General features: G+C 43.9%; 28 protein-coding genes and 4 pseudogenes across 68 annotated transcripts; 23 read left to right on the top strand and 9 right to left on the bottom strand.

The window, feature by feature from the left end:
• Positions 1–9,544: 9,544 nt before the first annotated feature.
• Positions 9,545–21,334, top strand: LOC309657695 (uncharacterized protein). Its single transcript, XM_082455519.1, has 2 exons — positions 9,545–14,734; positions 18,259–21,334. Exons 1-2 carry the CDS (start codon positions 12,344–12,346, stop codon positions 20,647–20,649), a joined length of 4,782 nt encoding a protein of 1,593 aa, XP_082311645.1. The 5' UTR covers positions 9,545–12,343; the 3' UTR covers positions 20,650–21,334.
• Positions 21,335–23,625: 2,291 nt separating this feature from the next.
• Positions 23,626–144,728, top strand: LOC309657110 (protocadherin beta-4). Of its 5 annotated transcripts, XM_082454154.1 has the most exons (3): positions 23,626–33,196; positions 135,666–135,726; positions 144,605–144,631. In XM_082454154.1, exons 1-2 carry the CDS (start codon positions 30,913–30,915, stop codon positions 135,689–135,691), a joined length of 2,310 nt encoding a protein of 769 aa, XP_082310280.1. In that variant the 5' UTR covers positions 23,626–30,912; the 3' UTR covers positions 135,692–135,726; positions 144,605–144,631. The 5 variants fall into 5 exon arrangements, with proteins under 5 accessions (XP_082310280.1, XP_082310279.1, XP_082310281.1 ...); XM_082454153.1 differs by lacking the exon at positions 135,666–135,726 and having other exon boundaries at positions 144,605–144,728; XM_082454155.1 differs by lacking the exons at positions 135,666–135,726; positions 144,605–144,631 and adding an exon at positions 47,785–52,852 and having other exon boundaries at positions 23,626–33,168.
• LOC309657109 (protocadherin beta-6) lies at positions 57,442–61,862 on the top strand. The gene has a single exon (XM_082454152.1). It carries the CDS (start codon positions 59,435–59,437, stop codon positions 61,826–61,828), a length of 2,394 nt encoding a protein of 797 aa, XP_082310278.1. The 5' UTR covers positions 57,442–59,434; the 3' UTR covers positions 61,829–61,862.
• Positions 64,557–74,053, top strand: LOC309657108 (protocadherin beta-17). Its single transcript, XM_082454151.1, has one exon. It carries the CDS (start codon positions 64,747–64,749, stop codon positions 67,138–67,140), a length of 2,394 nt encoding a protein of 797 aa, XP_082310277.1. The 5' UTR covers positions 64,557–64,746; the 3' UTR covers positions 67,141–74,053.
• LOC309657000 (uncharacterized protein) lies at positions 75,623–93,213 on the top strand. Its single transcript, XM_082453986.1, is given in 5 exon segments — positions 75,623–83,234; positions 83,239–84,010; positions 84,013–84,164; positions 84,168–85,547; positions 88,394–93,213. Coding segments are annotated over 5 exon segments (4,890 nt in total). The 5' UTR covers positions 75,623–83,120; the 3' UTR covers positions 90,866–93,213.
• On the top strand, positions 93,340–125,010 carry LOC309656999 (uncharacterized protein). The gene is given in 4 exon segments (XM_082453985.1): positions 93,340–97,237; positions 118,704–118,836; positions 118,838–118,935; positions 118,937–125,010. Coding segments are annotated over 4 exon segments (5,142 nt in total). The 5' UTR covers positions 93,340–94,841; the 3' UTR covers positions 121,452–125,010.
• LOC309657106 (protocadherin beta-14-like) lies at positions 100,573–118,710 on the top strand. 7 transcript variants are annotated; one of them, XM_082454148.1, is made up of 2 exons: positions 100,573–105,799; positions 114,563–118,710. In XM_082454148.1, exons 1-2 carry the CDS (start codon positions 105,247–105,249, stop codon positions 116,401–116,403), a joined length of 2,394 nt encoding a protein of 797 aa, XP_082310274.1. In that variant the 5' UTR covers positions 100,573–105,246; the 3' UTR covers positions 116,404–118,710. The 7 variants fall into 7 exon arrangements, with proteins under 7 accessions (XP_082310274.1, XP_082310275.1, XP_082310273.1 ...); XM_082454149.1 differs by having other exon boundaries at positions 100,574–105,567; positions 114,334–118,710; XM_082454147.1 differs by having other exon boundaries at positions 100,574–105,679; positions 114,443–118,710.
• Positions 144,729–154,699: 9,971 nt separating the features above from the next.
• LOC309657163 (mitochondrial ornithine transporter 2 pseudogene) lies at positions 154,700–162,573 on the bottom strand (annotated as a pseudogene). The gene is made up of 2 exons (XR_014268309.1): positions 158,532–162,573; positions 154,700–158,072 (listed from the first exon to the last, which is right to left on the bottom strand). The product of XR_014268309.1 is annotated as a mitochondrial ornithine transporter 2 pseudogene (transcript).
• A 107-nt stretch (positions 162,574–162,680) lies between these two features.
• Positions 162,681–165,047, bottom strand: LOC309657154 (transcription initiation factor TFIID subunit 7). Its single transcript, XM_082454266.1, has one exon. It carries the CDS (start codon positions 164,262–164,264, stop codon positions 163,215–163,217), a length of 1,050 nt encoding a protein of 349 aa, XP_082310392.1. The 5' UTR covers positions 164,265–165,047; the 3' UTR covers positions 162,681–163,214.
• Positions 165,048–174,635: 9,588 nt separating this feature from the next.
• Positions 174,636–180,683, bottom strand: LOC309657165 (mitochondrial ornithine transporter 2). Of its 2 annotated transcripts, XM_082454284.1 has the most exons (3): positions 177,860–180,683; positions 177,171–177,399; positions 174,636–176,711 (listed from the first exon to the last, which is right to left on the bottom strand). In XM_082454284.1, exon 3 carries the CDS (start codon positions 176,621–176,623, stop codon positions 175,718–175,720), a length of 906 nt encoding a protein of 301 aa, XP_082310410.1. In that variant the 5' UTR covers positions 176,624–176,711; positions 177,171–177,399; positions 177,860–180,683; the 3' UTR covers positions 174,636–175,717. The 2 variants fall into 2 exon arrangements, with proteins under 2 accessions (XP_082310410.1, XP_082310409.1); XM_082454283.1 differs by having other exon boundaries at positions 174,636–177,399.
• A 636-nt stretch (positions 180,684–181,319) lies between these two features.
• On the bottom strand, positions 181,320–184,617 carry LOC309657155 (transcription initiation factor TFIID subunit 7 pseudogene; annotated as a pseudogene). The gene has a single exon. The product of its transcript is annotated as a transcription initiation factor TFIID subunit 7 pseudogene (transcript).
• A 157-nt stretch (positions 184,618–184,774) lies between these two features.
• Positions 184,775–209,186, top strand: LOC309657090 (protocadherin gamma-A1-like). The gene is given in 5 exon segments (XM_082454118.1): positions 184,775–184,796; positions 189,360–189,448; positions 195,986–197,454; positions 197,458–199,050; positions 209,014–209,186. Coding segments are annotated over 3 exon segments (2,496 nt in total). The 5' UTR covers positions 184,775–184,796; positions 189,360–189,448; positions 195,986–196,629; the 3' UTR covers positions 209,092–209,186.
• On the top strand, positions 199,050–208,999 carry LOC309657093 (protocadherin gamma-A2-like). The gene is made up of 2 exons (XM_082454122.1): positions 199,050–206,363; positions 208,871–208,999. Exons 1-2 carry the CDS (start codon positions 203,943–203,945, stop codon positions 208,883–208,885), a joined length of 2,436 nt encoding a protein of 811 aa, XP_082310248.1. The 5' UTR covers positions 199,050–203,942; the 3' UTR covers positions 208,886–208,999.
• Positions 209,087–240,341, top strand: LOC309657083 (protocadherin gamma-A3-like; the record flags this gene model as incomplete). Of its 3 annotated transcripts, none has more annotated exons than XM_082454105.1 (2): positions 209,087–211,622; positions 240,079–240,341. In XM_082454105.1, the coding sequence occupies 2 exons, from the start codon at positions 209,199–209,201 to the stop codon at positions 240,097–240,099; spliced, it is 2,445 nt and encodes an 814-aa protein (XP_082310231.1). In that variant the 3' UTR covers positions 240,100–240,341. The 3 variants fall into 3 exon arrangements, with proteins under 3 accessions (XP_082310231.1, XP_082310230.1, XP_082310229.1); XM_082454104.1 differs by lacking the exon at positions 240,079–240,341 and adding an exon at positions 226,426–226,834; XM_082454103.1 differs by lacking the exons at positions 209,087–211,622; positions 240,079–240,341 and adding exons at positions 219,054–221,477; positions 226,426–226,834.
• On the top strand, positions 213,062–217,013 carry LOC309657094 (protocadherin gamma-B1-like). The gene has a single exon (XM_082454123.1). It carries the CDS (start codon positions 214,525–214,527, stop codon positions 216,997–216,999), a length of 2,475 nt encoding a protein of 824 aa, XP_082310249.1. The 5' UTR covers positions 213,062–214,524; the 3' UTR covers positions 217,000–217,013.
• Positions 230,744–233,489, top strand: LOC309657082 (protocadherin gamma-A5-like). The gene has a single exon (XM_082454102.1). The coding sequence runs from the start codon at positions 230,759–230,761 to the stop codon at positions 233,309–233,311; it is 2,553 nt and encodes an 850-aa protein (XP_082310228.1). The 5' UTR covers positions 230,744–230,758; the 3' UTR covers positions 233,312–233,489.
• Positions 233,638–240,089, top strand: LOC309657097 (protocadherin gamma-B3-like). The gene is given in 5 exon segments (XM_082454131.1): positions 233,638–237,079; positions 237,083–237,271; positions 237,273–237,983; positions 237,987–238,380; positions 238,383–240,089. Coding segments are annotated over 5 exon segments (2,451 nt in total). The 5' UTR covers positions 233,638–236,806; the 3' UTR covers positions 239,267–240,089.
• Positions 240,342–240,344: 3 nt separating the features above from the next.
• Positions 240,345–247,878, top strand: LOC309657694 (protocadherin gamma-A6-like; the record flags this gene model as incomplete). Its single annotated transcript, XM_082455518.1, has 2 exons — positions 240,345–242,762; positions 247,831–247,878. The coding sequence occupies 2 exons, from the start codon at positions 240,345–240,347 to the stop codon at positions 247,876–247,878; spliced, it is 2,466 nt and encodes an 821-aa protein (XP_082311644.1).
• Positions 243,158–369,779, top strand: LOC309657693 (uncharacterized protein; the record flags this gene model as incomplete). Its single annotated transcript, XM_082455517.1, has 7 exons — positions 243,158–250,331; positions 258,281–260,689; positions 263,735–265,887; positions 268,152–270,594; positions 356,984–357,042; positions 364,489–364,577; positions 369,553–369,779. The coding sequence occupies exons 1-7, from the start codon at positions 247,908–247,910 to the stop codon at positions 369,777–369,779; spliced, it is 9,804 nt and encodes a 3,267-aa protein (XP_082311643.1). The 5' UTR covers positions 243,158–247,907.
• LOC309657104 (protocadherin gamma-B4) lies at positions 250,342–258,265 on the top strand. The gene is made up of 2 exons (XM_082454141.1): positions 250,342–250,691; positions 250,999–258,265. Exon 2 carries the CDS (start codon positions 252,966–252,968, stop codon positions 255,375–255,377), a length of 2,412 nt encoding a protein of 803 aa, XP_082310267.1. The 5' UTR covers positions 250,342–250,691; positions 250,999–252,965; the 3' UTR covers positions 255,378–258,265.
• On the top strand, positions 279,689–284,599 carry LOC309657103 (protocadherin gamma-B7-like; the record flags this gene model as incomplete). The annotated part of the gene is made up of 1 exon (XM_082454140.1): positions 279,689–284,599. The coding sequence occupies exon 1, from the start codon at positions 282,164–282,166 to the stop codon at positions 284,597–284,599; it is 2,436 nt and encodes an 811-aa protein (XP_082310266.1). The 5' UTR covers positions 279,689–282,163.
• Positions 285,546–306,630, top strand: LOC309657092 (protocadherin gamma-A11-like). Of its 2 annotated transcripts, none has more exons than XM_082454121.1 (2): positions 285,546–287,977; positions 305,326–306,630. In XM_082454121.1, the coding sequence occupies exons 1-2, from the start codon at positions 285,548–285,550 to the stop codon at positions 305,338–305,340; spliced, it is 2,445 nt and encodes an 814-aa protein (XP_082310247.1). In that variant the 5' UTR covers positions 285,546–285,547; the 3' UTR covers positions 305,341–306,630. The 2 variants fall into 2 exon arrangements, with proteins under 2 accessions (XP_082310247.1, XP_082310246.1); XM_082454120.1 differs by lacking the exon at positions 305,326–306,630 and adding an exon at positions 291,639–292,079.
• On the top strand, positions 291,896–295,558 carry LOC309656998 (protocadherin gamma-B1 pseudogene; annotated as a pseudogene). Its single transcript has 2 exons — positions 291,896–291,907; positions 292,023–295,558. The product of its transcript is annotated as a protocadherin gamma-B1 pseudogene (transcript).
• On the top strand, positions 344,072–351,391 carry PCDHGC4 (protocadherin gamma subfamily C, 4). Its single transcript, XM_082454106.1, has one exon. It carries the CDS (start codon positions 347,569–347,571, stop codon positions 350,164–350,166), a length of 2,598 nt encoding a protein of 865 aa, XP_082310232.1. The 5' UTR covers positions 344,072–347,568; the 3' UTR covers positions 350,167–351,391.
• PCDHGC5 (protocadherin gamma subfamily C, 5) lies at positions 351,451–354,142 on the top strand. Its single transcript, XM_082454117.1, is given in 2 exon segments — positions 351,451–354,069; positions 354,072–354,142. Coding segments are annotated over 2 exon segments (2,526 nt in total). The 5' UTR covers positions 351,451–351,599; the 3' UTR covers positions 354,128–354,142.
• A 3,767-nt stretch (positions 369,780–373,546) lies between the features above and the next one.
• LOC309657614 (protein diaphanous homolog 1-like) lies at positions 373,547–428,318 on the bottom strand. Of its 6 annotated transcripts, none has more exons than XM_082455309.1 (12): positions 421,461–421,633; positions 416,033–416,115; positions 391,150–391,248; positions 386,890–386,984; positions 386,463–386,564; positions 386,006–386,245; positions 385,744–385,873; positions 384,901–385,024; positions 384,084–384,249; positions 383,815–383,950; positions 381,813–381,899; positions 373,547–375,492 (listed from the first exon to the last, which is right to left on the bottom strand). In XM_082455309.1, the coding sequence occupies exons 1-12, from the start codon at positions 421,616–421,618 to the stop codon at positions 375,335–375,337; spliced, it is 1,578 nt and encodes a 525-aa protein (XP_082311435.1). In that variant the 5' UTR covers positions 421,619–421,633; the 3' UTR covers positions 373,547–375,334. The 6 variants fall into 6 exon arrangements, with proteins under 6 accessions (XP_082311435.1, XP_082311438.1, XP_082311439.1 ...); XM_082455310.1 differs by lacking the exon at positions 373,547–375,492 and adding an exon at positions 377,257–379,534; XM_082455312.1 differs by lacking the exons at positions 416,033–416,115; positions 421,461–421,633 and adding an exon at positions 428,261–428,318.
• LOC309656997 (protein SET pseudogene) lies at positions 407,363–409,128 on the top strand (annotated as a pseudogene). Its single transcript has 2 exons — positions 407,363–407,372; positions 407,591–409,128. The product of its transcript is annotated as a protein SET pseudogene (transcript).
• A 442-nt stretch (positions 428,319–428,760) lies between the features above and the next one.
• On the bottom strand, positions 428,761–471,141 carry LOC309657692 (protein diaphanous homolog 1-like; the record flags this gene model as incomplete). Its single annotated transcript, XM_082455516.1, has 17 exons — positions 470,834–471,141; positions 444,018–444,044; positions 442,855–443,010; positions 440,072–440,173; positions 439,593–439,723; positions 439,312–439,398; positions 438,403–438,466; positions 437,054–437,193; positions 435,740–435,848; positions 435,168–435,278; positions 434,726–434,844; positions 433,937–434,053; positions 433,193–433,308; positions 432,599–432,663; positions 431,733–431,912; positions 429,804–430,571; positions 428,761–428,913 (listed from the first exon to the last, which is right to left on the bottom strand). Exons 1-17 carry the CDS (start codon positions 470,948–470,950, stop codon positions 428,761–428,763), a joined length of 2,562 nt encoding a protein of 853 aa, XP_082311642.1. The 5' UTR covers positions 470,951–471,141.
• Positions 471,142–472,907: 1,766 nt separating this feature from the next.
• HDAC3 (histone deacetylase 3) lies at positions 472,908–485,259 on the bottom strand. Of its 2 annotated transcripts, XM_082455315.1 has the most exons (15): positions 485,111–485,259; positions 484,921–485,003; positions 483,445–483,587; positions 480,854–480,935; positions 480,666–480,722; positions 480,489–480,544; positions 479,967–480,100; positions 479,378–479,458; positions 478,935–479,008; positions 478,715–478,779; positions 477,411–477,500; positions 477,228–477,286; positions 476,890–476,969; positions 476,420–476,577; positions 472,908–473,556 (listed from the first exon to the last, which is right to left on the bottom strand). In XM_082455315.1, the coding sequence occupies exons 1-15, from the start codon at positions 485,163–485,165 to the stop codon at positions 473,487–473,489; spliced, it is 1,287 nt and encodes a 428-aa protein (XP_082311441.1). In that variant the 5' UTR covers positions 485,166–485,259; the 3' UTR covers positions 472,908–473,486. The 2 variants fall into 2 exon arrangements, with proteins under 2 accessions (XP_082311441.1, XP_082311442.1); XM_082455316.1 differs by lacking the exon at positions 484,921–485,003 and having other exon boundaries at positions 485,111–485,225.
• Positions 485,260–485,370: 111 nt separating this feature from the next.
• Positions 485,371–489,519, top strand: RELL2 (RELT like 2). 8 transcript variants are annotated; one of them, XM_082455321.1, is made up of 8 exons: positions 485,371–486,161; positions 486,350–486,484; positions 486,588–486,827; positions 487,220–487,285; positions 487,381–487,447; positions 487,890–488,075; positions 488,343–488,718; positions 488,833–489,519. In XM_082455321.1, exons 3-8 carry the CDS (start codon positions 486,644–486,646, stop codon positions 488,863–488,865), a joined length of 912 nt encoding a protein of 303 aa, XP_082311447.1. In that variant the 5' UTR covers positions 485,371–486,161; positions 486,350–486,484; positions 486,588–486,643; the 3' UTR covers positions 488,866–489,519. The 8 variants fall into 8 exon arrangements, with proteins under 8 accessions (XP_082311447.1, XP_082311454.1, XP_082311451.1 ...); XM_082455328.1 differs by having other exon boundaries at positions 486,350–486,827; positions 488,833–488,866; positions 489,115–489,519; XM_082455325.1 differs by lacking the exon at positions 486,350–486,484.
• Positions 489,520–489,659: 140 nt separating this feature from the next.
• Positions 489,660–499,258, bottom strand: FCHSD1 (FCH and double SH3 domains 1). 6 transcript variants are annotated; one of them, XM_082455303.1, is made up of 20 exons: positions 499,169–499,258; positions 498,838–498,935; positions 498,200–498,245; positions 497,750–497,817; positions 497,288–497,444; positions 497,066–497,202; positions 496,904–496,967; positions 495,931–496,059; positions 495,371–495,493; positions 495,103–495,198; positions 494,548–494,673; positions 494,039–494,143; positions 493,682–493,843; positions 492,774–492,902; positions 492,613–492,696; positions 492,328–492,445; positions 492,010–492,230; positions 491,161–491,248; positions 490,171–490,226; positions 489,660–490,032 (listed from the first exon to the last, which is right to left on the bottom strand). In XM_082455303.1, exons 1-20 carry the CDS (start codon positions 499,187–499,189, stop codon positions 489,967–489,969), a joined length of 2,094 nt encoding a protein of 697 aa, XP_082311429.1. In that variant the 5' UTR covers positions 499,190–499,258; the 3' UTR covers positions 489,660–489,966. The 6 variants fall into 6 exon arrangements, with proteins under 6 accessions (XP_082311429.1, XP_082311430.1, XP_082311431.1 ...); XM_082455304.1 differs by having other exon boundaries at positions 497,288–497,429; XM_082455305.1 differs by having other exon boundaries at positions 497,288–497,423.
• A 1,656-nt stretch (positions 499,259–500,914) lies between these two features.
• On the bottom strand, positions 500,915–524,709 carry ARAP3 (ArfGAP with RhoGAP domain, ankyrin repeat and PH domain 3). Of its 5 annotated transcripts, none has more exons than XM_082455299.1 (33): positions 524,615–524,709; positions 522,420–522,963; positions 522,247–522,308; positions 522,031–522,142; positions 518,736–518,936; positions 518,521–518,590; positions 518,130–518,250; positions 517,857–518,041; positions 517,671–517,777; positions 517,216–517,415; positions 517,032–517,117; positions 516,689–516,871; positions 516,410–516,545; positions 515,656–515,772; positions 515,067–515,214; positions 514,857–514,959; positions 512,782–513,001; positions 512,020–512,083; positions 511,610–511,773; positions 508,990–509,202; positions 508,614–508,719; positions 507,381–507,528; positions 506,878–506,946; positions 506,123–506,197; positions 505,910–506,024; positions 504,191–504,319; positions 503,978–504,111; positions 503,311–503,393; positions 503,179–503,214; positions 502,980–503,043; positions 502,742–502,879; positions 502,501–502,539; positions 500,915–501,956 (listed from the first exon to the last, which is right to left on the bottom strand). In XM_082455299.1, the coding sequence occupies exons 2-33, from the start codon at positions 522,944–522,946 to the stop codon at positions 501,471–501,473; spliced, it is 4,641 nt and encodes a 1,546-aa protein (XP_082311425.1). In that variant the 5' UTR covers positions 522,947–522,963; positions 524,615–524,709; the 3' UTR covers positions 500,915–501,470. The 5 variants fall into 5 exon arrangements, with proteins under 5 accessions (XP_082311425.1, XP_082311424.1, XP_082311426.1 ...); XM_082455298.1 differs by having other exon boundaries at positions 514,857–514,978; positions 515,068–515,214; XM_082455300.1 differs by lacking the exon at positions 502,501–502,539 and having other exon boundaries at positions 514,857–514,978; positions 515,068–515,214.
• Between the last annotated feature and the right edge of the window lie 50,606 nt (positions 524,710–575,315).

The raw sequence follows: 575,315 nt of genomic DNA, 5'->3' as shown, positions 1-575,315 counted from the left end.
TGTGCAAGTTTCCTGATGGGAGGGACTGTTGGTGGGTAGAGCTGGCTGTTGCTCTGGTGGGCAGAGCTCAGTAAAACTTTAATCTGCTTGTCTTCTGATGGGTGGGGCTGGGTTCCCTCCCTGTTGGTTGTTTGGCCTGAGGTGACCCAACACTGGAGCCTACCTGGGCTCTTTGGTGGGGCTGATGGCAGACCCTGGGAGGGCTCACGCCAAGGAGTACTTCCCAGAACTTCTGCTGCCAGTGTCCCTGTCCTCATGGTGAGACAGAGCCACCCCCTACCTCTGCAGGAGACCCTCCAACACTAGCAGGTAGGTCTTGTTCGGTCTCCTATGGGATCACTGCTCCTTTGCTTGGATTCTGATGCGCACACTACTTTGTGTGTGCCCTCCAAGAGTGGAGTCTCTGTTTCCCCCAGTCCTGTCAAAATCCTGCAATCAAATCCCGCTAGCCTTCAAAGTCTGATTCTCTAGGAATTCCTCCTCCTGTTGCCAGATCCCCAGGTTGGGAAGCCTGACGTGGGGCTCAGAAACTTCACTGCAGTGGGTGGACTTCTGTGGTATAAGTGTTCTCCAGTTTGTGAGTCACCCACCCAGCAGTTATGGGATTTGATTTTATTGTGATTGTGCCCCTCCTACCATCTCATTGTGGGTTCTCCTTTGTCTTTGGATGTGGGGTATCTTTTTTGGTGAGTTGCAGTGTCTTCCTGTTGATGATTGTTCAGCAGTTAGTTGTGATTCTGGTGTTCTCGCAAGAGGAAGTGAGAGCACATCCTTCTACTCCGCCATCTTGAACCAATCTCTGACTTTGAGACTTTTGAAGAGTACTGGTCAGTTATTTGTAAAATGTCCCTCAATTTTTCCCCAGTTTTACTGAGGTATAATTGACATATAGCACTGTTTAAATTTAGAGTGTACAGCATATATTGTGAGATGATTACCACAGTAAGCTAATAGTTAACAAACATGTGTCTCAACTTGACATTGTCTTTGTTTCCTCATAATTAGATTGATGTTATGCATTACTGGGAAGAATATCACAGAAATGATACTGTGGCCTTCTCAGTGCATCATATCGGGGGGTACATGATGTCAAAATGTCTTATCTGGTGATGTTAATTTTTTTATTGTGGTAAAAAAACAAAATCTACTATGTTAACCATTTTTAAGTGTACAGTTCAGTAGTGTTAAAGTGATGTTAATCTTGATCACTTGGTTAAGATAATATCTGTCAAGTTTCTTTACTGTAATGTTACTGTTTTTCCCTTTGTAATTAATAGCTGGGGAGAGACACTTTGAAACTATGCAAATACAATGTTTCTGCTTTAGGGACTTCCCTGGTGGTCCAGTGGTTAAGACTCTGCATTCCCAATACAGGGGGCCCAGGTTCAATCCCTGATCAGGGGACTAGATCCTGCATGCCACAACTAAGGATCCCCCAACCCTCAACTAAAGAAAAGATCCTGCATGCCGCAAGGAAGATTCCCACGTGCCACAACCAAGACCTGGCACAGCCAAATAAATAAATAAACATTAAACAAAACAAAACAATGTTTTTGCTTTAACTTTTGACCACAAATTGTAGTATCCACTGTGGGCTATTTTCTGTGGCAATTAATACTGTGGCAGTGAATGGTGATTTTCTATTTCTGATTCCTTTTACATTAATTGAAATTCTTTAAGGAATGCTTGTCACTTCTCCCACATTTATTATTTACTTATTTCTTTATATATGGATTCATGGACATTTACTTTATTATTTGGACTATAATCCAATGTTACCATTATATTGCTGAGCAAACTCTTTTATCTGGGATGAAGAGGAGATTTTTAAGCCTGGAATTATACACATAGAACACAGTTTGTTCAAAATTAGTATTTCTTTGTAATACTATGTTACATTATCTTAAGCAAGCATAAATTTCTTTCACTTGTTAAGGTTTATTTATAATGTTTTAACTTTAAATGAAAATTCCATTAACTTGATTTTAAATTTCCATTAGATATAAAACTATTAGATATTAAACTATGAAAGTTTAAAATTTTATGTAGACCTATTTATATATTTATAAGCTAAGTATAACAGTGATGTCTTTTAATGCTGTACTTTTAACAAAATTTTAAAATTTTTAATTTTCAAATTTTAAAAAAATTTATATTTTATTTTTGGCTGCATTGGGTCTTCGCTGCTGCACATGGGCTTTCTCTAGTTGTGGCGAGCAGGGACTGCTCTTTGTTGAGGTGCGTGGGCTTCTCACTGCGGTGGCTTTTCTTGTGGAGCATGGGTTCTAGGCACATGGGCTTCAGTAGTTGTGGCACGCAGGCTCAGTAGTTGTGGCGCACAGGCTTAGTTGCTCCACAGCGTGTGGGATCTTCCCGGACCAGGGCTCGAACTCTGTCCCCTGCATTGGCAGGTAGATTCTTAACCACTGTGCCACCAGGGAACTCCTAGGTGTCATTTAAACATAGATTTAGATGCTAAAATTAGACATAGAGATATATGCAAAATGGAATTGGTCTCTTTGGTTTTATTTAATTCTACCAAAAATAAATATATATATTGCTTTCTCTGTGTCTGTGCTTCTTGTTGTTGTTTTATATTTAAAGATGAACCTGTCTCATTCTTGGAAGCAGAATTTATCCAGATAATTGTCTCATATAAAGGTGTATTTTCTATAGAGCTGAATATCAAATAGGTGATTAATCACACATCCACTCTTCGGCCCAAAATTTGACCTCATTTCCAAATCTATGTAGCACTTTTTATAATATTATTAAAGTATTGGTTGTGTTTATATAACACTGAAACGATATTCAAAAGTAAAAATAGGGGGCGGAGTCAAGATGGCGTACTAGGAGGACGTGGAAGTCGTCTCCTCACAACTAGGGCACCTACCAGGCATCCGTGGGGGACCACAGACACCTAAGGGGACAGGAGGAACCCCCAGTGACAAGGTAGGACATGGGGCATGGGGGGTGTGAAGGGGGAGGAGAAGTGGAGGCAGGATAGGACTGGCGCCCCTGAGGGCCGGCTGGGGGAGGGGAAGGGATCCCACGCTGGAAGGGGGAAATTGGGGAACCATTGGGAGGGCAGAGGAACAATAGGGAGTGTGGCCAGGTTTTGGGGCCCCCAGGAACCTGCTGAGATCCCGGGCCTGATCCTCTGCCCATGGAGGCCCCCTCCAGCCGTGTGGGTCCTGAGGGAGTGGGAGGGAGGGAAGGGGAGCAAAAGTAAAGTCTGGACCTTTGGGACCAGCACCCCTGAGGGGTGACTTGGTGAGGGGAAGAGTTCCTACACTCAGAGGGACCCACCTGTGGTTAGGGGTCCAGCGGGATGGGGGAGACCCTGGGGGAGATGGGGAGGGAGGGGCAGAAGGAAGAGAAGGGAACCCGGCCAGTGCTTTCCCAGTCCACTTAGGCACTGGGGGGCCTGTTGGGCTCCTGGGCCTAATCCTCTGCCCTCAGAGCCTCCCTCCTGCCACGCAGAACCAAAGTCCCACCCCTACAACCCCACGCATGGCCCTACCTCTACACTCACAGACGCCCTCCAAAGCACTGGGCCTAAACCCCACCCACACACCCTCACTCAGGGCCCTACCTCCAAACTCTGGAACCCCACACTCCAGAGGCCCTCCTTTCCACATGCTGCCTGTCTCCTTCTGTGCACAGGTCCTAAGCAGAGGCCAGACCCATGCTTGAACGTGCCCGCCTAGGCCCTGCCCCATGCTCCAACGTCACCACCCCACCAGCCTTGGTCCTGCCCCACCCTAAACCCCGTCCCTAAATTCCAACCCAGCCTAAACTCTGCCCCCATAGCCAAGGCTTTTTTTTTTTTTTCCTCTTTTAGATTGGGGTTCTGTTTTACCTTGCTGATTCACTGTTGTTGATTCTTTTATATTTTTATTTTTCCTAATAAATCTTTTATTTTTCTAATTTTATTTTATTCTTTATACTTTGTTATTGTTCTCTCCTTTTGGCTTGTTCTCCCCCCCTTTTCTTTTTTCTGTTGTGGTTTTATTTTACCTTGTTGCAGTTGTTTCAATTATAGTTTTATTTTTCCTAATATATTTTTTATTTTTCTAATTTTATTTTGTTTTTTATTCTTTGATATTGTACTGTTCCTTTTTTCCTTTATTCACCATGCCACGAGCTTGCGAGATCTTGGTTCCCAGGCTACAGGTCAGGCCAAGCTCCTGTGGTGGGAGCTCCAAGTCCAAATCACTGGACTAACAGAGAACCTCAGACCCAGGTAATAGTAATCAGAGTGAGGCCTCCTGGGGGTCCTCATCTCAGCACCAAGACCCAGCTCTATCCAACTGCCTGCAAACTCCAGTGCTGGAGGTCTCAGGCCAAACAACCAGTAAGACAGGAATACAGCACCACCCATCAAAAAGACAAAAAAAAAAAAACATGAAACGACAAAAAAAGTATATTACAGACGAAGGAGCAAGGTAAAAACCTACAAGACCAAATAAATGAAGACAAAACAGGCCACCTACCTGAAAAAGAATTCAGAGTAATGATAGTAAAGATGATCCAAAATCTTGGAAACAGAATGGAGAAAATACAAGAAACATTTAACAAGGATCTAGAAGAACCAAAGAGAAAACAAACAGTGATGAACAACACAATTACTGAAATTAAAAATACTCTGGAAGAAATCAATAAATAGCAGAATAACTGAGGCAGAAGAATGGATAAGTGAGCTGGAAGATAAAATGGTGGAAATACCTGCCAGAGAGCAGAATAAAGAAAAAAGAATGAAAAGAATTGAGGACAGTCTCAGAGACCTCTGCGACAACATTAAACACACCAACATTTGAATTATAGGGGTCCTGGAAGAAGAAGAGAAAAAGAAAGGGGCTGAGAAAACATTTGAAGAGAATATAGTTGAAAACTTCCCTAACATGGGAAAGGAAATAGTCAATCAAGTCCAGAAGGCACAGAGAGTACCATACAGGATAAACCCAAAGAGAAACATGCCAAGACACATATTAATGAAACTATCAAAACTTAAACACAAAGAAAAAATATTAAAAGCAGCAAGGGAAAAGCAACAAATAACATACAAGGGAATCCCCATAACATTAACAGCTGATTTTTCAACAGAAAATCTGCAAGACAGAAGGGAGTGGCAGGACATATTAAAAGTGATGAAAGGGAAAAACCTACAACCAAGATTACTCTACGCAGCAAGGATATCATTCAGATTCGATGGAGAAATTAAAACCTTTACAGATAAGCAAAAGTTAAGAGAATTCAGCACCACCAAACCAGCTTTACAACAATGCTAAAGTAATTTCTCTAAGCAGAAAACATAAGAGAAGGAAAAGACCTACAAAAACAAACCCAAAACAATTAAGAAAATGGTAATAGGAACATACATATCGATAACTACCTTAAATGTAAATGAATTAAATGCTCCAACCAAAAGACATAGACTGGCTGAATGGATACAAAAACAAGACCTGTACATATGCTGTCTACAAGAGACCCACTTCAGACCTAGGGACACATATAGCCTAAAGTGAGGGGATAGAAAAAGATATTCCATGCAAGTGAAAATCAAAAGAAAGCTGGAGTAGCAATCCTCATATCTGACAAAATAGACTTTAAAATAAAGACTATTACAAGAGACAAAGAAGGACACTATATAATGATCAAGGGATCAATCCAAGAAGAAGATATAACAATTGTAAATATTTATGCACCCAACATAGGAGCACCTCAATACATAAGGCAAATGCTAACAGGCATAAAATGGGAAATTGACAGTAACACAATCATAGTAGGGGACTTTAACACCCCACTTTCACCAATGGACAGATCATCCAAAATGAAAATAAATAAGGAAACACAAGCTTTAAATGCTACATTAAACAAGATGAACTTAATTGATATTTATAGGACATTCCATCCAAAAACGACAGAATACACTTTCTTCTCAAGTGCTCATGGAACATTCTCCAGGATAGACCATATTTTGGGTCACAAATCAAGCCTTGGTAAGTTTAAGAAAACTGAAATCATATCAAGTATCTTTTCTGACCACAATGCTATGAGATTAGATATCAATTACAGGAAAAAAACTGTAATAAATACAAACACATGGAGGCTAAAGAATACGCTACTAAATAACCAAGAGATCACTGAAAAAATCAAAGAGGAAATAAAAAAATACCTAGAAACGAGTGACTGACAATGAAAACATAACAACCCAAAACTAATGGATGCAGCAAAAGCAGTCTAAGAGGGGAAGTTTATAGCAATACAATCCTACCTCAAGAAACAAGAAACATCTCAAATAAACAACTAACCTTACACCTAAAGCAATTAGAGAAAAACGAACCAAAAAATCCCCCAAAGTTAGCAGAAGGAAAGAAATCATAATGTTCAGATCAGAAATAAATGTAAAAGAAATGAAGGAAACAATAGCAAAGATCAATAAAACTGAAAGCTGGTTCTTGGAGAAGATAAACAAACTTCATAAACTATTAGCTAGACTTATCATGAAAAAAAGGGAGAGGACTCAACTCAACAGAATTAGAAAAGAAAAAGGAGAAGTAACAACTGACACTGCAGAAATACAAAGGATCATGAGAGATTACTACAAGCAACTATATGCCAATAAAATGGACAACCTGGAAGAATTGGACAGACTATTAGAAAAGCACAACCTTCTGAGACTGAACTAGGAAGAAATAGAAAATATAAACAGACCAATCACAAGCACTGAAATTGAATCTGTGATTAAAAATCTTCCAACAGACGAAAGCCCAGGACCAGATGGCTTCACAGGCGAATTCTATCAAATATTTAGAGAAGAGCTAACACCTATCCTTCTCAAACTCTTCCAAAATATAGCAGAGGGAGGAACACTCCCCAACTCATTCTACAAGGCCACCATCACCCTGATACCAAAACCAGACAAAGATGTCCCCAAAAAAGAAAACTACAGGCCAATATCTCTGATGAACATAGATGCAAAAATCCTCAACAAAATACTAGCAAACAGAATCCAACAGCACATTAAAAGGATCATACAGTATGACCAAGTGGGGTTTATCCCAGGAATGCAAGCATTTTTCAATATACACAAATCAATCAATGTGATACACCATATTAACAAATGGAAAGATAAAAACCATATGATAAAAGACGCAGAAAAAGCTTTTGACAAAATTCAACACCCATTTATGATAAAAACTCTCCAGAAAGTAGGCATAGAGGGAACCTACTTCAACATAATAAAGGCCATATATGACAAACCCACAGCCAACATCATTCTCAATGATGAAAAACTGAAACCATTTCCTCTAAGATCAGGAACAAGATAAGGTTGCCCATTCTCACCACTATTACTCAACATAGTTTTGGAAGTTTTAGCCACAGCAATCAGAGAAGAAAAAGAAATAAAAGGAATCCAAATTGGAAAAGAAGAAGTAAAACTGTCACTGTTTGCAGATGACATGATACTATACATAAAGAATCCTAAAGATGCTACCAGAAAACTACTAGAGCTAATGAATGAATTTGGTAAAGTAGCAGGATACAAAATTAATGCACAGAAATCTCTTGCTTTTCTATACACTAATGATGAAAATCTGAAAGAGAAATTAAGGAAACACTCCCATTTACCACTGCGACAAAAAGAATAAAATACCTAGGAATAAACCTACCTAAGGAGACAAAAGACCTGTATGCAGAAAACTATAAGACACTGATGAAAGAAATTAAAGATGATACGAACAGATGGAGAGGTATACCATGTTCTTGGATTGGAAGAATCAACATTGTAAAAATGACTATACTACCCAAAGCAATCTACAGATTCAATGCAATCCCTATCAGACTACCAATGGCATTTTTCACAGAAGTAGAACAAAAAATTTCACGATTTATATGGAAACACAAACGACCCCGAATAGCCAAAGCAATCTTGAGAAAGAAAAACGGAGCTGGAGGAATCAGGTTCCCAGACTTCAGACTATACTACAAAGCTACAGTAATCAAGACAGTATGGTACTGGCACAAAAACAGAAATATAGATCAATGGAACAGGATAGAAAGCCCAGAGATAAACCCATGCACATATGGTCACCTTATCTTTGATAAAGGAGGCAAGAGTATACAATGGAGGGAAGACAGCCTCTTCAATAAGTGGTGCTGGGAAAACTGGACAGCTGCATGTAAAAGAATGAAATTAGAACACTCCCTAACACCATACACAAAAATAAACTCAAAATGGATTAAAGACCTAAATGTAAGGCCAGACACTATCAAACTCTTAGAGGAAAACATAGGCAGAAGACTCTATGACATAAATCACAGCAAGATCCTTTTTGACCCACCTCCTAGAGAAATGTAAATAAAAACAAAAATAAACAAATGGGACCTAATGAAACTTAAAAGCTTTTGCACAGCAAAGGAAACCATAAACAAGATGAAAAGACAACCCTCAGAATGGGAGAAAATATTTGCAAATGAAGCAACTGACAAAGGATTAATCTCCAAAATTTACAAGCAGCTCATGCAGCTCAATATCAAAAAAACAAACAACCCAATCCAAAAATGGGCAGAAGACCAAAGAAGATATACAGATTACCAACAAATACATGAAAAGATGCTCAACATCACTAATCATTAGAGAAATGCAAATCAAAACTACAATGAGGTATCACCTCACACCGGTCAGCATGGCCATCATCAAAAAATCTACAAGCAACAAATGCTGGACAGGGTGTGGAGAAAAGGGAACCCTCTTGCACTGTTGGTGGGAATGTAAATTGATACAGCCACTATGGAGAACAGTATGGAGGTTCCTTCAAAAACCAAAAGTAGAACTACCATATGACCCAGCAATCCCACTACTGGGCATATATCCTGAGAAAACCATAATTCAAAAAGAGTCATGTACCAAAATGTTCATTGCAGCTCTATTTACAATAGCCAGGACATGGAAGCAACCTAAATGTCCATCGACAGATGAATGGATAAAGAAGATGTGGCACATATATACAATGGAATATTACTCAGCCATAAAAAGAAATGAAATGGAGGTATTTGTAATGAGGTGGATGGCGTTAGAGTCTGTCATACAGAGTGAAGTAAGTCAGAAAGAGAAAAACAAATACAGTATGCTAACACATATATATGGAATCTAAGGGGAAAAAAAAAAGGCCATGAAGAACCTAGTGGCAAGATGGGAATAAAGACACAGACCTACTAGAGAATGGACTTGAGGATATGGGGAGGGGGAGGGGTGAGATGTGACAGGGTGAGAGAGTGTCATGGACATATATACACTACCAAATGTAAAACAGATAGCTAGTGGGAAGCAGCCGCATAGCACAGGGAGATCAGCTCGGTGCTTTGTGACCACCTAGTGGGGTGGGATGGGGAGGGTGGGAGGGAGGGAGATGCAAGAGGGAAGAGATATGGGAACATATGTATATGTATAACTGATTCACTTTGTTATAAAGCAGAAACTGGCACACCATTGTAAGGCAATTATACTTCAATAAAGATGTTTAAAAAAAATATATTCCTTTTGAGTACTTCAGAGTGCCTGTGCAAATCTCTGTCTTAGCACTTATTACTCACTACAGTAATTATCGCTTTACTTTCCTTCTAGGCTGTAACCTCTTGGGGTTTAAGTACCAGGCTTTATTCCATTTTATATCCCTAATGCCTTTCACAGTGCCTGAAATTAATCTGTGTGTAATAAACACCTGCCGATGAATTTAAAAACTCAGTGAATGTACAGCCAAACGACTGGCCTGTCTAAAATGGAAGAAATCAAATTCAAGTCACTCTCAAAAGAAATTGTACAGCTGACTGATAATAAAGCCGTATACTAATTAAAAAGTGTAATTAGCTAAACCAAAAGTCGGAGAAGTAATTTAAACTATCAGGAGGTAAGAACTGTGCCACTAGACCACGTGACACGAAGGTGGATTTTTTTTTTTTTTTTTTTTGACAGTTTCTGAGGGAAAGCGCTGTACAAACCAGGTTTTCAGTTCAGACGCCTGGCGGCGCTGCAGGCTAAAAATGGAGGTGGAGCCAGGCGCTTGCCACAGACTCCATTTTAGAAAAGACAAAACTGAGAGGGGCTGGGGGTCGACGCGCCTTGGAAAACGTCGGCAGCAAGCTGAGATTTTAGACCTTTCTTCAAACAAATGGGAACTAGATATATGTTGATGTTATCCCTACTGGACGACTTCCGAAGGCTTCTTTCATTAAAGACAACGCAGTCAAAGAAGCTATGCTGGAAACTGAGAGAAAATCTGGCAGAAAAAAGGCAAGTGGTGAGTTTTCCTTTTCTTCCTGGGCGTAGCGTAAACAGTCCAGGAAAAGGAAGGCTGCTTTTTATAGCCGGTTCCTGGAGATTTGGCCTTGCAGCGGAAAGGGGAGTGTCTGCGTAGCGGCGGGCAGACAGACCTGAGCAAGGTGGTTTCCAAACTGACCAAAGATTAGTGAGTAAAGGCTCTTCTGTGGGTGGATCTAAACTATTAAGAGATCAAAGAATATTTTAGATACGCCCACAGAAGAGCCTTTCCTCCCGAATAGGAAGCCAGACCTATAGAAACTATACATTTCCAAGTGTTACCTGTAAACTTTTTTGTTTTCTGAGAAAAATCTATGAATCTGAGATGTTGCCCCTTTGAAAAATTCTTGTGAATGTTTCAGAATGTGCATGGGGATGTGCCTGAGATTTGGTTGAATTTTCCACCATTGGAAACCACACAGGGAGTTTAATTTCACAATAATATGCGATGCAATAGCGGGGTAAGTAATTTTCCCATTCTTGGGGGAAAATCACTGGATGAAGAACAACCTATGGTAAGTTTAACTCTCACAGAAGAGAATGGTGGGTATCAACACTAGTCTCAGACCTCCAAAGGTCCAGATCGTGACAATCAGTGACAACCTTTGAGATGCATGCTCTTCAGCAACCTGGTTGTCAAAGCCTGCTAAAGATTTAATCTCAGTACATTAGGGAGCTGTTCACAGAATTCTCCAGGCTCGCTGAATTCTCCAGTCTCACTGAATTCTCCAATCTCTAGTGCATACTGACCACACATTTTAAATACCACTCATATCTGTGCATTATAAACATCCACTGCAAGAAAATTACCAGGCAACTTCATGGCTACATGGCAAACATTCAGGCAATTTACATAGGAAATAGTTTCAGAAATACCTTTCTTCATATAAAAGATGTTGGATGACAATTCCATAAAATTGGTGATGTTGACACTTACCTGCTCATCCTACAGTACTTCCAGAAGAAGACTTCACCTCTTTAAGGATTATCTCAGAACTCTGGAATAAAAAGAAAATGCCTTGGTCCTTCCTTCCAGAATTTTCTTTCCATTGGATGTAAAAAAAAAAATCCCCATGCTCTGCCAACCTAATGCAAGACAGAGAGATGGGAGATACATCTCTTTAACATCACTTTATCTCCAGTTAAATTAGGTTCTTTGAAGCTAAAAACAAGACAGTATGTGGAGACAGCTATCACCCTTGGCATTCTTGCTTTTTGGGCTCTGGGTAAAAAGTAGAGGAAACACCCCCTTTCTGAATAATGCTATAGTTGTTGTTTTATTGCTCTATCTTCAGTAGTGTTTTCTCTTCTTCTGAAGCATAGCTAATTGTTATAGTCAACAAGTACCAATGCCTTAGCTATTTTTATCTTTTGTTTACCTATAAGACAACTGATCTGGACACTTCAAAAAATTCAGTATCAATAAAATACAGGGGACTGTTCTAGAATAAATAGATGTAATACCAATACAATCATGCAACTTGGTTTAAAAACAAATTTTCTAAGACATTCCTTATGTCAAGTGGTTAAGAAAATAAGTGCATTTGTAAAAGGAATTCAAGAGTGAATATGAATTCTTAAGTTGAAGAAAACTGGGGGAGGATAATGGAAGGATAATTTTAAAAAGTTATTAGGGACTGGATTTTAGATAATATGGAATTATTGTTACTTCGGTACATTGAGAGACACTACTTGAAAATATTCCATTTAGATTGCCATCAGTCTGAAAGAAAGGATTGGGATTTCCTTTATGTTTTGGAAAAAATAAACACTCGGAAAGGACGCAGGGTGGCGCTGCAGCATTAGAAGTAGAAGGAAGAAAGCTACCAGTCTGCGCTCCTCTAGCCAGATGCTCTGCTAAAGAAGCAAGCAGGAAAAGGAGGCTTTCTAAGGCAGTTGCTCCGGGAAATCAGGGCCCTAGGCATCTCCACTTATCCCAGTGTCTGAGTGATACTGGGAGATAGATCAGCGACAACGTGAATCCGAGCTGGGGCAAGTTTGCTGGGAGACGAGAGAGCGATGGAGGCAGGAGAGATAAAGAAATGCTTTCTGAAACAAAGGCAAGTCTTGATATTCTTTGTTTTGCTGGGCATAGCTCAGGCTGGTTCTGAGCCTAGGCATTATTCAGTGGCTGAGGAAATGGACAGTGGCTCCTTTGTGGCCAATCTGTTGAAAGACTTGGGGCTGGAGGTAGACGATCTAGCTGCTCGGACCCCCCGGGTCGTTTCCAAAGGGAAAAAAATGCCTTTGCATTTTGATAGGCAGACCGGGGATTTGTTGTTAAATGAGAAACTGGACCGGGAGGAGCTATGTGGCCCTACCGAGCCCTGTGTACTACCTTTCCAGATGTTACTGGAAAATCCCTTGAAGTTTTTCCAGGCTGAGCTACGGATTAGGGACATAAATGATCATTCTCCAGTTTTCCTAGACAAAGAAATAATATTGAAAATTTCAGAAAGTATCACTCCTGGAACTACTTTCCTAATAGAGCGTGCCCAGGACTTAGATGTAGGAAGGAACAGTCTCCAAAGCTACGCAGTCAGCCCCAATTCCCACTTCCATCTTAAATTACAAGACAGTTCCGACGGCACAATATTACCACAGCTGGTGCTGGACAAAGCACTGGATCGAGAGGAACAGCCTGAGATCAGATTAACCCTCACAGCGCTGGATGGCGGGATTCCACCCAGGTCTGGGACCGCCCTAATCCGCATTGAAGTCTTAGACATCAATGATAACGCCCCCGAGTTTGCAAAGCTGCACTATGAGGTGCATGTCCTAGAAAACAGCCCCATTGGATCCCAGGTTGCCATTGTCTCTGCCAGAGATTTAGATATTGGAACCTATGGAGAAATATCTTATGTACTTTCCCAAGCATCTGAGGATATTCGGAAAACATTTGGAATAAATGCAAAATCAGGAGAACTCCTTTTAACACAGGAACTGGATTTTGAATCTATTCAGACTTATACATTAAATATTCAGGCGACAGATGGTGGGGGCCTTTCTGGCAGTTGTGTGGTGTTTGTCCAAGTGATGGATTTGAATGACAACCCGCCGGAACTGACCATGTCAACGCTTATCAGTGAGATCCCAGAAAACTTGCAGGAGACCGTAATTGCTGTATTCAGCGTTTCAGATCCTGACTCAGGAGACAACGGAAGGATGGTTTGCTCCATCCAAGATGATCTTCCTTTCATTCTTAAACCCTCTGTTGAAAATTTTTACACTTTAGTCACAAACACAGCCCTGGACCGAGAAACAAGATCCGAATATAACATCACCATCACCGTCACAGATATGGGGACACCGAGACTGAAAACCCAGCACAACATAACCGTGCTGGTGTCCGACGTCAACGACAACGCCCCCGCCTTCACCCAGACCTCCTACACCCTGTCCGTCCGCGAGAACAACAGCCCCGCCCTGCACATCGGCACCGTCCGCGCCACAGACAGAGACGCGGGCGCCAACGCCCAAGTCACCTACTCGCTGCTGCCGCCCCTCGACGCGCACGTGCCCCTGGCCTCCCTGGTGTCCATCAACCCGGACAACGGCCACCTGTTCGCCCTGAGGTCCCTGGACTACGAGACCCTGCGGGCGTTCGAGTTCCGCGTGGGCGCCGCCGACCGCGGCTCGCCCGCGCTCAGCAGCCAGGCGCTGGTGCGCGTGCTCGTGGCGGACGACAACGACAACGCGCCCTTCGTGCTGTACCCGCTGCAGAACGCCTCGGCTCCCTGCACCGAGCTGGTGCCCAGGGCGGCCGAGGCGGGCTACCTGGTGACCAAGGTGGTGGCGGTGGACGGCGACTCGGGCCAGAACGCCTGGCTGTCGTACCAGCTGCTCAAGGCCACGGAGCCCGGGCTGTTCGGCGTGTGGGCGCACAACGGCGAGGTGCGCACGGCCCGGCTGCTGAGCGAGCGCGACGCGGCCAAGCACAGGCTGGTGGTGCTGGTCAAGGACAACGGCGAGCCGCCGCTGTCGGCCAGCGTCACGCTGCACGTGCTGCTGGTGGACGGCTTCTCGCAGCCCTACCTGCCGGCCCCGGAAGCGGAAGCGGCGGACGCGGCGCCGGCCGCCCCGCTCACCGTCTACCTGGTGGTCGCCTTGGCGTCGGTGTCGTCGCTCTTCCTCTTCTCGGTGCTGGTGTTCGTCGCGGTGCGGCTGTGCAGGCGGGGCGGGGCGGCCTCGGTGGGTCGCTGCTCGGTGCCCGAGGGCCCCTTTCCGGGCCACCTGGTGGACGTCAGCGGCACGGGGACCCTGTCCCAGAGCTACCAGTACGAGGTGTGTCTGACGGGAGGCTCCGGGACTTCCAAGTTCCTCAAGCCGATTATCCCAAACTTCCTTACTCAGGATGAGGAGAGGGTTAGTGAGGCAAACCCCAGTTTCAGGAATAGTTTTGAATTCAGTTAAGTTTGAATAAGGGTCTATGATGCCTAGTCTCAGTTAAATTGTGGAAAGTCCTTTTTTACTGCCTTGCCCATTGGAGTTGTTTTCTTTGTATTTGAAATGTAACCATCTTATTCCAATTCAGTGCATGTTACTGGTGTTTCTAGATGTGCTGCTCTGTGGTATAATGAATGCAAATTTTCTTTCTTTTCTTACTGTTAATATCACTGTAACTTAATTCGATTTAATGTGTGAAAGTATATTTTGTATTTTCTGAAGTCGTTAATTTTTAGAGCACTTTTTTTCAAAATTCATCTTCCACAGTCCCTAGGTAATTTTTGCAGTCCTACATTTTTGAAGGTTTGCAATAAGTACATAGGGTTATTCTTTTTTCCTACCCCGAATATTTGTGTTTGTATAGAGTATTCTCTTAGGCTAGTTTAACTTCCTTCTTGTGAACTCACATTGGCTAAAACCATTAACATAGGTACATTCATGAATAACAAAGCACCCCTCACACTTTTCTAAATATATACTTCCTTAAAATGTTCATACCTGATAATTATGATTCTTTAGAGATTGTGAAAACCTTGACTGTTGGATTCTACAAATCGTTCACATTAAAAGTCTTCAATAAATCAACTACCAATATTCTAAAATGTAGTTAAATAAATAGCAATGTCCAGTCATTTGCAGACATGCTAATTATTCATGCTTTTTATTAAAAATTTTAAAATCTCTGATTGTTTCAATCCATTTAAAAATCTGTTTTAATTATTTAAAACCATCTATTCTTTGAGTACTTCATTAAAATCCAAAAGATCTGAGAGAGTACATGTCTTTGTCCATGACCAAATTTTAGAAACTTCATATGTAATTTGGCATTGCATTTTAAAAAAACATCTGAAGCATTTATGATTCAATTGGAAATAAGCCCATGGAAAAAATATTTATCTTGGTTTGCTCATTCTATTTTTTTTTTCGCTGACTACTTCCATTTTCCCCCTTTCAGTTTCCTAGACTTTTCAATGCTTTTTTGTTTCCTTTTTAGTGCTTGAGTTATGTTTCTCAGTAGCTCTCCATTTATTGCATGATTAGCACAATGACTGCAAGACTAGGTTCTTCATAAAAATTTTAAATGACTGATTGAAGGAAAGAAATGTCTTTATTTCATCTGTGATATACTGACACTCAAATACATTAAAATACTCACAGGACAAATTTTGCTGGAATTAAATGCTCTCTGATTTAATTTTTGGCTATTAACAGAACGTCACTGTTATTCAAACATTATGCAGTTATCAGTGCTTGGTGTCTCTTTCCTTCAACATATTTTTCCTTTTTCTTTTTCTGCTTAATTTTAATCTTCTCTCCTGCCCACTAGCTTAAGGAATCCACATGGGGAAATTGTTTTCAATTTTATGATTTATATTTTCCTTCCATAATTCCTTAAATGATTCATTTAACTTTCTTTATTATTTATTTCTTGCAGTTCAATTTCTGATCCACACATTAAAACAGAATTTTAATTTTTAATGTTCTTCAAACTATCTTTAAATTTTTATATTATTTTATGTTTATTTGAACAAACTATACTATTAAAATTATAATATAAAATTTAAAGGTCTCATTTTGAGTTTAGCATTCATATAGAGAAGTATCTTGGTATCAAAGGTCTTTGATCCACCAAATTATTACCTGTAGGATCTTGAATAAGTCATATAATTTCTGTCCCCCTGGAAATGATAACAGCTATTTCAATAGCTTGCAGTTATGTCCAAATAAGATAACATAAGGATAAGAAGTGTAATTTTGTTATTTTTAGTATCACTAATATTAAGAGTAAATTTAATAAATGGTCCTTCATATAACATTACTTATAATTGTGAAGAAGCTATATTGAACACATGATATTTGTGCTGTTTCACTGCTCTGCCCAAAACCTTGAAATAGCTTCCTTTCACTCTTAGAATAAAATCCAGCTACCTATTATTTGGCCCCTGCCTACCTGTCCAGCCTTCTCTTCCCACTTACTCTTTTTTTTTTAATAGGTGATATTTATGTTTCTCTTTTTTTTATAAGTCTATTTGTTTATTTATTTTTGGCTGCGTTGAGTCTTCGTTGCTGCGCGCCAGCTTTCTCTAGTTGCCACGAGCTGGGGCTGCTCTTCGTTGTGGTGCGCGGGCTTCTCATTGTGGTGGCTTCTCTTGTTGCAGAGCACAGGCTCTAGGGCGCGCGGGCGTTAGTCCTCGCCATGTGGGATCTTCCGGACCAGGGCTCGAACCCGTGTCTCCTGCATTGGTAGGTGGATTCTTAACCACTGTGCCACCAGGGAAACCCCCCACTTACTCTTGAGACACTAAACTTTGGGTACACTGTCCTACCTTCATTATCTAGAATAGCTATGCTTTACTGTCCCCAGGCCTTTGCATTTCTTATATATGGAATCTTCCCATTTTAGTTTTAGCCTGGCAAACTTCTTCTCATCCTTCATATTCCAGATTAAATGGGACATTTTTGGGAAACTTTCTGAATCCCCCCCATTAAGTTAGGTCTGCATATTGTATACTTCCGGTGCACTCATTATACATTTCCTATAATAGTACTGTTTAAACATCTGTTTAAATTCTGTTCACCCCATTAGATGGGAAACTATATAAGATATATAGACATAGCCTGTCTTATTACCACAATACATCTAACTTCTACAAACGCAATAAATATCGGTTTCCACAGGTGAAATACAGTTATGCAGATTAAAGAGTTAATACAGATGAAACCAGTAATCATAGAATTACTGTGAAATAGGAAGAGGAGAAAGCTCTGTGTTCCTTGAGTGAGTGCAAAAATGTGGAAGGAATTAGGCATTTGTGGTCTCTGGATATATCCCCTGACATGATTTATTATAATTTTTTATCACCTTGCTTGAGGTCGTCTTTTCATAGCATTTTTCTGACTATAAATGCAACTCGTGTGCATTTTACAAAATTTGGAAAATAAAGAAAAACACAAGTAGGAAAACGAAACTTCATCACTTAGAGCAAAATCTTGTAAAAATTTTTCTGTAATAATTACAGGAGGTGGGGTGAGTAGCTCTAGCAGGTGTCCACTCCCGCAAAATCATGGAAATGGGACTCTACCAGGGACAGTCACTTCTTTTAGATAAGAGCGCATTTCTTCTCCCTAGATTGTGTTTATTTAACCCATATAACAGAAGAAATTCCTACAGTAGCATCAACTCGGTTTGATAAAAGAGAATAAGCGATTAAAAAAATCAAAACAAAAAGCCCAGCAAACATCACCTTCTCCAAGATTTTGAAACTGTGAGCGAACGCACGGTGGCGCTGTTGACTAAGAAGGAGGATTAAACCGCAGGCACTGTGTATACTCTGTAACACACCAATTCAGTGCAGTAAACTAGGGGTTGTGAGCCGGGGCAGATTTTTAAGCTAGCAAATCTGAGACTCTGGTAAGGATTATTCGCTAGGTTTTCTTCAAAGGTTAGGAGGCAAAAGACTGCGTTTCCCAGTGCTGTTGGAGGCTAGCTTGACAATATTTCTCGGAAGAACATGGCAGAAAATGCAATGGAGGCCGGAGGAGAGCGCTTTCTTAGACAAAGGCAAGTCCTGTTTCTCTTTGTTTTTCTGGGTGGGTCTCTGGCTGGGTCCCAGTCGAGACGCTACTCTGTGGCTGAGGAAAAAGAGAGGGGGTTTTTAATCTCCAATCTAGCAAAGGATCTGGGGCTGAGTGTACGGAAACTGGCCGCGAGGGGGGCGCAAGTTGTGTCTAAAGGGAACAGACAGCATTTTCAGCTCAACCATCAGACCGGTGATTTGCTCCTGCATGAGAAATTGGACCGGGAGGAGCTATGCGGCTCCGCAGAGCCATGCATACTGCATTTTCAGATATTACTGCAAAACCCCTTGCAGTTTATTACAAATGAGCTCCAGGTCATAGACGTAAATGACCACTCTCCGGCATTCTCTGAAAATGAAATGCAGCTGAAAATCCTAGAAAACACTCCACCAGGAACAATAATTCCTTTGGGAAATGCTGAAGACTTGGATGTGGGAAGAAACAGTCTCCAAAACTACACGATCACTCCTAATTCCCATTTCCACGTTCTCACACGCAGTCGTAGGGATGGAAGGAAGTACCCAGAACTAGTACTAGACAAAGCGCTGGATCGTGAGGAGCAGCCAGAGCTTAGGTTAATGCTCACTGCGCTGGATGGCGGGACTCCACGGAGGTCTGGGACCGTCCAGGTTCACATCCTGGTCTTAGACATAAACGACAACACCCCAGAATTTACACAGTCCCTCTATGAGGTTCAAGTTCTAGAGAACAGCCCCGTTAACTCTCTTATTGTCACTGTTTCAGCTTCTGACTTAGATACAGGAAATTTGGGGACAATATCATATGCATTTTTTCATGTTTCTGAAGAAATTAGAAAAACTTTTCAACTAAATCCAGTTACTGGTGATATCCGACTAATCAAATATTTGAATTTTGAGGCGATCCAAACTTACGAGGTGGACATAGAAGCCAAGGATGGTGGAGGCCTTTCAGGAAAATCAACAGTGATAGTTCAGGTGGTTGATGTGAACGACAACCCACCAGAACTGACCTTGTCCTCAATTACCAGCCCTATCCCAGAGAACTCGCCAGAGACTGTGGTGGCTGTTTTCAGTGTTTCCGACCTAGACTCTGGAGACAATGGGAAAATGGTGTGTTCCATCGAGAACGATCTCCCCTTCATCCTGAAACCATCTGTGGAGAATTTTTATACCCTAGTGTCGGAAGGAGAGCTGGACAGAGAGATCAGAGCCGAGTACAACATCAGCATCACCGTCACAGATATGGGGACACCGAGACTGAAAACCCAGCACAACATAACCGTGCTGGTGTCCGACGTCAACGACAACGCCCCCGCCTTCACCCAGACCTCCTACACCCTGTCCGTCCGCGAGAACAACAGCCCCGCCCTGCACATCGGCACCGTCCGCGCCACAGACAGAGACGCGGGCGCCAACGCCCAGGTCACCTACTCGCTGCTGCCGCCCCTCGACCCGCACGTGCCCCTGGCCTCCCTGGTGTCCATCAACCCGGACAACGGCCACCTGTTCGCCCTGAGGTCTCTGGACTACGAGGCCCTGCGGGCGTTCGAGTTCCGCGTGGGCGCCGCCGACCGCGGCTCGCCCGCGCTCAGCAGCCAGGCGCTGGTGCGCGTGCTCGTGGCGGACGACAACGACAACGCGCCCTTCGTGCTGTACCCGCTGCAGAACGCCTCGGCTCCCTGCACCGAGCTGGTGCCCAGGGCGGCCGAGGCGGGCTACCTGGTGACCAAGGTGGTGGCGGTGGACGGCGACTCGGGCCAGAACGCCTGGCTCTCGTACCAGCTGCTCAAGGCCACGGAGCCCGGGCTGTTCGGCGTGTGGGCGCACAACGGCGAGGTGCGCACGGCCCGGCTGCTGAGCGAGCGCGACGCGGCCAAGCACAGGCTGGTGGTGCTGGTCAAGGACAACGGCGAGCCGCCGCTGTCGGCCAGCGTCACGCTGCACGTGCTGCTGGTGGACGGCTTCTCGCAGCCCTACCTGCCGGCCCCGGAAGCGGAAGCGGCGGACGCGGCGCCGGCCGCCCCGTTCACCGTCTACCTGGTGGTCGCTTTGGCGTCGGTGTCGTCGCTCTTCCTCTTCTCGGTGCTGGTGTTCGTCGCGGTGCGGCTGTGCAGGAGGGGCGGGGCGGCCTCGGTGGGTCGCTGCTCGGTGCCCGAGGGCCCCTTTCCGGGCCACCTGGTGGACGTCAGCGGCACGGGGACCCTGTCCCAGAGCTACCAGTACGAGGTGTGTCTGACGGGAGGCTCCGGGTTAAACGAGTTTAAATTCCTGAAGCCGATTCTCCCTAGTGGTCTGATTCAAGACACTGGGCAGGACTAGCGCAAAAAGGCAATTGCAAGAATAGCGTAGGTTTCATTAACAGAAGAATCAAAAAGTTGTCTGGCTACGAATGCTTTCTTTTAAGTCATTTTAAGTCAAGGCTCTTGAGTTGATATAGTATTTTGTTTATATATTGATTTTACTTTCTATCTAGTTAACCCTGCATGTTCTTTTTTCATCCGCTTCCTACCTTTTCAATCCAGTATTAATGCCTCTTTCTTTTTCTAATAGGTGAGTAAAAATAAACGCATTATCTTTTAATGATGATTTCAAATAGGTTTATTTAAGGTAGTCATTTCAAATTCTATATCCAAAGCAATGTAGAGAGAGTTCTGAACCACCAATATTATAATTTACCCTATTGAATATAGTCAGGTAATATTCTTTATAATACTCCTAAAGCAGCTTTGTCTGTGGTTAATGAAGTAGATAAATAAAAATGTTTTAATATGTACCATTTTAAGGTGTATCATCCTTTAGAGGCTTAGTACTCAAATAAAACTTACACATATAATTCATTTTCTGTTTTGACATTTGCAATTAATATTTCAACATTGTATATGCTTATATTGGCTAAAAATGGACAAAAATGTAGATTAATAGGTCAGATTACTCTTAGATTTGCCTAAAGTGTATTTATGATGGATGACTGAGAAAAAAAATAAAACATAGGCATTTTGAACAACTGATCGTGCTTTTCCATTTGGCATGAAAAGATTATTTAATAAGTATTTGGTAGAATGACAATTTGTTTTTTAACTTCTGAGATGTATTATCAACCTGAGGGCCATTTTTTAAAAATCTCAAGAAAGTACATGTATATATGTTCTCTAAATGCTTTATAGCAAAAGTGGTGTCCCATCCGATCCTACTTTTAAAAAATTAATACCTACTTGGCATTTATATGGTGATATATGAAGGAAATATTTTCTTTGTTTCCTCTCTTAGTTCCCTCCTTCAGATTTCAACCTGACATGATTTAGGATTATGTATGGTCCTTCTGGGATAAACACTGCCCAACCACATCAGCATTCTACCTCCTATAGAGTAATTAAAAGAAGATTAGAAGAATGGGAAGTTCTAAAGGGGAGAGAGCAATATCACTGTGAAAGTCTAAATTAACTACAGCTAAGAATAAACTCTTGAAGCAACCAAACATCAATTTTTATGTCTATTTTGAATGAAATAGAAAAAAACCTTATTTTAAAGTACAAAACATTTAGTCCCCAATTAAAGAATCTGATTAGGGAAAAATAAAATTTCTCCTCATAGGTATTTTCTCATCCAGAGGCATAGAACTTTCCAGGAATTGAATACTCATGACTAGAAGAAAGAGAACTGAAGTTTCTCAAAGATTTTGAAAATTCTCAAAAGAGAAAAAGAATGTTGTTAACTAGATGTTAACTAGACTTATGTCATCATTTGCAATATGCACAAATATCAAATCATTGTGTCACAACTGAAACTAATATAGTGTTACATGTCAGTTACAGCTCAAAAATTTAAAACCCCTACTGACTGACTGTAAAAAAAACCAAAAAACAAAAAAATTTAATACTGACATGTCTTCAATCACACATAAAGTTATAATCATATTAAAATGGTGTTATTTTATGTATGAGAGTCAAATACATGAATCCTTATTAATCAGGGGAAAGACAGTATTTCCTTTCACTCATTAAGTACTTTATAGAGATACTGAATCTGGCTCTTTGGTCAGATTTTTTTTTTCTTCTTTTCATACTTAGCTGAATTTTCATGAAGATCAGAGAAAAGGCAAAGAATTCTGATCAAGACTTCTCTGTATTTGTCTGGCTTAGTTCCAGGTCGTATCAGAACCAGGGAAGTTTTCAACTACAGAAAATATGGAGGCCAGTTCTTTTTTGGCCTATATGGTATATGATTTTGGAGTCAAATTGGAGGCGCTATATAACCGGGGAGTTATTTAGACCCAGACATAAGAAGAACAGATACTTAATAATATCTTAGTTGATAGATGCACTGAATTCACATATTGTTGAGAAGTGATCAGAGTTTAGTAAAGCCAGAAAAGATCATATGGACTAAATTTGAAGATAGGAAAAAATTATACCTTACTCTTGGACCCAGACATAAGAAGAACAGATACTTAATAATATCTTAGTTGATAGATGCACTGAATTCACATATTGTTGAGAAGTGATCAGAGTTTAGTAAAGCCAGAAAAGATCATATGGACTAAATTTGAAGATAGGAAAAAATTATACCTTACTCTTGGTTCAAAGTTGCTTTTATTTCTTGGCTATTGGAAACCTTTTACCCTTTTATTTGAAGACAACTTTCAGAAACTTCTTTATCTGGATATTTTATTAAGTACATGACAGGGCACTATATGTATAGTACTAACTATCTTTGCCACTTTTTGGAATTACCCCAACTGAAAGTCTAGCACTAGGTAAAAGTGATGAGTTTCTACATTCAAAATAATTTCCCAGTAGTTTTTCTTTTAAAGGATGGACAAACTCATTACTGTGAATTATTTCCAGATTGATCTCTTACTAATATTCTAATCTAGCTTTTAACACTGAAAGGCAAAGAGATGAAAATGAACTTTAAACTTTTATGTAGAGTTGTTAAAAGACTAAACTATATTCAAATATCACTCATTAAAACTAGTGAACTAACTTACCACAGTTTTAATAAATCTTCCTTAATCCTTAAATATGGCTTCCTTGCAAATGGGGACTTTAAAAAATGACAGTTTTTAAAAATATATCCCACTACTCTATTTTGCTTCTTAGAGTAGACTGTTATATGTTTTAAAGCTGGCAACCTATTAGGCATAATTCAGTTATTTCTATGTCTAATCCTCATGTTCTTAGCCAATAGCTTGGTTGATCATAGATTTTAAAATGTAAACTAGGGACTTCCCTGGTAGTGCAGCGGTTAAGAATCTGCCTGCCAATGCAGGGGACACGGGTTCGAGCCCTGGTCTGAGAAGATCCCACATGCTGCGGAGCAGCTAAGCTCATGAGCCACAACTACTGAGCCTGCGCTCTAGAGCCCACGAGCCACAACTACTGAAGCCCACGTGCCTAGAGCCCGTGCTCTGCAACAAGAGAAGCCACTGCAATGAGAAACCCGCACACCGCAACGAAGAGTAGACCCCGCTCGCCGCAACTAGAGAAAGCCCGCGCACAGCAACGAAGACCCAACGCAGCAAAAAATAAATAAATAAATTTATATAAAAAAATAAAATGTAAATAATTTTCCTTCTCCCTCTTTTGGTATTGAAGACTGTTGATGAAAAGTATATCAGTCTAGTTCTCGTTCTTTTATCTGTAAACTTCTTTAAGATTTTTTCTTTATTCTTGGTGTTCTGATATTTGCTAGGTGCAAACCTGAGATTCACCCAATATACTGAATTTTTTTAAATTAACTATAGTTTTTTGTGGGCTTTTTTTCCCCCAAATTTCCATTTGGCAGGTTTTCACAACAATTTGTTCTTTTTTTTTTTTTTTAAACAATTGCCAGTTCCTTCTTTTTTGTTGGAGGAAATTAAATATCTTTTACTTTTAAGTTCTTTCCATATTGTTCCAATCTCTGTTTCTTCTGTATACATCTTTTATTTGTTGAGTCTGTTTTCACACTGTTAGTCTTGTTAGTTGGTGATATTTTATTGAGAACTCATGTTCTATTGGACGTTTCCCTCATACCAGTACTGGTTTTGGTAGTCTTGCGAAGGGAGGAAGGAGTCTCAAAGTGGTTACAGCCTCAGGCTCTACAAATCCAAGCCTTAATTAAGGAGCTTAGCTCAACTTTGCCACACACAGGTAGAAGTTCTGGACCAACACCTAATGATGTGTTTGAGCTGGGCCCCAGTCTCCCTTGGGTGGCACTGCTCTGCATTTGCTCTATGAAGCAAAATCTTAGGGACTGTCACCCTCTGCTTCTTGACTGTCATGATGTCTGATAAGGCTATAGACATGAGAGCTAATGAAGACATCATTTACTTTTCAATCTTTAGAGTAAACAAGCTGATTTAATCTTAGAATAAAGCTGATTTTGAGGAAAGTGAGTTGTAACTGAAGTAATTGATACATGAGAATTACCTACAGGGAAAAAACATGGTCTTGATTAATATGCATGACAGTGCTGCATATGGTGGTCCTGGATGACGCACCCAACTTGCTGGATGACAAAGAAAACCCACTGCTAAGCAATCCTATATTGTGTACTGAGTTGGTACCAGGTAGAACAAGGTGGTATCCTGGATGGTGATGAGCTAGAACTCATGACTATTTTTTCAATGACTCAGAGCCTCAAAGTACTTAATGTTTAGCACATGGACCCACAACCTGGAAGTATAGAGCACTGAAGCATATCTAGGCTCCTAAGAGATAGACACAGCCAGGCACAAGCTTGTGCTGTTATTAAAGACAACTAGAAGCCACCTTCTATTTGGCATAATCATGCTATACCTGGTCTAGGACCTATCCCAGCCCTACCTTCCGTTCCTTGAACCACCCACAGAAGTTTACTCAAGCCAACATATGCTCTATCCTCTTGATCACTAATTTGATTTAGCCATCTTCCTCTTTCAGTTCTCTCTGCTCCTATTCAATGATGCTTAAATGTGGAGGATGAACAGGGAGCCTTCAGTGGACTGCTGCTCATAAGGCCACCTTCTGAGCATTCTGGGGATGTGAACATCACTGGGACTTAGTTCCAGAACTACTAATATGAGAGGTTTCTGACTGGAATATCAGAGACAAATGGGTTCAGATTTTTGAAGTCAATAGTGTCCAACTAATATGGGCTGTCCATGAGGAAAGACTTTGATGAGAAACTCAACTTCTAGAAAAATTAGAAGTTTATCAAAAATTAAAATTGTCTTCTCTAAATATTGTCTTTTGAGGGGTTTTTTCCCCTTATATTTATCTCTGGGGAAATGGATTTCTTCATCCTGAATGTTTCATCCTATTCAACAAGACTTAATCAGTAGTCAGAAAACTTTCCGCAAGGAAAAGCCCAGGACTAGATGGCTTCACTGGTGAAGTGTACTGAACATTTAAAGAATTAACACCAGGGACTTCTTTGGTGGTCCAGTGGCTAAGACCCCACGCTCCCAATACAGGGGGCCCAGGTTTGATCCCTGGTCAGGGAACTAGATCCCACATGCCGCAACTAAAGATCCCACGTGCCGCAACTAAAGATCCTGCATGCCGCAACTAAAGATACTGCATGCTGCAATGAAGATCCTGCATGTGGCAACGAAGATCCCGAGTGCCACAACTAAGACCAGGTGCAGCCAAATAAATAAATAAATATTTTTTAAAAAAAGAATTAACACCAATATTTCACAAACTTGTTTAAAAAAAAAAGGAGCAGGGACCACTTCCCAATTCATTTTATGAGGCCAGTATTACCCTGCTGCCAGAACCAAAGATAACACAAGGAAAGGAAATTAAATACCAATATCTCTTGTGAATATAGGTACAAAAAATCCTCAACAAAATACTAGCAAACTGACTCCAGCAACATGTGAAAAGGATTATACAACATGACCAAGTGGGATTTGTCCCAGAAATACAAGGTTGATTTAACATATGAAAATCAATCAATGCAATATACCATATTAACAGAAAAGGAAAACCATACAACCATTTCAATAAATGCAGGAAAAGCATTGTACAAAATACAACACCTTTTCATAATAAAAACACTCATGAAACTAAGAATAATAGGGAATATCCTCAACTTGATAAATGGCAACTATAAAAACCCACAGCTAACTTCACACTTAATGGTGAAAGACTGAAAGCTTTCTCCCTAAGATCAGAAACAAAACAAAACAAGGATGTTCTCTCTCACTGTTCCTATTTAACATTGTACTGGAAGTTCTAGCCAGAGCAATTAGACAAGAAAAGAAATAAAATAATTCAGATTGGAAACAAAGTAAAACTATCTCTGCAGGTGACACGACTGTGCATATAGAAAATCCTAAGGAATCCACAAAAAAACTACTAAACTTAATAAATGAATTCAGCAAAGGATACAAGACCAATATACAAAAATCAATACTATTTCTATACACTAGCATTGGACAATGCAAAAATGAAATGAAGAAAACATTCCATTTACAATAGCATCAAAAATAATAAAATACTTAGGAATAAATTTAATAAGTGCAAGACTTGTATGCCAAACACTATAAAACATCAGTGAAAGAAATGAAAGAAAACCTAAGTAAATGGAAATTGTTCATGTGTTGGAAGATTTAACGTTGGTTTACATATTCAACTGAATCCCTATCAAAATCCCAGCAGGCTTGCTTTTTTTTTTTTTTTGCAGAAATTAGCAAATTGAAGGTAAAATTCACTTGGAAATGCAAATAGCCAAAACAATCTTGAAAAATAACAACAATAAATGTTTGAATATTTTGATACATTAAACATACAAATACTATTTTTAATTTAGTATGTACTACAAAGAATTATTAGAAATTATATTGGATTTCATCACAAATTTCTAAGGCCAAACACTCTAATTATTCAAATATCTCCTTTCTAAATTTGCATTTCAATTAGTGTGATTTTTTAAAACATCTTATAGCTTCAGTTTAGCTATAAGATATTAAAAGGTTAAAAGATATTAAATTTTAGTTTGCTTTTACCAGTGACAAGTATTGTTTGCTTTACAGTTATTTCATTTGAATGGCCAGCTGATGAATCTAATTTATCTATTTAGTAGAAAATTCCAAAAGATAATTCCTTTTATAAGAGTTTCTAGTAAAATCTACAAACCATTTATAATTACCAATTATCAATGCTGCTTAATATTTTGAAATAATACTATTTGAAGTGTGATTTCAGTAACTAAAAATACTAGTTAAAATCTAATATATATTTCACCAATTTATCTCTCCTTTCAACAATTATCACTTAATATCCCTCTGTACTTTCCCCCTCCAAGTTAAGAACAAAACAGCCCTCAAGTCATCATGAAGTTTAAAAAAACATTCTCTCATTTTTTTTTTTAAAACAAGTGAGACTACTCAAAACTTCAAAGTATGTGTTTAGCATTTGAACTTTAGGACTTCTTGTATTCAAATTCCTTTAAAATGATTTTTATCTTTCCCTCAATGATATTTAAAGTTCTTGCCTATATTTTACCAGGGAGGAATTAAAACTGATATTTAATTACCAGAGTATGCCTCTAACTATTCTATCTCTCTTTGTGTATTCAAAATGGAAGAAATGTTTTAAATATTGTGCTTCAGGTCTGGCAACCAATTGTGTAAGTTGTTGTATGAATCCTTCAGAATGGATAATGCAGTTTTCCTGACTGGAATGGAATGGTTTCGCAGGTGGTCATTCTCTTTATCATTAATGCCTCTTCCATGCAAATATAATAGTTTTTTTCTGATAAGTTTGGCAGTTTGGCAAAATAATCCATGATCCAATGTTAAACTATCATCTTAGGCCACCTTTCTTGATTTTAACTTTACACCCTGATAATAGTTCAAAAGATCTATACATAGGTATTTATTTATATATACATATATATGTGTGTGTATATACATATATATGGATATATATTTAAGGCTACAGGGAATTCATTATTCATGTCACTCTTAGTTTTTTTTTTAAACCTAATTAATGATCTCAACAAAACACTCTTAGTTTTCCTTTCAATTTCTAAATTTTGTAAGCACCTCTTTTTGCTGGTACCTATCTCTAAAGGGAGACAAACTATTTAAAAGATTCTTATATTAATTGAAAATTTGAATACAAATATATTTCACCTATGATATCTGTGTACCCAAGGCAAGGCTGAAGTTTGGATCTAAATTATCTAAAAAGTTGTTCACCTCTCTAATTCCACTTAGTTAGATCAAAGAATGGATTCTGGAGCCATTCTGTAACAGTTTGAATCCTACCTTTGCCATTTCACATGGTGCGCGACTGTGGGCAGATTATTTAAACTTTCTATTCCTCAATGTCTTTGTCTATAAAATGTGCCCAATAAGAGTGCCCACCTCATAGGGTTGTTTGAGGGATAAAATGAGTTAGTGTATGTAAAATGCTTAGAATACTATCTGGCATATAGTGACACATATATGTTAATATTACCTAGATTTCATTTGCTTTGGATTGACAAAAGGGATTGAAAAGAGCTAATCTGCAACACTATTTCTATGTCAGCATATAGGAATAAGTAAACAAAATCTAGTTTGAATTTTGTCCTGAACTCTTTAACTTGAATCTAACTAGAGCTCAGTTAATATAGTATGAAACAATTTTTTGTTTCATTCATGAAATTTGCTTTCCATTTATATCTAAAATAATATTCTTTCTTTTTTCTTTTCAGTATGTTTATTATTATTTTTTCATTTCACTTAATGTTGATATATATTTCTCCGATTTGCCTTAAACATGAAAGAAAATTCTACAGCATATTAATATTACTATTATTGCTATTACTAGATCTCTTACAACAGGAATTAACAGAGCTAGAATAAAAGTAAATTTATTTGAACAGTGCTTAGCGTGTATTATACTCTCATCTCTCAGAATTCTTTATTCAGTGTCAGACATGTTCATGGCTGAATGCATGATCTCACAGTAATCTTCTAATATAGGTAGAAATATGATCATTAGAGTGGGTTAATTAATTTATCCAAATGATATTTACTGAATGACTACTATAGTACAGGCTTCTTTCAAAAGTAATTTTTCCTGGGACTTCCCTGGCGGACCAGCGGTTAAGGCTGCACGCTTCCACTGCAGGGGACACGGGTTCGATCTCTGGTTGGGGAATTAAGATCCCGCATGTGCACGGCATGGCCAAAAGAAAGTAAATAATAATAATAATCTTTCCTAATACTTTCTATCATTATCAGAATCTAAGATTACTGACATGATTTTAAAATAATTCAATAAATGTGAATCATAATTTATGAAGTTAATTAAGTAATTAAATTACAAGTTATTTAAAGAGGAGAAATCCCATATGTACCAAGATAAGTGGTACTCCATTCAATATACTAATTGTAACCAGTAAACTGATTAACTGTGTCTCAGTTAACTTACTGTATCAGGGAAATCACAATAGCTGCATGCTGCACTGAAATCTATTTTATAAACAAGTCTCTCCTCTTCACCATATATAAGTAGACAAAGCTTGAGGTACCCTTTGCTCACACATTAAAATGTTTTAAATCACTGCTTCTTGTCTTCCCGCAAATTGGCTAGTCAAGGAATGTGATATCTGGGCTACAAAGGATCAATGTGGTAAGAAGCAAACTCATTATTAAATACAGATATCTAGCTAAATCAGCTTAAACTTAAAGCCTTTATCTTAATCAAATTCTATGATTTTCACTCAGTTTTGTCTTGATATTATCCTGATAATAGTCAAGTAGAATAATCAAGTCCTATCACCCTCTGAGCTTCTGTTTCTTTATCTGTAAAAATCCTTTCATTTCCTCTCTGGATCTAAGAATCTGATTCTAATACTATTTGACCTCCTTAATATTTTAATGTGGGTTCACACTGTAAAAGGACTTATAACAAAGCAAGATGCCTCTTTATTCAACTGTATTACTATTTGCACACCAGTGTAAAAAAATAGAACCTAAGACCAGGTGGTACAGAACACCTTACACAAACTTTTTGCATCATCATAAATTTCTCACATACTTGGAAATAAACAGATAAAACTATTATGAATTGTAATTTTATAAGAGTTTATCTCCCCTGGTTAGATTATGACAAAAGGGAAATGGAGTTCTTTAAGTTCCACTTGTAAGGGTATGGGGAGAGGAAGATATCCCCTTGCTTTGTGCTCACAATTATTCTAGCTCATGCAATGTAATGGAATAACCTATACCTTAAGCCATTTAATGGAATAACAAAACTTGTAAAAGTTCTATACACTTTTTTAAACGGCTTACATTTGGACACTTTCAAAATAGGCTGACTTGAGACTACAGTATTAGCTTCTCAATCAGGACGCAGGGTGGCGCTGCCGGCTAAGACTGTGAATAAAGAGCCCTAAAAAGCTCCCGTATCCCTTTGTTGCCAGACGAAATCAACACCACACAGAAGAAGCTTTGCCAGCAGTGCTGGGTTACCAACGAGTTTGGATAGCGATATACTAAACGACTTTAAGATTAAAGGCAACTTTGTGAAGATTCTACCAAGCAAGAAGTCAGAATTTAATACCTCGGGTCTTTTTGTGGTTGCTGAAGGGATTGGATGTAAGCACTCTGGCTCCAACATGGAGACGCTAGAGAGAATTCAACAGAACAGGCAAGTGATGACCTTTATTTTGATGGTATTCTTGTCTCAGGCTCACCCTGCGCCTATTCGTTATTCTGTGCTGGAAGAAACAGAGAGCGTCTCCTTTATAGCCCATTTGACCAAGGACCTGGGCCTGGGAATTGGGGAGCTGGCCGCCCGGTCGGCCCAGGTGGTGTGTGACGATGACAAGCAGCGCTTGCTGCTAGATCGCCAGACTGGAGATTTGCTTTTGAGGGAGAAACTAGACCGGGAAGATTTATGTGGCCCCGTTGAACCCTGTGTGTTGCATTTCCAAGTGTTCCTGGAAACTCCGGTGCAGTTTTTTGAAGGAGAACTATTAATCCAGGACATAAATGACCACTCCCCAGTATTCCCAAATAGGGAAATGCTCCTGAAAATACCGGAAAACAGCCAGCCAGGGACTGTTTTTCCGTTGAAATTAGCTCAGGATTTGGATGTGGGCAGCAATGCTCTTCAAAAATACACTATCAGCCCCAATTCTCATTTTCACGTTGTCACTCGAAATCATAGTGAGGGCAAGAAATATCCAGATTTGGTGCAGGACAAAGCACTGGATCGAGAGGAGCAGCCTGAGTTCAGCTTAACCCTCATGGCGCTGGATGGTGGATCTCCACCTAGGTCTGGCACCAGCATGTTACGAATCCTGATCATGGATGTCAATGACAATGCTCCTGAGTTTGTGCACACTCCATATGAGGTGCAGGTTCTGGAAAACAGCCCCCTACACTCCCCAATACTTACTGTTTTAGCTAGGGATGTAGATGCTGGAAACTTTGGGACTGTTTCCTACGGCTTGTTCCAAGCATCAGAGGAAATTAAACAAACTTTCTCAATAAATGAAGTCACAGGAGAAATCCGACTGACAAAGAAATTGGATTTTGAACAAATTAAATTTTACCACGTGGAAATTGAGGCTACAGATGGAGGAGGCCTTTCCGGAAAAGGCACTGTAGTCATAGAGGTGGTAGATGTGAATGACAACGCCCCTGAACTTACCATACCTTCACTCACCTGCTCCATCCCAGAAAATGCTCCTGAGACTGTAGTCTCCATCTTCCGAATTCGAGATAGATACTCCGGAGACAATGGAAGGATGGTTTGCTCTATTCCAGATAATCTGCCATTCATTCTAAAACCGACTTTCAAGAATTTCTACACCCTGGTAACAGAGAGCCCGCTGGACAGAGAGAGCAGAGCCGAGTACAACATCACCATCACCGTCACAGATATGGGAACCCCCAGGCTGAAAACCGAGCACAACATAACCGTGCTGGTGTCCGACGTCAACGACAACGCCCCCGCCTTCACCCAGACCTCCTACACCCTGTCCGTCCGCGAGAACAACAGCCCCGCCCTGCACATCGGCACCGTCCGCGCCACAGACAGAGACGCGGGCGCCAACGCCCAGGTCACCTACTCGCTGCTGCCGCCCCTCGACCCGCACGTGACCCTGGCCTCCCTGGTGTCCATCAACCCGGACAACGGCCACCTGTTCGCCCTGAGGTCCCTGGACTACGAGGCCCTGCGGGCGTTCGAGTTCCGCGTGGGCGCCGCCGACCGCGGCTCGCCCGCGCTCAGCAGCCAGGCGCTGGTGCGCGTGCTCGTGGCGGACGAGAACGACAACGCGCCCTTCGTGCTGTACCCGCTGCAGAACGCCTCGGCACCCTGCACCGAGCTGGTGCCCAGGGCGGCCGAGGCGGGCTACCTGGTGACCAAGGTGGTGGCGGTGGACGGCGACTCGGGCCAGAACGCCTGGCTCTCGTACCAGCTGCTCAAGGCCACGGAGCCCGGGCTGTTCGGCGTGTGGGCGCACAACGGCGAGGTGCGCACGGCCCGGCTGCTGAGCGAGCGCGACGCGGCCAAGCACAGGCTGGTGGTGCTGGTCAAGGACAACGGCGAGCCGCCGCTGTCGGCCAGCGTCACGCTGCACGTGCTGCTGGTGGACGGCTTCTCGCAGCCCTACCTGCCGGCCCCGGAAGCGGAAGCGGCGGACGCGGCGCCGGCCGCCCCGCTCACCGTCTACCTGGTGGTCGCCTTGGCGTCGGTGTCGTCGCTCTTCCTCTTCTCGGTGCTGGTGTTCGTCGCGGTGCGGCTGTGCAGGCGGGGCGGGGCGGCCTCGGTGGGTCGCTGCTCGGTGCCCGAGGGCCCCTTTCCGGGCCACCTGGTGGACGTCAGGGGCACGGGGACCCTGTCCCAGAGCTACCAGTACGAGGTGTGTCTGACGGGAGACCATGGAACTGGTGAGTTCAAATTCCTGAAGCCAGTATTTCCCAACCTCTTGGATCAGAACACAGAGAGAGAAATTAAAAGAAAGCCCCAACTGCAGGAGTAGTTTTGTTCAGTTAAGTGTCGTATTTGGTCAAGTGAGCCTCTCAATTTTGTTAAACCTGACTCACATTGCGATACTTTCTCTTGAGATTGTATTGTTGTATAAATATGTATATCACTATTGCAAACTTATGCATGTCTCTGTGCTAAATCTTACTTTTATTAATATTCATTGGATTTAGCATTTTTAGTTACACTTGATATTATGTATTTCTCCATATTTGACCTTCTCTTGATTAATCTTTCCATAATTATAAATTACTCAAGTAGTGTAAGAAGAAATTTTATTTAAAGGAACTTCTTGGTTAATGTCTTTTCAAGGAAACATTTTAAAGCTTCTGTGTAATCTTACATTTCTATATATTTTTGGTGTTTGTCTTTACCACATAGCTTAGCTTTATATTTGCAAGGCCAGAATGTTTGAAATTCTTTGTAGCTACCTAGACCTTTCTTGTTCACTATTCTACCAGGCTATGCCCCCCTGAATAGCCACGAACATATAAATTAGCATACTTGTTTCTCCCAAATTGTACCTAAACATGCACTTTATTAAATTATTGATACACTACAGTTGTGACCATATCCCATTGTGAGCAGCGTATATGCTAGAGATTATCTTGTTTGCTACTTACATAGCACATTGTAATTGCTCCATAAATACTCACTGATATTAAAATAAAAATTATTCTCATTTATAAATAACAATTAAAGAGAAAATCTTATATAACTTGGTACCACTTCACTAAAATAAAACTAAGTCACTGCTTGGTAAAATACTTAAAATCTTAGAACCTTAAGTAAACCCTAAATCCTTTAAAAGGACTCAAGAGGTAGAGGGCATATACTTTCTTGTCCTTCCTTTTGCCCTATTAATAGGAGTTCAAATGTAGTTTAATGGATGCGTTTTTCTTGGTTTTCCTGCAGCTTCTCTGCATGTTTCAAAAGAGAATTTCTTCTCAATTTTGGTTATTATGTTCTAGTCTGATTGCTCATTTTAAGTTACTTTGCAAACATGGGCAACTTTTATGAACAAAATGATGATTTATTTTTGATCTCCAAGTCACCTTGTTTTGTTCTTCAATGTAGCTTTTGGGTATTTTGCATAAATTTACTTTTTCAATTATGCTAACTTTTAGTAGTAAGAAATAAGCATTGTTTTTTCTTTTAAGACAACAAGAATAGAAATAGAAATTAAGATAAACTTACCTGAATTATAATTGTTTCATGTTGTGTTCATTAAGCCAAGCAAGACGATTATGTGGTTTCCAACTAAATTTATATGGATGAAATTATAAGACCAGTTATTGAACTTTCGGCACAATGTGAGTAATTAAAGAGCCTGCTTTATAACCTAAGTATTTATTTTTAGATCTCGTATCATCCTACTGGAATTTAATTACTTGCATCTTTCTCTGAATTACATTTTTTCTAAGGATATAATGAAATAAAAAAGGAAAATTACTGTTTATTATTGAAACATAGCTTTTAGCCTTCGTCCAATCTAATACTTGAAATTAGAAAGTGATAAAAATGAGAACAAAATTAAACACAAACAAATATATAAGACATAAATACGGTAGTCAACTTTAATGACTTCTGCATTTACTGTTAGATATTTAAATGAAATAGTTTTTATGTATGACAAGAAATGTGATTGAAGTTTTCAGCAATATATTTCAACATTATGAAAATCTAAGTTCATGTTTTTGTTTATGCCAGGAAAGTCCAATTTGTATAATCATCCAAATGAGACTGGCCAAACACTCAGAACCACATTTATGAATTTATATGAGTAAATTTATGAATTACTTTGTGTATTACTTTATATGTTACTGTGTGTATTCATAAAGTATGGATCATTCCTTACTAGCTGGGGATCACCACCAGTCTTTGGTGTAGAACAGATCAACATTTTAAAATTCAATGATTATAATTTAATAGTAAATATAATCCAAATAACTTCCACAAAATGAATACCTTAAGAAAAATAGGCCAGTTCTACTTTTGCAAAACAAAAATAGAGAGTGGAGGCCAAATATCTGGATAATAATACCCATTTCAATCATAGTTTCTCAAGTGCTTCTATTATATGTGCATTTTTTACAATTCCTTTGTTGTTGTTTTTAGGCATAGCATATAGTGAGTTTAACACATGCTGTTTTAGGCACAGAAATTCTACTGAAGGCAATATAACCCACATCACTTTAAGACCCCCTATTTCTTACTACCAGAAGTTACAAAATATAGATTTTAAATAGTCAAATTATAAGTTATGCAGATATTTGGTGGAATTCTGTTTCCCAGTTAGATGGATTATCTAACAGCAGAAAACAACAATAAAACCTGTTTTAAATTCAGAAATTACCAGTTTCAAGCAACAGACAGCAGATGATATAAAAAGAACTGAAGGGGGCTAAGATTCCTGAAAAGGAAAATCCTTGGAGTTCTGAACTGACTCCTACAGTCAATTTGCCCTAAGGAAATTTGCAAACTCAAAGAACAGACAAAAGGCTTCTGCCAGGGATGGGGTAACTTCAACAGCCTTTGGCAAACTGGAGGATTCAAGCTCAAGGCCAGTTTTCCCCCTCATGATGCTTGTCAAATTCTGGGACATTCCAGGGAAGAAGACTAAAAACTTAAAGGAAAATTTGTGAAAAGCAGAGTGAAGTTTTAATAGTCTTAAAATGCATGAAAATTAGAGTTTGTGACCTGCCATGGGAAAGGCTGTGGAGAATACACTGAGTTCTGACCTGAAAATTCTGAAGGGTCAGGTGCTTTTCAGGACTGCAAGGAACCTTGACTAAGCACAGTGCTTGTTTGAATTAAGGCAATTTGATTAGACATGACTCTACCAAGCTAACAGAGGAAAAGGTGAACTCTTTCTGGAAGAAAATAATATCATCTGGATCCTGGATAGCTTTTTACATTAATCTTCAGCATTCAATAAAAAATTATGAGGTACACATACAAAAAGGCTGGTTGACATGAATAAAACCTAGAGGAAAAAACAAACAATACAGAAGACCTACACATAAAATACATACTAGAATTTACTGACAGTGATGTTAAAATAAGTATGACTAATATGTTAAAATAAGGAATACAGAAAATAGGTAGAAGAGAATTTCACTAGAGAATGGAATAAAATGGAAATTAATTTTGGGACTGAAGAATATAGTAACTGAAATTTTAAAATATTAGATTGTGTAATGGCATAGTAGTTGTAAAGGATTATAGGATTAGTGAATGCAAGACAGGCCAATATTAAATATCCAAATAGAAGCACTGAGGAATGAAATAATTAAAAATACAGACAAGAACATTTAGTGACATGTGGAACATAATGAAAAACTCCAACACACATATGATTGTAATCCTAGAAGGACTAGGAATGGGGAATAAGCAATGTTTAAAGAAATAATGACCAAGAATTTTCCAAAAATGGTGAAAAAAATGTACTGCTCAAGATGCTCAGTGAAACCCAATTAGAATAAAAACAATGGTAAATGGGAGTGTTTCCTTAATTTCTCTTTCAGATTTTTCATCGTTAGTGTATAGGAATGCAAGAGATTTCTGTGCATTTTGTATCCTGCTACTTTACCAAATTCATTCATTAGCTCTAGTAGTTTTCTGGTAGCATCTTTAGGATTCTCTACATATAGTTTCATGTCATTGGCAAACAGTGACAGTTTTACTTCTTTTCCGATTTGGATTCCTTTTATTCTTTTTCTTCTCTGATTGCTGTGTCTAAAACTTCCAAAACTATGTTGAGTAATAGTGGTGAGAGTGGGCAACCTTGTCTTGTTCCTGATCTTAGAGGAAATGGTTTCACTTTTTCATCATTAAGAACGATGTTGGCTCTGGGTTTGTCATATATGACCTTTATTATGTTGAGGTAAGTTCCCTCTATGCCTACTTTCTGGAGAGTTTTTATCATAAATGGGTGTTGAATTTTGTTGAAAGCTTTTTCTGCATCTATTGAGATGATCATATGGTTTTCATCCTTCAGTTTGTTAATATGGTATATCACATTGATTGATCTGCATATATTGAAGAATCCTTGCATTCCTGGGATAAACCCCACTTGATCATGGTGTATGATCCTTTTAATGTATTGTTGGATTCTGTTTGCTAGTATTTTGTTGAGGATTTTTGCATCTATGTTCATCACTGATATTGGCCTGTAGTTTTCTTTTTTTGTGACATCTTTGTCTGGTTTTGGTATCAGGATAATAGTAGCCTCACAGAATGAGTTTGGGAGTGTTCCTCCCTTTGCTATAGTTTGGAAGAGTTTGAGAAGGATGGGTGTTAGCTCTTCTCTAAGTGTTTGATAGAATTCACCTGTGAAGCCATCTGGCCCTGGGCTTTTGTTTGTTGGAAGATTTTTAATCACAGTCTCAATTTCAGTGCTTGTGATTGGTCTGTTTATATTTTCTATTTCTTCCTGGTTCAGTCTCAGAGGGTTGTGCTTTTCTAAGAATTTGTCCATTTCTTCCAGGTTGTCCATTTTATTGGCATATAGTTGCTTGTAGTAATCTCTCATGATCCTTTGTATTTCTGCAGTGTCAGTTGTTACTTCTCCTTTTTCATTTCTAATTCTGTTGATTTGAGTCTTCTCCCTTTTTTTCTTGATGAGTCTGGCTAATGTTTTATAAATTTTGTTTATCTTCTCAAAGAACCAGCTTTTTTAAAAAAAATTTTTATTTATATATTATTTTTGGCTGTGTTGGGTCCTCGTTTCTGTGCGAGGACCTTCTCCAGTTGCGGCAAGCGGGGGCCACCCTTCATCACGGTACGCGGGCCTCTCACCCCCGCAGCCTCTCTTGTTGTGGAGCACAGGCTCCAGACGCACAGGCCCAGCAGTTGTGGCTCATGGGCCTAGCCGCTCCACGGCATGTGGGATCCTCCCAGACCAGGGCCCAAACCCGCGTCCCCCGCACTGGCAGGCAGACTCTCAACCACTGCACCACCAGGGAAGCCCAAAGAACCAGCTTTTAGTTTTATTGATATTTGCTATTGTTTCCTTCCATTTACCATTGCAACAAAGAATAAAATACCTAGGAATAAACCTACCTAAGAAGACAAAAGACCTGTATGCGGAAAACTATAAGACACTGATGAAAGAAATTAAAGATGATACAAATAGATGGAGAGATATACCATGTTCTTGGATTGGAAGAATCAACATTGTGAAAATGACTCTACTACCCAAAGCAATCTACAGATTCAATGCAATCCCTATCAAACTACCACTGGCATTTTTCACAGAACTAGAACAAAAAATTTCACAATGTGTATGGAAACACAAAAGACCCCGAATAGCCAAAGCAATCCTGAGAAAGAAAAATGGATGGAGGAATCAGGCTCCCTGACTTCAGACTATACTACAAAGCTACAGTAGTCAAGACAGTATGGTGCTGGCACAAAAACAGAAATATAGATCAATGGAACAGGATAGAAAGCCCAGAGATAAACCCACACTAATATGGTCACCTTATTTTTGATAAAGGAGGCAAGAATATACAATGGAGAAAAGACAGCCTCTTCAGTAAGTGGTGCTGGGAAAACTGGACAGCTACATGTAAAAGAATGAAATTAGAACACTCCCTAACACCATACACAAAAATAAACTCAAAATGGATTAAAGACCTAAATGTAAGGCCAAACACTATAAAATTCTTAGAGGAAAACATAGGCAGAACACTCTATGACATAAATCACAGCAAGATCCTTTTTGACCCACCTCCTAGAGAAATGGAAATAAAAACAAAAATAAACAAATGGGACCTAATGAAACTTAAAAGCTTTTGCACAGCAAAGGAAAACATAAACAAGATGAAAAGACCACCCTCAGAATGGGAGAAAATATTTGCCAAGGAAGCAACTGACAAAGGATTAATCTCCAAAATATAAAAGAAGCTCATGCAGCTCAATATGAAAAAAGCAAACAACCCAATCCAAAAATGGGCAGAAGACCTAAACATACATTTTTCCAAAGAAGATATACAGATTGCCAACAAACACATGAAAAGATGCTCAAATCACTAATCATTATAGAAATGCAAATCAAAACTACTATGAGGTATCACCTCACACCAGTCAGAATGGCCATCATCAAAAAATCTACAAACAATAAATGGTGGAGAGGGTGTGGAGAAAAGGGAACCCTCTTGCACTGTTGTTGGGAATGTAAATTGATACAGCCACTATGGAGAACAGTATGGAGGTTCCTTAAAAATAGAACTACCATATGACCCAGCAATCCCACTACTGGGCATATACCCTGAGAAAACCATAATTCAAAAAGAGTCATGTACCACAATGTTCATTGCAGCTCTATTTACAATAGCCAGGACATGGAAGCAACCTAAGTGTCCGTCGACAGATGAATGGATAAAGAAGATGTGGCACATATATAGAATGGAATATTACTCAGCCATAAAAAGAAATGAAATTGAGTCATTTGTAGTGAGGTGGAGGGACCTAGAGTCTGTCATACAGAGTGAAGTAAGTCAGAAAGAGAAAAACAAATACCGTATGCTAACACATATATATGGAATCTAAGAGGAAAAAAAAAGGCTCTGATGAACCTAGGGGCCGGACAGGAATAAAGACGCAGATGTTCAGAATGGACTTAAGGACACAGGGAGGGGGAAGGGTAAGCTGGGACGAAGCAAGAGAGTAGTATTGACATATATACACTATCAAATGTAAAATAGATAGCTAGCGGGAAGCAGCCTCATAGCACAGGGAGATCAGCTCAGTGCTTTGTGACCACCTAGAGGGGTGGGATAGGGAGAGTGGGAGGGAAACGCAAGAGGGAGGGGTTATGGGGATATTGGTATACATATAACTGATTCACTTTGTTATACAGCAGAAACTAACACAACATTGTAAAGCAATTATACTCCAATAAAGATGTTAAATAAAAAACAAAGCACAGCTAGGAATATCACAGGAAGGCTGCTAAAGACCAAAGTCAAAGAGAAAATCTTAAAAGCAACCACATGAAGATGACACATTGCTTTGAAAGGAACAATAAAATGGAGAGCTGACCATCAAGCAGCCAAAAGACAAAGGAATGATGTCTTCAGAGTCCTGAAAAAAATAACTACCAGACTAGAATTCTATCACCGGAAAATATATCTTTCAAAAATGAAGTTTTCAAACAAACAAAAACTGCAAGAATTAATCACAGTCGCATCTGCACTAAAAGAAATACTTTTAGTGGAATTCATTAGGCAGAAGGAAAACAGTCCTGAAGGAATCACAGATTTGCAGGAAGAAATGAAGAACAAGAATAAGGGTAACTATAAATTGCTATTGATTATTAAAGGCAAAAATAATAGTTTCTTAAAGGATTTAAAATATATATAAAATTTTAATTCATGACAATAATAATGTAAAAGGCAGGTGCTATAAACAGAGTTAAGGAATTCTAAGGTTCTAAGCATTATCATGGGAGTAGTAAAATTAAATATTTTGTATTAGACTCTTGTAGGTCAAAGATGGATGTTGTAATCTCTAAGATAATCACAAGAAGATAATTTTAAAATGAATCGAAGGAAAAAAATAAATATCTAAATAATCGAAAAGAAGAAAAAAACTTTAGGGACAAACAGCAAAAGTTTAGATGGTAAATATAAGTGGATAGATATCAAATATTACATTAATTGCAAGTGGATTAAATAATCAAATTAAACAACCAATATTGTCCGATTAGGTTTAAGAAAAATTCAACTATATGCTGTCACATAACGTGTGTGTCTCTGTGTGTGTGTTATGACAGAAAGTTTGAAAATTTAAAATTAGAAAAAGATACATGACACAAACACTAACCAAAATAAACCAAGTATAGATATACTCACATAAGACAAAGGAGACTTTAAAGAAAGATGCATTACTAGAGATAAAGAGAGATATTTCATAATGATAAGGAGGTAAATATACCAGAAGTTTGTCAATTCTAAGACTGAATATATCCCCATAAGATAATTACAAAATATAGAAAGTTAAACTGAAAGAACATAAATAAGAAATAGATAAATCCAGTCATAGGAGGAGGATGTATTACAACTCTCTCAACCCCTGATAGAATAAGAAGACACACCTACACTGAATATTAAAAATCTGAACAACACAATAATTATATTTGAATAAACTGGCATACATAGTACACTGGAGAGTACACGTTCTTTTTATATGCACATGCATATATCAAAATTATCCATATTCTGGGTCATAAGGCAAGTCTCTAATTTTTTTTTAAAGAATTGAAATTACTCAATATGCTCTTTGACAATGAAATTAAGACAGAAATAAAAATTTAAAAGAAATACCCAAATGCTTCAAAATTAAATAATATAATCCATCAGTCAAAGAAGAAATCACAGAAGAAATTTCCATATATTTTGAACTGGGTAAAAGTTAAGATCTGATATATCAAAACAGATTTTACAGGGAAATTTTAAAACTTTAAATGCACAGGTTAGAAAAGAAAGGTTAAAAATCAATAATCTAAGCTTTCATCTGAAGAACCTAGAAAAAGAACAAATTAAATACCGATGTAGAAGGAAGAAAATAATACATATATATATATAAACATAAATAAATACAAAGCTGACAAATATACAACCAAGAAGATTAACAAAACTTAAAGTTGTTTCCACGTAATAATTAATAACTCTTATTAAAAACTCTTCATAAGACTAATGTTAAAAAGAAGGAAAACATTGATCATAAATATCAGGAATGAAAAAGGAACATCACTACCAATCCTACAGACATTAAAAAATAAAAGAGGATATTATGAACAACTGTATGCCAATAAATTTGATAATTTATGTAAAATGGAAAACATCTTTTAAAAACACAATTTACTAAAACTGAAACAAGAAGAAATCTGATTAGTCATATCGTAAGTAAATTAAACTTGTGATTAAAAACCTTGCCACTTCAGTTCACACTAGTGAATTCTTCTAAATACTCATGGAACAACTAACACCAATTTATACAAAATCTTTTGGAAGACAGAAAAACAGGAAATATTTCCCAGATTATTTGGGTACCAGAATGACTTCAATGGATTATGACATCCAAACCTGAATAGGACATCATAAGGAAGGAAAACTAGAGACCAATCTCTTTTACAAACACAGATGGAAAAATTCTAAACAAAATATCAGTAAATAAAATTCAGAAATATATAAAAGAGAAATAATAAATTATGAGAAAACTGTGTTATTTTAGGAATGCAAATCCAATCAATATACTATATAACATTAATAGGTAAAGGAGGAAAATCATATGATTACGTCAATGGACACAGACAAAGTCACAAGATAAAATTCAGCGCACACATGGTAAAATTGTTAGCAAACTGAAAACAGAAGGGAACTTTCAGAAAGTATTTTAAAACCTACAGTAAACATTATCCTTAATGGTAAATTATTTAAAACTTTCCCTCAGTGATCAATAATGAGACACGAATGCTTGCCTTTACTATTTCACTTTAGTGTTTTACTATAGGTTCTAACCAGTGGAATAAAGCAAAGAAGAAATAAAAGACACAATGATTGGAAGAGAAGAAATAAGAAGTCTTTTTTTAAAATGACATGATTGTATACATTAAAAGTCATAAAGAATCTGCAGACTATTAGGATTAATAAATGAAGTTAGTAATGCCACTGGATATAAGGTCTACATGCAAATAATAATTGTATTTCTATATAGCAACAAAACCCAGAAAATTAAAAATTTCAAGCATCATTTACAATAGTTTCAGAAACATCAAATATCTAGAAACAAACGTAACAGAATATGCATAAGACTTCTACACTGAAAAATATAAAATATTATTGAGAAAAGTTAAATATCTGAATAAACAGAGGGATATATAATGTTCAATAGTTGGAAGACTCAATATTGGGAATATGTCAGTTCTTCTCAATCTACAGATGCAATAAAATCCTTAAAAAACTTCAGCAGATTTCTTTGTGGAAGCTGACAAGCTGAATCTAAAGTTTATATGGGGACTTCCCTGGCCGTCCAGTGGTTAAGACTTCGCCTTCCAATGCAGGGGATGCAGGTTCGATCCCTGATCGGGGAGCTAAGATCCCACATGCCTTGTGGCCAAAAATCCAAAACATGAATCAGAAGCAATAGTGTAACAAATTCAATAAAGACTTAAAAAAAATAGTCCACATCAAAAAAAAATCTTAAAAAAAAAGATAAAGTTTATATGGAAATACAAAGGGACAATAATAACCAAAGCAATCTTAAAAAGAATAAAACTGGAGGACTTAGCAATCAGATACTAAAACCTATTATGAAGTATAGTAATTAAGATAATATTGTATTGTGGGATAAACAAAGAGAAAATGGGAAAAAAAGACTCTTGAACAGAACTATGGACCCCTGATTTATGAAAAAAATGGCACATCAGAAACAATTGGGAATGGAACTTCTTTTCAATAGATGGTGCAGTCATTTGGATATTTATATGAAAAAAAATAATTTGACCCTAGCCTCACTAACATGAAAAAAATAATTTCAGGAGGATTATAGCTCTAAATGTGAAAAGTAAAGTAAATGATTTTTCAAAAGCACCATACAACAATATTTTCTTGACTTTAGTGTATGCAAAGATTTAAAGAAAACACAAAAAGTTCTAACCATAAATAAAAAATATTGAAAAATTAGAGTAAAAGTTAAGAAGTTTTGTTCTTCAAAGATACCACAAGAGAGTTAAAATGCATGCCATAGAATGGGAGAGACTATTTGCAATACATACTTCTAACAAAGTACTTATACCCAGAATATATAAGGAACTTCTAAAGATCAATAAGAAAAAAAGACAAGTACCCTAAATAGAAAAATAGACAAAAGACTTATGTACTTCACAAGAATATGCACTAATAAAAATAACCATGTGAAAAATGTGCTCAATTTAATTAATCATCAGGGAAATGCTAATTAAAATTACAATATGACATCATCACACACTCATCAGAGAGGTTAAAATTAAAAGATGTTATCAAATGTTGACAAGCATATGGAGCAACTGGAACTCTCACTCTGCTGGTTTTGGTAAAACCACAGTTGAAAACTGTTTTGCAATATCTATTAAAGCTATATATATATGTGCACATCTTAAGGCACAACAGTCTAACTCCTAGGAATATAGTAAATATAAATGCACACATAGACACCAAAAGACATATACAAGAGTGTTCATAGCAGCACTACTCAAAATATTCCCAAACTGAAAAACCCAGTGTCCATCAACTGGAGAATAAAAAAACAAATGTTGGTATAGTCATACAATAGAATAACATAAAGCAATGAGAATAAAATTAGAACAATATGTAACAGATGAATTTTACCAAGGTAATGTTGAGTGAAAGAAGACAAACATAACAAACACTCTATAACTCCATTTCTATAAAAGTTCAAAAAAGACACACACACACAAGCTCTATGATAATAGAAATCAGGAGAGTGCTTACCTTTAGCGGGGAGGGTAGTGACCAGACAATGAGAGGAGGGGGCTTCTAGGGTTTTTGTAACATTTTAATTTTAATTTAGGTTTTGCTTATGAGTGTGTTTACTTCCTGAAAATTTTTTGAGTTGTACATTCATGATTTATGCCCTTTCCTAATATGTAATATTTAAAAATAAAAATAATTTTAATAGTGTAAACTTTTGTAAACATCCATTATTGCTTATTTCTTGAATATAATCAAATAAGAATCACACAAAAGAAAGTTTCTTCGAGTACTCAAAAGATATTTTATGAGGAATACTAGTGTTTTAGTTTGTTCTGAATAGTATTCTTTCACTGGAAGTTAACTTAGCACATGTTTATTTAGAACTTACAATAACTGAGAAGTGGAGATACAACTGGGAACACTTCTGTGACTTAAAAGGTTCTAACTTGGAATGAAACGGCAAATACTATATGCAATAGTAAATAAGGACGCCTGGTGGTGCTGCAGGCTAGGAGTAGGAATGAATGGCTCTGTGGATACCCGGGAAGCCATTAAGCTGGGAATCAGAACTCTGAATGCTTTCTAAAAGAAGGAAGCATTTTACATAAGATCTAGAGGCAGAGATCTCCAGAGAAGGGCATCGTTCTACTGCAGGTCAGTCAGAAAGATCTAATTCGAGTTTATTTAACCAAATCATCTGGGTTGATTGCATACGGAGTTGAAGAAACTGCACGTTCTTGAACAGGGTCTGAACAATGGAGACTGCACCAGCAAAAACGCTACAGAAAAGGCAAGTTATCTTTCTTGCTATATTGTTGCTTTTGTGGGAGGCTGGCTCTGAAGCAGTTAGGTATTCCATGCCAGAAGAAACAGAAAGTGGGTCTTTTGTGGCCACCCTGGCAAAAGACCTGGGGCTCAGGGTGGGGGAACTGGCCACTCGGGGCGCGCGAATCCATTACAAAGGAAATAAACAGCTCTTGCAGCTGGATGTAACGACCGGGAATTTGCTTCTATGTGAAAAACTAGACCGGGAGGTGCTATGTGGGGCGACCGATCCCTGCATACTGCATTTCCAACTATTACTGGAAAACCCGGTGCAGTTTTTTCAAGCTGATCTGCAGCTCACAGATATAAATGACCATTCCCCAGAGTTCCTCGAGAGGGAAATGCTCCTAAAAATCCCAGAAAACGTCCAGACAGGGACTGTGTTTCCTTTGAAAATAGCTCAGGACTTTGACATAGGTAGCAACACTATTCAGAATTACACAATCAGCCCCAACTCCCATTTTCATGTTGTCACTCATAATCGCGGAGATGGCAGAAAATACCCAGAACTGGTGCTGGACAAACCGCTGGATCGGGAGGAAGGGCCTGAGCTCAGTTTAACCCTCACGGCGCTGGATAGTGGGGCTCCGCCCAGGTCCGGGACCACTGCAGTCCGCATTGAAGTCGTGGACATCAATGACAACGCCCCTGAGTTTTTACAGTCGGTCTATGAGGTACAGATTCCGGAGAACAGCCCCCTAAACTCCTTAGTTGTCACTGTCTCCGCCCGAGATTTAGATGCAGGAACGAATGGGAATGTAGCCTACGCTCTATTTCAAGTTGATGAAGTTACTCAACTGTTTGTAATAGACGAAATAACAGGAGAAATTCGTCTGAAAAGGGCATTGGATTTCGAGTCAACTCGATATTATAACGTGGAGGTTGCAGCCACAGACGGCGGGGGCCTTTCAGGAAAATGCACTGTAGTTATAGAGGTGGTGGATGTGAACGACAACGTCCCTGAACTGACCATGTCGACGCTCACCAGCTCTACCCCAGAAAACTCCCCAGAGACTGTGGTGGCCGTTTTCAGTGTTTCTGATCCAGATTCCGGGGACAACGGTAGGATGGTTTGCTCCATCCAGAATGATCTCCCCTTTCTCTTGAAACCCACATTCAAAAACTTTTACACCCTAGTGACCGAGAGGCCACTGGACAGAGAGAGCAGAGCGGAATACAACGTCACCATCACCGTCACAGATATGGGGACACCGAGACTGAAAACCCAGCACAACATAACCGTGCTGGTGTCCGACGTCAACGACAATGCCCCTGCCTTCACCCAGACCTCCTACACCCTGTCCGTCCGCGAGAACAACAGCCCCGCCCTGCACATCGGCACCGTCCGCGCCACAGACAGAGACGCGGGCGCCAACGCCCAGGTCACCTACTCGCTGCTGCCGCCCCTCGACCCGCACGTGCCCCTGGCCTCCCTGGTGTCCATCAACCCGGACAACGGCCACCTGTTCGCCCTGAGGTCCCTGGACTACGAGGCCCTGCGGGCGTTCGAGTTCCGCGTGGGCGCCGCCGACCGCGGCTCGCCCGCGCTCAGCAGCCAGGCGCTGGTGCGCGTGCTCGTGGCGGACGACAACGACAACGCGCCCTTCGTGCTGTACCCGCTGCAGAACGCCTCGGCGCCCTGCACCGAGCTGGTGCCCAGGGCGGCCGAGGCGGGCTACCTGGTGACCAAGGTGGTGGCGGTGGACGGCGACTCGGGCCAGAACGCCTGGCTGTCGTACCAGCTGCTCAAGGCCACGGAGCCCGGGCTGTTCGGCGTGTGGGCGCACAACGGCGAGGTGCGCACGGCCCGGCTGCTGAGCGAGCGCGACGCGGCCAAGCACAGGCTGGTGGTGCTGGTCAAGGACAACGGCGAGCCGCCGCTGTCGGCCAGCGTCACGCTGCACGTGCTGCTGGTGGACGGCTTCTCGCAGCCCTACCTGCCGGCCCCGGAAGCGGAAGCGGCGGACGCGGCGCCGGCCGCCCCGCTCACCGTCTACCTGGTGGTCGCCTTGGCGTCGGTGTCGTCGCTCTTCCTCTTCTCGGTGCTGGTGTTTGTCGCGGTGCGGCTGTGCAGGCGGGGCGGGGTGGCCTCGGTGGGTCGCTGCTCGTTGCCCGAGGGCCCCTTTCCGGGCCACCTGGTGGACGTCAGCGGCACGGGGACCCTGTCCCAGAGCTACCAGTACGAGGTGTGTCTGACGGGAGGCTCCGGGTTAAATGAGTTTAAATTCCTGAAGCCGTTTCTCCCCAACCTCCCGCCCCAGGGTGCTGGTGAAGAAATAGAGAAAAACGCCAACTTCCGGAATAGCTTTGGATTCAGTTAGGGATCTCATCATGATGCAAGGTATTTGTCATTTATCTCTAAATTTCCCCAGATACCGAATTTGAGAAAAATTCCATCTTCAGGTATAGCCTTGATTTCCTTTTTGTAATGAATTAGTCCATTTAACTTTACCTTGTCCAATTTTGGAAAACTAAATTCTATTGTCATTGCATTTATTTATAGTGCGCCATTCCAAATCCTTGCATGCTGTTGATTTTCCTGAAATTTTTGCTCCTTCCGTTGGTGCTTGTTGCAATGAACTGTCTTAATAAAATATTGTTTTCTCTATATTCATTGTTTCATCACGCTCTAAGTTATTTGATGCTAAATAGCAAAAATTTAAAATATTTACATAATATTCATTTTGTTTGCAAAGGAATACATTCATATAACAAATATAATATGTGAGAAAGCATGATGAAAACCAACACTCTTCTATTTACACTTCTTTCCTAGCTCTCATCCTACTGGCAAATAATTTTTTAAATGAATATTTTAATTCAATTATAACATACATACAGAAAAGTGAACAAATCCTTAACACAGCTCACTGTATTTTCAGAAAGTGAACATACTTGGTATCAGCATCTTGAAGAAACAAAACATTATTAGCATCCCAGGTGCCACACAATTTACCCCTTAAAATCACTACCAGCTCAAGTATAACAAATATCTCAACTTCCAATACTATAGTTCAGTTTTGCCTGTTTTGAATTTATATAAATGGAATAGTAGAGTGTGAACTGTTTTGCATCTGGCGTGTCAACAATATGTTTATGACATTTATCCGTGATACCGCTTTTAATTTTAGTTCTTCATTCTTGTTGCTGTATAGTATTCCACTGTATGAATATGTCACAATTTATAACCCATCTTACTGTATGTGGATATTTGGGTTGGTGCGTTTGGCTGTTTGAATAATGCTGCTATAAACATTCTCTTACATGTCCTTCAACAAACATGTATATGCATTTCTGTTGGGTATATACCTAAGGGTGGAATTGCTACTCATTTAGTAAGTGCATGTCCACTTTTAGTAGATAGTTCCAAATAGTTTTCCAAAGTGGTTGTCCCAGTTTACATTGCTTTCAGCAGTGTCTGGATATACCAGTTCCTCAGCATTCCTGCCAATACCTGGTATTATCTGTCTTTCATTTCATCCCTTTGGAAAGCACTCTTAAACCTTCATTTTCTAACTTTTAAAATACTTTCTTATCACTAAAGAATATGTTTGTAACTTTTTCATAAACTTTAAACAATTAATTTCATGCTATTGTTGTTTGGTATCCGGTACTTAAAATTTCTCTCATACATCCTTCATATATAGCTGTCTCACTACTTTCTGTTACTTCTCTGCTCAAACTGAAAGCTCCATTTATTGTTCCACTAACAACAGTTTCTTTGATTTTCTTACATGAAAGAAACTAATAGAATTCTTATTCTTCCTGTTACTTGTTTCTCCCTTATACTTTCAAACCTCTCAAAAATGAGCTTTTACTTTTATATAGTTAGGGTTAATGACCCATTCTACAACTGTAGCTAAGAATTCCTTGTTTGTCTATAGATGTTTTAAAACCTGAAAAGCAATGTTAAAAATTTACTTTTAATGACCATATAAATTATGAATGCCCTGCAGCTAAAGATCACCAGGAACACATTATATCAGACCATTATAGTTAGTAAAGGTGGGTTTACTGACTTATAATGAGGGAGACTGCACACCATGGGGAACCATGGGTCAACTCAGTAACAGTGCCCTACCAAGGAGTTAGAGGATTTGGGCTTATGTCAGGTGATTGGGGTAGGGTTCAAGAAAGTCTCCTTCTTTCCTTCTTTTTTTTAAAATTCCTTCTCTTTGCTACAGTATATCCTCTAGTGGCTTCTTAAGAGAGGGTGCACAAAAATAAACTTTCTGTGTCTCTGCATATCTGAAAATGCATTTAGTTTTCGCTTCCACTTCATAAATGTCTTACATGTTACTTATGTCATTCAATGTTTTATACATTCTAACGATTCATGCCTGTTCATATCTGGTATTGTTTCATCTCTAGTATTATTTCCTGAATAATTGTATTCCTAACTTTAGCTTGTTATGTTTTTCTGAGACTTGTACTTGTTGAATATTGAACATTTTAAATAGTTTCTCTATCTTTCTTATATTTCTCCTTTATTTTACATCTTTGATTTTTCCTCTATATCCTCACTTAAAGTTAGTCCCTCACTTTATTTTGAGTATTTTTATTGAATTTTTAATTTTAGTGGCATATTTAAATCCCTAAGAGTTTTCTTATTATCTGATTGTGTCTTTTCCATAGTAGCACTTGGGATTTTCAAAGTTCACTTTATTTCCTGAATGATTTGTTTCCTGGAGGTTGCATTTCTCTTTTTGTGTTTCTGTGTCATTTGTGGTTTTCATATGTCTGGTGATAGATTATCTGTTCATATGTAAGAAAAAGAAACTGAGTAGCTGGTGTGTAGCAATTGCTGTTTTCTCTTCTCTGCTTTTTTATTTATTCAAGATTTTTTTGATGTGGACCATTTTTAAAGTCTTTATTGAATTTGTTACAATATTGCTTCTGTTTTATGTTTTGGTTTCTCGGCTGTGAGGCATGTGGGTTCTTAGCTCCCTGACCAGGGATCAAACCCGCATCCCCTGCGTTGGAAGGTGAAGTGTTAACCACTGGACCACCAGGGAAGTCCTAAGTCTTCTCTGCTTTTGTGTGATAAGGTGGTCTGCACCCAAGTTTCTGTCCTGAGTGGAAATTTTGACATGGTGCTCCATGTGAGGTAGTGCAGAGCCAGGTTTATAAAATATCAGACTTTACTTTAAGGGGCATTGTGATGAATGGGCAAAGAACTCTTTTCAGGATGTGGCCCAGCAAGTGTCAGGATACAAAGGTTTTATGCTGGGACTCCTAAAATCTCCACTAAAATATCCTAGTGTTCTCTAAAAAAATTTCTTTTATTTCTTTAGAAATGAGCCTTAATGTTTTTGAAGGAAGGTCTGGAGAGAAACTAATAATTATTAAAATTATATTTTACAGACAATGTATTATTATTATTACTATTATACAATTTCTATGCACCTTACTGTTTTCTAAATTCTTTACACATATCTCATTTAATCCTCAAAATAATGGTACAAATGGTATGCCAATTTTAGAGATGAACAAACTGGACATACAGAATTAAAGTAACTTGCCCAAGGCTACCTAGCTAGTAAGTGGTGGAATCAGGATTTGAGTCCAGGCAGCCTGACCCCAAAGACATTACCTTTTTGTTTTTACTTTTTTCTATTTTGAAATCTATTAAACATTCCAAAAAGTGTATACAATGTATATGTACAATTTAAAATAAAAATAATAAAATGTTCATCACCCAGCTTAAGAATTAGAACAATACCAAGACCTTGGAAATCCCTGTGTGCCTCCACGATAACATCTTCCACCCTCATTATAATCAACCACTATCCTGAATTTTTAATTAATTACTTGTTATTCTTTGTAATTGTATCAGATATGCATATATTGCGAAATAATACATTGTTTGATTTTTGTCTGTCTTTGAAATTTATATAAATGGATTCATGTAGTATGGATCATCTGTGGGCTTGCTTTTTTCAATCATTATGGTATTGAATTCATCCATGTTAATGCAGTTCATTCATTTACACCACTCTACAGTATTCCACTATATAAATGCACCTTCACCTTTAAATTCATTTTACTGTTGATTGAATTCTGGGTTGCTCCAAGAGTTTTGTTACCATAATAATACCGCTATAAGTATTCTTGAATACATCTCCTCATGCACTTGAGCAAGAGTTCCTTTTGGGTACAGGCACATCTAGGAAGGTACTACCTGGGTCATACCAACAACTAGAAAGATATCGAAGTGAATAAAATAGACTATTAAAAGATGCCAACACCAAGATGAAAGAGATGTTGGAAATATCTGACAACGATTTTTAAATGGACTTTGAAAAATGCCTCAATGAGCAATTATAAACATGCTTGAAACAAAAGAAAAAATATTCTCAGAAAAGAAATGTAAAGTTGCAGCAAGGAAATAAAGAAATATAAAGGAATACCAATGGAATTTTTACAAATTAAAAATACAATCATTGAAATGAAAAACAGTGGATGAGCTCAACAACAGGAAGACATAAAGAGTCAGGGAACTAGAAGATAGAACAATAGCAATTATGCACGCAATTTGAGCAAAAGAGAGAAAACAGAGTGTAAAAAATTAACAGAGCCTCAGGGACCTGTTGGACAATACCAAGAGATCTAATATTTGTGTCACTGGAATTCCAGAAGGAGAGGAGAAGACTTTCCAAATGTGGCAAAAGATAGAGACCCAGAGATTCAAGAAGCCAAACAAATCCAAAACAAGATAAACAAACAAAAAACTTATACCAAAAGACAGTCAAATTTCTGAAAACTAAAGAGAAGGAAAAAATCTTAAAAGCAGCAAGAAGGAAATGACACATTACCCATAGGGCAATAACAATCTGAATGAGAGTAGATTTCTCATCAGAAACCATGGATGTCAGAAGAAAATGGCATATTTTCCAAGTGGTGAAAGAAAAGAAAAATTAACCCAGAATTCTATGTCCAGTGAAAATATCCTCCTGGAAGAAATTTGTTGCCAGTAGGCCTACCCTAAAAAAAAAAAAAAAGGCTAAAGGGAGTTCTCCAAACAGAAAGGAATGAATAAAAAAAGGAATCTTGGAACATCAGGAAAGAAGGAAGAACACAGTAAACAAAAATATGGGTAAACACAATAGACTTTCCTCCTTTTTAGAATTTAGTTTTCTAAATTATGTTTGACAGTTGAATCCAAAATTATAATACTGTCTGATATAGTTCAAAATTTATGTAGAGGAAATATTTAAGACAATTATAAATGGGGGAGGGTAAAGGTATGTAAAGGGAGGAAGGTTTTCAACCCTTCTCTTGAACTGGTAAAATGACAACCAGTAAACTGTGATAAGTTATGTGTGGGCCAACCACTATAAAAGCTATACAAAGTGATACACTAAAACCCACTACAGAGAAATTAAAGTAGAATTCTAAAAAACGTTCTAATAACCCACAAGAAGACAGGAAAAAGAAAATGGAGAAAGAAAAGATAGACAAATAGAAAATAAAAAATAAAATGGCAGACTTAAGCTTTAACATATCAGTAATTATATTAAATGTAAATGGTCTAAACACACCAATTAAAACAGAGATGGGCAGAATGGGTTTTTAAAAATGACCAACCATAAAAAAAAAAAAAAAAAAAAATGACCAACCATATGCTGTCTATAGGAAACTTCACTTCAAATATAATGATACAGGGGCTTCCCTGATGGCACAGTGGTTAAGAATCGGCCTGCCAGTGCAGGGGACACAGGTTCAAGCCCTGGTCTGGGAAGATCCCACACGCTGAGGAGCAACTAAGCCCGTGAACCACAACTATTGAGCCTGCGCTCTAGAGCCCGTGAGCCACAACTACTGAAGCCTGCTCAGCTAGAGCCCATGCTCTGCAACAAGAGAAGCCACTGCAATGAGAAGCCCACACAACGCAACGAAGAGTAGCCCCCACTCGCCGCAACTAGAGAAAACCCACGTGCAGCAACGAAGACCCAATGCAGCCAAAAACAAGTTAATTAATTAATTAGAAAATATATATAATGATACAGGCAGATTGAAAGTAAAAAGATAGAAAAACATATTATGCAAAGAAAATGACACTGAAGATAGAGTAGGACATTATATAATGATAAAAGAAGACATAGCAAGCCTAAATATGTACACACCAAACAACAGAGTTGAAAAATATGTGAAGCAAAACCTGATAGAACTGAAAGGAGAAATACATCCACAATTAAAGTTGGAGACTTAAACACCCTCTCTCAACCCTATCTCAACTGACAAAACAACTAGGCAGAAAATCAGCAAGAATACAGAAAACTCAATACCGTCAACCAACATATTTATAGAACACCCACCCAACAACTCCAGAATACACATCCTTTTCAAATGCTCAGAGAACATATACAAGACAGACCATGTAAACAAGTCCATAATACAAACTTCAACCAATTTTTAAAAATTTAAATCATACAGCATGGGTTCTCCAACCACAATGGAATCAAACTAAAAATCAATAACAGAAAAATAACAGGAAAATCTTCAAACACTTGGAAACTAAACACACTTCTAACTAATCTATGGGTCAAACAAAGTCTCAAGGGAAATTTTTCAAATATATTGAAGTGAATGATCTTCCCCAACCATTTCAGATTTCAAATGTGTTTAGCATCAAACTGTTTATATTTTAAAACTTTTCTGCAGCATATATCACATCAGTTGAAAGGTTTTCATAAGTTATTGGCTTATATATCATTTCTATCTTTTCCCTGAATAATTGTGTTTTTCCTTGCATATAACTAAATTTAGAAAGATTTCCAAGAAGTTCAATTCATCCTTGAAGTTTAGTCTTTATCTTTCACTTTTAATAACTTGAAGATTTTTAAAATGTTATAATGGAATGAAAGGAAAACAAACACACGTGGCATATAAATGGAAATCAGCTTGATCAGCTATGCAACAGTTATAAGTTAACTAAATAAAATTAAGTTTAACACACTTTACAATGTTTCATCAGTTAAAGTACTATTTCAACTCATTGGTAATAATACAACTAAATTAATCTTGAAATGGTCACTTCAAATTAGCATACATGAGCAAAAAAGAGCATGGGACATGGTGATTTTTTACATTGTTTACCTTTCTGTGTTGTGTCCAGAGGAGACCAATATTTTGCCACCTAATTATTAAAATTAACCTGGAAAATATAATTAAGACAGCTCCCAGTGAATCATGGAAACGTTCATTATCTTTAACACTGATGGATCCATTTGTTAAAAATGATACAGTTAAGATTGGTGCATTTCAATTTGTGTAAACATTACCTTAAGAAAAGAACTATGCAGTACTGGCACAAAAACAAATATAAATCAATGGAACAGGATAGAAAGCCCAGAGATAAACCCACGCACATATGGTAACCTTATCTTTGATAAAGGAGGCAGGAATATACAGTGGAGAAAAGACAGCCTCTTCAATAAGTGGTACTGGGAAAACTGGACAGCTACATGTAAAAGAATGAAATTAGAACACTCCCTAACACCATACACAAAAATAAACTCAAAATGGATTGAAGACCTAAATGTAAGGCCAGACACTATAAAACTCTTAGAGGAAAACATAGGCAGAACACTCTATGACATAAATCACAGCAAGATCCTTTTTGACCCACCTCCTAGAGAAATGGAAATAAAAACAAAAATAAACAAATGGGACCTAATGAAACTTAAAAGCTTTTGCACAGCAAAGGAAACCATAAACAAGATGAAAAGACAACCCTCAGAATGGGAGAAAGTATTTGCAAATGAAGCAACTGACAAAGGATTAATCTCCAAAATTTACAAGCAGCTCATGCAGCTCAATATCAAAAAAACAACCAACCCAATCCAAAAATGGGCAGAAGACCTAAATAGACATTTCTCCAAAGAAGATATACAGATTGCCAACAAACACATGAAAGAATGCTCAACATCGTTAATCATTAGGGAAATGCAAATCAAAACTACAGTGAGATATCATCTCACACCGGTCAGAATGGCCATCATCAAAAAATCTACAAACAATAAATGCTGGAGAGGGTGTGGAGAAAAGGGAACCCTCTTGCACTGTTGGCGGGAATGTAAATTGATACAGCCACTATGGAGAACAGTATGGAGTTTCCTTAAAAAACTAAAAATATAACTACCATACGACCCAGCAATCCCACTACTGGGCATATACCCTGAGAAAACCATAATTCAAAAAGTGTCATGTACCACAATGTTCATTGCAGCTCTATTTATAATAGCCAGGACATGGAAGCAACCTAAGTGTCCATCAACAGATGAATGGATAAAGAAGATGTGGCACATATATACAATGGAATATTACTCAGCCATAAAAAGAAATGAAATTGAGTTATTTGTAGTGAGGTGGATGGACCTACAGTCTGTCATACAGAGTGAAGTAAGTCAGAGAAAAACAAATACTGTATGCTAACACATATATATGGAATCTAAAAAACAAACAAACAAAATGTTCATGAAGAACCTAGGGGCAAGACGGGAATAAAGACACAGACCTACTAGGGAATGGACTTCAGGATATAGGGAGGGGGAAGGGTAAGCTGGGACAAAGTGAGAGAGTGGCATGGACATATATACACTACCAAATGTAAAATAGATAGCTAGCGGGAAGCAGCCGCATAGCACAGGGAGATGAGCTCAGTGCTTTGTGACCACCTAGAGGGGTGGGATGGGGGGGTGGGAGGGAGGGAGACGCAAGAGGGAAGAGATATGGGGATATATGTATATATATAACTGATTCACTTTGTTATAAAGCAGAAACTAACACACCATTGTAAAGCAATTATACTCCAATAAAGATGTTCAAAAAAGAAAAAAAGAAAAGAACTTTACAAAAAAAAACATTGAGTGGGAGGCATAAAGGGGAGGAAAAAGTACAGATGAAACAAGACAGAATGTTGTGAAGCTGGGTGATGTGTACATGCAAGTTTATGCTGTTTACTTTGTATATGTTGAAGTTTTTCCATAATAAAGACTTGAAATGAATTATTCCTTGTGAGACGTTTATAAAAGCAAAGTCAATTCAACTCTAGCCAATCAAATCAAAGCAACTGAGAAGCATTTTCCTGATGGAATCTAATGTAATCCACTTTCCAAAAAGGCAGTTTCTTCACATACCCAACTGATATCTTTTGGGGTTACATTAAGATACTATCTTCTTGGGGCTTCCCTGGTGGTGCAGTGGTTAAGAATCCGCCTGCCAATGCAGGGGACAAGGGTTCGAGCCCTGGCCTGGGAAGATCCCACATGCCGCGGAGCAACTAAGCCTGTGCGCCACAGCTACTGAGCTTGCACTCTAGAGCCCATGAGCCACAACTACTGAGCCCTCGTGCCACAACTACTGAAGCCCGCAGGCCTGAGAGCCCGTGCTCTGCAACAAGAGAAGCCACCACAATGAGAAGCCCGCGCACCGCAATGAAGAGTAGCTCGCCACAACTAGAGAAAGCCCGTGCACAGCAACAAAGACCCAACACAGCCCCCCCAAAAAAACAGTTAAAAAAAAAAGAGGGGCTTCCCTGGTGGCGCAGTGGTTAAGAATCCACCTGCCAATGCAGGGGACATGGGTTCGAGCCCTGGTCCAGGAAGATCCCACATGCCGTGGAGCAACTAAGCCTGTGCACCACAATTATTGAGCCTGCGCTCTAGAGCCCACGAGCCACAACTACTGAAGCCCCCGCGCCTAGAGCCCGTGCTCTGCAACCAGAGAAGCCACCGCAATGAGAAGCTCGCTCAGGGCAACGAAGAGTAGCCTCCGCTTGCCACAACTAGAGAAAGCCCGCGTGCAGCAACGAAGTTCCAACGCAGCCAAAAATAAATAAATAAAATAAGTTTTAAAAAAAGAGAAAACCAAAGAAGATAACAAAAAGATACTATCTTCTTTCTCTCTATCATAACAGGTAATGCTCTCACAGACACTTCAATGATCTAACTTGATTTTTTACACATACTGTACTGCTAATAATTAAGATTTGCTTTAAAATGAAAAAATAATTTAATAAGCTGTATTTGAGGCTGGCTGCAGGCAAACAGAGTGAATAAAGGACTCTGTGAATGCCAGGGATGCCATTAAGTTGGAATCAGAACTCAGACTGCCCACTGAAAGGAGGAAGCATTTAGGATTGAGCTAGAAATAATTTTGTTTCAGAGAAGAAACTAAACCCATCCATGATGTTTATGATTGTTGGTTTTACTTCATCAGTGTATCTTGTTATTCAGCTCCTCAAGCAAGTCTGTTCTCAGTAACATTTATCAAGTGAAACAAAATGATCTTAATTTTATCCTTCTGAGTAGATAGAGGTGCTTTTCAACTACAAAATGACTTAATCTGTTCAGTTTAGATTTATTTAGCTTTATTTATTTTAGCTAGAGTTGAAGTATTTTGAAAAATATCCTCATTTTTAATCCTCCATTATTCACTCCTTACCTGAAGTGAATTTTGCTTGAACTCAATTTATTTCACCTCTCAATAAATATGAAATCATTCTTAAATGAATTATGTTTGGTGTATTTTGTGTACTCAGATATGCACTGACCCATTTAATGTATTCTCAGGAAGTTTAGAGATACATTTCCCAATTTATCTGAGCAGAAATTGGTGAGCTGTGAATGAATATAGCCATGATGAACCACCATTGAATTCCAGGGTATCCACTCAAATATAATTCACCTTTCACACTACCTTATTTGGTCTATATTTATAGGACCTAGTGTCATCCTTGTTGTGAGAGACTGGTAGAGGTGATTCTTGAATGTTTGTTTTCTGCATTGCATATGCTCTTACAACAGGGCAATATATTTGGACCTTGACTAATTACTTAATATAGTAGGGAAATTTGACCAAAAAGTTACAATAAAATGAACAACACTAATAAAATAATGACCATTTCTACCCATAAAAAAATGAAGGGAATCCTAAAATGCTTACTTATGACAGATACCTGATTGCTCCTAGTTCCTCTTTTAAATACTTTAATTTGATTAGATACTTCTATCATAAGTATTTCTTGGCCTCTATTTTCCTAATAGCCTAATTATTCCCTTTACTGTGCAGGTGTGCCCACAAAACAAAGTATGTTGTTCATATCATTTTATTAGCCATATAATTTAGAGAAAGGATTGTGTATTTTAAGATTGGTCTTGCTAACCAACTTTTACATTTTGTATAGTTTGTTGATGGGACAATTAAATAGTATACTTGGATTCAGAAATTACACTACTCCTCAGAGATAAACTGCACTGCCAATGAATAAAAGTTGGTTATAGGAAGTTTACATTACCTGAGGGAATGATTCTTAAATGTGTTAGTTCGCATCAGAATCACTTAAGAAGTAAGACTGAAGTGCAGATTTCTGTTAGTACTGCCAGAGAATTTGATTCAAGTTCTGGAGGGGAGCTCAGGAGTTGACTTTGAAAAAACACCCTGAGACTCCCAGGTAAGTCTTTATGCATGTGTTTCACACACTACAGTTTGAGAAACACTGACTTTTTAAAAAACCTTTTAATGCTCAGATTTTGGATGTGGTGTTGACCTGCAGCACCCCACGAAGTTATTAATTTGAACGCATGGTGGCAGTGCAGGCTAAGAGAGTGGATACAAGCTCTGCATTCAGTGGACTCCATTTCACGGAGAAACCCAAGAAAAAAAATACAGAACACACAGCTAAAGCTAAGATAGAAGTGTTCGGGGAGCAGTCGCCACCAGACAAATTATAAGAACGAATTTGAAATTTTATAGCAGACATTTTGGAGGGTCAACAGTGGACGTGGTGATTGGGATTGGAAAAGGATTTTTCCTCTGGAACCAGACATAACAATGGAGATGGTGCAAACAAAAGTACATCATAAGAAAAGGCAAGTGGTGATCTTCATTATATTGATTATTTTGTGGGAGGCAGGTTCAGAATCGATTCAGTATTCTATACTGGAGGAGACAGAAAGTGGCACATTTGTGGCCAACCTGACAAAGGACCTGGGACTCAGGATGGGAGAGCTGGCTGCCCGGGCCGCCCAAGTTGTTTTTAAGGGGAATAGGCAGTATTTGCAGTTTGATCCAGAGACCTATGATTTGCTGCTAAATGAGAAACTGGACCGGGAGGAGCTGTGCGGCTCTACTGAGCCCTGTGTGGTACCCTTCCAAGTGTTACTGGAAAATCCCTTGCAGTTTTTTCAGGCTGCCTTGCTAATTAGAGATATAAATGACCACGCCCCAGAGTTCCCCGCTAGAGAAATGCTACTAAAAATATCCGAAATTACTATGCCAGGAAAGGTATTTCCTTTGAAAATGGCACAGGATTTAGACGCTGGTAGCAACAGCCTTCAGAGCTACAAAATCAGCTCCAATCCTCACTTCCACGTTCTCACTCGGAACCGCAAGGACGGCAGGAAGTCCCCAGAGCTGGTACTGGACAAGGCGTTGGACCGTGAGGAGCAGCCCGAGCTCAGGCTAATCCTCACAGCGCTGGATGGTGGGTCTCCGCCCCGGTCTGGGACCACAAAAATTCAGATTGTGGTCTTGGACATCAATGACAACACCCCCGAGTTTACTCAGGAGTTCTACGAGGCCCAAGTCCCTGAAAATAGCTCCCTGGGCTCTCTGGTTCTCACCGTCTCAGCGAGAGATTTAGACGCAGGATCTTTTGGGGAGGTATCTTATGCCCTATTTCAAGTCGATGATGTTAACCAACCCTTCGAAATAAACGCAAATACGGGAGAAATTCGACTGAGAAAGACACTGGATTTTGAGGAATTTCAATCATATCAGGTGGATGTTGAGGCCACAGATGGTGGGGGACTATCAGGAAAATGCTGTTTAGTCATCAAGGTCCTGGACGTGAATGACAATGCTCCCGAATTGACTATGTCGTCACTTACCAGCCCCATCCCTGAAAACCTGCCAGAGATCATAGTGGCAGTTTTCACTGTATCAGATGCAGATTCTGGACATAACCAACAGGTTACTTGTTCTATAGATGACAATCTCCCCTTTCTTCTAAAACCATCCGTTGAAAATTTCTACACCTTGGTAACAGAAGGAGCGCTGGACAGAGAGAGCAGAGCCGAGTACAACATCACCATCACCGTCACTGACATGGGAACCCCCAGGCTGAAAACCGAGCACAACATAACCGTGCTGGTGTCCGACGTCAACGACAACGCCCCCGCCTTCACCCAGACCTCCTACACCCTGTCCGTCCGCGAGAACAACAGCCCCGCCCTGCACATCGGCACCGTCCGCGCCACAGACAGAGACGCGGGCGCCAACGCCCAGGTCACCTACTCGCTGCTGCCGCCCCTCGACCCGCACGTGCCCCTGGCCTCCCTGGTGTCCATCAACCCGGACAACGGCCACCTGTTCGCCCTGAGGTCCCTGGACTACGAGGCCCTGCGGGCGTTCGAGTTCCGCGTGGGCGCCGCCGACCGCGGCTCGCCCGCGCTCAGCAGCCAGGCGCTGGTGCGCGTGCTCGTGGCGGACGAGAACGACAACGCGCCCTTCGTGCTGTACCCGCTGCAGAACGCCTCGGCGCCCTGCACCGAGCTGGTGCCCAGGGCGGCCGAGGCGGGCTACCTGGTGACCAAGGTGGTGGCGGTGGACGGCGACTCGGGCCAGAACGCCTGGCTCTCGTACCAGCTGCTCAAGGCCACGGAGCCCGGGCTGTTCGGCGTGTGGGCGCACAACGGCGAGGTGCGCACGGCCCGGCTGCTGAGCGAGCGCGACGCGGCCAAGCACAGGCTGGTGGTGCTGGTCAAGGACAACGGCGAGCCGCCGCTGTCGGCCAGCGTCACGCTGCACGTGCTGCTGGTGGACGGCTTCTCGCAGCCCTACCTGCCGGCCCCGGAAGCGGAAGCGGCGGACGCGGCGCCGGCCGCCCCGCTCACCGTCTACCTGGTGGTCGCCTTGGCGTCGGTGTCGTCGCTCTTCCTCTTCTCGGTGCTGGTGTTCATCGCGGTGCGGCTGTGCAGGCGGGGCGGGGCGGCCTCGGTGGGTCGTTGCTCGGTGCCCGAGGGCCCCTTTCCGGGCCACCTGGTGGACGTCAGCGGCACGGGGACCCTGTCCCAGAGCTACCAGTACGAGGTGTGTCTGACGGGAGGCCCTGGGACCAGCGAGTTCAAGTTTCTGAAACCTATTCACCCTAACTTCCCTCCCCAGGGCACTGGGAGGGAAATGGAGGAAAACCCCACCGTTCGGAATAGTTTCCTGTTCAGTTAAGTATCGGATTATTCTATTAAACCCTACTTAATAAGTTGGAAATCTCTTTTAATTTAAACCTACATGTTTTAATGCATATTATTGACGGTCCGTTTTCCTGATTATTTTATTACTGTTCCTTAGGGTGAAATTTTTAAAAATCAGGTACTGGGTATGCACAGTATTTTCCCTATATTATCGTTAGTAGGTTTTAGAAATTACTCTCACTCAAGTATATTTGAAAATTTGAACAAAAGTAAATTTTTATTTGCATTATTTAAAAATTTTTTAATTGAATAATCTATCCTTTTTACAAAAATTATATTCCCAAGTCCTTAAGATTGTATTTCTAAGTAGTGGTGACAATTGTCATCACTACTGCTATGTAGGGGAAAAGTTTTAATGTATTTAATATTATTTAATCAGATATTTAAAATTTTAATGTAATTGATATTATTGAATGTATCTGATATTATTTAAAATGGAATTGGGCTTAACTAAATTATATTTAGCTGTGTTCTGTGTCCAAATAAGTGAACTATCATCGCTCTTTTGTCAGGGATAATTACCAATCAATTCAATGAGTGTAGGGAACACTTACTGTTTTGTATTCTCAATATAAGTTTGGGGTAACTAAAGTGTGGAAAACTAAAGATAAACACTAAAGATGGCTAAATGCTAAAATAGTCATTCATATTTATGTGTATTTCAGTATACCACAATAGTCAATACATATTTTCTATGAATATAGACTTAACGAAATTGTCAACACATTAAATTAGTTTGTGAGCTTCATGTAAGAATATGCTGGCCTTTTTAAAACAACACCAAGCCAATTATAAATGCTTAATAAATATTTGCTAAATGTTATTAACATTCCAATAGCGAATTTAAAAAAAATAACTTTCAAGGAATTAGTAATACTAATATTCTCTTTACAATATAGTATCCTTGCCAATAAGTGAAATTATTAAATATCACTGTTTTAACTTTCCTTCTAAACAGAAAACATCCTTGCTCACCCTAATCTCTATTACAGAATATAAAGTGCTTGAAAGTACATTTTATCTCCTTGTCTTTGTCTAACAGTTTGCAAGTTCAGAGGTATTTTTGGTAAAATCCGAATTTTACTTTTCAAACTCCTCCTCCTTCTATATGTGTGATACCTGCCAAGACCTAAGTAAGTTATGAGTAGCAGGTTACTAGCTAATGTCAGATTTTTCCCTTCCAGTGCTGTGTATGCACCATTTATCTTTATCAACCACAAAATCATTTACTTTCACAATTTAACCCATATTTGGTTTTATTTTTGTTGGTTATATTTGTAGTATTTTATGAAATAGCCTTCTTTACAAGGTCCCATCAAAGTCTGGCAGTGACAGCTGAGTGAATATTTTCTTTTTATCCTTAATTAAAATGGAACTGGGCTTAACTAAATTATATTTAGCTGTGTTCTGTGTCCAAATAAATGAACTATCATGGCTCTTTTGTCAGGGATGATTACTGCTCAATTCAATGAGTGTAGGGAACACTTACTGTTTTGTATTCCCAGATATTTCCCCTCTCCTCCTCCATTCTTCTTTGGGGGAACTGCTTCTGCTTTTTAAAAAATTATTATTAATTTATTTATTTTTGGCCGTGTTGGGTCTTCGTTTCTGTGCGAGGGCTTTCTCTAGTTGCGGCAAGCGGGGGCCACTCTTCATCGCGATGCGCGGGCCTCTCACTATCGCGGCCTCTCTTGTTGGGAGCACAGGCTCCAGACGCTCAGGCTCAGTAGTTGTGGCTCACAGGCCTAGTTGCTTCGCGGCATGTGGGATCTTCCCAGACCAGGGCTCGAACCCGTGTTCCCTGCATTGGCACGCAGATTCTCTGCCACTGCGCCACCAGGGAAGCCCTGCTTCTGCTATTCTTACTCCAACCACATGGCTTTACTTGTTGCACTGGATTTTTTCAGTAACCCCATCTGCCCAGTCCCAGAGGGTGTACACTGGGATGGGCCCTGTCCAATGCTGACAGGTCAAAACCCTTCCCTAGAAAGTATATCTTTGACTTAATTGGCTTTATTGCCTTCTTCATGTTTGCCCAAAGACATTGCCTGAATTCAGAACTTACTGATTTCCAATAAAACAAATGGCCATTTCTTCTCAACTTTAGTGAGTTATGCACACAATGAGTTTATGAAGGAAAAAAAATTCCCCAAGGTTATGTATACAGAGACTGAAAAGAAATCACATTTTTCAGAAGTTACAGGCACACTTCAATTTGATTGGGAGTAGAAACTGGATTTAAAATTTTATAACTTCTAACACGATAGAACAAATTAGTATTTTTGTAATAGAATGTAAGCTCCTGAGAGCAAGAATTTTTGTGTTTAATTTACCGCTTTATCCTGAGAAGCTAGAAAAATTCCTGCACAGAGAAATACTTATTAAATAAATAAATAAATGTGTCTTGAGCCCAGTTTTGTCTACTGAACTTGTACCTTTATAGGGAAGATGAATATATAGATAAATAGGTATTACTTTGCTCTCACAACTGTTGTTAGATACCTGAACAAAACTGCATCACAGGTGAGGGGGAAAGGAGTTTATAACACTCTATGACCCAAAAGGTGTTCAATGCAGTTTAGCTATTATTACATTACTCTTTGAAATAAAGACTACCTGAAGTTGTGAAGCAGAACGCTTGGTGGCGCTGCAGGCTAAGAGAGTGAAAAACTGTCGCGGCATGCTCCCAGACTGGATAAAAACCGATCCGTTTCTGGCAGCTCACAAAGGAAACATTTACACTGGTGGGTAAAGAAGATTTCAGAGAGGCAGGTATCCCCCTGTCAGCCAGTGTTAAGAGCTAACTCAAGATTGCTGAACCAAGATAGCAGAGTTGGCTGCAAAGCAATTATTTTGTGATTAAATACTGCATCTTTTAGACCCGGAGGAACCATGGAGACGCCGCTACCCAAAGCGACGCAAAAAAGGCAAGTGACTGCCATTATTATTCTATTACTATTGTGGGAGGTGGGTGGTGCGGTCATTAAGTATTCCATTCTAGAAGAGAGACACAGCGGCTCATTTGTGGCCAACCTAGCAAAAGATCTGGGGTTGGGCTTAGGAGAGCTGGCCTCGCGGGGCGCCCGGATTCTTTCCAAAGGGAATAAACAGCATTTGCAAGTCGAGCACAAGAGTGGGAATTTGCTCCTAAAAGAAAAACTGGACCGGGAAGAGTTGTGCGGTGACGTGGATCCATGTATACTGCATTTCCAGGTGTTACTGAAAAACCCGGTGCAGTTTATTCAAGGTGAATTACAGCTCCAAGACGTAAATGACCATGCCCCTGAGTTCCTGGAAAATGAAATCCTCCTGAAAATCTCAGAAAGTAGCCATACAGGGACCGCATTTCCTTTGAAAATAGCTCAAGATTTAGATGTGGGCAGTAACACAGTTCAGAACTACACAATTAGCACCAACTTCCATTTCCACATTTTCACTCGAAATCGCAGCGATGGCAGGAAATACCCGGAGCTGGTGTTGGACAAAGAGCTGGACCGTGAGGAGCAGCCAGAACTCAGGTTAACCCTCACGGCGCTGGATGGTGGGTCACCGCCAAAGACTGGGACTTCCCAGGTTCTCATCATGGTCCTGGACATAAATGACAACGCCCCTGAATTTGCTCGGCAGCTCTACGAGGTGCAGGTCCCAGAGAACAGCCCTATAGGCTCCCTTGTCATCACTGTCTCTGCCAGAGATTTGGATGCTGGGACCTACGGAGAGCTCTCCTACTCATTTTTCCAATCCTCAAATCAAGTCATTCAGGCCTTTGAAGTCAACACAGTCACGGGGGATATTCGATTAAAAAAAATGTTGGATTTTGAGGAAATTCGATCTTACCGTATGGAAATTGAGGCCTCAGACGGCGGGGGTCTTTCAGGAAAATGCACTGTAGCCATAGAAGTGACGGATGTAAACGACAACGCCCCTGAATTGACCATGTCATTACTCATGAATGATATCCCAGAAAACACCCCTGACACTGTGGTCGCTATTTTCGGAATTTCAGATCCAGACGCCGGGGACAATGGCAAAATGATGTGTTACATCCAAGACCATCTCCCCTTCCTTCTGAAAATTACTGTAGAAAATTTCTACACCTTGGTAACAGAAGGAGCGCTGGACAGAGAGAGCAGAGCCAAGTACAACATCACCATCACCGTCACTGACATGGGAACCCCCAGGCTGAAAACCGAGCACAACATAACCGTGCTGGTGTCCGACGTCAACGACAACGCCCCCGCCTTCACCCAGACCTCCTACACCCTGTCCGTCCGCGAGAACAACAGCCCCGCCCTGCACATCGGCACCGTCCGCGCCACAGACAGAGACGCGGGCGCCAACGCCCAGGTCACCTACTCGCTGCTGCCGCCCCTCGACGCGCACGTGCCCCTGGCCTCCCTGGTGTCCATCAACCCGGACAACGGCCACCTGTTCGCCCTGAGGTCCCTGGACTACGAGGCCCTGCGGGCGTTCGAGTTCCGCGTGGGCGCCGCCGACCGCGGCTCGCCCGCGCTCAGCAGCCAGGCGCTGGTGCGCGTGCTCGTGGCGGACGACAACGACAACGCGCCCTTCGTGCTGTACCCGCTGCAGAACGCCTCGGCACCCTGCACCGAGCTGGTGCCCAGGGCGGCCGAGGCGGGCTACCTGGTGACCAAGGTGGTGGCGGTGGACGGCGACTCGGGCCAGAACGCCTGGCTCTCGTACCAGCTGCTCAAGGCCACGGAGCCCGGGCTGTTCGGCGTGTGGGCGCACAACGGCGAGGTGCGCACGGCCCGGCTGCTGAGCGAGCGCGACGCGGCCAAGCACAGGCTGGTGGTGCTGGTCAAGGACAACGGCGAGCCGCCGCTGTCGGCCAGCGTCACGCTGCACGTGCTGCTGGTGGACGGCTTCTCGCAGCCCTACCTGCCGGCCCCGGAAGCGGAAGCGGCGGACGCGGCGCCGGCCGCCCCGCTCACCGTCTACCTGGTGGTCGCCTTGGCGTCGGTGTCGTCGCTCTTCCTCTTCTCGGTGCTGGTGTTCGTCGCGGTGCGGCTGTGCAGGCGGGGCGGGGCGGCCTCGGTGGGTCGCTGCTCGGTGCCCGAGGGCCCCTTTCCGGGCCACCTGGTGGACGTCAGCGGCACGGGGACCCTGTCCCAGAGCTACCAGTACGAGGTGTGTCTGATGGGAGGCTCTGGGACCAGGGAGTTAAAGTGTCTGAAACCTCTTGTCCCCAACATCATGGGTGAAGGTGTTGGTACGGACACCGAGGATAACTCCAACTTTAGAAACCATTTTGGGTTCAATTAAGAATCTCACTTGACAAGACGTGATAAATGATCATATTCAGTAATGTATTAATTTCCAACCCTTTCACATAGAGCTTACATACTCACTCATTCGTAAGTTTTGTCATATTTATAGTTTGAAGTATTTTACATTCGGAATCTCTAGGTGTTTTTTATTGTTGCTGTCTTTTTTTTTTTTTTTTAAGCCCTTCAAATTTTGCATGTGAGATGAGACATGAAATGGTGAAATGGTGTTTCTCAGTTTTTTGGTGGTCAGATTTTGTAAGTCACAAATGTTTTCGGGTTCCTGATATTTGAGATTGTTCGTTGATATCTTGTTATGACTAAGAGAATTGTGTTTTACGATTATCATAGCATGTCAGGCTATTGTAAATGATGGCTTTTAGGTTTAAAAATAATTTTCACCTATGCAAAAAATTTTATGACCTCGAATATCGTTGGATTTCTGTAGTGTTGTTTTGAAAACACTATTGTCTTTCTTCAAATGAACTAATATTTTATCTGGATGTTTGCTGAGTATTTTCTTTCAAAATTGATATCATTATTTAGACCGTCTGCTATAATTTAAAAGGATTTAATCCCAGTTAAATAGAAAAAATGTTGGTAGAGTTATGATTTCTTTTTCATAATAAATGGTTTTTAGTATGCAAATAATGATTTTCATTCTTTTAAAATAATATGTAGTCACATGATTCAAACATATTCAATAAGAACAAGAAAGAAAGTGAATTAACACCATGATTCTCCCACTCATGAATAATTATCAATGTCATCATTCTAAAATATTTCTATGATGCTTATAAGTTACTAGCTGGATGGAAATAATTTTATAAAACCAATCTGTAAGAAACTGCTTTCTTTATAATTAAAACCATCAGATTTTACTGAAATATAATAAAAATAATATGAAACTATAGAACTTGCTTAAGCTTAGATAAATATTCCCTATAAGGTTAACAAACAGGAGTATGGTGCATATTAAGATATTAGCAATGATCAACTGCCTGCTGAAAAACGAGCAAATAAACATTCTTACACTTCCTCCTCTCCTCACCTTACTTTATACTTTTGTTGTATGTAGTTACCTTAACAATGTTTATAACATTTACAATGTATTTTAAAAGGATAATCTTCATAATTGTTTAGACATTTTATGTTTCAAATATTTAATTTGTCATACAACGCTACAACATTTTTCAAGTTTATTCAAGTCTGTCCAGAGGTAACAACTTTTGAACCTTTTGTTTTCTTCCCCCATGATATTTGCCTCCATATTTCTAAATAATATGCTTACAAAATGCTTTTTCTCAAATTTAAGTTTTAGATATTATCCATTTTCTTCCAAAGGGCACACACACAAACTTGCACATTTCTTCTACCCCATCCTCTCTCATACCAGTATCATTATTCTGTTTAAATAGTGTTTAAATAATTATGACTATGTAAATATCACTTAGACCCAAACCTCATATTGCTCTAAGATTTTTTTCTTTACTCTTAAGTTAATAATTGCCTCATTTTCCACTTTACTTACTTTTCTATGTACATATTTTAAAGTTATCCCCATACTTTCTAAAGTCTAAAGCTCCTCATTGTATTATTAAGCCCATAAAAAAAAACTCTCACTTCCATTATTTTTTCTTGGAGCTGTTGTGGAGCCACCCAGACCCCTGCTCAATTGTACACTATTTTCTCTCTAGACCTACTCCACAGCTGGCAGTTTGGGATTTGCTATACCCTTCATCCTGGAAATTTCTTTTCTCTCTCTCATGTGTTTGATTTCATTTTCTGCATTTGTTATGTCTTCCTTTTTATTGGTTTACCCCCCTAAATTCCTGAAAAATACTTGGCGATAAATTTATTCAGAACTTGAACATCTGAAAATTCTGGATGCTATAAAATCAAATGTTGATTTGTTGATTTTGTTGGATGTGGAATTATAGGTGAGGAATTATTTGCTACTAGTATTTTGAAGGCATTGCTTCATTGTCTTCTAATCTCCAATGTTGAGATATTCAACATTCTGATTACCCATTTTTTCTGAGACCTATTTTTTCCCTAGATCCCTGGTTCTCAACTGGGGGCAAATTTGCCACCCAGCAACATCTGGTAATGTGTGGAAACAGTTTTGATTGTCACAAGTGGAGGAGATGGTGCTAGTGGCATCTGGTGGGTAGAGGCCAGGGATGCTGCTAAACATTCTACAATGCACGGGACAGCCCCCCTGCCCACAAAGGAGTATATGGTCCCAAATGCCAATAGTGTTTTAGCTGAGAAACCTCGCTCAAGATGAAATTAGGTCATTATATATTATCTCCATTGTTGTAGAATTTCTTAATTATGTGTCATAGTGTAAGAATTTTGTCGTTTATTGTGATAAATACCCAATGAGATTTGTCAATCTTGTGTAATGTGTTCTTTAGACTAAGACAGGATTTGGGATTTGTGTGTGTGTGTGTGTGTGTGTGTGTGTAATTTAAAAAATGATTTCCTCTATTCAGTGTTCTTTGTTTTCTTATTCTGTAACTCTTGATAGTTGTATAGTGACCTCCTTGGTTGATATTTAATTTTTCTTAACATTTCTCTATTTACTATTTTTGTCTTTATTTCCCTGAATTCTAATAGATTTTCTCAACCTATTTTTTAACCCTTCTGATTGAGTTTTAAACTTTTGCTATTATAGTTTTCCTCTCAAAAAGCTCTCTCTTGTTCTCTGAAGGTTCTTTCTATAGCTTTTTAGTTTTTAATTTTTAAATTGAGATGTAATTTACATACCCTAACAGTCACATTTTAAAGCTGTTCAGTGGTTTTTAGTATATTCAAACAGTTGTACAATCATTACCACTGTCTAATTCCAGGACATTTTCATCACCCTGAAAAGAAACCTGGTTCCCATTAGTGGTCACTTCCCCTTCCCTCCTCCCTCTAGCCTTCGGCAACCACTAATCAACTTTATGTCTCTATGGATTTGTCTGTTCTGGCTATTTCATATAAATGGAATCATACAACATGTAGACTTTTGGGTCTGTCTTCATTCACTTAGCATGTTTCCAAGGTTCATCCATGTCGTGGCACATATCAATACTTCATTCCTTTTTATGGCCAAATAATATTAATGTGGTATTGATGTACCACATTTTATCAGCTGATGGACGTTTGGGTTTGTTTCCACTTTTTCACTATTATGAATAATGCTGCTGTGAACATTCATGTACAAGTTTTTATGTGGATGTATGTTTTTGATCCTCTTGGGCATATACCCAGAATTAGAATTGCTAGGACATAAATACAGTTACTCTGTTTAACTTCTTAAGAACTGTCAAACTGTTTTCCAAAGTAACTGTACCGTTTACCATTCCCATTGACAGTGTAGGAGGGTTCCAGTTTCTCCTCACCAACACTTGTTATTTTCTTTTTGATTATAGCTATCCTAGATGGTGTGAAGTAGTATCTCATTGTGGTTTGGTTTGCATTTCCCAGATGGCAAATGATGTTGAGCATCTTTTCATTTGCTTATGGACCACCTGAATATCTTCTTTGGAGAAATATCCACTCAAATGCTTTGCACATTTAAAAATAGGATTTTGGTCTTTTTATTGTTGAGTTGGAGTAGTTCTTTATTCTGGATACTAGACCCTTATTAGACATATGATTTACAAATATTTTCTCCTATTCTGTGGTTTGTCTTTTAAATTTATTGATAGTATCCTTTGAAGTACAAAAGATTTTTTTATTTTAATGAAACCCAATTTATTTATTTTTTCCTTTGGTTGCTTATTATGCTTTTGGTGTCATATCTAAAACATCATTGCCTAATCCAAAGTCATGAAGATTTACACCTATGTTTTCTTCTAAGGGTTTTATAGTTTTAGCCCTTACACTTAGGTCTTTATCAATCAATGGCAGCCTTTTATTGTATCACAGAGACTTGGTCTTTTCTTATACCTCTGAAGATATTAATTTTAGGTTTTTAAATTTTTTCTTCTAATCCTAGCATTTCATTTTTCTTTAGTATTACTTTTATCCTCTTTGTCTTTGGTCTCCACCCTCATGTTAGAGACTTTCCTTTTTATGTATTATGCTGCTTGGCTGTCTGTTTTTTGTTTTTGTTTTTTTCCATGAGACAATAAAAAGCTGATTAGGCATTGCATGTTTGGGTGGGACTAGTTGAGTGGTGGATCTCACCTTAGGATAATTAAATAGGAAACAACATTTTGCTTGGGGACCAAAAGTTAATATCTGTAAATCTCTTCTCTTGGGCCTATGTTGTTTTCCAGAGAAGAATTCAGTAAGAATGGGGGTAGTGGTGGAAGGTATTATAAAAGAAGGCACTCAGCGCTCTGAGAGCTCGTTGGTTGGAAATGGGGTCTTAATCAGTATGTAGAATTTCTTTAATACTCTTCTCAATAAGGTCTCAGCCCTACCCTCAGTTGTGCTAGTGTCCCTCAGTCCAGCCCTGTCTATATAACATCTACAAATAGTGTACCTCCCATTTCCTGCCACTAAGAGAAAAGGGAGGATACCTTGCTTCAGTGATTGGGAAAGGAATTCTCAGAAACATGTAGTCCTTGTACAGATTTTCAGCCACTGTTGTTTTTAGCCTCTCTTTGGACCCTCAATATGAATCATTACTTTGGCTGGATTTGATTTTCTTATTAATCCTACCCACCTGCACCCCCACTTTCTACTCTCATTTGACAACAGAAAAAAGTAAAATCTGTCCATAACCAATTGTCTGTATACTTTGCATCTTCCAAAAATTTTAGTGACTTTTCTCCCCTGCTGTTTACTCTTCTATTCTTTTTGTCTTCATAGGTTCATTTATGTTAAACCTTTGCTCTCTATTGTTTAAATGAAGTTTCAGGGGGGAATTGAGATAAACTGGTATGCTCAAACTGGAAATGATATGCCATCCTTACTCTCAGTTATTTTATCCCAGCTTCCCCAAACCTGAATTATTTATAGTGCATCATCTCTTGGTTTACTGGATTTCATCAGGTGTAATCCTTTAGAGAAGAGTTTATACGTGCTGTATTTCTTGAATTATCACATGCTTGAGAAGTATTATTTAGCTGGGTATAAAATTCTTCAGTCAACTTTCTTCAGAGATTTGTTGATACCAAATATTACATTAACCCTTTCATCACAGTTTCTCAGTTCATCTATAAATTGACTGAATTTTATCCTTAAGTAGTTTTTTTCAATAAGCACTCATGAATGCTAATGCAATGTTTTATAAATTCTTTCCTGTTTGCTGCATTATTATCTTTGTACTTGAACATCTCGGCTAGGTATAACATTATTGAGCCATAATTTCTTTCCCTCAGAACCCTGAAGACATTTCCATTGTGTTCTGGTATTGAATGTTGATGAGGAGAAGTCTGAGGCTATTTTCTTCATCTGTAGATGACTTGCTTTCTACCCTTGAAATTCATTATCTTTATCAGGTTATGTCTTAATTTTGATACTTGTGTATTATCTTCCCTGAAGCTCAGTGTACCCTTTCAATCTGTTCTGTGCAGCTTCAAGTATGTCACTTATTTACTTATATATGGTAAGTATAAATGGTTTTTAAATCTGTCTGATAGTTGCCACATCTGAAGTTTGTATGGGTCTATTTCTGCTGTATTGTTTCTGATTCTTCTCATTTATGTTGTCTGTTTCTTTGTGTGAATTATATGGTTGACTGCACCTGAAAATTTATTTATAGGGTGTCCTCAAAGCCTTGGTTGCATGTTCCATCTTTCAAAAGTGGTTTTCATTTGTTTTAGCCAGGATAGAAACACTATAAATAGGGGACCATCACAAACCAAGTTATGGCTTAAGGTTTCTTGCAAGTCAACCTATGCAGATTCAAAATACAAACACACATGAGGCCCACTCCATAGCTACAATTTCCCAGGCATGTTTTCTCTTCTTTTTCTTCTGCTCTACTTAACACCAGGGAGCCTTCTATATAATTCCCTGGAGTTGAGGGGAGGGAGCAGGTTTAGATTTTTTTGGTGTTTACACTGTGTTTATATTGTGGATGTAGCCCTGTGGGGTCCCTTAAAATGGGGAGGATCTTCATGTAATATGCTGCACATCTGGCTGGCCCTGAGACTTGATTTATATTTCTTTGATCTCACATTGCTTCAAATCAAAGCCCAAGGGAAAATGTTTTCACATGCCCTGAAAGAATAATAAGTTTTGTTGTTTTGATATACTGTTTACCCTTCTATTACAGGCTTCCATCAAAAATTAGGCTATTTTTACCTCTTTAATATTTTAAGGTGATTTTTATTTTATTTCATTTCATTTTTTGGCTGGACCATGGGGCTTTCAGGATCTTAGTTCCCCAACCAGGGATCCAACCCGGGTCCCTGGCAGTGGAAGTGCGGAGTCCTAACCGTTGGACCGCCAGGGAATTCCCTAAAGTGATTTTTAAAAAGTCTTGTCCATCACTTTTTATTGTTTTCTACAGGAGGTTCATCTGAATTTTCATCAGTTTCAGAAATAAAAAGCTCTGCCTAATGTCTTTTCAATTTGAAGATTCAATTTTGCCATAATTTCAGTGACATATTAGGCTATTTTTTCTTTGAATCCATTGAATATAATGTTCCATTCATTGGGTATTCTGCCCAGTCAAATCAATGATCTCCCTTCCCCATTAAATTATAAGCTCCTCATGGAGAGAGCTGTTTTTCTACTGTGTTTAGAAAAATACATACTGAAGTAATTATGGATGAATGAGTATTGAATAAACTAATGAATAAATTTCAATCTGTTATTTTACTGTCTGGCTTTATAAACTTAAAAACTATAACAAGGGCTTCCCTGGTGGCGCAGTGGTTAAGAATCTGCCTGCCAATGCAAGGGACACAGGTTCGAGCCCTGGCCCGGGAAGATCCCACATGCCACGGAGCAACTAAGCCCGTGCGCCACAACTACTAAGCCTGAGCTCTAGAGCCTGCAAGCCACAACTACTGAGCCCATGTGCCACAACTACTGAAGCCTGCGTGCCTAGAGCCCATGCTCTGCAACAAGAGAAGCCATGACAATGAGAAGCCCGTGCACCACAATGAAGAATAGCCCCCGCTCACTGCAACTAGAGAAAGCCTGCACCCAGCAACGAAGACCCAACACACCCAAAAATTAAAAAATTAATTTATTAAAAAAAACTAACAAAATATTTTATTTATAAAATGCTTATATACTATTTACACTATTTGATACTTGCTTCATTCACCTAACTATGTGTCATTTAGGATATGTGAGCCAAGGACTTCCCTGGTGGTCCAGCAGTTAAGACTCCATCCTTTCACTGCAGGGGGCGCGGATTCCATCCCTGGCCGGGGGAACTGAGATCCTGCATGCTGAGTGCTGTGGCCAAAAAGAAAAAAAAAATGTGAGCCAGTTATCATCTTTTAAAATGCATGTGATATTGAGCCCTTTTCTTATTTATCCACAGATAATTAAATTTTAAAAATAATTTTTATCTACCGTGTTGCATGTGAGGGGCGAAAGAAAGTGTTTATGGTTCACTTTTAGACCATGCTCTGTTTTGTAAAAATATACACATTAAATTTATTAAACATTTTCATCCTTAGTCTCTCAGGTGTGCACCCATAATTTTTCATTCTTCCCTATTCTTAAACCAAGACGTGTTAGCTTAAGAGAATAGTGCCTTAACTGCTTAATGAGTTTATATTTTACATCTTTTCCTTTACAAACTCTGAGAAGCTCCTATTCCTTATAATTCAAGTGAAGGTATAAAACTGAATTATTCAGAGTTCAAGACAAAAACAAAAAAACAGAAATCATTCTATGTACATCTAACTAAAGGAAAAAAAAGAAATTTTATAGAGGGAATTAGTTGCTTACAAAATCAGAAGAACTGGACAAGCAGAAGCGAGAGTCAGCACTGAACTACTGGTTTTGAAGGCATACTGCCATTGTTGCCATACAGAAATTAGGAAACTGCTACTACCCATACTGTTACTCCCACAAAGGCCTCTCCTCTCCCACCTCCAAAATTGGTGACTACACAGTGGAACATACTGTCTGGCTGCTGCAATGGCCTCCAGTTCCCCATGAAACTGATGGCTGGACACAGAAATGCTGACTTGGCTGCAAGCACTCACATCTTTCTGATCTGTTGGTCAGCAGCAATGACAGCATGAAGATGACCTTTGCCTGTCTTCAAAGGCTCACGTGAAGGCATCTCACTGGTAAAACCTAATTTACATCCAGAATAATAATTCAAATGAGTCTGTAAAATGGAGTTTTAAGCTTTGCAGACCCTAAATTTGTAAAAAGTTAATAAATGGAAGTAGGAATGGATGACAGGTGCCAATAGCACACTAGGGAAGCATCATTGCTTCAAAGGATCTTGTCCCAGAAATTGAATTTAGTACTTAATTGCTTTGAGGGCTAAACTTTCAGTGGAACAAGAATTTTTTGGCTACAAAACACACCACCGGGACTTCCCTGGTGGCGCAGTGGTTGAGAATCCACCTGCCAATGCAGGGGACAAGGGTTTGAGCCCTGGTCCGGGAAGATCCCACATGCCGTGGAGCAACTAAGCCCGTGAGCCACAACTACTGAGCCTGTGTGCTGCAACTACTGAAGCCTGCGCACCTAGAGCCTGTGCTCTGCAACAAGAGAAGCCACCGGGATGAGAAGCCCACGCACCGCAACAAAGAGTAGTCCCCACTCACTGCAACTAGAGAAAGCCCGTGCGCAGCAACGAAGACCCAACACAGCCAAAAATAAATAAACAAATCATTTTAATAAATAAATAAATAAATAAATAAAACACACCACCAATGTGGAGAAATACAATCATATGCTCCTCTAAAAACCAATCCAATCAGGCAATTTATTTGATCCCATCTCCTCCTAGTGGGTAGTGGGGGCTACAGCTGTGGTCTGAGTGGGTATGACATAGCTACTAATTTCACCCAAATATATGTTCTCCCATTATTTATTATTAATAGACTTCTCATTTTTAGCTGCCCATGTGGATATGTGGGCTATAGATTATACTTCCCAACTTCTGTTGTGTCTGGGGATGGTCTTATAACTAAGTTATGGCCAGTGAGCCATGAGCACAAGTGCCATGGAATACTTCTTAGAAGTAGTCTTTTAAAAAGGAAGGCACAGCTTTCCCTTTCTCCTATTTGCTGGTCTGAATGGCAATGTAATAGCTGGATATTAGGCAGCTGTCTTGGACTGTGAGGTAAAGGTCATGTCCTGAAGATGGTAAAGCAACAAAATGGAATGGGACTGGGTCCCAGATATCATGCGGTGCATTTCAGCCACTAGCCTTATTTTATGAGAGAAAAATAAAATTCTATTTTGTGTAGGCAGTTGTTGTTAGGGTTTTTCTATTATTTCAGGCTAAAATTATATAGAACATTTCTATATATAGAAATTATATAGAACATAATTCTAGCTGATATAGTAAGCTTTTTAAATAAAGTGATATTTAAGGTAAGAACCAAAGAATGAATAGAGAAAATTGTGAGACTTACATGCATTTCTTAGAAATCAAGTTTTATTGAGAACAAATAGGCTAAGCAAACAACTCAGGATTCAAGAAGAACAATTTAAAAAATAAAGAAAATAAAAGAAATGGAATTTATAAATATAAAAGCATAAATTACTTAAATAGAATAAAAACCACATAGATTTGACCAATTAAACACAAGTCTATTTCTCTGAAAAATTCAAGGGTATTCTGAGATAAATTGGTGGATTGGACATGTGCCTTTAATTTGGCTCTCTCTAAAAATGCACTAACACAAAAGTGAAGAGATATTTTCAAAAATATAAACCTACAAGGATGGAGAGAATAAGGTATAAGACAGCAGATAAAAATCTTAGTAGCTGGAAAGCAGATGGATAACTTAGTAGAACTGATAAACCAACTACCCATCCTGAAGTAGGAAAAGCTGAGAACCAATCATGGTTAGACTGCAGGATTTTCAGAAGTATTGGATATCAGAACTATCAGCCCTAGATACTCTGGAAATGATGACAGGGTGCCAAATAAGGAGAATTGTGTTAAAATTGCCTGAGAATCAGTTAAATCTCTAATGGTCAAATCACTTTCCCTGACTCCAGTCACTGAGTAACCTACTTTCCCATCCCTAGCATAAGTCTGGAGTTTTGTTTTCTGATGACTGAAGGAAAAGACAGTCATCATATTAGAGGGTCCACAGTCAAAACTGAGGGCAGGGGTAATATTGGTAGTGGAAATAGGTGACCATCTAAACAGTGAATGCTGATTGTTAAAATGCTATTTTAGTCACTGGGACCAATTACAAATATTTCAGTTTTCCTCCTCTAAGACACATGGTAGAATTTCAATTCTATTTCCTCTTTAAAGTACATGTGGCTATGTAATTTCATTTCGCCATTAAAATGGGAGAAGTGACACATATTATTTCTGGGCTGGAGCTTTTGGAGACAGTGCATGGTTTAACACATTTACTTTGCCCACTATAGTGATCATGAAAGCCTTTGTAGAGATGGGAGTCTCCAGAAGCCTGGATCCCTCACTGACAGCTGTGAGGAGGGTCCCATGCTGAACTGTATGGGACATGTAGTGTGAGAAAGAAATCAACCTTCATTGTGTTAAATCACTGAGATCTGGAGTAACTGTTTAGTACTGAAGCATAACCTAACCTATCCTGAATAATGCAGGCCTACACTCCACTTCCCCCATTCAATCCTTTACCTTTTCAATCCATACTTTTTTCTCCTGGGTAGGAGATTTTTAAAGAGTTGGGGAATCTGACCAGTCCAAGTGAAAAGACCTAATCACACTGACACTGAGGTTTCTCCAACAACAAGAGCTCCCAGTTCACCTTAGAGTAATAATCAGAATGGACAAGCCCTGATAACATGCTCAAAACTATTACTGAGCTCTTTAGTCTCCCCAACTAAATCAAGAACAGACACCTGAATGAGACTCCTAAGAAAGTTTCTAAGAAGAAGTATAGAAATAAAAACAAAGCAGTATGGTGTAAGGAATAGATCTTAATTTTATCTTTTTCCAAATAGTTATATAATTGATAAAAAACTTTATTAAAACCCTTTTCTCAATGGAAAAAAAAGAAATAAAAACAAAGCAAAGCAAAAAAAAAGGGTAAATTGGAGAAAATAGAAAGTTTCTAAGAGCAGGAGGAAATTAGTTTCCTAGATGAAACTGCTTACCAATTGTCCTGTACAATGGATGAAAATAAGCTCAAACAAAGACACATCAGTGTTTAATTTTCAAATGCTTGGGACAATGACAATATACTACAAGAAGAACTAAAAATACAGGTCTCATATAGAAGATATAAAATAAAATTCACTTTAGACTTCTTAACAAACACGTTGGTTTAGAGCTCATGGACAAAATATTTTAAAATTCTGAAGAAAAATTATTTCCAACCTAAAACTCTATAATCAGTCAAACTTACAATCAAGTTTGAGAGTAAAATAAAGATAATTTAATACACTCAAGGTCACAACAAAATTTACGTCTCATACACCCTTCTCTGGAAACTACTAGAAGATATCTATCAAAATATGAGAGTAATCTAGGAGAGAGGAAGTAAGAATAAAGAGAAAAGAGATGATCCAAAGCAGAACAAGTGACGGACTTCCCTGGTGGTCCAGTGGTTAAGACTCCATGCTCCCAGTGCAGGGGGCCCAGGTTCGATCCCTGGTCAGGGAACTAGATCCCACATGCCACAGCTAAGAGCCCGCATGCTGCAACTAAAGATCCTACATGCCGCAACGAAGATCCTACATGCCACAACTAAGACCTGGTGTAGCCAAATAAATAAATATTAAAACAAAACAAACAAACAAACAAAAACGAAAGCAGAACAAGTAAAATGAATCTCCACGTGATGTTGAAGGATGATCCCAGGATGACACTTGTCTCCAGTATAGTGAACAACTAGTCCAGTTTGGAGCTGTATGACTCAAGAGACAGGCATTTCGAAGGATATCATCAGCAAGTCCCCTGACATATCTTCAATCAGATGAAACTCTTGGAGGATGTGATCTCTTAAAGCTATAGAATAAACCAAAAAAGAGGAAGAATAAAATCCTTGAAATAGGAAACCTAATCAGAATAAAAGGCAAAGGGAATTCCAAGAATGATAGCAAAGGAAAGTTCCAGGATGAGACCTGTGCAGCAGATGTAGAGAGCAACCACTCAATTTAAAGGAGAATTGATATCTCAGGAGACATGGGAATGACCATGTGGAAAATTGTACTGAGAGGAATTGGAAGTGTGAGAAGAATAGGTGACATATCTAAAGAAAACCAAGCCAATGAAAAGGCAAGGCAATCATTAACTTCAAGAAAATAAAAGTGGGACTTCCCTGGTGATGCAGTAGTTAAGAATCTGCCTGCCAATGCAGGGGACATGGGATAAAACTGGACAGCCAAATGCAAAATAATGAAACTAGACCACTGTCTTACACCATACATAAATATCAACTCAAAATGGATTAAAGACTTGAATGTAAGACCTGAAACCATAAAACTCCCAGGAGAAAACATAGGCAGTATGCTCTTTGATATTGGTCTTAATTTCTTCCTGGATATGTCTCTTCAGGCAAGGGAAACAAAAACGAAAATAAACAAATGAGACTACATCAAACTAAAAAGCTTCTGCACAGCAAAGGAAACCATCAACAAAACAAAAGGACAACCTAAAGAATGGGTGAAGATATTTGCAAATCATATATCCAATAAGGGGTTAATATCCAAAATATATAAAGACTCATATAACTCAACAAAAACAAAACAACCTGATTTTAAAATGAGCAGAGGATCTGAACAGAGATTTTTCCAAAGAAGACAAAGAGATGGCCAACAGCCACATCAAAAGATATTCAACCATCACTAATTTTAAGGAAATGCAAATCAAAACCACAGTGAGATATCATCTCACACCCATTAGAATGGCTATTATCAAAAAGGCAAGAAATAACAAATGTTGGAGAGGATATGGAGAAAAGGGAATCCTCATATACTGTTGGTGGGAATGTAATTTGTGCAGCCACTATGGAAAACAGTATGGAGATTCCTCAAAAAACTAAGAATAGAACTACCATATGATGCAGCTATTCCACTTCTGGATATTTACCTAAAGAAAATGAAAACACTAAAAAGATATATTCACCCCATGTTCAATGCAGCATTATTCAAAGTAGCAAAGATATGGAAACAACCTAAGTGCCCATCGACAGATAAATGGATAAAGAAGATGTGATACACATGCATACAATGGAATACTACTCAGCACAAAAAAGATGAAATCTTGCCATCTGCTACAACATGGATGGACCCTGAGGATATTATCCTAAGTGAAATAAGTCAGAGGGAGAAAGACAAATACTGTATGATTTCACTCATATGTGAAATATAAAAAACCAAAAACAAAATAAACTAACAAACCAAACCAAACAAAAACAAACATATAGATATAGAGAACAGAGTAGTGGGACTTCCCTGGCAGTCCAATGGTTCAGACTCTGCCCTTCCAATGCAGGGGGTGTGGGTTTGATCCCTGGTCGGGGAACTAAGATCCCATGTGCCATGTGGCATGGCAAAAAAAAAAATTTTTTTAATTAAAAAAATATACAAAAAAATATAGAGAACAGAGTAGTGGCCACCAGAGGAGAAGAGGTGTAGGGGTAGGATGAAATGTGTAAAGGGGGTCAACTGTGTAGTTGAAAACTAAACTTTTGGTGGTGAGCACACCATAGTGTATACAGAAGTCAAAATATAATGTACACATGAAACTTATATAAGGTTATAAACCAATGTTACCTCAAAAAAAAAAAGTCTCCTTATTGGTAAGGGAAGTAGGAAAATGAGGGGGGAAAGTGCAGAAAACTACTGTATTTTCTTATAAACCTTTTAGTACTATTTGATTTTGAATCAAGGTCATAGATTATTTGAAAAAAGTGTATTTTAAAAGATCAGTAAAATAGAGATCTTGCAAGTCTCCTCAAGGATAAAAAGGAGGGGACTTCCCTGGTGGTCCAGTGGTTAAGACTCCGTGCTCCCGATGCATGGGGCCCAGGTTCGACCCCTGGTCAGGTAACTAGATCCCGCATGCCACAGCTAAAGATCCCATGTGCCATAACTAAGACCCGGTGCAGCCAAATAAATAAAATTTTTAAAAAATGTCCTATACTGCCAAAAACAAACAAAAAAGAATAAAAAGGAGATAAAGTACTAAATATTACTAATAAGAATAGAGTTATAACTAGAGATAAATAATGCAATGAGGGCTTCCCTGGTGGCGCAGTGGTTGAGAATCTGCCTGCCAATGCAGGGGACACGGGTTCGAGCCCTGGTCGGGGAAGATCCCACATGCCGCGGAGCAACTGGGCCCGTGAGCCACAACTGCTGAGCCTGCGCGTCTGGAGCCTGTGCTCCGCAACAAGAGAGGCTGCAACAGTGAGAGGCCCGCGCACCGCGATGAAGAGTGGCCCCCGCTTGCCGCAACTAGAGAAAGCCCTCGCACAGAAACGAAGACCCAACACAGCCATAAATAAATAAATAAATAAATAAATAAATAAATAAAAATTAAAAAAAAAAAGTAAACCACAAATTACTTTAAAAAGAAACAAAACCGGAACAGATTAATAACCAAAAGTAAAATGTAAAAGATAATCATAGATTTACCACCCAAACCCAACCCATTTAAAAGGCAAGTTGTAATAAAGCATGTAGAAACAGATGATAATATAATTATAAAAACTATTCTGTTGCATAAAAATAGATGGAAAGCTTCCTAATCCGTACTACAAGGCCAGGATAGTTTAATACCAAAACCATACAAGTTAAACACACACATTCATGTATACACACAGAGCAGCATGGGCCAGAAAAATCCTAAAACTATGTTGGCTCATCAAATCCATCTGTGCATTAAAACAATAATATGTAATGGTTAAATGTCATTTATATCAAGAACTCAAGAATTAAAAAGCTAAAGAATAAATTTCAACAGATGTCAAAAATTACTCTAAAATATTAAAGAATAAAGAAAATTAAGAAAACTTTTTTGATCCAAAAAATAGAGCATTTACCCCAAACTGAGATCAGCCATCATAGTTAAAGATGAAATACTAGGAGCGCTTCCACAAAGGCAAGAATGACACCTGCTTGCTACTATTAATTTTAAGAGTATTCATTGCATACTCTTGGAAATGCCAGTCATGTGAACACTAACATATACATAATTCTTAAATCAGGTGAAGGGTGGAGGATGGGGGGTAGAAAATGTTCCAAAAAATATGGCGGATAAAGAGTGAAGACCTTGAAACTGGAAGGATTATTTCATTCACAAGAAACTGAAAAAAGGCCAGTTACTCTGAAGGGTGTACAGCATTATTGTTAAGCAGTTTACAAATAAACAAAAGTCTCTCAACCAATATATGTTGACTTTTTGATGGAGACTTCATTTTCTTATATATTCTTTACTATCAATCTTAAAAACAGGAAAAGGTTTTCTTAGGATTAACTCCTGGTGGGAAGCCAGAGTTTAATTTTGTGCACCTAAATTAAGGGAAAAGACTGATTTATTTTTCTGCGAATGCAGACTCACAGAGAGGGATACGATGTAAGCATTTACATACTAGGATTACTGTGGCCAGTTGAGGAAAAATATGAAATGAAACAGCAAAGACGCTAGGGGGAAAAAAAAATCACTCCTACTCCAGCTCTTAATCCGCCATCTTTTTGTTCTATTCCTGAAGTTGGGAGTAACATCCACAAAACGCAAGGTGGCGCTGCAGGCTAAAAAGAGAACAAAATATTCGCATAAAGGATGTTGCAGATTCCAGTGTTAAGAGGAAAGCTGACCAGACTAGAAAAGTCGAGGAAAGGAAGCTGTGGTAATAGGTGTTGGGAGAAAGTGGGGATCCCTCCCCACAAGCATTGCTATTATCCAGCTCATTTCTAAGGATTTGGCTGATGCCATTTCTGAATTGCTCGAGGCAGAGAAAAAGTGTTTTTGGAAGACTGGTTAAACAAAGAATGGAGACCAGAGTGGGGCGTGCTGTGCAGCAAAGGCAAGTACTATTTCTTTGTATTTCTGCGAGTGTCTTGGGCTGGCGGGGAACCGCTACTGTATTTTGTGGAAGAGGAAGCTGAAAAAGGCACCTTTCTGGCCAACCTAGCAAATGACCCGGGGTTGGGGGAACTATCAGCCTGGGGACCGAGAATCATTTCAGACCAGGACACAGGATTTTTACTACTCGATCTGCTTACTGGTGATTTATTTCTAAATGAGAAAGTAGACCGACAGGAACTGTGTGGCCCCACAGAGCCTTGTGTGCTGCCTTTCCAGTTGTTACTGGAAAAGCCTCTTCAGATTTTCCGTGCTGAGTTATGGGTCAGAGACATCAACGATCATTCTCCAGTATTTCTAGATAGAGAGATTCCCTTGAAAATATTAGAAGGTACCACTCCAGGGGAGGCATTTCTCCTAGAAAGTGCACAGGATTCAGATGTTGGAACCAACAACCTGAGAAACTACACCATCAGCCCCAATGCCTATTTCCACATTAATGTCCATGATAGTGGCGAGGGGATTATCTATCCTGAATTGGTGCTGGATAGACTGCTGGATCAAGAAGAGGTGCCTGAGCTCAGTTTACTCCTCACTGCCTTGGATGGTGGCTCTCCACCCAGCTCTGGAACTGCCCTGGTATGCATCCTGGTTTTGGACATCAATGACAACGCCCATGAATTTGTACAGTCTCTCAACAAGGTGCAGGTGCCTGAGGATAGCCTTGTTGGCTCTCTGGTTGTCACAGTGTCAGCTAGACATTTAGATACCGGAAGTAACGGGGAAATAGTTTATGCATTTTTTATGCTACTGAAAGAATTCTCAAAACGTTTCAAATCAATCCAACATCTGGCAATCTTCATCTTAAAGCTGAATTGAACTATGAGGCAATGCAAACTTATACATTAACTATTCAGGCCAAAGATGGCAGAGGACTTTCTGGAAAATGAACGATGGTGGTTCAGGTAACAGATATAAATGACAATCCACCAGAACTACTCATGTCATCACTTACTACAGCAATTAAAGAAAACTTACCTGAGACAGTCATAGCTGTTTTTAGGATTCGAGACAGAGATTCAGGGAACAATGCAAAGATGGTGTGCTCCATCCAAGACGATCTCCCCTTCGTCCTGAAGCCATCTGTAGAGAATTACTATACTCTGGTAACCGATAGCCCTCTGGACAGAGAGAAAAGAGCCGAGTACAACATCACCATCATCGTCACAGATATGGGGACACCGAGACTGAAAACCCAGCACAACATAACCGTGCTGGTGTCCGACGTCAACGACAACGCCCCCGCCTTCACCCAGACCTCCTACACCCTGTCCGTCCGCGAGAACAACAGCCCCGCCCTGCACATCGGCACCGTCCGCGCCACAGACAGAGACGCGGGCGCCAACGCCCAGGTCACCTACTCGCTGCTGCCGCCCCTCGACGCGCACGTGCCCCGGGCCTCCCTGGTGTCCATCAACCCGGACAACGGCCACCTGTTCGCCCTGAGGTCCCTGGACTACGAGGCCCTGCGGGCGTTCGAGTTCCGCGTGGGCGCCGCCGACCGCGGCTCGCCCGCGCTCAGCAGCCAGGCGCTGGTGCGCGTGCTCGTGGCGGACGAGAACGACAACGCGCCCTTCGTGCTGTACCCGCTGCAGAACGCCTCGGCGCCCTGCACCGAGCTGGTGCCCAGGGCGGCCGAGGCGGGCTACCTGGTGACCAAGGTGGTGGCGGTGGACGGCGACTCGGGCCAGAACGCCTGGCTGTCGTACCAGCTGCTCAAGGCCACGGAGCCCGGGCTGTTCGGCGTGTGGGCGCACAACGGCGAGGTGCGCACGGCCCGGCTGCTGAGCGAGCGCGACGCGGCCAAGCACAGGCTGGTGGTGCTGGTCAAGGACAACGGCGAGCCGCCGCTGTCGGCCAGCGTCACGCTGCACGTGCTGCTGGTGGACGGCTTCTCGCAGCCCTACCTGCCGGCCCCGGAAGCGGAAGCGGCGGACGCGGCGCCGGCCGCCCCGCTCACCGTCTACCTGGTGGTCGCCTTGGCGTCGGTGTCGTCGCTCTTCCTCTTCTCGGTGCTGCTGTTCGTCGCGGTGCGGCTGTGCAGGCGGGGCGGGGCGGCCTCGGTGGGTCGCTGCTTGGTGCCCGAGGGCCCCTTTCCGGGCCACCTGGTGGACGTCAGCGGCACGGGGACCCTGTCCCAGAGCTACCAGCACGAGGTGTGTCTGCGGGGAGGTACTGGGACCAGCGAGTTCAAGTTCCTGAAGCCGATTATCACCAATCTCGCATCCCAGAGCATAGGCAGGAAAAGTGGAAGAATATCCCTCATATCAGAATGATTTGGGTTTCTGATAAAGAATGAAAAATAAATGCCGGTGTTACATCTGTGAATATATTCCTATTAAGAAATTTATCTCGATTTACCTGTAGAGGAGTGCTTTCACATCATTGCAAGTATTCTTAAGGTCATAGAATAAATTTCTTTACACAGAAAAGGATTCAGCTTCAGCCCCAAGAACACTCCACAAAGCATGGATTGTTTATTGTCACCTTTTGTCTCAATTATGCTTTGTGTGCAGTCTATTCCATGACAAATCTTGTTTGAGATGTTTTTAAATTGGAATTCACTGTTTTCAAATATTATTGCTAGTTTTATTTTCTAAGTTGATTAGAGTGCTCTACAAGTATACCTACCCTAACTTTTTAAAAAAGCACTTACTATGCATCATACACTATTTTAACACTTTTAATTTTAGAAGTAATCCTATGACGGGAGGTATTTTAGAAATGAGCAAATAGATGTTCATAGATGTTCAGTGAGTTCACTAAGGTCACCAACTAATAAATGGCAGAGCTAAGCATCTCTCCTAAATCTTCTGATTCTGGGGCCTTGCTGTGATGCTATACTGTTTTCTCTTGTTAGATATCACCTGGCAAGTTTCTCCCCAATTAAGGAGAAATCTTTTTCTCATACTCATATTCCTGTTCAGTGTTTTGTATATTTGCAAAGAATAAGATATGTATTTGTGGTTTTATTTTCTTATAAACTAATAATCCAGTTTTTCTGGATCAGTTATTCAACTATTATTTTTAAAGCTCTGATCTATCCAAATCGCAAGTAAAAAAAATTGAAAGATCAATCTGTGCTTTCTCCTTGTTATCTGAATATGTGACCTTCATTTCACAGAAAAGATTAATGACCATGAATAGAAATATTACATAATTTTGATCGCTTCATTTATTTTCCTCACATTGCAGAAATTTTCCTACAGTAGTCCCTACCTTTTTAACACATTTTTCTCCTTTAATTTGAAAGTTTATTTTTTAAAGTTTCTATTCAATATACTTCAGTGCTGAATCGGAAAAGTATAAGAAAAAGAATACTTTTAAATATGTAATATTAAAGAGAAACAAATTATCATTGAATTACTTAAAGATTCTGGAGAGTTAAGGAGAAGCTTTGTTATAATAATCTGTAACTGCTTTTTCTTTAACAGTTATCCAGATCATTTTTGCAGAGCTGTATTCTGAATATATCATAAGCTAGTGCTGATAACTCTTAAAATAGTAATATTACTGTGCATTACTAATGGGATATAGTCTAACGACAAAAAAAAAAAAAAAGAACCTCACAGCATTAAAATCTTAAGTTGTTTCCATAGCGTCAGGATAAAATTTAGTTTTTCAAGCAAATCAATGGCATGGAAAAGGGGAGGAGGGAGTCTTACACAATGAGAGAAATTAAGACATACCAACCAAATGCAATGGATAGTGGATCTTGTTTAATCTTGATTCAAACAATCATAACAACTTTGAAATAACTGGAAAAATCTGAATATAGATGGGATATTAAACAATATTAACTTAATTTCTTAGGTGTGGTAAGGGCATTGTAGTGGGTTTTTTTTAAGACATTAAAAGTTAGAGATTTATAATGAAGTTTTATGGGTAAAAATTTAGTTTGGGATGTGAAAATGTTGGGGAGATAGGGTAAACAATTGTGGCAAAATAGTGATAATTGTTCTAGCTAGTTATGAGTATCTGGGGGTTCATAGTACTATTGCCCTTCATTATGGGGTTTGAAAATTTTCAAAATAAAAGGTTTTTAAAAATTGACACTGTAAGAAGAGAAGAGGACACCCTTCTGAGATACAGAATCATCACTACCATCACAGATTATACATGTATTAGAGAGATTCTCCAGCCTTTCCGGTTTCATCGTTTGATATGATAACTTCATTCTGAAATAATGCTGCTCATGAATTCTTCTACCACGTGAATCTTGGGGGGTTTTCTAGTCATGACAATGGAGTAATGCAAACTGAGCTACCTGATGGCATCACATTACATGCCTGGTGTGTGTGTGTGTGTGTGTGTGTGTGTGTGAGGTTAATCTCTTTCTGCCTCAGTTTCCCCATCTGTAAGGTGAGGAACTCACAGCAGCCCTATGTAGTAAGTACCATTAATATCTCCACCTTAGACAGATGAGAAAACTGAGGCAGAGGTTAAATAACGTGTCCAAGGTTCACAGCTACTAATTATTCCCATAGTTCATGGCAATAAAAGTATATAATTCTGAAAGTTTTCTATGTTATTATATATATATATTTAAATATATATATTTAAATTTCTGCATATAGTCTTTCTTCTCAGGCAAACTGTTACATAAATGTTTTCTTTTTGCTCCAAACTCAATTAGCATTATTGAAAGTAGTCTCTACTAATATCATTTCTCCTGTATGGCCCTCAGACAATTGCCTCAACCTTAGGGTTCAGAGATAGTAAAAATAGTATTGTAACCTTACATAGCTCGGTGATACGTACTGGCAAGAGTTGGGAACATTGGGGAGTTCCCTGGTGGTCCCGGGTTCAGTGCCTGGTCGGGGAACTGAGATCCTACAAGCCAGGATGCTCAGCCAAAATTAAAAAAAAAAAAAAAGAGCTGGGAACATTGCATCCATTTTCAACCAAGAAAATGTAAGATCCTCTGAGGACGCGTGGTGGCGCTGCACGATAAGGTACAAACCGGAACCGCAGCTGCGTCTCCATTAACAGGCAAAACTGAACAGCAGAGCCTGGAAGCCCACGGGAAGCTTGGATGCCACAGAAGGAGGACTGGGTCCTCTGTAAAGGACTACTCACTGGAATATTTCTTAAGTACCTTGTGGAATAACTACAGTCTCAGAAACGTACTGAGGCCTTTACAGCTCAGCGGAACCACCCTCGCCAGAGGCTATACCGAGCAAGAACAATGGAGGCCAGCAGGAAGGTCATTTGCAGACAAAGGCAAGTCTTTTTCTTCTTTTTCTTCTTGGGCTTAGCTCAGGCGGGCTCTGAATTTAGGCGTTATTCTGTGGTGGAGGAAACTGAGGGGAGCTCTTTTGTAACCAATTTAGCAAAAGACCTGGGTCTGGGGCAGGGGGAACTCTCCAGGCGGGGAGCTAGGGTAATTTCCAAAGGAAACAAACTGTATTTGCAGCTCGATCAGGAGACTGGGGATTTACTGCTAAATGAGAAACTGGACCGCGAAGAACTGTGTGGTCAGACAGAGCCCTGTATGCTGCGTTTCCAGGTGTTGCTAGAGAATCCCTTAGAGTTTTTTCAAGCTGAGCTACAGGTAATAGACATAAATGACCATGCTCCGGTGTTCATGGACAGAGATATGTTGCTAAAAATATCAGAAAGCAGTCCTCCTGGAACTAAGTTTCCTCTGAAGAACGCTCAGGACATGGATGTAGGCCGAAACAATATTGAAAACTATATAATCAGTCCCAACTCCTATTTTCGGGTCCTCACCCGCACACGCAGCGATGGCAGGAAATATCCGGAACTTGTGCTGGACAAACTGCTGGATCGGGAGGAGGAACCTGAGCTCAGGTTAACCCTCACTGCTCAGGATGGCGGTTCTCCACCCCGGTTTGGCACCGCTCAGGTCTACATCGAAGTCGTGGACATCAACGATAATGCCCCTGAATTTGAGCCGCCTTTCTATAGGGTGCAGATCCCCGAGGACAGTCCCATAGGCTACCTGATTGTCAAAGTCACTGCTACGGATATAGACATAGGAGTCAATAGAGAGATTTCCTATTCACTTTTCCAGGCTTCAGAAGAGATTAGCAAAACCTTTGAGATCAACGCCATGACGGGAGAAATTCGACTGAAAAAACAACTTGATTTCGAAACAACTCAGTCTTATGAGGTCAATATCGAGGCCAGAGATACTGGAAGTCTTTCTGGGAAATGCACCGTTCTGACTCAAGTCATGGATGTGAACGACAATGCTCCAGAAGTCACCATGTCTGCACTTACCAGGCAGATCCCCGAGAACTCGCCTGAGACTGTGGTTGCAGTTTTCAGTGTTTCAGATCTTGATTCTGAAGAGAATGGGAAAATAAGTTGCTACATTCAGGACGATTTACCTTTTCTCCTTAAATCTTCCATGGAAAACTTTTATACCCTAGTAACAGAGAGACCGCTAGACAGAGAGACCAGAGCAGAATACAACGTCACCATCACCGTCACAGATATGGGAACCCCCAGGCTGAAAACCGAGCACAACATAACCGTGCTGGTGTCCGACGTCAACGACAACGCCCCCGCCTTCACCCAGACCTCCTACACCCTGTCCGTCCGCGAGAACAACAGCCCCGCCCTGCACATCGGCACCGTCCGCGCCACAGACAGAGACGCGGGCGCCAACGCCCAGGTCACCTACTCGCTGCTGCCGCCCCTCGACGCGCACGTGCCCCTGGCCTCCCTGGTGTCCATCAACCCGGACAACGGCCACCTGTTCGCCCTGAGGTCCCTGGACTACGAGGCCCTGCGGGCGTTCGAGTTCCGCGTGGGCGCCGCCGACCGCGGCTCGCCCGCGCTCAGCAGCCAGGCGCTGGTGCGCGTGCTCGTGGCGGACGAGAACGACAACGCGCCCTTCGTGCTGTACCCGCTGCAGAACGCCTCGGCGCCCTGCACCGAGCTGGTGCCCAGGGCGGCCGAGGCGGGCTACCTGGTGACCAAGGTGGTGGCGGTGGACGGCGACTCGGGCCAGAACGCCTGGCTGTCGTACCAGCTGCTCAAGGCCACGGAGCCCGGGCTGTTCGGCGTGTGGGCGCACAACGGCGAGGTGCGCACGGCCCGGCTGCTGAGCGAGCGCGACGCGGCCAAGCACAGGCTGGTGGTGCTGGTCAAGGACAACGGCGAGCCGCCGCTGTCGGCCAGCGTCACGCTGCACGTGCTGCTGGTGGACGGCTTCTCGCAGCCCTACCTGCCGGCCCCGGAAGCGGAAGCGGCGGACGCGGCGCCGGCCGCCCCGCTCACCGTCTACCTGCTGGTCGCCTTGGCGTCGGTGTCGTCGCTCTTCCTCTTCTCGGTGCTGGTGTTCGTCGCGGTGCGGCTGTGCAGGCGGGGCGGGGCGGCCTCGGTGGGTCGCTGCTCGGTGCCCGAGGGCCCCTTTCCGGGCCACCTGGTGGACGTCAGCGGCACGGGGACCCTGTCCCAGAGCTACCAGTACGAGGTGTGTCTGAAGGGGGGCTCTGGGACCAGCGAGTTCAAGTTTCTGAAGCCAATTGTGACCAATTTTCAGGGCCATTCCCCTGGCCCAGATATAGAAGAAACCCCCAACTTTAGGAAAGATTTTGGTTTCAGTATTCAATGACAGTAATTGTTTTTCACGTTCCATGTATTTTAAATTGATGATACTTCAAGGTGATGGTTTTTCTGGCAACCTATCATGAACTTTTAAACTACACTAAACTTGCTTGCAAATTTTGTTTTAAAGAATGGTATCTTTTCTTCATTACTGTAAGAAGATTAATGGTCCTAAATCTTGCCTCTCAAAACACTGTTGAAGTCAATAAATGTACAGGTCCTTTCTGGCATAGCTTAGAAGTGTGTTAGATTAAAAAACAGTGGGAAATTAATTCTATATAATTAGTTATATTTCCTTGAGTTTTTCTTATTAGGTTTTAAACCATTAAGTACATAAGAGCAGTACTGCATTAACACACTGAAGCATGCCCAATCAGGAAGGAGAGAGAACTGGTACAGTGAGAATCTGGTTCTTACTTTATTCTGCTCTCATAGCACTTTAATCTTATTTTCTCTTATTAATTGTGCTTCCTTTCATTAATATACCAGTGTTAGTTTTAATATAGTTATTGTAATTGCTTTCCATTTAGTTTCGCTAGTGTAAAAGGGGAGAAAAAGCTACACTGTGTTTATCCAGTGTGATGAAAGGGCATAGTAGGAAATTGGCTTTTCCCACTTGAGAAACATTGGTCATCTTGTGACAGAAAATGCAGTAGCTGTCTAATCTCCGTTCATCTTTTCTTCTTTGGTAACACACTCCAAATTTCATTTAGAGCATTAGTGTGCTTAGTCAAAAGAACATGTTTTCCCAGGCTCCTTGGCAGCTAAAACGGGACATTTGACTACATGTATATGCAAATGTTGTTAGAGACTTCCAAGAAGGCCATTAAAAGGGAGGTGACTCATCTAGGAAGGGATCCCTTTTTGTCCTTCCCTAACTGCTTCTTGCTGCTTGGAATGTGGGAGTCTTGGTTGGAACACAATCAGTCATATTGAGCCATAAAGCAACACTAAGGATGGAAATAATGGACCAAGACAGTCAGTATAGAATAAACTTTAAAGAGATGAGGATCCCTGATAATCACAATTATCATGTCATCCCTGGATTGCTCACTTCTGAGCTTTTTTTACATGAGAAATAAAGGAATTTCTATCTCATTTAAGCCACCATCATTTTAGTTTTGTGCTACCTCCAGTGGAACCCAATCCTAATGCTGTCACAGTAAGATTTTTTGTTAAAATGTTATATAATACAATAAAATGGACAGATCTTAAGTGTATAGTTTGATCTAACTGATCTTTGTCAAGTTTTCCTTGATTTCTAATTTAGTTAAGAGTACAGAGTGCTTTACATTCATTATCTTTTTAATCCTCTGCCAAACCCTAAGGAAGTTGGCATGTTATTTCCTCTTTTACTTGTTCACAATTCTGAAGTAATAAAAGGAAAAATTTGGAATATATTCTAAGTCTACTTGAATGGAATGCCCCAGTTCTTAACCCATACGCTATCACAGCAGGCATTAACTGGTGGCATTGTCTTCCTAACAAAGGAAGTGAAATCCTTCTATTGCATGAAATGAACTCCTATGTAGAAATGTAACTTTTAGTCTGTAGCTTGCTTTTGTTTCTATACCAGAGATCACACTGCTCTGGACCAATAAACCCAAAGTTCTTACAGAAGCACTGACCTAAGTAAGCTGGGTCAGGTACCACAATTGACCTTCATCATGATCGAATCAGCCTGATTACCTTCCTGTACCTTCTCAACGTATCACGTTCATTATTGCAGAAATGAAGCCCCTAAATAGGGAGTAGAATTACCCTATGGTTGTATTTCTTGAGTTTTTTTGTACTATTCCTTCAGTCTTTTTCTGTCAGTCCTAATATATATTTTCTCTTTTTTTTTGAAAGTTTATTATATATATTCTGTAAATCCCTTATTCAAATTAAATATACCGTATTCATTTTAGCACACTATTTCTTTGAAAGCAGTTGCTATTCTAGTATTAGCTCTAAATGAAATAACTAATTTCAGAAAAGTATAGGCAATGATGTGGAGGAATTTTTATCACTAAATAATTTAGAGATTCTGGAAATTAAATAGAAATAAAGCTGATAGGCTCCAGTTATTTTCTATTAAAACTAACCATATGTCTTTGACAACACCTCTTAAAAATTATGCTGAAAAAAGATTTAGAGGGTCATAAATGACTTTATTCTGAAAGGATGTCTCACAAGAGCTGAATCAGACATTCTTCAGCATTTGCTGTGATAATCCAATTTTGTAGAGTGATGAATTTTTGTTGACTCAGATGCTGGGTGCATGAAATTTCATGCTTGTGTATTCATTTTCTATTGCTACTATTAAAAATTACCACAAACTTGGTTGCTTAAAACAATAAAAATGCACTACTATATAGTTCTGTAGGTCTGATGTCTGATATGGGTATGACTGGGTTAAATTCAAGATGTCACCAGGGGTGCATTCTCTTCTGGTGGCTCTAGAGGAGAATCTATTTCTTTCTCTTTTCCAGCTTCTAGATGCTGCCTACAGTACTTGACTCATGGCCCCTTTCATCCATCTTCAAAGCCAGCAACATTGTGTCTCTTAGTCCACTTCTTCTGTAATCACATACCCCTCTGACCATAGCCAGGAAAGGTTCTGTCCCTCCCAGATAATCCAGGATAACCTACCCCCCACAAGTTCCTCAATTTACTTATATCTGTGAATTCTCTTTTGCCATGTAAGATAACATATTTACAAATTCTGGGAATTAGGGCATGAACATCTTTCGGTGGGTGGCCATTATTCTGCCTACCGCAGGTTGACTGCTTGGAAGAAAATTATCTGGTCTAGCAGGACCACCTGTGGCCAAAGGAAGGCATACAAAGACCTTTATAACAGAAGTTTAGACCCCATTGATTGAATGCTTGAACCTCAGACAAGGTATTTATCAAAAATTGTTCTACAGATTGTTAACAAAAACATTGGATTTATAAAAACATTATGAATCTTTACTGGAATTCAATTTAAATTTTAAAAATGGAAAATCTGAACTAAAGAGTATTTTGCGGTTTTTTTAGATGATGAAAATGTTCTAAAATTGACTGTGGTGATGGATGCACTACTCTGTGAATATACTAAAAGCCACTGAATTGTAGACTTTAAACGAGTGAATTGTATGGTATGTGAATTACATCTCATTAAACCTGTCTTTTAAAAGGAATAAAACAGAAATTATTCTTGTCATGATAAAAAAATCCCAAAACATGCCAGGCCTAACCTTTAGACTGCCTTTTTGGGAAATAACTTTCCAATAATTTGAAAGTTTCAAAAACTCATGTCCTCAGGCTTAGGTGTTGGAAAGAAGAGGAAGTAATCTACTCCTTAATAAGGCGTTGATAAAATACTCTCTTTAGAACCATCACTGATTGCAATTTTGCAGTGTCCACTCATCTGTAATTCTATAACATGTACCATGAAAATAATGTACTTGTGAAACTGTTCCCATATTTTTTCAGAAATATTTTGCTCCTAAATTTATATTCTTTCAGCTTAAATGTTAAATTATTTTATTTAATCATTCACCCTGAACAGCTTTAAACAGTCAACATAATGAAAGTTTGCTCTTAGTACTCCTCCTGTGTAACAACACAGCTCTCTCTGAACTCATAAAAACCACAAGAAAATAGAACTAAGTGTTTCATATTACAGAACACGGTTGACACAGCCTATGTGTTACATTTAGGAGAATTTTGCATCCAACGTTAAACCAGAAAAGATAAGACATAGTGAGAACGCATGGTGGCGCTGCAGGTTAAGGTGGTGAGAAACAGAACTGCAGTCGTAGCTCCAAGATCCAGCCAGTTTCACACTGCCTGGAAGCTGAAGAACAGCTTTCTCAGTCAGAGCACAATGTGTGTGAAACCTCTTTAAAACTGTATTTAGAGACATAGTTCTGACCTGCTATACTGCAGGACCGGACTACCAGGATCCTGGGCATATATGAAGCTCCTGTGAACTCAGTTTTCAGGAAAGAGCAATGGAGATTGGATGGATGCACAATCCGAGACAAAGGCAAGTCCTAGTTTTCTTTGTTTTGCTGAGCATGTATGGGGCGAGCGCCGAGTTGGGGCCCTATTCAGTAGTGGAAGAAACAGAGAGAGGCTCCTTTGTGGCAAATGTAGGAAAAGACCTGGGGCTGGGGTTGACAGAGATGTCCACCCGCGGTGCCCGGATCATTTCCCAGGGGAACAAAGAGCATTTGCAGCTCAAGGTTCAGACTGGGGATTTGCTCATAAATGACAAACTAGATCGAGAGAAGCTATGCGGTCCGAGTGAGCCTTGCATACTACATTTCCAAGTATTAATGGAAAAACCGTTAGAGATATTTCAGGCAGAACTGAGAGTGCAAGACATAAATGACCATTCCCCCGTGTTCACTGAAAGAGAAATGATTCTAAAAATACCGGAAAACAGTCCTATAGGAATTGCATTCCCTCTGAGTAATGCTCTGGACTTGGATGTAGGCAGCAACAATGTTCAGAACTATAAAATCAGCCCCAACTCCCATTTTCGGGTTCTGACCCGAAATCTCAGCGACGGCAGAAAATACCCTGAGCTGGTCTTGGACAAAGAGCTGGATCGGGAGGAGGAGCCTGAAATCTCATTAACCCTGACAGCGCTGGATGGCGGCTCTCCGCCTCGGTATGGAACCGCCCAGGTGCGCATTGAAGTGGTGGACAGTAACGATAACGCCCCTGAGTTTGAGCAGTCGCTCTACAAGGTGCATATTCCCGAAGACAGCCCCGTAGGCTCCCTGGTTGTCACTGTCTCTGCCAGCGATGCAGACAGTGGAGTCTATGGAAAAATATCATACACATTCTTTCAGCCTTCAGAAGATATTAGCAAAACGTTGGAGGTAAATGCTATGACAGGCGAAATTCGACTGAGAAAAAAAGTAGATTTTGAAACAGTTCTGTCTTATGAAGTGGACATCAAGGCCACTGATGGGGGAGGTCTTTCAGGAAAATGCACTCTTCTCCTGCAAGTAGTGGATGTGAATGACAATCCTCCAGAAGTGACAGTGTCTGCACTCACCACTCCCATCCCAGAGAACTCCCCTGACATTGTAGTTGCTGTTTTCAGTGTTTCAGATCCTGACTCTGGGGACAATGGGAAAACTATTTCCTCCATCCAGGATGACCTTCCTTTTCTTCTAAAACCTTCAGGCAAGAACTTTTACACCTTAGTAACCCAGAAAACACTAGATAGAGAAGAAAGAGCCGAGTACAACATCACCATCACCGTCACAGATATGGGAACCCCCAGGCTGAAAACCGAGCACAACATAACCGTGCTGGTGTCCGACGTCAACGACAACGCCCCCGCCTTCATCCAGACCTCCTACACCCTGTCCGTCCGCGAGAACAACAGCCCCGCCCTGCACATCGGCACCGTCCGCGCCACAGACAGAGACGCGGGCGCCAACTCCCAGGTCACCTACTCGCTGCTGCCGCCCCTCGACGCGCATGTGCCCCTGGCCTCCCTGGTGTCCATCAACCCGGACAACGGCCACCTGTTCGCCCTGAGGTCCCTGGACTACGAGGCCCTGCGGGCGTTCGAGTTCCGCGTGGGCGCCGCCGACCGCGGCTCGCCCGCGCTCAGCAGCCAGGCGCTGGTGCGCGTGCTCGTGGCGGACGACAACGACAACGCGCCCTTCGTGCTGTACCCGCTGCAGAACGCCTCGGCGCCCTGCACCGAGCTGGTGCCCAGGGCGGCCGAGGCGGGCTACCTGGTGACCAAAGTGGTGGCGGTGGACGGCGACTCGGGCCAGAACGCCTGGCTCTCGTACCAGCTGCTCAAGGCCACGGAGCCCGGGCTGTTCGGCGTGTGGGCGCACAACGGCGAGGTGCGCACGGCCCGGCTGCTGAGCGAGCGCGACGCGGCCAAGCACAGGCTGGTGGTGCTGGTCAAGGACAACGGCGAGCCGCCGCTGTCGGCCAGCGTCACGCTGCACGTGCTGCTGGTGGACGGCTTCTCGCAGCCCTACCTGCCGGCCCCGGAAGCGGAAGCGGCGGACGCGGCCCCGGCGGCCCCGCTCACCGTCTACCTGGTGGTCGCCTTGGCGTCGGTGTCGTCGCTCTTCCTCTTCTCGGTGCTGGTGTTCGTCGCGGTGCGGCTGTGCAGGCGGGGCGGGGTGGCCTCGGTGGGTCGCTGCTCGGTGCCCGAGGGCCCCTTTCCGGGCCACCTGGTGGACGTCAGCGGCACGGGGACCCTGTCCCAGAGCTACCAGTACGAGGTGTGTCTGACGGGAGGCTCTGGGAGTAATGAGTTCAAATTCTTGAAGCCGATTCTCCCCAACCTCCCGCCCCAATGCCCTGGGAAAGAAATAGAGGAAAATCGTACCTTCTACAATAGCTTTGGGTTCAATATTCAGTGACCGTAATTAACTTTTATATCTCATAGGTATGTTGTTTTGTGGCACTTCCATACCAACATTATTTCCCCCAAAATGTGTGTTTGAAGTTGTACTGATGTTACTTTTATATTTTCGCATGTTCTACCCACCTTTACTTTTAAGTGAATGTTTATCTTTACCTGTGGTTGTAGTTAGATAGCAATTTATTCTCTAACCAAGGAGGTCTTAATTTGTAATTAATTTGCCTCCTTAAATAATAACACCAAATCAGTTTTTGCTCATGGCCCTCTCTCCAGTTGAACTTTCATTCACAATTATGCTTATGATAAAATAAAGCAGACCACTTTCAAAGTATTTCAAGTGTTCAAGTATTTCTTCATTTTATTTTTCTTGCTGTTTTTCTTGTGGTTGAATAATGGTTGCTATTCAGAAATGTCATTCTTCTTTCTTTAAATTCACCACTTTTTAGTTAACATTTTAAAATGTTTATTACTGCTGAAAATATACCTGAAAAATCATGTCCTATGATACAATCATAAACATAAACACCTTGTTAGAATGGGCCAGAAGGCAATTTTCTTAGTGTCTCTTCCTTACTCAGCCTGGAGGGTTATTCTGAAGACACATTAATATTGTGGCCACCCACAGAATACTGGAATATGAAGTTATAATTTTCCAGATGTCTCATTAATGTTACAAAGGTAAAATGCAACCTAGTTGAATACAGGCTCCCGAATAATAATTTATTTATTGTAGAGTGGACTTGTTTGCTAATGTGTATACTTTTTTGCCACCTGTGTTATCCCAGAATTTAATATATATACACTGGGCACTAATTTTCAAACTTTAAAAAATCACAGGCAACTGAAAAATTATATTGTATATATTATATAACATACATGTTTTGTATGAAAGAAATGTTTTGTGAACAGTGCTTAGCTTTTTTTGTGATACAATCCGAAATTGCCTGTATTATTCCATTCTATTTAATTTTCAAATGTGGTCATGATCCACTAAATTGATTTCATGACCTACTAATGGGTAGCAATCCAAAGTTTCAAAACCGCTTTTCTCAGATATTTGTAGAGTACTGAAAAGTATGAAAAGATAGTCCTTTAACATTCTAATTTTCGAACTTTTTTCAAGTCATTGTAGGAGGAAGTTTTGTTTCATGCTGTACAAGTACCAACCAACCACTCTTGCCTTTAGTAACCTGACTATATTACAGAAGAGAAAGCCTTCATTGTTGGGGGAGGATCTTTCCAATGAATTTCATCAAAAAGTCTAAAGTCTGTATGTTGTGGAAGGAAAATGTAGATGAGCAAAATGAGTAAGGGTATAGAAGGAAAGGAAGTGTGTGTGTGAGAGAGAGAGTAGGTATGAGAAAGAGGAGGTGCATGAGGGTGAGTAAAATGATTGCTTTTATGCCTGAGGTGGGGCCACAGACTGGAGTCAATGCCACGCACTGCCTCTTGAAGATATTCTAATCTTAACATTATAGAGGGGCTGGGTATTAGTCAGTTAATAATGCCTGGAAGGCAAACCTCTTGCTCTAACATATCCAAAATAATCTAATGTTTACTGTCCTTGAATGCTAAAATTTCACCACCAGTTCTTTCGAACTGTGTGGACTGATTAATTACTCTTTGAATTCAAGAAAAATGGAGGGAACAAAAGTCTCTCCATGCAGGCTAACTAAATTCTAATTTTCTATTTTCAGAAGTGGAACTTGGAGTAAGTTCTTCTTCCCTAAACGAAAACTTCCTTACATAGCGAACAAAAACTCATATTAATCAAAATTAAGTATTAAGGTTACCTCCTGTGTTTACTGTTCTTAGTGGGGAAAAGATGGAGGACTACTAGCTTAAAGAGATATACAGTGTTATAGCTGTCAACAACCAAGGTGGGAGTGTTCTATCAGCTTGTTTTCCCAGTAAGCTTGGTCTCTCTCATCTATAATGGGGGAGGGGGAAAGAACAGCTCAGGCAGAAAATCTAACAGGTGCAACAGCAGAGAAAAGGACGAGGTACTTGTCCTCTTGCTTCGAGTTTTTCCAGCTATCTGAACAGGAGGACTTGTCTATTTCTGGAAAGAACTATGTGTTTCCTGACTCTAATGGAGAGTGGCCAGGCCTTCAGGAGCTCAGATGCCCAGATATAAGTAAACCAACCAGTTCTCTTACAATGTATTGCTAAAAACAGATTTTGCTCTTATGCTTCAGATACCTTATTTATAGTTAAATATAAACCAGTGCATAGGAATCCAACTGTATCAGCCAATTTTATATTAAAGGACTATAAGTTGTCCAGTGGGAAGAGATCACTTACAAAATGGAGATGCAAGAGACTGCTCAGCCTCCCAGAATTGATTTTCTTGAAAACCCTTACCAATAAGAACAAAATAACACTTTAGGTTGGAATTTGCCAAGAGTATGGGAAAGAAAGGACATAAGGACATTTTCACTTACAAACACATTGTTTTCCTCATCTCCTTTCTACTTCAAGTCCCTATACTACTACTGCATTCCTGCAACCACTGATTAATCTAACATGGCCTCTCAGTCCTCTGCTCCAGTTGTCATTAGTGCCTTGGCTACATGCTGTACTTTTTCACTACCCAGAACTGTTCTTTCTATGAAATATGATTTCAGATCTCTCCCTCTGAGAACACAACCTTCTATGCCTTTAGCCCTCTCATCCTGCTACTCCTGTCACATATTGTCTTTGACCTTGTCATGACCTCCATTCCATGATGCTACTACCACCTATCAACACCCTCCTGTTTTAATTTCCTTCCCATCCAGCTGACTCCCTGTTTTACCACTCCCAATCACTTCATGCTCATATTCTAAATTCTCTTGTTCAACTTGCCTTCACTCTAGGATTTCCTTCACCACCTGATGAAACTCCACATTACATGAATATAGTTATCTCTTTTCTCTTACACCTGGGATGCTGCACTCTATAAGACAAACTTAGAAAATTATCAATACTATTGCCACTAAGTTTATCACACCCAAACTTAATTGGGCTTTCAAGATCAAGAAATCTTTTTATATTTTCCTAATCAGCTTTCTCTTTTATTCTCCATAACAACTACTTCAAACCTACTTATCTTACTTTAAACTTCTCACCCTACTACTTACACAACCCCTTTTAGCAGATGAACTTGCTTAATACCTTAAAGAGAAAATAGAATCCATCAGATGGGAATTATCTCAATTTCCTGTCCCCAAACCTATACTCTTGATAGCATATGTACTTGGAAAATTTCCTCTGCTAAGGTGCTAAGCCTCTTCTATTCTTATTTGACACACTTTTGCTTGGTTCTCTTAGAGATCTCATGGTTTCAAACACCATACACAGGCATACCTCATTTTATTGCACTTTATTGCATTTTGCAGATATTGTGTGTTTTTACAAATTGAAAGTTTTTACAAATTCAAAGCCCTGCAATGAGCATATCTATCGACACCATTTTTCCAAAGCATTTGCTCACTTTATGTCTCTGTGTCACATTTTGGTAATTCTCACAATATTTCAAACTTTTCATTTTATTATATTTGTTATAATAAATATAATGGTGATCTGTGATCAGTGATCTTTGATGTTACTATTGTAATTGTTTGGGGGGGGCACCATGAACTATATCTATATAAGACAGTGAACTTAATAGATAAATGTGTGTTCTGACTGCTCTACCAACTAGATGTTCCCCATCTTTCTCCCTCTCCTTGGGCCTCCCTATTCCCTGAGACACAACAATATTGAAAATAGGCCAGTTAAGGGACTTCCCTGGTGGCGCAGTGGTTAAGAATCCACCTGCCAATGCAGGGGACACGGGTTTGATCCCTGGTCTGGGAGGATCCCACATGCCACGGAGCAACTAAGCCTGTGCGCCACAACTACTAAGCCTGCGCTCTAGAGCCCACGTGCCACAACTACTGAAGCCCACGCGCCTAGAGCCCTGCTCCACAACAAGAGAAGCCACCGCAACGAGAAGCCTGAGAAGCCCGCGCACCTCAACAAAGAGTAGCCCCTGCTCGCCGCAACTAGAGAAAGCCCTCGTGCAGCAACGAAGACCCAACTCAGCCAAAAATAAAATAAATTTTAAAAAATTTTAAAAAAGAAAATAGGCCAGTTAATAATCCTACAATTTGCCTTAAGTGTTCAAGTGAAAGGAAGAGTCACATGTCTCTCACCTTAAATCAAAAACCAGAAATGATTAAACTTAGTGAAAAGGGCATGCTGAAAGCCAAGACAAGATGAAAGCTAGGCCTCCTGCACCAAACAGCCAGGTGTGAATGCAAAGGACAAGTTCTTGAAGGAAATTAAGAGTGCTACTCCAGAGAACACATGAATGATAAAGTGAAACAGCCTTATTACTGATATGGAGAAAGTTTTAGTGACCTGGATGGAACATCAAACTAGATACAACATTGCTTTAAGCCAAAGCTTAATACAGAACAAGGCCCCAACTCTCTTCAATTCTATGAAGGCTGAGAGAAGTGAGGAAGAAGCAGAAGAAAAATTTGAAGCTAGCAGAGGCTGGTTCATGAGGTTTAAGGAAAGAAGCTGTCTCTAGGACGTGAAAGTACAAGGTGAAGCAGAAAGTTCTGATGTAGAAACTGCAGTAAGTTATCCAAAAGATCTAGTTAAGATAATTCATGAAGTTGGCTACACTATACCACAGATTTTCAATGTCAATGAAATAGTCTTATATTGGAAGAAGATGCCATATAGGGCTTTCATAGCTAAAGGGCAGAAGTCAGTGCCTTGTTTCAAAGTTTCAAAGGACAGGCTGACTCTTTTGTTAGGGGCTAATGCAGCTGGTGACTTTAAGTTGAAGCCAATGCTTATTGGCCATTACGAAAATCCTAGGGCCCTTAAGAATTATGCTAAATCTACTCTGCCCGTGCTCTTTAAACTGAACAACAAAGCCTGGGTAACAGCACACTTGTTTACAACATAGTTTACTGAGTATTTTAAGCCCACTGTTGAGATCTAGTGCTCAGAAAAAGATTCCTTTCAAAATATTACTGCTCATCGACAATGCATCTGGTCACCCAAGAGCTCTGATGGAGATGTACAACCAGATTAATGTTGTTTCCATGCCTGCTAACACAACATCCATTCTGCAGCCCATGGATCAAGGAATCATTTTGACTTTCAAGTCTTACTATTTAAGAAATACATATCATAAGGCTTTGGCTGCCAAAGATAGTGATTTCTCTAATGGATCTGGGCAAAGGAAACTGAAAACCTTTCGGAACAGATTCACCATTCTGGATGCCATTAGAAATTCATGATTCATGGGAAGAGATCAAAATATCAATATTAAAGAGTTTGGAAGAAGTTGATTTCAACCCCCATGACTTTGAGGGGTTCAAGACTTCAGTGGAGGAAGTAACTTCAGTTGTGGTGGAAACAGCAAGAAAACTAGAATTAGAAGTGGAGCCTGAAGATGTGACTGAACTGCTGCAATCTCATGGTAAAACTTTCTCATGGATGAGGAGTTGCTTCTTATGGATGAGCAAAGAAAGTGGTTTCTTGAGATGGAATCTACTTCTGGTGAAAATGCTGTGAAGATTATTGAAATGACAACAAAGGATTTAGAATATTACATAAACTTAGTTGATAAAGTAGCGGCAGAGTTTGAGAGGATTGACTCCAATTTTGAAAGAAGTTCTACTGTGGGTAAAATGCTATCAAACAGCATTGCGTGCTACAAAGAAACTGTTCATGAAAGGAAGTCTCCATCGATGCAGCAAACTTCATTGTTGCCTTATTTTAAGAAATTGCCACAGCCTCTCCAACCTTCAGCAACCATCATCCTGATCAGTCAGCAGCCATCAACATCAAGGCAAGACCTTCCATCAGCAAAACCATTACGACTTGCTGAAGTCTCAGATGATAGTTAACATTTTTTAGCAATAAAGTATTTTTAAGTTAAGGTATGTACATTGTATTTTTACACATAATGCTATTGCACACTTAATAGATTACAGTATAGTGTAAACATAACTTTTATATGCACTGGGAAACCAAAAAATTTGTGATTCACTTTATTGAGATACTCGCTTTATTGCAGTCGTCTGGAATGGAACCCAAAATATCTCTGGGGTATGCCTGTACATGCTGATGAATCTCAAAGTCCATATCTCCAGCCCAGATTTGTTTTCTGTGTTTCGGTTATATATGTACACACACACACACACACATTCCACAGGCACTTACCTCAATATCAACATGTCCCAAACTAACTTTATCTTTTTCTATTTCAATCTTGGTTGTTGTTTTTTTTTCCAGCATTCCCTGTCTTAGTGAATGACGCACTAACCATCAGTTCCCAACCCAGAGAGGTGTTCATTATCCTTGAGTCTTTCCACTTTTTCTCCCCATGAAAGCCATCAATCACTGGGTCTTAAATATTTTTATATTCTAAATATCTTTCTAATCACCCCGCTTCTCCTTATCGACACTAGTATTACCTTCATCCAGGCTACCATCATCTCCTAACTGGTCTCTCTGATTCCGGTTATTCCCCCTGAAACTGATTATCATACTTCAGCCAATTTTGATTTTTCAAAAATGCAGGTGTAATTATGTTAATCAACTGTTTAAGATCCTACATTGTATTATAATTGCCTTTAGGATAAATTTTAAAATGCATGCTATATAACTCATATAATTGTTTATGTCCTTACTCTGCTTTTTTCCCCCAATCTCATTTTAACATTCTCCCCCTTCCATGGTTTAAAGCTCGAGGCATATTTAACTTCCCTGTTTCCTTAAAATATCTGTTCAAAACACTTCTTCTTCTCCTGAATGGCTCCTCCAGATCACAACTTGTAGTTCAATACCTTAGGAAAGGTTTCAGTGATGTCCAAAAATATGGATTAGATTTTATTTATTTTAACAGGCACTTAACAAGCACTTACTAGCCACTTTGTAAAAATTAACTCATTAGATTCCTATGATAATAATCCTACGAGGTAAACACTATTATTATCCCTATTTTACAGTTAAGGAAGCAGAGGTACATAACTTGCCCAAGACTTAAGACAGTGAGTAGCAGAACTAGGATTCTAATGTAGACATTTTGGTTCCAGAATCCATGTTCATAACCACTATGCAATGCTGTCTCCTAGGTATAAGATGTCCCCTCTTGGTATTTATATATTACTATTTACCTGTGCATACATTCTGGCATATTTTGATTACTTGCCTGCCAAATTTTCTAACCTGTGAGCTCCATAAAGACACACATATGCATTTTTAAAAATATACAAGTGAAAAAAGCAATGACATTACTAACTATAATCGACTGAAATCTATAAGTGTTTACAAGAGTGTAGGGGAGAATATATTTGCAATTACTCAATAAATGGCCTGAATAAAATATAATTTCTTCAGTTCAGGACATTTTAATGGTTCTTCTTGTCGGGCATTCAAAACAGTGATAATTCAGTGCACTTCATGAACCTTGTTTAAATACTGATTCAAACAAACCAACAGTAAAAAATATTTTGGAGGAAAATGTGTAAAACCAAACACAGATTGAATATAAATTATATTAAGCTACCAGCACTAAATTTGTACATTGTGATAGTGGTATAGTATATATTTTTAAAGTCCTTATCTATTACAGATACTTAGTGAAGTATTTAGAGGTAAAAATACGTGATGTCTGGGATTTGCTTTAAAATACTCCAGATGAATTTATGAATTACTTGTTCAAAGAGACAAAAAAAAAAATTCTACTGAAAAAATTCATAGAGACGCATGGTGGCGCTGCAGGATAAGATGAAAAGAGTGCTTCTACAACACTGTGGGCTCCATTATTCACGGCAACAGAGAACATCCAACCCACTGAAAAGAGAGATATTAAGGAGCTTCACCTACAGACCTGCTGGAGGTTTATATACCCTCTAGAAGTTTCCAACTAAAAAAAGAATCAGAGCCTCAGCTTGCAAAATTAGAGCTGACCTTAAATTTTTCCACAAAAGAGTTTTCTTGAAGAAACCATGGAGATCGGAGGGGCACTCGTTCTGCGGAAAAGGCAAGTTCTGATTATCTTTGTTTTACTGGGATTGTCTCAGGCAGGTCCTGAGTCTGTGCGCTATTCTGTGGCAGAGGAAACAGAAATTGGCTCTTTTGTGGCCAATCTGGCAAGGGATCTGGGGCTTGGGGTGGAGGAGCTCTCTTCTCGGGAGGCGCGGGTAGTGTGTGATGATAATGAAAAGCATTTGCAACTCGACTTGCTGACCGGGGATTTGCTCGTAAATGAGAAACTGGACCGGGAAGAGCTGTGTGACTCCACGGAGCCCTGTGTGCTGCATTTTCAGATGGTAGTGGAAAACCCTTTACAGTTTTTTCGGGCTGAGCTGCATATCAAAGATATAAATGATCACTCCCCTACATTTCTTGACAAGGAAATAGTTATTAAAATATCAGAGAGTACCATTATTGGAACCACATTCCTAATGGAGAGTGCCCAAGATTTGGATGTAGGAAGCAACAGTCTCCAAAACTACACAGTTAGCCCAAATTCTCACTTCTACGTTAAAATTCAAGACAGTGGTGACGGAAAGATATACCCTGAACTGGTCCTGCACAGAGCGTTGGACCATGAGGAGGAGCCTGAGCTCAGATTAACACTCATAGCACTGGATGGTGGATCCCCGCCCAGGTCTGGGACAACTTTGGTCCTCATCAAGGTCTTGGACATCAATGACAATGCCCCAGAGTTTCCTCAGAGGCTCTATGAGGTGCAGGTCCTGGAGGACACACCTGTTGGCTCTTGGATTATCACCATCTCTGCTAAGGATCTGGATGCAGGAAACTATGGGAAAATATCTTATACATTTTTTCATGCATCAGAAGATATTCGTAAAACATTTGAAATCAATCCACTATCTGGGGAAGTTCATTTGAGATCACGCTTGGATTTTGAAGCAATACAGTCATACATTATAAATATTCAGGCAACAGATGGTGGGGGTCTTTCGGAAGAATGCACTCTTCTCGTTAAAGTAATAGATATAAATGACAATCCACCAGAAGTGACCATGTCATCAATTACAAAGATAATTCCAGAGAGCGCCTCAGAGACCCTTGTGGCTCTTTTTAGTGTCCGAGACCAAGACGCTGGGGAAAATGGGAGGGTCGTTTGCTCTATTCAAGATGACCTCCCATTTTTCCTGAAACGAACCTTCAAGAACTTTTTCACTCTAGTTGCAGAAAAAGCACTGGACAGAGAGGAAAGAGCCGAGTACAACATCACCATCACCGTCACTGACATGGGAACCCCCAGGCTGAAAACCGAGCACAACATAACCGTGCTGGTGTCCGACGTCAACGACAACGCCCCCGCCTTCACCCAGACCTCCTACACCCTGTCCGTCCGCGAGAACAACAGCCCCGCCCTGCACATCGGCACCGTCCGCGCCACAGACAGAGACGCGGGCGCCAACGCCCAGGTCACCTACTCGCTGCTGCCGCCCCTCGACCCGCACGTGCCCCTGGCCTCCCTGGTGTCCATCAACCCGGACAACGGCCACCTGTTCGCCCTGAGGTCCCTGGACTACGAGGCCCTGCGGGCGTTCGAGTTCCGCGTGGGCGCCGCCGACCGCGGCTCGCCCGCGCTCAGCAGCCAGGCGCTGGTGCGCGTGCTCGTGGCGGACGAGAACGACAACGCGCCCTTCGTGCTGTACCCGCTGCAGAACGCCTCGGCGCCCTGCACCGAGCTGGTGCCCAGGGCGGCCGAGGCGGGCTACCTGGTGACCAAGGTGGTGGCGGTGGACGGCGACTCGGGCCAGAACGCCTGGCTGTCGTACCAGCTGCTCAAGGCCACGGAGCCCGGGCTGTTCGGCGTGTGGGCGCACAACGGCGAGGTGCGCACGGCCCGGCTGCTGAGCGAGCGCGACGCGGCCAAGCACAGGCTGGTGGTGCTGGTCAAGGACAACGGCGAGCCGCCGCTGTCGGCCAGCGTCACGCTGCACGTGCTGCTGGTGGACGGCTTCTCGCAGCCCTACCTGCCGGCCCCGGAAGCGGAAGCGGCGGACGCGGCCCCGGCGGCCCCGCTCACCGTCTACCTGGTGGTCGCCTTGGCGTCGGTGTCGTCGCTCTTCCTCTTCTCGGTGCTGGTGTTCGTCGCGGTGCGGCTGTGCAGGCGGGGCGGGGCGGCCTCGGTGGGTCGCTGCTCGGTGCCCGAGGGCCCCTTTCCGGGCCACCTGGTGGACGTCAGCGGCACGGGGACCCTGTCCCAGAGCTACCAGTACGAGGTGTGTCTCATGGGAGGTACTGGGACGAATGAGTTTAAATTTCTGAAGCCGATTATCCCTAATCTTCCAGTCCAAGACACCAGTAGGCATATGGGGGAAAATGAGAACTTTAGGAATAGCTTTGGATTCAACATTCAATAAAATAATTTACTTTAAACTTCTAATCTTTTGTCATTCTTGGCAAACTGTGGATCCATTTTGCCAATCTGTAATAGATTTTACGTTGGACGGTAGTTGCATGCATTATCATTTCTCATGTTCTCCGCACAGTTGCTTTAAAAATCTTTATTTGTGGCTATAATGACATGGAAAAATAATGTGTTCTGCTTTTTCATATATTTGGTCAAAATGTCATATTAATGGAGTTATTGCTAATTTTTTGTTCTGATAATGGCATTGTTATGCAAGACGATGTTATTATTTGGAGGGGCAAACTCAAGTATTAAGAGCAAATGCCACAATGTATGTAATTTACTTCTAGACGTTTCATCAAAGCATAGATACAGCAAAAATTAAAAGTGCTGTTGAAGCTGGGTGGAAAGTATATTGGATTTTACTGCACTATTCCCATTGAAAATTTTCATCATAAAGGGTAAAAGTGCCACCTCTCCAGTATTCAGTAGTAGGGTATCTTATTTGTTTGTTTGTTTGTTGTTATATAGTGTTTTTCAAGAATTCATTTTATGACAAGATAAAAGTGACCACACTGAAAATTATTGATTTCTTAAGTAATTTTCCTTTTTTACTGTTGTCGTTGATGCTGTTTTGGGGGAGGAGTCTTATAATGTTCTGGGATTTTACGTTGCTATTTTGTTTTCTTTCAATATACCACATTTGCTGGTTTAAATTTGTATTATTTTATATTGTTCATTACGTAACTCATATGTTCATGGTATCATCTTAAGTAAATACTCCTCCATCAGAAGAGTACAGATAAAAACTTCTTAAGAAATTAAAATGAAAATTCAAACTGGTAGAGAAATAAATTAGGTTCACTTTTCTATTGATTTTTTAAAGTAAATATAAAAAAATCCTTAATACTTTGTGGCCTTTCTCAGATGTTCACAAAGAAGGAATGGGTCTATATTAATGGTTTATAGATGTCTCATGGTGTTCCAAATTATAATGTCTCCAATCTATTAGTGTACAGTTCAGTGGACACTTTGGTAACTAGAATGTAGTGTGGATATAGAGCTACTGTGCATATACATTTCTGTGATTTCTCTCATAAAATTAAATATTGTAGACTAGATGATATAGTAAAATGCAATTTTGCTTGACATTGTGAAATGGCTAAAACAAATTCCAGTTTTCTTAGGAATTTTTTTCTTTGCTTCATGCAGTTTTTCCTGGTCTTATTTTGTGTTACAACAGATATTTACTAGTTGTGAGAATTTTCTTAAATAGACATTTAAGCAGTACAATCCTGAAAAAGAATGTTTGGGCCCTCTTTATCTCTCAGAGTCATAAGAAGCAAAGCTTATGCTTCATATGCATAAGAGTAAGAGCAGATAACAAAATATCCTATTTGAATGGTACAGAAACAAACTTGTACACTACCAAATAGAATGGAATTCAGTGTCAGATATTTTATATAAGAAAATTTGGTGATGATTGAAGAGGTGTCAAAATCACTTGGGGTTGGGGGGAAGAGACTGATTACTTAGCAATGTTATTGGGAAAACTGGCTCACTATATAAAGAAACAAAATCCTTATCTCATGTGATATAAAAATAAACTTCATGTGGATCTAAGAGGTGAATTTGAAATATTTAATTGGAAAAAATGTAACAAGTCTAAGTAAAAATATCTTTATGACCTTATTATTGATTTCGATTTCTTAAACAAGGCTTTAAAAGTGCAAACAATAAGGATAAAAATTGACAAATATTACTACCTCAAAACTAGAGGATAGCCCAGACAAGCTAGCAGATGACAGACAGGGAGAAGCTACTTGCAGCATTTTAACTGAGAAGGATTAATATTTAGATTATTCAGATAAGTCTTGCAGATAGCAAAAGTCAGAAAGTCGGGAGAGCCAATAGAATATTTTTAAAAGGACAAAAGGGAAAGGTAATTCAAAAGAGGGGAAAACAGAAAGTCTGAGAAGAACATGAAGTAATGCTCAACCTCATTAGTTGCTGATACACATGATAAATTAGCAGTTTATACCCATAGCATTAGTAAAGATGACAAATTTCCATCAAGTGGAACCATAGGAAATTGCATATACACCCCATTTTGAAGGAGTTTCAATAGTATTTAATGAAATTTAGTACGTACATACTTTATGATACAGCAATTCTACTTTGGGGCATATAAGCCAGAAAACTCTTACACAGCTTTACAAAATGAAGTGCATGATAATGTTCATCTTGGGAAAGCAAAGAATAGGAGTCTATCTACATATCCATCAGTAAAGCAACTGATAAATAAAATGTGGAACATGTTTGTGAAGGATTATTATGCAGTGATCAAAAGGAGTGAACTAGGTGTACAGACAACCACATTAATAAATTCCAAATGTTTCAAAAGGAAGAAAGAGCCTGAGATTTATTGTACATACCATATATATCCATATAATACATAATATCTCAAACTTATAGAAATATACAAATATATAAACATTGGAAGAAGAGAAGAAGAAACAAATGTAGGAAAGAAGATGTGTGTTTCTACATAGGAGTGCAGACAGAAGTGTGAGCTATACCAATGTCAATGATAAGACATTGTTTAAACTGATTGCAGCATTATAGAGTTGATTTAGTATTGATCAGATGAAGTTGGTTTTTTAAAAAAACATTATTTCTCTATCCTCTCAATAAGATCAATTTCCCATACTCCATGAAAGCTAAGAATTTGCTTGTCATTTTAAGACATAACAATATCCTTAAGAGTTTACCTTTTTAATAAGGGTGGTATACATTATGTACACCAACACTTCCACTGAAAAAAATAGCTAATAAAACACTAATATATTGTCAGGTCACAGTTAACGTTTAAAGGTAACTCAGAGAGAGAAAAACAGCCCCAAATCCACTTTTTTCCTTGGGAACAATTGGAATTCTGGGATAGGTGAACCTCTATTTTGACGGTGTATATGGGGGAGGAAATCAAAGCCCGACAAACTGAGAAGCTGATAGAAGACCCTCACTTTAATAAATATGGAATCCTAAGAACGACACCTTTATGGTAGTATTAAACTGGAAATGGATGAGCCCTTGTATGCAATTTCAGCCTTGAACTGGAGTTTCAGCGTTGAACTTGATTTAAGGTGGTCATTGACAAGTAGTGCTCCCAGATCCTGATAGAACCAAATGCAGACCTTCTATGAAAGAAGTTTATTCATCTTAATCCTAGAATTATTCATATAAATAATTTTTATGTTCTTAACTTGAATATAAAGATAACTGCACGCACAAGGAAACATGACACCATGAGTGAGAGCCAGCAGAAAACATAAAACACTTGCAAACACACATAAACTTGCAAACACTTCAAATATTTTGATTATCAGAAACAGTCTATAAGAAGCTAACAACTTTAACTGAAATAAAAGTTACACCTGAAAATGTACAGGGAACAAGAAACAATAATGTGAAAGATGAGGAAAGAACCAAATAGAGCTCCTAGAACTGAAAAATATAAAAATCAAAATTTTAAACTGAATAAAAGGTTTAATAGAAAACTAGATGCAGTGAAATAAAGAATTTGTGGAGCGAAAGATAGGTCAAACTATAACTTATCCCACATATAGCTCAGAGGGTTAATAAGGTGGAAAATATGGAGGAGGTGGTTAGAAATGCAGAACAGAGTAAAAAAGTTTAACATATATTTAACCAGAATTTCAGGAGAGATGAGAAAGAATAATGGCTGGGAATTGTCCAGAATTGATGAAAACCTTAATGCACAGATTCAGTAGACCCAAATAAACCTAACAGGATAAATGAAAGATAACCATACCTGGAAACATCATTGTGAAATTTCATAAAGACAAGGATAAAATTTTTTAAAGAAAAGTCATGGGAAAAAGACATTTAATCTTTAAACACATGAGAGACTGAAATCTATGTTCCATTTGACAATTTCTCAACAGTATTAATGGAAACTAAAAGAAAGATACCATCCAAGTGCTGAAAGAAATCAGTAAACCTTCCTGCCTAAATAGTCTCTGCATATGAGTCATCAAATGAGAGAATCAAATCAACTGGATGTCAGTTGGTTTTAAATTAATCAAGATCATGGGAAAGAAGTGGTATAGAGCTATTTTTCAAATATAACTTCATAGTTTTCCTCTGTCCCTCCCTTGCCACAGTTCTGAGTCCAGGAGTTTGACCTACTCTGTTTCTAGCCTTCTTCATCTCTAGTGACATCTAATTCTACCCTAGTCTAGTAGATCTATAAGACCATGGCCAGCTTCTGAAGATGGTAGTCTTTTAGAGCTGCACCTCTGAAATCACAAATTCAAACATACTTCTCTTAATCTACAACTTACATTCCTTCTCAAAGGGCTTCAATCACCACTCATACCAATAAATCCCACATTTGTCTCTGCAGCCCAAACCTCTTTCCTCAACTTAATTTATATAATGTAAGATCATTTATGTAACAATTTATATGGATACTCTATGGACACCTCAAACTCAACATGTTTTAAATTAAAACTTTCCATTCCTCAAAACTAAACGTCTTCTCCAGCTCTAAACATGTTCCTCTTTTCTCCTCTTCCTGTGTTTACTCTATCAGTTAATAGCACTAACACTCTCCCAGTTCCCTAAGCCTGAAAAAAAGTACATTGACTTTTACTCCTTATTCTACTCTGTGTCTAATCACCATATCCTGTATATTTTATCTTTATCATTCTAATACAACTCTATAACTGCATTTCTAGGTGACAGCAATATTATCTCTTACCTGTATTAATGGAACAACTTCTAATCCATCCCTTGCCTCTAGTCTTAACTCCTCTGTGATTTATCTTCAACTCTGAAACAGGATGATCTTCCTGAAAAATAAGAACACGGTCATGTCACTTTTCTATTTAAAACACTTTAATAATCTTGCATTTCTATTGATGTAGATTCCAAATGACTTGGCATGGCTTACAAAATACTTGCTGATCTTTCCAATCTCAACTCTCACCATTTCTCTCCTCTTACTCTATGGCTCAGCCATACTGATCCTATTTCAGTTCTTCCAAAATACTTCTTTCATTTTTGGATTTGCACAATCATGTTTTTAGTTTGCTGGAAATTTTACCCCACACCCAATTTTTGTTTGGATTACTCAAACTCGTTTTTCATGTATCAAATTAGAATAAACTTTTTCCGGAAAAGTCTTTCCTCTACTTCAAATCCTGGTTAGATGACCCTCATCTATGCTCTTATATTAGCATGAACTTTTGCTATCATGGCATTCATTATGCTCTATTTTAAATGTGTGACCACTTTTCTGCCTCCATCTTTCAGGACAGAAACTATGTCTGTCTGTTTACCACTCTATTCCTAACACAAAGTGTATGCTCAATAAATATTTGCTGAAAAAATTAATGAATGGATGATAATATATTTAGAATTATGTCTCTGGAAGTCCTGGGTCTACAAAGCAGAATTCAGTTCCACAACTGAACTGGGTTCTAGTTTGTTCAACTTTTTAAAAATGTTGACAGAAACTGGACATATCTTACATTATTCACTACTCTTGAGCACTTACTTTCGACTACACTTATGGAGTATCCCTAAATAAACAGTACCATTTACCCAGCCTGAAATGTCCAGCCTCCCCAAAACAATTATTTGTACATACCAGTTCAGTTTTAAATACATGACATTATCTTTATTGTCTTTTCAAAGCATATTTGCTGATATCTAAAGAAGACTAAGATCTTTGGTTCCCGTTTCCAATTTTCCTGGGAACCTCTTGCTCACTAAGTCAATTACATAAAAAAGTCCTCTTAACTATTTTTAGTTGTTTTAATTGTTTAGTTGTGTTGTCTGCACAGAGATAGCATAACTTATTTGAGGTTGGGACTATATCTTAAATATGCTTTTTATAGCCACCACAGCTCTAGAGATTGTGGTTTATTGTGTTAAAGACTGAATAGTAACAGCATCACAACAAAACTGAGGAAAGAAAATAGGAATATAGGAGAAAGTATAATTCAGAGTCATCAACAAACACGCAAGATAAATTAATATTTTGTCTCAAACTTATTTGGCTTTGTTTAAAACCTGAGACTCTGCAGAGTCGCGTGGTGGCGCTGCAGGATAAGATGGGGAAATTTTTGTACCATCAGATGCTCTGGTTACCGTGAACCACTGGAACTGAGAGCTCCAGAGAAGCAGTGGTGATAAAAAGAGGCTTTCAAGAGAAAGCTAGGGAGCCAACAACGCCCTCGCCACCGAATTGCAAGTCTATAGATTCTCTATAGCCCACGCTAATAGCTGAGAGGAGCAGTTTGAGACTGAATTGAAATATTTCCGCGGAAAGACGTTTGGCTAGGGAGCCATGGAGCCGGGAGAAGGAAGCCCTCAGCAGATAAGGCAAGCGCTGCTTTTCTTTGTTTTCCTGGGAGGGTCTTTGGTGTGTTCAGAGACCTGGCGCTATTCTGTGGCAGAGGAAACGGAGATCGGCTCTTTTATAGGCAACGTGGTGAAAGACATAGGTTTGGGCGTGGAAGACCTGGCTGCGCGGGGGGCCAGAGTCATCTTTGATGACTATAAACCATACTTGCAGTTGGATCGGCAGACTGGCAACTTGATCTTAAATGAGAAACTGGACCGGGAGGCGCTTTGCGATCTCACCGAGCCATGCATATTAAATTTCCAGGTATTATTTGAAAATCCTTTGCAATTTTTTCGAGCTGAGCTTAGGGTCAAAGACATAAATGATCACACTCCCACGTTTCTAGACAAACATATACTTCTGAAAATCTCAGAAAGTACTACTCCAGGAACGTCATTCCAAATGGATAGCGCTCAGGACTTGGATGTAGGAAAGAATGCTGTTCAAAACTACACATTAAGCCCCAATCCTCATTTCCACCTTAAACTGCAAGACAGTGAGGAGGGTAGAAAATACCCAGAGCTGTTGCTGGACCAACCTCTGGATCGAGAAAAGGAGCCTGAACTTAGATTAACACTAACAGCCCTGGATGGTGGGTCTCCGCCCAGGTCTGCAACTGCACTGGTGCGTGTGTTGGTCTCAGATATCAATGACAATGCCCCAGAGTTTGAGAGGTCCGTCTATGAGGTTTTGGTACCAGAAAACAGCCCTCTGGACTCCTTGGTCGTCAAGGTGTCTGCTACAGATTTAGATGCAGGACTAAATGGAGAACTATCTTATTCATTTTCCCACGTCTCCAGAGACATACGGAAAACATTTGAAATCCATCCCATTTCTGGCGAAGTCCGTTTAAAAGCACTTCTGGATTTCGAGTTAATTAAGTCTTATACAATAAATATTCAGGCCATTGACGGTGGGAGCCTTTCAGGAAAATCAGCAATTTTAGTTAGTGTTGTAGATGTGAATGACAACCCACCAGAAATAGTCATAACATCTCTTACCAGCCCCATACCGGAAAATTCGTCACCTGAAATGGTAGTCGCTGTTTTTAGCCTACGAGACCAAGACTCTGGGGACAACGGGAGGATGGTTTGCTCAATTCAGGACAATCTCCCCTTTCTCTTGAAGCCTACCTTCAAAAATTTCTACACCCTGGTAACAGAGAGCCCTCTGGACAGAGAGAAAAGAGCCGAGTACAACATCACCATCACTGTCACTGACATGGGAACCCCCAGGCTGAAAACCGAGCACAACATAACCGTGCTGGTGTCCGACGTCAACGACAACGCCCCCGCCTTCACCCAGACCTCCTACACCCTGTCCGTCCGCGAGAACAACAGCCCCGCCCTGCACATCGGCACCGTCCGCGCCACAGACAGAGACGCGGGCGCCAACTCCCAGGTCACCTACTCGCTGCTGCCGCCCCTCGACGCGCACGTGCCCCTGGCCTCCCTGGTGTCCATCAACCCGGACAACGGCCACCTGTTCGCCCTGAGGTCCCTGGACTACGAGGCCCTGCGGGCGTTCGAGTTCCGCGTGGGCGCCGCCGACCGCGGCTCGCCCGCGCTCAGCAGCCAGGCGCTGGTGCGCGTGCTCGTGGCGGACGAGAACGACAACGCGCCCTTCGTGCTGTACCCGCTGCAGAACGCCTCGGCGCCCTGCACCGAGCTGGTGCCCAGGGCGGCCGAGGCGGGCTACCTGGTGACCAAGGTGGTGGCGGTGGACGGCGACTCGGGCCAGAACGCCTGGCTGTCGTACCAGCTGCTCAAGGCCACGGAGCCCGGGCTGTTCGGCGTGTGGGCGCACAACGGCGAGGTGCGCACGGCCCGGCTGCTGAGCGAGCGCGACGCGGCCAAGCACAGGCTGGTGGTGCTGGTCAAGGACAACGGCGAGCCGCCGCTGTCGGCCAGCGTCACGCTGCACGTGCTGCTGGTGGACGGCTTCTCGCAGCCCTACCTGCCGGCCCCGGAAGCGGAAGCGGCGGACGCGGCGCCGGCCGCCCCGCTCACCGTCTACCTGGTGGTCGCCTTGGCGTCGGTGTCGTCGCTCTTCCTCTTCTCAGTGCTGGTGTTCGTCGCGGTGCGGCTGTGCAGGAGGGGCGGGGCGGCCTCGGTGGGTCGCTGCTCGGTGCCCGAGGGCCCCTTTCCGGGCCACCTGGTGGACGTCAGCGGCACGGGGACCCTGTCCCAGAGCTACCAGTACGAGGTGTGTCTGAAGGGGGGCTCTCGGACCAGCGAGTTCAAGTTTCTGAAGTCTGTTGCCTCCAATCATCAGGAGTCTGTAAATGATGTAGAGGAAAACTCAAACTTTATAAATGGTTTTGGATTCAATTAGGAATTTTTTGGTTTTTCAGAGCATTCGGGATGAAAATTAGTTTTCTCTAAATATACTGTTTCCATTAGCTTTTTGGGCCATATAGAATTTCTTGATTTTTTTTTTCTGATTTCATTTTGCTAGTTAAGGAGATTAGAAATTTTATTTGAGAATATACTCATACTTACTCTATTATTTCTATTTTGATGGAGACAAAGAACTTTCAATTTTACTTCAGTACTGAAAAGTCATGAATATTTGTTAGTTTTTCAACTTTTCATCATCAAGCACTATTGATTTGAAGATGACCCCAAACCCATTCTCTGACTGTTGTCCAGAAATTTTTTCTAAATTTTTGATGTTGTGGTTACTTAGGAGATGAGCATGATACAAATATAATGAATTATTAGTAAATCTTCTGTTTAATATGATATTATGCCTCCTTGTCTTAAACTTTTAAATGGAGAAATATCTGAAAAAATGGCATGTTTTTGTTTCACAGTAGTATTAAGTGGAAAAGACTGCAATTTATCCTATACTTAAAGGTGTTTTCTCTTTTCTTATCAGCCTGCAGTATATAATATATATGAGTAGTATTGAAAGATTATTAGGTTATTTTAGGATATTTAAATAATAGATTCCTTTTGCGGTGTCTGTCTAGCCCACCCCATCTTTTTCTGGAAACTTCTCTCTTCAGTAAAAATGTACTGTTGCAGCCATGTTTATTTTATATGACCCATCTCCCTCTGTGATTTCAAACAACAAGACAAGGTGGTAGACATTACTGATCCAAACTGACCCAATCTGATTATCTATGCTTAAAAAAATGACTTTAGAAACTGGTTATAGTATCTCTGTTAGAAACTCAACAAGAAAGTGATAGCATGTTGGCTAAATACATGAAAGAAGCACAGAAAGCCAATCTACTTAGAGACAAAAAGGAAGGAGATGCCTCATTTTGGATTTTCCAGTCGCTCCCAAATGTGCTTTCTCTCTTGAGCTTTTGGAAATAAATATGAAATTTTAAAATAAATTTCCCTCTAAATAAGATAGCTAAGTGGATTTGTTATCTAATCAAAAGCACTTTTAGATATGCTTCCATGGATTGGACCTTACTATTAATTTGAGATGTTAAAAATTGTGGTTTTCATATTAATGTAATATTTAGGATCAAAAGGTTGTGGAATATTAGTAGTCTATAAGGGACAAGAACAAGCGTTTGTTAGAATATACAATTTTGAGAAGAATTGATGGATATATCCAAACTGTACAGTCTTTGGAGTGTTTAATAGAAATTAGAAATTCTTAGAAAATTCTACTATATAAGTTTTTGAATATCATTAGTGTCATAATAGCTTTACTGCAAAATAACACTGATAATGTAAACTGTGTTCTAAGAGATGTATGCCTTATTTGTAGGCTCATTATAGCCTTGTTATTATGTTCTTTCTTTTTTATAATATATTCCTTTGCTTAGGGGAACCAGGGTATTTTGTCATTCAGTGAAAAAACATTTTAGATCATTTTGAATTATTTCAAATTACTATTCAAAGGAGCATAGAAAAAAAGTCACTTGAGAACATGCTGTCTTGTTTATTTAGCTCATACAATGAACTAGGATGTTAGCAAAACGGGGCTTCTACATTAGGAGGAGAATCCATCTATCAGAATTGTAAAATTAATTTATTCATTGATCTATTTAGCAAATATTTGTTGAGTATCTACTAGGTACAAGGAACTATTGTAGATGTTGATGGATGTAGAAGTGAACAAAACAAAGTTCTTAAACTCAAGGGTGACATAGAAAAGAAAGAATTAAATGTGTACATATATGCTGTATAAGATGGTGACCAATGCTAGGGAGAAAAAGCAGGAGGAGGTATGGGAACTGCCCTCATATGCATTTTTCCACAGTTTGAAAGTTTCATAAAATCATAAAATCTCAGACCTTATGTAGAAAGGGTATTATAAATTGGAATGAACTAATAGCTTTTTCCTTGATGTGATTCAACCAATGGAAACCACAATTCTGGCACATAGGGTGCCTAGAATTTGAAAGGAAATCTAGAGGAATTCAAACTTTTTGCTGAGAGAACTTTAAGAAATCACATAGGTATATATGGTTATTTTTACAAGATGACTGATCACTTTTAAGCCTTCTTTCACTTCTCAGTTCTCCTCAGAATACCCCACCCAGACGACAGGTTCTAGAAGATAGGGACAATGTCTGGATTGCTTACTGATGTATTTCAGAGCTTAGTACATAGATATCAGTCACACTCCTTTGAATGAAGGAATGAATAGTTATAATTGCATGGTTTTCTGATTACATCATCTCCCCCAAACCATTTCCAAACTCCTAATAGCCATCTAGATTATTATATACAGAGAGAATGCAATTGCAGCAATTCTTTTCGAAGACAACGCATGATGGCGCTGCAGGCTAAGACGTCAAAAAAAAAAAAAAAAAAAAAAAAAAGCCCAGGAAATGCTACGAACTCTACCTCAGATCTCCAGCGGAAGAGAAAAACCTGTAAGCAAAGCTCAGGACCAAAAACTCCAGGGAATGCTGCTCGCCGACATTTCTGGACAGGTTACCCACTGGGAGATCCACCACTGTCTCAGTCCCATTGCTACCTAAGGTAGAGCTGGCCCCTGTTCCTGGAAAGGCGTTTGTGGGAGTAAAGATGGAGGCCGGAGGGGAGCGCTTTCCTAAACAAAGGCAAGTCCTGATTCTCTTTCTCTTGCTGGGAGTGGCTCTGGCAGGCTGGGAATCCCGTCGCTATTTCGTGATGGAGGAAACTGAGAGCGGCTCCTTTGTGGCCAATCTTGCTAAGGACCTGGGGCTGGGAGTGGGGGAGCTAGCTGCGCGAGAAGCCCGGGTGGTCTCCGAGGACAACGAACCCTGGTTGCAGCTTGATCTACAGACTGGGGAGTTGATATTAAGTGAGAAACTGGACCGGGAGGAGATGTGCGGCCCCACAGATCCATGTGTAATGCATTTCCAAGTGTTACTGAAAAAGCCACTGGGAGTATTTCGAGCTGAGCTACTGGTGAGAGACATAAACGATCATTCTCCTGAGTTTCCTGAAAAAGAAATGACGCTGAAAATCCTAGAGACTAGCCCTCCTGGGACCGTGTTTCTGCTGAAAACAGCTCAGGATTTGGACGTGGGCAACAACAACATCCAAAACTACAATATCAGTCACAACTCTTACTTCCATGTTTCCACCCGCAACTGGGGGGACGGCAGGAAATACCCAGAGCTGGTGCTGGACAAAGAGCTGGATCGCGAAGAGCAGGCCGAGCTCAGATTAACCCTCACAGCGCTGGATGGCGGCTCTCCGCCCAGGTCTGGCACCGCCCAGGTCCGAATCTTGGTCTTGGACGTTAATGACAATGCCCCTGAGTTTGCACAGACGCACTACCAGGTGCAGGTCCCAGAGAACAGCCCTGTAGGCACCCTAGTTGTCAAGGTCTCAGCTAGGGATTTGGACACTGGAACAAACGGAGAAATATCATATTCCCTTTTTTATAGTTCTCAAGAGATAAGCACAACTTTTGAGCTAAGCAGCATTTCAGGAGAAGTTCGACTAATTAAAAAACTAGATTTTGAGACAATATCTTCATATGAGCTGTATATAGATGCGTCTGATGGTGGGGGACTTTCTGGAAAATGCTCTGTCTCCATTGAGGTGATGGATGTTAACGATAACTCCCCAGAACTAACTATTTCATCACTTACCAGCCCCATTCCTGAAAATTCCCCCGAGACAGAAGTGGCCCTGTTTAGGATTCGAGACCGAGACTCAGGGGACAACGGAAGGATGACTTGCTCCATCCAGGATGATCTCCCCTTCCTCCTGAAACCATCTGCAGAGAATTTCTACACCCTAGTAACAAATGGGGCGCTGGACAGAGAGAGTAAAGCCCAATATAATATCACCATCACCGTCACTGACATGGGAACCCCCAGGCTGAAAACCGAGCACAACATAACCGTGCTGGTGTCCGACGTCAACGACAACGCCCCCGCCTTCACCCAGACCTCCTACACCCTGTCCGTCCGCGAGAACAACAGCCCCGCCCTGCACATCGGCACCGTCCGCGCCACAGACAGAGACGCGGGCGCCAACTCCCAGGTCACCTACTCGCTGCTGCCGCCCCTCGACGCGCACGTGCCCCTGGCCTCCCTGGTGTCCATCAACCCGGACAACGGCCACCTGTTCGCCCTGAGGTCCCTGGACTACGAGGCCCTGCGGGCGTTCGAGTTCCGCGTGGGCGCCGCCGACCGCGGCTCGCCCGCGCTCAGCAGCCAGGCGCTGGTGCGCGTGCTCGTGGCGGACGACAACGACAACGCGCCCTTCGTGCTGTACCCGCTGCAGAACGCCTCGGCGCCCTGCACCGAGCTGGTGCCCAGGGCGGCCGAGGCGGGCTACCTGGTGACCAAGGTGGTGGCGGTGGACGGCGACTCGGGCCAGAACGCCTGGCTGTCGTACCAGCTGCTCAAGGCCACGGAGCCCGGGCTGTTCGGCGTGTGGGCGCACAACGGCGAGGTGCGCACGGCCCGGCTGCTGAGCGAGCGCGACGCGGCCAAGCACAGGCTGGTGGTGCTGGTCAAGGACAACGGCGAGCCGCCGCTGTCGGCCAGCGTCACGCTGCACGTGCTGCTGGTGGACGGCTTCTCGCAGCCCTACCTGCCGGCCCCGGAAGCGGAAGCGGCGGACGCGGCGCCGGCCGCCCCGCTCACCGTCTACCTGGTGGTCGCCTTGGCGTCGGTGTCGTCGCTCTTCCTCTTCTCGGTGCTGGTGTTCGTCGCGGTGCGGCTGTGCAGGAGGGGCGGGGCGGCCTCGGTGGGTCGCTGCTCGGTGCCCGAGGGCCCCTTTCCGGGCCACCTAGTGGACGTCAGCGGCACGGGGACCCTGTCCCAGAGCTACCAGTACGAGGTGTGTCTGACGGGAGGCTCTGGGAGTAATGAGTTCAAATTCTTGAAGCCTGTCTTCCACAATATTCTAGAATCGGACCTTGGGAGGAAGGCAGAAGGAAGTTCAGCCTTCCAGAATAGTTAGGTATCTGAAACTTCCCCACTGCGTACATTAGTTTTGTCTCCTACACCTTTCCCTTTTTTAACCTAGTAGTAATCTTTAATGCTACTTATCTTTCTTCTTTTCTAGTTTTTCTTAGTAATACTACTCATTGTTTTGTTGGCCTGTTTGTCCTATAATTATTTTTACAATTATTGTTAGTAAAAATTTTTTATCAGGAAATTTCATACTTCTGATTAAACTTTTAGTATTTATTTCTAAATGATAATATGAAAGTTAGCCCCTCAGAATAAAAGTAACTCTAACTTTAAAAGTATATTTCTCACTATATGACACTACATAAAAATGTCTGATCCCTTTTTATCAAACTTCATTTTTTAATTACTGGAAGTTTTTTGTGTTTTTATTATTTACACAGTTAGACTTGTCTATAACCTCTCTTCTGTTTGGAGTGGAATCAATTTATGTTTACTTATGTCCAATTTCTTCCAAGCTCTGTTTGGATTTTTGTTTTACCAATAGGCAGCGACATGTATAATTTCATGCTATTTATTTCAAAAATCATACTTGTAATCATTAGACTTTCACTCTGAAATATTGCATATGTTATCTCATGCAAGTATATATTTGTCATCTATTCTTTCTCATCTAAATTAATTTTGAAAACACTTGTAAGTTCTTCCTTATATCTAACTGAAGTTGTGACCCTGTTAAAGAGTTTACTGATACCAGGTTGACTATGTTTAAGGAGTTCTTTAGACGTGACCAAGTAATGCATTGCCTTCAATCGTCCCTTGCTGTTGGAGACGAATTCTCAAGTGAGCTCCAAACTCTGGGCCTAGAGGACCTTTTGATGACACAGCATTCCAATATCTGCTTGCCTTTGGATGACGACATTGTTCTGGTTAATAGGGAATTTGAAAGAAAATGCATTGTAGAATTAATATTACTTAACCAAAGAAAACTTAGTAAAGGATATGTTAGTGAGGGAGTTGAATGATTTGAAGAAATAATTAGCTCTGTTGTCAGGACTCCTATCTCCAGGAGCCTCATAAGTGGATACTATAGAATGGTGTGGTTGGCAGAGTAATGGCCCCCTAAAGACATCCACATTCTAATCCCTGGAACCTGTGAATATTCTGTGTTGTATTGCAAAAGGAAATTAAGGTTCAGAGGAATTAAGGTCGCTAATCAGTTAGTCTTAAAATAGGGAGAATATCCTAGATGATTTGGATGGGCCTGATTCAGTCAGTTGAAAGGCCTTAGAGCAGAGCTGAGTCTTCCCTGAGATGAAGAAATTCTGACTGTGGGCAGCAGCTTCTCATGCCCCAGACTTCCAGCCTGCTCTTTCTAATTGCCTGCTCTACAGATTTTAGACTTGCCTAGCCAGCTCACCCAACCAAGTAAGTCACTTCCTTGCAATAAATCTCTTAATATATATCTCCTGCTGGTTCTGTTTCTCTGGTTGAACCCTGACTGATACAGATTTTGGTACCTGGAAGTGGAGTGCTGCTGTAACAAATAACTAAAAATACAGAAATTGCTTTGGAATTGAGCAGCAGGCATAGGCTGGAAAAATTTTGAAGCGCATGATGGAAAAAGCCTAGATTGCTTTGGACAGACTGTTAGTTGAAATACAGATGTTAATAACTCTGCTAGCGAAGACTCAGAGGGAAGTAAGGAGTATGGTGGAGAAAACATATATTGCCTTATAGAGTACCTAAATCAAAACCTTAGGAGACTTGGTAGTAATGTGGATGTTACTTGGTAGTAATATGGTAGTAATATGGATGTTCCCTGGTGGCACAGTGGTTAAGACTCCGCCTGCCAATGCAGGGGACAGGGGTTCGAGCCCTGGTCCAGAAAGATCCCACATGCCGCGGAGCAACTAAGCCCGTGTGCCACAACTACTGAGCCTGTGCTCTAGAGCCCGCGAGCCACAACTACTGAAGCCTGCGCGCCTAGAGCTGTGCTCTGCAACAAGAGAAGCCACCGCAGCGAGAAGCCCATGCACTCTGTGCACCGCAACGAAGAGTAGTCCCTGCTCGCCGTAACTAGAGAAAGCCCGTGCACAGCAACAAAGACCCAACACAGCCAAAAATAAATAAATAAATAAAAAGTTTTTTAAAAAGTTTAAAGTCACTCTGATGAAGGCTCAGAAAGAAATGAGGAAAATGTTATTGGAAACTGGAGGAAATGGAATCCTTGCTACATAGTGGCTGAAAACTTAGCTGAATTGTGTCCTGCAGTGGAATTGTGGGAGTAAAAGGACTTGTAAGCAATGAACTTGGATATTTAGCTGAGGAGATTTGGGCTGAGGAAGCATGGGTTGAAAGCGCAGCGTGGTTTCTTCTTGCTGCTTATAGTAAAATGTGAGAAGAATGAAACAGGTTGAGAGAAGGACTGTTAAGCAAAAAGGAACCAGAATATGATGATTTGAGAAATTCTCAGCCTATTCAGATTGTAAAAGATGCTAAAATTAGGAAAGTGTGTTCTGGAGAGAAAGCCAAGGATGTCACAGGTGTACACTACTTGTACTAGGCATACACATTGAGACGATACTATAATGAGATGTGATCTTTGAGGACCTTAAATATGTTTTTTTTATGTGGGATGGATGTGAATCTTTGGGGACCAGAGGGTGGACTGTGGTAGGGAGAATAATGGCCCCACAAAGTATCTATGTCCTAATCTCTGGAACCTGTAAAATCTTACGTTATGTGGCAAAGGGGAATTAAAGTTGCAGATGGAATTAAGGTTGATAATCAGCTAACCTTATAAGGAGATTACCCTAGATTATCCAGATGGGTCCAGTGTAGTCACAAGAGCCTTTAATAAGAAGTGGAAGTGGGAAACAGAAAAGTCAGTATCAGAGTGATGTTCTGTGAAAAAGACTGAACCAGCCATTACTGAGTTTGAAGATAGAAGGGAGCCACAAATGAGGGAATGCAGACAGCCTCTAGAAGCTAGAAAAGGCAAGAAAATGTATTCTCCCTTAAAGTCTCCAGAAAGGAATATAGTTCTACCTTAACTTTAGCCCAGTTTAACTTCTGACCTCCAGAATGGTAAGATAATAAATTTGTGTTGTTAAGCCACTAAGTTTATGGTAATTTGTTACAGCAGCTATAGGACATGAATACAAATGGCTACCAACAAAGCCATTTCCAAGCCCATTTTTCTTTGCCTTCCCCTACTCTAGGCCAAAATATTCATATTCCCGTAATCTCTTGCAGGTAGGAGTGTCATATAACTCCGTTATTGCTACTGATGTAAAAGTATAATTGGGAATTGGGCTTAAGGGAAATATTTTTGAAAGGGCTAATCTGAGGTGGCATGTTCCTTAGGACTGCCCATTTTCCTTTTTCTTAACTGGCATGGGTATTGATGAGTAAGCCTTGAGTTGAAGCAGACAACTTGCAACCATGAGATGAATACCCTAGAACAAAGGTTATATACTAAGTATGATAAGATGGAAAGCCCCTGAATTTCTTACAGCATTGTCAAGCTGCTGCAACACCTCTATGCTACCTTCTCCCAGGCTTTATGTTGCACTTTATAAATAAACCCCTATGTGATTAAACAACTGTAGTCAGTTTTTCTGTTGATTACAGACAAATGCATTCCAAGCTGCCACATCTCTCCTCCTCGTGAGTAAGGTTGATTTACACAGTTGTCTGACTAGGTCCTATGTTGTCTGTTTAAGATGTATGAGATGCTTTTCAGAAAAATAGTTTTACCTTCCCTTAGGTGTTATCAAGGGACAGTACTCTGAGTTACTATGGCTGACTTTATATCTTTATTCAGTCATTTCTCAATTTGACTAATATAAACATACAAAGATAATTGAACTTTCAAAGGAATCTTCCTGGTTGGTAGCAACCCAAAAAGTTGAGTTTTGGAAAATAGAATGAGAAAGTGACCTGATAAATGCCAGCTATACTATTAACCTGCATCAGTGGTGTCCTTACAAGACGACTGGAAGTTTAGAACACTTGTTTCCCTCTCTGGCAGGGAAGTGGCACAGCCAAAAATTTTATTTAGTAAAATAAATTGACTAAATATGAGTCCTGAAAATCTTCATAAGCAGATCAGCAGTCTACATGTTTTGGTAGAATATGCCTGATGGAAGGATCAGAAATTCCTAACAACATTTTCAGTACACAGAGATGTGCGTTTTGAGGCCTCAGTGTGTCAGGAGCCATTACTCCTTTCCTGTCTTACTTTACAAATATTGGTAAAGTGTAGAATTTAAAGGCATCTCCAAAGGCTTCCTACTTACGTCTTTCTTGGACTGATCTGGCATACCTTGAAAAGAGCATTCCTTCCAGTTTATCAGCATAATCATGAAAAATCAATAAAAATCTATCATGATACATGATGGAATTGCCTCAAGAAGTTTTAGAACTCCTTAGCTTCACCCAGAGTGTTTGTGTATTTGTGTATGTTTGTATATGTGTACATTTGAGTGTGTGTGTATGTGTGTGTCTAGGGGAGTAGCTTTAGCAGATGGTAGAGGTGCATCTCTGGTATATATGCAGAGATATATACCAGAGTAACAATGCTTTTCCATAGCTTTTCCACACTGTAAAGATATTTTTCCCTTTAGTGCATAAATGTATGTCATAAAATTGCCATTACTGGGATTTCCCTGGTGGCTCAGTGGTTAAGAATCCGCCTGCCAATGCAGGGGACACAGGTTCGATCCCTGGTCCGGGAAGATCCCACATGCCACAGAGCAACTAAGCCCATGTGCCACAACTACTGAACCTGCGCTCCAGGGCTCACGTGCCACAACTACTGAAGCCTACGTGCCTGGAGCCCACGCTCTACAACAAGAAAGAAGCCACCACGATCAGAAGCCCACACACTGCAACGAAGAGTAGCCCCCACTCGCCACAACTAGAGAAAGCCCACGCGCAGCAATGAAGACCCAGCGCAGCCAAAAAAATAAAAAATAATAAAATTTAAAAAAATTAAAATTTGCATGGAAAAAGGAAATGTGATTTTAAAAATAAAATTGCCATTACTAACATATCCTAAAATAGATTATATTTACAAACTGAAGGATGTTTCTCTTTGTAAATTTAACAGTGCCAGCATTATTGGATCTAGAAGCTTAGTAGCCCTCTTGACCTTGAAGGAGCAGCCCAGGGGAGGGAAGTGTAGACCAGACTTGGTCCTTTTTTCCCCAGTGGGCTCAGGAAACAAAGTTGATGTCAGGATGTGTCAGGGCTGGAATTAGGGTGAGGCCAAGTTGTGCAAGTGTAGGGTTGGATCCTGTCTTTATTTAAAATATTAATATTTTGTTCATCATGAATTATTTCATTAAGTTTGACTTTTTAGAATATTGCATTAAGTAGTATCTATCTTTACTACTGAGTTTTTGGGTGACCCATTAATTTTGCTTCTGAGACGCTTCCCTTACCCTAGTCCTGGTCCTTTTGGTAGTTTCCATCTTGCCAGTTCAAATGGCCATCATAGCAGTAGTTTTGGTAGTCACAGCTGAAATCTGAGTGGTGAGATCTGAATCAAGTCCATCTCCATTCTGAATATGAGCTAGTAGCAGCAACAGTAGAAGAATACAAAGATCCAAGGAGATCTGACAAACTGGAGTCCTGCAGACTGGGAACGGAAGAGTACCTGTATGGCTGTGATTCATTCAGGCAAACTGTTTATATGTTTTTCTTCCAGGTGGCATGCAGCAGTGTGAAAAATGTTATCTATTGGGGGATAATATTTGCCACTTCATTGTTGAGAATTTTTGCATCTACGTTCATGAGAGATATTTGTCTCTCTATATTTTTTCATGTTATCCCCTTGTCAGGTTTAGTTTCAGGATTATACTGGTCTCATAAAATGAGTTGACGATTGTTTATTCCACCTCTCTTTTATGAAAGAGGTTGTGTAAGATATTTATTATTTCTTCTTTATGTACTTGATAGAATTTACCAGAAACCATGTGTGGCTACCGTTCTCCTTGTGGGGAAATTTTGAATTGCAAACTGAACTTCTTAAATAGATATGCTGCAATTCCAGTTTTCTATTTCCTCTTGTGTCAGTTGGTAACTTGTGTTTTTTAAACAATTTGTCCATTTTACCCAAGATGTTAATACACTGGCATGAAGTTATTGATAATATTCCTTTATTATCTTTTCAATATATTTAGGATCTGTAGTGGTACCCCTCTTTCCTTCTAGTTATTGGTAAACATGTTTTCTCTCCTTTTGCCTTTATCAGTATTGCAGTGAGTATATCAATTTTATTAATCTTTCTTTTTTTAAACCAATCTTGTCTTTATTATTTTCCTATTACTTTCTGTTTTCTGGTTCATTGATTTACACTCATACGTTTTTATTTCTTTTCTTATACCTACTTCGGGTTTAGTTTTCTATTCTTTTTCTAGTTTCTCTGAAAGGTTAGATCGTTGACTCTTTTCTAATACAGATTAAAATATATAAATATATAATTTAAAGTTATAAATTTCTTTCTATGCATTAATTAAGCTGCATTTCATGAATTTTGATACATTGTGATTTTATTACCATTAAGTTTGAATTTATCTACAGTTTCCCTGTTGATTTCTTCTTTGATCTATTGCTTAACTAGAAGTATTGCTTAATTTCCAAATATCCAGGGATATTATTTTTGATATCCAAAATATTTCTGTTTTGGTCTGAGAACTTACTCTGTACAATTTCAGTCCTTTGAAATTTATTGAGTCTTGCTGTTTTGTTGTTATTATCTAACATATGGGTTATCTTGATAAGTTTTGCATGTGTACTTGAAGGAAATGCGTATTCTACAGTTGTGGTGTGTAGTGTTCTGTAAATATCAATTAAACCAAATTGCTTTGATAATGTTTAAATATTCTTTATCCTTACCACATTTTCCTACAAGTTCTATCAATTGCTGAGAGAAAAATATTAATTCTTCAACTATAACTGTGTATTTGTCTGTTTCTTCTTTCAGTTCTAGCACTTTTTTAAACCTCATGTATTGTGAAGCTCTGTTAGATGTGCACATCAGTAGGATTATTTTATCTTCTTGTTGAATTGACATTAAGCACTATGAAACATCCCTTTTAGTTTCTAGTAATACTTTAAATCTGATATTAATAGAGTCATCCATATTTCTTATGCTTGGGGTTTGTATAATATATCTATTTTCATCCTTTTGCTTTCATCCTGTCTTTATATTTTAAGTTCATCTTTGGTAAACTACATAGAGTTGGATCTTGCTTTTTTTCCTCCAGTATTATCATTTCTGCCTTGTAATGGGAGAGTGTATTCTATTTATATTTAATATAATTATTTATATAATTGTGTCTATTGAATTTTTTAATTCACACTCTCTGTTTTCACTCCTTTGTTTTTTTGTTTTCTGTTTTCTTTTGGCTTAATTCTGTATTTTTTGGTATTCCATTTTATGTCCTAAATTGACTTTTTACCTGTAACATTTTGGGGGGTATTTCCTCTAAGAATAAGAATACACAGCCTTTACTTATCATGGTCTACCTTAACTTAGTATTATACTACTTCATCTACAATGTGAAAAGCTTCCTATTACGTAATTATCATCCTTTTTGCCATGGCACAGATCAGTTTCAGACACAGGAGAGATATTTAAGAATTCTTATGGTGGAGAATCTCTGTGAATAAAATCGAATTGGAAAATATTTCAGAAAAACCTTAAAATCTACTATGTGGAAGGTATTTCATACTGGAGAGAACTATAATGAGAGTAATCAATATGGAAAAGCCTTCAGCCTGTTTCCAAACTTAAATGTGCACAAGAGAACTCATACTGAAGAGAAATCCTGTGAATTCACTAGCTGTGTGACAGCCTTCATTAATCATTCACTTGTTAAGACACACTGGACACAACCCTAACAATGTTAGAAATGTAGAGAACTCTTCAGCTATTCTTTGTATCTTAGGACTCATGTGAAAATTCACACTGGAGAAGAATACTATGAATATATAAAATGTAGGAACGCTTCTGTTGATTCTTCATGCATTGCTATACATGTAAGAACTCACAGTGGAAATAGGCTTTATATTTATATAATGTGAAAAAGCGTTCCATTTCTTTCATCTCTAAGAAAATGTGAAAACTCTCATTGGAGAAAAATCCTTTGAAGGTAAAAAATGTGGAAGAATCTTCAATTGTCCCTCATCCTTTAGTTGCAAATGTGAGAACTCATATTGAAAATATACCCAATGAATGTAAAAGAATGTGAGAAAGTTTTTATTTCTTCTACATCCCCTAAAGTACCTTTAAGAACTCGAATTGGAGAGAAGCATTATGAATATAAGGAATGTGGGAAAACCTTCACTTATTCTTCAAAGATTACAAGTGAGAAAACAGCAAAAGTGAGCTCTATACATGTAAGGAATGCACAGTTCCCTTCCTCTTTTAGTAACCACATGAGTACAGATATTGGAGAGAGGCCCTATAATTGTAAACAATGTGACAAGTCCTTTTATTCTTCATATTTTACTGTACATGTGATAACACAAATTGGAGAGAAACACTGTGGATATATGAAATGCAGGAATGCCTTTGGCTGTTCCTCATCACTTAGGAAACTTGTAAGAACTCACACTGAAAAGAAATCCTATTAGTATTTGAAGTGTAGGAAAATCTTAACTTGTATCTAATTCTTTCAAAGCCGTGTGAAAATTCACATTAGAGAGAAACCATATAAGTGTAATAAGTGTGGGAAAGTATAATTCCTAACACTTTAGGGCATATATGAGAACACACACTGAAGAGAGACCATATAAATGTAAAGAATGTGGGAAAACCTTCAGGTCTTTCTCATTCTTTAGTCAGCAAGTGAGAACTCATACTGGGAGATAGGAATTTGAAGAATGTGGAAAATCCTTTAGTTTTCCCTAATACTCCAAAAACATATGAAAACTCACATTGGAGAGAAACCCAATGAATGCAATCAATGTGGGAAAACCTTCAGGTGCATCTCTTCTTTGTTAGGCATAAGGAAAGCAATACCAGAGGAGAAATTTTTTAAATGTTATAAATATGGAATTGCTTTATCAGTATCTCTCTCATCTTTGAAGTGATCCCCTAGCTCATAATTTATAGTTTTCATTTTCTAATATAAACCTCTATGGTAATAACTTGCTCCCAGTACTCTTTCAGCTATTTCACACAACTTTCAATATGTATTATTTTCATTGTGGTTCACCTATGTATATTGTCTCACTTCCATTGTGAAATCTCAGACTGAAGTAAAGTGTATTTTTTAATATGCAAGTAAGTGTATTTGAAATTAGCTTTGTTATTGTTTCTAATTAATTTCCACTATATGAAATGCATGTGGTCCTTGTGATATTGACTTTGGTACTTGTTGGGATTTTCTTCCTGGCCTACTGTGGCAGACCCTGGGATTTGCCTACCTGGTAGCTATTCTACCCTTCTTCCTTACTATGAAAACTTAGAAATTTTCAGGTTATTGACCTTAACTGTTGAGAGATGTATCTTAAGCATTTTGTGGCTAGTGTAGTATATAACAATTGTTTTGGTTAATAAGTAGTTGGTACAAATTTAAAATGTTCAAAATTATCAAAAAAAAGATGGTTTCATCAGAGTCAGTAATTTAACCTTTTGTACTTTGCTCCTCCTTTAAGTTGGACACAACAATTCAAGTTGAAAAGAGAGAACTTGGAACCATGAGGGTGAAAGCTAGGGGTAATGATGGTTGTGCTGGATTATGTTATAGGAGGCTTAGAATTACATTTTCTAGAATCCTCTTGCTGTATGGTTAGAATTAGACAAAAGAGGAACCTACATGAGATTTGAAATGCAAAAATGAAGAAGCCATTAATCTCAAAATGATGTGGAAGTAGCAGATTGACAGACAGATCCAGAACTGTTCAGAAGTTCCAAACTTCAAGCTTATCTTCCTGACTACTGTCTTTGCAGAATAACATCAACCCTGAGCCAATCACAAGCACTTCAGTCGCCTCAGAGGTAGCAGTTTCCATAAACATCTCCATGAGCTCACCCTTCATGGTCCTACTTTGGTGGATAGATGTGCACAGCTGTTTGAATTTCCTTGCAAACTCAAAACTGTCCATTCAGGGCTTCCCTGGTGGCGCAGTGGTTGAGAATCTGCCTGCCAATGCAGGGGACACGGGTTCGAGCCCTGGTCTAGGAAGATCACACATGCCGCGGAGCGACTGGGCCCGTGAGCCACAATTACTGAGCCTGCGCGTCTGGAGCCTGTGCTCCGCAACAAGAGAGGCCACGATAGTGAGAGGCCCGCGCACCGTGATGAAGAATGGCCCCCACTTGCTGCAACTGGAGAAAGCCCTCACACAGAAACGAAGACCCAACACAGCCATAAATAAATAAATAAATAAATAAATAAATAAAATATTAAAAAAAAAACTGTCCATTCATACCACTGTTTCAGAGTATTGTGTTTAGAGACTTTCTCCAATCCTCTGATTACCTCTTCTCCACCTTTGTGCAAGGTCTAATTTCTATAGTGAACACATAGTTCTCCTAATACTTCCAGTGACTCTGTTTTTCCTGAGTCATAAAATGCTGCAGCAAAAGAAAACAAATGAGTAAGTTTGCTCCCCTATTGCAATTGTTGAGTGGCTATACTATCCTTGTGTTGCCTATTTCTAGACTCTCCCAGGAGAGAAATAAGCCCCTTGCTGATTTGTGGGAATTTTATGTTAGTCAAAACAGAATGAAATTCCTAAATGATAAACATAGTATTGTTAAATTAAAACTATCAGTGTAATTCACCATATTAACAAAATAAAGAACATATACATGATCATCTCAATAAATGCATAAAAAGTCTTTGAAAAATTCAAAATGCATTTTGTGAAAACTTTCAGCACACTAGAGGATGGGAATATCCTCATTGTGGTTTAAAAAAAAAACTACTAAAATCCTAAAGCTAACATCATACTTACTGGTAAAATACTGAATGCTTCCCCATAATATTAGAGACAAAGCCAGAAAGTTCTCACTCCTTCTGTTCAACATTATAATGGAAGATCTAGTCAATGTAAAAAGCCAGGAAAATAAATAAAAGGTACAGATATTTAAGATATTTGTCTTTATTTACAGATGACCTAATTGCGTATGTTGAAAATCCTAAAGAACCTACAAGAAAACTACTAGGACTAATGAGTAGATTTAGCAAGGTTGCAGAATATAAGACTAATATATCAAAATAAATTATGTTTCTATATAATCGCAAGTAACAAATGGAAAATAAAAGTTTAACGCTACCATTTACAATAGCATCAAAAAGATACATTAGGAATAGATTTAACTAAAGATGTGCAAGTCTTCCACACTGAAAATTATAAAACATTGCAAACAGAAATTGAGAAGATTTAAATAAATGGAGAAATATACCATGTTCATGGATTGAAGACTCAAAACTTTTAACATGTTCACAATTACCAAAATGATCTCTAGAGAAATGGAACTCCAATCAAAATCCAAGTAGGCTGTTTTGTGGAAATTGGCAAGTGACAAGCAAATATATATATATATATATTTTCAAGACATCTTGTATAGTTGCAATAATCAAGACAGTGACGTATTGGCAAAAGGATCAATAAATAAACTAAATAAAGAGAAAATAATCAAGTTTTTTCTTTTTAGTATCATTACATATTCATGGCATCTATGGACTTAACTTGTTTTAATCAAGTATACATTTTTGGTCCATTTTTGCAAGTAACTTATCACAACTTGGCCAGCAAGAGACTCCTCAAATGGCTCCTGTGGACTTTTGACCCAACCTATGATTTTGAAAGAGGTCCTTGCTTTCTGGAAATAGCAAGAGGTCACAAAATTATTCTATATTCTGCTGATCCAGACATGTATCCATCTATTCTTACAAAGAGCTTTGGGTTTTTTCCCATTGAATAAAGGTGTTAGAGAATAAAATCTTGGGATCCTGGAAAGTTGGAAGATTGGATACAAGGAGTAACGGGTTAGAAGCATGATGAATATATGGGAGTAAACACAAAGTGTGAAGACCTATATGTGATAATTTAATGGCCACCAGAGGGCATTCCACCAAGAAAGAGTCACTAAACATTGGAATAGACAAAATTATTGATCCTTTTGACATCAGACTCTTTCATCAGCCAGACCACTGCTGGCATGATGAGCAGATGAACAAAGAGGCCACAGTGGCAAAGATAAAAGCTATTCAAGTACCTCACTTACCAAGGTTGATTTAGGTGCTTCCACATCCAAATTTCCAATATGCCAGCAATACAGACAAACACTAAGCCCTTTACTTTATATGGCAGGAATGGCTTCAGTTAACATTGCTCTCAATGACCTGCTTGGGGAATTTGTGCTTCCCTTTTCTGAAACTCTGGGCTCTGCAGAGTTAGAAGTCCTTGTCCTTAAAGGGAAACATTTCCACCAGGGGATATAGCATGATTCCCGCTATATTATAAGCTAAAGCTGTATCCTCAATCCTTTTGGTTCCATATGACCAGGGTCCAGCAGACAAGAGAGGAGCCACCAACTTGACAGGGGAAGCTGACCCTGATCATCAGGAGGAAGTAGGACTGCTATGACACACAGGGTTCAAGGAAAAATATGTTTGGCACACAGTTGACCCACTTGAGTGCCTCCTGGTACACACTAGCCCAGTTATTTTGGTAATTGGATATATGCAACAATCCCATATTGAAAGGGCTTGGTGACAAGGACTCATATCTCTTGGGGATGAACGTCTGGATTCTACCACCAGATAAACCACCAAGACCAGCAGACATGCTAGTGAAGGTGAAAAGAAACCTAGAATGGCTACTAGAGAAGGGAGACAATGATTATCAGTTCTAACCCTGAAACCAGTTTCAGTGGTAGAGACTACAGGTCATCCCATTAAACTTTCTCTTCTAAGTTTCCCCCAGGAAGAGAAGACCAGCAGAACCATGAAGGAGCTGCTCCCTGAATATGTGTGAAGAAAAGGATCTGAGAGGCATAGAAGGTGGACTGTAAGGACATGGACATGCACCACTCAAATTCCCTTTCCATGGAAGTCTTGATTCTGGGAATGCCAGGAGTGTTATCAGTAGGCACCTTTCAGCTGTCACACCCTTTTCAGGGCAGGCCACATCCAATGACTGATCAAGGTGGAAATATAAAGACCTAGCCATTTCAGCTAGCTCAGCACAACTCTAAAGGGACATTTTAGCTTCAGAGTTCCCCACTTCTCTCTCTGCTGAATCCTGCCTCTGTCACCTCTACCCCATGGATGTTAATCTCAAAGAACTCCCTAGCAAATACCCTACTTTAACTCAATCTCAGAGTCCGCTTCTTAGAGATCCCAACTCAGTAACACAGCTCCTGGCTTGCTGTTGGACCACGGTAGAGACTGAACCCCTGACTGTGGGAGATAAAGTGAACATGTGATCTGAGGTGCCTATAATTTACCTGGTTCATCAAACCATAAAATTGTAGCATGTGTAGCAGCACTCCGTCTTCAAGTGGAAGTAGTAACACAAGATCATACGTGAGCAGGTCTGGAGAGCATAAATATGTTTCATAAGTGGATGGTTTATACTGGCAATACACCTACTGCTCCTGCATTACCACCTCTCTTTCAACCTACATCTATGGCCTTATTGGTAATTGGATATATGCAACAATCCCATATTGAAAGGGCTTGATGACAAGGGCTCATAGCTACTGGGGATGAACGTCTGGATTATACCACCAGATAAGCCACCAAAACCAGCAGACATGCTAGTGAAGGTGAAAAGAAACCTAGAATGGATAGTAGAGAAGGGAATGATCAGCTCATTCCCTGTGATCAGATCACTAAAGAGGGACAATTTGAGCCTAATTTTAAAATATTTCCTCACAGAAATCTGACACAAACCATAAGGAGACTAGTAACATATTACATCCCACAGGACTAGCTCGGAAGGGCAGAAGAGAAAGGAACTCCTCATGCTAGGAAAGACCTTTATGGGGGTTTTTTTTTGTTTTTTGTTTTTTAATTGAAGTATAGTTGACTTACAATATCATTTTACTTTCAGAAGTACAACATAGTGATTCAAAATTTTTATAGATTATACTCCATATAAAGTTATTATAAAGTATTGGCTAAATTCCCTCTACTGCACATTATATCTTTGTATCTTATTTATCTTATACTTAGTAGTTTGTACTATTTAATCCCCTTCACCTATCTTGCCCCTCTCCCCTTGATAGGAAAGAACCTTGAGTGGTACATCTGACTGTTCACTTTTCTTGGAAAGAAAGATGGCCCGAGGTATGTATTTGCATTTGTATTAGTTTTCTAGGGCTGCCATAACAGAGTACCACAAACCGGGTGGCTTAAATAATAGAAATTCATTGTCTCACAGTTTTTGAGGCTAGAGGTCTGAAATCAAGGTGTTAGTAGGGTGGGTTCTTTGTGAAGGCTGAGAGAGAGAATCTGCTCCATTTCTGTTTCCTTGGATGTGGATGCCATCTTCTCCCTATCTTCTCCTTCTCTTCACATGGTCTTCCCTCTATGCGTGTCTGTCTCTGTGTTTAAATTTCCCCTTTTTATAAGGACATCAACCATCCTGGATTAGGACCCATCCTAATGACCTTGTTTTAACTTGATTACCTCTGTTAAGACCCTATCTCCAAATGAAGTTACATTCTGAGGTACTGGGGTTTAGGATGCCGATATATCTTTTTCAGCAAGGACACAATTCAGTCCATAACAGCATTTATTCATGAGTGGTGGCTAATGGTTTGGCCTATACGCCATGGGATAAAACGGAATAAGATTAGAGGGTTGGTAACAAGAAAGTCTGGGTATCATCTCTTGCTCTGAGCCTCTTCCGAGGTGTTAATGTAATATTGAATTTCCCTCATTACATAACCCATTTTTCATTCCTTTACCAATAGCTACTATTTTTTCTTCTTTCCATTTTATCCCAAAGTTTTCTACCTTTGGAAGGGACATTAGGTTCAGCCACTATGCTGTTGTAGATTGCAGACCGCAGTACTACTCTAGCAAGTGCTTCTTCCTCTGTCCACTCTGTTCCCATAGAGTAAGGTACATAGATGCAGAGCTAGTGGGCTATCTTTACCACCAGGCAATATAGTGGCATTCACTGTTAATTCCAATTTTGCCAGATGGTGTGAAGGTACATCCTGCCCCATTAGGCCCTTGGGAATTCTGACATAAGTTTAAAAACATAGTTAAAGTTCCTTGCTTAGGAATCCATTCATGTTTCCTGTCCTTGTAATTGCAGCCCTGGTCCTATGACCAACGCAACAAGTAGGAGAAAAAAAAAAGATAAGGTTATATGAGGAAGAAAGTATACCAGCACCTTCCCAACCCTTCTGCCCCAGATCCACCAGGAAAACAAGAGAAATCTACTCAGTGAGGACACTCCTTTAGCCCCCCTCATGTTGAGTGTGAGCACATTCTCATGAATGTGTGTAAACCAGCCCTTCGTGCTTTTATCTCCCCCTGTTTTAGACAATCAATGTTTTAATTGTCTGTTCCAATTCTCTATCAGAATATTACTCTGAGGAGGATATCTCTCTGCCCATTGTTGGACATTATGGGCTGTAAAGTGAGGTCATTGGTCTGAAGAAATGATAGTCAGCTATACAAATAGGTGCAATATCTTCTCTTCCAATTCTCTCACAATATTCTGAGCACTTTCATTTACCACCAGGTAAGCGAAGTCCAGACCAGAATCAGTGTCTATTCCTATCATGACCCATCTGTAGCCCCATAGGGCTACCAGTAACAGCCAGCTGTGTTCAAGGGCTTTCCTGCCAGGAAGTTGGTCACACAGCTATCTGCAGTCTCTGTGTATTTTGTTGGCAGATAAAACAGTTCTTACTGGCATTTTGTGTCTCAAAGGGTACAAGAGGAATATGTTTAGATTCAGCCCATCTCTGCATTGCTGCAAACCCTCAACCTCATGGACCCAGTTGGCCACCTCGAGCAAACACACAGGTATATCTTCTTGTCGATTCCAATCATTTTGGCCACTGTGCATGAGTCAGTAAAAAGCCAAACATAGTGGCTTTTTTCCACTGTGCAATCCTTCCATCACTGCTGAATAAACAGCATGCAATTCAGCCCACCAAGCTGATTTGTTTTTACCTCCTTCCATCAGAGTGATGGCCTTCCAAACAGGATGTTGTCCATTCACCTTGGAATCTACAAACCAAGCAGCTCTGTCAGCCAGGCAAGGGCTCTTTATAGGGCTTTATGGGAAGTGCTTGTGTCTTTTTTAACTCCAAGGGAGTAAACACCCCTCAAGTGGAAATTCTCTTGTCCAAAGTCCCAGTAGTCATCTCTGGGAAGCACTCACAGGCTCTAGCCATAAGCCCTAGTATATGCCCCACATAGGGCTATTGCACAGAGAATTTGTCCCCACCAGCACTCCAGCTTCCGTTCCACACTGTATGGCTCAGGCAATCTTACTGGTTCCCATTTAGCATGTCCAATTAATATTGCTTGAAAGGTGGATTTACATACCTCCCGTTTGACAATAATAGGTAGGGGAAATGTTCCGCAGTCAGATTCAGTGTCCATCTCCCAAATACAATCTGGTAAAAAAGACACAAGCACTTCACATAAAGCCTGTTCCAACATACCGATTCTCCTACAAACTTTTACTGTAATTCCAACAACTCATATGTTCCTAACTGTAGCCTCTATTAGGACTTCATCCACAGGTTTTTTTTTTTTAATAGAACTTTATTGGAGTATACTTGCTTCACAATACCGTGTTAGTTTCAGTTGTACACCAAAGTGAATCAGCCATATGCATACACATGTCCCCATATCCCCTCCCTCTTGAGCCTCCCTCCCATCCTCCCTATCCCACCCCTCTAGGTCATCGCAAAGCACCGAACTGATCTCCCTGTGCTATGCTGCTGCTTCCCACCAGCCAACTATTTTACATTTGGTAGTGTATAGCATCCACAGGTTTTGATTTTACAATACTAGGTAGGCGAAGTGTTCCCTCGCCCTTCATAATATGCATTCCCATAAAACATTCAGGAAAAGGTGACACACTTTTTTTTTTAATTTATTTATTTTTTATTTTATTTTTGGCTGCATTGGGCCTTCGTTGCTGCGCGCAGGCTTTTCTCTAGTTGCAGGGAGCGGGGGCTACTCTTTGTTGTGGTGCGCGGGCTTCTCATTGTGGTGGCTTCTTGTTGTGGAGCACAGGCTTAGTTGCTCCGTGGCATATGGGATCTTCCCTGACCAGGGCTCGAACCCGTGTCCCCTGCATTGGCAGGCAGATTCTTAACCCCTGCGCTACCAAGGAAGCCCCACACTTCTTTACATAATTCTAACTTTCATAATCCTATCAACCATTACCTTTTTTTAGGTAATCTTAATCTAATCTAATCTTAATCTCATTGGGTTTCACCAATGGGCTTTGGTACCACAGTTGAGTCTTGGAAACTTCTCTTCTCCAGCCCCTGACCATTTTACCCACTCCAGTGCAAAAGTCTTTGGCTACCCAGTGAGGGGTTGAGCCAAGTGACCCTGGCCCTTTTTTCAATCTTTACCTTATAAGTCTGCCTGCCCACTCTCCCATGCAATTGCCAGTCAGGTTTCTCATTGTAATGTCTGCCTTCTGAGTTTTAAAATTTCTCCAAACAGGGGTAAATAGAGTGGACTTGTTTGGCATCCTTTAATGTTGAGAGATCAAAGGGGGGGCGGGTTCCTTTGGCCCACCCAACCTTAGGCAGTGCTGTATTAAAACTTTGTTTTAACCCAATCAATGTCCATTTTATTCACTCCATTTTTTTAATAACCATCTAAGGATTTCTACTCTGCTGGAATGAGTCCTGTGACTCCCCTTTCTGTTTTCTCTTTGTTTTGCTCCTATCGATATTCACTTCATTCATCTTATTCCTTTTTAAAAAATATTTATTTATTTACCTATTATTTATTTATTTATTTATTTATTTGACCACGCCAGGTCTTAGTTGCAGCAGGTGGGATCTTCATTGTGGCATACCGGATCTAGTTCTCTGACCAGGGATCGAACCCGGGCACCCTGCATTCGGAGCGCGGGGTCTTAACCAGTGGATCACCAGGGAAGTCCCTCATCTTATTCCTTAATAACTGTTTAAAATTTTCTACCTCCTTGGAAAGAGTCCTGTGACTGCCCCCTTGGCCTCTCCCCATTCTCTAGTTAATTAACTTAATGTTTTTATTAGCATCTGTAAGACCCAGTGAGGGGAAGCTAAGACAGCAAATTTGATGTTTACTGAACTTTTTTTTTTTTTTTTTTTGGCTGCGTTGGGTCTTTGTTGCTGCGCACGGACTCTCTACTTGTGGCATGTCGGGGCTACTCTTCGTTGGGGTGCACGGGCTTCTCATTGAGGTGGCTTCTCTTGTTGCGGAGCACAGGCTCTAGGCACGCGGGCTTCAGTAGTTGTGGCTCACGGGCTCTAGAGCCCAGGCTCAGTAGTTGTGGTGCACAGGCTTAGTTGCTCCACAGCATGTGGGATCTTCCTGGACCTGGGCTCGAACCCATGTCCCCTGCATTAGCAGGCAGATTCTTAACCACTGCACCACCAGGGAAGCCCTGAACAGTTTTTTGATTTGGCAACAATAGGATTATATGGGATGCCCATGTGAAGGGGCCCCTTTAACCTCAGAATTTACCATGACCTGGGTAACAGGTATATTCAGCGGGTGAATATCCTACTCATCGTAAAGCCAGTACCACATGGTCTGCATATGAAGCATATCAGCTATTTCATCTGAAGTTTTCCACTTGGCATTCATAGGGGAAGACAAACACTGCAGGGTAAACAAACCTTGCAGTGGCTTTTATCTAGTCCATCAGGCTGGCGGTTCCCTCAGGAATAACCTCTTGTGTATCTGAATCACATATAGTCATCTGTGATTGTTCCATAGTGAGCTGTGGGCCCTGTATCAACCCAAACATGCTCTTCCACTCTGCAGCACTCAAAACCAAAGACACAGCCCCCATATTAGTTATGATTCATTTCAGTTAAGTTTCTTCAGGAAGCTGATGATACTGATCTACAAAATGAAACAATTCCTTCACACTATAACCCTGGCTTCAGGAGTTTCTTGGTTTTGTCCTCTCCCTCTCCCACCTGCCCCATGTTGATTACCTTCTTTGTGACCAGAGATCTTAGAGGACTTTCTGTTGTCCCTGTACATTTTTTACCTTGGGGGCAGCTTTGAGGCTAGTGGCCCAAGCTCAGACTCACTGAAATCTGAGTTTGGACCAGCATCAAGCTCTAACCCAGCATTCTCTTTTACTTTTAGTTTAGCTATTACAGATAACAATAACCAAGGGATTGTATGTTTAGCATCCTTCTTATTATTTTGCACTTCCTTATACACCCAGTGATTCCATTCCCCAGGATTTGGATTCCACTGGTACCTTTTACCTTTAGTAACTGACTACAGCAAGCTGCTGCTCCATACCATGGGTGACCATGTGGCCCAGGAATCAGAGGTTCTTCCTCCCCTGCCCTTTCATCCTTTCTCTTCCCAAACCACGTGTTTCCGTGAGCCAGGGCTAATCTAGCAAATCCCACGTCACTGATGCCACTCTTTTGTGTTCTGAGCACCCAATTTCAGTGTGAGGAGAGGGGGTTTTCTTCCACACCTCCAACAAGCAATGCTCTGACACCAGCTGGGTATTCTACAATTCAACTCAGTTCTGACACTATCTCCCCTGAGGTGGCATCTGATTCCACAAGTTGAGAACTCAGTCCCACAAGACTCCCCCCACAACCCCAACTGCAGATGCCAATTGTGAGCCCAGCTTGTTACCTGTGCTTCTGACCAACCGGCTACAGATTGGAGGGTCCCAAGATTCCCTTCTCAGACTCCAAACACCAGTGGCAAGCCCAGGTTGCTACCTGTACTTCTGACCGACTGACTGTAAATCAGAGGTTCCCACAAAGCTTGGGTTTGATTAATTTGCTAGAGTGGCACAGAACTCAGAGAAACATTCTACTTACTAAATTACTGGTTTATTATAAAAGGGTATAACTCAGGAACAGCCAGATGGAAGAGATGCGTAGTGCAGGGTATGGGGAGAGGGGCACAGAGCTCCCATGCCCTCTCCTAATGTGCCACTCTCCCCAAATATCCATGTGTTCACCAACTGAGAAGCTCTCTGAACCCTGTCCTTTTGGGTTTTTCTGGAGGCTTCATTACATAGGCATGGTTGATTAAATCATTGGTCATTGGTGAGTAAACTTGATCTCCCGTCCCTCTCCCCTCCCCAAAGGTCAGGGGAAGGACTGAAAGTTCTAACCCTCTAATTACATGTTTGGTTCTCCTGGCAACCAGCATCCCATCCTTAGGTGCTGGTCCAAAAGTCAAGGAAACTCCAAGGGTTTTAAGAGCCGTATCAGAAACCGAGGACAATGATCAAATATTTATTTCCTATTATAAATCACAATATCACACTGGGTGAGGGATATGTTTACGGAACTCTCTCAGAATGGAGTACAGAGTATGTAGATATATGTGCCTCATATGAATGCTCACTAAATGTTCAACATTGCAGTTGTGAATATTAATACTGAAATTGAAAAGAAGGTCAATTATGTGGCTTTTTACTTTAAAAACATTACATAATGCTTACTATGTGCCAGGCATGGTTCTATCCATAAGATATCAAATAGCCCTTTCCCCAACTATACCAGTATTTGCTGGTAAATGAACATGAAAATCTTAAAGCCCTTGACTCTCTGACTCCTCCAGGCCAACATAAGCAGACTTTTACTACTTGCCAGAGGAAAGCAGTATCCCCTTTCCTGGAAATCATACAACAAACTTATGAGGCAGGTGCTTTACAAAGTGACACTTGTTCTTCTCAACATCTGTCCCTCTAATCCACATTCCTTTTAGGCTATAACCTATGGAAAAGTAAACTCTCCATTCTGGGGGAGATAACTTTCACAGAAAGAATTGCAAGGCCTGACCAATACATACCAGCAGGATACGGGGAAAATGTGAGAGTGGATTTTGAGGGTATTGGACCAGGGTACAGAATATAAGCCTAGATTTGGTAGAATTAAATGACATGGAGAACTTGGCCATGACTTGGGATTTAAGCTTCTGGCAAGGATACCGGACCAGATCCTAATACTTTGGCCAGAAAGGTCAAAGGCTTTTTGAAGATTAGACACAATTAATGGCTAATAAATGTAGTAGAGATATGAACTATCCTTGGACATAGTATGGAAGAGAATATCAGAAGGCTCGGAGAGGTGGGAATGTTAGAATGGGTTTACTGTATAAACCCTGAGAACCCAACAATTGTTCCCTAAGATGGCCCAGAAGTGAGGCTTCTAGTGAGGAAAACACTGACATTTTTGTAAAGCTCAGTGGGTAGCTATCCCCTATAGACAAGGGTTTGTGGTATTGATGCTGGCAAGGAACTGAGCTCTCTGGCATGAATGAGGATAATGAGATTTCAGAATAACAGAGACCAAATGGCTTCACATAATTAGTGGCAAAGTAGATTTAACTACTGTAGCAGCAGCAAGACCATCATGGCAACCAAGGTGTTTTTACACATAGGGATTGTGGCTATGCCTAATAAACCATGGTGTTCCTGGGAGTGAGAAAGACAGCCAAATAAAATGTTGCTTGACTTGTTTAATAAATATATTTGAGAGCTGGTATACAGCAACTGCAATGGACAACTGCAGTCCCTCACCCTGTTTTTAGATATGTCAGATCACATACCAGAGCCTTGTAGAAGGGGGAGATGACCCTCTTTAAGGAAGGGCAACGCCACTGCAGCTAAAGACTCTTAAGTGTTCCTTCTATCCTTTCCTAAAGAGATCTGCAGCTGTTTGCCTGGGTAACTGCACTCGAGAAAGTGGATTATCCAGACTTCTCAAGGAAGGTGAAATACAGTTCCTGAGCAGACTCTGATAAGAGGTGACCTAAAACACCATAATGGTACTTCAGTCATAACGCAGGCTTATAGAGATGAAGAGATGAATGGAATTTAGGCCCAAATCCATCTCAAAGTGGGTCCAAAGCATCCACAGACCTATCATGTGATTATTTCCTAGGTCCCTGAGTGTATAATTGGGATAGATATACTCATCAGCTGGAAGAAGCCTGTGCAGAAAAGAGTTAATGTAGCAGGCTTAATACTCTATCCTTACAAGGCCCTGCTTGCAAGGTTGGCCCTTGGCTGTTATCTGGGAACTTGGATTTGGTGAGCATTTTCACTGTCCCTTACCACCGGCTTTCTTGGCATTCTGAACTCACAGATCCTAATCGCCTAGATCTGACTCTAAGGGAAAATCTGATACTATCTTCTAAGCACTATTTCAGTTATAGCATGAGCTGTGCTAAACTGAAAGCAGCCACAGGCTCAATAAACGGAACACAGATGCTGTGCCTGCTGCAGATTTAGGAAACTCCTTTGTGGGGCCCTAAACAGAGAAAACATGGATGCTGGCTGGACCATCTGGACCACTTACAGATGCCCACAGGAAAGGCTTATTTTCTGATGGGGCCATCTGTAACTGAGGTGCTGACTGGCTCTATATTTCTGATAGAGATATACAGAGACTGGGTGCATTTCTAACTTGTGAGTACTGTGGAAAGCTGCAAGTTGGGGGAAGGCACATCACAGCAACTATGACCCCTCCACCCACTCCTGACAGATCAGACTCTGGACCCCCAATGGGGTATGCTCCACTGCTATTGACTTGTGTTCAGATTTCTAGATCGGTTGCAATTTGCATCAATGAACTGATAGTGTGACTCTATTTCCCTCACCTTTTACCTAGTACACACATCTTATTAAGGCAATTTGACTGTTAAATGCAACTATCCCCAGAAAGAGATTGATCTGTGTAAATCCATTTTGAAAACCTTTGAAAATTCAGGATATCATCATGATAAATTCCTTAACATGATATGACTTTATGGTAAAAATTATATAAAAAATTGTTTCTGTGAAAATGCTTTTGTCTTGCATAGGACCCTCTCAGACAAAAGATCTGGGTAAGAGTAGAGGATGACTAAAAAAATATAAAGTTATAATTGCTGAATGGGACACACTGATTTTTTAACAATGAAGAAAACACAGTCCAGGGAGGCACAGAGAGTGGGGAGGACATTAACGATGTTTGTTTTTCAGAACTCTTCCTGGAAGCTTCCCTCTCTTCTTGAAGGAAAACTCCCCATGCTGCTTTTCCAAGCTGCTCTGAGCATTCTGAATTCAAATGGACTGCTGAGCCCACAATCACACCTGACAGTGCTGACTATGAGGCAGCAGAGAATGGCTCCAGCTCCTGCACTTTCCATGCAGAACACTTCCAGATGCTGTCCACACCTGTGAGGTGGATAAAGTGATGTCATGCACAAGCACTGCCTCGGGAAGCCCCTTTGAAACCAAAAACTGAACTGAATTATTTAGACTGAACTGAGAATCCTGGAGCAGGAGGCCCCATGGTTAGAGGCCATCTTAAAGTCTCTGTTAACCAGTACTGCCTAACTAATGTATGTCCTGCTTGGGGTGCCCTAACAATGTAAACTCCCTGTTCCCAGAGGTACTACATGTGCCCTCTGGGACTGTATTTCTTCCATGTGTACCCTGCTATCATGACACTGCCTCAGCCCTACAAGGCATTTGTGTCAGCTTCAACTTCCTAGCCAAAGTTGTGCTGTGCCTGACTTGATGCCTTGGGCCAGGTGAAAAGGTTACAACAAAAACTTAAGCAGGAAGATACCTGGCTTTCTAAGGTAGGCCTTTACGGTTAGTGGGATTTGTTTAACTGGCCAAATCTAGGACCCATGGAGGGCATAACTGAGGCCAATATTGTATGTTGGTCTCACCCTGCTACATGGGGTCCTACTGATGATAATTTTGTTGTAAAGACACCTTGGCCAAGGGCCAAGGGGATGGACTGTGCAGGAAAGAGTTACCGTAGCAGGCCTGAGACTCCTATCCTTAGAAAGGCCTACTTGCAAGGTTGGCCCTTTGTTGGCATCTGGGACTTGGATTTGGAGACTGTCCCCAACATTTCATAACTGATAAAGGTCATTTACTGTGCCTAAACTGTATACACAAACAGTGTAGTTTCTGCTAGGCAGGGGATGCCCATGTGTCCAGCACCCAATAAAACCCCTGGATTTCAGGTAAGCTTCGCTGGTAGACAACACTTCATACATGTTGTTTCAATCTGATGCTAGAAGAATAAAGTACATTCTGTGTGAATCCAAGGGAAGAGGACTCTTAGAAATTTCTATCTACTTTCCTCCAGATTGTTTCCAATGCACCTTTTCCCTTTGCTGATTTTTCTTTGTATCCTTTTACTGTATTGTTTTACATACTCACAGTCATGAGTATGACTATATGCTGAGTCTCATGAGTCTTTCTAGTAAATCACCAAACCTGGGGATGGTCTTAGAAACCTTCAATGTCAAACCCTTTCATTTGTTTCCTGACTGGTAGGGTAAGAAACATTATAGTGGAAAACCTGAAATTTCCCTTTCCCTAGCCAAGACAGTACATCATAAGTAACACTGCATCCTAATTTCAGAGATTAGCACTACATTCTAAAAGTTAAAGTATGCAGAGGTGATAGTCTCCTCATATCCTCATTTAATTCACTTGTTCACCCCCTGCAAAAACTGGATGGATCATAGTGATGACAATGGACTGCAATTTGCTTAATCAACTGGCAGCTCCAATTACAGCTGCCATACCAGTGGTTATCTTTACTGGAGTAGATTAGTATAACCTTTAGCTCTTGGTAGGTGGCTATTTTTCTGGTGAATGCATTCATCTTAAACTCCACCAGTGAATAAAATCAAAAGCAGTTCATCTTCTCATAACAGGGCAGCAAAATATATTCACTGTCTTGCCCCAGAGCTATGTTAACTCTTTCCCTTTCTTTTGTAACATACTCCACAAAGACCTCAACATTGAACATTCTGCAGAACATAATGTTAGACTACCATATTGATGACATCATGCTAATTGGGCCTAATGAGCAGTAAATGAAAAGGACCCTAGATGGCCTAGTAGGACACATGCATGTCAAAGAGTAAAAGATTAGCCCCATGAAGATTCAGGGGCCTGCCCCATCAGTGATGATTCTAGGGGTCTGGGGCATGCCAGGAAATCCCCCCAAGGTAAAATACAAGTTATCTCTTGCATCTCTTACCACTAAAAGAGAGGCACTGTCTTTGGGGACCTCTCTGGATTTCAGAGGCAGCATATACCATATTTGGAACTCAAAATGCTGCCATGTTTGAGCAGGGCCTGGAGTAAGGAAAAGATACGTAGCAGGTTGAAACTATAATACTAGCCAGTCTGATGTGATCTAGTCAATCGGATGTTGCTAAAAATGCCAGTAGTGGATTAGGATGCTGTGTGGAGTTTCCAGCAAGCCACAGTAGGATGATTATAGTGCAAATCTTATAGTGCAGATCCATGCCTTCTATAGCAGATAACTTCTGTGTCCTTATAAGTAGATGCTGTCATGCTCCTGAGCCCTAGGAGAGACTGAGTGGCTGACTATGGGACATCAAATGATCATCATGTCATAACAGCTGCTTACCGTGGGCTTGGTATCATTGGAGCCACTAAACCATAAGGTTTTTTTGTTTTGTTTTGTTTTTTTCAGAACTGATTTTATTTGGGTAACTGACTAAAGGAGTCTCATTTATAACCAAGATGGAATTCATAGTATGTTGTTACATTCACACTTAAAAAATATATCTCTATGTACAGGAATTTGCAAATTGATGTAAACATACATTACCTCCAAGTACATTTCTCCCCTTCTTCCTGGAGGAAAAAGAATAGAGCCATCCAGCAAGTCAACCCCTTCAAAATAACTTTAACGCAAAGGACGTAAGTATCTCTAAATCAAAAAAGTGGTTCATCTGACCTACAGGTGTCACGGGAGAGAACATCATGGAATGACAGCAATGACAACAGCTTGACTTTAGATGGAACTGGGCTATTTAAAATGGAGTTTCCAGGAAAGATAGGCACTGATTTCTAGAAAGAAATTCACTCCTTACTGAAGCTATTTATTGAACCAATATGGCTGGTTAACATTCTCACTAGTGTAAAGTAACCCAGTGCAGGACTCGCGGACGACGCCAGTTGAAACCAAACGCACAGTCGGGTCACAACTGGCGCTGCCTGGGCTCCACTGAGAGCTGCTGTTCCCACTCCCCAGATGTGGAGGACCACCCCAATTTCATCTCAGGGGCCCGGTCCATTTCTTCCCATACTGCAGCTGTCTAGCATTATACAAGGTACCCTGCTGCTTACCCACTTAAACTAATTTTCAAGTTAATTAGAAAAACTTTTCTTTAAAAAACAAAGGAAGAAAGAAAGGCGCTGTGAGTAGTACCAAAAATTCAAGGAAGAAATAATTCCAATCTTATACAAACACTACCATAGAATAGAAAAAAAGGGAGAACACGCCCTTAAAATGTTTTGCATAACCCTGATATCAAGAAAGGAAAATTAAAAGTCAGTATCACTCACTGACATAAAGTAAGAGAGAAAAAAGTCACACAATAATTTTTAGAGACACAGAAAAAGGATTGGATAAAATTCTGTTTATAATGGGGGAAAAATCTCCTTAAATTAGAAATAAAACTTCCTTAATCTTTAAATGATATGAAAACATGTACAGCAAAACACATTAATTGTAAAATGTTAAAAGCTTTCCTCTGAGATCAGAAACAAGACACAATGCCCACTATTACATTTATTTGATATTGTACTGGAAGTTTTGGCCAGCATGATAAGGCAAAGAAATACAAGTTATGTAGATTGCAGAGTAAGAAGCAAAGTTGTTATTATTTGTAGATGATATTAAGGAGTACAAAGAAAATCCAAAAGTACCTATAGATAAAATATTATAATTAAAGAGTTTAGTAAAGTTGCCGAATTAGAAAAATCAATATAAAATCAATTTATTTTATAAACCAGTAAACAGAAATTGACATTTTAAATAAAGATAGAATTTATAATAATAAAAAAAATCAAGTAGCTAGGAATAAGTCTAACTAATAAAGTATAAGGCCTCTATGGAGAAACCATATGCCTTTGTGAAGAGACACTAAGATGACTTATATAAATGGAGAAATATATGATGTTCCTGAATTGGAAGATTCAATGTTTTAAAGTTATCAATTCTCTTCTCCCCCAGGACAACATTACTTTAAACATTACAACATTACTTTAACATTACTTTAAAATTCATACGAAAGAATAAAATAAGAGCTAGGAAACTTCTTAAGAAAAAAAGTAGGATTAAAAATTTGCCTTACTTATTATTGACTTGTTATAAAGCTATATTAATCAAGATAGTCTGCTATTGGTGCACAGGCAGAAAATCTGACAAATGTAATAGATGAGGGAACTCACAAATAGACATATATATATATATGGAATGTTTGAACATTACAGAGATGGCAATTCAGAATGTCTTAGTCTGCTCAGGCTCCTCTAACAAAATCCCATAGACTGGTGGCTTAAACAACAGATATTTATTTCGCATAATTCTGGAGGCTGGGAAGTCAAAGACCAAGGTGCCAGCAGTTGGTTTCTGTTTGTTTTTTTTTTAACATCTTTATTGGAGTATAATTGCTTTACAATGGTGTGTTAGTTTCTGCTTTATAACAAAATGAATCAGCTATACGTATACATATATCCCCATATCTCTTCCCTCTTGCGTCTCCCTCCCTCCCACCCTCCCTATCTCACCCCTCTAGGTGGACACAAAGCACCGAGCTGATCTCCCTGTGCTATGCAGCTGCTTCCCACTAGCTATTGGTTTTACATTTGGTAGTGTATATATGTCCATGCCACTCTCTCACTTCGTCCCAGCTTACACGTCCCCCTCCCCGGGTCCTCAAGTCCATTCTCTATGTAGCAGTTGGTTTCTTAATGATGGCCTTCTTCCTGGCTTGCAGGCTGCAGCCTCCTCACCATGTACGTATACATACACCATGTACGTATACATACACCATGTACGTATACATACACCATGTACGTATACATACACCATGTATGTATACATACACCATGTATGTATACATGGTGGACAGAAGCAGCTCTGATATTTCTTCCTCTTCTTATAAAGACACTAATCCCATCATGGGCTCCACCCTCATGACTTTATCTAAACCTAATTAGTGCCCAAAGGCCCCTCCTCCTAACACCATCACAGTGGGGGCTAGGGCTTCAATATATGAACTAGGGTAGGGGGTGGGGCATAAACATTCAGTCCATAACACAGATCAATGGGAAAAGATGAAATGTTCAATTAAAAATGGTTATCCATATAGAAAAAGATTAAATTGGGTCTTAATTTAAAAATCAACTTCAAATGGTTCTAAGACTCAAATGTCAAAAACAAAAACAAAACCCAAAACAACGTTCAAGCTCTTAGTGGAAAATACAGGTAAATGGATTTTAGACGTTGGGGTAGAAATAATTTCTTTAAAAAGACACTGACCATAGAATAAAAGATTAATACATTTGTAATAAAATCAAGAAACTTCATTCATCAATAGACATCTTAAAGATGGGAAAAGGTACAGACCAGGAGAGGATACTCACATATACACACTGACAAAGAATTAATATCAAGGATATATAAAGAACTCCTACAAACCAGTATAAATAAAAATAACAATAGAAAAATGGTAAAAGACATGAACAAACATTTCACAGAAGAAACATATAACCAATAGACGCACAAAGAGATGTTCTTTTGCTGTAATTAGAGAAATACAGATCAAAACCAAGATAAGGTAGATTTTTTTGTTTGACAAAAATTTAAAAGCCTGACAATGCCAAGTGTTGGAAAGCATGTGGATAAAGAGATTCAGGCCTATATATTGCAAGTGCATGTAAAAATCAGTACAACTACTTTGCGAAATAGTTGAATATTAACTATTAAATATAACGATTACTCCTAGATAAATACTTGAGAGTTCCAGAATTTCTATTCCTAGTTATATACCCAAAAGAAATTCTTGCACATTTGCATCAGGAGGTATATATAAGAATGTTTATATTGACAGTGGGCAACAGGAGCAAAAATCAGGAAACAATCCATATGCCTATCAACTGAATGAATAAGCTACGGCATACTCACAAAATGGAATGTTTTACAGTAGTCTAAATAAATGAATTACAGGAACACAAGATTATTGGATTTTAAAAATAAATATTAGAGAAAAGTACCAAAGTATCACATACAGTATTTTACCCTTACTATAAAATTTAAAACAACTAGAAAAATATATACATGGGAGTAACATATAATACGAAAAAAAAATTCAAAGGAGCAAAGAATGATGCATATAGAACTCAGGATGATAATTACCTTCATTTGCTGGGGGCCAGGGAGTGGTAGGAGGGATCATTTGTACGATTCGATGTATATTACTACCAAGGTCCTGGCATTTGTGGGGAGGTACTGTGTTCACGAATTCTTATTACTATTTTGATAGATAACTACATATATAGATATACAGCTAAATGATATTGGATAGGTAAGTAAATAAACAATGCAGGTCAGGTATGGACTAATGATGACAGTTTATCATAATCCAATTCTGTGATCTTGAGGTCCAACAGTATAAAAATAAAACAGCACATGTGAGAGAATATAAAGCACACAGAACCACCAATGAAGTATTCTTGCCAAAAATGTTTAAGCTCAACCAAGCCTTTAGACCTTCTCTCAAGGAGTGAAAGTCCTGAAACCCAGGAGACTTTCTGCCTAGTTCTTCGCAGTAACAGACCAGAATCAATCTGGAGGAAAAACTCTTGGATATAGTGCAAGGCTCTTATCGACGTGGTTCAGCTTTGACTCCAGACGGCAAAGAGAAGTGGAGAGGCAAGCATAAAAATAGAAGCAGAGAATTAAAAATAAAAAGCAGTGTGTGCTAAAATCCTTAATACATTACAAAAGACAGTAATGGCACCACAGCAGCCTCCGGACTCAGAACCGAAGACTTATCCTGCTGCACGGCCTCTTCATGACCAAGTGGGCACCTGAGTCCAAGTAGATTCCCATGTCTGGTGCTAAGGAGACAGAGAAGGTTTTTTGTGGGCAAAACCTCCAAGAACCTATATCGGGAACTCAGAGCACGGGTTGAAGGGTCTGCCATTCATCGAAAGGCAGAAAGGAGTCTTTGCTCCGAATGGACAAAAGAACCATTTGCAAATCAATGAGCAAAGAAATTAAGTGGAAGGATGCCCCGATTAAAGTCTGCTGGTTATTGAGGAGGACCCAGTGAAACTACTTTAGGTTGGAGTAGAAATTCTCACTATATAGACAATTATCTGGCTTCCCTGTAACAGAAATAATACTCTTTCTGAGTACAATTTTCCCCCCACAGAATGTGCAGAATTGTTAACAGACATCAATTTTCTACAAAACTACTTACCCACCTGTAAAATTTTTTGTCTCAAGGTGCAGACTAAAGCCAGTAATACCAAATTTTCTGAAGTGGTTTTGAAAAAGCCATTATATCTGTGGCAATGAACAGAGCATCAGAACAGATGATACTCCACCAACCTTGAAGAGATAGGGACACAGGAAGATCCTAGTCCGCCTTTTAAACATCATTTACACCATTCACAAGGAGCCTGTATTTAAAAGTGCTGGCATTAGGAGGGCGCTGAAAACACGGTGGACCATGGAGCTCAAAGGGCAGACCACAGACTTAGATGACAGTTCCAACACTAAAATAATTTACTTTCTAAAAAGGCTCTCAGAGGCGATTCCTGGGCCATTCCACATGAATTTGGAGAGATCAGAGAGACCAGAGAGTCATAGACTTTGAAAACAGGAATTTCAAAGCTCAAAGGATGCTTATGTTGGAAACGCAGGCTCCAAACAGAGGGTACTTTCTGGCTTGAGCAAAAAATCTCCTGTGACTGTTTTAGGCACACAACAACTTCCTGATAATAATTATCACCCCTTCTTAGAGATATGGGCCAGAAGAAAAGAACCTACTTTTCTTACAAGTTCAACAACTTGGGGACATTTTCTTGTTTAATTCAAGAAAATGATCAGGTTTGATACTCCACTGCCAGATATGGTCCTTCTGAGATATTACATATACTTAACTGCTGTAGGTTGGTATTGGTATCCCATGAAAGCTGGAACAGAGAATGAATTTCTAGCTACAGTATCACTATAGCATTGCAAGATGCATACCATCTGGCCCTGACAGTAGACCAAAGGGTATGATAAGGTTTTTCAAAGTTGAGGGATACCAGGGAGTTCCCTGGCAGTCCAGTGGTTAGGACTCGGTGCTTTCACTGCCATGGCCTGGGTTCAATCCCTGGTCGGGAACTAAGATCCTGCAAGTTTTGCACCATGGCCAAAAAAAAAAAAAAAATATTGAGGGATAGCAGAGAAAATTTTAATTTTAAAAGATACATGCAAGTTCATAGTAGCACTATTTATAATAGCCAAGACATGGAAGCAACCTAAATATCCATCAACAGATGAATGGATAAAGAAGATGTGGTATATATATATATATATATATATATATATATATATATACATACACATACACACACACACACACACACACACACACACACACACACAATGGAATATTATGCGGCCATAAAAAAGAATGAAATAATGCCTTTTGCAGCAACATAGATGGACTTAGAGTTTATCATGTTAAGTGAAGTAAGTCAGACAGAAAAAGACAAATATATGATATCACTTATTTGTGGAATCTAAAAAGATGATACAAATTAACTTATTTACAAAACAGAAATAGAGTCAAAGACTTACGGCTACCAAAGGGGAATGGGGGAGGGAGGGATAAATTAGGAGTTTGGGATTAACATATACACACTACTATATATAAAACTGGTAAACAACAAGGACCTACTGTTTAGCACAGGGAAGTATACTCAATATCTTGTAATAACCTATAATGGAAAAGAATCTGAAAAAGTATATGTACATACACACACACACACACACACACACACACACACACACGTATAACTGAATCACTTTGCTGTACACTGGAAACTAACACAACATTGTAAATTAACTATACTTCAATAAAAAATAATTTTTAAAAAGTTGAGGGATAAATTATACTATGTGGAAGTAAACTTTAAAATAAGGCTAGGCATCAGAAATGTGGATTTCACCAACTTAAATCTTAGAAATAAATACCATCTCACCTCAAAATAAATAAATAAATAAATACATAAATAAATAAATAGTAACCTGTGAGGTGATGGACATTAACTAACCTTATTGTAATAATCATTTCATAATAAACACATATATCAAATCATAACATTGTACACCTTAAACATGCACAATGTTATTTGTCAATTATACCTCAATAAAGCTGGGGAAGAAAAAAGAAAGAAATACCATGGAACTAATTTAAAGACTACAAAGAAACCACAATATAAAAACAAAAACATAGTTAAGGAAAAGATTTTATACACACACATCATTGATTTTACATACACACACACACATATACACAATTTGGATTCTATTTGTTTGTTCTAAATTGTATTCTACAATATCACTCTTCTGCCTGTAAAACAAACATCTAGACCATCAGATCCCTGAGAACAGAAACCAGACCATTAATATCTGAATACCCAGAGCTCAATACAGTATACTGTAAATGGTGTGAATTCAATAAATATTTTTATTTAGGTAAATAATTTAATGATAGAACACTCAAAGTTCTTTAAACACAATATTTCAAGTTATTATATTTTTGTCTGAGTACAGATCTGAAGTGGTACAAATTGTATCTAAATATTGAACCATGAATTAAGCAAAAAGAGTGGAAAACAATTCTTCTGACTTAGGTTTCACTTCCTTACTCCCACTCTTGCTTGCCTCAAATGATTTCTATTGAAGATATTTAGGTAAACCTTTAATGGACAACATGTGAAAAGGTCCATTGACAATAGAGCTAATTGAGACGAGCTCATGGGTACTGAGCAGGGGGCCTTCGGACTCTGAAAGGTCCACTTCCTGTAGAAGCCATTCCTGTTTTCTTTTCTGCTTTAATCCAGACCTGCTTGAATGAAGCCTCACTAAGTAGCTACTGACCACTTACATACGTAATATATAACTTAAATGTATAAATAACTTAGAAGTAAAGTAGAAAAATGGTTTTCTTTTAAAGAAGAAGCAAATGGAAGACCAGCCATCGCTCTGGAGCACACCAGGCATGACACTGAGCATCCCCTCCCCAAATGTCTGCCCCAGCCCGCATTTGTCAACATCCATCACCCTGACCCTCTTGCCTCTGGCAATGTGGCTAGACTTACCTCGGAGGCTTCACAGATAGAAAAAAGCTGAAGGAAACTGGGGATTCCATACCAGGTGTACATTCCGCCAGCAGTGATTGACACACACGCTATGGACGATCATTAACACTGGGAGCCTGCCTGTTTTCAGCTTTACAGGCTGCTTAAGAACACTTCTTACTGAGAGAGACTCTGCTGGTCTTGGATCATCATGGAATGATGAGGCTTACTTTAGTAAGAATGACCCTCTTACACTATAGGGCCAAAGAACAGATGCACAAGTGTGTAGGGATCAGATGAACTATTTTTTTTGTTTTTGGTTTTTGTCAGTGCCTAGATACATACATATGGTATAGTTTAATAAAGTTGCTTTTCTTATGTTTCATTGCTTTGTAAAGTCACATCATATATACAGTCATCAGTAAAACTCACAGATGGCCAATACAAAATTTAGAAGTTTCCAATACTGTAAAAAAATGACGAGGAGTTATCAGCCCTCAGGTAAACTTCAGGATGGGTCAGCCCTCACATTAATCACTGTGGACTGCAAGCACTAAGTTCTGTCCAGTTCTATTTGAGAGGAGAGGACTTCATCCACTGGTAACGTCACCTGATCACCATCAGGGAACAAAAAGTTCTCATGGCTTTGGCACTCTCTGTTCCCTGGAAGGGTTTCTGACTGGTGGAGGCAGAGAGGACAGTGAACGATCCAAAGGGGATCAACAACCCCTAAATGGGCCAATAGTACATCCTGGAATCCTACCCAGTCCAGGACCCTGAGACTGGAAGCTAAGAACTGTTGTCAACTACATGGGTCTTCATCCAAGCACAGCAGCACAGCCCCATCCCTCACCCCTTCCTCAGTCTAAAGTAGAGCAGAGGGGAAGCTCTTTGGGAGAGGAGAGGAAGGAAATTTGGTACAGACAAAGGCCAGGCTACTTCCCAGAGGCCTAATTCTCTAGGCCACACCTAACTAAGAGTGTGGAATATGATCCCACTTTGAAGATGACTAGCACTATTTTAAGAGTAGAACATCTTGGGAAAATCCAAGATGCCTACTCTGAAACTTTAACTCGAGACTGTGGAAGACACATCAGTATGCAGGTATATTCTCCTCTTAAAAATCTATATGACAGAGACCGCCCTGGTGGTCCAGTGACTAAGGCTCCACGCTCCCAGTGCGGGGGGCCCAGGTTGGATCCCTGGTCAGGGAACTAGATCCCGCATGCCACAACTAAAAAAAGATTCTGCATGCTGCAACTAAAGATCCTGCATGGCGCAGCTAAGACCCGGTGCAGCCAAATAAATAAATAAACATTTTTTTAAAAATCTAAATGAGAAAAAATATGAAATCTTGCCATTTGCGACAACGTAGAGGGACCTTGAGGGTATTATGCTAAGTGAAATAAGTCAGACAGAGAAAGATAAATACTGTAGGATTTCACTCATATCTGGAATATGAAAAACTATAATAAACAAACAAAACCCCAAATAAGTGAACAAACCAAAACCAAATAAAACAAACATGGCATTATAGAGAACAGAATAGTGGTTATCAGAGGGGGGAGGTAAAGGAGGGAGACAAAGTGGATAAAGGGGATCAACTGTATGGTGATAGACGAAAAATAAATTTTTGGTGGTGAGCACATTGTAGGGTATAGAGACGTAGAAATATAATGCCATAAATCAAGGTTACCTCAATAAAAAATAAAATAAATCATTGTAGATGAAAAAAATGTAGATGGATATTTTCGTTTTCAAGCACCAAAAACTTTTTAAAAACTTTAATTGGCTAATATAGTGCACATGTTAAGCAGACTTTTAAAGAGACCCTACATCTTGAGTGGGTTAAGTAATCATTTATAACCATCTTGAAACATGTTTAACTCGGTTTTTCTGGTGACATGAGATTAAACATGGAAACCAAACTGTGTTTCACTCACAACATATAAGCAAACAAACTGCATGTACATGTGTAGATTTATGCAAAAGCCCGGTGATACAACTATATTTAGCTTTTCAGATTAGGTACATACGGCCACCCACTCACCCTGTATTATCTCACCAAACACAAGAGCAGCAACTTTTCTATTTCAATACAATTATGGGCAGAAATTATATGATATAAAGCAGAGGTTCTTCCGTAAAGGTTAAGATTTAGCATATAAGCAGGGAAGACGAAAGCAAAGTTCCCATGAAGTCAAAAATAATACCACACTGGTCCAGTGCTCCATGAAACTCTGAGTTAAATTATAGTCCTCAAAGGCGTGTACTTGGATCCAGATTCACCAAGACACTTCAGTGTGCTTCAAACTGGCTCATCATCATCTTCCTGCTGTATTCATAAGCCAAAAATAGTGCCGCATTGGCAGGGAACGCTCGAATCAAAGTAGCTTTCAGACCAGAATATAAAGCTGCTACTCCTTCGTTTTTCACAACACTTAAAAGAGTTCTGATAAATTCTGCCTGTTTTCCAAACATGGAAAGAACCTGAATTCTGGATTTGATACAATCCACTGGGTATATGACAAGCCAAAGGCAAATTCCAGCAATTCCACCGCTTAACATCAAGGGGACAGGGCCTAGTTCATCTTTTGATCCATCCGAGGCAAAAAACGATCGGCTCAGTTCATAGCCACCGAAGAAGAAGAAATAGCCTGGTACTACTTGAAATAGAGTGCTCGTGAGTCCGTGGTAGAAGCCCAAGGGGCCATCCTTTCTAAGGATACTCTTCACGACGGACCAAACTGTATTATGGCTTTTTGCTATCCTCCCTGACATCTCCAGTTCGTGCATGGTCTGCAGCCGGCACTTCACGAGCTCAGTGGGGCACAGGGCCAGCGCGGCAAACGCAGAGGCGACGGAACCGGCGGCCGCAGTCTGCAGATCATTCAGCTTCGCCTGCTTGTCCAATCCAACCACTTTCCTCAGGAATTGTTGGCAGAAGCCGTAGCACAAGAAGAGGACTGAGTTCTCGGCGACGTAGGCCATCAGCGCTGGCCCGGTCCCTTTGTAGAAGCCCCGCAAGCCCACCTGGGAGTACGTCTTCAGGCCACAGTCGGCGAGGCCCTTGTACAGGCCAGGGAACGTCTGCATCTTCACTTTCATTGTGTCGAAGGGCTGCCCGGTCAGGACGCATGCTGTGCCCCCAAGGGCCCCCGCGGTGAGGTCGATGGCGGCTTGGATGGCAGGATTGGATTTCATGTTCGCCCACTCTTCTGCTGGTCTCCGAGGAAGGGAACTCTCTGGAGCTTAGGAGGGCGTCCCGTGTCCCGCCTGCTCTTGGCTCTCTCTCCGGGGCGGGAGAAGCCGCTTAACTCCAGACTAGGCCGCGGGCCGCCCTCCCCACGCACTGCAATAACCCCCGGCCCGCGGGACCGCGCGCGCCTCTCCTGGCACCCTGCAGCCGCTGCGTCTGCGCCCTAAACCCGTCAGCCGCCCGCCCGCTCGCTCCGCGCCGCCCGGCCGTCCCAGCGCCCGCGGGCCCCGGGGCAGACTAGAGAAACACTTCTAATGAATCTCAATACAGCAATAGAAAGCTGTCCGATAAATTCCTGCGATTACGGCCAGAAACTCTAGGCGCTGCTGCGGCGGAGGAAGACATGCCTTCTTGTTCGGCCAGAGACCCCCGCCTCCCAACTCCCGGCAAAACAAAATGGGAGGTGCTTGATCGCGCCTGGGGTCAAAGGGTCAATCTACAGAGACAAAGGTTTAAAATAGGGAAAATGAACAAAGACTTGGGGGGTTTTACCTGACAATCGGTGGCTCCTTCGGATCAGAAAACCCTTAATCGTCTCCGGAGAGGAATGGCGGCTCCACAAAGGTGCGGGCCGCCGCGCCTCTCCAGGTGTCGCTCTTTGCTCGCCGAGGGTACGCCGGGGGAGGCCTGAGGCGGGCAGATCCCCTATTTCGTGGTAACATCGCCGGGGATCCTGGCCTGAAGCCCTGCGAGCTGGTGGGACGCAGGGCCCTCGTTACTTCTAGAGGTAAGTCAAGGCCTTGTACAATCGCATTGGAAAACATTTATATACAGCTAAAAAACTTGATATAAAAGACCTGTGTGGCTCCAGCGCTCTGTGCGTGCTAAGTCTCGGGGTTCTTGCTGAGGAGCCATGCAGCTTTATGCAGCAGAAGTTCTGGATATAACTGACTACAGGCCTAGTAGGCAAGCTGCAGTTTGGGGCATCAGTGACGGTACCGCTGTCAGGACACACTTATCCTCCCAAATGCTTATAATCCCAGCGTTGGAACGAATTCTCTTAAAGTTTACATTTTAAGCCCTAGGCGGTATTTTACTTTGGGGGTAAAAACAAAATGGTGGAGGGGGCAGAAAGTATGCTAAAATGATTCTTTCATTTAGAAAGCTTTCCTTGTCTGATTCTTTGGCTATCAGTTAATATTTAAAAGTGAGGCACCTAAAAGCAGATTGTGCATGGATACTGTTTGTCAACAGGTAGACTTCATTGTAGTAAATAGTGACTTGGCCTTTTCTTTGGAGAGTGCCCAAATGTATCTGGATTTCTTTTCTCTGGTACCACATGGTTTCTTCAGAGAATAATCTTCCAATCTTGACTGTGTGTGTGTCTGTGTGTGTTTGCGGGGGAGGGGGGGTGCGGGTGGTGTTTACCTTGGGGACTGATTTAATGACACCAAGTGGGAGAAGAGGGTTGACATCCTGCAGTCAGAAAACAGACTTTCACACAATTCCCTTGTTCAATGCTATGGACCCCCAGCCTCCATCTGTGCCTTCTTTGGTTCAATTTACCCAGAAAATAAACTTTCTGTCTGTGGGATGGGTAAGGAAAAGTCATCTGGCCTGAGTGAGATAGGGCTCCTGGACATCCAACAGCTCTGAGCACAGATTTTATCTTACTATTTTTTTTTGGCTGTGCCACATGGCATGCAGGATCTTTGTTCCCAGACCAGGGATGGAACCTGTGCCCCCTGCAGTGGAAGCCCAGAGTCCTAACCACTGGACTGCCAGGGAAGTCCCTGAACACAGACATTAATGAATCCTGTTTCTAGCCTCACACCTTCCCTCTTCCTTGGAAACTGCCTGCAAAAACTGAGCCTCAGTGTCTGTATCAAGTGGGTTTGTTTCTCCTTGGTATACCTCCTTGCAGACATTTAGCATGTAACTTTCTGTGATCTCTGAATTAATTTATCGTTTCTTCATCTGCTTTGGCCTTCTGAAAACATTGACATCTCTCATCCACTGTTGTCTCATCTCCTATTTTCCTTGCCCTTGGAGGTTACTATGTTATATTAGCAGGCTATTTGACAGAGAAAAGAGATTCATGAGAACAAGGTGCCATTTTAAACTAGAAAAAAAAAATTTTAATTTTTTAAATTTAAATTTTTTAAATGTCGTATCACATTTGATGGTTTTTTAAAAATAAAATTTATTTATTTTTGGCTGCATTGGGTCTTTGTTGCTGCACTCGGGCTTTCTGTCGTTGCGGCAAGCGGGGGCTACTCTTTGCTGCGGTGCACGGGCTTCTCATTGTGCTGGCTTCTGTTTTGGCAGAGCATGGGCTCTAGGTGCACGGGCTTCAGTAGTTGTGGCACACGGGCTTAGTTGCTCCACAGCATGTGGGATCTTCCCGGACCAGGGCTCGAACCTGTGTCCCCTGCATTAGCAGGCGGATTCTTAACCACTGCACCACCAGGGAAGTCCCTCACATTTGAGGGTTTTTAAAAAATGTTTTGGTTTTTTAAAACTGTCAATTAATTACCTATGGTTCATTGTTTATCTTTTAAAAGCACATACTGAGTTTTTACGAACACAAGAGATGCAGGATACTACAATAAATCATCAGATGCTTTTGCATTAAATTCATATATGTATATGTTTTGGAGAAACCAAGTTAGTAATCAGCACCAGGGATCATGAGGGCATTAATAGGGAAATGGTCTGTAACTTCATTGAATTATCAGACATAGTTGTGCAATAATACACAGATCTCAAGTTCCATGAAATATATTTAAACAGCTGGACTTGGAGCACATGTACTCCCACGCATACATGGAAAATAATAGCAAAGGAACTTCCAAATTTTCAGTGAAGACCACCACCCTTAACAAGATGCACACCCACATCACATGTTCCCTAGCAATCAGACTGAGTAGCCAGATAGGATTACCAGAGAAAGTAAGGTTTGAGCTGAGGGCTGAGTAACAAAAAGCTAGCCATGAGAGTATCTGGAGACTGTTCCAGGAAAAGGGAAATGTAAGTGTAATATAAGTAAAGCTCTGTAGTGTGAAAGAGCTGGGCATTTGAAATACAGAAAGAAGGCCAATATACCTGCTGTGTGGTAAGCAGTCTTCCTAGTCTGTGTTTTCACACAATTCTTACTAGGTAATAAAAGTTTAAGCAAAGTTCAAGACAGTCCTTCAGAGACATGATTTGTCACAATTTATCCAAATTTTTTTGTCTCTAACATTTGATCTACAAATTCAAAATGTCAGGCTTTATGACATTTAGATGTGAACATAAAGATCCCATTTACCTAATCTATAGAAATAATGCAAAACAGAGGCCACACTGACATGCTTATTGCAGCATTCTGTTAATAGCAAATTTCAAATGGAACAACCTAAGTGACCGGCAATAGGGGAGTGAATAAAACTAAGAATTTGTAAAATTTCTGCACTGCTTAAAATTTTCAGTGAGTTTTTTCTTATAATATTTTAAAACACTAATTTAAAAAATTCAACTTCCATTCATGAACTCAGAAATATTGAAAACCGTAGCCCAACTATACATCACATTCATCAGGCAAGGGAGCTGTGAGAAAAGTGAGTCTTTTTTGGTAACTCTGGATTTACATGAAGGGAAATGGATCCCAATCTTCTTCAGTTAAGTTTTTCTCTTTTGAAGTTGACATAACAGATAATTACTCTTCATTATGGAGGTTTTAATATTTATGCAAAACCAAGCTGTAAATGAATCAAATAAAAAACAAAGCTACAGTAGTAAACTGACTCAGTTTGCTTATGCTGCGGATGTACTTGAAGCAAACTTTGTTTCTGCTGTAATTTATAAACTTTGACTTAGAATGATTCTTTAATTTGAAATCAGTCAACCCCATTTAAAGCAGCTGTTTCTTCACACTTCTACCATTTCAATCAGTCTTTAATTCAAATTTTTAATCCCTGTATGTTCAGACCCTAGTAAATAGGCAATAATAGTTTGCTTTTATTCTAGGAATTGTTCTAAGTCCTTATATGTATCAACTCAATAGCCAACAACTCAAGGGCCCTGAGGTAGATAATATTATCACCTCCATTTTAGAGATGAGGAAACTGAAACCAACAGATTAATTTACTTGCCCAAGATCAATCTCAACTAGGTCACTGAACTAGGATACAAACCCAGGCACCACATCTCCTGACCTTGTGATTTTAATCTCTTTACTCTTCTTTAGTAAGTTTACAGTGACTAACAAGGCAAAGTACCTAATCTCAGTGAATTTACAGTCTAGTGAGGACACGAGCAACAGGTAACTTAGACTTTGGTATGCTAGATGCATAATAGTATTTATCCCAATAGACTATTATAGAGAAAGAGTAGTAATTAAACTCCTTGAAAAAAATGTAAATAAGCTCAAGATTGAAAATAGTGAGAGAATGTGGTGAAATCAGGCTGAAAAAAAAGAGTTTAGGATAGTTTAAGAACGTTATTTCCTGACCTCCAAATGGAGCACGTGGATTGGAAACATAATGCAAAGATGACATTTCCCCATTTCTTTGCCTCTGCTATTCCTCTTTTTCTTAAATTCTAACACAACTGCTTCTTTTCCTACAAAACAGAATCCAATTGGTCAGTCCATTAAACCCCAAAAAGAAACCACTTCAGAAGAGGATCTTATACCCACTACCCCTAAAAGAGCAAGACACATTATTAGGTGAAAATTACTTGCTTTTATTTGTTAAAACAACTTTATGAAATGATTTGCAATGCAAAATGTGGAAAACTGCTTTGAATAACTGGGAAAATAGCTACAGCATGGCAAAACATATGTAAACAAACTTCACTGCCACCAGACTAGACTCTACTAATTTATCTCAGATGGCATCACAGAGTAGCAATGGCAGCTTCTGGTAAATGGAGAAACAGCAGCAAAGTCCTGCAGTGAAGCTGTGATAAATTACTAAACTGAACTGTTCACTACGCTAATCCTACAACTTCCCTTCATTTATCTGTCTATACATTCCTACTTCCTACAGGACAAACACCCACCAAAGTGGTTCGAAAAGACAAATGAGATAGAAATTCACAGTTATATTTGTCTACAAGACAGATCCAATAGAAGACAGTGGAGGAAATTGGGAACTACTGCAAAGTTTTACTATCTAGTCCAGGTGATGAAAACAAAGTTTTTCTTTCAAGGCTGACCACTGTCAGGAATGAAATTAAGTATCAAAACTCTCTTCACTTCTCTAGGAGTGATTCTAGCTCTTCTTGCAAAGAGCTGAGCTGCTCCTTTTCTCGGTCTTCCTTTTGTTTCAGTTCATCCAGCACAGCCTGAAATCTGTTCTTGAGAGCCAGGTTTTCCACTTTCATGATGAGATCCTCCTGTCGCTTTGCCCTGTCCTGGGTCTCTTGGAGCTTGCCTTTCATGTTATCAATCTGTTTCTGAATTCCCATAACCAGCTGATTAGTTCCCTCGTTTTCTTGGTGTTGTTCATCTGATTCATTTAGCTTGTCCTGTAGCTGCCTTTCCAGATCTTCCTCAGTGTCAATGATGTTTATATCTTCTTCATCTTGATGCTGTGTCTCATCTTCATCTTCACTGCTGCTGCTGAGATCATTGAATATCTCCCGAAGCTCATCATGTTCTAATGAGTCATGGCCCTGCCTGTGGCCAGACATTCCTGGGGAAGCGATATCAAGGCCTTGATTTTCTGTTTCTTTTGTTTCATCTTCAGCAATTATTTCCCAACGGGTACTGACAGCTTCAGCATCTGTGCTCAGCAACCGCTTTACTTCTTTTTCCACATCTGGAGACTCAATATACTTCTTCTTTGCTGTCTTACGGAACCTTCTCTTTCTGACATTTTTTAGAGGCAGAGTAATTCCATGGTTCCATATAAACTTTTTCTCTTTGTCCTTATCCTTTTTCTTGCTTGCTTTGGGATCAGCAGAGGCAACTGGTTCCTCAACAGGAGGATAGAGATCACCATCAACTGTAGAGACAAGCATCTGACAGACATCAGCTGTCTTGTAAAAGGTTTTTTTATCAATGGTTTTCAAACTTTCCGTAACACATGGCAGATCTACCAATTTTGACGCCAGTGGGACCCGGTCCACTCTGACAATTCCATGACGCCCATCAGGGTGTAACTCAATTGTCAGTCTGTCCTTCAGGTTGACATGACCAGACTGTACCGCCCGCCTCACAGTAGAGGCATACTCCGGAGGTAGGCGTAAGATAAATTGGCTCTCTAGTTCGTGAGGAGCATCATCTTTGCTCTTACTCATCTTTATTTCTTTGTGACTCACTTTTTCTCTAATAACCACTTGTTGCACTAAAAAATTTCAGCTATTTCAACAGATAGTCCAGTTCTTTATAAATTGAAGTCTTTAATTACAAAGAGTTCTAGGTAGAACAGCAACTAAGCGTCTATTCTGAATTAAGCCCCAAGTCTTTCTAAATATGCTGTGACAGTACCAGTCGTTACTGACACTTTGCCTTACTCAGGTCCATTTAAATCTATTAGCTGCAATACCAAGTTCCAACCTCTAGATGCCGCTGCAGGACAACGCAGGGAAAGCAAATGGCGGCTCCTACGGAACGATTTTCGGCACAGAAAGTAAGGCTCAGCAGATATTCCCAATCCACAAACTCTCCCGGAACAAAGATACGCAAAAAGCGGGGCGTAGTGAGCTCTCTTCGCCTCGGGTACTTACAATCCAGTGACGGTTACAAGTCCAGTTTGTCCGGACAGGCGCGAGCGGAAAAGGAAGTCACTCAGAGCAAGGTGGCCGGGAGCCGAGCGTCTCCTTCCGAATTCCTTTGTTCTTCCCGGCACTTGGCAAAGCGATCCGCTGATTATCGGTGAAATGGCTCAGGACGGGCAACGCGAAATCTCGCCAAGAACCACAGCTCCGAACGCCAGATTCTGCAACTCCGCAGCTCAGCGGGCCTCCGTCCGTTGCTGCAGACCTAACCGAGAAAAAACAGGTACGTCACCACCCAGGACGGGAAGCTGCTGTGAGTCGCAACACCCCTCGGGCGGAAGTGCGGGCTGCCCCAGCGCGCGCAGGCGCAATGCGCGATTACGCTATCCGGCGGGTCTTGTCGTCTCGCGAGAACTTGGCCTTAACGGGATGAAGAGTATGTTTCCTAAAGAGCTGTTGGTTTAAAAGTATTTAGAGAAAACGGTTCTAAGAAGGACATAGATTCTCCCGCCCGCCTCCGCTAAGCCAGGGCTTTTACCGGATCGCTGTGGGGCCGGATACCTCCTAGGCTTCCGGGTGATTGCCGGAGATAGGGCGTCCGTGCGGAAATGGTGTTTGTTTCTGGAAACATCTCGGCATCTCCACAGGCTATATTCAATCTGGAGCCGATAAAAGAATTCATAACTAACCATACCGTGGATTTTAAAGTACCCAAGTCAGTGGAGTGAGGACATGCAGCCCACTATAATTCTGTGTTTGTTGATTATGAAGATGTCCGTAGGAGGCCCATGACTCGGTCTGTTTCGGGTTTGAAGACCCCCTGAGGGAACAAGGGTGATTCCTCTTTTTTAATTTAATTTTATTTAATTTATTTTTTATATAGCAGGTTCTTATTAGTCATCCATTTTATACATGTTAGTGTATACATGTCAATCCCAATCTCCCAGTTCATCCCCGCCCCCGCCACTTCCCCCACTTGGTGTCCATACGTTTGTCCTTTGCATCTGTGTCTCAGTTTCTGCCCTGCAAACCGGTTCATCTGTACCATTTTTCTAGGTTCCACATATATGCGTTAATATATGATATTTGTTTTTCTCTTTCTGACTTCACTCTGTGTGAGTCTCTAGATCCATCCACGTCTCTACAGATGACCCAATTTCGTTCCTTTTTATGGCTGAGTAGTGATTCCTCTTTTTAATGTGTTTGACGTAGATATAAATGTAAACAGAGAAGGTAGTGTTCTTCTGGAGGCCCGTGTTCATTTAGGACAGTTGCCTGAAAGACGAATAGTCTGATTAAAGTAGAATATACTTGAAGTATTACTTCCTTCTACTCATTTGCCAGTAATTTTTAAATTAGTTTGGAATTTTAAAAAATCCACCTCTACTGTTTGGATAACTTTTCTGCTTGCCTCTTCTTTAGGTGGTCAAGTATTCTTCAACATGTATTTATAGTGCTTCAGTCTAACTGTGTAACAGTTTCCACTTACTCCTATTCATTTCCATTTATTTATTAATAGGATCAGTTTGGTAGATTATCAAGGTCCTTAAAATTTCAATTTCTGTTCTCTAAAATATCAACACCTGCATCTAAGTTTTAGAGAATTCACTTAAAATGTGATTAACATTTAGAAAATTCACTTTATTTCTTTATGTACTTATTGTCTCCCTCACCTAAGATTGGAAGCTCCATGATAATCAGGAGTCTAATATCGTGTTCATCCGGTCCCAGTGCCTAGTATCAAAACGTGTGAGATAAAAAATATTAGCTAATTGAATGAAACAATTGATCCATCCAGAAAGAACATAAATATAATCTAAATCCTATAATAATTTGTCAGAGAAAATACATTGTATGTCACCTTAAAATGAGATAGAGACACTTTATATATACATTTCCTCTCCAGTCACGGACCGTGCCAATTGTTATGAGGCCAGAGGTTTGCAAATAGCGTGTGTGAATGTGACCCCTTTGGTTTCCTCAACTGTGCTACTGTGTATCATGGGGTGGAATTTAAATGGTTTGGCACCAGTTTGGTTTTTTATGTTAAGTTTGAAGGAAAATTATGCTCTTCTACATAACTGTACTTTAGTTCTTTGTTCTGTAATGTGTTGAAGAATATTAGCTGATGTATATATAATTTCCAGGATGATCTGTTTCCTCTTTTTGAAGAAATTTTTCCAATGTGCTTGTCCCTTAATTGTACCTGATTTTACTTACTTCATAGATGTGAGTTTAGCATGCTAGCCTTTGCATAATGCTTTATTTAACCCTATAAAATGTGAGGCCATGCTTATACATGAAAATAATCCAAATATTGCTTTGCATTTTAATTGCCTATGAGCTTTATGATGCTCAAATATCTTTGTCACAGAAAATAACTTGAGATAAATTCTGGGCAATTCAGATTTGCCAAAATTATGGTGTATTTTAGTTATTAAACCTTGAAATGGAAGGTTGTCAGAGATAATTAAAAGGATCAACTGAAGTTTCCCCTAAAGTATGTACCTCCTTCAATCCTGAAACATATTTTCTTTTTTTGAGTTTAATACATTTTCTGAATGCTATTTTTTGAGGGGTAGTTACATTGATCCTAAAGCTAAGGGCACTGCCACATCACCATTACCTTAATGTCTATTGATAAATCCAGTTGTTGTTGTTGTTGTTGTTTTGACTGGGGAACTGAATTTTTAAGTTTGTTTAATTTTTTTAACACCTTTACTGGAGTATAATTGGTTTACAATGGTGTATTAGTTTCTGCTTTATAACAAAGTGAATCAGCTATACATATACATATATCCCCATATCTCCTTCCTCTTGCCTCTCCCTCCCACCCTCCCTATCCCACCCCTCTAGGTGGTCACAAAGCACTGAGCTGATCTCCCTGTGCTATGCAGCTGCTTCCCACTATCTGTTTTACATTTGGTAGTGTATATATGTCCATGCCACTCTCTCACTTCGTCCCAGCTTACACGTCCCCCTCCCCGGGTCCTCAAGTCCATTCTCTATGTAGCAGTTGGTTTCTTAATGATGGCCTTCTTCCTGGCTTGCAGGCTGCAGCCTCCTCACCATGTACGTATACATACACCATGTACGTATACATACACCATGTACGTATACATACACCATGTATGTATACATACACCATGTATGTATACATGGTGGACAGAAGCAGCTCTGATATTTCTTCCTCTTCTTATAAAGACACTAATCCCATCATGGGCTCCACCCTCATGACTTTATCTAAACCTAATTAGTGCCCAAAGGCCCCTCCTCCTAACACCATCACAGTGGGGGCTAGGGCTTCAATATATGAACTAGGGTAGGGGGTGGGGCATAAACATTCAGTCCATAACACAGATCAATGGGAAAAGATGAAATGTTCAATTAAAAATGGTTATCCATATAGAAAAAGATTAAATTGGGTCTTAATTTAAAAATCAACTTCAAATGGTTCTAAGACTCAAATGTCAAAAACAAAAACAAAACCCAAAACAACGTTCAAGCTCTTAGTGGAAAATACAGGTAAATGGATTTTAGACGTTGGGGTAGAAATAATTTCTTTAAAAAGACACTGACCATAGAATAAAAGATTAATACATTTGTAATAAAATCAAGAAACTTCATTCATCAATAGACATCTTAAAGATGGGAAAAGGTACAGACCAGGAGAGGATACTCACATATACACACTGACAAAGAATTAATATCAAGGATATATAAAGAACTCCTACAAACCAGTATAAATAAAAATAACAATAGAAAAATGGTAAAAGACATGAACAAACATTTCACAGAAGAAACATATAACCAATAGACGCACAAAGAGATGTTCTTTTGCTGTAATTAGAGAAATACAGATCAAAACCAAGATAAGGTAGATTTTTTTGTTTGACAAAAATTTAAAAGCCTGACAATGCCAAGTGTTGGAAAGCATGTGGATAAAGAGATTCAGGCCTATATATTGCAAGTGCATGTAAAAATCAGTACAACTACTTTGCGAAATAGTTGAATATTAACTATTAAATATAACGATTACTCCTAGATAAATACTTGAGAGTTCCAGAATTTCTATTCCTAGTTATATACCCAAAAGAAATTCTTGCACATTTGCATCAGGAGGTATATATAAGAATGTTTATATTGACAGTGGGCAACAGGAGCAAAAATCAGGAAACAATCCATATGCCTATCAACTGAATGAATAAGCTACGGCATACCCACAAAATGGAATGTTTTACAGTAGTCTAAATAAATGAATTACAGGAACACAAGATTATTGGATTTTAAAAATAAATATTAGAGAAAAGTACCAAAGTATCACATACAGTATTTTACCCTTACTATAAAATTTAAAACAACTAGAAAAATATATACATGGGAGTAACATATAATACGAAAAAAAAATTCAAAGGAGCAAAGAATGATGCATATAGAACTCAGGATGATAATTACCTTCATTTGCTGGGGGCCAGGGAGTGGTAGGAGGGATCATTTGTACGATTCGATGTATATTACTACCAAGGTCCTGGCATTTGTGGGGAGGTACTGTGTTCACGAATTCTTATTACTATTTTGATAGATAACTACATATATAGATATACAGCTAAATGATATTGGATAGGTAAGTAAATAAACAATGCAGGTCAGGTATGGACTAATGATGACAGTTTATCATAATCCAATTCTGTGATCTTGAGGTCCAACAGTATAAAAATAAAACAGCACATGTGAGAGAATATAAAGCACACAGAACCACCAATGAAGTATTCTTGCCAAAAATGTTTAAGCTCAACCAAGCCTTTAGACCTTCTCTCAAGGAGTGAAAGTCCTGAAACCCAGGAGACTTTCTGCCTAGTTCTTCGCAGTAACAGACCAGAATCAATCTGGAGGAAAAACTCTTGGATATAGTGCAAGGCTCTTATCGACGTGGTTCAGCTTTGACTCCAGACGGCAAAGAGAAGTGGAGAGGCAAGCATAAAAATAGAAGCAGAGAATTAAAAATAAAAAGCAGTGTGTGCTAAAATCCTTAATACATTACAAAAGACAGTAATGGCACCACAGCAGCCTCCGGACTCAGAACCGAAGACTTATCCTGCTGCACGGCCTCTTCATGACCAAGTGGGCACCTGAGTCCAAGTAGATTCCCATGTCTGGTGCTAAGGAGACAGAGAAGGTTTTTTGTGGGCAAAACCTCCAAGAACCTATATCGGGAACTCAGAGCACGGGTTGAAGGGTCTGCCATTCATCGAAAGGCAGAAAGGAGTCTTTGCTCCGAATGGACAAAAGAACCATTTGCAAATCAATGAGCAAAGAAATTAAGTGGAAGGATGCCCCGATTAAAGTCTGCTGGTTATTGAGGAGGACCCAGTGAAACTACTTTAGGTTGGAGTAGAAATTCTCACTATATAGACAATTATCTGGCTTCCCTGTAACAGAAATAATACTCTTTCTGAGTACAATTTTCCCCCCACAGAATGTGCAGAATTGTTAACAGACATCAATTTTCTACAAAACTACTTACCCACCTGTAAAATTTTTTGTCTCAAGGTGCAGACTAAAGCCAGTAATACCAAATTTTCTGAAGTGGTTTTGAAAAAGCCATTATATCTGTGGCAATGAACAGAGCATCAGAACAGATGATACTCCACCAACCTTGAAGAGATAGGGACACAGGAAGATCCTAGTCCGCCTTTTAAACATCATTTACACCATTCACAAGGAGCCTGTATTTAAAAGTGCTGGCATTAGGAGGGCGCTGAAAACACGGTGGACCATGGAGCTCAAAGGGCAGACCACAGACTTAGATGACAGTTCCAACACTAAAATAATTTACTTTCTAAAAAGGCTCTCAGAGGCGATTCCTGGGCCATTCCACATGAATTTGGAGAGATCAGAGAGACCAGAGAGTCATAGACTTTGAAAACAGGAATTTCAAAGCTCAAAGGATGCTTATGTTGGAAACGCAGGCTCCAAACAGAGGGTACTTTCTGGCTTGAGCAAAAAATCTCCTGTGACTGTTTTAGGCACACAACAACTTCCTGATAATAATTATCACCCCTTCTTAGAGATATGGGCCAGAAGAAAAGAACCTACTTTTCTTACAAGTTCAACAACTTGGGGACATTTTCTTGTTTAATTCAAGAAAATGATCAGGTTTGATACTCCACTGCCAGATATGGTCCTTCTGAGATATTACATATACTTAACTGCTGTAGGTTGGTATTGGTATCCCATGAAAGCTGGAACAGAGAATGAATTTCTAGCTACAGTATCACTATAGCATTGCAAGATGCATACCATCTGGCCCTGACAGTAGACCAAAGGGTATGATAAGGTTTTTCAAAGTTGAGGGATACCAGGGAGTTCCCTGGCAGTCCAGTGGTTAGGACTCGGTGCTTTCACTGCCGTGGCCTGGGTTCAATCCCTGGTCAGGAACTAAGATCCTGCAAGTTTTGCACCATGGCCAAAAAAAAAAAAAAAAAATTGAGGGATAGCAGAGAAAATTTTAATTTTAAAAGATACATGCAAGTTCATAGTAGCACTATTTATAATAGCCAAGACATGGAAGCAACCTAAATATCCATCAACAGATGAATGGATAAAGAAGATGTGGTATATATATATATATATATATATATATATATATATACACACACACACACACACACACACACACACACACACACACACACACACACACACAATGGAATATTACGCAGCCATGAAAAAGAATGAAATAATGCCTTTTGCAGCAACATGGATGGACTTAGAGTTTATCATATTAAGTGAAGTAAGTCAGACAGAAAAAGACAAATATATGATATCACTTATTTGTGGAATCTAAAAAGGTGATACAAATTAACTTATTTACAAAACAGAAATAGAGTCAAAGACTTACGGCTACCAAAGGGGAATGGGGGAGGGAGGGATAAATTAGGAGTTTGGGATTAACATATACACACTACTATATATAAAACTGGTAAACAACAAGGACCTACTGTTTAGCACAGGGAAGTATACTCAATATCTTGTAATAACCTATAATGGAAAAGAATCTGAAAAAGTATATATACATACACACATACACACACACACACACACACACACACACACACACACGTATAACTGAATCACTTTGCTGTACACTGGAAACTAACACAACATTGTAAATTAACTATACTTCAATAAAAAATAATTTTTAAAAAGTTGAGGGATAAATTATACTATGTGGAAGTAAACTTTAAAATAAGGCTAGGCATCAGAAATGTGGATTTCACCAACTTAAATCTTAGAAATAAATACCATCTCACCTCAAAATAAATAAATAAAGAAATACATAAATAAATAAATAGTAACCTGTGAGGTGATGGACATTAACTAACCTTATTGTAATAATCATTTCATAATAAACACGTATATCAAATCATAACATTGTACACCTTAAACATGCACAATGTTATTTGTCAATTATACCTCAATAAAGCTGGGGAAGAAAAAAGAAAGAAATACCATGGAACTAATTTAAAGACTACAAAGAAACCACAATATAAAAACAAAAACATAGTTAAGGAAAAGATTTTATACACACACATCATTGATTTTACATACACACACACACATATACACAATTTGGATTCTATTTGTTTGTTCTAAATTGTATTCTACAATATCACTCTTCTGCCTGTAAAACAAACATCTAGACCATCAGATCCCTGAGAACAGAAACCAGACCATTAATATCTGAATACCCAGAGCTCAATACAGTATACTGTAAATGGTGTGAATTCAATAAATATTTTTATTTAGGTAAATAATTTAATGATAGAACACTCAAAGTTCTTTAAACACAATATTTCAAGTTATTATATTTTTGTCTGAGTACAGATCTGAAGTGGTACAAATTGTATCTAAATATTGAACCATGAATTAAGCAAAAAGAGTGGAAAACAATTCTTCTGACTTAGGTTTCACTTCCTTACTCCCACTCTTGCTTGCCTCAAATGATTTCTATTGAAGATATTTAGGTAAACCTTTAATGGACAACATGTGAAAAGGTCCATTGACAATAGAGCTAATTGAGACGAGCTCATGGGTACTGAGCAGGGGGCCTTCGGACTCTGAAAGGTCCACTTCCTGTAGAAGCCATTCCTGTTTTCTTTTCTGCTTTAATCCAGACCTGCTTGAATGAAGCCTCACTAAGTAGCTACTGACCACTTACATACGTAATATATAACTTAAATGTATAAATAACTTAGAAGTAAAGTAGAAAAATGGTTTTCTTTTAAAGAAGAAGCAAATGGAAGACCAGCCATCGCTCTGGAGCACACCAGGCATGACACTGAGCATCCCCTCCCCAAATGTCTGCCCCAGCCCGCATTTGTCAACATCCATCACCCTGACCCTCTTGCCTCTGGCAATGTGGCTAGACTTACCTCGGAGGCTTCACAGATAGAAAAAAGCTGAAGGAAACTGGGGATTCCATACCAGGTGTACATTCCGCCAGCAGTGATTGACACACACGCTATGGACGATCATTAACACTGGGAGCCTGCCTGTTTTCAGCTTTACAGGCTGCTTAAGAACACTTCTTACTGAGAGAGACTCTGCTGGTCTTGGATCATCATGGAATGATGAGGCTTACTTTAGTAAGAATGACCCTCTTACACTATAGGGCCAAAGAACAGATGCACAAGTGTGTAGGGATCAGATGAACTATTTTTTTTGTTTTTGGTTTTTGTCAGTGCCTAGATACATACATATGGTATAGTTTAATAAAGTTGCTTTTCTTATGTTTCATTGCTTTGTAAAGTCACATCATATATACAGTCATCAGTAAAACTCACAGATGGCCAATACAAAATTTAGAAGTTTCCAATACTGTAAAAAAATGACGAGGAGTTATCAGCCCTCAGGTAAACTTCAGGATGGGTCAGCCCTCACATTAATCACTGTGGACTGCAAGCACTAAGTTCTGTCCAGTTCTATTTGAGAGGAGAGGACTTCATCCACTGGTAACGTCACCTGATCACCATCAGGGAACAAAAAGTTCTCATGGCTTTGGCACTCTCTGTTCCCTGGAAGGGTTTCTGACTGGTGGAGGCAGAGAGGACAGTGAACGATCCAAAGGGGATCAACAACCCCTAAATGGGCCAATAGTACATCCTGGAATCCTACCCAGTCCAGGACCCTGAGACTGGAAGCTAAGAACTGTTGTCAACTACATGGGTCTTCATCCAAGCACAGCAGCACAGCCCCATCCCTCACCCCTTCCTCAGTCTAAAGTAGAGCAGAGGGGAAGCTCTTTGGGAGAGGAGAGGAAGGAAATTTGGTACAGACAAAGGCCAGGCTACTTCCCAGAGGCCTAATTCTCTAGGCCACACCTAACTAAGAGTGTGGAATATGATCCCACTTTGAAGATGACTAGCACTATTTTAAGAGTAGAACATCTTGGGAAAATCCAGGATGCCTACTCTGAAACTTTAACTCGAGACTGTGGAAGACACATCAGTATGCAGGTATATTCTCCTCTTAAAAATCTATATGACACGGGCTTCCCTGGTGGCGCAGTGGTTGAGAATCTGCCTGCCAGTGCAGGGGACATGGGTTTGAGCCCTGGTCTGGGAAGATCCCACATGCCACGGAGCAACTAAGCCCATGTGCCACAACTACTGAGCCTGCGCGTCTGGAGCCTGTGCTCTGCAACAAGAGAGGCCACGATAGTGAGAGGCCCGCGCACCGCGATGAAGAGTGGCCCCCACTCGCCGCAACTAGAGAAAGCCCTCGCACAGAAACGAAGACCCAACGCAGCCAAAAATAAATAAATAAATAAATAAATTTATTAAAAAAAAAAAAAAATCTATATGACAGAGGCCGCCCTGGTGGTCCAGTGACTAAGGCTCCACGCTCCCAGTGCAGGGGGGCCCAGGTTGGATCCCTGGTCAGGGAACTAGGTCCTGCATGCCACAACTAAAAAAAGATTCTGCATGCTGCAACTAAAGATCCTGCATGCCGCAGCTAAGACCCGGTGCAGCCAAATAAATAAATAAATATTTTTAAAAAAATCTAAATGAGAAAAAATATGAAATCTTTCCATTTGCGACAACATGGAGGGACCTTGAGGGTATTATGCTAAGTGAAATAAGTCGGACAGAGAAAGATAAATACTGTAGGATTTCACTCATATCTGGAATATGAAAAACTATAATAAACAAACAAAACCCCAAATAAATGAACAAACCAAAACCAAATAAAACAAACATGGCATTATAGAGAACAGAATAGTGGTTATCAGAGGGGGGAGGTAAAGGAGGGAGACAAAGTGGATAAAGGGGATCAACTGTATGGTGATAGACGAAAAATAAATTTTTGGTGGTGAGCACATTGTAGGGTATAGAGACGTAGAAATATAATGCCATAAATCAAGGTTACCTCAATAAAAAATAAAATAAATCATTGTAGATGAAAAAAATGTAGATGGATATTTTCGTTTTCAAGCACCAAAAACTTTTTAAAAACTTTAATTGGCTAATATAGTGCACATGTTAAGCAGACTTTTAAAGAGACCCTACATCTTGAGTGGGTTAAGTAATCATTTATAACCATCTTGAAACATGTTTAACTCGGTTTTTCTGGTGACATGAGATTAAACATGGAAACCAAACTGTGTTTCACTCACAACATATAAGCAAACAAACTGCATGTACATGTGTAGATTTATGCAAAAGCCCGGTGATACAACTATATTTAGCTTTTCAGATTAGGTACATACGGCCACCCACTCACCCTGTATTATCTCACCAAACACAAGAGCAGCAACTTTTCTATTTCAATACAATTATGGGCAGAAATTATATGATATAAAGCAGAGGTTCTTCCGTAAAGGTTAAGATTTAGCATATAAGCAGGGAAGACGAAAGCAAAGTTCCCATGAAGTCAAAAATAATACCACACTGGTCCAGTGCTCCATGAAACTCTGAGTTAAATTATAGTCCTCAAAGGCGTGTACTTGGATCCAGATTCACCAAGACACTTCAGTGTGCTTCAAACTGGCTCATCATCATCTTCCTGCTGTATTCATAAGCCAAAAATAGTGCCGCATTGGCAGGGAACGCTCGAATCAAAGTAGCTTTCAGACCAGAATATAAAGCTGCTACTCCTTCGTTTTTCACAACACTTAAAAGAGTTCTGATAAATCCTGCCTGTTTTCCAAACATGGAAAGAACCTGAATTCTGGATTTGATACAATCCACTGGGTATATGACAAGCCAAAGGCAAATTCCAGCAATTCCACCGCTTAACATCAAGGGGACAGGGCCTAGTTCATCTTTTGATCCATCCGAGGCAAAAAACGATCGGCTCAGTTCATAGCCACCGAAGAAGAAGAAATAGCCTGGTACTACTTGAAATAGAGTGCTCGTGAGTCCGTGGTAGAAGCCCAAGGGGCCATCCTTTCTAAGGATACTCTTCACGACGGACCAAACTGTATTATGGCTTTTTGCTATCCTCCCTGACATCTCCAGTTCGTGCATGGTCTGCAGCCGGCACTTCACGAGCTCAGTGGGGCACAGGGCCAGCGCGGCAAACGCAGAGGCGACGGAACCGGCGGCCGCAGTCTGCAGATCATTCAGCTTCGCCTGCTTGTCCAATCCAACCACTTTCCTCAGGAATTGTTGGCAGAAGCCGTAGCACAAGAAGAGGACTGAGTTCTCGGCGACGTAGGCCATCAGCGCTGGCCCGGTCCCTTTGTAGAAGCCCCGCAAGCCCACCTGGGAGTACGTCTTCAGGCCACAGTCGGCGAGGCCCTTGTACAGGCCAGGGAACGTCTGCATCTTCACTTTCATTGTGTCGAAGGGCTGCCCGGTCAGGACGCATGCTGTGCCCCCAAGGGCCCCCGCGGTGAGGTCGATGGCGGCTTGGATGGCAGGATTGGATTTCATGTTCGCCCACTCTTCTGCTGGTCTCCGAGGAAGGGAACTCTCTGGAGCTTAGGAGGGCGTCCCGTGTCCCGCCTGCTCTTGGCTCTCTCTCCGGGGCGGGAGAAGCCGCTTAACTCCAGACTAGGCCGCGGGCCGCCCTCCCCACGCACTGCAATAACCCCCGGCCCGCGGGACCGCGCGCGCCTCTCCTGGCACCCTGCAGCCGCTGCGTCTGCGCCCTAAACCCGTCAGCCGCCCGCCCGCTCGCTCCGCGCCGCCCGGCCGTCCCAGCGCCCGCGGGCCCCGGGGCAGACTAGAGAAACACTTCTAATGAATCTCAATACAGCAATAGAAAGCTGTCCGATAAATTCCTGCGATTACGGCCAGAAACTCTAGGCGCTGCTGCGGCGGAGGAAGACATGCCTTCTTGTTCGGCCAGAGACCCCCGCCTCCCAACTCCCGGCAAAACAAAATGGGAGGTGCTTGATCGCGCCTGGGGTCAAAGGGTCAATCTACAGAGACAAAGGTTTAAAATAGGGAAAATGAACAAAGACTTGGGGGGTTTTACCTGACAATCGGTGGCTCCTTCGGATCAGAAAACCCTTAATCGTCTCCGGAGAGGAATGGCGGCTCCACAAAGGTGCGGGCCGCCGCGCCTCTCCAGGTGTCGCTCTTTGCTCGCCGAGGGTACGCCGGGGGAGGCCTGAGGCGGGCAGATCCCCTATTTCGTGGTAACATCGCCGGGGATCCTGGCCTGAAGCCCTGCGAGCTGGTGGGACGCAGGGCCCTCGTTACTTCTAGAGGTAAGTCAAGGCCTTGTACAATCGCATTGGAAAACATTTATATACAGCTAAAAAACTTGATATAAAAGACCTGTGTGGCTCCAGCGCTCTGTGCGTGCTAAGTCTCGGGGTTCTTGCTGAGGAGCCATGCAGCTTTATGCAGCAGAAGTTCTGGATATAACTGACTACAGGCCTAGTAGGCAAGCTGCAGTTTGGGGCATCAGTGACGGTACCGCTGTCAGGACACACTTATCCTCCCAAATGCTTATAATCCCAGCGTTGGAACGAATTCTCTTAAAGTTTACATTTTAAGCCCTAGGCGGTATTTTACTTTGGGGGTAAAAACAAAATGGTGGAGGGGGCAGAAAGTATGCTAAAATGATTCTTTCATTTAGAAAGCTTTCCTTGTCTGATTCTTTGGCTATCAGTTAATATTTAAAAGTGAGGCACCTAAAAGCAGATTGTGCATGGATACTGTTTGTCAACAGGTAGACTTCATTGTAGTAAATAGTGACTTGGCCTTTTCTTTGGAGAGTGCCCAAATGTATCTGGATTTCTTTTCTCTGGTACCACATGGTTTCTTCAGAGAATAATCTTCCAATCTTGACTGTGTGTGTGTCTGTGTGTGTTTGCGGGGGAGGGGGGGTGCGGGTGGTGTTTACCTTGGGGACTGATTTAATGACACCAAGTGGGAGAAGAGGGTTGACATCCTGCAGTCAGAAAACAGACTTTCACACAATTCCCTTGTTCAATGCTATGGACCCCCAGCCTCCATCTGTGCCTTCTTTGGTTCAATTTACCCAGAAAATAAACTTTCTGTCTGTGGGATGGGTAAGGAAAAGTCATCTGGCCTGAGTGAGATAGGGCTCCTGGACATCCAACAGCTCTGAGCACAGATTTTATCTTACTATTTTTTTTTGGCTGTGCCACATGGCATGCAGGATCTTTGTTCCCAGACCAGGGATGGAACCTGTGCCCCCTGCAGTGGAAGCCCAGAGTCCTAACCACTGGACTGCCAGGGAAGTCCCTGAACACAGACATTAATGAATCCTGTTTCTAGCCTCACACCTTCCCTCTTCCTTGGAAACTGCCTGCAAAAACTGAGCCTCAGTGTCTGTATCAAGTGGGTTTGTTTCTCCTTGGTATACCTCCTTGCAGACATTTAGCATGTAACTTTCTGTGATCTCTGAATTAATTTATCGTTTCTTCATCTGCTTTGGCCTTCTGAAAACATTGACATCTCTCATCCACTGTTGTCTCATCTCCTATTTTCCTTGCCCTTGGAGGTTACTATGTTATATTAGCAGGCTATTTGACAGAGAAAAGAGATTCATGAGAACAAGGTGCCATTTTAAACTAGAAAAAAAAAATTTTAATTTTTTAAATTTAAATTTTTTAAATGTCGTATCACATTTGATGGTTTTTTAAAAATAAAATTTATTTATTTTTGGCTGCATTGGGTCTTTGTTGCTGCACTCGGGCTTTCTGTCGTTGCGGCAAGCGGGGGCTACTCTTTGCTGCGGTGCACGGGCTTCTCATTGTGCTGGCTTCTGTTTTGGCAGAGCATGGGCTCTAGGTGCACGGGCTTCAGTAGTTGTGGCACACGGGCTTAGTTGCTCCACAGCATGTGGGATCTTCCCGGACCAGGGCTCGAACCTGTGTCCCCTGCATTAGCAGGCGGATTCTTAACCACTGCACCACCAGGGAAGTCCCTCACATTTGAGGGTTTTTAAAAAATGTTTTGGTTTTTTAAAACTGTCAATTAATTACCTATGGTTCATTGTTTATCTTTTAAAAGCACATACTGAGTTTTTACGAACACAAGAGATGCAGGATACTACAATAAATCATCAGATGCTTTTGCATTAAATTCATATATGTATATGTTTTGGAGAAACCAAGTTAGTAATCAGCACCAGGGATCATGAGGGCATTAATAGGGAAATGGTCTGTAACTTCATTGAATTATCAGACATAGTTGTGCAATAATACACAGATCTCAAGTTCCATGAAATATATTTAAACAGCTGGACTTGGAGCACATGTACTCCCACGCATACATGGAAAATAATAGCAAAGGAACTTCCAAATTTTCAGTGAAGACCACCACCCTTAACAAGATGCACACCCACATCACATGTTCCCTAGCAATCAGACTGAGTAGCCAGATAGGATTACCAGAGAAAGTAAGGTTTGAGCTGAGGGCTGAGTAACAAAAAGCTAGCCATGAGAGTATCTGGAGACTGTTCCAGGAAAAGGGAAATGTAAGTGTAATATAAGTAAAGCTCTGTAGTGTGAAAGAGCTGGGCATTTGAAATACAGAAAGAAGGCCAATATACCTGCTGTGTGGTAAGCAGTCTTCCTAGTCTGTGTTTTCACACAATTCTTACTAGGTAATAAAAGTTTAAGCAAAGTTCAAGACAGTCCTTCAGAGACATGATTTGTCACAATTTATCCAAATTTTTTTGTCTCTAACATTTGATCTACAAATTCAAAATGTCAGGCTTTATGACATTTAGATGTGAACATAAAGATCCCATTTACCTAATCTATAGAAATAATGCAAAACAGAGGCCACACTGACATGCTTATTGCAGCATTCTGTTAATAGCAAATTTCAAATGGAACAACCTAAGTGACCGGCAATAGGGGAGTGAATAAAACTAAGAATTTGTAAAATTTCTGCACTGCTTAAAATTTTCAGTGAGTTTTTTCTTATAATATTTTAAAACACTAATTTAAAAAATTCAACTTCCATTCATGAACTCAGAAATATTGAAAACCGTAGCCCAACTATACATCACATTCATCAGGCAAGGGAGCTGTGAGAAAAGTGAGTCTCTTTTGGTAACTCTGGATTTACATGAAGGGAAATGGATCCCAATCTTCTTCAGTTAAGTTTTTCTCTTTTGAAGTTGACATAACAGATAATTACTCTTCATTATGGAGGTTTTAATATTTATGCAAAACCAAGCTGTAAATGAATCAAATAAAAAACAAAGCTACAGTAGTAAACTGACTCAGTTTGCTTATGCTGCGGATGTACTTGAAGCAAACTTTGTTTCTGCTGTAATTTATAAACTTTGACTTAGAATGATTCTTTAATTTGAAATCAGTCAACCCCATTTAAAGCAGCTGTTTCTTCACACTTCTACCATTTCAATCAGTCTTTAATTCAAATTTTTAATCCCTGTATGTTCAGACCCTAGTAAATAGGCAATAATAGTTTGCTTTTATTCTAGGAATTGTTCTAAGTCCTTATATGTATCAACTCAATAGCCAACAACTCAATGGCCCTGAGGTAGATAATATTATCACCTCCATTTTAGAGATGAGGAAACTGAAACCAACAGATTAATTTACTTGCCCAAGATCAATCTCAACTAGGTCACTGAACTAGGATACAAACCCAGGCACCACATCTCCTGACCTTGTGATTTTAATCTCTTTACTCTTCTTTAGTAAGTTTACAGTGACTAACAAGGCAAAGTACCTAATCTCAGTGAATTTACAGTCTAGTGAGGACACGAGCAACAGGTAACTTAGACTTTGGTATGCTAGATGCATAATAGTATTTATCCCAATAGACTATTATAGAGAAAGAGTAGTAATTAAACTCCTTGAAAAAAATGTAAATAAGCTCAAGATTGAAAATAGTGAGAGAATGTGGTGAAATCAGGCTGAAAAAAAAGAGTTTAGGATAGTTTAAGAACGTTATTTCCTGACCTCCAAATGGAGCACGTGGATTGGAAACATAATGCAAAGATGACATTTCCCCATTTCTTTGCCTCTGCTATTCCTCTTTTTCTTAAATTCTAACACAACTGCTTCTTTTCCTACAAAACAGAATCCAATTGGTCAGTCCATTAAACCCCAAAAAGAAACCACTTCAGAAGAGGATCTTATACCCACTACCCCTAAAAGAGCAAGACACATTATTAGGTGAAAATTACTTGCTTTTATTTGTTAAAACAACTTTATGAAATGATTTGCAATGCAAAATGTGGAAAACTGCTTTGAATAACTGGGAAAATAGCTACAGCATGGCAAAACATATGTAAACAAACTTCACTGCCACCAGACTAGACTCTACTAATTTATCTCAGATGGCATCACAGAGTAGCAATGGCAGCTTCTGGTAAATGGAGAAACAGCAGCAAAGTCCTGCAGTGAAGCTGTGAAAAATTACTAAACTGAACTGTTCACTACGCTAATCCTACAACTTCCCTTCATTTATCTGTCTATACATTCCTACTTCCTACAGGACAAACACCCACCAAAGTGGTTCGAAAAGACAAATGAGATAGAAATTCACAGTTATATTTGTCTACAAGACAGATCCAATAGAAGACAGTGGAGGAAATTGGGAACTACTGCAAAGTTTTACTATCTAGTCCAGGTGATGAAAACAAAGTTTTTCTTTCAAGGCTGACCACTGTCAGGAATGAAATTAAGTATCAAAACTCTCTTCACTTCTCTAGGAGTGATTCTAGCTCTTCTTGCAAAGAGCTGAGCTGCTCCTTTTCTCGGTCTTCCTTTTGTTTCAGTTCATCCAGCACAGCCTGAAATCTGTTCTTGAGAGCCAGGTTTTCCACTTTCATGATGAGATCCTCCTGTCGCTTTGCCCTGTCCTGGGTCTCTTGGAGCTTGCCTTTCATGTTATCAATCTGTTTCTGAATTCCCATAACCAGCTGATTAGTTCCCTCGTTTTCTTGGTGTTGTTCATCTGATTCATTTAGCTTGTCCTGTAGCTGCCTTTCCAGATCTTCCTCAGTGTCAATGATGTTTATATCTTCTTCATCTTGATGCTGTGTCTCATCTTCATCTTCACTGCTGCTGCTGAGATCATTGAATATCTCCCGAAGCTCATCATGTTCTAATGAGTCATGGCCCTGCCTGTGGCCAGACATTCCTGGGGAAGCGATATCAAGGCCTTGATTTTCTGTTTCTTTTGTTTCATCTTCAGCAATTATTTCCCAACGGGTACTGACAGCTTCAGCATCTGTGCTCAGCAACCGCTTTACTTCTTTTTCCACATCTGGAGACTCAATATACTTCTTCTTTGCTGTCTTACGGAACCTTCTCTTTCTGACATTTTTTAGAGGCAGAGTAATTCCATGGTTCCATATAAACTTTTTCTCTTTGTCCTTATCCTTTTTCTTGCTTGCTTTGGGATCAGCACAGGCAACTGGTTCCTCAACAGGAGGATAGAGATCACCATCAACTGTAGAGACAAGCATCTGACAGACATCAGCTGTCTTGTAAAAGGTTTTTTTATCAATGGTTTTCAAACTTTCCGTAACACATGGCAGATCTACCAATTTTGACGCCAGTGGGACCCGGTCCACTCTGACAATTCCATGACGCCCATCAGGGTGTAACTCAATTGTCAGTCTGTCCTTCAGGTTGACATGACCAGACTGTACCGCCCGCCTCACAGTAGAGGCGTACTCCGGAGGTAGGCGTAAGATAAATTGGCTCTCTAGTTCGTGAGGAGCATCATCTTTGCTCTTACTCATCTTTATTTCTTTGTGACTCACTTTTTCTCTAATAACCACTTGTTGCACTAAAAAATTTCAGCTATTTCAACAGATAGTCCAGTTCTTTATAAATTGAAGTCTTTAATTACAAAGAGTTCTAGGTAGAACAGCAACTAAGCGTCTATTCTGAATTAAGCCCCAAGTCTTTCTAAATATGCTGTGACAGTACCAGTCGTTACTGACACTTTGCCTTACTCAGGTCCATTTAAATCTATTAGCTGCAATACCAAGTTCCAACCTCTAGATGCCGCTGCAGGACAACGCAGGGAAAGCAAATGGCGGCTCCTACGGAACGATTTTCGGCACAGAAAGTAAGGCTCAGCAGATATTCCCAATCCACAAACTCTCCCGGAACAAAGATACGCAAAAAGCGGGGCGTAGTGAGCTCTCTTCGCCTCGGGTACTTACAATCCAGTGACGGTTACAAGTCCAGTTTGTCCGGACAGGCGCGAGCGGAAAAGGAAGTCACTCAGAGCAAGGTGGCCGGGAGCCGAGCGTCTCCTTCCGAATTCCTTTGTTCTTCCCGGCACTTGGCAAAGCGATCCGCTGATTATCGGTGAGATGGCTCAGGACGGGCAACGCGAAATCTCGCCAAGAACCGCAGCTCCGAACGCCAGATTCTGCAACTCCGCAGCTCAGCGGGCCTCCGTCCGTTGCTGCAGACCTAACCGAGAAAAAACAGGTACGTCACCACCCAGGACGGGAAGCTGCTGTGAGTCGCAACACCCCTCGGGCGGAAGTGCGGGCTGCCCCAGCGCGCGCAGGCGCAATGCGCGATTACGCTATCCGGCGGGTCTTGTCGTCTCGCGAGAACTTGGCCTTAACGGGATGAAGAGTATGTTTCCTAAAGAGCTGTTGGTTTAAAAGTATTTAGAGAAAACGGTTCTAAGAAGGACATAGATTCTCCCGCCCGCCTCCGCTAAGCCAGGGCTTTTACCGGATCGCTGTGGGGCCGGATACCTCCTAGGCTTCCGGGTGATTGCCGGAGATAGGGCGTCCGTGCGGAAATGGTGTTTGTTTCTGGAAACATCTCGGCATCTCCACAGGCTATATTCAATCTGGAGCCGATAAAAGAATTCATAACTAACCATACCGTGGATTTTAAAGTACCCAAGTCAGTGGAGTGAGGACATGCAGCCCACTATAATTCTGTGTTTGTTGATTATGAAGATGTCCGTAGGAGGCCCATGACTCGGTCTGTTTCGGGTTTGAAGACCCCCTGAGGGAACAAGGGTGATTCCTCTTTTTTAATTTAATTTTATTTAATTTATTTTTTTATATAGCAGGTTCTTATTAGTCATCCATTTTATACATGTTAGTGTATACATGTCAATCCCAATCTCCCAGTTCATCCCCGCCCCCGCCACTTCCCCCACTTGGTGTCCATACGTTTGTCCTTTGCATCTGTGTCTCAGTTTCTGCCCTGCAAACCGGTTCATCTGTACCATTTTTCTAGGTTCCACATATATGCGTTAATATATGATATTTGTTTTTCTCTTTCTGACTTCACTCTGTGTGAGTCTCTAGATCCATCCACGTCTCTACAGATGACCCAATTTCGTTCCTTTTTATGGCTGAGTAGTGATTCCTCTTTTTAATGTGTTTGACGTAGATATAAATGTAAACAGAGAAGGTAGTGTTCTTCTGGAGGCCCGTGTTCATTTAGGACAGTTGCCTGAAAGACGAATAGTCTGATTAAAGTAGAATATACTTGAAGTATTACTTCCTTCTACTCATTTGCCAGTAATTTTTAAATTAGTGTGGAATTTTAAAAAAATCCACCTCTACTGTTTGGATAACTTTTCTGCTTGCCTCTTCTTTAGGTGGTCAAGTATTCTTCAACATGTATTTATAGTGCTTCAGTCTAACTGTGTAACAGTTTCCACTTACTCCTATTCATTTCCATTTATTTATTAATAGGATCAGTTTGGTAGATTATCAAGGTCCTTAAAATTTCAATTTCTGTTCTCTAAAATATCAACACCTGCATCTAAGTTTTAGAGAATTCACTTAAAATGTGATTAACATTTAGAAAATTCACTTTATTTCTTTATGTACTTATTGTCTCCCTCACCTAAGATTGGAAGCTCCATGATAATCAGGAGTCTAATATCGTGTTCATCCGGTCCCAGTGCCTAGTATCAAAACGTGAGAGATAAAAAATATTAGCTAATTGAATGAAACAATTGATCCATCCAGAAAGAACATAAATATAATCTAAATCCTATAATAATTTGTCAGAGAAAATACATTGTATGTCACCTTAAAATGAGATAGAGACACTTTATATATACATTTCCTCTCCATTCACGGACCGTGCCAATTGTTATGAGGCCAGAGGTTTGCAAATAGCGTGTGTGAATGTGACCCCTTTGGTTTCCTCAACTGTGCTACTGTGTATCATGGGGTGGAATTTAAATGGTTTGGCACCAGTTTGGTTTTTTATGTTAAGTTTGAAGGAAAATTATGCTCTTCTACATAACTGTACTTTAGTTCTTTGTTCTGTAATGTGTTGAAGAATATTAGCTGATGTATATATAATTTCCAGGATGATCTGTTTCCTCTTTTTGAAGAAATTTTTCCAATGTGCTTGTCCCTTAATTGTACCTGATTTTACTTACTTCATAGATGTGAGTTTAGCATGCTAGCCTTTGCATAATGCTTTATTTAACCCTATAAAATGTGAGGCCATGCTTATACATGAAAATAATCCAAATATTGCTTTGCATTTTAATTGCCTATGAGCTTTATGATGCTCAGATATCTTTGTCACAGAAAATAACTTGAGATAAATTCTGGGCAATTCAGATTTGCCAAAATTATGGTGTATTTTAGTTATTAAACCTTGAAATGGAAGGTTGTCAGAGATAATTAAAAGGATCAACTGAAGTTTCCCCTAAAGTATGTACCTCCTTCAATCCTGAAACGTATTTTCTTTTTTTGAGTTTAATACATTTTCTGAATGCTATTTTTTGAGGGGTAGTTACATTGATCCTAAAGCTAAGGGCACTGCCACATCACCATTACCTTAATGTCTATTGATAAATCCAGTTGTTGTTGTTGTTGTTGTTTTGACTGGGGAACTGAATTTTTAAGTTTGTTTAATTTTTTTAACACCTATACTGGAGTATAATTGCTTTACAATGGTGTATTAGTTTCTGCTTTATAACAAAGTGAATCAGCTATACATATACATATATCCCCATATCTCCTTCCTCTTGCCTCTCCCTCCCACCCTCCCTATCCCACCCCTCTAGGTGGTCACAAAGCACTGAGCTGATCTCCCTGTGCTATGCGGCTGCTTCCCACTATCTGTTTTACATTTGGTAGTGTATATATGTCCATGCCACTCTCTCACTTCGTCCCAGCTTACCCTTCCCCCTCCCTGTGTCCTCAAGTCCATTCTCTATGTCTGCGTCTTTATTCCTGTCCTGCCCCTAGGTTCTTCAGAACCTTTTTTTCTTTTTTAGATTCCATATATATGTGTTAGCATACAGTGTTTATTTTTCTCTTTCTGACTTACTTCACTCTGTATGACAGTCTCTAGGTCCATCCAACTCATTACAAATAACTCAATTTCGTTTTTTTTATGGCTGAGTAATATTCCATTGTGTATATGTGCCACATCTTTATCCGTTCATCTGTTGATGGACACTTAGGTTGCTTCTATGTCCTGGCTATTATAAATAGAGCTGCAATGAACATTGTGGTACATGACTCTTTGAATTATGGTTTTCTCAGGGTATATGCCCAGTAGTGGGATTGCTGGGTTGTATGGTATTTCTATTTTTAGCTTTTTAAGAAAACGCCACACTGTTCCCCATAGTAGCTGTATCAATTTACATTCCCACCAACGATGCAAGAGGGTTCCCTTTTCTCTACGCCCTCTCCAGCATTTATTGTTTGTAGATTTTTTGATGATGGCCATTCTGACTGGTGTGAGGTGATACCTCATTGTAGTTTTGATTTGCATTTCTCTAATGATTAGTGATGTTGAGCATCCTTTCATGTGTTTATTTGCAATCTGTATATCTTCTTTGGAGAAATGTCTGTTTAGGTCTTCTGCCCATTTTTGGATTTGGTTGTTTGTTTTTTTGATATTGAGCTGCATGAGCTGCTTGTAAATTTTGGAGATTAGTCCTTTGTCAGTTGCTTCATTTGCAAATATTTTCTCCCATTCTGAGGGTTGTCTTTTCATCTTGTTTTTGTTTTCCTTTGCTGTGCAAAAGCTTTTAAGTTTCATTAGGTCCCATTTGTTTATTTTTGTTTTTATTTCCATTTCTCTAGGAGGTGGGTTAAAAAGGATCTTGCTGTGATTTATGTCATAGAATGTTCTGCCTATGTTTTCCTCTAAGAGTTTGATAGTGTCTGGCCTTACATTTAGGTCTTCAATCCATTTTGAGTTTATTTTTGTGTATGGTGTTAGGGAGTGTTCGAATTTCATTCTTTTACAGGTGGCTGTCCAGTTTTCCCAGCACCACTTATTGAAGAGGCTGTCTTTTCTCCATGGTATATTCTTGCCTCCTTTATCAAAAATAAGGTGACCATATGTGTGTGGGTTTATCTCTGGGCTTTCTATCCTGTTCCATTGATCTATATTTCTGTTTTTGTGCCAGTACCATACTGTCTTGATTACTGTAGCTTTGTAGTATAGTCTGAAGTCTGGGAGCCTGATTCCTCCAGCTCCGTTTTTCTTTCTCAAGAGTGCTTTGGCTATTCAGGGTCTTTTGTGTTTCCATTCAAATTGTGAATTTTTTTGTTCTAGTTCTGTGAAAAATGCCATTGGTAGTTTGATAGGGATTGCACTGAATCTGTAGATTGCTTTGGGTAGTATAGTCATTTTCACAATGTTGATTCTTCCTATCCAAGAATGTGGTATATCTCTCCATCTGTTTGTATCATCTTTAATTTCTTTCATCAGTGTCTCATAGTTTTCTGCATATAGGTCTTTTGTCTCTGTAGGTAGGTTTATTCCTAGGTATTTTATTCTTTTTGTTGCAATGGTTTTGTTGCAAATGGGAGTGTTTCCTTAATTTCTCTTTCAGATTTTTCATCATTAGTGTATAGGAATGCAAGAGATTTCTGTGCACTAATTTTGTATCCTGCTACTTTAGCAAGTTCATTGATTAGCTCTAGTAGTTTTCTGGTAGCATCTTTAGTATTCTCTATGCATAGTATCATGTCATCTGCAAACAGTGACAGCTTTACTTTTTCTTTTCTGATTTGTATTCCTTTTATTTCTTTTTTTTTCCTCTGATTGATGTGGCTAAAACTTCCAAAACTATGTTGAATAATAGTGGTGAGAGTGGACAGCCTTGTCTTATTCCTGATCTTAGTGGAAATGGTTTCAGTTTTTCACCATTGAGAACGATTTTGGCCGTGGGTTTGTCATGTATGGCCTTTATTATGTTGCGGTAAGTTCCCTCTATACCTACTTTCTGGAGGGTTTTTATCATAAATGGGTGTTGAATTTTGTCAAATGTTGTTTTTTTAAATCAAATCCACTTGATATATAGAAACACTCTGAGTTGATAAAAGAATTACACTCCTGTGGTTGTTCCATAGAATATCTGTGATACTGGTGAACCAAAGATTTGGGGGAACAGTAAATTCCCCAGTGTGGTAATAAGCCTCAAAGGGCTTCCTACCTATGATAAAGGAGTATCACAATCGGGCTAATGCTGTATGATTGAAAATTCCCTTTAATAAACTTTCAAGTTCCTTATACTGTGGAGGTTAAAAAAAATGTGAGAGATGGGAGAAGCCTTGTTTATATTTTGGAGGTTGAAAATTATAGGAGTGAGGAAATAGCAAATACCCCCCAAAATACACTTATATACTGTTGCAGCAGTATATAATCAGTAAAAAGCAGGTTAACTAAATTGTAACAGTCTCTTGTATCAAATAGGATGCTTTTGATAGAAAAAAAGACCAATCTAATTTACACTGGTTTAAACAATAAGAAAATGTGTTATCTCAAAAACCAGGTAGTCTAGAGCAGCTCTGTCCAATAGAAATATAATGTGAGCCACAGGTGAAAGTCACATATGTATGTTAAATTATCTAGTAGCCATATTAAAATGCCAAAAGGAAACACGTGAAATTAATTTCAATGACATTTTATTTAACCTAATTACCAAAATATTGCTCAACATATAATCAATGTATAAAATATTAACAATATTTTACATTCTTATTTTGTACTGAATCTTCAAAATCAAGTGTTTATTTTACACCTAAAGCACATCTCAATTTGGACTAGCCACATTTCAAGTGCCCAGTGGCCACATGTGGCAGGTGATTACTCTATCGGACAGTGCAGTTCTAGAAGTATGGCTGCCTCTAGGCAGGATTGAATTATGGTCTGGCACAAATTGTTTAACTCTTGCTAATTTTGGATAATGAACATTTATTTATACTTTATTATTCTTTCAGCTTTACCCTCACCTCCTTGTAAATTTCCAAAGTCTGTGGTCATAAGAAACCTGCCAGCAGTAACTAGGGAACTTCCTTCCTTGTCCATGGTAAGTTCAGAGAGTGGCTCTTCCCAACCAAAATCTGTCTTTCACTGTGATTGGACCAACTTAGACTATATACCTATCCCTGGCTCAATAATAGTCACCAGCGGAATACCCTAAGCCTGTGATTTTCAAAATGGTGGGGAGGAGGAGACATTTGGTGATGTCTGGAGACATTTTGATTGTTGCACCTGTGGGATCTCGTGGCGTCTCATGGGTGCTGCTAAATATCCTATAATGCACAGAACATCCCCCCCCAACAAAGTTATCTGACTCAAAATAGTACCAGGGTTGAGAAACCTTGCCCTAAGCTTATTTTTTAATTATTAATTGTTTTAAGCCACATTTCTAACTAAACACTGGCAAGAGGAATGAGATCACCAATATTGGTTTAGACCTATCAGAACTACTGCAGCTATGAGTAGGTTCAGCTGCCCTTAGGTGCACAGATGGTGGACCTCTAAACTGAAAACGAAGTGTTAGAAGAGAGGAAAGAACAAGGGCAACTTGTTCATAAATATCATAAACTGAGTGCCTTATAGCACCTGAAATTTATTTCTAAGATCTGGAAGCTGAGAAGTCTGAGATAAAAGCACTGGCAGCTTTGGTGTCTGGTGAGGGCAGGCTTCCTGGTTCATAGGTGGCAGTCTTTTTTGCTGTAACCTCACATGGTGGAAGGGGTGGAGGAGTTCTCTGCGGCCTATTTTACAGGGGCACTAATGCCATTCATGAGCACTCCAACCTCATGACCTAATCACCTCCCCAAAGCCCTGCCTCTAAATACCATCACATTGATTAGGTTTCAACATGTGAATTTTGGGGTGGGGGGGACATAAATATTCAGTCTATAGAGGTAATCAGTGGTATCCATGAAAGAGCTGATTATTGGGAGGATTATAATAGTATATATGTAATTCCAAAAAAGATACAAATGCCCGATAAGTACATGAGAAGATGCTCAACATTACTAATCATTAGGGAAATGCAAATAAAAACAACAGTGAGATACCACCTCATGCCCATTAGGATGACGGCTATTAAAAAAACAGGAAATAATAAATATTGACAAAGATGTGGAATAATGAAATCCTTGTGCACTGTTGGTGGGAATATAAAATGGTACAGCCACTGTGGAAAACAGTCAGTGGTTCCTCAAAACATTAAAAATTGAATTACTATATGACCCATCAATTCCAATTCTGTGTATATACCCTAAAGAATTGAAAGCAGGGTCTCTAAGAGATGTTTATACACCCTTGTTCATACCAGCATTATTCATAATAGCTAAAAGTTAGATGCACCCCAGGTGTCCATCAACCAATGAATGCATAAGCAAAATGTGGTATGTGTACCTACAATGGAATATTATTCAGCTTTGAAAAGGAAGGAAATTCTTTTTTAAAACTGAAGTATAATTGACTTACAACACTATGTTAGTTCCAGGTGCACAGCACAGTCATTCGATATTTCTGTACATTACAAAATAATCACCCTCACCGTAAGTCTAGTTGCCATCTGTCACCATACAAAGTTACTACAATTTTATTGACTATACTGTATTCCCCATGCTGTACATTTCATCCCTGTGACTCATTTATTTTGTAACTGGAAGTTTGTACCTCTTAATATTCCTCACCTATTTCACTCATCCCCTCACCCCTCTCCCTTCTGACAGCCACCTGTTTGTTCTTTGTATCTGTGAATCTCTTTCTGTTTTGTTATGTTTATTTGTTTTGCTTTTTCAGAGTCCACATATAAGTGAAATCATGTGGTATTTGTCTTTTTCTGTTTGACTTACTTCACTTAACATTATACCCTCTAGGTCCATCCATGTTGTTGCAAATGGCAAGATTTTGTTCTTTTTTATGGCTTTGTATATGTACCACATCTTATTTATCCATTCATTTATTGATGGACACTTAGGTTGCTTCCATATCTTGGCTATTGTAAATGGTGCTGCAGTGAACATAGGGGTGATTACATCTTTCTGAATTAGTGTTTTCGTTTTTTTCAGAAACATACCCAGAAGTGGAATTGCTGGATCATGTGGTAGTTCTATTTTTAATTTTTTGAGGAACCTCCATACTCTTTTAAAAAGGAAGGAAAATCTGACATATGCTGCAACATGGATGAACCTTGAGGATATTATGCTATGTAAAATAAGCCAGTCACACACACACACAAAAGACAAATACCATATGATTCCACTTATATGAGGTATTTAGAGTAGTCAAAATCATAGAGAGAGCAAGTAGAATGGTGTTTGCCAGGGGCTGGAGAGAAGGGAGAATGAGGAGTTTAATGGGTATACGTATAGGTATAGGTATACCTATGGGTATAGGTTTCAGTTTTATAAGATAAAAAGAGTTCTGGAGATGGATGGTTGTGATGGTTGCATGACATTATGAATGTATTTAATACTACTGAACTGTACACTTAAAATGGTCAAGTTGGTAAATTTTATGTTATGTGTAAAATTGTAATTAAATAATGCAATTACTGATACTTGAAAATTTTTGTCAGTATTTTCTACCTTTTATAGTGCAAGTTTCTTTTATATTGTAGAATATACAGTGAGAATTTCCTTTTCTAATGTAAAATTCTTTTTACAGTGGGTAATTTCTTGAGTAAAAAAATGTTTAAGAAAAAGAAGCTTCAAGTGTTCTTCAAAAGGAAATGTCAAGAGGGAAATTGTGTAAGAATTTTTATTTTAAGCTGATGTGAATTTTAATAAATTAAAACGTTTGATTTAAATTTTGTGGAAAGACCATTTTATTAATATTTTGTCAAAAAGAAATAGTGACTTGTAGCCTTTATACTGAACCAACTGGTATTGTAAAAATAAGTCCCGGAAATAAAGCAAATACAGTCTCCTGTGAGGACTTTCAGAAATAACATGTGGTAGCTATCCTCCTGGACCTCTGGGTGCCGCTGTTGGCCAATCCGTGGCTTAGAGTGAAACAAAGGAACCCACTGGCGGTTTTGACGCAGCGATGTATGCACACTTTAGAGAAACACACCAGGAGCAGACTCTGCACGCCATCTCTCCCGCAATCTGCTTCAAATATCTGGGTCAGGAAGGTCTGAGAGAGCTGCTTCCTTTTCTCTCCAGCGCACCTTGGTAATCCGAAGAGCCACTGTAGCGAAGTGCATTCGGTCCTACGAAGCCGCGTCGTGAAGAGAGAGAAGTCTCTCCACAGGGAAGACGCGGGAGTGCAGGAAGCGCTGTTTCCTTTTCTGATGTCTTTGTTCAGCCTAGTGAACTGCGCAGCAGTTATGCTGAGAGATTCCGGAAGAGACAGCCAAGGATTTAAAAGTGGGGAATCTCGCCAAAGATCTACATGTCGGTGACAAGAACCATGGGTGAGTGCTGAGAAGCCTCTCTTTACCACCAGCAAAGAGAGCAGGAAGGAACAAATGACAGGATAGATGTAGCCAATAGGCCAAAGGAAGTCCCTAGGCCCCTTGAATCTGAAACTTTCACTGGAAATCCTATAAATGTTTTTTATATAAAGTATTTATCCTGTATATAAATAACATATGGCTTTGAGCACAGCCATTTTGTTTTGAAAATTCTGGAAAACATCTTAATAAGAGCAAAGTTTACTCCTAAACTGCAGTAGATATGGATGCTGCAAGTAATTCTCTACAAGTTTAGCAGATTAATTTCAGTTAACCATCTCCCTCACTGCCAAAAGTAAAAGAGAACACTAGGGCAGTAAGTACTCTGGTTATTTATTGGAGAAATCTGGACCAGAGTAGCAGAGCTGCCACCACTTAGTGGTGGGGAGGAGGCTCAGGGCAAGATGCAGGTAGGTCTCGGATGCCAAAGCCAGTCCTCCCATACTGAGCTACAAAGTGTACAGTAGAGTCTGCCTGCCAGAGAACCTCCTTGTCTGCATTCTTCAGGTGATCCCTGCTGACCTAGGTGACACCCTTAAGGTAGAGTTCTACACTTTCCACACAGTCTCACAGGGCATACACAGTATATTCAATAACGACAGCACCATCTTTGATTTTGAAGAGTGACTGTTATATCACAGCTTAGAAGAGAAGACTGGAGACAGTTAAGGGCACTTTTCACAATCCTGGTTGAAATGCAGGTTGAGAACTATGATGCAGTGCAGGTGACTTTCAGCTGAGTGTTTAGTCCTATTAGAGATAAGAAGTGTGGTTGCTCTAATCAAAACAACAGGACTCAGATTTCTTGAAGAGAAAAGTGAAAGATATTGTAGAGAGTAATAAACCCATAGCCAAACAATTCACAACAAAGAATTACTATGTAATTCTTTGTAAGCTACTGACAGAAAGGATTCTAAACTGGGAGCAGATTCGGAATCATGAGGTAACAAAGACAAGCTGTCCCTCTCCTCCAGTGTAAGCATTAGCCTGCATATAACCCACATCAACAAAAATGCTCTAATTTTCCAACAGGTCTACTGTATGGTCCAGGAGATTGGGAACACTCACCCAGAGCCTCCATTGCACACTTTAGTGCTTCCAACTGAAACTTGGTGCCCTAAGTGCCTCCTATTTTTCCTGACCAGTGACCTGGGTGCTGTTGTCTGACGTGTCACTGAGTGCAGAGCACAGTGGTGTTCACTGCAGCCTACCTTTGAGCTGACTCTGTGGCCTGCAACCAGGGCTCTGTGTCAGCCTGAGCCTGCCTGTAATGGTGTACTACCACTGCAAAAACTCACAGAAGACGTGCTACGCTGGGAGTTGCACCTGGAAGTCATATGCCTCTTCAGTGGGGCATCACACACTGCAGTTCGACTACCTGGTCGCCAAGGTGGACGCTGACTGGGGCGCAACACCTGACTGTCCTATCAGGTGTCCTAATCTGACTCTTCAACCTGAGGATGCACAAGAGCAAGATGCCCACTGGGGCACTGCAGATGACAGAGACACTGTTCTCTGGGGCTTGCTGGTCACCATGCTCAATGACAATATTCATCATGCTGCAGCTAGTGTTTGCAGGAGTTGTGGACGGACCTCAGTGACCACCCAGCACCTACTGCCAGAGCTACAGCTTTACCTGGTCATGGTCTTTTCGCCTTGATCTCCATGTTCTTCTTCCTAGCAGTGACTCTGGCCATAGCCTCGTGCCTGCAGTGCTCCTCCAGCCCTGCTTTCAGCCTGGTCCAAGCCTGGACTTGGAGTTGCTCCCACTTCAGCAAGAGAGATTTGCCCTATTCCTACAGTCAATATGTGACTTCAGATATTGCAAAGTCTTAATTTCTTCAAGTTAACTCAGAAACGTCTTTCAACTAGATAGTTTCTGTAGTACCAACAGTGAAGCCTTAAATATTACATTGGATTCAAATGTATTCGTGTGAGTTTTAACACTTTTATTTCATAAATATCATCCTACTGTAAGCAGTCCTGCTTATTTTTTGTTGTCTTTAGGGGTGTGGGAGAGCTCTACAAGTTTACTTGCTAGTTTCTATGTATATTTTGATTTGTTTCATTAGCCCAGAAAATTCCTTTGGGCAAAACTTTGTGCCTATTAATGTATGTTCTGAAAAATTATGTTTCTGGCTAAAGAGTTCTTTCCTCGAAATATTGAAGGAGGTTCACTGCATCTTTAAGTTTCTGCTCCTGGGCTCCATTATATTTGTCTTTGAGAAGCTGGGAAACTGTAGATTTGGTTGTGTAAGAACATAGAGTCTCTCTCCAAGAACTATTCTGGCCTTTGATTGTTTCCTTTCATCATTTTCCAGAGCCTTCTCAGTCATGGTGTCCATGGGTTGGCTGCCAATATTTGGCCCAATTTGTTGCTAAAAATGTCAGCGTCTGGAATGCAGAGATCATTCTTCCCTAACTTCTGTGTAAGGATAAATAAATCACACTAAGCCCAAGACACTTTAGTTAGTAACCTTTTACTAATTTTGCAATGAGTAAAACAAGGAAGGCAATACAGTTTTAAAATCTTGCTGTTTTAGAAAACCAAATTCTTTTGGAGAAAATATTAAGTGTGGATGTAGGAGAATACATATTATCCTAATATAGACTATCTAAAAATAAAGATGTGGCCTTTTTATTTTCAATTTTGAAAAATATCACTACCTCTTGTGTCTCTTAAATTTAGTCTAAATTAGATACTCATGTGACATTTTTCCAATGAAATTCCAAGAGCCCAGTGGTTTTTTTGTTGTTTGTTTGTTTGTTCATTTTGGCCATGTGGCGTGGCACGCGGGATCTTAGTTGCCCGACCAGGGATCAAACTGCTGCCCCCTGCAGTGGGAGCATGGAGTCTTAACCACTGGACGGCCAGGGAAGTCCAAGCCCAGTGTTATTTTATTCAAAATATATTACTTGCAGCTGAGTTGAAGGTCTTTTAAAAGCCCATATTAAAGGTCTTTTTAAATCCACATAATACATAGATGCTTCAGTAAAAGAGGAAAAATAAGGATGGAATAAAATATGTCCTTCAAAATTCCAAGGTTTCTGCTAAATATTCAGAGTGCAATGGATAGGAAATGGGATAGTCCAATTTTTTAAAGTCTTGCTTACATTCTAAAAGTTTATTTCTCCTTTCAGTTTTTTTCATCCTCCAGTCAAAGGGCAGTTGCTCTTCTATATGGCCTGTGAAATTATCAAGTGGTCAAGATGTACTACAGAAGAAGTGGAGGGATGATTTGTCCCCTTTGTGATACTTCCTGACTAGCAAACGGAAAGCAGATAGGTTGGGAATACTACTGGAATATCCAGGATAGCTTGGATTCTACTGTATGTTACAATTAAGCAATATGTAGATGTAATTAATTACATGAACATAGCAATTTCTCCTTTTCATAGTTATAATGTATAATGCTTAACTATTTCCTTGACAATAAACTAAGACTTAAGGAAAGGTTGATCAGGTTAATGAGAAGGGAAAGTTCAAGTATTATCTAGGAGTGCAGTAACTCTTTAGGACTCTGGGTGCCGCTGTTCACCAGTCTGGGAGATAAAGGCAGCGCACGCGCGCGCGCACACACACAAACGCACCGAGGGGAAAAAAAACTTTTTAGAACCTCCATCACTGCCAGATTGAAAACAGACTCCTGAGGCTGCCCAGATCCTACTTCAGGACCCCTTTCTGCTCTGAATTCTCCTGAAAATTCGGTTAATTTAGACTCAGAAGAGCAGAGAAACAATACTGTTGGTGCCAGACTGGGAGAAAACTACGAAGCAAGAGAGCAATGACGATTCGAGTGAAGGTGCTCGGCTGCCGCAGGCTGGTCTTGCTGTTCCTTTTTCTGGGGCTGTTGTTGGAAGCCCAGGCTGGGAAGATCCGCTACTCGGTGCCAGAAGAGACAGACAAAGGTTTCTTTGTGGGCAACATTGCCAAAGACCTAGGACTACAACCCCAGGAGCTGGCGGAGCGGGGAGTCCGCATCGTCTCCAGAGGTAGGACTCAGCTTTTTGCTCTGAACCCGCGAAGCGGCAGCTTGGTCACCGCAGGCAGGATAGATCGGGAGGAGCTCTGCGCTCAGAGCCTGCCGTGTCTGGTGAGTTTTAATGTCTTGGTAGAGGATAAAATGAAGCTTTTCCCTGTTGAAGTGGAAATAATTGATATTAATGACAACACTCCCCAATTCCAGTTAGAGGAAGTAGAATTTAAAATGAATGAAATAACCACTCCAGGTACCAGGATCCCTCTACCTTCCGGGCAAGACCTTGATGTGGGTATGAATTTGCTCCAGATGTACCAGCTCAGCTCCAACCCTCATTTCTCTCTGGATGTGCAACAGGGATCTGATGGGTCCCAACAGCCAGAGATGGTGCTGCAGAGTCCCCTAGATAGGGAAGAAGACGCTGTCCACCGCCTCCTCCTCACCGCTTTTGATGGGGGCAACCCAGTCCGTTCAGGAACCCTCCGAATTCGAGTTCAGGTGGTGGATGCAAATGACAACGCTCCAGCGTTTACTCAAGCACGGTACCACACGAGTGTCCCTGAGAACGTGCCGCTGGGCACTCGGCTGCTCACGGTAAAAGCCACGGACCCAGATGAGGGAGCCAATGGGTAAGTAACATATTCGTTTCATAATATAGACCACAAAGTGGCACAAATATTTCACTTGGATTCTTACACAGGAGAAATATCAAATAAAGAACCTCTGGATTTCGAAGAATACACAATTTATCCAATGGAAATTCAAGCTCAGGATGGTTCAAGCCTCATGGCCAGAGCTAAGGTGCTGGTCAAAGTTCTGGACATAAATGATAATGCCCCAGAGGTGACCATCACCTCTGTCACCACTGCAGTCCCAGAAAACTTTCCTCCTGGGGCCATAATTGCTCTTATCAGTGTGCACGACCAGGACTCCAGAGACAATGGTCACACTACGTGTTCCATTTCTGGAAATCTACCCTTTAAATTAGAAAAGTTAGATGATAATTATTACCGTTTAGTGACAGAAAGAACAATGGACAGAGAACTTACCTCCCAGTACAACATCACAGTAACAGCAGCAGATCAGGCAACTCCGACTCTGTCTACCGAAACACACATTTCACTGCAAGTGACAGATATCAATGACAACTCCCCTGTCTTCCTGCAGGACTCCTACTCCACCTACATTCCAGAAAACAACCCCAGAGGTGTCTCCATTTTCTCTGTGACTGCCCACGATGCTGACAGCAATGAGAATGCACGAGTCACTTATTCCCTGGTGGAGGACACCATCCAGGGGGTACCTCTATCCTCCTTTGTCTCCATCAACTCAGACACTGGAGTCCTGTATGCGTTGCGATCCTTCGACTATGAGCAGTTCCGGGACCTGCGACTAAGAGTGATGGCTCGTGACAGCGGGGACCCACCACTCAGCAGCAACGTGTCACTGGGCATATTCGTGCTGGACCAGAATGACAACACACCTGAGATTCTGTACCCCGCCCTCCCCACTGACGGTTCCACCGGTGTGGAGCTGGCACCCCGCTCTGCAGAGCCTGGCTACCTGGTGACCAAGGTGGTGGCTGTGGACAGAGACTCGGGCCAGAACGCCTGGCTGTCCTACCGCCTGCTCAAGGCCAGCGAGCCAGCGCTTTTCTCGGTGGGGCTGCACACGGGCGAGGTGCGCACAGCGCGGGCCCTGCTGGACAGAGACGCGCTCAAGCAGAGCCTGGTGGTGGCGGTCGAGGACCACGGCCAGCCCCCTCTCTCTGCCACAGTTACTCTCACAGTGGCGATGGCTGACAGCATCCCAGATGTGCTGGCCGACTTGGGCAGCATGGAACCCTCCACCAACCTGGACAACTCCAGCCTCACGCTGTACCTGGTGGTGGCGGTGGCCGCGGTCTCCTGCGTCTTCCTCGCCTTTGTCATTGTGCTTCTGGCGCTCAGACTGTGGCGCTGGCATAGGACGCGTGTGCTCCAGGCTTCAGGAGGAGGATTAGCGGGCGTGCCCGTCTCTCACTTTGTGGGCGTGGACGGGGTGCGGGCTTTCCTGCAGACCTATTCCCACGAGGTCTCGCTCACCGCGGACTCGCGGGGGAGTCACGTGATCTTCCCGCAGCCCAGCTACGCGGACACGCTCGTCAGCCAGGAGAGCCATGAGAAAAGGGATTTTCTATCAGCACCCCAGTCTTTACTTGAAGATAGAAAGCAAACATTTTCTCAGGTAAACTTTGTGTAGTAAATTTATCTAGGTAAAAATAATTTCTGAGTTTACTTACTTGCTTTCGTTCTTTAGTACTAACAGTTCTCTATTTCCCATATATCATTGTAGCTTTCTATTTACAAATCCTGGGAAATCATTAAATGTTTATATCCGAGTATATTTATCATTGTTCTTTCATTGAAAAGGAGATTGTAATTAATCATAATGTAGGTGGTTGGGATAAAGAGTTGTGGAAAGAGCACTGCATTAGAAACAAGGAGATTTGGCTTCTAAAGTTTTCTTGCTTGCTTCTGGCCAAATAATTTTATTTTTCTGGCTTTACCATTCTCTTATCTAGCAAGGATTGGGTTTGACTAGAAAAGGTCCACCAATATTAATGTGACTAATACTGTTTTCAAATATCCTTAAGTTATAAACATCTCCTAATTTATCCTTAAATTTAATGTCGATGTCATCTGTTGGGGTGCTGTTTTATTTGGGGACATTTGAAAAGGTAAAGATTGTCTAAAGTAGTAGTTTTAAGTTGTGTTAATATAAAATTATGGAAATCTAGGTAAGCTGCAAATTTAAACTCTCTTAGCCCTTTGTTTAGTCATTTATTTTGACATGTTTTATGCATGCTCAAGAATACATCAACTGTTTTAAGTAACTTATGAAATTAAGTAATAAAATGAATGACAGAAAATTTTCTGTGCAACTTGAGAAATAGTTTGAAGCCTCCTGATTTGTATATTATGCCTGTAATGTAAACAACTAACAAAAATCAAGTATATATTCCATTTTAATGTGTGTAAGCTCTTCACAAGAAATGCATCATAGGGGAGTAAACCTATGCTTTGATATACTTACTCTGCTCCAATAAATTAAAGATACACATATAAAATAAAAAAGAAGAAAGCAGAAGGATAATCAGGCACAAATAAAAGATAAATAGCTAAACGGACCGAAGATGGGACAGAAAGTGGTGAGCCAGGCTAAAACTAAAGTGGGAATTCTAGTCTTGGACTTAGATGAGATTGTTCAAGCAGTGTAATAGGGACAAAAGGGCTTCGGGCTAAACAAGGGACCTGAGCCAGGCTTACTGCTTGAATCCAAAATAAGCAGTTAGGCCCCTTGGCTAGTTAAAAAGGGGGAAAGTCACATAAAAACATTACCTACCAGTTCCCATGGTCATAACTTGTTGCAAGCTAAAGACCAAGGGAGTGAAGTGGACACAGATGCTGGCTTCAGAAAATGAACACTAAATCTCTCAGACCTGAGCTGTGATATTCAGAATACCACTGCTGCATACCATTAAAGTGCCATTAAAATACCTAGTTATGGCCTGGGACCTGGAGAATTCTGGAACTTACTTTTGCTAATGAGAATTTTCTGCCAACAAATTATTATTTTTTAGGTAATCTTTATTTTCTCTGATGGCTTTAAAAAAATTCTCTCATTCTTGCTGTATGTCTAAGTGTGGATTTTTATTTTTATTTTCTGTTTGGTACCAAGAGTATACTCTCAATGCCATAAGTTGTTACAATTTAAAATTTTCTCAACTTTTTTAATTTAAAACTTTGCTTCTGTGTATATATAAATGACCTTTTAACCTATTGAAATACCAAGATTGCCAAGTTGGTTGATTTTTTAAATCCATCTATTCTGCTGACAAGATACATGCTTAAAATAAAATTATACTGAAATACTGAAGATAAAGATGTCGATAGATACGCACACACACCCTACACACAAGAAAGCAGTCATGTCAATATTAATATAACACCAAAGTAGTGTTTAAGGCAACAACATTAGTGGTGATTTTTTTAATGAACTGATCATACTTATAAAAAGAACAGACAACCAAAAGGATATAAAATTCATGAGCTCCTATCACCAAACAATATAGCTTTGAAAATAATACAGATTATTTTCAAATCTGAAATTTGAAAGAGATTTTAACACAGTTCCAGAAATAATACATCACACAGGCAGAAAGTTACTAAGCACACAGCATATTTGAATAACAGAATCTATAAGCTGGATCTGACAGATTTGTTGGGTATTTGTATACACAACAAATATAGAATAGCCAATTTTTACATGAACATATGGAAAATTGACAACAATTTACTACATAGTCATCACAAAAAAGGTAGAGCAAATTTCAAAGTACAAATAATATACATGCCTTATGTAGTTAAATCACAAAGTGGCTGGTGAGGAAAATAAGGAGGGATTAGTAAAAGGGTACAAACCTTCAGCTGTAAGAGGAATAAGGCCTTAGGACCTAATGTATAGAGTGAGACTACAGTTGACAACACTGTATTGTATAATAGAAATTTGCTAAGAGTAGAACCTAATGCTCTCACACACACAAAAAAAGGTAAATATGTGAGGCGATGGATGTGTTAATTAGCTCAGTAGAGGAATCCTTTCACAATGTATACATATATCAAATCATCATGTTGTACACTTTAAATATCTTACAATTTTATTTGTCAATTATACCTCAAGAAAGCTGGAAAAATCACAAAGCAAACATTTTAAAATAGTAAAAGGAAACAGAAAAGTTTGGACATTTAAATCTACATCCCTGAATTACTCTTGGATTTAAAAAATCACAATGAAATAAAGACTACAAAAATTAAAATATTACTTATTAAAAATTGTGGAATGCAGAGAAAAGACTATTTAGGGGTAAATCTATAGACAACTGTAAGAATTTCAAAAAGCAAATGATTTAAAACAAGTGAATTTAGCTTGCCACTCAAGAAACAAAGCAAGAAAGATATAATATTAGCATAAATTTAAATAAAATAATAGGAAAAGTAACAAAGGGTATAAATTATTGAAATGCAAACAAGGAAGAATTATGATGATGAAGCAATAGAAGGCGACACCAGTGGGGAGAAAATGAAACTTCTGTCAAGTCCAGTACTGGGACTAATATCGGCTTGTCAGATGGCATGATTAAAATTCGTTTTAGAGATCTTAAAAGAAAACCCCAAATTCTGATTATAGACAAAGACCTGGAAAAGAGAAAGGGAAGGAAAAGCAAGTAAGACTAGGAAAAAATAAAACAGCTTAATACGAAGCAAGAAGCATGAGTGGGAAATAATATACAGAGTAAAACCAGATGTTGTCAAAGACAAACAGAAATCTTTAGAGAACTACAATAAGGGATGTCGAGCAGTTATTTAATGAGACTCAAAAGTATCAAAACAATGTTGAAGAAAAAGTTTTAAAAAACAAACTAGAGGCTCTACTAGAAAACATGGTGAGTTAATATCAATTGTTTCCAATAAATATTTCATCAGTGTTCTCAGAGGAATGGGTTAAAATGAAAAAAGTTCAATGGGGAAGAAGCCAAAAGGCATAAAGACTGAAATGAGAACAGAAGTGTGCAATCTCGCTCAAGAATGTTGATTCAAAATTGTATCTACTATATATGTAATATTTATAGCTTATGACTAAAAGGGGTTTATTACTTAGGGATGCAAGAATATTTCAATATAAGAAAATCTAATAATATAAAACTTCATATTAGGAGATTGAAGATAAAAAGCCATATGTTCATTTCAATAGAGGCATAATAAAGGTCTTGAGAACATTCAACACATGATTAAAATCTTTTAGCAAACTGGAAATTTAAGGAAACATCCTTAACCTGATAAAGAGTATCTATCAAAAACTTATAGAACTACCCAAAGCAATCTACAGATTCAGTGCAATCCCTATCAAAATCCCAATGCCTTTTTTTGTATAAATAGAAAAAAATCCATCCTAAAATTCATATGGAGTGTCAGGGGACCTCAAGTAGCCCTAACAATCTTGAAAAGAACAAAGAACAAACCACCTTCAGTTTCCTTAATGTTCATGCTGACTCTCACCTCCAAGAATTTGTACTAAGGTTCTAGAACACTACTCCAGCCTCTTTCTTGATCCAGTCATCCGCTTTAGGATCCAGCTTCAATCTTGTCCTGGAAAAGTCTTTCCTGACCCCCAAATCTAGGCTGGATACCCTTTCTATGTATTCTCCCATTGCCCAGGGTTTCTAACCATCATAGCAGTTACCATACTCTATTAAAATACTCTGTTTACTTTACCATGTCCTCCCTTATCCTGTAAGCTTCCTGAGGACAGAGACTGTGTTCATCAGGTGCACCATTTCTATCTCCAGCATCAATCAGGCAAAGTGTCAGGCCTTAATTGGGTAGTCACCCAATTAAATGTCCGAAAATTCAATAATTTAAATACAGGTTTTGGGGGAAAATACAGGTTTTGAAGTTCAATACTAAGCCATTAAGCACAGAAATTTAAAATATATAACATTATAATATAATGTAGCTAATGTTTTTAGATTAATCTTATTGTCTCTGAATATAAAATAAGTGGTTGAAGATGTTTGGCATAAGGGCAGAGGCTGCCTTGATTAATGCCTCCAGCGTTCAATGATACTTTCCTTGCAACTACTATCAAGGTCACATTCATTCACACCATTCTTATTCATTCTGAAAAAAAGACTCCTGACTTGAGAGAGCTACTTCTAAGGTATCTTAGAACTGTAAGATTCTTCAAAACAACTTGAAAGTCACAGGGGCAACAAATAATAACTTGGGTTTACCTGAAAGAGTGCAGAAATTACTTAGGCCTCTGGGCGTCGCTGTTGACCACCTAAGAAGTAAGCCTGTGAGACATCCACTCCAACATTACGGCTCGCATAACACAAAGGGCTGGGCGTTTGGCCCGCAAGCTTCGGGACGGCAAAAAAATTAAGTCCAGCAGCCCACTACTCTCCACAGTTACCTGGGTCCCGTGAATGCTGGTCATCTCAGACCCTGAGGAATAAAGATTGGAATCCCGCCCTGGATGCTGGAAGTTGCCTGGGAGAAAAGACTGCAGCTCAAGAAATGGCGGCTCTGCTAAAGTTGCCAAACCGCGGAAGGCTTGCCCTGCTGTGCCTTCTTTTGGCGACCCTGTGGGAGGCTGGAGCTGGGCAGATGCGCTATTCTGTGCCAGAAGAGATCGAAAAGAGCTCATTCGTGGGTAACATCGCTAAGGACTTGGGGCTGGAGCCCCGGGAGCTGGCGGAGCGCGGAGTCCGCATCGTCTCCAGAGGTAGGACGCAGCTCTTTGCTCTGAACCCGCGAAGCGGCAGCTTGATCACCGCGGGCAGGATAGACCGGGAGGAGCTCTGCGCTCAGAGCGCACGGTGTCTGCTGAGTTTCAACATACTCCGGGAAGATAAATTGAGTATTTATTCAGTAGAGGTGGAAATAACAGATATTAACGATAATGCCCCTCGCTTTGTAGTAGAGGAACTGGAGCTAAAAATCAGTGAAATGACTATGCCAGGATTCCGGATCCCTCTGAAGAGCTCGCATGATGCAGACGTCGGGGAGAACACCCTCCAAAGGTACGAACTTAATTCAAATGACCACTTCTCCCTGGACGTGCGAAGCGGAAAAGATGGGAATAGGTATCCGGAACTGGTGCTGGAACGCGCCCTTGACCGTGAGGAAGAGGCCGTTCACCATCTCGTTCTTGTGGCTTTGGACGGGGGCGACCCTGTCAGATCTGGCACCTCCCGCATCCGCGTGATGGTCCTGGATGCGAACGACAACGCGCCTGTTTTTACACAGCCCGAATACCTTGTAAATGTTCCAGAGGATACTCCCGTAGGCACCCGGATACTCACAGTGACCGCCACTGATGCAGATGAGGGATACAACGCGCAAGTGGCCTATTTTCTGGAGAAAAATCCTGAAGAAACCTCAGAGGTATTTGAGCTCAAGTCATCATCTGGAGAACTAACGATCACAAAAAGCCTAGATTATGAGGATGCCAAATTCCATGAAATTGATATTGAAGCTCAGGATGGTCCAGGCCTTCTGACCAGAACGAAGGTCATTGTCACTGTTCTCGACGTAAATGACAATCCCCCAGAATTTTACATGACATCTGCTACCAGCTCGGTTCCTGAAGACTCTCCTCCAGGAACCATAATTGCACTTTTCAATGTACATGACAGAGACTCTGGACAGAATGCATTTGTCACATGTTCACTCCCGGAGAACCTTCCTTTCAAATTAGAAAGGTCAGTGGACAATTACCACCGACTGGTTACAACCAGAGTCCTTGACAGGGAACAGTTTTCCTTATACAACATCACTGTGATCGCTAAAGATGGAGGGAACCCATCTCTGTCCACAGATGCTCACATTTTGCTGCAGGTGGCAGACATCAATGACAACCCTCCCACCTTTCCCCACACATCCTACTCTGCCTACATTCCAGAAAACAACCCCAGAGGTGCCTCCATCTTTTCCATGATGGCCCATGACCCCGACAGTGATGACAACGCCCATGTAACCTATAACTTGGCTGAGGACATCATTCAGGGGGCACCTCTGTCCTCCTACATCTCCATCAACTCTGACACTGGCATCCTCTATGCACTGCATTCCTTTGACTATGAGCAGTTTCATGAACTGCAGTTGTGGGTGACAGCACAGGATGGCGGGAACCCACCACTCAGAAGCAACGTGTCTCTGAGCATATTCGTGCTGGACCAGAATGACAACGTGCCGGAAATTCTGTACCCCACCCTCCCTACCGACAGTTCCACGGGTGTAGAGCTGGCACCCTGCTCTGCAGAGCCCGGATACCTGGTGACCAAAGTGGTGGCTGTGGACAGAGACTCAGGCCAGAACGCCTGGCTGTCCTACCGCCTGCTCAAGGCCAGCGAGCCGGGACTCTTCACAGTGGGGTTGCACACGGGTGAGGTGCGCACAGCGCGGGCCCTGCTGGACAGAGACGCGCTCAAGCAGAGCCTGGTGGTGGCGGTCCAGGACCACGGCCAGCCCCCTCTTTCGGCCACGGTCACGCTCACCGTGGCAGTGGCGGACAGCATCCCCGAGGCCCTGGCCGACTTGGGCAGCATCAGGACCTCTGCCAGCCCCGACGACTCAGGTCTCACACTCTACCTGGTGGTGGCGGTGGCCGCGGTGTCCTGCGTCTTCCTCGCGTTTGTCATTGTGCTGCTGGCGCTCAGACTGTGGCGCTGGCATAAGTCGCGTCTGCTCCAGGCTTCAGGAGGCAGGTTAGCGGGTGTGCCCACATCTCACTTTGAGGGCGTGGACGGGGTGCGGGCTTTCCTGCAGACCTATTCCCACGAGGTCTCGCTCACCGCGGACTCGCGGGGGAGTCACGTGATCTTCCCGCAGCCCAACTACGCGGACACGCTGATCAGCCAGGAGAGCTGTGAGAAAAAGGATTTTCTTTCAGAACCTCAACTTATACCTGAAAACAAAGAAGAAACTTTTTCTCAGGTAAACTCTCTTCGCAATATACCTGTGAGCTACTTTGTTAAAAGAAATAAATTTACCTAGTTACTTAGTTGTCTCCACAGTTTACCATACCTTTTCTATTTCCCATATTTCTTTGTGGATATATTCAATTTTTAGGAAATTAGTCCTGTTGAATTATTTCTTAGTAGTTCTAAGTGTTCACACAGTGTAAACAGGAAAAGGAGCTAGAATCATTGTGTCATGAATATAAATCAGGAATTAGTAAGTGAAGGTGATATTTAGGTTATCAAAAGAGCGCTGCCTTAGGAACTGGCATGTCTGGTTTCTCATACTTCTTTCTCATCCCTGAGGAAACCATCTCATCCACCTGGATCAACAATTCTTTCTTAGAAATATAAATGTTGACTTTTATGTTTCCCCAGATGCCTCCCTCCTTTAAAATGTAAGGCTTTTATGTTTATTTATATTTGTTTATGAATAATGAAATACTTTAGTTAGTTGTTTTCTTCTCACTCAGTCTTAATATTTTTCCTTCAGTTTGGCAGTGAGATTCTTCATTTTTCTTGATTTGCATGATCTTCCCTATTAAAAGGTGCAAATTTAGAAATATATATGCTTCACCGTGTTTCAGGAGGGTATATCATGGAATCTCTGTTTAGTTAAAAATCTCATTAGCAAAAAAAAAAAAAATCTCATTAGCCTCTAAAGTAGCTCTTTGTTCCTTTAAGAAGTGATTGAGTTATCATTTGCTCTATAATACATGGTTTGTATAATAGTGAAGATGTTTCTGTTCCGTGTTACTTTTTTTAAATAATTAATTAATTTATTTATTTATTTATTTTTGGCTACGTTGGGTCTTCGTTGCTGCACATGGGCTTTCTCTAGTTGCGGTGAGCAGGGGCTACTCTTCATTGTGGTGCATGGGCTTCTCATTGTGGTGGCTTCTCTTGTTGCAGAGCACGGGCTCTAGGTGCGTGGGCTTCAGTACTTGTGGCTCGTGGGCTTCAGTACTTGTGGCTCGCGGGCTCTAGAGCACAGACTCAGTAGTTGTGGTGCAAGGGCTTAGTTGCTCCGTGGCATGTGGAATGTTTCCAGACCAGGGCTCGAACCGTGTCTCCTGCATGGGCAGACGTATGGCAGGGATATCCTCCCCCATTACTTTTATTTTTTCTCATATGTGCAAACCACATTGCCTTTTTATCTTTAAAAATAATATATATCCTCAAGGGATTCAGAGACCATATCAAATTATTGCCCCTTAAGATTCTCCTTTTACATTTCTCTTCTCAAAATTTCCTACTCACAGCAGCTGTTAAAAATGTTTCCAATTCCTCAACGAACATAAGTCCCCCTTACAACCAAGTTTTCCTTCCCCATTCCTCTTCCCATGTTGGCTTTTAGTATGTTAGTTATATATTTAATAACAGAGAACAAAAAATATACTAATATTATATATAAATGGGATCATCTTTTATTTGGAAATAATCATGTACTAAGTCATGCATCTAATGGTATTGTCATTCTTTAAGGTGCTGTGATTCTTTATTGTTTAAAGGCATTGGAGGGAGAATTGATCCGAAACAATGCATTCCATTGCCTTACTACTGTTACATAATATTCTTTGAGATAAAGTTGGAACTCACTGTGGAATAATATGTCATAACATTTTGCAGGTAAATAAAGTATGAACTGAGGGAAATTGAATACAAAGTTCCTTTTAGTGCTTATAGTAACTCTTCCTGAACATAAATGCCTTATACATAGGTATATAATGCATCATGATTGAAGAGACAAATGAAGTCCTATTTCTGTGCTTGGAGAGGAAAACAAATACAGGAAAAGAGTTTCTGGCATATAAAACAAAACTTTATCTCTACTAGTTTCAGCTTTTCAGTCCTTAAAAACATCTTCATACTCTAGATTTAGGCAAAGTGGACTACTTTCAGTACCCTGAAGTTCTGTGGTTTCTCTCTCACATCTAGGCATTCCCATGCTCTCCTCTCTCACATCCAGGCCTTATCCCTGATCCACTCCTCTCATGTTTCTTGGGGAAGCTTTTGCTAACCTCCAAGGCCAGGTTGGAGGCCCTCCCATTGCCCTTGGCTTCTCCCATTATGGTAGTTATCTCAATGCACTGTAATTCCTTGTTTGCTTTTATATCCTTATAACTCTGTGAAGGAAGTGGCTGTGTTCATATCGTTCACCTTAAATCCCCAGATTTTGTCGTACACTCAGCTATATGTGTGTTTAATGAATGGGTTAAATGGAAAATATTGAAACCAAGATGTCAGGCTATCAAGGACAAATTTCAAGAGGCATGCCCTATACATCTGGCTGATATTTCTGTGAGGTTCTTAAACTTTGTCTGAACATTTCAAAACAGTTACTTCAGCATGTTTGAAGCAATATTAGTGATCTTAAGATTAGCTCATGGCTTCCCAGGGAAGATAACTTGAAGTCACATCCTTTAACATATAGCGATTCAGTTATGTGAAATAAAAACTGATCCCATTACCTTTGATAAAAAGAATTTCAGGCGCTGAGAAACAGAAAGTCTGGCTTGGGTTTGTCTAAGAGGGTGCAGTAAACGGTTATGCCTCTGAGCGTCGCTGTTCACCACTCAAGGAGGAAAACGCCACTGAAGAGCTAATCCATTTCCTTGTTTCCAAAGAGCAAAGAACCAGCAAATCACACTTACAAGATCCGAGGCTGCTCCAAAGCTCACCCTTTCAGTCAGCCAGCTCTGTAACCTATAATTTAGGCCCACGAAAGGGTTATTTCCTTGAGAAAATAAGACTGAAGTCCGTCGTGAGACATTGGTACCCAATTCAGAGAAAATAATTCACCGAAAAGGAAATGACCAATTACCTGAGATTCAGAAATGGCGGAGGACTGGTCCTGCTGTACGCGCTTCTGGGGACGCTGTGCAAGACCGGATGCGGGCAGATCCGCTATTCGGTGCCAGAGGAGCTGGAGAAAGGCTCCTTCGTGGGCAACATCGCCAAGGACCTGGGGCTGGAGCCCCAGGAGCTGGCGGAGCGGGGAGTCCGCATCGTCTCCAGAGGTGGGACGCAGCTCTTTGCTCTGAACCCGCGAAGCGGCAGTTTGGTCACCGCGGGCAGGATAGACCGGGAGGAGCTCTGCGCTCAGAGCGCGCGGTGTCTGGTGAGTTTTAACATCCTGGTTGAAGAAAAATTGAAAATTTTTGAAGTAGAAATAGAAATTAAAGACATTAATGACAATGCTCCTGATTTTCTAACAGAGGAATTGGAAATAAAAATTGGTGAACTAACGGTCCCTGGAACTCGATTTCCACTTAAGACTGCATTTGACCCAGATGCGGGCATGAACTCTCTGCTGAACTATCAGCTCAGCCCCAATGAGTACTTCTCCCTGGCTGTGAAGAGTGTCTCTGATGGGGCCAAGTACCCAGAGCTGGTGCTGCAGCGGGCTCTTGACCGTGAGGAAAAGAAAGCTCACCAGCTTGTCCTAATTGCTTCTGATGGTGGTGACCCTGTTCTTTCTAGCAACTTGTGCATCCAAGTGATAGTGCTGGATGCAAATGACAATCCACCAGTATTTACTCAGCCTGAGTATCGAGTAAGTGTTCAGGAGAACTTGCCAGTAGGCACCTGGCTGCTCACGGTGAATGCCACTGACCCTGATGAGGGATTTAATGCTCAAGTATCCTATGTACTAGATAAAATGCCTGGGAAAATCGCTCAGATTTTTTATCTCAACTCAGTGACTGGGGATTTATCAATATCACAAAGCCTAGATTATGAGGATGCTACTTTCTATGAACTTAAAATTGAAGCACAAGATGGACTAGGTCTCCTTTCAAGAGCTAAGATTCTGGTCACAGTTCTGGATGTGAATGACAATGCCCCGGAAATTACGATTACTTCTCTCACAGGATCAGTCCCAGAAGAGGCTACTGCTGGAAGGGAAATTGCCCTTATCAACGTGCATGATCGGGATTCTGGGCAAAATGGGCAAGTTACAGTTTTTGTTCTCGGAAATATGCCATTTAATTTAGAAAAATCAATAAACCGATATTACCGCTTAGTGACAGCCAGATGCCTGGACCGTGAACAGGTGTCCAAATATAACATCACTCTGAGAGCTACAGATGGGGGAAGTCCGCCGCTGTCCACAGACATACACATCACCCTGCATGTGGCGGACATCAATGACAACCCACCTGCTTTCACTCATGCCTCCTATTCTGCCTACATTCCTGAAAACAACCCCAGGGGAGCCTCCATCTTCTCTGTGACCGCCCAGGACCCTGACAGCATCGAGAACGCCCACATCACCTATGCACTGACTGAGGATGCCTTCCAGGGGGCGCCTCTTTCCACCTACATCTCCATAAACTCGGACACTGGAGTCCTGTATGCCTTGCGCTCCTTCGACTATGAGCAGGTTAGAAACCTGGAACTACTGGTGACAGCCAGTGACAGTGGGAACCCTCCACTCAGCAGCAACGTGTCACTGGGCATATTCGTGCTGGACCAGAATGACAACGCACCTGAAATCCTATACCCCACCCTCCCCACCGATGGTTCCACGGGTGTGGAGCTGGCACCTCGTTCTGCAGAGCCTGGCCATGTTGTGACCAAGGTGGTGGCAGTGGACAGAGACTCGGGCCAGAACGCCTGGCTGTCCTACCGCCTGCTCAAGGCCAGCGAGCCGGGACTCTTCGCGGTGGGGTTGCACACGGGCGAGGTGCGCACAGCGCGGGCCCTGCTGGACAGAGACGCGCTCAAGCAGAGCCTGGTGGTGGCGGTCCAGGACCACGGCCAGCCCCCTCTCTCTGCCACAGTCACTCTCACAGTGGCAGTGGCTGACAGCATCCCAGACGTCTTGGCCGAACTGGGAAGCCTTAAGCCCTCAGAAGACCCTGACGACTCAGGCCTCACACTGTACCTGGTGGTGGCGGTGGCCGCGGTGTCCTGCGTCTTCCTGGCCTTTGTGGTCGTGCTGCTGGCGCTCAGACTGCGGTGCTGGCACAGATCGCATGCGCTGCAAGCTTCGGGAAGTGTACCAGTGGGCGTACCCGCCTCTCATTTTGTGGGCGTGGACGGAGTGCGGGCTTTCCTGCAGACCTATTCCCACGAGGTCTCGCTCACCGCGGACTCGCGGAAGAGTCACGTGATCTTCCCGCAGCCCAACTACGCGGACACGCTCGTCAGCCAGGAGAGCTGTGAGAAAAGCGAGCCTCTCCTGATATCTCAAGATTTACTTGAAATGAAAGGAGATCCCAAGCAACTTCAGGTGAGCTTATTTCTTTCTTTGAACATTATAAAGAACAGTTATGCCAGTGTGGTTATTATAAAGCTTTAACACAATTTATTTGAAAATAAAGCAATGTGGTCGTCATTGATTCTTTTGTTTAAATATATGTTCCTCTCTTCTTCTGGGATTGTGATGGGGCTGCACTTCCTTATCTGGTATGGCTGAGTGGGCCTAGTAAATAGTTCTGACCAATACATTGTAAATGGAAGTATGTGAATCTCTTCCCAAACGAAGTTCTAGTTGCCATTGTAAGAATTACCAGATTTCTAACTTACTCTTTGAAATTGTGACTGTGCCATCTATCTGGGTCCTTGAATAACTACAGTGACAGAAGAGCCCTGTGGTTGACTCAACATTGATCTGTATACCTGCAATAAGTAGACTTTTTTCATTTTAAATCACTGTGATGAAGTTTGTCACTCCAACCTACCTAATCTATCCTGATAAACAGGCATATATATATATATATATATATATATATATATATATATATATATATATGATATATATATAAACACACATATATATATAGTATTTTAGGCTATAATAATATGATGCTTAACTCCTTCTAAGACAGACCAAACTCATTTCATCCTGATGACATAAAAATGATAGGGTAAAAAACACAGACGTTGGTCAAATTCTTTTACCTGGCATGTAGTCCCTACTTTGTATACTTAAAGTGTGTGTGTGTGTGTGTGTGTGTGTGTGTGTGTGTGTGTGTAGCCATATGGATTTCGGCCTTTTCTCTGAAGGTGGGAAGCTCAATTGCCTAAACTGTTATGAGCCTTGGAGTGGCAGTTCTTGTCCTTTGGGAAGGATTTTAAAATGTAAGGAGATATGTCTTAACCTGTATGAGAGAGGTTTCCAGACCATCCACTTCAACAATGGAATAGGAGTCCTACAACTTTCTTGGGCTAGAAATTGTTGGCCCATTTTGAAATTTATGAAATTATTTTCACCTGTAAAATCGCACCAGAGAGTCATCCAAAATTAGGCCAAAATAGATTTCATTAGGTCTCAAACAAAGGAATACAGCTCTCCTTCAGTGTGTTAGGAAGAGGTACAGTCAAAAGTGTGAGACAAAAGGGCCTGAACAAAATAACTGAAAGCAGAAAAGTGTATATTCTCACTCAAACCTGCAAATGCATCACAGAAAAAAGGCACATTACCTTTGGAATATTTTTTAGGAAAAATCTTTACAATATTAATATACCTTTCCTTGTAATGAGAAAAAAAAATTAAATGGCTAGGGTCAGGGGAACTTTATATGTTCAAAGAGAATTTTCTAAGAATTCCATATAAAACATAGCCTAGGTGGCTCAGTCGTTAAGAATCCGCCTGCCAATGCAGGGGACACGGGTTCGAGCCCTGTCTGGGAAGATCCCACATGCCTCGGAGCAACTAAGCCCGTGAGCCACAACTACTGAGCCTGCGCTCTAGAGTCCGTGCTCTGCAATGAGAAGCCCACGCACCGCGGCGAAGAGTAGCCCACACTCTCCACAACTAGAGAAAGCCCGCGCACAGCAACGAAGACCCAATGCATCCAAAAATAAATAGATAAATAAAATAAATTAAAAATAAAAAACATAGCCTACATATACCCTGGGAAAATGCACAGAGTACAAAGGCATCTACTTGTATGGATTATAAGAAGTCTCAGACATCCCATTTTAACTAAAAAGGATTTTTAAAGGATAGGCAAGACTTCATTACATAAAAAGGGAGGAGGGTTTATAATAAAAGGAACAGAAAGTATAAAGGCATGAAGTAGGGAAAACAAGGGAAAGGATATCTTCAGAAAACAGATAATAATCTGTCTTGACTGGAATGTAACAGGAGTATGGATTAGCACTGCAAAATAACAGAATAAATTGTTGAGTTTGTATTTAATTTGGTAGTGCATTTGAAATAAAGGTGTTTGTTTTAGTTACCCAAGACTGGTTCAAGGATTACAGGTAAGTTTCAAAATGGAGTGTCTAAGAACTCTCAATTCCTCTCCAAGATTTACCAGTGATCAAATCAAACTCATTACACTTATTAATGGTATAAATTTACTGGAGCTGAGAACTGGCATTAAGGAGTATTTGTGTATACAGTCATATAGTAAAGAAGCACTGATTTCAAAGAAATAAATAAGCTTACACAAGGTTCAGTTTTATAAAAACATGTGTGTGCTCAAATACTAGATTGGTCTCTTTAACAAAATATCAGGCTCCTCTGTACTTAATGGGAAGATTATGTTTTAAAATGATGAGCAATTTATTAAAATAAGTCTAGGGCTTTGACTCACTCCTTTTTTTGCAAAGATTAGACCTTTTTATCCACTAGCAGTAACCTAATTGGTTACATCCATACTAGTCATGCCAGTGTTTATAAATACAGTGGAATCACTGAAGATATTTTTGCCCCCAAAACTGAAAAAAAAAGCTGTATGCCTTATGAAAAATATTTAATGAAGAAAGAAGAATAAAATGATGGCAACACTTCAAAGATTATGAAAAGCTAGAAAATACCAGATTTAAAGGGAAAATTTGAATAGTTTGTTCTTTCCAACAAATAAAAAGACAAGATATATAGGTTCAAGAGCTTACAGTTTGAGGAATAAATAGTTGGGCCATATACAGATTTCTCAGACAACTTCCAGGTGGCACCGTTGACCAAAGGGAACATAAGCGTTCTCAGTTCTGCAGGAGTGATGGGCAGAGTGTTTTCCTGCTTTGTCCTGTGCACATCAGAACGCAGAGGCACCTCCTGTGCAACCTCAAGCGCCTAACAAATAAGTCCTACCCTCAAATCACAAAAGTCCAGGGAGCTGTCACTGACTTTTTTAAACATCCCAGAGACATCTTGAAGAGCAGCTTCCCAAAGAGTTCAAGAAATGCTTAGCAGCTCCAGAAAAGCTGAAACAATGAGAAGTCAGGTACTGCTTCTCTTCCTGCTGTCTTTGTTGTGGAGGGCACTCTCCCAGGAGATCCAGTACTCGATTTCAGAGGAGCTGGCCAAGGGCTCGAGGGTGGGGAACCTGGCCAAGGATCTGAGGCTCAGTGCCCAGGAGTTGCCAGCTCGAAAACTGCAGATTAGTGCAGAGGAGTTTTTCAGTATGAGTGCAGAGAATGGGGATTTGCTAGTGAGCGGTAGGATAGATCGAGAGAAGATTTGCATGAGGAAATCTGAGTGTGCACTAGAATTTGAAACGGTCGCTGAAAACCCAATGACTATTTTCCATGTGAGTGTTGCAATTCAAGATATTAACGACAGTGCACCAAGTTTCATTGCAAAAGGCATTGACTTGGAAATCTGTGAGTCAGCCTTACCAGGGGTAAAATTCCTTCTGGATTCTGCACAAGATGCAGATGTAGAAAGTAACTCACTGAAGATATATTCCATCAGCCACAATGAGCACTTCTCTCTGTCAACAAAGGAAAGTCCCAATGGAAGTAAATACCCAGAATTACTGCTGGAAAAATCTCTGGACAGAGAACAGCAGAGCTCCCACCACTTAATCCTGACTGCCATGGATGGTGGGGACCCTCCTCTAAGCAGCACTACCCAGATCCGGACACAGGTCACCGATGCCAACGATAATGCTCCAGTGTTCAGCCGGGACACTTACAGGGTTAGCCTCCAAGAAAATGTGCCCCGGGGAACCTCCGTGCTGCGGGTGATGGCTACTGACCAGGACGAGGGCATTAATGCAGAAATCACCTATGCCTTCCTCAGTGTCCCAACAAGTACCAGCCTCCTCTTCATTCTCTATCCAAATTCTGGTGACATCACAACCAATGGTACATTAGACTTTGAAGAGACAAGTAGGTATATGTTGAGTGTAGAAGCAAAGGATGGAGGGGTACACAAAGCTCACTGTAATGTTCAAATTGGAATTGTTGATGAGAATGACAATGCTCCAGAGGAGACATTCATGTCCTCCTCTAGCCAGATTCTCGGGGGCTCAGACCTTGGAACCGTAATAGCCCTCATTAAAGTGCGAGACCAGGATTCTGGGCAAAATGGTATGGTGACATGCTATATTCAGGAAGGAGTTCCCTTCAAATTAGAATCCACCTCCAAGAATTATTACAAGCTAGTGATTGATGGGGCCCTAGACCGAGAGCAGAGGGCAGAGTACAATGTCACCATCACAGCCACGGACAAGGGCAAGACTCCCCTCTCCTCCAGTACAAGCGTCACCCTACACATCCGCGATGTCAACGACAACGCTCCAGTTCTCCACCAGGCATCCTACGTGGCCCACGTGGCAGAAAACAACCCGCCGGGCGCCTCCATCGCCCAAGTTAGCGCTTCAGATCCAGACTTGGGGCCCAACGGCCACGTCTCCTACTCCATCGTGGCCAGCGACCTGGAGCGTCGCACACTGTCGTCCTACGTGTCCGTGAGCGCGCAGAGCGGCGTGGTGTTCGCGCAGCGCGCCTTCGACCACGAGCAGCTGCGCGCCTTCGAGCTGACGCTGCAGGCCCGCGACCACGGCTCGCCCGCGCTCAGCGCCAACGTGAGCCTGCGCGTGCTGGTGGGCGACCGCAACGACAACGCGCCCAGGGTGCTGTACCCGGCGCTGGGGCCCGACGGCTCGGCGCTCTTCGACACGGTGCCGCGCGCCGCGCAGCCCGGCTACCTGGTCACCAAGGTGGTGGCGGTGGACGCCGACTCTGGACACAACGCCTGGCTGTCCTACCACGTGCTGCAGGCCAGCGAGCCCGGACTCTTCAGCGTGGGGCTGCGCACGGGCGAGGTGCGCACGGCGCGGGTCCTGGGCGACAGGGACGCGGCCCGCCAGCGCCTGCTGGTTGCTGTGCGCGATGGGGGACAGCCGCCCCTCTCGGCCACCGCCACGCTGCTCCTGGTTTTCGCGGACAGCCTGCAGGAGGCGCTGCCGGACCTCAGTGACCACTCTGAGCCCACTGACCCCCAGGCTGAGCTGCAGTTTTACCTGGTGTTGGCCTTGGCCTTGATCTCGGTGCTCTTCCTCCTGGCAGTGATTCTGGCGGTCGCCCTGCACCTTCGACGCTCCTCCAGCCCCGCTGCCTGGAGCTGCTTTCAGCCTGGTCTGAGTTCCAAGTCTGGACCCGTGGTTCCCCCCAACTACAGTGAGGGAACATTGCCCTATTCCTACAATCTGTGTGTTGCCTCGCATTCAACAAAGACCAAATTTAATTTTCACAACGTCACCCCGGAAACAGCTACCCCTCCGGATCTCCTAGGTGAAGATCCTTTTATGGGTATATGTGCCAGTAATGAAGACCCCCAAATCGCTTATGATTCCTCTTTTTCCCATCACGTGAGTTTTTGCAGACTTACTTACATTTTATTATTGTATTTTATTCTCGATAGTGCATAATTATTTTTGGCCCTTGTTCATTGTTCTAGTGGTGGTAGTGAGAGAGGAGGTATATTGGATGGGTGGAGATTGGTCCCTTGATTGCTCAGTAGTCTTGGCAGTTATCTAATTACTACTCAATTTGTACTCCTGGCATTTCTATATGGTCAACAAATCCTGCTAAAGATAGCTTCTTCTTGGATGTTACCACCCTTAGTAATAACACTGCCCTTACTTAGTTGATGTGTAATACTTCTTTTTTTCAAGATTGTAAATGTATTGACAGTTCTTTCTGCCTAAGTTAATGTTCATCTTCGTCAAATACATTCTAGTTGTTTATCTTTTTTTCTGCGATGTGTATTTTAATATAGCCTTCCAATAATTCTCTTAGCACTTTTTTGCCTTATCACATGCAGCAAAGGCTGCCAGGTTTTACATTTGAATCACTAACTTTGGGTCTTTTTTCCCACTTCAAAATCTGTCAATAATAATTTTCTTGACCATTCTTAAATAATTTATTTTTATACCCTTTCTACTTTGTCACTAGTATAGTAAGGAATGTAACAAACATTTTTTGTATGCAGAGCCTTTTCCATATTACTTTTTTTAGTATAGGTTTCTGAGAAGTGAGTCAAATTTTTTAAAAATATTTTATTTTACCTCCCAATCCCCAGCAATTTGTGAGTCTTTTGAGGATTGTGAAAAATACCTTTAATCTATTCTCCAAATTCTGAGAATTTTAAAACTCTGAATAGTTAATGGACTTCTGTGTCTGGTCAAAATTTATGAGTAATTTCTAGAAACTAATTATTATGTGAGTAATAATCTAAAGAACTGAGTACTTGCTGCTTTATTTCAAGTTTTCTCAGATTAGTAAATTACTCTAAGTATTCATGAATAAGAAAACTATGAAACATGCAATGATTATATACAATTACTAAAATATTTCCTTTTACTGGTTATTTCTAAAATCAAAACTAAAGTAAACTTATATATAATAGTAAGATAATACCTTCTGGATGTGTCCTAATGTGGAAAAGATCACTGAAACATCATTTCCTCTTTACAGTGCTTCAGTTTAACTTTTCTGTCTTCTTACCTTTATTATTTCCTTTTAAGACCAGTTATTTACCCATTGTTTTAGGTTTTGCAGCTGCATTAATGACTCATTCGTTAAGCATTGAAAAACTATTTCAGTGTATACTCTAGGAAAGGTGCTGTTCTAGAGTGAGGACTCACTGTGAACATGATCATCACAGATATAACCTGCGGCCTAGAATCTTCTTATATAAAATTAATGAGCAAATGTCCTTCCCAAACCTATTATCATATTTGCCAAGCCCATCTGCACAGGCGTAAGACTAACTCTTTGAACAGTAGATATTTTCTTACAAGGGAATTGAAAATTTGCCCCAGATTCTAAAGGGTCAACCCATGTGAGAAAACTTGTTTCTGCATAGGTTGGGACTGGAGCCCAGACCTGTCTTTTCATCCATTTATTCTTTCAGTCTTCAAGTATAACCTTGTTCCTGGGAGGGATAAATATGTCCCTTATGCAATACACAGTAGTGAAATTGGGCTATGAGAATAAATAATGCAAAAACTTAAAAAGAGGTAGAAAAATTCTTACCAAAAAAAAAATTGTCTCTGAAAAAATAAATTATTTTATAAGTCTTATTGTACAGGAATCTTTGGATCACTTCTGGATTTTCATTGCAAATTGAACAGCAGGTGTTTGACTTTTATCATTTTGGGGAAAATAGAATAGGGGAAAGAAATGGTGTACACAAGTGATACTTTATTTACCAAGAATAGACTGCAGTAACAGGTTAGGACTCTGAGTGTCGCTGTTCACCAATCGGGGGAAGAAAAGAACCAGGAAATTAATCCAAACCACAAGATTTCTGCATCACAAAGCACTAACTCTGGGGCTTTAGAAAGCTTCGAACTGGACCCCCGAGACCGCCAACATCCAACGGTGAAAGCACATTATCTTGGACCCTGAAGATCCTTGGGATCCTCAGGCCTCCACCAAGGGGACACCCAAGAGCAAGCTATTCCGCCGCGGGGCTGTAATGGCGGCTTCTCCTTATTGCCCAGACTGCAGCCGGCTGATCGGGATCTGCGTTCTCTTGGGGGCCCTGTGGGAAATCCGGGCCGAACATATCCTCTACTCGGTGCCTGAGGAGCTGGAGAACGGCTCCTTCGTGGGCAACATCGCCAAGGATCTGGGGCTGGAGCCCCGGGAGCTGGCGGAGCGCGGAGTCCGCATCGTCTCCAGAGGTAGGACGCAGCTTTTTGCTCTAAACCCGCGAAGCGGCAGCTTGGTCACTGCGGGCAGGATAGACCGGGAGGAGCTCTGTGACAGATCTCCAAAGTGTGTAGCAAACCTGGAGATTCTCCTAGAGGACAAAGTGAAGATTTTTGGAGTAGAAGTGGAAATAATCGATATTAATGATAACGCGCCCAACTTTGGGGCAGAGCAAAGGGAAATAAAAGTAGCTGAAAATGAAAATCCTGGGACAAGATTTCCTCTTCCTGAAGCTTTTGATCCGGATATAGGGATAAACTCTCTGCAGGGTTACCAGCTCAGCTCGAATGGTCACTTCTCCCTGGATGTGCAAAGCGGAGCTGATGGGATTAAGTACCCTGAGCTTGTGCTGGAGCGCGCCTTGGACCGCGAGGAAGAGGCGGTTCACCACCTCGTTCTCACCGCCTTCGACGGAGGCGACCGGGTTCACTCTGGCACTACCAGGATTCATGTAACACTTGTGGATACCAACGACAATGCTCCAGTATTCACTCAGCCCGAGTACCATGTGAGTGTACGGGAGAACGTGCCAGTGGGCTCCAGGCTACTCACAGTAAAAGCCACTGATCTAGATGAAGGAGCCAATGGAGAAGTCACATATTCTTTCCGGAAAGTAAGAGATAAAATATCCCAGCTATTCCAGTTGAATTCTCTGACTGGGGACATAACAATATTGGGGGATCTAGATTATGAGGACTCTGGGTTCTATGATATAGATGTAGAAGCCCATGATGGGCCTGGTCTCCGAGCCAGAAGTAAGATACTGGTGACAATTCTGGATGTAAATGACAATGCTCCAGAAGTCACAGTTACATCTCTCACCAGCTCTATTCAAGAAACTTCTTCCCCAGGCACAGTAATTGCACTTTTCAATGTGCATGACAGTGATTCAGGAGAGAATGGCCTTGTCACGTGTTCTATTCCAGATAATCTGCCATTCACACTTGAAAAGACCTTTGGAAATTATCATCGGTTGTTGACACACAGGACTCTGGATAGGGAAGAAGTCTCAGAATATAACATCACTGTAACTGCCACTGACCACGGAACTCCACCATTGTCTACAGAAACACACATCTCACTGAACGTGGCAGACGTCAATGACAACCCACCTGCCTTCCCTCAAGCTTCCTACTTGGCCTACATTCCAGAAAACAATCCTAGGGGAGCTTCTGTCTTCTCTGTGACTGCCCATGACCCTGACAGTAACGAGAACTCAAGGGTCACTTACTCTCTGGCTGGGGACACGCTGCAGGGGGCGCCTCTCTCCTCCTATGTCTCTATCAACTCTGACACAGGTGTATTGTATGCTCTGCGCTCCTTTGACTATGAACAGGTTAGAGACCTGCAGCTCCTTGTGACAGCCAGCGACAGTGGGGACCCTCCACTCAGCAGCAACGTGTCTCTAAGCATATTCGTGCTGGACCAGAACGACAACACACCTGAGATTCTGTACCCTGCCCTCCCCACCGACGGTTCCACCGGTGTGGAGCTGGCACCCCGCTCTGCAGAGCCTGGCTACCTGGTGACCAAGGTGGTGGCTGTGGACAGAGACTCGGGCCAGAACGCCTGGCTGTCCTACCGCCTGCTCAAGGCCAGCGAGCCAGGACTCTTCGCGGTGGGGCTGCACACGGGCGAGGTGCGCACAGCGCGGGCCCTGCTGGACAGAGACGCGCTCAAGCAGAGCCTGGTGGTGGCGGTCCAGGACCACGGCCAGCCCCCTCTTTCGGCCACGGTCACGCTCACGGTGGCCGTGGCTGACAGCATCCCAGACGTCCTGACTGACCTAGGCAGTCTGAAGCCCTCAGCGGACCCTAATGACTCGGGCCTCACGCTGTACCTAGTGGTGGCGGTGGCCGCGGTCTCCTTCGTCTTCCTCGCATTTATCATCGTGCTGCTGGCGCTCAGACTGCGGCGCTGGCACATGTCGCGTCTGCTCCAGGCTTCAGGCAGCAGGTTGGCCAGTGTGCCCGCCTCCCACTTTGTGGGCGTGGACGGGGTGCGGGCTTTCCTGCAGACCTATTCCCACGAGGTCTCGCTCACCGCGGACTCCCGGAGGAGTCACGTGATCTTCCCGCAGCCCAACTACGCGGACACGCTCATCATTCAGGAGAGCTGTGAGAAAAGTGGGCCTCTCCTGATATCTCAAGATTTACTGGAAAGAAAAGGAGAACCCAGTCTTCAACAGGTGAGTCAGATCTTGCCGCACTGAAACGTAGGTAGAGAGCTGCATAAATGTCTCCAATTACATATAAAAGACACTTCTTTTTTAGTATTCTTTAAAGTGCTTTAAAGTGGAAGGGCAGATGATCCTTCAATAATGATCAATAACAGTTACTACACCTAGTAGTTATTGATTACTTATCCTTTGTAATCTTCATTCAGTTATAGTGTCAGCAGCAATTTCTTAATTTTATACTTCTAACCCTCTCACGTCTTTATTTTTTTATTATTTTTAAACATCTTTATTGGAGTATAATTGCTTTACAATGGTGTGTTAGTTTCTGCTTTATAACAAAGTGGATCACCTATACATATACATATATCCCCATATCTCCTCCCCCTTGCGTCTCCCTCCTACCCTCCCTATCCCACCCCTCTTGGTGGTCACTAAGCACTGAGCTGATCCCCCTGTGCTATTCGGCTGCTTCCCACTAGCTATCTATTTTACATTTGGTAGTATACATAAGTCCATGACACTCTCTCACTTCGTCCCAGCTTACCCTTCCTCCTCCCCATGTCCTCAAGTCCATTCTCTACGTCTACGTCTTTATTCCTGTCCTGCCGCTAGGTTTTTCATAACCTTTTTTTTTTGAGTCCATATATATGTGTTAGCATACAGTATTTATTTTTCTCTTTCTGACTTACTTCACTCTGTATGACAGACTCTAGGTCCATCCACCTCATTACAAATAACTCAATTTCGTTTCCTTTTATGGCTGAGTAATATTCCATTGTATATATGTGCCACATCTTCTTTATCCATTCATCTGTCAATGGACACTTAGGTTGCTTCCATGTCCTGGCTATTATAAATAGAGCTGCAATGAACATTGTCATACATGACTCTTTTTGTAAATTTATTTATTTATTTATTTTTGGCTGTGTTGGGTCTTCATTTCTGTGCGAGGGCTTTCTCTAGTTGCGGCAAGCGGGGGCCACTCTTCATCGTGGTGCGCGGGCCCCCCACTATCGCGGCCTCTCCCGCTGTGGAGCACAGGCTCCAGACGCGCAGGCTCAGCAGCCGTGGCTCACGGGCCCAGCCGCTCCGCGGCACGTGGGAATCCCCCCAGACCAGGGCCCGAACCCGCGTCCCCCGCATTGGCAGGCAGACTCCCAACCACTGCGCCACCAGGGAAGCCCCACATGACTCTTTTTGAATTATGGTTTTCTCAGGTTATATGCCCAGTAGTGGGATTGCCGGGTCACATGGAATTTCTATTTTTAGTTTTTTAAGGAACCTGCACACTGTTCTCCATAGTGGCTGTATCAATTTACATTCCCACAAACAGTGCAAGAGGGCTCCCTTTTCTCCACACCCTTTCCAGCATTTATTGTTTGTAGATTTTTTGATGATGGCCATTCTGACCGGTGTGAGGTGATACCTCATTGTAGTTTTGATATGCATTTCTCTAATGATGTGTGATGTTGAGCATCCTTTCATGTGTTTGTTGGCAATCTGTATATCTTCTTTGGAGAAATGTCTATTTAGGTTTTCTGCCCATTTTTGGATTGGGTTGCTTTGATTTTTTGATACTGAGCTGCATAAGCTGCTTGTATATTTTGGAGATTAATCCTTTGTCAGTTGCTTTGTTTGCAAATATTTTCTCCCATTCTGAGGGTTATCTTTTCATCTTGTTTATGGTTTCCTTTGCTGTGCAAAAGCTTTTAAGATTCATTAGGTCCCATTTGTTTATTTTTGTTTTTATTTCCATTTCTCTAGGAGGTGGGTCAAAAAGGGTCTTGCTGTGATTTATGTCATAGAGTGTTCTGCCTATGTTTTCCTCTAGAGTTTTATAGTGTCTGGCCTTACATTTAGGTCTTCAATCCATTTTGAGTTTATTTTTGTGTATGGTGTTAGGGAGTGTTCTAATTTCATTCTTTTACATGTGGCTGTCCAGTTTTCCCAGCACCACTTATTGAAGAGGCTGTCTTTTCTCCATTGTATATTCTTGCCTCCTTTATCAAAAATAAGGTGATCATATGTGCGTGGGTTTAACTCTGGGCTTTCTATCCTGTTCCATTGATCTATATTTCTGTTTTTGTGCCAGTACTGTACTGTCTTGATTACTGTAGCTTTGTAGTGTAGTCTGAAGTCCAGGAGCCTGATTCCTCCAGCTCTGTTTTTCTTTCTCAAGATTGCTTTGGCTATTCAGGGTCTTTTATGTTTCCATACAAATTGTGAAATTTTTTGTTCTAGTTCTGTGAAAAATGCCATTGGTAGTTTGATAGGGGTTGCACTGAATCTGTAGATTGCTTTGAGTACTATAGTCATTTTCACAATGTTGATTCTTCCAATCCAAGAACGTGGTATATTTCTCCAACTATTTGTATCATCTTTAATTTCTTTCATCAGTGTCTTATAGTTTTCTGCATACAGGTCTTTTGTCTCCCTAGGTAGGGTTATTCCTAGGTATTTTATTCTTTTTGTTGCAGTGGTAAATGGGAGTGTTTCCTTAATTTCTCTTTCAGATTTTTCATCATTAGTGTATAGGAATGCAAGAGATTTCTGTGCATTAACTTTGTATCCTGCTACTTTACCAAATTCATTGATTAGCTCTAGTAGTTTTCTGGTAGCATCTTTTAGTATTCTCTATGTATAATATCATGTCATCTGCAAACAGTGACAGCTTTACTTCTTCTTTTCCAATTTGGATTCCTTTTATTTCTTTTTCTTCTCTGATTGCTGCCTCTCACGTCTTTAAAACCATTTTCCTTTAAGCATTACTGAAAGGATAGATTAGAATTGTGAAATGGGAGTCAATTGTATATAGTTATATTAAAGCATTCTCCCTTATGAAGCTGTTGTTGTGTCTGGATTTAGTATTTTAAAATTTCCTCTTTCTACACCCTAATGTACTTTGCTTGAAATTTACTTTTCTTTCCTTTGGGATAGGTATTTTCCATTATGATTAAACAATGGCAATTTATAAATATTAGGGAATATACTTAACATTTAGATATAACTTTAACAGGGATAGTTTCTCAACTGGATTGGTACATTTCATATATTGTGTTGTTGCAGTTTGTGAGATGCACCAACGGTGACTATGTGTGATTCCTTTGGTGCACTTCTGTGATTACCAAAAATATTGCCCATTTAATTTCACTCATATTTAATAGGTTGCAGGAGTGATTTTAATAATTTCTAAATTACCTATTATGGTATCACTATGAGACCCTTTTCGATTTCTTAGGAAAATATAACTTTTAAAAATCTTTCCTTTTTCATCTTGGGAGCCTCTTATACAGGTTGGATGACTTAGATTCTAAACTGATATGATTTATGCTATTTAGTAAGAATGTCTCAGCCCTGGTCCCAAAAATTGCTCATAGGTATCTCTGTCACCGTTGGGCTCTGGGATGATCTGACTTGGGGAAAATATTCATGAACGTCTAGGACTGCAAAAATTAGTGAACTTTGGATACCTGGAAATTGTAGCGATAGTTTGTGGACTATGCCTCAATTCAGCTTAAGAAGGAGAGTTTGAGTTTCTAAATGCCTTTGTCTTCATGGGAAATTGTGGTGCAATACATAGAGTAAAACAGGAATGTGGTATGATACAACTAGCTGGCATGAGGAGAGGAAAGAGAAAATAATAAATGAATATAGAGAAACAAATCGTATCTGAGGATAGATCATTTAAAATGCTGACGCTTTAAAATATAATTTGGAAATATCAATTGTCTTGAAACTGTGACAGACATATTTGGATGCTGGCATTAAGAATACATTCCAGAATCAGAGTGATATATATATTTTTAAATGCCTAGGAGGGCAGTAGATAATTTATAACTAATATCACATGGAAAATACAGTTTTGTTTGGGTGGACACTGGGTTTCTTTTAGAAAGTAATATTTCTGGTTAAATAAATTGTTGCACAATTATATTATGGGCTACTACATAGCTATAAGAAATAAAAAATGGGAAACCTTTTTACGTACTGTTATATCTTGTATCTTCAAGATATAATGAGTGATATATACACTACTATGTATAAAATAGGTAACTAATGAGAACCTACTGTACAGCACAGGGAACTCTACTCAGTGCTTGGTGGGGACCTAAATGAGAAGAAAATCAAAAAAAGAGGGGATATATGTGTACATATAGCTGATTCACTTTGCTGAACAGCAGAAACTAACACAACATTGTAAAGCAACTATACTCCAATAAAAATGAATTTAATAAAATAAAACGCACCAAAGTCTTATAGCTCAGATTTCAAGGAAACTCAATAGAAGTTTCCTCAAATTTGATAACAATCAAAAAATTACATTTTATTACTAACAAATGGTTGAGAATTTGAAAGAAACCTCTGCAAACTGTCAAAAACTAAAAAGCAAATTTCCATCAATTAAAAAAAATATATATAATGAGTGAAAAAAGCAAGATGCAGAACATTGTATATTGTATACTTCCTTTTGTGTCTAAAACCGGGGGAGAATATTTTAAAAAATCCTCTGAACTATACAAAACATACTAATGGAATGATACACAAAAAACACAGCACTCATTTCTCCTGGGAGAAATATGTTGTTGAAAGCATAGAGGGAGAGCCTATAAAATATGCCATATGTGCCTTTTGAATTTCGAACTGTATGAATGTATGCCTATTTAAAAACAAATAAATACTCCTTGTAAATCCCCCCCCCAAAAAAAGAGAAAAAAAATAGTTCCTTGCAAAACATTTACAAGACATTAGTGCAGTTTCTGGGGAAAACCTCTGGGCGTCGCTGTAGGTCAAAAGAAGGGAGAGAAGATAATCAGAGACGCATTTGGGAACCTCTGAAAGGGTAACTTCCTGCTCAAACAAACCACACAGGGGAGGCCAGTACAGGTTTGGATAGAGGAAACGAAAGCAGGAAAAGTGACCCTACCGCGGATTTTGCTTATTCCTCCTCCCGACCAAGGAGCAGAGCAGCAGCGGAGGGAGACAGGATGAGGCCGAGGGCAGAGAGGAGCGGCCGAGCGCGGTGGCGGCAGGTACTGTTGCCCTTCCTGCTGTCTTTGTTCCGCGGGGCTCTCCCAGACCAAATTCGCTACTCAATTCCCGAGGAGCTGGCCAAGAATTCGGTGGTAGGAAACCTCGCCAAGGATCTGGGGCTCAGTGTCCGGGACTTGCCGGCCCGGAATTTGCGGGTTACCGCAGAGAAGGAATATTTCATTGTAAACCCTGAGAGCGGGGACTTACTTGTGAGTGATAGAATAGACCGAGAGCAGATTTGTGGGAAGAAGCCTCTGTGCATTCTGGATTTCGATACTGTCGCTGAAAACCCACTAAATATTTTCCATGTATCAGTAATAGTACAGGATATAAATGACAACACTCCGCTATTCAAACAGAGTAAGATTGACTTAAAAATTGGAGAATCCACTAAGCCAGGTAAAACATTTCCACTAGACCCGGCGCTGGATTCGGATGCTGGTCCTAATTCACTGCAAAGATACAACCTTAATGAAAATGAGCACTTTGATCTCACAGAGAAACAGACTCCAGATGGACGTAAATATCCTGAGTTGATTCTGAAACATTCTCTGGACAGAGAAGAGCAGAATTTTCATCATCTGGTCCTGACAGCTGTAGACGGTGGGGACCCACCCCAAAGTGGCACCACCCAGATCCAAATCCAAGTCACAGATGCCAACGATAATGCCCCAGTGTTCAGCCAAGATGTGTACAGGGTCAGCCTGCAAGAGGGCGTGCCCCCTGGCTTCTTAGTGCTTCAACTGACAGCCACCGACCAGGACGAGGGCGTCAACGCAGAGATCATCTACTCCTTTCATAATGTGGATGAACAAGTGGAACAATTTTTTAACTTAGACAGAAGAACAGGAGAAATCACGACAAAGGATTATTTTGATTTTGAAATCGCTAATAGTTACACTCTCACTATAGAAGCGAAAGATCCTGGAGATCTAGCAGCCCATTGCAGTGTCCAAGTCGAAATTCTCGATGAAAATGATTGTGCACCGGAAGTGATTGTGACTTCAATATTTACTCCCCTACCAGAGGATTCACCACCAGGAACGGTGATCGCCTTGATAAAAACAAGAGACAGAGACTCTGGAGAAAATGGAGAAGTTTACTGCCAAATCTTGGGAAAGGCCGAGTTTATATTGAAATCTTACTCGAAGAACTATTACAAACTAGTGACAGACAGGACCCTGGACCGGGAGGAGATCCCAGAATACAACGTCACTATAATGGCCACCGACAGAGGCAAGCAGCCCCTCTCCTCTAGTATAAGCATCACTCTGCGCCTCGCAGATGTCAACGACAATGCTCCAGTTTTCCACCAGGCCTCCTACGTGGCCCACGTGGCAGAAAACAACCCGCCGGGCGCCTCCATCGCCCAAGTTAGCGCTTCAGATCCAGACTTGGGGCCCAACGGCCACGTCTCCTACTCCATCGTGGCCAGCGACCTGGAGCGTCGCACACTGTCGTCCTACGTGTCCGTGAGCGCGCAGAGCGGCGTGGTGTTCGCGCAGCGCGCCTTCGACCACGAGCAGCTGCGCGCCTTCGAGGTGACGCTGCAGGCCCGCGACCACGGCTCGCCCGCGCTCAGCGCCAACGTGAGCCTGCGCGTGCTGGTGGGCGACCGCAACGACAACGCGCCCAGGGTGCTGTACCCGGCGCTGGGGCCCGACGACTCGGCGCTGTTCGACACGGTGCCGCGCGCCGCGCAGCCCGGCTACCTGGTCACCAAGGTGGTGGCGGTGGACGCCGACTCTGGACACAACGCCTGGCTGTCCTACCACGTGCTGCAGGCCAGCGAGCCCGGACTCTTCAGCGTGGGGCTGCGCACGGGCGAGGTGCGCACGGCGCGGGCCCTGGGCGACAGGGACGCGGCCCGCCAGCGCCTGCTGGTTGCTGTGCGCGATGGGGGACAGCCGCCCCTCTCGGCCACCGCCACGCTGCTCCTGGTTTTCGCGGACAGCCTGCAGGAGGCGCTGCCGGACCTCAGTGACCACTCTGAGCCCACTGACCCCCAGGCTGAGCTGCAGTTTTACCTGGTGGTGGCCTTGGCCTTGATCTCGGTGCTCTTCCTCCTGGCAGTGATTCTGGCGGTCGCCCTGCACCTTCGACGCTCCTCCAGCCCCGCTACCTGGAGCTGCTTTCAGCCTGGTCTGAGTTCCAAGTCTGGACCCGTGGTTCTCCCCAACTACAGTGAGGGAACATTGCCCTATTCCTACAATCTGTGTGTTGCCTCACAATCAGCTAAGGCAGAATTTAATTTTCTCAGCGTCACCCCAGAAATGGCTCCCCCTCGGGATCTCCTCTGCGAAGATGCCTCTTGGGTACCAAGTAGTAATCTTGGAGATGCTGGGGTCCCATTTGCCTCAGGTACTATTTTAAAGGTGAGCTTTAATTTAATTCACTTTTTTACCTTGCGGTTTCAATGTTTCTTAACAAATCACCTAACCCGAGTAGAAGTCTTCAATTCATATTTTATTGTTTTGTGGGTAGAATTTAGGTGGTTTTCCGCCTTAAATATCTTAATCATATTTAAACAAATCTTTGACATAGGTTTTCTATCTGACAGGTGAGATTTATTTATCATAGTTACAAGCTTTTACTTCATAAGATACTTCTTTTTCTTCCTCATCTTTACATTCCTTCCCTCTGAAAGTTTATTACTGTTGAGACCTTAAGTTATTCCTTTTTCCTTCAGGGTATTTATATTAGTTTTATTAATTTTAGTTGTACTTCCTCTTAGAATTATAGTACTTAAGAGTAAAGAGAGCTCCCCATCTCACTAGTTTGGGAAACTGGGAACCAAAGAAAGGAAGAATTTTACTCAATGTCATGGCCTGTCAACAGCAGAGCATGGGTAGGACTGACATGAGCACCAGCACTCTTCGTATCTTTACAAGCTAAGTGTCTTGGGATCCCGGATCTATTTTAAAAGGTTGTGAAAAGTTTGAGGTATGCAGTGTCTGCTATTAAGAGTGTGTTTAATAAATGGGAGAAATCTTTCTCTCTGAGGCACAATAACAAATTGCTCTTGTGAAAAATTGTACATTGAGAAAAATTTTGCAACCCATTGTCACATTGTTTCCTTAAAACTTTATTTTTTGAATTCTAGGTATAGATGTAAAACATCTTTATTTTCTTTATTTTCCTATGAAGGTGTCATTAAGTAAAAATTGCTTCTCTCAATGGACTCTATAATGTCCACTTTTTTTTTTTTTTTAGTCATGAGGCATTTCTTTTTCTGCTACCATATAAAGGTGATAACATTAAATATCTGTCTTAACATAGAAAGGCCACTCACTGCCTGCTCAGTGATAAGTATCTGGACTTGTTTTTCTGTAAGGGTGATGAACTAAAGCCCTTTCTGCCATAGTCACTCTACTGATTTTCCCCAGGTGTCTGTAACTGTAAAACATCTAACTCCAATTTAGACATGGTAATAGGAAAATATAAATAATGCATAGTTAATCCGACTCAAACTCTCAGTCTGATATAGTGTAGCTGCCATGTTCTTAGTGTGAAAACCTTGAAACTTTCTTGAAGACCTCACAAGTAACAAAAAGCAAAAAAAAAAAAAGTCCCTTTATTTCTTCTGCATATGACAGCTAATGCAATTTGCATAATTCAGTAGGCCTTTTTTCAAAGGTCTACTGAGAGCTAGAATTGTTTTCTTGACATTCTTATGTACAAATGGGCATGTTTTCATAAATATATCCTAATTAAAAAATGAAATCTTAAAACCTGCGAAAGAATTCTGATGTCCTAATTAAATGGACTCAATATAGGTAAGAGGTAAACAAAGGGCATAGTCTCAATGGCACAGTAAATTAAACTTTTCTAAAGAAGTAAAAAATAATCTAATAATTATATTAATCTCAGAATTAATCTTGTGGAAGTCTTTTGCTATTTTAGAATTAAATCTTATTTAAATATAAGGAATGTCATGTGGTAATATATTAAGGATACAGAAAATTATTAGAAATAAAATATAATTAAACATATTTGAAATCAAAACAGAATTGATGTAGTAACTAGTTAGGACTCTGAGCGTCGCTGTTCACCAAAGTGGGAAAGAAGCTGCCGCTGATGCGATCAGACTCTGTTCCTTCCGCACTAAGCACGCGCAGACCAGACAAGCTTCTGGGAAAAGCCGCCCACCCGCGCCCCTCTCCCATTTCCGCAAGGGAATGTGTTCCCCTTGGCTTTTGATAAGTAAGGAAACAGCAGGTTGGAACCAGGACTAAGAGAAAACTGGTCGGAGAGAGGCAATGGCGGATCCACTGAGGGGTTGGGGCTGCAGAGAGCTGTTCCTGCTCTCCATGCTGCTGGGGACGCTGTGGGGAGCCGGGGCCGGGCAGATCCGCTACTCGGTGCCAGAGGAGCTGGATAAAGGCTCCTTCGTGGGTAACATCGCCAAGGAGCTCGGGCTGGATTCCTGGGAGCTGGCGGAGCGCGGAGTCCGCATCGTCTCCAGAGGTAGGACGCAGCTCTTTGCTCTGAACCCGCGAAGCGGCAGCTTGGTCACCGCAGGCAGGATAGACCGCGAGGAGCTCTGCGCTCAGAGCGCGCGGTGTCTGGTGAGTTTTAACGTCTTGGTTGAGAATAAAATGAAAATGTATGGGGTAGAAGTAGAAATAATCGATATTAATGATAACTTCCCGCGTTTCCGGGATGAGGAAGTAAAAGTAAAAGTTAATGAAAATGCGGCTGTGGGAACGCGGTTAGTACTTCCCTTTGCTCGAGATGCCGATGTGGGTGTGAACTCCCTCCAGAGTTACCAGCTCAGCTCCAATATGCACTTCTCTTTGGCCGAGAAAAGCGACACAGATGGACAGAAATATCCAGAGCTGGTACTGGAACAGCCGTTGGACCGAGAGAAAGTAGCTGTTCACGACCTCCTACTCACAGCTTTAGATGGTGGAGACCCCATACTCTCTGGTACCACGCACATCCGCGTGATGGTCCTTGATGCGAACGATAACGCGCCCCTGTTCACTCAATCCGAGTACAGAGTGAGTGTTCCAGAGAACATAGCTCTCGGCACTCGGCTGCTCACACTAACCGCCACGGATCCAGATGAGGGAATAAATGGGAAATTGACCTACTCTTTTCGCAATGAAGAAGACAAAATTTCAGAGACTTTCCAGCTTGATTCCAACTTGGGTGAAATCTCAACTCTGCAATCACTGGATTACGAAGAATCCAGATTCTATCACATGGAAGTGGTAGCTCAGGATGGAGGTGCTCTTCTTGCCAGCGCTAAGGTACTAATCACAGTTCAGGACGTGAATGACAATGTGCCTGAAGTGATCCTCACCTCTCTCGCCAGTTCCGTCTCTGAAGACTGTCTTCCCGGAATGATAATTGCTCTGTTTAGCGTACATGATGGTGATTCTGGAGAGAATGGTGAGATTGCATGTTCTATTCCCAGGAACTTGCCTTTTAAATTGGAAAAGTCAGTTGATAATTACTATCACTTACTGACAACAAGAGCCCTGGACAGAGAAGAGATCTCAGATTACAACATCACAGTAACTGTCGCTGACTGTGGAAATCCACCACTGTCTACAGAAAACCACATCTCCCTGAAAGTGACAGACATCAATGACAACCCTCCCGTTTTCCCTCACACCTTATACTACACCTACATCCCAGAAAACAACCCCAGAGGCATCTCGATCTTCTCTGTGAACGCCCATGACTCCGACAGCGGCAACAACGCCCAGGTCACTTACTCTCTGGTTGAGAACAAATTTCAGGGAACGCCTCTATCATCCTGTGTCTCCATCAACTCTGACACTGGAGTCCTGTATGCACTGTGCTCTTTCGACTATGAGCAGGTTAGAGAACTGCAGCTGTGGGTGATGGCCAGTGACAATGGAGACCCTCCACTCAGCAGCAACGTGTCACTGAGCCTGTTCATCCTGGACCAGAACGACAACGCACCTGAAATTCTGTACCCCGCCCTCCCCACTGACGGTTCCACCGGTGTGGAGCTGGCACCCCGCTCTGCAGAGCCCGGATACCTGGTGACCAAGGTGGTGGCAGTAGACAGAGACTCAGGCCAGAACGCCTGGCTGTCCTACCGCCTACGCAAGGCCAGCGATCCAGGACTCTTTGCGGTGGGGCTGCACACGGGCGAGGTGCGCACAGCGCGGGCCCTGCTGGACAGAGACGCGCTCAAGCAGAGCCTGGTGGTGGCGGTCCAGGACCACGGCCAGCCCCCTCTCTCTGCCACCGTCACGCTCACGGTGGCTGTGGCTGATAGCATCCCAGATGTGCTGGCGGACTTGGGCAGCCTCAAACCCTCCGCCGACCCTGACGACTCGAGCCTCACGCTCTACCTAGTGGTGGCGGTGGTCGCGGTCTCCTGCGTCTTCCTCGCATTTGTCATCGCGCTGCTGGCGCTCAGACTGCGGCGCTGGCACATGTCGCGTGTGCTCCAGGCTTCCCTCAGCGGGTTGGCTAGCGCGCCCGCCTCTCACTTTGTGGGCGTGGACGGGGTGCGGGCTTTCCTGCAGACCTATTCCCACGAGGTCTCGCTCACCGCGGACTCGCGGAGGAGCCACGTGATCTTCCCGCAGCCCAACTACGCGGACACGCTCATCAGCCAGGAGAGCTGTGAGAAAAGCGAGCCTCTCCTGATATCTGAGAAGATAAACGCAAAGGAAACAGAGCTAGGAGTTGTTCGGGTGAGTTTTCTTTTTTCTGTACCTATGCTTGGAGCATTTTCTTCATTTGTTTCCATCATTTTTCTGCCCCATTCAAAATCGGTTAAGTACGTAAATAGTGAATCATTATTTGCTTTATTAACAGATTAACTTGATTTGATCATTGATGCTTTCTCCATTTGTTTTCAAATTATATTTTGGTTTTAATGTCTTTTTTCTATAATATGTGGATATTTTAGAAACTATAGCTGATATCCATAGGCTTAAGTGAAACAAGTATTTTAAAAGAAAGTGGTTATACATAATCACTGTATCCTAAGGCTTTCTTATACCAGAACTGTTTGTTATACCAGAGTTGTTTGATTAGAACATCCAAATTGTTAGATGTAATGTTCTCTTTTGAATATTTGCCTAAACACCAATAGCACATATGTTTTGGAAAAAGTATTGTGCAGTATTGGTGCTTTAGTACCTGCTGTTTTTGTAAGGGTACTAATAATTTGCATAAATCAGTGGAAGAATATAGAAAACTTCTGCGTGATCAATATCAGAAAGACAGATTAAATTTATAGTGATAATAATATCTGTGGCATTCTGAAATCTGGAAAGTTTGGATTAACCCATGTAATAATTGGACATGTGTAATTGTTTAGAGAAGAAATCAAAGGATCCTTTGAATTATGCTTTAGAATAAATTCTGTGATGCAGTTTAAAATCTCCAAATAATTAGATACCAGTTCATTAAATACATATATACCCTACACCTGGCATCTTCTGGTTACACATAACCCCTCCACTTTTCAGAATTAATATCGACCTGAATGTTTGCATTTCTGCAAGTGCAGCTACAATTCTGCTTTATTAGAAGAGTTTAAGATTTGTATTTGGAAAATCAATTCAACTGATGAAATAAAGTAAGGCAGGACAAGAAAAATTAAGGATAAAATTATCTGTGTTTGTTTGGGCCTCCTCCCTCCCTAATGTGCAGTGTACATCTGTATTACACATTAACCAGAGCTCCTCAGAGATGAGAATGCCTGCTTGACTGTATTTTTTCTTTCAATATTTTTTCTTTCTCCTGATGCTAGCACTGTAACTTCTTAAGAGAATAGTGTTCTTTCCCAGCTCTGCAGAGGGTCACAGTGACTTTCTGCTAACTTTGTATGTACTTACCTGGACTATGTATCCTTGGTGAACTTTACGCAGAATATCAGTATATCATTTTGATAAACGATCCTTTGTCTCACAAATGTACATGACTGTGCCTTCAACTTCTAACAGGTGGAGCAGTTCTCAGAGCTTTCTGAGAAGCTGCTTCCTGGGTTATAGTCCTCAGTTCAGCTCGAATAAAATTCCCTTTTTTTCTTCTTAACTTTATAAGTTAATTAAATTTTCACTGACACAACTTTAAAATCGTTTGGAAATTTAAAAAACTGTTTCTCAGGGATGTGCTCATCTTAAACTATGAGATTTTTCTTATGAAATGCTGGTCTGTGTGTCTCAAATTTCACGAATATGTCTTGTGTAATGGAAGAACTATGTACGCTATTCATTTTTGCATATGATTTGCTGAAGATGATTTTCAGATCCTTATTTTAAAAAGATTTTTCAATCTTTAAAATTTTGTACTTTCAACAACTTGAACATCAGCTGCAAAGTATGAATAAATGGGGAAAATGACAATAAAATATTATTAATGGAATAGTAGGTTACATTACTCAACCACATGAAAGGTTTACCATACATTTGGGAATCTAGGACCACTTAATTTTTATTTTTTAAACATTTATTTGAAGGGAATCTAATTATATTTATATATGGGCAATTCTGATCTCAGGGTACAATGTGCAGACTCACTGAATAGTGAATTCATCCAAAGAGTAACAAGAGAATCTGTATGATAAATACTGAATACTGATATCATTCACTCCTACATGAAAACTCACTTTTCCATTATTTTTTAAAGAAAAGATTACTGTATAGATTTGGATATGTGTTCTGGGTTAACTTTTTCATGCAATGGGAAAAAATACCTTTTATATCTCTATAAACTTCAATAGACTTTACATAATAAAATGCTTGATCTACACACCATGAGTGTATATACTATATATAGTATACTCTTAAATATTTGAATCTTTAACTTCATATGTGTTCTGAAAAGATAACTTTCCTGTACTAATTGAGGTGTTCACACAGTGTTAAAAAAAAAAAAAGGCACTTGCTCAATCATATTTTGGAGCAGTCTTGAGTCAGTAGTGTTTTTTTATGTTTGTATAGAGATGCCAATGTGTTTCTGTCTAGAATCCTGGATAAATGTGCTTTTCCACTGTAAAATGAGTTCTACATTGTTATACATCTTCCAAGTTTTAGACTGACAATATATTATGTAGTTTAAAAAAAAATTCTGAATGAAGATTTCTAGTTTGGAAATGGAATTAATACTCTAAGACACCTATCAGAAACATGGAAACTGAAGTGCTTATTGCTAAGGGAAGAGTGTCAATAACAAAGAGTTGAGATGATCAGATAGTAACCCGGAGACCAAGGAAAAGTGTACAACATAGATTACTTTCTTCAGAATATATCATTATAAGGACTCATACTTCACCCCCAAAATCCAAGTAACTCACCATTGCTAAGCTACTTGAGAAGAAACAGTACAATTAAAGACAATGGTAATGTAGTGTGGACAAATAAAATTAGTGGAATAGTTTTAAATCATAGTCATTTAATTAAAAATAGACACAGAAAAGTGTCTATTTTTAATTAAATGACTATGATTTAAGGAAAAGAGAGTTTCTTGCTTCTTTACCATACTTCTATTTCATAAGGACAACCAATCGCCTTGCTATCTATCAGTTATTTTGGAGAGAAGATTATAAAGACAGGAGAAAGCAATGCATAGGATGAAACTAAAAGCTGTGAGATTTATAACTTTTATAAGTTGGAAGAAAGGGAAATAGAGTGAAATAACAATACATATCAAGCTGATATTTCAAGAATTTTCATATTACATTTTCTGCCAAAACCAACACTTTCATTTGTATCACTTTCTACATATTACTTTATTTGGTCTTCAATTTTACTAAGGTACGCAGGGAAGATGTTATTATGGCCACTGTATGAAAATGGAACCTAAAAGCATGACGATGCCAATAAACATCTTCAGCAAGATACCTCTGGCTTTGAGGAATAAAAATCACCTGATTTGGATGGATAAAGTTCAAGTTCAAAGAAATGACAGCGAGAACAAAGATACAGTACATTTTAAAAATGTTAAAATCCTTATAACATGGGACGAATGAGTATCTGTATGAAGACACAGTAGACTTGTCTTCTAGCCGGCTCTGTATTTGGAACCAATTTAGTAATCACTAGTGCAGTTCTGCAGCCGAGGCGCGGGGTGCAGCTGTTGGCTAGTACTGAACCAAGTATCCAGCTCCTCCTGACACAAAGGAATCGCCTGCGGACCGCGGAATCGCGCGAACTGTGCACTCCCTGAGGTTTTCTGTGGCAGAAATATCTATCCTAGAATCTGCTTGCCAAGACGTGTCCAAGGAGTAGCTCCTGCTCAGAAATTCTTGGGATCATTTAGCGATCGCAGCTCTTCGAGATCAGAAAGGCAAAGGCGCAGAGAGCGGGATGGGAAACCGCTTGGGGTCGAAGCGCCAGGCTCGGCGGAGGCGAATTTTGTTTCTCTTCCTGCTGTCTTTGTTCCGCCTGGCGCTTTTGGAGCAAGTCTGCTACACTATTCCAGAGGAGCTGGCCAGGGGCTCGCTGGTGGGGAACCTCGCCAAGGATCTGGGGCTTGGCGTGCGAGATTTGCATACACGGAACCTGCGGGTTAGTGCAGAGAAGAAATTCTTCACAGTGAGCACCGAGAAGGGAGACTTACTTGTGACCGACCGTATAGACTGAGAGCAGATTTGTGGCAAGAAGTCGATGTGTGTTCTGGAATTCGAAATGGTCGCTGAAAAGCCTTTGAACTTTTTTCATATAACCGTGGTGATTCAAGATGTCATCGACAACCCACCGACCTTTAGCCGAAATGTCACTGAACTGCAAATCAGTGAACTGGCCCTAACTGGAGCCACGTTAGCTCTGGAATCTGGCACAAGATTCAGATGTAGGTGTCAATTCCCTGCAGCAATACTACCTCAACCCTGACCCTCATTTCTCTTTGATCCAGAAGGAGAACCCAGACGGCAGTAGGTACCCAGAACTGGTAGTGCAGGCTCCCCTGGACAGAGAAGAGCAGTCCTGCCACCACCTGGTCCTCACGGCTGTGGATGGGGGTGAGCCAGCCAGAAGCTGCACTACGAACATCAGGGTAGTTGTGGCAGACGCAAATGATAACCCCCCAGTGTTCACCCAGGACATGTACAGGGTCAGTGTTCAAGAGAACCTACCCCTGGGTTCCTCAGTGCTAAGAGTGATGGCCACTGACTTGGATGAGGGCATCAATGCTGAGATCACCTACGCTTTTATCAATATTGGTAAGGCAGTGAGACAACTGTTCAAGCTGGACAGTAAAACAGGGGAACTCACCACTGGTGGAGGACTGGACTTTGAAGAGAGAGGGAGCTACACAATTGGGGTGGAAGCAAAGGATGGTGGACGTCACACTGCGCATTGCAAACTACAAATAGATATTTTGGATGAAAATGACAGTGCTCCCGAGATAACCCTGGATTCTGAATCTAAATATATACAAGAAGATGCTGAGCTGGGGGCTGTGGTTGCCTTGATCAAAACACATGATCTAGATTCTGGATTTAATGGGGAAATCTTATGCCAACTAAAAGGAAATTTCCCATTTTAAATAGTTCAAGATACAAAAAACACATACAAGCTGGTGACAGATAGAGACTTAGATCGAGAGAAGACTCCGGAGTACAATGTCACTATCACAGCTACTGACAAGGGCAAGCTGCCCCTCTCCTCTAAAAGAAGTGTCACCTTGAAAGTCGCTGATGTCAACGACAATGCTACGGTTTTCCACCAGGCCTCCTACATGGTCCACGTGGCAGAAAACAACCCGCCCGGTGCCTCCATCGCCCAGGTTAAAGCTTCAGACCCAGACTTGGGGCCCAACGGCCACGTCTCCTACTCCATCGTGGCCAGCGACCTGGAGCCGCGCGCGCTGTCGTCCTACGTGTCCGTGAGCGCGCAGAGCGGCGTGGTGTTCGCGCAGCGCGCCTTCGACCACGAGCAGCTGAGCGCTTCGAGCTGACGCTGCAGGCCCGCGACCACGGCTCGCCCGCGCTCAGCACCAACGTGAGCCTGCGCGTGCTGGTGGGCGACCGCAACGACAACGCGCCCAGGGTGCTGTACCCGGCGCTGGGGCCCGACGGCTCGGCGCTCTTCGACACGGTGCCGCGCGCCGCGCAGCCCGGCTACCTGGTCACCAAGGTGGTGGCGGTGGACGCCGACTCTGGACACAACGCCTGGCTGTCCTACCACGTGCTGCAGGCCAGCGAGCCCGGACTCTTCAGCGTGGGGCTGCGCACGGGCGAGGTGCGCACGGCGCGGGCCCTGGGCGACAGGGACGCGGCCCGCCAGCGCCTGCTGGTTGCTGTGCGCGATGGGGGACAGCCGCCCCTCTCGGCCACCGCCACGCTGCTCCTGGTTTTCGCGGACAGCCTGCAGGAGGCGCTGCTGGACCTCAGTGACCGCCCCGCACCCCCTGACCCCCAGGCTGAGCTGCAGTTTTACCTGGTGGTGGCCTTGGCCTCGATCTCGGTGCTCTTCCTCCTGACAGCGATTCTGGCGGTTGCCCTGAGTTTGCGCCGCTCCTCCAGCCCCGCCACCTGGAGTTGCTTTCAGACCAGTTTTTGCTCCAAAACTGGACCCGGAGTTCTCCCCAACTATGGGGAAGGGACTTTACCATATTCCTACAATCTGTGTGCTGCCACACATTCTTCAAAGACTGAGTTTAAATTTCTCAATATAAAGCCTGAAAATGCTCCACCACAAGATCTGTATAATGAAGCCTCTTGGCTTGAAAGTACCAGTAATGACAATCCCCAAATTACTTGTAATTCAGTCAATTTGCAACAGGTGAGTTACTTCAAAACCTTTTCCTCCCATAAGTATAATTAGGTTTCGATTCACTATTTTAGAGGCCAAAAAGTATACAGGCTAAGTATGCCCTGTTTTTTGTGCGGTTTTTTTTTTTTGGTGTTTTATTGATTTTTTCTGGACATAGAATGGGGATGGGGAGGCTGTTAGAAATTCTTTGTTCACTAATCTGTGTTGCAGTTGTTCTTTCATGGAATGTCGCTTAGTGATGATCTTGAAATTTCTGTTAATTCTAAAATAATATGTCCTGAAACATTTTTAATATGCTAGTATCTCACATTCTCATTGTAGGACCTTATTTATATATAATCTAGACAATTAAGTGGTTTACATAGTTTCAGTGTAGTCAATCCTAAACTATGTTTTATATGTAATATAAATATAAGAATACTTTTTCACTGTAGCCTATATATTTTCACTTCCTTTGCATGTTCTTCAGGGTATACACAAATATTGGCTAAATTAGGGCAGTTCTTAATCTGTATGTTGATAAAAATAGGTAATGACTTCTAAAAATGGCAACCCTTGTGACCTAGTGGTGGATTGGTTCCAAACATGTTTGTGGTTGTTGGTACCCTTATTGAAGATGAGACAAATATAAATGATGGTGGAGTGTGGATTTCAAGATTTATAGAAAAGTGTAAACGTATTTGTGTTCTCCAAGGCCATAAGAAGTGTCACAGAAATAAGTGTCATTCCAGGGAACATATAAAAAATTTCAAAATACGCTATTTTATTCTTCCAAATGCTTTTCATTCTTGGGGAGAGAAATATTGAGTGTCATCTATGCAGATTTAGCAGAAATAAGATCCTGTGTATAATGGTTTCCACAGAACCGTGCAGTATTAAGTTAGGACTCTAAGCGTCGCTGTTCACCAACCCGGGTAAGGAAAGCAGTGAGAACTCGAGTTATATCCTCAAAGCACAAAGCACATCTTACACCAAAGCTTTGCAGCTGCGCAGACAATCTGTCCTAAAACGCTTCGCATCTGATCGCTGCTTGTTTATGGACCTTGACCTCCAATTCTGAGAAGCCCAAAATTGATGCGAACCTGTTCACCCTACTCGTAATCCCAGGGAAGTCCAGAACGAGCCAGTAATGGCGGCTCTGCAAAGGCGCCGGCACTACAGCGTGTTGGTCCTGCTCTTCATGCTCCTGGGGACGCTGTGGGAGGCCGGGGCCAGGCAGATCCATTACTCCATTCCTGAGGAGCTGGACAAAGTCTCTTTCGTGGGCAACATTGCCAAGGATCTCGGGCTGGAGCCCCGGGAGCTGGCAGACCGCGGAGTCCGCATCGTCTCCAGAGGTAGGACGCAGCTTTTCGCTCTGAACCCGCGAAGCGGCAGCTTGGTAACCGCGGGCAGGATAGACCGGGAGGAGCTCTGCGCTCAGAGCGAGCCCTGTCTGGTGAGTTTTAACATCCTTGTTGAGGATAAATTGAATCTTTATCCCGTGGAAGTGGAAATAGTGGACATTAACGACAATGCACCCCGATTCGTAAGGGAAGAATTGGAAGTGAAAATTATCGAAAACGCAGCCTTATCCTCTCGGTTTCCGCTAATGGAGGTCTATGACCCGGATGTGGGAGTGAACTCTCTCCAGGGCTTCAAGCTCAGCGGGAATAGTCACTTCTCAGTGGACGTGCCAAGCGAAGCCGATGGGCCCAAATACCCGGAGCTTGTGCTGGAGCGCGCCCTGGACCGGGAGAAAGAGGCCATTCACCGCCTGGTCCTTACTGCCATGGATGGCGGTGACCCTGTCCGCTCAGGTGTGGCTCGAATTCTGGTTACTGTCCTAGATGCAAATGACAACGCTCCAGTGTTTACTCAGTCTGTGTACCGTGTGAGTGTTCCTGAAAATCTGCCGGTAGGTACGCCAGTGTTGTCGGTAACTGCCAGGGACCAGGATGAAGGAGCCCACGCGGAAGTAACGTATTCTTTCGTGAGGATAACAGAAAAGATCTCAAAGACTTTCTGCTTGAATGTTTTGACTGGAGAAATATCAACTTCTGCAAATCTAGACTATGAAGACTCCAGCTTTTATGAGCTGGATGTTGAAGCCCGGGATCGGCCAGGTCTACAAGACAGAGCCAAAGTCTTAATATCTATCTTGGATGTGAATGACAATGTACCAGAAGTGGTAGTTACATCTGGAAGCAGGTCAGTTGCTGAAAGTACACTGCCAGGCACAGTGATTGTTCTTTTTCAAGTATATGATCGAGACTCTGGACTGAATGGCCTGGTAACATGTTCTATCTCAAGAAGTCTGCCGTTTGAACTGGAAAAATCAGTAGACAATTATTATCGATTAGTGACCAATACAGTTCTAGATCGAGAACAGGTGTCTTTGTACAACATCACTGTGACAGCCACAGACAAAGGAATGCCATCTCTGTCTACAGAAATGCTCATCTCCCTAAATGTGGCAGACATCAACGACAACCCGCCTGCCTTTCCCCACACCTCCTACTCTGTCTACATTCCTGAGAACAACCCCAGAGGTGCCTCCATCTTCTCAGTGACTGCAAACGACCCTGACAGCCATGAGAATGCCCAGGTCACCTACTCCCTAGCTGAAGACACCATCCAGGGGGTACCTCTATCCTCCTATATCTCCATCAACTCCGACACTGGCGTACTATATGCATTGCACTCTTTTGACTATGAACAGTTCCGTGACCTGCAATTGAGAGTGATTGCAAGTGACAGTGGGGACCCACCGCTCAGCAGCAACGTGTCTCTGAGCATATTCGTGCTGGACCAGAATGACAACACACCTGAGATTCTGTACCCTGCCTTCCCCACCGACGGTTCTACTGGTGTGGAGCTGGCACCCCGCTCTGCAGAGCCCGGATACCTGGTGACCAAGGTGGTGGCAGTGGACCAAGACTCAGGCCAGAATGCCTGGCTGTCCTACCGCCTGCTCAAGGCCAGCGAGCCAGGGCTCTTCGCGGTGGGGCTGCACACGGGCGAGGTGCGCACAGCGAGGGCCCTGCTGGACAGAGACGCACTCAAGCAGAGCCTGGTGGTGGCGGTCCAGGACCACGGGCAGCCCCCTCTCTCTGCCACCGTCACGCTCACCATAGCTGTGGCTGATAGCATCCCAGATGTCCTGGCTGATCTGGGCAGCTTGGAGGTCCCGCACGCCTCTGATGCTTCAGGCCTCACGTTGTATCTGGTGGTGGCGGTGGCCGCGGTTTCCTGTGTCTTCCTCGCCTTTGTCATTGTGCTGCTGGCGCTCAGGCTGAGGCGCTGGCACACGTCGCGTGTGCTCCGGGCTTCTGGAGGCGGACTGGCAGGCGTACCAGCCTCTCACTTTGTGGGCGTGGACGGGGTGCGGGCTTTCCTGCAGACCTATTCCCACGAGGCCTGGCTCACCGCGGACTCGCGGGGGAGTCACGTGATCTTCCCGCAGCCCAACTACGCGGACACGCTCATCAGCCAGGAGAGCTGTGAGAAAAGCGAGCCTCTTTTGATTCAGGAAGATTTTTGTAAAGAGCAAGACTCCCTTGTTCAGGTGAGGTTATTGCTTTTATTGTTCTTATTCGAACAGGAAAAACTAAAATTCTCTTTGATCAGTGCTTAGTTTTCTTAGTCTTTTGCAGTGAATCATATAGTTTTTTTTAAAAAAATTATTAATTTATTTATTTATTTTTGGCTATGTTGGGTCTTCGTTTCTGTGCGAGGGCTTTCTCTAGTTGCGGCAAGTGGGGGCCACTCTTCATCGCAGTACGAGGGCCTCTCACTATCGTGGCCTCTCTTGTTGTGGAGCACAGGCTCCAGACGCGCAGGCTCAGTAGTTGTGGCACACGGGCCTAGTTGCTCCGCGGCCTGTGGGATCTTCCCAGACCAGGGCTCGAACCCACGTCCCCTGCATTAGCAGGCAGATTCTCAACCACTGCGCCACCAGGGAAGCCGTGAATCATATAGTTTTGAGAAGGTTTTTCTTTTATATCAGTAGAGGTCTATTAGATCTTAGTTTTCTCGAATGTCACCAAAAAAATCGTAATAATGTATGCCCTGAATTTCCTTTACTCCTCTCCTCTTGGCAAGCTCTTTGTGCCTTGGGTTGCTTACATCTCACTTCTTAGTTGTTTTCTTTCTTTTTTTTTCTATTATGTGGCATATCTGCGGTTCTTTTTTTTATTTTAGTTAAGGTATTTTTTAAATACATTTTATTTATTTATTTATTTTTGGCTGTGTTGGGTCTTCGTTTCTGTGCGAGGGCTTTCTGTAGTTGCGGCAAGCGGGGGCCACTCTTCATCGCGGTGCGCGGGCCTCTCACTATTGTGGCCTCTCTTGTTGCGGAGCACAGGCTCCAGATGCACAGGCTCAGTAGTTGTGGCTCACGGGCCAGTTGCTCCGCGGCATGTGGGATCCTCCCAGACCAGGGCTCGAACCCGTGTCCCCTGCATTAGCAGGCAGATTCTCAACCACTGCGCCACCAGGGAAGCGCTGAGACGCTTTATTTTTATACTGTGGAAAAAACTGAATCACAGCCTCTATTTTAAAAGATCAAGATCTTTTTTTCTCCCAGTGTTAACTAATAGCAAGTGTTTTCTAAAGTGATGGAATTTATGAAATATTTTCCCTCTTTACTACTTAGGAATCAAAAATTATTTTTATAAAAGATAAGAATAATTGATGTGTGTACCAGGAAACATGAATAATATTAGAAGATGTTAGAAGACATGAATAATATTCCTGGAACTATCTGTTATTCTTTTCAGGACAGTCACAATATCTGTAGTCTTCAAATTAAAGTTTAAGTTAAAAAGACTTGTCTTATCTACCTCACACAAACTCTGGGAAAATAAAATGATTTTATTAAAAATTTTTTCGAAGTATAAAGTAGTATAGTGAGCAAGTATTTGTTTACATCACCGTTATTATAATTTTGGGTTGTTAACAAATAAATATAAGCACCTGATGCTGTATGCCTACTACAGTGTTTTTTTTAATTTGTGTGTTTGATAGTATTTAAAAATGAAAATGAATTTTTAAATGTGGTAATTAGCATCCACTTACAAGATATAGCTCTAAAAATAGAGAACTAGTGAATGGGAGAATGAAGGATTAATAGTATTCAAATAAGAATTTAAATGATTTAGCATATTTAACCCAGATAAAATAAAGCTTTTGTTATGTAGGAACCCTATTCAAATATTTAAGGAAAGAAGGGTTGTCATTTAAAAGAATGATTAATCTAAATCATCATGGCCCAAAGGTGTGAATGAAACTATGGCTTGGTGAGTAGAAAATAGCAAAGTTTTCAGTTAAGTTGTTCTAACAAAATGGATTTCCTAGGAGGTAGGAGATTCTATTATTGGTGCTTTTCCAAAGGACATTGATTGTCCTGGGATTAATGGCATACAGGAGATAATATTGATATAATTTGGTGAGTGGTTGAACTTCATGATAGCCAAGGTATTTTCCAATCCTGAGCTTAGGATTCTAATATTTGATAACACAATGGCTTTGCCACTTGTGCATCTAAATTTGGTATGCACATGTAAAGTAGACAATTCAGAATATATCTTGAAAATGAGTGAGAACTTCCTTTGTAATCTGAAATTGTCAGTTTTGTAAAGAAAGATAATACTGAGTTGATATCTTTAAGTTAGCTGCTAAAGGATAATTAATGCATGTTTTTCTAAATCGACATTTACTTTCAGCAATTATTGTAGAATTATTTATTTCAAGATTCCAAGTGTATATGACTAACCAAGAGATTCCAGTCATACACATTTCAAATATAATTTGTTTGGACATTTGTGACATAATTCTTTAATGGTTTAATCACAATTTAATAGAATTCAGGTTTTAAAGAACTTGAATCTTGGATATTGGTCGTGGGAATCAGATGGTCTTTCATACAAATATTAAGATTTGTTTCATACACTGTGAGAGTGTAAATGTTATTTTAGTATATTACCAATTCTGGATGATTTAAACTAATCTTTTACCTCCATTGTTAAGAACAAAACTCACTAACCGTTTCATGGTTGGTAGACTGGTTTATTTTATTTCCTTATCTGCTGAGTAACTGGGATACTAGGTAGTTTACTTTATTCTCTTATCTGAATTACCTGTGAGCATTTCATTTAAACAAATAGAATATTTCACTGACAGAAAAACTTTTAGATTCTACTCTCACAATAGTCATTCATTCATGTAGACTGAACAAGTGTTAAATCTTGGCAATCATGGACTTTGCTAAGTTGTGACTGAGGCTCTTTGACTTACATGTTATAGATCATTATTTAAAAGATAGGCAATCTGAGATTTTGAGCATATAGTGATTTGGAAGCACCAGGAAAAAAATCTACCAAATTATTGGACTATTTTATCACTTGTGAAAACCACCCATTCTGATCAAGTGTTTGGAATGGACGTCAAAGGGGAAGAAGTAAAATCTCAGAGAGAATCATTGGAAGTAACCTACATCTTTGCCTGGGAATGAAAACCTAAACAGAACTCCAAACAAGTGGTTCTTCAGGAGAAAAAATGTCCCATAAAGAAAGGAGAGAAAGTAAATAACTCACTGTCTGGGAAGACGGATAGACTTTTCATAGAATTTTTTAATGTAAGTAAACAAATGAAGGTCAAGATTCTTCCCAATAACTCAATCAGTAATAACATACTCCCTTTAAAAATACAACATTATTTCAATTTTATACAGTAGTTTTATGTTATATTTAAACATCTTGGTGGTCGAGTAGAAATTTTTAATATTTAATTTTATGTTGTAGAGTAACTTTAAAAACTTGATTGTGTCCTTTATCTAGATCTTATTTATTTAGCTCCAAAGAAGGTACCCAGAAGTATTGTTAATTGAGACTTTTTAAAAACAGAATAAGAGGCAAATGTGAGATGACGCTATGAATTTTGAAGTATCAGGAAGAAAAAAAATTATGACATTGGGAGCCATAATATATGGACATGAAAGTTTTGTTTGAAAATATCTGCAAGTACTCATGATCTTTAATGACCATATACTTTGCTTACATCAACAAGAAATTCAAGATTGCTACTAAACTAATGGTTTTAAACTCCTGGTTATGTAATTAATCTACAATACTCACATTTGTTCCTTTGAACAACAAAAAAAGTTCTTTTATCTACTTGGTGAAAGCAGATATGATATGAATTATTTTGATAGATTGAAATGCCATTTCATTCAAAGTATTTCCTGTATTTTGAAGTAATGCCATCAGAAAGCAGAAATAGATTACTTAGTTAGGAACTTCTCACCAACTGAGCTAAGCTTTTACAGTGTTACTTCTAGTTCTCCCTTCTGGTGCTACTATCTACTCCCCAGAGCTTAAAATAATTTACAAAGCAAGGTTATTTCTTGCCAGGTCTTCATGTCAGAACAGGTCACTCTCTTCTGCAACTATGTGGAAGGAATTTGTTTTATTTCTGCCAGCTGAGAGTAACCTCAGATCCATCAACAATTGAGTTTTACTTCATTAACATCAGTGGAGCAGTGAGTACCTCTAAGGAGCCTCTCAGGACAGTCCTGCATCTATCCTCAAAGGCTGTTTAGAGACCCATCTTTTCTCAACTATAGCGTAGGCTGATTATTTAACTTGCATAATGAAAAGAAACAGTGAAGCCAACACTCATTTCCTTATGAATCCACAGCCAGTAGAATCTGCAAATTTCTGCCTTCTGTACAAAATGAGTTGCTTCTATAGCTGATTGTAGCTGCTTGGCTTCTCACCTCATCTCTAATGGCATTTCTTGAGCATAAAGCATCAGCCAAGGCCAACAATGATTCCCTTTTTTTCTTCTTAGGAGACTGGGAATGAGGATATTTGTATTCCTACATTGGTTCTACCATTATATAGTCAAGGATAAAACAATTCCCTCTCATTTTTAAAATCATTCAAGTGAAGGTATTGGACTAAACAATCTCTAAGATTCCACTCAATGAAAAATGTTATTAAATTATCTCTCTATATGTTAAAGAAAAAATGGACTCTCTGCCTTCCATGGTGGTGTCTAGAACATAGTATATGTTCAATATTATTGAATTAACTTAAATTTATATGCTGATATAAACATTTTCTACATAACATCTTTCTTATGTATACACATCTTTTAAAAATAAATCATACTTGTTTTATCTGCAATGACTGATTTTTATCTATGTGTAATAAGGTGTGAGGCAATGTCTAAGAATCATTTCAAAATTGCAATGCAGAACAGAGAATTAAAAACAATCTGGGATTAATAAACATCCATCCATGAACATTGTTGCATTAATTCACAGTTTCTTAAAATTTAATTTTAAATGATATCAGAGATGTATGAATTGAAGAAATATAAATGGGAGAATTTTGAAGAATAAAACAACTTTCTGAAAAATCAGTTATTTTGCTTCAATATGGTGCAGTAACTTAGTAAGGACTCTGAGCGCCGCTGTTCACCAGCCAGGGGGAAAATGGTTCAAAAGATCCGCCAGAACCACTGAGCTTTTACAGCACAAAGAAACGCCAGACTGAGACAAACTCTCTTCCAAGCTGCACTAAACTCAGGCCTCTATACCACTGGATTCTGGGCTCCTTTTCCGAATACAGAGGGCTCCACGCAGACATACTGGCATCCAGAAACACAACAGGAGATAGGCCAGTGTCTAAACATCAGCAGGACAAGAATGGCGACTCGGGAGAGGGGCGGGGACTACAGAGGATTCATCCTGCTCTCCATCCTCCTGGGGACCCAGAGGGAAGTTTCGGCAAGACATATTCTCTACTCCATTCCGGAGGAGACAGACACAGGGTCTTTTGTGGGTAATATCGCCAAGGATCTGGGGTTGGAGCCCTGGGAACTGGAGGAGCGCGGAGTCCGCATCGTCTCCAGAGGTAGGACGCAGCTCTTTGCTCTGAATCCGCGAAGCGGCAGCTTAGTCACCGCGGGCAGGATAGACCGGGAGGAGCTCTGCGCTCAGAGCGCGCGGTGTCTGGTGAACTTTAACATCCTGATGGAAGATAAAATGAATCTTTACCCTATAGAAGTGGAAATAATGGATGTTAATGACAACGCTCCTAAATTCCTGACGGAAGAAATGAATGTGAAAATAATGGAGAATACAGCTCCTGGGGTGCGATTTCCGTTAAATGAGGCTAGGGATCCGGATGTGGGCACGAACTCTCTCCAGAGCTACAATCTCAACCCCAATAGCTACTTCTCCCTGGTTGTGCAAACTGGAGAGGATGGAACTAAATACCCAGAATTAGTGCTGGAGCGGGTGCTGGACCGGGAGGAAGTGACAGCTCACCACCTCCTCCTCACAGCCTCTGACGGCGGTGATCCACCCCGATCCGGAACCGCCCGCGTCCAAGTAACAGTGGTGGACGTGAATGATCATGCGCCAGTCTTCTCTTTGGCCCAGTACCAAGTAACTGTCCCTGAGAACGTGCCAGTGGGCACAAGACTACTCACGGTAAATGCTATCGACCTGGATGAGGGAGTCAATGGGGAAGTGACATACTCTTTTAGGAAAATAACTCCAAAAATTCTACAGATATTCCAGCTGAACTCCTACACAGGAGAATTATCAACTTTAGATGGCCTAGATTATGAAGATTCTGGCTACTATGAAATGGAAGTTCAAGCTCAGGATGGTCCTGGTAGAATGACAAGGGCTAAAGTACTGATCACAATTTTAGATGTGAATGACAATGCCCCGGAAATGACTGTAACATCTGTAAGCAGCTCAGTCCCTGAAGACACTCCTCCTGGAACAGTAATTGCTCTTTTCTACCTTCAAGACCGAGATTCTGGGAAAAATGGCCAGGTGACCTGCACTATTTCAGAAAATCTGCCTTTTAACTTAGAAAGATCAATAGACAATTATTATAGATTGGTGACAGCAAAAAACCTAGACCGGGAAAAATTCTCTGTATATAACATCACACTGAAAGCCACAGATGGTGGAAGCCCGCCCTTGTCCACAGAAACTCACATCTCCATGAATGTGGCAGACACCAACGACAACCCACCTGCCTTCCCCCACTCCTCCTACTCCATCTTTGTGCCTGAGAACAACCCCAGAGGCACCTCCATCTTCTCTGTGACTGCACGTGACCCTGACAGCAATGAAAACGCCCGTGTCACATACTCCGTATCTGAAGATACTCTGCAGGGGCCATCTGTATCCTCCTATGTTTCCATCAACTCCAATACTGGTGTCCTATATGCATTGCACTCCTTCGACTATGAGCAGTTTCATGACCTGCAATTGAGAGTGACTGCAAGTGACAGCGGGGACCCACCACTCAGCAGCAATGTGTCTCTGAGCATATTCGTGCTGGACCAGAATGACAACATACCCGAGATTCTGTACCCTGCCCTCCCCACCGACGGTTCCACCGGTGTGGAGCTGGCACCTCGCTCTGCAGAGCCCGGATACCTGGTGACCAAGGTGGTGGCTGTGGACAGAGACTCGGGCCAGAACGCCTGGCTGTCCTACCGCCTGCTCAAGGCCAGCGAGCCGGGACTCTTCGCGGTGGGGCTGCACACGGGCGAGGTGCGCACAGCGCGGGCCCTGCTGGACAGAGACGCGCTCAAGCAGAGCCTGGTGGTGGCGGTCCAGGACCACGGCCAGCCCCCTCTCTCTGCCACTGTCACACTCACGGTGGCTGTGGCTGACAGCATCCCAGATGTGCTGGCCGACCTGGGTAGTCTCGAGCGCTCCGCCGACTCTGGCGACTCCGGCCTCACGCTGTACCTGGTGATGGCTGTGGCTGTGGTGTCCTGCGTCTTTCTTGCCTTTGTCGTCGTCCTACTGGCCCTCAGACTGCGGCGCTGGCACACGTCGCGATTGCTCCAGGCTTCAGGAGGCGGGTTGGAGGGAGTGCCTGCCTCTCACTTTGTGGGCGTGGACGGGGTGCGGGCTTTCCTGCAGACCTATTCCCACGAGGTCTCGCTCACCGCGGACTCACGGAGGAGTCAAGTGATCTTCCCGCAGCCCAACTACGCGGACACGCTCATCAGCCAGGAGAGCTGTGAGAATAAGGATCCCTTGTTAACATCCATAGATTTTCATGAATGTAAGGATAAAACCCAAAGTATTCAGGTGAGTTCAGTCATTCATTTATCTTTATATTCTTTGAAGAACTATATTTTGTGTAAATTTCTTTATTTTACGAAATAAGTGATTTGAAGATGGATTTTTAAAAAAACCCTTTCAAGTGGTAAAGCAAGATTAATCGTTTATTTCAGAGGTGATTCTTTAACATGGAACGCTTATTGACATAGGTTTTGGCATCATATTTATAGTGAAAACATATCGACAAGATTGTGAATAAGTGGATAATCGCATTTTTATACCTTCTACTTATGTTCCACATGGTGTTCTTACTTCATGTATTTTATAAATGAGAATGAATTGTTAAGTCTTTCTCATTGCATGAGGTTCGTAAGAAAGTACACCTCCGTTTTCTCAGGACTCTCTTTATTTATTTATTTATTTTTGGCTGTGTTAGGTCTTCGTTTCTGTGCGAGGGCTTTCTCTAGTTGCGGCAAGTGGGGGCCACTCTTCATCGCGGTGCGCGGGCCTCTCATTATCGCGGCCTCTCTTGTTGCGGAGCACAGGCTCCAGACGCGCAGGCTCCAGAAGCGCAGGCTCAGTAATTGTGGCTCACGGGCCCAATTGCTCCGCGGCATGTGGGATCTTCCCAGGCCAGGGCTTGAACCCGTGTCCCCTGCATTGGCAGGCAGATTCTCAACCACTGCGCCACCAGGGAAGCCCAGGACTCTCTTTAGATCAGATCTATAAAAGGCTCTTGAAAACTTTTTCAGTCTGAAGACTTTTTTTCTGTGCCTTGCTTCTGCTTCCATGTAACTCCCCTTGGTGGCCTTGAAAACTTCCGTGGCTTTTGACCTATTTAAACCATAATTGTCTGTTAAAGTCAGGTCCTGGTAGAAGGTTAGATTGATGCCCAAAGAATTAAATGTGTGTGTGTCAGGCTTCACTGAGATCTTTATCAATGACAGACATGGAGTCTGATACCACACTAAAGGTCATTGTCCAAAACCAATAAAATGTGACATCAAAATGCCATTCAAGTGTTATAAGTAACATTTGTGAAATAGGCCATTGCATGTTTTTACCCCAAATTCTAATGTGCTGTGTTAGTGATGCAGTCATTCAAAGTGTGTATGTGGGCTCTATAAGTGAGAGATTTGGGATGCTGGCTTTATGAAACAACCATCTCATACATTCAAGTCCTAGACCAGTAGTGAATTTTACTTATTGGGTCTGCTGAAAAATTCAGTTAGAAGTAATCTAGTCTGCAATTAACTACTTCTATACTTGTTATATAACATTTTAGTATAACTCAATACATCAGTTGATTAGTATCAGGAAGTAGTTGATGACAAGGTAATCTTGTTTACTGGGACCTTTTGAGTATTAGGTAAGAGCACATTTTTTCTAGCATAATGTTGTGTTAGGTGGTGTTTTGCATATAAAGGTCTGTGCAGTCCTGTAGGAGTATATTTCATACATTCTGCAGTGTTCAGATGTACGATCACTTGGGGGAGAGGATAATGTTACTGACACTCTATGAGGCAGAAATGTGGCTATCAGGTATTTTGAAAAAGAACCCCCCAACCAAATTTATTAGATCATTAAAAATATTTTTAAACAAAGGGGAGAAATCATCACTAAATTCAGTGAGCTATTGCAAATAAACTTTCTAGGGACTATTTCCTTCAACTGTCATTACGGGATGTGATAAGTACAGAAGTGGGAACAAGTACCTCAGTACATAGACCATGCTTAGTGAGTTTGTGTTGCAAAGCAAAATATATTATTCCCCTGGTGGTTTTGAAGATTCATGTTGCATTTTGTACCCAGGAAAATAATCGTGCAATGGGAAGGAGAGGAATAGGCTCTTTTCTAAAAGGCTGCATCATTTCTTTAAGTGAGATATTGGAAGTTAAAATCAAGTAATGTTACTATAAAGAAATCACTGAAACTATTTTGGAAGAAGAGAGGTAGGTATAAATTGTGCCCTTTTAAAAGACAATTTCAGCATTACTGTTGCTCTCTGGAAAAACTGAAATGAATTAAGTACTAAAATGGTAAGGAAAAATAAGGGAAAAGGCGACGAGGAAAAAAAAGATAAAACTTTATCCAATATATTGATAATTAATAAGTATTCACAATTACTATGCTCTGAGATCGTTTAGGCCAAGTCTGTGTTATAGTTATCATTCTATTACTAGCGCGGATTTGAAAGTCGGGGAATAATTATGTCAGTATATAGATGTTTATATATCAAACCTACCTGATTTACCTAAAAACCTGGAAAGTTGGGATAATGACGTTTCTAACAGTACAAATTAAACGTTATTAAATATACAGACATCTAAAAAAGGTTTTTCAGCTGGGCACACGGTTATAATTATTTTAGCTGTTTAAACGTAAGCAGCGGGGGCTGCAGTTTCCTAGTGCGGACTCTGGGCGCCGCTGTTGGCCAAAGTGGAGAGCTTGGTGCTGGCGACCTCCTCGCGCAGACGCAGCGCACTTTCCCATCTCAGACTCGCTAGCCTTTCCACCGCTTCCTCCTCTGGAGAAGAAGAAACCCTGCCTGACCCCCCACGCCGGAATAAAGCTGTTCGGAGCTCCGGACAACTGCAGCACAGAGATTGTTTGTAATCCGGCGTCTCCAAGCCGGTGAGCAAACTGAGGGGAGCAAGAGGGATGGGGAGCGGAGCTGGGGAGAGGGGCTGGGCTGAGAGGCGGCCAGTGCTCTTTCCGTTCCTGCTGTCTTTGTTCTGCCTGGCGCTCTCTGAGCAGATCCGCTACAGGATTCCCGAGGAGATGCCAGAGGGCTCGGTGGTGGGGAACCTCGCCAAGGACCTGAGACTCAGTGTCCACGAGTTACCGACTCGAAAACTGCGGGTCAGTTCGGAGAAGCCTTACTTCACTGTGAGCGCAGAGAGCGGGGAGTTACTTGTTAGCAGCAGGCTAGACCGGGAGCAGATATGCGGGAAGAAGCCAGCTTGTGCTCTAGAATTTGAGGCTGTTGCTGAAAATCCATTGAACTTTTATCATGTGATTGTGGAGATCGAGGATGTTAATGACCACACACCAAAATTCATGCAAAATTCCTTTGAGCTACAAATAAGTGAGTCCACAAAGCCTGGGGCACGATTTATTTTAGGATCTGCCCATGATGCAGATATTGGTACCAACTCACTACAGAATTACCAGCTCAGTGCTGATGATCATTTCTCACTTGTGATTAAAGAGAAATTAGATGGCAGTAAATACCCTGAGCTGGTACTGAAGACACCTTTAGACAGGGAAGAGCAGACATCCTACCACTTGACCTTGATGGCCTTGGATTTCGGGGATCCACCCCTAAGCAGTACTGCACAGATACAAGTCCTAGTGACTGATGCCAACGATAACCCTCCAGTATTCAGCCAAGAACTATACAGGGTGGAGCTTCCAGAAAACGTGCTCCCAGGCACCACTGTGCTTCGAGTGATGGCCACCGACCAAGATGAGGGTGTCAATGCCGAGATCACCTTCTCTTTCACTGAAGCAGGCCAGATTACCCAGTTTGACCTGAATTCTAATACTGGGGAAATTACTATTCTAAATGCGTTAGATTTTGAGGAAGTCAAAGAATATTCCATAGTTTTGGAAGCAAAGGATGGTGGAGGAATGATTGCCCAGTGTACCGTGGAGATAGAAGTCCTAGACATAAATGACAATGTCCCAGAAGTGATATTCCAGTCTCTACCAGATCTTATTATGGAGGACACCAAGCTGGGAACACACATTGCTTTGCTCAAAATCCGTGACAAGGATTCCGGACACAATGGAGAAGTTATTTGTAAATTAGAAGGCGATGTTCCATTTAAAATACTCACTACTTCAAGAAACACGTATAAATTAGTGACAGATGGAGTTCTAGACCGCGAGCAGACCCCTGAGTATAACATCAGCATCACAGCCACTGACAGAGGCAAGCCGCCCTTCTCCTCCAGCTCAAGCATCACCCTGCACATCGGTGATGTAAACGACAACATGCCAGTTTTCGAACGGGCTTCCTACGTGGTCCACGTAGCAGAGAACAACCCTCCTGGCACCTCCATCACTCAAGTCCGTGCGCTGGATCCTGACCTGGGACCCAACGGCCACGTCTCCTACTCCATCGTGGCCAGCGACTTGGAGCCGCGCGCGCTGTCGTCCTACGTGTCCGTGAGCGCGCAGAGCGGCGTGGTGTTCGCGCAGCGCGCCTTCGACCACGAGCAGCTGCGCGCCTTCGAGCTGACGCTGCAGGCCCGCGACCACGGCTCGCCCGCGCTCAGCGCCAACGTGAGCCTGCGCGTGCTGGTGGGCGACCGCAACGACAACGCGCCCAGGGTGCTGTACCCGGCGCTGGGGCCCGACGGCTCGGCGCTGTTCGACACGGTGCCGCGCGCCGCGCAGCCCGGCTACCTGGTCACCAAGGTGGTGGCGGTGGACGCCGACTCTGGACACAACGCCTGGCTGTCCTACCACGTGCTGCAGGCCAGCGAGCCCGGACTCTTCAGCGTGGGGCTGCGCACGGGCGAGGTGCGCACGGCGCGGGTCCTGGGCGACAGGGACGCGGCCCGCCAGCGCCTGCTGGTTGCTGTGCGCGATGGGGGACAGCCGCCCCTCTCGGCCACCGCCACGCTGCTCCTGGTTTTCGCGGACAGCCTGCAGGAGGCGCTGCCGGACCTCAGTGACCACTCTGAGCCCACTGACCCCCAGGCTGAGCTGCAGTTTTACCTGGTGGTGGCCTTGGCCTTGATCTCGGTGCTCTTCCTCCTGGCAGTGATTCTGGCGGTCGCCCTGCACCTTCGACGCTCCTCCAGCCCCACTGCCTGGGGCTGCTTTCAGCCTGGTGTCTGTGTCAGGTCTGGACCCGTGGTTCCCCCCAACTACAGTGAAGGAACTTTACCTTATTCCTACAATCTGTGCGTTGCCCATACTGGAAAGACAGAGTTTAATTTTCTAAAATGTAATGAGCAGTTGAGTTCAGGACAAGACATACTTTGTGGTGATTCATCTGGGGCCTTATTTCCACTTTGTAATTCCAGTGAGTCAACCTCCCATCAGGTGAGTTTCCTGTAAGTATAACCTGCTTCTTATGGTCTAGACAGTTCTCCATATTCACAAGAAAATACAGGCGTATCTCTGTTTTATTTCGTTTTGCTTTATTGCGCTTCACAGATACTGAGTCTTTGTTTTTTGGTTGTTGTTGTTATTGTTTTACACGTTGAAGGTTTGTGGCAAACCTGGGTCAAGCAACTCTATTGAAACCATTTGTCCAACAGCATTTGCTTACTTCATGTCTTTGTGTCACAATTTGTGTCACAATATTTTAAATCTTAAAATATTTCAAACTTTTTCATTATAGTTGTCATGGCGATCTATAATCATTGATCTATTTTTAAAATTTATTTATTATTTATTTTTGGCTGTGTTGGGTCTTCGTTTCTGTGTGAGGGCTTTCTCTAGTTGTGGCAAGCGGGGTCCACTCTTTTTTTGGGGGGGGGGGCGGGGCCACTATTCATCGCGATGCGCGGGCCTCTCTTGTTGTGGAGCATAGGCTCCAGACGCGCAGGTTCAGTAGTTGTGGCTCACGGGCCTAGTTGCTCCGCGGCATGTGGGATCTTCCCAGACCAGGGCTCGAACCCGTGTCCCCTGCATTGGCAGGCAGATTCTCAACCACTGCGCCACCAGGGAAACCCATCAGTGATCTTTGATATGACTATTGCAAAAAGATTATGTTCGACTCACTGAAGGCTCCAATGATGGTTAGCATTTTTTAGCAATAAAGTATTTTAAATTAAGGCATGTACATTTTTTTAGATATAATGCTATTGCACACTTAAAACATAACTTTTATATGCACTGGGAAACCAAAAAATTTCTGTGACCCGCTTTACTGTGCTAGTCCCTTTATTGTAGTGGTCTGGAACCAAACTCAAAATATTACCAATGTATGCCTAGATACAATTTTTCGATCCAAACATTGTCTTAAGAGTGTAGTAGCCAGTCAAAAAGCTGTCATACCATTCTTCCAGGGAGGTTGAATTCGGAGCAATTATGTGTCTTTTAGTGGTGTCTTACCAGGCTCAGATTTACAAAGCAGTGAAGTTGTGGTTTTATCTACAAGGGAAACATTAGGCAATGTTATAGGCTCTCCCGTAAAGCTACTGAGATTTTTCCCTAAATTTTTCTTCCACAGCTTAATATATGGTGATTTTTTTTCAGCTTGGACATACTGTAAATGTAAAAGTAGGCAGTCATATAAATAAATCTTTAAAGAAAAAATATAAGCTAAAATTAGGTATTTTTCTTAATTGATTTAACTATTATGGTTTCCATACTAATCTGATATTTTGTTTTCTATATTTACTTCTCTTTTGTTTCAAAAACTCCTAGAATACCGTCTCTTAACCTGTATTTTTATGTAGATGGGCCTACTGTAATTGTATTCATTGTACTGTGTGTGTGTGTGTGTGTGTGTGTGTAAAATCATTTTATTTATCAGTAGATTCACTATGTTCACCAGAAGATAAAAGCATATTCTCCTTACTTGCAGCATAGGTTTTTCAGGATTAATCTGTATTGATGCTCATTCTATAGGTTTCCTCTATCAAAGAAAACACAATGTTTTGGCCTCTATTATTCCTCTCACACACACTTCTCCTATGTAATTTTTAAAATGTCTTCTTTTTTGCAGCCCTAAACTAATATAGCTAGAGGTCTTCTAGTCATTCTACTATCTCTAGGAGAAAAATAGCATGTTGAATTCTTCAAATTTTAGACAAGACTGACAGTCTCATGTGCATACAAGTACATACACAAGATGATAATACATTGTATCAGGCCTTTGCTAGATTTCCCTTAGCAACTGCTTCAGTTAATGGCCACTGTACAAACTGCTGAAGAAAAGAGACATTTATTCTTGCACTGGCACTTTTTGACTCCTTAGTGATAATTTTGTGGTTCTTTTGATCAAAGTTCTAGTTAAGGTAAAGTTACCTTTAGATTATATGTATACCTTTAAAAGTTAACTAAGTCAGCTTTAAAATGTAATCATCTCTCATTGGCAGAAGAATAGGATGGAAATTTGCTTTTCATTGTATATTCATTTGTATCTTTCAAGTATTTTCTATTCAAATAGAAAATATATAAAATTTAAATAATCTCTGATAAAACTTGAAAGTAAAAGCACATATCCTAGTAAAACATCACAATATTAATTTGAAAACATTATTAATGTGTAATTAAAATGCCATTTTAAAAAGAATATTAAAAGGCAACAACTCTACAGAAAGCTTACTATAAATATTAATTGGTTTAAACCAAATAAAACAACTTCTGGGTCAGTCATCTCCAATAGGTGTATTTTAGTCTAAAAATGAATTAATTTCCAGTGATAACTGTAGTTCTTATTTGATAATAGATATTGAAGATATTAACAATAAATCTTAGAGCATAATAAGAAATAAAATTTTTTTTAAAAGAGTAAATATATTCCAGAAATTTGAGTAATTTAATATGACACTAACCCCAAAATCTGATCATTTAATAATACTTTGTAAGACTTTAACCCTACTTCATCCCACACTTCTTGGCAATTACTTTTAAAATATGAATTCAGAGATAAATTATTCCAAACTATAAAAAGCAAGTAGTAATTTTTCCCTAAGTAATGTAGCATGCAATATTACAAATCTAAGTGAGTGCAGTAACTGCCTAGGACTCTAAGCGCCGCTGTTCACCTACTTGGAGATAAATGTAACCAAAAACCATCCGGATACTCTGGGCTCCCACCTCACAAAGACCCGCAGATCTCACAAACCAACTGCAGGACTGCAGCAAAATTCCGCCCCTAAATTTGGGAAACTCCAGCTTTACATAAGATGATCTGCAAAGCTGCAGCAACAAGGTAAAGAAGACATATATGCCCAGTGAAGATTCTGAGTGGATTCCTTAGTGAAAGAATAATGGCCACTCCAAAGAATTACCGAGGACGCGGCGAGCTGGTACTGCTGTGCGCGCTCCTGGGCACGCTGGGGGAGATCGGGAGAGGACAGATCCGCTACTCCGTGCCTGAAGAGAGCGACAAAGGATCCTTCGTGGGGAACATCTCCAAGGACCTGGGGCTGGAGTCACAAGAGCTGGCGCAGCACGGAGTCCACATCGTCTCCAGAGGTAGGACGCAGCTCTTTGCTTTGAACCCGCGAAGCGGCAGCTTAGTCACCGCGGGCAGGATAGACCGGGAGGAGCTCTGCGCTCAGAGCGCGCGGTGTCTTGTAAATATTAACATCCTGGTTGAGGATAAAGGGAAACTTTGGGGAATAGAAATAGAAATCACTGATATCAACGATAATAACCCGAAATTCCAGGTCGAAAATCTGGAAGTAAAAATTAACGAAATTGCTTTGCCCGGAACACGTTATCCACTCCCAGAGGCTGTTGACCCCGATGTGGGCTTGAATTCCCTGCAGAGCTATCAACTCAGCCCCAATCACCACTTCTCCCTGGACGTGCAAACTGGGGACGACGGAACTATAAGCCCAGAGCTGGTGCTGGAGCGCGCCCTGGACCGCGAGGAGGACGCTGCTCACCATCTGGTCCTCGTCGCCTCCGATGGCGGCGAACCGCGTCGCTCCAGCACAGTGCACATCCGAGTGACAGTGTTGGATACAAACGACAATGCCCCGGTTTTTGCTCAACCGGTTTACCGAGTGAAAGTCCCAGAGAACGTGCCCCCGGGCACCCGGCTGCTTACTGTAAGCGCTAGCGACCCGGATGAGGGAACCAACGGAGAAGTGGCTTATAAATTCTGGAAAATTAGTGAAAAACAATCTCCGTTATTCCAGCTTAATGGAAATACTGGCGAAATATCAACAGCAAAGAGTTTAGATTATGAAGAATGTGCATTTTATGACATGGAAATACAGGCTGAAGATGTGGGGGCACTTCTGGGACGGACCAAAGTGCTCATTTCAGTGGAAGATGTCAATGATAATAGACCCGAAGTGACCATTACATCTTTGTTTAGCCCAGTCTTGGAAAATACTCTTCCTGGGACTGTAATTGCCTTCTTGAATGTGCATGACCGAGACTCTGGGAAGAATGGTCAAGTTGTCTGTTACACACGTGATAACTTACCTTTTCAATTACAAAAATCAATAGATAATTATTATAGATTGGTGATATGGGAATATTTGGACCGAGAAAAGATCTCTATGTATAATATAACAGTGATGGCCTCAGATCTAGGAACCCCACCTCTATCTACTGAAATTCATATTGCCCTGCACGTGGCAGACACCAACGACAATCCACCCATTTTCCCTCATGCCTCCTACTCAGCCTATATCCCTGAGAACAACCCCAGAGGTGCCTCCATCTTCTCTGTGACTGCCCATGACCCTGACAGTGGCAACAATGCCCAGGTCACTTACTCTCTGACCAACGACACCATCATGGCGGTACCTCTCTCGTCTTATGTCTCCATCAACTCTGACACTGGCGTCCTATATGCACTGTGCTCCTTTGACCATGAGCAGATCCAAGACTTGCAGCTACTGGTGACAGCCAGTGACAGTGGGGACCCTCCACTCAGCAGCAATGTGTCACTGAGCCTGTTCATCCTGGACCAGAATGACAATGTGCCAGAGATCCTGTACCCCATGCTTCCCACCGATGGCTCTATGGGCGTGGAGCTGGCACCCCGCTCTGCAGAGCCCGGATACCTAGTGACCAAGGTGGTGGCAGTGGACAGAGACTCGGGTCAGAACGCCTGGCTGTCCTACCGCCTGCTCAAGGCTAGTGAGCCGGGACTCTTCACGGTGGGGCTGCACACAGGCGAGGTGCGCACAGCGAGGGCCCTGCTGGACAGAGACGCGCTTAAGCAGAGCCTGGTGGTGGTGGTCCAGGACCACGGGCAGCCCCCTCTCTCTGCCACCGTCACACTCACCGTGGCAGTGGCCAGCAGCATCCCAGAAGTCCTTGCCGACCTGGGTAGCATCAGGACCCCCACCAACTCTGATGATTCAGACCTCACACTATACTTGGTGATGGCAGTGGCCGTTGTTTCCTGCATCTTCCTCGCCTTTGTCATTGTGCTGCTGGCTCTCAGACTGTGGCGGTGGCACAAGTCGAGTCTTCTCCAGGCTTCGGGCGTTGGGTTGGCAGGCCTGTCAGCCTCAGGCTTTGTGGGCATGGAGGGAGTACAGGCTTTCTTGAAGACCTATTCCCACGAGGTCTCCCTTACCTCTGATTCTCGGGGGAGTCACGTGATCTTCCCTCAGCCCAACTACGCGGACACGCTCATCAGCCAAGAGAGCTGTGAGAAAAAGGATTCCTTTTTAACATCCAGAGATTTTCATGAATGTAAGGATGAAGCTGCTTCTGTTCAGGTGAGCTCAGTTCTTTGTTTACGTTTATTTCTTAGAGGAATTATATTTTTAATAAATTTAAGTTGTGTTTTGAAACATGCATTGTGAAGAAAGTTTAAAAATAATTTTTTTTTTTATAATAACACCAGGAAGGCCGTTAGATTCCACTGGTGCTTTATGGTGGAGATAGGAATGTACGACCTAGAAGGACCAAAGCGGTCTTTATTATTCATAATATTATTAATACCTCCCATTTGTTGACCAAGAGGCACTTTATTTATTTATTTATTTATTTTTGGCTGTATTGGGTCTTTGCTGCTGCTCGCGGGCTTTCTCTAGTTGCAGCGAGCGGGGGCTACTCTTCGTTGTGGTGCGCGGGCTTCTCATTGCGGTGGCTTCTCGTTGCGGAGCACAGGCTCTAGGCACGCGGGCTGCAGTAGTTGTGGCACGCGGACTCAGTAGTTGTGGTGCACGGGCTTAGATGCTCTGCAGCATGTGGGATCTTCCTGGACCAGGGCTCGAACCCGTGTCCCCTGCATTGGCAGGCGGATTCTTAACCACTGCGCCACCAGGGAAGTCCCTTAAAAATAATTTTTAAGGTGTACCATAACGTTTTGGGTTTGTGTTAGTGATACCATAAAATTGAGTTCTAATCAACATAATTGTCTTATCTGCTTTCCAAAGGCTTAGACAAGATTGTTTAAATATGAACTCTTGACCTCTTAAAGCCTTCCATATTTTACCGCAATTATCACTTATTGACTTAAGAAATAGTTACCCAATCACATATGGTCAGTTCGTTTTATATATAGGAATATATGTGTGTGTGTGTGTGTATATATACACACATATATATGTATATATATAAATTAGAACTTACAAAACATTATTGAGGCTTCTAAACCCTTGTATTAGCTTAGTAAAAGTAAAATACATCTCAGAATTTTTAGGATTCTTAGGATTGCAAAGAAATCTAAGAATTTTTTGCTAAAACTAAAACTAGGATGTTGAAATTTTCTTCACTTTAAACCTCTTTTCTGAGCCCTGCATCTGGATCACTACCGTTCAAAGATTTAATACTTCTTATATTTCAAAACAAACATATTTTAAAGGGTGGTGGTAGATGAGACTGGTCCCTAACGCACACACCACTGCTTTTGTGTGTCAGTGGTCACCCAGGACTCATACCAATGGAGACATAGAATCTAAAGCCTAAAATGGCCATTGTCCCCCGCCGCCATCAAATTTGCAATAACATGTCATTTTAAGTTGTTGAAAATGACTTTTGTAAAATACAGAAGAACACGTTTCATTAGAATTCCAATGAGCTGTTTTGATTGTACAGCCATGTGAAATGTGCTGTGTTCTCATGGTTAGAGTTCAAGAGTGTTGGTTTTAAGAACAGAAGTTAACATGTACACAAATTCTAAACAAGCCAATCAAAAATGATTCAATTAAAAATGATTAAAGTTCAATTAAAAATGATTCCGTCTGGACTATATGACTTCCTTATCCCTTGTTATAGCATTTAAATAAAACTAACCTCTGATTTGTCATCAGATGAGAGTGGAAATCACAATGAATTATTCGTTAGTAATTAAAAGGACATTTCCCAGGGATTGTGCTATGTTCCCTCCAATTTTGCGTATACAGTGGGTAGGAGTTAACTTCATATTTTCTGTAGTGTTTGGGTGTACAGTCACTTGAGGAGACAACTATTTTGTTGACACTTTGCAAATTTAAAAAGCGTGTGGAAAGTTGCCCCAATACTCTTGCTCAAAGCATTCACTAATTGCAAAAAAAATTTTTAACAAATGGAGTAAACTAATTAGAAGAGGTGTCACTACATTCAGTGAATTTATGTAAATACATTTACCATGACTTCAATTCCTCCAATTCTGAAGCCATTACTTTAGTATAACATAAGTACATAGATAAGGAACTAATGCATTCTATTAGAATATCCCTTTGTGACTTTGTATTGAAGGCTAGACTAACATTTCAATACATTTTAAGGATGAATTTATATGTGATATTGGGTATGACATAAGCCAGTTAATTTTGAGATATGAAGTAGGAGGTACAGTAAATAATATCCTGGCTACATCATAGGGACAGTGTTTTTGAATGAATACTTCTTGAGATAGAAGAGTAAAAAGAAATTATTTTGTAAAGAGAGTGTTGAGATTATCAGAAGGAGATGTTTGAGGATTGGTACAAAATTACACAATTTTACAAAATAATTTTCAACAATATTGATTTCTCTAATATATGTGATATGAAATAGCATTAAGTATGTAGAAATGTTGGGAGTAAACATAGGAATCAGTGAAAGAAGCTTAAAATTTTTTTTATATATCATAGCTAATAAACAGAAATGATTCGTGAAATTAGCAGACAATAAACTCTCTGAGGGCAAGACCTGTGTCTTATTCTTTGTTATATGGCCACTGACAAGGACAGTACTTAGCACAAAGCAAAAGTTCAATGTATGTTTGTAGAATGGTGAAATAAATGGACCAATATATGTAAGTTTGTATACAGGCCCAACATGATATTTCTAATAATTTGGAAACAAGAGAAAAGATACCTTAAGGAAGTCTTGATAATTTAAGGTATTAAATATATTAACATAAAAATATGGCTTATTATATTAGGCACACGGTTATAATTATTTTAGCTGTTTAAACGTAAGCAGCGGGGGCTGCAGTTTCCTAGTGCGGACTCTGGGCGCCGCTGTTGGCCAAAGTGGAGAGCTTGGTGCTGGCGACCTCCTCGCGCAGACGCAGCGCACTTTCCCATCTCAGACTCGCTAGCCTTTCCACCGCTTCCTCCTCTGGAGAAGAAGAAACCCTGCCTGACCCCCCACGCCGGAATAAAGCTGTTCGGAGCTCCGGACAACTGCAGCACAGAGATTGTTTGTAATCCGGCGTCTCCAAGCCGGTGAGCAAACTGAGGGGAGCAAGAGGGATGGGGAGCGGAGCTGGGGAGAGGGGCTGGGCTGAGAGGCGGCCAGTGCTCTTTCCGTTCCTGCTGTCTTTGTTCTGCCTGGCGCTCTCTGAGCAGATCCGCTACAGGATTCCCGAGGAGATGCCAGAGGGCTCGGTGGTGGGGAACCTCGCCAAGGACCTGAGACTCAGTGTCCACGAGTTACCGACTCGAAAACTGCGGGTCAGTTCGGAGAAGCCTTACTTCACTGTGAGCGCAGAGAGCGGGGAGTTACTTGTTAGCAGCAGGCTAGACCGGGAGCAGATATGCGGGAAGAAGCCAGCTTGTGCTCTAGAATTTGAGGCTGTTGCTGAAAATCCATTGAACTTTTATCATGTGAATGTGGAGATCGAGGATGTTAATGACCACACACCAAAATTCACGCAAAATTCCTTTGAGCTACAAATAAGTGAGTCTACGCTGCCAGGCACGCGATTTATATTAGAAGTCGCGGAAGATGCAGATATTGGCTTGAACTCTCTGCAGACTTACAAACTCTCTCTTAGCCCTAGTTTCTCGTTGATCAATAAGGAGAAACAAGATGGTAGTAAATACCCGGAACTGGTATTGGAGAAACCCTTAGATCGGGAACAACAGGGTTATCATCGTTTAGTCTTGACGGCCTCAGACCGTGGAGATCCACCCCTAAACGGCACTACTGAGCTCCGGATCCAGGTCACTGATGCCAATGATAACCCCCCGGTATTTAGCCAGGACGTATATCGAGTCAGCCTTGGAGAAAACATGCCCCCAGGCACCACTGTGTTGCAGGTGTCAGCCACCGACCAGGACGAGGGCGTCAACTCAGAAATCACTTATTCCTTCTACAGGACCGGGCAAGTCTTCGGTCTGAATTCAAAGAATGGGGAAATTACAACTCTAAACACACTGGATTTTGAAGAAATCAAGGAATATTCTATCGTGGTGGAAGGGAGGGATGGCGGAGGACTGGTTGCACAATGTACAGTTGAAATTAACATTCAAGATGAAAATGACAACAGGCCAGATGTTACGTTCCATTCCCTAGTCGAAATGATTCTGGAAAACGCAGTGCCGGGAACGCTCATTGCTTTGATCAAAATACATGACAGAGATTCCGGGGAGAACGGGGAGGTTAATTGTCGATTAGAGGGTGAAGTACCTTTTCAGATAATCCCTTCGTCCAAACATTCATACAAGTTGGTAACAGACGGGACCCTGGACCGAGAACAGACGCCGGAGTACAATGTCACCATCACAGCCACCGACAAGGGCAAGCCGCCCCTCTCCACCAGCACAAGTGTCACCTTGCATATTACTGACGTCAACGACAACGCTCCTGTTTTCCACCAGGCCTCCTACGTGGTCGACGTGGCCGAGAACAACCCGCCTGGAGCCTCCATCGCGCAAGTAAGCGCCTCCGACCCCGACCTAGGGCCCAACAGCCACGTCTCCTACTCCATCGTGGCCAGCGACCTGGAGCCGCGTGCGCTGTCGTCCTACGTGTCCGTGAGCGCGCAGAGCGGCGTGGTGTTCGCGCAGCGCGCCTTCGACCACGAGCAGCTGCGCGCCTTCGAGCTGACGCTGCAGGCCCGCGACCACGGCTCGCCCGCGCTCAGCGCCAACGTGAGCCTGCGCGTGCTGGTGGGCGACCGCAACGACAACGCGCCCAGGGTGCTGTACCCGGCGCTGGGGCCCGACGGCTCGGCGCTCTTCGACACGGTGCCACGCGCCGCGCAGCCCGGCTACCTGGTCACCAAGGTGGTGGCGGTGGACGCCGACTCTGGACACAACGCCTGGCTGTCCTACCACGTGCTGCAGGCCAGCGAGCCCGGACTCTTCAGCGTGGGGCTGCGCACGGGCGAGGTGCGCACGGCGCGGGCCCTGGGCGACAGGGACGCGGCCCGCCAGCGCCTGCTGGTTGCTGTGCGCGATGGGGGACAGCCGCCCCTCTCGGCCACCGCCACGCTGCTCCTGGTTTTCGCGGACAGCCTGCAGGAGGCGCTACCGGACCTCAGTGACCGCCCCGCGCCCTCTGACCCCCAGGCTGAGCTGCAGTTTTACCTGGTGGTAGCCTTGGCCTTGATCTCGGTGCTCTTCCTCCTGGCAGTGATTCTGGCGGTCGCCCTACACCTTCGACGCTCCTCCAGCCCTGCTGCCTGGGGCTGCTTTCAGCCTGGTGTCTGTGTCAAGTCTGGACCCGTGGTTCCCCCCAACTACAGTGAAGGAACTTTACCTTATTCCTACAATCTGTGCGTTGCCCATACTGGAAAGACAGAGTTTAATTTTCTAAAATGTAATGAGCAGTTGAGTTCAGGAAAAGACATACTTTGTGGTGATTCATCTGGGACCTTATTTCCACTTTGTAATTCCAGTGAGTCAACTTCCCATCCTGAAACTCTAATGGCGGTGAGTTCCATTTAAGTGTCTACTCCTTTTCATCATCTTCACAATTTTGTTTATTCATATGAAAATATATTATATTTTTAATCTAGTGAGTTGTCTTAGGAATATTATAGCTCATCAGAAAGCTGTATATCCAATCTTCATGGGGAATGGTGACTTGGGTAAGCATGTGACGTAAAATAGAGTTATGTTACTCAGTTCGGATTTACAAAGAAGAGAGAGTATGCTCTTTGCTTTGCCGCAAAAGTCTTTTGCCAATTTCTTACCTTTTTTCTAAGCTAATGAAATTTACCCATTGATTTTTCTCATTCTTTATTTAACATATTTAAATGTTTATTATATATAAGTAAACATCAGATTTAAAGTAGGCAATCAATTCATTCTTTAAAGCAAAAAAAGTACTACTAGGTATCTTCTTTCACTGATTTCATTGGTACAGTTTCCATCCCTTTCTTATATTTATTCCTCATGTCTAGTTCCTTAAATCTACGTATTTGTGAGTCTTTGAAGTCCTTAAAATTTTAAGAAAAAATACTGTGTGATGTGTGTGTGAGAGAGAGTGACTCAGTGAATTCATCAGAAAGTCGAAGTCATTATCTAAGTTCCTTCAAGTTTTCTTGAATACAGAATTCTCTTCTTCTTTATAGTTAACATAAGGAGATACTTGGTAAAAGAAAAGGAAATGCTGTTGCCTCCATAACGTGCTCTCATTCCCAACCTACATGTTTTGAAGAAGAAAGGGGGGAAGGTCACTGGATTTGTTTTATTCCTTGGAGCCCTAAACATTAGTGACTGGAGGTTTTCTCATCCTTCTTCTATCTGTAGGAGGGAAGGAGAATTCTGAATTTTCCATTTTAAAGGCAAAACCTACTAATTTCAAGCACATACAAAGGTCCCGTTACATAAGTATCAGTCTTTTTGCTAGGAACTGCTTCAGTAAATAGTTTCTTTACAAATTGCTGAAAGAAATTTCTTATTGTGGTACTTACTTTTTACTTTTTGTGGTAATAATTCATTCTACATCTTGTGTTCTTTTCCCCAAATTATTACATAAATTTAGATGACCCTTTTAATAGGAGGTGTAAAATTAGGTTAAAATTGCATAATTTCTTGATGGAAGAATTGAAATGGAAACTTACTTTTCAATGTATGTTCATCTGAATCTTCCAGATGCCATAAGCTGTGCATGCACTATGAATTCACACAGAAAACTAAATATTAAAAAATTTTAATAGCATAAAAGTTTAACAATCATAACTATGTAAAATTTAAAAACCCAATCCATTTAAAGTTTAGCAATATTAGGTGATAAAATCTAGTACCATTGCCTAATTAAATTTTTGTAAAGAAAATCTTAAGGAGACCTTACTCCAGGAATTTCACTATGAAAATGAATTAGCCTTATAAAATAGCTTCAAGGTGAATAATCCATATATTCATTCAATATGATTATGTACTATACATATATAAGCATACATATAAAATTAAGAAAAATATGAATGTATTTCCAAAGAGGATTGCACATTCTAATTACTTCAGAAAATAAATAATGACCTATAGAAAGTATTTGAAACATTATAAAAAAGGAAATTTGAATAATTTACATATCTAGAGAGAGAGAACAAAATTCTAGCAAAAATGAGAGTTAAGTTTGTTTGATACCAAAGTGACATTTAATAGAATTTCATTCCACTTCATTTCCAACTAAAATATCCACAAATGGTAATTGCATTTGAAATATGAATGCACGACACAATTAGAGAAATCTAAAATCATAATCGTTAGAGAGTAGTGTTTTCTTTTTCAGTCATCTATAACAGAAGTATTGCATATCTCAATACTTGAGTGGGTGGGTGTAGTAACGGCTTAGGACTCTGAGCGCCGCTGTTCACCAACTCTAAGAAAAGCTCAATCAGCGCTCCGTCTGGATATTAGGATCTGCAACTGCACAAAGCCGCTCGGATCCCACAAACCGACTCCGGGGCTGCAACATAACTCAGCCTCTTAGCCTGGGACACTACGGGTTTCTCCTGAGAAAAAAGATCATCATAATCTGCAGGAGGAAAACAGAGCCTAAGGAATCAGCGATCACAGAAATTATTATTTAAAAAATCTTTAGTGAAGCAACAATGGCCGCTCCAACGAATCGCCTGCACCACAGAAGACTGGTCCTGTTGTGCCTTTTCCTGGGGAGGCTGTGGGAGACCGGGGCTAGCCAGATCCGCTACTCGGTACCTGAAGAGACAGAAGAAGGCTATATCGTGGGGAATATCTCCAAGGATCTGGGGCTGGAGCTCCGCGAGCTGGCGGAGCGGGGAGTCCGCATCGTCTCCAGAGGTAGGACGCAGCTCTTTGCTCTGAACCCGCGAAGCGGCAGCTTGGTCACCGCGGGCAGGATAGACCGGGAGGAGCTCTGCGCTCAGAGCGCGCGGTGTCTGGTGAACTTTAAAGTCCTGGTTGAAGACAGGGTGCAGCTTCACGGAATAGAAGTAGAAGTAACTGATATCAACGATAATAATCCGAAATTCCAGGTCGAAAATCTGGAAGTAAAAATTAACGAAATTGCTTTGCCCGGAACACGTTATCCACTCCCAGAGGCTGTTGACCCCGATGTGGGCTTGAATTCCCTGCAGAGCTATCAGCTCAGCCCCAATCACCACTTCTCCCTGGACGTGCAAACTGGGGACGACGGAACTATAAGCCCAGAGCTGGTGCTGGAGCGCGCCCTGGACCGCGAGGAGGACGCTGCTCATCATCTGGTCCTCGTCGCCTCCGATGGCGGCGAACCGCGTCGCTCCAGCACAGTGCACATCCGAGTGACAGTGTTGGATACAAACGACAATGCCCCGGTTTTTGCTCAACCGGTTTACCGAGTGAAAGTCCCAGAGAACGTGCCCCCGGGCACCCGGCTGCTTACTGTAAGCGCTAGCGACCCGGATGAGGGAACCAATGGAGAAGTGGCTTATAAATTCTGGAAAATTAGTGAAAAACAATCTCCGTTATTCCAGCTTAATGGAAATACTGGCGAAATATCAACAGCAAAGAGTTTAGATTATGAAGAATGTGCATTTTATGACATGGAAATACAGGCTGAAGATGGTGGGGCATTGAAAGATCGGACCAAAGTGCTCATTTCAGTGGAAGATGTCAATGACAATAGACCCGAAGTGACCATTACATCTTTGTTTAGTCCAGTGAGGGAAGATGCTCCTCAAGGAACAGTAATTGTTCTTTTCAATGCACATGACCGAGACTCTGGGAAGAATGGCCAAGTTGTCTGTTCCATCAAGGAGATTCTACCTTTTCAATTAGAAAAGTCAGTAGAAGATTATTATAGATTGTTGACAGTCCAAAATCTTGACCGAGAAAAAACCTCTGAATATAACATCACAGTGACCGCAACAGACAGAGGAACACCATCCCTGTCCATGGAAATTCACATCACCCTGCACGTGGTCGACGTCAACGACAATCCACCCTCCTTCTCTCAAACCTCCTACTCAGTCTATCTCCCTGAGAACAACCTTAGAGGCACCTCCATCTTCTCGGTGACAGCCCACGACCCCGACAGCAATGAGAATGCTCGGGTTGTTTACTCCTTAGTCGAAGACACCATCCAAGGGGCGCCTCTCTCCTCCTATGTCTCCATCAACTCCAACACTGGTGTGCTATACGCGCTGCACTCCTTCGACTATGAGCAATTTCGCGATCTTCAAATGCAGGTGAGGGCAAGCGACAGCGGGGACCCACCTCTCAGCAGCAACGTGTCACTGAGCTTGTTCGTGCTGGACCAGAACGACAATATGCCAGAAATCCTGTACCCCATGCTTCCCACCGATGGCTCCACGGGCGTGGAGCTGGCACCCCGCTCCGCAAAGCCCGGATACCTGGTGACCAAGGTGGTGGCAGTGGACAGAGACTCGGGCCAGAACGCCTGGCTGTCCTACCGCCTGCTCAAGGCCAGCGAGCCAAGTCTCTTCACGGTGGGGCTGCACACGGGCGAGGTGCGCACAGCGCGGGCCCTGCTGGACAGAGACGCGCTCAAGCAGAGCCTGGTGGTGGCGGTCCAGGACCACGGCCAGCCCCCTCTCTCTGCCACTGTTTCGCTCACCGTGGCCGTGGCTGACAGTATCCCCGACATCCTCGCTGAACTAGGCAGCCTTGAGTCTCCCGCCAGCCCCGACGACTCAGGCCTCACGCTGTACCTGGTGGTGGCGGTGGCCGCGGTCTCCTGCGTCTTCCTCGCCTTTGTCATTGTGCTGCTGGCGCTCAGGCTGAGGCGCTGGCACACGTCGCGCCTGCTCCAGGCTTCAGGAGGCGGGTTAGCGGGTGTGCCCGCCTCTCACTTCGTGGGCGTGGACGGGGTGCGGGCTTTCCTGCAGACCTATTCCCACGAGGCCTGGCTCACCGCTGACTCGCGGCAGAGTCACGTGATCTTCCCGCAGCCCAACTACGCGGACACGCTCGTCAGCCAGGAGAGCTGTGAGAAAAGCGAGCCTTTGTGCGCTTCAGATGATTCCAGGTTTCCTATAGAAGACACCCCTTTGGTTCCAGTGAGTTCAATTTTTCCTTTACTTTAAAAAAAATTGGTTTTCTATTTAAGTGTTGGCACTTTAGGATAAGTTGATATTAACATATTTCTCACTGTAAATATTTCTCACTATTAACAATTTCTCGTTTAAATTTTCACTGGGCCTAATTTTTGCTCTAACATCTATAGGAGGCATTTTTTGGTTACATCGTTGATATAATTTTTGCTTTCTCATAATGATTAACCTAAGGTTAGTGAAAACCTTCCTCTTGGGACTGCTCTCATTATCAGGCATTGGGCGTGGCTCTTTGGGTGAGGTTGCTTCAGTGGTTACCACGGTTCACTACTAATTCTTAGGACTGGTTTCCATTCCTGAAATTTGTTACTATTGTTATCTCCAATGGCCACATTGTGAAATTCTTACTCTAAATACATTTCTGCAGCCGATGCTATTTTTGTAAGGGTAAATTAATAAGAAATGCATTCTTCTTGGAAAAACAACTGAAAGCCCAGACTCAGTACTTCTTTTCTGTTTCTGTGACAGGACAACACCCCTTAGAGGTGACGTGTTTCCGTCCACATGTTTGTAGAGGTTGTTTTCATTTAAAGATCATTTCGGAGGATAATTCGAACTTCAAATATCATCCATTTCCAAATCCTAGAAAGGGATGCTTTATTCTTTTAATAGTGAAAAATTTTAACATCATTTGTTCTCATCCTCAGAGCTGTTGATTTCCTAACACTATAATATCAGATTATTAATAATTTGAAACCTCCTATAGTTTATGCTTGCTGAAGAGGGGTTTCTTAGACTGGACCCTGTGAGAAGACAAAACATAGGAAATAAAAATTATTCTTCAACTGTTTTTTATGGCTCAATCCTCCAACTTTTGAGGCTAGAAATAAGTCTGGTTATGAGAGATGATTTAGGAAAATATTCTCAGGAACTCCTGTGGAGATTCTAAGAATATTTTACTGGCTTTTAGACATAAGGAAAAGAATAATGTATTATGTAATGTGATTTTAAACACAATGTTATTTCAAGTAATAAATGGCATTGTAGGAGACTTTGAAAATAAGCTTTGAAATTGACTCAAAATTCTATTCTGAACATGCTGAATATGAGGGCTAACATGTCTGGAAATCCATTATGACATACAGACATTATAATTATTTCAAATACTCTTTATTCCTAAGCTAGTAGGAAAAAAACAAAGCATCCTTCAGGGTCATATTTTAACCATGCAGTAGGAAAACTGTCACTTAAAGTTTCTGTCTTGGGGAGTAACTTTTAGTACTTAGTATACATAAATATTAAAATATGGTTAATTTGGAAAAAATGTAATAACAGATATTGACAAAGGCTTGTATGTCATGGTAGGTAACTACTAGTCTCTGCCATAAAAATGTCACTTGCCTTTAAAAACAGAACACAAGGTTCTTTGGATCGATGACTGGGCAGACTGGAAAATGCTGAGTTCCAGTTTTCTTAAATGAGGCAGGACTTTTGCATCGGTAACAGATTATATAATATAATAGGCTTAAGGATAAAATTCTTCCTCATCTTCGTGTCTTGTCTTTAAAGAAGAGGTAATTAAAATATCTTGGATTTGCTTCAAGATAATGAGGGAATTAAATAAAGAGTAAGCAAAGATGACCTTGTGTTGATCATCGTTGTAGTTGGGTGATGGGTATATGAAGGTTCAATAAAAAGGCTCCCTACTTTTGTATAAGTTTGAAATTTTCCACAATAAATTTCTTGAAAAACTAAGTATGCAGCCATCTGCCGTATACTCTGTTAAAACTGAAATTTGGGGCAATTACATAACTATATATATACACACACACATTCTGGAGATAAATTGTATTCAAGACGAAAATGTCAGGCTGCGGTTCCACACGAGGCCTCTGGGCGCCGCTGTCGGCCAGTGCAGGGCAAGCGCTGACGCTCGGGATTCCTCAGCCTCCAGTCCGGGATTTCCTGCGCAGCCACCAACACAGAGAGAGGGAAACCTGCTCACGCACTCAGGCTCCTGGCCGGGAAGGCTCTGCCCAGCACAAACGGATTCCCAGCTCCGCCTGTCCTGGGCCGAAAGCTCTTCCAGTGACGCCGTGGATTGCATTTTCTTTGGCTTTCCGGAAAGACTGGGACCCAGCGAGAACTACAGCGCGCAATGGGAGGGAGCTGCACGCAGAGACGTCCGGCCGGCCGGCGGCAGGTACTGTTTCCCTTCCTGCTGCCTTTGTTCTACCCCGCGCTCTGCGAGCAGATCCGCTACTCCATTCCCGAGGAGCTGGCCAAGGGCTCTGTGGTAGGGAATCTCGCCAAGGATCTAGGGCTCAGTGTCCTGGATGTGTCGGCTCGAAAGTTGCGAGTTAGCGCTGAGAAGCTGCTTTTCAACGTAGACGCGGAGAGTGGGGACTTACTTGTGAAGGACCGAATAGACCGTGAGCAGATATGTAAAGAGAGAAGAAGGTGTGAATTGCAGTTGGAGGCCGTGGTGGAAAATCCTTTAAATATTTTTCATATCATCGTGGTTGTTGAGGATATTAATGACCATGCTCCTCAATTCGATAAAAAGGAAATACATTTAGAAATTTTTGAATCTGTATCTTCAGGTGCACGAATATCCCTTGACCCTGCCACTGACCCTGATATAAACACAAACTCAGTTAAAGATTATCAGTTAAGTCCTAACCCTTATTTCTCATTAATGGTTAGAGTTAATTCCGATGGTGGCAAATACCCAGAGTTATCTTTGGAGAAACCCCTAGACCGGGAAGAGCAGCGGTCCCATAGTTTGATATTGACTGCCTTGGATGGAGGGGGCCCGCCACGAAGTGCCACCGCTCATATAGAAGTATCTGTCAAGGACACCAATGATAACCCCCCAGTGTTCAGCAAAGATGAATATAGAATCAGCGTTAGTGAAAATCTACCCCCTGGGTCCTCCGTGTTGCTGGTGACAGCCACTGACCAGGATGAGGGGGCCAATGCTGAAATACACTACTACTTCAGGAGCACTGCTCAGAGTACAAGGCACATGTTCTCACTGGATGAGAAAACAGGCCTGATTAAGAATAACCAGTCATTGGATTTTGAGGATATAGAAAGATACACCATGGAAGTGGAAGCAAAGGACGGAGGTGGTCTCTCTACTCAATGTAAAGTAATCATAGATATCCTAGATGAAAACGACAACAGTCCAGAAATAATCATCACTTCTCTCTCTGATGAGATTTTGGAGGGTTCTCTTCCAGGAATGGTTGTTGCCCTCTTCAAAACACGGGACCGGGATTCCGGAGGAAATGGAGAAGTCACCTGTCATATAGGAAGAGATGTTCCGTTCAAGATTTATTCTTCTTCTAATAATTACTACAAGCTGGTGACAGATGGGGCCCTAGACCGAGAGCAGACTCTGGAATACAGCGTCACCATCACAGCCACTGACAGGGGCAAGCCACCCCTCTCCAGCAGCACTACCATCACTCTGCAAATCACGGACATCAACGACAACGCTCCGATTTTCCACCAAGCCTTCTACGTGGTCCACGTGGCAGAAAACAACCCGCCTGGAGCCTCCATCGCCCAAGTTAGCGCTTCAGACCCAGACTTGGGGCCCAACGGCCACGTCTCCTATTCCATCGTGGCCAGCGACCTGGAGCCGCGCGCGCTGTCCTCCTACGTGTCCGTGAGCGCGCAGAGCGGCGTGGTGTTCGCGCAGCGCGCCTTCGACCACGAGCAGCTGCGCGCCTTCGAGCTGACGCTGCAGGCCCGCGACCACGGCTCGCCCGCGCTCAGCGCCAACGTGAGCCTGCGCGTGCTGGTGGGCGACCGCAACGACAACGCGCCCAGGGTGCTGTACCCGGCGCTGGGGCCCGACGGCTCGGCGCTCTTCGACACGGTGCCGCGCGCCGCGCAGCCCGGCTACCTGGTCACCAAGGTGGTGGCGGTGGACGCCGACTCTGGACACAACGCCTGGCTGTCCTACCACGTGCTGCAGGCCAGCGAGCCCGGACTCTTCAGCGTGGGGCTGCGCACGGGCGAGGTGCGCACGGCGCGGGTCCTGGGCGACAGGGACGCGGCCCGCCAGCGCCTGCTGGTTGCTGTGCGCGATGGGGGACAGCCGCCCCTCTCGGCCACCGCCACGCTGCTCCTGGTTTTCGCGGACAGCCTGCAGGAGGCGCTGCCGGACCTCAGTGACCACCCTGAGCCCACTGACCCCCAGGCTGAGCTGCGGTTTTACCTGGTGGTGGCCTTGGCCTTGATCTCGGTGCTCTTCCTCCTCGCGGTGATTCTGGCCATTGCCCTACACCTTCGTTGCTCTTCCAGCCCCTCTGTATGGCGCTGCTTTCAGCCTGGTGTCTGTGTCAAGTCTGGACCCGTGGTTCCCCCCAACTACAGTGAAGGAACTTTACCTTATTCCTACAATCTGTGCGTTGCCCATACTGGAAAGACAGAGTTTAATTTTCTAAGATGTAGTGATCCTTTGCATTCCACTCAAGACATAGTTTGTGGTGATTCTCCTGGGGCCTTAATTCCACTTCAGAGTGGGAATGATTTGACTTCACATCCTGAGACCTTAACACCGGTGAGTTTCATTTTTTTGTCTTCTGTAACATTCTACTATTTTTTTCATATTTTGGGCATACTATTTCACTCTTACATCTAGAATCATATTTAGAAAATACACAACTAATTACTGTCTTGTCTTCTCAATGTTCAGTTTTTGCTGAGTACATTTTCAAGACTTACATGGTTCATAAATTGCTCTATAATTCAGAAAGAATTGGAGATATCTTGTCAAGCTTAGATTAGCAAAACAGAGGCTGTGGTCTTGGCTTCTTACCAAATAAATAAATAAATAAATTTAAATAAATAAATAATAACCTATTCAAATCTGCTGAGATTTAAGTTGAAATTTCCATACCCTATTTATATGTTTTTTTTAAAGTTTAATAATATTAGCTACTCATTAAATATCCAAGCAGGTGCTCATTTCAAAGAAACATGTAGTACAAATAATCTTGTATGTGCATTTGGGTATCTTCATTTATTTTAACAATTTTTAAAACTGTAAGCATTTGAGGGGGCATGGTGAGTGGATCCACGAATTCCTGAAATTGCATGTAAAGTTACAGATGTATGCATTTTTCTTGGTAGAGGAGTCAACACTTTGATTCCATTGCCAGGTTTTCTGTGGGCCCAAAATCTTAATACTAACTACCCTAGAGGAATTTTTCTCTTCAATTTTTGGTCTTTCTGGCTTTCCTTTTACTTTTCTTGGTGCTCAAATTGTACTCTTTCCCAATCCTGTTTTCTCTACATTGCAAGATAAGGAGTTTTCAAGAAAGCAAATGAAATGCTATTGTGTTCTGTGCTCAATCTCTGTCTCTGATTGTCTGATATACAATCTTTGAAGACAAAAGGTAAAATCTTTGAAGAGTTCTATACTTGGGGGCAAAGGGACATAAACGTTTCTGAACAACCTGTTCTCTCTGCATGAAAGAATTCAACCTCCAAACTCCTTCTCTTTGAGGAAAGAACTACTACTGGGTTGGTGGGGATATACAACTGAAGATGTGTACGCCACTTTATTTTGGGCTTCCATACAACATGCAAAGAAGAGATTATTTATATAGGCATCAACGCCCTGGTGAAAACAGGTCATTTGACATAAATACGTATTTTTCAAAAACCTACATCACTATTTCTAACTCCTTTTTTAAAATTGTAGCACTTGTATGTATTTCTCTTCCCACTGCAATACAGACATGTTCCTTTTAGTTTGTGATTACCAGCTCAACTCATTTAAATAGGTCAAGTTAACTTCTAATAATATATGTCTGTAATAAAAATATATATTTTTCAAAAAATTCATTGAGGCTCAGGAAAACTATTTTAGAAAAAATTGAAAACTTTTTACACAATCATAATGCTAAACAAATATAATTAATTAGTTGATTGATCAATCTAAAATTTAAAAATTCTAAGTGAAATTTTAAGGGGTATATCTCATAGTCTCTGTATAAATGTCTACTAAACACAGATGGACCATTTAAATCAGAATTTCAAATTAAATTGTAAGAATTTTCTGAATATAGCTAGAAGCTCATAGGAAAGAAAGTAAGCATTACCTTTTAAAGTGGATATATTTCTATTGGGAAAATGAGTGTTGCAAATATATATTTAATCAACTATTATCATTTAATACTTTGAGGTACTTTCATTCCACTTTATTCCACCGAGTAAGAAAACTACAAATAGTAGTTGATTTAAGGATGTCAGTTGAGAAACCAAAGAAGTAATGTAAAATAAAATAAAATATACAACAAAAAATAGAGTAGCGTTTGTTTTCTATTGCATACACAGTGGGTGCAGTAACTTCTGAGGACTCTGAGCGCCGCTGTTCACCCACTAGGAGAGAACCGCAGCAAGCGCTCAATCCGGATTCTCAGGACTCCAACTACACAAATCTCCACAGTTCCTGCAAACAGCCTCCAGGGATGCAGCGAAACTCAGTCCAGAATTTAAGGTGCGCAGGCTGCAGAGACTCCCTGCAGCCAGAGAAGGAAAAAGGACCCAGCCAAAACACACAGCGTGCCCAGTGAGGACTCAGCGAGAATTCCGTCACCAGACAACAATGGCCGCTCAAAGGAATAGCTCCGACCGCAGCGCGCTGGTCCAGCTCTGCCTTTTCCTCTGTATGCCGTGGCAGGCCGAAGCTCGGCAGATCCGCTACTCCGTTCCCGAGGAGTTAGAGAAAGGCTCTTTTGTGGGCAGCATCTCCAAAGACCTGGGGCTGGAGCCCCGGGAGCTGGCGGAGCGCCGAGTCCGCATCGTCTCCAGAGGTAGGACGCAGCTCTTTGCTCTGAACCTGCGAAGCGGCAGCTTGGTAACCGCGGGCAGGATAGACCGGGAGGAGCTCTGCGCTCAGAGCGAGCCGTGTGTGGTGAGTTTTAACATTCTTATGGAAGATAGGGTGAAACTTTTCGGAGTAGAAATAGAAGTAACTGATATCAACGATAATGCACCAAAATTCCAAGCAGAAAATCTAGATGTAAAAATTAATGAAAACGTCGCTCCAGGAATGCGTTTTCCTCTCCCGGAAGCTGTTGATCCGGATGTGGGCGTGAACTCCCTACAGAGCTACCAGCTCAGCTCCAATAAGCACTTCTCCCTAGCAGTTCAAAGCCGTGTCAATGGCATTAAGTACCCAGAGCTGGTGCTGGAGCACGCCCTGGATCGCGAGGAAGAGGCAATGCACCATCTGGTCCTAACTGCCGTCGACGGGGGTGACCCTCTCCGATCTGGCACTGTCCTCATCAGTGTGACTGTTTTCGATACAAATGACAATGCTCCGGTCTTCAGTTTGTCCGAATACCAAGTGAGTGTTCCCGAGAACTTGCCTGTGGGTGCACAGCTGTTGACAGTCACCGCCACTGACAGGGATGAAGGTGCCAATGGAGAAGTGACATATTCATTCCGAAAATTACCTGACACACAACTGTTGAAATTCCAACTAAACAAAAATACGGGGGAAATAAAACTATCAGAAAATCTAGATTATGAAGAAACAGGTTTCTATGAAATAGAAATACAAGCTGAAGATGGAGGGGCATATCTTGCAACTGCTAAAGTGTTGATTACAGTAGAAGATGTAAATGACAACAGTCCAGAGGTGACGATCACATCTCTGTTTAGTCCCCTGATGGAAGATTCACCTCTGGGGACTGTTATAGCTCTTTTAAACGTGCATGATCTGGACTCCGGGCAGAATGGGCAGGTCACCTGTTCTATATTGGGGAATCTACCATTTAAGTTAGAAAAATCCATTGACAGTTATTATAGATTGGTGACACACAAAGTCCTTGACAGGGAACAGGTATCTTCTTACAATATCACAGTAAGAGCCACAGATGGAGGAAGTCCACCCCTATCCACGGAAACTCACTTCACCCTGCAAGTGGCAGATATCAATGACAACCCACCCACCTTCTCTCACATCTCCTACTTTACCTATATCCCAGAGAACAACCCCAGAGGTGCCTCCATCTTCTCAGTGGCTGCACTGGACACAGACAGTGAAGAAAATGCTCGGGTTATTTACTCCCTGGCTGAAGACACTATCCAAGGGGCACCTCTATCCTCCTACGTCTCCATCAATTCTGACACAGGAGTACTGTATGCACTGCGATCCTTCGACTTTGAGCAGTTTCATGACCTGCAGATGCAGGTGACAGCCACTGACAGCGGGGACCCACCGCTCAGCAGCAACGTGTCACTGAACATATTTGTGCTGGACCAGAATGACAATGCGCCCGAAATCCTGTACCCCACTCTCCCCACCGACGGTTCCACTGGCGTGGAGCTGGCACCCCGCTCTGCAGAGCCTGGCTACCTGGTGACCAAGGTGGTGGCTGTGGACAGAGACTCAGGCCAGAATGCCTGGCTGTCCTACCGCCTGCTCAAGGCCAGCGAGCCGGGACTCTTCGCAGTGGGGTTGCACACGGGTGAGGTGCGCACAGCGCGGGCCCTGCTGGACAGAGACACGCTCAAGCAGAGCCTGGTGGTGGCGGTCCAGGACCACGGGCAGCCCCCTCTCTCTGCCACCGTCACGCTCACCGTAGCTGTGGCTGATAGCATCCCAGATGTCCTGGCTGATCTGGGCAGCTTGGAGGTCCCGCACGCCTCTGATGCTTCAGGCCTCACGTTGTATCTGGTGGTGGCGGTGGCCGTGGTTTCCTGTGTCTTCCTCGCCTTTGTCATTGTGCTGCTGGCGCTCAGGCTGAGGCACTGGCACACGTCGCGTGTGCTCCGGGCTTCTGGAGGCGGACTGGCAGGCGTACCAGCCTCTCACTTTGTGGGCGTGGACGGGGTGCGGGCTTTCCTGCAGACCTATTCCCACGAGGTCTCGCTCACGGCGGACTCGCGGAAGAGTCACGTGATCTTCCCGCAGCCCAACTACGCGGACACGCTCATCAGCCAGGAGAGCTGTGAGAAAAAGGATCCTCAGTCTTTGTTAGATGATTCGAAGTTTCCTATAGAAGATACCCCTTTGGTGCCAGTGAGTTCTATTTTTGTTCCTTTTCTCTCCTTTAAAAATTATGGTTGGTTTTACTTTTCGGTTTGCAGCATGTTGGTGGAAACTTAATTTTTTCACTTTTCCCTCCATTTCAGTGACATTTGCTTCTTGCTGAAACATTGAAGAGTAGAACTTGATGGTTATTAAGGCTGATTTGTTTTTACTTTCTGGTAACTATTCACCTAATCCCATGAAGGTTTATTGTGATAGGCTGTTATGAGCAGCTTCACGGAGTCTTGTATTTTATAGTTTTGTTGAGCATAATATTGACAGTTTCTAAGAGAGGACTTTCATACAGAAGTGTCTTGTCAATTTGTGTGTTCTCCCGGTGGCTACATGTTGAAATCCCAGCCCCTTAAACAACCCTGCCTCTTGCTTTGAAGGCAGGTCTGGTAAGAATAGGTAAATGTCAGAAACAAGTGCATTCGCCTCACTGGAAATCCTACCCATTTTCAATAATATTCTATTAACAATTCATAACAATGTGTGCTTAAATTTTTTCAAGTGTAAACATACCTGGTAACACTGCAGCATCCATTTTGCCTGTGATTCCAATTTCATACTGTCATGTGGGAGACATACCATTTTTTAAATTATTTATTTATTTATTTATTTATTTTTGGCTGCGTTGGGTCTTTGTTGCTGCGCGCGGGCTTTCTCTAGTTGTGGCGAGCGGGGGCTACTCTTCGTTGTGGTGTGCGGGCTTCTCATTGCGGTGGCTTCTCTTGTTGCAGAGCATGGGCTCTAGGTGCCCAGGCTTCAGTAGTTGCGGCGCTCAGGCTCAGTAGTGTGGCTCACCGGCTCTAGAGCACAGGCTCAGTAGTTGTGGTGCACGGGCTTAGTTGCTCCGTGGCATGTGGGATCTTCCTGGCCCAGGGATCGAACCATGTTCCCTGCATTGGCAGGCAGATTCTTAACCACTGTACCACCAGGGAAGTCCCAGAAGACATACCATTTTAATTTTACTTTCCTTGCTCAATAGGGATTCCAGAGAGCCTGTAGAAACAAATTTGGGATTCTGTTCTCTCTGTACTTTTTGTTAAATTTTCCAGTTTCTAAGGATGAAAATATATATATAATTTGGAATTTGGGGAGATAGAGTGGTACATGTTCCCAAGTACAGGGGCAAACGTGTGTGCCTAAAGCATTTCAATGACTCTTTATATAGAGAAAGAAAGGTCCACCTGAAACTCTGCGAACTCTGTAATTTAAAGTCAAAATAAACTTAAAGTCAAGAAAGAGATGTCATTTCTGTGTGAGATTGGAATACAAGCAGAGAAGTAGATAGAATTATAAACAGATGGTCAGTGGAGTTACTGATGAGCCCATTTAGTTAAGTGAAGATAGTGATGCATTTGGTTTGATCTCTTATAATTTATTACTAATATTCTTCTAAACTAATATGGTAGCGTAAAGTCAAATCATGTCCTAATGTGTTTCAAAATATTTATGAGACCATGACTTTTTTCATGTCATTCAACTTTTGTTCAAGGATATGTCTGTGGAAGGAGAGCATAGTTATTATCTTTAGAGTCATAGTTATTAACTTTTATTTTTTAACTTTTAAATCATTGAAACTGTCATTTAAAATTTCTGCCCATGAGAGTCAAAATTAGTATGCATCTATTTCAAATAATTCTATTATTTTGAAAAATACAGGTTAAAAAAACCCTACTCTTTTAGCATGGTAACTACTGTAAGCAAATATGTTAAAATATAATGATTTAGAAGCAATATAGGACACCTTAGATGATTGTAATGAACATGACAGTGTTTGTATTCTGGTTCCTAAATATGGGGGGATGGATTAATACTTTTCTAGCCAAATATAAACCTGGATTGAAGACCAAAAAAAAAAAAAAAGTTTTTTGCTTATTTTTAGTACTTTCTTTTGTGGATAATTACTCTTAAAAGCAGCAACAGTGATTGCCTCTGGATGGAAGAACTGGATAGCAGTAGGCAATGGAATAGGAGACCTACTTTTCACTCTACATTCTTTTGTACCTTTTAGATTTTGAAAGAAATATTTCTACCTATTCAAAATATATGTAAAATTTTAACATATAAAATATATAATAGTTTTGACCATGTGAAAAAAATGTTTCATGATGAAAACGGAGTCACCGAGGAATAAGATTCAAATATTTTAGTTGCGGTCATCCTGCGTTTAAAGAAAAAGACTTCCTTAAATAGAGCAGAGAAAAACTGAACTGCGGTTCCACATGGAGCCTCTGGGCGCCGCTGTCGGCCAGTGCAGGGCAAGCGTAGACGCCCGGGATTCCTCAGCCTCTAGCCAGGGATTTCCAGCACAGCCACCAACACAGAGAGAAGGAAACCCGCTTACACGCTGGGGCTCCTGGCTGCGCAGACTCTCCGCAGCACACACGGATTCCCAGCCCCAAGCCTGGGGGCTCCGCCTGTCCTGGACCAAATGCTTTACCAGTGCGCCAGTGTACATTTTCTCCAACTATAAAGACTGGGACCCAGCGAGAACTAGAGCGCGCAATGGGAGGGAGCTGCACGCAGAGACGTCCGGCCGGCCGGCGGCAGGTACTGTTTCCCTTCCTGCTGCCTTTGTTCTACCCCGCGCTCTGCGAGCAGATCCGCTACTCCATTCCCGAGGAGCTGGCCAAGGGCTCTGTGGTAGGGAATCTCGCCAAGGATCTAGGGCTCAGTGTCCTGGATGTGTCGGCTCGAAAGTTGCGAGTTAGCGCTGAGAAGCTGCTTTTCAACGTAGACGCGGAGAGTGGGGACTTACTTGTGAAGGACCGAATAGACCGTGAGCAGATATGTAAAGAGAGAAGAAGATGTGAATTGCAGTTGGAGGCCGTGGTGGAAAATCCTTTAAATATTTTTCATGTCATTGTGGTTGTTGAGGATATTAATGACCATGCTCCTCAATTCCATAAGGATGAAATAAACTTAGAAATCAGTGAATCTGTCAGTCTAGGGACGGGAACAATTCTTGAGTCTGCAAAAGATCCCGATATTAGTATGAATTCACTGAGCAAATACCAACTAAGTCCTAATGAGTATTTCTCGTTAGTGGTGAAAGACAATCCTGAGGGTGGCAAATATCCAGAATTGGTATTGAAGAAGACCCTGGACCGAGAAACGCAGAGCACTCACCACTTGGTGCTGACAGCCTTAGACAGCGGGGATCCGCCAAGAAGCGGCACCATTCAGATCCGAATCCTGGTGGTGGATGCCAACGATAATCCCCCTGTGTTCAGCCAAGATGTGTACAAGGTCAGCCTTCGGGAAGATGTGCCCCCAGGTACCTTCGTGCTGAGGGTGAGCGCTACTGATCAAGATGAAGGCGTCAATGCAGAGATCACCTACTCATTCCTTGGTGTGGCTGATACAGCCCGGCACGTGTTCTCTCTGGATTCGGCTACAGGAAACATTGTAACTCATCAACCCCTGGATTATGAAGATGTGGAAAGATATGCCATGGATGTAGAAGCAAAGGACCGAGGATCCCTCTCTACACAGTGTAAAGTAATTATAGAAGTTTTAGATGAAAATGACAACAGCCCAGAAATAATCATCACTTCTCTCTCTGATCAGATTTTGGAGGATTCCAAGCCAGGAATGGTTGTAGGTCTCTTCAAAACACGGGACCAGGATTCCAAGGAAAATGGAGAAGTCACATGTAATTTAAGTAGAGACATTCCGTTTAAAATTCATTCTTCTTCTAATAATTACTACAAGTTAGTAACAGATGGGGCCCTGGACAGGGAACAGACTCCGGAATACAACGTCACTATCACAGCCACTGACAGGGGCAAGCCGCCCCTCTCCTCCAGCGCTACCATTACCCTACGCATCACCGACGTCAATGACAATGCTCCTGCTTTCCACCAGGCCTCCTACGTGGTCCACTTGGCTGAGAACAACCCGCCTGGAGCCTCCATCGCGCAAGTCAGCGCCTCCGACCCCGACCTGGGGCCCAACGGCCACGTCTCCTACTCCATCGTGGCCAGCGACCTGGAGCCGCGCGCGCTGTCCTCCTACGTGTCCGTGAGCGCGCAGAGCGGCGTGGTGTTCGCGCAGCGCGCCTTCGACCACGAGCAGCTGCGCGCCTTCGAGCTGACGCTGCAGGCCCGCGACCACGGCTCGCCCGCGCTCAGCGCCAACGTGAGCCTGCGCGTGCTGGTGGGCGACCGCAACGACAACGCGCCCAGGGTGCTGTACCCGGCGCTGGGGCCCGACGGCTCGGCGCTGTTCGACACGGTGCCGCGCGCCGCGCAGCCCGGCTACCTGGTCACCAAGGTGGTGGCGGTGGACGCCGACTCTGGACACAACGCCTGGCTGTCCTACCACGTGCTGCAGGCCAGCGAGCCCGGACTCTTCAGCGTGGGGCTGCGCACGGGCGAGGTGCGCACGGCGCGGGCCCTGGGCGACAGGGACGCGGCCCGCCAGCGCCTGCTGGTTGCTGTGCGCGATGGGGGACAGCCGCCCCTCTCGGCCACCGCCACGCTGCTCCTGGTTTTCGCGGACAGCCTGCAGGAGGCGCTGCCGGACCTCAGTGACCACTCTGAGCCCACTGACCCCCAGGCTGAGCTGCAGTTTTACCTGGTGGTGGCCTTGGCCTTGGTCTCTGTGCTCTTCCTCCTCGTGGTGATTCTGGCCATTGCCCTGCGCCTTCGATGCTCTTCCAGCCCCAGCGCCGCTGGGGGCTGCTTTGGGTCTGTTCTCTGCTCCAAGTCTGGTCCTGAGATTCCTCCCAACTACAGTGAGGGAACATTGCTCTATGCCGATAATTTATGTGTGCCTGGGAATCAGACTAATCCGGAATTTAATTTTCTCACATCTGTTGAACATTGTCCTGCCACACAAGATATTCTCAACAAAGATAGCTCTTCAGTGCTATTGGCTAGCGTTTTAACTCTTAGTGTTGAAGCAGATAAGAACACTTTTAAACAGGTAAGTATTTAAAATAATGCTTTTTATATTCCAATATGCCAATATATTCTAATATAGCACTGTTATTTCGAGAGTCTAGATTCCCTCTCTTGATAAAGTTCCTAAAATCTAATTCAAACCTATGGGTATTACTATTAAGACTAAAGTTTATGATGCTGCATTCCCTCTACTATTCAAGTGCATTTTAAGGTAAAATATATAGAGCACTCTCAGGTCAGTTTTTCATGAAATAGAACACCTTTTAATTAAGGATATGGAATACAGTTATATATTTATATTGTGGTATTTTAAATGACAACCCTAATGCCATCCAAATTTTCTCAAACATTTTATCTTTATTTTACTCAATAAACATTGGTAAGAATTATAGTCATAATCCTAACTGTTGATTTTGTTGGAACCATGCTAGTTACACAACCACAAATGCTGCTCCCTTCAGTCAGTAAAAATCAGGAGGAACCAAATCTAACCTGCAAGTTTTCAGTTCCAGTAGTATTTGAAATTTTTTATAATGAGTAAGCCTTTTAAATAATTACTCTTTTCATAAGTGCTCTTGGTAAACCTTTAACATCACATTACATAATACTTTATTGTCTGCAGTTTTAAGCTTTACAAATACTTGTGATTCTCAAAGAGGTAAGTGTGATAACTTCAGGAACAGCAACATTAGTTGAGTTTTTCTTTCTCGTTGCAATAATAAGATTGGGCTCTAGGCGCCGCTGTTCACCAATTAGGGAAACGGGAAGCTGCGAGCTAGAGTCCCTCCCTCCCCTACCTCTACAACACAAAGCAGAGTGAAGTGAATATTCACAGATCGTGATGCTGGAAACTTAAAAGTACTTCTCTTCGCTCTCTAATATATTTTGGATGCACTTAGCCAGTGACTTCGTAGATACATACATAAGCTGATTCAGAACCAAACAGCTCAAGAAACCGCGGAATACAGGCTCAGCCACTGCCATGGCCAATCGGCAACTGCTCCTGGACCGCAGCGGGTTGGTCCTACTGTATATTTTCCTGGGGACGCTGCGGGAGTCTGGGGCTGGGCAGATCCGATACTCGGTGCTGGAAGAGACAGACAAAGGCTTCTTCGTGGGCAATATTTCCAAGGACCTGGGGCTGGAGCCCAGGGAGCTGGCGGAGCGCGGAGTCCGCATTGTCTCCGGAGGAAAGACTCAGCTTTTCGCTCTGAATCCGCGAAGTGGCAGCTTGATCACTGCTGATAGGATAGACCGGGAGGAGCTCTGTGAGGCGGTTTCCTCCTGTTTTTTAAACTTGGAGATACTTGTGGAAGATACCCTTAAGATTTACGGAGTGGAGGTGGAAATAATGGATATTAATGATAACGCCCCCAGCTTCTGGGAAGAGGAAGTAGAGATAAAAGTCAGTGAGCATGCAACTCCGGGATCGCGATTTCCTCTTCCTAATGCTAGGGATCCAGATGTGGGAATGAACTCCCTCCAGCGCTACCAGCTCAACCCTAATAATTACTTTTCTTTGCAAGTGCGAGGCAGAACGGATGGGGCCAAGAATCCTGAGCTAGTGCTGGAGGGGAGCCTGGACTGGGAAAAAGAGGCTGCTCACCACCTCCTCCTCACAGCCTTAGATGGAGGAGATCCCATCCGCCAGGGCACTGTTTCCATCCGTGTCGTGGTTCTCGATGTAAATGACCATATCCCAAAGTTTACACAGTCTGTATATGGAGTGAGTGTTCCTGAGAACCTCAGCTCCGGAACTCGGGTGCTTATGGTAAACGCAACTGATCCAGATGAGGGAATCAATGGGGAAGTGGTATATTCATTCCTGAATATGGAAAGCAAAGCTTCTGAGATATTCCAGTTGGATTCTCAATCTGGAGAAGTCTTAATACAAGGTTCTCTGGATTTTGAGAAATACAGATTCTATGAGATGGAAATTCAAGGCCAAGATGGTGGAGGTCTCTCCACCACTGCTAAGATGTTGGTCACAGTTGTGGATGTGAATGATAATGCTCCAGAAATAACTATCACATCTTCTACTAATTCAGTGCTGGAAAACTCTCCTCCAGGTACTGTGATTGCTCTTCTAAATGTGCAAGATCAAGACTCTGGAGAAAATGGTCAAGTCTCCTGTTTCATTCCTAACAATATGCCTTTTAAATTAGAAAAGACTTACGGAAATTATTACAAGTTGATAACAAACAGAGCACTGGACAGGGAGCAGGTACAGAGCTATAATATAACGTTGACAGCCACAGATCGGGGAAGTCCACCCTTGTCTACAGAAACTCATATTTCACTGAATGTAGCAGATGACAACGATAACCCGCCCACTTTTGCTCACTCCTCTTACTCTGCCTACATTCCTGAGAACAATCCTAGAGGGGCCTCCTTCTTCTCGGTGACTGCACTCGACCGGGACAGCAAAGAGAATGCCCAGGTCACTTATTCTCTGGCAGAGGATACCCTCCAGGGAGCACCTCTATCCTCCTACATCTCCATAAACTCAGACACCGGCATTCTGTATGCGCTGCGCTCCTTCGACTATGAGCAATTCCGTGAACTGCAGTTGTGGGTGACAGCGCATGACAGTGGGAACCCACCGCTCAGTAGCAACGTGTCACTGAGCATATTTGTGCTGGACCAGAATGACAATGCACCCGAGATCCTGTACCCTGCTGTCCCCACAGATGGCTCCATGGGCGTGGAGCTGGCACCCCGCTCCGCAGAGCCCGGATACCTGGTGACCAAGGTGGTGGCAGTTGACAAAGACTCGGGCCAGAACGCCTGGCTGTCCTACCGCCTGCTCAAGGCCAGCGAGCCAGGACTCTTCGTGGTGGGGCTGCACACGGGCGAGGTGCGCACAGCGAGGGCCCTGCTGGACAGAGACGCGCTCAAGCAGAGCTTGGTGGTGGCCGTCCAGGACCACGGGCGGCCCCCTCTCTCAGCCACTGTCACGCTCACAGTGGCAGTAGCGGACAGCATCCCCGACGTCCTGGCTGAACTAGGCAGCCTTGAGTCTCCCGCCAGCCCCGACGACTCAGGCCTCACGCTGTACCTGGTGGTGGCGGTGGCCGCGGTCTCCTGCGTCTTCCTCGCCTTTGTCATTGTGCTGCTGGCGCTCAGGCTGAGGCGCTGGCACACGTCGCGCCTGCTCCAGGCTTCAGGAGGCGGGTTAGCGGGTGTGCCCGCCTCTCACTTCGTGGGCGTGGACGGGGTGCGGGCTTTCCTGCAGAACTATTCCCACGAGGCCTGGCTCACCGCTGACTCGCGGGGGAGTCACGTGATCTTCCCGCAGCCCAACTACGCGGACACGCTCGTCAGCCAGGAGAGCTGTGAGAAAAGCGAGCCTCTTTTGATAGCTGAAGATTCAGCTACCGGTTTAGGCAAATGTGATCCTACCAGTAATCAGGTGAGATTTATTTCCTGCCTCCCAATTGTTGATATCTCTGCACAGGTCTTTTAAGTTACTTTTTTCTGAGCCTGTTATAAAAACTGTTTGGGGTGGGGCATATGTTCTCATATATTTAAAGCAAAACGTGGGTTTCTGTAATTTACCTTTCATCAAATTATCATCAATTTTCAGAAAGGTTTTGTGAAAGGCTTTTTTTTTTTTTTTTTGGTCCTGTCAGCGTCTTTTGTTTCTTTGTTTTAATTCAAAGGTCCAGTTCAGTTATCATGGCTTGCTTTGTTGTAAGTTGAATTTTAGTAATATTTTTCTATCACCAGTGTCTGGCTATCAATGTAAACTGGTTATGCTTCAAATTAATGATTCATAAACATCAATTCGACTTCATATTGCCTCCACTGATTTATAATTATATTCTACCATTATTTGTTTTACTTCTAATGTTCATATTTGAGCCTGTTGATTCAATAGCATACTTACTCTAGCTCTTTATCTATAATACATATACACACACATTCACATATATACACTTTTACACACGTACGCTTCTCTCTGAGCACAAAACAATTCTGTTTTGATTTTTGGTGGCTGGTAATACATTTAGATCCTGTTGATTATTTCAACTTTGTCTCATTTATTTACCCCACCAAAACAAGACATACTGACTGCCTTTTAGATATGAGGGTCTCTTGGGAGAGGAAATGTAGCGCACACTTTTTCGTCGTAAGTTCTAGACATCTTTTCTACTCCTACAGTGAAGTCATTAGATTGTTCTGAAGAAATAGTTGAATTGTAAAACTGGTGTTCTTTCCTTTTATTCTTTTACTTGTACTTTAGTGTCTGTGTATCGTTGAAAGGTTTATTTTTTTTAATGTAGTAAATTCTCCTACAGAAATAGCTTTTAATTTTGATCCAGTCCTTCTCAAAAAGTTATTTTCAAATCTGCTAAACATGCTTACATTTTTCAGATTTATTTGTACGGAACAGTTTGTGAATATAAGAGATGGAGTGGATATTTAGAATTCATGAGACTGATTTAGCTGGTATTCCTCTGGATATTTTTGTTTGTTTTCACTATGCTTAGGAGTCTTGGATTCCTTTTTTCATTTCCTTTGTAAACTCATTTTTAAAAATTTTATTGACGTACAGTTGATTTACAATGTTGTATTAATTTCTGCTGCACAGAAGAGTGATTCTGTTATACATATATATTTTTTTCAATATATTTTAAATATATATATATATTTTTCTGCTGCACAGAAAAGTGATTCTGTTATACATATATATATATTTTTTCAATATATTTTAAATATATATATATATATATTTTCCTGTTATGGTTTATCACAGAATATTGAATATAGTTCCCTGTGCTATACAGTAGGGCCTTGTTGTTTATCTATCCATCCATATAATAGTTTGCATCTGCTAATCCCAAAGTACCAGTCCTTCCCTCCTCCACCCCTTCTTCCCCTTTGCAACCACAAGTCTATTCTCTAAGTCTGTGTGTAAACTCATTTTAAAAATTGAAGTATAGTTGATTTACAATGTTGTGTTAGTTTCATGTAAACTCATTTTTTAAATTAAATATAAGTATACTCAATTCTTATATTCAGAACCAACTTGTTATTGAAGCCCTGATAGTTACCTAATAATGTGTTATCTGAAGCAATGTTTAGGAAAGTCAAGGGGGAAAAGGAAACTTATCTAGGGTATTGATCTCAGGAATCATCTCCACAGTCAACTCAGCTCAGCACTCTCACACCACTTCTAGATATTTCGTGCAAATTACTTGCATGTTCATGTTCCCTTTCAAGATATCCCTTCTCATTTCAGAATTGACCTTACTATAGTTAACTATAAATTGAGTATCTAATGTTTGGGCAAAAAGAATTTCAACTGTAGGAAAGGGAAGTCATGCAACAGATGCCTAAATTTGTCTTGAAGTCAAGAAAAATGCTAGTGTTTTGAGCATCTAGGGATAGAATTTATGCTTATGGGATTCCAAACTGAGAAAAAAGATTTAAGGCCTTTTACTTGAACTGAAATTAGATGAATAAAAAGAATATGAGGTGTTTGCTGGAAGAGGGAGGTTGCTTCATTTTTTTTTTTTTAACATAGCCTGAACTTGTTAGGAGTTGGCAGCCAAGATCTTAGAGAATAAAAAGGAAAGGTTGGTTTTGACACTTGAGATTAAGAAGGTTATTTTGATTAGAGGTAGTGATAAAGTTCTGTTGAGAGGCAACATATGGTACAGTTATAAAAGGATAAAAATAAAACCCTCACATTTCATGTCATTAAATTCCTATAGTAATCTACTAGGGTATGCTTTTATATTCTCTTTATGATGAAAGTGTAAAACACTTCATAATCCTTTACATAAATCTCTTTTATAAGTAACAAGAAGACTTTATGGTATTGGCTATCCTTATCCTGAGTAAAACCTATACAGCTTTGATCTCTCCTCCAGTATTCTCTGATGAAAGGAGGAGGAAAATCATACACATATCAAATTGAAGATAATACTGGGTGTCATTTCATGGCTGTCAAAATTTCCCCATACCACATGGTGGGGCTCTTTTTCCACGTGGTCTTTGTTCTAAATCTGGAGAGGAGACTTTGCCTTGTTCTTCCAATATGTGCCTTGCCTCTAATGAGAAAATGACAAACTTTTCTCATTACTAGGTTAATGGCTCTTCTATAGGATCCCGTCTCTAAGGAACCCACTTTGGTAGTAAACACTGGAAAACAGACCCATCCAAAACTCCTAAACTGCCTCATTCCCTATACATCAGTTCAACATATCTGTTGGAATACCAAATCCCATTATTTACAAGGCTTCTGACTGCAGTTTTCTAAATAGACTCCAAGGGCCGCTGTTGGCCAATGCGCTGCAAGAGCTAGCGTCCAGTATCTACCCCAGTGATTTCTTGTGTAGTCACGGAAGCAAGTCGGAAAGGAGAGTAGCCTGGACTCAGGCTGATTCCAGAATACAGATTGGGATGTGTTCAAACTGGGAGCATTGAGTTTTCTATGTAGTCGATATAGGTATTTTAAACGAAATTTATAAATCATCTTTTCTTAACATTGGAGCCTGCAGCAGTGCACAGAAGGATGGGAAATAAGGGGAAGCAGAGAAGCGGTAACCAGCGGCGGCAAGTAATCTTCCTTTTCTTGCTGCCTTTGTTATGCGGGGCACTCTCCAAACAGATCCGCTATTCTATTCCAGAAGAAATGGACAGAGGCTCTGTGGTGTGGAATCTCGCTGAGGACCTGGGGCTGCATGTACGGGATTTATTGACCCGCAACCTCAGAGTTAGTGCAGAGAAACAACACTTGACTGTAAACATGGAGAATGGGAAAGTACTTGTGAGTGACAGAATAGATCGGGAGTCACCCTGCCCCCAAAACCCTCTGTGTGTCGTGCCTTTAGAAATTGTAGCAGAGAATCCTCTACATGTTTCTCACGTAAACGTGATAATAGAAGATATAAATGACAATCCACCTCATTTTCCCCAAAATAGCATTGTTTTACAAATCAATGAACTTGCAATTCCAGGAACTCGGTTTGGCCTGGAATCAACTATACATGCAGATATAGGGCTTAACTCTCTGCAGAGTCACCAACTCAGCTATAGTGAGCATTTCTCTCTGATGGTTGAAGGTAAGACTGAAGGCAAGAATTCCCCAGAATTAGTGTTGGAGAAGCCTCTGGACCGGGAACAACAGAGCTCTCACCTCCTGGTCCTGACAGCAGTGGACGGGGCTGATCCGGTCCGAACTGGCAAACTCAAATCAGGATCAAGGTCACTGATGCCAACGATAACCCCCCAGTGTTCAATCAGGATGTGTACAAAGTTAGCCTGCGTGAGAACTCGCCCTCAGGCACCTTTGTGCTAAAGGTGAAGGCCACTGACCAGGATGAAGGCATCAGTGCAGAGATCACCTACTCCTTCAAAACACTATGAGATATTGGAAATATGTTTGTGCTAGATCATCAAAGTGGAGAAATTAAATCCAAAGACCCTATAGACTTTGAAATCAGTAGCAGTTATACTATAAGCATAGAGGCCAGGACGTTGGAAGCATAGGCACCGAGTGTAAAATTATACTGGAAATTTTAGATGAGAACGACAATGGCCCAGAGGTGGTTTTCACTTCAGTGTCTAGTTCCATAACCGAGGTTGCAGAACCGGGAGCTGTGATTGCTTTGTTCGAAACACATGATAAAGATTCGGGAGAAAACGGAGAGGTCACATGTCTCATAAAAGAGAGAGCTCCTTTGAGAATTGGATCTTCCGCCAATAATTACTACAAGCTTGTGGCAGATGGGGCCCTGGACCGGGAGCAGACCCCAGAGTACACTGTCACCATCGCAGACACCGACAGGGGCAAGCAGCTCCTCTCCTCCAGCAGAAGTGTCACTCTACACATCAGCGACGTTAATGACAACACACCGGTTTTCCACCAGGCCTCCTACGTGATCCACGTGGCAGAAAACAACCCGCCTGGAGCCTCCATCGCGCAAGTCAGCGCCTCTGACCCCGACCTGGAGTCCAACGGCCACGTCTCCTACTCCATCCTGGCCGGCGACCTGGAGCCGCGCCCGCTGCCGTCCTACGTGTCCGTGAGCGCACAGAGCGGCGTGGTGTTCGCGCAGCGCGCCTTCGACCACGAGCAGCTGCGCGCCTTCGAGCTGACGCTGCAGGCCCGCGACCACGGCTCGCCCGCGCTCAGCGCCAACGTGAGCCTGCGCGTGCTGGTGGGCGACCGCAACGACAACGCGTCCAGGGTGCTGTACCCGGCGCTGGGGCCCGACGGCTCGGCGCTGTTCGACACGGTGCCGCGCGCCGCGCAGCCCGGCTACCTGGTCACCAAGGTGGTGGCGGTGGACGCCGACTCTGGACACAACGCCTGGCTGTCCTACCACGTGCTGCAGGCCAGCGAGCCCGGACTCTTCAGCGTGGGGCTGCGCACGGGCGAGGTGCGCACGGCGCGGGCCCTGGGCGACAGGGACGCGGCCCGCCAGCGCCTGCTGGTTGCTGTGCGCGATGGGGGACAGCCGCCCCTCTCGGCCACCGCCACGCTGCTCCTGGTTTTCGCGGACAGCCTGCAGGAGGCGCTGCCGGACCTCAGTGACCACTCTGAGCCCACTGACCCCCAAGCTGAGCTGCGGTTTTACCTGGTGGTGGCCTTGGCCTTGGTCTCTGTGCTCTTCCTCCTCGTGGTGATTCTGGCCATTGCTCTGAGCCTGCGACGCTCCTCTAGCCTGGCCAACTGGTGCTGCTTTCAGCAGGGGTTTCTCCCAACTACAACAAGGGCACTTTGCCTTATTCCTACAATCTGAACGTTGCCGATTCTCAGAAAACAAGGTTCAGTTTTCTCACCATGACCCCAGAAATGGTGCCCCCGCAAGATCTTTCTAATGAAGCTCTTTTGGTAGTAAGTGTCACTGAAGAGAATAACAAGTTAAGCTCTAACTCTGTTGCTTCCATTCACGTGAGTTTCAATGAATGCCTTTCATCTGCATATGGGTTTGGTTTATTTTTTAAACCAATATTTAGGAAAGAAAATCTTAAACAGATTATATCTACTATCACTTCAGTTTTGTTTGCCCTCTCTCAGTCTTCTCTGTCCCTTTCTGGGTGGGTCAGCAACTCCATTATTAACCCTCAAGTATTTTAAATATTTTGACAATTTCATCTGAGTTATTCTTTATCCACAAACAAAATCTCTCTTACTGTGAGAAGTGGGTATTATGATGCTGCTGCCATTCAAATATTTTTCTTTTTTTACAAGCTTTATTTTATTTATTATTATTTTTTAATTAATTTATTTATGGCTGTGTTGGGTCTTCGTTTCTGTGCGAGGGCTTTCTCCAGTTGTGGCAAGTGGGGGCCACTCTTCAACGCGGTGCGTGGGCCTCTTACTATCCCGGCCTCTCTTGTTATGGAGCACAGGCTCCAGACGCGCAGGCTCAGTAATTGTGGCTCACGGGCCCAGTTGTTCCGTGGCATGTGGGATCTTCCCAGACCAGGGCTCGAACCCGTGTCCCCTGCACCGGCAGGCAGATTCTCAACCGCTGCGCCACCAGGGAAGCCCCATTCAAATATTTTAATGGAAGCATAATATTTTTTTCCTTTGGGCATTTCTCTTATTCAGAACATCAATATCTTGGCATATAAGGCTTTTCTTAAGGCCTTTCTTCACTCTAGGTACAATTTGCTAGGGATTATTTGAGTGCCATTGAATAGATCAGTTTTGTGCCCTACCTTTTCTCAGAGCTACCTGTAGATTTCATCCCAGTGTTAAAGATATTATTTTATGGTATACTTGCCAAACATGTTTATCCTCAGAATCTAAATATTTACACACATGAAAGCACAATAGTGAGGATTTTTTTCCTGTATTCAGATGGGCTTCCAATAGATTACCAGTAAATCTCAGTAACTGGAATTAGGTTTGTTTCCCAGAAAAAGGTAAGTTTATAATTTTCTTTGGGTTCTAATTTTCCTAAACATTCTCTCTCTTTTTTTTAATTGAAGTATAGCTGAGTTACAATGTTGTATTAGTTTCTGGTGTATAGCAAAGTGATTCATATGCCATATATATATATTCTTTTTCATATTCTTTTCCATCATGGCTTATTACAGGGTATTGATCCTAAATATTTTTTTGAAATATATTAGTAGAGTACTACCCTTATTTCAAGCAAATGCTAGTTGGAATGCTTCCATTTTGTTCTTAAAATGTTACTGTGTCTTCTTCACTTGATTTCCTGCCAGGTGTGATTCTGGTAATGTGTACAATCAAGTTTCTTATTTTTAGGTTTCCATATTATTGTGAAAATTTGATTCTTAAATGTTAAATGTCAACAACATGTTAAAGTAGTTCTTCCATTTAGGCAAATTTAAGAATCTACCAAAAAATTTTGCCACAGATTTTAGCTGGGTGAGAATTTTTTAATTATTCTATTATATAATTTCTCAAAACATGAAACTCCTAAGGAGATTCCCATAATAGGTGTGTATGTGTGGTGGGGGTGATACCAAAGCAGGTGCACTAAAATATACAGTTAAATCTACTGTGTATAGAAACTTCAAATTCATGTAAAAGCTCATTGGAAAAATCAGAATACGCCTACAGGTACAGAAAATAATCTCAAGAAAGTGGCTCTGTATGAAAAATCTAGGGAAATAAAAAGAAGCTCACTGAAATTCCAAGTAAAATGAATACTGTAGTTTTGGTTGGCTCCGCTGCCATCCCTATTTGAAGAACAGTAGGTGGAGCTATTTAAGGTTTAAAAACTAAAATCCTTTCCCGGAGTTTAAGATTGTGCAGTAATTGGTTAGGACTCTGAGCGCCGCTGTTCACCAATCAGGGAGAGAAAAGCAGAGAGAGATCCTGCTAGCCGGGCACTCGCGTTGAAGCACAAAGCACAGATAAAAACTAACCATCTCCGGGACTGTGAGGAAACTGATTGGAAGAGCTTGGGTCCCCCAACTGTCGGATTTTAAGGACGGATGAGCTGATCCGGACTTCGGTGATCAAGGGAAGAATTGGAAATAATCCTCAAGGAAAGTGACAATGACTCCTGCGCGACTGCACCAGGACTGCAAAAAGCTGGTCCTGCTGGGAGTTCTCCTGGGGGTTCAGTGGGAAACTGGATGCACCCAAATCCACTATTCGGTTCCCGAGGAGCTGGAGAAAGGCTCTAGGGTGGGGAACATCGCCAAGGATCTGGGGTTGGAGCCCTGGGAACTGGAGGAGCGTGGAGTCCGCATCGTCTCCAGAGGTAGGACACAACTTTTCGCTCTGAATCCGCGAAGCGGCAGTTTGGTCACCGCCGGCAGGATAGACCGGGAGGAGCTCTGTATGGGGTCCATCAAGTGTCAACTAAATCTGGAGATTCTGATGGAGGATAAAGTGAAAATATACGGGGTAGTGGTAGAAGTGAGGGACATTAATGATAATGCCCCGTATTTCCAGGAAGGTGAATTAGAAATTAAAATGAGTGAAAATGCAGCCACTGGGATGCGGTTCCCCCTTCCCCACGCTTGGGATCCGGATATAGGGAAGAATTCACTCCAGAGCTACGAGCTCAGTAGTAATACTCACTTCTCCCTGGACGTGCAAAGCGGAGCGGATGGTAATAAATACCCAGAATTGGTGCTGGAGCGCGCCCTGGACCGCGAGGAAAAGGCCGTTCACCACCTGGTTCTCACGGCTTCCGACGCGGGCTATCCAGTCCGCACTGGCACCGCGCGCATCCGTGTGGTGGTCGTTGATGCGAACGACAACGCACCAGCGTTTGCTCAGTCCGAGTACCGTGTGAGCGTTCCGGAGAATGTGGCCGTGGGCACTGAGCTGCTTCTGGTAAACGCCACCGACCCTGACGAAGGAGCCAATGCGGAAGTGATGTATTCCTTCCGGTATGTGGACAACAAAGCGGCCCAAGTTTTCAAGCTAGATTGTAATTTAGGAACAATTTCAACAATAGGGGAGTTGAACCACGAGGAATCAGGATTCCACGAGATGGAAGTGCAAGCAATGGATAACGCAGGATATTCTGCACGAGCCAAAGTCCTCATCACAGTTTTGGACGTGAATGATAATGCCCCTGAAGTAGTAGTCACCTCTCTCTCCAGCTCCATTCTGGAAAACTCCCCCAGAGGGACGTTAATTGCCCTTTTAAATGTAAACGATCAAGACTCTGGGGAAAATGGACAAGTGATTTGTTTCATCCAAGGGAATCTGCCCTTTAAATTAGAAAAGGCTTACGGAAATTATTATAGTTTAGTAACAGACACACTCCTAGACCGAGAACTGGTTCCTAGCTACAACATCACGGTGACTGCCACTGACCGAGGAAGTCCGCCCCTGTCCACGGAAACTCACATCACCCTGAACGTGGCAGACACCAACGACAATCCGCCCGCCTTCTCTCATGCTTCCTACTCCGCATATATCCTAGAAAACAACCCCAGAGGAGCGTCCATCGCCTCTGTGACCGCCCAAGACCCCGACTATGGAGAGAATGCCCGGGTCACTTACTCCCTGGCGGAGGACAGCCTCCAGGGAGCTCCCCTGTCCTCCTACATCTCCATAAACTCAGACACTGGCGTCCTGTATGCGTTGCGGTCCTTCGACTACGAGCAATTCCGAAACTTGCAGCTACAAGTGATGGCACATGACAGCGGGGACCCTCCACTCAGCAGCAATGTGTCGCTGAGCCTGTTCGTGCTGGACCAGAACGACAACTCGCCAGAGATCCTCTTCCCCGCCGTACCCACCGATGGCTCCACGGGCGTGGAGCTGGCACCCCGCTCCGCAGAGCCCGGATACCTGGTGACCAAGGTGGTGGCTGTGGACCGAGACTCAGGCCAGAACGCCTGGCTGTCCTACCGCCTGCTCAAGGCAAGTGAGCCGGGACTCTTCGCGGTGGGGCTGCACACGGGCGAGGTGCGCACAGCGCGGGCCCTGCTGGACAGTGACACACTCAAGCAGAGCCTGGTGGTGGCGGTCCAGGACCACGGGCGGCCCCCTCTCTCAGCCACTGTCACGCTCACAGTGGCAGTAGCGGACAGCATCCCCGACGTCCTGGCTGAACTAGGCAGCCTTGAATCTCCCGCCAGCCCCGACGACTCAGGCCTCACGCTGTACCTGGTGGTGGCGGTGGCCGCGGTGTCCTGCGTCTTCCTCGCCTTTGTCATTGTGCTGCTGGCGCTCAGGCTCAGGCGCTGGCACACGTCGCGCCTGCTCCAGGCTTCAGGAGGCGGGTTAGCGGGTGTGCCCACATCTCACTTTGAGGGCGTGGACGGGGTGCGGGCTTTCCTGCAGACCTATTCCCACGAGGTCTCGCTCACCGCGGACTCGCGGGGGAGTCACGTGATCTTCCCGCAGCCCAACTACGCGGACACGCTCGTCAGCCAGGAGAGCTGTGAGAAAAGCGAGCCTGTCTTGCTCTCGGGGGATTCCGTGTTTTCTAAAGATAATCATGCATTAATTCAGGTGAGTGCATATCAAATATTCTCCTCTGAGATTTGAGCAAGATATCTCTTATTACAGGTAATTAGTATTTATTCGGAATTTATAAAACAGCGAGAAATTTATATAAACATTGCAGACACCATTGACAACCGGGCCAACTTCCTTCAGACTTTCCCTCACGTCTTATTTATAATAATTTAAAAAATATATTTGTATATGTTATATATAAAATTTTATATCCATTTTATACAGTACTTTTTAATACTCTATATAATTTTTCTAATTTAATTTACCAACTGTACAGCTCTTCCTGCTTTTGATTGCTGTTTTTATTTCCCATTGGCCGTGCAGCAGGTTTATGTTGAACGTCTGATGCCAATTTATCTGTTAAGAACACAGATTCTTCTAGAGGGGATAAATCTAATTCAATCAAAAGTATATAAATGATATTTTAAATAAACTTCTATAAATAGAGCGGCTTCTGACTACACATAAAATTGCCTAGCAAATTCATAAATTGCATTTAGTTTCTTTTCAAGTGCAATAATTCTGGTCATTAGGTAAGCATACATTATACATTCTCAGTGTCCTAAGTTATTTCATGGTTTCACATCATTCATGAAATTCCAAATATCGTGAGTTTATTTCTTATGCATTTAAAACATTCTCATTGAAATATGCACGGTGTAAGTGTTGTCATGAGGAAAAACTGAAGAGATTGTTCATTTTTCATCCCCATTATAGAGTTCAGGAATACAAGTCTATATGTGTTTCCAGTTTAGATATTTCTTTTGCCCATTATCCACACTGATGACATTATGATGACTCTGTGGAATATTCAGAGTTAACAGATTCTGTTTTGAGCACATTTTTGATATCGTGGTAAATTTGTAGTAATTCTCTCTTATTGTTTAAAATTTCCCATAATTCTCACACACGGACAATTTTCTCGACAATGCACAGATTCTGTTTCCTGAGAACCTTACGCTTTTTGTAGAATGTTGAACAGAAATCAAATGCTAAAATATATTATTCTTAGGAAAGCATTGCTGGAACCTGTGAGAAGCCTGGTTTCTTTTGGTGAATTCTATAAAGGGGAAGGAAATCATAACATCCTAATTATTTTCTCCTGACTTGTTGCCTATCTGTTTTCAAAAATACAATAGTTAATTAAAACCAAGATTTATAAAAGAGATTGAAAACGATTTGGAGAATGAAAGATAATCAAGTTGCCCTAAAATGAGGCAGTTACTGCTACTGAAATTCACATATCACTTTATGCTTCTTGACAGCCAAGACAGAAAAAGGAAATATAGAGTGGATCTATTTGTCTTATTTTTTTTTTAAGGAAGTTTTTTTTTTTAAAACATCTTTATTGGAGTATAATCGCTTTACAATGGTCTGTTAGTTTCTGCTTTACAACAAAATGAATCAGCTATACATATACATATATCCCCATATCTCCTCCCTCTTGCGTCTCCCTCCCACCCTCCCTATCTCACCCCTCTAGGTGGTCACAAAGCACCGAGGTGATCTCCCTGTGCTATGCAGCTGCTTCCCACTAGCTATCGATTTTACATTTGGTAGTATATATAAGTCCATGCCACTCTCTCACTTCATCCCAGCTTACCTTTCCCCCTTGAAGGAAGTTTTTGAGCATATCTAAAATGGCAAACTTCGTATTGACATTAAGTTCCAAATGGAATTTAATAAGTAGAGCTTTCTAAATAATACCAAGGAAAATAGAGCGAAATGTAACTTCTTTTGTTTTGTAAAAGCTATCAAAATGTTTATCACGTGGCCAGTTTTCTTGTGGTGGTTGATTCAAAATGAAAGACGTAACACACAATAGAAATTATTTGGGAAGCTGAACTAGTATAGTCCAATTATGCTGACTCTGTTCATGTAACTTGATTTAGGGACAAATCATTAAGAGCTAGGGCAATGAAGAGTGATGACCCTTAGGCTGTATGTCAGGTATCAGTGATCTCAATTATGCTTCCAGTATGAGCTAAATTGGCTTCATTAAATAGTTGCTGAGTGAATGAATGAACAAATGTATGTGCTCTGGGGATTACCTAATATCAGTCTTCCAAGATGTAGTGTGACAGAGAAACATTAGCTATGTAACAAGGTAACTCCTAACTGTGTGACTTTTTTTTTTTTTTTTAGATTTATTTATTTATTTATTTTTAGCTGTGTTGGGTCTTCGTTTCTGTGCGAGGGCTTTCTCTAGTTGCGGCAAGCGGGGGCCACTCTTCATCGCGGTGCGCGGGCCTCTCACTATCGTGGCCTCTCTTGTTTCGGAGTACGGGCTCCAGACGCGCAGGCTCAGTAGTTGTGGCTCACGGGCCCAGTTGCTCCGCGGCATGTGGGATCTTCCCAGACCAGGGCTCGAACCCGTGTCCCCTGCATTGGCAGGCAGATTCTCAACCACTGCGCCACCAGGGAAGCCCTAACTGTGTGACTTTTGATGTTATTTAATTGCTTTCAGCTTCAGCAAAATAGGGATTGTAATATGTAATTTGAAAGACTGTGGTGAAGCCTAGTGATAACATATAAACCATCTGGTTCATAATATGTACTTAATTAACAGTAGCCCTTTTTTTTTTAACATTGTTGATAGAAAAATGAGTCCTGCTTTCAATATCAGTACACTTTACATTCTGTTGGGAAAAGTAATAATGATTTGTGTGCTCCTCCAGACGATACAATGGGATGACTTGTGAGTGGAGGTAAAACTGTTCTAACAGTTTTATGAAAGCTACTGTAAAAATCTTAAGTGCTTAGGCATGTTCTTGATTGAGAAGACCCTGTTTGGGGTCATGAAAGATAGGGGGAAGATTGTTTTTGATGAGACAATTTTATGAATGTTAATTTTTCTCTCTCTGAATGATAGTTTAACTTAAACAAGGGTCCTGTGTAACTTATTATTTAAGGACCAATTTACTCCAATAGAATTGCTAGGATGATTTAAATGGAAAATGGATCACCAAAACCTGAAAGCTGGAGTTATTTGGTTTTGCCCACATGAGAATTTAAGTTAATGGCTGCACAAAATATCAATCTTAGCTTTAGGATATTTGTTGATAATTTAGGATTGATAATTAGGTTATTTTTTGATTGATTTTTTTAGAGTAATTGGACAATGGGTTTGGATGTTTGTATTTCCTCTGGTTTCAGCAATGAAATTATGTCAAGGACTTTTCTTATCTTCCTTTGTGTTATATGGAAGGTGGGTATGCACTCACTTAATCTAGTTAATCAAAGTATTCAGCTATAACTTAAAAGTTGTAGTTCCTCTATTTTATAGCACCTAAAATTGGAATGTAATCTATCAGCATTCTTCCCCTACTTCCATTCTATAAGAGATACCCTCCGTGAAGCAGCAATGGCCTAGGATCCTTGCTGAGTCTGTACAAATTGTTGAGACTACTCAACCCATAGATTATTTTAAGCTGCATTAGAAGACTAATGATAAACGAGTGGATTGTATTACAGTTTTCTCAGTTATATGTAACAGAGTAGAGCTGTGATCATGAATTGATTAGTTCTGGTGAAAAATCTGCTTTATCCTTATGCAAGGTATCAAGTTCAAAAAAGTAAACGCCTTCACATTAAATATGTGCCACTCTTTGTATATCTATTATACCTCAATAAAGCTATTTTTAAAAATTTTAAGCAAGCACATAGTTGTGACGGGATGTTGATCAAACTAATGACTGTATATATTAGGAAAGAGACAGATTTATTCTCTAATGTTACATTTGGAGTTCATTTTTAGGAAACCATACCTAATGAAAAGTTATCAATAACAGAGCACACTCTTTAGGACACATTTTTAAAACACTGATAGGAAAAGATAGCCAATGGCAAAGATAATTGAAAAAAATCTTTGATAGAGGATAAGTTTTCTGGATACCAAATTGGAAGAGCTCTAGTTCAGGAAAATGTGATGAAATTGCCATCAGATGGACCATAGAGCAGATAAAATAATTTATCTATATGTAAAAAGAAATCAGTACCTCCACAATTTCTCTGAGAGAAGCCATAAAAAGATCTACTATGTTTAATAATCATTGAGGACAAGCATAATTTCTTAGTTCATCTTTAAGTCTCTGAAGAATTTCACACAGTGGTTTGTATACCTTCTAAATACTCAATAAAAGGCTTGAATTCAATGATTAGAAAGTAATCTCTTGGGGAAAAATCATAGTGCAAATCCATTTTACTTGTGCTTTCCCTCTACATCAAACTCCTAATAAGAGCCGACTCTCTGATCTATCTATATAAAGATAAGGAACTGAAGATTTATCAAATTTTTTAAATAGGTGCCACAATCCATAAGATTTCTATGTTGTGAAACTTGCTAGAAGCTTTCTATATATTTATAGCTGAAGATCCAACCAATAGTTCATCCTGAGACTGTGTACATGAAAAAAGTAAAGCCTTTTCCCCTACCAAAAAATAAAAAGAGAGACTCAATCTAAAAATACTCTTAAATGTCTAGAAGAAATAAAAAGAAGTCATTGCTTTGATTTCATATGCTGGAGTCATTGAGAATATAAATTTCCAAGAATATTGAATTGCCTGAATAAAACTGTACTACTGCTTTTCAACTTGCAAATTCCAGTGAGAAACATCTTTCTCTTTGCTCTCAGCTCTTCAGAACCTCGACCTCTAATTTCTTCAGGTTGCAGTTCTAGAGTAGGGGCTCAGAGCACTGCTATCAGCCCATGTAGAAACAGGGGTAAACAAGGAGATCCCATAATATTTCCACTGGATGACTTTCCTAATCGCACCTTGCCAGAGATCTGGGGCTAGGTGTCCAGGACTTAATGGGCTCAGAAGCTGCAAGTTAATGTGGAAAAAGAATACCTCACTCCAAGTGAAGAAAGTGGGGATTTACTTGTGAGTAACAGGATGGACCTGGAGCAGATATGCCCACATACTATACTTTGTATCATACGTTTATAAGTGGTAGTTGAGAATCCTTTAAATGTTTTTCACATTAATATAGATATTCAAGATGTAAACGATAATACTCCCCAGTTCAGCAGGAGTGCTATTGAGTTAAATATGTGAGTTGATCCAGCCTGGAGCAAGATTTGCAATAGTACCTGCAAAAGATCCTGATGATGGAAGCAGTTCCTTTACAAAGTTATCACCCTAACAGCAACTGTATATTTGTCTTTGAAGTAAAAGAGACCAACAGTGGAAACAAATAGATTGAACTTGTGTTAGAGAAGCCACTAGACTGGGAAGAGCAGAGGTCGCATCACTTAGTCCTGACAGCATTAGATGGAGAGGCGCGCCAGAAGCAGAACCACTCGGATCCCGACCCTGGTGGTCGACGCCAACTGCAACCCCTCAACCTCCGATTTCAGCCAGAATGTATACAGGGTCAGCCTTCAAGAAGACCTGCCCCTAGGCACCTCCATGGTGAGGCTGAGGGCCACTGACCTGGACAAGGGCATCAAAGTGGAGATCAAGAATGTCTTTGCAGCCCAGAGTACCCATATCTAGTTTGGCCTTGATCATGGTAGAGGAGAAATGAAAACCTTAAGTACATCGGAATATGAAGAGATTAAAAAGTATTCCATAGTTTTGGAAGGAAGGAATGGGTGTGTGTGGAGGGATTGGTTTCCCAGTGTAGTTGAGATCAAAATTCTAGATGATGATGACAAAGTACTGGAGTTTTTTTTTTTGGCCGCAACTGGCGGCTTGCAGGATCTTAGTTCCCCGACCAGGGATTGAACCCTCGACCTTGGCAGTAAAAGCACGAGGTCCTAACCACTAGACTGCCAGGGAATTCCTCCCAGAGATTATTTTTACTTCTATTTTCATAATAATTCCTGCAGATTCTGCACCTCAGATAGTAACTGCTCTGTTTAAAACCCAGGATCCAGATCCAGGAGAAAACAGGGAGGTCAAATGTCTGTTACAAGAAAATACACTTTTTAGAATTGAATCTTTCACCAATAATTACTACAAGCTTGTAACAGTTGGGGCCCTAGAGTGGGAGCAAACCCTGGAGTACAATGTTACCATCACAGCTGCTGACAGAAGTAAGGCACCACTCTCCTCCAGCAGAAGCATCACACAGCACAGTGGCGATGTCATCAACAATGCTCCAGTTTTCCGTCAGGCCTCCTAAGTGGTCCACGTGGATGAGAACAGCCCTCGTGGCACCTCCATTGCCCAAGTCTGCACCTCACATCCCAATCTGGGACCCAATGGCCGTATCTCCTACTCCACCGTGGCCAATTCAAATACTTTGAGTGAATTTGAGCTAGCTCAGAATGCCAAATCGAGACATTCCTTGTAATCAGGTAATTGTACAAATGGATCCCAATAATGGTAGTGTGGCATTTCACCAAACTTGCAGTTTATAAACACTTCAAAAATTATGTACTAATATTTGCATATAAAATTCCCCATTATATATTTTACTGTCAGTCTTTTTGGAAGCTTGCTGTCTAAATATAGCAACAACGACCACACACAAAAAGGGAAAAACAGTTACCTTTGGAAAGTGAAAATACGTAAAATGGATAATATGGAAACACTGAACAGAGTGAAAGGAGAATTACTGGTAAGTCAAAAGAAAGAGAATATTAGGAGGAAGATGCATTAGAGTGTGTCTAATTGGTTAGTCACGGTAGGGTTCCTTGTTGATGTGGGTTTTGTTGTCTAAGATATGTTAATTTTATTATAAATTCCACCTGGCTGTTGGTCTCCAAAAGGAATTCAACAAATTAGATAATTTGGCATCTTCAACCTGGATTCTGATGCTCACCTGAAAAGTTTGCTAAAGCTTGGAAACCAAGAAAAGGCAAGCATCTCAACAAATACGTGTCACTTTCATTTACTGGATTTACCTTATTTAACACTGTTCTAGCAGTATGTTAGAGGAGGCAGTGAATATTCCTGGTGAACAAGGGTCACTTGTTTTATACCTACTGACTTTCTATTTACATTATTTAAAGTAGTTTTTGCATATGTGGTATGAGGCAGTGATTCAGTGAGGTAGGGGTTAAGGTTCTTTTTTCCCATATGGATGCCCAGTTTTTCCAGCATCACTTGTCAAAAAAATTTTCGTTTTCTTATTGAATTGCTTTGGTACCCCTGTTGAAAATCATTTGATCTATATATATGGGTCTATTTCTAGACTCTCCATCATGTGCCATTGATCTGTCCATCCCTTTGCCAATACCACTCTGTCTTGATTATTGTAGCTTTATAAGTCTTGAGGTCAGGTAGTAAGTCCCCCAAGTTTTTTCTTCTTTTTCAACACTGTTTTGACTATTCTTAATTCTTTGCCTGTCCAAATAAATTAAAATTGTCTTGTCACTTTCTAGAGGGCAAAAGCCTGAAGGGATTTTGAATGGGATTGATTGCCTTGAAACCATAAATCTACTGGTGGAGTGGTCATCTTAACAATATTGAGACTTCCAATCCAGGAGAATAGTATATATTTCATATTTCCATTTATTTAGGTCTTCTTTAACTTCTCTCAGCAATGTTTTAGGTCTTATATATCTTTTATTAAATTATTCCTACACATTTGATGCTTTTGGATGTTATTGTAAAATGTATTTCTTATTTCATTTTCTGATTGCTAGTTTACAGGAAAACTATTGAGTTTTGTATATTGCATATGCTTTTGAAAAACAAGAGGTGTAGGGTGCTCTATTCTCATACTGTATGAGAATATAATGTAAGAGAATATAGTATAAGCTTAAATCACCTCTACGTAAGTTCAGGCTTACATTCTGTGCAGGAGTAGGTTGGAAGAGTCCACCCCAAAACAGAGCAAACACTAGTGTCTGCCCCAAGTCTAGTAGAGTGGATCATTCATTCATTTCTGTAACAAATATTTATTAACTGCCTATTATATGCAAGTCATTGTCCTAGGTGCCAAGGGTGCATCAATGAACAGGCAGATATGATTTCTGCATTAATGGGCCCCCATTCTATGATATGATCTTTTACAAGCCTGATAAATGCCACCAAGGAGAAAAACCGGGTGCTAAGAGAGCTTGTAATAGAGAGGCCTACTCTAGTCTGAAGGGTCAGGCAAGTCTTCTTTCAGGAAGTGATTCTTAGTGTGCTATCTGAAGGATGAATATAAGTTAGCTAGGTAATTTATAGGAGATTAAAGAAGAAAGTGTCAGGCAGAGGAAACAGCATGTATAAAGGACCTTTAAAAAAGAAAAGAAAAGGTGAGCAAATTAAAAAGGGCTAGGGAGGTTAGAAATGGAAAATAAGTAAGTGAGGTACATTTTAAGTAACCTTGTACTTAGGAGCTATTGAAAGGTTTTAAACAAGGCAGAGACAAGATATGGTTTAAATTTTTAAAAGATTACTCTGGCTGCTGTGTGGTGAATTGATTTATGAAGGTTATAAATGGAAGTAGGGAGAACAGAGGGGAGACTACGTACCTGGTAAGAAATGGTGCTGGACTGGATTCAAGGGAAGGCGGTGGATATAGAAATAAATGGATAGGGACTTCTCTGGTGACACAGTGGTTAAGAATCCGCCTGCCAATGCAGGGGACATGGGTTTGAGCCCTGGTCCGGGAAGATCCCACATGCCGCAGAGCAGCTAAGCCCGTGCACCACAACTACTGAGCCTGTGCTCTAGAGCCTGTGGGCCACAACTACTGAAGCCCGTGTGCCTAGAGCCTGTGCTGCACAACAAGAGAAGCCACCACAATGAGAAATCGGCACACTGCAACAAAGAGTAGCCCCGGCTCACCAAAACTAGAGAAAGCCCGTGCGCAGCAACGAAGACCCAATGCAGCCAAAAATAAATAAAATAAAATAAAATAAAATAATTTATACAAAAAAAGAAATAAATGGATAGATTGGAGATGTATTTAGGAAATATATCCAACAAGACAATAATGGAGTGGGTGGGATGTAAATTCTGTAAGGGCAGGGACTGTTTTCTTTATTATTATATTCTTCATATCATTGCCTGGCACGTGATAGATTCTTTTTTTTTAATTTATTTATTTATCTATTTATATTTATTTATTTATTGGCTGCGTTGCATCTTCATTGCTGTGTGCGGGCTTTCTCTAGTTGTGGTGAGCAGGGGCTACTCTCCGTTGTGGTGCGCGGGCTTCTCATTGCACTGACTTCTCTTGTTGGGGAGCACAAGCTCTAGGAGCCTGGGCTTCAGTAGTTGCAGCACGTGGGCTCAGTAGTTGTGGCTCGCAGGCTCTAGAGCACAGGCTGAGTCGTTGTGGTGCACGGGCTTAGTTGCTCCGCGGCATGTGGGATCTTCCCGGCCCAGGGCTCGAACCCGTGTCCCCTGCCTTGGCAGGCGGATTCTTAACCACTGCCCCACCAGGGAAGCCCCACGTGATAGATTCTTAATAAAAAATTGTTCACTGAATAAAGGATGAAAAGGGGGGCATAAGAGTTATTTCCAGGTTTCTGAATTAAGGAACTGGATGGACAAAGGTACCATTTAGTGAGATGTGGAAGACTAGAGAAGGGTAGATTTCAAAGAAATCTAGAGTTGAGTTAGTTGTAAGCATGTTAAGTTTAAGAGTCTGAGAAACATCCAAGTGCAGATATTAAGAGTGTGGTTGGGCATATGGTCACCATTCTTTTACTCTGATTTCTTCCATTGTGATAATCCCTTCAGATGGGTAGATCTTTACCAGGTTGAGCATGATAAACTTCCTGATAGCTCTACACAGGTATGTTTTTGGGCTCATGGCAGAGCTACTCCTGTGTTTTATTTTTCTTATTGATCTTTTTTTCACTATTAGAAACATCCAGCACCCAGAGAACCTCACTGTCTCTAATTCATACTCACCCCACTCTTGTGACTTGTCTTGGTACCCAGTTCTTTTCTGCCTCTGGAATTCTGTTTGGATTATAACTTATCAGGCTTTTAAAATTTGTTGTTGTTTAATTTTCTTTCACTTGATTGTATGTTTTCCATGGACATTTTTAAGCTCAGTTTTTCTTCACCATCAATTTTTGGCTTACAAACAGTAAAATTTCAGATAAGGAATGTTTAGGATAAAAAGTACATAGCAATAATAATACAATTTTTGGATTTTAATATTGTGAATATACTTGGAAGATTGTATACCCACACCTACCTTAAACATCCTATAGAGTCCCCAGTAACATTGTAAAAAAGATACTGCTTCTTGTTCTATGACTTTCATCTGGTACATACTTGCTTCCTCATCAATGTGTTAGCTCTCTCTCACCAGCAAGTATATAGCTCCTAGATGACAAGGATTTATTTATTTTTTCATGCTATGTTTTTAAGGCCTGTAACAGTGCTTGACACTATTAAGCTCTAAATAAATATTCCTTAAGTGAATTAACAGTGACTAAGCATTTTAAGCTGAAACCAACAGTATTAATGATCATAGAACTTCTTTTGCCCTTGAGGGTATAGAAATTTTCCATATTTTGATGGGGGTAGATTATATGGGTGTATACACTTGCCAAAACTCATTGAACTTAAGATCCTTGCATTTCACTGTATGTAAACAATATTTCAATTTAAAAGGAGATTTAAGAAAATAAAACATCAGATTCTCCTCACCACCCTCACCTTGCCTCCAGACTCACCCCCAAGAGGTCGCTACTGTTAATACCTGATTATGTATACTTCCAAGCATTTTTCTGTATATGTAAATGTGTGTGCTGTTTGTTTGCACAACAGGGATCGTCTTACAGTACATATACTGTTCTGCAACCTGCTTTTCCCAGTTAATAATATCTCAGGGACACTTTTTTTGAATCCTTATAGGTCTGCTATCTACCTCAATCTTACTAATTTTCTTTTATTTATTTTACTTTGGGGTAGGAAGCACATTTACATGGTTCAAGAATCAAAACTATATAATAGGCATGTATTTTCTCATTCCCATTCCTGTCCTTTTTCTATTCCACTCGTTTCCTCCTACCCCCTTGTATGGTCAGACCACTCAAGATGGCTGTTCTCTTGCCCTCTGAAAATCCCCTGCTCGACCAGTCCCTGTTTCACCTACACACTACTCACATGACTCTCCAATCCTCTTAATCATAGGGCTTAATCACCTATGTGTTTGCCCCCTGCCCCAGCCGCTGGTTTCCCTGGTAACTGATGAACCAACCTGACATCAACTGCACTATAAATGGTAGCCTCCTTCTCCCCCTTCTCCTATAACTGAACATCCCAGGAGCAATTGTCTCAGTGTTGATGGCTTGTCAACCCAGAGGCAACTAGTCAAACCGTCTTAGTTCAACTGTCGACCACTGAAAGGCCATTGCCAACTATCGGTCAGGACGATAACTGACTTTTGCACTTGCCACCAGATCTCCCCACCAGAGGAAAACATTACAAATTGGCCCTGGGACTGGCAGTTAAGTCCCCAGTGGTTTGGGTTTGCATACTCCACAGTGTATGTGGGGAATAGGATTAGAAAGGGACTTATAGATTTCACCTGTCTTCTACCCAGCCCCACTTAAACTACTAAGGTAATTAATCAGAGACCCTTACTAGAGAACATCAGCATTATATTAACCTCCTGGTCTTGTTATACCGCCTCTTCAGTATTCAGCACCAGCTGAGGGTACTGAGGGTGGATAGGCAGTAATGGTACTGCAGGCCAAGACAAAAAACCACAGGCAGGGGTGGTATTATCTCAGAGTGCTGTTACTGCTTGTATTTTGCTCAAAGGTCATGATATTTTCTGTGTTGTACCTGTTAAAAATCTTACATTTCATCCCTAGCCTGTGCAGAGGGAGTCTGTTCACGGACTGGGCAACGGCGGCGGCCTCACTGTGAAATGTGTCTGGTTGCTGGGTCTGCAGCGAGATGCCTCTATTGATGTAGAATGGCAAGTAGAAGCCCTGGCTAAACATACAGCTGCTGCCTTAAATAATACTAGACATGCAATTACCCTCCTGTCTGAGGAGACCACCCAAATGAGACAAGTGGTCCTTCGAAACAGGATGGCTCTGGACGTGCTAATGGCAGCACAAGGTGGGACCTGTGCTCTCATTCAAACGCAATGTTGTGTATATATACCCAATAACTCCCACAGTATTTCCTCTGCTACGAAAGCTTTAGACCAGGACAACCCTGCCATAGATTCCCTCTCCATCAACTCGGTAAGTGCTTGGCTCCACAATTTGCCCACATGGCGAATGAGTATTTTTCACATACCAGCTGTCTTACTCTTGATACTCTTCAGCTGCTGGTGTCTGTGTGGCATTTGTGGTGTGTGGTTGCAGTGCACCTCTACATACCTGACATCAGGGATATCGTGGAAGAGGGGGTGAACCAAGATTGTAAGGGTCACACAGAGTATGTAGGGGTGGAGTGTATGGTCAGGCCACTCAAGATGGCTGTTCTCTTGCCCTCTGAAAATCCCCTGCCTGACCAGTCCCTGCATCACTTACACCCTACTCACATGATTATCCAATCCTCTTAATCATAGGGTTTAATCAGTAACTACGTGCTTGCCCCCTGCCCCAGCCGCTGGTTTCCCTGGTAACTGATGAGCCAACCTGACGTCATTTCCCCCTATAAATGGTAACCTCCATTTCCCGTGAGTAGCGAAGGTTGTTGCTCAGTCCTGCTTGATGTCTGCTGTTCATGGCGGAGTGTTGCTCCACGACCTTTTGCTTCTGACTTGTAGGATTCCCTATCCAACAAATCATTGATGTCTCTGTCACGGTCTCCGGGCTTTTTCTTCAGTCTTGCAGTTGGGCAAGTACAGAGCTTGTAGGCCTGCGGGCTGCAGCCTAACACCTGTAGAGGTAAACTTAATTAGTTTCTTAAGTATCCTTTCAGCATTTCTTTATGCAAATGTGGGTGAATTATGGATATATGTTTGTTTTTTTTTAATTTAATTAATTAATTTATTTATTTTTGGCGTGTTGGGTCTTCGTTTCTGTGCGAGGGCTTTCTCTAGTTGCGGCAAGTGGGAGCCACTCTTCGTCACGGTGCGCGGGCCTTTCACTGTCGCGGCCTCTCTTGTTGCGGGGCACAGGCTCCAGACGCGCAGGCTCAGTAGTTGTGGCTCACGGGCCTAGTTGCTCCGTGGCATGTGGGATCTTCCCAGACTGGGGGTCGAACCCGTGTCCCCTGCATTGGCAGGCAGACTCTCAACCACTGCGCCACCAGGGATGCCCCCGGATATATGTTTTTATTTCCCCACTTTTCTTACAAAAGAGATAACATGCTATACATTGTTCTATATCTTGCTTTCTTCACTCCTCAATGTATCCTTTAAAAATATTCTCATATTAATACATAAGAAAGCTGTTTTTTTAAACAGCTGCTTAGTATTCTATTGTGCTATTAATCAGTCTCCAGGTTAATAAATTGATACTTGGGTTGTTCCAGTCTTTGAGTATTACAAACAACTGCATTGAATAGCCTTGTACCTGCATGATTTTGTACATATGCAATATATTTGTGGGATAAATTTTCAGAAGTGGAATTGCTGGGTCAAAGAAAAAAATGGGCTTGTAATTTTGATAGGTACCTTCACAGCAAGTTTTTTTTTTAACTTTTTATTTTGAAATAATTTCAAATTTATAGAAGGGTTGCAAGAATTGTACAAAGAACTGTATACACTTTACCCACTTATTGTTAATATTTTGTCTTTTGCTACATTTCCTTTATCATTTCTCTTTCATTCTCTATCATTCCTATGTGTGTGTGCACATGTGTATACGTATTTATGAGTGTACACAGGTTACTGTTTTTATGAACTATTTGAGAGTAAGTTGTAGATATCATGTCTCCTTATTCCTGAGCACTTCATTGTGTGTTTTCTAAGAACAAGGACATTCTTTATATAACTGAATTTCAATAATGAAAATAAGAAAGTTTAACATTGATACAGTATGATTATTTATAGTCTGTACTCAAACTTTGCCCATACTTTACAGTAATTTTTTCAAGTCCAGGCTCACACAATGCATTTAGTTGTCATGTCTCTTTAGTTTACTTTAATCTGAAACAGTTCCTCAGCCTTGTTTTGCCTTACACTGACATTTTTAAAAGACTATAAGCCATTTATATCATAGAATGCCCTTAATTTTGGTTTGTTTTATGCTTCCTCGTGGTTATATCTAAACTAGGCATCTTTTGTTAGTATATTAGTTATCCATTCCTGTGTAACAAATTAGCCCAAAATTTAATCGTTTAAAATAACAAACATTGGTTATCTTAAACGTTTTGTGGATCAGGAATCTGGCTATGGTTCAGTTCCTCATGGGTTGTTGGAATGAGGACCTCAGTTTCTTGCTGGCTGTTAGCTAGAGTCCTACCTCAGTTTCTTGCCATGTGGACCTCTCCCATAGGGCAACTCAAAATATAGTATCTGGCTTCTATCAGTCAAAGTACAGTGTTCATAGTTACTTGCAGTATGGTTATGCTATTCATTTGAAATGACGTTTATTCATTTCTATTGTATGCAATTTTAGAGTTTTTCCACACTCTAAAATTGCTGAGAGTGTTGATTGGTATCTTTTTGAATATGTAAAACATTTACATAATTAAAATCAAAAGTGTTTGTTTTAAGGTGTACTCAGGAAATTGTTGCTCCTCGCCTCTCTCTTCTGCCTTGTTCATACCCACTCACTGTGTGTCTTTTTGCAAAAAATAAACACATATATTTATATTGTCTTCTTTCTTACACAAAAAGTAACATGCTACGCAGTCATTCCTGACTTTAAACAGTTACAGTATACATACATTTCACTTACCACAGTTGAAATAATACAAGTCTCCTAAAAGCAATTCAAACTTCGGTTACCATGGTATATTAACTGAGTAACTGCATAAAGTACAAATTTTGCTGTTGGCCCTTCAGTCCACAAATTACTTTGCAAATAATAGATTGGTCACTGATCATGGTGCATATCACATGGCTTCTTCCAGTCTGTTAGTGATTGGTTACTGTGCATCTGTTATTTAGTTCATGCACAAACAGCAGAGCGTGTAGTTGTTTTGGCTTCTTGTCTCCAAGTAATAAACCCACATGACATTGTACAAAAGTGTATGGAGGGAATTGACCAACAAAGATGAAAGTGCAGCCAAGAAACAAAAGTGATAAGGCTCTAAGTGAAATTTGAACTGAACATAAATGGAGTCACAGAATAAATAGCTGACCATGGGAATGTTGACACTGCTGCCTTCAAGAGTCTCTAGACATTGCAGCCAAAGGAACTTAGTGAAGGTGAACTTAATGACATGAGTGAGGTAAGGGATTTTGATGAGAAAAATGAAGATGTCCCAGAAAAAAATGACACCAGCAAAACGTTCGCATTACAGGAACTCTCAGAGATATTTCATGACATTGAAAGCTCAAAGGATACATAAAATGTTGGAAGTTGATCCAAACATAAAAAGGTGTATGACAATTCACCAAGGCATAAAAAAGATGCTTGCTCTGTATTGTAAGTTATAGGACTAGAAGAAGCCAAACCCTCTTCAAGCTCTTCTTGTTAAGTTTTTTATTAAGAAATAAAATCCTTTAATTCTCAGTGGTTCTAATGTTTTGGGTTTTCTTATTCTATTTTTTTTTTGGCTGTGTTGGGTCTTTGCTGCACGCGGGTTTTCTCTAGTTGCAGCGAGAGAGGGCTACTCTTCGTTGTGGAGCACGGGCTCTAGGCGCACGGGCTTCAGTAGTTGTGGCACGTGGGCTCAGTAGTTGTGGCTCACAGGCTCTAGAGCACGGGCTCAGTAGTTGTGGTGCACGGGCTTAGTTGCTACGTGTCATGTAGGATCTTCCTGGACCAGGGCTCAAAGCCATGACCCCTGCACTGGCAGGCGGATTCTTAACCACTGCGCCACCAGGGAAGCCCTGGTTCTACTGTTTTAGATTACAATGTACTAAATAAATATTAGTTTTACTATTTTACTTCCCTACAAGAGATTCTTTAATGTTTTCATTAAAACATTTTTAAAGATCATGGAAGAGTCTTAATTTCCCCCATTGTTTATTAAGATCACTTTACACACTTTCAGTTTGCATGGTCATTTTTACATCCTGCACTACCATGCAAAGTGAGAACTGACTGTATATACTCTTTTGCACTTTGCTTTAAAATTTTTAAAAATCAATTTCATTGCAGTATAATTTATGTATAATGTAACTTAAAATTATACATCTAAATGAATTTTGGCAAGTATTCACACCTGTGTAACCACCACTATAATCAAAATACAGAACACTTCTATAACCTTCAAAAATTCCTTCATGCCCCTTCAAAATCAATTCCTCACATGCCCAGCTCCAGGCAATCACTGATCTGCTTCCTGTCACTGTAAATTAGTTGTGCTTCTTCCAGAATTTCATCTAAATGGAATCCTGCAACATATACCCTTTTGTGTCTGCCTTCTTTTGCTCAACTTATTTTTGGAACTCATTCACATTGTTGCACGTACCAGTAGCTTGTTCCTTTTTATTGCTGAGCAGTATTGTATTATATAGATAGCACAATTTGTGTATTCACCCACCTGTTGATGGACATTTGGGTTGTTCCCAGTTTGGTTTTACTCTGGATTAATGTGGTATGAACATTTATGTACAAGTCTTTTTGTAGGCATATGTTTTTTATTTCTTGGATAAATACCTAAAAGCACAATTGCTGGGTCATATAATATGGAAGGTCTATATTTATCTTTATACGAAGCTGAAAAACTATTTTTCAAAGTTGTGATATCACTTTACATTCACATCAGGAGTGTATGAGAGACTTCCACATTCTCTGCATCCTCATTGATGCTTCCTATTGCCAAACTTTTAAATTTTAGCCATTCTACTGTGTGTGTAGTACTGTATCATTGTGACTTTAATTTGTTTTCCTGTTGACTGAAGATATTGAACATCTTTTCATGTGCTTATTGGCTATTTGTATATTTTCTTCTTGAAGTCTGTTCAAATCTTTTGTTCATCTTTAACTGAATTATTTTTTTTCTTAAAATTGAGTTATGAGAGTTTTCAAAAATAAATTCTAGATCTGAGTTCTTTGTCACATACATGTTTTGTGGTTATTGTGACTTGTCTTAAAGACTGACTTAACTTTTCATTTTCTTAGTGTCTTTTGAAGAGCTGAAGTTGTAATTTTGATAAAGCGCAGTTTGTCAGTTTCTTTCTTTTATAATTTGTATTTTTTATTTTCTGTTTAAGAAGTCTTTACCTACTGAAAGTTCTGATGATTTTCTCCTATGTTTTCCTCCAGAAATTTTATAGTTTTATCATTTACAGTTTGGTGTATGATTCATTTTGAGTTTTTGCTTGTTTTATGGTGTGAGGTAAGGGTAAAGTTTCATATTTTTCCAAAGGGATATCCAGGTGTCCCTTTGAAAAATTTTGCTGAGAACACTATCCTTTCCCCACTAGATAATCTTGGCACCTCCTTAAAAATCATTTGACCATATATATGTGAGTCTTTTCCTGGAATCTCTGTTCTAATACATATATATTTGTAGCATTGTAATAAAGTCTTGAAACCAGGTAGTGTTCTCCAATTTTGTTTTCCTTTCCAAATTTTTTTTTGCTATTCTAGATCTTTTAATTTTTATATAAATTTTCATATCATCCTGTCACTTTGTTTAAAAAAAAAAAGCTTCTGGATTTTGATCAGAATCTATTGCTTCAATTTGGGAAAATGTATTGAATTTTTCAATCCATGAATATGGTATGTCTCTGAAGAATTCTTTAATTACTTGAAGCACTGTTTTGTGTTTTTCATTGTGCAGATCATCTTACTTTCTTTTAAATTGAAGTATAGTTGATTTACAATGTTGTGCTAATTTCTGCTGTACAACAAAGTGACTCAGTTATACACATATATACATTATTTTTTTAATATTCTTTTCCATATTGTTTATCCCAAGGGATTGGATATAGTTCCCTGTGCTATACAGTAGGACCTTGTTGTTTATCCATTCTAAATATAACAGTTTGCATCTACCAACCCCAAAGTCCCAGTCCATCCCTGTCCCTCCCCCCTCCCCCTTGGCAACCACAAGTCTGATCTCTATGTCTGTGAGTCTGTTTCTGTTTTGTAGATAGGTTCACTTGTGCCATATTTTAGATTCCACATATAAGTGATATCACATGGTATCTTTCTCTTTCTGATTTACTTCACTTAGTATGCTAAACTCTAGTTGCATCCATGTTGCTGCAAATGGCATTATTTTGTTCTTTTTATGACTGAGTAGTATTCCATTGTATATATTTACCACATATTCTTTATCCATTTATCTCTCAATGGACATTTAGGTTGCTTCCATGTTTTGGCTGTTGTGAATAGTGCTGTTATGAATATAGGGGTGCATGCACCTTTTTGAATTATAGTTTTGTCCTGATATATGCCCAGGAGTGGGATTGCTGGATCATATGGTAATTCTATTTTTAGTTTTCTGAGGAACCTCCATACTGTTTTCATAGTGGCAGCACCAACTTACATTCCCACCGACAGTGTAGGAGGGTTCCCTTTTCTCCACACCCTCTCCAGCATTTGTTGTTTGTAGATTTTCTGATGATGCCCATTCTAACCGGTGTGAGGTGATACCTCATTGTAGTTTTGATTTGCATTTCTCTAATAATTAGTGATGTTGAGCAGCTTTTCATGTGCCTCTTGGTCATCTGTATGTCTTCTTTGGAGAAATGTCTATTTAGGTTTTCTGCCCATTTTTTAAATTGAGTTGATTGTTTTTTTTAATATTGAGTGGCATGGGCTGTCTATATATTTTGGAGATTAATGCTTTGTCCATTGACTCGTTTGCAAACATTTTCTCCCATTCTGTGGGTTGTCTTCTCATCTTGTTTACAGTTTCCTTTGCTGTGCAAAAGCTTTTAAGTTTCATTAGGTCCCATTTGTTTTTGTTTTTATTTCCATTACTCTAGGAGGTGGGTCAAAAAAGATCTTGCTGTGATTTATGTCAAAGAGTGTTCTTCCTATGTTTTCCTTTAAGAGTTTTATAGTGTCTGGTCTTACATTTAGGTCTTTAATCCATTTTGAGTTTATTTTTGTGTATGGTGTTAGGGAGTGTTCTAATTTCATTCTTTTACATGAAGCTGCCCATTTTTCCCAGCACCACTTATTGAAGAGACTGTCTTTTCTCCATTGTATTTCCTTGCCTCCTTTGTCATAGATTAGTTGACCATATGTGCGTGGGTTTATCTCTGGGCTTTCTATCCTGTTCCATTGATCTATATTTCTGTTTTTGTGCCAGTACCATATTGTCTAGATTACTGTAGCTTTGTAGCTCCCTCAAGACTGCTTTGGCTATTCGGGGTCTATTGTGTCTCCATACAAGTTTTAAGATTTTTTGTTCTAGTTCTGTAAAAAAAATGCCATTGGTAATTTGATAGGGATTGCATTGAATGTGTAGATTGCTTTGGGTAGTAAAGTCATTTTCACAATATTGATTCTTCCAATCCAAAAACATGGTATATCTCTCCATGTGTGTCATCTTTGATTTCTTTCATCAGTGTCTTATAGTTTTCTGAGCACAGATCTTTCACCTCCTTAGGTAGGTTTATTCCTAGGTATTTTATTCTTTTTGTTGCAATGGTGAATGGGATTGTGTCCTTAATTTCTCTTTCTGATCTTTCATTGTTGGTGTATAGGAATGCAAGAGATTTCTGTACATTAATTTTGTATCCTGCAACTCTACCAAAATCATTGATTAGCTCTAGTAGTTTTCTGGTGGCATCTTTAGGATTCTCTATGTATAGTATCATGTCATCTGCAAACAGTGACAGTTTTACTTCTTTTCCAATTTGGATTCCTTTTATTTCTTTTTCTTCTCTGATTGCCATGGCTAGTGCTTCCAAAACTATGTTGAATAATGGTGGTGAGAGTGGACATCCTTGTCTTGTTCCTGATCTTAGAGGAAATGCTTTCAGTTTTTCATGATTTTGAGAATGATGTTTGCTGTGGGTTTGTCATATATGGCCTTTATTATGTTGAGGTAGGTTCCTTGTCTGCTCACTTTCTGGAGAGTTTTTATCATACATGGGTGTTGAATTTTGTCAGAAGCTTTTTTTGCATCTATTGAGGTGATCATATGGTTTTTATTCTTCAGTTTGTTAATATGGTGTATCACGTTGATTTATTTGCATATATTGAAGAATCATTCATCCCTGAGGTAAATCCCATTTGATTATGGTGTTTGATCCTTTTAATGTATTGATGGATTCTGTTTTCTAGTATTCTGTTGAGGATTTTTGTGTCTATGTTCATCAGTGATATTGGCCTGTAATTTTCTTTTTTTGTAGTATCTTTCTCTGGTTTTGGTATCAGGGTGATGGTGGCCTCATAGAATGAGTATGGGAGTGTTCCTTCCTCTGCAGTTTTTTGAAGGAGTTTGAGAAGGATGGGTGTTAGCTCTTCTCTAAATGTTTGGTAGAATTCACCTGTGAAGCCATCTGGTCCTGGACTTTTGTCTGTTGGAAGATTTTTAATCACAGTTTCAATTTCATTACTTGTGATTGGTCTGTTCGTATTTTCTATTTCTTCCTGGTTCAGTCCTGGAAGGTTATACCTTTCTAAGAATTTGTCCATTTCTTCCAGGTTGTCCACTTTATTGGCATAGAGTTGCTTGTAGTTGTCTCTTATGATGCTTTGTATTTCTGCGGTATCTGTTGTAACCTCTCCTTTTTCATTTCTACTTTTGTTGATTTAAGTCCTCTCCCTCTTTTTCTTGATGAGTCTGGCTAAAGGTTTATCAATTTTGTTTATTGATCTTTGCTGTTGTTTTCTTTGTTTCTATTTCATTTATTTCTGCTCTGATCTTTATGATTTCTCTCCTTCTACTAACTTTGGGTTTTCTTTGTTCTTCTTTCTCTGGTTCCTTTAGTTGTAAGGTTAGATTGTTTGAGATTTCTTGTTTTTGAGGTAGGATTGTATTGCTATAAACTTCTCTCTTAGCACTGCTTTTGCCGCATCCCATAGGTTTTGGATCATTGTGTTTTTGTTGTCATTTGTGTCTAGGTATTTTTTGATTTCCTCTTTGTTTTCTTCAGTGATCTCTTGATTATTTAGTAACGTATTGTTTAGACTCCATGTGTTTATGTCTTTTACGGTTTTTTTTCTCTGTAATTTATTTCTAATCTCATAGCTTTGTGGTCAGAAAAGATGCTTGATATGATTTCAATTTTCTTAAATTTACCAAAGCTTGATTTGTGACCCAAGATGTGATCTATCCTGGAGAATGTTCCGTGTGCACTTGAGAAGAAAGTCTAATCTGTTGTTTTTGGATGGAATGTCCTATAAATATCAATTAAATCTATCTAGTCTATTGTGTCATTGAAAGCTTGTGTTTCCTTATTAATTTTCCGCCTGGATGATCTGTCCATTGGTGTAAATGAGGTGTTAAAGTCCCCCACTATTATTGTGTTACTGTCGATTTCCTCTTTTATAGCTGTTAGCATTTGCCTTATGTATTGAGGTGCTCCCATGTTGGGTGCATATATATTTATAATTGTTATATCTTCTTCTTGGATCCCTTGATCATAATGTAGTGTCCTTCCTTGCCTCTTGTAACATTCTTTATTTTAAAATCTATTTTATCTGATATGAGTATTGCTACTCCAGCTTTCTTTTGATTTCCATTTGCATGGAATATCCTTTTCCATCCCCTCACTTTCAGTCTGTATGTGTCCCTAGGTCTGAAGTGGGTCTCTTGTAGACAGCATATATATGGGTCTTGCTTTTGTATCCATTCAGCGAGACTGTGTCTTTTGGTTGAAGCATTTAATCCATTCACATTTAAGGTAATTATCGATATGTATGTTCCTATTACCATTTTCTTAATTGTTTTGGGTTTGTTTTTGTAGGTCCTTTTCTTCTCTTGTGTTTCCCACTTAGAGAAGTTCCTTTAGCATTTGTTGTAGAGCTGTTTCTTTGTTTGTTTTTAATTTATTTATTTTTGGCTGCATTGCATCTTCGTTGCTGTGTGCAGGCTTTCTCTAGTTGCAGCGAGCAGGGGCTACTCTTCATTGCAGTGCTTGGGCTTCTCATTGTGGTGCGTTCTCTTTTTCTCTTTTTGTGGAGCACGGGCTCTAGGCCCAAGGGCTTCAGTAGTTGTGGCATGCGGGCTCAGTAGTTGTGGTGCGCAGGCTCTAGAGCACAGGCTCAGTAGTTGTGGCACACGGGCTTAGTTGCTAGGCAGCATGTGGGATCTTCCCAGACCAGGGCTTGAACCCGTGTCCCCTGCATTGGCAGGCGGATTCTTAACCGCGCCACCAGGGGAGTCCCTAGAGCTGGTTTGGTGGTGCTGAATTCTCTTAGCTTTTGCTTGTCTGTAAAGCTTTTGATTTCTCTTTCGAATGTGAATGAGATCCTTGCCGGGTAGAGTAATCTTGGTTGTAGGTTCTTCCCTTTCATCGCTTTAAATATATCATGCCACTCCCTCTGGCTTGTAGAGTTTCTGCTGAGAAATCAGCTGTTAACCTTATGGGAGTTCCCTTGTATGTTATTTGTCATTTTTCCCTTTGTCTTTAATTTTTGTCAATTTGATTACTATGTGTCTCGGCATGTTTATCCTTGGGTTTATCCTGCCTGGGACTCTCTGCACTTCCTGGACTTGGACAGCTATTTCCTTTCCCATGTTAGGGAAGTTTTCAACTATAATCTCTTCAAATATTTTCTCGGGTCCTTTCTCTCTCTCTTCTCCTTCTGGGACCCCTATAATGTGAATGTTGGTGCATTTAATGTTGTCCCAGAGGTCTCTTAGGCTTTCTTCATTTCTTTTCATTCTTTTTTCTTTATTCTGTTCCATGGCAGTGAATTCCATTTTGTCTTCCAGGTCACTTATCTGTTCTTCTGCCTCAGTTATTCTGCTATTGATTCCTTCTAGTGTATTTTTCATTTCAGTTGTATTGTTCATCTCTCGTTGTTCGTTCTTTAATTCTTCTAGGTGTTTGTTCTTTAATTCTTCTAGGTCTTTGTTAAGCATTTCTTGCATCTTCTCGATCTTTGCCTCCATTCTTTTTCCGAGGTCCTGGATCATCTTCACTATCATTATTCTGAATTCTTTTTCTGGAAGGTTGCCTATCTCCACTTCATTTAGCTGTTTTTCTGGGGTTTATCTTGTTCCTTCCTCTGGTACATAGTACTCTGCCTTTTCATTTTGTTTATCTTTCTGTGACTGTGGTTTTCGTTCCACAGGCTGCAGGATTGTAGTTCTTCTTGCTTCTGCTGTCTGCCCTCTGGTGGATGAGGCTATCTAAGAAGCTTATGCAAGCTTCCTAATGGGAGGGACTGGTGGTGGGTAGAGCTGGGTGTTGCTCTGGTGGGCAGAGCTCAGTAAGACTTTAATCCACTTGTCTGATGATGGGTGGGTCTGAGTTCCCTCCCTGTTGGTTGTTTGGCCTGAGGCGACCCAGCAATGGAGCCTACAGTCTCTTTTGTGGGGCTAATGGTGGACTCCAGAAGGGCTCACGCTAAGGAGTACTTTCCAGAACTTCTGCTGCCAGTGTCCTTGTCCCTGTGGTGAGCCACAGCTGCCACCTGCCTCTGCAGGAGACCCTCCAACACTAGCAGATAGGTCTGGTTCAGTCTCCTATGGGGTCACTGCTCCTTCCCCCTGGGTCCTGATATGCACACTATTTTGTGTGTGTCCTCCAAGAGTGGAGCCTCTGTTTCCCCCAGTCCTGTCAAACTCCTGCAACCAAATCCTGCTAGCCTTCAAAGTCTGATTCTCTGGGAATTCCTCCTCCCATTGCCAGACCCCCAGGTTGGGAAGCCTGACGTGGGGCTCAGAACCTTTACTCCAGTGGGTGGACTTCTCTGGTATAATTGTTCTCCAGTTTGTGAGTCACCCACCCAGCGGTTATGGGATTTGATTTTATTGTGATTGTGCCCCTCCTACCATCTCATTTTGGCTTCTCCTTTGTCTTTGGATGTGGGGTATCTTTTTTGGTGAGTTCCAGTGTCTTCCTGTCAATGATTGTTCAACGGTTACTTGTGATTTCAGTGCTCTCGCAAGAGGGAGTAAGCACACGTCCTTCTACTTTGCCATCTTGAACCAGTGTCCTGTCACTGTTTTCTACTTTAGCAGTTCTAATAAGTGTATGATATCTCTTGGTGGTTTTAATTTACATTTCTATAATGGCTAATGATATTGAATCTTTTCATATTCTCATTTGTCATCGCTTCTTCAGTGAGACGTCTGTTTTTGTGTTTTGCCCATTTTCTATTTGGATTTTTTATTACTGTTGAATTTTGAGAGTTATTTATATATTCTACCTATGAGTCTTTTGTCAGATACGTGGTTTGGAAATATTGTCTTCCAGTCTATAGCTTGTCTTTTCATTCCCTTAACGGGATCTTCCTAAAGCAAAAGTTTTAAGTTTCAGTGAAGTGCAATTTATTTTTTGGATCATGCTTTTGGTGTCAGGTCTAAAAACTTTTCACATACCCTAAGCCCTGAAGATTTTTCTCCATGTAATCTTCTAACATAGGGGGTATTTAGGTATTTATCCAAGAAATAAAAAGCATATTTTATCTTTAGGTTGAGAGTCAATTTTTTATCTGTGGATGACCAATTGTTTCAGTACCATTTGTTGAAAAGACTACACTTCCTACATTGAATCACTTTTGCAATTTTGTCAAAAGTCACTTGGCCATGGGAGTTCCTGGTGGTCCAGTGGTTAAGACTCAGTGCTTTCACTGCCATGGCCTTGGTTCCATCCCTGTTTGGGGAACTAAGATCCAGCAAGCCATGTGGCCAAAAAAAAAAAACCCCAAAACAAACAAGAAAACCACTTGGCCAAACTAAGTTGAAGGGAGGAGTATGCTGGGATTTAAGAAAAATGTTGTTTATTCCTCAGGAAATGGAAGCATGCAGGAGTTAGTAGCAACCATGTTAAGACCACAGAGGAGGCAGGCAGCCTTAGTGTGGAGCTATACCAGGAAGAATACCATTGTATGTTAAATAGAGGAAGGGAAGAAATCAGGTCCTTTGTGACATATTTATGCTACTGGAGCAAACTAATCATGACACCTACTTGCTTCTGGACTTGAGTTGTGTGAACCAGTAAATTTTTATGGCTTAAAAAAAAAAACTAGTTGGCCTTACTTGTGTGGGTCTATTTCCCTGTTCTCTGTTTTGTTTTGTTGCACTGTGTGTGTGTCTCTCTTCCAACACCACACTGTCTTGATTACTGTAATATTTTGTAAGTCTTAAAATTGGTTAGAGTAATACCTCCCACTTTTTCTTCTTTTTGAAGATTGTTTTAGCTATTCTGTAGGGCCTGTGCCTTTACATATAAATTTTGGAATAAGCTTGTCTATATTACAAAACATTTGCTCGTATTTTGATAGGAGTCACAACCTAGAGATCAAAGTGGGGGGAATTGACATCTTTACTATATTGAGTCTTCCAATCCATGAACACTGTATGTCACTCTCTCCATTTATTTACTCTTTAATTTCTTTCATCAGCATTTTTTAAGTTTCAGCCTACAAGTTCTGTGCATATTCTGTTAGAGTTATATCTAAGAATTTCACTTTTTGAACAATTGTAAATGGTGCTGGGTTTTTCATTTCAATTCCACGTGTTCATTGACAGTATATAGAAATAGAATAGATTTTAACATATTGATCTTGTATCCTATGACCTTGCTGAAGTCACTTTCTGGTTCTAGGAGTTTTCTTGTATATTCCTTGGGATTTTTTATGTAGACAATCATGTCATCTGCAGATAGCACAGTATTACTTCTTTGTTTCAATCTGTATGTCCTTTCTTTTCCTAGCCTACTGCACTGTCTAGAACTTCTAGCATTATGCTGAAAAAGAATAGTGACAGTGGACATCTTTGGCTTGTTCCTAACCTTAGGTGGGGGGAATTTAGTCTTTTACTGTTAAGTATAATGTTTGCTTTAGGTTTGTGTGGATGCTCTTTATTAAGTTCAGGAAGATCTCCCCTATTCCTTGTTTGTTTGTTTATTTATTTATTTATTTATTTATTTTTGGTTGTGTTGGGTCTTCGTTTCTGTGCGAGGGCTTTCTCTAGTTGTGGCAAGGGGGGGGCCACTCTTCATCGCAGTGCGTGGGCTGTCGCAGCCTCTCTTGTTGCGGAGCACAGGCTCCAGACGCGCAGGCTCAGTAGTGGTGGCTCACGGGCCTAGTTGCTCCGCGGCATGTGGGATCTTCCCAGACCAGGGCTCGAACCCATGTCCCCTGCCTTAGCAGGCAGACTCTCAACCACTGCACCACCAGGGAAGCCCTCCCCTATTCCTTGTTTTCTGAGAGTGTCTTTTTCTTTTTCATAAATGGGTGTTAAATTTTGTCACATGCTTTTTCTGCATCAATGTATATGATCATGTGGTTTTTCTTATTTAGCCTGTTGATATAGTAAATTACATTAACTAACTTTCAAATATTGAACCAGGCTTGCATCCCTGGAATAAACTCCACTTGGTCATGAAGTGTAGTTCTTTTTGCATATTGCCGAATTCTATTTGCTAATGATTTGTAAAGGGTTTTTGTACCTACATTCATGAGGAATATTGGTTTGTAGTTTTCTCTTTTTTTTGTGCTTTCTTTGTTTGCCTTCTGATATCAGGGTAATAGTTGCTTCATAAAATGAAATGGAAAGTGTTTTCTCCTCTTCTATTTTCTCAGAGACATTGTAGAATTGGTTCTAATTCTTCTTTAAAAATTTGGTAGAATTCTCCAGTACAACCATCTGGGCTTAGAGATTTCTTTTGGGGAATTTTTAAACTATGAATTCAATTTCTTTACTAGCTATAGGACTACTTAGATAATCTGTTTTATATTGGGTAAGTTGTGGCAGCTTTTATTTTTGAGCAAGTGGTCCATTTCATCTAAACTGTCAAGTTTAGATGCAAACAGTTGTTCATAATATTCCCTTATAGTTCTTTTAATGTTTGTTGGGTCTGTAGTGATATCCCCTGTTTCATTGTGGATATTGGTTTGTCAGTCTTGCTAGAGTTTGTCTGTTTACCAGTTTTACTGCTTTTCAGAGAACCAGCTTTTTGTGCCATTGATTTTCTCTATTGTTTTTCAGTTTTATTGATTTCTATTTTTTCTTTGAAAATAGTCTTATTGAGGTATAATTCACATATCATAAACTTCACCCATTTTAAGGGTGACAAGTTAGACTAGTTTTAGTACTTTGTACTGCCATGCTACCATCCTCACTATCCAGTTTTAGAACATTTCCTTTACCCCAGAGATTTCCTTTGTGTCTGTTTGCAGTTAATTCCCACTCCACGCTGAGCCCCAGGCAACCACTGACTTGATTTCAGTCTATAGTTTTTCCTTTTGTAGAAATTTCATATAAACTATGTAGTTTTTTTGTGTTGGCTTTTTTCACTTGGCATAATGTTTTTGAGGTTCTTCCATATTGTAGTATGTATCAGCACTTCATTCCTTTTATTGTTGAATAGTATTTCATTGTAAGGTTATACCACATTCTGTTTATCCATTTAACCATTGATGGACATTTGGTTGATTCCAGTTTGGGGCTATTGTGAAAAATGTTGCTGTGAACATTTGCTACAAGTCTTTTTATGAACATATGCTTTAATTTATCTTGGATATATACCTAGGAGCTCAATTTGATTGATTTCTTTTTTTTGATAAATTTATTTATTTATTTATTTTTGGCTGCGTTGGGTCTTCGTTGCTGCACGCGGGCTTTCTCTAGTTGCGGCGAGCGTGGGCTACTCTTTGGTCCGATGTGCAGGCTTCTCATTGTGGTGGCTTCTCTTGTTGCAGAGCATGGGCTTTAGGCATGCGGGTTCTAGAGTGCAGGCTCAGTAGTTGTGGCGCACGGGCTTAGTTGCTCCACGGCATGTGGGATCTTCCCGGACCAGGGCTCGAACCCGTGTCCCCTGCATTGGCAGGTGGATTCTTAACCACTGCGCCACCAGGAAGTCCCAATCTGATTGATTTCTGCTATTGAATTTATTATTTTTTGCTTCTGCTTGCTTTGTGTTTATTTAGCTCTTTTTCTAGTTTCTTGAGGTGAGATCATAGTTTATTGATTTGAGAATTTTTATCATTATTTAGTGCTATATATTTCCCTCTAGGAATGCTTTAGTTGCATCCCATAAATTTTGATACATTATATCTTCATTTTCATTCACTTAGTGTATTTTTAAATTTTCTTTAAGACTTACTCTTTAACCCATGGATTATTTAGAATTGTGTTCATTTCCAAATGTTTGGTGATTTTCCTGTTGACTTTCTGTTACTGAATTTTAGTTTAATTTCAGGATGTTCAGAGCATATATTTTGTGTGATTTCCATTCTTTTAAAATTGTTGAGCTTTGTTTTCTGACCCTGGATACAATCAGAATGTTCCATGGGTGCTTGAATAGAATATGTATTCTGTTTTGGGGGGGTGGGGATGTTCTGTAAGTGTCAATTAGGCCCTATAAGTTAATGGTGTTCCTCACTTTTTCGATATTCTAGTTAGTAATTCTATCAATTATTGAAAAAGTTTTATCAAATGTTCACTTCTTATACATTTTTGTTAGTAGTTCTGTCAATTTTTGTCAAATTGAAGTCTCCACCTATATTTTTGTGAATTCGTCTATTTTACCTTTCAGTTATATGTTTTTGCTTAATGTATTTTGAAGTTCTTTTGTTAAGTACATACACATTTAAGATGGCTGTGTCTTCCTGGTGGACTGACACTCTTATCATTATATAATGTCCCTCTTTGTCCCTTTTAATTTTCTTTGGGTAAATAGATATATGAGATTGTTAAATATTCTTGATACTTGATACATTGACCTTTTTGTCATTTTGAAATATCTCTCTTTATCTCTGCTCATATATCTCGTCTTAAGGCCTAATTTTTTCTGATATTAACCTGGCCACTCCAGATTTCTTATAGTTAGTGCTGCATAGTATATCTTTTTCAATTCTTTATATATAAAGTATTTTTTCTGTAGAAGGACATAGTTGAGGCTTTTTTATCCACCATTGATCTTTAATTGGCATGTTCAGATCACTTACATTTAATGTAATATTGATATGATTATGTCCACCATTGTGCTCTTTGTTTTCTCCTTGTCCATGCATTGTTTTTTTTCCTTATGGAACTTTTTATTAATTTAATTTTTATTTTATATTGGAGTATAGTTGATTTACAGTGTTGTGTTAGTTTCAGGTGTACAGCTAAGTGATTCAGTTATACATATACGTATATGCATTCTTTTTCAGATTCTTTTCCCATATAGGTTTTTACAGAATATTGAGTACATTTCCCTGTGCTATACAATAGGACCATGTTGATTACATATTTTATATATAGTAGTGTGTATATGTTAATCCTAAACTCTTAATTTATCCTTTCCTGCCACGTTTCCACTTTAGTAACCATAAGTTTGTTTTCGAACTCTCTGAGTCTGTTTCTGTTTTGTATATAAGTTCTTTGTATCACTTTTTAAAAAATTCCACAGATAAGTGATATCATATTATGTTTATCTTTCTCTGTCTGACTTACTTCACTTAGATGCACCTAGAGAATATTATGCTATGTTGCTGCAAATGGCATTATTTCATTCTTTTTTATGGCTGAGTAATATTCCATTGTGTGTGTGTGTGTGTGTGTGTGTGTGTGTGTGTGTGTGTGTGTGTGTAATTGCACATCTTCCTTATCCATTCCTCCATCAATGGACATTTAGGTTGGTTCCATGTCCTGGCTATTGTAAATAGTGCTGCAGTGAACTTTGGTGTACATGTATCCATGAGGTTGATATAGCAGTCTATATGTATATATATATATGTGTGTGTATGTATATATATATATATATATATATACATATACACACATATATATATACACAGGATTGTTTTAAGTTGCTTGTCTTTTAATTTCAAATGCATTTCCAATATCCTGCATTTGTACTCTCCTTTTCTCACAATTGCTGGTTTTGATAGCATATTTGTGTGTGGATGATTTCCTTCATTTACTGTATGCTTGCATTTACCAGTGAGCTTTCCCATCTGTAATTTTCTTGTTTCTATTTGTGGCCTTTTCTTTTCCACCTAGAGAAGTCCCTTTAGCATTTGTTGTAAAGCTGGTTTGTTGGTGCTGAATTCTCTTAGCTTTTGCTTGTCTGTAAAGATTTTGATTTTTCTGTCAAATCTGAATAAGAGCCTTGCTGGGTAGAGTAATCTTCGTTGTAGGTTTTCTCCTTTCCTCACTTTAAATGTATCATGCCACTCCCTTCTGGCCTGCAGAGTTTCTGCTGAAAAATCAGCTGATAAAGTTATGGGGGTTCCCTTGTATGTTATTTGTTGCCTTATGCTCGTTGCTTTTATTATTTTCTCTTTGTCTTTAATTTTTGTGAGTTTGATTAATATGTGTCTCTGCATGTTCCTCCTTGGGTTTATGCTGTATAGGACTCTCTGCACTTCCTGGACTTGAGTGAATGTTTCCTTTCCCATGTCAGGGAAGTTTTCAGCTTTAATCTCTTCAAATATTTTCTCGGGCCCTTTCTCTGTCTCTTCTCCTTCTGGGACCCCTATAATGCGAATGTTAGTGCATTTAACGTTATCCCAGAGGTCTCTGAGACTGTTCTCCTTTCTTTTCATTGTGTTTTCTTTATTCTGTTCCACAGCAGTGATTTCCCCCCATCTGTCTTGCAGGTCACTTGTTCGCTCATCTGCATCATTTATTCTGCTATTGATTCCTTCTAGTGTATTTTTCATTTCAGTTATTGTATTGTTCATCTCTGTTTGCTTGTTCTTTAGATCTTCTAGCTCTCTGTTAAACATTTCTTGTATCTTCTTGGTCTGTGCGTGCATTCTTTTTCTGAGATCTTGGATCATCTTTACTGTCATCTCTGAATTCTTTTTCAGGTAGGTTGCCTATCTCCACTTCACTTAGTTGTTCTTCTGGGTTTTTATCTTGTTCCTTCATCTGGAACGTATTTCTCTGCCGTCTCATTTTGTCTGACTTTCTGTGGTTGTGGTCTCCTTTCCACAGGCTGCAGGATCGTAGTTCTTCTTGCTTCTGGTGTCTGCCTCCTGGTGGGTGAGGGTGGTCCATGTGCTTGTGCAGGCTTCTGTGTGGGAGGGACTGGTGCCTGCCCACTGGTGGGTGGAGTTGGGTCTTGTCCCTCTGATGGGGAGGGCCATGTCAAGGGGTGTGTTTAGCGGTGACTGTGAGCTCAGTACAACTTTAGGCAGCCTGACTGCTGATGGATGGGGCTGTGTTCCCCATCACTAGTTGTTTGGCCTGAGGGGTCCCAGCACTGGAGCCTGCAGGCTGTTGGCCAGGTCTCAGTGCCAAAATGATGACCTCCAGGAGAGGTCATGCCAATCAATATTCCCTGGGGCCTCCGCCACCAGTGTCCTTACTCCTACAGTGAGCCACAGCCAACTCCACCTCCCCAGAAGACCTTCCAAGACCTGCAGGTAGGTCTAGCTCAGGCTTCTATGGAGTCATTGCTTTGTGCTGGGTCCCAGTGCACGTGAAATCTTTGTGCATCTTCCAAGAGTGGAGTCTTCATTTCCCCTAGTCTTGTGGAGCTCCTGCACTCAAGCCCCACTGTCCTTAAAAGCCAAATGCTCTGGGGGCTCCTCCTCCCAATGCAAGACCCTCAGACTGGGGAGCCTGACATGGGGCTCAGAACTCTCACTCCTCTGGGTGATCCTCTGCGATATAATTTTTTTTCCAGTTTGTGAGTTGCCTACCCAGTGGGCATGGGATTTCTTCTTCCTTTTTTTTTTTTTTTGCCATGCCATGCAGCTTGCAGGATATCAGTTCCCTGACCAGGGATTGAAATCAGGCCATGGCAGTGAAAGCACCAAATCCTAACCACTAGGCCACCAAGGAACACCCTATGGGATTTCTTTATATCATGAAAGTGCTACTCCTAATATCTTGTTGTGGCTTCTTCTTTGTCTTTGGATGTAAAATATCTTTTTTGGTTGGTTCCAGTCTTTTTCGTCAATGGTTGTTCAGCAGTTGTGATTTTGGTGTTTTCATGAGAGGAATTGGGCTCAAGTTCTACTCCACCAATTTGTCCGGAATCAAGGGTCTGCTTTTAGTTTGGGTGCTTGCTGCCTCTTTCCTCAGTGTGTGCTGGCTGTTATCCCCTTGATATGGTGTGTGTAGGTGCAGCAGCCCCGTGCACGCTTCTGGTTCGGTGGGGGCAGCAGTTGGAGTCTGTTCACTGCCCATGTGTGCTCTCCATCCATTGTTAATTTCTTCTTTTACCGTTTCCTGCCTTCTTCTAGATTATTGTTTAGTATTTTGTTTTGTCTCTGATATTAGTTTATTAAGTATCCTCTTTGATTTTTAAGTATTTGTTCTGGGGTTTACACTATGCATCTTTAACTTATGACCATAAATGTAATAGAATTTGAGTAATATTACACCACTTTAACAGTATACTTCCATTTCCCCTCCTTTGTTTTTTAGTGCCATTGTTGCCACACATTTTACTACTGTAGTATTTTAAGCCCCACAATATGTTGTTATTATTTTTGCTTTAGGTAATCATTTATCTTTTAAAGAAATTTAAACGTGAAAAGTCTTTAACATGCAACCTACATTTTTATCATTTCTGTCACTGATTCCTTACACAGGCCCAAGTTTCCATCAGTGTCACTTTTCCTTTTGACTAAAGAGCTTTCTTTAATGTTTCTTGTAGTATAGATCTTCTGGTTATACATTTTCTAGGTTTTTGTTTGTCTGAAAAAAAATCTTTATTTTACTTTCATTTTTGAAAGGTACTTTTGGTGGATATAGAATTCTAGGTTACCAATTTTTTTCTTTCAGCACTTTAAAGATATTCTTCCTCTTTCTTCTGCCTTGCATTATTTTTGATGTGAAGTCTGCAATCTTTCTTATGTTTGTTCTCCTGTATTTCCTCTGACTGCTTCTAAATTTTTCTCTTTATCAATGGTTTTCAAAAATTTGATTATGATGGACCTTGGTGTGTTTTTCTTTATTGTGTGTTTTCTTTATGGTGCATTTTCTTTGTGGTGTGTTTAATCCTACTTGGGGTAGCATACTTGAACTTTTTGATTCTGTGGGTCTATAATTTTCTTTACATTTAGGAAGTTTGGGGCTATATTTATTCGAATACTATTTATCACATGCACACACACACACACATACATACAAAATTAGAGAACTCCAATTTCACTTATGTTAGACCACTTGATATTTTCCCACAGGTTGCTGAAATGCTGTTCATTTTTTTTCAATCTTTTTTTCTCTGAAAATTGCCTCCAGGTAAAATAACAGAGACCCTGGGGCTCCTCTCATTGCTTCCCTTCTCTCAGTCTTGCACTCCTTTTGAGCCAATGGCTAAAACCATTTTTCTACATATTTTCATCAATTTTCTATTTGTTATAGTGGTATGGCTAGTTCCACATTGTCAGAAGAAAAGGTTTTCACTTTGCTTTTTGCACTAACAATATATTCTGGAAATCATTCTATATCATTTTACAAAGATCTTTCTTTGTAGCTTCATAAAACTCCATTGTATGTGTACGTATCATAGTCTATTCAACCAACTATAGTTTTCTATTTAGGTAGCTTTCAGTCTTTTTGCAATTACAAATAATGCTGTAATGAATAACCTGGCCCATATATGTATTTTCATAATTTTTGAGGTGTATATTTAGGGTAAATTTCTAAAAGTGTGATTGCTAAGTCATAGGGCAAGTGCATATGTAGTTCTGTTAGATATAACTATTTCCCTATATACAGATTGTACCATTTTGCATTCCAATAGATGAGAATGTTTATTTTCCCATAGCCTAATCTATAGAATATGTTGTCAAGCTTTTTAATTTTTGCGAATCTGATCAGTTTTTAAAATCTCAAAATCATTTTAATTAGAATTTCTCTCATTACTGTTGAAGTTAAATACCTTTTCATATGTTTAAGAGCCAGTTTATCTTTTTAAAAATTGTTCACATTTTATATTCATTATTGTATTTTCTATCTTCTAGAGTTTTCTTAGTATTTTGTCTTTTAGAAAGTTATTTATATGTTTAGAGATATTAGCCCTTTGTCCAAGATATAAGTTGCAAATATTTTCTCCTAGCTTGTCATTTGCCTTCAACTTTGTTTATGGTATTTTTTCACTGCAGTGTTTTCCCCTCTTTATTTTTATGTAACCAAATGAATCAGTCTTTTCCTATATTGCACTTAGGTTTTGAGTCATAGTTAGAAAGCCTTGTCCCACACTCAGGTTGTAGAAAAATCCATCCGTTTTCTTCTAGTACTTGTATGGTATTTTGGTTTGTACATTTAGATCCCTGATCTATATGGACTTTATTCTTGTGTGTGCTGAGGTATGGAACTAATTTTATCTTTTTTTTCTAAGTGGCTATCCAATTGTCCCAGTACTGTTTATTAAAAACCTCATCCTTGTCTCGGTGATTTGAGATTGCATCTGTATCATGTACTAGACTTCTATATTGCCAGAAGGTTTTAAAGATCAGAAAGTCACACTTCTTTCTCACTCAAAGTTATCATTATATATTGAAGTCAATTACTTCGTTTAGAAATAGAACTCAGCCGTACAAGGCTACCTGTTTCAAAAAATTGATAATAATTTAGGTAACAAAATAATAGCATGCTGGGGAAAAATTAAACAAATTTCATCTCTCTAAGGAGACTTAAGGTCTCTTGGGATATTTTCATATGGACAAATTTAGCAATTTTTTGCGAGTAGTTTCCTGGCATATTTAAGCTTTGTGGTATAATAAACAGTAATAGTACTGATGTGATCAAGACTAGAAGAGATTATCACTCAAACGAAAGGGAGAGGTAAACCTCTTTTTTTTTTTTTTTTGCTTAAACTTTGACCTCTAAACCACTGATCATAGTTCCAAAATATTTTAATGAAATAATTTCTTATTCTTAAGGTTCATAGATCATCTTTTCAAATCAAAGTATGCAAAATATTTTTTCACATAAATAACTTCAGATGAACTTCACAGAAATATTAAGGCTAAACCATTCAGCTTCCACCAAATCCTTGAATATCCCACCTGTCTGAATTGTGATACATGTTGATCTATTGATTATCTGTTTTTATATAATTTCTCCTTAAATTATCCCTTAATTTGACCTTAGGATGTTCCTCAAATCAGCAAATTAGATTGAATTCAAAGATTACTAGATGATATTTAGGCTTTTAGGGGATAATACATATGTTTTTCCTTGAATTCATTAATTTAGTAGTATCATGAATAAGATTTTCTGATATTATTAATCCTCTTAGAATAAATAATATTAGGTAATTACCTAATATTTAAAAAATAATATTAGGCAATACTTATGGAGAGCTTCTCTGTTCCAGGCAAGGCCATTTTCATGGGCATGTGAACTGTGCAGTCATACTGGTTCCCAACCTTAGGGCCCTGCATTTGGTTTAATGCTCTGCTGTCATCATCTTGAAACTGTAGTAATTTTTTAACAGGGAGCCCCCTGTTTTCATTTTGTGCTTGTCCTGCAAATTATGTAGCCAGTCCTGGTACCAAGCACTGTGTTTAGCAAGGAGAGTATATAATTTAATATATATTTTTGAAAGATTCTTCAGGTTTCCACATGTGAAATGGAGTTTAGGGAAAGCAAAAAAGGAAGTAAGAAAACCAGAGAGGAAGCTGACAGTATTTAAGGTGACTTTGTCTCAGGTGGTAGCGGTAGAGGGGAAAGTAATTGTTAGATTCAAAGTATATATATATACATGTGTGTATATATATATATATATATATATATATATATATATACATGTATATATATATATATATATATATATATATATATATATATATTTTCATAGTGATTACAGCTTTCCAGATTGGTCAGCTCTGATCTTTTTTTTTTTTAATTTATTTATTTATTTTTGGCTGTGTTGGGTCTTCGTTTCTATGCGAGGGCTTTCTCTAGTTGCAGCAAGAGGGGGCCACTCTTCATCGCGGTGCACGGGCCTCTCACTATCGTGGCCTCTCTTGTTGCGGAGCACAGGCTCCGGACGCGCAGGCTCAGTAGTTGTGGCTCAGGGGCCCAGTTGCTCCGCGGCATGTGGGATCTTCCCAGACCAGGGCCCGAACCCGTGTCCCCTGCATTGGCAGGCAGATTCTCAACCACTGCGCCACCAGGGAAGCCCCTCAAAGTATATTTTGAAGGTAGTAAGCATTGACATGAACTGGTAATGAATTAAATGTTGGAATGTAGAAAAAGATGTTAAGGATGACCTGAGAATTTTTGACTAGACTAGAAGTGTCCATTATTAGATGAGGAACATTGGAGACAGAACATTTTTGAGGGTGTGGTTAAGAGTTGGGTGTGACATGCTAAGTGAAAGAAGCTAGATACAAAAGGCTATGCATTTTTAAAATTTTTTAAATTGAAGTATAGTTGATTTACAGTGTGGCAGCAGAGTGACTCAGTTACACACATACACACTCTTTTTTATATTCTTTTCCACTATGGTTTATCCCAGGAGATTGGGTATAGTTCCCTGTGCTATACAGTAGGACCTTGTTGTTTATCCCTTCTATATGTAGTAGTTTGCATCAACCAACCCCAAACTCAGTCCATCCCTCTCTCTCCCCCTACCCCTTGGCAACCACAAGTCTGTTCTCTATGTCTATGAGTCTGCTTCTGTTTTGTAGATAAGTTCATTTGTGCCATTTTTTTAGATTCCACATATAAGGAATATCATATGGTATTTGTCTTTCTTTTTCTAACTTAGTTTGATAATCTCTAGTTGCATCCATGTTGCTGCAAATGGCATTATTTTGTTCTTTTTTATACTGTGTAATATTCCATTGTATATATGTACCACATCTTCTTTACCCATTCATCTGTCAATGGACATTTAGGTTGTTTCCATGTCTTGGCTATTGTGAATAGTGCTGCTATGAATATAGGGGGGCATGTATCTTTTTGAATTATAGTTTTGTCCAGATATACACCCAGGAGTGGGATTACTGGATCATATGGTAATTCTATTTTTAGTTTTCTGAGGAACCTCTGAACTGTTTTCCATAGTGGCTGCACTAACTTACATTCCCACCGACAGTGTAGGAGGGTTCCCTTTTCTCCACACCCTCTCCAGCATGCGTTATTTGTAGACTTTTAAATGATGGCCGTTCTGACCGGTGTGAGGTGGTACCTCATTTGCAGCTTTGATTTGCATTTCTCTAATAATTAGTGATGTTGAGCATCCAAAAGGCTATGCATTTTATAATTCCCTTTTTTGTGAAATTTCTAGAAAAAGGAAAACTATATAGAAAATCAATCAGTGGCTACCTGAAGCTGGGGGTGAGAGCAAGGATTGACTGCAGACAGGCATGAAGGATTTTGGGGGTTGATGGGAGTATTCTAAAATTGGATTGTGATATTGGTTGTGTAACTGTATAAAATTGCTAAAAATCATTGATTGTCCAAGTGAGCTGTATGGTAAGTACAAAGCTGTTAAAAGATTAAAATAAAAGATTGAGATACCAGTGATTATGTCAAGGAGTACTATTATTATTATTCCCATTTTATAGATAAAGAAAATAAAAGTTAAAAATAAAAGCTTCATGTTTGGGCTTCCCTGGTGGCGCAGTGGTTAAGAATCTGCCTGCCAATGTAGAGGACACGGGTTCGAGCCCTGGTCTGGGAAGATCCCACATGCCGCGGAGCGACTAAGCCCGTGAGCCACAACCACTGAGCCCGCGCGTCTGGAGCCTGTGCTCCGCAACAAGAGAGGCCGCGATAGTGAGAGGCCCGCGCACCGCGATGAAGAGTGGCCCCTGCTCACCGCAACTAGAGAAAGCCCTCGCACAGAAACGAAGACCCAACACAGCCAAAAAATAAATATAAATAAATAAATAAATTAAAAAAAAAAAAAAGCTTCATGTTTACATAGCTACTAAGTATAATGTCCAGTATTGGAACTCAAGTCTTTTTGACACTAAGGCCTTACTTTTGAACACTATAATATATTCACTTTCTATTTTAAAATTGTTTGCTGCATCTTGTTGATCTAAGACTCTCTTGGAATTATAAAACAGAGAGGGAAAGAAGATTAGAGACTGGAAAATTCCATTGATCCTGTACGCTGGTACTTCCATTTCCCCTGGATATAGGTGACAGCAAGTTTTATGTCCAGTGTGAGTTATATTACCACACCTTGCTTGGCTCTTTGGCAAACTGTGTTTTCTCTTTCAAATCATTAGGTTAAGAAATAGTTTCATTAGCGCCACTGGTAGCTTAAAAGACTGACTGTATCTTCCGAAAATGCTTTCTCCTAGGGAAAATGGATACACGCGAATATATATAGTCCTTACTGCATTTAATGATTACTATGCCATTAGCATAAAGATTGCTATATTAATAAGCCTTAAGTATGGGGAGATGTTGGTCAAAGGGTACAGATTTTCAGTTATAAAATGAATGAGTTCTGGAATCCGATGTACAACATGGTGACTATAGTTAACAATATTGTAGTGTAACTTGAAATTTAAGAGAGTAGGTCTTAAATGTTCTTACCACACACCTTAAAAAATGGTAACTAGGTGAGGTGATGGATGTGTTAACTATATTGTGTTGATCATCTCACAATATATACATATATTAAATCATCATGTTGTACACCTTAATTTATATCATTTTGTTTGTCAATCATACTTCCATAAAGCTGGGAAAAATTAAGCATCAAGTGCCTACTGTGCTAGTCACTGAGGAGGCAAGTCGTAATCAAAACAGGCATGGTCTCTGCCTTCTTGAAGCTTTATTTTTTTAGTGGGAGAGGCAGGCACTATGCTTAAACAAAATATAATTATAAAATTTTAAATTGTGCTAGGTTCAATAAAGGAAAATATAGGGTTCTCTCTGGGAGCATAACAAAGGATCCTGGTTATAAGTGGGGCCTAAGGAAGACCTCTATTAGGAAACAACATTTAAACTGAGACCTGAAAGATTTGTAGAAATAAGCAAAAGCAAAGGGAAGGAAGGGAAAGAAGTTTTCCTAGGAGAAAAAAGCATGAGGAGCTTGGTTGATGACCACACTGAAAGCAGTGTAATAAAATATTGAGAGAAGGGGAAGGCTTGAGAACTTGGATACTATGCAAAGGATTTGGTATTTTATTTCAAGAGTAGTGAGTGAGACGCTACTGAGAAGTTTTGAGCTGGAGAATCTTCTGATTCAATTAAAATTTTAAGATCACTCTTGCTACTTTAAACAATGGATCCAAGGAGGGTTCTGCTGGCTTATGAAGAGGTCTTAGGAAAACTACGGACCTTATTGTTAAAGGGAAAACTACTTCAGCTTTTAAAAGCTAGTTTTTGAAAACCAGAATGTCAATTAAGTGATGGTGAATAGGGAAAAAATGATTGATAAATTGGTATGTCTGAAAAACCTACTAGATCAGTGCTTCTCAAACTTTAATGTACATTCAAATCACCCTGGCTTTTTGTTAAAATGCAAATTCCGATTCAGTAGGTCTGGAGTGGGGCATTTCTGCATTTCTAACAGCTCCCAGGTGATGCCCATGCCATTGGTCCTTGGCTCACACTTTGAGTAGCAAGTGGCTGGGCTACTATATATGTTCTAAATTCTATATTCTAATCTTCTAATACCTATCAGCCTTCTTGGTGGTATGGACAATTGTCAAATTTGAGTATCTAAAACTGGAGGTTTTAACAGAGAAAGTATTGAGGACATAGAGAGACAGGTCAAATATGGCTTTTCATCTCTTCAATAAATATCCTATATATACTTACTTCCTATATACCTATCTAACCTCTCTGCCTACCACCCTTCCTCAAGGTTCAGTTAAAATTCAGAAAGGACTATATGCAACCAAAGTGGTGTCCAAGATAAGTGCACAGAAATAGTATGAGGTTCTTTACATCTAGTATCTAATGGGGTGATGTGCATCATTAATTAAGACTAACTATGTGCCAGGATTTTATCTGCCTTATTCATTTAATAAGATAGGAACTCAGGAACCCTTAGAGGGTAGTTTCTTGTCTAAGGATGTACAACTCAGTTCTAACTTATATCATAGCTGACTCTCTTATTCATTATCCTAATCATTACTATTTTGTTTGACTACAATCCTAAATGCAGAAAACTTCAGGCTCTTTATTCTGTGGCTAAAGGTTTTGTATTTCTGATATCTCAATCATTTTATAAAGGTCCCAGGTAGTAAATAAAACCTGGTCTTTTTTCTTTTTCTTTTTTGTTTTTTTTGGGGGGGGGTAGTGAAGAGGAGGTATTATTCTTTATTAGCAATGCAACTTCTCTTTGTGGTATGCCATATGATCTTGAGAAACAAATTGATCAAGTAAAGGGAAACTTTAGAGATGCTCTCTGATTGAGGTTATGTTTGTTGGGACAAACAGAATAGAAAAATTTCACATTGCTCCCTGGTTGTTAAGAAATAAGAGCTAAGCAGCAACATCCAATTTAAAAAGAAATCTGAATTGTACTTTTAAATTTCATAAAACAAAGTTAAACCAAACAGATGGTAGCTCCTGTAGATTTTCTCTACTGAGGAAGTGACCCGCAGTTCTACAGTCTCATTTGGTAAAGATATAACTGAAATTATCAACACCTCCACAGAAATGCTAAATGCCTCGCCACAATATGGTCCAGCTAGGTAAGTTTAACCTAGTCCTCCAACAAACCAGATAACGTTGTGTGGTTTTCGGTTTGGTTTGAACCCCCTTCTTGGGATTAAAGACAGCAGTTGAAGTGTTTAATAGGCCTTAGTTCGGCTTGAAGACTTGCAGAAAGGCCAGCTCCATCACCCTGCAGTTAGCTTTGCAGCTAAGGTGGGTTTCCGATGCGCGGATACTGCCAAGGAGCTCTGGCTGTAAACTCTGGAAGGAAGCCAAAGGAGAGAAGTTCCGGGCGCTAGCGCTGGTCCCGCTCAGAGAGCCGGGCGCTGGCGCATTTTTCGTGCAGTTATTGGCTGGGACTCTGCGTGCCGCTGTCGGCCAATGAAGAAGCTGGAGATCTGGCCCCGGCCCGTCCCCTCTCGGCGCCGCGGGATGAGGCAGAGACTGAATAGCCGGCGAGCAAATCAACGGCATCCAGAAAGCCATGTCCGACTCGGAGCCCAGCGCCCGAGCGTTAACCCGCTGAAAGTTTCTCAGGAAAGAAGCCGGGCCGGTCTGGACCCCGCTAAGAGGAACTGCCTTTGAGTGAGATGGTCCCAGAGGCCTGGAGAGGTGGACTGGTAAGCACTGGGAGAGTGGTGGGAGTTTTGCTTCTTCTTGGTGCCTTGCATAAGGCTTCCGCCGCCGTCATTCGCTATGAGATCCTGGAGGAAAGAGAGAAGGGTTTCGCGGTGGGAAACGTGGTTAGGGACCTTGGCTTGGATCTCGGCAGCCTGTCAGCCCGCAGGCTCCGGGTGGTGTCCGGAGCTAGCCGAAGATTCTTTGAGGTGAACTGGGAGACGGGAGAGATGTTCGTGAACGACCGCCTGGATCGAGAGGAGCTATGTGGGACGCTGCCCTCCTGCACCGTAACTCTGGAGTTGGTAGTGGAGAGGCCGCTAGAGCTGTTCAGCGCGGAAGTGGTGATCCAGGATATCAACGACAACAATCCCTCTTTTCCTACCCGCGAAATGAAATTGGAGATTAGCGAGGCTGTGGCGCCGGGGACGCGCTTTCCTCTCGAGAGCGCGCACGATCCAGATGTGGGAAGCAACTCTTTACAAACCTATGAGCTGAGCCGAAATGAGTACTTTGCGCTTCGCGTGCAGACGCGGGAAGACAGCACCAAGTACGCGGAGCTGGTGCTGGAGCGCGCCCTGGACCGGGAGCGAGAACCAGATCTCCAGCTGGTGCTGACAGCGTTGGACGGAGGAACTCCGGCTCGCTCGGCCAGCCTTCCTATTCGAATCGTCGTGCTGGACGCAAATGACAATGCGCCCACCTTCAACCAGTCCTTGTACCGGGCGCGCGTCCTGGAGGATGCACCCCCCGGCACTCGCGTTGTGCAAGTCCGTGCAACGGATCTGGATGAAGGCCCCAACGGCGAAATCATTTACTCCTTCGGCAGCCACAACCGCGCTGGCGTGCGGGAACTATTCTCCTTAGACCTTGTAACTGGGGTGCTGACAGTCAAGGGTCGACTGGACTTCGAAGACGCCAAACTCCATGAGATTTACATACAGGCCAAAGACAAGGGCGCCAATCCTGAGGGAGCACATTGTAAAGTTTTGGTAGAGGTTGTGGATGTAAATGACAATGCCCCGGAGATCACAGTCACCTCCGTGTACAGCCCAGTCCCCGAGGATGCACCCCTAGGAACTGTCATTGCTTTGCTCAGTGTGACCGATCTGGATGCTGGGGAGAACGGGCTGGTGACTTGCGAGGTTCCACCAGGTCTCCCTTTTAGCCTTACATCTTCCCTCAAGAATTACTTTACTTTGAAAACTAGCGCAGCCCTGGATCGGGAGACTGTGCCAGAATACAACCTCAGCATCACGGCTCGAGACGCGGGAACCCCCTCCCTGTCAGCCCTCACGACAGTGCAGGTGCAAGTGTCCGACATCAACGACAACCCTCCACAATCTTCCCAGTCTTCCTACGATGTTTACGTTGAGGAAAATAACCTCCCCGGTGTTCCAGTACTAAACCTAAGTGTCTGGGACCCTGACGCCCCGCAGAATGCTCGCCTTTCCTTCTTTCTCTTGGAGCAAGGAGCTGAAATAGGGCTAGTGGGTCGCTATTTCACGATAAATCGTGACAGTGGCGTCATATCATCCTTAGTGCCCCTGGACCATGAGGATCGGCGGGAGTTCGAATTAACAGCTCATATCAGCGATGGGGGCACTCCTGTCCTGGCCACCAACATCAGCGTGAACATATTTGTCACTGATCGCAATGACAATGCCCCCCAGGTCCTATACCCCCGGCCTGGCCAGAGCTCGGTGGAGATGCTGCCTCGAGGTACCTCGGCAGGCCACGTGGTCACGCGTGTGGTAGGCTGGGACCCGGATGCAGGGCACAATGCCTGGCTCTCCTACAGCCTCTTGGGAGCCCCCAACCAGAGCCTTTTTGCTGTGGGACTTCACACGGGTCAAGTCAGCACTGCCCGCCCAGTCCAGGATACAGATTCGCCCAGGCAGACTCTCACGGTCTTGATCAAAGACAATGGGGAGCCATCGCTGTCCACCACCGCGACCCTGACTGTGTCAGTAATCGAGGAATCTCCTGAAGCCCGAGCTGAGTTCCCCTCCGGCTCTGCCCCCAGGGAGCAGAATAAAAATCTCACCTTTTATCTACTTCTCTCTTTAATCCTGGTCTCCGTGGGGTTCGCAGTCACAGTATTGGGAGTGATCGTATTCAAAGTTTACAAATGGAAGCAGTCCAGGGACCTATACCGAGCCCCTGTGAGCTCCCTGTACCGAACACCAGGGCCTTCTCTGCACGCGGACGCCGTGCGGGGAGGCCTGATGCCTCCACACCTTTACCATCAGGTGTACCTCACCACTGACTCGAGACGCAGCGACCCGCTGCTGAAGAAACCAGGTGCCGCCAGCCCACTGGCCAGCCGCCAGAACACTCTGCGGAGCCTCGATCCTGTGTTCTATAGGCAAGTCTTGGGTGCAGAGAGCTCCCCTCCCGGACAGGTAAGGGTTAGCAAGTCATCCTGGAATGATATTAATGCTTTTCGATTCCTGCATCAGTTTCAGGGAAGTATGTAGCCGCCTTTATTTTCAGTGATCAAGATGTTTTCCTAATGATGCATCCACATTTTCACTTGGCCTTTCCCAGATCAAACGTCATGCCTTTGGGGGAGGGGGATGGCCCAGCTAGAGTGTGGTTTGTGATCCCACACAGTGTGGAGTTAATTGACTTATCTGTGGACACAATTCACACGCTCAGTACTCACTTGCCATAGCAACTAACCAATCCTGCTAAAGGGCCATTAAGCTATAACTCACCATCTCAGCACTCAGAGCTTAGCTTGGTGTCATTTGCATTGAGTACAAGCTGATGAATACCTGTAACCAGTGGCAGCTGCTAGGAATATAAAAACTACCTCATCTGTCCATCTTTCAAATGATTGCCACATCTGCATTAAAGCTAATGGTTTGCTGATAATTTTCCTTTGACTACACAGATCCTGTACCTCATGCTCAGATGACTTTCTATGAAAGAAATAAAATTCTAGGGTCCTTTAAATTTTATTTCAAGCACAGTGCTGGAAATTATGTGGACATTACTCACAAAAAATTTTTATGTTATGATAGTAATACATGTGCATTATAGAAAATTTGGAAAATATGTAAAAGTATAAGAAAAAAATTAAAACTAATTATATTCCCCAAATCCAAAGGTAACCACCATTCATTATAAAAGTAAAAGTAATCATTTATTTTGAAGATAGATCCAGACAATCCAGAAGAACATAAAGTACAAAATTAAAATTCTTCTTGCCCAAAGTGTTCTTTCCTATCCTTTCATCATTTTTCTTGGGTATACACATAGTGTGAAAGGTAGGTAAATTCATATCCTGAGAAAAAGATAAAGCTTTCATTTATTCAGGATGGTGTGCAGGTCTTTGTTTTGGAGTGAAATTAAACACACTTCCATTTGTGGGAGAACAACTGTTACTTTGTTACTAATAAGTGTATTATTGCTATCAAGCCTTGGGTTTGGCAGTTAGACACTTACCATCTATGAGTCCATGGCCAAGTTAATCTCTTTTCTAGACCCTTTTTCATATGCAAAAAGGGAGTAACAAGGGTTTTATAACATTAGTGCATGATATAATATATGCACAGTGCCTAGTGTATCAAAGGTGTTAAAAAATTCTTAGCTATGACTAATGCTTTTTTATTAGTTCTTAACCCACTCCAAATCTTAATTAAACACACTTTAGAAATGGACAAACCTGGAGACAGTCAAAGATGACAAAGCAGAGGCATAGATGGAAAGGCTAAGGAAGGATGAAAGCCAGAGAGAAGCAGCTGCTGCTTTTCTGGTCAGATTGGAAAACAACTGGCATTTTCCCACGGACAATGTTCTCAAACTTGGTTGCACACCAGAATTACCTAGGGACCTTTTAAAAATTCTGAAGCCCAGGCCACATCCCAGATGGATTAAAGCATAATCTCTTGAGATGGGACACAGGCATCAGTATTTTTTTTTAAATTTTATTTATTTATTTTTGGCTGCATTAGGTCTTCGTTGCTGCTCACGGGCTTTCTCTAGTTGCAGCAAGCGGGGGCTACTCTTCGTTGCGGTGTGCAGGCTTCTCATAGCGGTGGCTTCTCATGTTGCAGAGCACGGGCTCTAGGCGCGTGGGCTTCAGTAGTTGTGGCACGCGGGCTCAGTAGTTGTGGCGCACGGGCTTAGTTGCTCCGCGGCATGTGGGATCTTCCCGGACCAGGGCTCGAACCCATATCCCCTGCATTGGCAGGCGGATTCTTAACCACTGCACCACCAGGGAAGTCCCAGGCATCAGTATTTTTTGAAGGTCCCCAAGTGATTTCAATGTGAAGACGAATTTGCAAAGCATTGCCCTGGGACCTGCCAGTCTATCAATTAGCATGTTTTTGAAGCAAAGTGTTATTCTGGTGTTCACAGAACCAGCAGCCAGCCTTATTGGGCCAAACTGAACTTTAAAAAATTCTGTGATGTTATTTCCCAACCTTAAAATATCATATAGAATAGGTCTAGGAGAGCATTGTAAGGAAGACATAAGATATTTCAGTCATCTGAAGAAAAAATCTTCCTCAACGACTGGCACCTGGGCAACTATTTCTTTTTTTTTTTTTTTTATTTTTTAAACAATTTTTTTTTTTTTTGCTTTTTTTTTTTATTTATTCATTTATTTATTTATTCATTCATTTATGGCTGTGTTGGGTCTTCGTTTCTGTGCGAGGGCTTTCTCTAGTTGTGGCAAGTGGGGGCCACTCTTCATCACGGTGCACGGGCCTCTCACTGTAGCGGCCTCTCTTGTTGCGGAGCACAGGCTCCAGACGTGCAGGCTCAGTAATTGTGGCTCACGGGCCCATTTGCTCCGCGGCATGTGGGATCTTCCCAGACCAGGGCTCGAACCCGTGTCCCCTGCATTGGCAGGCAGATTCTCAACCACTGCGCCACCAGGGAAGCCCTGGGCAACTATTTCTTTAAAAATCTAGAGCTAGGCAATGGGTATGGGGTTTCTTTTGGGAATGAAAATTTTTTTCTATAACTATACTATGGTGATGGTTGCATCATTTTAGTATATGTGAATATACTAAAAACCATTGAATTGTACATTTTAAAGGGATGAATCATGTGTAATGGATGAATTATATATAATAATATATAATTATTTATATATAAATAATTATGTATTATTTATATAGCTCAATAAAGGTGTTTTAAAAATCTAGAGAGGGGAGAATCACATACCTGGCATAAAAAGGTCAAGTCTAAGATGTGTAGGATTCAGGCTTTATGATCGTCCAGTTCTAGTAATATAGATTGTATGCCTGTTTGTTTTGCTGTGAACTTGCAAATAAAAGGGATTGAGACCTATAAGAGGTCTAGTTCTTTGATATTAAAGGCATCAGTAAAGGACCAGTTTATGGTTACAGGGATGACAAACTGGTAGAAAAATGATTTAAGATGTTATAGAAAGAGGGGCTTCCCTGGTGGCGCAGTGGTTAAGAATCCGCCTGCCAATGCAGGGGACACGAGCTCAAGCCCTGGTCCAGGAAGATCCCACATGCCGTGGAGCAACTAAGCCCGTGAGCCACAACTACTGAGCCTACGCTCTAGAGCCCACGTGCCACAACTGCCGAAGCCGGTGTGCCTAGAGCCCGTGCTCTGCAACAAGAGAAGCCACCGCAATGAGAAGCCCGCACACCGCAATGAAGAGTAGCCCCCCGCTCGCCGCAACTAGAGAAAGCCCTTGCGCAGCAACGAAGACCCAACGCAGCCAAAAATAAAATAAATACATTAAAAAAAAATGATGTTATAGAAAGAGGCTTTATTTCTTTCTAGAAAGACCAGAGGTGGCAGTGGGGAGATCCTAGTACTGCAGTTACTAGTTGAGCTTTACACAAGTCTCCTAACCTTTCTGATCTTCAGTGTTCTCATCTATAAAATCTTCCAAAATTGTGTAAGAGTGAAAAGTAATGCATATAAAATGTATACTCAGTATAAAGTACTCATATAAAGTACAAGTATTCAGTAGATATTTGTTGAACTAATAATTAGTGATATTATCATTTTACCATTTATTGAACATCCCTATGTACCAGACACTTTAAAACATAAAAAGACACAGTCCCTGCTGCTATGGTACACAGGGTACTGTAGGAGACAGACACGCACACACACCCACAAAAACGATAATGGAGATCTGTATAATACAAGAAGCAGTGGGAGCAAAGGAAAAGAAACACCTAAGCCTGGGGAAATCAGGGAGACTTCATAGAGGTGATGATGCTTCATATGAGAACAAAAGGTTGAGTAGTAGTTTGTCAAATAATAAAGGGGAAAAGGGGGTAGAGAGGGACCCTTGCAGGAGATTCCATGCAGAAGGATTATGATTTTTCATTATTGCTGAACCTTAAAGAAAGTGTGTTTGTAAAACAATCTTTGCAGGAGATAAAGTGAAGCAAGTAGGCAGGAGTTAAATCTTGAGTTACCTTTACGCCATGCCAAGGAGTTTTTATTTTATTCTATATCCATGATAGTCATTGCAGAATTTTGAACTGACATAAATGTGATGTCATCAGGGTTTTTTGTTTGTTTATTGGAGAGATTATTTACTGGAGAGATTATTCTGGCAGCCACAAATGAAATGGATTGGGGATATTGGGACTGTAGACCAAAAAAAAAAAAAATTAGAAGGCTATTATAGTATTTGAGAAGATTGATAAATGCTTGAACCAGCACAGTGACAGTATAGATGGAGATAACTATAGTGAAATTATCAGCACTCATTCATTGACATGATAAAGGGAATGAGGGAGAGGAATGAGCCAAGGATGACCGTCCTTACTCCTCTCCATTGTGACTGACCCAGCTTGGGTGGCTAATGGTGTCATTCCACTGAGATAGTGAATCCTGGCATAACCACCTGATAGGTCAGATTGATTGACATCTCCGTCATTCCCATGGGAGGAGGTTTAGGTGTTTGGGAGTAAAAGAACACAGAAAGCAGATACCTCCCTTTGAGACCAGAGTGTTGGTTGCTGGCCTCACCATCAGAAGGATATTCTTGAGGATCAAGGGCTTGGGAAAATGCCTGGGGAGGATAACCTCAGGTTTTGCCACTGGTTTTGGCAGCCTAGGTGAGGATTCAGATGAATTTAAAAAATCTCATGTCCAAATCAGGCTGGATTTTTCTCTTTGTGCTCTGGTGTGTTTGCGACTTGGATTACAGTTTGCAGGTAACTACAGTGTGAATTGAACGGTGTTTCTGCATTTGTGCAAGGTGGTAGCCAGGCTCCAGGGAGGGTCTGGATCAGGGTAGGGGTGGGATGAGATCAAGTCTCCCTTGCCAAAAGGCCCCCTAGGGCTAAGTGAAAAACTTGCTCTTTTGAAACAGTCACTGTTGGTAATTGACAACATATCAAGCATACAGTGGTGTCAAATAAAGGAGATTTGTAGGCACTGTGCTGTTGGTAGCAGATCTCAATCATTCAAGGAAGCTATTAAATCTGTGAACACTAGCATTCTGCCAGGTAGTGAGATGTAGTCCTTAGCGTCTCCCAGACAAACTGATTCTTTACTGATTTGGAACATCTCTGTCTCCTGGCTTCCTCCCCCCTCCTTTACCTCCTTCCATACTGTCCTTGAAGTCGATGAATGGCAATTTAGTGTACCACCAGTGGGTATCTGAATAAGAGAGTTTTGGTTTCTGCTGCGCCTTCTGTTACAACAAAAATGTGTACTGCATAAATTTAATAGGCTGCCTTAATGTGTAAGCCTTTTCTGCAAAGAGATGGATATATTTCTGAATAATCTGCAGAGGGGCAGAGTTTTTAGTATAAGGCAGTGCTTCTAATTAGCTGTTGCTCTAATACAATCAGACTGAGGCAGAAGCTATTCATTTAGAATATTGGTGGATGACAACATTGGCTTGAACAAAGTGACCAGTCTCAAATGGCTACTCACTCTCTGGGCTGCAGGTTGCTAGGGCTCAGGCTGTCGCTGTTTTCCCCACCGAAAAGGGGCGGGGTGGTGTGGGCTGGGGATTGGTGTGTTAGAAAAAAAAAAAACGTGTATGTTGTCTGCCTCTCCGTAGAGGTAATAACCCGTGGGAAAAAAAAATGCTGTTGAACAGGAGGAAGGCAAAAAGATAGGTGGGTTGTTTTTTGTTTTATGTTTTTTCTTTCCTTTTTCCAATGCTGCGACGCATTTACCCGGCTGCTATTGGGACGTTCTCTGCTTAGCCTATTGGCTGAGCCCAGGAGCCGCTGTCTGCCAATCCGGTGGAGGAAGGCAGACAAATCTACCCCGCCACCAGCAAAAAAAACGGCGCGTAACCCTTGCGGCGCCGGCCCAGCCGCGCCAGAGCTGGCGCGGGGAAAGGGAGATAGGTGTCTCCAGCTGCTGTGGCCGTTCGGGGCGGGTCGGCTTCTTCGGCTTCTCAGGACCAGATAGAGAACTAGTGGGCGGCAGCAATGCTCCGCAAGGTGAGAAGCTGGGTAGAAATCTGCCGGGGGACTACCCTTTTGTTCCTTTTTTGCCACCTGGGTTACGTTTGTGGGCAGATCCGATACCCGGTCCCAGAGGAGTCACAGGAAGGGACTTTTGTAGGGAATGTCGCCCAAGATTTCCTGCTGGATGCAGAGAGCTTGGCAGCTCGCAGGCTGCAGGTCGCTGGAGAGGTGAACCAAAGACACTTCCGTGTGGATTTGGACAGCGGTGCCCTGCTCATCAAGAATCCAATCGATCGAGAGGCACTGTGTGGGCTCAGTGCCAGCTGCATCGTGCCCCTGGAGTTTGTAACAGAAGGGCCTTTGGAAATGTACCGAGCAGAGGTAGAAATCGTGGATGTGAATGATCACGCCCCCCGATTTCCTCGGCAGCAGCTGGACTTGGAAATTGGGGAGGCAGCTCCTCCAGGACAGCGTTTCCCCTTGGAAAAGGCTCAGGATGCAGATGTGGGGAGCAACTCCATCAGCAGCTATAGACTAAGCTCCAATGAACACTTTGCACTGGATGTCAAGAAGCGCAGCGACGGCAGCCTGGTCCCAGAGCTGCTCCTGGAGAAGCCTTTGGATCGGGAAAAGCAATCAGACTACCGCCTAGTGCTGACTGCTGTGGATGGAGGGAACCCCCCGAGATCTGGCACAGCGGAGCTCCGGGTGTCAGTGCTGGACGTGAATGACAACGCCCCAGCCTTCCAGCAATCCAGCTACAGGATTAGCGTTTTGGAGAGCGCGCCAGCCGGTGTGCTGCTCATCCAGCTCAATGCCTCTGACCCAGACCTGGGTCCCAGTGGTAACGTCACCTTTTCTTTCAGTGGTCACACCCCTGATCGTGTGAGAAATCTCTTTAGCCTGCACCCCACTAATGGAAAGCTTACCCTTCAGGGGCCCCTAGACTTTGAGAGCGAGAATTACTATGAATTTGATGTTCGGGCTCGAGATGGGGGTTCTCCAGCCATGGAGCAACATTGCAGCCTTCGGGTGGATCTCCTGGATGTAAATGACAATGCCCCCCACATCACAGTGACCTCAGAGCTTGGGACTCTCCCTGAGAGCGCAGAACCTGGCACTGTGGTGGCGCTCATCAGTGTGCAGGACCCCGACTCAGGTTCAAATGGAGATGTGAGCCTCCGTATTCCTGACCATTTGCCCTTTGCCCTCAAGTCCGCCTTCAGGAACCAGTTCTCCCTGGTGACTGCTGGGCCCTTGGACCGAGAGGCCATATCCAGCTATGATATCATGGTCACTGCTTCTGATGCTGGGAGCCCTCCTCTGAGTACCCACAGGACCATTTTCCTCAATATTTCAGATGTGAATGATAACCCACCCTCTTTCTTTCAGAGGTCACATGAAGTATTTGTTCCAGAGAACAATCGCCCAGGGGACCTGCTTTGCTCCCTTGCAGCCTCTGATCCAGACTCTGGCTTGAATGCACTTATCTCCTACTCTCTCCTAGAGCCCAGAAATCGAGATGTGTCAGCTTCCTCCTTCATCTCTCTGAACCCCCAGACGGGAGCTGTTCATGCTACTCGATCCTTTGACTATGAGCAAACACAGACACTGCAGTTTGAGGTGCAGGCCCGGGATCGGGGCAACCCACCCCTTAGTAGCACCGTGACAGTTCGTCTATTTGTACTGGACCTCAATGACAATGCGCCAGCTGTGCTCCGCCCTAGAGCCCGACCTGGTTCCTTATGTCCACAAGCACTGCCTCCATCAGTTGGTGCTGGACACCTAGTTACAAAGGTGACCGCTGTGGACTTGGATTCAGGTTACAATGCTTGGGTTTCATATCAGCTCCTGGAGGCCCCAGATCCCAGCCTGTTTGCAGTCTCCCGCTATGCTGGGGAGGTGCGGACGGCTGTTCCCATCCCAGCTGATCTCCCGCCGCAGAAGCTGGTCATTGTGGTAAAGGATAGTGGTAGCCCACCACTCTCTACCTCCGTTACTCTCCTGGTGTCCTTGGAAGAAGACGCTCATCCAGTTGTCCCTGATCTTCGAGAATCTTCAGCTCCAAGGGAAGGAGAATCCCGCTTGACCCTGTACTTGGCTGTATCTCTAGTGGCAATTTGCTTTGTCTCCTTTGGCTCATTCGTGGCACTAATCTCGAAGTGCCTGCGTGGGGCTGCCTGTGGAGTGACCTGCTTTCCTGCTGGCACCTGTGCCTGTCTCACCCGATCTCGAAGGAGAGAGGGGCTTCCTCCTTCCAATGGGATCCTCCGAATCCAGCTAGGGTCAGATGATCCTATCAAGTTTGTTGATGTGGGCGGCCACTCTCATGGCTGTACACCCTTGGCTTCTGCACCCACTCGGAGCGATAGCTTCATGATGGTGAAGTCACCCAGTGCACCTATGGCAGGGGAACCTGTTCGCCCAAGTTGCCCACCCTCTGATCTTCTCTATGGGCTAGAGGTGAGACCTTTGCAGGCTCAGCCAATGCTTGAGGGTTATTCTGAGGCAGGCATGTGGCTGGGCCATGTCCCAGAGAGTACTGGTCTCTCTGCAAGAGCCTGTAGTGATGTCACCACTTCTGTGAGTGGTAACTATGTGGTAGATGCTATGCTTTAGAAGTGTTTTGTGAATTAACCAGGGAGTTTTCATGGATTAGTACTTGAGGTGGGTTATGCCCTTATCTGAGAGTAAGAATTGAAAGTAAGTGATCAAGAGCCAGGGTATTGTGGAAACACACTACTGGAGTGTGGATCATATGGAAGGCTCTTGTGCACAAGGTGCACCTAAACCCAGGTGGCTGCTTTCTCTACTCTTCCTAAATGAGAGGGCCAGGGTCTGGAACACCTTAACTCTAGGTTAAGGGGAGCTAATATCTTTGCCCCACAGTATCATCTACTCCCTAATCCACGGTGAAAGGGACTCTTTGCTTGAAACATAGCAGAGAGCAAAAAGAAGAAAGAGCCAAGGGAGTAGAGAGGCATCAAGGTGGAAGCAGGGATCTTTTTGTCCAGGTCTTCAGGACTCCCAATCAAGTCCCCACTGGGATTTGAGCTAGACTCAGTAGATTGGGGCAGGGGAACATGACCCCTTTGGGAGGAAAAGGCAATAAGTGAAATCACTAAATATCAAAACCTGTTTTACTGCTGAGGAATTCATAGAGACAGCCACTATGGGAGTCTTTAAGTAGTTTCTTCTGAATTGATGAAACCATAAAGCCTAGAGGCCATGCCTAGACTCTAGTCACCTTGCTTGGGTGACCTGGATCAGTCCTAGAAATGTTCCCCCTACCACAAGCTGTGATGCCCATTCCATAGCTCAAGTCTGGGATCTCAGAAAAATTGAATCCTTAAGGCCATCAGCTGACACTGAGACTCCTCAAAGTACTGCTGGAGAGTCCGAGCAAGACTCTAACGGGTCCTAACAAATGTTTTCTCTCAACTTGGCAGTGTTTGGTAGGATGGGGATCCTAGGAGGGGATAACACATGGGCTTTGCCTCCCTGAGGAGGACAAAATTTTGTTGGTTCAAGCAAAGTAGTGGGAGCTTCTGAAGTCATGCAGGAAGTTGCTGGGACAGAACACTGAGAAGTTTTGTACCACTTTGTCTTCCCTGTTGAGCACCATCTGAGCTGCCAAGGGGGCTGAATCAACCTGCAGCATGAAATGAGTGGGGAGGTAGGAGGCTTCTGTGACACAGATTTGCAGCGCCTGTTCCTAAGGTTTCCAGGACTGAGGAGACTTGATAATTGGTTGGGAGCACAGACTTTTGGGCCAATCAGACTCAGAGCCAAGGTGGGGGATCTGCTCTTCCTGCCCGCCTCTCCTCCCCCAGCTCCCCAGCTCCACTCAGATTCGATTCCCCTCCCCCCCCCCAACCCACCCCCGCCATTTGGTGACTAAGAAGAACTGCTGCAGGCAGACAAGCCTCGGAGCAGTTTTTTAAGAGGCTGGAAGGAGACATAAGAGATTTCAGCTGCTACATTCCAAGCCCTGGGTCTGCCTTCGAGACAGCACAGCACAGAGTCAGTGCCCAGGAAGGGACTTCTGGGTCATGGGGCCCAAGACACCCCCGCAGCTCGCTGGGAAATGGCAAGTGCTGTGCATGTTGTCCTTGTGCTCCTGGGGCTGGGTGTCTGGGCAGCTTCGTTACTCAGTGGTGGAGGAGTCTGAGCCGGGGACGCTGGTGGGGAACGTTGCTCAGGATCTAGGCTTAAAGTTGACAGATCTGTTGAGCCGCCGGCTGCGGTTGGGCTCTGAGGAGAGTGGGCACTATTTTTCCCTGAGCTTGATGAGTGGTGCTCTGGCAGTGAATCAGAAAATTGACCGAGAGAGCCTGTGTGGAGCCAGCACCAGCTGCCTGCTGCCACTACAGGTGGTGACCGAACACCCGCTGGAACTAATCCGTGTAGAGGTAGAAATCCTGGATCTCAATGACAACTCTCCTAGCTTTGCCACCCCTGAGCGAGAGATACGCATCTCAGAATCAGCTGCACTTGGGGCACTGTTCCCACTGGATAGTGCCCAGGATCCAGACGTGGGTACCAATACCGTGAGCTTCTATACTCTGAGCCCCAGTAGCCACTTCTCTCTGAATGTGAAGACCCTAAAAGATGGGAAGCTGTTCCCAGAGCTGGTGCTAGAGCAGCAGCTGGACCGTGAAGCCCAGGCAAGACATCAGCTGGTGCTCACTGCTGTGGATGGGGGTATCCCACCCCGCTCAGGGACCACCCTTATCTCCATCACTGTGCTGGACATCAATGATAATGCTCCAACCTTCCAGTCCTCAGTTCTACGTGTGGGACTCCCAGAGAATGCACCCGTGGGTACCCTGCTGCTCCGCCTCAATGCCACTGATCCAGATGAAGGCACCAATGGCCAACTAGACTATTCTTTTGGAGACCATACATCTGAGGCAGTGCGGAATCTCTTCGGCCTAGACCCTAGCAGTGGAGCAATCTATGTGTTGGGTCCCATAGACTTTGAGGAATCAAGTTTCTATGAAATTCATGCAAGAGCCCGTGACCAGGGACAGCCAGCCATGGAAGGCCACTGTGTGATTCAAGTGGATGTGGGGGATGCAAATGACAACGCCCCAGAGGTACTATTGGCCTCTTTGGTCAACCCTGTCCTGGAGAGCACACCAGTGGGCATAGTAGTGGGATTATTTAATGTGCGGGACCGAGACTCAGGGAAAAATGGCGAAGTGAGCCTTGATATCTCTTCGGGCCTGCCATTTCAGATTAAGCCTTCTGAGAACCACTACTCACTGCTAACCAGCCAGCCTTTGGACCGTGAGGCCACATCCCACTATATCATTGAGCTGCTGGCCCACGATGCGGGCTCACCTCCCTTGCATGCCCATCTCACCGTCAGGCTCAACATTTCAGATGTAAACGACAATGCACCCTACTTCACCCAGCAGCTCTACACTGCCTACATCCCAGAAAACCGGCCTCCAGGCTCCCTTCTCTGCACCGTGGCTGCCTCTGATCCAGACACTGGGGATAATGCTCGCCTCACCTACTCCATTGTAGGGAATCAGATTCAGGGAGCCCCAGCCTCCTCCTTTGTGTATGTCAACCCTGAGGATGGGCGGGTCTTTGCCCAGCGTACTTTCGACTACGAATTGCTGCAGATGCTGCAGATCGTGGTGGGCGTTCGAGACTCTGGCTCTCCCCCATTGCATGCCAACACATCTCTCCATGTGTTTGTCCTGGATCAGAATGATAATGCCCCAGCCGTGCTGCACCCCAGACCAGGCCGGGATCTCTCAGTCCCCCAGCGTCTCCCTCGCTCTGCCCCTCCTGGCTCCTTCGTCACCAAGGTGACAGCCGTAGATGCTGACGCAGGCCACAATGCCTGGCTCTCCTATTCACTGTTGCCACAGTCCACAGCCCCAGGACTGTTCCTGGTGTCTGCACACACTGGTGAGGTGCGAACAGCCCGGGCCTTACTGGAGGATGACCCTGACACCCAGCAGGTGGTGGTCCTGGTGAGGGACAATGGTGACCCTTCACTCTCCTCTACAGCCACAGTGCTGCTGATTCTGGAGGATAAGGACCCTGAGGAAATGCCCAAATCCAGCGACTTCCTCACACACCCTCCTGAGCGTTCAGACCTTACCCTTTATCTCATTGTGGCTCTTGTGGCCATCAGTCTCTTATCCTTAGTCACCTTCACCTTTCTGTCAGCCAAGTGCCTTCGGGGGCACGCAGACGGGGATGGGGGTGGGGGTGAGTGCTGTGGGCGCCAGGACTCGCCCTCCCGCGAGTTCTATAAGCAGTCCGGCCCCAACCTACAGGTGAGCTCAGACGGCACACTCAAGTACATGGAGGTGACGCTGCGGCCCACAGACTCGCACAGCCATTGCTACAGGACGTGCTTTTCACCAGCCTCGGACGGCAGTGACTTCACTTTTCTAAGGCCCCTCAGCGTCCAGCAGCCCTCAGCTCTGGCGCAGGAGCCTGACGCCTTCCGGTCCCGCTCTAACACGCTGCGGGAGCGGAGCCAGGTGAGGGGCTCGGCGCGACCCCTGGGGGCGGCAATGGAGAAGCCGCCCAGCCACATCAGGGACTTTGAACTTGGCATCCGCTCCTCTGGTGCGGGCTCGGCCCGAATGTCGGGACTGTTTGGACGGATTGTGTGGAACCAGAGGTGTGGCCGAGGCAGGGATGGGGCTCTGAGCCCGGGGAGGTGATGGTGATTGTGGCTGAGGGGGAGAGAGGAAAGGACCGACCCCACATTCAGAAAAGCCTGGGGTCTGGCGATTTCCGCCGGGTCCGGGGTCCGGGTGGAGGCGATCACAGATCCACGCCTGCAGCCAGCCTCCGAGGCTCCGGTGCGGGCACGCTCCACTGGTCTTGAGGTTTCTTCTTAGGTTTCTCCCCACTCCCTTGACCTGTGACTTCACTGTTATTCCCAACCCTCTTTATTCCCACTTCAAACCAACGCGTCTGTGGACAGAGCAGAAGCGCGCCCGCAGGGCCCGCACGAGCCACGCACCGCGCACGGGCTCGCCGCGCCTCACCCGCGCACGCACACGCCCCCTTGCACTTGGCCTCCCACGTACACCGCCTTTCACTGCCAGCCGCTCGCTGCCAGGTGCACTGGCTGTTCCGGCCCGCTCACAGCTTCCCTCCCACCCTGCTGCTCGCCTCAGAGGTACTGACTGAGCGCGCCCAGGTTGTGGCCGTCCCGGCCCGTGACGACTCTGGAGCCTCCTCCCGCCCCCGCCCGGACCTGGACCGGTCGCCTACTGGCGAGCCAGAGTCGCCCGCACCGTAGCCACTCTGGGCGCTCTAGGCGCGGGGCGGGAGGGACTCTATGACCCGCGGGCTGGCAGATCCCGCCGGGCCCGGGGCTCAGAGCGGAGGCCGGCGGTGCCTCCAGCCCAGAAGCCTAGCTCGGGCCGGCCAGGCTGCCCTGTGGCCCAAGGGACGGCGGGGTCCGGCCTGGGACGAGCGAACAGGCCTCTATAGGACAGGCCGCCTGGGCCCTCTGTGGCACCACCGACCTGTCTTCTGGTGGGAAGTGGGACCCCGGAACACCTGGGCTCTGGACGCTAAGACATAGGCTTTTGGCTCCGTCGTCACCACAGTGTGCCCAGCGATCTAGGATCAGGGCTTTGGGAGTGACCAAATTATCTGACACTGGCAAGTCTTTCTTTCCCTGGTTGTTGGAAAGCCATGGCCTCTGCCAGAAGCCAGCACGGTGCTCGCATACATGGGGAAACTATAATGGTAAAAAGCATACGTTTCTGTGACTCCAGGAGCTTTTATTCAAAATATGTCTGTACCCCATCCTGCCCCTGGAATCAGAATTATAGTTTGGAACAACACCCCCATATGATTCTGATAGCTAATTGAGAGAGCCTTACTGCATACTTCCTCTTAGAACCACAGCGTCTCCTTTGCTCTTCCCCACACTTGTTGGGTAGGTACTAGAATCCTCCCTCTTATAACTGAGTTTCACAGAGCTCAAGTGACTTGCTCAAGTTCACAGGGTAAGTGGTCGAAAAAGATCTAATCCAGGTCTGTCTAACTCCAGAATTTGTGCTTTCAATCACTTGGTACTTGTAAAACTGGAGAACAGGAGGGACGGTTTGTGTCTGCCGGGATGAGGCAAAGGGGGGCATTCTTTCCCTTTTAGAGCCTAACACGTGAAGAAAAGTCTACTGGGGCTCCTTATTCCTGAGCAGCCCTAATTGAACAAACTTGGACCCGCTGTCCTTATGTAGGTTGTGAGTTGGCCTAGTTCCTGTACTCCAATCTGTCATGGTTCCTGCATCTCCATGTAGATTCTGCTGTCTAAGAATGTAGTAACTGAGAGCTGGACATCCCTGTGCCCTTCCCCATGGCAGCTCCAGAATGGTGATTGTAACTCCTATTGTACCTGGGATGCTAAGTTTCTGGGTTCTGCTTACATCACTGCCACCTGTGAGACTTAGAGTGAGTCATTTGGCAGCCCTGGGTCTTCCTTCTCCCCAGTGTAATCAGAGGTGCTCACACCTCCCTCTCTGCTCCTGGGAGTGAGTGTGAGAATTAATTACCAGAGCACCCCAGAATGGAGAGGAAATGGCTCTAGGAGTGCTCCATGAGGAGTGTGTGATGGGATAATACACCCTCTGGAAAGGCTGGGAGGGTCTTGGAAGTGAAGTGGCTGGCTAGAGTCCCACAGCTTCATCCAGGTGGGAGACGGCTACAGATCTGCCCCTTGGGAGCCCTGGAGATTGAGTTGGCTCTCCTTGGAGCCTGTGGGAGCTTGATCTCTGCCGGGCTCCATCCCAGCAGTTCTCTCTGTCCCAGACAGAGCTGCCTTGTTCTCTCCTCCTTAGTCAAAGCCATTGTCTGGCACAGAGTTCTGGAGGTGGGAGGTGTCCTGGGGCTTGGATGCCCTGGCATCCAAAGGCCCAGTCTGGCATGACTCCTAAATTAATAATGTATTTAGCTGTGGGAAGGGATCCTTGAGAGCCAAGGGTCTGAAGGAGGTGTCCTTCTGAATGTGTAAAGGCACAACCTGGCATGAAAAGGGTTACCCAGAGCAGCAGCCATCTTGCCGCAGAGGATGCTTTGTTCCCAGCTGAGGAGCTGAATGAAATTCTTTCTAGGGCTGGTGGAATTCTCATCTCAAAACCTCCTCTGCCACTTTTGGGGGCCTTCTCTGCACCCCTCCCCCCGGTTCCACAGAAGATGCTTTCAGCCCTTGAATCTCTGCTCAGAAGTTCTGAGTCTGGGGGCAGGGAGGAAGGGGCCGGTTCCTTAGGAAAGGAATCTGGGTTTGCTCACTGTGATCAGATCACTGTGGTTTTATCTCTTTGTCTCTGTTACCTCAGACCTCTGAGACCTGAGGTGTATTTTGTCTTTGAAAATGAGCCTACCTCGCCCTCATCTTACCCCATTTGGGTACTCAGCCCCTTTCCCTCTGTTTTCTCCGCAGCAAGCCCCGCCCAACACGGACTGGCGTTTCTCTCAGGCCCAGAGACCCGGCACCAGCGGGTAGGTGACTGCCTCTCTAGCCCACCCTCTTCTCTGCGACATTTTTCTCAGGGATGACGTGGGAGGAGATGGGGGGAGGGCTCAGCATTTGCTACAAATGGCTTCCTCCCTCAGTTGCAGATTTCAGGGAGGTTTTGGTGTGTTGGGGGCTGGTGCACAAACCCCAGAAGGAAGAGGCTCCTACTCGGGCTATTTTGGCAGCGCAATTCACACACTCATGCCTTCCCTTTGCCCCACCACACAAACCGTTTCCTGTATCTTGGGGGCTCCGTGGGAGCAAAGGATGGTCTCAAGGTGGTCTCTGGGTGGAGAGGAAGCTTTTTATACCTATCCACCGGCTCCATCCCCCTGCTCCAGATTTGGCTGGCCTCCATCCCGACTGGGGTTCAGGCCGAGGAATCTGGGACAGGAGGAGGAGAGGAGCAGCTGTCGGCAGCCAGAGCCTCCTCCAGAGCCGGCAGCAGAGAGCCGAGGCTGAGGGGAGGGAGGTCAGGCCGCTGGAGGTGGGGCTGGGGACGGAGAGCCGCCCCGCCCCGCCCCGGAGGGTCCTGCCTTCTCTGCCTGCAGGCCCTTTGTCCCTGACACTCTCTCACCGTCCTCGGCTCAGTCTCTCTGTTAGTTTGCAATCTCTCCCTCTCCCTCTCTTTCTCGTCTCGATCTCAGTTTCTGTCTTTATTGCTGTATCTTGGTTCCTACCATTTGTGTCTACTTGCACTGATCTGTGCCTCTTGCTGCGCCTGCTACGGCTAGGTGCTCAATAAATGTGGAATCAATGAATAAACGTGACTCCGCCTTAGTCTCAGTCTCTGTTTCTCCTTTTCCCTCTGTCTCTGCTTCCCTGTCTCTGTCCTTGACCTCTCTTCTGTCTCTCCTTCTTTCATCATTTCCTAGTGTCCTGGTGTTCTTCTGTCTCCAGTCTCTTTCTCTCCCTCTCACTGTTTCTCCTTTCTTCTCTGCTCTCAGCCTCTCTGTGTCTCCTTTGTCTTTGTCTCCTGTCTCTCTCTTTCTCTCTGTATATCTCTCTAAGTCTCTTGTCTGTCTCTTTTTGCCTTAATGGGTCTGTTTCTCTGTTGCTCTTTCTTTCTCTCTCTCTCTCTCTCTCTCTCTTTTATACTGTCTTTTACTCTGTGTCCCTCTCTCTGTCTCTCATTTCTTAAAACTTGTGGGCAAGCCAGCACACACATGCCCGCCCCCCAGGCTCTCTCCCTCTCCAGCCCCTCACACACAGAGCCTTTGATCTCTGCTCTCCACCATACACCCTCCCATCCCGGCTGCCCCAGCTGCTCAGATCAATCTGGTATGAATTCCTGCTAAGACAGGAACTCCCTGGGGCGGGCGGGGGTGGGGTGGAGGGGAGGAGAACTTCAGCAAAAGACCTGCAGTTGGTCTGAGGGGAGTGGGCTCGGCTCTGGGCCAGGCCTCCCTGTTAGAAGTCGGGGAGCCTGGTGGAGTCCAAGAAGCCCAGGAGACAGAGGGAGGGCAGAGCTTGGGCTGCCTTCCCCACCTCCTCGCTGGTTGGACACTTGCTGCCCACATTTCCCCAGATGCTGAGCCCTCACTGCCACAAGAACACAGGACAGCTTGGTGTACGGTGGAGACTCCAGCTCCCGGGCATGTGAGTCCTGCCTCTGGTATCGAGGTCGCAAGGCAGTTAGTTCCTAGCAGGCCCCTAGAAGGCAGCAAACCAGATGGCTTGGACTGCCCTTGCCCCTCCCTTGACCCCAGCTTTCTCCTTTCTCCCTGCTGGTCTTGCCAGCCTTCCCACAGGTTTATCTGTTAGGTCATTCATGTATTCGTTCATGTATTTATTCATTCAACAAATATTCATTGAGCATATACTATGAGCCAGGCCCTGTGCTAAACATTGGCCTGTAAGAGTGAACAAGCAGACACGATCCTTGTACTCATAGGCTGCCATGCCAGCAGGGAAGACAGAAAATTGGCAACAAATCACACTAAAAAAATTTCTAGTTACAAATCATAGCAAGTTCTGGGAGGAGGGTCATGTGAGTGTAATGGGGGAGGGGGATAGAGAAGACCTCCAGGAGGAAGTGCCATTTGAGCTGAGGTGATGAGAAGTACAGGGCAATTCGTGTTCCCTTTACCCACCGCCACCCCAGGCCATATACTGGCCCTGAAGCAGAATTCACTGCTGAACTTGAGAGCCCCACCAATTGACTCTTTTTTTAAAAATAATTTTTATTGGAGTATAGTTGATTTACAATATTGTGTTAGTTTCAGGTGTACAGCAAAGTGAATCAGTTACACATATTCACATATCCATTCTTTTTTAGACTCTTTTCCCATATAGGTCATTACAGAGTATTGAGTAGAGTTCCCTGTGCTATACAGTAGGTCCTTGTTAGCCGTTTGACTCTTATGTGCCTTCTGGATTGGCCGCCTTACCCCTGCCTCAAGTCCCTTTTCATCAAATGAGAGACTTGGTGGCCTAAAGTACGTGAGGGAGCTCTTGGGGAGATGGAGGAGAAGGTGCAGGAGCTCTCCCTTCCTTAGTTAACTTGAGGGGGGATGGAACAAACATTTATGATTCAGCTGCACAGGGGCCCAGATGAAATCAGATGAAATTAGGGGCCCAGTCCAGCAACTATAACTTCCCCCTTTCATTCATTCAATAAATAGTTAATAAGCACCTACCGTAGGACAGGTAGTATTCTAGGTGTAGGAGATATAAGATAGACATAACCTCTGCCTTAGGGAGTTTACAGTGTGTTGAGGGAGACAGATATTAACCAAATAATTACTCAAAAAAATTGTAAGATTACAGCTACCCTAAGTGCTATGAAGAGCAGTTCCTGGTGGTGAGAGTATAAAATAGGGATTTGACTTGGTCAGGGAGCAGGAGGACATCCAGGAGGAAATGAGGTTGTGGATTAACCAGCTGAAGGAAAGAGGGAAGGGCATTCCAGGTGGAGGGAAGAGCATTTGCAAAGGCCCTGTGGTGAGGCCTCTCAGGGTCAGCAGAATGATGCAGGTTTTCTTTGCTGCCATTCTGATGAGTCAATGGGAGTGAGAAGATGAAGAGGGGAGATTTCTCTTATGCAGTCTAACCCTGGTTCTGGCTCCCCACTGCTTCTCCGGCCCATCTTGGCTACTGGGATACCAGGTTCAGAGCAGGGCTAGTGTCGAGCTCTTCAGTAAACCTGGTTCAGGTTCAAGCCAGCGCTCTGTCACATTGCCTAGACAAAAGGAAGTCTTCTGAAGTCCCTGCCTGCCAGGTGCTCCTCCTCCCCACCGCTACCCCTGCTCAGGTCGTCCTTGTGGCTTCTCATCCCAACAGCTGTTGTCTCAAGCCCTGAGCCCAGCAAGCCAGTTCTCCTTTCTCAGGCTGTACCCCAGGCCCCGCCCTGCAGCTGTTCCCAGCCTCTGCCCAGAGGAGGGTCTCCATTTCGCTTCCCCTGGTCCCCACACTGTTCTCCTTGGATGACTCCACACTGCCATTTCCCCTTCCATTCCACCTCCCCTGAGAGACACTATCCCTGCTTTCCCTCAGTTTGGGCAGTCATTCAACAATCAAATAGCATCTTTTTTTTTCTGCTTATAAAATAATCATGCTCATTATAGAAACATGAGAAATAGAGAAAACAGTTTAAAAGAAAAAGCACTCATAATTTTACAACCCAGCCTCTGGGACTGCCCTTCACACACACACACACACACAGCACACTAGAATACAAACTTCTTAGGGCAAGAATCATATCACCTCTTAAATCCTAGGGCCTGTCACAGGCACTGGCACATAGTGGGTACAGGTTGTAGTTCTGCCTGTTGCCAGCTGTGTGATTTTGGGAAAGTCTCTCAACCTCTCTGAGCCCCAGTTTCATCTGCTGGGAAATAGGGATAATAACACTTATCTGTAGGTGGTTCTGAGGCTGAAATAGACAACATGTATATAATTTAGTCAGCCCACTACCCAGAAATAAGAAGCTCTGAGTAAATGGTTCAAAAAGAAGTCTGTCTCTCTACTCATCTCCTGCCCACGTGCTTGGCCTCCAGCCTTCAATCATTTCCCAAGAATCCTTTCCGCCATCCTTTCTGCCCAGCCCATCATGGTTCCAGGCCCACCCTTCCACTCACCTTTATTCCCTCAACACCATCACCCACCACCACAGGGTATCCTAACCTGGTGTCTGACCCTGTTGTCTACCCCACAGCCCCAAAGCTCTTCTCCCTGCTGCTCACCCCCCTACCTGCTCTCCCCACTCTTTCCCCATTAGGCCCTTCACCTCGGCCTGAGGCCACCTGCCTCAGCCCTGCGCCCCCAGGCAGGCCCAGAGAGAGCTCAGTGTGCCTGCGAGTAAGGACTCCTGGATTTTCATGGAGACAGAGGTGGCTGAGGCTCCATCACTGGGCCCCCGTCCTCCCAGAGGTGCCCCCAACCCTCCGTCTTCTCATAGGAGCAACCATGACCTTTAAATACTTAAATCTGATCATGACAACCCCCCCTTTTATATACTTCAGTGGCTTCCCAGAGCTCTTAGGATGAGACCAAAATCTTTAGTGTACACTCTGCAGCCCCAGGCCCTGGCACCACCGCGCCTTATGGCAGCCACACTGGTTTTCTCCTAGTGGTTTGAACTCACCAAGCTCCTCCCAGCCTCAGAGCCTGGGGCGTATTGCTCCCTCTGCTTGGAAAGCTTTCACAACACCACCCTTCTCCTAGTTAACTTTAATTTTACCCCTCAGTTTTTTAGTTTGAAATGTTTCAAACCTCTCAAAGTTGAAAGAATCATATGATGAACATCCAAATACTCTTTTAAACCTAGATTCATCAATCGTTAATATTTTGCACATTTACTTTCTCCTCTCTCTCTGTCTCTCAACATGCACACACACACACACACACCCCCCACCCCACACACTTTTTTTCTGAACCATCTGAGAGTTGCAGACATCGTAACATTTGAAATACTTCAGTATCTCTCTCCTGATAACAATAACATTCTCATACATAACCACAAAAGAATGATCACATTTGAAGAATTTAACATTAATGCAATAATATACAGTCTACTAGCAGATTTTCATAAATGTTCCCCAAATGTCCTTTCAACCTGTATTTTTTTTCTTTTAACTCCAGAATTCAGTCAAGGAACACGAATTGCATTTGCTTGCTACCTCTCTTTCATCTCCTTTAATCTAAAACAGCCTCCTTACCTTTTGGAGGGTTGTTTTTTTTAAGACATAGACATGTCTTAAAGAGTCCAGGCCAGTTGTCTTTCAAAATGTCCCACAGTCTGGATTTGCTGATCATTTTCTCATGGTGAGATCAGGTTACAGAGTCTGATAAGAATACTGCGTGGGTGACATTGTACACTTTCTGCTGGGAATCATTTCCTGTCAGTTTGTCCCATTGTCAGTGATGCTCAGTTTGTTCCCTGGGTTAAAGTGGTATCCCCAGATCTCTCTGTTACAAAGATATTTTTAAATATTGGTGATTAATAAGTAATCTGTGGGTGATATTTGAGACTCTGCAGCAACCTTTCGCTGCTTTTAGTATTTTAGTATTCACTGATGATCTTTGCCTGAATCGGTTTTTACATCAGCAGTTATACAGTGTTGATTTTCTATCACTCCTCCTACGTTTGTTTGGCTGGCATTCTCCTGCAGGTCACCTGAATAGCCTCTTCAGATTTAAATTCCCTGTCTTTTCCTTGAGGAAGCCTGGACTGACTGGCTCCCGAACCCCAACTAGGTCAGAACTCTCCTTTACCCCTGCTCTTTGCCTCCATGGCACTTGCTTGTCACAATTACAGTTCAGTTATTGTGTAATTATTTAATATCTGCCTCTCAATGGAGATCGAGCATCGTGAAGTCAGACTATTTCAGTCATGTTCACAGCTACAAACCCAGCACCTAGTCCTGTGTCTGGCACACAGTACTTGCTCAATAAATATTGATTGAATAAATGAACCCAGAATCCCAGCTCTTCCCATTCTGTGGAGGGAGAAATGACATTCCTGCTTTCTCCTCCAACCCTAACTCTACATTTGCCGTGACAGTGTAGAGGGCACCACACAGCAGCTGGTCTGAGCCTTAGACTGAGTCCACCTGCCTGGGGATGGGAATTCCAGATCAGGGGAAACCATAAGCAGGGACAGACCTTGGAAAACTTGTAAAGCAGCTCTTGACTGTGCTCAGCCACAGTGACAAAATACACACACAGACACACACACACGCTCTTTCATGCCTTCAAGGCCTTCCCTGCAGCCCCTCCCCTGGTGCCAAACCCTTCTTACCTCATAGGGAGCCTAACTTTCTGGGCAGGGCTTTCCCCATTCATTCAGGCAACAAACATTTATTGAGGAACTTTAGTGTTCCAGGTAGTGCAAAGGTCGACTAATAGACCGTGTGTGTCAGGCTGCTTCCCCTTCCCCTCAAAAATGGAAATCATTTGATCCCTGAAAATTCCCCCCCAAAGCATGGAAATAGTTACTATGGGAAAAATCCAAGTTGGGCTAGCATTCCTTAGAGCTCTTGTACAGGTTAACATTTTTAACAGTTAGGAATCACCTCATGCTTTTCTCAATGCTTAGAGCATCTAAAGCTCTTAACTAGGTGCTTCAGTAGAAAACGGGCACAGTCCTGGTCCCAGAGCTCAAGGAGCTGGGTCTGGGGGTGGAGCAGACAGGTGGGGACAGCGGCAGTCACAGTGGGACTCGAGCCGCCGCCGCCGCAGGGCAGATAGTGGGGGTGGGAGCACAGTGGAGGCACCTAACCCAGCCTGGGTGGCCTTAGGGGTCCCCTCTGGCAACCTATTCATGTTACCAAGGCAGAGGTAGGGAACTTGCATTCTAGGGAATGGTATCTGCCCAAGATGTGCTGCAAGAGAGAGTTTGAGGAATTAGGGAAAGCGTCTCAGAAAAGGTTTCTGATAGAATGTTTGAGAGCGAGGTTGGGGGTGTTCTTGTGAAATAGGAGGGGCTGGTCCTTGTGTGCCTGTGGATTTTATCCTGAGGGCTCAGCGAGCCACTGAAGTGATCAGACTTGACTTTTAGAAACCTCTCTCCCTGTCTCATGGGGCCCCCAACCTCTCCCCCTAGGTTCTCTCTAGGTTCTCACACCTTTCTCAAGTTCTGGTACATTCTCTCCTGTTTCCCACCCTCACTGTCCTCGGGAGAGGGTCTGCTCTCCCTCACTGTGAGCCACTGCTCCCTCAAGGCGGGGCAAGCTTCAGTGCATCCTGCCCTCTCCCTCGAAGGGCCATGGTGTCTGAAACAGTAGAAAGCTGGTTGGGGGGACTGGCAAGTAGGGAGGGGGGTCTGGCTTCTGAAGGATTGTATAAGCCACCTCCTACCTTGCTGCAAGGGAGCAGGTCTTGGGCATGGGCTGGGGATAGGCGCTGGATGTGGGAGCCCTGGGAGAGGACAGGAGGGGCATGAGCTGGTGGCTTCGGAGACCGTGCTCACCATCCCACTCTCTCCGCAGATCCCAAAATGGCGATGAGACCGGCACCTGGCCCAACAACCAGTTTGACACAGAGATGCTGCAAGCCATGATCTTGGCCTCTGCCAGTGGTAAGTTGTGCCAGCATGTGTGGGATGGGAGACCTGGGGTTCTGGGGTGCATCCCACAGCACCGTGCCCTGAGACTGGCTTTCCACCTATGTGGTTCCTCTGGACCTTTCAGCCGATCTGAGGCAGCCGATAATTCCAGGATATAAAGCCGGGTTAGGGAATAGCTGAGGGATGGGGGGGTCCTGGGATGCCCAGAGGGAAATGAACAGGGAAAGATCCTTGCAGGAGAAGTAGGGAGTAGTGGTTAAAAGTCTAGCCTTGGAACAACTATAGGTCAGGTCCTAGCTCTGCCGCTAACTACCTTTGTGACTTTGATCAGTTGGCTTAATCTCTCTAAACCTCAGTTTCCTCAGCCAAGAAAATGGGGACAGCGACCTCAAAGGATTGTTGTAAGGATTCAGTGAGATGATACCGTAAAGCACATAGTACTGGGCCTGGCACACACATGCCCTCAATCCATGGAAGTGGGTGTGGATACTCCCAGCAGGGAGCACACACTCTGGACATGAGTGTCCAGAGCACACACTCTCTTGTTTGGTTGTCCCCACTTGCAGAGCAGGATTTTGGTTTTCCCACAAGGCTAACAAAGAACTTCAACAATAGAGATTCAGGTGATGGTTTTCATCCCTGAAGAGTAAGAAGAGTCCTGAGCCGGTGGGGATGGAGGGGGGCGGAATAATATCATTAGTATTTAAGAGCACAGGCTTCGGAGGCAGGCCAGCCTGGATTCAAATCCTGGTGCCACCACTAAGCTGTGAGTCATCAGGCAAGTGACCACTAAGCTGTGAGTCATCAGGCAAGTGACGAAGCCCCTCTGGGCCGAAGTTTCACTGACTACAAAATCCATACGATAATAACAGATCTCACTGTGGTGTCGTGAGGGCAGAATGTAAGGCCTCAGCATAGGATTGGCAGAGAGGAAGGGCATGATATGCAATGGCGAAAATTGATTAACGTTTATCTTTTTTGACCCCTGGTGGGATAGAAGGTAGAATTAGAATAACGCCTGCTAATAAGGACTAGCTTCTCGAGCAGCCAGTCCTGGGCTTATATGGAAGCCGGCAGTGGCCTTACATAGTGAACCGAGAGCCCAGCTGTCCAGCATGTCTGGAGGCCTGGTGGGTAGAGAACCAGGTAAAGTCAGAACTGTAATCACTATAGTTGTGCCTGTGTGCTGCCCCAGCACATGCTAGGCAAACGTGATGGGCCACATGTCAGTGGATCCTCTCACCAGCTCTGCAAGGCAGGTCTAATTCCTTCCATTTGATAGATGAGGGAACCAAGAAGTCGCTTGCTCCAAGGCTCCCATTTTGAGTTGCAGACTGGCAATTCTAACCCAGCCCGACTCCTACGTTCATGCCCTTTGTAAACCAGTGACCGTGTCTGCCTTTCCATCCAGCCTCAGTTTCCCTTCTAGCTGAATAAGTTTAGAGGCTGAACTTCTCTTAATGCTGCATTATTCTCCCAGATTAGGGTTCCAGATAAAATACAGGATGACCCGTTAATTGTAACTTCAGATAAACAACAAGTCATATTTTAGCATAAGTAGGTCCCAAATGTTAGGACTGGGACATACTATACTAGAAAAAAATTACATGAAATTCAGATTTAACTGGGCACCCTTTAGTTTTATTTGTTAAATCTGGCAAGCCTTCCCCGGATGTCTGTGAGGCCCAGTGGGGTGAGGCCGTGGGTGGTGAAGAGGAAGGGAGAAGGGGCGGGGGGCCAGCCTTCTGGGACAGAGCTGACCCCGGTTCGGGGTGGGAGTGGGAGCGCTGCTGTAGCTCTAGAGAGGCCAGATATTGAGGATGAAAGAGGCAGGTGGCTGGGTCTGAGGAGATGCCAAGTTGGGTTCTTGAGGGAAGTAAACAGACGACAGTAAGGTATATTTAGCTGTTGTGGCTTTGAGCCCTAAGGCCAGGAAGCAGACTTTTTAGCCTAAATCCAGATTTTAAAAACAGAAATGGAGTCAGTATTTATAGCCCCAGACCCTCCCAGAAGGTCCCCCGGGTCACCGCAGTCTGGCTCCCCTGTCAGGGCTCCACCCCTCTGGCCCACACAGGGCCCGACCCGAGTGTCAGCTGGGGGGATGGACCTTGGGGGTGGAGGTGGCAGGGTCAGGCCCTACTCTCACTTTCACACCCGCTTCCTGGCCCTGGAGCCAGAGAGGTTCCTGGAGTCCAGCCCAGCCAGCCCTGTGGGCTGCTGAGGAGGAGTGAGAGTAAGTATACTTGGGAGGCTTTTTAAATAAACCTTCGAGGGGAAGGTGTGCTCTCAAGGAGGCTGCAGCCTGTGGCTCAGCTGGCCCTGGCTGAGTCTCACCAGGCCTCCTGGACTGCTTGGCGTTGCTGCCCTCAGCCCCGGGGTGGCAAGGGCAGGGCGGGAGGAGCGGGCAGGATGGGGCTGGGAGGTGCTTCCCTGAGGAGAGAGGCTGGCAGCGCTCTCACCTCCTGCAGGCCAGCGGATGCCCAGGTTCTTTCTTGCTGCTCTTCAAAATTTGTTTCTCCTCGGACTCAGGGAAGATCCTGGTTCCTGCCCAGTGTAGGTCTTGCAGGGTTAGAAGGGGGGCGGGGCCGTTGGAGACTTGATTCCACAGAAGGTCAGAGCCTTCACTCCAACTGAGGTCGGGGTCAGGCAGGGCCTCGGTCAGGGTCACAGGGCTGGCTCCTTCGTGGCAGAGCTGACTGGACGGAACTCAAGTGCAGCCCGTTTCTGTTACACTTTGGGTTTCCCCATCTGCCTCCCTCCTGGTCCAGCCCAGCTTCACTGCATCCCACAGGGCCCAGGTTAACATCAGGTCTGGCCTTCTGGGGAGGAGGTGGCGGGGCTGGCTTTGTCATTTTCATCTGCTCGCGTGCTCCTTAGAGATCGTGGGTGCATGTAGGATGTGGGTGGGCCTGGCTTCCAGTTACCCAGTCAAGCCTATTTCCTAGCTTTCTCCTTCTGCCTCCCTTCTCCCTGTTTCTTCCCATTTCTTCCCCTTTCTCTCTCCCTCTTGTCTGTCTCTCTCTGGCGCCTCTGACAGTCTCCCCTCGACCCCTAAATCTTTCTGGAACCCTGGCTCTTGAAGCCGGATCTGGGCCCCCTCCCCCATTGCTTCCATGGCCGGGGGCGGGGTGGGGGGGGCGGTGGAGGAGGAAGGAGCAGCGCGGTCGAGGACCCGCTCCCTCCTGGAGTTAATTAGGGAAAACGGAGGAAACATCCTTGCAGTGAAAGGGCTGGGGGAGGGGCGCAGCGTGAGGAAGGAGAGGAGGAAGTGGGCGCTGCTCCCTCCCACCCAACCTACTTCCCCGCCCCCTGAAGGTCCTTGGACGACGGAGATTTGGGGCTTGAAATGGAGGCTGTGGAAACCTGAGCGCTGGAGTGAGGAGGCGGAAAGGCCGGGGCTCATCTCTCCTCGGCTTTCTCTCACGCCCCTCCCCCTCTGGTGCTGTTCTTTGAAAATATTTCCTGTCTGTTTCTCAATCCCTGGTTGGTGTCCCAGGATTACTCAGCCTCTCCGGCTTTAGTCACCCTCTCTACCCACTCCCAGGGTCTGGGGTGAGGGTGGAGGGAGGCCAGGGTGGGGGGAACCTCTTCTGCTGGCCGGGGGCTGGGCTGGGGTGGGCACTCCTGGGGCTTTAACTCTCCACCTGCGGGAGGACTCCAGCAAGAGGCGTCATGAGCTCTGCCAAAGGCATCAAAACGCCTGGGTTGTTACCCCTGGGGAGGCAGTGCGGGAGCATGTAGGGCAGAAGCAGTGACACGCTGTATGGTGATGGTGGTGGTGATGGTGGCAGCAGCTGACGTTTAGTGAGCTCTTACCAAGTGCTTCACTGGATGAAGCACCGTCTCCTTGAATCCTCACAAAACCCCTATGAGGTAGGTACTTCTGTGCTTCTCTCGCTTTAACATGCATACACATCACCTGGAGATCTTGTTAAAATGCAGATTCTGAGTCTGTGATTCTCAAAAGCTCCCAGGTGACACTGAGCCAGGGTCAGAATTTGCACTTCTCTGGACCCCAGTTTCTTCTTGTGCAGGACGGGAAGTTGGGCTACGGGCTCTCTCTGATGTCACCTACTCTGACATTGTGAGCCTCTGCCTACATTGTACCTAAGACATCTGGTCCTGGGATCATCATCTTCTCAGCCTCTCTCCCCCTCCTGTATCCTCAGAGCAGTGATGAGGTGCAGGCCTCTGGTGGTGGTGGTGACCATACCCTACAGCATACACTTAAGATACACTTAGGCCTCACCCCTGCTCTCACCTGTCCTGGCTGGTAGGCCTTGGGCTAGTCTTTTACCTTCTCTGACCCTTGCTTCTCTCATCTGTAAAGTGGGGATAAGAGCACACACGTCCCTGGAGTGTTGAGTTGAGGTTAAAAGCCGTCGTGCATGTGCAACATCTAGCAAGGTGCTTGGCACACAGTAGGCACTGGTTGCTGTTATGGAATGAATCCCGGGAAAAGCACCTACTAACTCAGAACAGAACGGCTCAGTGCCCGCTCTGTGCTTGGCACTGGGTGGAATAGGATAGGAACCTGCACGGACCGTGGTCTTGGCCCCCCAGGAGTCTGTGGTCTAGTGTGGAGACCAGAGAGGCTGCCTGGAGAAGGGCTAGGGCAGGGACTTGAGAGCAGTGTCTCAGCCCTGAGAGAAATGACAGCTAGTGTGTTTGAAGTCACTAGTCTACGTGCTTTACGTATGTACTCTTGGTTAGCCTTCACGAAAAACGGAAGAGATAGGTACTATTATTATCCCCATTTTGCAGTTCAGGAAACTGAGGAGACATAGGTAGGTTAGGTACACTTGACTAGGATCACAGTTAGTAGGTAAAAGAACTAGGAATGAAACCTAGGCGGTCACTCTAGAGCCTCTTAGCCCTACCCCTTGTGGGTGGGATGGTGTGTCCAGTGCTATAACTGCTTGTGCTATAAGAGAGTAACTGTTGGGGACCCTGAAGTTTAGCCCCTGACCTTCCCTTGTCTCTGCAGAAGCCGCTGATGGGAGCTCCACCCTGGGAGGGGGTGCCGGCACCATGGGCTTGAGTGCCCGCTACGGACCCCAGTTCACCCTGCAGCACGTGCCCGACTACCGCCAGAACGTCTACATCCCCGGCAGCAATGCCACTCTGACCAACGCAGCTGGCAAGCGAGATGGCAAGGCCCCAGCAGGTGGCAACGGCAACAAGAAGAAGTCGGGCAAGAAGGAGAAGAAGTAATGCGGAGGCCAGGCCTTGGAGCCACAGGGCAGCCTCCCTCCCCAACCAGCCCAGCCTCTCCCTAGCTGTGCCCAGGCCTCGGATTTTCAGGGCTCACCCCCAGGATACTGGTAGGGGCCCAGGCCATGCTCCCCTTGGGAAACAGAAACAAGTGCCCAGTCAACACCCCCCCTTCTGCCCCCAGGGGATTGAATATGCAAAGGGAGTTCTGCTGGGAACCCCCATCCAATCAATTGCTGTGCCCATGGGGGTAGTGGGTTAGTGTAGACACCGTTTATCACACCCCTTTCAGTTACAGCTGAACTCCTCCATCTTCCAAATTCAATCAGGCCCATCCATCCCCTGCCTCCCTCCTCCCCGACCCACCCCACCCTCCTCCTCAGCAGCTCCTCTTTCTTAAGTTGTTTGGGGGTGTTGAGGTACCTGGTGACCTAAAAAGGCTCATAGTTCTGAAGAGTTGGAAGGGCATCATGACCTCTTGGCCTCTCCTTCAGTTCTCAAACTTCCCCCAAAGCATGGTTTGGTGCCAATCCCTTCACCTCCTTCCAGGACCTGAGACCAAGCTCAAGTTTTGGGAGATATGGTCACCATTCCCATGGTACTGATGCTTGCTGGATTTAGGGAGGGCATTTTGCTACCATGGCTCTTCCCAACACCCTGGGGACCAGTATTTTGTTTTGTTTTTCATTGTTTGATGTTCCCACTGCATGCTGTGACTTCCCCCTCCCCAAACAAGAGACTTCACTGCATGTTCTAAGACAGTATGGGGTGGTGAGATAAAGAAGGGAAGGGCGTGCGTGCGTGTGTGTGTGTGTGTGTGTGTGTGTGTGTGTGTATGGGGGGATGGACAAAGCTTGATCCATCAGTTAACAGGGTCTTGCAGGAGGCTCTGTATGCCCCCAGGGTACTGACCAGATCCCCAAATTCCAGCCATAAGCCAAGCACCAGGCTGGACCCTCATCTATCATATACAGGGCAGCCCAGGCAGCCAGCGGTGGGCTGAGCTACGGGCACCAATGGAGTTAAACTGGCATTATGGTCCAAGGAAGCTCCGAGCAGGTTTGGGACCAGGTCCCCTGGAGAGGTCAGAGGGGCCTCTGTGGGTGCTGGGTACTCCAGAGGTGCTGCTGGTGGAAGGATCAGTGTGGCCCCAGCAGGAAGGGAGGGCCAGCTAGACCATTTTTGGTCCCTGGGTTGGGAAGGAAAGGAGCTAGAGCAGGGACCAAGTGGAAAGTGTCAGCCCAGGATCAGGGCTTCTCCACAGGGCCCCTGCATCCAGCAGCCCCAGTCCTTCACCTCGACAGGTGCCATTGCTTCTCTGTGAAGGCCACTGCCCAGGCCCCCAGTCCGCCCCCTCGTGGCCAGAGCCTGGTTAAAGTCCCCCAGTGCCTCCTTGTGCATAGACCTTCCTCTGCCCACCCCTTATGCCCCCGGCGTCCAGTTCACGCAGAGGGGCTTCGCGAGAACCCCACCCCGGCCCTTGCAGTGGTGTAGAGCCCCCCCCACCCCCTTTCGGCTGGTGTAGAATAGCCAATAGTGTAGTGCGGCGTGCTTTTCCGTAATGGCGAGTGGGCCGCGGGCGGCGGGCTCCGCGCAGCCGTCTGTCCCCTAATCTGCCTGCGGCGGCCCGTGCTGTGTTTTGTGCTGTGTCCACGCGCTGCGGCGACCCCCTCCCGCGTCCTGACTCCTCTAAGCGCTTCTCTTTGCATAGTCACGTAGCTCCCCACCCCACCCCCTTCCTGTGTCTCACGCAAGTTTTATACTCTAATATTTATATGGCTTTTTTTCTTTGAAAAAAATTAAAAGATTTCTTCTGAAAGGTTCACCGTTTCTATGTAAGAGATGGGGGCTCCTGGCATGTGTGGATGAAGTGATGAGCTCAGAGTTGTATGCTGGAAGACGAGCGGGATTGGGAGGCGATTATTGTGCTGCGTGTCGGTTTTGTGTCATCATTGCCCGAGAGTCTGTGTATAATTGTTAAATGCGGCAACACCGTCGTGCATATATAATGGTGTGCGTTGACCGTAATGGTGCTTGTGGATCTGTACCCCGTGTGTGTAATCGGCTTGCGGGTCCGCTGTGGGGGAGGGAATTTCTGAGCGCGACGTGGCAGCGTGCGGCCGAGGGTTTCGTTGTCTGTTTGCTGCTGTCTCCAGGCAGAAGAGGAGACCCGGGCGAGGGGGCGGCGCGGGCTGGCAAATAGAGCTGGAGAGGGGGCCGTGGGCGTTTCCTGAGTTCCGCCCCTTCCCTGCTAGAATGACCACCCCGAGCGCCCTGCCAGGCTTCGCGGGAGGAGGGTGGACTCTCCTCTGCCAGTCCTCCTCCACACCCCGCACCTCCCCCACCCTCCCTCCCAGGGGGCTTGGAATGCGTGTGGGGGGTGGCGGGGGGCGGGGGGAGGGCGGTGTCAAGGGGACAGAAAGGGCATGGCGGACATAAGATTGCCCGCAGGCGCAGATGCCCTCCCTCCTTCCTCTCTCCCTCTCTCTGTGCTTTCCATTCACTTTTCACCTAGCCCACCTCCCGCCTCCTCCAGCCTCCTGGAAGCAAGGAGGGATTCGAGGTTGCTGCCGCCAAAGAAGCTGCAGGCAACAGAGTGGGAGGAAGGGGCGGAAGGACATAAAGACAGACCCATTGGGGTTTTCAGGGGGGTCGGTGAGGGCAAGGGCATGCCCAACCGCAGGGTTGGGGGTGGCTGTCTTTGGGCGTCCTCTCCCAGAGCCGGTCAAGCGGTCTGCCAGCTTCTGAAGTCTGTTGTCATGGAAACCAAGCCTTCCAACTAGGTAGGCATCTGGGGGCGGCTTTCTTGCGTGGGAGGAAGGGTGGTGTGCGTGGTTGCTGAGATGGAAGCAGGGTTTTGTTTCCAAGATCCAGGCTGCAGAGGGCGGGGTGCCGGGCGCCTGGGTTCTATTCCAGGCACGGCAGGAGACTGGCAGAGCGTGTGAGCAGCTGTGGTTGGTCCCCTAATTGGTATGTGTGCCTATACAGCTCTAAGCCAGAAACGCGTGGCCTCTGGGGGTAGGGAAGAAGGAGGCAGGGAACGCATCTCCACATCCCCAGCCATACTGGGGAGGCAGCTGCTCAGGCTCCAGGGCTACTTAAGAGGCTTTTATTTCCTGTTCCAGAGCCTGCCCAAATAGGTTTGCGGTTCCTCTCCGAGCCCTTCCCTGTCTGTTTTGGACCTGGTTTGTAAGATTTCTTTGTGCAGGTCACAATGTGCTCAAACAAGTCTGGCTCTGAGCATCATGTCATCTGGAGCATGACCTCTGTCTTTTGACCTCTGCTGGGCAGGCTCACGTTTCCACCCCAGGGTAAGCCCTAGCCTGTAATGTGGTCTGTGGACACCAAAAGTGAGTGTGGGAGGGGAATACGGGAGAATGGCAGAATGGCAGTCATGGGTTTCCCTTGGCAAAAGAGGCACAGGTACTGCCAGGAAACTGCATGTGAAGTCTGGGGTCATGGGGAGGTGGGGTCCCAGAACTGAACCCAAGAAAAGGGTTCCAAGCCAAGAGGCAGCAATGTGGAAGGGTAGGGGGCTGAACTGGGGCCCTACTCCTTTACAGAGGGCAAATGGCGGGACAGAAGCCACTATGTATGAATCAGTTCTAGCCCTGCGCCCAACCATAGTGTCTGGCACATGAAGGTGCCGGTACCCTTTTGATGATTTTTGTCAGGTCAGTCGGGCTTGAGGCAGGACAAGAGTGGAGAAGCCTGGATGAGAGTGAAGACAAATAGTTCAGAAACTCACAAAGGAAGCTGTAAGGCAGTACTGTTTCAATGCTTTATTAACAGTTGGAAACAAACCCAACAAACTGGAGGTGATGACATCCCAGAAGCCCAAGAGGTGAGGGGAACAGGTTTGCATTTTGTCCCTTTTTTATTATTATTATTAAATGCATCTTAGCAAAAGTAGATTAAAAAAGAAAGGGTCAAAGCCCCAGATGTCAGCAGGGAGGAGGGGACCTAGGGGAGCAGCAGGCCCCTGCACCACGGTCCTCCCAGAAATAGCTCAAAGGAGCTGCTGTTGCCCCTTCACTCACAGGCTCTACCAACCAGAACCCTCCTTCCGGGCCTCAAGGCCTCCCTGCAGGCGCCCTTAGGTCTCCTAAGCTCCCCCTTGCTCTAATAACTATACTTTTGCGCCAGGCCCTACCAGTGCCATTCTCTCTCCCACGGGTGGGAAGCTGAAAGGAGCACAGGAGGGCAAAGTGTCACCTTGACTGGAGAATCTGAGCTTCCTGTGGCTGGGACCGCCAAAGAGTCTGGCCTGCCTGCCCACTGCAGAGAAGAGAGCAGGGTGGGGCACAGCCTGTGCGCACTGCTCCAGAATGGCCAGTTAGCATTTGCACATTTGGCTTGATAAATATATTAAATTTATAAAAACTCTGTCGTTTCAGAGCTCCCACTACTCTTAGGCCTGGTCCAGCTCAACAAGAGAAGAGCTTCCCCTTGCCCCGGAGTCAGATGCTGGGGGAGAGAGTCTGCACTGGCCTCAAGGGCCCAGAGGCTTGAGGGCTGAGGTGGAGGTCCAGGGACTTGTTCAGAATTGAGGCTTGTGGGGAGAAATCCCAGGGACTCTGGAACCTGCCATCAAAGCCTCTTACATTATGGAGGGGAAAGGAGGAAGGAAGAGTTATTTTTCTTAAAAAAAAAAAAAAAAAAATTCATATAAAAATAGATCCTTTTGCAAAACAATTTCTCAGCCAGGAGGCTCCACCTCCCATTTCCTTGGAGACAGAGGATAAGGTGTTGGATGAGATGCACCAAAGCTCTAGGGAGGGCGTGAGGAGGGCCTGTGGCTCAGTAGCCTAGGGCTGGTGCAGAGGGTCCAGAGAGGCAAGGGCACAGAGCACGGCAGCAGGCTGGGGGCAGGTCCCACCTGTGCCATGCCTGCCCGCCCTAGGCTCTGGCCTAGGCCACAGTAGAACAGATAAAAGTGGTCCAGGTTCTTTTTGTTTTGGGAGGCCTTTCCCAAAAAGTGGGATAAGGGGGATTTGCTCCCCACTTCCTTGGAAGCAGCTCCCAATGCCACACCCCTAGTAATAAACAACAAGAGCCAGGGCCAGGAAGAGCGGGGTGGTGGTGACAGCAATGAAAGGAGGGACAGAGCCCAAAGGTTCATCAGCCCATGCTGTTCTCAGGGCCAGAGAAAACACAAAAGAAAAGCACAAACCCAGCAAGACTGACCTAGGCAAAAGCCCACAGGAAAGGTAGGGGCTGAGAAAGCAGGTGGGGCCTTGTCTGAGATGAGGCCACGGAGAATGGAGGAGACACTTGGGGTTAAGGCAGCAAACACAGAGCCTGCTTTGGTAATACGAGATCCAGGGCTGGCCGGGTTGGCCTCAGGCCTCCCCACACTGCCCTTTCCTTCTGGCCTCCAGGCAGCTGAAGCTGTGTGTGATGTACAGAGAGCAGCAGGCTGGAGACAAAGATGGGGTCAAGGTGATGGGAGTGGCCACCGCAGAGGAATATCTCTGTGACCCTTCAGGCACATGCTGCAGGGCAGGGACAGTCTGGAGCTCCACTGAGGAGCTGCCATGGCCCCAGGACCTGGCTTAGCTTGCACGGCCGAGCAACTCCTTGGCCTCCTCAAGGATGGTGGGGACTTCCTCGCTCTTCTTGGACATCTTGGCAGGAACACAGGTCATGGCATCATCCCTGGTCAGCACTGATTCTAGCTGAGATATGGCTGCACACCCGACCTTCCTGTTGCCTGCAAGAGAAGACGTGAGAGATCTCGTCCATGGAAGGCCAGTTTCGAATCCCTATCGATCTCTACGGCAGATATTCGGCCAGAAGCCATGCACACATGGCGGCCCTGTCCAGTTCAGAGGCCCTTCTTTTGAAGAAGGAGGGGAAGAAAGCCAGGAACACATGGAAGATACCTTTGCGGCGGGGAGGGGGGCAAGCAGGGAATATGAGAGTACAGTACAGGTAGGAGAGTTGAGTTCCTGTGTGAAAAGTAGTAAAAAGTTTGAATACAGCTAGACAGACACAACGGAGTTCAAGTATCAGCAGTGTAATGTAAAGAGGAGTACTCAAAATCTGTTTTCTCATTAGAGGGTTGTTGGAAGTAAACAGACTCAAGCTTAGTAAACAGTATTATTTTTGTTTTCTTGGCAGTTCTCAGGAAGCTCCTAGGCCAAAATCACTTTCAGTCAGCCCTGGGCAGGGTCGTCCCACGCAGAGCAAGGCCTTCAGCAGGCGGCCAGAGGGACTCCCGCAAAGGGGGCAGCAGCCATGCACTGACGCCACGTGATGCCACACTCGCCTGGGTTCCACCAACCCTCCCCCTCTCGCCGTGCCCACACGCTGAGAGCTCTTTTCCACCTCTTCAAGGGCAGCAGCGATGATCCAAATGCCAAGGGCTCTACAAGGTGTGCAGTATGTGTGTGTGGGTGTGTGTAGGGGGAGGGGTAGAAAAAGGTATGTCAGGGAAAGCAGAGCTGGGGTCAAGGATGGCCAGGACGAACCCTACAAAGAAATCTTAGCCCAATGGGCTAAGGGGATAGTGAAGCTTCAGTCGCCACCCTAAATAGGAAGAGAAGAACCAATCAATCCATGAGTTTCTGTCCTAACTGGTGGGCGTCATCCCCAAGACTCTCATATTCATTCATGGAATCCACATTTATGGTCCCAGTATCCTCAACAAGAAAGCCGTTCCTTGGGACCATGCCCAGCTCGTGCTGTCTGCCTCTTCCCATGCCCTACAAGCAGCTCAGAGAGGCTGCAGGTCCCAAAGAGCTGCCTGCCAAGGGTGAAAGAAGCCGGACACAAAGACCACAGATGCTATAATTCCATTTCTGTAAAACCTCTAGAATGGGCAAATCCAGAGACAGAAAGTAGGTTTGTGGTTGCCCAGGCCTAGGCGAGGGGAGAATGGGGAGTGACTGCTAATGGGTATGGGGTTTCTTTTTGGGCTCATGAAATGTTCTGGAATTAGTGGTGCTGGTTGTACAACCTTGTGAATATGCTAAAAACCACTAAATTGTATACGTTAGAAGGGTGAATTTTAGGTATGTGATTTATATCCAATTGAAAAACAAACAAAAAACAAAACAGCTTGCTGGGTCATGGGAAAGCTGGGTGGAGAAAGCAGTGCCTAAACCTTAAAGCAGCAGAGATAGAGGAGAGAAGGCCAGCACTCCTAAATGCAGGACAGGGCAGCAGCAGGGCACGAGCAGGAAGGAAGAGGTCCAGAAGAGTCAGTGAACAAAGTGTCCACTTTGCCTTCTTGAGACCAGCAAAAAGCTTTAGGTGGGAAGGAAGCCAAACAGGGTCAGAGGGCCCAGGTCTTCACCAGGGCTGTCAGCCTCTGCAGAAACATGACCCAGAGCCACTGTGTTCACACGGCAGAGGCTACCCGCTGGTCAGCTGGGAGCACACAGCACGCCCACAGGTTACCAATTTACAGGTCTCCTCCTCCTCCTCCCAGGGACGCACAGGATTGTCTACCAAGAGGAGAAAGAATAGTGAAGGCCCTGGCTGGCAGGCACAGGGCTCATCTGGTTACGGGGGAAGGTGTGTGACCAAGACTCCAGGGTTTCACACAAACTACTCCTCGGATTATGAACATGTAATGATGCCTCAGCGACGGACGGGGGAGGAAAGGGGCCCGTAGGAGTGCGACTAGGATGGTCTCCTATCTCCAGCAAAATCTTCCTCAGACCTGCTGAGTTTCTGCTCTTTTTTTGGAATACTCCCTTCTCTAGGACCCTACTTGTCATGTCCAGAAAAGGCAGTAGCTTGATTATCACTTTGCTGCTCCTTTGAATTCAGTCACAAGCAGTTGAGAAAATATTCCAACTATATTTGTGTGTGTGTGACTCAAGGGGTAAGTATATGTTAAAATAATTTCTGACTCTGGACCCAGGGAAAAGGAACACTGGGTCTTCAGGAACACCTATCTTGGACACCATGGGAAAAGTCAAAGTACAAGTGTGAAGTATCTTCAGCTGTTTCTCTCTTTGGTTTCTTCCTCTAAAACTAAGAAGATACCAGTTGTACCTAATCAAGCACGTCTCTATATTTTCCTAGATTCAAAAAGCTTCTGATGCACTGCAAATTTCATAAAAACTGAGTGGATGGTAAGTCAGGAAAAACCAAAATTTACCTTTTAAGCCTAGAAGGTAGGTATACTAGGCATGGACCTGATGTGGCCTAAGGTCAGAATCAGAAAAGAGAAAACTCTTGTTGGAACTGGCAACAGAATCGAGGAATCCTGGCTGCCACTCTGGCTTCAGGGCCACGGTTATGCTGAACAGCTTGACTATCCAGAAGACAACCTCTCCCAGCCTTTCCTTAACTTGGGTACTTGTTAAGACGATTGAAAAGAAGCCACAGAAGCAGATACATATTTTGACTCTATGGGACCAGGGAGGATTATTAACTCCTAGTAGTCCCACAGACTGTGGGGAAAAGGGAACAATCTCGCGACATTGGCCAAAGCTCTCTGAGGCCAGATTTCTAGAAGTTAGGGGTGAGCTAGATAAAAACACCAGCAAAATCAGACATATAACACTAGTATAGATGAATTAGAAAAAGGTTAATGATTTGGGAAAAAGATATTTATAACACACAGGCTAGGAACTACTACTAAGGAGGAAGTACTCTTGTTAATAAGCTTCCTTAGGGAAGAGGAAACTAGGACAGATGGGGCAATCATTACCATCCTAAAGAACTCATTATTGTCTACAACACTCCTAATTATAATTCCTGTCCTATTTTTACAAAAGTGGAGGGAGAAATAGTGGTGGTAGAGGATATACTCTTAACCTCTCTAGACAGGTGGTCACTGGAAAACTCCCTGAAGCAATTTCACCATGTCCAGGGCTCTCCTTGCTTTGCTGGAAGGCATGAAAGAGTATTTCTGGCCTACACAGAGGGCTCGCTGTCGTCTCCTGCTCCTCACATAGGCTTAGTGGAAATATTCCTGGACTTGGATTCACAACGGTGGGTTACAGTTCTGGCTCTATCATTAGCCAGTTCTGTAGATCTTGGCAAGACCTTATCTGGGTCTCAAGTCCTGTTACCTACGAGAAGGTGAGATGCTAATCACTGGAGGTCTTTAGCGCTGGTCCCAACTCTAAGGTTCTATCAGTGTAGGGAAAGCTTAGAGGGAAGCTGGGAAGTGGCAGAGGGACGGAAAGGGAGAGGGAGTTGAATTTCTTTCCTTCCTTAACTTTTATCCCAGTGAGCAGATGGCCTGTATATAAGAAGCCACAATTCAGACATGGAGATAGAGTTGAGTCATTAAAACCACAAGCTGACTCAATCATCAGCCTGCAATAGTAGCTGTAATACAATCCCATGGATTCTTCCCCTTGACACTCAAAGCATTGTTCTCCCACACCCTGCAGATCACAGCAGTTTACATGTCACTTTTAATGAACCAGCCCTGATAGTAACGCTCCTCTTCCAACCCCTCAATGGGTCTTTGTATACTGGTCACTCCCTCAGGTCTCCAGAGACCAGAAGATGTTTTTTAAACATTCCTTTAAATCCCAGGGCAAAGGCTGTGTCTTTCAATATGTACGGCTGCCTTTCTGGGACGAGGAGGGCTGTGAGGCAGACCTGCGTGATAGTGCTTCAGTTTTTTAGCTCAAATCAGTCAGTCAGCAGGAACAGGCAGAGACAGCCAAACACTGGGTGGACCAGCTAAGTCCAGCAGCCAGTGAGGGAAACCTCTATCGTTTTACAATGTGGCCTTCTGGGTCCAGCCTCTTTCTTTTCTTCTCCTCTTAATCCTACTGTCACTGTACAAAAAAAAAATACTAAAGCTGTAAAGGGTCCTGGAGACCATTCTAGCCCAACTCTCATTTTAGACGTGAAGAAACTGAGTCCCAGAAACGTGTCTCAGGTACTCTAGACAGCATCAGTGGGATTTGACATTGGGTCTTCTGATGCCTACCTAGTCCTATGCTCTTTGCACGCTACTGTGATGCCTGGCCTTCTGTTTATGTTTAATGGAAGGCCATGTCACTTTCTCGGAAATGAATGTACCAATGTCTAAAGGGGCTACCAGGGTAACTAGAAATGTCTCCCCTGATTCTCCCAGATATGTTCGGTGTGTTTAGTGACCCCTAGAGCCCAGAAAGATAAGGATACAAGATGGAGCCAACTTTAAAAGTACGTAGTTCTCATTTTCACCTTCTTTTTGCTTCAAAATCTCCTAGTCTAAGTCTCCTCCTAGTCCTTCTTGCGCTGAGAAACAGTACTTTGACTGATTCAGGTCCTCTGCTGAAAGGTTAGGTTCTAACAAAATCCCTGCTTCCTCGGCCTATAAGTCCTGCTTTCTCACTTGGGAAGAAGTGGAGAATGGGGCCTCTCCAGTAGAGGGAAGCCACTGATGTCTGGCTGCCTGTGTCCAGGAAGCATCTGGGATTCTGGTTTAGTTCCACAGGAAGAAGCTTAAAAGGGAATTCCCCACCAAAAGTCCAGTGAAGGTTGGCACTTCGCTGAGAGGATAGAGGAAAATAGGGAGAGGCAATGTATTTTTGTTTATCTAGAAACGCTTAATGTCAGGCCACATCACCTTATATGGTGGGGAGGAAACAATGTCGCAAGAATCTCTAAAGACTAAACACACCAAAAATACCACTAGCTTCATACTCTACCCAAATCTAGATCTATATGACTAAACACGCTATCCCAGAAAGACCAGAAAGACCTAAGTCCATCACACCCACCTCTCCTCCCCTCCAGAAAGCCTGTACTCAGAGGATGCCAGAAAATAGGTAAGAGTTGTAATGAGGGATTCTTCTGTTTAGGGCAGGTTCTGAAGTCCTACAGAGCCCTCAGAGGGAATTTCCCTCTGGGTATTCAGAGTATTGGCAGAAACAGGCAGTCAGCCATTCACGAAGAAACTCATAGTGATCTACCACGTTTGGGCCAGGACACTGACTCTGTGTGGGCTAACATGCTCTGTACCCTTGATCGTAAGGTCACCTTTACAGGCTGTGATGGGTACTATAGGTCCTACAGATACCACTGTTAATAGCTAAGCAGCGTCCAAAGCAAACCACACAACTCATCTGTACAATAACCTTGAAGTGAAGCTCCTATCACACAGGCCTACAGAATGCACCAGCGAGGGAACAGGGAACATAGCTTAAACCACCTCAGAAGTACAAACTCTTAATGCTGCCTTTTCTGTAATGCCCACCCTTCAACCTAGGAAAGAAGCCATCATGCCTAGCCCCAAAGGGCCTTCACCAGACTCAGTGGTGCAGGTCACGAGGAGTAGCTTTGGCCATACCTTCTTCTGGACCAGTCTCTTGGCCGCTATATACTTCCCTCAAAGGCAATTTAACCGTTGATCCTTCCCCATACTAATGCCTGGATCATTTGTCCTCCTATCCCCATAATTTTCTTAGAGGCTCTGGCTCAACATAATCCACTTAACTCTTCTGAAGGTCGGGGGAGGAGGCTGCGGGGGAGTAAATGGGGAAGGCAAGTGCAGTGGAGGCCAATTACACCCAAGAAAAAGGCAGCTTTCAGACATAGCACGATCCTTCGGTTGAGATGCTCCTCTACATTCTTACATCTGGGGAGAATGATGCCTAGCCTTCTCTCTATAGGATTCTATACTTTCTATTATTCTCTCTATCTCTTCTGCTTGTGAAGCTAATAGTAAGGACTCTTGACTTATTTTCTTTGTATTCCTACATCTAATGTAGAGTTTTGAATTTACATCAGTTTTTTTGTTCATATACACAAACACCTACTCAGATCTCTGTGTCCTGCACAGTGGTTTGCTTATTCTACGTTTCTGCTTCAAGAATGAGGAGAGATACAAGGATAATCAAATGTAATATCTGTTGTCAGTCCCTCAAGTCCTAGTTCTCCAAGTCAGTACTTTCTAACGTGGCTGGAAGAGGACTAGGTCATCCACTCTAGACGCAGGGACTATTGTGGGGAAGTTTCTAAACCCTGAGAACATCACTACCTGCTCGTTAGCCCAAGACAAGCAGGAGCAGAGAGGCCTCACTGCCTTCCTTCAACACACAGGCTGGGCTCCATTTGCTGACTTACCCTGACGGGGTCCTCTCTTCCGCCGGAATGCTGCGCCTGACTGCAGGGCTTCCAGAAGACTGTCCATCACACCTGTCTCATCGCCCTCTGTCATGAACAAAAACGGAGATGTAAGCTCTTCAGCCCGAGTAGCACTCATGTGTTGAGCCCCACAAAAGATGCGCTGCTACTGCATGGCTTCCCTCGCCCAGGTTCTCGGGGCTCACAGCACACAGGGGCTCAACCTCAAGTCTCACAGCCCATGTTTACTTGTGTCTGTTTGAAAATGGTTAAAACAAAAGGTTTCACTGGTTACCAACCACTGCAAACCTTGGATAATTTTCCTGCAGTGCCCTCCTCCCTTCCCACCCCCATCAGAACTAGCACAGAGAAGTGGAGACCTGCCTGCCTGCAAGACTGGGATATGTACAGAGACTGGGATTATGACAGTAATAAGGAACTATATCACTCTCTACTTATCCTGAAGTGTTTCACTCCAATTTACATAAACCTCTCACGGAAAGCCTGGTTCCAGTTTCAGAGCAGGGCTGAGGAAAGATGAGAGACCACTGATAAAGAGTGTATTTCACTTAAGTACTGCCCCCAGTGGCTGCATCTTCCAGAAGTCAGCTCTGCATCGAAGAGGAGCTTCTGGTTGGAATACAAAGAGTTAATGTAGAATCCTTATTCCAGCCCACTCCGTTTCCATGGCAACAGCTAAGGGTGGTGAAATCTGAAACTGTGAAATCCCTAGGAGCCAGTAGGCTGCCAGCCACGAGGCTGGGCTCACTGCTCCCAGTGCCGCCTGCTGGCCAAACACCACCAGTGCAGCTGACCTACATTCCAACCTCATTTGCTTGCCCTTGGGGACATGGACCAGGGCAGGGTCCCCTGCGCTGCCTGACGACTGTGTGCAGCCTTCGTCCCACAAATCAGCTGGACTCCACCTTTCCCTATTACGTCCTAAACAGTAACTGGGGACAAAGCCTAGAGGCCTGGGGAGAATGGGGGAAGGTGAAGAATACTTGGTGTGGGCTTTTTTAATGGCATTACTAGAGCAAAGTTTGTGGCTTACATACAACTGGACTAAGGGCAGGGGAACTGCTTCCCAAAAAAGTATAAAGAAAAGACAGAAATGCAGGCAGTTCTGCTGCTTCAGGTCCCTGATCGTGCCACAAAGAGAAGTCCCCGGGAGCAGGAGTGTCAGAGCAGCCCTCACCTCTCGTGCTCAGCAAAGCATGGATTCTTGCCAGACCCAGCAGCCCAGAGAACCTCTTTACTTAGATGGCTCGTAGCCCCTCAGGTTCAAGAAGGGTGGCACCAGCTCAGGGCTGTGTGCAATGGATGCTGGATTTCCGCTGCCCACAGAGAGAGCAGCCAGAGAGGGGCAGGGAGTCGGCAGCAGGAAAGCAGCAGAAACAGGAAACAGAGGGCCAGTAATTGAGGCCATATGTTTCAACAAAGACATGCTTCTGAGAGTGAAATAGAGATTCTGCTGAAGAAAGAAGAGGGTGGCCAGCTCCCCCGCCCCCTTTCCAGAAGTTCAATCCATTTACAATCTGATAGGTGTGTACAACTGTGCTGAGGTACTGGGGACACAATACTTAGTGAAATAAGCAGAAAGAGAAGGCAAGCCATTAAAAGACAGGAGCAGGGCCAGGAAAACAGTTTGGGAAAAAGAACAAAAGATGTACTAGAGGGTATGAAAACCGGACGGGGGAATTTTTGGACAGGCAGAAGGCAAGAGTACATGTTACAGCAATACTAAATCACTGGAGAGATGAGACATAATGCAGGAACCAGCAAAGGAGGGAAAAAACTGAGAGCGGAGCACTGGAACGTGCATGTAATGGAGTCGGGGTTAAAGTCCAGCATCAGGATCGTGGAGGAAGAAGGCTGCCAAAAATCATTTGCCAGGAGTTGAGCTCAGACATGAGCTGTCCTCGGGCCTCTAGACTCTAGACAGAGAAGCCTTCCAAATGTTCCTGTCTCAACCCATCGGCCCTTCGCCTTCGCTTCTTACCAGCATTCATGTCTATGAGTTGCTCTCTCTTCTGCTGCTTCTCCAGCCGCTCCTTCTCTGCCTTCTCCTTGGCCAGTTTTGCTCGCCGCATCTTCTCCTCTGTCTCCCGCCGCTTCTGGTTCTCCTTGACTGCTTGCTGTGGAGGAAAAAATGAACACGTGGGCATGTATGCACTCACACATGTACACACCCACCGCCAACCAACATGAACCCAGTGGAAAGTGAGAAAGGTCCACAAAAGCTTCAGTCGGCAGGTATACCCTGCTTACCACAAACATATTCTTAAAGTTGTGCAGATCCATGAAGAATTCTTCCACAGACACCTTCTTGGGGTCAAAGAGGAAGTACTCGCCCAGCTCCTTATAGAGCGTCTCCATGTTCGAGTGCATCATCCGCAGCTTGTTATACTGTTCCTGTGCATCCTTCACAAAGCTGTGCAGCCAAAGAGTAAAGAACCAACACCAGAAAGCAGACCCACTTCTCTAGCCCTGAGGACGACTCACAGATGTGTACTGGCATGCACAAGGATGCGAAACACAGCGATGTTCATATTAGCAAAACCCAGAAGCAATCTAAACATCCAAAACAGGGGAATGGTAAACCGTAAACTATGGTATTCCTGAAGAATAGGAAGTGGCAGTTTAAAAAGAGACTGTTCTGCATATACTGCTAAGGAAACAGGGCCAAACATGTTAAGTGCTAAAGCAATACAGTGCAATTTTTACTAAAATAAATTCATTAGGGTGCAAATCAGAGAGAAGTCCAGTGGCAGTGGTTATCTTTGGGAAGGGGAGGGAGAAGGGAATATGTATGTGTGTGTAGTATGGGGTGTGTGTGTCTGGCAGGTGGGGAGACGGGGCAGAGGGCAAGGTCTCAAGGGAGACTTTTACTGTATCTGCATGGTTTGATGCAAACCACAACAATGAGAATGCTTTCAAGAACTATGCATTTAATGAAAAAACATTTTTTAATGAAAAACAATTTTTTAAGGAAAAATTGTATATCATCATATCTATCCTGCTGTCCCCCCACGGGAAGTTCTTTTTTTTCCTAGGGGGCAAATCCCTCCTTTCAAGAAAGGATATGGTCATTTTTTCAACGAACTTGTCTTTCTCATCTGTGGCAGCTGGAAAATTCTGAATATCACGTTCCACATCAGAAATTTGTTTCTTCATCTGATCTAGGTTCTTTTGCAAGTTTTCAGCAGAGACTAAAGTAGACACAAAAACAGACAGCAAGAGCTTACTACCTCCAGTCTCAATACCCTATACTGTTTTTCAGGGCACTGCTCCAGTCTGTACATCCAGCTGGTACTTAATTATTTTAGTCCTCTTACGTACTCTCTAATTGTTTCACACAGCTTTTCAGTGAAACTATAAATTATTTGATGATTAAACCTCCAGCCTCCATAAGCTGTACAATACTAAGAAGAAAAGAGAGGGCTCATTTAATTTAACAAGAATCTATGAAATCCCCCGGGATTTTGGTCTCATTTATTTTAGAGAACAGGGTTTGGGAGGAAGGAGACATTACACAGAAATATAGAGGGTGGGCAGAAATCTGTTCCCATTTCTACTGAATGCTGCTTTTTCTTTGCTTAGTCCCAGGACGGTGAGGCCTGGTTTTTGCTAATCCAGTCCACGCTTTCTGAATGAGAAAAACTGTTGACTTAAACTAAAAATACCTGCCTTTCTTCTAGTTGTTTTTTGGTGTCTGGTGTTTCCCTAGGAAGGGAAAGAGTGCTTCCCATTTCTGTACATGAAGACCTCTCTTCTGTGGCTTGGACATCATGCCTATGCTCTCTCCCGTTCCTTAAAATTCTCTGAACTGAAAATGATCTAAAATCTAGACTGAGTCTTCTTTCCCTACCCCATGCAGAGATCTCTGGGGCTTGGAACCACCTTCTAGCTTCACCCCAATCTGCCTCACCTCGGCTGGCTTTCTCCACGTGGGCAAGCTCATCTGGAAACTTGAGGACCTCGGGATAGTTATTCTCACACAACTCAGCCAAGAAGTGCAACAACGTCATCTTCTGATCTGTGGACTTGGTGTCTCGAAGCTTGGGGGAAGAGGAGAAGTGGTGAGTCCTGACATGCCCACGATCACCTCAGGCCGACAGCAGTCTGCCACACTGGGCTCCTAGAGGCCACGGCCTTCCCTTCCATCGTCCCGCTCTAACCCCCTGGCTCACCTTACAGAGGAAGCTGATACTGAAGCCAAAAGCACCAGCATTCCTGGAACCAGCATTCATATAGTTTCCAACAAGCAAGGTAATCTCCAGGAGGCTAGAGAAGTTCTCGCTCTTTCGCAACTCCTCACATGCGGCAGTGACAGAAACGATCTCTGGCTTGATATTCTCCACTTGCTCACTGAACTGCAGCTTGAAGAGGATGGCATTGAGGCGAGGCCGCAGGCGGGGCACAGCGCCCATCTGGGGAGAGACAAGCAGTTCCATCATAGCCAACAGAGAGAGAGGAAAGGAAGAAGATACAGGCTTAAGCCTCCTATGGCAGAATCTGAGTTCCAGAGTAGGGAGGAGAAAGAGAGAAAGATGGGTTCAAAATAGACAAGAGGCCAGGAGCAAGTGCCCCGGATGCTCTCGGGGAGGAGGGGGTCAGAGAAGAGTCTGTGCCACAGGCCTCACTCACCACCACGCCGAACTGCTCTGACTCAGCCAGATCATCATATTCGTCCTTCAGTTCGGAAAGCATTTTTAACTGCTCTGGCTCTGGCATCTGCTTAATGAGGTTCTGCAAGACAGAAGGGACTGTCTAAGTTTGAAGGGGATGAGCTGACAGCTTGAGCCTCCTATCAGTCCCTCACTCTGCCCAAGGACCACTAAGAAGGAGACATGGGCTGGGGTAGGGGGAGGTGGGGGAGGCAGCTAGTGAGATGGCAGGACTTTTGAAAAATATACCAGAAATAACCTGATCACCAGGGAGATGGAAGCTTACATAAAGCCAGCATTCTTTAAGTCAACAATGCTTACAGAGTCCGCATCGTCTAGGCAGAGAGGAGACAGAGCTAGTGTACAGCAATGCAAAGAGCCAGCTCCAGAATGACCTTGCTCCTTACCTGGATCATAGATTCAGTCAGAACAGCCTCATTCACCTCCAGGATGACATTCTTAATCTCTTGATAGGGCATGCGGAAGGAACCCAAAAAGATTGCTGCCAGGAAATGAGATATAAAGACATGTTCTTCTCAGTCTCTTCCCCCTTCCAGCCCACCCTACAAACCTACGCTGGACAACTTTCCTAGGAGTGCTCTCTTAAAGTCATGATCACAAACCTCCACCAGCTCCCCACTGCCTGTAGAGTTAAGATCCAAGTTCCTGAGCCCAGTGTTTAAGGTTCCCACCTCCCAGCTTTCCCTCCCACGAATCCCCACATTTATGTCACACGCCAGCCACACTGTTCCAAGCACCACATTCTACAAACACCTTGTCTTTGCTCACACAGGAAGTCTTTGATCTCTCTATCTATATACATCAAAAATGTTCACCCTGTTCCTATTTTAGTTCCTCACACTCCCTTGATTCCATCCTCAGAGCTGCCACTGCCTTGAAATGCTCTGATTCTTAAACTGCCGCATCCCATTCCCCAACAAACACCTCCCACCCTTTCAGCTCTCTCACTCACTAATCCCTAAATTGGCTCCTCAACCTCGTCAGAGTGCTCTCTTGCGTGCTCTCTCCCCCACGAGACAGATGCCCACTCCATTTTCTCTGAATGTCTCAGTTCTACTTTGCTTCCTCCGTTTAACCTAGACCCTGCAGTCTACCCTTTCACTCCCACTCTATTATTACTACTATTCTTATTCTCTTGTTTCCTTCTCCTTCCAGTCCTTAGTTAACCCAGCCATCTCATACCTCTCCTCTTACACCTGGGCTGATGAACACTGCAGATCAGAGTCTATGAATCTGAAGTGGCACCAGTGATGGTGGGGAATCCTTCTGTGTGTCCCTAGTCCACGCTCTCCTGGCTCTCTTGGCAGCTCCTCCATATAAAATATCCCCATTCTCCCAAATGTCCTGCCACTTCCCCATTTGTTCTAAAAAGGCCTTGCTGCTTTTTACTGAGAAAAATTGAAGCCATCGGTCAAATTACTTGCTAAGCTTTCTCTCATGCCACTTATAAACTGAGCACTGGGGGCCCTCAGTTGGAACCAGACTAGAAGAGGCTCGAGTAAGGGCTATTTTGGAATCATCTAGAAGAAGACTTGTGCCAACACTTCTGTAAGCTTAGCAGAACTATATCCATATACTCATCCTTTCCTCGTGTTTCAATAGAACAGGTAGCCCTAAGGACCTTTTCCTTCAGCATATACAGTGGGCCTTCCGCATCTGTGGATACAGAGGGCCAACTATACTACACCATTTTATATAAAGGACTTGAGCACCCATGGATTTCGGTATACGAGGGGGGTCCTGGAACCTATCCCCCACAGATACCGAGGGACAACGATATACACGTTCAAGTTTTTCCTATCTTAAAGAAAAAAATCCTCCCTGATCCAACATTCTTAATTACCAGCTTCCTTCTTTCCTTCACCTTATAACATTCTAAAAATATAACAGTCTATTCTTGCTTCCACATTGTCATTAATTCTTCCGTCCCCACAAAGTCAGTGAAAAGATGACAATCATTTGTTGAGTGTATACTCCATGTAAGACCTAGTATCTTAAACACAATCTACATATATGATCTCATTTAACCCCATTTATAATAATGTATAAGTTTGTATTATTAACCACATTTGACAGAAAAGGAAACATACTTAAAGAAGTTAAGCTACCCGTCCAAGGTCACACTGCTAGTAAGGGTTGGAGCCAGGATTTAAATACAAACGGATTCCAGAGCTTCTGTTCTTAACACTTATGCTATACTAAAATTATTCTTGCCTAGGTCACTGACTTTCCTAATGCCAGATCCAAAAGACACCTGTCCTGTCCTGATTTTACTTGACTACTACGCCCACTTCTTAGACTATGTCAGAGTATTTTTCTTGCTGTTCCTTTCCAGCCTCCTTTGAGGTCTCCCCTTTTTGTTACTTGCCCCCCCCAAATATTAATGACCTTCAAGGCAAATTATTGGCTTCAACTATGACTCATATACTATCTCTTAAATTCTTATATCCAGCCAGACATTCCTCCTGATTTCTATACCCAAATGCCTAATACACCCATCCTGTTGGAGGATTCCCACAGGAACCTTAAATTCTATCCTAAAATTAAATCAATCATTCCTACCTACCACTCTGCCATCTCTCACTCATGTCCACCATTTCTCCCACAAAAGATAGAATCTGCTCCTGCTGGATTTTCCTATTTCAATAAGTGGTACCACTCTCTATAGAGTGATCTTAACCCAAGAAAACATCTTGTTTATCCCCTCTATCAATCACTAAGTTCCATTAATTCTATCTTCTTAATATCTTCTCCCTTCCTATTCATTCTCACAACTTAGTTGCAGGCCTTGATCACCTCTCGCCTAATTTAAAGCCATAACATAACACATCTCTCTGCCTAGAGTCTTCCCCTACCCTAGCAATCCAGCCTCATAATCACTGCTGAAGTAGCCCTCCCCCAAATTACATAGGGTTGTATCACTCACTTTCCTGACTAAAATCCCTCCAATAACTTTCACAGTTTTCAGGATAAAATACATACTTCTTAGCCTAAGCCTATCAGACTTCTTTATGATCTAGCCTCTATGTCTATTTCTTGAAAGCTTCTTCAACCACCACTCCCCCACATATGGCCTTTACTCAGCTGTACTCAACTACTTGCAGTTCTTGAACTGCACACATGCCTCTGTGCCTTCATACATGCTGGTCCCTCTGCCTGAAACAAGCCAGCCCTCACCCTTCATTTAGTTTGTTGTAAATAGTTTTAAGCAGTACTTCATTTAGAATGACTGAGCTCCCTCCAATACTCCTCCCACTTGATTTAGATGCCCCCTTGCCCAGTGCTCTCATAAGCTTCCTAGCACACCTCCATCATAGCACTTACCAACTTGTGCTATAACCATTATTTACTTTTCCGTCTCTACCAGACATATGGCTCATGAGGATAGGGACTACCTTACTTAGTTTTGCATCCTCACCATATAAGAGGCACTTAATAATCACTGAATCACCAAATAACACCTAGACCCTCCTAATCTCAATTCTCTTCCTAAATTCTGTTTCCCATATTGATATCATTCAACTGGAAATAACAATGTACTACCCCACGGTCTTTTATCATTTTCTAAAATAACAACTGCTCATTTTAATGTTGCTAGAGATAATCTTGAGAAGAGGAACTTTCTCACATCACTTTAATTTCCATAAAAGGACTTACCTACAGACACTATTTAGTAATATCTGTTGCCAGTGATCTAAGATTATATAGTCAAGAATAATCTAAAGGCTTACTGTTCTCATTATATCACTGACTTTACTTGTAGGTATGTGTCCTCATTACCTGTGTGATCTTGGCCAAGTCATAACATCTGAACTTTAGTTTTCTCACTGGGTAAAATGGGGACAACAGCCATGTCACTGGATCATGAGTGGGTTTTATGGAATACATACCCTTTCATCTCTGGAACACACACCTAGTATGTGCCTAATAGAGCCTGAAACCTGGCAGACCCTCAAATATTTGTTGAACAAATATTTAAATCTTCATTATGCAACATAAAGTAAGGATATCAACAGTTGAAATGAACAAAAAAATGAACATTCATCCTGATCATTAAATACTACCTGTATCAACTCTGCAGAGGAGTTTCTGATCTGAAATTTGCCACCAATCAGAGTTATGAGTATAGGTAGCAAGTTCAGAACAGAACTCTTTGACGTTACTGATCCTACTCTGAGAAGTACAGGATTTACATTATTTATTCTAAACTACAAAGTTACTTTAGATTTAATGGAAGTCAAGCCAGTCACCTTTAAAGGAAATACTTAAAAGAAAATGAGAAAGAAGGAAATGTGCAGTGGCTAGAACATTTGTGTTAGATTTTCTGTGGATGCAATGGAAATAGTAAGGGCTTTGAAATAAGAAAATATGAGGTTCAACTCCCAGACCTGCCTCTTACCCGCTATGTGACTAGGCAAATTCCTAAAAGTCCTATTAGCCTTTATTTTCTTGCCGTAAAACTAGATGCTAACAATCTTGCAGTGCTATTGAAGGGATTAGATATCAGGTATTTACTATGCAATACCAGGCATACAGCAGGAACTAACAAATGGAAGTTTCATATCAAGGGACCCTGGATCCACCAGATTAAGCTCTTAGAAAAACTCCTTCATATTTCAAATTGCTAAGATCACAGAGTTACTCACAGAGATTCTGGGCTGTCTTTGAATCCAACACCTTTAACTCTTTCACTTTTTTCTTTTGCACAGATTTCTTTTCTTCTCCACCTTCCTGATCCTTCTTGGCTAGCAAGGGAAAGATTAGAAAAGTATGATTAAGGACAAACCACATCTATGTCTAAATGAACTACTGTCCCAGCCTAGAGATACTCCACTTCCTCTCTATAAGTAATGGTCTTCCTATTAAATTCCTTCAAGGATAACCTCCTCTTTAGCCACCCACCCTTCTATTACTGACTTCCCCCTCCAGCTATAATAAGTATATCATTTTCATTTCTTTAGTAGTTAGCAATAATACTTTCCCACCCATAGCCTATCTACTTGTAGGGAACAGCAAACTTTCTTTCTGTAAAGGACCAAATAGTAAATATTTTAGACTTTGCAGACTATGTGGTCTGTCTCAACTGCTCAACTCTACCACTACAGCGTGAAAGCTGTCACAGACAATACATAAACCAATGGGCATGACTATGTTCCAATGAAACTTTACTTACAAAAACAGGTGGTCAGCCTAAGGGCTATAGTTTGCCAACCCCTGCACTAGAGTCTTCCACTGTGTTATCCTTTTGTGCTTATTATTACTTATCTTTCAAGCTCTGTCTTGATCATGAATTCCCTATAAACATTTTCTTGATTTCCCCAAATGGTTATGATCTCTCTCTCTGAATCCCCACTGAATGTGATACTTTTTTATAGCAAGTCCTCTCACTGACTTTGTCATAAGCACATATAATCTCTCCTCTACAAGATAAGGACTTCGTTATTCCTCTTTGAAAAATCTCATGGCATAAAAATATATTCCTAGTATATAAATATCATGTTGCTACACACACAGAAGGTATAATACACTGCTTTCCTTCTACGCTCTTCTCAGATTACCCAAAACCAATGTATTCTTCTCTGATAAATGTAGTCACTCTCTGCTTTGATTAACTAATTTTCATGGTATTTGTTACTTAGATTTCATTCAACAATTAATAATTCAATGTTCATGACATTTCATATATATCATCTTGATCTTTCTAAATCCTGTGTTACTTTTTAAGTGTGGATACCTTCCCACCCCATTTGGATTTTGAACTTCAAGAGCATGGGCAAAGTAATTCTTCACTATATCACTCCCTCAGCACCTAGCATGACAGCAACATTCTCTCAAAAATGATTTACACTGCCTGTTGAGAAGGATTCAGCAGCAGATAGAAAGAGAAACAGGAACTGTTCTGGACAGACAATTGTAAAATATTTTGTCAACTTTTCAGAAAGCCTTATGGGACTATCTCTTTAAGGAGTATCAAGAAAGTGACAAAGCTAGTTGCTTTTGAGGAGAGGAATGGCGTGCTTGACTATGGAAGAGGGAGGAATACTATTCAACACAAACCCTGTTATACTGGTTGAATTTTAAACCATATGAAAAGTATTACCTGGTATAAATAAATAAGAAAGCGAACAAAAAAGGAAGTTATATGGCAAAAGGTACAAGGAACTATTAATAAAAAAACACATCCTTTGGCTTGAGAGTTCTAACTTGAAGAAGGAAAATGCTAAATAGATGAAGATTAGTTACTTAAATAAAGACTTATTGAGTACCTGCATGTGCCAGGCTCTGTTCTGGGTACCAGGAATAAAACAAAACAGAAAAATAGAGAAAAACTCCTGCCTTCATGGAACTTATATTCTAATAAAGAGAAATAGACAATAAACCAGCTAATAGATAAAATAGTACATTAGGTGGTCATAAGTGCTATGAAAAGAAAACCAAGTAGGGAAGAGAACTGGGGGATTTGATGAGGGGACGGATTATAACTTTACCGGGATGACCAGGGAAGGTCTTAGTGAGAATGTGACATGACAGTAAAGACCTTTTAGAAGGTGAGAAAGCAAAGCAATTCAGGCAGAGAGAACAACAAATGCAAAGGCCTGAGACAGAAGCAGGCCCTGATGTGCTAAAGGAAAAGCAAAAAGGTCATTATTGGTGGAGTAGATGGAATGAGAGGGAGAGCTGGAGCTGAAGTCAGAGAGGCCCTAAAGACAGATCATATAAAAAAATGAAAACCATGGGTAGTCAGATAAAAATTTAGACTTAAAACATCCAGACTGTATCACAAAACCTTAGAAGCAGAGAGGCAAAGTACAAGTAAATCTCTCATTTTATACAGATAAAGTGAAAAGATAAAGAGTCACTGGTGATGTTGAAAAATAGAAAAAACAGATTCAACTTTTTGCCTGGCAATAAGATAAAAATAAATGAAAAGTATAAATACAAGAAAGAAAGGGATGAAAAAGTCCTTTCTGTGGAAGATATAACTATATGTAGAATTCAAGACAACTACTAGAAGTAATGAAGAACTACTAATGAATAATTCAGTAAAGATGACAGATAAAAGACAAGCATATGGGTTTCCAGTTTCACCAAAATGGAGTAGCCCCATGTGGAGGAAATACTATTATATTTAAAAATTGGGGAAGGTAAAGGGACCTAAATGGAAATACAGTTTCTACACTTCACGCGGACTGGTAAAACACTATCATTAGACTGGGAAAAGTTATGTGTGTATAATGTAATACCTAGAGCAACACCTAAGCAAACTGTATAAAGTGATATACTCAGGCATTATAAATAAATTGAAATGGAATAAAAAATATTCAAAAAAAACACAGAAAAGTAATAAGAAAAGAGAAAAGGAGGAAGCATACAGAAAACAAATAACACAGTGGCAGACTTAAGCCCTAAAATATCAGTAGTTACATTTAATATAAACGGTCTAAATACACCAATTAACTGAGATTGGCTGTGGTGTAAGTACCTGACCATTTGTTTTTTTTTTTAATTGTAATATAAGTACCTGATAATAAGCTTTTGATTGCTGAGGCATCCACTTCAAAGACATCCATCTTGAATAAACATATTGCCAGCTACACAACTAGATAAAGAACCAGGCCACCATCCATGAAGTTCCCCTTTTAGAAAGCCGTGGGTGACCTACATAACTGATCATTAGAGGGACCCTGTTTTTCCTTTTGTGCACTTCAATTCCCGCTCTCATGTTTTAAATTCACCAATAAAGAGTGAACCCATGAAACCCTAGGCACCTCACCCTCAACCCCAATAAAGGCAGAAGCCCAGGGATGACCTGCAGCCCCCTACCCATCTCTCTTCCTGTGACCTCAATGTGTGGCCTGAGACATGTCATGTCAGGACCTGTGAGCAATAAAACCTTGCTTGTTCTCTGATGCTTGTTGCTGAGGTGCATCTTGCAATCCTAATACGAACCACAAGGGCTGGTCCAGCCACAACACTGGCCCAGGTGAGTGCCCCCAGGCATTCCCAGGCAACAGCATTAGTAGGCTAAGACCTACACAAAACACGGCAGAGTGGATTAACAAAAGACCCAACAATATGCTGTCTGTAAGAAACTTTCTTCAAATACAAAGGCTGAATGTAAAAGGCTGAAAACAGATATACCGTGCAAACCTTAATTAAAAAAAAAAAGTAGAGTGGCTATATTCTATCCAGTGAGTAGATTTCAGAGCAAAGAAAATAGCTGGAGACAAAGAGGGACATTACATGATGATTAAAGGATCAATCCACCAGGAAGACATAACAATCCTAAATGTGTATGCACCAAACAACAGAGCCTTAAATATAAGAAACAAAAACTGATAGAGATGAAATGAGGAAACCAGCATAGCCAAGCCACAATAATACTTCAAGGCATTAATACCCTATCTCAGTAATGGGTGGAACTCTATACAAAAATTCAACAAGGATATAGAAGTGAAGAGTAAAATCAATCAACAGGGTCTAATTGATATATACATACAAAGAACACTTCACCCAACAACAGCAGAATACATTTTTTTAAAGTGCTCACAGAATATCCACCAAGAAAAATATCCACCTGGGCCATAAAATAAACCTCAACAAATTTAAAGCATTAAAATCATAGAGCGTGTTCTCTGACCATAATGGAATCAAACGATAAATCAATAACAGAAAGATAACAGGAAAACATCCAAACACTTGGAAACTAAAGAACCACTTCTAAATAATTTGTGGGTCAAAGAGGAAATCTCACAATAAATTTTAAAAATACATTAGAAATGAATGAAAATGAAAGTACAACATATCAAAATATATGGAGCATAGCTGAAGCAATGCTGAGAGGGAAAATGACAGTGCTAAGTTTATATTAGAAAAGAAGAGCTCAAATCAGTACTCTAATTTCCTAATTCAACAAAGTAGAAAAAGAAAAAAAATAAACCCAAAGCAAGCAGAAGGAAGGAAATATAAAAGAACAGAAATCAGTAACAATGAAAACAACAGAAAAAAAAAATCAACGACGCAAAAAGCTGATTTAAAAAATAAATTAATAAAATAGATACACCTCTAGAAAGACTGACAAAGATAAAAAGAGAGAAGACCTATCTCTCCAACATCAGGAATGAAACAATGTCACTTTAGGTCCTGCAGCCATCAAAAGGATAACAAGGGAATAATACAAACAACTTAGTACTCATAAACTGAACAATTTACCAAAAAACGGACCAATTCCTCAAAACCCACAAACTACTGAAACTCAACCAAGATAAAACAGATAACTTGAGTACTACTGAAATCATTTAAAAAACTGAATTCATAACTAAAAGTCTCCTGAACAGAAAATCTCCTGGCCAAACGGTTTCACTAGAGAATTCTACCAAACATTTCAAGAAAAATTAATGCCAATCTCCTCCAAAAAATAAAAAAGGAAGAAATACTTCCTACTTCATTTTATGAATGCCACCAAATTATCCACTTTAAATGGTTAATTTTATGTTAAGTGAATTTCACCTTAATAAAAAAATCTGTAATTTTTAAACACCTGTTTAAGATATTTAAAATCACTAATTAAATCAGTGAAATTTGAATATGGATTGTATATTAGATAACAGTATTATATCAATGACAAATTTCCTAAATGTGATAATTACACTGTAGTTATGAAAAAGAAAGTCCTTATACTTGGGAAAGGCATGCAGAAGAACTTAGGGGTAAAGGGCCATGATGTTGGTACTTTATCTCAAACAGTTCAGTTAAAAAAAAAAAAAGAGAATATTCACAGCAGCATTATTCAAAATAGCCAAAACACAGAAACAACCCAATGTCCATCAACTGACAAATGGAAAGACAAAATGTGGTATATCTCTATACAGTAGAGTAGTATTCAGCCATAAAAAGGAATGAAGTGCTAATACATGCTAAAACACGGGTGAACCTTGCAAACATCATGATTAGTGAAAATGTCAGACACAAAAGTGTACATATTGTATGATTACACTGATACAAAACATCTAGGATAGGCAAATTCAGAGACAGAAAGTAGATCAGTGGTTGCCAAGTTGGGGGAAAAAGAAGTAGAGAGTGACTGCTAATGAACTGAGGGTTTCTTTTGTGTGTAATGAGAATGTTCTAGAATTAATTCAATGGCTGCACCACTTTGTGATATACAAAAGACCATGGAATTGTACACATTAGGGTGAATTATATCTTAATACATAAATAAATACATACATGCATACAATGAACCACAGGTCTAGATAGAAACCCTAAAACTATTAACCTTCTAAAAGAAATCACATGGAATTCCCTGGTGGTCCAGTGGTTAGGACTTGGTGGTTTCACTGCCATGGCCCAGGTTCAATCCCTAGTCGGGGAACTAAGCTCTCACAAGCTGTGCAGCACAGCCGAAAAGAAAAAAGAAGACATCAGAAAAATTTTCACCAGTTTGGAGTGGGCAAAGATCTCTCAGAAATAAAAAAGTACAAACCATGTGGTAGGAAGAATCCTAAGTTGGCATCCTGGGATTTTCTTGGAGTTCTAGGAAACTAGGAGTTTCCCTCCTGGTGCACATACCCTGTATAATCCTTTCCCTTGAATGTGAGTGGGCTTGACTTATTCTGGTGAGCCCTTTTAAACAAGGGTTTAGAGCTCAGAGACAAGAGAAGTCAGAGAGATTTGAAACTGAAGCAGACGCTCTCTTGTTTTTCTTGAAAAAGCAACCGCCATGTTGTGGAGAAGGCCATGTGGCAGGAAATGGTGGGCAGCCTCCAGGAGCTGAGAACAGCCACTGGCTGATGACCAGCCAGAAAAGAGGAACCTGTGTCCTACAATTATAAGGAACTGGATTCAGCCAAGTACCACATGAGCGTGGCAAAGGACACTGAGCTCCAGAAGGCAATGCAGCCCAGCCAGAACCTTGACTTCAGTTTGGCGTGACCATGAGCAGAGGATCTAGCTAACTTGGATTCCAGACCCATGCAAACTGTGAGATAATAAATCTATGTTGTTTTAAACTGCTAAGTTTGTGGTAATTTGTTCACAGCAATAGAAGATAACACAAAACATACAAGAAAAAATTGATAAAGTGGACTCTATAAAAATTTAAAAGTTTTATTCTTCAGAGACACTGTTAAAAAATAAAAAGACAAGCCACACACTGGGAGAAAATGCCTGCAAAACACATTTTTGATAAAGGACTAGCGTTCAGAACATATAAAAAAAGTCTCATGAGTCAACCATAAGAAAACAAACAGGGGCTTCCCTGGTGGCGCAGTGGTTGAGAATCTGCCTGCTAATGCAGGGGACACGGGTTCGAGCCCTGGTCTGGGAAGATCCCACATGCCATGGAGCAACTAGGCCTGTGAGCCACAACTACTGAGCCTGTGCTCCGCAACAAGAGAGGCCGCGATAGTGAGAGGCCCGTGCACCGCAATGAAGAGTGGCCCCCGCTTGCCGCAACTGGAGAAAGCCCTTGCACAGAAACGAAGACCCAACACAGCCAAAAATAAATAAATAAATAAATAAATAAATTCAAAATGTCCCCATTCCTCTACCTTTATTTAAAAAAAAAAAAAAGAAAGAAAGAAAACAAACAACCCAGTTTTTTAAAACAGGCAAAAGACATTTGGACACTTCACCAGAGAAGATACACAGATGGTACATAAGCACAGAGAAGGATGCTCAACATCATTAAGTCATTAGGAATATGAACTAAGAACTAAATTAATTAGGAATTAAAACTATAATGCCCAACCCACTAGAATCACTAAAATGGAAAAACAAAACTGACGATACTAAGTGCTGGTGAGGATGCAAAGCACCTGCAACTCTCATACATTGATGGTGGAAATGAAAAAAATGGTACAGCCACTTTGGAAAGTAAAGTGAAAACAGTTTGGCAGTTTCTTATACAGTTAAACATCCATTTATTGAAACATATGACCCAACAATCCCATTCCTAGGTATCTGTCCAAGAAAAAGAAAAACATGTATGTCCAGACAATATCTTGTACGCAAATGTTTCTATTGGCTTTATTCATAAATGCCAAAAACTGGATTCAACCCAAATGTCCATCAACCAGTGAATGGACATAAGGAAATACTACTCAGCAATAAAAAGGAATGACCACGCATGCAAACAACATGGACAGATCTCAAACACATGATGCTTGGTGAAAGAATCCAGACTTCAAAAACTCCTCAGTGTATGATTCCATTTATATGACATTCCGGAAAAGACAAAAACTGTAGGGACAAGAAAACACATCAGCTCCTGCCAGGGCCTAGTGGTGAGGAGAGGGGATGGACAAATGGGGAGGAGGAAACTTTCAGAGTGATGAAAATGTTCTCTATCTTTACATGGCTGTATACATTTGTCAAAATTCACAAAAATGTATACATAAAAAGGGTAAATCTTACTGTATGCAAATTATGCCTCAGTAAACCTGACTAAACACACTGTATCTTCAAGGCCAATAAAATATATTAGTATAAAGCTATAGTAACTCTAAGAGTGATAATGAAAGAAGAACAAATGAAGTTCTTAATAATAAATAATAATAAATAGAAGAGATTCTAGAAATAGACATGAAACACATTTATATGCTAAAGTAAAAACTCAGATTAATTTAAAAAAGTATAGTCTAACACAGGAGTTGGTAAACTTTCTTAAATGACCAGAAAGTGAATATACGGCTCTGTGGGCCACACAGTTTCTGTTGGAACTACTCAACTCTGCTGGTGTAATATTAAAGAAGTCATAGCCAATATGTAACCAAATGGGCATGGCCACGTTCCAATAAAACTTTATTAACAAAAATGGGTTGGTCATAGTTTTCAGACTCCTGATCTAATCAATAGTGTTGGAACAACTGGCTCTCCATTTTAAAGGAAAATAGTTAGATCCTAACTTTACACTATTCACAAAAATAAATTCCAGATACATTAAACAGCTAAATGTTAAAAACCAAAATACAGTATTATTTTGAATAAATGAAAACTTTCCTAAGAATAACACAAAATCAAGATGGTATAAAGGAAAAGACAGACTGATTTGAGTACATAAAATTTTTGTTTTTCAATGTGAAAATCATCATAAAATATATGAAATGAAAATTTCCATTTCCAGTATTGGGGGTCAAGTCTCCCATGGAAAAACATCTAAAAATGCTGGTATGGTATTTTAAAAAATCACCTTGAAGCACAGAAGAGCTGAGAAGATGATGAATTGCTCCAGAGAAACAGTGAGCAAAACACTGGAGCATTGTTCCTGTATCAGTTTGAGGGCTTTGTGCAGCAAGGGTACACAGGGATCAAGATCCAGTTTCTGCCTAATGTGGGGAATCTCATACGAGGCTCTCTGCTCTTTAGCTGGGAACCCAAAAGGCTACATCCTCAGAGATAAAAGTGATCACAACAGGCTTGCACTTGGGAGCCCTAGAGAGCCTACACTCTAGGAAGAGGGTGAACCAGAGGTAGATCAAGCCTTTCCAAAACCACAACCAAACCCCCTGGCATAGCTCACTCCCTGACTGCATGGAGGTGATCAGCCCACACACTTATCTACCTAGAGAGGAAAACACAATGGGAACAGACTTATGCATGATCCAGACATTGGAGCTTTGAAGTAATGATAGCTAACATGTTCAAGAATATTGAGGGAAAAATAAAAATAGATGAAGATGGAGAAGTTTACCGGAGAACTAGAATTTATTAAAAAAAAATAAATAAATGGACATTCTAGAACCAAATGAAATTAAGAGCTCTATAGATGGGTTTAACTAGAGACACAATAGAAGTTAGTGAATTGCAAGACAGATCAATAAAAAAGATACAAACTACAGCAGAGGGATAAAAGATGGAAAGTAACAAAAAGAGTGCAAGGGACATGTGTGTAACTGGAGGCCCAGAAAGAGAAGAAAAAATTGGACAGAGCAATTAACAATATGGTGCTGTACATGTAAAAACTCGTTAAGAGGATAGATCTCATGTTAAGTGTTCTTCCAACAAAAATGAAAATGAAAACAAGGGGACTTAAGAAGTCTTTTGGAGGTGATGGATATGTTTACTACCTTGATTGCAGTGATGGTATCACAGGTATATGCATATGTCCAAACTCATCAAAATGTATACATTAAGTATGTGCAATTTTTTGTATATTAAATATACCTGAATAAAGCTGAAGGCTGGAGAAGGGGGAGAAATGTGACTTGGAGCATGGGAAAAGTCCCAGGATTTCAGTCTCAAACAGAAGCCTTAGGTACTCAGAGAAAGTAAAATATTAAAAATAACAAAACAAAAACAAAAAAGCCCCATGACACACACACGTAAAACGGAATGCTAAATGTGATATTCACTGGCACTGAATTTGAAAGCAAAATAAAATGTCAATAATTAAAACAAAAAACAAGAAAAATTAGACAGGAGCAATATTTGAAGAGAAAATATTTGTTCTAAAAGTGATGAAGACTTCAACACACAGACTCAAAAGCTCAGAGAACCCCAAGTATGAATACAAAGAAAACCACACCATAGCACATTATCACAGTAAAACTGCTAAAAGCCAGAGTAAAAAGAAAATTCTCAAAGTAGCAGGAGGTGGACCATATCTTCAAATGAATAACAATAACACTGACAGTGGAGGGTTTTGTTTGTTTGTTTCTTAAGGGAAAACAAAAAATATCCTTCAAAAATGTAAGTGAAATAAAGATATATCCAGACAAAAACAGAGAATTCATTACAAGTAGACCTGAACTAAAATAAATAGTAAAGGGGATATTTATTTATTCAAGCAGAAAATAAAGTATCCCAAAAGGAAATACAGAAATGCAGGTAGGAAGGAAAAACACTAGAAAGGAGTTTTTAAGTGAATACTGATATTATAAAATAATAGTAAAAACGTTTGTAGGGTTTAAAAAATATGTAGAATAGGGGCTTCCCTGGTGGCGCAGTGGTTGAGAATCTGCCTGCTAATGCAGGGGACACGGGTTCGAGCCGTGGTCTGGGAAGATCTCACATGCCGTGGAGCAACTGGGCCCGTGAGCCACAACTACTGAGCCTGCGCGTCTGGAGCCTGCGCTCCGCAACAAGAGAGGCCACGATAGTGAGAGGCCCGTGCAGCACGATGAAGAGTGGCCCCCACTCGCCGCAACTAGAGAAAGCCCTCGCACAGAAACAAATACCCAGCACAGCCAAAAATAAATAATTAATTTAAAAAAAAGGAATACGTCATCCCGATCTGTAAACATCCATCAACATTTTAAAAAAAAGAAAAAAAAATATGTAGAATTAAAATGCATGAAATCCATGATTCAAAAGATGTGTAGTACATAGAGTTAAAATACTGTAAAGTTCTAACATTACCTGGAAGGTGGTAAAAGTTCTAATATTTATTAGGTTGTAATAGGTCAAGCATGCATGTTGTAATTTCTAAGGTATACACTAAAAGGATAGTAAAAAAAAAAAATGTGTAACTAAGAATAGGGGAAATGTGAGGTAATAAAGTTTTAAATGAATCAGTAAGAAGAACAGAAAAAAAGGATGTAAATTGGAAAAATCAAACAGAAAACAAAGAGCAATTTGGTATATATCAATTCAAGTGGATTAAATACTTTGCAATGAAAAGACTAAGATCATCAGACTGGATTTACAAAACACACACACTAAATATGTACTGCTTACAAGGGACACACCTTAAATAAAGACACAGAAGTCTTAGGACAAAATAGTGGAAGAAAATATACTACCCAAAAGAAAGCTGATGTAGCTGTACTAATATCAGATAAAGATTTTATCTGTAATAATGCTACTGCCTTGAATAGACACATTTCATAGTGATAAAGGGTCAATCCACAAGGAAAATATGATCATTCTAAATCTAAATACATCCAATAATTTAGTTTCAAAATATATAAAGTAAAAATTGACTGAACTAAAAGAAAAGGGTAAATCCATAACTACAGTGGAAGAATTAACACCCTTTGTACAGTAACTAATAAAACAAGCAGACAAAAACTTGGAAGGGATACAGAAAATATGAACACATCTAACAAACTTGACCTAACTGATACATTAGAACAATGCATCCAACAATGACAAATTACACCTTTCTTTTCATACACACACAGCACATTTACCAAAATTTACCATATGCTGGGCAAACCAACAAATTTCAAAGGATAGAAATCATTCAAAGTATTTTCTCTGATCACACTAGCATTGCATTAAGTTGGAAATCAGTAAAAGGATAACTACAAAGTTCCCAATTATTTGGATACTGAATAAATATCCAAATAACTCTGGAGTCAGTGAAGAAATCACAAAAGAAATTAGAAAATATTTTGAACAGAATGAAATCAACATATTACATAGAACAGGCAGAACTAATAGAAAATACAAAATAAGATGGTAGATTTAAATCCAAATATTTCAGTAATTATGTTAAATGCAGACAGACTATATGCTCCACTTAAGACCAACATTGTAAATGATGAAGGTACATTAATATTAGACAGTTTTCCAGGCAACAAAAAGCATTAAAAAGATAAACAGGGACATACTATAACAATAAAAGTTTTAGTTTGTCAGGAAAATATAAGAATTTTGAATTTGTATGCACCTAATAACAACACATATTTATGTATTAAGATATATAAAGCACCAAAAAAGGACAAGCTTAATCTAATCATGAGGATACATTAGGCAAATCCATACTGAGGGACATTCTATAAACTAACTGGTCTATACTCTTTAAAAAATGTCAAGATATTAAAAGATAAAGACCAAGAAACTACAATGAGGAGTCTGACTCCATTTTTGGTTTAACAGTTGACAGCTGTTAAGCCTCACCTCTCTCACTTCACCTTGTGCCTCACATCTGGGCAAAGGAACACAGAGGCCTCACTGCTCCCTCCTTGGTGCCAGTGGAGATTCAGACTATGCAAGGTCCTTGTGCAGGAACTCTAAGCCTGGCCCTACCCTAAGCACAATAAAAACTTAGGCCAGTCTCCTTTCCTTGCCCTTTCAAGCCTGCTTGAGAGGACTATTCTCCTCTTCCCAGAGACCTCAATCATTTAAGTTAATAAACCTTTTCATACCCTCTTGGTGTGTGTGGGGCATCATCATTCTTGACATCCAAACTAAATTTTGAGTAGGGGTCCATATACCTTTGCAGGTGACCATAACAGAAATTATTCTCAATTAAAGAATATAAGGGACAACTGAATGCAATGCATGATCCAGTATTTTTTCTGTAAAGGATGTCACTGTGACAATTGGCAAAATCTAAAGGTCAGATTAAATAACATTATTACATTAATGTTAATTTCCTAATTTTGATATGTGGTTATGGATCTACTATTAGCAAATGCACACCAAAGGATAAAGAGGCAACTGATCTGTATGCTTCAGAAAAAAAATAATCACACACACACAGAAGGGTAAGGCAAATGTGGTAAAATGTTAACATCTCAGGAATGTGGTAAAGTATGTGCAGGAAATTTTTTGCTATATTCTAGCAAGTTTTCTGTAAGTCTGAAATTGATATAAAAAGTTGATATAAAAAATTAAAAGAAAAAATATAAAGCAAAAACTGACAGAATTACAATGCTAAATCCACAAAGTGGGATGTTTCAACCATTTCTCTAAGTAACTGATAAAACAAGCAAACAAAAAGTAAAGATACAGAAAATTTAAGCAACACAATTAACAAACAGGACCTAATGGAGATATATACAACACTTCATGCAACTGAAGAACAAATACATGAATTTCAAGTGCACATAGAACATTTATAATATTTAACAATATTCAGAGTCATAAAGGAAAACTCCACACATTTCTTAAGACTGAAATCACAAGAGCAGTGACCAGTTAGGCCTCCCCTCCTAAAGTACTGATTGTCAGTGCATATTAGCCAGGTGGTGCACTTTAGCTACCTTGGACAATGCTATCAAGTATGCTGGGAAGGGAGGAAGCCCTCTCTGCACGTGGAAGAGCCCATGTTTGGACTCCCCTTCTTCTGACGTTGCAACAATAACAGTAACAACCAGACAACCACGACATGTGGGTGGAGTCCATCAGGTAATGCTGTGCGAAGTAAACTACCTCAAGGTATGAAATCACCTCAGCAATTACTTTCCTTTTTATTCCCCCCACCTCTTCTCTTTTTTTAAAATCTTTTTTTCTTTGTGGCTTGCTGATCTCATATAAAAAAGAAAAGCAAAGCAAAAAGCAAAAAAAAAAACCCAAAAAACAAGAGCACCGACCAAAATGCAACTAGCTAGAAATTAATAAGACATTTAAAAAAAAATCCTGAGAACTCACAGGGGTAGACAGAATAATGGTTCCCCAAATATATCCACATCCTAATTCAATGTTACATACAAAAAGTACATTGCAGGTGTGGTAAAGTTGATCTTGAGATGAGAGGATTATTCTGGATTACCTGGTTGATCCCATGTAATTACAAGGATCCTTATAAGAAGGAGGTAGGAGGGTCACAGCGAGAGAAGAGACATGGTGACAGAAGCAGAGAAGAGAGAGAGACAGAGATAGAGATATGAAGATGCTATGATGCTAACTTTGAAGATGGAGAAGGGGCCCTAAGCCAAGGAATGCAGGCAGCCTCTAGAAGCTGGAAAAGGCAAGGAAACGGATTCTCCCCTAAAGCCTCCAAAGGAAACACAGCTCTGTCAAAACCTTGATATTAGGACTGTGGACTCCAAATAAATTTATATTCCTGTTAAGTCACTAAATTTGTGGTAATCTGTTATAGCAGCAATAGGAAATTAATACATTCCATATATTTAGAAATAAAGTACTTCTAAATAACCCATGAAAAGAAATCATAATGAAAATCAAAATTTATTGGACTGAATAATAAAAATGCTTCCTGTTATGGACCGAGTAGTGTTCCTCCCAAATTCATACGTTGAAGCCCTAACATGCCCCACGGCCCCCTGCCTGCACCCCCCACCACCCGGTGCTTCAGAATATGGCTGTATTTGGAGACAGGGTTTTAAAAGAGGTGATTAAGTTAAAAGGAGGCTCTTAGGGTGGACCCTGCTCAACCTGACTGGTGTCCCTATAAGAAGAAAAATCTGGACAGACAAGGAGACACCAGGAATGCAGGCACGTAGGAAAAGACCATGTGAAGACATGGTGAGAAGGCAGCATGTGCAACCCAAGGGAAAACGCCTCAGAAGAAACCAGAACTGCTGACACCTAAATCTAGGACTTCTACCCTCCAGACCTATGAGAAATAAATATCTGTTTTTTTAAGCCACCATGTCCGTGGTACACTATGGCAGCCTTAATAAGCTAATACACTTCCTATTAAAACTTAAGGGCTACACCTAAAACAGAAACTTAGTGTCAAACACATATATGGAAAAAAAAAAAAAGACCAAAAACTAATGAGTTAACTACTCATTTCAAGAAGTTAGAATTAGAACAGTAAAATAAACCCTAAAGAAAAATTTTAAAAGAAAATACAGGTAAAAGCAGAAATTAATGATCTATAACAGAGATTAACAAAGCCAATAGTTCTTTTTTTTTTTTTTTTTTAAGACTCGTAAATTCAGAAAACCTCTGGTGAGACTGATCAGTATTTAAAAATGAGAGAGTAATTAGGCATCCAACGTCGGGAACAAGCACCACAAAAAACAAAAACAAAAATGGAAATGGATAAATGTGCTTCAGGCATTAAAATAAATAATTTCATACAAAATATATGTGAGAATTTAGATGAAATGGACAAATTTCTAGAAAAATGTAACTTACCAAAACTGACTCAATAAGAGAAAACCTGATCAGTCCCTATAACTACGAAAGCTATTAAATTGGTAGTCAGTGTTTCCTAGGAGACCCAGATGCCTTTGCCAGCCAATTATTTCGAACAGTCAAGGAATAAATAATTCCCCTAATCTTATGTAAAAATTCTTCCGCAGTATAGAAAATGGAAATATTCCTCAAGTCACACTATGAGGCTAGTATAATCTTAATAGCAAAATGTAAAAGAACAAAAAATCATAGGTTACTTTTACTCATAAACGTAGGCATAAAATTCTTGAAATACCAGCAAACTGGATTAAACAATATAAAATAAAAAGGATAATAAATAATGCCCAAATTGGATTTATTTTAGGAATGCAAGATTAGTGTAACAAAACGAAATTGAGTTATTTGGTGAGGTGGATGGAGTTAGAGTCTGTCATACAGAGTGAAGTAAGTCAGAAAGAGAAAAACAAATACAGTATGCTAACACATATGTATGGAATCTAAGGAAAAAAAAAAAGGTCATGAAGAACCTAGTGGCAAGATGGGAATAGAGACACAGACCTACTAGAGAATGGAACTGAGGATATGGGGAGGGGGAAGGGTAAGTTGTGACAAAGTGAGAGAGTGGCATGGACATATATACACTACCAAACGTAAAATAGATAGCTAGTGGGAAGCAACCGCATAGCACAGGGAGATCAGCTCGGTGCTTTGTGACCACCTAGAGGGGTGGGATAGGGAGGGTGGGAGGGAGGGAGATGCAAGAGGGAAGAGATATGGGAACATATGTATATGTATAACTGATTCACTCTGTTATAAAGCAGAAACTAACACACCATTGTAAAGCAATTATACTCCAATAAAGATGTTAAAAAAAAAAGATTAGTGTAACAGAAGCCAATTATTATGCTTCACCACAATTACATATTGAAGAAGAAAAATTATGTGATAATGCTAACAGTACAAAAAAGCATTTGATCAAATTCAGTACCCATTCATGAAAAATACTCTCAGTAAACTAGGAATACAAGAGAACTTCCTTAATTTGACACAGAGTATTTACCAAAAGTTGAAGGCAAAACCATGCTTAAAGGTAAAATGTTGAAAACTTTGTCTTTGAGATTAGGAGCAAGAGAAGAATATTCATCATTACCACTTCATTCAACAACACTGGCTGGAGGTTTAAGCCAGTGCAGTAAGGCAAGAAAAAAACCTTAAGCATTAGAAAAGAAGAAATAACACTCTCATGTGAAGATACTGATTATCAATATAAGAAAATCCCAAAGAATCTATAGATAAAGAAATTTTAAGAGGAGGAGGTGGAGGAGGAGGCGGCTCCGGCAGATCTGAGCAGCGAGCTGGAGCACGGAGCATTGAGTGAGGGAGCAGAGCCGCCTCCCCTCCAAAAAGAACAGCAAGAAGCAATTGAACATATTGATGAAGTACAAAATGAAATAGACAGACTTAACGAACAAGCCAGTGAGGAGATTTTGAAAGTAGAACAGAAATATAACAAACTCCGCCAACCATTTTTTCAGAAGAGATCGGAATTGATCGCCAAAATCCCAAATTTTGGGGTAACAACATTTGTTAACCATCCACAAGTGTCTGCACTGCTTGGGAAGGAGGATGAAGAGGCGCTGCATTATTTGACAAGAGTCGAAGTGACAGAATTTGAAGATATTAAATCAGGTTACAGAATAGATTTTTATCTTGATGAAAACCCTTACTTCGAAAATAAAGTTCTCTCCAAAGAATTTCATTTGAATGAGAGTGGTGATCCATCTTCAAAGTCCACTGAAATCAAATGGAAATCCGGAAAGGATTTGACAAAACGTTCAAGTCAAACGTAGAATAAAGCCAGCAGGAAGAGACAGCATGAGGAACCAGAACGCTTCTTCACCTGGTTTACTGATCATTCTGATGCAGGTGCAGATGAGTTAGGAGAGGTCATCAAAGATGATATTTGGCCAAATCCATTACAGTACTACTTGGTTCCGGACATGGATGATGAGGAAGGGGAAGGAGAAGAAGATGATGATGATGATGATGATGATGAAGAGGAAGAAGGATTGGAAGATACTGATGAAGAAGGGGATGAGGATGAAGGTGAAGAAGATGAAGATGATGATGAGGGGGAGGAAGGAGAGGAAGATGAAGGAGAAGATGACTAATGGAACACTGATGGATTCCAACCTTCCTTTTTTAATTTTCTCCAGTCCCTGGGAGCAAGTTGCAGTCTTTTTTTTTTTTTTTTTTCTCCTTCTCCTCTTGTGCTCAGTTGCCCTGTTTTTGAGGTCTCTTTTCTCCTTTATACCACGGCTCACAACTAATTTGGGGGGAAAATACCTTAAGCGGAATTCAGTGGGAAAAGAATCTCTACCCCTTTCTGTTCCAAATTCATTTTTATCCCTTCCTGTCTCAACAAAAACTTTATGGAATCAACACCACCATGCTCTGTGGGAAAAAAGAAAAACCTTCTGCTCCCTTAGCTCTGCTGGAAGCTGGAGGGTGCTAGGCCCCTGTGTAGTAGTGCATAGAATTCTAGCCTTTTCCCTCCTTTCTCTGTATATTGGGCTCAGAGATTACACTGTGTCTCTATGTGAATATGGACAGTTAGCATTTACCAACATGTATCTGTCTACTTTCTCTTGTTTAAAAAAAGAAAAAAAAAACTTAAAAAAATGGGGTTATAGAAGGTCAGCAAAGGGTGGGTTTGAGATGTTTGGGTGGGTTAAGTGGGCATTTTGACAACATGGCTTCTCCTTTGGCATGTTTAATTGTGATGTTTAACGGACATCCTTGCAGTTTAAGATGACACTTTTAAAATAAAATTCTCTCCTAATGATGACTTGAGCCCTGCCACTCGATGGGAGAATCAGGAGAACCTGTAGGATCTTATTTGCAATTGACATTCTCTATTGTAATTTTGTTCCTGTTAATTTTTAAATTTTTCTTTTTGTTTCACTGGAAAGGAAGGATGATGCTCAGTTTTAAACGTTAAAAGTGTACAAGTTGCTTTGTTACAATAAAACTAAATGTGTACACACACACAAAAAAAGAAATTTTAAATATCATATAAAAATATGAAGTACCCAGGAATAAATTTCATAAAAGTTGTATAAGACCTCTAAGAGAAACAATAGAGCTTTTCTGAAAAACATTAAAAATGATAAATAAGTGAATGTAGATTTTAAGATCCATAGATTAAAAGACTTGATAACAAGATACCAATTCTTCCCAGATTGATTTATAGAGTCAGTAGAATAAAAATCCCAACAGGGTTCTTTTTTTAAGTTGACAAGCTGATTCTAAAATTTATATGGAAATACAAAGAAGAAGAGCTAAGACATTCTTGGAAAAGCAGCAAAAGATAGGAGATTAATACACTTTATAACCGTAATAAATCAAGATCGTATGGTACCGGCATTGGGATAGACAAAATGATCAACAAGAAGGAGAGCACAGTCCAGAAAACAGACCCAGGCATAAAAGAGCACTTGATATAACAGACTGAGCATGTCAGACTTCCCAATAAGTGGGACTGGAACTAAGTGTCCGTATGAAAAAAGAAATTGTACCCATATGCAAATAAATCAACTACAGGTCAATTAAAAACCTTAACGTGTTGGGGCTTCCCTGGTGGCGCAGTGGTTGAGAGTCTGCCTGCCAATGCAGGGGACACGGGTTTGAGCCCTGGTCTGGGAAGATCCCACATGCCGCGGAGCGACTAGACCCGTGAGCCACAATTGCTGAGCCTGCGCGTCTGGAGCCTGTGCTCTGCAACAAGAGAGGCCACGACAGTGAGAGGCCTGCGCACCGCGATGAAGAGTGGCCCCCGCTTGCTGCAACTAGAGAAAGCCCTTGCACAGAAACGAAGACCCAACACAGTCATAAATAAATAAATAAATAAATAAATTAAAAAAAAAAAAAACCAAAAACCTTAATGTGAATGGAAAAGCTATAGGATTAATTATCTTGATGACTAAAGGATTTCTTAAATAAGCCACAAGACGCATTACTCATAAAGGAAAACACTGGTAAATCTAAGCACTTTATATAAAGAACCTCTGTTCATTGAGACACGGTTAAAAAAAAAAAAAGTGGGTTTCCCTTGTGGCTCAGTGGTTAAGAATCCGCCTGTCAATGTAGGGGACACGGGTTCAAGCCCTGGTCCGGGAAGATCCCATATGCCGTGGAGCAACTAAGCCCGTGAGCCACAACTACTGAGCCCATGTGCCACAACTACTTAAGCCCAAGCGCCTAGAGCCCATGCTCTGCAACAAGAGAAGCCATCGCCATGAGAAGCCTGCACACCGCAATGAAGAGTAGCCCCTGCTTGCTGCAACTAGAGAAAGCCCGTGCGCAGCAATGAAGACCAAATGCAGCCAAAAATAAATAAATAAATTTATTTAAAAAAAAAAAAAAGTGAAAAGCCACAAAGTCATAGAAGATGTTTGTGACAAAGGACTTATATCTAGAGTATATAAGGAATTCCTTTTGTTTGGCGTAGCACCATTTTGCAATCGTAATGAACGAACAGATCTATGTACTGAGAATCAACAGCTGCTAACATCACAGAGGGGACAGCCACATATTATGTGCCTTCTGAAGAGGAACCTAACACCTATTACGAAGAAGTCTTGGTGAAAGACAAACAAATGGAGCCTGGTTCTGATTAAGCCTCTAGATCCAATTACCAATTTACACCAAATACACAGGACAGAAATTACACACTACACTATGCGAATACAATCGCAAAGTTGATATTATGGGAAACTCTACAGACAAATGATACAGTTTTTACAACAAATTAACTGCAAGGGGAAAAAAAAGAGAAAGAGGAAAAAGCCAATAGATTTAAGACATAAAGAAGACATTAAAAAACATGGGTAGAACTAAACTATAGTGTTCAGGAATATAAACTTGGGTGATAAAGCTTTTTCAAAAAATGGAGACCATACCTTAAGTCGGGACTTTGGTTTCTTTTAGAGGAGAAGAGGCACATGGATGTTCCTAGGAGTCTCCTGGAAAGTTTCTATCTCCTGACATGTGACATTTCAAGGGTATTCACCTTATAATAATTCACTAAGTTGCACATCTGTTTTATGTACTTCCTATATTTTTATTATGTTTAACCATAAAAAGTTTAAACATGAAGAGACAACCTAAAAATTAGCACTTTGGTTAATGGGAACTACAGCTTCCAAACTAGGCACTTGGCCAACCTAGTCTCCAAGGACCAGACTTCACCACTGCCCTGCCAGCCTTGCCAAGAAGTCAGCTACTGCAACTTCCCTTCTGTAACCTGTGCTCTTCCACAAAGCAAGGGAATAGACTGCCTGCTGTGGCTGCTGAAAGTCAGTCACTGACCCATTTCCAAAAGGGGAGAAAGAACATCAAGAGCTTTCATCTCATCATCTGCATCCAGGTCCGTCCCTGGGGTTATCTCCAACAAGGTCATGGGGATGTTATAATCCTGAAGCCATGAAAGAATTTTCACATGTGCCCGTTCCCCACACAACATGATATTTTTCCTTTCTGTAGAACAGTCTATGAAGTATTACTAACTAATTAAGTCTGATCAGGGAGAAAGGCTGCCAATTAAGTAAAAAGAAAGGTTTGGGAGATAAAGCTGAGGACCTGGAATCACTCTAGAGATGCAGCTATTAAAGAACAGGTAAATTTGCTGTCCCAAAGCTTAAAACCTCTCCTTTAATTCCCAGGAAACAGCATGGTCCACTGTGACCATGTTCTCTGTTGAGAGCAGTCGGCAAACTTTTCTAAAGACTTTGGGTAGGTAACAGGCTATCATGCCAGGAGAAACAAGCCACTCTCCTAGTAAAAGACTCCAGTCCCTTCTCCCTCTGAAGGCTGCAGAGCACTGCGCCTTCACCTCCTCTCCCATCACCTCTGGGGAAATCCTGAAGATGGGAGGCTCCGCTGTGTGAAGAAGATAAGTTTGGCTCTCAATCTTCTCAATCTCAACCTGAGAGATCCTCCCTCTCTCCTTAAGAAATTAAGTCTATACACAAACTGCAAGATAAAAAAATAAGAGACAAGGCAAGCTAGAGAGGGAATCTATAGAGACATCAACCAATTGTAATGTATAGACTGTGTGGCTCTGATTCAGATGAACAAACTTAAAAAAATACTACTTTAAGAACACTGAGTGGATATGTGATATTAAAGAATTTTTCAGATGTGATAATACAATTCTCTCTTTTTTTAAAAAGTCCTTATTTTTTCATACACATTCTCAACTACTTAAGGATATTAAATGACATATGCTTTACAATAACTGGGGTGGTGAAGAGGAGGCTGATGCAGGTACATGAAACAAGACTGGCCATGAGTTAAGTTTTGAAACTGGGTGATGGAGACAGGTATTCATACTATTCTCTTTGCATATGTGTGTGTGTGTGTGTGTGTGTGTATGTACGTATTATATATGTGTGTGGGGAGAGGTTACATTTTCAAAAATAAAAGTTTTTTTTTTAACTCGGATTGTTTCCCTGAAGTCACTAGGGCATCTGATTCTTCTCAGACAACTCAGAGAAAAGGTATCTTTTCTTCTTAGCCGATTCTTTAATTGAGGATACCAGCCTAAATATCTCCGTGGTAAAACCCACCGAAGCCAGGCTTAGATTCTTTATAAGGCAAAGGGGATGTCCTGCATGCTGCCTCAAAACCAGCCCCCTGCCGTGGTTAGTAGGTGCCCAGTAGCCAGGCATCACTCTGTTCTTTGCTCAGCTGGCAGGGACCTGCTGCATCTATTGCTCAGGATGCAGGCAGCCTGCAGCAAGGTAGGTCCCTGATGAACAAGTGCTGAGTAAAGTTGTGGAGCCCTGCCTCAGCCTGTCTCACTCCCTCCCCCAGCCAGGCTCCTCCCTTGCAGAATTTTTTTTTTCCTGCGTCACAAACACAAAATGGAGTTAGCTGGGAGCAAAAACAATCTATCTAAAATGGCTGAATGCAGCAGGGAGTGCCAGGCAATAAAGCGAAGGGAAAGGGCACCCCCTGCTGTCCAACACACGGACCCTATTTTTCTTTTTTTGCTATTTTTGCATATGTCAAAAGAATCAATCCTACAGAGTCCAAGCAATTTTGCCATGAATCTTGAAAATTATGTTTTAATTCTAAATTTCAGAGAGTAGAAATTGAGGCTAAGAAAGGAAAATAATTCTCAGTTTCTAAAGACAGCAGAGTCAAGGCACAACAGCAGCCTGAGTCCCAGTTATACTTTGGTTATGATTATTAACAGTTTCTAAGAGCCTGCAGAACGGAAGGGAGGTCCATCTCAGCACCGTATTCCCCAACTTAAGAAAGAGCTAATGGCCCCCGGAGTCCCACAGCTATAGCCATCACTTCCCCAGGAATTCCTGTTGCAGGCTTCTCTCAATGAAGACCACAAACAGGAAATGGAGGAGTGGGGAGTTGCCTGACATCCTGGCAACTAAGTTCCTAAGAATCACAGGTGGGAGTGACTAAGTGGGATAGGAAAAAGGACTTTGGTGAAATACTGCTGAGAACACAGACTGGCTCTAAAGCCAGTTACACCCGAAGGGATGAAAGATTCAGGCTGATCTATAAAACAACTCCACCTATCCTTAATTCTCACTTATTGTCTCAGGACCACACACTACTTGCTCTGCCCAGGATGAAGCCTGCGGCATTTGTCCCTATTCTACAGGGAACACCCTCCACAGTCTTATGTTACAGCTCCCTTGAGTAAACCAAATACTTTATGACTAAAAGAGAACACACGAGAAAGATGGAAAAAGCAGAAATATGTTGAAAAATCTGTGGATCTAAGGCACCAACGGTTTCCACTACTTAAATGAGGCAGCACAAACACGTGCGTTTATCCAATGTCCATAAAGTGAGATAATGGCAATACATACAACACACATGAGCACAGAATCATAATAGGAAGTAAAAAAAAAAAAAAAGTGGACTCTGGTACCACTACAGTTCTCTCTAAAAAACAGGGTCTTTGTGGAAGAGGCCTAGGTCTCCCTAGCATATCTGAAAGATTAGAATACTTAGTTAGACCTCTAGGAAATAACAACAAACTTTCTGTGAGGATAACATAGTTATAGAATCACCAAGTCCACCCAGCAGACAATAAACCATGTCTATTAAGCTCTACGCTAACTCTTTGATTCTGGGAAGGGGACAGAGCAAGAGGGCCCTATCATGTGCTAATGTAAGAAGCTGCCCATGTGGGGGATTTCAACTTTATACTCCCCATAGCTGCAATATGCACGGGGGGGAAAAATTCAGTACCTCAAAGCCACTCGTAGGTATACACCTCGGTGGGAGGTGGGGGGGGAACAGATAAACAGCATGCCAGTTGAACAGCTGTTATTCCTGCCCAAAGGTAACCAGATTTCTATCACTGACCTCTTCACCAAAATAAATACCTATCTGCTAAATCCAACAGAACTGGGCCATCATGGATGTGCAAGCTGTAAGGAAGGATGGAGCAAAGTGGCAGAGATGGATAAATCTGAAGGTCAAGAACAAAGCCAGACAGAATTCCAAATCTACAAGAACCAAGTGCTGAGTTAGCAAGAAGGAGGCAAACAGAAGTGTGAAAGGGTGGCAGAAAAGCAGCGTTCAGAATCTGGGCACTTCACAAGCATTTGCTCATTTAGACAATACAGTCATTGAGCTTCTCACAGATACTTTCCCAGCACACCCAGGATGGTGACTCAATAAGGGAGTGCTAACAACGAGATCAGCTTCAGAGATGTGGGTGGGTAGGGGCTAGAAGGACAGGCACTGCCCCAAGCAAGTCAGCAAAAGGGTAGGACAGGTTTATGTAAGGGAACAGGCGCAGGAGAGGGCAGGAGAAAAGGCATCAAAATAAGGTGCTGGGAATAAAGACTTTTCCTTCCTTAAAAAAATGAATCAGGATCTGAATAAGGGGTTGACATATTTTTAGATTCTCTTTAACCTATATGTTCCCTTCCATCTCCTTTTATCCCTTGAGATTTACTTGTTGAAGAAATCAGGACACTGGTCACTGGTGAAAAGCAAAGAACACTGTCACAGTGCCAGGACAGTCCCCAGCAGCTAGCATCTCAGGTTTTTCTGACATTCCTGCCTTCTTGCCACTGCCTTCAATAATGCTGGATTCTGAGCCCAACAGACCTGGGGTCAAATCCTGGCTTGGTATTTACTTGCTATAAGCTCTCAGTAAGCAAAGGACATGTTAACTATTCTATACTTCACATCTGTCGGTTATAAAATGAAGATAATACCTATTAGGCAGCATTGTTTTAATAATTAGAAAGAATGGGTGATAAGCCTCTGTCACTGTATCTGACATTAAATAGGAATTCTGGGACAAAATGGAATGAGAAGACAAAATACGTTCATCTTTTCCTAGGTGCTGGGAACAGTTTTAATCTCTGCTCAGCCTACCTCCCTCACCCCCCAACCTAAACACAGAGTAAACTGCAGAATTCTAAGCCATTCTCTGTAACAAAGGATTCTAGAAATACCCTCCATTTTATTCTGGGTTTTGGGAGGGGAAGTAACAGGGTAAAAGCATAACAAAGAGAACAGATGGAATAAACACCCAGCCCCCAGCCTGAGTCTGCAGATGCAGCTGCTGGTTTTCGTCACACTGCTGGTTTTTTCCTTTCTTTGTTCCTAAGGTGGAAGCCAGGAAAGGGTGGGCGGAGGGGAGGGGGAAGGGGTGGGGATGAGGGCAGGACCATCATCACTGTTACAGAAAGTCACCTGATAGTCTCCTCCAATCCCTGGTCTCTGACCTCACAATCTGGAACCTGAGCCAAAATGGCTCAACTGCGCACGCCCCGTGGCTGAAAAGAAAAATGCAAGCAGAACAGGAATGCAAGGAGAATAGGAAAAGGGGGACATTCTTCTTGGAAGGATTTTAGCAGTTTTTCTTGCAAAGAGGAAATTTAAACACACACAGACAGACAGGAGAGTGCCTTATCTTCTCATCTAATAGATCCAAGAGAAAAAATCACTGACTTTAAGTAAACAGAGTTGGGATTGCTGAAGGATCAGGAGGGATGAATGATTCCATCCCATCTTGCAGACATGGGGCTACCAATGCCCTTTTGTTGTGTAACTGGGGCTCCCTTACCCAGGGGAGTGGACAAAAGAATAAATAGCTTTTTAAGTTGTAATCTGGCTTTTCAAAGAGAAGCAAGCTAGGATCATTAGGGAGAATGAAGTAAAAGATGCTGTTACCTGCTCTGCAGAACTGGGTATTAGCACTCTGCCTTGCAGAAATTAATTTATTAGGTCCAAATACTCTAGAAACCCCCTTTTCAAGCATTCTGGACACTAGCAAATTTCCTTCTTAACCCTTTTGTCTTTCCCATTATAAAAATAAGAGACCACAGTATAGAAAAGTTGAAGGGAAAAAAAATCTAGCACCCTAACAAAATCTGTTATAATATTCTGGTATATTCCCTTTCAGACTTTTACTTCTGCATTTTTTTCTGTAAAATACAACTGCAATAAGGGTTGAATATAATTATTTCCTGCATATTCCCACCTAACACTGTATCTTGAGCATTCTTGCATGTTGCTCCAAAGGCGATGGACCAGAGTCATAAAATGGGATAGTTACAGGGTATTAAGTTCTACAGCAATTATCTCCAGAACAAAAACTAAGTAGGAAGGCCATACCCTTTTATGGGTAGTGTCCCTGTGCTAGTGACACAAAGCTCTGCTCCTACTCCAGGGAAGTAGCTGGAGGTCTGGAAGGCCCCTTAGCAGAAATTCTCAAGTCTCTCTTCCCCATACCACAGTGGCTGTAAGGCTCTAGTATGAATTGCTGTACGTTTAGCGTTGGTGTTGGTAACTAACTGTTCAGTCGTTACATGAAAGAGTTTGCAAGGAAAGCAGGGAGAACACAAGGACACGTGCACACTAAGATGCAATCAGATCAAATGGGTTACTGCAGGGACTGTTTCCAAAAAAAGGACAGATTACTTCATTACTATATGTATTTCTGTTTTATCGTAGTGTTCATTATAAAAGTGATAACTAAAAAAAATTTTTAATTTAGAATTTTTTTTTAAATGAGAAAGGTCTCTATGTACTAATAAGAAAAATCTCCAGGATATACAAGCAAGGTATAGAACAGTACAGACAATACTTTTGGTAAGGGGAGGGAGGATAAGAATCTGTATTAGTATTTGCTACAATTGCATTTTTCAAAAACTCTAAAAGAAATTAATAAAAATGGTTACTTCTAGGGAGTTCCCTGGAAGTCCAGTGGTTAGGACTCAGTGCTTTCACTGCTGTGGCCCGGGTTCAATCCCTGGTCAGGGAACTAAGATCCCGCAAGCTACATGGCACAGAGAGGGAGGGAGAAGGTTGGGATGCATGAATACTAGGAAGGGAATTAAGACTTTTTAAAAATATCATCTTTACTTCTGAACTACCTATATTACCTACATAAAAAATACATAATAGAGATGCAGAAAGAAAAGCCCCAGAGGAAACATTCTACAGTGGAGACACCCTCTGTACTCCCTGAAAACTAGTCTGCCCAACCTCATGTTAGGAGGCAGATTTGTCCCATACCAACAGAAAAGCAAGTTCAGACCGAATGATTCCCAAAGAGTCTAAGGGATCCTCAGAACAGTGCTTCTTTGAGGCAGAACTGCTGGGCTCCAGTAGGAGCCCAAGAGCACTGGATCACTCTTCTGCAAAACCCATCCGAAGCCCAGCTCTGCTCTGACATTCCCCTGAGATCCCATTCCTCTTCCTACACACATCTCTAATCCCTACCAACTCCAGGTCTCCATGGTGAGAGAACAACCAAACTTGAATAAGAGTTATAGCTGCACAGCTGCAATATCTTTCATCATAATCTGGACTTCCTCCAGTTCCTCACAGCTCCACCTTTGTTGTGTGGGCCTGAGAGACCTCTCATCATCTGCCCTCCATCCACCCTCTCCAGGCTAGTCAGTCTTGAAGTGCTTCCCAGCTACTTCACTGACTCCAGAGAACTTCTTCAGAACCATCCTTCTAAGATGCCTATCGAGACCTGGCTGGGAGGAACGCAAGAAAAGAATTTTGTAAAAGCAAGTGTGGTACCAGTTAACAGAAAATGTCACATTGTTTCCTAATTGATCATGCATGACCTCCATAAAAAACAAGGATAATTGTACAACACTCACTCTGATAGACACATCAAAATGTTATTACAAGAAAAAGTAGAAAGCAGCTTCTAGACTACAGCAGAGAGTGGGAAGACAGCGAGCAGAAAATGGAAAAAGAAATAAATACTGAAGCAATGGATCAAGCCATATTAGTGTATTCCATGAGAAGCTTGTTAAAAAATATCCTTCTACGTCCTTGTAACTTGTAATCTCTGGAGATGGAGCCCAGGAATTTATACCTTTAACAAACTCCTCATGTAATCCTTATGCACACTCAAGTTTGGGAATTACTGGTAGAAATAGATATTTAAGGATAAGGACTAACTGCACTAAGATGACAGAAATTTAGGCAATACTCATCCCACACTAGATGGCCTGAGTCTCAGACAATGCCATATAAAAGAACATTTTGTCAGAAATAAAATCTGGAATCTGTAGGTTATGGGAGATAGGACCTTGGGTTTAAAAGATACAGTTTCAGTCTCTGTATGTCTAGAATAGTAACAGAGGCACAAACTAAAGTCTGAATAGCTAGAAAGAGGCTCTAAAACTGGGATTATTTTAAGATAATCAGGAGTTGACAAATGACAGAAGGGTTGACTGTAAAAACCTTTCTGCAGCAGCAAATTCTACCCAAGATAGGCTAGGGGAATTCCCTGAAGTAAATTAATTCAGTATAGTATCCCTGGGAAATTATCAGTATATAATCAGTGGGTAGTTCTATTGTGTGCCTAAAGTAGCTATTCAGTAGAAATTGAGACAAAGATGGTGTTAGGAATGTGTATATAATGGGATTACAAAATGAACTACCAAGCTGGTAAAATTTAAGCCCCTCTTTAAGCCCTCTGAAATGAAGGCTATGCTTTCATGAAAATATCAGACTAAAACAAAAACAAACTCAAAAGCGTTCTCCAGCCTCTGGGCCCCCAAAAGAGCACGAATATTGCTCCTATAAAAATACAAGCTGCAACAGGACAAGATCCTTTCATTAAAGGGCAAGCTATAGCTTCCTGTCTTTGTTTTACTTATCAGTCCTCCAAGTGAATTTCCTGACCGGTAGAGGGCAGCATACCAGGCAGTGTGTATTTGAAAACAACAGAGGTTGCCTCTCTCTAACGTGACTGCGTCACTACCAGACGTAACAATGACACATCTAAAATAGAAGAGCTCCATGTGCCATCTGGTGGTGAAAAAGGAGAAGAGCACACTGCAGATAAAATATATCAAATTCCTCCAGTTTAGAAGGAATTAAAGTTTAATTATCTTTATCTGATGACACCCTCCCTTAAATCTCCACCAGTAAGTCTTCCGTGGAATCTATACCAGCAGCCTTCATGCAAAAGCTTTAAAGTTTCACACCAGTTTAGCTCTCTATCCCCAAATACTGGTTGTAAGCAAGGAGGAAGTCCTAATGCCTGGCCCCAGTGCATGGGATAAGAAGCATGAAATTCAGACCAAAACAAGCAAACCAACACAAGAACTTAGCTGTCAAAACAAGAGTGAGATGTAGACAGATAACACCAAAGACAGCTTATTCAAGGAAAAAAGAAAAATACAGTAAGAGAACCATAAGTTTAGAACTGAAAGTTATCTTTAGGTTTATCTATCTCATTTTACAGATGAGGAGAGAGCCAAGGTATGAAGGATAACCTTTGGTTCAGTCTCATTAGTGGTCAGATTAAAACAAGGTAACACTTTTGCCCTATCAGAAATTACGATAGTTTCTTATTCCTGGTGGAAGTGTAAAGTGGTACAATCCTACACCTAGTAATTTGGGCCCAGAAATTTTACTTTTAAGAATTTACCGTGCAGAAATACAAGTATGCAGGGATAAATATAAAATATTTCTGGCAGCATTGTTTGTTGTTATATAAAAAATCAGTAATTTAAATTCTCAATAAGGGATCGTCTTGTACTATTTTATTTATCTGACAGAGCTCAACTATCCATTAAAAATAACGAGGCAGAATATGAAAAAGAATATATATATGTATAATTGAATCACTTTGCTGTACACCAGAAACTAACACAGCATTGTAAATCAACTATACTTCAATTTAAAAAAAAGAAAAAAGAAATGAGGTAGATCTATATCTAATGATATCAAGGATATTTAAGGATATTATCTATATCTAATGATTTCAAGAGATGCTAAAACATGTCAAGCAAAAGGCAGAGCAGTGTATACCAAATGGGATCACACACATTACATTAAAAATATGTATATACCCTCACATTTCTATAATTTTATCTTTTAATTCCCCTGCCCCTTAATTTTCCAGTAAGGTTCTATTTGAAAATTTCCCACATTTTCTTCCCTGAACTAAAGGAGAAAAGGATTTTACCTATTCCTTTATTAGAATAACATATGCATATGAAAGATATGGTTAACCATGGTCGAGAGGGGAGAAGGAGATTTTATACTTTCAGTGTATTCTATACATTTGTTGAAATGAGGATATCACGTTGGCCCAGAAACTGGCTTTAGACAGGAACATGGTCACAGAGGAAGACACAGAAAGTAGGTAAAAGTAATGGTGGGAGTCTGTGGAAGCTCCTCTTCTGATTCAATTTTCTCAGTGAAATAGAAAGAAAACATCCTCAACTGAGATTGAGGATGAGGGAGGTGTTGGGCTTTTGAGGAGAGAAAAGGTGCAAAATAATCATTTAGGAGAGTAGGAAACTGAATAGACTAGAAATATTTAATATCTGTTGCCTGGCAAGGCCAAGCAACATTGCCAACTGAGCAGAGGAGAGACAGGAGAAAAAACAGCCAGTGAGGCAGGAGAAAGAGACCCTGCTGTCCTGAAAGCCAAGAGAAGAAAGTGTATCAAGGAGAGCAAGTTGTATCCTTTTCTCCAGTGTGTCCACTTGCACAGCTACAGGTGCAGGGTGGATAGAAATGGAATTAACCAGGACTGTGATCTTGCGAACCAAGTAAGATGAAATGAGAGAGAAATGGGGAAAGAAAAAAAAAAAACCTAGGGAAGGGTTATTATAATTATTAATGATAATTTTACCTGAGGAGAGTGAAGTCTTCAAGGGGGTGAAGGACAGTGAAAACTGAAGGGTAAGTGGAGTGGCGTCGCAGTGGGGCTGGAGGATTGTTGGGGTCAGGGTACCAAAGACAGCAAGGTAAAAAGATAGAAGGTGGTACAATTAAGAAACACCCTCTCATCTTTTTTCTGTTTCTAAACTCACATCCATAGCACCCTGTTTTGAATTTTGGGACCATATCTTGGGTTCTCTAGAATGAAACTATTTCAGCATTTTATTTTGTGCTGCTACTACGGTTCAATTTCTCTTCACTTAGCATTACATCTAGTTTTTACAGCAACAATGGATACATATTTTTTGGACATAAATTGTATCTTTCACAAGAAAAAAAAAATGGAAGATGGGTGGTATGAAATTGAGATCGTGGAGGGGCTGCAGTTCTGGTGATGACCATAAGACAGATGGGTGAGATGGGGTGAAGGACAGATCACTAGAAAAGAAGAGTGCCAGGAAATGTGAGGCCAGAATATTGGGAGGATCATGACCCTTTTATATAGAAATTGCCAAGAATTAACAAGGAGTACTGGAGTACTACAGAGGAGTAACTTGGGGTGTTAGTAGACGACAGCACAAAGAGAGAAATTGGGTGATTATGACTTGATGTCATGAGATTCAAAATTATGTGTTTTTAGGAAAGAAAAAGGTGGACTGATCTGAAAGTGGCAGTGAAGAACAAAGAGGACATCTACCCCATCTTCAGGTCCATTGGGGTGAGGTTTATGAAAGGAAAAAAAACAACACATGAGAGGGCAAAAGGGAAAGCCCGGTTTCTGTTAGAGCAACACAGTGAAGTCGATGATACAGGAGATTTTGTTAGTAATGGACCATGAATTCCAGAGGGCACAGTGGACAGGTTTCAAGAGCTCAGGTGGGATGGGAGGAGGAGGCAGAATAGGAGACACACAGAACCTATGGGGATTCGAGTATGGGAGATGAGGGTAACCTGGGAGTCTGGGCCTTCCTGTGGTGAGTGACATAAACCTAGATAAATGACACAATATTAGATCCAGTGGGTTCAAGGCAAATAGTGATGGCAAGGTTTGGAGTTTAGAGGGATATGTGAGGGGGTAGTTGGGTTCTCCTTTTACACCACTGATGATGGGCGATCACAACCCAGAGCAAGTGTGGTACTTATTCCACATGCAGGGGTCCTCATAACCCCAGGTGATACAGGTAGATTTATGTTTTTAAATCACAAGGGTGTACTATCTGATATTACAGAACTTCCCAACTGCTTTGAGCTAACGGTCTGACCCAGCTCAAAATCCAAGAGAAGTTAGTAATTAAAAGACAAATGTTCACTTGAACAGCACTTCTGGTCCTAATCCTATACACCTGAAACGGTAGGGAACTGATGAAACAGAAACCCTTCTGCCAAAAGAATCACTGACTAAGGTGGAGCATGATGAGCTCTTAGAAAAATCTTATTTCTAGAGGTTAAAGTTGCAGAGGCTGTAAAGATTCACTAAGGTGTTTCCTGATAAAGATCCAACTGGGCGGGTGCTACCTAGTGGACAGAAAAGGATCACAGGGAAAAGGAAAAAGACCCTTAGATCCCTTTTGGGAAAGATGGGATTGCTTCCCCAACACAGGCTCCTGTTGCAGACTGAAGCCTTAAGCAAGAAGGTTCTGGGACAGCAGTAGACAGGTAAACCTACCGCTTGTCACCAATAGTTCTGACTTGTGCAACTACAGCACAAACCTTGGAATCTGGGCCGACAGTCAAATCCTAATTAGAATACTGTTATTGTTTATGAAATTCTCAGCTTTTTGCCAGGATCTTACTTTTTAGCCAGAGTTCTTTCAACATTACTGCTATTAACCACTTGTAGAACTGCTCTGATGCTCGTAATTCCTGAAATGCATCTCATACTTTTAACAGGGAGAGGGTCTAACGCTATATATTGTCCACTGCCGCACACCTACTAAGGACGATTAGCTTATGGATCTTATAAGTCCAGAAGTTTTTTTGGAAGGAAGGAATAAACCTAAAAAGAAAAACATCACTGTATTAGGACATCAGTTATCACTTACCACCCTATGTTTTAAGAGGTGAAACTTTTAATGGGATCATGATATCAACAAAAGAGAGTAAGAGTTAGAAGGAAAGCAGAATGAAAAACTAGTTATCTTGTACATACAAATAATGACCTGAGGCCACCACAGTGATGAAAATACTCCCTAGGAGAAGATGAAAAATAATAAAATTTAACTACTGAACATGTTCCCAAGGAATTCAAGAAGCAGATTCAACAAAGAAACCATGATAAAAGACTCCTGGCTGATCACCATAAGCATGAGAGTGAAAAAGGACTAGAAGTTTTACAGCATTGCCTATCAAATCAAAATTCAAAATATTCTCTGTCAAGGAATAAACCAACTAAGTAAATTCCTGATTTACAGAAAGTCAAGAGATTAGAAACAAGAGAATAATCCTTAAGAGAGAAAAAATGCATAAAAGAATCTATAGTATAAATTTGAGGACCACTTCCTCTCTCTTAGCTCTTCTTAGTAAAAGGCACACATCTTCCTGAACCTTAATGAAGCAGTGGCTGGAGACCTTTGACTACAGGAGGCAGATGTCAAGAGTAAGGCGGATGTTTTCTTTGACGTTCATTCCTGGAGGAGCCATCATTATATGGGAGGTTTCAGGTACCATTAAAATATAAGGGGGATACAGCCATGCTTAACAAACAGCAGAGAGTTGTGTTTAGCAAGTGAGAGATGAAACAATGCAATATTATGAAAACCTTGTGTCCAGATAACTTCCTCATCAAGACTGGCAACTACTGGGCTGAAATCATCTAAGCAAGATGTCTACTGTACTAGATATGCATGTCGTGCTTCTCCAGCTGGATTAATTTTGCTAGAGTTGAATATACTGTAATCAGAACATGGCTCCTCTTCTTCAACCCTAAATATCTGGTATCTTACTTTCCCTAATCTAATGTTGTTCCTTTTTTGTACTCATAAGAGTCACTTCCAATTCAAGAATACTTGTGACAGAATGAATGAGGGGGTAGCAGAAGCCAGCATACCTCCTTCCTCAAGCTTCTGTCTGGATCTAAGCTTTCAGAAGCTCTTAGGGCAGGGACATACACATCTGGGAAGCAGGGGGTTACAGCAGGACTTTGGAGTCACAGTCTGGAGTCTGAATCCTGCTGCTGGCACTTACTATAGGGCCTTGAAAAAATTATTTAACCCATATCTCTACTTCATCTGAAAGATGAAATAGTTATAGAGTGGCAATGAGTATTTATCTATCATTTAATTATACCATCAATATTAAGGCTATGAATGAGAGACCTGGTAACTGAAACCGGTTATCTACTTGAAAAAAGGATTAAGAATGAAGGTATTCTGAAATGTTATACTAGAGATGTTCAAAGCACCAAAAGCAAAGTAAACCTTGCCTTCATACTGAGGAGCTCTAGATCCTCTGAGTCCTCACCTCTGAAGTTTCCCTAGCTTGAAATTCCTTACCTGATAAAAACCTAAACTCTAAGAAGCCTAAAAAGTCTTTTTTACTAAAGTGTTTTTGGGGGGCCATATTGAAAGAAAGGGGCTACTTGGGAGGAGTCTGTATTAAGTCTGCCAACCAAGAGAGGGAGGCTCAAAACTGCATCAGGTAAAAACAAAAACAAAAACAAAAACAAAAACAAAAACAAAACTGCATCAGGAAAGGCAGAGCAGAGGAGTTACCCTGATCACGGTGGGTACTGTGGCACCGGGTCCACATGCAGCACCTCCATCTGCTACTTGATGCCCATGTACACGATGTCAAAGCAACTATTCTGTCACCAAGAAATACACATTAGAACAAGCCCTGACATTCAAATACTGCTTGCATCACCATAGATTTGCAGAGTAACTCAAAGGAAAAGAAAGGAAGAAAATGTAGAAGAAAAAATTAAACCAAACATTAAAGTCAGTAAAACACTGAAAATGCAAAGAAGAAATAATTTTTAAAGGGAGCAGCATTTGTTTCTTGGGAGAAGATGACTGGAAACATACAGATGTAGTGTGGTTGATGACAAGCAGGAAGGTTTCGCTGCATGTGATAACTGTTAGAGTTGGGTAAACCATGAGTACTTGTTTGATAGGAAAAAGAAATCTCTCCCAGGAATTTCTTAAAATGATTAAGATTTAGGATGTTTGGAAAATTGTTCATGATTTAATAATTTTCAAGAACACCTTCTCTAGTGCTTCCTAATAAAAAGACTGGGAAATTGGCTTCTCTGGTGGCGCAGCGGTTGAGAATCTGCCTGCCAATGCAGGCGACACGGGTTCGAGCCCTGGTCTGGGAAGATCCCACATGCCGTGGAGCAACTAGGCCTGTGAGCCACAATTACTGAGCTTGCACGTCTGGAGCCTGTGCTCTGCAACAAGAGAGGCCGCAATAGCGAGAGGCCTGCGCACCGCGATGAAGAGTGGCCCCCACTTGCCCCAACTAGAGAAAGCCCTCGCACAGAAACGAAGACCCAACACAGCCATAAATAAATAAATAAATAAAATTAAAAAAAAAAAAAAAAGACTGGGAAATTAAGACAGGGTGCCAATTTAACACCTGAAAGTCCTAACTAAAGATATTTAAATACTAGCTAGAAATGTCCTTCGTCAAAGTAGCAGCAAACTACTAATGATGATTATTATTACATGAAAATCAATACTGACACTAAACTAAACTAAATTGACTAATTCATACTTATTCCTTTCAGATTAAGATACAGAGATTTCTAAGAATAATTTAAGAGGGTGGGGGGGAGCCAAAGCTGTCAGGAAGTTAGAATCATCAATGAACAGAAAGTAGTTTCCAGGGCAGAAATTGAAGGCTAAAGGAACATTAAAAAGTTTGGTTACACTCTTGAAAATAACAAACGATGAGATAAGGTCTTGCTTAGGTATTTAAAAAATACTACATACCAGGACTTCCCTGGTGGCGCAGTGGTTAAGAATCTGCCTGCCAATGCAGGGGACATGGGTTCAAGCCCTGGTCTGGGAAGATCCCACATGCCGCGGAGCAACTAAGCCCATGTGCCACAACTACTGAGCCTACGCTCTAGAGCCCGCGAACCACAACTACTGAAGCCCGCACGCCTAGAGCCCGTGCTCCGCAACAAGAGAAGCCACCGCAATGAGAAGCCCAAGCACCGCAATGAAGAGTAGCTCCCACTCGCCACAACTAGAGAGAAAAGCCCTTGCACAGCAATGAAGACCCAATGCAGCCAAAAAATATATATATATACACACACACACACACGCACACACACACACTATATACCAATTCACAGTGGGAATATAATGCCAAGGCAAACCACTAAACTGCAGAAAACTCCACTGCAATCAACAGCAATACAAATGTACAGGATAAAAGAAGGATGGTGACAGAGCAGGGAGGAAAAGGGACCCAGTCAGTGTACGTTTGCAGTGGCACTCAGAATGCAGCCACCAGAAAGAAATGACACCAAAGGCCAACACAGGGATACATTCTGTGAACTTACAAATTTAGCAAATTTGATTTTGATTTTCATTGTCAACTAGTCTTTGTTGATATTCTAGAGTAGTATAAGTGGTCATTATCACAGCATTTTTAACAGCAGGTAGAAGTAACTCTCCGAGCTGAACTTCAGTTCATAAGGTGATATATCTCTTAGAGGAAAAGGCAACTTTGCCTGGAATGCTAGGGCAAGAGGGCAGGCCTGAGCACTGTGATCTTTGACTCCTAGATATATACACGTAACTAGGGGCTGCCAGAGGCACAGGTTTCTTTTTTTTTTTTTGTATTTTGGCTCTGTCATGCCATGCAGCATGCGGGATGATTCCCTGACTAGGGATCAAACCCGGGCCTCTGCAGTGAAAGCACCGAATCCTAACCACTAGGCCACCAGAAAACTCCCTCTGTTAGGTATCTTATTAGAATGAAGTACAGCCTAGTCCCATCAGATCACTTAAGGAAAAAAGTAGTAATTGTTTTAAAAAATGCTTATTTACTGGCAGGGGGAGGGAAGGAGTGCTCTGAAGTTGCACTTAATTGTCATCACTAGGGTCATAATAAACCTCTAAAATAAACAAAAAAGCTGGAAGATGGAAATACAAGATTATTAGGTTATAACTGTCATTAGGTACATGACAATATCTTTCAAATACTGCATCCCTCTTGGGAAATAACTGTAAGTGTCCCATCACAAAACAGCACGAAACCACAAGAATTAGGAAGTGAAGAAAGAAAAGGGCAAAATAGATCAGCTCTTCTAAGATAAAGGGGAAGATATGAAGGTGAAGAAGAAAAGCAAGAATTTATATGAAAAGACAGACCAGAAGTCAAGACCCCTGGATCTGGTCTTATACCCTTGGGCAAGCTACCTAACTAATCAGGCTATGTAAGCTATGGAATGGAGATAATATACACCCAACCTATCTCATAAGGTTTCTTTGCAGTCCTAATAGGGTAAAATATGTTAAAGCACTTTGAAATTTGTAAAATACGACACAAATGTAAAGTAACAGTATTATTATTTAAGTTGTCCCTCACCTTCCAAAGAAAGAGCAAGTATACTGTAGCTTCAGCTTAAAATAATTTTCTTCCCTGTCAGCTAACATCAGAGCTACTGGTCCTTCTGGACTCTTAAAAAAAAACTAGCAAAAGAGAAATCAATCCCCAATTTCTAGTCTTAGTTTTCTAAAGAGAAATCCCTTTACATCTGTTTCATTTTTTTCTCTAATATTCAAGAGACCCAACTACAAGGCTCTTCTGTATTCTTACCTTTTGAAGCTGCAGGAGCAAAGTGCCAGGAAGGAGAAAGCATCAAATATTGGAAAGAAATGGAAAAAAGAAAAGGGATCACATATGGTTCTTTGTTATCATACAAAGACAGTTGTTCAGCCACCTCACCTACTAAAGACTCTGCTCAGCTCTTATCAATTACATATGTAGGTCTAAAGATGGCACCTTAAAGGCAGTGCCAGAATCCATTCAAGAGTATCATCAAAATGATACTCTCAGCCCAGCCTGAGCTCTGTCACATTAATCTCATATCCCCACAAGTTACACTTGTGTAAAATACCTACATGCATGTAAAATACCTACATGCAAAAAAACTGGGGGGAAAAATACGTACATGCAACAGTTCTCTTTGCCAACTCCAGCATCCCCAGAATACAAAACCAGCTTATTTTCTTCTGAATAGGAACTCCCAGCTCTCTTCAACCCTCACCCAGGGAAGGGAAAGAAATGGGAGACCCCCTTAACAAATGTTCTAAGTCCTACACTCGCCCTTTGCATGAAAGAGGAAAGGACTCACTCTTGGTCTGGGCAGAAAAGGTAAGGGTAAGTTTGGCGAAAAGTTCATTGTTCTCAAATCGGTCCTCCTTCACCTTTGTCCAGAAGCAGTCTTGGGAAAGGTCCTCAGCGACAAACTGTGGATACAGGCAGGTGTTAAGAGTTGCTAAACTGAGCTCTGTACTTTCCATCCTAGAAAACTGATTAAGATGCAAAGGAAGCAGCTGGCTGGTTACTGTCAACATCATACTAGAATAAGACTAACCTGAGACACAGAGAACAGCTATGCTCTTTGTGGTGGGACCAGGAGATGATGATTCCAGGTTATGTGTCTATTGGTGATTATTCAACAACTAGAATCACTTATGCTGCTTATCCTCCTTCTAACCCCAAATCCTCTACTTCTAGAAGCATTAAGGCTTTATTTCACATCTTCCCTTGCTCTACGTTACACTCTTCCCATCAGGGTGGCGAACTGTACCAAATTTGTTCATTTTATGAACAAATTCCTAAGCTCCTTTATTTTAACTTGGTTTCCAGAAGCAAAAGGCTGATGCAGAATCACAGCGCTCTCAAACACATACTGTGCCATGCAAACATATCCTGTGTAACTTATTTACCGGGGTGTGGCGGGGGGGCGGTGGGAGTGGTAGGGAGTTGTATTCATAAATCCATGATTTTTGGATCAGCAAAATTATCAGTACCTTGCAGATTGGTGAAATGACTATTATCAAACTGTGTGGTATCCCATGGCACTCATATCCTCAGAGAAAAGGGCAAAAACATTAACTTAAGGATAAGTTTAGGTTTTGCAGCAGAGTATAGGGCTCGAAGAACTCTCCCAAGTGATATCCAGCATATAGGATATGCCTATTATCTGCTGAATAAACATATACATGAGTGGAACTTGAAGACAGACAGATGTGAGCCATAAGAAAGGGAAGCCAAACCATGCACAAAACACAAAGTAGGAAACTGAAGTGGTTTCTTAAAATCTACAGATGAAGAGATGGACAGAAATTCTCACCTTGGACCAGTTTGGCCTCCGGAGCTGTACCTCTGGCTTGTAAAGTTTCTTTGGGGTTAATCCAAATGGCAGAACTGGGGCTGCAGGAACTCCAAAAGGGAGAGGTGGAGGAATACCAGGGCCTCCAGGAAATGGAGGGGGTGGAGGGATTCCACCAGGAAGAGGGGGAGGGGGAGGTAGCATTCCTGGTCCTCCAGGCAAGGGAGGAGGAGGTGGGGGGATGCCAACACCCCCAGGCAAAGGGGGAGGTGGGGGGATGCAGGCACCCCCAGGCAGAGGAGGGGGTGGGGGGACGCAGGCACCCCCAGGCAAAGGGGGAGGTGGGGGGATGCAGGCACCCCCAGGCAAAGGGGGAGGTGGGGGGATGCAGGCACCCCCAGGCAGAGGAGGGGGTGGGGGGATGTAGGCACCCCCAGGCAGAGGAGGGGGTGGGGGGATATAGGCACCCCCAGGCAAAGGGGGAGGTGGGGGGATGCAGGCACCCCCAGGCAGAGGAGGGGGTGGGGGGATGTAGGCACCCCCAGGCAGAGGAGGAGGAGGAGGTGGTGGAGGAGGAATGGCCCCACCCCCAGGAAGAGGGGGTGTGGAGGCTATGCTAACCTCTCCTGGTAAAGGGGGTGAGGGGGGAATGACAGGTTCAGAGTCACCAGGTAAAGGAGGGGCAGGGGGAAAAGTAGCACTGTTAGGAGGGGCTAAAGCAGTAACTGCAGTGGAGAGTGAAGCCACTTCTTTCTTGGCATCTTCCAGTTCCTTGGACAGCTTGGCAACCTACAGAAATAACACCAATGGGAGTACTTCTCACTCCACTTCAGGGACCACTGGGGCTGGAAAGGACCTAAGAAATTACTTAATCCAAACTTCTCATTTTACACATGAAGGGAGTGAAAGGAGTCAGACAGTTGAAAGGCTCCACCTGAAGTCACATAGCTATTTAGTGACAGAGACAAAACTAGAATTCAGGTCTTCATGTTCCTAGTTCAGTATGCTCTGCATTAAAAAGGCAACTTCAAAGTTATGTTAAACTCTCTCTTTGATTAGAAAATGCAAAGATCAGGACTTCCCTGGTAGCGCAGTGGTTAAGAATCTGCCTGCCAACGCAGGGACACGGGTTCAATCCCTGGTCTGGGAAGATCCCACATGCCGCGGAGCAACTAAGCCTGTGCACCACAACTACAGAGCCTGAGCTCTAGAGCCTGCGAGCCACAACTACTGAGCCTGCATGCTGCAACTACTGAAGCCCACGTGCCTAGAGCCCATGCTCCGCAACAAGAGAAGCCACCGCAATGAGAAGCCTGCACACAGCAACGAAGAGTAGCCCCCGCTCACCGCAACTAGAGAAAGCCCAGCGCAGCAACAAAGACCCAACGCAGCCAAAAATAAAAGTAATTAATTAATTAATTAATTAATTAATTTTTAAAAAAAGAAAGAAAATGCAATGATCAAGTAAATCAAATATTCTAGGTACATAATTAACATATGTGCTATACAGGTAATTATATAACCACATAGGTGATCAAGTTATCAAGTATCACAGATCATATAAATATCTATAACTGCAGAGAGAGTGTGTGGGCATAAATCTGTCCAGAGATGACTAAAATAAGAGAAAAATAGCAAATATGAGAACAGTGTATTTAGTATTTACTCCTAAGTTTATTAGAAGGCTATTATCTTTATTTCTGGGTAGTACTGTGACTCATTTATTCTTTGTGTTGTTCTGTATTTTCCAAATTTTCTATCTTATGTATTACTTACTCCCAAAACAAAACAGCTTATGATTTTAAAAATATGCGCCATCTAAGTAGATTACCTATTAGTATCTGAACCCTCCCTGGGAGTAAGATGACAGAGTCCTGCTCCAACACAAGCTCACCCTGAGGCTGCTGATGGCAGTTACAGGTCACTCTGCCTTCCCTGTTCAGATATTACCTCTCCTGTGAGCTGAGACACTTCTGCTTCCAGGTTCTGTTTCTCTGTGGCAATTTTTTCCTTTTCAGAATCCAATGCATCCTTTTCTCCCTGAAGATCCTGGAGCTTCTGCTCAAAGTCACTTTCCATCTTTTTCATTTCCACCTGTAGCTCATGTCGGGCTGTTAACTCTGAGTCCAGCTAGAGGAGAAAGAAATCAGGCTCCTGGTAAGCTCCCCATCTCAGCAAAGCCCAGGTGTTATTCCCCATAATTTACTGTTTTGTGCTAATCCTTGATCTGTTGAGCTCACAGACCCAAGGGATGCCTGGAAAAAAGGCCACCATGATTTCGACCTTAAAATCAAGGTTAAAGGAGTGGGAAGCCAGGGATTATTTCCATAGTCTATCTATACTTTGAGTTATTTTAAAAAACAGCAACAACTAAGATTTTAAAGACATTTAACCAGGACAGCTAAGGTGCACAATCCCAGTAGTCTCATGGATCAAAAACCTATCAACAATAGGAGTCTTTAATCAAAGAGAAAAAGAGAATTCAGACATATTCCAGTTCCTATTGTTCTATGGATAAAAGGCCTGAGACACCAAGCAAACTCGAGTGCTGTCAATGTTATATGAGAGTGTCACCTGTCTTTCCTCCTGCTCAGGGGCCCAAGAACTGTGCAAACTCACGACTGACTAGCTCCTCATGATCACATCCATACCACTTTCTCCACTGAGTAACCTAAACCAGAAAGGTTTCCCCTAGGAACTGCTATTGTGTGCTGAACACTGAATATATCACAGGTAATTGTTTCACATGTCAGAAAAATCAAAATCCTTAGACAAAGAAAGATATACTCCAATTATTTTTGATCTCTCATACATACCTTTTTTTCCAGCTCTGTAGCTTTGGCTTCAGATTTCTCCACCTTTGTTTTATCAATCATTTGATCTAAAAAGAAGGCCAACAGTCAGAAAGTCAAGTTCCCAATTCTCGTCTTCCCCTCTCACTGCCTAAGCCCTTCCACATAACCAAAGGGCAGTCTTTGTTCTTTTTGTTTATTTTTCTTATCCTTCTTAATGTTCTGTACTAGACAAAGAAATGGAACTTTCAGTTAAGTTCAACATATAATTTCTGAGTGCCTATTATGCAGTAAGGCCACCATGCTGGGTGGCACAGAGAACGCCTACAAGTAATATTTATGAATCTCTGGGACCAGCAGGAGTAGCAGACAATAGCTGAAGTCCCTTCAAAAGGTGGGGTGGTGTATGAGACAGGATAAATTTTTAGAATTATGTAGAAATAAACTAAAGGCCTGTATATTCCTAGCACATATATTGGTTATATCACCTAAGAAAGGGTGAAAATGGAAATACCGGGGGCTAGAAAAGTATCTTCTCTGAAATTTTCACTGAAAGAAAGATGCAAAATGAAAGCTAGAAGAGATGTTTTATGGAACCAGACAGGCAAATATGCTTACCAATCAATCCCTCAATATCAATCTGGAGGTGCCGGCACTTGAAGTCAGGATCAGCCCCATTCTTGTGCAGAACTATCTGAGAAATACATTCTTCAATCAACTTATAGTACTGTGGTCTACAGAAGAAACAAAATAAGGTTATTAAAGGAAAACCAAAATATAATTTTGGTATTCAGGATCAAGAAAGGTAACTGCTTTGACAGCAGAAGGACCTGAGGATAAATGTTCTGGAAAAGACCTTTTCATAAAATTAACAGAGTATTGCTGCCATGCTAAGAAATCCCCCTCTTCCACATCAGCTACCCCATCTACTTCAGATAGTCAAAACTTCTTGCCATCTGCCTCCGAGTGCAAATCCTGTTCCATCTAAAATTTGAGCTTGATCCTGCCTGTGATGGATAGTACTATTGCTGAATCTCTACTCTACTGCTTGAATCTCATGTTCCAACATGAATGAACTTTAAATTGCTGCCTTCCTTTGCTATCATCTTTACTCCACCTCACCACCCCATTCCAAAAGAGGGAGGCAGTTCACCTTATACACTCTCATCTCTTCCATAGAGATGCCTTTCAGTTGGATTAAAGGGACAACTGGCAACTCCCTTTATGTCTGAAACTAAAAATGAACTCTAATCCATGTCTTTGTCTTTTCCTTTCCTCTCTACAGACAATCTTTGAATTTAAGAATTTTGCACTCTCCACTTAGGCTCAAATTCAAAACTTTCCACAGGTGTACCATCTTACCTGGCCTCATAGTCATTTCGGACTAAGAGTAGGTGCTGCAGGACGGACAGGAAGTGTTGCTCTGCCTTTGAATCCTTCACTGTGTTTAAGAGAATCTGGAAGACTTCATTTAAATCAGTGGAAAAGGAGAAGAGGCTAAGGAAAGCATATATTTAGAAACTATGTTTGACAGGTAGCTTGCCCAACTCTCGGGAGAAGTAGCAAGATGGCACTTCTATTCTAACAGCTGTTCCTCCTGTAAACCCTGCCCTAAACTTTAAGCTCTATAAACTTTCTTTGGCCAGGGGTCCAGTGAGTCAGGGGGTACTATACACAGAGATAGAAAACTCCTAGTACTTGGCTTGAAAATCGAGCAGTAGACAGACACAAAAAGGTAACTGCCTTAAAGGCACTTGGGGCAAGTATCAATAGGTAACCAAATTACTCCCCCTGTCCGTCTCATGGACACATAGAAGAGAGCAAATTACAACCTCACTCCCTGACTTGTCTGTGTTCTCCAAAAACCAGCTCTACATCTTAATAAGCTAAGCTATCATGTTCTAGGAGGTCTATACTAATTTTGATGGCTGCTTCCATGTTGAGCAACCCTCAGATCACCTTTCCCAACTTCTCTGGTCCACACTGAGGTAAATATATCCAATGGCAATCAAAAGGCACCTGCCTAATCTACAAAGAAGACAGGGCTAATGCCCTAGTGTAAGTCATCAACTCCACACCATTCCTTACAGGGATCTACAACTGAATGCAACTGAATGTCTTGTGTCTTCAACACAGTCAGTAAAAGGATATTCCATCTCCATTCGAATGTCATCCAGCCGTCCCTTCAGGTCATAGGAATCTTCTTCTCCTTGTTCATCAAACACATTTAGTTGCACTCTCATATCATCATTTTCAATCTCTCGAAGGTCCTGTCAACAGCAAAAGTATAGGCCAGGGAACCCAAAAGTGTCCTATGCTGGTTAAAACCCCAAACATTTCAACCTGTTTTTTTTTTTTTTTTTTTTAATTTTTAAAATTTTGGCGTGCCGCATGGCTTGCGGGATCTCAGTTCCCCAACCAGGAGTTGAACCGGGCCCACGGCAGTGAAAGTGCTGAATCCTAACCACTAGACCACCAGGGCACTCCCTCAACCTGGTTTTTAAACTGAAAACCAAAGTCATCCCAGGGATGATGGGGTTATAAGAGCAGGAAGGAACCAGCCCAGCCTTTCTAATGAAGTGTTGCATCTCACCTGCAACACTTGATGCAGCCCCAAGCGCATCAGTTCGCTTCGGATGTGAACTCGGAAGTCAAGTTCTTCAGCTGGTGTGATGAGAGCGTTGATCAGCTGTAGGCATCCCACCTAAAATAAGAAAATTCAGCAGCTGTGTCAATGCTAACTCCTAGAGATCAAGATTCCATTCTCTTTACATGCATTCTGAGGCCCCCAAATATAACCTAGAAGATTCAGTACAAAAACTACAAGAATGACTTCCTTATATATAGCAATACAACTTGGTTTAAACACAGGTCTGGAGAGCTCAGAGGTCTAAAGTATTCCAGGGATTCTATGGTATAATTTGTCCTAGGCCTTGATTTTTCTAGCTTGTAAATAAATACCATGCCTTTTTTTCCATCTCATAATGAGGAAAACAGTTCTTTCTCTGCCTTCTTGGAGAGAAGGGTAATCATTTTCCCTTCAGAAAGAACTTTGAAATACATATCATTGGTAACCACTCCACGTGTTCTCTTAAAAGGTCAAATGAACTTAAGTCTTTCTATCTTGAATTCTACTTTTGGGCCAAGTTTCATAGGTATACATGCCTTGAGAGCAATGGAGGTCCCACTTTTTAATCCATCCAGCAGTGGCTGAAAACGTTCCACCTCATCCATTTCAGCTCTTTCTGTCATCGCCTCCAAAACTCTTTCATTCCTGCCAGAGAGTAAGGAAAGGGAGAGAACTGGTCAGGTGCTCTGACACAGACAGGTACACAACAGGTATATTATACAGAGGCACAGATCAGTTAGGAAACAGACATTATCAATGTTCTGGATTTCTCACATTATTCTTCTCATCACCTAAGGCAGAGGCCAGATCAACAGGAAACTAAGGACCATCTCTTCAGAAAAATGCACTCCCTAAAATCCGCCCCAGACTCCTACCTATATTTACCAAATTAAGACCCCATGTTCTATGGCATATAAATTGGTACAACTTTTGGAGGGGCATTTAACAGTACCAATTTTTTAATGCACATAACATTGGCCTACTTCTAGAAAATCTATCCAACATAAACACATAAATATGAAATAATATATGTACAAAGAATATATGCACAAGAATTAATAATAAAATTTTTTATCATCTGGAGCAGGGGTCAGAATGTGCTAAAAAAAAATTCTACCTAAAAGTCTAGCAATGAAGGAATCATTAAATTATGGGACATACAGCGTATGAAATGCTAAACAGCCACTAAAGATAATAAGATAGATCTAGAAGTACTGCCAGAGAAGAATGTCCAAGAGCTACTGTTAAGCTGAAAAGAATGGTGGTATGATTTAGCTTTTGTTAAACCAAACCCCTCCACAAAAAAAAAATCTATCCTATACATGAGATTGGTTTTATAGGCATAAGCCATCTTTCCTTAATTCTAAGAAACCATCTTTTGGAGTGGCAGGTGTGTTAGAATTTAGTAAGTATTTGTCTGTGCTAGAAAATGATCTGTGAGACTGTACCACACCATTAACAGTGGTTACCTCTGCAGAATAGGGTTTGCCAAAGGGATGACGTTGTTAAATTGTACTTCATATACTTCTATGTTGTTTGAATTTTAAAAATAATGTTGTGTTACTTCTGAATTTTAAAAAAATGTAAAAAGAAACCCTTGTCCTAGACAATACAGACATTAATGGAGATCTAGGAGATCCTGCTGTACCTTTGATAACCAGTGGTACATGCAGAACAGCTTCCATCTCTTAACAATCTTTCTTAAATATTAAGATACACAGTGTTCATGTAAGAAATATAGTCTTACCTAGTATTTAAGACTAAGTGGACACCCAAGCAACTTAATATTCCTCTAGACTAAGGAAGACGATAAAAAAAAATAGAGAAGAGAAATAATTCCAGTCACATACATGTCTTCTGGCTGTGGTAGGATACAAAGAGCAGAAAGCAGCTTAGCTGCATCAATCATCATGTTGGGGACAGCAGGATCCATGGCTCTGACCAGCAGCAGAATTCCTTCTTCTGTCTCCAACATGGTCTTGATTCCAAACTGGTAGGACAAAAAGAGAAAAGGGAGGCTTAAAAATGAGAGCATCTAACCAAGGACAAGTTTACGGGTTCTTATGGATTGAATGGTGTTCCTCCCAAAATTCGTATGTTCAAGTCCTAACCCCCATTACCTCAGAACGTAACCTTATTTGGAAATACTGTCATTGGCAGGTGTAATTAGATTACCATGAGGTCAGACTAGAGTAGGGTGGGCTCTTAATCCCATATAACGGTTATCTTCATAAAAAGGGGAAATTTGGACACAGACGTGCACACAGGGAGAACGCCATGTGAACACAAAAGCAGAGATTGGAGTGATGCATCTACAAGCCAAGGAATGTCAAAGATTGCCAGCAAGACACCAGAAGCTAGGAGAGAGGCATGGGACATACCCTCTCTCACAGCCTTCAGAAGGAACCAAACCTATCAACACCTTATCTTGGACTTATCGCCTCTAGAACTGTGAGATAAATGAGCTTCTGTTGTTTAAGACACCCAGTTTGTAGTACTTTGTTATAGCAACCCTAGCAAACTAATATAGGGTAGAACACTTTTTCCAATATAGCTAAACAGAAATGAGCATAGCAAAATAATTTTCTAGCAGACACAACAGAATTCTATGTCTTCCAAGAATAAAAACTTTGATTCTTATGTTTCTTTTCAATGCTCCCCCTAAGCCAGTGGAATAATTATAACAAAATTAAACAGTGAGGAAGACAGATTTGCACTCAGGAACAAATAACTGTAGGTTCCCTAAGTTGAAATACTAAACAGACAAAAAAAGAAAAAGAAAAAGAGAAAGAGAAAGACAGAGAGAGAGAAAGAGAAAGAGAAAGAAAAAGAAAGAAGGAAGGAAGGAAGGAAGAAAAGATTGTACAGTAGGAATAGACTGGGGAAAAAACAACAACAAATAAGACGAAAATAAAGTAAACCTTCCAAAAATAATAACTACAGGTCAGGAAATTTAAGAATTAGCAAAAGAAAGTATAAACAGAAAAAGAAAATTAAGCCTATCCTCTGAAACAGACATTACAACTGAGGGAAAAGATCCATAAAAGTATGTGTATGTGGCGATCAAAAAGTTACGATACTAAAAGGGAAAGCTAGAAGCCTTGAACCTCATATTCCTAGGTCTTTTTTTGAGTTTGCCAACAGAAGAGAAAAAACAGCGGTCACGATGGGGGTTGAATGAGAATGGGAAATATCTCACCTTGTTGTTCATAAAAGCTTTCAAGCAGCGGATGATCTCATGCTTGTTACGGCTATCGTAGCTTCTGCATGTAGAAGACATAATCAGTGAAGTCCCTTTATTCTATACCCCTCCCCCATTTGACTTTTCAATCTTGTAAACAAGGGTCTTAGGAACACTCCCAACTAGTAGCTGAGTAAATTCTAGCACATAGCACTCTACCCTAAAACACTGGCAAAAAGAGGTAGCTGAAGAAAGAACCACTGGTTAATCCTCTCATAAACCAAGAATTCAGTATTACATTAAAATCTTCCCTTCAACTCCCTGTAGGCTCCTAAGGGCTAAATTCTATCAGGATAACATCCCACCTATTACTGCTTGCCTCACTGCGTCAGAGGTTTCAAGTCTGTACGTTCAGGAGGTAGAGGTCCTGTGTTTTGTTTTGGAAAGATCCCAGGAAGTAGAGAAATCATTTTGGGTCAGGCTGGCTTCAAGGTAGCCTAACCTAAGACAGTGCAAGGTATCCCCAGAATTATTCCAATCCTGAAGACTATCATAAAGCTAGTCCCAAACTGATCAAGTGTATTATAAGACTTCCAAATGAGATATGACCCAGACCAGATCACAGGAGAGCTTTAGACTCAATCAGACCCTATTTCCAGACTGGATAAGAACCTGTGCTGGGAGACTCACAATCTTATGTGGTATATATCTTGTGTTATTCACCGTGAAATTTAAGTTCCTCCTTTTCCTGTACCTATAATCATCATTCATTCTCCAGTCACCCCTATGATAAACCCCATTCTCAGCTAACAGCATAATATCCTAGTCCATAACTTTCCATTTAACTGCCATTTTCTCCTTTAGAGCAAACAGCCAAGTCCTCTACTACCCTCCACCTAGAAGATGCCAAGACTTGGAAGTCCTCACCCAGCAGTCTCATCTTTCTCATCATGAAGTCGTTTAAGGATGTCCAACAAGGAAGCCAGGCCCTCAGCACCAAATGTTTGCACCCAACTGTAAGGAAGAGACAAAGACGATGCAATATCAAATCAAATCAATAAATATCCACCAAAATAAAGTGTATCCTGGCAACTCTTTACTCCCAATCCAAAACATTCTCATACTTCCCTGACTCCTTTGATCTCTAATCCCCACCAGTGAGCTCCAACATTGGGCTCTCACTCCTGTTACTACCTCAGAATCCTCACCTGACAGGGTTGTTGTTGAGGGAGACACGAAGGGACTCCAGGCAGCTAAGCAGAGGCATATCCCGCAAGCCCGACCTCAGCTCCTGAATGTACATCATGGCTGACCTAGAGCTCTCCTTTTGACTCATGCCCTGGAAAGGAGCATATAGAGATTAGTAAGCACTGGACTCAGTCATAAATTGGACCAGAATTAGTTAACAGTTTAAACAATATGAGGGCAAACACCCATTACACATACCACCAAACTATGTGAGACTCAGAATTTCCTTCCCATTACCCATACATACTTCATGAAGATCGAATCAAGCAAAATTATGTAAGAGAAGTAACTCAAATGAGAGTAAAAAATGAGTAGGTTTATATGAAAGAATGAAATAGAACTGATGTGGACATGAAATGTTCTATAAAAGTAGCAAAACAAACAGGTCCAAGATAAGGGCACAGTCTCCCATGTCATGGGTACCTGCCCCAGGACTCACAGCCTTGGAGGTGTGCAAGTACTGGGACACCATCTCTCTCTTGATGATAATGTCCTTCTCCCTCAAAGGTTGCTGTTTTTCCTCATTCAGGTTCATATCCAACTAGAAACGGGAGGAAAAAAGGGGGAAAAATTGCCTTGAATTCCTTACAAGTTTTCAATGTTTAATGTTTAGTATACTTAGTAAAAAGATGAACACACTAAATACTTACTGAATAAATAAATTTTCCTGATCCTTAGAGACTTAAGCTATTATAGATGATGGGAATTTCTTAGGGATAAATGTGGTTAACATTTTATTATAAATCCCAACAGACATTTTTATACACATACACTAAATTTTTTCCTAACAAAAGTGGACTCTCAATATAGAGGGAAAACATATTTTGCATTATTGAAAGAAAAGCAAACATAGTATTTTCTGCACTTAGGATGGACCTTAATAATCTCTTCAGACTGAAGCACTGGATGACTGGCATCATGCAAACACCAGCAAAATCTGCACCACTCTAGGGCCTAGACACCCATTACCCCTGGTTAACTAAGTCCCTGTACAAACTCCTTTCCCATGAAGAAAGAACTGGAAACTGTGACAAGTTCCCTCAACAGACATAACCTGGAGTGTGTTATTGGGGGAAAGGCTCTGCTTGACCCTGTTGCATATATAACCATGTGTCTGAGCCTCCTATTTCTGTGAGCACAAGTTTAACCCTAACAAGTCCAGAATATTATTTGAAATGGGGAAAGCATAGGAGAAAGAAAAGGATATCTTCAATTTCTTCCCCATGTGTGTGTTTGTGTATGTGTGTGATGTGTGAAGGAATCACCATCACCAAATTGTCACAGTAATAATTTGACTTCTTTCTGACTCAATTCCTGGTGCTTTCTTCCTCCTTTTACAGATAAATTGAACAAAGAAGTTGCAAAATACTGGCCCTCAGGTTGAATCAGACCCAAAGATAAAGTATGTTTTGTCTGGGTAGCTCAACATTTTAAATTTGAGAGACTTCATATAAAAATATGAATTTATAGCACCAAGGGATGCAATCAGCAAATTTAAGATTATGGAAAACTCTACAGGTCAAACAGTTTCTTCAACAAATTTTTTATAACAAGAGCAAGGATTAAAGAGAGGGAGGAAAACCTATAGTTCAAATGAAACTTAGTAGAATATCACAATGGACCTTACCTGGAATTGTGATTTGAACAAACAAATTGTTTTTTTTTTAAATGACCTAATTAGGGAAATCTGAATGCTGGCTATGATATTTGTTTTTTAAAAAACAATTTTTGTTTTTTTAAAAAAATAGAGATTTCTGGTTTCTTCTGAAAAATAGAAATATCTGGCACTACTGGGCTAGCATTCCCAACTGGAATGCTACAAAACCTACTGGAACTGAATTGTGGCTGGAGTTTATCAAAAATGCCAAAAGTCCTTCATTTTACTGCAGTCCCTTCTCCTTTTTATCATCTTCTATGTAGCCTGCTTAACTTATTTATGCTTCCTCCCTTGGCCCTAAAGACATCTAAATTTGCAATCCAAGGCCAAGAGACTGTCTTGATAGATCATACTCTTAGACTCTTAACACACCGAGATTATTATGAGACAAACTGAAAGCTTCAATGAAAAGTAGTAATAGTAGTACTGGTTGAGTGGTGACTACCACAGGTACCAGGCCTCAGTTTTAAGGGTTTTAAGCACATGCTTTTAATTAAGTTAGGCCTGCCACTAATCTCTAATTGAATCTGAGATCATAAATCCAAGTTAATATATAGGTCTTATGAAACCTTATAAGCATGTACTCAAAACTTTCCAAGACTTAGCACTAGTGGACATTCACTCAGTGTCCTCCCCACTCAATGGTCCTCACTAAAGACAGCAAAGTCAGTCACATCCATGCACAGCTCATTATTGAACTGACCTCAGCCCCAACCTTTAAAGGTCTTCTAGTGATTGTAACATCAGAATTCTCTTTCCAGATTCACCACTAAGTAGAAGATCTCGGGCAAACAATGCCTTTCCATTCCTCAGCTTCTTCTTTCCCTCCCTCCCTCCCTCCCTTCCTTTTATTTATTTATTTTTGGCCACGTTGGGTCTTCATTGCTGCGCGCGGGCTTTCTCTAGTTGTGGCGAGCGGCAGCTATTCTTCGATGCGGTGCGCAGCTTCTCATTGCGGTGGCTTCTCTTGTCGCGGAGCACGGGCTCTAGGCACACGGGCTTCAGTAGTTGTGGCACGCGGGCTCAGTAGTTGTGGCTCACGGGCTCTAGAGCGCAGGCTCAGTAGTTGTGGCGCATGGGCTTAGTTTCTTGGCAGCATGTGGGATCTTTCCGGACCAGGGATCGAATCCGTGTTCCCTGCATTGGCAGGCGGATTCCCTGCGCCACCAGGGAAGTCACTCAGCTTCTTCTTTGTATAGATTTTGTTGTGAATGTTTTAAAACTTCATCTACTCTGGCTAACCCAAAGGTGGTCATCACACTACCACAAGAGCTGGCCCACTCATTTTATGTCTTTGTGGCTAAAGTGTTGCTGGGCTGAAGGACATTAACAAGGTGGTCAGTGATCAGATATTTCCGAGCCTAATTCATAGATTCCAATCTTACGGACTGCCGCTTGTGTATGTAGTCCCTTCATTAATGGGACTGCTATTAAGAAGTTCTCTGTTAAGCCTGGAATTTTTTGTAATTAAAGGATAGTTAAGGGGGACTGTACACAAAAAAGGGCCCATCATGCTCGTAAAAGCATTTTCAAGAAGAAGCAATGCTTTGGGGTGGGAAACTTACCAGCATCTGTTCAAAGAGTACTAGAACTTGCTCATCTGAAACATCCTGCAATGACTGTGCTGTGGGATCATCCCCATATGATGCAGAAGAATTTCTCTGAGCAGAATTAGGCTTTTCTTTCTCCTTCTTAATTCTCATGCTGGTAAATCTCTCCAGCTGAGAAAGAAAAAAAAGTATTAGCAGTGATCCATTTTCGTTTACACAACAAAGCACACATCAAATAGCCTCTAACCTCTTATACGTACATGGTTCCTCTGGTTTGTGGCCAGTTCAAGGCTCTTCTGACGTGAAAAAGAGAAACCAGTCTTCCCTGTACCTAATTTACTACACTGACTCTGTACTCTCACCTTCATCCAAAGATAAGAGGAATGAAGTGTTAAGAATTGGAAACTCTCTACAAAGAGAACACTTTGCTCTTTAGCCCCCCGCCGTGTCTAAGCCCTCTAGCAGCACAGAACTGAAAGCACCTCATGTGCAGAGTGCTCAGTAAAGTGCCTTTTGTTTCCCTCTAGCTATCCAATAATAAATACGGCCAGGCCCTCAGAGGATCTCTCCCTTCAAGAGCTAAGTGTGACCATAGATTTTAATAGATATAAGTCATATACAAGAAACAAGGAAATGCCTTAAAACCAGGAACCATTCCTTTTTCTTTCTTCTGTACACTCCATAGCACTTGTGTTATGTAAGCAGCAAAAGTTCAGTACATATTCTCCAAAAAATCCCCTTTGCAAAGAATATAATCTGCTTCAGGGGTATATATGTCATCTCTCTGTCAACCAAATGCTCATGAACCACTCCTTAAACTGCAAGGACAAGTGTTCGATTCAAAAAGAGCTACCGATAAGCTGCAGCTTATCGGCACTACCTGATTGAAAATAGCAGTAAATATCTGCAAGCATTCTGGGGCTTCAAATGATACGAGTGGCATCCAGACAGCAAGTCAGCTTGGAGTTTAAAGAACATGCCTAACCTTGGAAGCCAACGAATGTGCCAGGGAAATGCATGCAATGGGTCAAACAGAGCAAAGAGTTAGGAAAAAGCTTTGGGATGATGAGAATAGAACCCATATCACGTTTATAAGTTATAGAAAGTCAGTTATTGCAACTGGTAAATATCATAGTGTAGGAAATGAGCCATGCACATGCTGAACAAAATTTCCTTACCTCATCTGCCATGAGCCGCTTCAGAGTCTACGAACAGGAAAAACGAGGGAGAAGAAAGGGAAGAGGGATCAGTGAAATGCCAGGAAACCTCCCAAATACCAGATGGGTTGGGGAAAAAAAGAGGAGAAAATAAGTTGAAAGGATCTAGGCTCCTTCCCACATGCTAGATTTCTGCCAGACTATTCCTTAGCACATTCCCTTAGGTAAGGGGCAGGAGTTTTAAGGTCACTAAAATATAATAACCCTTTGGGGAAAAAAAGGTGGAGAACTGAAAAAACTCTAAATGGGATGACCAATAAACCTATGAAATGTGTTCAACTGCATTAGTAAACAAGGAAATGCAAACTAAAACCACAACGAGGTATCATTTCACACTCAAGACTGGCAAAAATTTTCATGTGTGTCTGTCTAGTCACAGAGCAGCGGGAGCTCTCCCACACTGTTGGTGTGAATGTAAATTGCTATGGCCACTTTGGAAAACAGTATGGCATGATCTAGTAAAGTTAAAATATGCAGATATATTACAATTCAACATATCAGTTCCTATAAATCTACCCTTCAGAAACTTGCACATATGTAGCAGGTTGTGTATAACAAGAATGTTCACAGCAACACTGTAATATCTATCAATAAAACAGAGAACAATCCAAATAGCTATCAAGAATAGAATGGATAAACTCGTATAATGGTAGAGTGGAAAACAATTACACAAAGAAAGTGAATGAACTTACAGCTACTCACAAACATAAAAGTGAATGTACTATTTTTTTTACATTGAGATTAAAAACATGCAAGACTAAATTATATTATTTAGGATGTACAGTTATAAAGGGAATGATTACCACATATGGCAAAACAGTGGTTACCTGAAGTGGGTGGAAGAGTAATGACTGCAGAAGGGGACAGGGGGCTTCAGGGGTGCTTACAATAATATTCTATTTCTTGATATGGATGATGGTTACATGGATGTTCCGTTTATAATTATTCTGTATGTTTTATATTCTCTTCTGTATATGTGCTACACTTTACCCCCAAAAATCTGAACAAGCAGGTATAGGAAAGCAGGAATTCTTCATTCTAATACTTAGTTTTAAACCATATCTATTTTTGCTAATGTCCTTAGACGAGTATAGTAAATGCCTCTTGATGAACCTTCCTCAACTAATGAAAAACTATTTCTGACACTGTCACAAAACTACTTTAACCAACCTTTTTACAGACGAGAAAAATCTATGTCTTTATGTTCATGTGCGCCATGTCAGAGTTCGGTTAAATCCAGTGTGAACTGTGAATCTTAACTTTGCCCTCCACGGTCCAGAGGAGGTCAACCTTCTACTGATGGAATGCTAATCACTCACCCGAAACCATATGATCCTTGCTCAGTGTCAATGGAATCTAAAGTTACTTTGTGTGTGCTGTTTACACAAAGTAAAGGCCGAAGGGCAGCAAAGGCAGAAGGATGATGAAGCAGAGACAGCAACACCCAAGGAGACTCACAGTTCCTTTTGTCACCACCCTAAGTCACCTGACACACAGAGGTGAAACAAGCCACAAAAAGGATGAATGTTTATAGTTAGGTTGCCATTGCCAAGGTTAAACTTATTTGCTCCTAGAGCAAGTGCTTCCAGAACCTTGTCCTCCAAACTCAAAATGTTCCCTCAGAACCAAGCAACAACCCAAACAATTCTGGGATGGATATAACGTAGGTAACAGAACCTGGGTCTAATGAATCAATCTCAGCTGCAGGTTAAGTTAAAGAACAACAAACCAGCAACTTGTTCTTTCTGTCTGCAGACTCTTATTTCTCTTCCCTCCATCCCCATTATTGAAGTTCACGCCACTATGATCTCCTGTTTGATTTACTGTAATAACCTCCTAACTGATCTCCTTGCCTTCAATCCCGTCTGCCCAACACAAAATCCATTCTATATACTATATCCAAGAGTAATCGTTCTAAAATGCCAAGCTGTCCATGTTATTTCCCATTTAAAACCCTGCAATAGTTCCCTACTGCCCTCAGGTTAAGATCCAAATTCCTTAGCATGGCATATGACACTTATGGCTTCTCTCCCTTGACTCATCTCTCAACACACCCTCCATTTCAAACTCTATCTTCTGGGCATCCTAACTAGTTGCAGGTCCACAAATAGATCTTGCTGTCTCACAACCCCAGACTTTCTCTAGGCTGCTGCTTCCCTCAGACTAGATTGTGCTTTAAGGCTAGCTCCAACAGGCCCTACAGGATGATACCTCCTAATTGGATGGGTACCTCTCCTTGTGTGTATACAGAAATAGGTACTTGCCTGTGTCACAGCGCTAGAAGTGGATTACAACTGTCTTTTGATTGCCTCCTCTAGCCATTTCCAGACTAAGTTCCTTCAGGGTAGAGCCTAAGACTTAGTCATTATATCTCCTATGAACAAATACCATAATCTGGGGCTGCTCTCCTAAAATACCAATCCCTGCAAAAGCCCTCAAATCTATTCCACCTCTTCACTGCATTAGTGAAGAAACTGAAGCCCAGACAGGTGGAGTAAATCACTGAGGTCACATGAATAGGGGCAAGCTGGGTATGGAACTCTGGTCTCCAGATTCCAAAGCCCTAAATCTTCGCATTCCCCAGATTCTTGTCTTGTTCCCATTTAATGCCCACTAACTGTTGCCTTTACAAACAAAAGTAAACATCTCTTTTCTTAAGAAGGAAGAAACCAGTCTCCCTTGCTTTCCTTGGTGCATCATTAGAAACAGATTTATTCCTTAAAAAAATTATCCATGCTTTAGTGCTCAATTTGAGTAAGGACAGCAAAAATGATCCATGCATTTCCTCAACTACTCCAACAGAGGGCAGCATCTACCAGCAAAGTGAACCACAGTACTACCGGCAAAATTCTGTTTCAGAACCCAAAAGAACACCCAATCAGCAAGCTCAATTCCATTACTGAAATGGAACCTGCTGCTACAGTATACTGAGGGTGTATTAATTTACTTATTTAATACTATGTGTGCTTTCCTTACAGATCTTGAACATACAGTTTACAAACGGCTTTGTTAAGTTTTTTTTTTTTTTTAACTGTATCATTAACTGTTTTGTGGATTCTCTGAGATATGCAACAAGAGGTTCCTAGCTCATGAAAAGTAAGAAGGACTAAAAATAGTGGAGACCTTGAAGATAAATGCTTCTGGAGCTATATTTATGCCTTATGCCCCAGAGGTTCAAGCTTTTTAACATAGTCTCTAATGATCCCACCTACTTCTTTCTAAATGCTTCTACACTCACCTTTCTCCTTGTTTGCTATCAATTATTTTCTGCTCCCAAACTATAAACCCTTACTTATCTTCACTAAATAATTCATCGTCCTGTCCCTCCTACTGAGTCTTCCACTAAAACTATACTGAAACCTTTAACTACAAATATAGATACTGAAGGAAGCATAAATACGGAATGAAATTTTTTAGCATATCAAAATCTGCTCATGGGGCTTCCCTGGTGGCGCAGTGGTTGAGAATCTGCCTGCCAATGCAGGGGACACGGGTTCGAGCCCTGGTCTGGAAAGATCCCACATGCCACGGAGCAACTAGGCCCGTGAGCCACAATTACTGAGCCTGCGCGTCTGGAGCCTGTGCTCCGCAACAGGAGAGGCCGCGATAGTGAGAGGCCCGCGCACCGCGATGAAGAGTGGCCCCTGCTTGCCACAACTAGAGAAAGCCCTCGCACAGAAACGAAGACCCAACACAGCCATAAATAAATAAATTAATTAATTTAAAAAAAAAAATCTGCTCATGAATACAGATTAATAGGAACTTCCAGATAAAAGACGGTAGACTGAATCAAATTTCCCCGCTTCTTGAAACCCTTCTACATCTACAGAAAAGGAATTTTTAGAAAGAAAAAAATGATAGAGGGAAGGAGCCTACAAGGTTGGGAAGAACAAGAAAAGCATAATTCAATCAACTTTTGAAGCTGGGACTAAGACCCAACAGACCTAAGAAAACTGAGTCCTAAACCTGCCGTAGGAAAAGCTAATGACCAATCCAAATTGTACTTAAGGATCCCAACAGGCTCAGGAATTAGCAGCACCAGGTACCTATAGAAATGGGCAGTTGGAGGGAGGGGGAGGCCCAAAAATAAGATTGGTTTGAAAGCTGTTTAAGAAGCAGTTGGACCAGTAGATCCTCCGTTACCCCCCAACACCCCTCCCCCCATGCCATCGGGAGACTACCCTCCCTTACTCCAGCAGAAGTCTGGAAATTTATTCTTAGAAGAGGGTAAAACACAGATCTCTGGATCAGGGGATGCCAGGCACAGTTGTGGGCAGAGATCCTATACCAAAAAGAAGAGTAAATTAATCTATGCATACTATAAGCTGAGACACCCAGCACCTTCCCCCTTCTAGTTTCTCAGGACCCCAGCACCCCAAAACCCTTATCCTTGAGGCAGAAGGTTGGAAGAGCCTTCTCTGGGGAACTGAAAAACAACATTAAGCTACTGACATAGTCCAAGCAGATGAACCGTGCCATCCAATATGGTAGCTACCAGACACAGGTAACTATTAAGCACTTCTAATGTGCCTAGTGCAACTGAAAAAGGAATTTTTCATTTTATTTAATTTTATCAAAATTTAAAATTAAAAGCTAATATTTTATTGTTATTGTTAAACTTAAGTATCAATATGTTTGGAACACGCTAGGTATGTGAATCTACCTTTCACTTGTAAATTTTTTCAAATCTAAATACACATCAAGTATCTTCATGAAAATTTAGCATCCAAATTGAGATGTGCTATAAATGTAAAATAAAAACTGGAGTTCAATAACTTCATATAAAAAACAGAAGGTAAAACATCACATTAATAATTGTTATATCTATTACATGTTAAAATAATGTTTTAGATATACTGGATTAAAAATTTTATTATTAAAGTTAATTTCACATGTTTCTTTTCACTTTTTTCTTTCTTTTTCTGTGGCTACTAGAAAATCTAAAATTACATATGTGATTCACATTATATTTCTATTGGACAGGGCTAGCCTACAATAAACTGCACAGCTAACAAACCTTACCCATGCATCCAGAGTTTCCAATGAGTTTTTTAGCCCCTCATTTTTAAACATTAACAGACAACCAAGGATTATCAAACACATGAGGAAAAATCGTAATAAGAGAGGGGGAAAAAGCAACTCATTATACAGAGACTATGCAAGAAAAGAAAGATTAGGAAAAAAAATTAATATCCACAAGGGAGAACATAATGCCTTTTTTTTTTTTTTTTTTTTTTTTTGTTCATTTTTGGCTGCATTGGGACTTCGTTGCTGCACGTGGGCTTTCTCTAGTTGTGGCGAGCGGGGGCTACTCTTCGCTGTGGTGCACAGGCCTCTCACTGCTCTCTCGTTGCGGAGCACGGGCTCTAGGCGCGCGGGCCTCAGTAGTTGTGGCTCGCAGGCTCCGGAGCGCAGGCTCAGTAGTTGTGACGCACGGCTTTAGTTGCTCCGCGGCATGTGGGATCTTCCTGGACCAGGGCTCAAACCCATGTCCCCTGCATTGGCAGGCGGATTCTTAACCACCACGCCACCAGGAAAGTCCCTATAATGCCATTTTTTTAAATTGTTTTTTTAAAGTTTTGGCCACGCTGTGCGGCATGCGGAATCTTAGTTCTCCGACCAGGGATCAAACCCACGCCCCCTGCAGTGGAAGTGCGGAGTCTTAACCACTGGACCACCAGGGAAGTCCCCATAATGCCATTTTAAAAAGAAACATTCAGAGGAAAAAGAACCCTGAGAAACTGAACACATAAGAACAGAAACTCAAGAGAAAACTCAATAGAAGGGCTGGAAGATAAGAATTTGAGGATATCTCCCAAAATTAGAGCAAAAAGACAGAGATGGAAAAATAAGAGAGTAAAGATAAGGAAATTAGATCAGTTTGGGAGGTCCAATATCCAAATAACAGGAGAACAGAGGAGGAAGCTATCAAAGAAATAATTCAAGAATATTTCCCAGTACTGAATGTAAGCTGGTGCAGCCACTCTGGAAAACAGTATGGAGGTTCCTCAAAAGACTAAAAATAGAGTTGCCATATGATCCAGCAATCCCACTCCTGGGCATATATCCAGAAAAAAACTATAATTTAAAAAGATACATGCAACCCTATGTTCATAGCAGCACTATTCACAATAGCCATGGAAACAACCTAAATGTCCATCAACAGATGAGTGGATAAAGAAGATGTGGTTCATCTATACAATGGAATACTACGCAGCCATAAGAATGAAATAATGCCATTTGCAGCAACATGGATGTACTTAGAGATTATCATACTAAGTGAAGTAAGTCAGAAAGAGAAAGACAAATACCATATGATATCACTTATATGTGGCATCTAAAATATGGCACAGGGCTTCCCTGGTGGTGCAGTGGTTAGGAATCCTCCTGCCAATGCAGGGGACACAGGTTCGATCCCTGGTCCGGGAAGATCCTGCATGCCGCGGAGCAACTAAGCCCGTGCGCCACAACTACTGAGCCTGCACTCTAGAGCCCACGAGCCACAACTACTGAGCCCAAGCGCCTAGAGACTGTGCTCCGCAACAAGAGAAGCCACCGCAATGAGAAGCCCGTGCACTGCAACGAAGAGTAGCCCCCACTCGCCGCAACTAGAGAGAGCCGTGCGCAGCAACGAAGACCCGACGCAGCCAAAAATAAATAAAATAATAATTTTTTTAATTAAAAAAATAAAAATAAATAAATAAAATATGGCACAAATGAACCTATCTATGAAATAGAAACAAACTCATAGACATAGGGAACAGACTTGTGGTTGCCAAGGAGGGGGGTGGGGGAGCGATGGATTGGGAGGCTGGGGTTAGCAGATGCAAACTATTACATATAAAATGGATAAACAACAAGGTCTTACCACATAGCACAGGGAACTATATTCAATATCCTGTGATAGGGACTTCCCTGGTGGCGCAGTGGTTAAGAATCCGCCTGCCAATTCAGGGGACACGGGTTCAAGCCCTGGTCTGGGAAGATCCCACATGCCGTGGAGCAACTAAGCCTATGCACCACAACGACTGAGCCTGCACTCTAGAGCCCGCGAGCCACAACTACTGAGCCCATGTGCCACAACTACTGAAGCCCATGCACCTAGAGCCCATGCTCCGCAACAAGAGAAGCCACCGCCAAGAGAAGCCTGTGCACTGCAAGGAAGAGTAGCCCCCGCTCACCACAATTAGAGAAAGCCTGCATGCAGCAACAAAGACCGGACACAGCCAAAAAAAAAAAAAAAAAAAAAAACTGTGATAAACCACAAAGGAAAAGAATATAAAAAAGAATGTATACATATGTATATCTGAATCACTTTGGGGTATAGCAGAAACTAACAACATTGTAAATCAACTATAGGTCAATTTTTTAAAAAATTTCCCAGTACTGAAAGATAAGTTCCCATCACAAAAGACAGAAACAGATCACCACACAAAGGCATATCATGGTGAAATTCCAAAACACTGGGAAAACAAAGAAAATTCTACAGTTTGAAAGAAGGGGTACTTCCCTGGCAGTCCAGTGGTTAAGACTCCGCAATTTCACTGCTGGGGGAGCAGGTTCAATCCCTGGTCAGGGAACTAAGATCCTGCATGCCATGCAGTTCGGCTGGGGGAATTGGGGGCGGGGAAGAAGGGAGGAAAACTGGTCATATACAAAGGAATCAGAGAAGCTTTGAATTTTTTAAACTACATACAAAAAGCTAAACAATGAAAAAAGGCCTTTTTAAAATCTGAAAAAAAAAACAAACTTCTAACTTAGAATTCTATACCCAACCAAATTACTCATCAAATGTGAGTTCAAAATAGATATTTTCAGACATTGAAGCTTTCAAAAAATTTATCCCCGTGCACCTTAGGAAGCAATTGTAGGATATGCTCCACCAAAATGAGGGAGCAAACCAAGAAAGTGAAAGACCTGAAATACAGGAAACAGGAGATCTAACACATTTAAGAGGTAAAGGAAATCCCTAGGACAAAGATTCCAGGATCTTTGTGGTGGTCCCCTACATTCCTCATGGCTTAACCCACAGATACCCTCAGAAGGAGCCCTTGTAAACACACAGAGAATCTAAAGTCAGACTATGACTCCAACATAGTACTGTTTATTTTCTCTTGGGAGCCTCCTCCTCACGGCGGCAATATCATCATTTAAACATAGTCTAGATTTTTGCTTGTTACTCAATTTTTATAATAATCTTTCAGTTATATGCAAACAATTATAGATAGAAGCATAAAATATTTTTTAAAGGGGCAGAAAAACATTTATTCTATAGGAATTTTTTATTCAATAGAATTAGATGGGTAAATGAATTTCTGAAGGTCATTAGCTGGTACAGGAAAAGAGCTTAACAAAACTGCATTTATTAAAATAACATTCATTTCCTCTAAAAGATTCTCAGTATTATCAAATCTTACTTAAATTAACACAAATTGCTCAAAGGTACACTGCATCAAAAGTAATAGCATCAGAATAAATATACTTGGCTGGGCACTGCTCTGCATTAAGACCATCAATCAACATAAAAATGAAAAGCTGTCCCTTCGCTCTCCTTCCAGAGTGTAATTCAAAGCTCTGATTCAGTCACCACATCCTAATGTAATATGTGGTAAGATAAATCTTTTGGTTACCATCTACAGGAAATAAGAAACTTCCTAGACACTTTACAGTTTGGTTTCTCTAAGAAACCAAAAATTAAAGTCAAGATCCCAAGGTATGCCCTATGAGGCCAAGCTAATTAAAATAAATTTATGACCTAATGAGTCTGAAACATACTCTGATCAATTAGTATCATAATAAATGCAAATGAAATCTAAAACTCCTTTTCCATAGCTGGATTTGTGGTGGTGGTGGTGGTGGCTGCATCTATTAGCACTTCAGCTTTTTAAAAGTGGGCCGATGGGACTAAACTTGGCAGTCTTTTTGGACAGAGGTTCCCTCTGTTTGCCTAGTCACAGAATTGGTCTTATTATAAATTCAAGGATATAAGAAAATTCGTCCAAGGCACTGATTCACTTCTACCCAATTCCCTGAATCTTTAACTTTTCCATCTAGTCACAAAAAGGGCATAGAATTCTCAGACAATTAAGGACAATCTCTTGGAACAGGATACTCATGTAGCCTAACAAAAGGTAATTAGGTAGTGTCCTTAGCAGAAGAGAGGTTAGGAGAGATCTAATAAAAGAATATGATTAAACATTACTCTGATCACAGAGTACTTTACATAGCAAAAAGTGTTTCTAATTCCTACCAATGTGCTTCACAGGAACAGTTAATCATGGACTTTTATCTCATGAACCATGTGGCTAGCATACGGGTAATATAAACCTATAAGAGCAAGCCCATATTTCAGTACTTTCTAAAGATTTTGTTCAGGCTAACTTATAGGGGACAACTACATCGGAGCTCTTGGCTAAGGGAGAACACCACAGGTGAATGCCACTTGGCCCCTGCTCTGATGATTCTAGGAGGCCCAGGTTTTTCTCATAACACCTATAATCACAATGCAATTCACTGCCTCAATATACTCGATTCCCACCTCTCCCTCTTCTGACATCCACACTTGCTCATGGGTTAATTCAGAGTGAGGGAAATATTTAGTGTGGTAGGTAGAATTCTAGGACGTCCCCCAAGATTCCCAGCCTGACGTACATACGCTGTATAATCACCAGGACTGTAAATATTATAGGATATCACTCTTGTGATTAGGTTATATTACTTAGCACAACTGACTTTAAGAAGGGGAAATTATCCATGGGGGTCTGACCCAATCACACAAGCCCTTTAAATCTAGAGTAAGAAGTCAGAAACACAAGGATCCAACATGCCATTTCTGTCTTGAGCATAAAAGAAGCCAAATGGCAGGGATTACAGGCAGCATCTAGGAGCTGAGAGCCAGCAAAGAAACAGGGACCTCAGTGCTACACCTGCAAGAGGCTGAATTCTTCCAACTTGAATGCGCTTGGAAGGTTTTCCTCCAGCACCTACAGATGAGAAAAGGCCCAGCTGACACCTTGATTTCAGCCCTGTGATACTCTGAGAATCCAGCCAAACTATCCTTGCTGGACTTCTGACCAACAGAACTGTGAGCTAATAAGTGGGTTTTATTTTAAGCTGTTGAGTTTATCATGTAAAAGTAGGCAACTAATACATTAAGCAAACTGACAAAATTTATCTAGAACTTTAGCTAAAGGAAAAAGATCATGAGTCCTAATTTTTACTTATGGCATGCTAAACAACTGCAAGTATGATTCTGAGCAAATCACATTAATTCTTCATGCTTCAGTTCCCCTATTTATTAAAAAACAAAACAAAACCAGACACACACTTCTTGGGACCACTAAGATCATAAAATGGAGTGAGAGAGCATTCTATAAAAGCAATTGTGCTCTTATTACTACAGAAAAACTTCTTGTAAAATATACACGTGTACTAGTTGAGACGGTACTCCTACAACATGGCATAAGGAAAAAGTTATTCCTCATCTGTAAATTGTATACTTAGCCATAGCCAATCATTTCACAAAAAGATCTAAAGGACTCAGCCAAGTCAGGCTCTAAATATTTTATATCAGATCCTTCTTCAGACTGTTATTGTAGCTGTTTCTGTGGACCAGATTGTAAGTTGCTTGGGGGCAGGAACCCATGCTTTGTTCATTTGACATGTCCAATATTTAATAAATATTTTAAAAATTATCATCACTCTAGGTTTAAGAACATCATCCTAAACACAGTATATTCACTTATTCATTACTTTATGCAAACTGAACAAGCTAAAGAAAAGTTTCAAGTTAAGGTTTATGACAGTACAGTACGATTGTTATAGACAGCTCAGACCAAACCTTCAAGAATAGTGTCTTTCCCTATGAATGAGGCCAGGGGACCCTGAGTGGTGCTTCAGCCCACATGACATATTTGTTAGTTGTCCTTGGGGAAAATATCCAATTATGGGACACATGTCACCTAGGGAGTCTTCCACCACCTTTGAAAAGCAATAAGCCTTCAGTAAAGACATAGGCTACCTATGGGTAAAATGGGAAATAAGTCTCACTGCAGCCAACAACAGTTTCCTTTCAAGTCCTAATATACCTACCCAGGAAAGAACAGGTAAGGTACCTGTCATTCAGAATCAAAGAGAACAAAGAGCAGGGTCTGGTTCTGATTCATTTTTTTATTCTAGCACAGGACTGACATTCAGTTTCTTAGGACAGTGCAGTAACAGAGGGTCATAACATGGATGTGAATTCAGTTACCAACAAGCCCTATTCCAGCTTTGCCACAAGATTTGCTACATTTCCACTAAAGGACAGTAAAGGCAGGGTAAGCTTTTTTTGGGGGGGTTGTGCTGGGTCTTCGTTGCTGCGCGCCGGGGCTACTCCTTGTTGCGGTGCACAGGCTTCTTACTGCGGTGGCTTCTCTTGTTGCGGAGCACGGGCTCTAGGCGTGTGGGCTCAGTAGTTGCGGCTCGTGGGCTCTAGAGCGCGGGCTCAGTAGTTGTGGCGCACTAAGTTGCCCTGTGGCATGTGGGATCTTCCCGGACCAGGGATCGAACCCGTGTCCCCTGCATTGGCAGGCAGATTCTTAACCACTGGACCACTAGGGAAGTCCCAAGCTCTTCTTTTTATCCACCACAGTTTCAGCCTTCCTATCTTTAGGACTATGTTGTCTCACAGGGCTTGTGTGAAGAATAATAAAATAGACGTAAAGCACTTTGCTTTGCAAAGTGTTTTGTAAAAGGTAAATAATATATGATGATGGAACCAATGAAACTCCCTTCAATTCCCACTCCTTATAGAGAAGTCAATTAGAACTAGAGAGAAGGAAATAATGGATACCTTCAAATGTAGGAAACTTTCCCTTCCATTTTAAAATAATGGCCCAAGGATGGCATGGAATGAGTCAATACCTCATATACCATTTACAGAGAAACAAACTAGATTCTGACATCACTATGTACTAGTGCCAACAGCCTCAACAGGAGTTGTGTAGAACTGGAGTACCCACTTCAAAAAAGAAAATCATAGAAAAAAGGTGTATCAGAGGAAAGGAAGTCTAAAAGAAGAGCACAAAATGACTAGAAATTGAAAAATATGAACTCTAAAGCTAATTTACCATTATAAAGTTAAATGCGCTTAAGGGAAAGAAAACTGAAAATTATCTAGAAACCCCCAGAAATGGAGATGGCACACTCATGTTCTCTATGACTGCTAAGGAAAAAGTGCTAAAGGAGCAAGTAAGACTCTAGCAGCTCATCCATCCACTTAGCTCCACACTGCCGCAGCAGCCCCACAGCTACAGTCAGTATTGGAGAGTTAAATTTGTGACAACTCATACAAGAGACAACAAAGGAAACACAGTAGAGGAGAGTCCAAGATCTTTTATTCCTAATTAAAAGACATCTTTCAATCTACCCCTGCCTTCCAGAATCAGTATCTTTTTCCTGATACAACCCAGGGAGTCCAGAAAGATTCCAGGCAGTGGCCCATGTGAGGCACAAGTTAGAAATGCCATATAGGGGACTTCCCTGCTGGTCCAGTGGTTAAGAATCTGCCTTCCAAAGCAGGGGACGTGGGTTCGATCCCTGGTTGGGGAACTAAGATCCCACATGCTGTGGGGCAACTAAGCCCGTACGCCACAACTACAGAGCCCGTATGCTGCAACTACAGAGCCCACATGCTCTGGAGCCCGTGCGCCACAACTAGAGAGAAGCCCGCCTGCTGCAACGAAAGATCCGTGTGCTGCAACTAAGACCCGACGCAGCCAAAAATAAATATTTTTTCTTTAAAGGCCATGTAAAGAACATTATTAGGTAACTGTACTCCATTCCCTGTTTCAATAATTATAAACTTGAAGCAATTTGCTTATAAATTCAAAGCAACAAACTCAATTTCCCTCACGACTGTCTAAAACTGTTTAGAGTCTGCTTTCCAAAAAACCACATTTCCCGACTATAATTAAAATGAGGGGAAAAAACTATCTTAATATTAGAATTCAATCCTCTGAGAGACAGGTCCACTACGTTCGAACAGTTCTCTAATAGTCCAAGAAGGCAAGTCTCTTGGGGAAAAGGAGAAAGCAACTTTTTGCCTCCAGCTTAGCTCATCCTGAAGCCTGGGACTGGCAGAGCCCGCATCCTAGATAGCTGATAGCCTAGAGGAAGAAAGACAGTCCACTCAGGTTTCACTATTCCAGCTCAGCAGAACAGGTGGAAACCAGGCTGGGAACACTGCATTCTTCCTCTATGTCCATGCAAACAAACTGCCAGCCCCCTGCACTACAAAGCACTCAAGGGCTGGGAAAACAAGTTGCCACTAGAGAAAGTGCTCAGATTCTAGAAGTCCTAGTTTCCTATCAAGTACCACATGGTGTGGCAGACACGCCCCTCTCCTTTGCTGTCAGGAAGGAGGTGCACACACATTCTGTCATCTGGTGAGAGGGCAGAGTAAGCAAAGCTTCCTCCCTTTCAAACATCCAAAGGTTCTAATAAAACTTTCAAATACATATACAGAAAACGATAAGTAACGTTAACCTACTTTTCCAAAGTTTTGACATACTTCTCAAGCTCTAAATACTGATACTTGTTCCTTACTTTCTTATCAGGCCTCTCTCTTCACTGCCTTAGCTTAGAGAAGCTAAGAAATAAGGGGTGTTGTTCATTCATTTGGAAACAGTCAATGACTCAGGAATGCTGTTTCCCAATCTCCATAGCAACTGTCTTCTCCTCCCATGTTGTGATGTGAGTAGCAGGACATCTACTCTTTCTCAAGGGTGAGCATATGAATGACACACCCAAAGGCCTGACAGACAGGAAGTTCCTGCAGCTGATATTGCTTCTACATAACAGGCACCAAGCATGAGGCCACCTTGTTTTAAATCCCATTCTCAAACCCTTCATTTCTAAATGATGGTTACACTTCTTCTATCCTCACATCATTCCTGAATACAAGAAGTAATCACGACCTACTGATAATAGCTTAACTGATCCAAAAATTATACTACTACTCAAAAAGCCAGACTTGATCTTATGAAACCACAGTAAACATTTACTGGCCTTTTACAAATCTAGAATTAAGATTTTATTTTGAGAAAATCTGGGGAAGGGAGGGGAGAGACAGCATGAGGTGAAATCTCATTACTCCTCTATAACCAGAAATATAAGCAAGAGTTAAAACAAGAAACTTCCGATACTTCTAGCAACCGTACTTGTGTGGAACTATGTTCTAATGCAAACACATCACAGATTTCATGCCAAAGTACTTAGGCTCCAAAGACACTTCCATGTACCATGTATTTTTCTCTTTGGTTCTAACTACTGAAAAATAACTAAAATTTCTGGAAAACGAGTTAGGATATTGTTTTACTCTATTTTTATACACATCTACATTTTCTTAGAAAAATGTGTATCACTTTTGTAATACAAATACATTTCCAGGGAATTACCTGGTGGTCCAGTGGTTAGGATTCCATGCTTTCACTGAGGGCTGGGGTTCGATCCCTGGTCGGGGAACTAAGACCCCCCAAGCCGTGCGGTGCAGTCAAAGCAAAATAAAACAAAATTTCCATTTCAAACAAAAGTACCAATTTTCAAAGATTAGAAAGCTGAAAAATGTTTATGACACACTGTTTTAAAAGCAGAAAATGTATAGAAACTGTAATTGCAATGTTGTAAAAATATCTGTGCATAGAGATAATGACTAGAATATTCAAATACTAAGTGAAATAAAAATAAAAATTGGGGGTTCTTAGATTTTGCTATTTTGAAAATGTATGTATATGTCTTTTCAAAAAGAGTATAAAAAATTATTTTAAAAGAGTATCAAAATTAGCACAGCATCGAAAAGCAAAATATCATCCAATTTTCATATTCAAAATGCCCACCAGCATTTACTCTTTTCCAGTAGTACTTTGCTTAAGGCAACACTCTGGCAGGGCACAGTTACAAAATTTAGGGATGACAATGCAATGTGAGAAAGAATAATGAACAGTTAGTGGAGTCTAAAAGCTAGCTTACCTAATTACATGACCTTGAGCAACTTAATACCTCTAGGCCTCAGTGGCCTTCTCATGTTAAGATGAGGAGGCTGAGTCAGATCATTTCTAGGGTCTCTTCAGGGACCCTTAAAGACAGTGCTTAGTTACTACTGCTCTTTTTGAGGGCAGCTCAATGCCTGCTGCTTGCTTGATAGGACATATCCTACAGAGACTTCTCACCACTTCTTCTTGTGGTTTCAATCACAGGAAACAGACGTCACCCATGGGCCTAGAAGTAAGTAACGAACAAGCCCTGGCGGATGCAAAGAGCTGCCAACTAAGGCCAACTCCCATCTTTTTAAAATACCAGAATCAAGAAATCACGAGAAACCTCTATGCCTGGGGAGCCTGACACACATCTTTCACAAAAACTAACAAAACTAAAAATGTCTCTTTAGGCCCCATGAAAGCATGATGAAATAATTTTAGAAGAGTCCAAAACTACTTTGCTTCTACGGCCAAATGAAGGAATCAAAGGAACTCCATAGCTATGGACAGAAATATGTGACTTTGAGGAAAAACTAAGGCAATCCTACTGCCAGCAGCATTTTTTGTGGAGATCCAGACATATCCTGAGGACCTGAAGACTCATCTTGGTCTCCTTTATTTAATATTCTGTGTAAACCTTTCTGTAGCCATGAAAGACTGTGGTACTGATTCAAATAATATAGGGACTTAGCAATTATTCATTTTAAATGTATGTTATCAATCCCTAGAGCAGTGGGTCAAATACTGCTCTCATTTATAATGATAAAAGTTGGCAGCCCTGTGCTATGTAAAATAATGCAGATTTTAAATCTGATAGACATGTTCCTTCATTAAATCTTGATACAAGACAAAACCTAAGACACTATCTCTAGAGAAAAATAAAAATCTTTTCTCAACAGAGTTCTTCTGGTCTGGTATAGTCATATCAGTGGTTCTCTTTGCCTCACAGTTACCTTGGTGAGAGGACTAATGTTTTCAAAACTGTCAATCTCCTACATTAGACCACAGAAATGGAGAGCCTTGAAAGTAATCCCAAGAGTCACAAGACTCACAGTAAAACTAAAATACATAACAGGTTATTGCTAATGTGAGTTAAACACCACCACTCTTAGATACCTTACAAGCTACATGGGAGATAAGACCCACCCTCCTCAAGAGATCTCGATATCATTCTGTCTCTCTCTCTCTCTGTCTCTTTATATATACATACATATATATATATATATATATACACACACACACACACATTTTATATATATATATAGATATAGATAGATAGATAGATAGATAGTGCATTCATGGAAGACTAAAGAACACTTCAAGTACGCATGCAATCAAAACCAGTATTGCACTGTGCTAAAGTATGTTTAGAAGAAAATGACAGGTCCCAGAGATAGGCTCAGATTATTCCCACAATTTCCCACCTGAGCCCACAATTTTTTTTTTCTTTTGCCGCACCGCATGGCATGTGGGATCCTAGTTTCCCGACCAGGGATTGAACCTGCGCCCCTTGCATTGGAAGTGTGAAGTCTTAACCACTGGACCACCAGGGAAGTCTCTGAGCCCACAATTTGACTATACAGTGCTGAGATCCAGATGAAGACAGTCACATCTTTTAAAATCTAGAATGATCACTGAAAGTCTGAGAAGATGGATCATTACAATGGATAAGGAATGGAAATCAAACAAACTTAACTACCTAAACTCCATCTAGATAGCAGAAGTGATTTGCTGGAACCTTAACACTAATCTATTCATGTTCTTCACCACCACATATTCACAAGGCCAAAAACTGCATCAACATGCATTGTGACATGTTACAAAATGCAAATTTTTCCATTCTGCTTTCTGTGGGTTTCTACAGAAAGAGAACCTAAAAGCCCTCCCCAGGTATAAAATAATCTCTATGAAGTGGCTTTCTTAAATGATTCATCTCCCACTGATCCTCCTGACTGCTATAACCGGGACATTTCTTTTTACTACAGCCATACATTCAAACCTCTGAGCCTCTGTTCGCATTGTTCCCCACCCCACGAAACCCCTTACCCCTCTCCTCTACCAATCCCTGGATTTACTTCCAGGGCCTATCATGTTCCTTCATGTTCCAGGGCCTTCATCTTCTATGAAGCTAACTAGCATTGCCCACAATTGTATTCTAGATCATTTATGTAGAATTTGGGACATTAGTATAGACCTTTGAAATCATTCATGCTAACTCTCTCATTTTACAAGGAAAGACCAAGAAAAGGAGAGTGACTTGCCCAGAGTTCACACAGTTAATTAGTAGCAAAGTCCAACTAAGTAGCAATATATGGAAAGAATATTTCAGTAGGAGTGAGAGATGGGGGTTCTAGTCCTAGGTCTAGTTGTAAACTTGGACAGATCACTTCTCTAGGCCCACATTCCTTCATCTATAAAATAAAGGATTTGAATTAAATAACTTTTAGCATCCTTTTCACCTCCAGCATTCTATGATTCTGAAACAGGTCTTCTGCCTCTCAGCTCAGTGATCTTTCCACTTAATTCCTTAAATTCTCTGAATTTTTACAGCTTTTGAAGTCTATGCTCATGGCCTTTAAGCTTTTCCTACCTATTCTTCTACAGACATGGCTGAGATTACAATCTCTTAAAAAGCATGGACTGAAACTGATAGGTCAACCACATGGTTCTTGATCTTCAGCCTTTTGGATCTAGGGTAGATTCACACAAACAAGAGAAACTCTGTTCTCTACTCTTTGCCACCAATCATACAGAAAATCCTAGTTCCAGGTACCTGGACCTCTGTGGCAATGTCTTAATTATTAACCACAGGCAAATAACCGCCAGGTCTAAAGAAGAAACTTCAGCAGTCCCCAGACTCAGGAGAGACCCTAGAGTTAGTAACCATTTGCAATCCTTATTTGTTTCAGGGCCAATTCTAAAATATACAAAAGATAACTATGGAGCTGGTCTAGCAACAGCTTCCTCCTTCCTATATGTCACCACTACTTGCTGCTCGCAGCAATTTAAACAACTAAAATTCCTGCCAGGTGATGCTGTTAGAGCTGTTCTATTTACAAAGGAGATAAGGTTACATTAAAAAAAAATAATAATTTAGACAACTTCTTAATAACGCATGAGCCAGGGGAGAAGTAGATTTTGCATGCACTCTAACAGCTACTTTTACATGCCTAAGAAAGGTTTAATTAAGATTCCTGCAATGGTCTCAAAGTCTAAATTATTAAATGCAAAACGCAGTTAGGCATTTAGCCACTGCACTTTGTTCATCTAGACCCAGCACTTCTTTTCCCACTAACTGAACTCAAAAAGAGTCCAGTTTTAATAGACTGCAGTAGTCAAAGGGCTCTAAAGATATACCATCAAAATTTTCTATGAAATTCCTAACAGTGAATACCCTTTGATACAACAAGTGCAAAAACTGGACATTTGTAAACTGTCAATACAATGCAGTGAATAAGAAGATGGCTGTGTGTGCGTGTGTTTAAATCAGCCAGACCTAGGTTTGAATTCCAGTTCTATGACCTAAAGCATGTTGCTGATCTCACTGAGTTTCAGTTTAATTACCTAGAAAGCAGGAATAACAATAGTACCTATCTTATATCTAGAGCCATTCAGTGCAGCACTAGGGCTATAGTAAGTATGCAACAAACAAGTGCTATTATTACTGTTACTGTTATTGTTATTATGACTCCCTGTCCTTCCAGTCTGCAATGAAGTAATCTTCCTATCTATAAAGATGATGAGCATTCATTAATATTTATAGATAGGAAGACTGGCATTATACAACCTGTAGAACACTGAGTACAGGAAAACAAAAGGTTTCTAACACCACGTAAGAGATGAAAATGCTTTCACTATAAATAGAATCTCAAAGGTCCCCAATCCCAAGGGTATCAGAAATGGTCTGTCTTGTCTACAGGTGAAAATTTACACCCCAAAGAGAACATGTGGAATATAACTGACATTTCCACAGTGATAAGAGGAGAATTTAAGAGCTAAATCTATAAAACTTTTAGGAGAAAAATCTTAGTGACTGTGATTTTAGCAAAGATTTTTGAAATATTATACAAAAAGCAAAAACAATTAATTGGATGGACTTCATCAAAATTAAACATTTTTGTTCTTCAAAATATACTGTTAAGAAAATGAAAAGGCAAGTCACAGGAGGAAGAAAACATCTGTAAAACATATATCCAACAAAGGACTTGTATTTAGACTGTAATTAAAAATTTTTAAGTGGGCAAAATTTTTGAACAGACACGTCAAGGAAGATATACAGCAAATAAACACATGAAAAAATGCTCAACATCATTAAGGAAATGCAAATTAAAGCCACACTGAGATACCGTTTGTAGACTGAAAAAAAAATGCACAACCTAAAAGCTGAAAATTATGTTTTATTCAGAGGCCTTACTGAGGACTATAGCATGGGATGGCAGCCTCTCAGATAGCTCTGAGGGACTATTCCAAAGATTTAAGAGAGGAGCCGGGATATACAGGAATTCTTGCTGGAAAAAAAAAACCATAAAGTTGAACATCAAAAGATTACTGCTAATCACAAAAAAACAGACATCTCAAGTTAACGATTTTTAGTGCTTTTCTGTATGTGGGAAGATATAAGAGTCTGGGCTTACTGAAATCATTCCTTTGATATGCATCTTAACTACCTAAGGCCAGTATCCTGTTTTTCTCCATCCTGAATTCCCCTCAGGGTGCATAGTCTGGACAGCTACAGTGACTGATGGCTTGGTGGCTGGCAACCTGTTTTTCTCCTTCCTGAATTCCCCTCAGGGTGCACCATCAGGGACTCCTACAGTGGCTGATGACTTTATGGCCACAACATCCTTTGTTTACTGAAATGGCAAGTGACATTCTTTGTCCACTCACTACACACCCACTAGAATGGCTAAAATTTAAGACTGATCATACCAAGAGCTGACAAGGAACCAGAACCCATATATTGCTTGTGAGAATGTAAAATGGTACAACCACTTTGCAAGCAGTCTGGCAACTTCTTTAAAAGTTAAACATAGCCCTACTATATAGCCTAGTCATTCCACTCCTAGGTATTTACAAAAGAGAGATGAAGGCATATGTCCGGGACAAAAACTTGTACATGAATGTTCACAGCAAAACAAAAAAGAACCAAAACTGGAAATAATCCAAATGCCCATCAACAAGTAAATAAATAAATTATGGTAAGCCCATACAATGTAATATTACTCAGCAATAAAAAAGAATGATCTATTAATATAGCTAACATACATTATGCTGAAAGAAGCCAAAAGAAAGGGTTCATATTGTGTATAAGTCCATTTATATAAACTTCTAGAAAATACGAACTAATCTATAGTTATAGAAAGCAAATCAGTGGTTAGTTACCTGGGGATTGGGGCACAAGGAGGAATGAGAAGGAGAGAATACAATGGGTCAGGAAAAAACTGTTGAGGGTGATGGATATATTCGTTATCTTGCCTGTGGCAATGGGTTCACAAACTGTGCACTAAATATATGCAGTTTATTGTATGTTAATTATACACCAATAAAGCCGTTTAAAGAAAAAAGATGTCCAAAGGATCTCTGGCAAAACAAACAGGTGAAGACCCCTGAATAAAGTATGAGCTACTCTAGGCAGGGGGCGGGGGGGAAAAAAGCAAGTGTGGGTTATCTTTTTACTTGATCCTCAAGTTCTAACATTAAAAAAAAAAAAGGCAGCTATATCTGAGATATAAGCCTACTACCTTGGTTGTCTGTGACCTTTAGGATCAAAGATGGTTTATAAGCAACCTCTGTTGGATCCTTGAAGTATGCTAAGTCTTCAAAGAAAATGCAAATCCTATTGCTTTCTAACAGTACTATTCCTAAAACAGGGAATAAGTCACAGAATCAGAAATCCAAAAAAATAATCTAGGACACCATAAACTCTACCTGTATCTGTTACCTAACAAAATGACAAAGTAGCTACTGCCTAAAGACCACTTATAACCACAATCAAGGATGGAATCTCCCATCTTCCATATAACAATGCTTCCACATAGGAATGCTGTGTTTCTCTTAATTCTTTATGATTTTTCTCTTTTGTGTCCCCTTATCTGTTTCATACCCCTTCTTGGAGGGAAGAAATTTAAGCAAATATTTAAAGGACAAATTGACACTCCCTAATTGTCACAGAGCCAAGCAACAGAGTCAGTTTCTTCAATCTTTTCCCTTTCAGTCTCATAGCTTCTAGCGTATCTGTTCCTTTTATATAATCCCTTTCCTCCAAGATCCTGAAATTTACTAAAGGAAATGTAGAATCCAAAATTTTATGCTTTTGCCTCCTCCATTTATTTATCCAATTTCCAACCTACAACTGTAAGAAGGGATTGCTGCACTGAGTGGGTGTTTGGGCTTGATGACATTTAAAGTCCCTTCCAACTCTAAAATTTTAAGACTACATTCATAGCAAGCTTTACTAATGAATGGAAGTAAGAATCTCAAAATTGAAAGAACAATGATTCACCCAGAGTTATTCTGTAATTAGTGGTAAAATTCCTTAAAATACTGGTCTCAATTCCCCTTTTCCTTCAGTAATTCTCTTACTTTCTTAAGAAAGGTTCTTTGATTAGAAAAACTGTGTTTGTTAAAAAAAAAAAGACAGGTAGAAAAGGTAAGATATGTTCATAGTGATTAAAATATTCTTTACTTTTCAATTTTAGCTTCAAGGTTTTAAGAGATTTTAGTATAAGCATCTTTTACTGCTCCTGATTCCCCAAAGGCCTGGCTATCCAAGGGATTAGAACCAGTCCTTATAGCAGCAGGGCACTAGTAAAAACAAAGAGGGAGGGAATGATAAGACAGCTAGGCACAGGAAGAAGGTTGGCATTGTCTCATCTAACCCTAACTAGGGGCAAACACCCAATGCTGCTTTGCTGGTTAGCAAGAGGTGAATTTTTTCCCACTGCTTTCAGACAAAAGTGATTGAGAATAGAAGGCTCAACATAATAAAGAAAAACACAAGATTTGTTTCAATATGGGGATGCTTTTTGTAGTCATGAATGATTTCAGCTAAGACATAAAATGAGAGAAAACACCACCTGCATATACAAACTCTTTGTTTCTCTATAATACCTAATATTTCTTGTTAATAAACATGATTTTAACCTGTTCTTCTAAATCATATGTGGTATAACCTTATCTTTTAAGCCTCTATTACATTTCACTGAAAATATAACACTCTCCAAGAATAACGTGGCAATCCATTTATAAAATACACTGAACACCCCAGGGGATAACAAAAGGTGATTTTATCACACAGGAAATAAAATTAGTCTATTCTGACCCATATACCCATCAACAAAGTTAAATTACTTCTCACTTATTACTATTTTCTTAGCTTTTTAAAGATTTTTTTGATGTGGACCATTTTTAAATTTATTTATTTATGGCTGTGTTGGGTCTTCGTTTCTGTGCGAGGGCTCTCTCCAGCTGTGGCAAGCGGGGGCCACTCCTCATCGCGGTGCGCGGGCCTCTCACTATCGCGGCCTCTCTTGTTGCGGAGCACAGGCTCCAGATGCGCAGGCTCAGCAATTGTGGCTCACGGGCCCAGCCGCTCCGCGGCACGTGGGATCCTCCCAGACCAGGGCCCGAACCCGCGTCCCCTGAACTGGCAGGCAGACTCTCAACCACTGCACCACCAGGGAAGCCCTCTTAGCTTTTTAAATAAACAATTTACAGGACATAAAAATTTCAACTCTTTTTATAAAAATATCCCAACATTTAACAACTCTCTCAAGGCAGAGATTTTAATTCTGAGGCATTCCCTCAGTTTCACCTCCTGTGAGGGAGGATTTCCTTTGAGACAAGTAAATGTAACATTATCCAGTGGATCCTTGTGCTGTCTCTTTAAAGACCAGGCAGGCAGAGGGCAAATTTTTAAGGTATCATTCTGTCATCTCAAACTCTCAATAACATTCCTGTAGGCTCCCCTCCCTCCTTCCAAACTAAGTAATCCCTGTGTTTATCAACTTCAAAAAACACAGATGACTTGTATAAAGTTCTCTGCATACTCCTTGGTTTTCAGCGACCTTTTGGATCAAAGTTAAAGAAGCAGGTATCTGCATGAACAACTCCACTTCTTTCATAATCTCTACCTTTCCTAATATTTATTTAAAATTCTGCCTGGCATCCTTCATCTTTGCTCTCATTTTGGATGAACAGGGGTCTACAACTAAATATACTTTCACTCTCACTTTGCTTTTATTTATTTTAAAAATAAATTTATTTATTTTTTTATTTTTGGCTGTGTTGGGTGTTCGTTGCTGCGCACGGGCTTTCTCTAGTTGCAGCAAGCGGGGGCTACTCTTCATTGCGGTGCGAGGGCTTCTCATTGTGGTGGCTTCACAGGTTCTATGCGCGCGGGCTCAGTAGTTGTGGCTAACAGGCTCTAGAGTGCAGGCTCAGTAGCTGTGGCACATGGGCTTAGTTGCTCCATGGCATGTGGGATCTTACCGGACCAGGGCTCAAACCCGTGTCCCCTGCATTGGCAGGCGGATTCTTAACCACTGCACTACCAGGGAAGTCCCTCACTTTGCTTTTAGAAGGGCATGAAACTGCAACACAGCAATAATTTTACATAGGCATCCAAAACGAAACAAGATTTTAAAAATTACATATCTTCTATTATTTCTAATCCCACACTAAAATTCATGTTTTACAAAGTTAGGCTCCTAGTTGAATCAAGATGCGATAGTCTTTTTTAAAATGGATCAGTTCTTGATTGTATGAGAAGACATGGAGTCTGTAAAATGCAGGAATACTCTGCAGCTTCCTAACATCCTGGTTATACTTACTCCCCTTACACATATTTCAGAAATCATTCTCTCTGACACCCACATTCATCACTGCTGAAAAGGCAGAAAACACTCTGTTCATTTAGCATTTTTATTTCCCTTCATCTTAAGGGCTTCCAAAAGGAACTGGTATAATGCTGGACGAGGGATAAGCTCATGGTCCAGGAGAAGACAGACTCAAGAAGAACCAAGGGGAATGGAACACCAGACAGCCTGGCTGTCACACACATTAGCATCTCGAACAACCACATGTTTTAAAAAGATGAGCCCTACCACTGTTTAAACTTAGACTCCCTGTGTCCTTTCCACACAAGATGCCTCTAAGGGTAAAGAGCAGATCTTAGGCAATTTGTGAGCTCTGTGTTCTCATCAGTTGATCTGTAATTAGAACCTGCCATCAGCTTGGAAAGGTATGTAGCAGCTAAAGGGATTAGTAACCCCTCAGATGCAAACAAATACCTTCAGGCACACTAGGTCCAAACCAGTGCAGTTTTATAAAATGCATTGTTAATGGAGCTCCTGAGGACACACACTGTAGAAAAGGTGCAGTAGGCGAAACAGCTTTGAGTTCACTTTTAGCCTGTAGTTCAAGAAAACTACGCCATGGGTAACAAAAGCAAACCAGCAATCTCGCCCGCTCTACCCACCCCCATATACATACACAGACACAAAGAGAAGTGGATTGCAATGCTCCTCCTAGGCTCTCATTTCCACAGAGTTCTTTTATAAAGAGCAATGAGAAAGACAGAATATCCTGAAGCCTTGAGGTATGGTATAGTTGGCAATAAAGGGGTTAAGCAGCACTACTTTCCTGGAAACTTTCCAATTCCCTAGCCAGGAATGCAATTCTCCTCTCTACCTGTGTGTGTGCTACATATTTTTTAAAAATTCAGCAGATTAAGAGTTAAGACCAACACCTCAGAAAGAAAAAGAGAACTTGGTTCAGCTGCACCCTCTCTAAAGCAAATACCAACAACTCTGAGCCAAATCCACTCAGCATACACGAAACTCCATGGACATTCCAAAAAACAGGTGAAAAGAAGCTGAATTTCCTCAGGTATCTCACCTTTCAGCCCCACACACTTAGTAGAATTTACAAATCTGTGAAACGCATAAGTGTTAGATAAAACAAAAGCACATGTAAAATTCCATTTAGAACCTGGAAAACATTTACAAGTCACAGAGGTCACTATAAATCAGCAAAAACAGCTGGAATTTGGGTGAGGAAGGTCAAAGGGTAACCATGGAAACAAAAGCAAAACAAAATGATACAGAAATAGAAGAAATATGGGCCTTAAAACTTAAGGCTTAGAAGGAAAGCTCCCTAACTAGAAGTTCATGCTTATCCTAAAGAAACATAAGGGAATGTTGCTTTGGTCACCATAGGGGGAAAGCTGTCACTACTATTAAACCTACATTTCTGGGGGAAAAAAGACGTTCACCAGATAAAAACACAGGCAGTGACTGACAGCCTACAGTCACAGGAAAGGACATCCAGAAGCACCTGTCTTGCTAGAAATAGGTAGGAAGAGATGAGTCACTATTTTAATTCTGTTTAGTACTCTCCACATCGCAACCCTCTAGGTCCCAAAGCAACATTATCCTCCTTTTCCATCACTTTCTCAGTTTTCTTCCCAGACTTGTGGAGTTGGGTCAGAATGCTAAGGGGTGCGGATAAGAGAAAAGAGAAAGAAAGAGGAAAAAGTTAGAAACCTTTTGGTTAGTAGAAAGAGATACTGGGGTGGCAGAGTAATTACCTGGGAGAGAAGACTACATTACAGTTACAACTAGCAAATGGTTATTAAGATCCAAAACTCCCTCTCTTGGACAGCACCCCCTATCTTTCAAAGCTTCTACAGTAAAAAGCAAACAACTCCCTGGAGAGAGGAGTAAAAAAGAAGATGCAGTGTGTGCAAAGGTAATGAGATACCACAGTGTTACACGAATATCAATATTCTTTCAGATTGGAATTGGCACCTGATGAAAGTCAGACTCTTCTACAGGTTGGACAAGGGCTGTCAGTAGCCTTGGGGCACAGGATGTGGCAGAAGAGCTGAAGAGATAGTTATCATGGGAAACTTACAAAAGGCAATTCCCTTAGGTACTCACAAACTTCTTGGCCTTTTAGTCTAACTTCCTCCCCATGGGGGAGGGTGATCACCGTCCTAAGAAGGGCATATTCATGAGAGAAGTTCGAACCCCTTGAAAAGTGATAAGCAACAGGGCAAAGAGACAGGTTCTCCGGATAAGGAAATACTGAGAGGCCAACTACCGTCATGCCCAATGACCAGAGGAACTGGGCAGGTACCCATTCCTGTAATCGCAAGGACAGACGTCCAAGGGAGGAGGGAAGGCAGGGCCCAAGTCAGGTAACATTCCTGAGGGGAAGGATTATCAGGTGACACTGGGCTGAGGGCCCAGAGAGGAGACTGGGCGGGAGGAAAGTTAGCAGGTGAAAGAGATCAATCTTGGGGAAGGAAGTGACCTTTGGAGAAGCAAATAGGAGGATACCAAAAACAGGGGGAAGGGTAATAAGAGAAAATGGACCCCGAAAAGCACACAGGATCGAGATAGAGAAGGCGTGTTCGGGTAACGGAGAAAGAAGAAAGGAAGTGGGGCTGAGAGGGACGAGATGGGGCCGAGACCGGCCAGGGCTACGGGGGCTAAGAGCAGAGCCTGCGGGCTGGGGGATGAGGAAGCCCCGAGGTTGCCGGGGCAAGAGCCGGGTGGGACTCCGGGGCTCCGGGAGGTCCCGGAGCAGTCGGAGGTCGGGCTTCGGAGCCCGGGACCGAGCAAAACGAGGAAGGGAGGCGCGGGGTGGGCTCCCTAGAGACGGGCGTGCACCCCTGGGGCCGCCTGCGGGGGTCTCCGGGGTCCGGAGGGCGGTTACGGGGCCAGGCTGAGGGAACCGGGTGGGAGGGACACTCACAAATTTCTTGGATTTGCCGCCGTCGCCGCCCGCCGAAGGCAGCTCGTCCGGGCTCCGGCCCTTCTTCTTATCCCGGGTCCCGCGGCCGGGCCCCGGGCCCCCGCCGGGCGGCTCCATGTCCAGGTTCGTGCTGCTAGTGACCCCGCGCCTACGCCGCTCCCGCCCGGCAGCTCCAAGCCCGCCGCCGCCGCCGCCCAGCAGCTCCTCAGCCAGCCGCCGCGCCCCGCCTCATTAGCATGCCGGGCTGCGCGCGCCTCATGAATATACAACCGCGACGCCTCGCTCCCGCCCGCCTGCCCCACTTCCGCCCGGACACGCAGCCCCTACCAACGGGCGAAGGGAGGGGGGTGGAGGAAAGCCGCGGAAGCGCACTACCTGCCTGGCGGGCCTAACCATTCGGACCCACGTTGGGGGGGGTGATGGTGAGTGGGCGGGGCAACTCTCCCGGACAGCGCCCCCTGGCGGTTCGAGCGGCACAGGCCTCCCTGCTCCCACGCAGTGCCCACGTGGCTGTAAAGCCTGGACCCTCTCACACTCCAGACCAGGATATTATTATCTGAACCAAAAATCGCATAAGAGAGACTGTTATCTTGGCAGAAAATTTAGTGCCGGGCTTTCCAGGATAATATAGTTTTTATGTGTGCAATACCCATTGAGCACATGAAAAAATAAAGTGATAGCTACCATTTATTGAAAGCTATGTGCCAAGAACAGAGCTTGGTCCAGGGCCAGCACTAGACTGAAGTCGACTAGCTCTGGAGTTAGATTACCTAGTTCTAAATCCCAGGTCTACTACTTTCCATGTTTCTAATCTGGAAAAACTAGTTATTGCTACAGTGTGCCTGAAGCTTAATAATAGTTAACCATTTACCATACACTTGTTCTATGCCAGACACTATGCAAAAACACTCTACACCTATTTTCTCACTGAATCCTCACAGTGCCATGTGATAGATTCCACTAGTCTCACCATTTTAAAGATAGTATATTTGGACATCGACAATTGAAGTGACTTGCCCAAGGACACATAATGAAGTGACAAAAAACTTAAAACCAGGTTGGTCTGACTGCCAAGCCCTATGTTTAACCAGGATTCCCTACTGACATAAACCAAACCTGAGTGAAAAGAGCAGGCATTCTCCAAAAGTGTGTTCTTTGCTCTACTAGCTTGATTCCTCCCTCAGTAATTTCATCTATTCTCAAGAATAGCTACATCTGTCCCTTGTGTGAAAAGCCTGTGGTACCCAGTAAGCCCTCAAAGTCTGGACTTAATTATCTTTCCCACAACTGGCAAAAGATTTCAACTGCATGTTCCTGGAGGGCAGTCAGTGACTCACTCACTAGGGAGCCCAGTGCTCAGTCTAGGGTCTGTTATATTACAAAGACTCTGCCAAGCTGGCTGGCTCCTAAATCTGACCTTCATCTCTTACCTTCCACTTTCTAATTGCCTGATGGACAGTTGCACAGAGTTGTCCAGCCCGCACTTCGAAATCAATTTGTCCAAAACAGTTCAAAAGCTACTTACTTTCTATGTTAGTGTTGAGAAACAGACAGGATCAGAGCATGGAAGGAGTGATCCAGGTATTACTCTTCTTTCTTGTACCACTGTCTACATCTACTATAGCATTTATCTTACTCCCTACTGGACTATAAACTCCTCCAGGGAAGAGTCCATGTTTGTGGCTACTACAATATCTAGCATCATTCTTCACATAGATAATGAAGATAAGGAGCAACTGCTTATGTCAGTCACCGTTTTATCTCAGTGTATCCTCACCAACTAGCATCACCAATCCCAAGACCCAGGTTCAAAAACCTGAAGTCATCTTCTACTCCCTCTCTTAAGCTAGTAATCTGCTCAGGTTTGTCTAACTCTTAACTAAAATGCTCTCTTAACTCCCTATATATGAGTAAGAGAATCCATGTAGAATACATATATACAGGTCCTAATGTAAGGTGAGTGCTGAATGAATGTTAACTATGATTTTTATTATATACATCATCACCCCATTTCCTCTCTCTTCATACACAGGCAGCTAGCAAGAATTAAGAATATCCCTAGAAAGGCAAAAGGTACAAAAAATACCAACTTGGTTTATTGAATAAAAAGGGTGGTAAAATGGACATAAAGCCAAAAGTTAGAATAGGACATTTTCACATCCTCCCCCATCTCAAAACTGCACTTCCCATCATCTGGGTTAAGGTGTTAGGGAGTCAGAGCCCCCTAAAATCCCTTACTCTTCACCTGCGCTGGAAACAAGACCTGCATTAGGAGAACCCAGGAGGAAGTCAAAGGCAACCTTACTCCTGTCTACCCCCTCACCCCTAAAGTCTCTGGGTTAGAGGGAAGTAGGGAAGGAATAAGTGAGCCAGAAGGGCTGGGACTGGCCTCTAGGGCTCACCGCCCAAGATGTCCTAGAGATGGCTATCCTTGTCCCCATCCAATCCCTAATAGGTACCATTCTCAGACCTTGGGAGGGAGAAGAGAGGGGATAGTTGGTTCCAGAACAAGATGTGGTCTCCAAACCCTCCCCCAGCGTTGGTAAAAGCCCTGAGAGTAACCTGACCAGGGGTGGAAGAGCCACACCTTTTCCCTCCCACCCAACCAAGAGGTAAAAAGGAATATCTGGGGACATAGCAAGCCCAGCCACTCTTAAATCTCCACGTCGCTTTCCTTGTCATTGTCATGGTCTCCATCATAGAATTCATTGGATGCCTCTGGCCTACAAAGCAAGGAAAGAGAGAAAGAGAGGTCAGGCTCCCACTCTCCAAGTTCCAATCTTCTCCCACATAGGCACCCTCTCTGGAGCCATTTCTCAGGCCCGCATTGTCAGGGAGCCACTCCTCTCCTTCTGCTGGTAGAGACTGATTGCTATTCATTCATGCATTCATATAGTCAATAAACATTTACTAACAGACTACTCTGCGCCAGACACTGTCATAAGCCTTAGCAATAGAGAATAAATCAGACAAAATTTCTGCCTATCCTCAAAAAACTCACCGAATAAATGAGACTGACAGTAACTAACAAAGTAAAAACATAAATATGGTAATTTCAGATGGTGGAAAGCACGATGAATAAAATGAAATAAAGGGATGTGACTGAGCGTGATGGGAGGAAACGGGTAAAATTTCAGATAGGATTATCAGGAAAGGCTGTTCTAACAAGGTAAGACCTGAAGTCTGAGAAGAAGCTGGACAGGCAAAGATATCAGGAAGACCATTCCAAGCTGCAAGAAAACCAAATACAGAAGTTATAAGGTGGACGGAGACTGATGTATTCCAGTGAGAAAAGGAGGTCAAGATGGCTAGCAGAAGTGTGCACAGAGGAGGGTCATTAGAGATGAGGCCAGGGACATAGGTAAGGGCCTTTTAAAGCATGCAGGGCCTTTTAAAGCCACCGTCAGAAATTTGGATTTTCTTCTAAGTGCAATGGAAAGGAGCATTTTTAGCAGAGGAGTGACATACTATAAACCTGTAGTGAGCAAAGGGATGTGAAAGCAACACAATACTGCTCTCTTTCTTTTTGGAAAACTATTCTCTGGGAGAATATGTATAACTGAATTATCCTGCCCACAGCTGATAACTGAGAAAGAAGGAAGAAAGTCATCAAAGAGAAGCCAGGGAACAAAGTCAGGAAAGGCCCCCTCTGCCTGGAAAGCAATGTCTCAGTTACCTCTAAGTGCACAAGGGTTAAAGGTGAGGAGTCAGAGACTCGAGTTTGAATCTCAGCCCTGATATTTAACTAGCTGTGGGACTTTCAGAAAGTTATTTAACCTCTCTGAGCCTTAGATTCCTCTTCTGGTAATTTAAGAATAGCGCCTCTTAGGGTTGTCTGATGGCAAGAGACTGATGACAGGATGACATTGTATCATGTATGTTTTAATATAAAGCACTCAGTAACAGTCTGCTGCTTAGCAAACCCACAAAAAGTGGTAAAACTTATTACTACTCTGCAAATGATATGCAAGCTGGAGCTATAGGCATCAAAGAAAAGGAGCTCAGTGGATGGTCTGACGGTAGGGCTTAGGACAGGAAGAGGCCTGAGGCTTCTGTCGGCTGTTGAGAGCAGGCTGTGTAATGCAGAGACTAGGCCCAGGTACCAGCCTGGAACTACAGACGAAAATAAAACAAACTTTGCCAAAAGGAAGAACTTAAAAACAGATTTTTTAAGAAAATCAATTTCCAAAAGTCGAGCCCCAGAGACCTGGAGAAGTTGAGAAGGAGATGAGGGGTCAAAAAGGATCCCTGAGGCCAGATGTTCAGATACTTCCTCAACCAAGAGAGAAAATAAGGGGTTACTCACGGAGGAGAAGGGTTGGAGTGGTCCCAAGGGTCTAAGCAGTAAAGCCCAGGTCCAGAGGAGAGATCTGGAAGCCTGAACTCTAAGAAAGAGAGAAGATTCTGGAAGGGACTGAGAAGCCCATCAGACTCTGCAGCAGAGCCAGCTCAAACATCTAACAGTGTGTGGGAGCAGGACCAGGTGTCCTACAAGCGTCCAGCTGTGGCTATCTCCCAGTCACATAAGGAAATCTGTTCTCTATTAAGTGCATCTGTTTCTGTACTTTGGGTTCTGCTGTCTTTTCCCTTCATTTTTCAGAAAAGCCTGGTTTGGGGTTTTTTAAAAAGTCTATTCTAGTCTTTTTTTCCCCCTAATTCAGTGCATATGTAAATATTTTAATATGTATCTCAGAGAGGTAAAGACATAAAAACACACACACATACACAATACAACTGAGAAAATTAACTGAGGAAAGAAATCTAAGGGCCTTTCAAGAGCAGTGTATGGGCAGTGACCTGTCCAGCTTAGAATCTGGAAAGAGTGAGTAAAATGCTGGCAAGAATATAAACTGTTACAGACTTTATGGAAGGCAATTTGGCAACAAATAAAAAAAATTTAGTGCACACAGCCTTTGACCTAGCAGCAACAATTCCAGGAATCTCACCCACTCAAACAAGCATGCAAAGATGTATATGTATGGGGATTCACTTCCATACTCTTTGTAATATGGATAAAATGGGAAATAATGTAAATGCCCATCAATGGCACTTGGTTAAATTATGCTACATCCACACAATGGAATATTATACAGCTAATAAAATAATGAAGCAGATTTTTATATATATTGGCATGGAAAGATACACTGTTACGTTAAAAAAAAAAGTTGGAAATTGTAGAACACGTATAGAGCGATCCAACTTGTATTAAAAAAAAAAGACTGCACAACTCTGAAAATGAGTGTATGTGTGCCCTTGTGTTTATATGTGAATGTTGAATAGTAGAGTTGTAATCTATAGAAAATATCTGAAAAGATAGAAATCAAACTATTAACATTGGTTACTTTGTGAAACGGGTCTGGGATCGTGTAAAAGCAAACTGAACATATTTTGGTGCTGTTTAAAATTTTTACAACAAACATATGTTACTTATGTCATTAGAAGCAGGGGAGAAAAGTGTGGGATTGCCACATACCAAAGGAGGTAAGCCAAGGACAATTAGGCTAATGCCCTCTAATGTACTTTTTCCCTCTTAACCTCCCCAAAAAGCTTGCGGGAATCCCTTGCTCTCAGGTCCCTGCCCCAGACCTGCTGTAGTTCTCCTCGGGACCCCTCTCCTCTGCGTCAGCCTCATCAGTCCTGTCATAGGTTAGGAGGTCTGCCGGCACATCGTGAATCTGGACGCTAGGTGCATGGTTCAGCATCTTCAGGTTTTCAAAGATTGTCTGGCGGATCTGGTCCAAATACTGGTTGGGGATGAGGAACAGACAGTGAGCAGCTCCCAGTGATTCCCAGGGCATCTATGCTTCTAACTGCCTTTTGCCCCTACTGTCCTAGTTTCAATCCCACCTTGCATCTTAGTTTGAGTCTCCCAGCTGGTAACTGTCCCTCCTCCCAACCCTGACTGCTTCTACTTTAACCTGGGCTGCCTCCTAGCTGAAAACAGTGACAGTGATGGCTGAGAACTTTCTTTTCTTCCCTGGTTTCTCTGATTTCCCACATCCTGGACCTCTCCTGGGCTCCCCCACCCTGGTGCTCAGCTTCTCCGAGCTGCTGACCTGGCGTGAGTTCTGATTCTCGATGCGGGTGCTGACATCTGGATGGAGCGTGAAGTCCGGGGCAAAGTACTCGAAGTATTCTTGGGGGAAAAGGAGATTAGGAGGAGACGTTATGGCTCAGATAGAGGCAGGCAGGTCCCAAGACTTGCCACTCTCTTTCCTTTCCATCCAAAACCCCTACATAATAGCTGCCCAACCTTTTCCCTGACCTGGGTCCAGGGGTTTAGTCTGCAGAGCTCTGAGAAAGTCAAACTTTCCACCTGCTTTCAAACCAGGCCATTTTGGGGTCTTGTGAAAATGGCCTTCCTGTTCTGGGGGCATCATGGGGTGGTCCTTACCACTGTAGGGAAGCTCCTCACTAATGGCCTCTTCTACTAGCAGCGATGTCTCATACGTCCTGAAACAAACCAGCAGAGGGGGCGGGCTGAGCAAGTGGGCTAAAGGGCCCACCTGGTCATCTCTCAGGGAGCCCCTAACTCACACTGGACAAGGGGGAGGAGGAAAACTGGGGGCGTACTCACCAGCAGCGGGCAACATTCCGGACAGTATAGCCACCACCACCTAGCACCAGCAGAGGGATATTGAAGCTCTTGACATATTCAACGCACTCCCTGTTAAAAGGAACCAGAGGAACGGGTGGCAGAAGTTACCAAAAGCCAAAGTATACGCTTCTAGACATTGCCTGGAAAGGTGCACAAGGAAACTAGAAATGTTCTCTATCTTGATCTAGGCAGTGAAAATCACTGAGTTATATCCCTGAGATTTGCGCACTTTATTATCCACATGTTGTGCCTCAATAAAAACTTTAAAATAGGGTGCACTCCTACCTCTGTCCTGCTCAGCACCCACCCTGGCACCCGACCTGTTAATCAACTGTTCTCACCAAGGCACCAGCAAGTGCTGTCAGTTTAGCCACCAAAATATAACTCAAATCATCTGCTTCTCTCCATCAACCACCTCCTCCAACTTAGCATCCTGCCTACACAACACCAATAGCTTCCTAACTGGTCTTCCCACTTCCACTCCTGTGTACCCCGCCGCCACCCCAAACCTTTCTCCATTCAGCACTCAGAGCATTCACTTTAAAATATGAGCTGGATCATATCAGTTCCCTGTTTAAAACCTGTCTAAAGTTTCCCATCACATCTGAAATATAATCCAGACTCCTTACCAGGGTCTAAAGGCTCTGCACAACCCCACCACTGCCGACTTCTCAGACCTCACCTCAAACCACCTGCAGCCTGCTCTCCCTGTCCCTACCTTGCTGGTTTTACTTCATCTCCTCCACTATACCAGCTCTGCCCTGTCTCAGAGCCTCTGCATGGGTCCTTCTCACTGCTTGGGATAGACCTCCCTCTGCTCCTTTTATGGCTCGCTCCTTTTAGCCTCCAGGTCTCAGCTCAGAATTTTCGGAAATTCTTTCCAAATCATGCTATCTAAAGTAGGTTCTCCATTGTTATCCTGTGTCTTAGCTTTCTATCTTTTTCCTTCATAGAATTTATAACTATCTACCTGTCTTGTTTGCTTACTTATTTTTTGTCTGTTTCCTAGGCTAAACTGTAAACTCCATGGGAGTTTCCCCACTGCATCCCCATCTCCTAGTACAATGCCTGGAACACAATAGGCGCTTAATAAAAACCTACTGTGAATGAATGACCAACTGGGGAACACTGTTTAAGGTGACATTTCTGGTTCAAAGTACAAAATGTAGCTATTTTTGAGTCCCAGAAGGAGGTGAGGCCCATTCCCCAACTACTCCCATTCCATGTATTAAGGCCCAAGGCCACGTGAAAACCTGGGGGAGTGGAAGGAGGGCAGGTCTCACCCATGTCCTCGAATGCTGAGGTTGAAGCAGCCCAATCGATCACAGCCCAGAGAGTCAGCTCCACACTGCAAAAAGCAAAACCCAAGGTGGCTGCAGTGAGATAACTACTCAGAATGTCACAGATGTCCTTCACTTCCCTTCCCCCACCAGCCTAGGGACTCTCCTCTTTCCTGCTCTCTTCCCTCAAGCCCAGTGCCTGAGGAGGCACTGACAGTATTACCTGGAGCACAATGCACGTGGGTTGGTAGAAGTCCACCACCTGGTTGATAACCGGCTGGAAAAGGTGCTTGTAACCTGGGAGAGGGCCAAAGATGGGCACCTGGCACCCCAAGGGGATGGGGAGACAGGGAACAAAAGGAAAAAGGGGGTTCAGAGAGCGTGGAGCCCAGGAATGGGGCAACCCAAAGGGGCAACCACTGGTTCTGAACTTCTGGGTGGGGTCTGATGAACTTCTGGAGTAACTGATGGAAGCTAATGACCCTTTTCCCAGAAAAATGCACACACAATATGTTGCATACAATTTCCGGGGAGTTCATGGTCCCTCTGAAGGCCATTCATCCTTAAGGACACCTGGCCCAACAGCAGACAACACCAGGCAGAAGAGGTTAACTCAAGGAGAGAGAGAAGGAGCCTAGTGAGCGGGGAGAAGACTTCAGTACATACTCTGGTCATCAATGCCATCCCGCAGGGGCACATTGAGGCAGTAGTAGCGGCCACTCTCTGCTCCAACTTCATACATGTCACCTGTAGGGAAGTGGGGGGTGGGAGTGGCAGCAGTACCCGAGAGGTATCCACAACCCAGCCGCTTCAACCCCAACTGTACTCCGAGGGCCTCTCACTCCATCTATGTGCACCCATCACTCACTCCCTCGAACCACTAAATTCCTTGCAGCTTGCATTCATTCAACAGATACTTTTGGAGGGCCTACCATGAGCCAAGCTGGGAGCTAGGCACTGGGGATACAGCAGTAAAGAGAACTAACGAAATGATTGAAATCCCACCAAGCTTATATGCTTGGGAGGTAGGCATGATAAGGTGGGAGGCAGTAAACAAAACAAAACACCAAAATAAATTCAAACAGCAGTGAGTGCTCTGAAAAAAACAAGCAGAGTGATGTGACAGAGTAACGGGGTGATCAGGAAAGGTTTCTCCAAGGAGGGGGCCATCTGAGCTGAGACCTGAGGCTGAGGAGGAGAAAGTCATGGTAAGAGCTGACGAGTATGAAGGGGACAGACATTCCTATTCCCATACCTGTGCCAGGGAAGAAGTAGTTTCCATACTTGTGGAAGGACACTGTCATGACCCGGTCAGTGAGGTAGAAGGCTTCCTGAACCCCGTCACCGTGGTGGATGTCAATATCAATGTAGAGCACCCGAGGGTGGTACCTGGGGGGAGGGCAAAGCCAGGGTCTGAGGCAGAGGTGAACCCCAGGAGGAAAACCCCCAACCCACTCCTCCCAAACACAAGGCCTGGAATTATGAAGAGTCTACTTTGGCCCAAGTCACCTGAAACCTAATACCACCAGTTCCCTAAGGGCAACCCTGGGGCTCCAGCCTGGAGGCAGGGACAGGAGAGGGATGTGCAGAGAAGGCTGAAATGTGAGCAGGCAGCGGGGAATCTGCAGCAGAGCACAGGAAGAGGCAGCCTGAGAAAAGCATCAAGAACTTGGGAAAAGCTAGTGTGGGGTGGAGGTCAGGGTCAGGGCCAGGGCAGTCTCAGACCTCCTCAGCCAAGAGCCTCTTAAGTACCCCCACCTCCTCCCAGGCTACTTACTTGAGCAGCTCCAGGATGCCAATCACAATGTCATTGACATAGCAGAAACCAGAAGCCTACGGTAAGAGAGTGGTCTTACAAAGAGAGGATCAACTCCTCCACCCAGCTGCCCCCTAGTGTCATCCTGACCTCCTACCCTAGAGTAGCTGTTGTCTCCCCCATCTCCTCCTCACTCACCTCAAACTTCTTGGCATGGTGCAGACCACCAGCCCAGTTAATGGCAATATCACAGATCTGAAAGACAAACACCCAACTCACAGTCCTTCTCCTGCCCACCACCAAAGCTGGGAGCTCAGGGTCAGGGTTAAGCCCTTGGATTCAGGGACCCACAGAAAGGGGGAAATAGGACTCGGGGCTATGGTCACCTTGTTGTTCAGCTGGGTTGCTCCTTGCAGAGATGCGCCTGTGTAACGGGAGCAGAACTCAAAGAGCCCGGGAAACACTGGGCTGCAGGAAGAAGAGCAAGTTGGAGCCCTTTTACCTCTGTCCACTCCCTTCCTACACCTCTCTCCCTACCCCAAAGCCCTCTGATCTCCATGCTTCAATAACCCCCCTGCCCCTCCTACATACCTGAGTTATCTGCAAATTTATTTGACAAATATTTTAGACCAAACTATGGACCGAGCCTTGTGTGAGGCACTGGATGGGAAGTAGAGAAGCCCAGTGGTAGTATTCCCTAGCTGCACAAAGAGCATTTACAGGCCCCAGCTGTGGCGTGAGAGCTGACTCTGCATTCCCAGATCTATAAAGTGAACTCAGAAATAGCAGCAGCAATAACACAAAAAACAAGAAACCTCCCAAGACAGCATGTAACTGAAAAACCCAATGGGCAGGGCAGTGTGTGCAGGACAGACCACTGCGACTGGTGTGGTCAAGAAAGGCTTCATGGCATGAAGCTTCATGGTGGTGTGAAGGCTGAGAAGGCCTTGGAGAGGCTGAATGGGGAACAAGGGGTATTCCAGGAAGACACCCTGTGCAGCAGGGGTGTGGGGATAAGGTTGGGAAGGTGCTCAGTGCCAGCCTGAGGAGCTGGCCTCTATCCTCCAGCCCAGGCTGCTTCTATTAGTAGGATCTTTCAGGGAAACGGATTAGTGTAGTGTTTAAAAACCTAGGCTCTGGATCTGAATCCTGCCACCTCCACTGACCAGTTATGTGACTCAGGCTAAGTTACCAAAATCTCCTCAAATTTCAGTTTATGTACTTATGCCTACCATCAGGAAAAGGACTATTACATCTCAGGGTGGTGTGAGAATTAGGTGGATATACCAGTAATCCTTGGCATAGCAGAGTAAGTACTCAATAAACTGTAGCTGTTGTAGGAAACTATAGGATCAACAGCCGCATTTCTTCAAAAAATAAATTCAAAGGAGAGAAGGAAACATTATAGGTTAAGTCTTAAGAAACGTAGCAACCAAATATAATATGTGGACCTTGTTTAAATCCTAATTAAAGTAATTCAACCGCAAAAAGGAAAAAGTTTGAGACAATTGGAGAAATTTAAGTACTGATTGCATATTTGATGATATGAAGGAATTAATTTTTCAGGTGTGATGATATTGTTCACTTTTTTTAAAGAGTATCATTTGGAGATATATAGTAAAGTATTTATGGATAAAACGGTGTGACATCTGGAATTTGCTTTAAAATAATCTAACATGGGAGGATACAGATGAAGTAAGATTAGCCATTTGCTCTAAGTGTTGTAGCTCAGTGATAGATATATGCGGGTTCACCATACTTTCAGAAATGTTTGAAATTTTCCCTAACAAAAAGTTTAAAAATGAATCGAGGGCTTCCCTGGTGGCGCAGTGGTTGAGAATCTGCCTGCCAATGCAGGGGACACGGGTTCGAGCCCTGGTCTGGGAAGATCCCACATGCCGCGGAGCAACTAGGCCCGTGAGCCACAATTACTGAGCCTGCGCGTCTGGAGCCTGTGCTCCACAACAAGAGAGGCCACGATGCTGAGAGGCCCGCGCACCGCGATGAGGAGTGGCCCCCGCTTGCCGCAACGAGAGAAAGCCCTCGCACAGAAACAAAGACCCAATGCAGCCATAAATAAATAAATAAATAAAAATAAAACAAAAAACAAACAAACAAAAAAACACAATTTAAAAAAAAAAAATGAATCGAGTAGATGGCAGCTGTGTGGTCACTCTATTTTTGTGGATGTAGACTAGAATGGAAGCAAGGATCATGGCTTATCTTTGTCGTCCGCCTTCTTCCCACAGGGCCTAACTCTGAGGCTACTTCGTATGATATGAGTTCAACGTAAATGTGGTAATGTCTAATCACTCTCTTGCTTTTTAAAACCCTTTGATGACCTCCCCCTACTCAAGAGGTTAAAAACCCCAATTCATAATAGGGCTGTTTACTTTTCAAAGGCCCTACCTATCTCTTTAGCCTCGATTCAGATCACTCTCAGATTCTGTGGGTGGCCTTTTTTCTGTTCCTCAAATAAGTCACACTCTGTCCTACCACAGACCCTTAGCACATGTTGTCCCTACTGCCCAAGACATTCTTCCCCTCACCCTCCATCCTCCCAACTACCTTTCCTCTAATTACCTCCTACTTTCTTTAGATCTCAGCTCAATCTTTATTATTTCCTCTAGGAAGCCTCCACTGACCAGCCCCTGCCCAGGCTAGAGAATTCTCCCATGTATACACTCTCATAGTCTGTCATGTACCTCTCCTTCAGAGGCCTTAGCACAAGTGCAATATTAAAATTGTTTTGTTGTTGTTGATCATTGCGTCCCTAGCATTTAGCACAGGGCCTGGCCTACAGCCAATGACCAATAAATATTTGTTGAATAAACAAGTGAGTAAATGATGATTCATTGACAAGTATCCCCCCTCCATCGTATCTTCCCACTGCTGCCACAAGACCTCACTCAAGTACTCTCATTGAAATGCCTGGCAAAAAGGTGTCTGGCATCAAAGGTCCCAGTCCTCCCCTCACCAGTCATCGCCCACGTTGAAGGCATTAAGGCTCTTGGTGAAGCCTTGCATATTGGTGGGGCTGACTCTCTGCAGGAAGTCGATGTAGTCCTCAGAGTGGAAGCGGCACATGTCATGCTGGGAGGCCTGGTATGGCTTGAAGACCTCGGATGGAAACACAAGGTGAACCCAGGCAGGGTCAGTCCCACTCACTGGGCTGAGAATGCCCACACTTGGGGACTGTCCAAAACCACACACAGCAGTCCCTTCGCCCCCCCCCCATCCTTGTTATTCTATGAGACAAATGTCAGTGAAGAGAGACTCTGATTAGCTTGGTGGTTTATTATGATCAAGCCCCCTAAAGACCACTGGGCTTGCCTTTTCCATCCCACCTCCAGCCCAGCCTTTCCTACCTTCTCAAACCTTAACCCCCTTCCACCTGCCCTGTTCCTTGGATCTCCTATTCCTGATTCTCTTCATACTCATCTCCCCTGGGCTCTGACTCTGTCCTCTCTCTCCTATGAGTTCTTCTTAATTTTGGAATCAAATAATATGGGACACACGACAACCTTCTAATTAAAACCCAAGATGCCCAGGTGCTAAGCCAGAGATTTATTATCTTTTGAGGGGTTCACACACTTCTTTAGAAATTGGACAAGAGCAAAAAGTTTTTCTCTCCCCAGAAAATGCTCAAAGGCACATACTGGCAAACAATTTCAAGAGAGTCAGGGATTCACACACTAACATCACCTCAGTCTTTTCTATGACCAATTCACTTGTCTGTGCCTCAGCACAAGCAGTGGACACTCATTCATACTGTTGACTAATTCCCCCTGCAATGCATCAGGGCCGAGCAATATGTTATCATCGCATATCACTGCTATAAATTCCAAGCCAGGGACAGACAGCATGTGTATATCCGGGAGATGGAGGGATAGGTAGTAATTAAGTATAACTGTGTGTGTGGCGGGGGGGAGGGGGGCGGGTGGTATTCTAGGTTGAAAAGGGAATACCCAGGATATCTCCTTCTGTCCTACATACACATACACATTTACACAGAGGGCTGCAAAGTCCTCCCTGGAGCTCTAGCTTGGAGGTGGAGAGAGGTGGCAGAGAAGGAATGGGAATGAGGGTAAACCTCACATCCAGATACAGTGACCCAGCCGCCTTTCCTTCTTTGAGGCCACAGAACTGCCCTAAGATGCTGGGGAGGGAAAAACTTTGTGTCTTCAAACCAGCCCCACTCCACCCTAACCCTAGGCCAAGGGTTGGTCCACTTGAGGTCAAAAGGTGGCCGACCTAAGGTGAAAAAGTATCTCTCATTAACTCAGTGGATGCACCCACCAACACTCTGCATATGGGGGTGCTCCTGGTTCCTTCTACCACCCCCCCCCACTCTAGGGGTGGGTCGCTCTTGGTGCATTCAGTGCAGCCTACCCATCTCTAGGGCCGCAGCTCCTCCCCACCCTCAATCCCCAGCAGAAGCCGCGAGACTCACGATCATCTTCTTATAGAGACCGTAGTGCAGGACCAGACTATGGGTCAATGCCAAGCGATGGGGCTTCATAGGGTGACCAGCCCCTGGGGGTGAGAGAAGAGAGGTCGTCAGTACGCATCCCTGGAGTTGTAGCCCCGACCTCGAAACCTCCGCGTCCCGAAATCCCTCGCCTACAACCTTGCTCCCTCACCGTAGTGGAAGTTGCCCACGTCGGGGTCGTAGAAATAGGCCACAGTCTTGGCCATGGTGCCGGCGGGACCAGGCCCCGCGCCTCCGCCGCCAGCCTGGCCGCCTGCCCCACCCCCGGTCTTGCGTGCTGCGTAAGCACGCAGCCAGCCTCTGCGGAACCGGGAGAACCAAGCCGGCCTCCCCTAGACCACGCCCAGGCCACGCCCCCTGCGGAGTTCCGCCCTCGCCTTGCTACGCCCTTCTAGGTTCTGCGGCGTGAGCGTCTGGCCTTGGCCGGAGGACTGTAGCGTCGGTCCTAGGATGAGAGGGCCATTTCCTTCCGGGCGGGGGTCAAATCCTCGGGAAGCCGAGCCATCCCGTCCAGCTACCTGTCCCAAACGGGGCGCAGGCCATGTCACCTCTCTAGGAGGCTCCGGAGAACCGGCCGCGCTGTCCCTTTCGGGTGCAGAAAGCCGGCTCCCCCCGGCCCGCTGGGAAGATTCCCTGCTACACATCCGGCCGGGGCATCTGAGGGCAGGAGCCAAGCCAGCCGTGCCCGATAGACCAGTGGAGAGCACTCTCGCCTGACTGCCTGTCCTCCTCACCGGACCCAGACTCGGCACCGCACACTCCCCCGACGCGGGGTCGGGGAAGGGGGGGAGCGGCGCAGTCACGCGCGCATCACACTTGCGCTCACAAGCGCGCAAGGCTCTCGCTCTCCGCCCGGCACACCTGCGCTCCGCCCCCTGGTCCCGGGCCGGCGACGGTCGAAGGCTTTTGGGAACCCAGGGCAGCGGCGGCGGCGTCCCCCTTCTCCTTCCCTTCCCAGGGCTGGAGTTGTCCGGAGCCTCTCCCCGGTCCCAACCAGCCCGCATCCCTCTCCATCCTTCCCTCCCCCCGCCTGCCGCGGCACGGGTATCTGCGGCCGCAGCCCGGAGCCCTTGAGGCGGCGAAGGGGGGAGGGGAAGAAAGCAAGGGATGAGCGCCGGGAGGGCGTCGGGGGCCCTGAGCCGGACTAGGACGCCCCTGGAACCGGAACCCGAGCCGGAGCCGGAGCCAGAGCCAAACCACCGGTACCGGTGGGCCAGGTGGTCAGGATGGGAGGAACAGAAGGGCGGGAGGGGGTGTGTGCGCGAGAGTACAGGAAGGGGAGGGGGCTGTGGAGGCCTGGCTCAGGCCGGCGCAGAGGAGGTGTGGACGCTGACTCAGGCACGATCCTTGTGCAGGCCGCCTGAGAATTCCGTCCCATCTCGCTCTGCAGTGTCCTTGGGAGGGACGGAAGCTCAGGACAAGCTGGAAAGGGGAACGTTCTGGGCGTCGGGGAAGCGGACCAGGGTCGTGGAAGACAGCTTGCGCAGCTGCCGTCTGGCACCCCAGGCCCGGACCAGCACCTCTGGCACGGACAGCTCCCTGGTTGGGTAGGGGGTGGGGCCAGACCTCAGAGGCTTGCCTGTCTCGGATCCTGAAGAAGGCATTCCTATCCCTCCCCCCATCTCTAGCTGCAGCCCCCTAACCCCAGGAGGCGCCCTGGCCCGCGCTTGCCCCCCAGGGCCTCATGTCGGAACCACAGCCTGACCTGGAGCCGCCCCAACATGGGCTGTACATGCTCTTCCTGCTTGTGCTGGTCTTCTTCCTCATGGGCCTGGTAGGCTTCATGATCTGCCACGTGCTCAAGAAGAAAGGCTACCGCTGCCGCACCTCGAGGGGCTCGGAGCCTGACGACACCCAGCTCCAGCCCCGTGAGTGAACAGCCTAGAACCTGGCTCAGTCACCTTTCTCCCTGACCCTTCTCCCCACACCCCTTCCTGGTCAACAGACCCAGGCCAAATCCCAACCAAGCTTTCAGGAGGTCTGGTAATGCTTTCTTGAATCTGCAAGAGCAAGTGGGTTGCCACCACCCGGAAAGCAGGGCTAGAGTAGGCAACGTGGGTGGGAAGGGCCCACTGATGAGTCTTGGACTCCCATTGATTTCCCCATCTTTTCTGCCCTGGCCCTTGAAATGCTATGTACAGCATGATGGCAATTTGCTAAAGGGGTAAGTCTTGAGCAAGAAGCCACAGAAGCCACCAGGTAATGTACCCCCAAAGCTGACTCATTTACTGCTTCCTTACCAACCTCTTTCATCCTTTAGCTGAGGATGATGACATGAATGAGGACACAGTAGAGAGGATTGTTCGATGCATCATCCAAAATGAAGGTGGGTGTATGCTGGCCCCTTGTTCCCCACCTCCTCAACTTTCTCTTGCCCCGGACTTTGCCTCCACTGACCCCCTCTTTTCCTTCTCCCCTCAGCCAATGCTGAGGCCTTGAAGGAGATGCTGGGGGACAGTGAAGGAGAAGGGACAATGCAACTGTCCAGGTGATCTGGGAACAAGGGCCAGCACGATTTAGCTTGCCTTGGAGAGTACCCTCTCCTCCAGCACATTCCTCTCCCAGTCTCCTTGCATGTTTGGGTTGACAGGGGAGAGTAAGGCTGGTTAACATACAGGAAGAAGGACGTTTTGTAGAAATCCTGAGTCCTTCAAACCACATCTCTCCTCTGGATATCATCAAGCCTAACCTTCACCCCTTACGCCACTCCTCTGCATTAAGCATTGCCCGCTTTTTAGCCCCGGGAGGGAGAACACATGGTCACTAATATCTTCATATTGTGTTTATTAGATAAAGACAAGAAACGAATGGTGGGGCCTGGGGGAAGTGGGGCATCTGGGGTTTAAGGAGCACGCTGAAAGAACAGGAGCAAGTGGAACCGGAAGAAAACGGGGAATGTCACCCCTGGTCCCTTCCTCCCTACTGTCCAGTGTGGATGCCACCTCCAGCTTGCAGGACGGAGTCCCCTCCCATCATCACACAGTGCACCTGGGCTCCGCAGCCCCTTGCATCCACTGCAGCCGGAACAAGAGATCCCCACTAGTCCGTCAGGGACGCTCCAAGGAAGGAAAGGGTCGCCCCCGGCCTGGGGAGACCACTGTGTTCTCTGTTGGCAGGTGGGTATAGCGTGCCCCAGGGAAAGGGAGGTTGAGGTGGGGACCCCAACGGTCAGGCACCTGCCTCCAAAGGTAGGCCCTGGCTCTTTCTTTGTGGACTGTGAGCCACAGCAGAAGCCAGGCTGCACAATGTGCCCCACAATCTGGTCTCCCCTGCCCTAGGCCAGAGGGAAGTGCCTATCAAACCCAGGATGTCCCTGATCGGAGGAAAGGGCCAAGCGGCCTCTGAGTGGTGGTCCTAAGCCCCAGTGTTCCCTCCCCTCCCAGGTTCCGGGTGACACACATTGAGAAGCGCTATGGGCTGCATGAGCACCGTGATGGCTCCCCCACGGACAGGAGTTGGGGATCTGGTGGGGGGCAGGACCCAGGGGGTGGCCAGGGGTCTGGGGGAGGGCAGCCCAGGACAGGGATGCCTGCCATTGAGAGCCTTCCCCCTGAGAGGCCGCAGCCCCAGGCCCTTGCCAGCCCCCCAGTGCGGAATGGAGGACTCAGGGACAGCAGCCTAGTCCCTCGTGCACTTGAGAGGAGCCCTGGAGCCTCTGCAGAGTCGATGCTGGGGGCTGGAGGGAGGGGCCCAAGCCCAGGGCTGGCCAGTCAACAGGCAAACGGACAGCCAAGCAAACCGGACACCTCAGATCACCAGGTATGAAGACGTGGTGGGCTGCGGTGGGCTCAGCTCTTATTGCCCCTACTCTAGGGGGCACTGATATGACCCACCTCCTGTTCTCCCACTGTTGACCCCTCCTCTCTCTCTCAGGTGTCCCCACCACAGGGGGCAGGGGGTGTGTGAGGTGAGTCTGCCTGAGCCCCAAGTCAGATAATCTCATCCTCCCACCTCCTACTTTAAACTACCTAAGCCCATTGGTTCCCTGAACCCCCAAGCTAAACTGCAGGCTTAGCCTTTGGTACATATTCCTTGGTTTGGTGGTGGGGAGTGGGCTTGTGCTCCAGGGGATAGGGAAGGTCCTGCAGCCCCTGGGGAAAAGCGGGGACACAGCTTGAATAGGAGGCAACACTGTTACCCTTCCTCTCCTCCAAGCCTCCTCCTTCATTGTGCTGATGGACTACCAGCTGGCAGGGCCAGGGGGTGGGTGGGCATGAAGCCCCTCCTCTCCACTGGACAGCACTGCCCCCCAGCTGAGGGACCAGCCCTACTTCCACCTGGAGCTGCACGGTCTCAGGCTGGGGGACCTTGGGAGAAGTCCCACCTCCGGTCCTCAGTCTCTTCCCCTTCCCCTGCCTGCCAACAGGCCGCCTGACCTGCCTTCCCCATCACCTCACTCCATATGCTAGAGCGTGTGGCTGGGAGCAGGCCCCTGCCCTTGGTGGGCCCTTAAAGCAATAGCACCTTAGACCCCCTGCCCTCTTGGCACAAGAGGCCCAGGCCCTGGCTTGGGCTTTGTGCCCTTTATTCACTGTCAATAAATCCGCTCAGACCATTACAGCTGCTTCGCATACTGGCTCCAGCTCCTTCTGACAGGCCTGCCCCCATCCCAGCCCCCAAACCCAGTGGCTCTGGCATCTGGAGTGGTGTGATTCACAGAACCAGGGTGGAGACACAAATAAGCCAGAGCCACTCAAGACTTTGGGGGATGAATTCCAATCCCAGACATTTCAGGGTATTTCACCACCCTAGAGATGGGGTGGTAGCAGAAGACAAAGGAGTAGTTTCAGCCCTTAGAGATGGCTGGAGGATGATGGCAAAAAAGGAGTGGGTTCCAGCCCCAGAAATGGGGAGAGAAGAAGTTTCTACCCATGAAGGTGAGAACGGAAATCAGGGAGATTCCAGCTTTCGGCTGTGTCGCTCTGGATCACCGTGGGGAGGGGTGGTCTCTGACAGCACGGAGATAGGGGCAGCAGCATCACTGGGGGAAAGTGATTCCCCCTGGCTTCAGGTGAGAGGATCTGGGTGGCCAGGATCCGGGGCTTTAGCTGGCGGGGGAGGCGGTGGACGCATCTGTAGGGAACACACAGTCAGTGCACCAGAGGCCTCCCCTGGGGATATCCCTGTCCATTCCCTCTGTCCTGCAGATAAAACAGGACAAGTTGGAGTGACCCCTCTCCAAACACTCTCCTCCAAGGGCGGGGCCCTTACCGGCCTGAGTCGAGGCGCCATCACGTCCAGGGGTCCAGGGCAGTCCAGGTCTTGGTCTGGAAATAAGAACCACAAGTCAGTCTTACGACTTTGTTTTGTTCGCTTCTGTATCTCCAGCACTTAGGACAGTGGCACTCTGTAAATATTTGTTGAATTAACAAATAGTCACTAACCTAGGTCATACAATCCATCAATCCATCCACCCTCAACACTTATTGAGCACCTGCTGTATAATCCGCCCTGCTAAAGGTACCCGGGGGCAGGAGGGATCCACACCGCCCCCACCCCTAATGGCTGCCAGGAACTGCATAATGAAACACCAACAGACACAATGAATGACTGAGTACTAAATCATTCATAGTGAACGACAGGTGCTGGAGAAGCGGGGTGCAGAAAACGCTCACAGGGATTTCAGGGTCGCAGTGGCGGGGGGGTGCAGTGAAGAAAGTGAAAGTACCTTTTAGAAAAGATGGTTTTAGGAAAGATGGATGAGGAAACAACAAGAACAAGGAAAAAAAAAAAGAAAAGATGGATGAGGAAAATGATGATGCAAACCAGGTGTTTGCAGGATTCAAGAACACTAAGGGCAGAGGATGTGTATTGGGAAAACACTGTGGGAGAAAATGGCTAATTTTTAAAATAATAATAATGAGAAAACAGCTACTAATTGCATGCTTGCTGTGTGCCCAGCACAACCCTGGGCACTCTATAGACGTCCCTTTAACTCTCACAACTCAGTGAGGGAGGGACCTTCCTCCTCACTCTGTAAAGGCCCAGACACGTTAAATCACACAGTAGGAAGTCACAGAGCAGAGTCTGAACAGTGGGCCCAGCTCCAAAGCCGAAGCTCTTCTACCATCATGCTTCAGAGAGCCTGATGGAGGAGGTTCCTGAGGGCAGGCAGAGGGGCTGAGTGTAACTCAGGAGTTCCAGACTTCCTCCTCCTTCCGGTCTCTTACCCTCCCAGGGCCCCCAGCTCCTTCTACTCACCACCGGGCAGGACAGGTGCAGGCGACCCATCCAAGGCAGAGGTGGGTGCAGGAGGGGAGAAGCTGGGAGGGGAAGGGGATGGCAGCATCTGGGGATGAGGGGGCAAAGAGTTATTCCTGGCATGTGGGAAGGTTTCACCAGCTCTTCCTCCTATCCCATCTTCAGTTCCTGTCCCGTCACTCCCCAGTCCAGAGAGGGACCAAATGCTTGTATCTGGGTGGGGCTTGTAGGTGATACACATTTCAACAGCCAATATATATTGACACTTAATATGTCCCGGGCATTTTGCTAGCACTTCGCATGCGCTAATTCATTCAATCCTCACCAACACCCCATGAGGTAAGGATTTGATGATTCCTATGTCAGAGGTGAGACTCAGGTTAATCCATCTATCCAAAATCACAGAGCTAGTTAGTGACAAAGTCCTGGCTAGAACTCCCGACTCGTACTCCTATGCTCTTCTTGCTAGAACAACAGGTACCATATGTCAAAGCACCTATGGGCCATTGTGCTAAGCGCTTTACTTCCATTATCTCTAATCAGGATAGTTAGCCTCCTGAGAGAGGTATTATCGTCCCCCTTTTACATGCATGTGAAGAAACAAGCTCAGAGAGGTCTAATCACTGCCTAAAGTAACAGAATAGGAATCTGAACTAAGATCCAGCTCTAAAGCAGGACAACCAAACGCTAATGAAGACTGCCTTGGTTTCCCTTTTCTCTGTGCCAAAGGAGATGGGGAGTCCCAAGCCACTATGGGGGGGAGGGGGCATTAAGACGAATATGGGACCTCCCTGGCATGGGAGCGTCAACCCAGACGTGCCTGGGGACCCAGGGAAAAGGAAGCCTCACCTGTTCAGGGTCTGAGAGTTCAGATGGCCCTGGGGGGCCAAGTAGCTCCTCCACCAGCAGGGAGGGGAAGACCCCAACATGGCCCCCAAATTCTCCCCTCCAGAAGCCGTCATCCACTCCATCCTGGGCCCGGGGCAGCAGGCGGATAAGCGCCCCCTCGGGGAAGCTCAGTTCCTCTGCGCTCTGTCCCGTGTAGCTATACAGGGCGCGGGCCAGGAACGCTGCCGAAGCCCAGGAGAGATGGTGAGGGGAAGAGGCGGGCAGCAGTGCCCCCAGACCAGGGCCACAACCACTCAGTAACTCTTCTCCCTTTCTTACCTGTGGGCTCTGCCCCCGAAGGATTGTCGCTGTCATGGCTGCTCTCAGGGAAGGAGAGGTCCGGGAAGTTGAGATACCGCTCAGGGACAAAGCCTACCTCACCGTGCTGGTTCCGAGCCTGCTCACCCAGCAACGTGAACAGAAAGCAGGCTTGCCTCAGCAGTCCACGGCCCTGGCCCTCCTCCACTCAGGCTTCCAGCTGTGCCTGGCTGGGTCTTTACGGGCCACAGAGAAGTCCCTCCCACTGCCCCCTTGCCAAGGTCAGAGCCCCGGGTCCATACCCACCTTGACCCATTCATCGGCATCTCCCTCCTCTATGACCTCCAGCCACTCGCCCTCTGTGATGGTCAGCTCGTCCTCATGTCCTGCCTGGGCCCCACAAAGAAGGATTCAGGACTGGCTGTTCCCCATCCCTGCCTGACTGAGGTCCCCACCTCCATTCACACCTGATAGCCAAACACCACATGGACAGGGCAGGGGAGGGGCCTGGTGGCCAGGGCTGGGGGGGCGGGCTCCTCAAAGAGCTCCCCAGTCTCCTCACATTCCTCAAAGTCAGAGAGCTCAGCATCCTCAGCCTGGGGGGACAGAGAACAGACATCGTTGTGAGGCCCAGTCTCAAGTACCCACTATATCTCTCACTCCTCCATTCTACCTTTTTTTTTTTTTTTTTAACATCTTTATTGGAGTATAATTGCTTTACAATGTTGTGTTAGTTTCTGCTGTATGACAAAGTGAATCAGCTACATGTATACATATATCCCCATATCCCCTCTCTCTTGCGCCGCCCTCCCACCCCATCCTACCCTTAACACTGTGGATCCTCCTCCAAGGTAGTACCACCCATCCGTTCACCCTGGGTCACAGGCAGAACCACCACAGAGCAAGATAACACTAACAATAATCACAGAGTTACAGTATTGAGCGCTTATATGTGCCAAGCACAATGCTAAGTATCTTACGTACATTGTCTTGTTTAAACTTCTTAATAACCCAGTGTTATTTTGCGAAACTATTAGCCTCATTTTACTTAATGGGAAACTGAGGCTCAGAAAGGCTAAGTCACTTTCCAAGATCACACAGCTAGTAAGTGGACTGGCTGGTACTCAAACTGCTTATAGTCTGCTCTGCTCTCAGGACCTTTCATAACCACCATCCTATACTCCATAATACAAGTTCATTGAGAGCTCTCTGTGTTACAAACTGTGCCAAGAGTCATACTTAAGTGATTTCATTTAAGCCTCACAACAACGCTTTGAGTCAGTTACTAGTGTGATTCCCACTTTATAAGCTCTGCTTTCCACTGGGGCTCTTTACCCTCCTGGGTGTGTATGGGTAGGGAGTGGAGGGAGCTCACCGTGGGAGAGAGGTCCCTCTGGGACAGCCGGGCCTCGCTGAGCCGTCGCTCCTGCTCCACCTCATCCTGGGCCTGGGTCATGGCTGGCTTCAGCCAGTGCTGCACATCCAGGCCAGCCCCCTGCAGCAGGGCCAGCCGGGCAGCCCCCTTCACCTGGCTCACCTGACACAGGGAAGAGGGGGTCAGTCAAGGCTGTGGCTGGGCCTGCCCTTGGGAGGTGAGTGGAGCCTCCTCCCCAGATATGTCCACCCTCTACCTCCTGCCTCCAGTCTCCCCACCGTCAGATAAAGGAGTGGAGGAGGGTGTTGCCGGAGGAGGTGCGATCTCAGTGGCTCTGACCCCAGGGCTGTGCCTCACCTGTGCCCGCCGGACGCTCTCCCTCACTTCCTGCAGCCGCTGTTCTATGCCTGGAGCCTCCCGCTCTGAAGCCTGCTGCCGCCTCTGCTCCAGCCGCTGCAGCACCTGGTTGGGGACGCAGAGGACAGGAGTGGGTGGAGATACTATGGGGCACAACTTACTAATAACCTGGTAGTTTCCTAGTTGTTTCACATGCATTATGTCATCTCATCTTCCCTGTGATGTGGGTGCTATCATTAGCCCCACTTTAACGATGAGGAAACTCAGGTCCAGAGAGCTTAAGTCACTCCCTTGCTCAGGGTTACATAACTAGGAAGCAACAGAGCAAGATTTGAGTCCAGGTGAGTCTAGTCCCACAGGTTATGCTCTTAAATTACTGTGCCACGCTGTCAGCTTAAATTAGCCTTCCCTCCCCTCCTGCCTGCAGCCCCATGACATCCCCAGTGACGCCGGGCTCCCCATCTCTCAGCTCTTCTTGCCCACCCCCAACACCTGCACCCCCACCTCACCCGCTGCCCATGGTTCTGGATCTTGTAGTCTCGGGCAGCTCGGCTGGTCCAGCGTTGAACTTCTTTCTCCAGGCCACTCTGCCCGGCCACACCTCCTGCGCCCTGCTCCAGCTCCAGGACACACACCTGAATGAATGGGGAGCTGTGAGGATGACCTGATGCTGCTCCCTCTCTATTCCCCCTCCCTCCACTTCCCTCCTTTTCTTCTTCCCTGTCTCCTGACCTCCAGGGTCAGGGACAAATAGCTGGGAGCACACACCTATGACTGTGGACACAGGTGTGCATTCATGTGGACACACAGAGAGTCCCAGAAGTGGGATCCCGGTTGAGGGACAGAGGTAGAATGAAGAAGATAGTGCAGTGAAGGGACAGAAGGGTGGGAGGAAGTGTGTTAATTTGTGTCCTGGTGGGAGGGAGGTGAACTGGGGTTCTGAAACCCTCTCTCCATGGTTTAATAGTCTCTAAGTTAAAACCAGGACAAGGATAATGGGGGAGAGGCCTACACCACAGTCCCCTTTCCAAGTGGCCTGGTTCCACCTAGCAGAGAGGTCTCACCTGATCATTCCCTGCTGGCTGAAACTGCTGAGGTGGGGTGGGGGAAAATACTCCGGGCTCCTGAAGAAAAAGCTCCAGATCCTGCTCCCAGCTTACCTGGGAGTTGGAAAAAATCAAAGTCGGCCACTCACTGGCTCCCTCTCCAAGCCTGTCCCCAGCCCTTCTTGGTAGAGAGAGGACAAGGTGAGAAGGAAAGGGGCAGACATGCAGTGGTGGAGGGGGCGCTGTACTGGGAGAGAAGGGTAAAGAGGATCTCTGGGGAGCTTACCTGGGAGGTCGCCTGCCCCCCACGGTGGGCATGCTCCAGAGCCATCTCTGCAGCTTCCAGCTCAGTGCGGCTCAGTGAAGTCAGCGGGTCCCTCAGGTGTTCCAACAGCTCGCTGACCAGGGCCTGGAGAGAACCCCAAGATGCTGACACCACCCTTCCCCCAAGCAGGCTCTCTGTCCAGGTTTGAATGGGTGATGGGTATGAGGTATGGGAAATTGAGAAGGAATAAGACATTATTATTGCTTCTAATAATAGGCCATCATGTGTGCACAGCACTTAACAGTTTAAAAAGCATTTTCACATTCATTCTCTCCCTTGAGCCCCATTAGTCTTATAAAGTAGGCAGAGCAGGGGTTAGTCCTGATGAAGAAACGGGTTCAGAGGGGTAAGTATTCTGCACAATGTCATAAAGCCAGCTAGAAGCAGAAGCGGAACCCAGGTATGTATCTTCTGCCTACTCTGAGCAGGCTAGGTCCCCAGCCCCACCCAGCCTGATGGTGGTGGGAAGCAGGGAGACGCCCTCCCTGCTGAGAGGCAGGGGTATCTAGGCTGAGACTGGCCTTGAGCACGGCCGGCAGTTCTTCCTGGTAGTAGTGGTCAAGGTGGGCATTGGTGGCCACCAAGTTGAGCAGGTACTCATTGCGGGCCGCTCTCAGCTGCTGGGAGTACTGGGCCGACTGGGCAGACAGCTAGGAGAGGAACATAGGTGTCAACTGGGAGCCCTGGACCCTTGGGGTCCTTCCACGGCCAACGCAGATCCAGAATGGATTCTCACATTACTGAGATAACTGGCAAACCATACTAAAATTTTTACATACTCACAATTCCTGCTCAAAATCCTCTAGTGGCAACTGCATACATTTAGGATAAAATCCCAACTGCTCCTTACCGTGGTCTACCAGGTCCAACATGAGCTGGCCCCAGCACCCTCTCTGAGTCTTTCCACAGTGCTCGTCCCCTTGCTCACAGTGCTCCAGCCACACTGGCCTTCTCTCAGTTCCTCGAGCCTACAAAGTTATTCCCACCTCAGAGCCTTTGCACTCATCATTGCCTCTCCCTGGAATGTTCTTCCCCTACATCTCTGCATGGCTGGCTCCTTCTTGACACTCAGGCCACCTGTTCAGAGAGGCTTTCCCTCTAAATTACACTCCCCTGTTATGCTTTATTGTATCACCTTCTTTTCAATTATTCTGAGTCTTTGTTTATTTACTATCTGTCTCCCCTAACCAGGCTGTGGAGGCAGGAGCTCTGCTGGTAGTGTTCCCCACCATATCCCCAGTGTTTCAAACAGTGCCAAGTACATAGAAGTCCTCAATAACTGCATATTAAAGGAATGAAGAACAAAGGTACTATTTCCATTTTATAGATGAAGAAAATGAGGCTCAGAGAGATCAAGTTTACCAAGGTCATGCACCAAGGAAGTAGGGTAGCCTGGATTCATCCAGTCTCTCTGACTTATGCCCCCGGGTTCCAAACCACTAGACTAATCTGCCCACCTCTCCCTGCCCCCACTCATGCCCACATCCTCTGAACCTTGGTGCTGAGTTTCTGGAGACTGGTCCGAGTGTGGAAGAGGCCATGGTCACTTCGGTTAAGCCTGTGCAGGCAAGGGAGAGGAGCGGAGGTCAGGCCTAGCCATGGCACCTTGGCTCCATCCCCCGACGCCACAGGCTTCCTAACTCCCCATGACCCCACCTGGCCTGGACATCAGCCGCTTTCTCCTGTGCCAAGGCCCACACCCGTTCACGCTGCCCATACAGCTTTCGACTTCGGCTCAGCTCCCGGACAGACTGCAGCACCTCGGCCTGCGCCCTCTGGAGGTTCTCTGCTCCCTAGGGGCATGGACACACAAGTCCTGATCCAGATCACCTCCATCCCCGAGTCAGCCCTTCCTTCACCCCATCCACTGAGCCATACCTTCCTAAGCACCTGCTCCTTAGCGCTCCGCCCTGTGCCTCCTGCCAGGTCACGGTATCGGTCAGATGCCTGGAGCCGGGCTTGGCCCCCAGCCATGGTGGCATCCAGCAGGCAGCGCCAGGCACCAAACACCATCCTGCCTCTCCCCAGAGAAAGTCTGCATTGAGGAGGGGAGCACTCCAAAGCTTCACGAGATGCGCCCCCCCCCTCAACACCACAGGAGACAGACTGCTTTCCCATCCCCCTCGTCTGGGAGCCCATCAATCGATCAGCCATTAGCTCGGCCACAAGGATCACTTATGCCCTCCGCCCCCATCCAGTGTCCTTGCTGGGTCAGCTGCTCTCCCGCTGCTGTGTCAGCTCTACCTGCCGCTCACGTGCCCTCCTCATAGGTTCCTGGGGTTGAGCTCCTCATCCCTTCTTGGCTCCCTGGCCTCCCCACCACCCCACCATGGGACCCACCTGCTGTCCATCTCCCCACTCCGGTGTCCTTCCCTCTTCAGAAATGGCCCAGCCAGTTTCTGGAGTGCCTGGTGGGAAAGTCATCACAGACCCAGTTCCCTTTCAAAGACTCTCCCCACTTGGGAGAGTGTATGATCAGAGTATAATAATGCCACCCACTTTGCTAAGTGCTTTACATGCATTAACTTATTCCGTCCTTACAACAACCTTGCGTGAAAGTACAGTTATTATTATTCCCATTTTACAGAGAAAGAAATTGAGGCCAAGAAAGGTTAAGTAACTTGTCCAAGGTCACACAGCTAAAAAGTACTACAGCAGGGATTTGACACAAATTTGCCTGGTTCTAGGCATTTGCTCTTGACCAGGACAGGAGTATGTGTGGAGGCACATTGCTGGTAGTGTAAAGGAGGCTAGAACAAAAGGGAAGGTCCAGAGAAAGGAGTCCCATACCTGCCCATACTCCCGTTCAATGGCTGCCCTCTGCTTGCTGTAGGATCTGTGGAGATTAGGGAGGTGGTGTGGTGTTACTGTTTGGTCCGTTTTCTCCCACCCTCGACCCTCTCCTTAGCCTGGGCAGGAGGGAGAGGGGAGCCAGGCCTGGAGTGTGACTATACCAGGAGGGCCTGAGACTGAAGAGAGAGTCCTTGAGATCACCTCGGGCAGCCGCAGCAAAGGACAACCTCACCTCAGTGCTCAGAGCCTCAGCAGGATCCTCCCCACCCCTGGAGAACCATCTGTGAGCTTGGAGGTGAGGACTGGTGGGGGTCAGCTGAGTACAGTGTGTGCCAGCCTTCCAACAGGTCTGGAAGAGGGAGGGGGGATTCTGTCCTAAGCTTGATTGTGGGTGTGGAGGGGGCGGTGTGGAGTGAAGGGGTTTGAGGGAGGGTCCCTGTGTGTTTATGTGTGTTGGCGTGCGCGGAAGGATAATTCGTATCCGGCATCTGGAGAGGGAGGCCTAGGATGACGGCCTTGAATGGGCAGGTTGGAGAGCTCTTCACCCCCGCCCACCCCGACAGCTGTAGTATGTTGGAGAAGAGGCGGAGCGTGTGACACAGAAAGTCGGGGTACGTGGAGGGGGTCAGGGCTACCTGATATCCTCCAGTAGGTCCGCCTCTCTCTGCTGCCGGGTCTGAAGGATGCTCAGCTGCTCCAGGAAGCGAAGCTTCACCTCCTGGGATGGCTTCACCTGTGTGGGTAAGAAGAGGATGAAGACCCCTGGCGCAGGGACCTGAAAAACACTCCGCGCAGGCAGCGGTGAGGGGGCGGGGCCAGGGAGGAGCTGGGCTGTTTCCTCGGTTACTTCTGGGTTGACTCTTGAACCCCTTCCTACTCTTCGTCCCCCACCGCAGGTCTGGTGCCCCTTTGGGCCGCATCACTCCCCCAGCCCGCCAGGAGTCCCCGTCCCCAGGCCAAGCTCACTTTTCGGGGCGGCGGCTGCATCTCCGCTCCGGCCCAGGCAGCAACTCGACTCCGGAACTCGAGGAAGCCCCGCCCACAGATAAGCCCCGCCCAGGACCTGGCCCAGCTCCGCCCTCGCCCCGCCCACGCCTGATCAGTCTCTTCGCTGGGCCGCGAAGCGCCAAGAGCAGCAGGAACTAAACCTCTGTTGCTGCTGAGAATACCCCGGAAAGGTTCCGCGCCGCCCTGTGGACGCCGCGTCCGCTGGGCTGTAGGGGGAACCCCAGGTTTCTGTGTCAAGACGCCTGGGTTCTATTTCTGGTGGAGAGCGGCTGACTTAGTCATTATTTCTAATCATTCGTTTACATATGCAGATCTCCAGTCCCGACGCGACGGGTGAAGGATGGTGAGGAACTCAATCTGTAACCAGGGAAACTGAATCACTGGATGCCTGAGCGCAGATGCGTGTGATGAGAGAAACAAGGCTGATCTCAGACCTTTTCCCAATTCCCACTGAACTGGAAAAGCCGGCGTGAGTGAGGGTGAGAAAGACGCCTGGAGCCAGGAAGGAACCATTACCAGAGGAAAAGACAGGGCCAATGGAAACGAAACCAGCGAGTGGGCGTGAGCTGGGAGATGAAAGTGGGGACTTGCAACCCAGAAAGCCCCTATCGCCTTTAGGGCCTGCTCTTAAGGTTCTGCACCCCAGGACATACCCCCTATCCCCACCCTGGCACTGCTTTCTGAGGATCTGCACACACACTTTCCTCATCCTCCTCACCTATCCATGGCCCACACCTCCTCACCACACCCCCAACTTGGAAAAGGCAGATATCTGTGGCCCAAACTCCAGATTCACATTTCCAACAGCTCACCTGACACCACCACTTTATCTAAATAGGTACCTCAAACTTTCAAACGGCTCCTTCTACCTGATCCTTCCCCAGTCACCTCCCCCACGTAACATACTAAATTGAACCATTCTCCATCCAGTTAGGAGAGTCAGAAAGCCAGAGTCTATGTACCCTTCCTCCTACCCCCACCTTCCATCCATCAGCAAGTCCTATAGGTTCTATCTCCCATTGATCAACTTCCCTCAATTTCCAGAACCACCAACCTGGTCCAAGCCCCCATTATCAGTCTCCTGGTCTGATATCTGGCCTTCTTGCTTCCAGTCTTCCCCCTACAACCCATTGTTCAGAAAACAGCCAGAGTGATCGATCTTTCTTTTAAAAGGATGCAAAATCTCATCCCTCTCTTCCCTAAGACTCCTCAATTGCTTCAGAATAAAATCATAGCCTACAAGGCTGTTCATCATTGGGCCCCTGCCAGTCTTTCCCCCTTCAGCCCATACTCTTCTCCAGCTCCCCACTCACTGTGCTCCAGCCACTCCAGCCTCCTTGCTCTTCCCCCAACATGCCAACTCCCTTCCCACTGCAGAGCCTTCATGCCTACTGCCTTCCCTTTCCTTCCGGAGTGCTCCTTCTCCCAGCACTCCACATGCCTGGCTTCTTACCTTTACATTTCAGCTCTTCACAGAGGCTTTCCCCTTCCACCCAGCCCAAATGTCACCTCCACAGGCACATCACTTTGGTTTAGTTTCTTCACAGCCCTTTGTTTGTGTGCGCATTTTCTGTTCCCCTTAAAGCAAGGACCCCCATCTCTTTCGTTCACACTATATCCTCAATAGCTGGCACCAATTAGGTGTTCAATATATATCTGTTGAATAATTGAATGAATGAATGAATGAAGTAAAAAATGGCAGTCTTTTTGTTCCAAGGTTTATTAACAGTGACCTATCCTTTTTGGCTCCTCTTTGCCCCAGTTCCCAGCCCTAATCAACCTCCCCACTCTGGGGCTTCACTGTAGTCTCTGAATGTTGAAGGTGGGGTAGGATAAACTTGGAGATCATTCAAATCTGTGCCTTCCAAATCGTTTTTTTGTTAATGCATAAAACCATTCTTTTCAAACCCAAAATCTCTCACAGAACCCCTACATATCAAATACATAAAGCAGAAGTTGCCCTTCTCGAGGGAAACTATGTGGGGCTTACAGCTCTGAGAAACAGTTTGAGATTCACCATTCTCCTTATTTCAGTTACTTCATGGTACAGGTAAGTCAGCGGAGGCCCAGAGAGGCACCATGACCTGCCTCTCTCTGAGCAGGATGCAGCCTTGGGAGCTCTCGGCCCCGTGCTCCTTCCACAGCACCATACTGGATTCTAGAGTCTTATCAACCAGGGCAAAGGATGCTTCCAGCAGTGTCTGCCATGGGGAGAGCTTGGGTCTTTGGTTACCTACCCCTCAGACTGCTGGTCCCAGGGTCATGTGAGGGGCTGGCTGGGGGGTGAACTGGAAGTGCAGGGAGCTTGGGTGGGGAAGCCAGGTGTCTGTGTTGGAAGGCCACTGGGGCTCGGGGGCTGGGGGCTGGAGGGCTGAGAGGGGCTGCCCAGGCCTACGGTGGTCTCTCCTTTCCTCAGGATGAGGCTGCTGAGCTCCTGGAGCAGCTGCTCCTCCAGGGACCCATGTGACTGGGGGCTGCTCTTTGAAGGGGGCCCCGGAGGGGGCTCAGGTGGTCTCTCCTCCCAGCCCAGGGGGCCTGCTTTGGACAGAGGAGATTGATCAAAGGACCTCTGGCTGGCCAGTGGGGTCTCTGGCTTGGCTGTCCGCTCCGGCGTGATGGAGAAGGAGGTGGAGGTGTCTTCGGTCAGCTCGGGGAAGGCCCCCACTTCCTCATACACCGGCTCCTCGTACACAGGCTCCTCCAGTTCCTCTTGCTCCTCCACAGACCCCTGCGATGACTTCATCGGCTGGATGGGAATGGGGTAACCAGAGGCAGGCACAGAGTTAGAGTTACCAGATTATTCATCGCTAACATTTATTGAGCTCTTCCTCTTTACCAGATGCTGCAAAATACTTTGCATGTATGATGTCAAAAACAACCCTGTATGATGGTTACACTGCAGGTGAGTGAGCTGAGGTAAAATAGGGGCCAGACACTTGAGACACAGAGGGGTTAAATAAGTTGCCCAAGATCACACAGTTAAGTAAAAGGTGGTGCTGGGGCTTGAACCCAGGTCTGTCTGACTCCGAAATGCATTCACTTAAGCACTTCCCTTCTATTTCTCAGATCCTGTGACCACTTCCCCCTTTCCTCACCACATCCTACCATCCCTTGTTTTCCTCATTCCTTTTGGTCCCAATACACTCTCTCTCACACACACACACACACACACACACACACACACTCAGTGATGGTCTGCATCAGGACAAATACAGAGAGCACACCGGCTCAGGCAGCACAGAGGAACACAGGGTTGACAGGCACACAGCGGGAGCAGGCACAGTACTCACAAAGAACATGGACAGGGTCCTCCGGTTGTGAAGTCGCCGCTGGGCACAGGTGGGGTGGGGAGGCAGGGAGAGAGAGACACAGAGACACAGTGAGACCTGGCAACAGGAGGCAGGGGTAGAGACTGGGGCACAGAGAAGGCAGAGGGGGCACCAGGTTGGCAGGCACGCCACTCCTTCCTGCAGTGTGGCAAGGGCGTGAGCAGGGACCCAGAGTGGTTGGGGCAGGCTAGGGGGACCTCACCAGGGTCTGATTGGCAGAGAGGAGGGTGGCCCCACTGTCATCCCCACGGATGGGCAGCAAAGGCATGGTGCCAAACTTCTGACGGGCGAGGTCAGAGGAGGAACGGCGTCGTAAGACCACTGGCTGCTGGTCATCGTGCTGGAGAGAGGGTGAGGGGATGGTACTGGTGGGCATGGGAGGTGCTGAGGGTTAGTGCTGAGCCCACAGACCTACCCCTCAGCTCTCTCCTTCCCCTCACCTGGGCTTTGAGGATGCTGGTGGCCCAGTCCCACATCTCATCCTCGTCTGTGCAGGACAGGTAGCTGGGGGTGATCAGAGGGGAATCAGCAGGAGGGGAAGGGGTCACAACTAGAGGGATGGAAGATACAAAAAGCGAGGAGGTAGAGGACAGGGAGCCTGACGGGGCCACAGGAGAAGCCAGGCTGGGAGGTACTCACAGGTGCATCTTCTCCAGGATCAGTGTGAAGCCCCACCTGAGAGGCAAAGGAGAACAGTGATGGGTGATCGGAAAGGCCAGAAGGGTGGCAGCAGGAAGGCTCTAGAAGTGTGGACTGGGGAAAAAAACTCACAGGGTGGGAGGCTTGAACTTCTTGCGGATTCCCAGGTAGACCTTGGCACCTTCCAAAGGCCACTCCCGTTCTGGTTTAGAGCTCTGACAACATGAAGGCAGTCAGTGAGGTTGAGAGGTGAGAGAGAAGGATCGTGGTTAAGGAGGTCAAGAAGTCATGGAAGGGGCTTCCCTGGTGGCACAGTGGTTGAGAGTCTGCCTGCCAATGCAGGGGACCCGGGTTCGAGCCCTGGTCTGGGAAGATCCCACATGCCGCGGAGCAAATGGGCCCGTGAGCCACAACTACTGAGCCTGCACGTCTGGAGCCTGTGCTCTGCAACAAGAGAGGCCGCGACAGTGAGAGGCCCGCGCACCGCGATGAAGAGTGGCCCCCGCTCGCCGCAACTAGAGAAAGCCCTCGCACAGAAACGAAGACCCAACACAGCCAAAAATAAATAAATAAATAAATAATTAATTAAAAGTCAGGTACTTATTTTAAAAAAAAAAAAAAAAAAAAAAGAAGTCATGGAAGCACTGGGGTTGTGTGAGGTCAAAGGCTCACAGAAGTCAAAGGGCCAGGGAAGCAATGAGATTGATGAGAACATGGGCTGTGGAGTGACAGGGTCAGTGCAGTCAGGGATCCTCCCACACGGCCACCCAGCATCCCTCCCTGCTCGCCCAGGGCCCACCTTCTTCTCCTTGAGCAGCAGCAGGCAGCGGCCACGCAGCAGAAAGAATCTCTCCTGGAAGCGGTTTCCCAGCAAGCGGGGCGGTTCTTCCCGACACCGCAACAGGCCGACCCGTGGGCTCTCACGCCGGATACCTGGGCACAGATGGGCAGGGCTAGGTGGAGGGTCCCTGGAAGAGGCCTGGGAGGTGCTGGGCTGAAGCAGGAGGCTCACCTGTGAAGAGGCAGCCGGCATGGGCCAGGGAGACTTTTCTCAAGAGCAGGGAGGCCGAGCAGGGCTCTGGGAGCTGGCACCATTGTAGGGCCTGCTCTAGGACCCTTTCCTTGGGGTGCAGTGGCCGCTCTAAGGGGCAAGATGAGGGTAGGTATCAACCAGATATCGATCCACAGCCTGGAGCCCCCACCTCCTCACCCACCAGTCACTCATTCATTCATTCGTCCATTCCACCATCCAGCCACAGACATTATTTAGCACTGACTGTGCCAGGTTCTGGGCTGCCCTGGGGATACAGTGGGGAGCAAGAAACACATGGCCTGCCTCCACAAAGCCCACAGCCTGGCGAGGGAGCAGAGAATAACAGATAAGCAAATGAGGTAACTAAAGACAAACCATTATTCTGAAAGAAGCAATAAGAAGCTGAGAGAGAGTAACAGGGCAGCTACTGAGATAGGGTGACCAGGCAAAGCCTTTCAGAGGAGGCGTTTGAAGATGAGACTCAGAGGCCCTAAGGATTGGGAAGAACAAGCCATGCTGAGATCTGGGGAAGAAGACTTCAGGTGTGACAAAATGCAACACCAAAGGGCCTGAGTTAGGAAAGATGTGCTTGAGGAAGTAAACAGTCAGTGTGGCTCAATCAAAGAGAACACGTTATGTGAGAGGAAGTCTGAGAAATAAGCGAGGGCCAAACATTCAGGGTCTTGTGGGCTATAATAAGGGGTTTGAATTTTAAGTTCAATGGGAAGCCATTGGAAGGGTTTAACCATGCGAATAGCATGATGATTTATGCTTGAAATGCTCATTGACTGCTGCGCGGAAAATGGATTTTTGGGGGGCGAGAAGGGAACACTGGCCAGCTATGCCCTTTCCCGGGCTGTACATTTTAGTGGTTAATGCTGGGCAGCAGAAAGATCATGGTGACTTCAACTAGGTTAGTGGTAACGATGGAGATGGAGAGGTGATAGATTCGAAAAGACTCAAGAGGTCTAGTTGGCCAGTGTGTATGAAGATGAAGGAAAGGAAGGAGTCCCAGAGGACTCCCAAGTGTCTGGCCTTGATAACTGGGTGAATGCTGGTGCACTGACTGAGTTAGGGAAAGTAGGAAATGGCTTGGGTGTTTTGTTAGGGGAGGGGACTGGGAATTGAGTTTGGTCTTAGACTTTTTTTATTTTGGCTGTGCCATGCGGCTTGTGGGATCTCAGTTCCCCAACCAGGGATCGAACCCACAGCCCCTCCAGTGGAGGCGTGGAGTCTTAACCACTGGACTGCCAGGGAAGTCCTGGTCTTAGACGTTTTAAATGTGAGATGCTATAAGATGTACAAGTGGATGTGTCAAGTAGCCAGCTGGATATGTGAGTCCGGAGCTCAGAGGAGAGGTCTCAGTCACACATAAACATTTGTGGGCCAGCTTATTAATGGCATTTAGAGCCATGGGAATGGATGAGCTCATCCAAGGTAAAAATGTAGATAGAGAAAGGAAGAGGGTTGAGGACTGAGCCCTGGGTGCCTCCAGCATTTGGAGTCTGGGCAAAGGAGAAAGAGAAGCCTCCTTTGAGGTGGAAGGGAAACCAAGGTTTTGTGGGGTCCACGAAAGCCAAGAGAGCAGAGAGGACTGAGAAAGAGCAAGTGGACAACTGCATATCTGGTAACACAGAAGTCTTGGTGACTTTCACCCTGCACCACACGTGCACGCGCAACACGCACGGTCATACTCACCAAGCTCCCCACGCTCTCGAATCTCAAACGTCACCCACAAGTCCATCCCGGCTGCCGTCCCCCGAATCTCCAGTACCTGGTTAGTCAGCTCCTCGGCAGTCAGTGTCGGGGACACCTGGAGTCAGGGCAAGAGCAGAGGACCCGTGCCGGTCAGGCCATTGCCCCTGCCCCCCACCATCCTCTCATCTCCCCTCCTGTCCCCTCAGGACTGACCTTCAGGGTGACACAGTTGTCTGGGAGCTGCTGCTCTATAAAAACCTCCATGATGAGGTCTCCAGCCTGGGACAGCTGAGGGGAGGGGTAAAGAAATCAGGAGGACCCAGACGGTGCAAAGAATCAAGGTCAGAGGACTCCTCAGGTTGCCTCATGAGTGCTTCCCCACCCCACAGACGCCTCCTCCCAACCCTCATTCCAAACATCGCTCAAGTCCTTCAAAGAGAAAAAACTCCAGGCATGGCGGAACTGTGTACAGAGCTTCCCAAGGCAGTGCAGTTGTGCTTGGGAAGACAGGTTTGGAGTCAGACTGTCTGGGTTCCAACTCTACCATTTGCTACAGTACAACCTTGAATAAGTGACCCTCCAAACCTCAGTTTCTTTGAAAAAATGGGACTACCTACCTCCTGGAGTTGGGTGATGCTAAAGTGAGATTACAGGTGCTTGGAATATAATTAGTCCTCAGCTGTTTGCTACTGTATTTGTTATTATTCTCACCTCTTTATCCAACTTAGCTAACCCTTCCTTGGATCTCTTACACATGAAACTGAAGTGCTCCTGCCACCCTTTTGTAAAGAGTCCTCATGGTGGAATAAATGGAGAAAATCCTAAACCAAACCCCCTCCCCAAAGCACTCCTCTCCTTGGGTTTCCTGTGTCCCAAAGAGCTGAGGGCCAGTGTCCAGAAGCAGGTCACCTTCCTATCCTGATGTCCCCTCCTGGCCCACTCGGGAATCTAGGGTCAGGACAAGTTACCTGCACATCCTTCCAAGTGGTGATAAGACTGACCTCCAAGTCAATCTGAGCTACCTGGTCAGGGTCGATCTGTGGAAGAGCCAAAAGGGTGTGTGTGTGTGTGTGTGTGTGTGTGTGTGTGTGTGTGTGTGTGTGTGTGTGTGTGTGTGTGTGTGTGTGTGTGTGTGTGTGTGTGTGTGTGTGTGTGTGTGTGTGTGTGTGTGTGTGTGTGTGTGTGTGTGTGTGTGTGTGCATTGGGGGGGGGGGGCTGCTGGGAAAGGAGGGAAGCAGGGAGAGATGTGCAAGACCAGAGCACCTGTAGGAGAGGGTTAGAGGCCAGAAGAGCTAAGAACCAATGGGGCAAGGATGTTAGGAGCATGGTTACAGGAGATTGGGGCCAAGGGCTCTGGGAGGTGGTTCCTGATGCGGAAGGCCTTCAGAGGGCTAGGCTGGGCCTTTGTTAGGGTAAGCAGGATCCAGAGTCCAGGAAGAGGGACTGTAGGTCAGGGGTTGGGAAAGCTTACATCAAACACAGAGATGTAGCCGTCGATGAGTTCCTGCAGCACCCGCACCTCGTGCTCCCCCCGCCCATCCGTCTGGAACACGCTGGGTGCAAATAGCAGGGCCAGGTTCCGCGTGCACATCTGGTTTAGAGCGGCACACTTTTGCACCCTGCGGAGGGGTTTGAGGGTCATGAGGAATGCAGTGAGCTTCCGCTCACTCGTTCATCGACCCCTCCCTTCATTCAGCAAACGGTTATTGAGTCTCTACTGTATGCCAGGCCCTGAGCTAAGCACTTGGGATACGGCAGTGAGTTAGACAAAATCCTGGCTCTAAGAGCTCCCGGTCTATGGGAGAGACAGACTTATAAATAGGGGTCAGCAAACTTTTTATGTAAGGGGACAGAGAGTAAATATTTTAGGCTTTCAGGCTATACAGTCTGCTGTGTAGGGTGAAAGGAACCATTGAAAATATATAAATGAATGGGCATGACTTTATATTTTATGTACAAAACTTTATTTACAAAAACAAGTAATGGGCTGGATCTGGCCCATAGGCCATAGTTGTCCAGTCCCTGTGATACAGTGTAATCAGTACAACAGAGCTGAGGCTCACCCTGGAATCATTTAAAATTCTGTCTCTCCAATAGACTGGTAAAGGTAGATGTGCATCTTATTCTTCTTTGTGTCTTCAACATCTAATCTTTGCCTGGCATAGAATAATAAATAAAACAAAATAATACTGATTGCTCACCATTTCTGAATGCTTACTACATACATGCCAGGTGCTGTAGTAAGAAGTTTACAAGAATCATCTCATTTAAATCTCGTATAACCTATGAGGTGGATACTATTCCTTATACCATCTTCCTGTTACAAATGAGGAAACCGAGGCTCAGAGACAGCAAATAACTTCTCTAAAGCCACACGCTAGGGAATTCCCTGGCGGTCCAGTGGTTAGGACTCTGAGCTTTCACCGCCAAGGGCCCGGGTTCAGTCCCTGGTTGGGGAACTAAAATCCCGCAGGCCGCGCAGTGTGGCCAAAATAAATAAAAAAATAAAGTCATGTGCTAGAATAGTGGAGCCGGATTAAGGCCTAGGTCTGTCTGACTCCAAAGTCCACGCTGTGAACCTTTATGTTGTGACACCTTCACTTAACAATTATCTGGGGGATGAATATGTGAATGTAAGCCGGGGGTTGGACAGAGGTGATGAAGGGTCAGGGAGGAAGCCTGCAGGGGGTCTCGCTGTACTGACCGATAGAGATGCCCAATGAGGGTGGCCAGCGTGCGGCGGTTGACCCGTGGCAGGCAGCCAATCACTTCTTTGTATTTCTCCAGGCGCTGGTTCTTCTGGGGCAGCTCTGGGGATGGGATGGGGAAGGGTTGGAGAGGGTCAGGGAAGGAAGAGTAGAGGGACTTTTAGAGAAACAAACCCAGGATGGATGTGTTTCTTCCCCCTTCCCACCTTGCCTTGAGCTGAGTCCCTGGGTGATCTTCCAGTGGGGGAGTATGGGGGAAGGGGGCCGCCCAATCCCACAAGGGAGGCTCAGGGATTCTGGTGGGGTGGGTGGAGTTCCTGGTTGGGTCTTGGTTGTCAGTGAGGAGTTCTTAGGGATCTTGGGAGCACCTACCGGCAGCCTCCCTCCAGCGAGGCAGCAACCGAGCAGAGGTCACAGGGTCATCAAGCTCTCGAAAGAAGCGTTTGAGCGTGTCGGTGACATCCTCCACAAAGTGCTCCCCTGGTCGGAGCTTCACTGACCGGGCATCCCGCCGAAACTCAGCCAGGAGCCGCAGGCTGCGGGCGCGGGCACCCCCTTTCCGGTATACGCCCTCCAGCCGGAGCCCTGAGAACAGCCGCCATCTCAGCTCACCGCTGCCCGAAGACCCGCCACCACCCACCCAGCACCCTGTCCGTCACGCCTCATGGTATGTGGACACTGGAGGTAGGAGGGTCAGAGAGGAAGAAATCGGCCTCTGTGGTCTTGCTTCTCAGGTCCCTGCTCCAGCCCTCATGGTCAGAAGGTCCTTGCCTAAGCACACCATCACACAGCAGCCCCCTTCACTCTCTCTCTTTCTCTCTCCCCTCACCACTTTGATCTTTAAATAGCACTCTCTGAAATCACATTACACTCAGGCCTCGTTATTCACAGGTTCTATACTCATGAATTCATCTACTTGCTAAAGTTTATTTGGAACCCCCAAATCAGTACTTGTGGCACTTTGCAGTCACTTGTGAACATGCCCAAGTGGAGAAAATTTTGAGTTGCCTGATGGACATGTTTCTAGCGAAGGCCTCATATGGTAAACAAGTGTCATTTCGTGGTATAGTTAAAGTCACATTTTTTGCATCTTGTGCTTCTTTTTTGCGGGGGATTTCACTGTTTAAACTAGCCCCCAAGTGTAGTGCTGAAGTGCTGTCTAGTGTTCGTAAGCACAAGAAGGCTGTGATGTGCCTTGTTGAGAAAATACATGTGTCAGATAAACTTTGTTCAGGCATGAGTTGCTGAGTATTGCTGGCTGTGAGGTCAAAATTAATGAATCAACAATTTATATTAAATAAAGTGTCTTTAAAGCAGACTCACAGATACAGAGAACAAACTAGTGGTTACCGGTGAAGAGAAGGAATGGGGGAGGGGCAGTATAGGGGTAGGGGACTAAGAGGTACAAACTATTTGGTATAAAATAAGCTATAAGAATATATTGTACAACACAGGGAAGACAGCAAATATTTTAGAATAACTATAAATGGACTACAAACTTCAAAAATTGTGAATCACTATATTGTACCCTTGTAATTTATCTAATATTATACTTCAATAAAAAAATTTTTTTTAAAGATGAAAGCTTGGAACTATACTCAATATCTTATAATAACTACAATGGAAAAGAATATATATATACATATATATATAAATATATATATGTATATATATAACTGAATCACTTTGCCATATACTTGAAACTAACACATTCAACATTATGAATTAACTATACTTCAATTTTAAAAAAAAGAGGAAAAAAAAAGATGGAAGCTTAAAAAAAAAGTGTCTTTAAACAGAAACACACATAAAACAAAGTTACATATTGATCAATTAATGAAAATATGACCAGAGCTTCCCAGGAACCTAACCCTGTATTTCCACTGGGGCAACGGTTCAGCATTCATTGATCCAGTATTTTCAGTGACTTTATAGAATATAACTACCGTGAATCACGAGAACTGACTGTATTTGTTTTCTTAATTATTACCCATCTCTCCCACCAGTCTCTAAGCTTCATAGAACCTTCCTCGTTCGTTCACTGCCATATCCCCCGTGTCTGGCACAGGGGAGCAGCTCAATAAACATTTGTTGGACGAAGAGTGGCAGCGCAGGAACTGTGGAGGAGCAGGGAAGAACGCCCACACTTTCCCCAGGGCTTTTTCACTGGGCCTCTGACTTCAATCCTCTTATGAACACGAGGGAGGCTGGGAAGGGGATAGGGGTCTAGTGAGCGGGGGAAGTCAGTGCACGAGGCTACTGCCAAGGCGTGGAGAATGTGTTTAGCCACTGACTATCCATTGTCCGTGTAGTAAGCACAACTACTTGTCGGTGCATGGATATGCCTTTTTCCCCTTGACTGTGCTCCTTAGTTTTCTGTGAATTTTCCTTCTCAAGAGCCCAGCCTTCTAAAGAGGGTTTGCGGGGAAAAAAGATTCAACTTAGTCCTTATTTGGGAAAGAAAATAAAACGGAGGCCAAAAACTCACAAAGAATTCTGGGAACCCCTTGCATAGCTGATCCTTTATGGCTGGAAAACCTCCCACACAGAATAACTCTGCTCAGAGCCCCAAGGATTTTGCTGCACAGTGTGGCTCCTGCCTTGTAGCTGCCCCCTCTTTGTTCTCCATGGCTCTGCATCTCCAGTCACAACTCGGTGCCACCCTCGTTCCATGCCCACGCCCCAGTAACAGCTGCCTTGGAACACTCCACTACCTGCCAGGTCCTGCGCTAAATGCTTTACATGTGTTATCTCACTATCACAACTACCTTGGAAGATGAGACTGTTAGTAGCCCCATTTTAAAGATGAGGGAACTGAGGCTCACAAAAGCAAAGCAGCTTGCCAAGGGTCATACAGTCGTTGCTGTCAGGCTGCAGTCTCTGGAGGCAAAGCTTTTGAAGGCAAATCACACACACACAGGGCAAACACCCGCCCCCCCCGCTGTGCCCATGTTCCCCATCCCCCACTCAGTGTCAGCCAGTACCCACTCACCATGCTGAGTGACAAAACTGATGCAGGCATCCACAATGATGGGGATGTCACCCCGGCTCATCTGCTGCTCCTGCAGCCCTGTGCCTCCCCCGCCGGCTGCCCCGGCAATGGCCGCATTCCATGCTGAGAAGTCTAGCCGGCCCTCTGCCTGCAGATACAGTGTCCTGAGACCCAAGAGACCTGAGTCAGAGCCAGTTCCAGAGGAGTCCTCAGACTAAGAGGCCGAGGAGCACAAGGACCAGACCTCCCAGAGACACCAGCAGGGGGCAACAACACCCAACCCAGACAGGGCCCCTGAACTAGGGAAGTGACTTTGAGGAAGTGGGCAGTGGTCCAGCAGGCCAGGGTGGAGGGTGTGAGCTGTGCTCTAGAAAGGGGGGCCCAGAGTCAAGGGTAGCGGCAAGACTTACCTTCCTGTCTCCACCAGAACCAAATGCTCTTTCTTGTCTGGGGTGTCAGTGGCTGAGACCACACCTGGGAGGAGAATTATTGGACATTATCATCATCATCATCTTCATCATAGTGACTAACATTTATTAAGTATTTAAGGTATGTAGGTTCCATGCTAGGAGCCTTACAAACAATACTGCAATAAATCCTGTGAGTTACATATTGTTATCCCCATTTTACAGGTGACACATAAGCTCAGAGAGGTTAAGTAACTTGCCTCAGATTACCTGCTATAAAATAGAATTCAAGTTTGTCTCCAAAACCTCAAAACACTATCCTACACTGTTCCTCTTTTAGGAGGAAATGAGAATTCCCAGTCCCTTCTCCCAGTTCCCAACAAGCAAGCAACTCCAAATAATGATAATAGCAATAACATTTATAACAAATAACATTTATTGAACACCTACAAGATGCCTCCTGCCAGGCTCTGTGATAAGTGTTCTACATGCATTGCCTTATTTGAAACTCATTACAACCCTAATATTGTGCCTGTTGTGAAGATGAGGCAACTAAAGCACAGAGAGGTTAAGTAACTTGTCCAAGGTCACACAGCCAGGAAGTGATGGAGGTGGGGGTCTAAATCTGGGCAATTTGACACCAGAACTTGTGCCTGAATCCACTATTCCTGCTATCTCCCATAGGGACCCCCAAATAGATGAAGGTCCACTACCCACCCTAACCCCCCATAGCCACCCTTCATCCCTGCCCCCAGCCCTGCTCACTGATCTCCTGTAGCCGGCGCAGATGAACCATGTCCTCGGGGGCTGGGGGGCCAGGGCCCGATGCTGGGCACAGGAAGAGGTGATCTCCACGAAGAAGTCCGAACCCAGACAGCCAGAGGCCAGGGGCCAGGGCAGTATGGGAAGGGGACCGCAGCCACAGGCGGCCCAGCCGCAGCAGCCCAGGGCCCAGCAGCTGGTGACAGCTCAGTGGGGAGAACCACTGTGAGGCGGGAGGAGGACAAGGGGAGAGAGGAAAATGGGGAAAGAGACAAGGGGTAGGGGAGAGAAGTAAGAGTGAGAGGGATAGGGAAAGGCAGAGAAAGACATGGAGAGAAAGCCAAGGAAACAGAGGAATGAAAGGGATGGGGAGAGAGTGAAGGAAAGACCGGTGAAGGAGACAGGAGATGGATGGAGAAAAACAAGAAAGAAATGCAATTCAATTTGATTTGCTCCAGCCAACCCAGAGAAGACCCCTGTGTGGCAGGCAGGCTTATGCCCTTAATTGGAATGTAGGGGAAGACAGAATGGGTAGCTACATGCTGTAACCGAAGAGTCACGAGGCCCCGGGAAGTCCCACCCCCTTGGGGCCGGGCAGAGGCTTCATGGAGAAAGGACTATTCGAGGTGAATCTCAAAGCAGTGCTTCTCAAGCTATTTGCAGTGAAGGAACAGGGAGTTTTAAAAAAATTTTCCAATCTGTCACTAACTAACACTGTCATTAAAAAGCAACAAAACGAATTACTAGAAAAATGAAATGAGAAGAGAAAGACATACAAAATAAGCCCCCAATTTTTAAAATTAGATTGCACACATAAGATCACTCTGTCAAATTGCTATGAAAGACTCTAAATGCTGACTCAAGCCCTGTACTTAAGCTGTCATGGGCCATAACAGAGTCCCTGGGCCAGGATGGGTTAACAGACCACACTTAGGGTAGCACTGCCTTAAAGGATGGGCTAGATTTTTGGAAAGTAGATAATAAGAAGAGACTTGGACCTGGCTGGGAGGGCCATGACAGAGCCCTTAGAGGATATGGAGATAACTTCTTGGTGTGAGGAGTTACAGGCAAACCAGGAGAGTGGGGTCAGAAGCCAAAGCAGGGGAGCATTTCCCACAGAGGAGTGTGAGATGCAGAGACTACCTGGTGAGGCCAGAAGGAGGCCCTTGGACTTTACCAAGGGCAAGTCACCAGCCACCTGCAGGGTAGCAGCTCAGAAGAGTATGGCAGAGCGGGGCGGCCACAAGGGGTTAAGGAGGAACTGCAGGCTGCCAGAGCGCACAACTTTCTAAGGAGTTGTCAGGAGGGCGCCAGGATGATGAGTTGAAGGTGGAGCAGGGCTGGGGGAAAAGCTGTTTAAGGATGGGAGCGATTGTCATCACCATTGCCATTACTACTTCAACACCCACAGGTGGAGGGCTTGCTGCGTGCCGGGCGGTGTAGGCCTCGTGTGTCACTTAATCCTCAACACTAGGGGGTGGGGTCTTTTACACCACTCTACTCATATGGAAGAGCTCACACGTGAGAGCTGGAGCACTCAAATCCCAGGATATCTGACTATCGCGCATGAACTTTTAATGCCACAGAGGGGGTGCAGGGTGGAGAGAGAGTGGCTTGCCTGGGAATGGAGAAGGTGGAACAGATGAAGGCAGCTTTGCCTGTAGACTTGGAGATCTGAGTGTTGGGGGAAGGGAGTGGGAGTCAGAGGCAGCCTCTCTGTGGGAAGAGGCCCAGCACAGTGAGGTTTGGCCCATGAGCTTAGGAGACAGAGGCCTGATTTTCGTCCTGTGCTCTGCTGCCTCCTAGCTCTGTGACCTTGACCACGTGACTTCATAACCTCTGAGTTCTTTAGGTGTGAAGTATTAATAATCCTTACCTCTGAGGGTTGTTGTGAAATTTAACTGAGACATTGAGTGGGCAGCGTTTAACACAGGGCCTGGTACAGAATAAGTGCTCAGTCAACCTTAGCTGTTAGTGGAAGGGGTAGGAGTGGCTTTAGGAATAAGAGAGGACAGGATGGGGGCAGGTGGGGACAGGGAAACCATGAGCTGTCAGGGAGGGGGTCTCGGCTATCTCACCTTGCCCACGGCGCTGGTCCAGGCCTCCAGACTGTCAGCTCCATCTGTGCCAAAATGCTGGATCCTCCCCCCAGTGAGGATGAGCTCAAAGGAAAAGGGGAACCTGGAGAGAAGATGAGGTCCAGGAGGAGAATGGGGGTGAGGGAGGGGGCTGGCAGGCTCAGGCTCAGGAAGGAAAAAGGGGAGTTCAGGGAACATGGCAGGTGTTACCTGTCGAGGTCACTTGGGTCAGTGGGTGGGGGGTTCACACCCAGACATACGACATCCTGGGGCTGGATGAGGTTGAGGGGTTCAGGGCTGCTTTCTGACACAAACATTTCCAGAGCCGCACCCAGCACGCACCACAGTCGTGGGGGAGCTAAGAAGGAAACTGATGGTCAGCAGGTAGCTGACCTCTGTCCCCACTGTCAGAATTCCCATTTACCAGATATTTATTCTATGCCAAGCCCTCTGCCTGTGTATGATCTCACGTAATCTTCACGGCTCTGTGAGGTGGGTTTTATATTCACTCCTGTTTTGCAGAAGGAGGAACTGAGGCTCAGAATTTGAGTAGCTTGCCCAAGTCACATGGGTAGAAAGTAGCAGAGTTGGGATTTGACTCCCACAGTCTGACTTCAAAGCACAGCCTCTCAACCGTCACCCAATGCTGCCACCTGCCATGGTCCCTCTCTGACTCCCGGCACCCAGCCCACTCCAAGGCATGTCCCATCCCCATCCTCTCCTCCCTGTCCCTCTATGGAACACCCGTGCCCATCCTGGTTTCTGCCCACCTCCTCGCATCCCTTGGCTCCCTTCTCACCATCTCGGCCCCTGCGAGGGGGTGGCGGTCCAGCTTTGTTGCTAATGGGACCACAGTACAGGAAGCTGCTGTAAGTGGCAGGCACCACCACCTCATTATACACGCCAGGGGAGGGGTCTGCAAGGGGAAGGAGAAGTGGTCAGGTCAAGCCAGTGTAATGGGAGGGCCTGACCTCCTTGGGAAGGGATTGAATCAAGCAAGACAGTGGGACCCAACTCCACTGGCAGCATGGCCAAGTAGAGCCCAGTGGGGACGTCTCACCACCTAGATTAGAAAAGAGGGTGGCAGGGAGTGACGAGGCTTCTAAGCCAGTCCTTGCCCACTATCTGTCCCCACCAGCCAGTCAACAACAAGTCAGCTCTGGGTGGAGGCCTCAGAGCATGGGCCATCCTGTAAGTGTCTTGGCCCCTTTGGCATGACTACTGGAGACCAGCCTCTATAACATGACCATATCTATGATCAGACTACCCCTGGGGAGGTGGGACACGGCCTACTGGTTGATCCCATCAGGGGTAGGCCAGCACTAACACCTCAAACCTCCAGATCCACTCCAGATGGTGGTCATTTCATAACATCAAGAAATAGGACCTGGAGGACCTGGAGGGTTGGGAAACTGCCCAGGCTGGACCACTGTGATGGGCTGGGTGAGAGGTAATTGCCCCTCCCCCTCCCCCCGCCCCCCCAGAAGAACCACGGCTCAGGTCGGGGCTGAGAGTTCTTGCAGGGAGAGAGAGGAGGCATTTGTGGGGATTACCTGCGGGCAGGAGACCAGGGAAGCTGCCATCGAGGGCTGGGGGGGACCAGGGCTCCTCTCCCTCAAAAGCCTCGACACAGAGCAGCTGGGTCATGTTCTTTAGCAGGTTGGGTCCTGCCACAGCTGCACATAGTGCCTGCAGGGAGAAACCCCAAGACGCAACCTAAGAGCCCTGGGCTCAGTCCTTCTGTCACCTAAAACAGCCCACACTGCAAGTTTAGGCATTCAACTCAGAGACCGCTTTCCCCCCTCCCCAACAGCCCCGGCCCTCCCTCCTACCTGGAGAAGCTGGTTATGATCTGGATACTGAGGGTGGGGTTTCCGGAAGAGACCTAGCCGGTACTTCCGGGAGATGAACTCTCCCCGAGGGCCAGGGGTGGTATCTGGATGCAGCCCTTCCCCTGGGGGTAGTGCCCCTGCCCAGAAGCGGTTGGCACGATCATTTCCCAGGACAATGAACAACTGTAGGATGACAAGGGGCAGAGGCAAGTGACAGGAACTCAAGAGTCCCCAGACATTCCAATCCTGCCCCAAGCAGTACCCAAGGCCTTTTCTGCATGCTCTCCTCCCATCCCCACCCCCGGCCCCCCACACACACTTTCTTCCTCTTCAGACTCCTCACCTGCACTATCTCATTACTCCAGACACTTGTGTCCAGCTTCAGGCTCTGCACCTTGGAGATCCCAGAACCCAGGGCCCGGTGCTGACCTGTTAGGGTGTGAAGGGCATGTGGCAGGGGCACCCTGAGCCCTCCTGCCCCCAACTCCCTCCTTCTCCCCATTTCAGCTACAGGCTCCAGCCCTCACCTGCGCACTGCTTGCAGATGACCACCCCCAGGTTGACCGCGGCCCAGTCCGGGCGGGAGGCCTCACAGTCCGCACAGTGCCGGTTTGCCCGATTGGACCAGATCTTCTCAGCCACCTCGTAGTCAGACAGGGTCTCGGTTACTGCTTCCTGCAGAGCGGCCGCCCAGCTCTGCCGAGCCCCCCCAGACTCGGCTGTGAAGCTGAGGGGTGGACAGCCAGTCCGTGGGCATGGACACCCCCCGCCCCGACCTGTTCCATCCCCCTGGCCACATGTGGGCCACCACCAGCCACAAGTGGGCCAGCCCAGACCCTCCTGACATCCTTGACCCTGTTCACTGGCCTCCTGTCAGTGCACGCCCACTGAATCCTACTGAGGAGGCCCCAGGTCCTCTGCACCCCTGTGCCTCCATCAATGTCTCTCCCCGAGCCTTGCCTCCTGCCAGTCTGGGCCCCACCTGAAGCAGCGATGCGGTGTGAGCAGGTCAAAGCTGCGACTCTTGGTCTCCCGGACACTGCAGCCTTGCAGTTCAATGAAGCAGATCCCGATGCCCAGAGAGAAGGCCTGGCAGGGTCGGGGGCAGGCACAGTGAGGCCAGAATGGGCTAGGTGAGGCCCCTCGGCCCCAGCCCGGCCCTCCTCACCTGCTCACTCTTGTACAGGGCCAGCTCTCCGGGGCTCAGCGCAGCAAACACCTTGGCCTTGTGCCCACGCAGCTCCAGCATGCCCGTGCGAAGGGGTCGGGGTGGCTGCGGGGGCCGGGGGTGGCCCAGGAGGCGCTGCTCCTTCAAGCAGGATTGCACCGTGGAGCACCACGTGTCCCGCTGAGCTGGCGGGGGACGGGGAAGCGGGTCAGCCGGCTGTGTGCTCACCTGGCCTCCCAGCCCTGCCCTGGCCCGGGAGGCCCTGGCCCTCACCCTCGCTCTCTGTGCGGAACACGAACACCCTCTGGCCGGTGATGACCTGGAACTTGTTGTCCTTGCTGCTGCGGGTCATCTCGATGGCTGTCAGAGGGATCACACCCTTGGGGAAGGGGTCCTGGAGGGACAGACCATTGGCCCATGGGGACAGGAACTCAGCCATGTGTGCTGACCCCGGGGGGGCCAGTGCCAACTTTTAATGAGATCAGCACTCATTCCGCAAGCAGTGGGGTACAGCTGCTAACCTAGCTCCTTTAGATGCTGACATCAGTCATGCGGTGCCTGCCTCCCCACCAGGGGGGGATTGGTCTTCCAATCCTGGGCCTCCCTCAGCCCTCCCTCTCCCTCTCCCTTTCCCCAGGCCCCATGTAGCATCTCCCAGACTTACCTTATCACTACCAAAGTACATCAGACTCCTCCCATTGAACTGCACAAAGCGCCTCTGGAAGACGTAGTTTCTGGGGAAGGCAGGGGCCGAGATCAGTAAGTGGTGGAAGCTGCATCCCGGGGCGTCCGAGGAGCTGGGAGCACTTGGGACCTGACCTCCACCACCACCACGCAGCCTCCCGCGCCCCCCTCCCCTTCCCTTCCCAGCAGCCCCACCCCTGAGGGGAGAGCTTGTCTAGCCAGCCACTGAGCAGGGGCGTGGGGCGGTCTGCCGTGGAGGAGAAGCTGGCATAGGGTGAAATGAGGTCATCGTTGGTCTCCGTGTCCAGGGCGGGCAGTGAGAGGGTGGAATCCCCCGGCAGCTCAAGGCTGGCATAGCCAGCGTCCTCTCGTGCCTCCAGATCCTGCCTGCTGAGCCTTGTGGGGGCCAAGACAGAGAGGGACACACATTAGACCCAGTTCCCTGGACAGCCCCACCCTCAGCGCCTAGTGGAATGCCTGGCAGGTACTGGATCTGCTTTTCAAACAAGGGAACAGGGAGGTTGAGAACCCAAAACACTAGCATGGAGCTTCTTCCCCGAGCACACCTGGACTTTGCATTTGAAAAATTTCAGCCCTTCGCCTCTGCCATTAGGATTACTTAGCGGAAAATTTGGGGAAGGGCTGAGTAGATGGCTTTCTGCCACAGTTGCCCATATCTCATCAATAAGCCTGACTGGTTCTTTCTCCAGAAAGTTCTTGCCTTTCTCTCCCGGCACCAAGCTCCCATCAGTTCTCACCGAGGTGGAGGGAATCGCCTAACTGGTCACCTGCTTCCACTCGCACCCTCCCACCAAACATCCGTTCTCCCACTGACGCCAGAGTGCTCTTTTAAGGATGCAGATGAGAGCATTTCACTCACCAGCATGAACCTCTACAATGACTTCCCATTTGCACTTAGGATAAATTGAAATTCCTTACCAGGGGCTGCAACACTTTGTACAGTGAGACCCGTGGCAACTCCCCTGACCTCACCCTGTATCGCCCTCACCTTGCTTACTACAGTCCAGCCACATTCTCTTCCCCAGTTCGGAGCCTTTGCACATGGTGTCCCCTCTGCCTAGAGCACGCTTCCCTGGGCTGCTTCTTCTCATCCTTCAGGTGTTCCTTCTCAGAAAGTCCTCTATTATTCTCTATCACTTTCCAGTGGTTCCTTACCTCAGCTGCACAGAATCACTTGGGAAACTTAAAAATACCTGTATGTGAGCCCCACACCAGACACTTAAATTTGAGTCTCTGGGAATGAGGCCCAGGCATCTGTTGTTTAAAAAGTTCCCCAGGATGTAGTGCAGCTGAGGTTGAGAACCTCTACTCTACCCCATTTGTCTCCTACTTCACTGAGAAACTGACACAATCAGACGAGAACCCCCGCAGACTCCCAGCGCCTCATCTGCCCGATTCCACACACACACTGCCTTCCTCCCAGTACTGTAATAAATAACCCTGTCTAAAGCCGGTCCGTCCTCTGGGCACTTGATCCTAGTCCCCTCACCTACACAAGGACATCGCTCCAGACTTTCTCCCTTTTCTCTCCCCTACATCAGCTAGTTTTCCCTCTCTACCAGGTCATCCCTATTCACCTATGAACATACGTAGCATTCTATGATATAAAAACCCCCTTCTTGACTCCACTTCTACTCTCAGTAACCACTCCAACTCTCTGCTCTTCTTTGCAGAAAAACTCCTCAAAAATGTTGTCTTCACATTTCCAACTCCTCTCCTTCCGTTCTCTCTTGAGCCCACTCTGATCAAGCTTTCACCCTCAGCACTTGTCAAGGTCCCGAGCGACCTCCATGTTGCCAGTTCCAGAGGTCAATTCTCAGTCCTCAACTTACCCAACCTCTCAGCAGCATTTGACATAGCTGACCTCTCCCTCCTCCTTGTACATTTTCTTCACTTAGCTCCTGTGGCATCAACTTCTCCTGATTTTCCCTCTGCTTCACTAACCATTTTATTCAGCCTGTTTTGCTGATTGTTCTTTTTCTCCCAAACCTCTTGATACTGGAGTGTGCTTGGTTCTCTGCTCTATCAACACTCACTCACAGCTACATATACCCATCTAAATGCTGACAACTCACAAATCTGGATCTGCAGCTCGGACCTCTTCCCCGAACTCCAGACTTGTATATCCAATGGCCTATTTGCCACCTCTTCTTGGGTGTATGGTACACACTTAAAATTCAACACATCTAAAACTGAACTCCTAATCTGCCCCCCACCTACCTCTGCTTTATGCCCAGTCTTCCCCATCTCAGACCATGGCAACTCCAGGGACTTTCAGTTGCTCAGAACAGTGCTGTGGAACTAAATCTTTGAAATGTGGTTGCTTCATAGTTACAGCACAGCTCACACCAGACTAGCCACGTTTCATGCGTTCAGCAGCCACGCTGGGTTACCAGCCACCACAATGGACAGTGCAGGCTCAGACAGAAACCCCTGAAGTCATTCCCGACTGCTCTTTTCTCTCACACCTCAATTTACCAGGACGGTTCGCCTTCAAAATACAACCCAAACCAACCACTTCTCACCATCTCCACTCCCATAACGCTAGCCTGAGATGTCTCACCTAGATCACTGCAAGACCCTCCTAACTAGTCTCTCTGCTTCTGCTTTTGCCCCCTACAGACCATTCCCAACACAGCAACCAGAGGGATTCTTAAAATGTAAGTCAAAGCCCTGCCGATGGCTGCCTTCCCATTTCATTTAGAGTAAAAGCAAGTCCCTACAAGGTCCTACCCATCTGGCTCCTTTTACCTCTCTGACGGCAGCGTCTCCCCCAACTCTTCCCACCCTGCCCCACTCTGCCCCAGCCCGGCCGACCCTGTCATCGCTCCTGGATCCCCCTGGGCAACTGGCCTCCTTAAAGCCTCTATTCTGGCCACTCTTCCCACCTGCAATACTCTTCTCCTAGAAGAGGGCTAACTCCGTCACCTCCTTCAAGGTTTGGCTCGAATGTCATCCTCTTAATAATGGCAACTCTTACTGAAAAACTGCAGTCCACTCCCCACCTCACTCCATCCCAGCCCTCTTAACCCGGTTCGATTTTTTCCATGGCACTTATCACCTTTTAACGTATGGTGTAGCTCATTTATTATATCTGTTGTTAATTAACTATCTCCCCACAAGGGCAGGGATTTCTGATCTATCCCAAGTATCTACAACGATATCCGGCATTCAGTAGGTGCTCAATAAAGATAGTTAAATGAAGGAATGAAAGGCACTTCTCCCTATTTTAAATCATATATCCATTTCTTTGTCTACCTGTTTTATTTCCTGTCTGTCCCCACTGAGTCACAAGCTCCCTAATGGAGGACTGGGTCTGTCATATTCATCCTGTAGCTCAAGAACCCGGCTGGCACACAGTGGACACTCAATGCACATTTGACAAATAACGGGAAACACGGCCACCACCAGCTCAACCGCTCCTCAAGCTGCCCCTCTTCCTGCCATCATCATGCTATGGACCACTCACCTGTGTTCAGCCCTTTCCTGACAGATAACTCTGCCTTCTCTTCTGTCGGGGACCCCTGGAACCCCCACAGGCTGGACACCATAGTACAGGCAACCAGGGTCCATGATGTGCACTGGCAGGAGGAAAATGGGGGAGACAGTGAAGAGGTCAGGTGAGAGTGTCTGAGGTCCTGAAGGGCACTGCCCCTCTTCCCCCAACCCATGATAACCCACCTACCTGTGCCCGTTGCAGGCCTGAGGGCAGGAGTGGGGGCAGTTGTCTGGGAGCTGTCTGGGGCCCTTAGGGGAAAGGTCTAGTGTCATTAAAGGAAAGAGAAGGAAGGACAAGCCCTCATGCCCTGTTCCTCCCTGCTCCCAGCATGGGATCCCCAGGGAGCCAACTCCACTCACATGTCCTGAGCTGTCTGTGCCCCGCCTCTTAAGTCCAAGCCGAAGTAGATGGCATTGGGCATCATCTCCACAGTATTCAAGGCTGAAGGCTGCTCAGAGGAGGACCTCTGAGGGACAGGAGGGGACCTCGGGCTGGGCTCTGGGCTCTTGGATGCTTCTGGTCTCCAGAGAGCTGGACTCAACCCAGGCCTCTGTGTGGTGGTGGAGCCACTGAGCCCACCAAATACCGTCCTGGGCTTAGGCACAGGCTTTGGGGGCTGTGCTTGGGGGGCTGGGCTGGGCGATGGCTCCATGGCACTTTCCAGTTGGGGATCCAGGGAGCCCTCTGCCGTGCCTGCCTGCAGCAGGCGCAGAATGCGTTTCCGATGCCCTGTGGCGTTGATGCCCAATTTTCTCAGTTCCTCGTGGCCCAGGCCCCGGGCTGCACCCGCTGTAGCCAGGCCATGCCGCCGGAACACGTCTGCATACTGCTCCAGGTGCACCGTGGCCAGCCACACAGCGATGTCCAGGTCCTGAGGGGCAGCCATGGGGGCTCAGGCCATTGCTGGGGGGAGGGGCAGGGTGAAGGGAGGGCTCAGGCTGAGATTCCCCCTCCCTGTCCCAAAGTCTGAGGCCTGGACAGGGGTACCAGACTCCAGTCTTCCTCCAAAGAATGACCAGAGGCCTGTAATCCGGGGGCAGAGCCATCCGAGAACATGCTTTCTCATTGCAGGTGAACCCCTTCATTTGCAGATGAGGAAACTGAGGCCCAGGGAGGGGAAGAGGCTTGCCCAGGGCTCACAGCAAGTTGGCTTATCGATGGCAGTGTTGGTCCCTTAGCTCCTGCCCACCCTGTGTCTGGGTCAAAGCTCTGCCTCTGCATTACTGCACGTTCAACTAAGTAAGTCTGGGACAAGAGGCCGGAACCCTGCCCCTGCAGGGTGAAGGGGGATGGTGGGGAGGAAGGGCCCATGATGTGCCCTAATCCTGCTGTGGCATAGAGTGGGGATAGGGCAGCTGTGGCACAAGAGGAGAGGGGAGATGCAGATCCCACTCCCACTGGTTTCCAGAGCTGAGGTACAGGCTCGGGCCATCCTAATCCTGGACATTCCCAGTTCCCCCTCCCCTTCCACCTATTGTCTCTGCTCAGACTTCCTTCCTGTCCCTCTGGCTCTGGCTGCCCCCACATCCTGCCTCCCTTGGTCAGGCTGCCCAGAGAGCTCTAAGCAGTACCAACATCTGAGCAGAGGCCACTTGGGGAGTGAGGATGGGGCAGAGAACTGAGTCAGAGAGATGAGGGACCAGGGGTACACCAGGGTCTTCACTCTGAAGCATCTCCTCACATACGTGTGTGCAAACAGGGGCACCCACCCTGCAGGAACTCACAATGTGAAATGACATCCCCCTACCTCGGCTTTCTCCAAGTCTTCCTTCTCTGAGCCTTCCTTTGCCCTGCCCATGCCTTTGGACTCAGGTCTCTGAGGCTCTGTCCCATTCCACCAGCCTGACCCTGACCCTGCTCTATTACCTAGACCTACCTTGGATTCTGTCTCCCTGAGTTTTATCTCTACCCTGTCCCTGTCCCTACCCCACTCCATCTCCATCTCCATCTCTACCTCTAAATCCATCTTGGTCCCTCTCCTTGTTTTGCTCTCTGTCATTAAGCTTCTCCCTGCCTCCGTCTCCAATTTTAACTAGATCTTCAGTTTCATCTGTGTCTCTGGCCACATGAAACTGGCTTTAGGTTTCTGTCTCTGCCTCTGCCCTGACGGCTCTCTCCCAGTTTCTCTCCTGCGGGGTCCCGGCCAGGACTCCCTCTCGCCCCAGCATCAGCTCTGGCCTCTCTCTGCCTCTCTGTGGCCGAGCCCCCTCCCCAAGCTAGGGCCGGGGTGCTGCGCCTCCCGCCCTGACTCAGAGTCCAGTTTCCCGGTGACTCAGGCCCGACTCGAGGGCATGGGACTGGGAACTAGGAGGTGCGCGGAGCAGGAGTGCGGGGGGGCGGGCCAGGCCGAGCGGAGCAGCTCCGGCTACGACGAGGGAGGGGGAAAGGAGGGAGGGGGCAGAGGCCGGCAACCGGAGGGAGGGGCGGTCGCGGCGGGGTGGGGGAGAGGGGAGGGCCCCCGGCGCGGAGCGGGCCGGGGATCCCACGAACGCTCTCGAGGAGGTGATGGGGAGGAGTCTGGGAGGCAGGGGCCCGGGAGCGCGGGGGTCCTCACCTTACTAAGCGGCTGCAGTCGGCTCCCAGGTGCCCGACGCGCTGCCGGAGGCTCCGGGTCCTGCCGCGCCGGCCCCGCCTCCCCTCAGCCCTCCCCCGACGGGGCCCAGCCCCGCCCCGCTCGTCGGTTCCCTCGGCGGGGCGCCGGCCACTCCTTGTGCAAGCGGCGGCCTCCAAAAGGTTCGGGCTCCTTACCCAACCGCTGCGCTTATCTCGCAGCCTGGCTAGCTCAGCCCCTTTAGGGGCCAAGAAAGGGGTGGACCGGAACAGGGTTGGAGTCCGAGACAGCCTTAGAGAGCAGGACAAAAAGGCAGAGACCACACGGAGATGGGGACAGGGGTAGAACCAGAGAGAGAAGGAGAGTGCTGCGGGGGACAGCTTTGCATGCCCTCTGCTGTTCCCTCCCCGTCCGGCCGAAAGGGGAGGGAAAAGGATAGGGCCTTAAGTCCCCAGGGCATCTCTCCCACGCCCCGCAGGGTGGCTGGACTCTGGTACCCAGTTAATGGGGGAACAGAAGGTGATATCCACAAGTCACGGATATCCACAGCCTTCCAAGCTGGCGAACCTTCAGGAGCCCAGCCTTATGACCTGGGGGAAAGAGGCAGAGGCCCAGCGGAGGAGTCCCCGACTGCTTCTCCCTCTCCAAGGGCCTGGTCTAGGTTTCTTCCCAGAGATGAAGGTCAGGTTTCGGGGCTGCCTTTTTGAAGCTAAGGCTGGTGCCCTGTAAGCACGGTGACCCGGCGAGCAGCCTTTGCATCCTGGGGCGAAGCCCCTTCTCCCGACCCTCCCACTGCAGTTTTTGTGTGTGTGTGTGTGGTGAGGGGGGGCGGGAGAGGGGTCCCTGAGGAGAAACGGCTCCTCTCCCCTCTCGGGATCTTGCCTGGAGCCTTAACCTTAGAGCCTGTCCCCCAGAGCCTGAGGCGCTTCCCCCTCCGAATGGGGCTGGCCTTTAGCTGTGTGTGGCGTTGGGGGGCGGGGTAGGGGCGCCCGCTGGCCGGGCTGTGCTTTCCTGTTTGTATGAGAGGAAGTTGGCTGTGAGTCAGCAGACACAAGAACCGTCAGTAGCTAGGGGAAGACCCCTGCCTGAGGGGAAGGTGAAGGGAATGTGGGGAAGTGGTCCCCGCCTCTCCCAGCTGCCCCAGCTTGGAAGGGGACTGCCATTTTCAGCCTCCTGGAGCCCTTCTAGCTGAGAAAGAGAATAATAATAATTAATACTTAAAATGGCCATAATAATGGCTACCAGTTATTGAAAGCCGACTATGTCCCAGGCCCTATGCAAACATTGCTTTGCAAAGTTTGATTCATTCTCACGGCAACCCTTAAGATAGGGAATTTTATCACCTCCATTTTACAGATAAGGAGACAGTTTTCTGGATGTCTTTGTTCTGGAGGGTTAACTGTGGTGGGGGGGGCGGGGGGCGGTGCGGGGCAGGAGAATGCTCCTCATAGACCTCCAACTATAAGGAGTGCAAATTGACCAAGGGCCTCAGCTGCTTCTCTCCGAAATCCATCAGCTCCTACTCTAAGGCCAGCTTCCCACTGGGCCGCTCCCAGCCAATGACCAAGCTCAGCAGAGACCCTAAGGCAGACCTAGCCCTGGGAGACAGGGGACTCCTCTCACAGCTGACATTGACTCGAGAATTCCCCCATGGGCTTGCGGAACTTTCCTTCTTCTGCATAAGTGGTCTAGGATATTTCCTCTCACCCTTCCTCCCTTCCCTCTCTCTTTCATAGCTCTCCCAGCTCCTGGCTCCCTTGCTTTGCTTTAATCAAATCCTTGCACGTTTCATCCTGCCTTGGTGGCTTCTTCTTGGAGGACTCAGAGTAACCCAGCAAGAGAGGAGAGTTGGGTAAATTAGTACAGGGCACGAGGAGCTTGCAGGGATGGGCGCCGGGGGGTCCTGGTCAGGGCCCAGATGCAGGAGTTCTGAACCCTTTCTTGTGTCAGGTTCCTCTTTGGCAATCAGGTAAAGTATATGGGCCCGATCTCAGAATAATGTTCTAAAAATGCATAAGATGAAATATGTAGGATTACAAAGGAAACCAAATATATTGCAATACTATTATAAAACTATTCTAAGTGATATAGTAATATATGTACTTCTTTATTAATGCTTTAAATAAGATCTAGCAGTAGGTTGATGCCTCACATAATTTTGAAGCAGTGATGAGCATGAATGATATTTCAAACTCTCTGCAATACTGTAATATGATACAAACATATATATGATTTTGATTGTTGACAAAGCCATAGTTGTGGCTAATATGACTGGTTTGTTGCTGCTGTCATAATTGAAGGACATGCTACATTTCAGCTAGAGATTAATGAAAATAATGTAATTTTTTTCCCATCCAAGTTCAGTGACTCCAAGATAAGGACACCTGAGTCAGAGGGTCAGGGCAGAGCCACAGAGAAGACCCACCTCCTTCCCTCTGACCCTACTTCCCCTTTCTGACTCAACCCTTTGGGGCTGGTGGAGCATCTGGCCCTTGGCTGGTATCTTCCTTCCCTCTTTCTCCCTGGCTTTTTCCCAGTTTCTCTAATCTCTGTCTCTGTCTCTATGTGCCTCTGTCTGTGTCTCTCTCTGTGTCCCCATAATCTGTCACTGAGGGAACAGGGCAGACTCAGGGGATTCCTGTAGCCTGGGCACAGTGGGGGAAGGAGAACTCTCTAATTCTAGGGTCACTGGGAGCTGGAAGAGGGAGTGTCCCTGAGCCTCGGGCTCTGGGGGGAGATGCAGGTCTTTCCTTCCCCACCCCCTCTTCCATTCTCAGCCTTCTTAGGGGCAGAAACAGGCCAAGACAGAGATGAGTGAGAATGAAGGCAGGGAATGGAGGCATCCCAGACTCCAGAAGACAAGGCCTGAAGCCCCTGTGATCCTGGACTTGGGTCCAAGGGATCTTTCCCTGAACTCCACTCCGTGGAGCTGCAGTCCAGGAGTCCAGAGGTCGAGGCTGTCCTCTGCCCTCCTCCAGGCCTCCAAGAGAGCACTGAGCAACTGACCAGGTCTGGGTTGAGGGCACAGGGGCTCTGGAGTAAGCCTACAGCAGATGTCAGCCCTGGCCCCTAACGGATGGGCTGAATGGAGGTCAGTGGCCTCAAGGAAGGGGAGCATGGAGTTCTGGGGTTGATCTTTTCTCTGAATACTTAAGAATGGGGTGGAGTACCAAGTCAGCTCTTCCCTTGTTGGGGTGTATGCCTCCCAAGATGATTTGGACAAGGGGAAGGCTGTTGGTCTCAGAAATTGGGGGTAGAGAGCGGTCACAGCATATCCTGAAAGAGCTGAAGGCATCCTAGGAGAAGAGAGCAGGGGGGGATGGTAGTGTGCAGGGTAAACCAGCTCAAAGGAATGAGAAGGAGACTGGGTCGGTGGCTCATGTCCCTTGAAGGGGCTCTTTCCCTGGGGGGCTGTCTTGGATCCCTGTTCCTTAACCAGACCTCCTTCATTCTCACTGCCCAAGGAGTCCACCTACAGCAAGATCAGCAATGCCAGGCTGAGCCAGGGAACTCACTTTACTCCATGGACAGCCACGGCTGGTAATCTGAGCTGAGCTGCCTTTTTCTTTGGGGTTATCATCTGTGGCTCCTTCAGTGGTACCGCGTGTGCAAAAGGTACCCCTTAGAAGGGTCCCTCTTCAAACCTTAACCCTGGACCCCTACCAGTTCACCCTGGCAAGAGAGACTGCATTACTGACCATCATCGTCTAATCTGCCTGCTCTGGTCTAATCCAAACATTAGCTGCAGGGCTCACATGACCCAGAGTATGCATGGAGCCACGGTCTAACAATAAGGTACAGTCCAGAAACCAAAAACAATGGACAGGTTCTCCAATGTTTCATCTCTCAAAAGACCTTATAACCTACAGCAACACTTCTGTGTGCTTCACAAACCTCAGTTGTCTGGGTCTTCTCACTCCTTGATACTCCATCTCCCCAAAGACCTTCCCATAGCCAGCCCTGCCTTTCTGTCTCCCATGGTCTTTATTGTGCGGTTTGATTCAGCCTCTCTGGCATTTTGCAGGGAGAGAGGAATAAGAATGAAATGTGACAGTAGTAAATCTTAACCCTAACACATGGGACAAAGGGGCACTAGTGAGCAGAGGAAGGGACAGAACCAAACAAGGGGTGGGTATGGAAGGGAATTTTCCAATACCCCTTTGCATGTCTCTGTGCTCCTCCCCTTCCCCACCTGCACCATAGACTGACGGCTACAGCCCCTGTCACTTAGAATATCATTTTGCTCACTGAAAGGGGATAGTATGATGTAGTAATTAAGAGCAAATCTCTAAAGTCAAACCCTGACCCCCACCTCTACCAGCGCTGGGACCTGAGCAAGTTACTTAAATCTTGGTGCCTCAGTTTCCTTTTCTGCAAAGTGGAGATAATAATAGTGCCTACCTCACAGGGTTGTTGTAAAGATTAATCCATGGAAATATATGGATAATATGGGCAAAGGGCCTGAAACACAGCAAGTGCTCATAAACATTTCCCATTCTTTGTTACTATTTTCACCAGTCACTTCCATGGTGACTTTAGAATACAACCAGCTTGCCTGTTACCCCATCACCCTGGTACATCCCCTGATCTTGTTTTAATCAATCATCCCATGGCATTCTATTGTTAAATTAGACCACGTTGCACTTGTCCTATTTCTACCATCCCCCAAGGTTCCTGGTTGTCATCTTGTCCGTTCCACCAATTTTGTTATTCCTCATCGAATTTCCTGTCACCCCTGTGACTCCTGATCACCTCCATTGTCTCCAGTGGCCTCCAGATCTCACTCCCCTTCTGTGTGGTAGAGGGCACAACCGTCACCCACATTTGGGCCAGCTGCGGTGGGGGTGGGCTCTGAGGGGCACGTTTCTTGCAGGAAGGAATACTCCCATTCGATCATTTCATTTATTTCTCATATTTCTCCCCATGTTTAGACATCTCGCATATTTTTACTGAGTGTCTCTTATGGACCAACCGCTGCTCAAGGGTTTAGAGATTGTTGGGGTCTGTGGTTGGCCACCCCAAAATGTGCCTCAATCGCATATTGATTGTTTTGAATTAAAGTGACTTAAGAAACAGCCAAAGCAAGAGAGACACCCTGACTTTCCTTTCTGTCTCCCTGAAAGCAGGAACTCAGTCTCTCACGTGACAGATGCACTCCCTGCATCTGGAGGTAGAACGATGCCCTTATCACCAAAGATAGGAAGTCAGGCCAAGAAGCCTATATAAACAAACCTTGTTACTTCTTTAATGTACTGCCCCAAGCCCAAACTCTGCTTAAATTCTTCACTTATTGGGCACCCAAAACCCATGTTTCTTTGTCCTGTCAATTTCTCACACATTTATTTATTGCTTCTTTGTCTAAAAACTCTAAAAGCTGCCTGCTTTGGCCACTTCTTAGGTGCCACTTCTATGAGACCTCCATGCACATGAATTAAAAGTTGTTTCTTGGGCTTCCCTGGTGGCACAGTGGTTGAGAATCTGCCTGCCAATGCAGGGGACACGGGTTCGAGCCCTGGTCTGGGAAGATCCCACATGCCGCGGAGCAACTAGGCCTGTGAGCCACAACTACTGAGCCTGCGCGTCTGGAGCCTGTGCTCCACAACAGGAGAGGCCGCGATAGTGAGAGGCCCGTGCACCGTGATGAAGAGTGGCCCCCGCTTGCCGCAACTAGAGAAAGCCCTTGCACAGAAACGAAGACCCAACACAGCCAAAAATAAATAATAAATAAATAATAAATAAATTAAAAAAAAAATTTGTTTCTTTTTCTCTGTTAATCTGTTAATCTCTCTGTGTCAATTTTATTATTAGTCTAGCCACAAGAGCTTAAGAGGGGTACAGGGGGAAATTTCCCCCTTCCCGACAAGGTACAACAATGAGCAGAAACAGACTGTGGAGAGCATGGTCTACTAGGGGAGTGAGACATTTATCAAAGTACCCCAAATAAATGTATAATTACACACCAAAATGAGTGTTCTGAAGGGAAGCACTATAAGAACGTGAAACAGAGGAAGCCAACCTGGCCTGGGGGTCTGGGAAAGCTTTTCCTGGAAGCCGTGCTTAAGCTGAGATCAGAAAGATGGTTAGAAGTTAATTGGGGGTGGGAAGGAGGGTCTTCCAGGCAAAGGTCCCGAGGGGGACGCAAGCCTGGTGAGGAACAGAGACAGATCAAAGAGGCTGGGAGTCTGAGGCCACCCAAGATTAAGGGACCTCAGGGACCAGGCCATGAAGACCCTTGTTGTTCTCGGTTGGGATTCGGTCTCCATTCCAAGAAGAGTTCAAACAGGTGATAGGTTCATCCTTGCATTTTTAGGAAGATGCCTGCACGGAAGACCGGTTAGGGTCCACACAGCTCTCACCGCCCCCAGTTTCTTTGGCCTGAAGACTGTGCCATCTCCCCACCCATACACTCCCCTCCACGCAGCCCCTCCCCAGTGCCCTTTGCACATTTTTGTGAGGATGAGGTCATCGTGGGGGAGGGGAGGGAGTGCCAGGCCTCTAAGCCTCCTTTATCTTGGAGGGCTGGGGCAGCCCTGGGAGCGGGGAGGGGAGGAACAAACACAGAACCCCTCCCTTCCCCCAGTCCCCACCCCTGAAACTAGAGCCCTGTCCCTTCCACCCCAGGCTGTTGATGTGAGCTGTATCTATAAGGAGATATTTTAATGCAATTTCACTGAAAGACATTTTATTAAGAGCATCTAGTCCTGCAGCTACCACTAGACTCCCTTTGGGACCTTGGGCAGGTCACCCCCTCTGCAGGTCTCAGTTTCCCGGTGTGTAAAGTTAGTGGGCAGGGATCTAATGTTCAGCATGGTGATTACAGTTAACCATACTGTACTGCATACTTGAAATTTGCTAAGGGAGGGACTTCCCTGGTGGCCCAGTGGGTAAGACTCTGTGCTCCCAATGCAGGGGGCCCAGGTTCGATCCCTGGTCGGGGAACTAGACCCTGTACGCATGCATGCTGCAACTAAAAGTCTGCATGCCACCACTAAGAGTCCGCATGCCACAGTGAAGATCCTGTGTGCTGCAACTAAGACCTGGCGCAGCCTAAATAAATTAAAAAATATATATATGAAATTTGCTAAGGGAGTAGACTTTGAATGCTCTCACCACACAAAAAAATGGTAACTATGTGAGGTGGTGAATGTGTTAACTAACTTCATTGTGATAATCATTTCACAATATATATATGTACATTGCATTGCACATATGCTTGAAATTCATACAGTTTTATTTGTCAACTGTACCTCAGTAAAGGTGGGAAAAAAGTTTTTAAAGTTAGTGGGCAGTGCTGTCCAGTAGAATTTTCTGCAATGATGGACATGTTCTATATCTGTGCTTTCCAGCATGGTGGCCACTAGCCACATGTGGCCATTGAGACATTGTGTGGCTGGTGAGCTGGAGGAGCTGAATGAGTTTATTTTGTTTTATTTTATTGTAATTAATTTAAACTTAAATAGCCACATGTAGCTAGTGGCCACCATACTGGACAGCACATGCAGATCTTAAACTTTTAGGGAGTTCCCTGGTGGCCTAGTGATTAGGAAAGCCACTAACCACTGGCTTTCCTAACCAGGAAAGCATTTTCACTGTCGTGGCCCAGGTTCAATCCCTGGTTGGGGAACTAAGATCCTGCAAGCTGCATGGCGGGGCAAAACTTTTATGAGAATTCCAATGACAGTTATGGACCCCTTCTCACGCACTCTATCATAGATGGCCCCCTTCAGTCCCACTTATGTGGCCTAAGCAGGCAGGGTCCCCTGCCTGGGGCTCAGGTCCCTGGTCTACCTGCCCCTCTTTCTGCCTTAAAAATGCAGAAAAGTGGGGTCTGGCCTGGAGGTAGAAGAATGACTGGGAAGACCCTAGGAACTAGCAGAACAAAGTCCCTTTTTTTTTTTTTTTTTTAAATAGAAGCATAGTTGATGAAGAATATTATATAAGTTACAGGTGTACAACGTAGTGATTCATAATTTGTAAAGGTTATACCCCATTTATAGTTATTATAAAACATTGGCTATATTCCAAGCAGAACAGTTTTAAGCCAGGACTTCTGCCCCCAGCCTGGAGTACTTCCCATACATCTAAAGAAAGGCAGGATGGGGGCAGGGGTGACATTAGGGACATTTGGTCTCTTAGTGTCTGCTTGAACTTCCTCCTGCCCGGCCTCCCTGAAAACCACCAGACTGCCACTGGGACGGTCCCTCTTGGGGCACACAACTCCACTGTAGTGTGAAGCTGTGCTCTAGAGATGGGATCGTGCCGGAAGCCTGCAGTGTTTATGAACTGGGGGATTTGGAGTAGCCAGAGGAGGCGGGGAGACCTCGGCCAGGAGGGGGGTCGTTCAGCCCCTGTCTAGCCCCTCTTGGTCTCCTTGCAGTAGAAAAGGGAGCGGTCCCTGTTTGCTGCTCCAGACCTTCTGCCTGATGCCGCCTCCTCCTGCCCCCAGCACCACTCACTCACGCCTGCCGTTTTCACGGTCCAGATCATCTGCAAATCAGACACTCCCCAACCCAGGAATATGGAAGTCTGAGGGGGCTCAGAGGAACTTGCCTTTGGCCCTGCGAGGATGGGCATGTCCACCCGATGTGGGGAGGAAATACTGTCCTCCCTTCTCACCTCCAGGCTCCAGCCACTCCCTCCCCAAATCTCCCTGCAGAGAGACCCACTTACAGGAGACAACTTTCACTGGGACTTAACTTTCTACCCTCTGCTCTGCGCTTCCTCCTCTCAGATGCCCACGCTCTCTGTCCCCCATCTGGAAAGTCCTTGGTTGGTTCCTGCCCCTCCTGAGGTCTCCATTTCTTTGGCTTCGGCAGCAGGGCTGGGTTGGTCAGATGGGCTCCGGCAGTGGCCACGAAGTGGGACACACGGGGGAGATGGCTCTCAGACACCCCTTGTCTTAGGTCCTCTAGAAGCAGAGCTTGTGGCTAGGATTCAGGTGAAAATCAGGGGGCCAAGGGTGAGGCAGAGGGAAACGAGGGCGGGGAAGCTGCAAGGCTAGTTGGGGCGATGATGCCCTGCTGTCCTGGCTGTGCTTCAAACTGGCCACAGAGAGGCGCTGCAGGGCTCAGCCGGTGTGCTCACAGCGTGTGGTAGGGGGCTTCTGCCGAAGGCTGTGAGGAGGATCACACCTTGGAGGGGCCCACAGCTCCCACCCACAACCTAGCCCTGGGCGTCAAGTGCACCCCAAACTTCTGGGTTCTGTCATCCAGCCCCTGGTGGCACTGGGAAACCAGATCCCACACTGCACAGTGCGGTCTTTCGTCTAGGCCTGAAAGCGGAGGGGCAGTGTCAGAAGGAGCGAGGAGGTAGCTAAGGCATTTGAGGAGGAAGGTTTGTGTCTCCGTACGGCCCACCCCTCGAGCCACTGAGATCCCCTAGAGCCCTCCCGTTGTACCTGACTTCCATACCACACCACGGGGCCTCCATTTTCTTCCGTGAGAACAAAGTTGTTATCACTTTTTTCTCAAAGGGAGGCACAGTCCACTGTCAACAAGTCCCCTTTAAGATCGTGCCTGATGGGATCTCAAGGAAGATATAGGCAAGAGGGTTAATGAAGCAAGGCCAGGACCCACTGCTGTAGCTGGTCCTGAGTCCATAACTGATGATGTTATCTCCCTCCCCGCCTCCCCTCAAGTAGCCCTTTGCAGATCTGAGCTACTAACCTGATGAGATCATACAGACTTTCATCCTGGAAAGGTCTGATTCTTGGATTGTCTGCCCTTTTGGGATTGGCATTGTTGAGGTTGTCCATTGTCAATTAGCACTGGGTAGGAGATTCTAGGAGATGCCCCATGAATCTCCTGACTGGGTCCAGATATACCCTGCCCTGCCTTCATTGTATCTACATGCTACAGCCCTGGTTCCTCCTGGCAACCAGGATCAATGACCTTGTTGTTGTTGTTGTTTTTTAATATTTTTAAAATTTTTTGGCCACGCCACATGGCATGTGGGATCTTAGTTCCCCGACCAGGGATCGAACCCACGCCCCCTGCATTGGAAGAGTGGAGTCTTAACCACTGGACCACCAGGGAAGTCCCAATGACCTTGAACAGTACAGTGATGCCCTTTTTGGCTATTGGTCCCCTGGTATGAGGTGCTTAAGGTGGCCAGGTGGCAGTCACAGCTTTCAGTTTAGTGGCAACATTACTGAGTTCCCTGGTATAAGTTCTCCCTCCCTGGGAGCTAGGACCTCTAACTGGCACAGCCTAAAGTTTGGGGGACAGGAAGCAAAAGTTGTGCAAATCTGAGAGTGAGATGGGCCACTTCCACTGCCACATTGATTCTGGGACGTGTAATTTCTAGGTATAGGGAACACAGTGCTGTTCAAAACAAATACCCTGTCAAAGAGGTCAGGGCCCAAACCCACAGGTGTCGTACCCCTGCTGGCATCTTCTGAGCATTCAACAGGCCGCTCCACCGTTCTGCCAGGCTGACCGCTTGTGGGTGATGAGGTCAAGGGAGTAAGAGCGATGAATCTGCTGATGACTGTCCCACGATTACCTCATACCATATATAAAAATTAACTCAAAACAATCAAAGACCTAAATGTAAGAGCTGAAAGTGTAAAAGTCTTAGATGACCCCTTTTTTGTACCTTCTTTGCAGAGGCTCTGTGGACAAGGAAGACAAGCCCGAATCCTGAGCCTTCACTGGTTCCAGGAAGGATGAGTCACTGTTCCCTCCAGGGTGAAAGGAAGGGGTTCAGTGCAACCCACCTGCCACCAGGGGCTTGGCTGGTCTTCTGAGGAAGAGTCATCACGCACTCAGGGTAGGTCTCGCGGTAGGTGGGTTGAGCCCGCAGAGTGGTAGAACCAGCTCAGCCTTGGTGAGGGGAGCCCAGGCTGTCGGGCCCACGCATCATCCCCATCCCTGGCACCATGACCGCTCTGTTCAAGGGCTATGGTGCAGGCATTTGGGGTGGACAGGCAGAGATTCACCCACCTGATGAATCACTCTATTTGCCTGGTTCAGAGCCTCCTGGCAGTGGACGCCCTGTGGAGTGTTTACCTGAGACTGGAAGTTTGCACACTTGGTGCCCACTCTCAGAAGTCTGTCCATCTACCTTTCCCCAGTCCTCTTTGCCACTGACGCTGGTCTTGTTCATTCCAGGCTCCTGACCAACCAGCCAAGACATTCACTACTTCCCAGAAGTCAGGGAATGTCCACACCTCAGTCCATCTCTTCTTCTGGACCAAGAGTACCACCCAAAGCTTTGCACACTGGGTGGGACTTCCCCTCACTGATGCCCTTTAGGGTCATCCTGAGAGGGCCGTAATGTGGCCACAGTCCACTTCCAACTCTCACCAACATATCACACTGACCCTCTGTGGAACAGGCCCGAGTCCCATCCTTGTCTATCAGTTGGGCACAGGGAATCTAAGAAGCCACACAAAATCTGTGACCCAATATCCCCCTCCATCCTATCTGCCTGTGACTTCCTCTCTATTCCTGACTCATTGGGAAGTGACCCTTCACCTCTCTGGGTTCCAGTTTCGCTTCACACCCTTGCCAGACCAGGCCAGATGGGACCTGGGGTGCTACTTCCTTCTGGGCCTTGGGGGTAGGGCTGCCTTCCAAGGCTTAGCATCCTTGCAGCAGGAATGCTGTGATAATAAGACCAACAATAGCTCCTTCGGTGCCAGGCCATGTGCTAATAAGCAAGGCCAGGACTAGAGGGAAAAGAATGAGGGGCCTAGGGCACAAATTTTAAAGAGGTCTCTCAGTATCCTGCAAGTCCCAAGTCCTTAAATTTTGCATCCCAGGCACCTCACTTGCCTTTCCCTAATCCTGATCCTACTAATAAGCTCTTAACATATATTCGCTCCTTTCAGTCCCACAAATAACTATTATCACCTCCCTTTGACGGATGGGGAAACTGATTCAGAGGTTAATTTGCCAAAGTCACAACGTTAGTAACTGGCACAGCCATGTTTTTCTGACTTTAAGGCCTAAGCTCTTCATCACGTAGCTATACTAGCCTATCTTAGCCTGACCTGAGCCCCGTAGGAAGCTCCCTGCTGGTGATCCTCCGGAAAGTCGCAATTCCCAGGCCCATTCCGAAGGCGGGCTGCAGGACCGTGGTCCACGATGTGCTTCCTCCGCAGGGGCAAAGCAGATACCCATTTTCTTCAGGCAGGCAGAGGAAGGGGCTGCGCCAAAGTAGGCAGGAAGAAGGAGCGTTCCCTCATATGTCCACTAGATGGCGCCCAACACCGAGCCACTGAGCTCCAGCAGCTGAGTGGGCGGCCGCCCAGCGGGGGCACGCCGTGCAAGGCCCTCCCCTGTCCTCCTGCCAGTCTTCCCAGGACCCGGGGCTGGGGGCTCCCTACTCAGCCTCGGCCTTCCTGTCGAGTCCTACCCCCTGACTCAGGTCCCACACCCCATTCCGCTCTCCCCGATTTCTGAATCCACCCCCGCCTCCCTTCCGCCCACCTCCACCCCGCTCTTCCCCGCTGCCCTCAGGAGATGGACTCAGGACACAGGGGGAAGAATCTTCCTGCTTTCCCCTAGAAAGTGTCCCTTAGCAGTGCCCAGCACCTCCCAGTGCCTCCACAGTACTGCCTCTTCCCTCCTTCCCTTCCCGAATTCCCGAGGCCCTCCCTGTCACTCCTACCCTCTTAGCTTCTGCCAGTCTTCCGAGGCAGGGACCATTAAGGCCGATTCCACGGATTTCGTGATGCAAATACATGCAAATATATGCAAATCGGCATGTAAAGGAGGCTTGCCACTATGGTTCTAAGTGGCTGTCACAGCTTCTCTAACACCTGTTCTGAGAGACAGCTGCCCTGCCCCCTCCTGCTCAGGCATCTATGTGCTATTTGCCCCCTTCTCTCCAAGACTCTGGCTTCTGGCCCCCTTTCCTTCAGGGACCCTGGCTGCTTTCTGCATACAAAGGACCCTTGGGGTCTTCTCTCCAAACCCCCTAGAGGGGGCAAGGAGGAAAGCACATCTTATTGGGCACAGGCTTTGGCATCTGAAGATTACACCATTTCCTGGCTGTGTGGCCTTGGAAAAGTAGTGTAACTTCTCTGAGCCTTGGTTGCATCATAAGTAGAATGGGAATAATGATAGTACCTACCTCATAAGGCTGTTGTAAGGATTCCACATGATGCTACATGTAAAGTGCTTAGCACAGTGCCTTTGAACAGAGGAAGTGCATCTGCTACCAACATTGTGATTATCACTGACCCTGCTGGTCGTCATATCCTGCAGGCTCGGGCTTGGAAATAGGTCTGCAGATGGACACAGGTAAACATGTGGACTCATCCCTGTGTGTGCATGTGCACACACGCGCACGCACAGCTGACAGCCTCATGCACTGGCGGGGTGCATGCTCGGGTACGCACACATTCAGAAACACACACAGGAAGAGGCTGTGGGAGGTGGAATCTGAGTCATCGAGACCAGAGCTGTGGGTGGTGCTTTTGTCCTGATTTCCGGGGCTCCACGCTCCATTTCGAACAAGGAAATGTATGGGGGATGGCACAGCCAAGCCTGCAACTGAAGGGCCAGTTGTGTGGGCCCCTCTCTTGCATCAGCTCCCTCCCCGGACCTGCTGTCATCCTGGTTCTGACCCAGTACTGCATCATCTGGGCTTTTCCTTCCCCTGACCTTGCCCTCAGCACCACTAAGTCCCCACAGGTGGGGCAAGGCAGGCCCACTGGGGCTGTGATGTCACAGCACAGGCCCTGGATGACATCATCGAGCAGGTGGTACCTGCCCCCTGGAGCATACTTGGTAAGCATAGTGGGGAAGGAGATCTGAAGGAGGTGACATATGATGGTAGTTAAGAGCATTTAATTGGGAAGGAGGTAGACCCAAGTTCAAGTGAGTCCTGGCTCTGTGTGTGACCTTTTATAGTTTCCCTAATCTCTTTGGGTCTCAATTTCTTTACCAGTAGAAGGAGGTCGGTCATACCTAACTCAGAGGGTTTGGGGGACTTTTCAGTGGGATAATGCACATAAACATGTCCTTCATTCAGTGCTGCCTGGACTGAATGTTCATATGTGGCCATCATTTTGGATGATGCTTATTGAAAGTGAGAGCAGATCCTCTGGGCAGCTCCACCCCCAGCAGTTTCATCTCATTCCCTAGAGCTGCCCCTCTTCCCACACCACTCAGGCCAGGAGGGGAGAAGGTGGGCAGTGCCACCTGATACGTGGGGTCTCAGAGGGCTACCTCCTAGGTCCGTGTGGGCTGGGTAACAACATGCACCTGTGTGTGTCTCAGGAGATGGGTTCGATCAGCTTTTCTTCTCTGACTGGGAGATGATTGGTCAAGATGGGAAGGAGTCTTGAAAGTCCTTTCCTTGAAATGTCTGCCATTTACTGTGTACCTACTGTGTGCTAGGCACCATGCCTGGTGCTGCTCCACGTGAGCTCTTTTCACCCTTATAACAGCCCTGTGAAAGGGGTATCAGCATCCCCAGTGTCAAAGACAAGAAGAAAATGGGTGACTTGCCCAAGGATACACAGTGGGTAAATAGAGAAACTGGGATTCAGACTGTCTCCCATTCCAGGCTCTCTACGTTACTACATACATCAGTGGTTTTGACTGATTTGTGTGGACTCCAGGGACACGACATTAGGCAGGGGAAGGGTCCCTATATCTCAGGTCAATCTCCCTTTTTAATTTTTTTGGCCACGCTGCAAGGCTTATGGGATCTTAGTTCCCCAACCAGGATCGAACCTGGGCCCTCGGCAGTGAAAATGTTGAGTCCGAACCACTGGACCGCCAGGGAATTCCCTCAGGTCAGTCTCTCGAGAGCCCTGCGGGCGACAGTGGAGCTGGTGTGAGTTAGTTAATCTATCGGAAGTTCCCCAAGGTGTCGTGCACTTGGCTCCCAGCCAGTGGTTACATGACATCAGAGAAGGCACACAGGTGCATGGAGGTAGGGGGTGGGGTGAGAGCAGCCTAGACACCTGCTGAAGGCTCAGTCCTGTGCCAGTGGGTGGGTGGGTAGGGAGGGGGAAGCAGCAGATGGACAGGGTCGGGGTGGGGGCAGGGATGCTGAGTCGGCTCTGAAGCCCAAGGTGACTCTGGAATCTGCCAGGAAGAGGAAAATGTGAAGGAGAGGAAAGGACAGGCGGGGAGCTGAGCTGCAGTGGGGGGACACTAAGGCGACCCCAGGAAAGGATGGTGGGTGTGGGGAGATTGACAGAGGACGGTTAGGTGTGCAGGCTCTGGTGTCAATGACACAGGCTCTTAGCCAGACTCCAATGGCAAGAACTGCCCTTTAGTTTTCTCAGCTGCAAACCAGGGTACAAATAGTGCCTACTCCGAGAACCTCTAGTCCTGCACCACTAGAACCTGAACTTCATTTTGGCCCAGCGGCCAAGTAACCATCACAGGGACCTTAATCACTACTGGGCCCAGGAATGGCAGCTTCTGAAGACTCCCGGGAGTGGCTTCCCACCTCAGTCTAACCAGGCACTCCATTTTTTTCTCCAAGCAATGGTCACCTTTTCCTCTGGCCCCAGGTCTTTAGGTCTGCATAGGCTCCAAGAACATTCATTGAAAAGATGAAATGAACAATACGTGTCAAGTGGCTGGTACATTGTTCAGTAATTACACCATGGCTCATTTAATGTCTGCAAATATTTTGGGAGCATCCGCCCTGTGCTTAGCAAATAAGACCCGGTCCCTACCCTCATGATCTCACAGATCAGTGGGTGAAGAGTTCAAGGTGGCAATGAGTGTTACCAGGGTGACTTCAGGGGCATTCCCAAACCAAGGCCCAGAGGCAAATGAGGCCAACGCTTGGAGGAAAAAAATGTGTGTGGTTAGGCTGGGCTGAGGAGCCAGCCCCCGGAGCCTTCTGAAGCTGGCCCTTCCCGGCCCCAACAGTGATTAAGGTCCTTGTGGCTGGTTACTCAGCAGCCAGGCCGGAACAGAAAGCCCGTAATTAACAAGCTGGCACTCACACAACCACACGTCAGCACGCCCAAGCGCTAGGATAGCTGTCTGTCAGTCGTATCTGCTGGTGGAATTTTTTAGACAGCTAGGCTCAAGCCGGGAAATGAATATAAGTTACATTTCTATGCATCGTTGTTCGTGGTGGTAAAAAAAATTAATCAGTGACATAGCTGTGACACATACTCATTTAAGAGTCTACAGAGAAATGTTCATTTGTCAGAGGCAGCAAAGAAGAGATTATGTGTCAGCCAGGGAGGGGTGAAATATTTATACAATGGCTAGTAAACACCGGTGTGTAAGGGGGTCAATTGATTGTGTCAGTGGCCACATGACAAATGCGTCATTGAGTAGCCATGGGCACTACCCCTGTGCCTGGGGGCTCCATTCTGATGACAAATACACAACATGTTACTGTTAATGCTCCCCACCGACCACCCGCTCGGCCCTCTTTGCCGGCTGGGCGAACACAGATTGCTAGGAAGCAGAACTCCCATGGAAGCTGCCTACCTCCGACTTCATTAAGTTGAACTCCAAGTTGGTAAATTACTCCCCAAATGCCAAAACAGCTGCAAAAAACCATTTCTTTGTGCGTGTGCTGTTTTTTAAAGCTTCATGTTTCTGAATTTCAGAAGGCCTGGAAGATGATTGGCCTTGCTCCCTACCTCCACCAAGACGTAGACCAGCACTCCCGATGCAGACCTCGTCCTGCCGCAGGCTCTGCACCCCGTGTGCTGGTTAGAGGTCCTTGTCCAGCCAGCCCTGTGGCTGATTTGACCTCCTTCCCTGTTCTCACTGCTGAGGCCAAGTCCCAGTTTGTTCCCCAGCTGCTGTTAGAGGTTCCTGTTGCCCCTCTCCATGGGCAGTCTACCTGGAGCTCCGAGATTGGTCATCAAGCTTCCCAGGAGAAGCACATCATATTGGCAATGACCACATCACATCAGCAATTACCACTGCTAGTTTTTGAGCCCTGATCACGTGGGAGGCCCCATGTCAAGCACTGTACAGGCGTTATTTCTTTGAATCTTAACACAAACCTTGAGGTAGGTCTAATTACTGGTTCAGTTGTATAGGGAAGGAAACCAAAACCTAGACAAGTAGCTTGTCTAAGGCTCATAGGTGCACAGATGGAGGCAGGATTCCAACCAGGCAGGACTCTGGAGCACAGGCTTCTTGGTCCCCATTGGCCTGTCTGACCATGTTGGAGCTATGGGGTCTCACGGTTAACACCTGAAAATCTTAATCCCCGTGCTTAAACAATGCAGATTCTATGAGATTAATTCAAAACTCTACAAAATGATAAACTTCTGGAGGAAGGGGCCGTGTCCCAGACTCTGCTCACAGCATTCACTCCAGAAAAACGTGGCTGATTCTAACTCTCATACTAACTGGGGCAGGTAGATTCACTCCCAGTCCTCAAAGTGTCCCCCACCATCCCAGCTCAGAATCATGCGGCTTGTCACCCCTCCGGGCACTGAGAGAGGCCCCCTCGCCTCCCCTGCACCCACTCCCAGCCTCAAGCCTGTTACCAGTTGCTGTGATGCCCCTACTATTCCTGTGACAACATCCGACATCCAACATCATCGTTTGATTTGGGATGGGATGACACCGTGAGAAAACAGTTGCAGATGAAATTTCACACATATCTGTGAATGTGGAGATTACAGAGAAGCACACGTTGCAACTTGTTTTTACTTTTTAAAATGAGATTCCTCCCCTACAACGTGGTACTCCACTTTGGATTTCTCACTGCAAAACTGCTAATGATGGTAATACTAATGAGAGCGATAATAACATAGGTTGCATTTATTAAGTGTTTATCCTATGCTAAATGTTTCGTGTATTGTTTTGTATAATCCTCACAACAATCCCATTTTATAGAGGAGAAAACTGAGAACCAGAGAAATGACATAATTTGCCCCAGGACACCTGGGTAGTAGGAGCTGGGGTTGGACCCTGCAGTGTACCATCTGCAGAACCCCTGGACTCTCACCCATTAAAGTCTGAGTTCACTCCTACTGCACAGTAGGGGCTCCACCTAGCTCAGATCCCCTCTTCAGCCATATTGAACGGCTCTAGCTCCACAGTTGGCTTTGCTCTCTTTTGCCTCTGGGCCTTTGCACATGGTGTTCCCATTGTCTAGAATGCCCTTCCTTCTGCTTGCTCTCAAATGGGTACCTCACTGGGGACCACTGGTGGGAAGCTTTGGCTCTCACATCTTACCCCATCCACAAACCACCCCCCACCCCTGGCCTCCAAAGTTTCCCCCAAGCTCAGCCAAGAGTGCCCTGGAAGGCCCCTCCCACATCCCCACAGCCTGCAAGGCTGGCTCCAAGGGTCCTGGACAAGAAAGGACTGGGAACACAGTGTCCCCAGGGCCAGCCCCACCCTCTACACAGCCTCCACAGCATCCTTAACACAGGCCTGACGGGATGACGACCCTGCCACATGTCCCTCTCCAGCACTGCATGAGCTTTACCTCTCTTCTCTCCTCCAGCCAAACTGCCTCACTTATGGCATCTCTGAACAGGTGCTGCTCTCTCTTACCTCTGGCTCTTTCTGCTTGAAACAGTCTTCCTTCCTTCTCTGCTGCCTGCCCCCTAATCATATTTCAAGATTCATCTTGGGTGCCCCTTCCTCCAGGAAGCCTTACCAGGTTTCCCCGGCCTGGGCTAGCTCCTCCAGAGCAGGAGATTGGCCCACTGTACACTGTGGTATTCATAATGCCAGGCACAGAGGAGGGCCTCAGTGAATGTTTGTCAAATGAATGTGTGAGTGAATAAGGACGTGGGAGTGCGGAGAGCCATGGAAAAGGGAACTCTCTAATAGTCCCAGACTTCAAGGAAGAGGTTCTGAAGGTTTGGGCTCTGAGAAGGAGCCTCAGTTAAGCCAGAAAGAGCCTAAGGATAGGGATTAAGGTCAGATTGGTCAAACTGACGAGCATTATGTCCTGGATCTGAAGAGCCTGTGTGACTTTAGGCTATTACTTAACTTCTCTGAGTTTTGGCCACCTCATCTATAACATGGGCAGAAGAGCTGAGAGGGTTTGTACTGTAGAGGCTACTCCAGGATCCTGGGCAAGGGGATAATTATGAGCCACGGACTGTTAGGAACCTGTGTCCTGGGCCCGACCCTGGCCCCCCACAAGCTGTGTGACCTCGGACAAGACTTTTCCCTCTCTGAGTCTTGGTTTTCTCCTCTACAAAATAAGGACATTAATTTTCTTCCCAGTAACTACCCAATAGGATTATTGTGGGAGATCATATGAGATAATATGTGTGAAAAGGCTTTGAAATTCGTGCAGGGCTGTATAAATGCAGGGATTATGTTTATCTACAGGCAGTTTGTAGGGGCTTAATTATTAGTCTGAATTCATAGGCACCGAAGCTTTGGCACAGTTCCCTTGGTAGCTCCTTAATGGAAAGGGCCCCGTGGAGAAACTGAGGCCGGTTGTCAGCATGTGTCCAGAGGCCCTTGGCAGTGGAGGTTGGGGTGGGGAGGCGGCACTGAGATGGGTCAGTGGTCCCACCCAGCTTTGGGCCTCCACCTACCTTGCAGAAGTGGGAGTCTGCACAAAGGGAGCAGAGGTTCCTTGGCTCCAGGTGTGAAGTGCTTCAGATGCTGCCAGGGGCGGCTCTTCTGGGTTTGCTCCTGGCAGCTCCTCAGGCTGGAGGAGCTGGAAACAAGCAGCAGCCGATGACTCGGCATTTGCTAGGTGGGGCTGGCTGGTGAGGGGAGAGAGGCGCCCAGACTCACTGTGTCTGCAGGCTCAGAGCCGTAATCTCTGGAGCGGGGAAGGGAGGTGGGCCCAGGGTGCCCAGGGCCAGGCCTACCCCAGGAGCTCAGAGCAGACCCTACTCTTCATCAGGGAGGGGCCACCAAAGCTGAGAGGGCCCAGCCAGAGGGGTGTGCCCAGGAGCCAGGGCGTGGCCTAGAAGTGAATGGGTATGGAAGAAGGAGACAGAAGGAAGAGGGGCTGGAGAATAAAGACCTGGTCCTGAGATACCAGAAGTCATTCCTCTGAAGATGGGGAAGGAGGGTGAGTGGGAGGGACTAAAACAGGAAGCAGGGAGTCCTGGTAACATCCGTCCATTTATTTGCTCATTCAAAATATTTCCTGAGCACCTACGACATGCTGGGTAACTGAAGACAGAAAAGTAAACGAGAAAGAGCTGTCCCTGCCCTTGTGGACTTTAGTCCACTTCCCAGGGGAGGTACAGGTGGTTTTCTGAGGGGAAACAAGAGGCTCTATCCAGCCTCCGCAGCAGGAAGGCTCTTCCTGAGAATTGAGGTTTGAGCTGAGGCCGGAAGGAGTCAGCTGGGATGGGGGTGGATTCAATTCAATTCAACAAATAGCTACTGATCATCCACTTTGGATAAACCAATAGACCAAGTCTCTGTTATCGGGGGTTAGAGTTTGAAGGGAAAAGTGTCCCAGGAAGAAGGAACTGCATGTGTGGGGGAAGAGATAAGAGAGGCCAAGTATACCATAGGAGCCCCAAGGAGCTCGGTGTGCTAGGGGAAGGAGAGGTGAGCGGCAAGGCGGAAACAGAAGACATACCCAGACCACGGAGGGCATCGGGGGCTTATCCCAGGGCAATGAATGAGATGCTGAGATTTGCGTGCTTGAAAGTCCACTCTCAAGTACCCACTGGCACCAGGGCAGACACAAAGTCCCGTGTGGGAGCTTCCGTTCCATAGTGCCTGCTATTAGGCCTAGTGCGAAGGTGGGGTGCAGCGTGGCGATGGGGTTATCCAGGCTGCATGTCTAATAAACAGCTGTCAGCGTGTGTCTGTCACTGACCCAATGCGGAAGCGACTGAATACGTGTGTCTGCCTCACACCCCCTCACACCTTTATTAGCCTCGGTGAGCTGGCCGCAGATCAACAATAGTCTTCACGTGTGCCCGGTGCCTCTGTCCACTTGAGTTTCACAAGAGATCTGTCCAGGAAGCAGAGCCAGCACTCCTACTCCCATTTTACAGATAATGATATTAATAACCACAGCTGACACGACCGTGTGTTTACTGTGTGAATACCGTGTGCGTACACCACCTCATTAAATATCATCAGAGTATTTTCCTCACCTCCATTTTACAGAAAAAATAATTGCCCAAGGGCACATGGCTTGTAAATAGAAGAGGTGGGACCGGAACCCTGTTCTCCTGATCTCCTGTCCCTTCCTAGGCCGTCCCAGCCTCTCCTGCCTCCTTTCATCTCTCCCCTTGGAGCTGCCAAGTCACCTGGTACTATAGGAACAGCCCCATCTCCTGAGCTCAAATGGTGAACTTTGCCCCTTCAACCCCACAACCCTACACCCTGGCTGCACCCCATCTTGTGGGACAGTGCCCCTGAACTCCTGAGATCTGCTTCCTGAATGCTTCAGGGCCCTGCCCACAGCAAGCACTGGTGCTCCCCTAGATCTTTCTGGAGCGGAGACTCCTCCAGCCTCCATCTCAGAGCCTCACTTGGTCAGAACAGCGAGGGGAGGCAGGAGCGATGTGCAGAGAACTCAGTAAGAATCCCAGAGCAGGCAGCCAGGCTCCTGTATAAAGACAGATTAAAAACTCATCAGGTTGAGATGAGAAGATAATTCAGCCTGCTGGCCACAGTGGGAAAGCCTGGGCTGCGGGTGCTGGTGGTGGCACGTGGGAGGGGGTGCCAGGGAGGGGAGCAGCTCCTGGCCTTGGGAATCTGCACACCCCCGCACCTTAGTTTCACCCCCAGAGCCACCTTCCTTTGCTGCCTGCCTAGAAGCCAAGGCTGACAAATCCCTGTCCCCCATGGAGCAGTGAGGCGGAGGCTGGCTGGGGGAAGCCGAGAACAGTTGCTGCCTAGCTCCACACCCTGGTTTATTTCCTCTGCAGCACTGAAATTATCTTGCTCATTTATTTGTTTACTTGTGTACTGTCTGTCTCCTCACCTAGACTATAAGCCCCATGAGGCCAGGGACCCGTTGGTCTTGTGTACTGCAGTATCCCTAGCCCCCAGCACACAGGAGGGACTTCTTAATGACTGTGAAATGAATGAGTGCACGGGTTGGAAACCTGCCTCCTGCCACCCAGGTCTAGCGGTATAACCTCGCTGGGTCTCCATTCTTTTAGCTGAAAAATGGACACGGTAGGATCCTCCAAAGATCTCAGCCCAGCGCCTGGCTCCTACGGAGCTCTCCATGAAGGATTTTGTTAAACAGATGAGAAGAAAATGGAAACCGTGTCTGACGCGAGAAGCGCCATCAGGGGGCGCTCTTGTGCAAGGCGCTCGGCGTGCTGCGCACTCCAAAGGCTCCGGGATGAGCGCATCCAAGGCCTCCCCCACTCCCCCGCCCCCACCTTTGGGGAGTTACCTCCTCCCCTCTCCGTCCAGTTCACACGCCCACCCCCACTCCAGCGCGGGTCCCGACTCCGGGGACCGTCTCCGCAGCCCTGTGCCCCCTCCCCCATGCCCGGCCCAGACTCCTTACGCCCACGCAGCCCCATATGCTGGGAAGAGCCTCCCACTCCCCATCTGTCGAGCCACTTCCTTGCCCCGTTCCGGGCTCCGCCGCTGTCTCCTGCGGGAAGCCAGTCGTGATTGAGGGGAGGAGAGCCGAGGTCTCCGGACAACTGCCTTTCATCCCCCACTCCCCCAACCACCGGGCTTTGGGGAAATGCCACTGCTCTGTGCAGACGACCCCCGGGGCCAAGGTCTGAGCCTCGGGTCAGGATATGCGAACAGATGCAAGTGAGAACTCTGTGTGCGTCTGAGCCCGGTGGGCAAACCTGTCGAGGTGGGGAGTGGGAGCGCCAGGAAGGACCCCCTTGTGTCAGACACACTGGCAGGGGAATGGACTGCTCCGCAGGTGCAGTATCCCACAGGTGCCATATCCCAGGGTCACAGCTTCGGGGCAGACAGCTAAGGGACCGCGACGGGCACGCAGCCAGGGAGGGAGCCACCGTCGCCAGGGGTAGACCCAGGGCCTGCTTTTCTCGCCTGAAGGACTGGTTTCATTACGCAGATTATTGCTCTGTGCGCGTGCGCGTTTGGGCGTTGTTAGTTTTTTTAAAAATGTACCTTGCTTGTCTAATGAATGTTTGATTGCACCCACATCCGGAGGCTGTTTTAATGAAAGGTGAAGGCTCTGAGAGGGAAATAAAGGATCGTTCCCCATCCCTCGGGCACACCCCTCCAACGCAACAACAACTGTCCATCCACAGCTGTCTTCTGAAGCCCATGCCCTCGCGGAAGAATTCTGTTGCTGTTTGAATGTTCCCACGTAAATGGTGCTGCTCTCCGGAGGAAATCACAGCCTTCGGTCGGTCACTCTCAGGGCTTTTATTAAGGGTGTGAAGGGGGAGATGAATGAGGAGAGGGGAGCTCTGGAGGAGAGGAGGGAGGCCTTCCTCTGTGGCCTGAAAGCTGGGCTGCGGATCTGGTCACTGGTTGAGCCGATTGTCCACTGTGTGCCAGGTCTTGGGCTGAGAGCCGTGGACCCAAAGAAAGCAGGCATAGGTTACTGCCAACGTCATCAGTTAAGTTCATCAGCTATTAGTTTAGCATCCAAGTACTTTTGACCCCGGGGGAGTTTACTTAACCTCCGAGAGCCACAGTTACCTCACTTGTAAAATGGAGATAATAAGCATGTTTATCTCATAGATGTGTTGGGAGGATTAAGTGAGATAGTGCATGTAACTGCTTAGTACTGTGCCTGGTCCAAAGTAAGCACTCAGTAAATGTCAGCTATTATTATTATCTACTACGTAGGTAGCAGTGTAGGGGCTCTGAGAAGGCAAAGTGGAGGGGCACAGACCTAGAGTTTATTAGAGGGGGGATACAAAGTGCATCCTTCTTAGAGGTAGAATGTCTGAGTCTGAGCTCTGTCTCCTTCATCCGTCACAGATAATTACAGATGCCAGGCCCTCGTTCCTGCTCTGTGGATACTGGCCTCTGTGCACACAGAGATCATCTAGTAGGTAGATAAACAGGCTCTTAGGTAGGCAGCGTGGCAGACTGTCACACAGCAAGCACAGGCAGCCGTGGTTGCTCAGAGCAGGGGTGCCTCATCCTAACTGGCTTCCCAGAGGAAGGCAATTTAGCCAGACAAAAGTGGGGGGGGGGCAGTTAGGGGTGTGTGAATGGTGGGAGGGAGAATGTTCTCGACACGTGGAGCTGCCTGTTGGGAGTCACAGAGTTTAGGGGAATGAGCTCATGGCTGGTTGTGGAACTGAAATTTCAGTCTCTCGTTAAAGAAGGAGCACTGGAATCGGATGCCTGGATTCAAATACTGAGTCTGCTGTTTACTAGCTGTGTGACCTTGGTCATGCTATTTAACCTCTCTGGGCCTCAGTTTCCTCTTCTGTAAAAGGGGGCTTTAGATCATGAGGACCTTATAATCCTTGTTAAGGGGTTTGGACAAACCAAAGAGCAATGGGGAAGTAGTGGAGTGACAAGATCAAATCTGCAGTCGTCCTTGGTGTCATTCCTGCGTCCTCTCTTTCACACTCCATATCCAATTCATTAGAGAATATTGTCAGCTCTACCTTTGTAAATCGTGTGACTCCTGACCACTTCTTACCACTTCCACAGCCACCTCCCTGGTCCAGGCCATCATTATCTCTCCCCTCGTTGCCGCAGTGGCCTCCTAACTGGTCTCCCTGCTTCTACTCTTGTCCCCCTGTAGTCTGTTCTCCATCAAGCGGCTAGCGGGATCCTGTTAAAATGTACAACGAATCGTGTCGATCCTCTGCTCAAACCCTCCAATGGCTCCACATCTCACTCAGAGTCAAAGCCAAAATCTTGAAGATGGCCTACAAACCCTGCAAGATGTGGCCTCCTGCCATATCCCTCCCTCTTCTCTTACTCCCCTAGCCTTGCTGGTCGCTGTGCACTTCCTCAAACATGAATTTGCCGAGCACAATCCCACCTGAGGATTTTGCACTTGCTGTTCCATCTGCTTGGAACAGCCCCAGGTGTCAATGAGGCTCACTCCCTCACTTCTTCCAGAAGTCTGTTCCAGAAGTCTGCTTCCCTCCCTATCTTGTATAATCCCAAGCCTCTCTCCTGCCCAAGCACTTCCTTGTTTCCCTCTGCTTTTTTTCTTTCCATGAAGGTTAACACTCTCTAGATGCTATATATTTACTTGATTATTTCTTATTGGTCCCCCACCTCTCCACTGGAATATAAGCTCCGTGAGAACAAGGGCTTTGTTTCACTGAAACAAACCTGAACCTCCAGCATCTAGAACAGTGGCATGGCCCAGAGTAAGCTCTCAAAACTATTGAATGAGTGAATGAATGAATACATAAATGAGTATGCAGCAGAGAAAGACCACTCTGATGCAGTGTACAGAAGGATGGGGTGGGGTGGGACAATAATGGAGGTGAGGAGGGAGACCTTTGCAATCCTCTAGGGAAGGGGATGGCCAGCTCACATGGCCAAGACGGCAGAGCTGGAGAGTGGTCGGGGGAGAGACTTAGGTGACCTGGGCAGGGCTTGGGGACTGTCTGGCTGTGAGAGAAAGGATGAGATGAAGCATGGTGATGTCACCCGCATTTCTGTCTTGGGCATCTTGGTGGACAGTGGCGCCAGGGACTGAGCTGGTGAAAGGGGAATGGGTTGGGGTGAGGAGTTTTTGATGTGAGCCTATCTGAGCCTCGGTTGCCTTACTTGCAGAGTGGGGAAGATTCTACATCCCCACTTTCTCCTTTCTGGGGTCGTTGTGGAGACAGAGATAAAAGCAATTGAAGCCTTTTGTATGAGTGCCCAGTGGGTTCCCAGATGTGTGGGAGCATTATTATTATTATTATTAAAGTCGATTTGGAGAGATCTAACAGGCAAGTGAGATGGGAACCTGCGGCAGAACCTAATCAAATGCCAACCTAGGTGGAAGCAAATACCAGCAAGCACGATTCAGTCGATAGATGCAGTGGGTGGTCAGGAAGGGGAGAGAATATTGTGACCTGAGCTGTCGGAGGCTGTTTGGAGGAGGATTCGGCTGGATCCTGGAGTAAGGAGAGGGGGTGCCAGAGCAGAGATTGGGGTTCGGTCAGAGGCCCATGAGCAGAGAAGCTGCAGGGTAGCGTGGTCATCTGGGGGTACGCAGGGACCCCTGGGCATAGGATGACCACCACTGGACTTCCTCCTCCCCACCTCCACCTCCAAATAAGAGAATAGAGGCAGTCCTCAGGCGAAGGATGGAGAAAGCAAACCCTGGGTGATCGGGCAGAGACCCCCGAGTGCGGCCATTAGGGATCTGCCTCTGCTGTGCCGTCCGACCAGTTTTGCTCACTCATGCACATCTGGGGAGCCATGGACAGTGGGAAACACGGAATTTCCTTCTCCAATTTATCGTGTACCTATTAAGTGCTGAGGGGTCAGCTGTGACCTTGTATATTTGGTCCCTGCCCTCTGAGCGTTCAGGATGTAGTAGGGGACGAGCGCTCAGTAGGCACATGCCGGAACCCCATGAGGTGGGCACAGTCGTCCTCCTTATTTTGCAGATGAAAGGCTCACAGATGTTAAGGCCACCCAATTGATAAGCGGTTGGACCAGAACTTGAATCCGGGCAGTTTGGTTCCAGAGCCCTGGTTTGTTACAATTGACCACACAGCCCATGGTCAGAGAGTCTATGATCAGAGGCTTACAGGTGGTGGGGGACAGGCATACAACTCTGTCACCAGATCCCTGTGACCTTGAGCTCCTGGAGGGGTTACCAGAGAGAACTTAAGGAACTGGGGAGGCAGGAGCCCTTGAGAACAAATGGAGGATTTTGGAGAGAGGCCCAGTTGGTGGACACAGCTTCATTCTTTCTTTCATTCATTTGGTCTACAAATATTTATTTCATGCCTACTATGTTCCAGGTGCTGTGTGAGATAGCAGTAGGTAGGAGATTCATTGATTATTTCACTGAACAACCTACTACGTGCCAGACACTGTGCTAAGCTGTGGAGGCACAATAGGAACAAAAAGACAAAAACCCCTGCCCTCCTAGAGCTTATATTTTAGTAGGGAGACAGAAAATAAACTAGATAAATAAGTTTCAAAAATATGTGTAGTATGATAGATAGTGATAAATGGTAAAGAGAAAAAAAATTAATGGCTATGTGAGGTTGAAATTTTAGACAAGGTGGCCAGGGAGGACCTCAGTGACACGAGGTGAGAAAGGCAGGCTGGGGTCAGGGCATGCATGCAAGGTCTATTGGCCCTCGTAAAAAAAATGATTTTTTTATTGAAAATACTATGGGAGGTCAGTGGAATTTTTCTATTTTTGTTTTTGATTTTGCTTTAGTGTGCAAGATTTTATTCAGGTGTTCCTTTGGGATCAGCACCTGTGGAAGGAGGCCGGCCAGGGCAGAGGGAGAGGTGGAGCTGGGATCCAGGCCAAGGACAGCGTTGGCCAACCTGATGGGGAGCTCTACAGCTGGCATGGCCCTTCGGAGTTGAGCTGATGGCTTGTCCTTCATGTCCTACATCAGTCAGTTCTAGGATTCGGAGACCCCAGGAAGGGGCGTGGCCTTGAACCGTGTTCTCTGCAGCTGAGGCAGTCCCTGGAGGGGCTGAGAGCTGGCAGCTGTCTGCCCACAGCACTCCAGCACCTGGGGCAACCGGCCCTTCCCTGAAGGGCAGTCTGGCTGGCGGTTTATGTTGTTCATCCCATGTATCCAGGCCTTTCTCTTTTGCCCATCCTAGTGTTTATTCAGTAGAGGGTTTTATCCATCAATGATGTCATCTGATTCATATATACTTTTTTTAAAAAGAATCACTGGTTTTCATGTATGGAGAATAGATGGGGGGAGGGCACAGGGTGAGGTGGGGAGACAGGTTTGGAGGCTGAGGCGGCTGGGAGCGCCAACAGGTCCCCTGTGAAGCAGGGGAAGGAGAGGCTCCACGTGGCCCAGTTGGGCTCTGGGCCTGTGCTCCTCACCCCACAACAGAATGGCTGACAAGTCACCTGGCAACCTGAGCGCTATCCCAAGGCCATCCTGCGTCTTGAGCCACAAGATGGTGGTGGGATGAAGTCCGTAGGAGGCCAAGTGAGCTGTGGCTAGGTTTGAATTTCTTGAGTCCAGAACCCCAGCTCTGTGGATACCTGTTTCCCAGCTTCTGCATCCCCCGCCCCCCCGACTTTCTTCTCTTTTATTTTTTCCTCTTTTTGCTAGATGAGTTTCCTTTAAAGAAAATTCTTGCTTTCTCTCAGCTGACTGACAAGAGTAGCGTCTGTGCTGATGCGGGCAGCTGGCAGGCTCTCATTCCCCAGCCCCCAGCCCCTGGGCCCAGTGTGAGGGTGTCAGGAGCCTGTCCCATCCAAGAGGAGGAGCCAATGGGCAAACAGGGGAGGGAAAGGTAGGGGCAGCTGAGCCTCCTGCCTGGAGTGGAAGAGGGTTGAGGCAGGGGGGCTGGATTTCTTTGGGCAGCCTTTGGGAGGATGATAGGGTTGATCTGGCTTTCGGTTTCTGCTCGGGTGTGGGGTGCCTGGTGCCCAGCCTTGCGGATGGCCTGGGTGACTGGTAGACCCAGGTAGCTATTTCTCACCATCTCCCAGCGGAGGAGCAAGCTGCTCGCCCCACCCTGCCCCACCCTCTGCGGTCCCAGGGAAAGTCAAACTGCGTCAGGGTGGGACAGACCCCTCCAAAGTGATGGTCCCAGCTGCAGCATGACCCATTCTCAAACCGGTTTGTGAGTGGTGAGTATTTGTTCCCACTTCCAGGAATGTTTCCCCCGAGCTCATACACAGCTGGCTTGTTCACCTTCATCATTTATCAGTTCACATCTGAGGCCCTCTCTGGCCATCCTGTCTCAGAGGGTCCTCCCACGCCCTCCCTATACCCTCACTTGTTTTGTTTTGTTTTGTTTCCCTAAACAGCATATATCACCATCTGAAGTTATATCTTTTACTGGTTTATTAATAATTCCTTGTATGCTTCCTTGGACTGAATTATAAACCCCATGAGGCGGGCACTCTAACCTGTCTTGTTCACCCCTGTCTGCCTGGCACATAGTAAACACTTAATAAACACGTAATAAATTATTTCATTTAGTAAAATGAATTAAGTGAATTAATTCTCCTATCCCTCACCCCCAAAAAGGACAAGGAGAAAATCATTTACATGTAAACATACATATGACCATGGAGGAACAGTCCCTCTAAAGAGGCTGGGCACCACCCCAAGATGCCAGGCCCATGAGCCCAGAGAGTGAGTGTGTGTGTGTGTGTGTGTGTGTGTGTGTGTCACGCGTGTGTATACGTATGTTGTGTGTGTCGGTGAGGAGAAAGAAAAACCACCAGTTGCAGGCTGAAGCTCCTGCTGCATCAAATGCAGGGATTCCAGAGCCCTGGTCAAAGGCCAGCTTCTTTGGGGAGCAGGAAAGAGGAAGAGGGGAGGGATTCTGAAAGTGCCCCTGGAGGTATGTGGCCCTTGCAAGGCCTCAGGCTGCCAGCTGGGGGTGCCCAACCAAGTGTGATGGCATCATCCCTACAATTTCCAGACCATCTGAACCCTGGGTGCCCCTCCTACTAGAGAGGTGTCAGCGTGAAGAGGGAGAATTTGCTCTGTCAAGTGTGACCTGGGGTTGGTGACGATTACCGGAGATGGTAGGATCAGCTAGAATAACATGTCACACAGTGGGCTGCGTTCAGGAATGCTGGATTGGGTAACTGGCAAACTGAAAGGCTGCTTCATACTATAATGGTTAAAGAAAAAGGGAATTATCTCATGCCTTTCTTTTCGTCTATCAAGGTGTCAGCGTATGCTAATTACCGGGCAGAGACTTCAACGGGAAGAGGAAGAACAACTATTATATTTCTGAGGAAAGATTTATCTTGTGTTATTGGCGCCAGGTGGAGGAGGAGGTAGGGGTGGAAGGGGGTCAGAGAGGCCAAGTGTTCCATGTCTCCAATGGAATTGAAATGCCTTTGAACTGAGGCTTCTCTCCTAAGATTAGAAATAATAAGCCTTGTTGGAAGAGGCTTTGCTCTGAGCCCATGGCCAGGGGAGGGGCAGGATGGGCAGGGGACTCCAGTGTCCTAGGAGACGGTGGGAGGGCTCAGGCCAGGTGCAGCTGACTGCAGAGGGCACGTGAGACTCCTCCATTCACTCACTGACTGACTATTCATTGATTGATTACATTAACAGGGAGTAGAGGAGGGAGGGTAAGAAACGCGGGCTTGGGGCCCGGCAGCCCTGAGCTTTGAATCCTGGCTCCTAACCACCTCCTAACTGTGGTTGATGACACATCGCTCCATCTTTCAGAGCCTCCGTTTCCTCATCTGAGGGGAAGATAATACCCTCTTTATATGGTTACTATCACAACTGAATGGGGTCATGTAAGTGAAATGCTCAGGGCAGCTCAATTATAGCAACTGTGGAGATGACTATTCAACAAATACTTTCTGAGTACCTACTGTGGTTCAAGGCACTGGGAAAATAAGGGTGAATCAGACAGGGCTCTGCCCTCAAGGAGCTTATCACAAAATGGAGCACCTGTACCTCCTTTGGTCCCGGAAAGAGGGAAAAGTAGGGAAAAAGGCAGGGCCCTCAAGCCTTACATAAGGCTATAATTGCACCCATTATAATACTAACAACAGTTAGCTTGAATTGAATGCTTGACATGTATGAACTCAAAGGGAGATTTGGTGGGTAGATGGTGGAGGCCAAAGGATGGGTCCAGGAGCCGAAAGAGACGGAAGGGGCTGCCTGCAGGAAGAGCTGGTCAGGGCCTGAGCTCTGGAGACAAGCACTGGGGGGCCTCCTACCTGTGAGGGGGCCTGTCCTCAGGGGCTGGGGGGCCCTGGGGCCAGAGGAGCTGACTTCTCATCTGTTGACCTCCTGCCTATGTTGAATCCCAGCCATCCCCAAGACCCTCCTTTCAGAAGCAGCGGGCTGTGGAGGAAGTGAGCTGGAGAGAGGCAGCCTGGTGTCATTGCAGGTGTGCAGGCTGTGGTGGCCAAGAGATCTGGGTTCAAATGCTACCTCGGACTCTTATCAACTGGGTGGACTTGGGCCAGTTTCTTAGCTTTACTGTGCCTCAGTTAAATAAAGATAATAAACCTGAACTGTGGAGTTGTTGGGCAGAGTAATAAGGCATTGAAAGCACCCGGCACACAGTAGGTATTCCCCAATAGCAGAGGTGATTACTAAAATTGGCCATTCTTTTTTTTTTTTTTTACATTTTTTTTTTTTTTGGCTTTGTTGGGTCTTCTTTGTTGCACACAGGCTTTCTCTAGTTGCAGCAAGTGGGGGCTACTCTTCGTTGTGGTGCGCGGCCTTCTCATTGTGGTGGCTTCTCTTATTGTGGAGCAGGGGCTCTAGGCACGCAGGCTTCAGTAGTTGTGGCATGTGGTCTCAGTAGTTGTGGCTCGCGGGCTCTAGAGTGCAGGCTCAGTAGTTGTGGCACACGGGCTTAGTTGCTCTGTGGCATGTGGGATCTTCCCGGACCAGGGCTCGAACCCGTGTCCCCTGCATTGGCAGGTGGATTCTTAACCACTGAGCCACCAGGGAAGCCCTAAAATTGGCCATTCTTGCCAGCTATGTCTGATTCCGTGCAAGCCTCAACCCCTGCGGCCTGGAGAGGCATTTAGTGCTCTGGGGGTGGCAGAGAAAGGAATGGGGGTGCCACGAGGTGGGGTGTGTGGCAGGCAGAGACTTTGAGCAGGTAATGGCTGTCAGGGACCAGCAAATCACAGGTGTCTCAGGAACAACAGGAGTTACACTCAGACACCAAAGAACAAACACGCAGCACAAGACGTTTTGCCAAAGCAAAGCTGTTTTGATCGTTCCCGGATGTGACATGTATTGCATGAGGAAAGAGAGCCTCTTGCACTGGGGCTGCCTAATTGACAGCCGGCAGCTCCACGCAGAGTGGCACCGGGCAGGGTGGGGGATGGGGCCGAGCAGCCCCCCACCCCAGGCAAGCCTTTAACGCCTAGGCGCTCTCAGCTGGGCTGTCAGTAAGGGACGGGAGGCTCAGTATTCCCGACACCTCCCCAACCAGCCCCTACCTCTACCTCTCCAGCCCGGTCCTGCATCACTCTTGGAAGCTAGGTATGTGCCAGTCTAATTAAATGTCTAAACTTTGCCAAATGCACCGGGCTTTCTGTGGCCTCCAGGCCTTTCTTTGCATATGCTGTTGTGTCCGCCTTGGATTCCTCTTCTCCCCGGCCCTCTCGTCCACCTGGCCAGCATTGGCAAGTGCCTACTTAATAACAAAAATAATAGCAGCTGACATTTACTCTCTGTGCTGAGTGCTTCAGTGTTATCTTATTTCATCCTCACAACAACCTAAGAGGTAAAAATAATCATAGTTGACATGTGGTAGATGCTAACCATTTGCTGGGCACTATTCTAAGCGCTTTATATGTGTTAACTCACTTGATCCTCACAACCGCATGGGATAAGTTACCGTTATTACCCCTATTTTATACATGAGGAAACCAAGGCACAGAGTGTTCAAGTGACTTGCCCAAGGTCACCCCCTAGAAGTAGCAGAGCCCAGGTTCCAGGTCAGGCGTTCATTATCACGACACATCCTTTAGGACTCAGCCCAGGTTCAACCTCTTCCCAGAGGTCTTCTCTTTCCTTAATTGTGTCAGGAGCTTTCTGTGGGCTTTCATGCTCTCTGTACATGAAACACCCTCCCCCTCCCCACCCCTAGGAGCACCTACTGCCCTGTGAAGTTTGCTTGCCCGTCCCCCGCTGGACTGGAAACTCCTGACAACAGGGAGTGTCTACCTGCTTCACCACTGTGTCCTCCGAGCCTAGCACAGTGCCTGGCACGCAGCAGGGGCTCCATATACATTTGTGGACCATCTGCCTGAATCCTGCTCAGGCACATTCCTGCTCTGGCTCCCCCTTTCAATCACAAGGACTGTAAAACTCCACCATATGCATTAACCGGGGTCCAAGAAATTGAATTGCATAAAACCTTGGTTCTCATTTATTTTTTTATATTTTATTTATTTATTTTTGGCTGTGTTGGGTCTTCGTTGCTACGTGCGGGCTTTCTATAGTTGCGGTGAGTGGGGGCTACTCTTGGTTGCGGTGCGTGGCCTTCTCATTGCAGTGGCTTCTCTTGTTGCGGAGCACGGGCTCTAGGCAGGCAGGCTTCAGTAGTTGTGGCGCACGGGCTTAGTTGCTCCGCGGCATGTGGGATCTTCCCAGACCAGGGCTTGAACCCGTGTTCCCTGCAATGGCAGGTGGATTCTTAACCACTGTACCACCAGGGAAGCCCCTGGGTTCTCATTTTTGTAGGGTTGGTGAGAAACAATATTTTTTTTCCATCCATCTGAACTGGCGCAAAAAGTAATGATGATGACTTATGCTGAACACAACTGACCCTATACTGAGCTGAGGGAGTTCCAAATAATCACAGGGCAGTCACTTCCTGACACCCTCATTCACCTTGGAGCGCAGTGACTGCGCGTAGGACAGGAGCCCTACACCAGCCCCCCATCATGTTATATCTGAATTTCATTTTTCATGCGGAGCCTCAGAAAAGGTGTCACCACACCCATTTTGTGCCCAACCTCGGCCACAAGCTCTGATGGTTGAGAAGCTGACAGAGGAGCTGGGGAGCCAGAGGGGCAAAGAGAGGGTGAGGGCCTCTGGCTTCATTCCACACATACTTTCAGCCCTGAAACCATCACAAACCAGTGCACCAGCAAACTTGCACAGGTGTTTACTTTCCCACTGCCTGAGAGTAACTGTTTGTTGGCTAATACCTATTGTGATGGTGCAGAAATAGCAAGCTCGGCCCTACTTTGGGAGGGGCTGCCAAAGAAATGGAGGAGATGAACAGCTCAGAGAAGAGTGAGATTCCTGGGGGCCTGCAGGCCTGGGCAGGTCCAGGCAGGCTCCTTGGCGGACATGGCATTTGGTCCGCCCTCTGCCCTCTTCTGGCCTTTCTCCTGTGGTGATAGGGAGCTCAGAAATGTCATGGGCCTCAGCCTGGATTTAGCCTTTGAGCCAGTGACAGTTTGGGAGGAGTTTATGACAACCTCCAGGAGATGGGAAGCAAGTCCCCATCATCACATCACCGTCTCCCCAGACCCCACCCCCAAAGGTATGCAGCCTGCCCAGCCCTAGCAGGGACGTGTGGGAGCCTTTCTTCCCTCCCCAGTAAAATGTAGATAATGATAATACCTTCCTCCCAGGCCTGTGGTGAAGATCACATGAGAGAATGCAGGGGAAAGCGTATTATATGCTATAAAAGACTCTGACAAATGCTCATTATTTCTTCCTATTCTTCTCCTGGAATTTATCAAACACTTTATGGGCCCTGGAGGTATTTTTTGCCTCCATGCTGCTGGCTCTCTCTGGCCCGCAATTCTCCTCTCCTCTCCTGCTGTACTTTAGGGGAGGCAGGGTAGCACGGTGGTTCAGGAGGGAGGGGAGCAGACTGGTCCGGTTTGAATCCTGGCCCCAGTTCTTCCTCGAGGCGTGACCCAGGGTAAGTCACCCAACCCCTCTGAGCCCTTCAGCTTCCTCCTGTGCAAAATGCGTGTAAACATGGCATTTAACTCATAAGGTTGACGTGAAGACTAAATGAGATAATCTGTGCCACGTTCTTAGGAAGGTGTTTAAGAGACGTCTGCTGTGTCATGGTGGTTTTTCTGTCTGGTAGGTGGGACTACACCTTGGCTCTTTGAGTGGTAGGACCCATGGAAGGAGACCCCAGGAACAGTTTGCACAGGCTTCCTTCTCTCCGCACTCAGGGAGAGGGTAGGTGAAGAAGCAGATCACGTGTTCATTCAGCCAGCAAGCAGTGTCTGAGTGCCTACTCTGTGCCAGGCGCTCCTAGAGTGACAGGGGACTACGTTACAGTCCCCGTCATCAGGGAGCTCACATTGCAGTGAGGAAGACATTTATTCATTCACTCATTCAATCGTTTACTCAGTCGGTCAGTTCTCACCCATTTGTCCCGGTGCAGGTTGTGTGCTGAGCTCTGGGGTGTGTGGCTGGGGGCCCTGGATGTCTTCCTACCTCCTGTCACTTGGCCTCAGTCTCCCCATCTGGTCGTCCAGGGGTCACTCAAGCTGGTCCCCAAGTCCCTGGCGCACACCAGCATTCCAGATTTCTGAGCCAGGATGGACAAATGCTGAGTGACACCCCCATGCCTGCTCCCAGCCCACGCGCTCACTCCAGGCTCAGGCATCGACCGGCTCAGAGCTCATTAGCGACCGTGCAGCCATTGCCGCATGTCACAGGCTCTTAAAGTCTCCATTACCAAGGGCCCTTGCTCCTCTGTATTTTTAGTCCGCATCTGGAGGAGACGGCTGGCATCTCCTATGATTATACATGTCAGGTTCAGTGGTTTTGACAACTCCTCAGGCCTCTGGGCGTCTGCTCCCAGAAAAGAAGCTGGTGGGAGATGCGAGGGCGGGATGGGGCCAGGGGTTCTCCTCTCCCCAGAATCCCACAGCTCCCGGGTACAACAGAGTAGAGGGGCCCCCAGACATCTAGGTTGCTCTGGGACCTAGGGGGACAAATAGCTCTTTGGATGACACTGGAGTGAGGGCGGTGATGCCAGCTTAGGAACAAACCCCAGGTCAGTTGCCCGTCCTCAAGGACCAGCCAGCGGCTCCGGCTGCAGACAGGTAGAGCAGAGCACACAGAAGCCAGCCAGCAGCGGGCTCCCCCGTGGTTAGTAGAGGTTTCCGTCTGCCTTACGAGACAGAGCGATCCCAGCAGCCAACCCAGCCTGGGGGAGCCTGGGTCCCTCCGTCATCAGACATGGATTGCATTTCACAGAAAGAAGCATCTGAGATTAGTGTCCCCTGGTGAAGTCACCAGGAAAGTAGAAGCAGGCCACTGCTTGCCTGGGTGGAGTGGGAAGTGCAGTATGGAAGGGAGTGGGGAGGAATTGCACAGTGAGGCATGGGGGGTGGTCCCCAGGCCTGAGATGGGAATAGTGTGCCCAGGTCAGGAGCACCATAGCCTGGACTTCCAGGGAGAATAAAAGCCTCCTTCAAGGACACAGTTTAAATCCTCCCTCCCCCAACAGCCATCTACCCTAAGACTTACTAATAAAATAAGATAATAATAATAATGAACAGTTATTACTCTATTACTCTGTGCCAGACAGTGTACTGAGTACTCTCGTTGAATTTCCTGATTAGCTTCTGATAATCTACTGATGCTTTGCACTAAGACAGGAACTATTATGATTATTCCCATCTTATAGATGAGGAAACCGAAGGTCAGAGAGGGTGACTCACCCAAGTTCACATGGCTGGCAGGTGCTAAACACAGAATTTCAATCCAGTGTCCCGTCTCACCCTCCACTGTATATGTAGCCTCCAGACGCTGAGGAAAGGAATGAAGTAAGTGACATTTCACTGACAATGTGGTGGGGAGAACACTGATGGGAAGGTTCTGGTTCTGCTGCCAGATTGTGATTCTGACAAATCGTCATTTGCCTCCAGGACTCAATGAGGGACTGCATTGAGATGCGGATAGATCAACACCACATTACGCATCTGTTCTGAGCTCCCATCTGATTCTGACAAGATGATTAATTACAACAACAATAATAATCTTAGCAAACACTCGTGGAACATTTACTCTGGGTGGGGCATATTACATGTGCCATTTCATTTAATTCTCACATTTCTCCTGTGAGGTATGATCCTTAAACAGGTGAGAGAAGGAAGCTCAGAAAGGCTGAGCAACCTGCCAAAAGCCACACAGCCAGTAGGAAGTGAGTTGGAATTTGCAATGTGGTCTGCTCTTAACCACTCCCCTGTCCTGCCCTCTGTGGGGAGAGTCCTGCAGTGCCTAAATATTTTGAGAAGGAGGGGCTCCAGGCACCCTTTGTCAGAGCTGGAGGGAGGTGTTTGGGCAGGGCCTACATTATCCCCAGAAAACGCTCAGTATTTACTGTTATCAACGTGAGAGCCACAGCCTCCTTTCTTTCAGGCTCAGGGAACCCGCCTCTCTCCATCCTATTCCATTCCACCATCCACTTCTCCCTAGGTGCACTGAGAGGTTCACAGACACAGAAAACCTCCTGACAGAGGAGAAGGAGAGAAGCCGCAACACCTCTGCGGCACCCAGAAGGGGCCTGGAGCAGCAGAGGAGAGACACCAGGCACAGGGACCTGGAGTGCTAGGCTTTGCCACCATCTATGGATTTACCGTTCCAGGGCAGGGCTGCCATCCACAGTTGTGCAGTGGCCAGCCCTTTGGGTTGCTGTCCATTCTGTGGACCGTGTACCTGACACCTTACTGGGTGCTGGGAACGCCTGATCTGGCCCCTAACCTCACAGAAGATGCCGTCCCATAGGGGTGACAGTCAGATGAACTAGGAATTATCTCACAGTGTGGCCAGTGAGGTGATGGGGAGGAGCAGGGGCTGCAAGAGTTTACAGGAGAGGCTCCAAGACTCCATCTGGTAAGTCAAAGAAGGCTTCCTGGAGGAAGTGACTTCCGAACCAAGACCTGAGTGACAAATAGGAATGGCCTACTAGAAGTGGAAAGAGTGTTCCAGGCACAAGGGAGAGTACTAATGACTAATTGTAACACAAGGTGATACTGGCTATAATACTAATATGAACAAAGCATTGGGAGCCTTTATTCATTCGGTCACTCATTCACTCATTAAAATAAGCATTCATTGAGGAGATGGAGAATAGTTATGCCCGGGAGTTAGAAAAGGTGACCCTTGAACTGAGCCTTGACGGATGAGTGAGTTTTCTGAGGGGAGAAGAGGGAGGCAGGCATCCAGAGAGAGACAGCCACATGAGCGAAGGCATCCAGTTGTTGATTGTGTGGAACGTTGCCTCAGGAATTGGGGGTTTAGGATACCTTCCCCAGCTACCCAGGGCAGCTCTTTGTCTCTCAAACCTAACCTTGTTATTTATTCATTTTTAACATGACCTCATCAGAGGTTCAGATAGGCAGGTTGGATAGATGAATGCACGAGTGCAGGAATAAATGGATGGGTGGAAGAATTAATGCAGGCACGAAGGAAGGGATTTAAGAAAGAATGAATAATAATAGCAGACGTGTATACAGTGCTTTCCAGGCACCAGGCATTGCTCTAAGTGCTTGATATTTATTAAATCATTAAATCCTCACACAACCCTAGGAGGTGGATATTGTTATTATCTGCACTTTACAAATGAGAAAAGTAAGGCGCACGAGGTTAAGTAATGTACCCGAGGCTACGCACCTAGGAAGCGGAGTGGGGGAGCCAGGATTTGAACTGAAGCAGTCTGGCTCCAGAGGATGCGGCGAACAGGGTCCCGGGAGCAAACGCTGGGAATTAGGCAGTTCCTCCTTCATCCAGATATCTCCTTTCTCACTCCATGTGGGTTTCCTGGCTAAGCCTCCTCCAGAATGTGCTGTTTCCTTGGGGCGGACCCAGGTCCATGTGGCCAGAGTCGGTGAGGGCGCTGCCCGGCTGTCTGTGGCAGGAAGTGCCTGCTGACCTTGCACGAGGCAGCTGCAACCTCGCTGACGGGCTGCTCCTCCCCCGGAAGGCTGGGCGGGAAGCAGGGCCTCTGGCCTCCTCAGCGGACAGCGCCCCAGCTCCGGGAGCGCCTCTGTGATCACTGAGCAGGGCGCTTAGTTTGCCTTTCAGGTTGATTGTATTAGCATCTTGGAAGAGTCCCCCTTCCTGTGAAGTACATTAACGATTCACTCCAGCTGGGCTCTCACCCAGGCAGGCTCGTCGTGAAGTGCCTCAGATTTCCTAGGAATCCTCTGAGACATTTTGACATTCTGACTGTCACTGCCAACGTGGGCTGCGAAGGAATTAATTGACATGGATGAAACCCTCAATTTCCAAGGGCTGTGTAATAAAATAAAGGTTATTGTATTATTACAGCTTCCACCACTAATGAAAAAGGGCTAAAGACGGTAATCACAATTGGGTATGCTTAGCGGGGACTTAACTTGATTTCCACAGGCAACCGTCCTGAACTTTAGGAAATAATAATTTTAATAGTTATTATTTATGTAGAACTTATGATACATTGAGCACTTTACTAAATGATCTATATATATTATGTATTCCCCCAACAACCCTAAGAGGGAGGTGCTATTTCCATTTCACAAATGAAGAAACTGAGACATGGAGAGGTGTAGTGAACGTGGCTTTTAAGTTGTAGAGTAACAGTAGGCAACCTTTTGGGTAAAACACATTCTATTTTCTTGGGGGTGAGGGGGAATTAGAATACTTGGGCAGGTAGGGTTAAGATATTGGCCAAGTATAGGGCATTCTGGGTGGCAGAGTATTAGAGGTATTGTGCACACTTTCCAGACTCTGAGAGAACACCACTGCCTTTTCTCTCAGACCACAGCAGCCACCCCAATCCACCTACCGATTATCCACCCAGACAAAAGGGATCCATCCAGCCAGGCACCCAACCATTCATCTTTCCATCAATCCACTCGTCCAGTTATCCATCATCCATCCATCCACCTACCTACCTAGCCATCCATTTAGTCATACATTCATGCATTCACTTATTTATTTAAGTCAGGGTGTCTCTGATTGCCCTTCCCAAGCTCCTGTCATGGAGGAGGTCTTCTCTTCCTGATGTGATTCAGGTAGAAGGAAGGGAGAAGAAGCAGGACAAAGAGCCAGAGTTCCAAAATTTGTAAGGTCTCTTCAACTTTCTCTTCCCCGGTCTCCCTGTACGTAAAATGGGGATAATATTTGCAGGCTACTGTGAATTTAAAGCAAGCAAGTATGTGACATGCTTTGAAAATAGAAGGCACTACATGAATTTGTCCATCATCATTATCGTTGCTAGTGCAGCACATACTCTAACGTGAAACATCCTCAAGTTCGAGTAGTCAGCATGGGTAAAATGATCCATTTCTGATTTTGTCTTACAGAAATTCTGTAAGATTTGCAAATATGAAACTACTTAATCATGCAGTTACTCAGTTTTATAATAACCAGATCTGTTCCATGTCTTCTTGGGGCTACAGGAGGAACTGGGGAGAAGGAATTGGAAAAGAACTTGGTAATAAGGGGTACTTGCTCATGAAGCATAGGCCTGTCATTCCTGACTTAATGGATAGAACTCTCCAAATTTACTAGACATCAGGATGATTCTCCAAGGCATACTCTCTATCGGTTACAAGTAGAGGAGAGGGAATACTGTAAGGAAATATGTGCTTGGGAACCCATGGAAAGATGAACAATCAAGCTTCAAGATCAGCAAGAACTGCAGGAAATATAGGCCTTAAAGACATGTGCATCAGTCAGCTTACATTAGGTTATGCTGCAGTGACAAACAACCCCCAAATCTCAGAGGCTTATGACAAATTTTTTTTCTCCTTTATATTACATGTATGCTGTGGGTCAGCTGCAGCTCTGCTACATGTTTTCTTCACTCTGGAGCCCAGGCGGACAGAGGAGCACACTGAGGCTTAAAGCTTCCCTTCACATTTTATTGGCCAAAGTAAATCACATGGCCAAGGCTGACATCAATGTAAAGTCTATTCCTCCTTCAGAAAGGGCACCCAAGGGAGAGGCAGCAAATATTTTGAACAATAAAACAACTTTCCCTACATTGTAACTGAACTAGAAGGTAATTTGAACCTCAGAGTGTCTTGGCAGGAGGGACGTTTACAGAAGGAGATGAAAGCTTATCTCCCCTCTGTGTGTCCACCTCTTCCCCTCTCACCATCCTTGACTCTCTGCCCCTTTTCTTTGTCTTGTGAGGGTCCTGTTTCCTCATGCCTTTGGCTTTCTCGTCATGGTCTCTTTGACCTCTTTCTTCCTTACGACCATTTATCTTCTGATGTTGCCATGGATTAGCCGGAGCTCTTTGGGTTCTGGTGCCAGAAACCCAAATCAAACTAGTTTAATCAAAAACAAAAACAAGAGGAAAGAAAACAGAAAAAAAGGAAAGGAGTTTATTGGGTCACATAACTGAAAAATCAGAGGTAGAGCTGGCTTTCAGCGTGGGTGGATCTGTGGGCCTCAGTGACGTTCTTGCCATCAGTCATCTCTTCTTTCCTCTGTGTTAACTCCATCTTTGAACAGACTCTCCCATCATGGTGACAGGATGGCTGCTAGGGCAGGGCCTCTGGTTGTCTCACAGTTGTCATTCTCTTCTTCTTCCAACTTGGTAGAAGTTTTTAGCTGGCCGTAAGGCTTCCTTTGCAACTAGGTGTGGTTTGGGGCTAAATTCTGGCTAATGGGTTGTAAGCAACAGTGACATGTGCAACTTTCGGGCTGTGCCCTTAAAAGGAAAGGTCACGCTTCCCCTTCCTTTTTTCCTGCCTTCTGGCTGCCATGTGGTCATGGAAGTGATGAGAGTAAACCCCAGAGAGGCAGAGCAGAAGACAGAAGAAGTCCAGCAGGAGTCCTGGGTTCCTGAGGACTTCCATGGAGCAGAGCTACTGCATTCACTTGGACTTTTACATGAAAAAGAAACAAACTTTCGTCTTGTTTAAGCCATGGCTATATGGGTCTCTTTGTTACAGTAGCCAGACCAATACCTTAATTTATTCATTTTCCCCTCTTGAACCCACCATTGTGGTCAGGGGATAAAATCTGCTGACTGGTCGGACTTGGGATTGGGGCTTTATCCCTGAATCTAGCGGTGGGACCAGCTTACCTAAACTCTAGGGACTGAAAGAGATAGAGCAGTTGCTCCCCCAAAGAATATGGAGGTGTTATTATTCGAGAAATGTGAAATGAGCGCTGGGCAGACAAAAACAGCACCTGTCCATCGTGGTCCTTATGCTTGCCTATTTAGACTCCTTGAAGAGAAACTCTGACTAACCCATCTCACTTTTTTCCGCCCACCAGGCCCCAGATGGGGTTCCTCGCCTGTGGATCATCTGCCAGATTCCTGATAATGATAAATCAGCTGTGGCAACAGAGATAGGTCTTTTATGGCTGCCCCTTTGGTAGTCTTGGTGGGCAGAACGACAGCATGATTCACGTGTCCTCAGAACCCTCTGTCCACCTGCTGTAGTGGGTGGGGTTTATGAGAAAGCCTGGGGGAAACTCACAAAGCAGACTGAGTTCTCCAGGCCTGGGAAATGGACCAGGGAAAAGGTAGGGACTGGCTATGGTCTCTGTATCTATCCTCTCTGGCCCAGCATCCAACAGTCTGTCTCTGCAAAATGGCAGAAGGACCCTACTTGGGTCATCTTCACTGCGTCAAGGGCAAGGCAAGTTCTTCAAATTTACTCAGATGCTCAGTGGGGATGGACCAGAGTGTTTGTTAAGTCCAAACGCCAATAAATGTTGATAAATAATGCTATTAAAAATGTCTTGTTGCTCTGATACTTTGTTATACCATCTTTCCTCTTAATTTTTCCCCATGTAACACTTACTTTAAAAGGCCCCAGCCAAAAGCCAAACACCAAGAAAACTGCACCTAGTCTCCCAGAACATCTTCATTTGTGAAATACTCAAAGACTCAGCACTCGGGGAAAAGCCATGGAGCTATTTCACTGTTTTGTAAACTTTGCAAAATCTGTAGTTCCTGTGGTGGAGGCCTAACTGTATGTTGCATTTGAAATTTTGAAGCTTCAATTGTTTAAAAATATTGTAATTGCTTCTCAAACAGGAAAATTGCATGTAGATTTCCCTCTGTGTTTAACCTCAGACTGGCAAAAGATAGCCTTCAAATTTCCCCAGCAAGTGAAAACCACTTTAGGATTGAGATTGCATATGGATAGTTCCTACCACAACAAAAGGAAATCTTCAGGAACAAATACAGTCATACATTCTGTGCTGGGCCCATAACGTGGAGAAATAGATGACCATTTTGTTCTATAATCCATAGCATGAAGGATCTGGGACAAAGACAAGGAAGACATTCTTGAATATAAGGTTCAGTCACATCTGAACTGTTACTAAGACAAATTGCAGTGTCCTGCACTCAATTTTCTTACAGCCAGCCTCCTGCACAACTGTATGATCCCTTCACTTTTCACGTCAAAATTCCCTTTCTCCCCACTGAGGCTCTAGTGCTCTCCAACCACCTCCTCTCATCAGTCAGTCTTATAACTCATTCAAACTAAAGTGTGATTGTCTGCATCTTAAAGGGGACCAATGGGAAGAGAGCGGTGCTTCACTCAAAGGAATGAATCAACATTGGTGAAATTTTAGGAAGTGACAGTCAGTCTATCAGGCGGATTATTAAATAGGGGTCTTTCTTGTCTACCCATAAAACTGATTTGACCTGTGATAAATACATCCGATTTCCTTTCTCCTTCCCTCTCTCCTTGCCTTCCTTCCATCTATTCAACAAACTTCTCTGGGATGCCTCTCTGTTCCATTCTCTATGCTCAGTGTTGAAGTCCTGAAATGGGAACTTCTTACAATAAAGGGAACTGAATCCAGGAAAAAATAATCATAATCCTATAACTGCAATTACCATTTATTGAGGAAGTGCATACTACATGCTGGGGACCATGCTAGGAGCTTTTTATGAATAGCATTTAATCTGCACGACAACCCAGTGAGAAACCAGAGGCACCGTTTTTTGGTCCAAGGTCACACACGTTAGTGTGGTCTGGAATATTAGTGCAGGCATTCTGAACTCGGAGCTTTTTGTTCCAGGTGAGATTAGATTTAAATGAGCCTACAGGGTGGGCTTTGAGGGGACAAGGTCCCTGGTGTGCTCTGTGCTACCCAAGGACTTGTGTTGAGGGTCAGTGAGAAGGGCCAGCCCCTTGCTGAGTGTATATGAGCACCAGGAGGAGGGTCCCAGCGGGCACCCCGCCCCCGCCCCTGCCTTTGTTCCCCTCCCCCCCAAAGGGGCCCCCTCCTCCCCGGAGCAGACACCAGAAGCAGGCTGTGCCCCAGGCATGGCTCTGGTCTGGAAGAGAGAATCTTTTGTGAGCTGGTGGCCTGGTCTTTGTTAATAGCAATCAGCGTCCCTCCCTGCTTGGTGCTGCGGGGCCGGCAGGCTTCTGTGATCCTGCTGGCTAGGGGTTCTGGCCTAGAAATGCTCAGGATGCGGGAAGGAAGTCAGAGTCTGAGGGAGAGGCTGTGTCATTGAATGGAGAGGAAATGGGGTTTCACAAAGGCGTGTAGGGCCCCGCGGCCGTGGCAGGGCAGGGGCCAAAGAGCAAGAAGAGAGAAGGTGGCATCTGGGTCAGCCTCTGCCCGACTCCCACCAGTCTCGGCTGTGACTTGGGAGACTGATCTTGGGGTTGGGGGGAAGGTGGAACGTGGGCGCTGACAACCCTGGGCTTGTGGGTGACTCTGAGAAGAGTTCTTCTGGGAGCTCAGCTATCCAGGGGTCTGAGAACCCTGTACCACCTTAAGGCAAGCCCACAAAACTGGCCTCACACTCCCCAGTTGGCCAGGATCTGTGGCTGGCGGTGGCGTAAACTTGAGCGAATGGTGTCAAGTTAGCAAACCAAGTTCTCTTGAAGGGCTGGACAGTGGGCTGCCGAGAAAGACCTGGTTGCCCCATTAGGAGGCTGTCGTTGGGCTCCAAGATGGGCATGACTGGGGGACCCCTGAGACCTGGTGGCGGGGAGATGGCCCCATGACAGCTTGCCAGCGCTTTCTCCTGACTGCCTGGCCCCTCAAACTCCCCTCCCTTGCCCTCTGGCCCCCATCATGCTGCCGCCTACTTCTGTCCTTTTTGTCCAGTTGTGGGCTTCCTCTGGCCCATCTCTCTCCACGCAGCCTGTCCTCTCTGTCCAGTTGTGGGCTTCCTCTGGCCCGTCTCTCTCCACGCAGCCTGTCCTCTCTGTCCAGTTGTGGGCTTCCTCTGGCCCGTCTCTCTCCACGCAGCCTGTCCTCTCTGTCCAGTTGTGGGCTTCCTCTGGCCCGTCTCTCTCCACGCAGCCTGTCCTCTCTGTCCAGTTGTGGGCTTCCTCTGGCCCGTCTCTCTCCACGCAGCCTGTCCTCTCTGTCCAGTTGTGGGCTTCCTCTGGCCCGTCTCTCTCCACGCAGCCTGTCCTCTCTGTCCAGTTGTGGGCTTCCTCTGGCCCGTCTCTCTCCACGCAGCCTGTCCTCTCTGTCCAGTTGTGGGCTTCCTCTGGCCCGTCTCTCTCCACGCAGCCTGTCCTCTCTGTCCAGTTGTGGGCTTCCTCTGGCCCGTCTCTCTCCACGCAGCCTGTCCTCTCTGTCCAGTTGTGGGCTTCCTCTGGCCCGTCTCTCTCCACGCAGCCTGTCCTCTCTGTCCAGTTGTGGGCTTCCTCTGGCCCGTCTCTCTCCACGCAGCCTGTCCTCTCTGTCCAGTTGTGGGCTTCCTCTGGCCCGTCTCTCTCCACGCAGCCTGTCCTCTCTGTCCAGTTGTGGGCTTCCTCTGGCCCGTCTCTCTCCACGCAGCCTGTCCTCTCTGTCCAGTTGTGGGCTTCCTCTGGCCCGTCTCTCTCCACGCAGCCTGTCCTCTCTGTCCAGTTGTGGGCTTCCTCTGGCCCGTCTCTCTCCACGCAGCCTGTCCTCTCTGTCCAGTTGTGGGCTTCCTCTGGCCCGTCTCTCTCCACGCAGCCTGTCCTCTCTGTCCAGTTGTGGGCTTCCTCTGGCCCGTCTCTCTCCACGCAGCCTGCTTGGCCGGCCAGCCCTCCATCGGGGGTGCTCATCCTGTCTCACACTGTAGCCCTCGCTTGGGCTGGACGACCCACACCACACTCCTGCTTCCTGCAGGAGAGCTGTACCCAGGGTCACTGCAGAGCAAGCGGCTGCAGATGATACCCGGGAACCCGTGGGCGTTCATCCCTCCTCGGCTCCCGGCTCCAGCTCCACCTGCTTGCCCAGCTGCTTGCCAGTGACTCACCCAGGTGCCCCAGGGGAATGGTTTTCCAGAACCCTATCTTGCAGATTCAAGAAAATCACGTCACCTTCCAAACACAGAGCTTGGCCTACTGTTTCCTCCTTCCCTCTGGGGGCCTTTCCAAGCAGGACATGTAGGGACAGGGACAGGGTGTCTACTGTTGGAAGGTGCTCAGGCCAAATTTCCTATCCTCGAACCCCCAGCCCCTCTCCTCTTCCTGGCGGTCTCCACTTTCTTCTTAGTGGATTCTCCGAACTCCCGTGACAGCAGCTACTTCCTAGCCCCACATCCCCAGGAGATGGCAAGTGACGGAGGAGGCCTGTAGGGTGACAGAGGCCTTATATTTGCTCCTGTAGCCCCAGACTCAGTCCTTCCTTGTCGCTGCAGGATGAGAGAACAAATGATCATTTCTCTCAGTACCCAGAAAAGCGCTCCCAATCTCTATACCCTCCCTGGTGAGGGCAGGCACTGCTCCCCCCTCTCCCTGCCTGAGCCTCCCCTCACCACTGCTTGGCCATTTCCTCAGGGGCCCTTGGGTGCCAGGCCTCGGGGGATGGGAAGGAGCTTTGAGAGCCAGAGGCACCATTTCATTTTACCCACTGGCCAATGCCCCCCACCCTGTCATCGGTGGCCGACAGGGGCTGCTTTGCCAACAAAGGTGTCACCGAAGCTTTCTGCCAGCTTGTCACTTACCTGTCCCAGGGAAGGAGTGGGTGGAGGGCCCAGTGGTTGAGCTTGACCCTGCCCTTCCAGCAGGTACTGCTGCTACCCACAGCTTCCGAGAAAGGAGAGGAGCCCTACCAGGGGCTGCCCCCGTGTTCCCACAGCTTGGGGTACAGAATCAGCACACCCCTGCCTATCCCCAGCCCCCTGAGGCCTGGGTCACAAGACTCTAGAGAGACTACTTGGCAGGAAGAGACTGGTGCCATGGCAAACTGGAGATCTTAGCCTGGCACTGAGGGCTGCTGGCATCTTGGTCTCCCTTCCATATTCCAACCTACCAGCATGGGTTCCTCCCCTCAGACTGGTCCCATGAACAGGCCCCTGGGCCTTTACACATGCTGTGTCCCCTCCTATGCCCTCCTCTCCTCTCATTTCCCCTCCCCTCTCTCTTCTCTGTCTAAATCCTGTCCACGCCGGAGGGCCAAGCTCAACCTCCCCCTCCCCCAGGGAGCCTCCCTTGACTACTCCAGCCCACAGCAAGAGCTCCTTCCTCCGAGTCCTCGTAGCTCACAAAATAGAACTAAATTCTATAGTATCTCTCATCACGTATTAGTCTTGTTTTTCCAATTATCCCGTCAGTCCTTTGAGGACGGGAGACCATAGTTGACCCCTGTTTGCCTCTCCCAGTGCACTAGAGAAGGGTTAGGCTTTTTTTAGAACTCAGCCATCAGTGGTTCGCTAATTGGAACCTGCTGGATTTGCACGTGTGTATAGTTTTCATGTGTCTACGTGTATGCTTGAGTTACATGTTTGTCCACATATGTAGGCTGTGTGTGTGTTCATGCATACAAATAGGATTCACATATACGTACCACACGTATACATGGTTTAATTCATTGAGTAACCATTACCGAGACCCTGTCACAACTGGGCACTGTGCCAGGTGCTAGGGTTACAAATGTGAATACAGAAATAGACTGCCCCAGCCCCTTGGAGCGGGGACGAGAGACCCTTAAAGAAGCAGTACCAGTACCGTGAGCTAAGTGTCATGAAGCGGGAGCACGTGGCAGGGATGCTCACTTTCGCCAGTCTAGGGACACAGGCCAGGGAGGGACTCATGGAGAAAGGAAGAGTTCGGCTAAGACTTAGAGTCTGCTGAGGGTTCAGTTACATCCCTCGAAAAGATATGCTCAAGTCCTAACTCCCAGTTCCTGTGGATGTGACCTAACTTGGAAACAGAGTCTCTGTTGATGTTATCAAGCTAAGATGAAGTCATACTGGGTTGGGGTAGCCCTAATACCATGACTGTCATCCTTATAAGAAGAGGGAAATGTGGACGCAGACATGGGAAGAACACCGTGTGACTACAGAGGCAGAAATTGGGGTGATGTGTCTACAAGTCAAGGGGTGCCAAGTGTTGCAACCACCAGAAATGAGGAGAGAGGCATGAACAGATTCTCACTCTGAGCTCCCAAGAAGCAACCAATCCTGCCGACACCTGGATTTCAGACCTCTGGCCTCCAGAACTGTGAGAGAATAAATTTCTGTTGTTATGAGCCATCCATCATGTGGTACTTTGCTATAGCATCCCTAGGAAAACCCTAATACGAAGGTTTACTAGGCTAACTAGGAATCTACCATGTGAGGAAAAGGAGGGAAGAGTGATTCCATCACAAGGAACGGACTACACAAAAGTATGGCAGAGAGAAATAGAAAGTTTAGTAGGGCTGGAATGTTCCCCAGGAGGTGGGAATGGGAAGTTACACATGAGAGCGTGTATGTGCACAGATATGGTTTACGTGACTGTGATTATGTGTATATGAACAGTTACTGTGTTCATGTATGTGCCTTTTGGAGTTTTACATGCTTCCTCCTGCTTATGTGGTTTGTGTGTTTTTCTATGCTCTTGCACAGTTTGTGTGTGCGAGCTTTGTGTGTCAGTGCCTGTGTGTGGATGGTCTACAGGTGTGCACCGAACCCAAGGCAGTGGGTTCGTGCCTGGTCAGAGGAAGTTTTGAAGCCACACAGAGCTCAGGTTTCTTGTCTACATGGTTGATGCTCACTGTGGATGGCAAAAACCTGGTCAGACTGTGCAATGCCTCAAGTAGACACCAGGAGCTCAGAGCTTACTTGTGCTGGTTCAGAAAGAACCTCCACAGGCAGGTAGGCTAATGCCTGGACTTCACTGGCTAGCAAAAGGCATGCGTGGGACAGAACTACTGAGTCCTTGAGTTTGAGAAATGGAGGTGGCATTGGAGATTGTTCAGACTCCTCTTGCCCCCCTTAGCCCAGCCCCACTGGAGATTCTATTTCTGGAGATTTCTAAAGACTTAACCCATGAAAGGGCACCCTATGATTTGGCCAAATCCCCATCTGCCTGGAAAACATCTTCTTAGGGGAACCCCAACCCCTGGATAAGGATTGCTGCTGAGAGCAGGAATCAGGGGAAGGGCTACCCCTATTCCAGGCCCTCCTGATAGGACACACGAAAGGTTGTGTATGTGTGCATTTTTCCAGAGAGAGAGTGCCTGGCTTTCATCACCGCCAAATGGTCTCTGACCCAGGAAATCTAAGAACCATTTCTCTAGTCCAGGCTGACATTGAGGGTGTGAGCATGGTACGTGCAGGTGTGTGCAAGCATGCGGAACTCCCAACCTGCTTCCTCTCCAAGAATATGGTTAGATCAGGATGTCAAGTGCAGCCTGAGGCCCTGCCAGCTGCTGCCATGGTCAGAACACAGGGGGCTGTCCTTGACGGGGCTGATAGAACAGACGGAGCCAGTGTCAGGGAGAGGAAGGGAGGGGTGGAGGCGGCTGCTTTCGGGAGGAGGTTTGAAACCTAGAGGAGCTTCTTGAGATCAGCTCCCTGACTAACCAGCCCTTCGAGGGTTCACGTTCAGGATGAAGCCTTGGAAGTGCAGCAGGGTAGATGTGTGGGTGGGGATGGGAGGAGAGGGTGAATAGGAAGAACTGTGAAGGTTCTGTAGAAGGAACTGGGCTGTTCAGGACCTTGGTCAGTACCCTGGGGTTCCTGCAGCGCCCGCTTTCTCTGCTTGTTTCCAGCCTGCTCCATGTTAATACCTCTGGGTTTGGTGGAGGTGCTAAGTACAGTGGCCCTACGTGTCAAGTTCAAGGTAGAGTTGGGGGCCTCACTGGGGCTACAGAAGTTTCTAAGAAGTGGGATGGGGAGAAGGAGGCCCCTCATGGGTAACTAGAGCTGGGGGGAGGAGGGAGAGGAAGTGCCTGTGGCTTGCGTTGTGTTCCTCGTCCTCCTTGCCTGAGGAACTGGGCTGAGCCAATCTGGGCCTTGCCATCCCTGCCCAACCAAACTTTCTTCCTCCTGTGGGCTTCCCAAACATTCCAGGGTTGGGGGCTTCCGTGAGGCTGTTATCTGAGGCCTCTCTCACATCCCTTTCCTCTGCTGCCCCTCTCCTTTCCTGTGCCTGCCTGCAGCCATCACAGCCCCCTTACCCCCCGCCGTACTCCCTGTTGTGTCTGGCAGGACTTCACTGTTAGCACTGTGTTGAGGACCCTCTGGCTTCCAGATGTGACGGCTCTCTTGCCTCTTCTCTTCTTTGCAAAGAACTTTCTATGAGCAATTAATTAACCTCATCATATCCTTTCCGTGGAGCCCAGTACAGGGAGGGAGGGAGGAGAAGTACCTTATTCTTGAGGACAGTCAAGTGGACATGTGGACCCAGGCAGCCGCTGGGAGGATTCTCTCGCAGAGCTGCCACTGCCTCCCCACCTGGGAGCTGGCTGCAGAGCGAGGCCAGCTCCAGGGAGAAGTGAGGTCACCCATCTGCTCTCAGCCCTGGTTCAGTTTCCACACAGCCTGACAAAAGCCTTTATATCTGCTCCTTCCAGTTGCTTCCACCCTTTCCCCCCATCTTCTCCAGGCAACTTCTGGTGCAAAGGACTTGGGGAGGAATGCAGATGAGTATAGCGGAGCACAACCTTTGATGGCAGCAATAACCTTTCCCCTGGATGCTGTGTCTGCCCTACTGGTGCAGCAAATGACATGGAAATGCATGGAAATGCAGAGTGTCTGCATGCAAATGTGCCCAAGCATCCTGGGCACCACTCCACTGATGGCCCCTGGGGAGTCCCATGCAGTCTGATCTCTTGTGGCCCAAGGGGTGGGGCCCACAAATGCTGGGACGCTGGGTGAAGGGAGCACCGGTTCCACCTCAGCTGGTCTTGATGCCAGTGGACAAGGCCCCTCCCCCTGCTCTGTGACCCCAGCTAGGCCCTGGGTGCACTTAGTGTGTGACACCTGTGGAGAGATGGGGCCTAGGCTGTGACTCAGAGGACACACAGAGTGGGAGAGACACAATGTGGGGCATTAATTGTGCACCTACTGACACCAGGCCCTGAACTAGACACACTAAGCATGTTAACTCATGTCATCTTTCTGACTCCCCAAGAAGTTCTTAAGAA

Source organism: Balaenoptera physalus, assembly GCF_965194825.1.
Source record: "Balaenoptera physalus genome assembly, chromosome: 3".
In the NCBI taxonomy this organism is placed as follows: Eukaryota; Metazoa; Chordata; class Mammalia; order Artiodactyla; family Balaenopteridae; genus Balaenoptera; species Balaenoptera physalus.
This window is presented reverse-complemented; position numbering and strand designations above follow the sequence as displayed.

What these genes read in the sequence shown, in the direction of transcription:
- LOC309657082 (XM_082454102.1), top strand. Translation starts at nt 230,759, where the DNA reads ATGGCGGATCCACTGAGGGGTTGGGGCTGCAGAGAGCTGTTCCTGCTC.
- LOC309657110 (XM_082454155.1), top strand. Translation starts at nt 30,913, where the DNA reads ATGGAGACGCTAGAGAGAATTCAACAGAACAGGCAAGTGATGACCTTT. An exon ending in CCCAGAGCTACCAGTACGAG is followed by an intron (nt 33,169 to 47,784) that starts GTGTGTCTGACG and finishes TACCAGTACGAG; the next exon opens with GTGTGTCTGACGGGAGGCTC.
- PCDHGC4 (XM_082454106.1), top strand. Translation starts at nt 347,569, where the DNA reads ATGCTCCGCAAGGTGAGAAGCTGGGTAGAAATCTGCCGGGGGACTACC.
- LOC309657165 (XM_082454283.1), bottom strand. Translation starts at nt 176,623, where the DNA reads ATGAAATCCAATCCTGCCATCCAAGCCGCCATCGACCTCACCGCGGGG.
- LOC309657094 (XM_082454123.1), top strand. Translation starts at nt 214,525, where the DNA reads ATGCTTAGCAGCTCCAGAAAAGCTGAAACAATGAGAAGTCAGGTACTG.
- LOC309657695 (XM_082455519.1), top strand. Translation starts at nt 12,344, where the DNA reads ATGGAGGCAGGAGAGATAAAGAAATGCTTTCTGAAACAAAGGCAAGTC. An exon ending in GGAATAGTTTTGAATTCAGT is followed by an intron (nt 14,735 to 18,258) that starts TAAGTTTGAATA and finishes GTTGGAGGCTAG; the next exon opens with CTTGACAATATTTCTCGGAA.
- LOC309657104 (XM_082454141.1), top strand. Translation starts at nt 252,966, where the DNA reads ATGGGGAGCGGAGCTGGGGAGAGGGGCTGGGCTGAGAGGCGGCCAGTG.
- LOC309657108 (XM_082454151.1), top strand. Translation starts at nt 64,747, where the DNA reads ATGGAGACGCCGCTACCCAAAGCGACGCAAAAAAGGCAAGTGACTGCC.
- LOC309657106 (XM_082454144.1), top strand. Translation starts at nt 105,247, where the DNA reads ATGGAGATCGGAGGGGCACTCGTTCTGCGGAAAAGGCAAGTTCTGATT. An exon ending in GACCCTTGTGGCTCTTTTTA is followed by an intron (nt 106,352 to 115,108) that starts GTGTCCGAGACC and finishes CTGAAATGGTAG; the next exon opens with TCGCTGTTTTTAGCCTACGA.
- FCHSD1 (XM_082455303.1), bottom strand. Translation starts at nt 499,189, where the DNA reads ATGCAGCCGCCGCCCCGAAAA. An exon ending in AGCCAGCAGGGAATGATCAG is followed by an intron (nt 494,674 to 495,102) that starts GTGAGACCTCTC and finishes CCATTCATTCAG; the next exon opens with GTGTGTGTCCTGGAGCTGGA. An exon ending in ATGCCGATGAATGGGTCAAG is followed by an intron (nt 492,446 to 492,612) that starts GTGGGTATGGAC and finishes CTGGGTGAGCAG; the next exon opens with GCTCGGAACCAGCACGGTGA.
- HDAC3 (XM_082455315.1), bottom strand. Translation starts at nt 485,165, where the DNA reads ATGGCCAAGACTGTGGCCTATTTCTACGACCCCGACGTGGGCAACTTC. An exon ending in CGGAATGTTGCCCGCTGCTG is followed by an intron (nt 477,287 to 477,410) that starts GTGAGTACGCCC and finishes GGTTTGTTTCAG; the next exon opens with GACGTATGAGACATCGCTGC. An exon ending in CCCGAGGAGAACTACAGCAG is followed by an intron (nt 473,557 to 476,419) that starts GTCTGGGGCAGG and finishes CTTGCTTTGTAG; the next exon opens with GCCAGAGGCATCCAATGAAT.
- RELL2 (XM_082455325.1), top strand. Translation starts at nt 486,644, where the DNA reads ATGTCGGAACCACAGCCTGACCTGGAGCCGCCCCAACATGGGCTGTAC. An exon ending in ATGCATCATCCAAAATGAAG is followed by an intron (nt 487,286 to 487,380) that starts GTGGGTGTATGC and finishes TTCTCCCCTCAG; the next exon opens with CCAATGCTGAGGCCTTGAAG. An exon ending in GGGACAATGCAACTGTCCAG is followed by an intron (nt 487,448 to 487,889) that starts GTGATCTGGGAA and finishes CCTACTGTCCAG; the next exon opens with TGTGGATGCCACCTCCAGCT.
- LOC309657092 (XM_082454120.1), top strand. Translation starts at nt 285,548, where the DNA reads ATGGCCAATCGGCAACTGCTCCTGGACCGCAGCGGGTTGGTCCTACTG. An exon ending in GTGATCCTACCAGTAATCAG is followed by an intron (nt 287,978 to 291,638) that starts GTGAGATTTATT and finishes TGATGGTTGAAG; the next exon opens with GTAAGACTGAAGGCAAGAAT.
- LOC309657093 (XM_082454122.1), top strand. Translation starts at nt 203,943, where the DNA reads ATGGCGGCTCTGCTAAAGTTGCCAAACCGCGGAAGGCTTGCCCTGCTG.
- LOC309657109 (XM_082454152.1), top strand. Translation starts at nt 59,435, where the DNA reads ATGGAGATGGTGCAAACAAAAGTACATCATAAGAAAAGGCAAGTGGTG.
- LOC309657154 (XM_082454266.1), bottom strand. Translation starts at nt 164,264, where the DNA reads ATGAGTAAGAGCAAAGATGATGCTCCTCACGAACTAGAGAGCCAATTT.
- LOC309657614 (XM_082455309.1), bottom strand. Translation starts at nt 421,618, where the DNA reads ATGAGAGGGTGTTTCTTAATTGTACCACCTTCTATCTTTTTACCTTGC. An exon ending in AAGTTCGTTGAAAAAATGAC is followed by an intron (nt 384,250 to 384,900) that starts CATATCCTTTCT and finishes TCTTTGGCTGCA; the next exon opens with CAGCTTTGTGAAGGATGCAC. An exon ending in ACTTTAAGAATATGTTTGTG is followed by an intron (nt 383,951 to 384,083) that starts GTAAGCAGGGTA and finishes TTTCCTCCACAG; the next exon opens with CAAGCAGTCAAGGAGAACCA.
- ARAP3 (XM_082455298.1), bottom strand. Translation starts at nt 522,946, where the DNA reads ATGGCTGCCCCTCAGGACCTGGACATCGCTGTGTGGCTGGCCACGGTG. An exon ending in CTCATTGGGCATCTCTATCG is followed by an intron (nt 507,529 to 508,613) that starts GTCAGTACAGCG and finishes ACCCCTCCGCAG; the next exon opens with GGTGCAAAAGTGTGCCGCTC. An exon ending in GGACCCTGTCCATGTTCTTT is followed by an intron (nt 501,957 to 502,500) that starts GTGAGTACTGTG and finishes ATTCCCATCCAG; the next exon opens with CCGATGAAGTCATCGCAGGG.